The 576,716-nt window shown below is 38.0% G+C and overlaps 13 protein-coding genes and 1 pseudogene across 18 annotated transcripts; 5 read left to right on the top strand and 9 right to left on the bottom strand.

The window, feature by feature from the left end:
* The first annotated feature begins 79,423 nt into the window (after nt 1–79,423).
* On the top strand, nt 79,424–87,416 carry LOC143544185 (uncharacterized). The gene is made up of 5 exons (XM_077036339.1): nt 79,424–80,566; nt 82,137–82,284; nt 82,425–82,630; nt 85,148–85,321; nt 87,087–87,416. The coding sequence occupies exons 1-5, from the start codon at nt 80,363–80,365 to the stop codon at nt 87,171–87,173; spliced, it is 819 nt and encodes a 272-aa protein (XP_076892454.1). The 5' UTR covers nt 79,424–80,362; the 3' UTR covers nt 87,174–87,416.
* Nucleotides 87,417–129,225: 41,809 nt separating this feature from the next.
* LOC143544169 (transcription initiation factor IIA subunit 2-like) lies at nt 129,226–130,833 on the bottom strand (annotated as a pseudogene).
* Nucleotides 130,834–140,895: 10,062 nt separating this feature from the next.
* Nucleotides 140,896–142,559, bottom strand: LOC143544180 (uncharacterized). Its single transcript, XM_077036333.1, has 4 exons — nt 142,225–142,559; nt 141,447–142,044; nt 141,281–141,363; nt 140,896–141,162 (listed from the first exon to the last, which is right to left on the bottom strand). Exons 1-4 carry the CDS (start codon nt 142,543–142,545, stop codon nt 140,938–140,940), a joined length of 1,227 nt encoding a protein of 408 aa, XP_076892448.1. The 5' UTR covers nt 142,546–142,559; the 3' UTR covers nt 140,896–140,937.
* Nucleotides 142,560–174,029: 31,470 nt separating this feature from the next.
* Nucleotides 174,030–333,036, bottom strand: LOC143544177 (TMV resistance protein N-like). Its single transcript, XM_077036329.1, has 10 exons — nt 332,365–333,036; nt 331,061–332,198; nt 330,930–330,995; nt 328,276–328,491; nt 263,875–264,516; nt 188,421–188,636; nt 187,669–188,310; nt 174,649–175,246; nt 174,483–174,565; nt 174,030–174,369 (listed from the first exon to the last, which is right to left on the bottom strand). Exons 1-10 carry the CDS (start codon nt 332,838–332,840, stop codon nt 174,145–174,147), a joined length of 4,302 nt encoding a protein of 1,433 aa, XP_076892444.1. The 5' UTR covers nt 332,841–333,036; the 3' UTR covers nt 174,030–174,144.
* Nucleotides 175,887–184,306, bottom strand: LOC143544178 (disease resistance protein RUN1-like). Its single transcript, XM_077036330.1, has 4 exons — nt 183,547–184,306; nt 182,291–183,425; nt 182,129–182,194; nt 175,887–176,383 (listed from the first exon to the last, which is right to left on the bottom strand). Exons 1-4 carry the CDS (start codon nt 184,023–184,025, stop codon nt 176,162–176,164), a joined length of 1,902 nt encoding a protein of 633 aa, XP_076892445.1. The 5' UTR covers nt 184,026–184,306; the 3' UTR covers nt 175,887–176,161.
* LOC143544179 (disease resistance protein L6-like) lies at nt 263,267–567,351 on the bottom strand. Of its 4 annotated transcripts, none has more exons than XR_013137204.1 (5): nt 408,604–410,100; nt 408,477–408,542; nt 406,349–406,564; nt 372,151–372,792; nt 263,267–263,434 (listed from the first exon to the last, which is right to left on the bottom strand). XR_013137204.1 is itself a non-coding variant. In XM_077036332.1 (4 exons), the coding sequence occupies exons 1-4, from the start codon at nt 567,334–567,336 to the stop codon at nt 370,552–370,554; spliced, it is 1,245 nt and encodes a 414-aa protein (XP_076892447.1). In that variant the 5' UTR covers nt 567,337–567,351; the 3' UTR covers nt 370,240–370,551. The 4 variants fall into 4 exon arrangements, 2 of the variants coding, with proteins under 2 accessions (XP_076892447.1, XP_076892446.1); XR_013137206.1 differs by lacking the exon at nt 263,267–263,434 and adding an exon at nt 370,650–370,767; XM_077036332.1 differs by lacking the exons at nt 263,267–263,434; nt 372,151–372,792; nt 406,349–406,564; nt 408,477–408,542; nt 408,604–410,100 and adding exons at nt 370,240–370,767; nt 370,945–371,033; nt 371,115–371,703; nt 566,986–567,351.
* On the bottom strand, nt 264,666–288,838 carry LOC143544181 (TMV resistance protein N-like). Of its 3 annotated transcripts, XM_077036336.1 has the most exons (5): nt 288,157–288,838; nt 286,801–287,937; nt 286,681–286,699; nt 265,944–265,990; nt 264,666–264,838 (listed from the first exon to the last, which is right to left on the bottom strand). In XM_077036336.1, the coding sequence occupies exons 2-5, from the start codon at nt 287,767–287,769 to the stop codon at nt 264,719–264,721; spliced, it is 1,155 nt and encodes a 384-aa protein (XP_076892451.1). In that variant the 5' UTR covers nt 287,770–287,937; nt 288,157–288,838; the 3' UTR covers nt 264,666–264,718. The 3 variants fall into 3 exon arrangements, with proteins under 3 accessions (XP_076892451.1, XP_076892449.1, XP_076892450.1); XM_077036334.1 differs by lacking the exon at nt 265,944–265,990 and having other exon boundaries at nt 286,634–286,699; nt 288,157–288,837; XM_077036335.1 differs by lacking the exon at nt 286,681–286,699 and having other exon boundaries at nt 265,944–266,009; nt 288,157–288,837.
* On the bottom strand, nt 266,958–270,354 carry LOC143544183 (toll/interleukin-1 receptor-like protein). The gene is made up of 2 exons (XM_077036337.1): nt 269,879–270,354; nt 266,958–267,209 (listed from the first exon to the last, which is right to left on the bottom strand). Exons 1-2 carry the CDS (start codon nt 270,343–270,345, stop codon nt 267,143–267,145), a joined length of 534 nt encoding a protein of 177 aa, XP_076892452.1. The 5' UTR covers nt 270,346–270,354; the 3' UTR covers nt 266,958–267,142.
* LOC143544184 (transcription initiation factor IIA subunit 2-like) lies at nt 279,844–283,012 on the top strand. The gene is made up of 3 exons (XM_077036338.1): nt 279,844–279,979; nt 280,077–280,127; nt 282,446–283,012. Exons 1-3 carry the CDS (start codon nt 279,851–279,853, stop codon nt 282,620–282,622), a joined length of 357 nt encoding a protein of 118 aa, XP_076892453.1. The 5' UTR covers nt 279,844–279,850; the 3' UTR covers nt 282,623–283,012.
* LOC143544168 (transcription initiation factor IIA subunit 2-like) lies at nt 429,486–431,462 on the top strand. The gene is made up of 3 exons (XM_077036321.1): nt 429,486–429,676; nt 429,772–429,822; nt 431,080–431,462. Exons 1-3 carry the CDS (start codon nt 429,548–429,550, stop codon nt 431,215–431,217), a joined length of 318 nt encoding a protein of 105 aa, XP_076892436.1. The 5' UTR covers nt 429,486–429,547; the 3' UTR covers nt 431,218–431,462.
* On the bottom strand, nt 436,426–444,178 carry LOC143544175 (putative sucrose-phosphate synthase 1). The gene is made up of 13 exons (XM_077036328.1): nt 443,952–444,178; nt 442,755–442,844; nt 441,692–441,933; nt 441,543–441,606; nt 440,577–441,275; nt 440,131–440,247; nt 439,922–440,053; nt 439,663–439,839; nt 439,325–439,378; nt 439,161–439,223; nt 437,910–438,797; nt 437,699–437,826; nt 436,426–436,939 (listed from the first exon to the last, which is right to left on the bottom strand). The coding sequence occupies exons 1-13, from the start codon at nt 444,129–444,131 to the stop codon at nt 436,660–436,662; spliced, it is 3,114 nt and encodes a 1,037-aa protein (XP_076892443.1). The 5' UTR covers nt 444,132–444,178; the 3' UTR covers nt 436,426–436,659.
* On the top strand, nt 482,563–492,650 carry LOC143544174 (calmodulin-binding receptor-like cytoplasmic kinase 3). The gene is made up of 8 exons (XM_077036327.1): nt 482,563–482,710; nt 484,153–484,513; nt 485,252–485,476; nt 485,664–485,926; nt 487,046–487,211; nt 487,293–487,382; nt 490,558–490,856; nt 492,063–492,650. The coding sequence occupies exons 2-8, from the start codon at nt 484,258–484,260 to the stop codon at nt 492,270–492,272; spliced, it is 1,509 nt and encodes a 502-aa protein (XP_076892442.1). The 5' UTR covers nt 482,563–482,710; nt 484,153–484,257; the 3' UTR covers nt 492,273–492,650.
* On the top strand, nt 503,371–509,619 carry LOC143544173 (synaptotagmin-5-like). Its single transcript, XM_077036326.1, has 13 exons — nt 503,371–503,518; nt 504,118–504,226; nt 504,315–504,361; nt 505,421–505,541; nt 505,624–505,745; nt 505,811–505,912; nt 505,980–506,054; nt 506,633–506,712; nt 507,585–507,735; nt 507,829–508,059; nt 508,134–508,412; nt 508,496–508,609; nt 509,226–509,619. The coding sequence occupies exons 1-13, from the start codon at nt 503,414–503,416 to the stop codon at nt 509,370–509,372; spliced, it is 1,683 nt and encodes a 560-aa protein (XP_076892441.1). The 5' UTR covers nt 503,371–503,413; the 3' UTR covers nt 509,373–509,619.
* On the bottom strand, nt 511,951–516,618 carry LOC143544172 (monogalactosyldiacylglycerol synthase 2, chloroplastic-like). The gene is made up of 8 exons (XM_077036325.1): nt 516,282–516,618; nt 515,575–515,747; nt 515,063–515,224; nt 514,833–514,974; nt 513,712–513,936; nt 513,330–513,392; nt 513,107–513,181; nt 511,951–512,241 (listed from the first exon to the last, which is right to left on the bottom strand). The coding sequence occupies exons 1-8, from the start codon at nt 516,549–516,551 to the stop codon at nt 511,981–511,983; spliced, it is 1,371 nt and encodes a 456-aa protein (XP_076892440.1). The 5' UTR covers nt 516,552–516,618; the 3' UTR covers nt 511,951–511,980.
* Nucleotides 567,352–576,716: the final 9,365 nt, after the last annotated feature.

Raw genomic sequence — 576,716 nt, 5'->3', positions numbered from 1 at the left:
GATTTAAAGTCATTCAAGAAGATAGACGCTCGCAAGGTAGAAATGGCTCGGTTTTAAATCATTAAAATATTGCGAAAAATATTTAAACAAGGTTTATAAATTATTCACTTGTATATTTATTATCCGAGAATCTTTTTAAATAAATTGAATATTTTACTATTATAAATAAAAAAATTTACAAATATATTAATGTTTCAAAATATAAAATAATATTTTATTATAAATAAAGATTACTGCTAATAACCGCAACTATGATATATTTACAAAACATGTACCAACTATTGGTCACACGCCTAGGCCCTAAGTCGGGGTGTGACAATATACCTGAGTTGCGGGTTATTTTGTAAAAAACCTTTGTTAATAATAAAATATAAATATATTTTTAAAGCATTATTAATAAAATATTTAATTTATTTGTCAAGTTTCTCGGATAATTACACGAGTGTTTGATTTATAAGCCTCGTTTAATCTTGTTTGTATTATTTTAATACTTAAAAACTGAGCCATCTCTACCTTGCGAGCATCAAACTCCATGAATGGATATAATTCCTTGCTACCTGTGCTAATCTGTTTCCCTGAAATGTGGGGGAAAATACGTCAGCGATGTGCTGATGATTCGTTAACTCTAAAAACATTAAATAAATCTTTATTTGACTGACAATATAGTTTTCTTGAACAAACTCAGTAGAAACGCCTCTTATTTATTGGATTTGTAACACTTTTCATACACACACAATTACGGTTCTCCAGGAACTGATGCTCATTGAAGAACATTTATTATGATTTCTAGTCTGTGGCCACGTAGCCCTGATTGATAGACTAGACAAATTATGTTTGGATGCAGGCGCATGTGTACTCGGTCTGAGTTGCTTTTATTTTCTATCTTGTATGATAAGGGGACCACGTAATCTAATATAAATATTTGACTTGACTTTTTAAGATAAACAACCCGTTTATCTTATTGACTGACTATAAAAGGTTTAACGTATTCACATGTGGTGATCTATTATGAATGATGGTGTGATATCGTTTGAGGACCTTTGTGAATGAATGATGATTAACCTACAATAAAATATGTTTATTCACATGTCTGTATCGTCTCTTGATCTGGCTACAGACCTTTTGTCTGTTTTGATAGATTTAAACCTTGATTGATCTTTTGTTTGACTTAAATATTTAGATTTAAGGTCTTTCTCTTTATTTGCCAATCATGTAATGAGTTTCTTCTTCATGAAGAAATATCTATGTTAATCAGACTATAATCATTGTATGTAAAATCTTATGTTTCTTAATCATGAAGAAACACTATTTTGACTATACTCCTTTCATATAGAATTTTTTTGGTTTCTTAATTGTGAAGAAACATTTTAACTATACCATTTGTATGTAAAAGCTTATGTTTCTTAATCTTGATGAAACAATATTTTAGCTATAACCTTTGTATATATAATTTTATATTTCTTAATCATTAAGAAATATTAATTTAACTATTACCTTTTAATTTGATCAAGGTCTAGGATATACCTTTGACTAGGGTCTAAGCCATGATATAATAACAAAGTAATAACTTAGGCAGAATACTTACCTTACACGGGTATTTGGAGTTTATATGCTTAAGCTTGTACGAGTAACACTTCTACTTTATATCGCGTACTAAAGTCTATATCGTCAGAACTTCGGGGTTTGACACGCACTACGATGCTCGGTACGTAAAACGATGAAAAGTGTGTGTAAGTAAAGGTGTTTTGGTGTGAGATAGTATGCACAGTGAAATTTTAATTTATAGAAACTATTGTGTTGCTTCGCGTCGCGCGAAGGAACTGGTATCTGGTTGTTCACGTCGCGCGAACCACCATTATAACTAATGAGTCATCGTTGGTGTTGCCACGTGGCGCCACATGGTCTGACACATGATGCCACGTGTCCATACGTGTCACACATGCATAATGGCTCCTTCGCGTAGCGCGAAGTAGTCATGTGGTGGTTCTTAGCGTAGCGCGAAGGACCAATATTTCAGATTTTTCACTTTTAGTCCCTTGTCTTTGGTAACTTGTCATGTCTTGGTCTTACTTCAATTTTCCAAAAATACAAAGGCGGATCTCGGCGATGCGAGCGTGCGAAGTGCAAAGTGCGCCATCAAAGCGCCACATTGCGCACATCGCCCATCGCCCGTGCCCGTGCGCGTCAGGGTGCTTCGCACCCTTCGTTTGGACCACTGATGCATGTTTGGTATATAAATATTACTACGGAAACTCAACTCCTTACAAAGAGCTTCCAAATTTTTCTTAATTTTCACGTGGGAGGAAATTCTTTTTCCCTTTTATACTCATGTGGAATGCTTACACTTTCTTTCATCCTTTCATATGGGATGGATTCTCTTTTTCCATTTCTTCAATATGGGATGAACTTCCTTATGGAATACTTTTTTTATTTTCTTATTTTCTTAACATGAAATGATTTTATTTCCGTATCAATATTTTCTCATTACTTGTCTTGAGAATATTTTTGATCCTTCAACTTTACTAAGTTGTCAAATTTGGATCGAATTTTTGGGATGTTACAGTCACTACGATCAAAAGACAGGTGGCATCGACGATATTTGAATAAGGGTATAGGACTTGGACTTTAAAGCGACTGTGTGTTTGTTTGAAGTTTGCAGACTGGTATGGTTTCCATTATAAGATATTATATATACAATAAATAATTTAAAAAGAAACTTAAATTTAATATTTCGGATAGTTGAGATATCTGAACTATCTGAAAAATCCCATAATTTCTATCTGAATCCAAATTTTTGAATATCCGAGATTCGAATCCGAATTTTCAGATATCTGAAATTTTGGATAGTTCGGATTCGGATTTTCAGATAACTTAGATGCGGATTCGGATTCTTTTGAAAACCCCTACTAGCAGTGACTGATGGGCTTTAATTTTCATTCAGCAGGGCTATTAGAGACCTGCTGGATAACTAAGGAGGTGAGTCCCTTATTCTAGTATTAGTTTACTTGTTAGGATTTCCATTTGTTCGTTTGGGCTTCCGTTTGTTCATTTGAAAATTGTTGCTTCTGTTTACACTAGTCTGGGATAGCAGCGACTGTTTGGATATTATTTTCACTCAACTGGGTTATCAGCAAATCATGGGATGATTAAGAAGGTAAATCCCATATTTTTAGTTTTTGTTTTATTCGTTGTGGTTTCCATGTGTTCATTGGGCTTTCATAGTGCCACTCTTGTTTCACTAAACGAGGTAAGAGAGACTTTTGGGCTTATGTATTCACTGAACGGGACTATCAGGGACTTGTGAGATGATTAAGTAGACGAGTTTCTCTTTTAACTCTTGTTTTACTCATTTTGGTTTCCATTTGTTCATTTGGGCTTCCATTTGTTTGTTTGAAAAGTTCATATTCTGATTTCACTAAACGGGACTAGTAGCGATTGGTGGGGTTTTTTTATTCTATGAAAGGGCTATAACGGACTCATGTGATTATTAAGGATTTGAATCCTCATTTTCTAATGTTGTTTTATTCATTGTAGTTTTCATTTGTTCGTTTGGTCTTCCATTTGTTCATTTGAAAAATGTCACTTCTGTTTTTGCCAAACGGGGCTAGCAGCGACTGGTGGGATTTTTGTATTCACTAAACGGGCCTACCAGTGACTCATGATATGGTTAAGAAGGCAAGTCCGCCATTCAAGTCTTTATTACTCGTCATGGGTTCCAATTATTCGTTAGGTCTTCCATTGGTTCGTTTGAAAATTGTTGGTTTAATCTTCACTGACACGGCAAGCAGCAACCGGTGGGATTTTCTTTTCACTGAAAGGAGCTATCAGGGACTCGTGAGATGGTTAAGGAGGCGAGTCACTCATTCTAGTCTTTATTTATTTTTTATCGATTCCATTTGTTCGTTTGGGCTTCCATTTATTCGTTTGAAAAATGTTCACTTAATGGGGCTAGCAGCAACTGCTGGGCTTTCATTTTCATTAAACGAGGCGATCAATGACTCATGGGATAATTAAGTAGGTGAGTTTCCCATTCAAGTCTTGTTTTACTCGTAATGTTTCTCGTTTGCTCGTTCGGGCTTCAGTTTGTTTGTTTGAAAAGTGTTACTTCAGTTTTCACTGAACAGGGCTAGCAACGACTAGTGGGCTTTTCTATACACTGAAAGGGGCTATCAGGGACCCTTGGGATGATTAAGTAGGTTATTTCTCGTTCGTGTCTTTTTTACTCGTTGTGATTTCCATTTGTTCGTTTGAAAAGTGTCACTTCTGTTTACACTGCTCATGGCTAGAAGCGACTGGTGGGAATTTAAATCTACTCAACCGGCTTATCAGCGACTCGTGGGATTATTAAGTATGTGAATACCTTATTCTAGTCTTTTTTTTCACTTTTTGTCAATTACATTTGTTACTTTTGCTTTCCATTTGTTCTTTTGAAAAGTGTCGCTTCTGTTTTCACTTAATTGTACTAGCAGCGACTGTTGGGCTTTCGTTTTCATTCAACAGGGTTATCAGAGACTCCCTGGATCTTTAGTGAAGTTATTCCATCATTCTAGTCTTCCTTTACCTCATTATGGTTTTCATTTGTTCGTTTGGATTTTCATTTATTCGTTTGAAAAGTTTCGCTACCATTTACACCGATCATGGCTGGTAGCGAATGGTTAGATTTTGATTTCAATCAACTGGGTTATGAGCAACTCGTAGGAATATTAAGGAGGTGAATGCCTCATTCTTGTGTTCTTTTATTCATTGTGGTTTCCAATTGTACATTTGGACTCGTGGGATGATTAAGGAGGCGAGTCATTAATTCTAGTCTTTGTTTACTTATTGTCGATTCTATTTATTCGTTTGGCTTTCATTTCTTCATTTGAAAAATGTCATTTTTGTTTTTAGCGACTAGTGGGATTTTGTTTTCACTTTACTAGGTTATTAGTGACTCGCGGATGATTAAGGAGATGAATACCTCATTCTAGTTTTATTTGTTGGGGTTTCTACTAGTTCGTTTGTGCGTCCATTGTTCGTTTGAAAAATGACGCTTCTATTTTCACTGAATAGGGCTATGAGCGACCGGTGGGCCTTTGTATTCACTGAACGGAGCTATCTGGAACTCGTGGGACGATTACATAGGTGTGTTCATCGTTCTTGTCTTGTTAAACTCGATGTAGTTTCCGTTTGTTTGTTTGAAACGTGTCACTTTTGTTTTCACTGAACGTTTCTAGTAGCGACCGGTGGGCTAGTATTCTTTGAACGGATCTATCAGGGACTCTTTAGATGATTAATGAGGTGATTCCTTTGTTCTAGTCTTCTTTTACTCGTTGTGGATTCAATTTATTTGTTAGGGCTAGTTGTTAGTTTGAAAAATGTCGCTTTTATTTCCCGTCAACACCGCTAGCGACGACTGGTGGGCTTTTGTATTCATTGCACGGGCCTTTCAGGGAATTGTGGGATTATTAAAAAGGTGAGTCCTGTGTTCCAGTCTTATTTTACTCGTTGTGGTTTCTATTTGTTTGTTTATGCTTCCATTTGTTCGTTTGAAAAGTGTCGCTTCTGTTTTCATTAAACGTGCCTTGTAGCGACTAGTTGGCTTGTGTATACTATGAACGGAGCTAACAACGATCAGTAGGCTTCTCTTTACACTAAACAAGGCTATCCGCGACTCATACAATGATTAAGGAGGTGATACTCATTCTATTTTTCGTTTACTCGTTGTGGCCTCTATTTGTTTGTTTGGTTGTTCATTTGAATATGTGTCATTTTTTATTTCACTGAATTGGGCTAGCAGCGACCGGTGGACTTCTCCTTTTACTGAACGTGGCTATCAAGGATTCGTGGATGATTAAGGAGGTGAGTCCTTCATTCTAATCTTCTTTTACTCGTTGTGGTCTCTATTGAAATGTGTCGCTTATGTTTTACTGAAAGGGCTAACAGCGACTGATGGGCTTTTGTTTTCACTTAACGGGCTATCAGGGACTTGTAGGATGATTAAGGAGGGAGTCACTTATTTTAGTCTTCTTTTACTCGTTACGGTTTCCATTTGTTCATTTGTATTCCATTTGTTCGTTTGAAAAGTCTCGTTTTGGTTCACACTGAACGGGGCTAGCAACAACTGTTGAGCTTTCGTCCCAATATTTTATTAACATGAGATGAAAAATATGTAATATTAAATCATCGAGAAAAAAAGTCTCCTAGAAAGCATGCCAAAATTGGGCTGGCGATGTTGGCATTTGGAACTCGTCATCATGTTGATTACATGTTCTGATGGTGTGGTTTGGGCCTCCTACCAAATTTCTCCAATTTGAGTAACTTCATTTGTTGGATAAATAAGTCACATAGAAATACATGTTAGCGAAGCTTAATGAAGTCTTGGTCCGCTTTTTTTCTCACCAATATAAATTTACCTGTTTTCGTACGAAATTTTAGAGAACCTCCCTCCACTGTGATTTTCGTCCAATCTTCGTCACCAGAAATACGCCACCTTTAAATACAACAAAGCAATCATATAAAAACTCAGAAAGATTCAGTATATGTTTAACAACCATACTAACAACTAAGCTACTATATTAAAAAAATCTAAAAACAATAAATCTGAATAGTCCCTGACCCATTTATAAACATAAGGGAGTTCAAAACGTGAAACAATTACTTTTTTTTAGCTTTTGATCATCGAATTAACGAAAACAAGGAAACGTCACGATTCATGAAGCAAAAACTATGTAAAAGTGAGAGATCTTAATCATCTGTAAAATATGATCAAGTTCTAAAAATACGGGTGTTTATCGAAGACCTAGAAAGCAAATTCGAATTCAGATTAAATTCTTATAGGACTTACATCCCTAATTATATTTGAGTCATATGTAAGTTTTTTCAACCTCGTTTAAAATTTTAGCATTCCTACTAAATTGTTCACTTGAAAACTATTTTAAACAATTCCCGTTCATAACTTTACCCCTATACTTAATTGATATTTATTTAAAACGAAATTATATATACATATACATGTTTGTGCGCAGGTTTACACACAAATGTGATGGTACGAAGGATTACATATAGGTTGTATAATTAGGAGCAGAATCAAGAGAAACTCATTTTTATAGAGAAAACTCGAGTATTAATAAAGAAATATATTTTATATTTAATACGCGATTTGAGGATTTAGGGCTCTTTAATTCGCGTAAGTAAAAAATATGGGGATGAGTTTTTGTTTGTTTTAGATTAAAGGATCTGGAGTGCCACAAAATCTGTCCACATAATCTTTTTTTTACACCTAGATGGGCCACGCCAACAAATCACTAACGTCGTTAGGGTTAACCTCCGTTAGTCACAGTGTGTTTAAAACATAAAAATCTTTAGTTGGTACCACCACCACCACACAACTTTGAAGTTGGGATAATTGTTGCCAATAGGGTATAGTTGGGATTATTTAAAACAAATATTCCTTTTATTAAGAAAATATTTTCAAAACTTTATTTGTTATTTGAACACGTAAAAGATATGTCTTGATCCGAGTGGTTATTATTTTTATCCTTCTTATATGTTGCTATTCTTTACTAGAAAAAAAAATGATGTAGTGCACATATGCAATAGTGTTATATTACATATGTGCAATAGTGTGTATTGTATATGTGAAATGGTGTTGTATTGAACATATACAATAGTGTGTGTTGTATACTAGCTTTGGAACTCGTGTATTAAACGAGATCTATCAAATAATAAAAACAAATAAGATCCGTTATTTGAAAGAAATGAGCAAATTTTAAGGTAAAAAGAAAGTAAAATACATAATACAAACAATAAGAATTCAAAAATCTCAAATTTACAAATATGAAAAAATCAATTTATATACAACATTTTTCATAATTGTTTTGACCCATTACCCATGGATAAGTATGATTAATGAAATGAGATATTAAAGAATTAGAAACAAAATTATAAGTCATTTGTCAAAAGTGTTATGACTCATAACCTATGGATAGGTAGGATACATAAGATGAGAAATTGGAGAATTAGAAAAGAAATTATAAACCATTTGACAAAATTAATTTGACCCATAACTAGCTATGATGAATGAGATGAGAGATTAAAGAATTAGAAATGAAATTTTATACCATTTGTCAAAATGGTTTTTCCTTATAACCCATGGATAGATAGAATGAATGAAAAGAGAGATAATGCCAAGAATGAGTGTCAGATTATCTTGATTATTTTCTTTTATTAGTATAGTTAGATTAGATATATAATAGTGTTATATTATATTCAAAATAATATATAAATAAATAAAATTCGATGTAGTGTATATGTGTAATAGTGTTGTATTACATATATGCAATAGTGTGTATCGCCTATGTGCAATAATGTTGTATTATATGCATTACAACATTATTGCATATATACACTATATTGAAGTTTTTTTTTCTTTATTTTTTGGGAACAATATAAAAAATATAAGAAGGATAAAAATATTTTTTTTAAAGTTGAAAATATATTTTTGTTAGTTATCGAGTTATCTCTTTAAAAAGAGTTTTTATAACTCTCCATATGTAATTATTAACACATATTGTAAAATTATTTTTATACAGTGTAATATTTGTTATTCAATTATATGTCGTGCGTAATTAGTTACCTTTGTGCGTAAATATTTTTTTTATTATGCAAAATTAGTAGTATATGTTATATTCCCGATGCCTACCAATTCCACAACACAAGCCCTTCAATTTGATCCTAATTTCATGCCAACATGTAATCAAAAAAGTGGGAAAATATATACTTTTGCATTCCCTATGACCCACTAAAAACGTAATGTTGAGATTCTTGTAAAAATTGAATTAAATGAAAAGTAAACCCTTGGTATGATTTAATTAGATACTTTACTTTATATGGATTAAGAACGGTGAGACACCCAAAGATTTCGTTATATATGAGAGGTCACGTTCGTGGTAAAAGAATAGGGGGTTCGGGTTGGGTCAACGGTTTTCTCATATATGATGAGTTTTCTCGTGAATGTAGAATGTAGATGATTAAGTAAGTCAGTGACTTGTAAATGATTCAAATAATCGCTAAAAAATAGTTTATGTATAAAAATAATAAATGTAAAAACAATGTAAATGATGGTCCATGAAAGTATGTTCGGTTTGGGTGTGAAAGAAAGCCAACATACCCCCTATGAAAAGGCTATACGTATGGCCCAATGAGCTCTTATATAATAATAATCATGGGTGTTTCTTTGTCTCAGTCCTTTAGAACACGAGGGTGGGAATTGCTAAAAAGTAAAAGAACAAGGACCGGGGATGATTGCCTATTTGTCCCTATCTTCAATATCTTGAATTACATTGGAAAATCGAGAATCTTATTTATATTCTGGTGCGTAAATGTAGGGGTGTTTATCGGATCGGATAACGGATTATTCATGTTATTCGGTTTGGGTTATTCGGATTTGAAAATTTTGGACCCTATCCGAAATCCGATCCGATCCGAATTAGGAATATTCCTATTCGATCCGAATCTATCCGAATTCAATTCGGATCGGATTCGGATAATATCCGAATAATCCGAAATAAACCTAAAAAATTTCGTATTTTTTTGTTCATAACATTTAATAGTTTAGAATCACAATAAACATACAAACCAAAAAATACGAGTTACTCTTAACACAAATTTAAAGTTTAAACTTCAAATAATAGTCTAATAAATATACGAAACCGAAAAATACCACTAAAAATATGTTTTTTATTCGGATTAAACGGATATCCGAATAATCCGAACAATCCGAATTTTTTCAAATTTCATATCCGAATCCGATCCGAATCCGAATTAGTTATTCGGATATTCGGATTGATCCGATCCCAATATTCAAATAAGAATTCGGATTGGTTTATTTGGGTTTCGGTTTCTGTTCGGATTTCGGTTTTTTTTGGATTTTGGATTTCTTGAACACCCCTATGTAAATGAACCCAACGTTCAATAAACTGTTTATAATTTGTTTGGTAAGAAATTCACTCGTCTTTTTAATAAAAAAACCAGACGTGCAGCTATTTTTTTATCTATATAGTTAAACGAACAAAAATAAACAAATGTCTAGCAACACATAGTTTTCCTATGATCACATGTGATATCTTTACTAACATATATTACCTGATGGATTACAACATGGTGTATCTTTACTAACGGATGACACGATGGATTACAAAGTGGGGTGTCTTTACTAACATATTACCGACTAATTTTCTGTCACTGTAAATGAACCGGAACCGTAGTTTTTCGAACTGAAATCACCTACACACAACTTAACAATTCCATGTTTGTAAAAACTTAACTGTTAAAAACATTCGGTTAAGTTTCCTTCCAATCTAGTCCAAACCGAGCGTTTTTTTCATGAAATATCGTTTAGATAAGGGATTAAACTAGATACACTACCTCAAATATTCGAGTCATATTTAAGATCCGATTTAGAACCCAGTCGGTACCAACTGAATTAAACTAAACCTGCATGGTCTGGTTTTAATTATTCACGTATTTACAAATACAGTATTATGAAACATTGCTTTTTGGTGTCTATTTGCATCCTAGTGAGTAGTGGACCCATCTTGCTTGCTACCTTTTAATGATGAATACGAGAATCCTAGCATGAAAGTAAACAAACTTTTGACCCTCTTTTACAAAGAGAAACATTAGAATCAACATCAAGTTACACAATTTAGTCACAAAGTATCACGATAGACTGAGCCATTAGAAAGTTATCGCTATAAGGTTATGTAATCGTCATGTTACATCAATAAACGACTATAAAGCTCCACGCTATGGACGCGTATGGGGCAACTTTGGGGTGATGAGGGCGCGGAACACCGCAGTGGGGCGCGGAAAAGGGGGACTTCCGGCGCCGCTCTCTCTCTCCATATCTCTCTCTCTCTCTCTCACACACATATATATATAATGAGCTGCTCAAGGGGCTTTAAAACACAGCGGAGCGTTATGGAGAAGGGCTTCGAAACTACATTTCCTACGTGACAATGACGTGACACTGTGAAGGGGCTTTGATGCCCCCAACCATAGAAAACAGCCTAATGAATCAAATATCGACTTGGTACAATATTAATAGGACTAACAAACCTTACATGTATAAATAAACCAAGATAAAACTTAGCTATAAGTTTTGTTATTTGGGTCAATACATGATGAATTTATCAACTAAAATGAACTTTAAATTTTCATAGCTAATGATTAACCGTACAACATTTTCTACTATCACAATAATTTCAATCGAGCTAATTTAATACAAACATTTAAGAACTAAAACATGAAATATAGATTCGATTTTAACTAAACAGAATAAATTGAAAGAATTAGCACAAACACCTTAATAGTTATATCATAACTGAAATAGTACCAATTGAGAAACTCGTAGTTTGGTTAAGGTTTTCTTATTAAGCAGTTTTATGGTTCGAGTATTTATTAATAATTGAAACTACCGAACTCAACCGTTATTAAAACTTGTACTTTCTATCGACAATATATAATATGATAGAACGAGTTGAACCAATTCGGTTTAAAATTCAGTTTAAGATACTCTTTACTTTTAAGAAAACTTCAATGTATTGGGATATGCTGTTCTAACCCGCCCATAGACAACTAACTTGTTTCCCAACACACTCAACACTCTAATAAGCACAACACAAAATATCAGGCGTTTATAGCTGCTAAACCGATACGGTACTCAAACTAGCACACATGGACATAACCAATTAAGAGCATACTATTACCCTCAACACAATACACGTAAATAAATATGCCAAAACCCATCACATCACTATTTACAAAAAAATAGACACATAAAAGTGGGATCATAACGCATACTTAATCACATCACAAAGACGTGATCAAGAACTCATCCATCGTCTTGACAATACCTTGCGATTGTGTCCTCATCACTAGACTTTAGCAATCTCATATGGCACAATCCTTTTTCCTATTTTCCTCTTAAACATCATAAAGTTTGCCCCACACCCCGCTTCCCCTTTCATACGGTCATGCCTTCACCCATCCAATTCTACCGAGTCGACCACATATCACAGCAAGCATACGACACAAAAGTCATCAAATAAATGTGAGACTACGTCAATACGCCTAACCCCAAATCATCGCACATCATACATCAAATGAGTGCTAAACTCATAAGCAACTCCTGCTAATAGAATACATCACACTTATTTTCTTTTCCCCTTTCAAGCAAATAATATATTTCTATAACTCTCTTTCCTCAACTACAATACTTTCAAAAAAAAATTATAATGCTATAAGAACTTTTCAAATCTACAAAAAAATCATAACATTTTCTCAATTCACTTAATCATAAGACTCTAAACCACTTCCTATCTTATAAAAATTTGTCCCATGTAATTTGATGGATGCATTTAAAATGCTCTTACAAAAGTAATTTGTTCCACATGGTAGATTTAGTAACCATGCCACTTGCATGTTTATCACTTGCATGTATATTATTTAATTAAAAAATAACTTTTGACTAGTAATATATACTTATTATATTCCCTCACACTCACAGGGTTGTTTGTTTTGACATAATAAAAAGAAATATAATAATTGTTAAAACAGGAATGAGTGGGGGTGGGGGGAGACCAAGAAGGGTGTCTGGTTGTAAGAGCACACGGGTGGCCTCCATTGGCGCCGGTGTCTCCGCTTGAGAGTGTGCGTGTAGACCCACTTCCCTGACATTCTGCACTCCTGTTACCAACACACACTCACACTGAATGTCAATATATGTTCTTTTCTATTACTATCTCTTTATAGTTTAAACTAACGGTTTCAAACTGTTACGGTTTCATAATATAACTGTAAATTAAATATTTATTTAATTATATTACCTAATACCAATTCCAACTGATCCAATGGTTACCCTTGCCCATGCCTTTTCATATGGGTTGGAGTCTCGTATGGGGCACTTTGTTCCGAGTTAAGCTAAAGACTTTTTTCAGTTGTGATCGAGTTTCTTTCTAGGTGGATGGTTCAGATCATCACGTTCTATTCTTCCGACGGAAAGGTGATTTATTTGGTAGGATGACCCAAGTATATCATAACAAGATACTAAACTCTTAATATAATGTCATTTTAATAGAACAGACTTTGCGATTCAAAAGGGGATAGCGGCGCAGCTTGTTGCTCGCTTACCCATTATCCAGATGTAGTTCGGTTTGTGTTATATATAAAGTTAAAAAAAAAATAATAAGGTTATTAAAAATACTATAACTTACCTATTCGCATTTGTATATGCTTTCTCAATACAAAAGGTTTGAACTCATCTAATAACCACTTGTTTGTTAGCACACTAAAAATTTCTCTAGGGTAAAACACAATAAATAAATTAATAGAATGAAACACATACTAAAAGTTTTAAAATTAACAAAATTATAATATTTTTCGGTAAAGTTAAAAATTTTGCAAAAATACGCTGAAATAAATAAAACACAGAATATAAATAAAACACACACATATATGAATTTTCAATAATTGTAGGTTATTATTGTGTGTGCTATAGTATCATCTATTATTGAATTTTTATCTATATATGAAGTGACAAAATCAGGAAAAACATTATGAAATTATCTATTTCACATAAATGAATAAAATTATTTGTATAACAGAATACAATGTATAAACAAATGCTATTTTCAGAATATGATTATTTCATTTGTTTAATCACTACTTTTCAAGTGACAGCTTGATTATGAAAAAAAAAAAAAATTCCCGCAATTCTCATTTCCAATGTTTTAAAAACCGGTATTTTATTTGTACCGGATTGAGTTAAAAAATAGTACAACCGGTTGAACCGGGTTATACCAGTAGATTCAACCGGTTAAATAGTTTACCTTATAATTTCCTATAAATGCAACTTTAATCCAAAAATAACCCAAAAGTAAATGATTTCATAACAAAAAATAATCCAAAAGTTAATCCATACTAAAAAAAGTAATACAAAAGCACTCAATTTTTAAGAAAATAGTCATAAAGTTTACATGTTTAAATGTTAATTGTTGGGTCAAAATTAATTTTGAGAAAAAATATGAGCCGCAAATATCAAAAATTTCTCGGACTTAAAACCTGTTTATCGGTAAAAACCGGTATTTTAATATAAAACCGCCGGTATGATGTTCTAGCAAACCGGCCAAAAATACCGGGCTCAAAATACCGGTCTGCTATGCGAAATCCGGTTTAACCGGTTCAACTGGCCGGTTTGAACCGGTTTTTAAAACACTTCTCATTTCTCCAAAGGGTTATGTTAATTTATGTAAGTGCTCGTTAACAAATTAAAAATTACGTGGCTGATGATGTATAAAAGACAAATTGACCCACGTAAACTATTAACTAACTGCATCAAGCATTGTAACATAATAATAAAAATAATAAATTATTACATCACGAGGAGACAAAACTAAACACATATCATTAAAGTTTCTCGGAATGTATGATATGTAGTTGCAAGAAATGCTCAATATTCAATATCTCATCAAACAATTCTAATTTATATAAATCAAACAAACTAGTCTTAAACTGAATATTAAATTTAACTATGTTTTTTTAACGGCCAACAAATAGAGAATTGCTTAAATATTCTGTACGGAATGATCCAATGACAAAAGACCAGCCGTACAGAGCTCTTAATCGCCTCCAAGTTATCTCATGTTCCGGAAAACCCACCCATCCAAATGTCCTCTAGTGGTAAAACCCGGACACCCTTAGGATCGAACCGGAGATCACAAAGATCCCGGTATTCCTTCATTGAACCACTAATGCGCTCCCCAAAGTACTATCTATGGTAATTAAACCCGAGTCTCTGTTGAAAAACTCATAGTCTCTAGTCTCTACTATTACACCACATTAAAGAGGACCCAGTGTCTGTTAATTTAAAACAATAATTATATCATACGTCTTGTTCGAGTTTTTTAATTCTCAAGTGTGGTAGTACCTTCTTAATGATATTAGGGAAAGTTAAACTGAAAGCTTTAATTAATTTATGTATATTCTAAATATTTGTACAAATCACTCATGATTTCTTTGAATAAACTTGCATGCTTAACAGGTTACAAATAAGCCAATATAACTATCATACATTAGACATTATTTTAAGTACAAAGTATGACATTTCATTTACTTTTCTCTTTAAATATTGGAATACAATAGAAGTAACAATACAATATGAAATGGCCTTTTGATGGTAGAGAATATTTTCATGGTGGCATGCGCAAGAGAGATGTGTATGTATATGTGTGTGTGTGAGAGAGAGAGAGAGAGATAGAGAATGTGTGTATGTATGTGTGTGTGTGTGTGTGAGAGAGAGAGAGAGAGAGAGGTGTATGTGTGTGAAAGATGAGAGAGATGGGAGAGAGATTTTATGAGTAGAAACTAAGGCATGAGAATACCTAAAGCAAGTTTTGCTCCCTCTTGTAATCATTTCAGGCACCACCTTCACTCTCTCATCCCAAGACAAACCTCTTCTTAAACCTCAACATCTCCCCATTCTTCTCTTGCAATCTCTCTCTGTATCTCTCCTTCACATTAAGCTTTCATCACATCAAAGCTAGCTTTACAGATAAGTGTTCTTATATATATATATCCTTCATTTACGTTGACAACATGCATGATTTAACTCTATTCAATTGTTGTTCTTCTATACACACACACATACATGCATATTTCTGCACAACGTTCTTTCATGTTCATATATAGTTTTTTTGCAATCATATATGCATCTCTTTCTTCTTTACCTTTTTAGTTTTTGAAGAAGCTGTATAATCCGTATCCAGATTCGGTTCTTTAGTTTCAAACACTGCTTGCGGATTTTTTCTCTAAAAGTATCAAAATATAATGGATGTTTTAATCTTTGTTCAAATTGTCAAGTATTATGTGCAATATACCATTTTCATGTTTGTAGCACCATTTTAAAACGTTTCTCCGCATACTAGAAAAAGCTCACTCGTGAAACAAGATTTTCCAAAATCTCAATAAAATAATTTAGTTTTCTAACTTTATTTTCATATATAATGATTAACTTGGAGATCCCACAACTCCAATATTCACTACACAAAAGGTTGCCTTTTGATATTACCACCTAAGATTTGTTCCCCTATAAGTGATAATACTTCATTTCTATTCTTTTATTCCACATTCTTCATGTGTTTTTTAATGTTCACCTTTTATTGATACAAACCATAGAATGAAATAATGGATTTTACAATGATGAATATTTGGGAAGCAAAAAAGAAGGCGATGTTGGTGAGGTTCAATCCGAAGACGGATTTACCAAGTTGTAAAATACGATCTCAGATTGAGCTGCGCCAATATCACTTTCTAAGTACTTGCTTTTCATATTCTACATTGCTTAATTCATTCTTGAATGGAGGGGTTTAAATAAGTATGCGTGTGTGTAGGAAATTTCAGTCTTATTTATTTCGGACCACAATATCTTTTATTTAGTACATTGTGCAAGAAGGAATGCAGTTGCAATCATCAATCGAGTAAAAATGTTGCATATCTTTCAAAACAAGAAGCAAAGTGAGAAGTGAAGTTATATGGTTTGTGTTTTAAATTATCTCATAATTATGCACGTACCTTTTATTTTTTTTAGCAAGTATACCTTTAACCTTAAGATGATGTACTAAATTAATGAGCATGTGTCATTAACCATGCATCTCTTTAAGAGGTTGTGGTAAAATAACTCAGGAATCCTGGCTGTTAACAATTACAAACTCACTAACTTAACCACCATAACAAAAATACTTGGACATAATACTAATACTTACATATATATAGCCTAGATTATAAAATTCTAATATATATAATTTTGCATATTGTTTGGAGATAGTACTTAATTTGCTTTTGTGTTTTAGTTGAATCATTCAGGTGCTGTTTGTTTTTCAGAGGTAAAATGTCTGCAGTTTGCGAACCACATCTGCAGACATCTGCAATAGAAGAGGTGGACCAAATCTCTACAGCCTGCAAGAAGAAGACTGTTTGTTTTTTAACGTCTGCAGACTGCTAACAATTAAACTAATAACAATTGAAGATCTTGTAAACTTTTTTTTTGCGAAGTCTTGCAAACTTGAAGATCTTTGTGTAAAGTAATTTTCCTTCATGGTTAAGTATATCAGAATAACAATGTATTTTACACGAGTTATTCTCGAGATGACATGCAACATGTGGATTTATCCCCTAATTAGGACGGTGGAAATTCGCTAACGATCCCTCAGTCAGTGGGGAATCTATAGAAATATGTAAGAAACAAATTTTTTTAAATATAATAAACAATGTTCATATTACAATTGACTTTTACGTGATTTCATTTTTTAAAAACGGTCAATTACAGATTCATTCGTTACATTTGCAAAAGCTTTTAGAATTCACAACACATGAAAGTGTTTCATTCGTGATTTCATGTTTTAGAAATATAGAATCCAAATCATCGTTCCCTAAATGAAAAAAAAACAACCACCAACTATTGGATTAAAAAAATTGGGAACAAATAACTCGAAATGAAACTAACTATAGAGGTAGGGTACTGAAAAGACCCAAATACCCTTAAGTAACACCTGCGGGTCAACCGTGAACCTACCACAAGTCACCCGCGGGACATATAAACCATCCGCATAAGCATTTGAAGAAGAAACACTCTCGAAGAACATGCGGAAGCACCTTGGCATTCTCAGGAGTCATCCGCAAGAAGGAACTTTCTTCCGCGTTAATGACTGTGAGCTATTACCTTGGGAACAGCTGTCAACAGTCAAATACCTTCCAGAAGATCTACCAAGATGCTTTCTTGGGCAATACGTGACCTCTCAACCAATCAATAAAGGACACCTGGCAAGGCTGTTATAACCGTGCACATGGCTTGTGTTTCCCATCAACCTATATCAAAAGGACGCGTGTCCAGGTGGTTATACATGCACATGCAACGTATAAACCGAACCTATCAAAAGAGGACACGTGTCCAGGTGGTTACGAGAGCATCTTCTTAAGGGCAGCTGGCCCAATCACTCTTCCCACACTCTTCGGCTATAAATACTCTCTTCGTTACCATGAGGTATTAATTCACTCCCACTGTATTCTCTCAATTTACTTAAGTGCTTATCTTCTACAGAACAGTACTTATTCTCACGCCAGAGGGTGGTTACAGGAAGACCCCCCCTCTTGTACTTCCCGTAACGAGACTCACGGTGTCTGTTTTGCAGGTTCCGGTCACTGGACTTTGGGAGGTTGTACTCATATCTTGGTTGTAATTATTGTATCCTACCTTGTGGACTCATTAGATCCAGGACCCATACCCGGGGATTGGATCTGTGTTTCTTCATTGGCGCCATCCATGTTTTGTGTTAGAACAGCAATAGTTTTCGTTGGGTTTTTAGTTCGTTTGATATGAGTAAACTTCCTGAAGGGCCGACGGGAACCCCTGCATCCGATTCATGTGTGACTAACACGGAAGCACCTCCGGGTCTTAGTGTTTTTGCACGTATTACGACTCCAGGTGGCCGTACTCTTGAATGTGTCACAACTCCGGGGTCACGAATCACCAATTTAACACCTGGGGGTTTTGTGACATCTGCCCAATCCGACCCGACCCAGGTACCCGTTTTCGAATCCGATTCTTTTTATGATTTAAAATTTGGTTATTAATCTTTGTAAATTTAACATTAAATAAATTATATATATATTTTTATATTACTTACTAATAATAATAATTTCCTTTCCGCCGTCCCGCCTCTTTTCTCTCTTGTCGCCGTCCCGCCCCTTTCTCTCTCTTGTCGCCGTCCCGCCTCCCTTTTTCTCTCTTGTCGCCGTCCCGCCCCTCTGCTTAACCCTTAAGCCTTGAAACCCCTTTTCCTCTTAACTCTTTGCTTGTCCTTTGGTTCTTCCCGCCTAAGGATGTCTGCGCAGCTCCACGCGCTAGACTCCTTACAAGGAAGCCTGCGTGAAGACCAGCTGTTCCTGCGATACGCGAGACGAATTCTTCTCGCAGCGCGCTAAGAATTGTAGTTCTTCTCGCAGCGCGCTAAGAACGGTAGTTCTTCCCGCGACGCGCTAAGAATTGTAGTTCTTCTCGCAGCGCGCCAAGAATTGTAGTTCTTCTCGCAGCGCGCTAAGAATGGTAGTTCTTCCCACGACGCGCTAAGGATTTGTAGTTCTTCCCGCGACGCGCTAAGGATTTAAGTTATTCCCGCGGTGCGCTAAGGTTTGCTCTGTCTGCCTTCGCCCTCGCGCGCGCGCTCGAATCTTCTCACGCTAGACCTTAAGTCTTTTCTTCTGTTTAGGTCAGCCTGTATCTTTTGGTATCTTATCTTTTGTTTGAGCTTTAGGTCAATTCCGACATCTGTCCGAAAAGCCACTTTCGGCGCAGCATGCGCACCAATCCTATTGGTTGACAGAAAAAGTGACTGACATAATCTTTTGAAATCTTCTTTTGCATGTCTTGAACAGTGTTTTATCTGACGCCTCCCATGCTTTGACCTGTAACCTGTCAGCTTTTCCCCATCCCCTGCAGCTGCCGGCATATCTTTTTAATATCTTTTGCTTTTGTTTTCTTATGCTTTTTAATATCTTTTGCTTGATTTGATAAGATCTTTTCCCCTTTTCTAGGGATTATGTTCCCTAGGGTTTTCCTATAAATTAAGTTATTTTCTTGTTTATTAACACTACACACACTATACTTAAACTCTCCCCAAATCTCTCTCCCTTTGCTCTCTGCCGAAGATCGCCGCCACTCTCTTTGCCTCCGTCTTCTTTGTTCTGCCCAGATCTCGGTAATTATAAATATACTTTGCTTTAACTAATCGATACTTACTGCATATATTCAAGACATAAAAAAACCAATCGTTAAACCAATAACCTTTTATTTATAGGTTAACTTGTGCTTGTTTAAAAGTTGGTTCTTGCATTATCTTTCTTCGCGCCGTTTACAAGTGAGTAATCTCGTACTTAATCCCCTTTTATTTTTAACGTTTTGGGATGTTCATGTGTTCGTACAACTTGAGTCTTAAACTTGTTTATGAACTTTATGTGCGCAAAACCCCATGTGTTATGGACGTTTACTTGGCTGTTTATTTGTATGTGTGAATCATTAACCGGTTTGTTCGGCCTATTCCGAAGTTTTCATGGATCCATTAGATGAACACGGGAGACCTATCGTTTACGGTTTTCTTGTTTTATTACACATGCACGTATGATTTATCGTTTTTGTGCTCAATTGGGAGCACAGATTGAACTATGAGCTATGATCTAAGGCTTGATCACAATCTGATTACACCCTATGTTAAACCCCAGTTAAACACATGTTGCGCGCAGTGTTTATTATTATCTATTTATATCTATTAAACTTGATTTCTCACCGACACGCAAGTGTTGACGTTTTATTTTAACACATGTTCAGGTTTGCTGTAGCTGCTTTTGGAAATCTCAAGGACACGTAGGATGTTTTCTTTTTGTTTGGACCTAGATTAAAATGTAACAAGACAAGTTATGTTATTTGAATATTCTAAGTTATGATATGATTTATGTTACTTTATGTCGTGTTCTGCGCGTGCGCAATGAAAATGTATTTATTAAATATTGACACCCAAATAGTGTCACGAGTAATGAAACAAATACGTGGCGCCCCGATGTATAATCCGCCATCGGTCGGGGTGTTACAGATTGGTATCAGAGCTCCGTGACTTTAGGATAGGTGGTTAGACGTAACAACCTAGAATACCTAAGAGTCCCTTCTCGCGCATGAGAAATATCTCATGTTTGCGCGCTAATTGTTAATTACTCGATATTTATAAAATATGCTTGCGCTTACGCAGCACATAATTTCATGTTATATTCGCGATCTTTCGATTTTTATTGTTAAATTTCAATCTATTTCTTTACTTACATATTCGTTTGTTGTGGGGATTGAAAATCCGAGAAGTCATGGTGGTACATGAATAGTTGATTTTCAATTACCATTAACTTTATATTTTAAATTGAAGGTTTGAAAAGTCATGGTGATACATGAATTGTCAACCTTCAATGCTCATTTACTCGATATTTTAAATTGAAGATTTGAAAAGTCATGGTGATACATGAATTGTCAACCTTCAATGCTCGTTTACTCGTATATTTTAAATTGAAGATTTGAAAAGTTATGGTGATACATGAATTGTCGATTTTCAATTCGAATTTATTACCTGTATTAAGTTTGCATTTAAATTCATATTTTACTTCAAAATTTGATAGCATTTAACTCCGCGAAACAAGTTTTACGACGATATACTTTGCGCTAAAATGATTTCCCATACCAAGATATTAACAAAAATTAAAACTTTTATAGAATGCCTCCGCTATCTCGCCGTCATCACAGGAGAGAAGCCTCGCGCAGGCGTAGACAGCAACGTTCCCAGGAAATGGCCGCCGCGATAGCCCAAGCCTTAAACCAAAATAATCCCAACCCCTCCAGATACAATATTAAATCCTTTAATGCGGGTAACCCTCCGAAATTCACAGGACTTGAAGGAGCCACCGTAATGCTCCAATGGCTCGAGAAAATTGAGAACACCTTTCTCCATACCCAATGCCCTCCAGACCGACGAACCTTATACGCCTCAAGTGTCCTAGAATCAAGGGCGCTTACTTGGTGGAACGGAGTAGCTCACGCGCGTGGCACAGAGGCTGCTTCTAGCATGCTTTGGGAGGAATTCAAGGAGCTTTTGACTAGAGAATTCTGCCCTCCCAACGAAATAAAGCGCCTTGAGGAGGAATTTTGGAACTTGAAGCAGTACAGTGGCGAAGCGCGCGAGTACGCGACGCGCTTCCACGAACTTAGTTTGCTTGTCCCACACCTAGTTACCCCTTCCCGCCGAGCCATCGAGAAGTTTCTTGGGGGTCTCCCCATGGAAATTCAAGATTCTGTATGGGCCAGGAACCCAGCAACCCTCTCTGACGCCATCGAGTTGGCCGCTGTGCTCAGCGACAACCATGTCAGGGCAGGAACCCTGTTCCTGCGGGGAGCAGAGAAGACCAAACCCACCAAGACTGTCCCAGAACCAACAGAAACCAAGCCAGAACCCTCAAACCGTAACAACCTCAAGCGTAAGCGCAGACCCAACCATCAAACCTATGCGCTTACCAACCCGCTCGTTGTCCAGCAACCCGCCTACCAACCTCTAGTACACGCCCCTAACCCACTGTCAACTTACCCAACACCCCCTGTAGTCCATAACTATGCCTTAACCAATCCCGCACTCCCTGCCCCGTCAACTAAGAAACCTTACACAGGAAACCAACCTTTTTGCCCAACCTGTAGACTTCATCACCCAACTCAAACCCCGTGTCGACAATGCAACCGATGTGGCCGTATTGGTCACATTGCTGAGTACTGTAGAGTCCTTCCCGCCAACCTAATCGCGCAAACACCACCAACCTACCCGCAAAACCCAAAACTAGCATACCCTAATCCACGACCCAGGTCGTGCTATAACTGCGGTGACCCCAGTCATTTCCGGAACGCGTGCCCGAGACTACAAGTACAAATTACGCAAGCTAATCCGGTTAACCAAATTTCAAACCAAGTGTCGCGCGGCCGAGCTTTTAATATAACCGCGCACCAAGCGCAAGCGAATAATGACGTGGTTAATGGTACATTTTTACTTAACGGACAATATGCATCTATACTTTTTGATACTGGCGCCGATAGAAGTTTTATTTCTCGCGCATTTGAACAAAAACTTGCGCGACCGCGAGTAAACTTAAACGAAAACTTTTCAGTTGAATTGGCTAATGGTGAAACTATTTTAATAAATTCCGTGATCAAAGATTGCACGCTTAACCTTAATGAACATGATTTTCTAATCGACCTCATTCCCATGCCTCTTGGAAGTTTTGATGTGATTATTGGAATGGACTGGCTCTCGCATAATCGCGCCGAAGTAATCTGCGCCAAGAAGTTGATTCGCATTCCTCGGGAAAATGGTGAAATTCTTCATATCTACGGCGAGAAACCATCTAACGGTCTTAAACTTATGTCATGCTCTGAAGCCCGAAGACTTTTGCGGAAGAAATGTGTCGCGTTCTTAGCCCATGTGGTCAAACCCGATGAAGGAAAGAAGAAACTTTCTGAAATCCCCATCGTGCGTGACTTTCCTGAAGTCTTTCCCGATGATCTTTCTGGTTTACCTCCCGCTCGGGAAGTCGAGTTTCGTGTTGATCTTGTCCCTGGTGCTTCACCCGTAGCCAAATCTCCTTATCGTCTTGCACCCGCTGAAATGCAAGAATTAGCAAGTCAACTTCAAGAGTTGACCGATAAAGGATTCATTCGCCCTAGCTCTTCGCCATGGGGTGCTCCGGTGTTGTTCGTTAAAAAGAAAGACGGTTCGTTTCTCATGTGTATCGATTACCGCGAGCTGAACAAGCTTACCATTAAGAACCGGTATCCCTTACCGCGTATTGACGACCTATTTGACCAACTCCAAGGTGCCTCTTGTTTCTCCAAAAGCGATCTCCGTTCTGGCTATCACCAGTTGCGTATCCGCGAAGAGGATATTCCCAAGACTGCTTTTCGAACCCGCTACGGTCATTTTGAATTCTTGGTCATGCCCTTCGGTTTAACCAACGCACCCGCTGTTTTCATGGATCTAATGAACCGGGTGTGTAGACCTTTCTTGGACCGATTCGTGATCGTGTTTATCGATGACGTTCTGGTATATTCCAAAACCAAGGCCGAGCATGAACAACATCTTCAGTTAGTGTTGCAAAAGCTTCGAACCGAACAACTCTATGCCAAACTCTCCAAGTGTGAATTCTGGTCGGATGAAGTACAGTTTCTTGGTCATGTTGTAAACAATATGGGTATTCATGTTGACCCATCCAAAATTGAAGCAATCAAGAACTGGATTACACCGTCCACTCCTACCGAAATCCGTTCCTTTCTGGGCTTAGCTGGTTACTACCGGCGATTTATTTCGAACTTCTCGAAAATCGCCTTGCCTTTAACAGCATTAACGCACAAAGGCAAACCATATCTTTGGGGCTCTAAGCAAGAAGAAGCTTTTCAAACGCTCAAGCAATTGTTGTGCGAAGCTCCTGTTCTAGCGTTACCTGAGGGTACTGACGACTTTGTCGTTTATTGTGATGCCTCCAACCAAGGTCTCGGTTGTGTACTTATGCAACGAGGCAAGGTTATCGCTTACGCGTCAAGGCAACTCAAAATTCATGAAAAGAATTATACGACTCACGACCTCGAACTTGGTGCAGTTGTATTTGCCTTAAAAATCTGGAGACATTACCTCTATGGTACTAAGTGCATCATTTACACCGACCATAAAAGCCTTCAGCACATTTTTGATCAAAAGGAACTTAACATGAGACAACGCCGATGGAACGAACTCATCAGCGATTACGATTGTGAGATCCGTTATCAACCTGGAAAGGCTAATGTGGTAGCCGATGCGCTCAGCCGTAAACCCAGCCAGCTTAACTGTATCTTGCCGCGCACGCAGCTTCGCTTCGCGCCGATCCAAAACGATCTTGAATCGCGCATTCGCGACGCGCAGCGCGCATCGATCAGCAAAGGCAACCTACGCGCCGAGTTAGCGTGTGGTGCAGAAGTACATCTAGTCCCTAACCTGAATGGAATTCTCTGTTATCTCAATCGCATCTGGATCCCCAATGATGAGAATCTTCGCTCTGTCATACTGAGTGAAGCGCACAAAACCCGGTATTCCGTTCATCCTGGTGCTGACAAAATGTACAAAGATTTGCGCCTTTCTTATTGGTGGCCTGGTATGAAAAAGGATATTGCTGTGTTCGTAGCTAAATGCCTAACTTGTTCTAAGGTAAAAGCTGAACATCAACGCCCATCTGGTTTGCTCGAACAACCTGAAATTCCTACGTGGAAATGGGAAAGTATAGCAATGGACTTTATCACCAAGTTACCCTTGACCGCAAGCAAACATGATAGCATTTGGGTAATAGTGGATCGATTGACCAAGTCTGCCCACTTCCTGCCCATTCGTGAAACCTACCGTGTTGAACAACTTGCGCATCTATATGTCAAGGAAATTGTATGTCGTCATGGTACTCCTTTGAGCATCATATCCGATCGCGATGGCCGTTTTATATCTCGCTTTTGGAAATCTCTCCAATCTGCGTTAGGAACTCGTTTGGACATGAGTACTGCATATCATCCTCAGACTGACGGACAGTCTGAGCGAACCATCCAAACCCTTGAGGATATGCTTCGATCTTGTGTTCTTGATTTTGGAGGTAATTGGGATTCACACCTACCTCTGATCGAGTTCTCTTATAATAACAGCTATCATTCCAGCATCGGTATGGCCCCATTTGAAGCACTTTACGGTCGAAAGTGCCGTTCACCGATTTGTTGGAACGAAGTGGGTGAAGTTCAAATCACAGGACCCGAACTAGTTCAAGAGACAACCGATAAAATCGCCAAGATCCGTGATCATCTGCTGACTGCCAGAAGCCGACAGAAGAGTTACGCAGATCGCAGGCGGAAGCCTCTCGAATTTCTAGTTGGTGATCTTGTTCTCCTCAAAGTGTCGCCCTGGAAGGGTGTTGTCCGCTTTGGGAAGAAAGGTAAGCTTGCACCTCGTTATGTTGGTCCATTCAAGATTCTTGCGAGGGTGGGAAAAGTTGCCTACAAGCTAGACCTGCCGCCCGCGCTCAGCAATGTGCATCCAACTTTCCATGTATCCAATCTCAAGAAATGTTTAGCTGACGAGAACCTTCACATACCACTTGATGAAGTTCAAGTTGATGAGTCTATGCACTTCGTTGAGAAGCCTGTTGAGATTATGGATCGCGAGGTAAAGCAAACCAAGCGCAGTCGCATCCCTATTGTTAAAGTTCGTTGGCAGTCCAAGCGCGGAGCCGAGTTCACTTAGGAAAGGGAAGATCAAATGAAGATCAAGTACCCGCACCTTTTCTCTGCGCAACCTACTTCGAGATGAATTTCGGGACGAAATTTCTTAAAGTAGGGGAGACTGTGACATCTGCCCAATCCGACCCGACCCAGGTACCCGTTTTCGAATCCGATTCTTTTTATGATTTAAAATTTGGTTATTAATCTTTGTAAATTTAACATTAAATAAATTATATATATATATATTTTTATATTACTTACTAATAATAATAATTTCCTTTCCGCCGTCCCGCCTCTTTTCTCTCTTGTCGCCGTCCCGCCCCTTTCTCTCTCTTATCGCCGTCCCGCCTCCCTTTTTCTCTCTTGTCGCCGTCCCGCCCCTCTGCTTAACCCTTAAGCCTTGAAACCCCTTTTCCTCTTAACTCTTTGCTTGTCCTTTGGTTCTTCCCGCCTAAGGATGTCTGCGCAGCTCCACGCGCCAGACTCCTTACAAGGAAGCCTGCGTGAAGACCAGCTGTTCCTGCGATACGCGAGACGAATTCTTCTCGCAGCGCGCTAAGAATTGTAGTTCTTCTCGCAGCCCGCTAAGAACGGTAGTTCTTCCCGCGACGCGCTAAGAATTGTAGTTCTTCTCGCAGCGCGCTAAGAATTGTAGTTCTTCTCGCAGCGCGCCAAGAATTGTAGTTCTTCTCGCAGCGCGCTAAGAATGGTAGTTCTTCCCGCGACGCGCTAAGGATTTGTAGTTCTTCCCGCGACGCGCTAAGGATTTAAGTTCTTCCCGCGGTGCGCTAAGGTTTGCTCTGTCTGCCTTCGCCCTCGCGCGCAGCGCTCGAATCTTCTCGCGCTAGACCTTAAGTCTTTTCTTCTGTTTAGGTCAGCCTGTATCTTTTGGTATCTTATCTTTTGTTTGAGCTTTAGGTCAATTCCGACATCTGTCCGAAAAGCCACTTTCGGCGCAGCATGCGCACCAATCCTATTGGTTGACAGAAAAAGTGACTGACATAATCTTTTGAAATCTTCTTTTGCATGTCTTGAACAGTGTTTTATCTGACGCCTCCCATGCTTTGACCTGTAACCTGTCAGCTTTTCCCCATCCCCTGCAGCTGCCGGCATATCTATTTAATATCTTTTGCTTTTGTTTTCTTATGCTTTTTAATATCTTTTGCTTGATTTGATAAGATCTTTTCCCCTTTTCTAGGGATTATGTTCCCTAGGGTTTTCCTATAAATTAAGTTATTTTCTTGTTTTTTAACACTACACACACTACACTTAAACTCTCCCCAAATCTCTCTCCCTTTGCTCTCTGCCGAAGATCGCCGCCACTCTCTTTGCCTCCGTCTTCTTTGTTCTGCCCAGATCTCGGTAATTATAAATATACTTTGCTTTAACTAATCGATACTTACTGCATATATTCAAGACATAAAAAAACCAATCGTTAAACCAATAACCTTTTATTTATAGGTTAACTTGTGCTTGTTTAAAAGTTGGTTCTTGCATTATCTTTCTTCGCGCCGTTTACAAGTGAGTAATCTCGTACTTAATCCCCTTTTATTTTTAACGTTTTGGGATGTTCATGTGTTCGTACAACTTGAGTATTAAACTTGTTTATGAACTTTATGTGCGCAAAACCCCATGTGTTATGGACGTTTACTTGGCTGTTTATTTGTATGTGTGAATCATTAACCGGTTTGTTCGGCCTATTCCGAAGTTTTCATGGATCCATTAGATGAACACGGGAGACCTATCGTTTACGGTTTTCTTGTTTTATTACACATGCACGTATGATTTATCGTTTTTGTGCTCAATTGGGAGCACAGATTGAACTATGAGCTATGATCTAAGGCTTGATCACAATCTGATTACACCCTATGTTAAACCCCAGTTAAACACATGTTGCGCGCAGTGTTTATTATTATCTATTTATATCTATTAAACTTGATTTCTCACCGACACGCAAGTGTTGACGTTTTATTTTAACACATGTTCAGGTTTGCTGTAGCTGCTTTTGGAAATCTCAAGGACACGTAGGATGTTTTCTTTTTGTTTGGACCTAGATTAAAATGTAACAAGACAAGTTATGTTATTTGAATATTCTAAGTTATGATATGATTTATGTTACTTTATGTCGTGTTCTGCGCGTGCGCAATGAAAATGTATTTATTAAATATTGACACCCAAATAGTGTCACGAGTAATGAAACAAATACGTGGCGCCCCGATGTATAATCCGCCATCGGTCGGGGTGTTACAGGTTTTACCCTAGAAAATGTTACAACATCAACCGGTCCCACTCCCACAGACGGGGGATATGGCTCGCACCGGAAGGTTCAAATTTTGGTAATCTCAGACGGATTACGGATGAGACTCGCCGAAACCAGTCAGAATTTGATCTGGAAAATGATTCAGGCAAATCTGACATGGCGAGATCCCATCAATCAAGAGAAAAGCTAACTCCCGAGGAGTGGCTTCATGTGCAACAACAAAGTTTGGTGGCTGAATATGAGCGCAGAAAACGTGATGAACGATTTCATGCCCGCACTTTGAATTATGAGGAATCTCCGAGGAGATCTCCTTCTCCTCCGCCAACAGTAAGAGGAAGCCAGATCCGTTATAGCCAACAGACGGAATCAGAGTTTGGCGAATTACCGAGGTTACACCCTCGTCCTCGTATAAATATGCGGATGCCATCTTATTTAGAAGAATTTGATAGTTACGACTCAACTTATCAGCCGGGAGAATACAGTATGTATACCGGCGATAGTAGGATGAGCTCACGGGCAAGAAGTAGTCGACCGCAGGACATAGTTCGCCACACTAAGTATCACAGCAATGCTGAACGGGACTTCACCAAACCATATCGTCCGGCAGCCTTTGCCGAAAAATCGAAATTCATAGCAAGTATTGCTACTGCACCTTTCCCTGTTAATGCCAAAATACCTACATCAGTAGGCAAATACAATGATATGACTGATCCAAGTGATCATCTCCAGAACTTCGTGGCAGTAGGGGGTGTTAGTGGTTGGACGCTCCCTTATTGGTGTCATATGTTCGCATTGACATTAACAAGAGCAGCGAGAGAATGGTTTGAAAAGTTACTTGATGGTCAAGTTTCCAGCTGGGATGACCTTGTAAAAAAGTTTTCTCAACAGTTCAGCCAGCAAAAGAAACATACGCGAGACCAGTAAAAATTTTTGGATGTTGTCCGCCGTGATAACGAGTCCATAGAAGATTTTATCACCAGATTCAACGATGAAAGTCTGAACATCGGCGGGATAAGTACGGACATGCTTCGTGGTGCCTTCCGCAAAAATGTTAAATGTGATGATCTAGTCCGCACACTCACTAGCAGAGATGGAATGCCAAAAGAGTGGGACGATCTTATGACTGCGGCGAAAGTATATGCCAACACAGAAAAAACTTTGAGGAATGGTAATCTGAAGCAAAAATTTAAAGTCGGATTTCAAACTCCAAGTCCTAATAGACAGGCGAAAGGCCCTATTTGGTCAAGACTTCAACCAAGCTCGGACGTATCAAAACCATTTGATGCAAGGTCCCTCATAGGCAACAAGAACAAAGCGGGACCCTCGAACCGAGGTCCCAACAGTTGGATTCCTCTTTCAAAGACTCTCGCTGAGATTCTCACTACAGAAAATATAAGTTTCAGAAAGCCACAGCCACTGACAAGAAGGTCATTCTTAGATGCCAAGAAGCATTGTTCGTATCATGATGACATTGGTCATAATACGAATGAGTGTAGAACATTAAAAAGTGAAATTAAGGCAGATCTGAAGTCTGGAAAACTTAAGCATTTAGTGAAAAATGGGAAACCCAATAACGGTAAAGCGCCCATTCGGGACAACCAAGGTCCAAGTAAAAAGCAAATTAAAGATTTGAACGTTCATATGATACAAGGCGAGTCCCATACAGGGAATAAGAGGAAAGAATCTGATGATGAAGAGTGGAAGAATGAGCCAGTGATCTTCCCTCGAATTAAAGGGGGCCCGAACAACAAGAACCCCCTAATCATCATTGCCCTTTTCGGGCATTATCGCTCTCATTATGTCTTCTTCGACACCGGCAGTACGTCGGACATCATGTATGAACAATGCTTTGAACAGCTTGACGAAGAAGATAAAGAAAGATTGAAACCCATCCACGCTCCAGTGTCGGGATTTGAAAGGGAAATAATGCACCCGCGAGGGGTAATTTCATTCCCAGTTACCTTGAGCGACGGAATTCATTCGAGGACCGAGGAGGTCGAATTTCTGGTTTTGCCAGCAATATCGAAACATGACATTATTCTCGGATGAGAAGCAATTGGTGACTTCAATGCCCATCCGTCCACAGCACACGGTGCAGTAGGAGTTCCGACCTGCACTGGTATAGCAATAATTTACGTCAATCGACATTGCTTTGCAACCAAGATCTCAAAACCCAGCAAGATCCCAAAACAAACTTTGAGAACCGAACCAGAAAAGTGGGTCTTGAACAAAAATTTCCCCGATCAAACTGTAACAATTGGACCTGCTATTTCCGAGATAGTACGGACTTTCTTGAAACAGTTATTATCAAAAAATGTTGATGTGTTCGCATGGCAGCCCGCGGACATGACTGGTGTCCCACGGACTATCACGGAACACAACTTAAGGGTAAACCCGCTGTTTACGCCAATTGTTCAGAAACAACGAAAGATGGGTCCGGAACAAACAAAGGCAATGAACGAGCAAGTCCAGGACCTCTTACAAGCCGGGATCATATGCCCAATCCGCTATCATTCATGGGTTGCTAACCCAGTCATAGTTCCCAAGAGCAACGGAACGTGGCGGATGTGCATTGATTTCAAAGATCTAAACAAAGCATGTCCTAAGGATTGTTATCCTTTACCAGAGATTGACCTCAAGGTTGATGCTGTGGCACCATTCAAATTCAAGTGTTTCTTGGACGCCTACAAGGGTTATCACCAGATCCGCATGGCAGCAGCTGATGAAGATAAGACAGCATTTCGCATAGACCAGGGCACTTTTTGTTATAAAATGATGCCTTTCGGACTAAAGAATGCGGGAGCCACATATCAATGATTAATGGATATAGCGTTCAAAGACCAAATTGGTTGAAAATTAGAGATGTATATGGACGATCTCGTAATCAAAAGTGTTGAGGAGGACCAAATGTTGAGAGATATTGAAGAGACCTTCGAAACATTGAAAGGTATTAACATGAAGTTGAACCCAGCCAAGTGTTCATTCGGAATGGAAGAGGGAAAGTTTCTGGGAGTGATTGTCACGGATGCGGGCTTCAAAGCTAATCCAGATAAAGTTCAAGCTATAGCCCGCATGCCTTCCCCATCTTCCCTCAAGGAAGTTCAGACACTCAATGGCCGACTGGTTGCTTTGAATCATTTTTTGGCAAATCATGCAGCCAAGTCTCATCCTTTCATCTCAACTCTGAGGAATTGCCTCAAGAAAGCATAGTTTAAATGGACCGCGGAGGCGGAACAAGCTTTCTTGGAGGTTAAAAAATGTTTGATGGAACTTCCCACGTTAACAGCACCTCACGCGGGAGAACCTTTAACGTTGTATCTATCGGCTTCAGACATTGCCATCGGGGCTGTCCTTTTGACAGATCGAAAGAACGTTCAAACACCGATTTACTATGTTAGCAGAACATTATCGGACCCGGAAACAAGATACTCCATGCTTGAAAAACTTGTGTTGGCACTGGTCTATGCTGCCCGACGCCTCCGCAGGTACTTTCAAGGACATCCCATCAATGTCTTAACTGGATACAAGCTCAAAAACATTCTCAGTAAACCAGAATTGTCTGGGTGCTTGGCCAAATGGGCCATCGAACTAGGTGAGCACGCAATAGAATACAAACCAAGGCCAGCAATCAAAGGGCAAGTGTTGGCGGACTTCGTCACAGAAGTCCCGCATCACAAAGAAAGAGAATGTTTGACCGAGCAACAACCCCAAGTACCTCCGGAATCAGGACAGATTTGGTCTTTGTTCACGGACGAAGCTTCAAGCAGTGAGGGATGTGGCGCAGGCCTCAGGCTAGTCAATCCCGAAGGCTATGAGTTTACATATGCCATAAAGTTGGATTTTAAAAGTACCAACAACGAGGCAAAATACGAAGCTTTCTTGGCAGGCTAACGGATAGCCAAAAAGCTTGGGGTGAAACATTTAGAAGCTTGGGTGGATTCCATTCTAATTGCGGGACAAATAAATGGAACGTATGAAGCTAAGAATGATGTCATGGCTTCTTATTTGTCCCAAGCAAAAGCCCTGATTCGCCAGTTCGCCTCTTTCAATGTTATTCACATTAAGAGGAGTGAAAATAAATAAGCGGACGCTCTTAGTAAACTGGCTTCAACGAATTTTGAGCATTTTGCAAAAGATATTCGTGTCAAAGTCTTAGACCATCCATCCGTTCCACAAAACCAAATCCTGGTAATACAAACTGGTGTTGAATCTTGGATGACACCCATCAAAGCTTATTTATCTTCCGGATCACTTCCAGTAGGAAAAGCCGAGGCTCGGAAAATCAAACACAAAGCTTTAAATTACCAAATGAATGATGGCATTTTGTACCGGAGATCATTTCTCGGCCCGCTGTTACGATGTGTAGACGCAGAAGATGCAAATTACCTAATCCGTGAAATCCACGAGGGTATCTGTGGACTGCACGCGGGACCGAGAATGACAGTTGCAAAAATCATGAACGCGGGGCACTATTGGCCTGGCATGCACCTGGACGCTGTGCAAGAAATCAAAAAGTGTGATTCTTGCCAGCGCCATGCCCCCAACACCCTGCGACCTAAAAACGAACTGGTTCCGGTAACATCTGCCTGGCCGTTCCAAAAATGGGCTATTGACATCGTGGGACCCTTCCCAGAAGCCCCGGGACGAGTCAGATTCTTGATAGTGGCCATCGATTACTTCACCAAGTGGGTGGAAGCCAAACCAGTTGCCTCAATAACGGCATCAAGCGTAAAAAAATTCCTTTGGGAATTCATCATATGCTAGTTTGGCCTCCCGCAGGAATTGGTAAGTGATAATGGGACCCAATTTGTTGACAGCGGACTGCAGGAGTGGCTAAAAGAACTTCAAGTCACTCAAGTTTTCATCTCTGTAGCTCATCCGCAGGCAAATGGTCAGGTCGAAAGGACCAACCGAACTATCAAGGAGGGAATCAAGGTGAGATTAGGAACTAAAATGGACAGGGTGGGTCGACGAACTGCCACATGTACTTTGGGCTTTTCGCACCCAGGAGAATTCTAGCAACGCAGAATCCCCGTTTAGTCTGACCTACGGCACCGAAGCCATGATTCCCGCTGAAATCGGGATTCCATCCGCACGAGTTCTGTTAATCGATGATAATGATCACGAACTCAGGTTGAATCTTGATTTACTCGAAGAAAGGAGAGAATTAGCATCGATCCGCGAGCATAATTACAAGCGACAACTTCAGAAATATTATAACTCGCGGATCCAAAAATGCGAATTTGATGCGAGAGACTTTTTCTTCCGCAACAACGAGGCTTCCGGTCAGGAACCTCTGGGCAAGTTAGCCCCGACTTGGGAGGGACCTTATAGAATCAAGCAAGTGTTACCTAAAGGTGCCTACAAGTTAGAGAAAATAGATGGGACTGAGATCCCCAGAACTTGGAATGAGGCTCAGTTGAAAAGATGTTATATTTAGCACAAGTGTTTTCTTATTGGTCTGCGTGCCTCAATAGACTAACAAGCCATATAATTTCCTTTATTGTAAGAAGGCTTATGCCCAATCTATGAAAATATCGTACTTGTAACATATGTTGTTATCTTTTATTGACAAGAACGAAGATCCGGATAGACACTTATATTATGGTACATAAGACAAAGTGCACCGGAAGAAAACAAGACTTCTTATCATACCAGTCAAAAGAGATTACAAGCAAAAGGAATCGTTTACAACAAAGTTATTTATACATTCACGGGGCGACATCCTCGTCTTCCGTTTTATCATTCGTTTTCTCGGCTTCCTCTTCCTCCTCGTCAAGACCCATTAACTCTTTCAGTTGATCAATAGCATCCTCCTTATCCGCAAGCTCTGATATATGCTCGGAAAGAGCGAACTTAAGAGTATCAAAGTTCTTGGTTTTCTCGATAAGGACAGAAGCAATATCCTTACCAAATAAGGCATTCTCCTCCGGACGCCGACCTTGGAACCAAACTTATAGCCTTCCGCAAAGCCCATCTGTCGTCCAGCTTGTTTGGACGCCTTCAGAAGCACCGCGACACAATTTCCGAGGTCATCAATATTCCGGACATCAGTAATAACCTGATAAAATAATTAAGACATGCATAAGTACGAGTAGAATGGTCGTTATAATCAAAGTGTAAGATTAAATACCTTGGGAATTGCTGCTGATAACAGCCATTTCTTGTCCGCATTGGCCCGGACAAGCTCCATCTTATGACCAGCACACTCTAAAGCCTGATCTCGGTTCTTGGCATAAAGGTCGACTAAACGCTTCTCCTTAGCCGCGGATTCGGCCTGAAAAGACCTTATCAGTTCAGCTTGCTCATCCAATTGTTTTTGAAGAGCAGCTTTAGCTTCCTCAGAGGACTTGAAAGCTTGGTAACTTTCCTTAGCTTCAATCAAAGCCGCAAATGTTTCTTTCTTGGCATCAAGCAGCTCAAGATCCTTGTCATCAAGTTCTTTGTTCATAGCCAACCAATCCCAGGCTATCTCCTGATTGGTGGAGACAAGATTCGCCATGAGATAAGAGTTGGAATTCAACAACTCTTGGCGAATACGCTCCCTCTATCGCTTCTTTTCCGCAGGAGGAAAATTCTCTTGAAGAAACTCATAACAGAGATCCGCGTCATTGAATGTGGAATCTTCACACAATGTCCAACGTGGACAATGCAGAGCAACTTCTCCCTCATGAGCAGCACGAGAACTTTGACCCTTGTAAGAAAACATACTAATACCCCCTGGTCTCTAAAATGATGAACGTTATAGTTCGGAAACATGCGCAGAGTATCAGACTCATGACCTCCTTTCTCCGTATCCTTCAAAGAAGAGATACCTGTCAGATTGATCGGGTTTTGGAAAGTGTTCTTGGGTGAGGAAGGCGGAGTTGGAAGTTTCGGAGCCCCCGAATCCTTCAAACCTGAAATACCTTCAGAAAAATCTTTCAGGGCCACTGAAAGATTTAATCAAAGTCAATTAAAAGACATGCGGAGCATGGTTATTTATGCCAAAAACAAACAAACTTACCCATAGAAACATCTTGGGCATCGAGTTCCTGCAAACGGGACCCTAAGTCCGCAGGTTGGCTCATCTTTTTCTTCTTCTTCTTAGGAAGGGCGGTCTCGGCAAGTTGAGATCTGCGTATTTTAACAACTTTAGATGGTCCCTCGCCAACAATTGGGATCTCGTCCTCAGGAGTAGCATCATCGACGACATCAGCATCGTCACCACCTCCTGAGGCCTTCGGTGGAAACCTTACCAAGTTTGCGGGTCAAAACTGTGGCCATAGGCAAGACATTGGTAGAATCAGTAGTATCAGTCCATGGTTTTTCTACGCGAGGTGATGACTCCTCGCTATAAGAAAGGAGCACAACCACCCCGCTAGAAGTCACAGCAGTAAGAGGTTGAGGTTTTAGAACCTCCTCACCTTCAGCAATCCTCTTCTCACCTTTCGCAAACATTGCTTCAGAAACAACAGGCTCCGCACGGAGAGGTGAAAATAAGAAGTTATGCTCGGTGCGTTCAAGAAATGGAACGTCGGTTGCAGCAATAGGACGGCGTGCCATCATGCCTCCTAACTTATCTAGTAAAGAGGAAAGAATGGATCCTTCCCCTGCAAATTTAACACAAAGGTAAGAAAAAGAACAAGACCTTGGAATATTGCAAGTAAAAACTTACCTCCACCAGAATTTTCATAGAAAGGCTCTAAGGTCGGGAATGGACACAAAGGGCTCATCTTGGTGTACACTAACGCCGCCTCAGAGATCGCCCGCATGGGCGTTGGCGTCTTTATTAATGAAGTATACCACGGGAGATTAGTCGCCGTGGTAGCAGCAACGGAAGGAAGGGTATCTGTAGCCTTACGATGACTCATTGTAAATGGAATTACACCCTCCCGAACCCAAAAGAATTTAGGTTTCCATTCGTAAAGACTCTGATAGCACTCGGTACCAATAGGGCCCTCATTACGGCCCCTTTTGGTAGCGGACCATCCAAACAACCCATCGCAGTGCGTCAGCTTATAGAACACTGCAAATCGACCTACCGTCGGGTCGATAGTATGAGCCTGACAACAAAAATCAAAGTGACATACTCGGAGCATCCCTAGTGGGTGAATCTGGGAAAGATGGAGGCCGTAGGAAGTCAGAACGTCCTTCACAAACTTCGTTATAGGTAACCGGAAGTTGCTCGTTGTAAAGAACTCTGTATATATGGCCATCTTCTCCGTCGGAGGATTAGTCGCAATAGATCCGTCCGCCGGGCGTTCCGGCTCCCATTCTGGAGCCAATCCGTAAATACTGATGACGTCCTCGTACTCTTTCTCTTTCAAATGCACTGTAACCTCATGGATTGACGGAGTATTTTTCTTCTCACCAGCCATATGATAGAAGTTTACAGAAATCTCTCAGATAAGATGGAGGTTTTTTCTGATTACTCTAGATGTTGAAAGTGATAAGACCGAATTGGATTCACAAAGGGTTAATTTATACCCATCGCAATAAATGCTCCATTCTGACTGACAGAGGAAAGAGAAAACGCGGAACATGGGATGATCGACACGTCAGGAGGGAGATTCGAAAAGCGTGACAGGTTGTCAAAAAGGGCATGTCACACGTCTCGTCAACCGTCGCTTAAAATTTCTCTCCCCGCCACGTCACTGGTGTTACCTAAGATACACGAATTCAAAATTCAAAAAGGAAAATATCTTGCAAAGATATTATCAAACCAAAAGTTCTTTCCATTTAAATATTCACAAGTGATTACAAAAATATGGAAAAGAAATTGCAAAAGCCTAAATCCCAAAACCTATCTACGGATTAGGAGCAGACGTGCCTTCCGGAGCATTTGGAGCCTCGTCCTCGGACTCGTCATCCTCAGATTCATCTTCGATATAGACGCGTAATTGTTTTACGCCATCTTCATTCAAAGCAAACTCCGGAAGCATATTTTCTAGCGGCAAAACAAGATCATCAAACTCTTGAACCCAAATGTCTAATTCTTGTTTCGCGTCAAGGCCATGTAGCGGGTGGTTCTCTGTAGGTCGTCCGGACTAAGCGAACACCAAACCTTCGTTGAAGCCTCCCACTCGCCAACTGCCTTAGCAGCAGTCGTCAAGTTAACAAAGCAGTCAGTGAGTTCTCTACTCTTTTTAACATAATGAATGACCTAACAACAAAACATAAAAGACATGTCAGCACAAAAATAGAAGTACACAGATAGAATAAATAAGAAGAAATCCTACCGAGCTTAGACCACGGTTGAGGAAGTATTGTCTCTCTCGCTCGGTACGCTCCGCTCTATCACGAAGTCCTTGTAATTCGGCGGAGGCATGGGTACTTGCTTCAGTGTGAGATTGCAAGAGGGAGTCATATGCAGACTGCATATCAACAATAGTTTTATCTTTAAGCTCAGACTGATCCCCTTGCAATCGTAACGCCTCCTCGAGCTCTTGGATTCGGGCATTTTGGCGAGACACTTCGTCCTGAGTCCTTGCCAATTCATCTTTCTTCCTTTGGGTCTCAGCTCGGGAAGCCTCGAGTGTTGTTAGACCTCTCGCAAGCTTCCTTCCAACCTTGAGCAGCAGCAACACTCCGGTCCTACTCAGCTTTAAGTGCGGCTTGAGCATCAATCAGCTTCCACCTAGCCGCCGCCGCCTTACGCTGCTCCTCAGCATATGCCTCCGCGGCCTTAACGGCCTCGGAAGCCGCACTCAGCTTTCCACCCATTGTACGCCATTCCCGCAAGATCTCTTGGTTCTGGGCTACAGTATTAGCCAAAGACACGGATAAACCAGTGTGAAGATCATCGCGAGAGCGGTCCCGAAGATCTGTCATTTCGGTAGGAGGCACGCGGTGCTTCACAAAATTCATACACATTTCAGGGTTGGTAAAACGTGACCCATTGATAATATCCCATGGTGGGACAAATAAATCAAAATCCCCTCCTAATTGCGCATCCCCTTAATACTGGGAGCTTGAGGTTTCACGCCGTATAGGCATCGAGAAGGACTGTGGTGGTGCACCTTGCGTTGACCCTCTCCCGACTTCATGGACGGATGATCCAAACAGCGAACTCCTTATCACATTAGTAGTCAAAGGTGATGGGGAAAATTGCTCAGTAGAAGGACGAAACGGAGACCCATGAACCAGAAACCCAACATCGTCAATAACTGGGTTATATTCCTCGTTCCCGGTAGCAACCCCAGCATCGAAAAGATTATCGACTGATTGGATGCTGGGAGCACACTGGTCCCCTCCGCACGCGCCTCGGTGGGAGGAGTACCAGGTTTGTCCTCAACCACCTTTTCTGGGGAAAGAGATGGTTGCTTATCAACAATCGGAGTAGGCGTGGATAACTTCTTAACCACGTCATCCTCCACAATCAGCGGATCTACACAAGAAATTTGCAATCAGATCCGGACGTTAAGAGATGTTAAAAAAAAATTTTAGCAATAGAAACTCACCAGTCACCGTTCCCGGACGTTCCGCAAGACTAGGCCCCGGCTTCCTCGAGCGCCGGGTTCGCTGTTTCTTTGTCTTAGGTCCTTTCCCGGCATCAGCGGCGCTAGTACCCGCGTCACTTGCCTGAGAAGTTCGGAGAGACCTCTTCCGGTATAATTCTGCCAACAAATGCGAAACAAACGAAGTTTCAGGAGTGTCATATGAGCTTTCCCCCTCGAAAGTGGTAGAATCGTCACTTAAGATAACGATTGTTCCATCCGAGGTTAGCACATTGAGAGGAAGAGGGTTCAAAATATACGCACATGTTTCAAAAATAGAATCCGAGACAACCGGCTCGGCCCGAACACTCACAGGAAAGAGGAAGTATTTGGCATTCCTCTCCAGGACAGGCACCTGCTTAAGGTCGCGGATAGTTTTCCCCATGCACCCCTTATCATCATACAGGGCGTTAAGCATGGATCCAAAACCTGAAGAACAAACATGAAGTTTAAAAACAGAACTTCGGAGGATTAAAAAAAAAGTTGTAAACTTACGACCGTCCGACTCAACAAAAACAGGCTCCATACCGGGAGCAGGCCATAGGCGGCTCATCCCTGCCCAGACAAGGGCCTCCTCAGGCAATACCCGCATTGGTGTTAGCGGGACAGTCAGTTTGCGGACCCAGTCGCGGTTCTCATGAGCGGCCGGAGTAAGGTCAATTAAAGGCTCGTTGCCTGACCGACAAACCATGGCTTCCGGCACCACATCCTCCGATATCCAGAAGAACTTCCTCTTCCAGTCTTTGGATATCGTCCCAACCTCGCGCCCGAAAGCCCTGTCAGACGACGAATGACAAGAAAACCACCCATTTTGACGGGTCATCTTGTAAAATACGGCGAAACGGTCCAACCGAGGTAACATCTCATGAGCCAAACATACGAACTCGAAGTGACGAATTCGCATGACGGCACCTGGGTGAAGCTGGGACAAGTGAATCCCAAACGCCTTCACCACTTTCATAAAAAACTTTGTGACGGGAAGACGGAAGTTTCCCGACACAAAATAATCAGTTTATAATGCCATCTTCCCGGGAGGGGGGAAACTGGCAATAGAACCGGCAAAAGGGAATTCCGACCCCCACTCCGGTGGAATGCCATACGTTTCAATAAGTTTTTGATACTCATCTTGGTCCCACTGCACCTCTATCTCATCAACTTCTGCCATCGTGCTAGTCATAAACGTCAAATGCCTGGTATGATGATAAAATCAAAGGAATATGCAGAGAGTTTCAGAGAAAGAAAATAAGAGAGTAGTCAAAATACAAATACGATAAAGCTTCAAAAAGAAGTTAACTCCCCCTATATACTCATCGCAGTTAATGTGATGGGATACTCGCCACGTCACGCGGGAAAATTCGAAAAAGTGAAAAAGTTGTACAGTCGGGTACAGTTGCAACCGTCACAAACGTCCTGTCACCTGCACACGCGCCTGCAAGCTATCAACTTGTCTTTTTTTCATGGTTATCCACAACAAACAGAAGATATTTTCTACCAACTTATAAAGAATAAAACCCCCCAAATACACATTAAGTCCAAAATTTCACCCGCATAAAGTACTTCACGCGGAAGAAACACTGGACTTAGGGGACTTATAGAGGTAGGTACTGAAAAGACCCAAATACCCTTAAGTAACACCCGTGGGTCAACCGTGAACCTACCACAAGTCACCCGCGGGACATATAAACCATCCGCATAAGCATTTGAGGAAGAAACACCCTCGGAGAACATGTGGAAGCACCTTGGCACCCTCAGGAGTCATACGCAAGAAGGAACTTTCTTTCGCGTTAATGACTGTGAGCTATTACCTTGGGAACAGCTGTCAACAGTTAAATACCTTCCAGAAGATCTACCAAGATGCTTTCTTGGGCAATACGTGACCTCTCAACCAATCAATAAAGGACACCTGGCAAGGCTGTTATAACCGTGCACATGGCCAGTGTTGCCCATCAACCTATATCAAAAGGACGCGTGTCCAGGTGGTTATACATGCACATGCAACGTATAAACCGAACCTATCAAAATAGGACACGTGTCCAGGTGGTTACGAGAGCATCACCTTAAGGGCAGCTGGCCCAATCACTCTTCCCACACTCTTCGGCTATAAATACTCTCTTCGTTACCATGAGGTATTAATTCACTCCCACTGTACTCTCTCAATTTACTTAAGTGCTTATCTTCTACAGAACAGTACTTATTCTCACGCCGGAGGGTGGTTACGGAAAGACCCCCCTCTTGTCCTTTCCGTAACGAGACTCATGGTGTCTGTTTTGCAGGTTCCGGTCACTGGACTTTGGGAGGTTGTACTCATATCTTGCTTGTAATTATCGTATCCTACCTTGTGGACTCATTAGATCCAGGACCCATACCCGGGGATTGGATCTGTGTTTCTTCACTAACAGAAATTAAAATTTCAACAAATAAACAATTGGTGAGTGTTTCTTTTATTCCAAATAAGAACAAGAAACAGAATAAAAAAAATCTAAATGGCAAATAACTTGAGATGTGAAACATGAGACACATGTTCGTCTCCCACCGGACCCACCCTATACCACTTGTAGATTTCAAATTTTCATATGAAGCAGTTAGATAATTAAGTAACGTGGGTATATGTAATTGTTATTTTTCATAACAAAATAAAAGAAAACTATATATATTTTTAGACTGAAAAAAAAGTTAGGCTTAAAAAGCTGAGTTTGGGACACCGAAAAAAAAATATAGATGTGGCACTTGAGTGTTTAAGCCGAATATATTAGATATAAAAATTACCTATAGATTTGAGGGGTGCCTACCCCCCCCCAAGCCAAACACTGAATTCGCCCCTGTTCTCATTGGTCTGCTACAAGTTCTTAAGACAACCATTAAATAATCATTCATCGGATTTATGTTTCAACTTCATTTTTGCCCCACATAAGAGTTTATTTTTTGCATTGTTTCTTTGAAGAGTTTTTTTTTTTTTTTGTTTTTTTTTTGTTTTTTTTATCTGGATGGTGAAATTTTGAGCTTTAAAATTGTATGGACGGTCATTCTTAATGCACGTAAAATAGAAATAATATAAATGTATGTAAAGCAAAAGCTAGTTTTAAAGGTAAATTACAGCATAATACTAACTACACACGTTAAAAGGCAAACACACTTATGGTAAGATACGAGATATCAATTATGGACACAGTGGCTCTTAATACTAAATCTTATGTTAACATAATTAAAGCAATCACAATCAATAAAAAGTGTAATAAGTTAAGATTACCTAAAATACAAAGATTTAAACCCATAGAAGAGCTTGCAATAGTTTATGTTATAGTGGTAAATTCGAGCATTAAATAGTGTCTTTAGCCTTCCAGTAAGGTAAATTTTAGTGATTTACGATATCAAATGATGAAACCCGTTATATATTCTGGTCAAGATAATTATTAATGTCGGCGAGCAAAACCGGATCCGAGACGAGAGCTTCGACACGCGTTTAACTTCGATGGGGAGATCTTTTAATTTATTTATGTTTGTATTTGGCAATATATATGCATTTATTTGTCATTTGTATGTGTGTTGTATGGTGTAAATCACCCACCCAAGGGAGCTTACCTTGGGTGGGGTCGGTTCTTATTCAATATTACCAATCTTTTAACTGACAATGAGATCGTCTACTATCATATCTTTTTTATATATTGTTCGGTCGTTTGATTTACCACACCCGTCTCGAAAACCAAGTGAAGAGCAAAACCGTTCGATGGTCGTTTTGGGACCTACAATTGGTATAAGAGCTTTCGGGCTCTACTAGTTGTAGATCTTGGGTCACAACTTTGGATTTTGGTCTTGTGTGTGTGAAAAGACGGTTTTTCAAGAAAATAAGTGGGTTCGGGTTCATGTGTTCTTCAAAAGGTTCAAGAAAATAAAAAGTTTTAGTTAAAGATCTTCAAGTATGTGTTAGAAAGTTTGTGAAAAGTTTGTTTTGTGGTGTTTGAATCCACAAAAAATTGGTGTTTGTGTTGGTGTTTGTGTGAATCTTCAAGATATACTAAAAAGTTGTGTTATACATGCAAAGGGAATGTATTGAAAAAGGTGGCAAGAAAGAAGGTTGGTGACCTGCCTTATTTAGCATTCGAATACATGTTTCTAGTTTCAAGAGTATTGTATTCGAATTACGCTCGAATACATTTGTATTGGAAGCTTAATTCGCATACAATCTTCATTAGAATACAAGTGTAACTCACGTACAATCCTCAATTCCCATACAAGGATCAATTCGCATACATCCTCAATTAGAATAGAAGCACACTCGAATACACCGTATCAAGTTTCAAGTTTCATAATCTAAGTTTCAAGTATTCTAATACCATTCGAATACAAGATACTTGGACATTTCTATTCGAATAAACTTTGTATTTGAATGCAATTTGTATTCGAATACAAATCGAATACAAGGGTGTCTGACCATATCATTCGAATACAAGAGACTTGGCCTTGATTTTCTGTTTTGAGTCCCTTTCCCCTCATTCGAATACAACCTTATATTCGAATACTTTGGACTTGTTCAAACAGATTTTGTTCAAGTATTGATCCTTGAATTGTTATGCAATGGAAAATCCTATTTCTAACACTGGTGCAAGTAACGTAGCCATAAAGTATGTGATGTTTGAGAACGAAGCTGGAACAACGTCTGAGCCTCCAAAGCTGATGAAGTGGGATTGTGATTTTGATGAGTTTAAATGGAGATTTCAGAACTATCTCAAGATTATTGATTACAATCTTCTTAGACCCTTTGAACAAGGTCCACATCTTCCTATGACAACTGGCACTGATGATGAGATCCCTAAAGCCGTTGCAGATTATGATGAAGATGATAAAAGAATGCTTGCTGAAGATCAAAAAGCTTTTGGTGTCCTAACTGTATGCCTTTCATGGGAAATTTCTTTGACATTGAGAGACTACACCACTGCTTAGACTTTGTGGGATGCCTTAGTGAACAAATTTGAAGGCAACATGGAAATGAGAAACAGTCGAAAAGGGATGTTGAAGGGAGAGTTCAACATGTTCAACTACATTCAAGGAGAAACGATTGATAGTCTTATCTCAAGATTTGAACTGTTGATTACCAAAATCAACGGTGCTGGAATTGAGTACGATTAAATTGAGATAAATGACAAGCTTGTTGATATACATCTATTTATACATCTCGATTCCCTTGTAAAGTTATGTCTCTTTAATATTTTGAGTTTGTTTTAGTTCGAGTTTGTTTATCTTTTATTAATTTAGGTTCTTGAGTCAAGTTTTATATATTTATCATGTTTTAACTCTTTTTGGTGTCTTGAATGTTAAACTTAATACTTTCTATATTTTCATGCAAACCTTATGTTCGTTTTGTTCGTCAAACGGTTACGTGATTGCTTCACTAATGTTTTGTTATGTTTTCATATATATGATGGCATGGAGAAGCAAAGGAAAGAAGATCTAGAAGGTTCCATGTGTTACTTGGAGTTCAAGGAAGTTGAGTATCAAGATTTGACAACAAATAACAGTTAATAAAAAAAATCCGTAAATCACCCAAAAAGGGCGCCGCCGCGCGCGAAGGTGAGAGGCAGTATGCCTTCGCGGGGCGCCTAGGCCTTCTGATCAGCAAAAAAAAGCAAGCCGCCGCACGCGAAGGAAGGGGTCGTGGAGCGCCTAAGGCCTTCTGGTCATTATTTTGCAAGTCCAAGCCCAACTAGTTCTATATAAACAGATGTTTGCATTCCTAGCCGATTCTAGAGTTTTTGACAGCCGATTTTAGACACTATTGCAGCCGATTTTCCAAGGGTTTGTGAAGGTTTTGAAGCTAGTAATCATGGAAGATCATCAAGCTTTCATCCAAGTGTTCAAGGGTCGATTAAGATGGGTTCTCTCGTTCTTTATCTTTGTTCTTGTTCATTATATTTCATGATGTTTTTCTTTGTTCTTGGTTTTAGTTATTTATCTTTGATTAAGACTATGCTAGGCTAGACTTCATGTCTACCTAGGTTTGATGAACATGTTTGAGACTGGATTCTTGCTTTGGATAATGTTTTGATTATGGTTTCGTTATATTAATAGTAAAGACTTGGTTTTGTTTTCATGATGCATATAAGTATTTATTATCTTGATTGATTGCTAACTATTGCTTCACATAGATCTTTTATATTTTGATTGTGTTCTTTAGATTTAGGGTTTATGTTTAAATCATTACTTGGTGTTTTGATTATTGTGATTGAATGGGCCCATTAGATCATAGAAGCTTGTTGATAGTTGGTTAAGGTTTTAAATGTTTTGCTAAATTCCAATAGCTGTAAGGTGAGGAGTTGTTAATGTGTCTTGGTCAATTGCATGCTAGGATAGATAGTGACATTATTCTTGCTTATTGTGTTGATCCATGTTCATGATGTCATGTTAGCCTATCAAGTTATCTAGGGTTTAGTGTTACGTAAGATTGCTTGCTTTAGATACTATTAATTAACCCTAATTAATGACTTTGCGGAAATCAATAATACTGATTGCTTAATAATCTAATAAATGTTCTTCGGGATTTCATTTGATTCAGTCAGGATCCTTAGGGTTTGTTAGATGAATACGTTTAGAAATCAGTTTTCACAATCATGTTATTTGTCCATTGCTTGATGTTTGTTGATGCATGGGATTCTTACCTAGGTAGATTCCTTCTCTATTTGGTTTCGATCTTGTGTTTAGTTGCTTATTTCTCGTTTGCTTACTTATTTATTTTCTTAGTTTAATATTAATTAAAATCCCCTTTAAATAGTCGTGTCGTAAGTCGAGTCTAATTAGTTAATTTACGTAATTTATAGAGTCCTGTGGGTTCGATATTCCGGACTTACTTAGCTTTAGTACAATTGATCGGTACACTTGCCGGTGTTTTGCTTAGTTGAGTCTTAAGTCTAGTTTTTTTATTACTTGTTTAATTTAGTCAATATTTATTGACTATTTTCACTTATCAACTCTCTCCCTTACTCTTGGAGCGGCAGTTTTATCACCATCAGGAGAACTTCAAATCTTCATCTTATCAGTTTATCTGATATGACATCAGTTATCAAGTCGTTTGTGATGGACGAGAAGTTGAGAATGAATAATCACATTAGTTCTCTCTCAAAGGCTGGTATGGCAACTGGAACAAGTGTGAGCTCAGCATTCTTAAGTCAAGCCAATACTACTGCTCAAAATCCAAGCTCAACATTCGTTTTAAACTCGAGATGTTTTGATCCTATCGTGAGATAGGTTGACCCTATATATAAAAAAACCAAAATATCTTTCGTTCTTATGCACTCAAAACCCTATCCACTCTTTCTCTCTCTAATTCTTCTCTCTATCCGCCGCTTCTCCATAAACCTTAATCGGCTTTCAGATTTTCATCAAACACACAGATTTGTCTTAGTATTCACACTCAATCATCTAATAAACATGGATCTATTTCCTGTGGCAATGATTTTAAGTGTCTATCCATGTTTGTTACAAATTTTTGAACCGATGAACAGTTCATCGGATTGTTCATGGCAGTCTTGTCATCTGGCTGTTGTTCTTTGATTAAATTGATGCTTGATAATGATTCTCGATGTCATGTATAGTATGTTGGTCAAGTTAATTGAGTTTTCTTTGCCTGTATAGTTGGTTTTAATTTTTTTTTTAGGGTTTTGGTTGTGTTTGGGTTTCGGTAAACCCAGATTTTAGTTTGAGTGTGTTCATTCCTTGCCCGATATTCATGGGGCTTAGGTATGAACACATAAATCTAGTTTATAGGGTTGAGTTTTAATTATTGTTGGTTTAAAGATCTCTATTCGAATAGGGTTGTATTCGAATACATTCGTATTCGAATGGATCAATTGGATTATCCTTAATCATGTTGGGTTGTATTCGAACCTAGTTGAGGATTGAATTTATGAAAGAATGCAAATGAATTCAAATTCGCATGTATTCGAATGTGAACTCATTTGAATAGACCTGTGTTCATTTGGATTTATTCAAGTGCATTGTATTCGAGTATACTGGTATTCGAATACATTTGTACTCGAATACTTATAGAGTATATGTGAAATGGTCAAGTGATATGTATTCAAATGAGGTCATGTATTCGAATATACAAGAAGAATTGAACTATGAAAATTTCAAGTATATTGTATTCGAATCCATTGTATTCAAATACAAGTGACTAAGGACATTGTATTCGAACACAAGTGACTAAGGACATTGTATTCGAGTGTGATTGTATTCGAATGCATATGCAGTCAAATGGATCTTTGAGTTCAAGGATGATGTATTCGAATGATTACACACCCAAACCCGTGAAAACAAATGAAGTTGATGAAGAGGGGAACGCAGTTGAATTCATTGAGCCTTTTCATGTTAAGGGGGTGAAGAAAGTTTCCATGACTACCATTCTTAAGCCTACTGGTAGAAGTTCTTATTCGTATAATGGTGTGCAGCCAGGTCCTAAGATTGGTCAGTTCAAGGAGACAGAGTCAGATAGTGATGAGATAGATGTTGGAGAGGAGGAAGGAGATGATGATGATGTTGTTGATGATGATGATGATGATCCTGATGATGGTCAGGATGAAGGTGATGATAATGAGGAGGAAGAACATGTTGATGAGCCTATTGATGAACCTGAAGGTGACATACAAGTGTCTGATCCAACATCTGAAGATTTGGAAGGCGAGCACAGATCTAAAAAGAAGCATGATAAGAAGAAAACAAGAGGCGGTGAGTCCTCTAAGGGATCTGCTACTTCTACTGTTGAGGAAGACGAGCCAGAGCGTCCTCCCAAATGGTTGAAAGAAGGCGAAGGAATCCAAGAAGTCTTCTCCTTCTAACCTACCTCCACACAAGGTAACTTTTCCTTCGATTTCTGAGATGTTGTCACATTCCTTAGCAACCCAAACAACATCACCTCAAACCTCTATTCCCGAACCACACATAAGATCACCCAGAACCTTAACCAAAACCCTTAAAGCACTCCAAGAAAAACAAATCAAAATCACAAAACCCCAAACCCCACTTTCACCCAAATCCAAACCGAAAACCAAAATGACCTCACCTAAGGCTCCAACCAAACCTAGACCTAAAATCGTCATTAGGAAGAAATCCAAAACCATCCCTCGTAGATGTGTTGGTGCATGATGTCAGTAGTTCAGTATCTGGTGTCTGTAATCGTGTTAGTTTGTTTTGTTTTGGTGTTTTAGATAACTTGTCTCACAAGTTCGCCTGATATAAGCGAACTTGTGGACATGAGAAGTTAATGACAACTTCGCCTAGGCTGTTAGGCGAAGTTGTCGTAGCATATATATTCATGTGTTACGGCTTGTATTGTGTGGTTGGCTAGAACGTGTAATTGTGATTGAACATCACGTGTTGAAGGGTTGCAATACAAAGTGTCTTTTGAGTATTGTAACGTGTATTTGTGCTTGGTTTTAACGTATATCGCATCTAACGCTCGTATCGTCTTACGTAGGGATTCCGCACCTACGTAGTACGAGATACTTCCGTGTAGATCCGGCTGGGAACCTACAATTGGTATCAGAGCTTTTGCTCGTGATTGTGTGGTTCGGGATTATCACACGAGTGAAGAAATCGTTCCGTTCGACTATTCGCGGAACGAGTTTACGTTGAAATACCGAGTTTTTGTGTCCTACCCATCTCCCACCATCAAAAATAACCCATTACACCTTCGCATACCTCGTAATACGTCAAATTCAAACCTGCAAAAACCTTGTGTTCATCAGGCGAAGTTGTCGTCACAGTTCGTAGGGTTTAGGCGAAGTTATAAGGTTAAGCGAAGTTATCAATCAAGCGAAGTTGATTTCAGGCGAAGTTATAGATCAAGCGAAGTTAAGGTCAAGCGAAGTTGAGTAAGCGAAGTTGTGGAAAAAAAGCGAAGTTAAGCTTAAGCGAAGTTAAGCATAACTTCGCCTACTAGTCACTGTTCAAAGAAAAAAATTTTCCCTTTGTGTTTTCAAGTTGTGTTTCTTTCAACGATGCCTTCAATAAACATTACGGAACTAGTGAAAATGAAGGTTGAAGCCGGTTCAGCAACTAAGGCTCCAAATATGCTTAAGGGTACCGATTTCGTTGCTTGGAAAGATCGGTTTGAACAGTATGTTAAATATCAAGATGCTAAGATGTGGGTGTGCATTCAAGATGGATACATTCCACCAACGGCCTTGTTTGAGGGTCGTGAACAGATTAAGAAGTACAATAAGATGGAAGAGGAAGAAAAGAAGATGTATGAGGCAGAAAGTAAAGCTCATGCTGCAATAACAATGGCTCTTCCACAAGAAATTCTTCATACATTCAAGAAGTACAAAACTGATAGAGAGCTATGGGAAGCACTTGAAAATCGATATGAGGGTAATGTGGGAATACGTGCTTCCAAAACAAAGCTACTAAAAATCCAATTCTCTGTGTTCAAGTATCTGAAAAATGAATCACTTGACGATATCATCACCAGATATTATCACTTGATGACCGAACTTAGCAACTACTCCATTGTATACAAAAAAGAGGAGATAGTAGAGAAACTTCTTGATGCTCTTCCACCGAAATGGGAAATGTATACGGTTTTAATGAGAGATGATAAAGAATTTGCTAATATTGATCTTGAAACAGCAGTCAATAAGTTACGAAAATTTGAGCTCAACATGGTTCGAAAGGAGACACCGACTGATCAGGTTCAGGATCTGGGAATGTATGGTGCGAAGGTCTCTCCAAGTTCAAGTTCAAAATCAGAATCGTCTGCCTACTACTCAAAGGGAGAATCAAACTCCAACTCAACTCGAGATGGTCATGTGATTCTCAATATGGATGGCGACGTATGCTTCGTGGCTGGAGGTAGTAGTTCTTCAAAACCTCAATCAACAACTGGTAATGTACCCTCAAATGTTCCGACCTACAATTACTCACAGATGCCCATGAGTGTTAAATCAGCTGAACAACAGTTTGCTCTCTATGCATCCTTCATTGCATCGTATGAAAACTACATCAAAGGTAAAATAGTCGACCCTGCAACTTTGGATAAAGACTATGATCAGATCGATGCTGATGGTTTAGGAGAGATGGATCTGCAGTGGCAGATGGCTATGATTGTAAGAAGAGTTAAGAGATTCATGAAGAAAACAGGTAGAAAGTTCGTTGGAGAAAGACCAGGGTTTGACAAATCAAAGGTTAGATGTTACAACTGTCAACAAAATGGTCACTTTGACAAGGAATGTACAAATGAGAGAGTCGAACGTAGTCAGAACAGGCCTGCACAACAGAATGGGGGAGGTAGTGAGAACAGGGCTATGGTATCTAGACAAAATGGTGGGTACAACTGGAATTTACAGGTTGAGGAAGTGTTCGAACAGGCAAATTTGGTGAACATCGAAACTGGAGGAAACGAGAGAGAGACGGGAGAAAATCAATCTTATATGGCAGAAGTGAACGATCAGCTCTCCGAGGTAAGTTCTGAACTTCATTGTATGCAATGTGAAAATCTGTCTGAACAATTGAAAACAGTAACTGATTAGTTTGTTAGTTTGGATGCTCAATTTAAAACGTTAAAAGAAGATCATCATTACACTAAAACTAGAGAACACAGTTACTCAGTAAAAATAAAAGCTAGTGAAAAAGATATCAGAAGTCTTAAAGCCAGTCTAGCTGATAAAATACAAGTAATTGACCTTAGTTATGAAGTGTTAGAAGAAAAAACCAAACTAATTGCTGAAAGGGATAAACAGATAGCTGATTACCAGGTAAAAGTGGTGGAACTAAACAGAAAAATTGAACAGTTTAGAAATTCCTCAGCAATGCTTGATCACATCGTAAGTGTTCAACATTCCCCAGTTAACAAAGGGGGGATTGGATTTTCTGAAGTTCCACCACCATATAACCATAACTATACGTATAATCCTAGTAATCAGAAATCTGTTGATGTTGAGATTAATCAGACAGTTCCTGTCAAAGTTACGATTAAAGAACCTGAAGTTAGTAAAAGCGAAATGAGTAAGCCTGTTTCAAATGTTAAGATTTCTGCTCCTAGCTCTGTCTCATCAAATTCGGACAAGTCATCCGAATCTAGTGAGACAAAAGAAGAGGTAGTGTTACTAAAACGTGGGGAGGAATATAAGCCAACTGAAAAGAACTCTCTCCTAAACCCGTTTGTCCCACCATATGTTAGACAAACGAATAGTAATGCAACCTCAACATCTGAAACAACGGTTGAGATGAAAGTTGAACACAGGAGTTGTTTCAGATGCAATCAAATAGGACACCTGATTGCTGATTGTCCTCTTAATCAGAGATTCAGAGGTATGAGGCCTCCGGAAACTGAGAACAAAACGAATAGTAATTACTATAATGGTAAGAATGCTAACTCACCAAAGTTCAGACATTGGACTAAACCAAGATTTCAAAGATATCAATCTCAGTTTTTCCCAGTTAACAACCAAACCTACCATCATAATTCGGTTAATTCACTAAGGTTTGGAAGGCCTCATGGTCAATCCTCAAGAAGATTTCCTTTTAGAACTTACAGAAATCATCCTCAAACTGATTTTGGACAACCAAAGTACAGGATGCCGTTTAACAGATTTAATCGACCCAAGACCAGTAGGTCTTGGGTCCCTAGATTTTAATCTTTTTCTTTAACTGTGTAGGAACAGTTGAACAGGACTGTAAACAATCTGTGGGTTGTGGATAGTGGCTGTTCCCGGCACATGACTGGTAACAAGAATTTGTTACACGAATGGAAACCTTTTCAAAAAGGTAGGGTAAGTTTTGCTGGAGAGAGTGGTGGTAGAATTACTGGTATTGGAACTGTGACAAATGGTAAAATGAAGTTAGAGAAGGTGAATTTTGTTGAGGAGTTGAAGCATAATTTATTGAGCGTGTCTCAAATTTGTGACAAAGAGTACACAGTGCACTTTACTAAAAATGAAGCAATTGTTCTGTATCCTGGTTTCAAGATACCAGAGGCATGGGTGGTGATGAGAGCTCCAAGAGAAAAGAACACGTATGTAATGGATATGAGGTCAACTGAGACGACAACCGAAGAATCATGTCTTTTGTCCAAGGCAACTGAATCTGAGTCAGAATTATGGCATCGAAGAATGGGGCATATACATCTTCGCAAAATGAATTACATTGTCAAGAATGGCCTGGTGCTGGGTGTTCCCTTGAAGAATTTTAACTTTGAAGATCAATGCTTTTCGTGCAAGAAGGGAAAGCAACACAAGAAACCTCATCACTCCAAGAAGGTTAACTCAATCGTCAGTACACTAGACCTGCTTCACATGGATCTCTTTGGTCCCGTGAATGTAAAGAGTCTAGGTGGAACTTCATACTGCTTGGTAGTAACCGATGATTACTCTCGATACTCTTGGGTATATTTCTGAAGGCAAAAGATGAGACGGTTCAGTTGGTGATTAACTTGATTACCAAGGTTGAAAACGTTGTTGGGAGGAAGGTTAAGTACATCAGGAGTGATAATGGGACAAAGTTCAAGAACTACCAGATGGAGATGTTCTGCTTACAGAAAGGGATAGACCATCAGTACAGCGCCCCGTATACTCCGCAACAAAATGGGGTGGCTGAGAGGAAGAATAGAACGCTAATTGAAGGAGCCAGAACCATGCTGGCTGATGCTAAACTTCCCGTGGTGTTCTGGGCTGAAGCTGTTGCCACAGCCTGTTATATCCTTAATCGTGTTTTAACTGTTAAAAGATTGAATAAAACTTGTTATGAACTTATGCATGGTCGAAAGCCAAACTTGAATGGTCTCGAACCATTCGGGTCCCCATGTACGATATTAAAAACAAACTCTAAATTTGGTGAGAAAGCCGACGAAGATATTTTAGTCGGATATGTTGTTGGGACACCAAACAGAAGAGTCTTTAATTTATCGAACAGCAAGGTTGAAGTGGTATGTAACACTGACATCACGAGTTAGAAACCACCAAAGCCTAGCACGGGACCCGCTGAAGCTTTTGACTATGATAAACTATTCAAATCTTTTAATATGCCTTACTTGGATTTTGCAGAAGTTGATGAGAAAATTTCTTCACAGATTCTGTATGATGAGGAGGAAAATATTGTGCAACGTCCGCGATACGATGAGTGTCAACCTTCCTCGTCAAGCACCGCTGATATTCCTGCTGCCTCTACTGAGGAAGAATTCTACAATCCTTTTCACTCTCAATATCAATCACCCATTGAAGAACTCTCTTCGAATTTAGAAAACAATCTGGAAGTCGGTCCGGTTCAGACTACTGCTATTCACAAAAATCACCCTTTGGAGAACGTGATAGGTGATTTGTCTGACGGTGTTCAAACAAGAAGAAGTTTAAATGAGCACACTTGTGTTTACGCAAACATTAAAGAAACAGGTATCATAAATGAATGCTTGTACACCTGCTTCATCAGCCAGATTGAACCAAAGAATTATCAAATGGCTCTCAAGGATAGCTCGTGGGTCGAAGCCATGCAAGAAGAGTTAGCTCAGTTCGAGAAGATGGAAGTATGGAAATTAGTTGCAAAACCGAAGAATGTACATGCTATTGGCACAAAGTGGGTCTTTAAGTGTAATAGAGATGAGAAAGGGATAATCATAAGGAACAAGGCGAGGCTGGTAGTAAAAGGGTTCAATCAGCAAGAAGGAATCGACTACAATGAAGTGTTTGCTCCTGTGGCAAGATTGGAAGCGATTCGACTATTTTTGGCATTTGCTGCACACAATGAAATGAAGGTGTTCCAATTAGACGTGAAAAGTGCTTTTCTTAATGGTAAAGTCGATGAGGTAGTGTACGTTGAACAGCCTCCGGGTTTTCCTGACCCTGACTTTCCTGATCATGTGTACAAGCTGAGTAAAGCGTTATATGGACTACATCAGGCCCCTCGTGCCTGGTACGCAATCTTATCTGAAGAAAGATGGGATGTTCATCCATCAAACTAAATATGTCCAAGACGTTCTCAAACGCTTCAAGATGGAAGACAGCACTCCATTTGATACTCCTGTTTGCGTCAATCACAAACTGGGTGCTGATTCGGACAGTGATGAAGACGTGGACCCCACCCAATATCGAGCAATCATAGGTTCTTTAATGTATTTAACTGCATCTAGACCTGATATTATGTTTGCAGTTTGTCTCTGTGCTCGATTTCAGGCAAACCCAAAGGAATCTCACATGAAGGGAGTGAAGAGGATTTTGCGGTATCTCAAAGGCAAGCCTAAGCTGGGATTGTGGTACACGAAAGGGGGAGACCTGGACTTGGTTGCTTACACGGATTCTGACTATGGAGGTTGCAATCAGAACAGGAAGTCGACAATCGGTGGATGCCAGTTTCTGGGAGGAAGATTAGTTTCATGGCAGTGCAAGAAACAGACCTCAGTAGCCATTTCCACCTGTGAAGCAGAGTACATGGCAGCATCAAACTGCTGCTCCCAGGTTCTTTGGATATAACAGCAATTGCGCGATTACGGTCTGAATTTTACTCAAACTCCTATTTGCATTGATAACACTGCTGCAATCTCAGTAACTAACAATCCCGTAAAACACAGCAAAACTAAACACATTGACATTCGTCATCATTTTATACGGGATTGTGCTGAGAAGAAATTAATTGTGCTAGAAAAGGTTGATTCGTTGGATAATTTCGCCGATATTTTTACTAAAGCGTTTGACCGAACTCGTTTTCAAATCTTGTTGAACTTAATGGGTTGATCAATCCCGAGTAATCGTGTTTTTCGTTTTTATTAAAAAAAATCACTATCGCTTAAAATTATGTCTGTTGCTTCAGTTTGAAGGACACATCTTCGGATGTGTTTGGTCCTTACTTTTACTAGTAGATTATAAGGATAGTCATTAACCAGATGAATGAAAGTGACCGGGGCGGTTTATGATGGGTTCTTATTCTTTCGCTGAAAAATAGTCGTTCATACTTAGTTAGAAGGACACATACTCGTATGTGGTCGGTCCAGCTGATCCATTGGATCTTCAGGATAGCCGTTTACCTGAAGACTTTGACTTGATCGGGGCGATAGAATTTAAAATTTTTTTTAGGGAGATGACAGTGAATCTGACTTTGAGGAGGAGTTAGATCGGTTGATTCGTCGATCGAAAAGGGTCAGAACAGGTGAAGGCTTGGGAGCTGGTGAAAGCTCAAGGGAGGTTCGTTTCTCTCCACCCGCCTTATCTGGTATGACTATGGTCCCTGCATCGATGACTGTGTCAGGACCGATCACCTCGGGTGTTCCCGTGATATCTACATCATCTTCCTTCGGCATTCCACCCACTACTTTTCAGTTTTCGGCTCCAGAAATTGTTTCCTTGCCACCTCCTACTCTTACTCCGTCGGAGGTTGTGGCAAGATTTATTGAGTCGACTTTGGTTGCCACCGCGGGTTTATCTGTTACAATACCACCCGCGGTTACTTTTCAGCCTGTTTCTGATGTTCCGGCTACCTTGGGAATCCCTCCACCGTATGCTCAAGACATTTCTCATATGAGATTTGATTTTGATGCAACTTTATCTGACTCAGACAGGATAGCAGCTCTTGAAAGGGTCGTGGCAGAACAGTCAAGAATCAACCTGATCCAAACTCACGCTATTCAGCGCCTTGTTGCAGAAAATCAGATTCAGTCGTCCCTCCTGGTTGAGCACAGTAAACTTTTTGATGCTTTAAAACAGTTCTTAGCATCTCAGGGGGAGACGAGCTGCAAGGGCGATGAGTTGAGGACGAAGAAGAGTAATGATAGAGACGATGATCCCAATGCATCGAAAGGTGCAGGTGGTGAGTTGCCAAGAACTGAACAAACTCTTGGGACTTCCACATCTCAGGGGGAGTCAACTGGTGCAACAGGTGGATCAGGGGGTGATGATGTGGTGGTAGTGGATGATGAGGAGATGTTGGATGACGATATTGTAGGTGACGACGATGTGTTACTGGTTGAAGAGATTGAGAAGATGGGAGCCGAGATTGTGATTGAAGAGGGAGAGATTGTGGAGGAAAATGTAGAACATGATATCCCAGAAGTTGATAAGGCAAATGTTGGTCAAGGTATGGAAATTGATGAGTCTGAATGGGAAGAGCAGCCGAGATGGAAAGAAGGGTACGCTCAGTGGTTCGTAAAGACAAAGAAGCCAGCGGTTCCGACTATGTTTAAAAAGAGTTATAATATCAAAGGGTATGCTGAATCAAAGAAGGGAATTATATGCTGGTTGTATGATGAGCAGTTGAGGCTATTTGTGATTAAACGTTACGATGGGATTCAGTACTTCAAGAGGTTGTTGAGATCGTTGAATACCTTGCCTGAGTGTGAGGTGAAGGATTTGGCCAAGTTGGGGTTGATAAACAGAAGTGATGATAATATGGCTAGAATTATCGGGAAGATTGTGTGGAAAGAAAGTATAAAAGAGAAAAGGTTCGAGTTGTTAAAGCCGCAGAAAGGGAAACTTGTTGAAGATAAAGACAGAGGAATGAGAGCTGATGGCAAACCTTGGATGGTAATGAAGTATAAGTCGATCCTGTGTTTAAAAGAAGTGCCGATGAAACAAATGCTCAAGGATGTCTTAAAGAATCTTAAATGGTGGTATGTCGATAGTCACACAGCTGAAGCGGTTATGGAGGATGAAGATAAACAAGAAGTGTTGAGAGTGTATGATCCCATGCACTTGGTAAATTTGTCTCAGGCTGACTTGCAGGTGCTGAAAGAGAAAAATATATTATATATTCCTGCATGGAAAGAAGAAGCCAAGAAATATCAGAGAGTTGTCTCTGTCTGTGTAAGACAGGGAGTTCATGCTTGAAGACGGGAGATACAAGATTTTGGGATTACTAGACACGTGATTAAAGATAGAGATATGAAGCTACTGCCAAGGGGGAGTCTGTTGGTGCATGATGTCAGTAGTTCAGTATCTGGTGTCTGTAATCGTGTTAGTTTGTTTTGTTTTGGTGTTTTAGATAACTTGTCTCACAAGTTCGCCTGATATAAGCGAACTTGTGGACAAGCGAAGTTAATGACAACTTCGCCTAGGCTGTTAGGCGAAGTTGTCGTAGCATATATATTCATGTGTTACGGCTTGTATTGTGTGGTTGGCTAGAACGTGTAATTGTGATTGAACATCACGTGTTGAAGGGTTGCAATACAAAGTGTCTTTTGAGTATTGTAACGTGTATTTGTGTTTGGTTTTAACGTATATCGCATCTAAAGCTCGTATCGTCTTACGTAGGGATTCCGCACCTACGTAGTACGAGATACTTCCGTGTAGATCCGGCTGGGAACCTACAAGATGAACGTGTTAACTCACTCAAACCCTCCCCAGCCTGCTTAGACGAACTAATGCCCTCCATGTTTGAGGACGTACCCATAACCACCCAAATTGAAACTTTCACCTCACCTAGAACCACAATACCTGTCACCTCACCTACTAGGGACACATCTTTTTGTTCATCCACATTCACCACATCTAGCCCAACCCAAACCACCTCAACCATTATAGAAACAACCACCACAACAACCAGCATACCCAAAGCCATAACCACATCCTTCCCAACCTTAACCCTAACCTTACCCATCCCAACCACACCACACTCAACCATAGCCACCACACCTCCCTCAACACTTAGGAGCCCTATTATAGCCACCACTCCCATCTCAATTGAGAAATCGAAGAAGTCTCCAGTGTTCAAAGATCTTGTCCAAGATAGGCTCATAGCACTGGAAGAGGCTAATGAGAACCGTGCACAACGGAAACTCATGTTGATCAAATTTTAAAGGATCAACAAGCCATCAACCAGGAGGTCACTTGTCAGTGTGATTCCTTAGCCAATCAGTTGGCTATTCTTCAAGAAAGGCGTGATCTTGATCAAGTTAGAATTGAAAGTCAGCAAAACTGTATCAACCATTTGCAGAAAAAGAATTGACAATCAGCAACTGTTAATCAACAAGAATTCTCTACAAATTGCTGAGCAACACATTGATATGGAAAGGCTTGATTCTCGAGTTAGACATCTAGAGACCGATCTTCCCTCATCTTCTAACTTTGCTGAGAACTTCAGAAGGGAGATTGAGTCTACACTCGACAAAGTGTGGATATACTTTGAACGGTTAACTTCAAGGGTGAGTGGATTGGAAGGCAGTGAGAATATGGACGTGAGCAGAGTTATGGGAGAGAGTGTCAAACTGCAAAACCTTGTTGAGCAGTTAGAGGATGAATTGGAAAATCAACGCGCCGAACAGGGGCGTGTGAATGAGTCGCTAGTTAACCAATACCTTGTTGTAATGGAGGTTATGCGGTTAACCGATGAGGATGTTGAGAACCTAAGGGTTCACTTGATGAGGACCTTTCGGAGGTTCCTGCGTGTAGCCGAGCCAATCAACCGACGAAAAACTATGCTTGCTCATCTAGCTACTGATGTCGAAAGGGTCAGAGCTCTAGGAAGTGTACACGGCTTCCTCTACACGGGAGAGCAAAGGAAGGACGGAGGTGAAGGTGGTTCAGGCTCAAATATTGTTGGTGAGCCTGGAGTTGTTGTAGGAACCGTCACTGGCACTGAGCCTGTAGCTATTACTGCTGTTTTGTCTGAGCAGTTCAGTACTACAAGTTCATCACTTGTTGCACCCACCGTTAGTGCACACGTAAGTGCTATGTTCAACACTGCTATGGTTATTCGTCCTGATGTACAAGCATTAGCACAAGGTGGTGGTGATGATGGTGATGATGAGGACGATGATGACGAGTCTGATAATGGAGACGAGGAGGATGATGAGGAAAATGATGATAAGGAGGATAATCACGAGCATGATAACTCTAATGATACTTGTGGTGGTGGAAGTGGTGATGGTAGTGGTGATGATAGTGGTAGTGGTAGTGGAACTGGTAGTGGTGATCCTACCGGAAATAAAACGGCTGATGTTGAGCCGTCAAAGGAGGCTGAGAAAACGAGGGAATCGGAGGCTGCGGTGGAGGCTGAGCTCGCCTCTTTACTAAATGTTTGTTCTTTTGCAGGTATCATTCCTTCAGTTTAGAAATCCCTGGATGAAAATAAAGAAGATGACGATGACGGCATCAACTATTCTCCCAATCCCGACACACCACCAATTGGGGAGAATGTTGAGCCAGCCATTGACAAACACGTTGTCACTCTTGTTGCTGCTCCTGTTAGAAGTAAGTCAAGAAAAGGAATCAAGTATTATAGCGTGAGTAGGATGGGAAGCATGCGATGGAGGTCGAAGCCTTACCATGATTCGGATCTCATTTTGTACGCCAGATTTTACAAAGATAGCCAAAGATGGGCTATCCGACATGCAAATGGAGATCTTACATATCTTTCCTACCGAGATATGCACTCGCTATCGAAAATTGACATGAACTACCTTCGAAAGACGGTAGCTCGTGACGATAACAAGGATACTCTTGAATCATGGTTCAAGAACACGTTTTTGAAGAAAGAATGGAGAGCTGACTACCCGACGTTCGCAGTCAATGCTGGTAGGTCATTCAAGGTAAATAAGATCAACCCTTTCTCCAACAAGTCGTCCAAGGAAAGAGTATACAGAATTCCCGATGATCATGGCGAGTCGATCTGCCATGGGATGCCTTTCGAGGACAACTTTCTTTACGACTTCATTGCATGGGAATTCGACAACGAGCATGGCGAGGTTATCATACACTGCACTCGCAGTCATGAGCTCAGATTCTTTGATGAGCATGAACTGGCAGGATTTGGACTCCGTAACCTCAAGAAGCTAGTTGAGTCGCCCCTCTGTACAGTCGAAGACGTTCGTCGTGACAACACAGACGCCATCGTCGGAAAGTTCAACAAGTTTGTCAGATTACTTGTTAAGAAGCAACCATTTGAAGAAGATCCAGACTGTGTATTCGACTATGAGTCCGAATGCGAGTGATGAGGAAGAAAATAAAGCAAATACCAAAGACTCGAGGGAGATTGTAAGGCTTGTTTGGGTTATTTGGAGCCCATTGGGCCTTTATTAATGAAAGGGTGTATGAGAATACACACACATATATAAAGTGTGTGTATCACATATAGCAACCCAACCTTTTTGCCATATTATCTTTCTTCCTACAAGTTTTCTCTCCCTCTCACTCTCTAACTTACGGCCCTATTCCTTAACACCACAAGATCCGAGATCTCGGTCCTAGCTAGTTGTTTCCGCCAACTAGTTAAGAAGTTTATCCAAGACGACTAGTACTTAGTTTGTTTGTTGTTTGATCCGGTCACGGGACCTACACTTCCATATTTGCATTCACTTTGACTTCCTTGAATTCCAATAGTCAAAATGCATGTTTAGTTTTTTCTAGGGATTTTGATCGACATAAGGTCCGTGGAACTTGAGATGCCAACTCACCTTGCAAATTTTAACTTGTCAGATTATTTGCCCAGAGTGTATAATTATGCTGGTTAGGGCTCGGTCAGCGTCTATGAAGATTTCCACGGACGATGGAAGGTCTAATCATGTTTTTCTTCCTTTTCTTCGATCGACATTTTGTTTCCCCTCAAAATCCTTCCTTTAAAGCCTAGGACCTGTAAATTGCTCAAACAACAAACATTAATTTATCCTGAAAGGTTTTGTAGCATAAACAACATCAAATACAAAAGAAAACATATTAAAACCACGTGCTCTTACAAATAGGCTTGTAAACGAACCAAAAGAACATGAACAAGAGAATGTTCATGTTCATTTATTTAACTTTAAACATACACGAACTGTTGTTCGAATAAATATTTGTGTTCATGTTAATTCGTTTAAAAGATGAACATGTTCATGTTTATTTATGTTCATTCATTTATAATTTAAATGAACAAGTCAAAAACATAAATGAACATAAACAAATATAATTGAACATAATTGAAGAAAGATTAATGAACATATGTGAAAAACTTAAGCGAACATAAATGAACTTAAACGATCAAAAATAAAGCATAAGTAGTTGATTCATCCAAAGTTTTATCTAAAAAACTGAACATGAACAAACATAAATGAATGAACGAAACCTGTGTTCATGTTCGTTCATTTAATTAAATGATCGAAGACAAACATCTTGTTCATGTTCGTTCATATATTAAATAAAAGAACACAAACTAACATCCCATTGAACGAATCACGAACAGTTCACTAAACACTCTATTCGTTTATAAGCCTACTTGCAGACACATCAGTATTCATGTGGGTTTAACTCTTTCTTTATGACTCAAGGCGTTACTACATTTACCTCCATAAGGATAATAAATATCATAATTGTAAGGGATATTAGTTTTTAATACTCTCAACTTTCACCCGTTGGTTAATATCACTCATAACTTTTGATTTGTTACCCATCACTCCCAACTTTCACTCTATTTTATTCTGGCACTCCCGAACTTAACAGACCCTAACTCTGTTAGTTTTTTTTTGCTGACGTGGCATTATTCTTGCTGACATGGCATTTTTCTTACTGACGTGGCTCTTTCTAATAAAATCATGATAAAAAATAAGAATAATAATAATATCTCACCCAACCCTTTTGTCTTCTTCATCTTCTCCCCCACCCAACCACCACCCTCAATACACACAACCACCACCATCACGCTAACAAGCTACCACCCCGTGTGTCGATAAATAGGGCCAATAACCACCCATCTCAACCATTCCATATCCCTCAACGCGAATACTAAAATTTCAAATTTCATCATCTCATTCGAAGTTAGGGCGGGTGCTGCTTTAGACATGTTGCTAGATGACCTAATCAAGAACAACAAGATGTTCGACGATAGTGGCCGCAGCTGTGGCCGAGCGTCTGGACGTGGAACAGCACCTATATGTCGCTTTTAATAACCGTGGTGCTTACAGATCTACTCCTTACGGCAGGCCTAAGGTTCAATAGTTTAGATCAGATTGATTTGATTTGATGCTTGTTTAGTTCCAATTGTTGGCTTGTAGTTGTTGGTGTTGGTGTTGGTGGTGATATATAATACACACAGACGGCCACCATCGTACAACTCCTCACAGGCACCGGCACAACTGTACAACTCGTCACATTTTTTCTTGTTCAATCGGTGCTCAATCGATGTTCAAGAAGACAAGATTTGAAACTTAAAGGCCGACTCTAATTGGGGAAACTATAGCGGCGGCGGTGGCGAGGGAAAGTGAACGATGGTTGAGGGTTGTGTTTGGGATGACAAGGTGTAATGAAGACCACGGCGGCGATTAAGATGAACGGTGGTTGAGGGTTGTGTTTGGGATGACAAGGTGTGATGAAGACCATGGCGGCGACGACAATTAAGATGAATATAGGCAGGGGTCGGTGTGGTGGTTGTCGGATGGCGATGCTGGAACTAGTGAGGGTTGAATCAATCGGTGGCAGGGCAGGGGTCTTCAGTGTTGTAGGGTGTTGTGTTGATGAAGATGATGGCGAGACGGTTAAAGATCAGAGATGATAGCTCAAATTGTTTGATATAAGTATATTAATTGATGTTTGATAAAAAAAAGTATTTTCCATGCAGGCAAGACACATCAGCTGGAAAAAATAATAAAGAAAGCCACGCCGGCGTCTCCACTAACGGAGTTAGCCAAAAGTGAACGGGAGAGTGATAAAAACAAATATGGTGAAAGCTGGGAGTGATGGGAGACAAAGAGAAAGCTGGGAGTGTTATCTCGGACAATATTCTTAATCGTAATCGTTGATTAATTATAACCATCATTTGAGAAGGGGGAGGGGGTTGCGGCCCAATATCACCAAGTGGGGAGGAAACTAATTTTGGTAATGTACCTTGGAAAAAAACGTATCCATGTAATGGATTTCTACCTTGTTTTTCAAGTTTTTAATTATATACACATGTGTTATAAAATGAACTGTCTAGAATTAGAGAGGGCAAAATTTTATGTCTAAGGCTAAATTTTATATATATATATAATATATAACTGAAAACCCAAAAATCCTATGTGTCGAGATGTGGTCGCTTCTCCCTTCTTGGAGTCACCAGATTTGCTTGATTTTTAAATGTAGGCTTCTCATGCATTTGACCCGAATTCATGGGTATGGGTCTTACCAAACCCATATATTCCTTAAGCGGGTTATAACATCTCATTAAATAAAATATTATTCTCACCAAATTATTGATGTAAAAATCTTATAAAATAGGATATACTAAAAATTAATATCTTATTTTTTTTAAAAAAGATATATATATTATTTAAATTAAAAAACCAATTTTATAGTAAAAAAAATAAACGGGTCTTGGGTCTCATCAAACCCAAAGTATATTATTAACTTTCAAAAATATTATTTATAATTAAAAAAACCAATTTTATAGTAAAAAATAAACGGGTTTTGGGTCTCATCAAAACCATATAACTTTTAAATCGGGTTATAATATCTCATTTATCTGTGAAACAATTTCAAACCATAAGTATATTATTAACTTTAATACAATAAAACAAATATAAATTCAAAAAATAAATAAATATTAGAACAAACAATATAAAACAACCCCCGTAATACGGGGGATAAAAACTAGTATATATATATATATATATTATTTATGTTATGCTTCTTTTAGCATCCCAGTTCATTGTGTGAGAAATGTGAAAATGTAATTCGTGAAATTAAGCATAAATGGCTATTTACTATAATTATATATATAGATAAATATCAAATGTTGGTGTTGCAACTCCTTTTTAAAAATAAACTTTTATAGTATTTATAATTTTAGTTTCATCACTGAAACAAGTTAGTTAGTAATATTGTGTTGGTTGAGTTGTGTTTTGCTAACTTCTTTGGTGTTAGGTTGTCGGGTTTGAATCCTAGCGGCTATAAATATTCATTATTTTTTTAAACTATTTAATGTTTTACTTTTGATGGTATGTGACATCACATTTTTGAAAGGTCTTTCATTTTAGCTTTTTTTAAAGGTATTTTTTTGAAGTATAGTAATTTGAGGAAATTGAGTTTTAGATTTAGTTTTGCTATCGTGACAAATTTAAGCAATGCCAACTAAAAACGCAATGCCTCGTCGCCTCAGCACACGTGTTATTGTCTATTTAGTTTTGTACAGTAACAAACCTAGCTAATAACGGAATTACTTTTTATGTATACTTTAATACAATAACGAACCTAATCTTTACCGACCGAATTTATGTCGACTCGCCGCAAGCCCCTGTTTGTTTTGTTTTTGTTTTAAATAGGTCATTTTTTCGAAATTTTTTTTGGGTTTAGTTCCAGTGTTGTGGCGAACTTATAGATATCGACCGAATTTTCGTCACGACGCATGTAATTTGCCAACCGAATAAACGTCATTTTACTTATATTATTTTTTGTATCATAAGCCATAAGTTAATAATTTGTTTTTCTATCACATACCAGCCGTATATGTGCCGCTTTCATCATAAGTTGTACGTGTGCTGATACTATTTTTGGTGTTCACATAAATTTTTTGATTCAGTGTATGTGTCGTAGCGAACTTAACTGATACTGATCGAATTTGCGTCAAGCCACCGCCGCAACGCGACGAGTTTCAAATCTAGTTGTTTTACTAAAAATGGTGCATTAACTATCACATGCGAAATGTTGTATTCCAAATAGTGGACAACTATCACTCATGCCATCCTTGTTTAAACAGATCATTTTTTTCATAATTATTTTTTGGGTTTAGTTCCACTGTTGTGGCGAAATTATAGATACCGACCGAATTTTTGTCACAATGTCTGTAATTTGTCAACCGAATAAACGTCGTTTTACTTATATTATTTTTGTATCATATGTCATACGTTTACTAATTTATTTTTCTATCAGATACCGACCGTATATGTGCCGCTTTCATCATAAGTTGTGCGTGTGCTGCCACTATTTTGAGTGTTCACATAATTTTTTTTGATTTAGTGTAGGTGTTGTAACGAAGTTAACCGATACTTATCGAATTTGCGTCAAGCGTTGCGGCGAGTTTCATACTTAGTTGTTATATTAAAAATGGTGCATTGATTATCACATGCGAAATGTTGTATTCCAAATAGTGCAAAACTGTCACTCATGCAATCCGCCTCGAGGCCTAGACTTATGACCAAAAGCTTGTACCACTTGAGTCAATTCATAAAATTGTATAGTAGCGACAAATATTTGTTTGTTTAAAAATTAATGTATATATATATGTCGGGATTTACACACTCGATAATTGATTACAAAACATTATCTGATCAAAAATATAATTTTACATTGTTTTGATATTACAAATTAAACTAAGTTGTCAGATAGCATCTAATGGTTATTTTTTCATATTTTATCCTAACTTTCCTTATTGATAACTTGGAAGCAATTTGGAAAATACGTCGGCACATGTTGGTGAATAACGCTAATTAACTGTAAAAAATTCCATAATTCTTCATAATACAATGCTCAACTCGAAACAATTGTGTGGGCAGCGTCCAAGGACTTAGAAATTAATAGTATACACGAGATCATTTTCCTCACGGTAACTTCTGACCGGCTCTCTATGAGTAGGATACCGTGTGTCCACCGTTAGACCACATATAGCTGATTGCCAGAGACTACTTTGTTTATAAAGTTTAAGAGATCTATAATCCCATGCAAACATTGACTCATTTAAAAAATTTAAAAGAGTAAGAACATATTCACCAAATACTATTAGTTCCCTTGCAAGTGAATATGACTTCTTGATTATCTCGGGCCTATAATTTCAAATAGGTCAGTGTCAATTATCTAGATCATCTTGGGATCTAACTTCATACCCCTACTGATAGGGCCTGTGGAGTAGGCTAGACTCAAGAAGAAGGTACAGAGAGAGAGAAACACTTTTGAGGCAATTTTCTGAATATCTTTCCTAAAACAAAGTACAAAACTTAAATAAGCAAACAATTTGACTACTTCTACTCACGTCCCTTATTATGAGGGCCACATGCACCACTATCCCACTAATGCAGTAACCAACAAGAAATAGGAAAATAACATGTGCTAAAAAGACTAATTCAAATAAAAAATAAAGAAACGGTTTGATGCGGAAGTTACGTTTACTCCAATAGCTTAGAAGGCTTCTTAGTTTCTCTCTTAGGCCTGCTGTTCAGCCCACCATTAATTTGGGTCGTATCAACTGCCTTCCCCTTGTGAACGAGCTCGTCCTCGAGTTCGTACTCGACTTCTTGCATGGTTGGTAACGGAATCGGATCCGGATTTCCTTTGACTTCTCTTAGTAGTGACACGTGAAACACGGGGTGAATTCTTGCCCCCAATGGTAGTTGCAGACGGTACGCAACCGGCCCGATGCGTTCCATAATCTGAAAAGGCCCATAGAACCTTTTGGATAGTTTCCTGCTACTCCTGTGTTTAACCGATTGCTGGCGGAAATCTTGTAACCGTAAAAAGACCATGTCACCAACGTTGAACTCTCTATCCAACCTTTTTTCATTAGCTAGTGATGCCATTCTCTGTTGAGCTCGCTTCAGATTTTGTTTTAGCAACGAGCGTAGTCGCTGAAGCTCCAAAAGGGTTGTGTCGACTGAAGGGATCTCCGACTCCCCTGGTTGGTATCGAATCACACTTGGAATTGGTTGGCCATACAATGCTTGGAACGGACTCATGTTAATCGAGCTGTGGTGTGAAGTATTGTACCAATATTCCGCCAAGTACAAGTATTTGCTCCATGTTCTTGGTTCATCACCTGCAAAAGAACGTAAATAATTCTGCAAGCATCTGTTGACAACTTCGGTTTGGCCGTCTGATTGTGGGTGATAGGCGGTTGAATACTTAAGCTTTGTTCCCACCTGTTTAAAGAGTTCCTTCCAAAAATTGCTAAGAAATATGGGGTCACGGTCAGTAACAATGCTTCGAGGTATCCCATGCAGGCGGTATATATTTTGGAGGAAAAGTGTTGCTAACGTTACCGCCCCATACTTTGGTGGAAGAGCGATGAAGTGAGCAAATTTGGAAAAACGATCGACCACGACCCAAATGGCCGACTTGCCTTGTGAAAGAGGCAAACTAGTTATGAAATCCATGGACACGTCTTGCCAAACAGTGGATGGAATGGGTAAGGGTTGTAGGAGACCGTAAGGTTTATGTGTCGGGTACTTCACTTGTTGGCATATTTGGCACTGTTGGACAAAAGAGGTGACTTCATCTTTGAGTCTGGGCCAACTAAAAGAAACTGCCAAACGTTTGATAGTCGCCCTAATTCCCGAATGACCCCCTGTTTGAGAGGCATGGAACTCCTGCAAAAGAAGTAACCTGATAGTAGAATTTTCTGGCATAAAAATACGAGTACCATGATACAAAAGCCCATCTCTGACCGCAAATTGCTTCTTGGAGTTTTTCAATATCTTTGACATTAGTTCTTTACCTTCTGGAGACACATAAAAGTTTTTCAGTTCATTCACCCATTGGGGTTTGATGACTGAGATTGCTAACAGTTGAGGGCTGTCTAGCCGACTAAGTGCATCAGCGACTCGGTTCTCCTTCCCTGGCTTGTAATGGATTTCGAAGTCGAAACCGATTAGTTTCGTTGCCCACTTGTATTGTTCTGGTGTTTGCACCACTTGTGTTAAAAGGTGCTTTAAGCTCCGTTGGTCGGTAAAGATATTGAACTTTCTCCCTAACAAGTATTGTCTCCATTTCTTTACTGCTTCCGTGATAGCGAATAGTTCTCTAACATAGGCCGAAGCAACCTGCATTCTCGAGCATAATTTCTTGCTGAAAAATGCTATTGGCCGATCGCTTTGAGACAAAACCGCGCCAACAGCCACCGTAGAAGCATCAGTAGTAACATCAAACGACCGAGAAAAATCTGGTAGTGTGAGGGTTACCAACGAGATCATGGCTGCCTTGAGCTGTTGGAAGGCTCGATTGCTATCATCCAACCACACAAACGAGTTCTTTTTTAGAATATCTGTAAGAGGTGCAGCAATTTGGGCATAATTCTGAACAAATCGGCGGTAGTAACCCGTTAAGCCCAAGAATCCTCTTAAGTTGGTCATGGTTTTAGGAGTTGGCCACGTCTGGATGGCTGTTAATTTCTCTGGATCAGCTTCTACCCCCCGAGATGAGATGATGTGTCCTAGATATCCAATTGATGGAACCGCAAAGGTACATTTTGAAGGTTTTGCGAACAATTTGTTTTGAGAAAGTGTCTCAAAAACCTTCAGTAAGTGATGATGATGCTCCTCTGTGTTTTTACTATAGATTAGTATGTCATCAAAAAAGACCAGAACATACTGACGTAAGGCATCGCAAAACAAATCGTTCATTGTCGCTTGAAACGTTGATGGTGCATTCGTAAGCCCGAAAGGCATAACAAGAAATTCATAGTGGCCATCAATTGTTCGGAATGCCGTCTTGTGCGTGTCTTCACTGGCCACTCGAATCTGGTGATAACCCGCTGTTAAATCAATCTTTGAAAACATTGTGGCCCCGCGTAACTCGTCTAGTAATTCGTCGACTGTGGGAATGGGAAAGCGGTCCTTTATTGTGATTGCATTTAGGGCTCGATAGTCGACACAGAACCGCCAGGAGCCATCTTTCTTACGGACAAGGAGCACCGGTGAAGAGTAAGGGCTTTGGCTTGGTTTTATAACCCCATCACGAAGCATTTCAGATATGAGAGTGGTCATAATCTGTTTTTGGTAGTGTGGGTATCTGTAGGGTTTTACATTAACTGGTTGAGACATGGGTAGCGTAGGGATATGGTGATCTTGGGTTCGGTTAGGTGGTAACTGGGTTGGTGTTTGAAAAATGTGGTGGTATGTTTGTAGTAGTTGGTGGATTTTATGGTCCTGGTGGGAGATGGTGGAAGGTGTTATGGGTTTGGTTGAAGCTTCAAAGTGGAAGTACAAAGCATGTAGGGAGGCTATGCTATTTTTGTGTATAAGGGTTTGAAGGGTTGATGGTGACACTTGGTTTGTATGGGTTTCTCCACGTAAAGTTGTGGCCTTGGGACCCACATTGAAGGTAAGTTGGGGTATGGAAAAATCTGCTAATACTGGACCTAGTGTCCGTAGCCAAGCCAAGCCTAGTATTACGTCGGCACCTTCTACCGGAAGTATAAACACGGGAACGGTGAATGTGGTTTCTTGTAGCGCGATATTTAACGCCGGGCACACTCCTTCACAATATAGGTGGTCACCATTACCGACCATCACCGAGAAGGATTGGACTTGTTGTTGTTGCAATTTCAAGAGCGAGACCACTCTGGGTTGAATAATGTTATGGGTGCTACCGGAGTCGATCAACACTTGAACAGGTTGGTTATGGATGTACCCCGTAACCCTTAAGGCTTGAGGTGAGGAGATGCCAAAGAATGCAGCGGTGGAAAGAGAGAAAAATTGGTTGGATTGGGTTGTGTTAAAGGTATTGTCAGTGAGGGCGAATAGAGTGGAATCGGTGGTCGGTTCTGTGTTGTCCGGTTCATTATCCGCGATAAGCAAGAACTGTGGGGGGTTGCATTTGTGTCCGGGAAAGTACTTTTCCGGGCAACGAAAACACAAACCTTCACTACGTCGTTTTTGCAGGGCTTCGGGAGACAGTTTAGTAAAAGGAAGAGGTGTTTTGGGAGTAGGTGGATTGGGAAGCAAGGGTGGTTTATCGGACTTTGGAGGGATGGTGTTTGAGGTGGTTGAAGAGGAGACATTGACTGTCGATGGGGATGAATAAGATTTAGGTTGGTAAGTTTTGGTTTTGGCAAGGCTGAGTTTGTCCTCTACCAGTTTGGATAGACCATAAGCTTGGTGTAGGGTTGTGGGTTTGAGAATTGCGAGTTCGGCTTGAATTTCTTCTTTAAGGCCCGATAAATAGCAATTAAGAAGGGCGACACTTGACAAACCAACAACATGGTTACAAAGTTTTTCAAACTCTGCTTGATAAGCCGCAACAGTGGTTGTTTGTCTGAGTTTAAAAAGGGCTGCCTGATGGTTCTCGTAAGAGGACGGACCGAAACGAAGTTCGAGGTCTCGTGAAAAGTCTGGCCAGGTACCCAACAACCTGTTGTTGTGTAGATACTTATACCAACTCAAGGCCTCTCCGGTGAAAGAAAACCCCGCTAACGAGATACGTTGGTTTTCCGGGGTATTATAGAGAGAAAAGTAGTTATCGGCTTGGAAAAGCCAGTCCAACGGGTTGGACCCGTCAAACAATGGCAATACGATTTTAGGGTGGCGTGGGTGTGAGGTCACGGTATTAGTGTCGGAGCTGGAAGGGAAGGTGAAAGGAGACTGGTGACCCTCCTTTTCTTTGGTAAGGGCTGCAAGTAATTTGTTGGTGGTATCGAGGTGTTGTTGCATCGTTGCTTGAAGTGCTTCGAATTGAGCAGTGGCTCGGGCGTCGGATCGGTTGGTGGTGTCGGAGTTGTGCAACAGAAATTGGTCGAATTTGTCACACAAGGCTTGGAGTGACTCATCAGTGGAGGCTTGATCTTTACGAGGAGGCATGGTAGGAAGATGAAAGCACCAAATGATAGGGCCTGTGGAGTAGGCTAGACTCAAGAAGAAGGTACAGAGAGAGAGAAACACTTTTGAGGCAATTTTCTGAATATCTTTCCTAAAACAAAGTACAAAACTTAAATAAGCAAACAATTTGACTACTTCTACTCACGTCCCTTATTATGAGGGCCACATGCACCACTATCCCACTAATGCAGTAACCAACAAGAAATAGGAAAATAACATGTGCTAAAAAGACTAATTCAAATAAAAAATAAAGAAACGGTTTGATGCGGAAGTTACGTTTACTCCAATAGCTTAGAAGGCTTCTTAGTTTCTCTCTTAGGCCTGCTGTTCAGCCCACCATTAATTTGGGTCGTATCACCTACCGTTCGGCACTATAGTTTCAAACTTTGTTTAAACGCACAATTCCGATTACTATGTTTAAAACTTAATTTCCTTAAAGATTACCAAATTTAGCTTTAGACGTGTCGTCACATGATCACATGGCACGCCAAACACTTTGTTTGAATTTTTTTTACCACAACTAACTTTATATAGGCCGCCATAAGATTAGATGGACTGTCTAACTATGATGAGCCCTCAGAATGGTTATATGGGTCGTCTAACCACCTAAGTAGAACCTCGTCTAAAGCAACCATTAAACGATCTACTAGAACAATTAGACGGCCCATCTAACTATATGAGAAACTCATGTTTGTAAAAGCCTTTAAATGGGTTGTAGGATTGGTTAGATGGTCTGTGTAAATGTATGTACAGACCTGTCTTGTTAAAAAGTGTTTCTTAACACCAAAGAAACGTTTTTAAATGCTTTTAAGCTCATCAAGACTCTTTGTAATACCGTCTAGAATTATTCTAACATGATTTTTAACAATGTTTGATGACTTAGCGTTAATCAAAGATTAAGAACTAAAAATTACTATGAGATCAAAGTTATTCCCTCAAAATAAGTTAGTAACTAAGTTATATGCTCTGATATGATTATTCTAACGAGTTAGAAAGATTTAGACAAGGCCTCCCCTTGATTTTTAATCAACTGGATAAAGAATAAAGCTTTCTTTTTTATGATTCTATCGAAGAACATATAGAACAAACCAATAACATAATCTTTCTCTTTTATTTTTGGCTAAGAAATGGTTTAGGGATGTGTTTGGAATGATATAAACACCTCTAATTGATTAGAAACCCCTAAACATAACATCATTGTAGTGTAATATCATTTGGATGTGAGGAATAAAGCTTTGATGCATTCTTCTTGGATAAACATGGCTTAGAACATCATCAAATTCTTGGGTTTTTTTAGTGTAACAGGGTTTGAGGATGACTAAAAGATGTTTGTGTATGATAATGGGCGAGTTTACATCTTTTTATAGGTAAGAACAAAGTGATAACTGCAAAAATACACTTGGATGAAGAATAAATTAAGCATTCTCTTTTATGATTCTATCCAAGAACATATAGAACAAACCAATAACATCATTTTTTTCTCTTTTATTTTTGGCTATGAAATGGCTTAGGGATGCTTTTGGGATGCTATAAACACCTCTAATTGATTAGAAACCCCTAAACATAACCCCTTTGTAGTGTAATATCATTTGACTGTGAGGAATAAAGCTTTAATGCATTCTATTTGGATAAACATGACTTAGAAGATCAAGAACATCATCAAATTCTTGGGGTTTTTTTAGTGTGATAAGGTTTGTGGATGACTAAAATATGTTTGTGTATGATAATGGACGAGTATACATCTCTTTTATACGTCAGAACAAAGTGATAAGGCAAAATACACGACTGCCACGTTAACAGCGAACTATTAAAAATAGCAATGCTGACTTAGTGTTTAGACATACTGTTTGAAGGTTAGATGGGCCGTCTATTACAGACGAACCATCTGAAATATTAGAAGGTCCGACTAATAGTCAGAATTCAGAACCATCATATGACTCCTAAACCCTAATAAGGATTGTCTGAACGTTTAGCCGTCTAACCAACTTATGGGTCAATTTATTTTAATCATTGTCGAGTTTAACTTTGGGCCAACTACCATTTAGTCCCTTGACTTATGTATATTAAATACGAATATCCGAACGTTTTCATAATGTATATTTATACATTCTTTGTCTTCAGAATATTTATATTAGCCTTTTAACTTTTAAAATTGACAGTTTTGGAACAAAAACTTGACGGGTGTTACAACTTGGTAACATTTATTGTAAATAGAAAAATAAGCAGACATCTAATAAAACTCACATTGAAATAAACTAAACATATGAATGAGCAAATATGTCTAAAATTCAGGGATGCTACAAAGTTGTTTGATCACATGCAAGTGCCGTCATTTGAATTTTTATATTTTTTAAATAACAATGTTTATGACTGATATTTTTATTACTTGTGTGTTTGTTTATTACACTTGTAATATCCCGCTTTTGATAATATTAATATAAGAAATTTTGTTATTCAAAAACGTGTCGTGTATTAGTTTAGATAAATAAACTATTAGAAGGTGGGCTTGAACATTAAAATATGGAATAAGGGATCGTAATGGGTCTTAGGTCCATGGGCTTAAGGGAGTATAAATACCCCTTAAACCCTAATCCTTTCCATTTTTATCCATCTCTACACCATAGCCTATACATTCTGAAACACACAAACACTCTCCTATCTCCCGAGCCAAGATCATGAGGAAGAGACCCGAACTTGTTGGTGCTAGAACGTCGTGACGAATCAAACCAACATCAAACTTAGATCGTGTTCGTAGACCGACTCGTTAAAGGTGCGTTTATAACAAAACACTTGTCAGCTCTTTTAGTGACCCTAGATTTATGTATAAATGGTAAAAACGAATCTAACGCAACAAACCTTACCAAAATTCGTTAATATTTGATGGTTTAATCGATGGATTAATGAGCCGGGTTTAAACGATGATCAAACGCACCATTTAAACGTAAAAATTGAATGTTTTGAGGGTTAGGGTTGTTAGGCGTTGTGATTCCGAGCTCAACGATACCAAAATCGTGTTGTCTCATCGTGATTTGAGGTTTAATTTCAGATCTGCAAGGACGTTGACTGTTCTTGATGATTTTGACTTTGACATCTGAGTCAAAGTTTTGGATAAGAACTGATGCTCATTCGTCATGCTGAACGAATCATTGATCATTCGTTAGAAAACCATAGCGAATAGGATACGTTCGCATGTCTTCATGACGAATGAACCCTTTATCCGACTTACTGAATTAACGAATGGCACTCATCATTCGTTAATTACCCATTCGCCATAATTGGGACAACGAATCAAGTCATTCGCTACATCTGTATGCTCTAGTAACGAATGAGCCTCCCATTCGTCGTATGGTAAGCACGAATGGCCTTATCCATTCGTTGTGCACTCATTCATCCCAGATCAACCGTTCGTTATAACCAAATTAACCATTCGTCATAACGAATGGGAAAACGAATGATGCTTAATTAAAGGCTATTCGTTATATCAAATGAGTTAGCAAATAAAATAATAATTTAAGAATTCAAATGAAATTTGTGTTAAGGCAGTTAATGAAAATAAAATTTTTCCAAGCTGACTTGACAGCTGAACCCAAGCCAGGGGCTCTGTCCCTTGGACCCCGCTAGGTGTGACATCCTACTTTCAGTTATAATAATAAATGAAATTTCGTTTATCCGATAATGTGTCGTGCATCGGTTTAGATAATAAACTATAAAAGGGCGGGCTTGGACTTTAAAAGATGGAATAAGAGATTGAATGAGCCTTAGGTCCATGGGCTTAAGGCATGGCCGGCCTTGGGGGTGGCGGGGTGGTCGACGGCCACAGGCCCGATTAGTTTTTTTTTTTTAAAAAAAGTCATATGTATTTTTATTAAATACAATATGTATATTTAATGATTAAACTTAATTACATAACCACTAACTTGGTCTAGTGGCAAGGGGTATTACTCCCAACCAAAAGGTTATGGGTTCTATTCTCATTTGTGACATTTTTAATCATATTTTTATAAAAAAACTTTTTACACAACCTAAAATATAAACAAGTAAACCCATATAAAAATTAAATTGTTTAAACCCAACAAAATACTCCTTTTACTTAAGGTCCAAAAATTTTTTCGCCTTCGGCTCAAAACTTTTTTGCCTTTCTCGGAGCCGGCCCTGGCTTAAGGGAGTAAAAATACACATTAAACCCTAAACCTTTCCATTTTTATCCATCTCTACACCATAGCCTACACCTTTAAATACACACACAAACACCATCCTATATCCCGAGCCAAGATCCGAATGTGGAAACCCGAACCCGTTGGTGCTAGAGAGTTGTGATGAACCAAAACAACATCAAGACTAGACCGTGTTCGTAAACCGACTCATTTAAGGTACTTTTATAATGAGAACTTGTTCGTTTAAGTTTGGATCTAGTCTAGAAATCATAGATCTGTTTGAGTATGGTAAAAACGAATCCAACGCAACAAATCTCATTGAAATTCGTTAACAATATATAGGTTAATAGTTAATATGAACAACCGGGTTCGTGTACTTGGTAATCACACCATATAAACACGAATATTTAGATGAATGAATGGTTAGGGTTTGGTGGCGCTGGTATTACGAGTCCATAGTTACCAGATTCGTGTTATTTCATCACGAAATGAGGATTTAATTGGAAATCCTACACATGTTGACTGTTTTGTGTTCTTACTGATTTTGACTTTGACCCCGAGTCAAAGTCTAGATAAGAACATATGCTAATTCGATATGACAAATGAATCAGGTGATTCGTTACTCACCAATTCGATATGGTAAGATAACAAATCAGGTGATTCGTTACTCACCAATTCGTTATGTTAAGATAACGAATCAGGAGATTCGTTACTCACCAATTCGTTATCTTAAGATAACGAATCAGGAGATTCGTTACTCACCAATTCGTTATATTAAGATAACGAATCAGGTGATTCGTTACTCGTTATTCGCTATGTTAAGATAACGAACCAGATAACGAATTAAGGAAGATTACATAACGAATCAGAGGCAATTCGCTATAACGAATGAGTTAGAGAATAAAATGATAATTTAAGATTTCTAATGGAAAATGTGTTAAGACAGTTAATGGAAATAAATTTTTCCAAGCTGACCTGGCAGCTCGACCCCAGCCAGAGGCTCTGCCCCTTGGACCCTACTAGGGGCTGCCGCCCCTAGAGCCTCGATGCCAGAGGCATTGCCCCCGGACCACCGTTCATTGAGGGTTATAATTAAACTAGAAATACGATATAGGTAGTGATAGTAATTAATACGCGTAATTTTTATACAATTAGCCGTGCACAACTAAATAAAGGGATAACCATTAACAGTGAACGTAACCGAGCTCAGGTGAGTTTCTAGCCCCATTCCTTGTTATGTTTTCGGGGCTGTGTGCATACTCAATGTGAATGTTAATACACTTACCTTAAATGGTAAGTGTATGTCCTAATGATGAATGTGATAGTTATGTTTATAATATGAATGCATGCTTGATGGTACGTGAACGATCTTCGGATATTACACGTATTGTTAAGGGAAGTACAATGTAGTATGTATGATATGAGTATGTGAATAAGGAAGTATGTATGAATATGGTATGTATGTACTGTGAAAGGTACGTATGAATGTGAGAATGATAATGATGATGAAAAGTAATGTAAAGTTAAAGGGTTACATACCCTAATAATATTTGCGAAGGTTAAAGGGTTGCATACCTTAATAATATATGCGAAGGTTAAAGGGTTGCATACCCTAATAATATATGTGAAGTTTATAGGGCGTAATGCTTTTTAAAATGTAAGGTGTGAATATGAAAGAATGTATGAAAGTAAGTAAGTATATTAAAGTATGAAAGTATGAAGTATGTACGAAAGTATGTAGTTATGAATGTGTTGTATGTTGTATGATTAACTAGAACTCACTCAGCGCAGCTGACTTTTAGTATGCACGCAGGTTAGTAGAATGAGACAATTGGCTTGAGCAGGGGCACATGGCAGAAGAATAAGAGGCTGGCATCTGAAGACTTAAGATGTTTTATGTTTAATGTTTTAATTTTTAAAGACAAGATGGTTGTTTAAGACAAGTTAAGAATCATTGTGTAATGTTTTATGAAAGTTTTAATGTTCCGCGAAAGTTTTAATTAACTCTGATTAGTAAAACTGTGTTTCGTCCAATGTAGGGCACCAGTAATGGGGCCTTACACTAGGAGTTGCTGCCCCCGACCCCCGTTCATTGAAGGTTATAATATACTAGAATTACAATATGATTAGTGATAGTTAATTGATACGTATAATTGTTATACAGTTAGTTGTGCCCAGTTAAAGAAAGGAGTTACCATTAACTCTGAGAGGAACCGAGTTCATGTGAGTTATAGCCCCATTTTCTTGTTATGTTTTCGGGGTTGTGCGCATACTTGATGTGATTAGTTAATACACTTACCCTAAGTGGCAAGTGTATGCCTTATATGATTTATGTGATAATAATTGAGGTTATAAATGAATGTTTGTCGGTACATGAACGATATTCGAATATTGCACGTATCGCCAGGAAATGTGAGTTTTACATAAGATGCATGAATGATATATGAATGATTAAGAATATGTATGAATGTATATAAAAGAATGTATATGTAAAGAAGCGTATGTATATTTGAGATAGAAGGGACCATACCCTAATAATATCTGAGATAGAGAAGAAAGGGATCAGACCCTAATAATATATGAGATAGAGAAGAAAGGGACCAAACCCTACTAATATCTGAGATTGTAAAGATAGTTATGTATGTATTATGAAAGTATGAAAGTTTAATGGTATGAATGAATGTATGATGAGAGTATGGAAGAAAGAAAGAAAGTATGTATGTACGAATGAAAGAAAGGTAACATGCTAAGTATGTAATATGTATCTTCGGATACATATATATGTAAGTATGTGAATGTATTGTATGTTGCCTGATTAACTAGAACTCACTCAGCGTAGCTAACTTTTAGTATGCACGCATGTAAATAGACTGATACAGCTGTCTTGAGGGGGCACATGGCAGGATTGAAGAGGCTGGCATCTGAAGATTTGTCATGATGTGTGATACTACATTTATTGTTATGTTTTAAAAAGGCCAAGTTATGGATGTTTGTAATGAATGGTTGACTTTTAATATTATTCCGTGAAAATTTTAATTAACTCTACTATTTAGAACTGTGTTTATAAGTAAATCCAACGCTAAAGTAGGGCACCGGTATCGGGGTCTTACAACACACTAGCAATGTTTTTTTAAACTAGTTGATAACTTTAATGTTAAATTATTATTTAATTGAGATGCGTTAGACTTAGATATGACTTAGACAATACTAATATTACTAACTTGAAAACTTAAAAAAAACAATTTACATAATAAAGTTTTGTAAAATATTATACGAACAAAAATCTAACATAAGAATTATATTCATATCATGAGAGAATTGATAAACTAACAGAAACAAACATTATGTTGAAATTGTCGTCATCACAGCATCGCACATGTTTCTTGTTAATGTAAAGTTATTACATATTTAATATCGTGAATTTATATAACATCATAATTATATGCACCGATAAACATTTACTATTACATATGTATAATAAATGTATATGAAACCTGTCGGGAATAAATAATAAATGGGTTTAATGGACGACTTATTTATGTATTTTAATTCATTCACCAAATCTCTACTTACAGCTAATAAATTATTTAATTTAACTTACTCATGTCTTCGTGTTTTCTAATTCATTTACTAAATCTCTACTCGGGTGGGCAAAAGTAAAATTGCACTAATTTTGACGTTATTTTACTAATCTCGTGAAAATAACGTTAAAAGTGGCGGAAGGTTAATCAGGCATCATGTGGTGGCGTGATAGCCGAAAGACAAGGGCACATGCACCGATCAGCCGGTGTCCCGATGATTGAGTGCTATGTGCCTTATGTCCAAGGCTTGATGCAAAACTACTATCGAGCCGGGGGTCTCACCGGAAGCAGCCTCTCTATCCCTATGGGATAGAGGTAAGGCTGTCTACATCTTACCCTCCTCAGACCCTACCATAGCATTGCTATTGGTGGGATATACTGAGTACGATGATGATGATGATGAAATCTCCACTCGCAATTAATAACTTATATTTAATATGATTTACTAGTAATCTGCTTTTGTCTCCAATAATAACATTTGTAGAAGGCCTCAAAACACTAGTCGTGAAAGCAAAGCTGAAGTTATACATTCATGGGGAAAACTCATTTAAATGCGTATGTTCGGGTAATTTTTTTATATCCATTGTGCGTTTTGTTAATGTTTTTTGCTTCAAAATTTGTATATATTGAATTAGTTGAATGATGGACACATTCTTCCAATCAAAATATAATTATGAAGATTCGGAACATACCCCTTTTAATTAAGGGTGTTCTTCGGGTTTCAAAATTATAAATTTATACTCGAAACCAAACCCTTTCAGATTTTTACAAGTCGAGTTCAAGCATTTTTAGTTTATGTTTATAGGGTTTCAAGCGACAGAGAAAAAAAAACGTAACGCTACAATTATATTTCTTGTTTAAGGTTTTACTTTTAGTCACATTTTTATTATTATCTACTTAGAGCATCTATAATGGGCACTAACTCCCTAGGCCTAAATCTATGTGGCATGGTGACGGACTCTAGGCAACCAAACTTAACCATTGTGGTGTGAAGTTCATTGGAGAAAGTCTGTCTTTGCATACGAAAATCTGGATGTTAGTGGTGGGGGCTCTATGCTATTCTCTCTCTCTCTCTCTCACACACACATATATATATATATATATTCAAATATAATATTTTTTAAATGTAGTTTATGAATGTTTGGTGTTGTAAAAGAATGTCAGGCTTTTAAGTAAAATTTGGAATATGATTTTAATATAACAGTTTGTGAAGGTTTAGCGTGGTAGGAGGCTTGAGTATACCAATAAAGATTCAAGTTCGATTATTGCTTGTGTTATTTGAGTGAATATTGGTAATGAATGATTTGAGTTAGACCTTATGCAAAGGTTGTCAGTTTGAACACCAAGCCCACCATAGTTTTCATCCCACCGTGTGTTACGCAAGATAGTTATTCTCTTGTGGTGGCGCAACAACTATCAATTGACAGTCAGCGGTATGATTTCCCGGGAGAACGCACAAGTCCTACTCTAAAAGCTAACGTGAGTCCGATTAAGACATTATTGTTTGGCCAATATAGTGCAACGATGCTTTCTAAATTTGAATCAGACAGCATCCGAAATACAAAAAATCATCATTAAAAAAAAAATAATCACATTTATCCTTTAGAGAGAAAAAAAACTATAAATACAAAAATTCAATTTAGTCGGCGGTTGTGTTAGAAAGGTGTGACTAATACTATTCCCCAACTCATCACAGTTATCCAATACCAAATCATCATCACCCACTCTTCCCTCCACGTGTCACATTCCCATTGCTTTTCATCCAACCTTACATAACCACCAGTCACCCTAACCCACCGCCTACCCCAACCACCATCAAATCTTCATATCAAACAAATCAAAACCAAACCCAAAAAATTCAAACCCACAATCAAACCAAATTTGGGGCTTTTGTTCTTAATCAACTCCAATCGAATCAACACCCAATACCCATCTACTGATTCACCATCCAATTATTAATCAACCGATTCCAATTTCGAAACCCTATTTGATCAAATTTGGGGCTTTTGGGATTAATCAATTCCAATCAAATCGAAGATCAAAACCCAGTACCCTTTTACTGAATTAACATCTAATCGTTGATCAATTTTGGGCCTTTTGTTGTTAATCAATTCCAATCGAATAGTAGATTAATACCCAATACCCATCAAAATTTGGGGCTTTTGGGATTAATCAATTCCAATTGAATCAAATATCAAAACCCATTACCCGTTTACTGATTCAACATCTAATTGTTAAATCAATTTTGGGTATTTTTTCTTGATCAACTTCAATTGAATTAAAGATCAATACCCAGAAATACCCATTTACTAAATCATCATCTAATCGTTAATCGATCAAAGTTTCAGGCTTTTGTTGTTAATCGAACCGAACCGAACCGAATAGAATCAAAGATCATTACCCAATATCCATAAATACCCATATACCGAATCGACATCGAATCGTTAATCGAACAAAGTTTGGGTCTTTTGCGATTAATCGAACCGAACAGAACCGAATCGAATTGCTGCATGAAAGGTAGAGGAGGAGGTTGGGGATCATAGACACTAAAAACCCGAGTTGCACACACAACATGTCTGCGGTGGTGTGTGGGAAACGATCATATTTTTTTGAAGATCATTCAATACCTTCTGCTTCTGCTTCGTCTGCGTCGGCATCGCCTCCTGCTTCGAAACGAATTCGTTGTTTTTCGACTTCTTCACCGGTTCAGTTTTCGTCGGCTCGGGTGGTAGCGGTCGATCGGCTCGTTGGGTTGTTTCCGGACATGGATAAGCTGGTTAGTTAATTGTTTGAATAGTTAGTTTTTGTTTTTAAGGTTTGTTGATAATAATTGAGTAGGTATGCAGTTTTAGTTTGGTTTAATAATATGGTTGACTTAATTTATATTAGTGTTGCAGAGGATTGTTTTGAGGTTCTGTTAGTGTTGTAGATCTTGCGGGCGTTAGTCCGGTGGTGGGGTACGGACTAGCGGTTAATTGGATTGGAATTTCTTATAACATTAAAAATTGTGAAAACTACAAAATGCACCGATCAGCCGGTGTCCCGATGATTGAGTGCTATGTGCCTTATGTCCAAGGCTTGATGCAAAACTACTATCGAGCCGGGGGTCTCACCGAAAGCAGCCTCTCTATCCTTATAGGGTAGAGGTAAGGCTGTCTACATCTTACCCTCCTCAGACCCTACCATAGCTTTGCTATTGGTGGGATATACTGAGTACGATGATGATGATGATGATGATGATGATTAAAAATTGTGAAAACCTACTTTAAACACTAATTTTTTTGTATTTTATTTTTTCATTGTTTGTATATATGTTATTAATCTTTGTCAACACCAATAGGAAATAAAAAGAAAATATTAGTTTTGCATTTGATTCATTTATAAACACTAACCTATAAAAGAATGGGAAAATAAAAATTTATTTTTAAAAGTTGTTTTCATAAGTTTTCAAACATCTTATTGGTTTTTGTTTGGATCCCCCCCCCCCATGTGTGTGTGTATAGTTTTTCAAAGTAAGTTTAAACTTTCAAATATTTTAAAGATTTTGACCAACTTTGGCTGAAAGGTGACTGATTTTGATCCGAAGATGACCAACATTGACCTTTTTTTGTATTTTTCATAGTTATGAAAAGCGTTAGGCGCGTAGGCCTCTCCGAGGGCCTAGGCGCAAGGCAAAAAAAGCGCAATTAAATAAAAACTCTGAAAGGTATTTTGTAATAGAAAATAGAATATACCACTAACTAAAGCTTATTGTTCATCAAGTCAATCATAAATTAAAAATAAAACCTGTTTCTAGCTGCTGGTTTAACAATCCCATTTCTAAAAGCAACATACATCTAAATATCTAACCAATCAACACATATCATCAAGGATTTCAAATAACAAAAAAACAATAAACAAACTTTGTAGTATACTATCTAAAAATTAAAATAGTACCAACTGAAAGATTGTTGATATTTTACAGTTTAAACACGATTTTGCATCATAATTAAAACAAAGCAACTTGATAATTGTTAATAAAAAGCATGCATCTTCAAGTAATTAAAATAAAAAAAAAACATGAGAATCGGTCATTACTGTTACTAACCTATTGACAATTTTGGTACGTGAACTATTTGGCCTTTCCCAATTGTTGATCATTATAATATAATATTGAAGTTACTATATTTAATTCGATTGATTTTACTGATTTTTGCTGGCTTTGACCATTTTCCGATTTTATGTTCGGATTACCTGAAATCAAATCGCTAGGCCACCGATTACCGACTAGTTGCTGATCAAATTTTTTACAACACTGGATTCTGTAATGTTATTGGATGCTAATTGTTGAATTTGTATGTCTTTAGGTTATTGAAAGAACTCTCAACCAATGTGGTGATGATATAGAAACTACCATCAAAAGTCTTACCGAGTTGCGTTTGGTTTCTAATGAGAATGTTGGATCTACTGTTGCAGACGGATCCGAGTACCAAGTTCAAACCAACACTGTGTCAGGTAACTTGTAAATCTTGTACAATTGTTACACAAAATTGCATAAATGATCATACTTTCTAATAATAATCTTCAAATTAAACATCTACTTTATGATTTCTATATCTGAGCAATTTTTAATTGTGATGCTGTTGTGAATATAGAAGTTGCAGCCAATGGGGTGGCAAATGGGGAGGCTGCGCCACATCAGAAACCTGTGGATGGTGCTGATTGGGTGGATCTTTTTGTGGGAGAAATGATGAGTGCCTCTAACATTGATGATGCTCGAACCCGTGCTTCAAGAGCACTTAAGATGTTGGAGAAATCTATATATGAACGCGTCACTACTGAGGCCCATGGTCTGAAGCAGGTGCTACCTCTTTCTCTGTTTATGTGTGCGCGTGCATAATATGTTTATACTTAATATTTATGTGTGTACTAAACATGAGACTTGAGGAGTGGCGAACAGCCTTAGAGACAAAAGGTTTAAGGATTAGTCGATCTAAGACGGAGTACCTCCACTGTGCTTTTGGAGGGGTAAATGACAATGAGGATGTGCAGATTACCATTGAAGGGCAGGTGGTCCCGCAGGTAACGAAGTTCAAGTATCTAGGATCATTTGTTCAGAGTGATGGGGAATTAGACAGTGATGTGACCCATCGAGTTCAGGTAGGATGGGGTAGATGGAAAGCAGCCACAGGTGTATTGTGCGACAAGAGTTTCCCAACTAAACTAAAGGGAAAATTTTATAGGGTTGCAGTTAGACCTGCAATGCTATATGGAACAGATTGTTGGGCCATCAAGAAGGCACAAGTGCGGATGATGGAGGTAGCAGAAATGAGAATGCTACGTTGGATGTGCGGGCACACAAGGTTAGACCAAATAAGAAACGTCGTGTTTCGGGAGAGATTAGGGGTGGCGAACATAGCAGACAAGATAAGAGAGTGGAGATTGAGATGGTTTGGACATGTGAAGAGAAGACAAACGACGAATCCTGTTAGATCCATAGTAAACATTACTATAGAGAGGAGAAGTGGTAGAGGCCGACCTAAATTGACTTGGGATGAGAGGATTAAGCATGATTTGATAGACCTAAACCTCTCCGAGGACATGGTTGAGGATAGGAATTCTTGGAGAAGTAGAATTAAAGTTAAGGATTTTTAGGAAGAAAAGAATACCTTAGGGCTTCTATTTACCTTATTTTAGTCACACACCATAATAATATTCTCTACATAAATAGTATTAATATCATTATTATTGTTATTATTATTATTATTATTATTACTATTATTATTATTATTACTTTTGAACTCTGATTTCCTTTGTATTGCTTCATACATATGTACGTTAGAACCGAGGGTCTCTCTGGAAGCCACCTCTTTATCCATGTGGATAGAGGTACGGTGTGCCTACATCCCACCCTCCCCAGACCCTACTTATAGCTATGCTATTGGTGGGACTTTAATGGGTATGATTGATTGATTGATTGATTTATGTGTGTACAACTATATTTTTTTAGAAATTTTTATCTGAAACACGGATGAAAATAAACGAATACATGTAACTCTTTAGGTTTCTTTAACTAAAATATACCTTTTCTGTTAAACTCATGAGCTCATAACCAATGGCATATTTTCACACATTTCAACATTCTTTTGTCGAAACCTATGACACTTACATTTTGGAAATAATAGTCACTTATGTATTAGCTAAAATAAGGTGCAATATTCATCTAATGCCATATGCTTTTGGAACGTCTCTTTTAAATTTGTATCTTGGTTAAGTTCTCTGCAGATAATATGTTCACTGGAAATAATGTATTATACATTGATTATAGAAACTATTGAATTAGGAGTACGTCTAAAGCTTATCAGGAACAAGTTATGCATTTTCAGATAGCACTTTTTATCTAGCTTCTTGAAACACACCGCCTTTTATAAAGATGATAAAGTCGTTTTTTATCTCTGTTCAAAGTTTTAAACATTAAAAAGGCTTATTAGCTTTTAGAATATACATAAAGTTAATACGCATGCTAAGAAGGCTTGCTCAAACAGTCCTTTGATTTGTGAATAAAATTGTATCTTCGAAAAGTTAAGTAAACCTGTAGGTTACTTGGTCTCTGATGCGTATGTTTTAACACGTGTATATGATGGATTTTTCTTTTGTCTATGTGGTTTAAAGTGGACAAAAAATGCCAGTTCTTTCTTTAAACTATAATATTGTTGAATTTTTATTTATGTTCAAATCGAAATTCTTTCTCAAGAATACTCACAAAAAGATCATTTTTGCATCAAAGTAGTAAGTATTTATGGACATCAAACTCTTTAATATTAATATAAATCAACCCACCTCCCCCGGCACGAATTTTAACAGCCAAAACTTTTTCATATGTTAATATATTTAAAAACATTTGCACCATATTTTTAAAAATGAAAGAAACCAAAATGTTATGTATGAGTGTTCACGGTCTGATTTTGATAGCTTTTAAGTTAAACCGTGACCCAAACTGAACAATCAACACTCGTAAATTTGTTACATGATTACTAGGGTCTATAATCCCCACGGCATCGCTTTGGCACCTGTCTGTTAATGTAATAAAACTCAAATAATAAGTGTATATACAGTTAGCCCTGTTTTCCGGAAACATATTAATATGGAGCAATCATAATCCACTGTTTTCGTGTATGTAGAAAGAGAGTACTCACATTATTAATTTGTAATCTCTAGACGTGCTATACGCTTAAACAAATAATTGTAATAAATAACATTGATGCACAATACCCACTAATCAAAATTATAATTTAGATGGAATATGATGTAATTCAACACAATTTATACCTTCAGATGTTGTTTTTCCCTTTCATCTTTAATTATTCTTTATTGACAGGAAAACATGATGATGAAAGAACAACTCCAAGCCCTAATTCAGGAGAACTCATTGTTGAAACGCGCAGTTGCGATTCAGCATGAACGTCAAAAGGAATATGAAGATAGGGGTCAAGAGTTGCATAACCTCAAACAGATGGTATCTCAATACCAGGAGCAGCTAAGAACTCTTGAGGTCAGACCACCATTTTATAACAAAACAATAACAATAACAATAAACAATAAACAATAAACAATAACCAATAACCAATAACAATAACAATAACAATAACAATAAACAAATAAACAAATAATAATAATAAATAAATAAATCGTTGATAAAAGGATACCATACTTAATACTATATGTAGGGGCGTTTTGTAGGAATTGAAATGTTTCGAAGAATTGGAAGTAAGTCAATTCAAAACAGTAAATGTGTTTCGTTATTAAATTAATAAAAGGAATTCAACTTGAAAAAACCAAAATTACAATATACCCCTTTGATTGCTCATTTTGTTAGTAACCTGATCTCAGGTTTCATGTTCTGTCAAGTGCTTTCTGTTCCCCCTATTCATTTTTTTATTTTTTATTTTTGTATCTTTTTTATATTTGTTTTTTGAATGTGTCTACTTATATTTCTGGGTTAAAAGTGTGATTGAGTTGGCTTTCCTTGCTTCCCAACACGGATTTATGTGTTACTGGACCTGGTTTTTACTCGGGAGACGGTTGCTTTTATTGGGATGGAATTTTGAATCTGATTGAATGTCTCAAAAAACCGCTCACTGATTTTTTATTCATCACCATCAAATGAATTGGGCTTCAAATCTATTTTGGCGATGATGATTTTGGAAGAATGATCAATCTATTATCTGTTTTGAGACGTTCAAAATAATAGGCTCATGAGTTTGAGCTTGAGCTCGACTTGTTTTGAGATTATTTCTAAAGCTTGAGCTCACCTTGTTTCAAGCTTAATTTCTAAAGCTTGACCTTGCTTGGTTCATGAGTAGTTTTTTCAAGCTCGGGCTCGGCCCGTTTATTATTTTCTGATTAATTTATATATAACATAACATATATGTTATTTAATTATTTTCATCAGAATTTTCTGTATAACAGTTATAATTATGCAATTATATATTTAATATAATACTTATAAATTACAGGTTCGCCAACCATCTCTAGCTCGATAATAGGAGATTGGGTTTGGCTCGGGTTTGGATCGTTTATAATTTGCTAGTTAGTTTATATACATTTATTATTATTATTTTATATATTTCAAATTAAATTTTCTAGTTAGCTTGAGCTCGACTTGTTTTGAGATTATTTCTAAAGCTTGAGCTCATCTTGTTTCAAGCTTAATTTCTAAAGCTTGACCTTGCTTGGTTCATGAGTAGTTTTTTCAAGCTCGGGCTCGGCCCGTTTATTATTTTCTGATTAATTTATATATAACATAACATATATGTTATTTAATTATTTTCATCAGAATTTTCTGTATAACAGTTATAATTATGCAATTATATATTTAATATAATACTTATAAATTACAGGTTCGCCAACCATCTCTAGCTCGATAATAGGAGATTGGGTTTGGCTCGGGTTTGGATCGTTTATAATTTGCTAGTTAGTTTATATACATTTATAATTATTATTTTATATATTTCAAATTAAATTTTTATACATAACATATAACATATGTTATTTAACGAGCCAATAACAGAAGCTTGGGCTAGGTCTCGTTATTCAAACAAGGTTATTTCGAGGCTCGAGGTTATTTAAGCTCTTATCGAGTTGATCTGGAGTAGCACACGAGCGGCTTTTGCTAGTTTACACCCCTATCTCTAGTCTAAAAGTATATAGTGTCGTCTAACGTTTGAAGTTAATTAATTAATTTAGTACTTATTAAATGCAAAATATGTGTTTATACGAAACTTCAACCTGATTATTTATCCTTTATTATTTTACAGGTGAATAACTATTCTCTGACGATGCATCTGAAGCAGGCTCAACAAGGCAGCTCCATGCCCGGGCGATTCCACCCGGATGTATTTTAATAAAATACGCCTTTCATACAATGTACAAGCAGATGGAGGAAATAATATCTAGTTGTTTTTAAAGAACGTCATTGGTCGATATGATATTATTATTATTCGAACAAGTGTTAAGCGGAAAATTTATGGAAAATTTATGTCGGAATCGGTAACTGTTTGTTTTTCTTGTTTGTATGTGTAACAAAGAGGGGACCAAAACACCCATGCTTATTATTATTATTCCGTTAAAAGAAAGCAGATTGCTCACATGGTGCATGTGATGGGATGGTATAATGTTTTGTTTGTCTTGTTTATTTTATTTTTATTTTTTTTAATATAAGTAGCGTATATAAATAAAGTTTTATCGATTGTTCGTGCGATTGCTTTTCTTATCATGAGAAAGCCAATATCGAAAAAAGTCCTGGATTTTAGAACCGATAGTTATTTAAAAATTTAAGGGACTCGTTAATACCTTCTAGCTAACATTATCAGATGTATCAGAAGGTTATGGTGGAGCAGTAGATTTAAATTTGCGGCATCTTTGAAGTAATTTAGCAACTTATGAAATACATAAGGGTGTCAATTCCTTCTAGCTACGTACATGTACATTGTATAGTATATATAACTTTGCATCAAATCTTATATATCAAGACTTGCTATTGATCGCTCCCTATATATGATCTTACGCTGAGTCTTCAAGAGTTGAACATACAATGCAAATGCGTTGTTAGAAATAATTATTCAGAATCAAGTGAGTTGTTAACATTAGACGTAGGTCGTCTATTAAACTCGTCCTTATCACCGAAACTAAAATGACATAACTCACCCTCGAATGTTAATATTTTGAGTGTATCAAGACAGTATCCTCCGATAAGCGAATATGCTGGATACTTTGATGTGTGAGACTGATTCAGAGTGTTCTATCAATCATGATTCTGTAAACTAGAAGTCTAGAACCTAGAATATGAACTCTAATATCTATACTTTTGTAATTCGATTTCTTTTACGAAAAATAATTTTTTGATTTACAAACTTCTGTCTTCTGTGTGTCAAAATCGATTTAGTTTTAGATAAATTGGATGTGGCTCAATGGTAGAGCAGTCACTTTACTAGTGGGAGGTAGGGGGTTCAAACTTCACTATCACCAATTTATATGGGAGATATGAGGGTACCCTGGCTTACCAGGGTTCGAGTCCTGATCTCACCCGGTTTTATCGGCTCCTCGCTGTCGTTCCGTTTGGCGGGCGTGGGGGTCGGATTTTATCCGGTGAATCCCTCAATAGGTGGACCGCTAGGGGCTCCGTCCGTCCGGACTAGTGGCCGACTCGGGATACCTTTAGCCAATGGGGGCCGCATACGGAGTTTCCGGCGTTACTTAGTTGGCCGTTCAAAAAAAAATCGATTTAGTATCTCCACTATTCATCGTGACTCGTTTAATTACATCTTCCTTAAATCAATACTGATAACCATGAATCGACAATAAAACCATCTTCCTTAAGCTAATTTTTTCTGTCTTAGTCATCAGTTAAAACCAACAACCTCCATTTCTTGTGCTAAAGCACAATTTACAAAAAAAATATGTAACAATGAATAATTATTGGATTTATTTTGAGTTATATAATGTCATATAGCTTAATAGCTAAGATTCTTCACCACTAAAACTAGTGATCAGTTAAAACTTGTCATTTTATTAACTATGGTCAACAAGTATTCGTTTTGATACTTAATGCTAAACTTGATAATTGCAATTTGGGAAATCTTTAGACCAATTAAAGTCACGAAACACATCTAGCCGGGTCTTAAAGCTCAAGATTGGCGATGCCCAAAAGCACAAGAACAGTTGAACACTAACGAATATTATGTTAACCACAACACAAACAAATAAAACTATACAAGCTACAAGGATAAACTTAGTATTACATAAAGATATCATCTCATACACATGATTTTATACAAATTTCTTACTAGAACAAAACGTTATAGTCTCCAAATCCAAAACATGTTTTGTCCAAAGGGAATCCAAGAAAAGCAGTTTTCAAGTAATGCCAAACACCAATGTGACCATGAAAGGAGTAACAGAAAAAGTTAAAGCTCATAAACCGAACAATGATGTCGTGATCAATCTCAAAAGGTCGTACTATGTATCGACGGTATAGATCTAACAAAATTCAAACCATCTTTTTACAAACTCCATCTACATGTTCAACTATGAATCAAAGATTAAAAATAATTTAAGAATTAATTAGCACTAACAAAATGTTGTAGAACCTAACCAAATCAAGAAAACACTTATAGGCTTAACGACGATAATGATAGCCTATTTAATATATAAAATTCATGGGGTTGAGAACGTACAATATCCACTTGAATATTGTGTGGGTGTTGCTAGACGTAACGCTTAGTTAATGTGTTTGGTGTTGTCCCCATACTCTTAATGTCCAAACTGCTAGCATTCTCTACAATGCGCTGACCATAAGTGCATTTTAATGAAATAGTAAGTTTATGATCTTCTTTGAATTTATCAGCCCTGTTAAACACCAGCTGTCACATTTAAAGACTAAAAATATATAATTGTGACTGGACTTAAAATTAGTCATAGTTTAGTCCAACAATGTTATTAAAATACGGTAAATTATCTTCATGACTAAAGTTTATTAAAATAATGTTTCAAATTACCTACAACATTATTGTAAAGAGGTAATGTTACTAATCATACAGCCATACATGTGTTGTATTGCTGTACATTGTGGTGTTAATCTTGTAAATATGATGTTTGTGTCTTTGCAATAGCATAAATCATCCATTTTGTCGTAAATCTAAAAGTTTATATCAGTTTAATCTAAAGAATATCCAGGTTAAGGACTCAAAATGAACAGTTCAAATGAAACTTCTTTAGTAGAAAATATTTAAAGAACGCGCTAGCATTTAACAACATTTTCCGGCTCTTGAAACAACATACATTATAATCCTTCTAAGGCAAGGACATTTATAAATGCCTTCTGGGCCCATATGCAACTATACACATAAAAGGCGTACGAATCGAAAACCATCATGATGTGTTCTCAAGATTGAATATAACGGAATAGAAAACGATAAAAAGAAGAAAGAGAACATAAAATTACTTACATTGCTCTTCTTTTGAAAAGATTTCATAACAGTTGTTTTTAAATTTACTCAATTTAGAGATTCAAACACATACTTGATCATGCATAAATATTTTAAGAAAGTTGTGAATTAGTAATTTAAAATACACTTCCAACACATGTTTTACCTAATTCACATGAATAGCTTAAAAATGTTGTGAGCCTAAAGGAGTTCCATATGATAAAGGGAAACTAACTAAAAATGTTGTGGTCCATAAACGTACCATATAGATTGGTACCCTACAAAATTCATTAAAATTCAATTTTGTGGCTTTTTTCAAACTAAAAAGCTTAATAATTTCATCATTTCACATTATTAAATAACCATTAGATCTCAATTATTATCTTCTAGTATGACAGATATACATACATTCATAACCCATATTATAGAATAAAAACATTATATTAAAGAAATTGTAAAAATGGTATATACATCCAAGAAACCAACAGCTAATGTGGAAGAATCTGATCCCAGCAAACTAATAATTCAAGAATCTCATAGTTCTAGAGACTAATTACAGACAATATATCTTTTTCTAAAGCCAAAAAAAAAAGAAGAAGAAACTACAAACATTTTACATCATAGTGTATGTATACATATGCATATTATATAAATATATATATAAATTATATAATATATATAGAGAGAGAGAGAGAGCAGAATACAAAATATCAAATAAACCTTAGGCCATGAATACCAATAATTTAATTTATCTTCACCTGCAACTGCAAGTCTGCAACTTAAGAAAATGAAAGATTTGAATTTTTATCATCAAGAAAATTCACAAGGAAAAGAAAAATGATTAGATATAAAAAAATTAAAACTTTCTGTCTCTTATGCATAATCCAGAATTCAAATAAAACCTAAAAATGCTGTTCCAAAAAAAAAACTTAAAATTAAAAAAATTAAACTGAAATCAAGATTAAATATAAAAATAAATTCTGTAACTTTTTTGCTTCTTCTTGTTCTGATCCTGTCTCTATCTTCCCACAGCTTTCTTGAACCGCAAATTAAGATTAAACATAAAAACACATGCAGTTCAAGAAAGCCGTGGAAGGATAGAAAGAGCACCAAATGTATGCAGCTTTGCAGATCTTGAAATCTTCATCTTGTTTCTTACATAAACCCTAATTAGGGTTCTTGAAACATACAGTATATATATATATATATATATATATATATATATATATGCAGAGAAAAAGGGTGTGGTTGCAGGGTGATTGAAGGAGAAAAGGTGAGTATTTATAGGAGAATGAAAGTCTTTTTACCACCAATCCCGAGAAGAATATAGGTATAATGAAACTCATGATGCCCCACCTTTATTTTACCAACTATTTGTTTTTGTTATTTATTGTTTTTCAATTAAAAAATATCTTATATCTTTCCATACACATGTCCAATCTGTCACAAACTCGAAAGTTTTACACGATCTGAATATCATATCAAACATATGAATACGAATATGATGTCTATTTACGGATTAACACAAACAAAACTCGCTTAACCTGGAAAATATAATCATGAAAATAGTTTAAAATAATTGTAAAATTCTAAATTTACTTATTTTTTTTATATTTAAATGAATTAATTTACATAATGTATTAAAGTTGGTTGTCGGCACGAACGGTACAACTACCGAATTTAGTAACTTATGTGTAAGATTCCGCCGATATACATGTTTACGGTTCATTACTTACTCACGTTACATTAATCGGTTTCGCTTAGCGAGAAAAGGAGAAAGGTGTTGAACTAAATTATTATGACAGCCTATGGGTGCATTTGGTAGGCGAGAAATGATACCATCTTCAACGAAAGGAATTGGACAGCCTCAGAGGTGGTGAAAAACATTAAAATGTTAGGATATCTTTGGATAAAAAATAGGTCTTTGTTTTAATCCTTATCGTTGACCGAATGGTTTAATTTTCATTTCTATTTGGTATTTTGTAGTTCAGGCCTCTAATGACTTGATGGTTACGCCTTTATTTTCTTTTTCTTTAATGAAAGTCGCGTCTAAAAAAGTGTATATATAGCATATGGGTGGTTTTATAACAAATACGGGTGTTAGCTAGCCTAGTGATGCGCGCTTCTATGCTTTTCATTCTAACAAAAGAAACCGCGTTTGATATCCACTGGCTGCATCTATGATATTCTTATCTTTTCTTTTATTCCAGAATTTGATAAATGTGTGGATTGACCAAGACACGACTCTAATCTGACCCACATATTCTGGTGCTAAACGACCCACCTTTGTTTGAGCTTTAGGCCAAGGGTAGTGGGGTGCGGCTGGCCGCCGCGCACACCACAGCACCCTTGCCGTGGATGGGGGCGCAGACGGGGGACGTGGACGAGACCGCGGGGCAAAAGAGCCATTGGCTAGTGGGGATAATAAAAAAAATAGCCGTTGAAGGCAATATGTTTAAAAAAAAGTTTTTTAAAACTATATCGGGCTCGGGTTACGGTAATATCATCATCAACGACCCTCAACTTCCCTAAGGATTGAACTACTTGGACGACAAATTGTTTTAAGCGTTCATGGATATGTCACAATCCGAATATTCGGTCCCGAAAACACAACCGGATCCGGCACCGGAGAAGCCGGCAAAACGATCCCACAAAAAGGGGAAGAAAACCGGAGAAGCGCCGGCACCGGCTAAACGGAAGTCTACTCCGTGGTCTAAAGAAGAGGAACTTGCGTTGACAAAATCTTGGATTGAAATATTCTAAGATCGGAACGCTGGTAAATTATTTCGCGAATTTTATTATTTAATATATCTTTTAAGTTTTGTGTGCAATTATTACATTTTTTGTTATTTATTTTGTAGTCGACTTTCAAAGAGCTCGAGTTTTTTGAGCCAAGGTTCGGGAATGTTTAGAGTAGGGCTCGTACCGAAAATATGATATCAGGTCGGTGGGCCGATACTCGTAAATTTGTAGGATTGTTTACCAACATACATAACCGCAATGCTAACCGAATGCGGCCGAGTGGGTCCGATGATCTCTCGGTTTACCATTTCACATGTGATGAATGGAAACAAGAGGTGTTGAGGAAGTACGGGATGGTGAAGACGTTTGACGAGGGCTACTTGTAGGAGTTGTTAAGTAAGTGCTCGAAATGGATGCAACTATGTGCGGAGGACTTTGCCGATGGGGCAAAACGTACAAAAACTAGTGCGCCCGGCATATACGTCTCTTCGAGCGGGTCGGAGAATCAAATTGACTTCGACCTAAACTTGTCCGAAGGTCATTTGAAAGACCAAGGTTGTAGCCGCCCTCCGGATAGGGATCGTGGGAAAAAAACGGTTGTTGATGACGACTAGAAAAAGAAATTAAGGAATTGTCAAGTGGTCTCCTCTTGATTGTGAAGCTCGACATAAAAAAAACCGTTTCAAGAGTTTGGCTTTTCTAGCCAAAGATTTCAGCCACCTACCGCCATCTGACCTATCGATAATGGAGGAAGAAATAACTTGTATTCGGAAAGAATTGATGACAAAAAAAATGTTATTTTTATGTATTTGTTATTTTCCTTTTTATTTAAGTTTTAATGAAGTATTTTAATTTATATTTGCGTGTATCACAAATATAAAAATAAAAATAAAAATAAATTCAATCAAGCTCGGGATCACCTGAACCACTACACCCTTTGGGGCTTGATCCAGGGGATTGATCCTATGCCACGTCAGCTCCTACGTGACGTAAATATATTGGATCACTTGGGGTTAGATCAAGCCCCACTACCCTTAGCCTCATAGACTATAGGGCTATTAATTGCTCACTTGTTTAAGACATAGTTAAACATACTATTAGGCTAATGGTGGTGGGGCTTGATCCAACTTCAAGTGATTCAAGATATTTACACCATGTAGGTGCTGATATGACACAAGATCAAGTCCCAGAGGGTGTAATGGTCCAATGATCCGGGGCTTGATTGAATTCTTTATATATTATTTATATATATATATATATATATACATATATTGTTATACATACAAATATAAATTAAAATATTTCATTAAAAAAAGGAAAATAAAAAATACATAAAAATAACGTTTTTATTTTTTTTGTCGTCAATTCCTTTCAAATACGATCTTTTTCTTCCTTCATTATCGCTTGGTCGGATGGCGGTAGGTGGCTAAAGTCTTTGGCTAGAAAAGCCAAAATCTTGAAACGGTTTTTTTTATGTCGAGTTTCACCAATCGAGAGGAGACCACTTGACAATTCCTTAATTTTCGTTTTATAGTCGTCATCTACAACCGTTTTTTTCCCACGATCCCTACCCGGAGGGCAGCTACAACCTTGATCTTTCAAATGACATTCGGACAAGTTTAGGTCGAAGCCAATTTGATTCTCCGACCCGCTCGAAGAGACGTATTTGCTAGACGCACTAGTTTTTGTACGTTTTGCTCCATCGGCAAAGTCCTACGCACATAGTTACATCCATTTCGAGCACTTCCTTAACTACTCGCACAAGTAGCCCTCGCCAAAGGTCTTCACCATCCCGTATTTCCTCAACACCTCTTGTTTCCATTCATCACAAGTGAAATTGTAAACCGAGAGATCATCGGACCCACTCGGTCGCATTCGGTTAGCATTGCAGTTATGTAGGTTGGTAAACAATCCTACAAATTTACGAGTATCGGTCCACCGACCTGATATCATATTTTCGGTACGAGCTCTACTCCCCACTTGATTATAAAAACATTCCCGAATCTTAGCCAAAAAACTCGAGCTCTTTGAAAGTCGGCTACAAAATAAATAACAAAAAATGTAATAATTGCACACAAAACTTATAAAATATATTAAAAAATAAAATTCGGTAAATAATTTACCCGCGTTTCGATCTTGGTATATTTCAATCCAAGCTTTTGCCAACGCAAGTTCCTCTTCTTTAGACCACGGAGTAGACTTCTGCTTAGCCAGTGCCGAAGGACCATCTGCTTCTCCGGTTTTCTTCCCCTTTTTGTGGGATCGTTTTGCCGGTGCCTGCTCCGGTTGTTTCCGGGATCGAATATTCGGATTGTGACATATCGGAGTAGATGAACGCTTGAAACAATTCGTCGTCCAAATAGGGAAATTGAGGGTCGTTGATGTTTTTATTACCGTAACCCGAGCCCGACATGAGCATTATAAAGTTGAGAAATATATGGAGGTTTTTTAAATTGGTAGAGAGAAAGGGACCGAGTTTGTTGTGTTATTTTTATAAAATGGTGTTGTTATTTATAGTGGAATGGTATGGTTTGTTATTAAAAAAAAAATTGAAATTCTTCTTCCCCCCAATGGTCATATTTCCCTCTCCCCCATATCCGGCATATCGTGTATAACTGTACACGATAAGACACGAACACGAAATGTGTATACCTGTACACGACACGAAAACTTATCGTGTACCTGTAACCCAAACACGAACACGAACCTGTTACTACATGGTATACACGATAATGCACGATAGTACACGATAATGTGAGTTGGAGATGGAATGATGGCTGAAGATTTATGGCCGGCTGAAGACGGAATGATGGACGTAATTAGCGGCGAAGACGGGTGATGGCCGACGACAAGAGAATGTCCGGCGACTAGAGGAAGGTCGACGACGGGTGGGATGGGCGGCAACGGGTGTCATGTGGGATGGATGATGAGAGGCGACGGCTGGGCCTGGATGGTTGTAAGAATGAATTTAGGGTTAGAGATAATAACTATATATATATATATATATATTGGATTAGGTTCATTTTAGAAGTATTTCTTATTGCAAGAAGTGCGAGAAATAGAACCAACCTATCACAAATTTTCTTTTGTTATATATATTTTTATTACAATAGGGGTATTTTAGTACAAATGATTTATTTTATGTTTGGTAACTATGTATTCTAAAGACACTTACACTTTAACTAGTTTATTAGTTCTCGTTTAAATTATATAACATGTTTCCTATTTACACTTTATTAATTAAAAAATCCATGTCGATGTCTTTATTGACTAACAAACCTTATGATTTAAATATTGAACTTAACTATTCTTTTTTATCACTTATACGTAATTTGAATACCATATTTGATACATTTTCCTCATTACAATTTATACACAAACAAACATGCATCTTTTTTCATTTTAATTTAATGGTTCTTATTAATTTATAAATAAATCAAACAATTATCTAAACAATCTAAAACTATCATTATCCCTTTAACAAAAGTGAATCTACAACTTGTGTACAAAATAAACAAGGGCAAAATAAAATTTAAAACACAACAATACAAAATTATATACTACACATCGTGTGTAGGTTATGTGAAAACACAAGTGTAAGTTACATGTTTTGTGTAGGTTAATGTATGCATGTGTAGGTTATATGTTTTGTGTAGGTTAATGTACGCATGTGTAGGTTATATGTTTTGTGTAGGTTAATGTATGCATGTGTAGGTTATATGTCCTGTGTAGGAAACATTTGTTTTATATGTGAAAAAATAAGTGTGTAGGTCATGAGAAAGCACACGTGTAGGTTATATGTTTTTTGTGTAGGTGAACGTAAACACGTGTAGGTTATATGTATATTTAAGTGAACGTAAACATGTGTAGGTAAACGTAAACACTCATCATGAACTATGTTACAATATATGATAATAAAATTATAAAGCATTCATACTTATGCTCCAAACACACATGAAAAAACCAATTATAGCCATTGTTTGTAACAGCTACTTAAATGTCATATTAATGAAGGTACAAGATAGGGAAATCGATGAGGTGACTTTCAACTATTTAATTATGCATATGTATATTTTACAATTTTATTCTTTTTTTACTTTAAAACATGTTAAAACAATGTCCTACTAATTACAAAGATGCCATTTAAGATCTCCACCATTGATTACACAAAGATCAATGGTTAGATTGACTTCTTGCACTTCTCGCTGTAAAATCATTTCTTACATAAACCATCCCCTATATATATATAATTTTAAAAATAATCAGGTATTAACAGGTACCTAACAGGTAAACAAGTATTATACCTGTTTAGACACGAAAATTAACAGGTAATTTCGTGTCTACCTGTTAAGTACACGAAACCTGTTAAGGCCTTACCTGTTATCTGTTAAATTCGTGTAGGTACGTGTCGTGTATTCGTGTCTCGTGTATAAATTGCCAGCCCTATGTCCAACGACTCTTCTGAGCCCAGCAAACTGGTCCGCCCCGGCCGTCCGCGCCCACGTCTACACAACAGGGGTAGTGGTGTGTATGGCGGCCACGTCGTCCGCGCCCTTAAAGAAAGTACACTGCTCTTTTTTAATTATTTTTAAATAATTGAATTTGATACTTGTGCTAACTAAGTTATCTCTTTTAATATGTTTAACATAATATAAGACCTGTTTTGCTAGCAATAACTTACTATATAATTAAACCATTAACACACACACACACACGCGTGTATATGTAGCAAGGACTATTTAGATACATTTGACTCGATTATTAAATATATGTAATCTGTCGACCTACCTACAAGGTTGCAAATATTGCCAGGCAGACTCTAAGCGGGCTGGCTGGGGAGTTGGAAGTACTAAGTCTTAGTCGGGGAGTACTCGGGGACGGCTCGTCGAGAACTCGACCTATGCGAGGATTAGTCGGAGATTGCTCGTTAAGTACTCGGCGCTTAGGCATGACTTTTAACAACCATGCCTACATATATTTGTTTTTTTTTCTCATATATTATTGACTTATAACACATGAAAAAAATAAATAAAACATGACTGGTTTGTAGTTAATTTTTCCAACATTCTAATTCAAATTTTATTAAAAATCAAAGTTTAAAATAAAGCAACTTTTAGTATTGTGAGGTATAACGATTGAGTGATAGTGACAAACCAAACCGAGTATGAACAAACAACTTAGATACCGATGTCGTTAACTGAGACCTATATTGATATACGTTTTGTGGTTTTCGATCTATGTAAAACACACACCGATATATTTTTAGACATATGACGACTTTATCTACTACTCTACTAGCTAGGTTACACGATGTAATTTAAATAAACACTTTAATTTTGCAATACACTTGTAATTATATATATATATATATATATATATATATATATATATATATATATATATATATATCAAAAACAAACATTTGTGTCAGTCTCTCATATTACTGTTCATGATATAAACTCACTGCGTTCTCGAGTTTTTAATTAAAAAAAAGGAAAGTATAAGATTGGATAGGATGGGAGAAGAAAAGAAAGTACATGCATATAATGCATTCTCAAGTTTAATGAAAAATGAAAGTAATAGAGTTTTTAATTAAAAGAAAGGAAAGTATAAGATTGGATAGGATGGGAGAAGAAAAGAAAGTACATGCATATAATGCATTCTCAAGTTTAATGAAAAATGAAAGTAATGGGAAGAAAAGAATTGGTTAATTACATTATTTAGTTTAAATGAAAGGAAAGGAAAAGAAAAAATGTGTAGTTTACAAATATAGCCTTTCTAAAACAATTTTAGATGTAGATTGAAGGGTAAAGTGGTAATTTTAAATATTTATCCTTTTCTTTTTTTACCAAATCATGCCAAATTGGCAAGAAAATTTTGCGACTTAAAACACCAAAGTTTTCCTATTATTTCTTTTATAATAAAAACTCAAGAATGAAGATTCAAACTAAAATCTTATCATTTTCTTTCTAGAAAAAAAACTCGTCTCCACGCCACTGTCTCTCCATTTCATCTGCCTATCGTGTCTTTCTCTCTATAGATCATCCTCGCGGATTCGAAACCCTTGGTGGCGCCAGACATACGACGGTGGTGTCGTGGCTTCGTCCTTTTGGTATGAACCCTAAACTGGGTATCGTTCGAGGTTCAGTATTTACCAGGCGTTGACGTGGTGGTGGCTGCGATTTATCATTTCTGGGTCCCTGTTCTAACACTTGGTGGCGGTCGACTTCTGATCTGCCGTGGTTGTTGACTACTGGCCGATTGCAAGCATCGTTTCTTTCGTCATACAACTATTTGTCAATTTGTTAACCGAGGTTAGTTGATGATTCATGCTTTGATGTAACGATGCTTATCTAAAACATATAAAAATTGCTACTTTGAAGGTTGGTATCATTTTAAGATGAAATTAAGGCATTGGAACCAATAACAATCACGCCTTTTGATGTTATACGTTTAGTTTTAGTATCAGCTTAAAGCTAGGAATAACATTTTGGATGTGTAGGCACATACTGAAAACAAATTGCATATGAAACATTCAATGTTTTGGGCTAATTTGCCTCAGTAATTACGCTTTCCGTGATACTCACTTTTGGCGATGTGTTTGATTTTGATTTTGATTTTTAACTTAGGTTGGTTACATTTCGAGCATGATGTTGATTATGACAAAATATGAATCCGAGATTTAGGTGGAATGAACAAAAAAGCCAGTTTTTGGCATCGCAGGGTCAACCTACTTGTTCTATTTGAAATTGTTTATTTCAGTTTTCAAAATGTTATTTACCAAACAAACTTATAAGTTTTGTGGATAAGAATTATAATTATTTTATTTCCCTTTTTATTTTGTTTTGTTTTTCTGTTTCTATTAATTGTTTTTCTTTTTCCTTTTTTTGTCTTACTTTTTGTTATTATTAATTGTTTATTTTTTTTTCTGATAATGCCGGTACAATAACGAATCAAACCGATACGACCAAATTAATAACTTGAAAGACGATCATCACCTGGTCGAATTTATTTAATTGTTTTGGTTTGTATTTCTTTTTAATTTACTCAAGTATATTTTTTATGCAACTCACATGTTAACTAACCAGATTGAGTTTTCTTTTTCGTTTGTGATAGCAAATACATCGAAACCGGAAGAATTCCACCTATTGCAACTTGCGGGTTTTATGCAACTAGTTCCTATGCACAAATTTCAATTCCTTTCATAAACTCTAATTTCTTTTATAAAAATTATGTGAATCTAACACACCCCTAATTTGTTTTAGCTGTTGTCGTATATGGCTTGGTATAAATATATTTAACAATATCCTTCAAATTATTTATTTCAATTATTAATGAACATACTAGTTAAATTAAACTTCTGATTGCGAGAATAATCATACACCACTTTTATAACATCACATGCGATCTTTACCTAGAAATCGTTACAGACTTACAACTAACAGCCTAACAAACTTCGAAGGTTAAAGTACTAATATTTAGTTAATAACATGGGCAGGAGGTTCGGTCACATGGGATACATGTGAGGGTGGAGCCCACTATGCGAAAATGTGTGGAAATAGGCATGCAACTTGTTTTAGGGGAGAAAGGTCTCATTGTCGGGTATTTTGTATCTCGTCAATCCCAATTTTTGACTCACTTTTGTTTGTGTTCGTACTAATATTCACATCAAATGTCGCAACATGTTTAGCTGTATTGCAAGGTTGATCGGGTTTTGGTCTTCGTGTCTTGAAAACTATGAACATGTTACGGGTAAGTTGAAAGTTTAATAATTAAATCATAACCGAAAGAACCGAGTCAATTTAGAAACTGATGGTTGTTCTCCTTTGATCGTGTAACTATGTTGTGTAAGTTCTGTTGTGTAAGTGTTGACTATTTTAATGTTATTACGATCGTTTTAGTAGTATAAGACTTACCTTAAACAAAGGACCACAACCATTTTAGTACCGTTATGAACATTTGAAAAATGAATAGCGAGAATGAGTTATACGGTGTGTGTACATGATCTTTAAGGGATACGTTTATGTTGGGTTTCTATGAATATTTTATACTAAGTTAACCATTTAACTAGTCACAATTAAGGCGGAAGCGTGATATTTACAAACTAAACATATGTATCCATGTGTTTATATATGTATATATTACAAGTTTATATAAGATATGTTCATGAACAACCTAGTTTATTCATGTCATAAGATTACCAATAATCTATTTATTAGAAACCCGAAGCAAGGATCAAATGATACGGAAAAACTAAACTATCAAAACTATAAACACTTACATTCTTAACCTTTTAAGAGTGTAGTTGTTGTTGAAGAAGATGATGATGTTGATGCTAGACTTTCAAAGGAAAATCCTCAAACGGAATATACCCCGAGCCTCCAACACACACCGAGCTATGTTAGGGAGCTTGAACACCAAAAACCGAGACCCGAGCCTCTTCCTTTTATCTTGGCCGAAAACAAGAAGAAAGAAAAGAAAGAGTTGTGTGGTTTTTTGTAACTTGAAAGTATCTTGATCTTGATCTTTATAAAATCATTCAATCATGTCATACACGGTGTTAGGTCTTTTAGTCAAGTAACCAATACTCAACCTATACCAAATCCATGACAAAATATTGACCAAAATCATGGGGTGTGGGGCCCACCCAAAACCGGCCCCAAAATTATATATATATATATATTTTTTTTTATTTATTTTATACTTTATAAAATATATAAACACCCCATCTTTTATAAACCATTTTACAAAAGAACATATAGTTAAATAATCATTCCAATAATAATTATTTGAATAAATAAATTAACCAATTAATTTATTTAACACTTTCAAGAAAGTATTCAGAAACCCGATTTTCTGAATGTGTCGTGTTCTGTATTTGTCTTATAGATCTTATCTTAACAAATACATAATTGGTGTGTGTCTAACTCGTTATTGGGTATGACCCGACTTGGATCAAACACACCTAGCCACATTAATTATGTGTCTCGGGCATACGATATTCCAACAATCTCCCACTTGCTCGAGACTCATAGGAAGTTAATGCTAATGGTGAATACCGCCTAACAACAGGTCACCACCCCTAGTGTGTTTGACTAAGTGCCATTCAATAACAACATCCCCTTCAAGTCCATACTTGATATGATATAGGTAAGTCTTATCATTACATCCCTTTGTTACTAGATGTCCTGTCAAATCGAAAAGACACAGAGTGATCATTCTCTCAATGATTTAACTTAACAGGCCTTAGACATCTAAACTCTCAACACATAAGAGGAACAAATCCCATCTTGACTGCATACATCCTCGTTGACATCTCATATGATATCTGAGCTCTTTCTTACACGTCATCGTGTTACCGAAATAACAAAGAAGAGAGTCAAGTTATCAGACTTGATGAAAAACCAGATCCAATATGCATCTCAGGTCAAAGGACACAATGATACTCGCCTTTACTCAAGGATTACTTATGATCAGTTGCACTAACTCCATGCAGTGATCCTTGAGAGCGGATCATGTCCAATATTTGTATCCCACAAATATCTATGAACCTTGGTGGCAAACCTATGCCCTATATTCATCACATGAATATCAACCAATCCGGGTTCATAATAGTCTTTCCTTCATACTTGTTCCCACAAGCATGATCGACTACGGACTTTTAGAACAACATAAGTCATTCATGGATTAAACATGCAAATATAGAACATAACTCATTGAAAAATTAAAATATAATTAATTTTCATGAGATACCCATTACATTCGTTCTTATACAAACACTAAATACAGATTAAATCCACTCACTAGAATACCGAAGTCCTAATGCACAAACATGACCCTCATGCTTTGGCCTATCGAGGAGCTTCGTGAGTGGGTCCGCAATATTTTGATCGGTATGAACTTTATGAATACATATCTTTCTCTTTTCAACTTCATCCCTTATGTAGTTGAATCTGCGCTCAATGTGCCTCGTTTTCTGATGAGCACGAGGCTCCTTGATCTGTGCAATAGCACCCTCATTGTCACAGAATATCTCTAGGGGCTCCTGAATGGTAGAGATAATCCCTAGATCCATGATGAACTTTTTCATCCATGCAGCCTCTTGGGCTGCCATTGAAGCGGCGATGTACTCAGATTCTGTAGTGGATAACGCGACAACATCCTGCTTCGAACTCTTCCAAGAGACAGCGCCTCCATTCAAAATGAAGACATATCCCGACTGTGACCGAGAATCATCTCGGTCAGTTTGGAAACTAGCATCCACGTAACCCTTTACGACGAGTTCCTCCTCACCAGACCAATATATTAAAAACATATCCTTAGTCCTTCTAAGGTATTTTAATATATTCTTGACAGCCATCCAATGACTGTCACCTGGGTTGTGCTGGTATCTACTCGTTATGCTTAAAGCATACGAGACGTCCGGTCTAGTGCACATCATTGCATACATAATAGATCCTATTGCCGAAGCATAAGGAACATGCTTCATCCTATCCTGCTCTTCCTTAGAGCTAGGACTTTGGGATGAGCTTAACACGGTTCCTCTAGGAATAGGTACCAAACCTTTCTTAGAGTTTTCCATCCTGAACCTTTTCAGGATTTTATCAATGTATGCACTTTGATTGAGTCCGATCAATTTCCTTTGTCTATCCCTATAGACCTTTATTCCCAAGATATATGTCGCTTCTCCAAGATCCTTAATTGAGAAACGACTACTTAACCACGCTTTAACGTTTTCCATACTTGGTATATCATTTCCAAATAAAAGTATATCATCGACATACAAAATAAGGAACATAACTATACTCCCACTAGCCCATTTATACACACACGCCTCATCACCGTTTTGGACGAAACCAAACGCTTTGATTTCTTCATTAAAACGATGATTCCACATCCGTGATGCTTGTTTCAACCCGTAGATTGATTTCCTTAACTTACATACTTTATCAGGATTAGATGGATCGACAAAACCTTCAGGTTGAACCATATGGACATCTTCCTCAAGATATCCATTAAGAAAAGCGGTCTTGACATCCATTTGCCATATCTCATAATCAAAATGAGCTGCAATGGCAAATAATATCCTGATCGACTTAAGCATCGCGACCGGCGAAAAGGTTTCATCATAATCAATCCCTTGAGTTTGCGTGAAACCTTTTGCTACAAGTCGTGCTTTGTAAGTATCTAAATTTCCATGCATATCGGTCTTCTTCTTGAATACCCACTTACATCCAACCATTTTGGAGTTAAGTGGACGATCAACCAATTCCCAAACTTGGTTATCGTGCATGGATTGCATCTCGGCGCTCATGGCTTCAAGCCACTTGTCACAATCAGGTTGTGACATAGCATCTTTGTAGGAGATCGGTTCATCCGAATCGACCAAGTAGCAATCATCCACGAGAAATCCATATTTCTTGGGAGGTCGACTAATCATACTAGATCTGCGAGCAACGTGTGTATGATCAACCATTTGATCACCTTCAACATCCTCGTGTTGAAAACTAGTATCGACCAACTGTGTATCATCCAGTGATTCTTGAACCTCTTCAAGTTCCACTCTCTTTTCACTAGGTCCTTCCATAAGGAACTTAGTTTCTAAGAAGTATCCTTTGCGTGAAACAAACACCTTTTGTTCACTAGGATCATAGAATATATATCCTATATCATCCTTTGGGTATCCTATGAAGATACACCTGATGGATCGAGCCTCAAGCTTATTTGGGGTGTCACGTTTAACATAAACTATGCATCCCCATACCCTTAAATATGAAAAGGATGGAACCTTTCCATGCCACACTTCATAGGGTATTCGATCCACCTTTTTGGTCGGGGCCATATTCAAAATACGAGCCGCTGTAAGTAGCGCATATCCCCAAAATGATGGCGGTAGTGAGCTTCGTGCCATCATTGATCGAACCATGTCCAACAGTGTTCTATTCCTCCTCTCGGATACTCCGTTATGTTGAGGAGTTCCAGGAGGAGTGAGCAGTGAAATAATTCCACAATCTCTAAGATGACATTGAAAAGCTTCACTTAGGTATTCGCCTCCTCTATCGGAGCGGAGTACCTTGATTGTTCGGTTGAGCTGATTTTGTACTTCATTTTGAAATTCCTTGAACATTTCAAAGGCTTCATGTTTGTGTTTCATTAGATACACATACCCATATCGACTAAAATCGTCGGTAAAGGTAATGAAGTACCTTTCACTATTCCTACTAGTGGGCTTGAGAGGTCCGCATACATCCGTATGTATGATACCTAACAAGTCCTTAGCCCTTTCATTTGTACCTTTAAAAGGTTCTTTGGTCATCTTGCCTTGAATACAAGATTCACACTCATCAAACGAACCTAACTCACTTGTTTTCAAAAGACCATTCTTTTGGAGAGTATTTACACGATTCTTGTTTATGTGTCCAAGACGACAATGCCAAATGTAGGAATCACTCAAATCCTTTTTGAGTCTTTTAGTGGAAGTTTGATATAATGAGCTATTTGAGGTATTGTCATGAACCAATTCATAAATACCGTTGTTTGGTACAGCTTTAAAATAAAAGATACCATTAGATGATACATGCATTTCTGATTTTACAAATTTAAAGTCAAAGTTACATTGTCTAAGAAGGTGCACAGAAATAATATTCCTAGTCAAACTAGGAGCATACAAAACATTTCTCAAAACAACTTCCAAACCACTTGGAAGCGATAAAGTGAAGTCTCCTCTAGCGACCACGTGCATCCTTGCACCGTTGCCCATGAAAAGACTCACTTCGCCCTTCTTTAAGTCTTCATTCCTTTTGAACCCCTGCAACCAATTGCAAATATGAGTTCCACATCCGGTATCCAATACCCATGTGTTAGAAGAAATAAGATTTAGCTCAATATTAATCATAAAGACATTACCCGAGGCATGCCCCGCATTCCTCTTGTCTCTTAGCTCTTTTAGGTAGACCGGGCAATTGCGTTTCCAATGTCCGGTCTCCCCACAACCAAAACAAGGATCATCCTTATGACCCCTCGGTTCCACAACCTTTTGTTTCTTTGCCATAACCGGTGATTTGCCCTTACCCTTAAGATGCATAGGAGGACCCTTTCTTTTTGCTACCTTAGCCTTAGGATTGGGTTGAGATCGATTCTTGGATTTACCTTCATTGATCGCAAACATGGGTAAAACCCTTTTACCCATGCCCGCCTCGGCTGTTTTAAGCATTGAGTGAAGTTCTCCAATGTTTTTGTCCCACCCGTTCATGTTATAATTTAACACGAAAGTGTCGAACCTTTTCGACAAAGAGTTAAGGATCAAATCCGTAGCTAACTCTTTTGAGATGGGACAATTGAGCTTGGCGAGGCGATCAATGTAACTTTTCATCTTAAGCACATAAGTTGAAACTGGTTGATTATCATCCATTCTACATGCATGCAAGGCTCGAACCGTTTCGAACCTTTCAACTCTTGATTGCTTAAGGAACATTTCCTTAAGTTGAGTAATCATGTCGTACGCATTATGGTTTTCGAATTCCTTTTGGATTTCGGGAACCATAGTCGCCAACATGAGGCATGACACTCGAATGGAATCTTCCGTGTGTTGGACCCAATTCATATATTCGACCTCACTTCCCTCTTCCGGTTCATTGGGGATAGGTGTTTCCAAAACATGATATAATTTTTCTTGTTTTAGAACAATCCTTAAATTTCGGAACCAATCCGAAAAGTTATTGTGGTTAAGACGGTCTTTAGCGAGAATAGATCGGAGAGATACATTTTGGACGTTAGGGATTATGTTGTCGTCGACGTGTGCGGCCATCTGCAGAATTTTAATTAAGTTCATTTTAGTGTTTTACCTTTTTAATTATTAATACCCTTTTATATATACCAAATATAATTAATAATTAAAATCTAGAATCCAACGATAAACCCGACTCCGGTTAGGTGACCTTTTTCCCATTGTCGGTTTATCAAGGTAGTTATTCATAACAATTGCAAACCCTTTTGCAACTTCTAGAGTTTATGGGACCGGTTCGAAATCATATTTCGTGTCGGCATGTTTATCCCATCAACACCTATTAGACCCCATGCTTGGGTGACCCTCTTCACATGGTTCTAATTTAAGTCGTCCTACTTGTATCAACTTGTAATATTAACATACAAACGGTTAGGTGACCTTTTTCCCATTTATATGCTAAAATTACCTCAACATATTAATTTACTCTACGCGGTTAGGTGACATTTTTCCCACTAAGAGCTTACTAATATGTTAAGCGTTATACAAAAGGATGGTGTTTAACTTGTTATCCTTAATTTTAAAAGGGATTTTTAGTTTTAATAATTCTAGTTGTAAAACTTTAAATCATGTTCTAACATGCATTTAGTAACATGATTATTTTGAAACCATTTTCAAAATTCTAATTTATAATAAAACCATTTTATTATGGGCGTGAGACGGCTAGTTAATAAATCCATTTTTGTTAAACTACGTGTCACGTAATTACCGATAATTATTAGAACCCATTTTATGCTTTGTTAATTAATTCTATGTGACGAAGTTGATATCCTAATATCTAACAACCACACAATCAAACAATCAATTAACAAGCATACATAATTATACTAGACACGAGCCACTAAGTTAGACCACACTTGTTAGCCGAAACAAGTGTGTGTCTTAGGTCCGATCCTAAGGGACACACGACACATGGATGTTGTAGCTCCCACTTGATCCCGCATCCAAATGCGTCAAGCATCTTCTTCAACCCCGTTGTAATCCATTGGGCTTGAACTTGGGCCTTAGCTTCCATAAGCTTCCATTTGGGCTCAATGGGTGGGCTTAGGTCCTTTTGGGCTTGAATCCCCTTAATGGGCTTGTGAGACCCATTATCACCATACCCGGCCCAATAAGGCCCAAACTTCCAATTTTGCAATCTTCTTTAAATTTACATAACAAATGTCCTAATACATTTTTTCTATAAAATAAAGATATTACAAATAAACTATTTATTACATACCCATATGAATAAATAATTACAAAATTGCCCCTAATTAATTATTACAAACCGAAACTTTGAATAATTAATAACAATCACAACAAACATCCATTTGGTCTACGGCTCGGTCTAGTTTTAACAAACATAACCATTATGTCTTAGGAACCCGTTCCAAAACCCCTTGACCTTATCGGGCCTAGCCCAACCCATTTGGGCTTGACCCAATAACTTGATTATGAGCTTCGGCCCACTTGTCCAAAACACATGGGCTTCGGCCCAATAAAAGTCTCATGGGCTTCGGCCCATTTAACAAAATGGGCTTCGGCCCATTTAACTTTCTCCCCTCCTTTTTCTTCTCGGTTAACCCATTAACCTAATGAAGTGGGCTTCAGCCCAATAACATCCGAATTGGGCTTCGGCCCATGTACTCGGTTTTATATATATATATTTTTTTTTTGAACAAAGCCAAAAATAATACCAAGATTAAATACAAAAAATCATGCATGTTTTTTTTTTGTATAAAATCTTTCAAGGGGAAAAATATAAAACCGAAAACCCGAAGCTTAGTTTCCCGTATCCCGGCTCTTGATGCCATTTGTTGGGTTTCTATGAATATTTTATACTAAGTTAACCATTTAACTAGTCACAATTAAGGCGGAAGCGTGATATTTACAAACTAAACATATGTATCCATGTGTTTATATATGTATATATTACAAGTTTATATAAGATATGTTCATGAACAACCTAGTTTATTCATGTCATAAGATTACCAATAATCTATTTATTAGAAACCCGAAGCAAGGATCAAATGATACGGAAAAACTAAACTATCAAAACTATAAACACTTACATTCTTAACCTTTTAAGAGTGTAGTTGTTGTTGAAGAAGATGATGATGTTGATGCTAGACTTTCAAAGGAAAATCCTCAAACGGAATATACCCCGAGCCTCCAACACACACCGAGCTATGTTAGGGAGCTTGAACACCAAAAACCGAGACCCGAGCCTCTTCCTTTTATCTTGGCCGAAAACAAGAAGAAAGAAAAGAAAGAGTTGTGTGGTTTTTTGTAACTTGAAAGTATCTTGATCTTGATCTTTATAAAATCATTCAATCATGTCATACATGGTGTTAGGTCTTTTAGTCAAGTAACCAATACTCAACCTATACCAAATCCATGACAAAATATTGACCAAAATCATGGGGTGTGGGGCCCACCCAAAACCGGCCCCAAAATTATATATATATATATATTTTTTTTTATTTATTTTATACTTTATAAAATATATAAACACCCCATCTTTTATAAACCATTTTACAAAAGAACATATAGTTAAATAATCATTCCAATAATAATTATTTGAATAAATAAATTAACCAATTAATTTATTTAACACTTTCAAGAAAGTATTCAGAAACCCGATTTTCTGAATGTGTCGTGTTCTGTATTTGTCTTATAGATCTTATCTTAACAAATACATAATTGGTGTGTGTCTAACTCGTTATTGGGTATGACCCGACTTGGATCAAACACACCTAGCCACATTAATTATGTGTCTCGGGCATACGATATTCCAATAGTTTATTCCATGTAACAATAAATACAAGAGTAAGTTGCCAACACCCTTGGTGGGGGTTCGCAAGGCAACACCCAAGTCAGGTATCACATGGTTGATGAAAACGTGCATGAATTATATGACCATCAGTGAGAGCTAACAATCTGGAATATAACTAATTAGTGGTAACGATGATCAGCAACAACTTGGTCTATCATTGGCTAGTAAACTAAGTATAGTAGTAGTAACTAAGTACTATTAGTGGTAACTTGCTTGTAAGTCGTAAGTTGCAACTCATGAGTGGTAACTTAAAGCTGTGAAAACTAAGGATAAATGATAAGTAATTAATTAACTTGGTCATAGTTAGGAGTAATTGAGTTATTGTTGATAGATGATTTTCCCACTTATGTAACTGTTGACAATTCTAATTGCCATCAAATATATTTAAATATGACAATGTGCTAAGACACTATTTATAAGAGATATTCGACCACGTAAATAAGTCATCACTTTGAATGGCTACAGTTTTTCATATTCTAGAGTCTAAATATCATGAAAATATATATAAAAATCAACATCAAACTCTCTACTATAGTTAACGGTGTAAAGGAATGGCTATGCTTGGTCTAATGTTATATATAAAAGAAAGAACATTTAATCACCTAATTTAGTAAAGGTAGACAATATGTAATGCAATTATAGGATTTGGTGGATTCCATCTATATTTGTTTTCTTTTATTGTTTCATTAAATCATTAAAATATGTTAAGTGGCGTAGTTATCCTTTACCATGAACCATGTTATGAACGTTGATCCAAGCCATATTGGCAGCCCAAGACAAGAGACGGAAATAGGCCCAACTAACAAGCCCGGTCCAGTACGCCTACAAAGTGAAGGGATATAAGCGAAGAAAGTAAAGGAATGTGGCATGAAGGAATATTGTAAGAATGTTTGGCTTCTTCTTCCCATCTCATACTCTATGAATCTGTTCTCCCATCTTCCTTCTACTTCTGTATCAGTTTTGGTTTTCTATCTTTATCATGTAATCGCTCGGCTAAGACATTAGCTATTTGGTTAATGCAGTAAGAGTTTGACTTACTAATTCTCATTGTGAAATAACTGTTCACTTCACTGGTGCTTTCATTGAGAGTCTATTTTAATAATATATCATGGCCGATTTATGTTGTTATTCGTTCATCAATGGCATATCCTCGAGGACAAGAGTTCGGGCGCTTTAGAGGTTTACATCAACGATATCTTAGAATCCGTGTAAGGTGTTAACCGGTAATATTCAAACCAGACACCATTCAAAACTAAGAGTGCGTTGGCTCTTCGAATTTTTCTTGGGGGTAATTGAATGTTTCAAGAAAATGGATTTGGAATTCAAAATTTTCAAATGGAAATAGAATTTAAAGGAATTGGAATCCACATAAGGATTTTGAATTTAAAGTTTGTGTTTGCTTCGTGAAATATTTTCGAAAGAAGTGGAATTTAAAGAAATTAGAACCTACCAGATGCCCGAGGTCATGTAACCGGCACCGGACATGTAACTGGGACAGGATGTATTACCAGAGCCGGACAACGTGATGCGTTAATTGGTTCCGGATACGTAACCAATGTTTGTTGCGACGCGTTATGGGGGCCAAATGCATTACCTGCGTCGGTTTGTAACCGCCGTTTGGCTCTCGGCGGGCCGTGGGCGTCAGCATGGCACGTCAGCTAGGGCCGAAGCTGCAGGGCTTTTCCTCTCGATGCCTTTTCTACTGGGTTCTTCGTGAAACCGGAGTACCGGACTATTAACTTGGCCAGACTTTTGTTTTCTAAATAAAATTTAGGCCCGTTTGTCTTTTGAATCTATAAATTTATTTTTATACTTAGCCAACAATTGTATATAGGTGTATCAAGGCCTGTCTCTCTGTCTATTAATATTATACTTAAATACAAGATGTCACTAAATCTTACAAAATGAAACAAAATGTGAACTTTACACTCTGCTTTGGTTAAAATGTACATTTTGAAATTGTTTCCATACTTAGTTTCGCCAAAACAATAGTTATCTTTTTTTTAGAACAACAACTCAGATACTCTCTAATTAATACTAGGCTAAAGGCCTTCTGGTTTAAGAAACGAGTAGTTCTAAAAGAATCAAACATGTTTTGATGAGAGCGGATAGTGGGCACTAAATATGAAATTCTGAAAAGAAAGAACCCGCCTCTCTATTCTTAAGGGGTAGAGGTAATGTAGGGCCAATATTCTATATTAGTTTTAGGATTGCGTATGTCTTTATATTTGCTTAGAGTCGGTGTATTACGTACCTCAGTACGTTTATTTTGTAAGGACAAAATGTAATTGTTGGAGAAATGGGGGCCCTATATAAAGGGTTACTTAATCCATTTCTCCACAACCTTTGTGAATACAACCCTTTCATTTTAATTTCTTCCAAGTAACACAAACTCTCTCAACCTCTCTAACCCTCCTCTCACTTTTGGCCTCCCTTACCCACACACACAAGATCCGAGATCTCGGTCCGACTAGTTGTTTCCGCCAACTAGTTGTGAGGTTGATCCAAGAACGACTAGTACTTAGATTGTTTTGTTGTTTGATCCGGTTTCGGGACCTACAATTGGTATCAGAGCTTTCGGGCTCTACTAGTTGTAGATCTTGGGTCACAACCTTGGATTTTGGTCTTGTGTGAAAAGACGGATTTTTCGAGAAAATAAGTGATTCCGGATTTATGTGTTCTTCAAGTTCTTAAGAAATTTAAGTTGTTCTTGTTCATGAAGATGTTGAAAATGGGTTAAAGGTTGTGTTTGTGGTGTGTGATTCTCAAGAAATTGTGTTTGTATAGTTGCATGTATTTGGATATGGTTGAGAAAGGTGACAAGGAAAGTGGGTTGGTGACTTACTAGATTTGCTTAAAATTTTCGCCTACTTTGCCAAAATCGATCAAATTCAAAAATCGATCAGTTTCTAAAATCGATCAGTTTTCTAAATCGATCAGTTTCCAAAATCGATCAGTTTCAAAAATCGATCAGTTTCAAAATCGATCAGTTTCCAAAATCGATCAGTTTTCTAAATCGATCAGTTTCAAATCGCTCAGTTTTCAAAATCGCTCAGTTTTCAAATCGCTCAGTTTTCAAAATCGTTCAGTTTTCAAAATTAGATCACTTTTCATTAGATCATATCAGACTTAGTTTTTGGGCAGATTTTAAGAAATGGCAAACCCAATTTCCATTGTTGCTAGTGCTGAAGCTGTTCAATATGTGATGTTTGAGAACGAGGCCGGAACCACTTCTAAGCCTCCAAAGTTGATGAAATGGGACTGTGATTTTGATGAGTTTAAGTGGAGGTTTTACAATTATCTCAAGATCATTGATTACAATCTTATTAGACCTATTGAACAAGGTCCACACCGTCCTATGACAACTGGTACTGATGGTGTGGTTCCCAAAAAGGTAGTTAACTACAATGATGATGATCGAAGAATGATTGCTGAAGATCAAAAGGCTTTTGGTATTCTAACTGTATCTCTTTCACGAGAAATTGCATTGACACTGAGAGACTACACCACTGCTAAGGGTCTATGGGATGCCTTAGTGAACAAATTTGAAGGGAACCTAGAAATGAGAAACAACCGCAAAGGAATATTAAAAGAAGAATTTCAACAACTTTAAACATATTCAAGGAGAATCGGTTGCCTCTCTCATCAACAGATTTGAGTCACTAGCTACTAAAATGAGAAGTATCGATATCATCCACGAGTTGTCTGAGATCAACATGAAGTTGTTGGATTCACTGCTTCATACATGGAATAGCAGTGTGATTACCATCAAGAGAACGACAAACCTGGATACGTTAACACTCTCAGAGATGACTTCTACCATCAAGTTTTGGTGCAGAGAAAATAAAGATGAGACAAGTGATGCGGGTGTGAGCAGTCAAGCAAGTCCTATATCCCCGAGTGTGATGCAAGTGGAAGTAGTCAAGCAAACACCTCGTCAAGCTCCACTAATGGGATTCCTACACCTGCCTCTCTCATTCCCGAGGTACACAAACTTTGCTCACAAGCTTGCATAGATAAAGTTCTGCACTATAGAAACCATAATGCAAAAATTCTTGAACAAATTGAGAGCATTAGAGTTCAGAATGATGATCTTAAAAAGGCTGCAAAGATTTACACTATCAGAATTAACACTCATAGTAATGATATGGCCGATCTTAGGGAACAAGTTTCCATTGCTATAAATTTGGCAAAACGTCATGAAAATCATGTAATTGAACTAAACGCTAAAATTGCCATATTAGAGATTGAATTAACCCAAAGAAAAGTTGTCATAGAAAACTTTGAATTAGCTTCTGAGAAACTGAATAAACTAATTGGGTCACAAATGGAATTAAGATTAAAGACTGGTTTAGGCTATGATAGTTCTGCTGTACCTCCTCCGTTTAACAATAACTATACTAGCCTTCCCCACTTTGACTTTAATTCTCCTTCAGAGGAAGAAATGGTCAATGGTATTGGTCATGTGCCCATATCAAAGACATTTGTTCCTGCTGCTCCAAAGACTGTTGATTCAGTTGTTCCTTCAATTAGTAGTCCTAATAGTAGTTCATCTTCTACAGCGGGTTGTATAGAAGAGAAGGGGTGTGTGGAAACAAACAAGGGCTGTGGAGATAAAAACTTACTTTTTGATTCATCTATTGATTCCAAAAACATTTTGAACAATGATGTATTTGATGAGAGTGTTCATGTTGGCACGACTATTGAAAATGAAAATGATGTTTCCATTTCTGATAGTGACTGTGAAACTACTTTTGATGAAACTATTATTGATAGAAACGTGCATGAAAAGGTATATGTGAATACTGACTTACCTAGTTGTTCGTCAAATAGTTGTAAAGTTGAGGAAACCAAAGTTAATGAAAATTTTTTTGAAATGGAAAATGCAAGTACATCTGGTAAATATGTCTCACCTCATAGAAATAATTTTTATCAATCTACTAATCAATATTATCAACCTGAACTGTACAATCAATTTGATAATAGCTACTATGGTTATTATCCACAAGATTATGTTAACTCTTTCTATACAAATTTTTTTGATGATCGAGGTCATAGATCTGACAGCTTGTTTGTTCCCGTACAACCATCTACTTATTCGCCTCAACCCATGTATTATCATTCTGACGGTTTCTATAGGGAAGATAGAAGAAAACTTTGTTTTGTGTGTGGTAACCCGTCTCACCTTGCAAGACATTGCAAGAACTGGTTCAAGCAACAACTTGATATTCAAAGGCGGCTTAGTCAGTCCACAAAAGGTGCTTTTAGTAGCCCAGATTCAAGGACTGATCAAGCTGATAGTGAAGCTAGTGAAATGGACATGAGATCCAAAGTCAATAAAGTAAAACACAAGAGAAAACCTTTTTGGAGATCTAAAAAGGATAAAATCAAAAAGAATCCTAAGACTGAAAAGTTTGAGGATTCACCAAAAACAGTTTTAAAATTCAGAAAACAAAAGTCCAAAATTGCCAAAATCAAGGAACAAGTTTGTGCTTGGATTCCTAAGGACTGTTCTTCAAGCGACGAGACGCCAAGAAATAATTTGTTTTCAAGAAATAAAATCAAGTTTTGTCGATTTATGGTCGACTTTCCCGAGACAATTAAGTCTCGGGAACCCGTGTCCATTTAAACGCTTAGTGCATGTAGGGTCAATCAAGGAGGACTATCGAGAGTATTCGGTACTTAGATAGTGGTTGCACCCGACATATGATGGGAGACGAACCCTTACTATTTGATGCTAAACCATTCGATGGCGGATTCAAGTCTTTCATAAGCGACATGGGATGACAAACTTCAGAGAATGGGAAATGTTTCATACTTTGTGCTTCAACAATGCCAACCATGCTCAAATGGATCAACCACGATTTGTCGAGGGCTTCTCAAGTAATGGATCCAACATTAGCTGATGTGCTTCGGTTTGAATCTCTTCAAGTTTGTTATATGATGTGATAATGCATACTTACGGTAGTCCATCTGACAACAGCTTTGCTGACCTTTTCACTAAAGCCATCGTCCAATTTTGATTAAAACAAACTATCTATCTTTTTGTGTATAAAATTGTAAATATTTTTCAAATATGTCACAATTTTAGAGGGAGAAAATGAGTATTAACTCACCAAAAAGATTTTACTTTTGTTAAGAAAAACAAAAATCAAGTCACTTGACTTCCAAAAATATTCTACATTATTTATCTTATTTAAATAAAAATCTGAAAAGTCTTAAGTATATTCTCTCGCTTAGAGGGAGCTCCTGTTTAGAGGGAGTCGGATAATATTAAAATATCAGAAAATTTTGAGAAATTGATCCGACCTTTGGAAAATGATAGAAAATTGTCTTAGGTGATTCTAGCACATGAAAAGAGTAGATCAAAAGCCAACAAAATCATTGATTGATGTGTAGATAGGCTTAACAAATGAGTAAGTATCATAGTGATATAACTTAAATATCTGCATATGCTAGTGGTTACACTCTTATGAAGCGGTTGCCGACTCCAAATAAGTCATATTAATGAAGGCAAAAATCCTAATAGTCAGTCATACACGAGCCCGTTAGTGATTGGTCACAATGAAAAATTATTTCTTACTTTAGCTTCAAATAGAACATATAAAAAAAATTCTTGAAAAGGTAGAAAAACTGCAAAATACTCAAAAAGTATTCAAAATCAACAACAAAAATGTTGATAATTATATCAAACAAAAAGGGGTATATTAGAACCACGTAACGTGGGGCAAACAAGTAAGTCCTAAACACTTTATATGAAGGCATAAGCCAAACAAGGCTAGTAAGTCCATGGTTCAACCTTTACATACTGTTTGAAAGAAAAGTTTGCAAAAATTCTACGAAGCTCAAAATGTTTTGATCAATCATTAGGGGGTCTGAGTCAATTCGGGGTGATACTGATGAACACAAACTATGCCCGAGGTATGATGGAGTTTGTAACATGTCGGATCAACAGGGGACCACACAAGTATTGTGCCAAATTGTACCTTAACGTATCACGATGAAATCAAAATACTTGTTAAGTTTAAAGTGGACCAATATATCTACAATCGACTTTAGGTTCTTGGCATAATAATATCCAAATAAAAGTGTGATCTAGGACATTATAGACAATGTGATTCCATTTTGTGATCTTTCTCGCAAAAATAATAAAGTCAATAGAAAATTATGTAAATATTATTGTTATAATATTAAATTCATCTTTACTCTTATCTTTTTCTTTTTTCTTGTTTTATTTTATGTGTCAACTTCAAAATATTATGTATTTATATATATATATATATATATATATATATATATATATATATATATATATTCGAAGTATTATAATATATGAAAATTCCAAAAAGATTTTAAGTTTTTATGAGTTCATACATATTTTATTAATCTTTGTTTTATTCAAATCATGTGTTTTGTTGTCAAGGTCGTTTATGCAAAGTTCGTTGGAAACCTTGGACTTAAATAAATCATTTACAAGTTAAGGGACTGAAATTGATATTTTATGAAAATTCAAGATAAAATAAAATTTCAGTGTTATTCTGCAAATACTTCAATCTAAGGGCTTGTTTTGAAAAAGAAAATTCTTCTTTGACCCTCGAGAGGATCTGTGAATGAATCTTATTCGCTCTAAGTTTTGTGTAGTAGTACATGGACAGGTAGATCAAGATCAAGTGTCCTGGCTGCACAGACTGAAGTTGCCGATGCTGAAACGCTTAAAAGAAAACGAGAACGTGACAGTTGGCGGTTGAACCCAAAAATGAACTGATCGTGTCTAAGATCAATCGAAGGACAAAGCAAAGAAACAAGTCGGCACAAGAAAGTCAACAAAAGAAAATTAAATGTCGAGCCTCCTGCATCTGATGTTTCTAAAATTTGCCATTGCCGATTCTTCCCAGGAAATAAGATTGAAGTTCAAGTCTTCAAGATTGGAAAATAAAGAATTGTCAAGATCCAATCTCGTTCAAGCTATTGGATCAAGACAACTACTAGATTTCTAGAAATAAAGACGAAGCAACGAAATTGTTGAAGGTTTCTGGACATACACAATCCTAGAGAGAGATTGTAGGGCCAATATTCTATATTAGTTTTAGGATTGCGTATGTCTTTATATTTGCTTAGAGTCGGTGTATTACGTACCTCAGTACGTTTATTTTGTAAGGACAAAATGTAATTGTTGGAGAAATGGGGGCCTATATAAAGGGTTACTTAACCCATTTCTCCACAACCTTTGTGAATACAACCCTTGCATTTTAATTTCTTCCAAGTAACACAAACTCTCTCAACCTCTCTAACCCTCCTCTCACTTTCGGCCTCCCTTACCCACACACACAAGATCCGAGATCTCGGTCCGACTAGCTGTTTCCGCCAACTAGTTGTGAGGTTGATCCAAGAACGACTAGTACTTAGTTTGTTTTGTTGTTTGATCCGGTTTCAGGACCTACATGTAAGGCTCTCTATATCTTACCCTTCTCAGACTCTATCATAGCTTTGCTATTGGTGGGATATTATGAGTAAAATGATGATGATGATGATGATGATGATCATGATGATGATGATGAAAAGAAAGAACCAACCCCGGAATATGAAGTTTAGTGTAGGGATGAACATTTTGTCCCAAATACCCGTACTCGTACCCGTACACGCACCTGTACCCGTACCGATTTAGCGTATTCAGTACGGGTATTGGTACTCATTTTTGTTGAATTTTGGTACATGTCAATCGGGTACATGTATGGGTACATTTGATATGTTGACCTGTTTGGAGTATATAAAGGTTTAATTGGGATTCTTCATATTTTATATATAAAATAAATTATCCAACCAATTGAACAAGTACCAAACGTTTCTTCAAAAATTAAATAATATAACATCCAAGACTCGAACCAACAAACAAATCACTTAAAGTCAGCGACCGAATTTGGTTACTACACTAATCTTCTTTAATACTATCTTATCATAAAATCGACGGCCAATTTGGTTACTACACTAATTTAGTATCCGTCACGTACCTGTGAAAGTACCGACACCCGAACTAATTCAGGTTGTTTGTTACTCGTACCGGTATCGGATTCAAGATCGTCGAAGATTTGGAAATATATAAGCAAAGTGATACAGAGACGGAACTGTACTAAAATACCCGTACCATACCGAAAAATTTGGTACGAGTATTGGTATGTGTTTTTATTGATTTTTGGTATAAATACAATCGGGTACAGATATATGTACGGATACATGTAGTGTCCCACGCTCATCCATAGTTTAGTGTACTCTTTAAGTTGATCTTTTTCATCTATATATAGCCAAGTAATACCCGATTCATTGTAACCGTTCAGTTTAACTTCACCTGAACGTACATCATTCATAGTAACTGTTGTTTTAGTTCAACCTAGAAATAGTCATCATTTTCGACACATATTACATCTTCCTCTTCTAATGAATTCTCCTTGGACGAGATAGCTTCACGCATTCACAGTTCCTGTCGACGCTATTTTGTCGATCTAAGTAATGGTTTTCCAATCTTTGATTGTTTTCCCCGACTACGTCTCTGATTAATGTATGATCTTTTGCAATGTGGTTTACATATTTTGTATCCATCACCTTTTCAGCTTCTTTAGAATACAAACAGAAAGAATTTAGAAACAAAGCTATTGTTTTATCCGTGCTTATTGCATCTTTTAAGGCAGGCAAGGACGTTTAAGTAGTTGGAATAGGAAGCGTGCTTATGCTCACATCCTTATAATCACCGTGAAATAAGTTGTTTACGATAAGTAGTTTGAGATTGCTTATTTAAACCTGATTATTCTCAGTGGATTCATAATTACAAGTTTACTCTCAAGTTTAAATAACTTTTTTCAACAAGTTGATTATTTGCTTATGCTTAAAGAGCTTATTTGGACATATAAGATTTATAAATAAAACACTGTTTTACATAAACTATAACACAAGCTTATACGTGATGTTGCAAATTTTGACGTTCATAATGGATCTTTATCAAGATCTAAATTATTTAATAACCAAAACGAAACCAGGGTAAAGAACACCACGAAATAAAAAGTTGACTTTTGAGGTCAAACATGTGACTTTTGGATTCAAAATCTGATAACGCCGTATTTTTACTTTATAGGTCAAATCCGTGACCATTGAGTTTCAAAATTTACTGGAATCATGTATTATGGATTTTTTTTTGTGGAAATTTATATGCTCTTGTACCAAATTAATCAATTATGAAGAAACACTAAGTGACCCCTGGACAGATTATAGGTAATCTGGGGGTTAAGTAATGTTTCCCACGGATGAGGTCCAGCAGAGAAGGTTGTTCTTTAGGGGACCTGCAAAACAGACACCGTAAGCTCGTCACTGAGAAGGGGGGGGGTTCCTCCTTGTGACCACCCTCCGGCGTGAGAATCAGACTAGATTGCTCTGAATATAAGTGTATATTAAGAGATTGCTAGATAAGATTGAAATATCAGATGATGATGATGTCCTTACCAATCCAAGGTGTTGGAGTATTTATAGCCGAAGGTAGGTTTCCAAGCAGGTACAGCCGGCTGAATAGTATTCCTGTTCTACCAACAGTGGACTATGCACAGGCCATGCTGGTTGGTGGATAGGTTACGGCCAACAGTAATAAGGTCGGCTGTATACTGTTCCTTTACTGCCGGTTACGCACTGTTCCACCAACTGTAGGCTGCGCACGTTCCATCGTAAGGGTTGGTGAGTAGGCAGCGGCTAATAGTGACAAACAGTACTAGAGGGTGCACCTCCTCGTATTGTTGTCGGCGAGCTGTCACCCTGTGATTAGTTCATGGGCTGCTCTGGTCAAACTGTCTATTCCGCCCATACCTTAGTACGGTATAGTACGAAAGACCTTCCAGAAGCATACGGACTGGCTCATTTAGGCGGGAGTGCTCCCGCCTTGCTCATTCCTTCATGTGACTACTGAAGTAACGAATACCTTGTGCGTGTAGCCTTGCTGTTAGTGCGGGTAGCCTTCCCTGATGGCTTGTATCCGAAGCTACGGGAACAGGCGGGGTACTTCACCATTGGGAAGCTTTCCCTGCGGGTACAGCTGGCGTACTGCGCGTAAGGTTCTTTGAGCATGGTGGGTCCTGCTGGAGCAGTTGGTCATTGCGCAGACGTCCCTGTTCAAGGTTAGTCTTGCGGGTACAACTGGGCTCTGCTGGGACCTACCTCTTCAAGTCCCCCCAGTCCAATGTTCTTCTCATGAATTATTAATAAGTGAGGTGAACTTTTGGACTTAGCAAGGGGTTTTGAAAAGGGTTTAGTTTTTAGGTTTTCCGTGGCGATTCTTCCCGCGGTTTTCCTGATGTCACGCAGAAATTCCCGACTTTTCTGCTTGATCTTTGGGTATGAAGCGGGTAGGTTTGTAACCTCCTCGCACGTCAGGAGCGTTGAGTCCCATTTGTGTGGATTCTCCATGGGGTCTTGGTAGTTTTCAACATAGTGATCAATTATGCTAAAACCACCAATTCCATCTTGGAGTTTCAAACAATATAGTTCTCGACATTCCCGTCATGCGGGGATGTTAATCCCGTTTCCGCAAGCATTGCCCAGAAGATCCTTCTTGGTTTGAATTCCCTGCAGAGTGCTAAGTATGTGAAGGGTTTTGCCTTGACACTGTACCCGCACTTGTCTTATGGTTACTTTATTTCCAAGGTATTCCTGGCGTCAATTCCCTGCGGGTGCTAAGTATGTGAAGGGTTTTGCCTTGACACTGTACCCGCACCCGTCTTATGGTTACTTGGTTACCAAGGTAAGGGGTGTTTTCCCGCTTATTTTTGAATCTTTTTGAATTTTGAATTTCGAAATTCGAATAGTTGGTGGTAAGATAGGAACAGTCCAAACATCTGAAACGTCGTGTGACGGTTTCTTCTGACTGTGTCAGGACGTGCAGGAAGTTATGGTGACGTGACAGTACATGGTCATTCCAGACGCTTTTTCAGGCGCGTGGGCACGATTTTTCGGGCGCGTGGCCGCGAAATTAATGGTATGCGTCCTGTCAACAGCTGTTGCCAGCTTGCTTTTTGCCACGTGTCATAGTTTCATTGCACCTTCGTTTTCTCTCTCTTCCGCATTAATTTCATCGCATTAATTGCGATTAGTATATAAAGGGGGAGAGGGTTCTTTGTAATCCACACTTTCACCCTTCTCTTCATCTTTTAAGCGATTTCCGGCGAATACTCCCCTTTTCAGGCAAGCATTCTCTCGAAATCGCTTTCTTCTTTCCTTCACAAGATGTCGTCTCGTGATGTTGAATCCACAGCCGATGACAAGAGTACTGCTGGCGAGTGCCAGTGTGCTTTGCCCGGCGATCTGTACCGGTATGTTGTCAGGAAGTTCATACTCGAATCTCTCGAGCCTGAGTTTCCTGAACCCCATCAGACCGTGTACGATGCCCCCAGAGGCAAGATCGGGGTTTATGCTGCATTCTTTGTCTATGGGAATCTTAGGTTCCCGTTGACAAAGTTTGTTTACCGTGTCCTTGAGAGGCACGGTGTTTATTTGACCGAGTTGCACCCCATGGCGATCGCCAAGATTCGCCACTTTGAGTGGGTGTGCCGGATACTGGGCGTTGAGCCCTATGTTGACCGCCTGATGACCTTCTACACTTGGAGGTGCATCCAGGGGTGGTACACGTTGACAACCCGGATTAAGGGTTTAAAGATTTGCGCGACCGAGCGCAGTCTTCGCGCGTGGAAGAGGGAATTTTTCTTCATATCCGCCCGCGCCATCCCCATTCCCATGAAATTCAAGAACGGGCAGGCACTTCCCAGCCTTCACGCCTCCAGCTACCAGGAGGCGGAATGGTTTGCCAAGATATCTCGGGTCCAATCTCCGGTTTACCGGTTTGCGGAGTCCGGGATGGTGATGCTGGGGATGAGCCGGGTGTGGAAGGAGGCTGACGCGCGCAAGATTCCGATCGTCCTCGAATACGGTTCGAACTCTGTTCCTTACGGTATGCCTTTTTCCCTTTTGTTGATTTTGAATTTCTTCTAACTTTTTTTTTCCTGTTTATTTCAGAGGGGAACGACCTGCAGTCGCTCCTGAACCCGCGGGAGGCTGACGGTCCCGCACGGATGGGTACTCGCGCTCTAGATGAGAACGAGTTGCCCATCCTAGAACAAACGGCGGATCGGTTCGTGGAGGTCTATCCGCTAGGCCATGAGATCCTTAGCGCCCGTCGGCCAGGTAAGGCGCTCTTCGACCCTCGACCCCTCAATGTTGAAACCTCTGCTGGAATTCCTCTAATCGTATGTTCTGATGAGGAATCCGCAGATGGTCCTCCGTTGGTGCGGAAGAAGAAGGCTGCCGGCGGGAAGGGGAAGGAGAAGGCCTCCACTGCCGATCCAGCGCCTCGGTCTGATTCGGAGACCGAGAGCGAAGAGGTGGCGGGGAATCCCGGTGGTGATAAGACCACCGCTCCGGAGGTTGCGACTGTCTCCTCCGGAGAGCCAAAGAAGACGACGGTGACCGGCGCAAAGAGGCCGGCTCCATCGGGTCCGTCCCCGCCTCTCCGTACCTTTAGGCTCAAGAAAACCCGTAAGTACAACTTTCCTTTAGCTTTTATCTTAATAGCTTAATCCTTAGTCTTTTAACACTTTTCTTCTTTACGCAGGCGTGGATGTTGGCGCATTCCAGGGTGAAGGGCCGAGTAGTACCTCTCCGCCAATGACGGTAGGCTTGGTCAGCCTACCTGAGCAGGCGCCTGCGCCTGCTTCCGCTGGATCAGTTGCTCACTCCTTTGAGCCGACTGTTCCAGCCGAGTTGACGTCACCGCCGGCTGTGAGTGTGATTTTTACAGCATCATTCACCGAGCCGGCGGTTACCATTGCTGCGGATTCCGCGGCAGCGACCGCGGCGGCTGCTACCATGCCCCCGCCATCGGCAACGACGGCCGGTCCCTCAGGTACGCATGGGGCTTTCCGCCAATCTTTGCCACCTTCCCATCTGCCTGACCTCTTGGATGGATTTCCTTTGGGTTCAGGTGATGGGTTCGGCGGCTATCGGCCTGTTATTGACCCTACAGGTGCGTAGGGTTCTTCTGGCCCATTTTATACATATATATTTTATCATCTTTTCCTAACTGCTTTGTGTTTTTTGCAGTGTCGGATTCCAATGAAGTGTATGTTCCACGATGGAACATTCGCCGAGGAACAACCCTTCGCACCCCTGTGGAGTGCGTGGAATGGGCTCGTCACGCTGCTCCCAGTGGTGCGTTGGGGGAAGCCATGGCTAGCTACCAGGAGGGTAGGCTAACCAATGAGCTTCGGGTTCTCCTGGCCCGGATGCAGCCGCGCGTCGAGCTGCTTTGTCGTGATAACGACAAGTTAAAAGCAGCTCGCCTCAAGGAAGTAGCTCAGGCGCGGGCTGTCCGGGAGGAGAACCAGAAACTTGCCGCAGTGGCTGCGGAGAAGGAGAAGGCCTTCAAGGCCCTCGAGGTTGAAGTTCAGGCTCGACTCGAGGCCCGTTCCAAGGCTGCCCAAGCTGTTAATGAGCTAAGGAAACTGCGAGGAACGCAACCGAGAGGGCCACCAAGGCTGAAGCTGTTGCTAAGCCTCTGCGCGTGAAGAATGAAGAACTTAAAGCCAAATTAGAGGCTCTCCAGCAGGCTCATGATGCCTTGGCGATGGAAGACGCCAAAAAGCTCCAGGAGATCTTGGACCAGAGGGGGGTGCTTGACCATATTGAGCGGAAGCTAAAGGGCGTCGAAGAGGCTGCGGCTAAAGAAGTGTTGCTTGCCAACCTTAACAAGAGTGAAGCCAAACGCGCCCGTAACGAAGCTCAAGCTGCCCTCCAAGAAGCTCTGGCTGCCAAGGAATGGCTTCTTCGAGAAGCGTTGTCTCAGGTAAAATTTCATGTCTTTACGCTCTTCTTTGTAAATAGAAAGGGTGTTGACACTTGTATATTTTCTTATGTAGGTTGTGCATCGGGTCTTCTCAGAGACATCTTACGACGATGCTATGAGCGCAGCCCTCAACGCTTCTCACGAGGATGGGGAACGGGCCGGCTTCCTGCTTGGTCTAGGGTTCGTTGAGAAAGGCGTCCCGCCTTCCAACTTCCCTTTGTATAATGTGGATACTGAAGCTGCTTATGACCAAGCAGTGAACCAGTATGCTGCCTTCCCGCATCCGGTGGTGGAGAAGGTGAATGAAGTTGCTGCTGCTGATGATGGGCTAGCTATCCTCAAGGCTTTCCTTGAACAGCCACGCTATACTGACGGCGCTGGTCCAAGTGGAAGTGGCCCTGAAGCCTGATCCTGAAGATCCCTTCCCGCTGCTAGGATAGATTTAGTTTGTATAGATTTACTTTCTTGTAGGCGGGTAGTTACCCGGCCATTCTTGTAACGAATATTTATGAAATACAAATCTTTGTGCGGCTAAGACCGCTTCTTTCATTGGATTCCTTGCTTTATAAACGTTATGACTTGCATACTTTAGTTTAAATTAGCAATTTTCCAAGTGTATAGAATAAGTTAACCTTTGAACGTGGTCGATAGGTGTGAAGTTTTGCTTCCTCTTCCGTGATTGTGCGGGTAGGACCGTCACTTGCACGTAGTAGGATGTCTAAACTTTACCATCTGACCTGCGTGTAGGTTTTCCTCATCTTTTGAGGATAAGTTAACCTTTGAACGTGGTAGATAATAGGTGTGAAGTTTTGCTTCCTCTTTCGTGATTGTGCGGGTATGACCGTCACTTGCACTTAGTAGGATGGCTAAACTTTACCCATATCTGACCTGCGTGTAGGTTTTCCTTATCCTTTTTAGGATAACCTTTGAACGTGGTAGATGATAGGTTGAAGTTTTGCTTCCTTGTTTGTGATTGTGCGGGTAAGACCGTCACTTGCACTTACAAGGATGGCTAAACTTTACTTACATCTGACCTGCGTGTAGGTTTTCCTTATTTTTAACGTTGTGTTTATGCGGGTTTTGCCGCCTTCCACCCTTAACGACTTACTTCTTCCCCATTCATGCGGTGAATATCGGCACCAGTGTGGGAAGTTCGTAAGTATAAAGGTAAAGTTAACACATTATGAAAGGAGAATCATTTCCATTAGAAGTGGCTCTAGGCCTTTTCTTTACAAGTTTTGGAATTGATCTACATATAACATTTGCGTAATTGAGCTCCATTCCATGTTCTTGGGATGGGAGTGCCATCGAGCCTTTCGAGCCGGTATGCGCCCTTTCCCAGGACTTCTTTGATAATGTATGGCCCTTCCCAGACCGGGGCCAGCTTTCCTGGGCGTTCTTGGTTCGAAGCCTCGTTGTTACGCAGTATGTAGTCTCCTATTTTGAAGTTGCAGAGTTTTACCCGCGTGTTGTAGTACTTTTGCATTTGTCGCTTGTAGTTCTCTTCACGCACTGCGGCTAAGTCTCTGCGTTCCTCGGTTAGCATAAGATCTAACCGTCTTTCCGCATCATTGTCTTCTGGCTGAATCAAGACCCTTGGTGAGGGTAAACCAATTTCGACCGGGACCATGGCTTCAGTACCATAAGTGAGGCTGAACGGGGTTTCTCCCGTACTGGCCTTCTTCAGCGTTCTGTTTGCCCAAAGGACGTGCGGAAGCTCGTCCACCCAGCCGGATCTGTGTTCCAATAATCTTTTCTTTATGCCTTCGACGATGCTCTTATTTGCTCTTTCCACCTCACCATTACCTTGCGGGTGTGCCACTGAGGTAAAGGTGTGAGTGATTTGAAGTTCTTTCAGCCACTGTTGTAGCTTCTTGTCAGCAAAGTTGGTGCCGTTATCGCTCACCAAATTCTGTGGAAGTCCAAAACGACAAATAATAAATTCCCAAATAAATTTTTTGATATGTTTCGCGGTTGTTTGGGCTAAAGGTTTTGCTTCTATCCACTTGGTGAAGTAGTCGATGGCTACCACTAGGAACTGAACATTTCCTGCTGCTGTAGGAAATGGGCCTGTCACATCGATGGCCCACTTCTGAAATGGCCATGAAGAAGTGACTGGAACAAGTTCATTCTTCGGGCGGTGCGTGTTGGGTGCGTAAAGCTGGCAAGACCTGCATTTTCTGATGTATGCCAGTGCATCCGTATGCATCCCCGGCCAAAAGTATCCCGCGTTGTTTAGCTTGGCTACAACAGCGCGGGGACCTGCGTGTACTCCACAGATGCCTTCGTGTACTTCCCTTAGGAGGTAGTCAGCATCCTGGTTGTCCACGCATCTTAAGAGTGGGCCAACAAAGTTACGTCTGTAAAGGATGTCATCGATGAGTTGATAATTCATTGCTTTACAGCGTAGTTTTCTTGCCTGTGTTTTGGACTCCGGTAGTGTACCTGTCGCAAGGTATTTTATTATTGGTGTCATCCACGTTTCCGTGCCTGTTTGGATGACACAAATTTCCTTGTGCGGGACCGATGGTGTCTCGAGGAGTTCAATGCGGATATCCTTTCCTAAGTGGGTGAAGGCTAATGACGCAAGCTTGCTTAACGCATCCGCAGATTTGTTTTCACTTCGCTTAACGTGTATAACTTTGCAGTCATTGAAATCGCGCATAAGGGATTTTGCTTGTGCGAGGTACAGGGCCATTGTGTCGTTCACGGCCGTGTACGTCCCGTTGATTTGATTGGCTACTAACATGGAATCCACGTGGGCTTCCAAGTTTTTCACTCCCATCTTACGCGCAATTCTCAGCCCAGCCAGGAATGCTTCATACTCGGCTTCGTTATTCGTACTTGGAAAATCCAGTCGAATAGCGTAAGTGTATTCTTGGCCTGCTGGGTTGGTTAGCTTTAGCCCTGCGCCTGAACCCTCGTTACTGGCTGCTCCATCAGTGTAGAGTCGCCAGACATCATTGATGTCTTGTGCTGGAGAGGGTTGAGCCTCTTCCTGGCACTCTTTTTCCCGCGATGCAGGCACTTCTGCAATAAAGTCGGCCAGAACCTGGCCTTTTATGGCTGGTCTTGGCTTATACTTTATCGCGTATTCCCCCAACTCAATTGCCCATTTGGCTAGGCGTCCCGATAACTCGGGTTTGCCTAGAACGTTTGCAAGTTTGAAGTTGGAGAGAATGGTGATTGGGTGACCCTGGAAATATCGTCTTAACCTGCGTGAAGCGTGTATTAGTGCTAAGACTAATTTTTCTAGGGTAGAGTACCGGGTTTCTACGTCTGTTAGGACACGGCTAACATAGTAGATTGGCATCTGGATGCCTTTTCGTTCTACTAGCAGGACTGCCCCGGTTGCTCTATCAGTTGCGGAAAGGTATAGGATTAACTCCTCTCCCGCTTTTGGTGCTGTCAGCGTTGGGAGTTCGATCAAGCGTGACCGAATCTCCTGAAAAGCTGCTTCCGCTTCAGGTGTCCAGCGGAAGTGCGTTTTCTTTAAACAGTTTCTCAATGTTGACACGAATGGAAACGACTTATCCGCGTGGTTTGCCAAAAAGCGATTAAGTGCCACTAGTCGTCCATTAAGTGTCTGAGCCTGTTTGATGGTAGTAGGTGATTCCATTTTGATAATGGCTTCGACCTTTTCAGGGTTCGCTCTGAAGCCATCTTTAGTGACGATGACCCCCAAGAACTTCCCTTCTTCCATTCCAAAGGCACACTTGCTCGGGTTGAGCTTCATGTTTATCTTCCTGAGCGTGTTGAAAGTTTCTTCGATGTCTTTCAACATTGCTTCTGGGTCAGGGCTTTTGATGACCAAGTCATCCATGTAGACTTCCAAGTTCCTCCCAATTTGGGAATGAAACTCTTTGTCCATCAGGCGTTAGTATGTGGACCCGGCATTCTTAAGTCCGAATGGCATCATTTGATAACAAAATGTGCCATCGGGCGTCCGAAAAGCGGTTTTGTCCTGATCATCAACAGCCATGTGGATTTGATGGTACCCCTTATACGCGTCCAGGAAGCATTTAAGGCGGAATGGTGCCAACGAATCCACCTTAAGATCAATTTCAGGTAACGGATAACAATCTTTGGGGCATGATTTGTTCAAATCCTTGAAATCTATGCACATGCGCCATTGTTTGTCATTCTTCGGTACCATAACGGGATTTGCAACCCAAGTTTGATATCTACTAACGCGTACGATGCCTGCGTCAAGGAGTTCCTTGACTTGGGTTCTACACGCGTTAGTTTGTACCAAATTAATCAATTATGAAGGCAAACAGTGTAATTGTCTCGAAACGTGACATTGTTCATTAAAAAAAACCACTGACGGGTAGCTCTGTTTATAATTTCTTTAGTGAGTTAACTTCCACTTATTTACCCTCAATTACAGTCACAAACTAACTTAGCATCTAATGAGTTTGCAGCGTCTGACAAAAACTGATTTTGTTTTATAAATTTGGACCATGACTTAAATCATTTATATTATTATTATTATTATAATTATAATTATTATTATTATTATCTTATTTGAATTCAAATGGAAATAAGAAACTTATAAAATGAACATCTAAACATGCCTTAAAGAATTCAGGAAATAATATTAATGTATATACTCACAATGTCCATTTGGATGTACCGTTCAATCTGTTTGCCTGCAAACGGCCTATTACAATTTGCAAATAAAAGGAATACGGTTAATAACACATCAATGCCTAATCAATGCGCAAATTATAATATACATATAGAGCAAATTGGTAACATCTTGTACAATTTGTTAGGAATTTTAAAATAACCAGTTTACCGGTCATGACTATAAAAACAACCCAAATTGGGCCGTTACAGTATATATGGTTGAATCAGCCACCTCTAGTCTTTGCAAGTTGCAAAGAAGCAACATTAATGGCTGCATGTGTGAAGTAACAATTTAATTGAAAAGAAGATTAAGGATTACGTTTTTATTTGCATGTTGAATAATTTTCATAGGGCCATCTTTAGTGGGTGTTTCTCGGTCATTTTGGGCGGGTGGATGGGGCGCAAATCAACGGGGATAGGTACAACCAAAGAGCCATTATGCTTGTTTTCCAACAAAAGAGCCTTTAAGGCTTGTTTTTTAAAAAATAAATAATTTTTGAAAAAGTATATAAACATTCACATAATATTCATCCCTCTTTCTCATAATCCACATGCCTTCTTCACTCAACCCACAATCATAAATCCTTACCACACAAACAACCAATTCTTTGGAAACTGAAGACACATCTCACTAAACAAGCAACTTCGATTCACATGCCACTATCTTAACCGAAGCCACATTTTCCTGACAATCATCATACTTGAACACAACATCCTGAAGAAAGAATGTGCACACGTCGTCACAGATTCTGTAGGTGCAATGCCCCTACAGTTTATGTTCGTAATTAAGAACATATCAGCAACCAAACAGTGAAGATGACATCTTATGTTAACAAGCCAACAAGGGTATATCAGTAATCTACAAAAGATCTGTCGGTTCATGCCATAACTTTTGATGGAAGTCGTAGAAACGAAAATTAAACCATGGAAATGCTTATTTTGACCAAACCACAGGCACTAAAACTGCACTTTACTCTTGATGATAATCATTTTATGATAGTATTTAGATTATATAAACGGACTTAGAAGGTTTTAAGCATTTGAGTGCATTCATATATATATAAACAGACCTAGAGATTTGTTAAATATTTTGGTCCTGCTGCATATTGAGTGCATTCAATACTTGCTTGCAAGTTACTCACTCTGTCCCATTAAAGATTACATTTTTTGCTAACCAAATGACAATAATGCCCTTGGAAATTGGGTCTGTCAATATTGTTTATTAATGTTAGTTGTGTGTGTTTAAGGGTAAACTTGGAAATTGCCTAATAAATTTTGAAAGTTGGCATTTGTAATGGAACAAACAAAAAAGGAAATATGGACACTTTTAATGAGACGGAGGGACTATATGATAAGCGGATGTTAAGGAGTACTACTTATTGAAACAATTGAACCATTTAATTAAGCATCTTTTTAATCAAAATTCACAAATCTCAATAATACTTACCGTAATTGACACCTTGGTCTTAACCCGAGTGTTCAGTGCTTCAACAATTAACTAGCAACAACAAAACAAGGAATATGATTATACTCATATTAATGAAAACTATTCATAGTACAAAAAACATGGGATTAACACATAATATGGTTGAATAAGCTTAAAAAATACCTTGTCAAACTGAAGAAGCACTTGGATAGCAAGCTCGGGACCAAGAATCCCACTTGAAACCATCTCATCCAATGTTTAAGTCAAACACATTCCAATTGTTATCCAACGGTACAACTCGAATGCCGCCATGAAAGAGCTGTTCTGTACAATAATATGTGTCTGAAATAAACTATAAATCAATCAAGATCCCAGATTTAACCAACTTTGACATTCAAAATTTATGTATCCATCTCTTTATGTTGAACGTTTAACCATTGTTATTACATATATTATATTAGTCAACCTGTGAATCTGATTATTCACAATAATCATCATTAGTATCGTTAAACTATTAAGCGGTCCTTTCTCACTTGTTGTTTTTGGTGTAAATTTTGTATCGTACCCCGGTAGTAGTGTTCTCGAATATCCTTACTTAGGCATATTAAAACAACAAGAACAAACACAAACACGAGAAATAAAAAACAAAACAAACACCCGGAAATATTGAACCAAGAATTCTAGCGCCCAAATATATAAACCCTTAGAACTCCCTAAAACAGATAAATTTGGGGGATATTGGTTTTAAATATTCCCAATTTTGACTCATTGGTAGATAACACTCCCAACTTACGAAATGTTCTCCAACACTCCCAACTTTTAACATATTTTCTTCTGGCACTCCCGGAGTAACGAAACACTAACAGTCCGTTAGTGTTTGGGGTAAAAAATATCATTTTTCAAAGTTCAAGGGATAAAATCAAAATTTTGTTTATTATATATTTCACATCCTTCTCACCCAACCACCATCCCCTCTTCCCTGCCACCACCGCCACTGCAGCCATCCCACCTCTCTGCCAACAAATATAAAAACTTAAGAAGAATTAGAATCAAACCTACTGGATTGAAGGTAACTTTTGAAATTGCTCACTTGCAATCTCACTACTTATATCATTGATAAATGCTTTGAAATTGTTGGGTACCCTCCCAATTATAAAGAGAAGCCTACTCTTCAAAGAGCCCAACAACCTTTGAACAGTGGTTAAGATACACTATTTATAGTGTATGTTCTCATGAACCATTCTATCATTATTACGGCCTAATGGGCTTTGTTTACATGGCCTCGGGCCCAAACATACAAAGAAACAAACCGACGAACTAACTAGATACAACGTTTACAACATAAGTAAATACAAAAGACTATTAAACAAAACAGGGCCTTACATGAAAAACTCAAGCCACCTCCTTTGCCACTAGAGGTCCTGATCGTAGAAAAAAATCAAAAAAAGGGAACCTCTTAAATACTCACTTGCAATCACACTACTTATACCATTGATAATTGCTTTGAAATTGTTGGGTACCCTCCGAATTATAAAGAGAAGCATAATCTTCAAAGAGCCCAACAACCTTTGAACATTGGTTAAGATAAACCTAAGTTGGCTAATGCTGCCCAAACAAATTCTTCCTTTCACACCTGAGCAGGTTAGCAGGATCATGTCCATGATTTGTGAGAAGTCAGGAAGTGAGGCTTCTACCTTTAATATGTCAGGCAAGTTATTTTTTTTCTCAATCGGAACACTTTCCTATGTCTAAGTAGTTTTAATAGTATGGACTACCAACACATGGATGCCTTTGAAAAGTACATTTTTAATTGTACTAATGTTTCCGACCTTAATCTCATTGTTACTCATCTAAATGGAACTAAGGCTCACATAACTAAAATTAGAAACCTAAAACTATCTGATCATGTTTCCCTCAAAGATGTGTTGGATATTCCTGAGTATACTCTTAATCTTCTTTTTGTTAATAAAATGGCAAAAGACAACAAAGTTTACAACCTATTTACTGAAGATAATTGATATATTCAGGAAGCCAGAAACTTCCGATGATTGGTAGTGAAATACGGGGCTTGTACTATGTCCTAAAAGTATTCTTCTTCTTAATAAAATTAAATCAACTAATCAATGTGATGTTTGTCATCAAGATAAGAAAACCAGAATCGTTTTTATTCTGAGTGATCACAAATCAAATGATCTAGGTGAGCTAGTTCCCATGGATCTATGGGTACCATTTAGGGTAACAAGCAGAGAAGGTTATAAACATGAATTCATTTGGTATCGGTTAGGTTCGTCACGGTACCGACGCCAAACACAAAAAAAACTATTTTATTTTAACACCTAATAATAGCAACACTCGTATAACTTATGACAAAAAATAAACATTTTTCAAAATGACATTCATACGATCGGTTCAACCTGATGCTATCGAATTCGGTTGTCAGTTACATTCGTTACGGTACCAAAACTAAACAAAAAAACAAATTCATCAATGTAACATGTTTAAAAGAAAAAGAAATATCAAAATAAACATATTAAAAAATACATAAAATATTCCTAAAATTGTATTTTTTTTGTTTTGCAATTTTAAGTATAATTAATATACTAGTTTTTAATATTGCTTGTAACCATCATCAATATCTGAGTGAGTCTTTCTAAGACGGGATGTCAACCGCCCATGACTTGACTCCCCCAAAAAAATTATTAAAGAGAAAACCCAATATTATAAAAAACTTTCTTTGATTCAAGTTTCAAACCTAGGAACTTAATATAGCTAACTAATCTACTAATCACATACACAACTTAAGATAATCATAACTAATTAATGCCTACATGAAAAACAACGCTTTAAGCCCCTATTCATAATTTATTTATGCATACGCATTGCTTTACTTTATCCTATTCATAAATTATTATTTGTCAAATTTGACCAAAACGTCAAAAGATGTTAACCTTTTAAATATCCTTTATAGAATGTTCTATAACATGTTCAAAAGTCACCAGCCAAAGCTGATCAATGATTAAGAGGTATCCTTTTACCCAAAACTAGTTAAGTGCCCGCGCGATGCTGCGGCGTCAATAATTTGCAACGCTATACTCGTTTATGTTGATTTATCAATCATCTCGTGATATATTGTATAATACTTTTGTTAGTTTTGTTATTCGTGCAATATGTTACAACAGTTCATAATATTATTTGTTTTTGTTAGTTATTAAAGTTTTTAAGTTAATAGCATGAATGTGTTATATCTATTTCATAAGCATTACATGGCTGTCATATAAAAAAGTTTTAAGTGGTCCACCACTCCTACATTATATATAGTATAGATATGTAAATTTACAAATATCTAAAAAAAGTTGTCCTATTTGAAAAATCAAAGATCACCGAGTGCAAAGATTTCAAATTAAATAAGTTATTTCTACTTTGATTGAGTGGTAAAGTGTTTAATATGCACTACTAGAAAAAATGCCTTTAATAACATGCGCACAATGACACGCGGTGATTTATGACACGCAAATATGCATGTCATAAAAAACGTCATATTTAGAGGATTTATGACACATATTTTTGTGTCATTGAACCGATGTCATAAATTAAAAAATTAATCTTGCGTGTCACATATGCTTGTCATCTCTTATTCCAAATAAATATTTGAACCCAACCAATATTTATTAACTTTCTGGTGAGACTTTTTGAACAAACTAGGGTTTTCTTTTCTTCTTCTTCTCTCAATTCCCCAAATTGAAACCATCAGTCCTCAGATTACCTCATTTAATCTGGCATTTACATATTACAAATTCTAGGGCTCTAATCTTTGTTCTTCCTTTGATCAATTAAGCCTTTTGGTGTGTGATTTCTGATTTACCATTCACTGACATGCGCCCCGCCAGTGCCACAAATTGCCTCATTTTCAGTTTCTCTCCAGTAACCACCGTCGTGTGGTGGCCCGGTGATGTTGTATGCTATTGTTGGGTTTTTTTTAACCCTAGGCGGAGGAGGATTACCGTGGCAGTGGTGTCTCACCACCGTTGTGTACCTGTCCAGTGGGGTTTCTTTTGTTGTGGTTTGAGTGTGGCAGTGGTGGTTTACAATTTCTCCACCGACAGTGACTTGGAATCGCTCTCCAATTCACCGCGTCAATGTGTTTTGGTATGAGAGCATCTTTGTATTTTTTATTATTTACAGAACATATATTTGATGACATAATTGTTGTTTTAGATTTGGATGTAATTTTAGATTTTTAGGGATTTGCAGTTACCTATGTACTTGAAATGAGTCAATCCCATTGACAATTCTAATATTCTTACATCATAGTTAGTTGAATTGAGGAAATCATATTCACCTATTATTTATGTTTGATATGGTTTTGGGTTCATTCATATTTTATGTTATTTATATTCATACAACTTAACTATTTTGATTTAGTTTGTAGCTAAATTTAGTCCAAGTTCTGTGTTGCTGGGTTCCATGCGTTTGGAGGTCCACAGCTCTGACGAGTAGCAGCAGCCACAACTGGTTGTTAGTGGTCACGAGCCAACTGATTGTGTGACTCCAGTTGCAATATACTGCTACAAGTTGTTTCCCTGCTCGGTAGGCTTTGATTAGTATAGGAGGCGAAGCCGCTACGGTGTCAAACTCAGTAGGTAACCCATGAACAAGTTGCATCGTCACAAGATGGCTCTTAGTTTAAGGATGAAGCATGATACTTGGAGGTAAAGTAAGTAATACTCCTTATTTGGTTCATTATTAAGCTAGCAAAAAATGTATTCTGAGATGGCTAATGTTGGAAATTTCTTTATTAGTACCATATAATTAGTTCACTAAAAATACTTGGCTTATGAATAATTAGAATCACAAATTACCGCCTTAATCACAAAAATATTTGTACTATGGGTGCTTAATAACAAAACAATTAAGTACATAAGTTTCAGGTACTAAATATTTTAGATTATGAAGTTTCTAAACTTGAAGCTTCTAAATAGCTGCTTTGGGTTTGAATTTATGTTGATAGGTCAGTTAAATCCTTCCATTTGATGATATCGGTACGGTACCGGTACTAAAAATCGTAAAAACTTTAGTATAAGTACCGAAATTTTCGGTCCGGTACCGGTATTTAATACAAAAATCGAGAAATGCTGGTGCCGTAGCGTTACCAAATAACTAAAAACTTGGTACTGAATTCGGTACCGGTATTGGTATCAATTGATACCCGTATCGAAAACGCTCATCGCTACTTAAAAATCACATAACTTGAAATAAGTTATATCTTATTTCTGGAGTAGTGTTAAGCGTTTTCGTACCGGTACCGAACTGATATCGAATTCGGTACGATACCAAGTTTTGAGTTTTCGGTGCCTATATTACCCGAACCGAACATTTCAGTACCAAATATTTTCAATTATCGGTATCGGTCGATACCGGTACCATCCTGAGATTATCCTTATTCTGGAGCCAATATCGAAACTAAAATCAAACCTTTAACAAGCAATATACTTGATTCACTTTTGTTTTGTTGTAATATAAATAATGAAAACGAGTGTTGTGTTATAATGTTATATGTTGTTCAATTTTGTAGCCTATGGCTAGGTTTTTTGTTTTATTTTTTTCTATTTTCTTTTGTCTTATTTAGTCAATGATTGTAATTTTAAATGTGGATTTATGTTTTGAATTAGCGTTGTAGACAATTGACCAGTTTATATTGTAGTAATCAGTCTTTAGTAAATTGACCAATTTAACTAGAAAAGTATTGTTGCAGTATATTGGCCAATTTACTAAACAACCAAGTTGACATTTTAGTCTTTAAAGTGGTGGTAAATTGAGATAATTTGTTTAAAAAAATTTATGGTGACTTATGTACAGGTAGATTGTTGTCTTTTCTCCAATGTTTTCATAACCGGACCGGACACCGAACCGGACGGCCTACCGGTTCACCGGTTCAACCGGTCGGACCGGCCGAACAAATTTGGTCAAAAAATAACGGATCAAGCTTAAAAAATATTTTTTTCAAAAAAAAAATATTTTTTTCTTAGAAAACCGGTTCAACCGGTCCGGTTTTCCGGTTCGACCGGCCGAACCGGTTCGGACCGGCCGGTTCCTGTAAGCTGAGCGAACTATGTGAACCGGACCGATCGGTGGACCGAATCCCGGTCGGACCGGTTCGACCGGCCGGTCCGGTCCGGTTTCAACAACACTGCTTTTCTCTCTATTGCAGCTGAGTTGTATCATCAATTGTTATTGAATTCAATTTTATAAAGGTAAGATTTGCTATTTATGTGTCCTTTTACATTTGTATGCTTTGCATGAACCTGACTAATTACACTTGGTGCTATAATGCTAGTTTAAGGTTTTATGGTTTAGGGTATTTAGAATCTATGTAGATAGTGTATTGTTGGGAGTTTAATTTTTATACTTAGATTGATTATAAAGTTTTGTTGACCCGGCCTGTTTGGACTTAACTAATGTGTATTTAGTTATCTTTCATATGCCTAATTTGGTCAATCTTAATTTTCCTAGAAGGTTTGTTGCCCAAACTGAAGTGTTTTATTTTTGTTGTTGTTTATAGTAGTATTTTCATTCGAAATTTATCGGGGCTGCTATATGGGAGGAGCTTGCAGTCCACTTCGACAATGGCATTGTGTTCACACATGCCACATCCAACAACTATTTCAGTCACGTCTATGAAGGTGTCTAAATTTCAAGGTAATTTGAGATTATCTATACATTTACCCTTTAGCTTATAATTACACATTCCTACTACAAAATTACTTTGTCAAATTAAGTTTATAATTATCCACAAAGTTTTGACTTTTTGATGGTCAATTGTTAGGTTGCACATTAACACTCATTGCTACTGTTAATGGTGGCCATGAATGATGTTAATTGTTTAATCAAAAGGCAAATAAATGGTTGATTTTAAATGAGTAGTTAACCAATATAATTGTTTGCTATGCAGGCAACTTATAGACCGCTTGAAATTGCGTTTGCAAGCCGTGGGAGGACGAAAATAACCAAGAAAGCCCGGATGAAAAATGGCCCGAGTTGTTGACTGATTAATTAGTTATGGTTGATCATAGTTGATTTTTGGGGAAACTTTTATTTTTCGACAATAATTTTATATCAACAAACATTATTTTTGTTACTTTATCATATTTGTTAATATATTTGACTTAATATGTGTATGTTATGAAATGAATTGTTTTGCTATATATGTCTTTTATGTTGTATTATCAAATTTAATTATCATTTAATGTGAAAATTAGTAATATTACAAAATAATAATAATAATATTTTTAAAACACCAAAAACTATGACTTGCATAAAGGCGTGTCATAAATGGTCGTCGTAAATGTTTGTCATAATTGCGTGTCATAAATGCGCGTCGTAAAAGATGACACTTCAAATGCATGTCATATTCATTTTATGACAAGAGCTTCCTTGACACAGATTTGCGTGTCATATATTCTCTATAATGACACACAATGCGTGTCATTGAAGGCTTTTTTTCTAGTAGTGATGTGAAATATATGATAAATGATTCAAACCATATATAATGCAATATTTTCGAACAAATTAAAAAAACAATTTAAATAAAGATGAAATTATTCTGGTAATTTTAGTCTTGGTGGTAAAGGAATGACATATTTGTACTGGGATAGCACATTTATTATAAGCATTTTTGGTGATTTAAGTATTTAAAAAAATTTAACTTTTCAACTTTCATCACTCTATTTTTATCTCTCTTTATTTATACATAACCTATTAACACTATAACAGAATCTATATCAAATCCTAGATAGTTTGGGCTCATAGTAGTCAACTAAGTTATAATGAATTTGCAGTTTAAAAAGAAAAAAAAATTACAATGAGTTTAAAACTAAAAAACTATAAAAAAAAACCTTAGAACTTCAATTTGGCTATGATACAATTCGAGCTAGCTAAAATGGATTTGATTTGCTATCTTGTTAAAACAGATTTAAGTGAGACACTTCACTCTTTTATATTATATGACTTAGCATAACCACTAACTATACATGAATTGTACATTAAGTTATGGCTACTTATTTCACCAATGTTTCTTCTTTCCCTTATGACCATTACATATGAGAATAAGATGTAGTTTAACGTAAATATTTGTAACATGTGATTTTATAGTGGTCATATATTACGCTATGCCATTTTATAAAATTTTCATAATTTTTTTCAGTTAACACGTGAACTTATATGTGTTAAAGTTTTTATATGACTTTTACGTGTTAAGTTTTCATCGTTGTTTAGATGTTTTTTTTACTCATTCTGTCATCATAACTTCTCGTTTTATGTTTGCTAAAGATCAGCATACAAAGTAAAACTTAATATAAGTGGCATGCTTTTTAACATCTTTTTATGTAACCATAATAAAGTGACACGTTATATATTTTGAGCTCGATTTTCTTAATATCTCCAAGTTTGAGCTTATCTTTTTTATGTTCGAACTTGAGTTAAGACTCGTCTCAGACAAAATTGAGCAATGTTCGAGTTCAGTTCAGTTTCTTGATAGAAGCTTAACATGTTACAATAGTCACAAACTTATATAAGATTAATGCTAATATTTCTTGATATAATCTAATGAAAATAGATTTCACTTGATGTTAAAACATATCATAGGTTCATGGGATGTACGTAATTACGAAAAAAAATTATGTTAATAATTTTGATCATGCAATAATAAAGTCAATAATTTGTTTCAAACTTATGTTATAATAATTATATTAAATGTCATGTTAAAAATGAAATATTAACAAAACCAATTCACATTTATTATGAGGTTTATTTATTATAAGGGTTAATGACATATAATTATTAAGTTAAGGCACTAAATTTTGTAATTTGAATTGTTGTATAATTGGAAGGACTGGTTTGTATATTTGAGGTATAGTAAAAGGAGAACATGGGTTGTATGTGTAACTGTTGGGTTTTAACAAGATTATCAAAGTGATAAAATCCCTATTTTACTAAAAACGCAGCGGATATAAAAGTTTTAAATCTTGTTAATATGATATGTATAAAACCAATTTTAAACATGCAAAACCCAAACCCGGATCCAAATACGAATTACACACTATCAAATACATACATGTTACTATAAGTCCATGCATGTTACTACTACATTTCAATATGACAAAACCGGGTGAAAGAGATGATGATTGAAAGGTAAGAACTTGAATATGGAAGCTCCTCAAGCTAGCATACCCCAAGCTTCAACAATACACCACTTCTAGCTAGGATTTGCACTTGAAAATTTTCTTCTTCTTTTCTTATGTTGGATGAAAATACCCAAGAGAGGAAGAGAGAAAAGTTTACTTGGAAATTATGTGTGTTATGAAAGAATGAAAGAGAAAGACTTGGTTTTATTTAAAGGCATATTTCTCTCCATCAATAATAACCATTGCATGTCTCCACTCACCTTGCATGTCTCCACTCAAACATATAATAATATTACATTTGAAAGAGTATTATTTCTTTTCCTTTTTTTTATAAAGTTTTATATATATATATATATATATATATTTATAAGTTTATAACTTATAACTTATAAAACTCATTATATGTTAAGATACATGCTTGGTTATTATTATTCACATATTGTTATTCAAACAACTTAAATAACACTATGTAATGTCCTCTCATAAAACATAAATCATCCATATGATTTGTTTATTACACAAGTACCTTTTATTTAGAAATCTCTTTCCAAATAACTCAAGTGTTAATATTCATTTGTTATGATCACATCATATGTAAACGAATATTATCGGTGTTTGTCTAGCTTGTTATTGGGTATGACCCGACTTGGATCATAACGTACTAGTCACATCAATTTAATATGTCTCTTGGGCAGACCAAGTCCAACAGTAACATGTTATAGGTTCATAAATGCATCATTTGTTTGTACATTAATGCTCTATTAACTTGTACATTATAGATTACACATAGGTGTTGAAACTTTTTTATATCAAAACGTTGACAAAAATAAGCGCGTCACAACAGTACATTCGGTTTTCGATATATAATATATTAGAAGATATAGAAGAAATAAAAATTATAAATAAACTTGTCAAATAAATGGGTAAAGATAAAGGGTTGTATATGTAACTATACTACAAAATTAACATAATTTGATTGAAGTAAGAGGACCATATTTGTAACTATTTTGAATGGAATAATGTTAACCGTTCAGGAAGTTACAAAAGACCACATTACCCCTAAAACTTCATAATCTTATGCATTGTGTGTTGTACAATTAGCAACAAATTTTATACCTCTTAAAATTTAAGAGGTCCTTGACTTCTCCATTATATACAGCAGAGATTAATATTATTGGGTGATGGAAGTTTAATTACGGTTAACTACCCAAAATTATCAAATATGGCACACAATATTTCAACAGTTCCCATAATAGATATAAGTTAAGACCTGAACCATCTTCTTAAATTCCCTAACACACGTTGCCACTGCTTGAGGATCAATACACCCAACAACAAATAGTCGTTGGATTTCTTTGCGGATGGAAACAGATTCAACACCCACAAGACTTGATACCGCCTTCCCTATCTTGTCGGTTTCACTTTCACTACTAAAGTTCACTCCCAACTCAACTTCTATTTTCTGAAATTTACATGGGAAAATAGGATCAAACAACCAAAAAAAAAATAATAATAAGATTATTGGTATTGACGACTAATAATGGTCATTCATGGCAAGAAGGATAAACGAATACACTTACATAGCGTTTGGGGTTCCGAAAAGCTTTTACCTCTGGATAGACTGCTGATACCGGTTGAGAAGATGGTCTCCATCTTCTTGAATCTATGACAATGAGTGTCTTTATTATTTGCAGCTTAAAATCAAATATAGACATTCATAATCACTTCAACTTCATAGGGAGTTACCTCTATATAGACTGTTATCACCAAACAACTTTTTCAACACATCAGCCGTCCTTGACTGGAAGAAATCAATGCGGCAAAGATAGTAGCCTCCTTTGGTCACCTCGAATTTAGACAGATCTCCTCCAATTACTTCTTCCCATTTCATCGTTTCACAGTTTTCTTTTCCTTTCTCTAAATTACCGTCATCCATATACACAAGGCTCGCACCGCATTCTCTTACTATCAACACCTTTTTATCCAGAAATATTATCACCTGAAATTCATCACCAACATCTAATAAGTCTCCGATTGGCCAATAGCTTAACCACACAACATCTTCATCAACTCTGGGTTCACAAAATACCACAGGGTTGTATACCCAAGTAATTCTCTTGGTAATGTTACTGATTTTGGCAAGAGGAGGCAACATATCTCTATCCTCCTCATCTGGTGATCTGTATAAGAACATGACATTCAATCCTAGGATCCTATTCTTCTTTGGATGGAAAGGCACATGAAAGGATAAGTATCTGGATGACGATGTATATTCATGTATCATCATGCTTTGATCCTTTATGCCTTGCAGATACGTGCTCCTTATACCATATTCAAACAGCATCTGTACAACACACAAACAATTCAGTTACTTTGTCATTTATTTAACATTTTGATGACCGGGTATAGGTGTGTTTTTGTGTGTTTCTACATGTATTTTCTGCACACAAATTAAATTCAATTACTTTTTCATGTATTAAACAATTTTTCGGATATTTGAGGAAAATTAAGAGACAAAAATAACCTGGATATCAAAAGTTCTGCCTTCAGTAATTACATCACCAACTAGATCCACCTTATGATCTTGATACGCTTTAATCCATCGCATATGTTGTAGATCTGCTTCATCAAGTTTTGCTATGGACACTAACTTAAAAAGGCCTTCAATCTCACACAGTTTGAAACATCCTTCATAATCAAACTTTTCTAGTGTGAACCGAGCGGATTGGAATGTTATTTTTTCCAGTGATGTACACCAATCTACATTCAACTCCTTTAGTGTACTTGGGAGACATGGGAGAGACTTGAGGTTTGGACAGCCATTTAAGTTAAGGTATTGAAGCATTTTAAGGTCAATGCCATTGGTGTGACATCTGCCCCGATCCGACCCGACCCAGGTACCCGTTTCTCCGATCCGATCTCTTTCTTTTATGATTTAATATTTATTTATACTTATACTTTACTTTTAATAATAATAATATTTTCCTTCCCGCCTCTTCCTCTCTTTTCCTTTCCTCCGTCCCGTCCCTCTTCTTCTCTCTTTCCGCCTTCTTTTCCCTCTTGTTGCCGTCCCGCCTCTTTCTCTCTCTTGTCGTTGTTCCGCCCTTTAGTCTTGAACCCCCCCTTTTTCTCTTAACTCTTTGCTTGTCCTTTGTTCCTTCCTGCCTAAGGTTGTCTGCGCAGCTCCACGCGCCAGACTCCTTACAAGGAAGCCTGCGCGATGACCAGTTGTTCCTGCGATACGCGAGGCGAACTGTTCTCGCAGCGCGCCAAGAATTGTAGTTCTCGCAGCGCGCTAAGAATGACTAGTTCTTCCCGCGACGCGCTAAGGATTTTAGTTCTTCCCGCGGCGCGCTGTGGACTGTTCTCTGTCTGCCTTCGCCCTCGCGCGTGCGCTCGAGCTTTCTCGCGCTATGTCTTGAGTTTTTTCTTCTGTTTAATCCAGCCGTTTACTTTTGTGATGTCTTATCTTCTGTGCTGTTGACCTGACCTATCTTATGTCTGAAAAGCCACTTTTGGCGCAGCATGCGCACCAACCCCATTGGTTGACAGAAAAAGTGACTGACATTATCTTTTGAGATCTGCTTTTTCCATGCTTGACCAGTACCTTTATCTGACCCGCCCATGCCTGTTTACTGTTACCTGTCAGCTTTCCCTTGTCCCCTGCAGCTGCCATATCTTTTGATATCTTTTGCTTTTGGAATCTTTTACTTTTTGGAGATCTTTTCCCCTTTTCTAGGGATTGTGTTCCCTAGGGTTTCCCTATAAATAATAATGCTATTTTCTTAACACTACACACACAAACACTTATTATCTTTCTCTTCCTTGCTCTCTGCCGTTGATCCTCTGCCGTCTCCTCTCTCTGCCTTCGTCTTCCCTCCTGTTCTGCCCTGTTTTCCGGTAATCTATTATATATAATAATTTGTTTAAGTTACTTATTAATTATGCTAACTTATAATCAAGACTTAAAACCCATCGTTAAAACAATAATCTTTAATTATAGGTTAACTTGTGCTTGTTTAAAGTTGGTTCTTGCTTTATCTTACACCGCATCGTTTATCAAGTGAGTAATCTCGTACCTAATCCCTTTTTATTTTTAATGTTTTGGGATGTTCATGTGTTCATACAAACTTAGAGTCTTAAACTTGTTTATGAACTTTAGTCGCGCAGTATCCCATGTGTTGAGGACGTTTACTTGGCTGTTTATTTGTATGTGTGTATCATTAACCGCTTTGTTCGGCCTATTCCGAAGTTTTCATGGATCCATTAGATGAACACGGGAGACCTATCGTTTACGGTTTTCTTTGTTTACACTTGCACAGATGTTTTCTTGTTTTTGTGCTCATTTGGGAACACGGATTGAACTATGAACTATGATCTATTTAGGCTTGATCACAATCTGATTACACCCTTGTTAAACACCAGACATACACGTGTTGCGCGCAGATTTATTGTTATCTATGTATTGTAATTAAACTTGATTTCTCACCAACACGCAAGTGTTTGACGTTTTATTTTAACACATGTTCAGGTTTGCTGTAGCTACATTTGGAGCTTGTGGACACGTAGGACGTTTTTACTTTTAGACCTAGATTAAAATGTATCAAGACAAGTTATTGTTGTTCGAATATTTTGCCTTATAATATATTGATTTATGTTGATTTATGTTATCTTGTGATTACGTTGCGCGTGCGTGAATGAATATATTTATTAAATATTGACACCCAATAGTGTCACGAGTAATGAAACAATATGTGGCGCCCCGATGTATAATCCGCCTTTGGTCGGGGTGTTACAGATTGGTATCAGAGCTCGTTGACTTTAGGATAGGTGGTTAGACGTAACGGCCTAGAATACCTAAGAGTCCCTTCTCGCGCATGAGAGAAATCTCATGTTTGCGCGCTTATTGTTAATTACTCGTTATTTATAAATATGCTTGCGCAGACGCAGCGTATGGTTTTATGTTTTATTTCGCGATATTTCGATTTTTGCTAAATTTCGATTTTTATTGATTTTACTTACATATTCGTTTGTTGGGATTGAAAATCCGAAAAGTCATGGTGATACATGAATAGTTGATTTTCAAATTCCATTTACGATTATGTTCTGAGGTTGGAGACTTGAAAAGTCATGGTGATACATGAATTGTCAACCTCCAATACTCATTTTCTTATATATTTTATATTGAGGATTGGAAAGTCATGGTGATACATGAATTGTCGATTCTCGATTCGAATTTGTTATCTGTATTAAGTTTGCTTTCAAATTCATGTTTTACTTTAACTGTTGATGGTATCTAACCCCGCGAAACCAAGCTTTTCGAGGTTATACTTTGCGCTAAAACCAAGATATTAACTAAAAATTAAAACTTTTATAGAATGCCTCCGCTATCTCGCCGATTTCAGAGAAGAGAAGCCTCGCGCGGGCGTAGACAGCAACGTTCCCAGGAAATGGCCGCCGCAATAGCCCAAGCTTTGAGCCAAAACAATACCTCCGGTTATAACATTAAGTCCTTTAATGCGGGTAACCCTCCGAAATTCACAGGGCTTGAAGGAGCCACCGTGATGCTCCAATGGCTCGAGAAGATTGAAAACACTTTCCTCCATACCCAATGCCCTCCTGACAGACGAACCCTATATGCCTCCAGTGTCCTGGAAACAAGGGCGCTTACATGGTGGAATGGAGTAGCTCATGCGCGTGGCGCAGAAGCTGCTTCTAGCATGCCCTGGGAGGAATTCAAAGAAATTCTGACGCGAGAATTCTGCCCTCCCAACGAAGTAAAGCGCCTGGAGGAAGAATTTTGGAACTTGAAGCAATACAGTGGCGAAGCGCGCGAGTACGCGACGCGCTTCCATGAACTAAGCCTACTTGTCCCTCACCTTGTTACCCCTTCCCGCCGAGCCATAGAGAAATTCCTTGGGGGTCTCCCCATGGAAATTCAAGATTCTGTATGGGCCAGAAACCCAGCAACCCTCTCTGACGCCATCGAATTGGCCGCTGTGCTCAGCGACAACCATGTCAGAGCAAGAACCCTGTTCCTGCGGGGAACTGAGAAGACCAAACCCACCAAGACTGTCCCTGAACCCGCAGAAACCAAACCAGAACCCTCAAACCATAACCAGAAACGTAGGCGCAGACAAGCCTATGCGCTTACCAGCCCGCCCATTGTCCAGCAACCCACCTACCAACCTCCAGTACACGCTCCTAACCCACTGTCGACTTACCCAACACCCCCTATAGTCCACAACTATGCCTTAACCAATCCCGCACTCCCTGCCCCGCCAACTAAGAAACCTTACACAGGAACCCAACCCTTCTGCCCAACCTGTAGATTTCACCACCCACCTCAAGTCCCATGTCGACAATGTAATCGATGTGGCCGCGTTGGTCACTCTGCCGAGTTCTGTAGAATCCCTTCCGCCAATCCAATTGCACAAACACCACCAACCTACCCGCAAAACCCTCAACCAACTTACCCTAATTCACGACCCAGGTCGTGCTTTAGCAGGGTGATCCCAGTCATTTCCGGAACGCGTGCCCGAGACTACAAGTGCAAATCACGCAAGTGAATCCGGTGAACCAGATTTCGAACCAAGTGACACGCGGACGAGCTTTTAACATAACCGCGCACCAAGCGCAAGCGAATAATGACGTAATTAATGGTACATTTTTGCTTAACGGATTTTATGCTTCTGTACTTTTTGATACTGGCGCCGATAGAAGTTTTATTTCTCGCGCGTTTAAGCAGAAGCTTGCGCGACCGCGCAACGATTTAAAAGAAAATTTTTCAGTTGAATTGGCTAATGGCGAAACTGTTTTAATTAACTCAGTGATTAAAAATTGCACGCTTAACCTTAACGAAAACGATTTTCTGATCGACCTCATCCCCATGCCTCTTGGAAGCTTTGATATTATTATTGGTATGGACTGGCTCTCGAAGAATCGCGCCGAAGTTATTTGCGCCAAGAAGTTGATTCGCATTCCTCGAGAAAACGGTGATCTTCATATCTACGGCGAGAAACCCTCCAGTGGTCTTAAGCTTATGTCTTGCGCCGAAGCCCGAAGGCTCATGCGGAAAAGGTGTATTGCATTCTTAGCCCATGTGGTTAAACCTGCTGAAGAAAAGAAGCTTCGCGATATCCCTGTTGTGCGTGACTTCCCTGAAGTTTTTCCTGATGATCTTCCTGGTATCCCTCCCGCTCGTGAAGTCGAGTTTCGTATTGATCTTGTCCCTGGTGCTTCCCCCGTAGCTAAATCTCTTTACCGTCTTGCGCCCGCTGAGATGCAAGAATTGGCAAGCCAACTTCAAGAGTTGACCGCTAAAGGATTCATTCGCCCTAGTTCTTCGCCCTGTGGTGCTCCGGTGTTGTTCGTTAAAAAGAGAGATGGTTCGTTTCGCATGTGTATTGATTACCGCGAGTTGAACAAACTCACCATTAAGAACCGGTATCCCTTACCGCGTATTGACGACCTCTTTGATCAACTCCAAGGTGCCTTTTGTTTCTCCAAGATCGATCTCCGCTCTGGCTATCACCAGTTGCGCATCCGCGATGAAGATGTTCCGAAGACTGCCTTTCGAACTCGTTATGGCCATTTTGAATTCTTGGTCATGTCCTTCGGTTTAACCAACGCACCCGCCGTTTTCATGGATCTAATGAATCGGGTGTGTAGGCCTTTCTTGGATAAATTCGTGATTGTGTTTATCGATGACGTTCTGATTTATTCTAAGACCAAGGCCGAGCATGAGCAACATCTTCGGTTGGTATTGCAAAAGCTTAGAGCCGAGCAGCTCTTTGCCAAGCTCTCCAAGTGTGAATTCTGGTCTGATGAAGTATAGTTTCTTGGCCATGTTGTGAACAAGATGGGGATTCATGTCGACCCATCCAAAATTGAAGCAATCAAGAACTGGATTACGCCGACCACTCCTACCGAGATCCGTTCCTTTCTGGGCTTAGCTGGTTATTACCGGCGCTTCATTTCGAACTTCTCGAAGATCGCTTTGCCTTTAACAGCTCTAACGCACAAAGGTAAACCGTATATTTGGGGCTCGAAGCAAGAAGAAGCCTTTCTGACGCTCAAGCGTTTGTTGTGTGAAGCTCCTGTTCTTGCGCTACCTGAGGGTAATGATGATTTTGTCGTGTATTGCGATGCATCCAACCAAGGTCTCGGTTGTGTTCTTATGCAACGAGGCAAGGTTATCGCTTACGCATCAAGGCAACTCAAGGTTCACGAGAAGAATTATACAACTCAAGACCTCGAACTAGGCGCAGTTGTTTTTGCCTTGAAGATCTGGAGACACTACCTTTATGGTACTAAGTGTATCCTCTACACCGACCATAAAAGCTTTCAGCATATCTTTGATCAAAAGGAACTTAACATGAGGCAACGCCGATGGAACGAACTCATCAGCGATTACGATTGTGAGATCCGGTATCATCCTGGTAAGGCTAATGTGGTAGCCGACGCGCTCAGCCGCAAACCCTGCCAGCTTAACTGTATCTTGCCGCGCACGCAGCTTCACTTTGCGCTGATTCAGAGCAATCTTGAATCACGCATTCGCGACGCGCAGCGCGCATCCATCAGTAATGGTAACCTTCGCGCCGAGTTAGCGTGTGGCGCGGAAGCTCACTTTGTCCCTAATCTGAGTGGAATTCTCTGCTATCTCAATCGCATCTGGATTCCCTTTGATGAGAATCTTCGCGCTGATATCCTGAGTGAAGCGCATAAATCTCGGTATTCTATTCATCCCGGCGCTGATAAAATGTACAAGGATTTGCGCATTACTTATTGGTGGCCCGGTATGAAAAAGGATATTGCTGTATTCGTAGCTAAGTGCCTGACTTGTTCCAAGGTAAAAGCTGAACACCAACGCCCATCTGGTTTGCTCGAACAACCAGAAATTCCTACGTGGAAATGGGAAGGTATAGCGATGGACTTTATTACCAAGTTACCTTTGACAACAAGCAAACATGATAGCATTTGGGTAATAGTGGATCGTTTGACTAAGTCTGCTCACTTTCTGCCCATTCGTGAAAACTACCGTGTTGAGCAACTCGCGCAGCTTTATGTCAAGGAGATTGTCTGCCGTCATGGTACTCCTTTGAGCATCATATCCGATCGCGATGGCCGTTTTATATCCCGCTTTTGGAAATCTCTCCAATCTGCGCTAGGAACTCGCTTGGACATGAGTACGGCATATCATCCTCAGACTGACGGACAGTCTGAGCGAACTATTCAAACTCTTGAGGATATGCTCCGATCTTGTGTTCTTGATTTTGGAGGTAATTGGGATTCGCACCTGCCTTTGATCGAGTTCTCTTATAATATCAGCTATCATTCCAGTATTGGTATGGCCCCATTTGAAGCACTTTACGGTCGTAAGTGCCGCTCCCCGATTTGTTGGAGCGAAGTGGGTGAAGCTCAAATCACAGGACCCGAACTTGTTCAAGAGACAACCGATAAAATCGCCAAGATCCGTGATCATCTGCTGACTGCCAGAAGCCGACAGAAGAGTTACGCAGATCGTAGGCGAAAGCCTCTCGAATTTCAAGTTGGTGATCTTGTTCTCCTCAAAGTGTCGCCCTGGAAGGGTGTTGCCCGCTTTGGGAAGAAAGGTAAGCTTGCTCCTCGATATGTTGGACCATTTAAGATTCTCGCGCGTGTAGGAAAAGTTGCCTACAGACTTGACCTGCCGCCCGCGCTCAGTAATGTGCATCCAACGTTCCATGTATCCAATCTCAAGAAGTGTTTAGCTGACGAGAACCTTCACATTCCACTTGATAAAGTTCAAGTTGATGAATCTATGCATTTCGTTGAGAAGCCTGTTGAGATTATGGATCGCGAGGTTAAGCAAACTAAGCGCAGTCGCATCCCTATCGTGAAAGTTCGCTGGGAGTCCAAGCGCGGAGCCGAGTTTACATGGGAAAGGGAAGATCAAATGAAGATCAAGTACCCGCACCTGTTCTCTGCGCAACCTACTTCGAGATAAATTTCGGGACGAAATTTCTTAAAGTAGGGGAGACTGTGACATCTGCCCCGATCCGACCCGACCCAGGTACCCGTTTCTCCGATCCGATCTCTTTCTTTTATGATTTAATATTTATTTATACTTATACTTTACTTTTAATAATAATAATATTTTCCTTCCCGCCTCTTCCTCTCTTTTCCTTTCCTCCGTCCCGTCCCTCTTCTTCTCTCTTTCCGCCTTCTTTTCCCTCTTGTTGCCGTCCCGCCTCTTTCTCTCTCTTGTCGTTGTTCCGCCCTTTAGCCTTGAACCCCCCCTTTTTCTCTTAACTCTTTGCTTGTCCTTTGTTCCTTCCCGCCTAAGGTTGTCTGCGCAGCTCCACGCGCCAGACTCCTTACAAGGAAGCCTGCGCGATGACCAGTTGTTCCTGCGATACGCGAGGCGAACTGTTCTCGCAGCGCGCCAAGAATTGTAGTTCTCGCAGCGCGCTAAGAATGACTAGTTCTTCCCGCGACGCGCTAAGGATTTTAGTTCTTCCCGCGGCGCGCTGTGGACTGTTCTCTGTCTGCCTTCGCCCTCGCGCGTGCGCTCGAGCTTTCTCGCGCTATGTCTTGAGTTTTTTCTTCTGTTTAATCCAGCCGTTTACTTTTGTGATGTCTTATCTTCTGTGCTGTTGACCTGACCTATCTTATGTCTGAAAAGCCACTTTTGGCGCAGCATGCGCACCAACCCCATTGGTTGACAGAAAAAGTGACTGACATTATCTTTTGAGATCTGCTTTTTCCATGCTTGACCAGTACCTTTATCTGACCCGCCCATGCCTGTTTACTGTTACCTGTCAGCTTTCCCTTGTCCCCTGCAGCTGCCATATCTTTTGATATCTTTTGCTTTTGGAATCTTTTACTTTTTGGAGATCTTTTCCCCTTTTCTAGGGATTGTGTTCCCTAGGGTTTCCCTATAAATAATAATGCTATTTTCTTAACACTACACACACAAACACTTATTATCTTTCTCTTCCTTGCTCTCTGCCGTTGATCCTCTGCCGTCTCCTCTCTCTGCCTTCGTCTTCCCTCCTGTTCTGCCCTGTTTTCCGGTAATCTATTATATATAATAATTTGTTTAAGTTACTTATTAATTATGCTAACTTATAATCAAGACTTAAAACCCATCGTTAAAACAATAATCTTTAATTATAGGTTAACTTGTGCTTGTTTAAAGTTGGTTCTTGCTTTATCTTACACCGCATCGTTTATCAAGTGAGTAATCTCGTACCTAATCCCTTTTTATTTTTAATGTTTTGGGATGTTCATGTGTTCATACAAACTTAGATTCTTAAACTTGTTTATGAACTTTAGTCGCGCAGTATCCCATGTGTTGAGGACGTTTACTTGGCTGTTTATTTGTATGTGTGTATCATTAACCGCTTTGTTCGGCCTATTCCGAAGTTTTCATGGATCCATTAGATGAACACGGGAGACCTATCGTTTACGGTTTTCTTTGTTTACACTTGCACAGATGTTTTCTTGTTATTGTGCTCATTTGGGAGCACGGATTGAACTATGAACTATGATCTATTTAGGCTTGATCACAATCTGATTACACCCTTGTTAAACACCAGACATACACGTGTTGCGCGCAGATTTATTGTTATCTATGTATTGTAATTAAACTTGATTTCTCACCAACACGCAAGTGTTTGACGTTTTATTTTAACACATGTTCAGGTTTGCTGTAGCTACATTTGGAGCTTGTGGACACGTAGGACGTTTTTACTTTTGGACCTAGATTAAAATGTATCAAGACAAGTTATTGTTGTTCGAATATTTTGCCTTATAATATATTGATTTATGTTGATTTATGTTATCTTGTGATTATGTTGCGCGTGCGTGAATGAATATATTTATTAAATATTGACACCCAATAGTGTCACGAGTAATGAAACAATATGTGGCGCCCCGATGTATAATCCGCCTTTGGTCGGGGTGTTACAATTGGGCAGGGTTTCTAATGGATTGCTAGCTAAACTCCATCCAGATAATGATTCAGGTAAAGAAAACAAAGGTTGATCTGGAGTTTCTCCCCAAAAAATAAAGGTTCTAACAGTTTAGGGCACCGTGAAAAGTTCAAGAAAGAAAGATTCTCAAGGTCCTCTATGGTTTTACAAACATGAGTCAAACTGGTACAATCAAAGAGGACCAAATCCACAAGTTTTGGGAGTCGGTGGAGATCGCGGATGCTGACAAATTTGTAAGAGCAAGAAAGATCTAGAATCTTGAGCAAATTAAGAACCTGTCCAGAAAATAACAAGTTAAATCTATCGGTGCGCATTGTAATAAAGAGTGTCTATAACTAAGAAGCTAGAAGGTCAAGTGACAAACACAAGATTGAATTTCTTATACCATAGGCATTTCAAACTTTGTCAATTTTCCATAACTCATATCTATAGCCACCAAGGTTCTCATTAACAGGCCTCGCGGTATTATGTTCAGATTAAATCCATGCCACCTCAACCATCTTAACTCTGGAAAATTCTCATAGGACCCAATGAGTTTCACACCACTGAGATGGAGAAATTTTAGGTTCTTCATCTTAACAAGGGAACTTGTTCTAAATGCCTGCAAATTTAGCATACCTCACAATTATTGTCGGACACTGCAATTGTTAGGCAATTGGATCAAAGAAATAAAATATAACAACTATCTTTTAGGGGAACTCCCATACTCTTTTCAGATAATTCAAATGAACGGATTGGTACATCTTGCAAACTAATTCTGCAAACACTTTCTAACTACAAGAACAGTTGGTTTTGATTCATTATTAATAAACATCCAGAGAAACCCGTGGGCTCTTACAAGTAATAAATGGTTTTGATTCTCCCAATGAAGAAATTCACAGTCAACCAATGTGAGTCGCCCTCTCAAGTAATTAAAACTTTTGATTCGTCCTAATTCATGTTGGTATGAGCATGCAGAAATTATCACAACCAATTGAATAATCAAAGAACAAGATAACTCAAATGCTTGAAAGTTTTACTGAATAATTGAAAGTGAATACATAACTGGAAATCACAAATAACTTAAATAACAAAAACTAGAATAACGTAAACCACAAAATAAGCATAAGAATAGGACTTCCACACCAGAAAGCAAACGTCTTTTATTCAACTTAAATAGTTGGAAAGTAGGAGCTGCAACCATATCTAATTTGAATTATATTTCAATATCCTCCCTTAATTCAAATTCTTGGACACCCATCATGTGCCTAAAATACACGAACTTTTCACGAGATAGAGCCTTTGTCAGCCCGTCTGCAACTTGCTCATCAGTTTTACAAAATTCAAGGGACACTTCCTTTTGTGCTACCATTTCTCTTATAAAGTGATGCTTCAATTCAATGTGCTTCGAACGACCATTTAACACAAGATTTTTAGATAGACATATTGCTGACTTATTATCACAATATATGACCGTAGGATGCTCTTGCTCGACACATAAATCTTTAAGAATTCTCCTAAACCAAATGGCTTGATAAGTAGCACTTGTAGAAGCAATATACTCGGCTTCCATACTAGATAATGCAACAGTATGTTGCTTCTTTGAACACCAGCTAATTGCTCCACTTCCCAATCTGAACATATTGGCAGAGACACTTTTCCTATAATCGACACATCCAGCCCAATCACTGTCACTATACCCCAATAGTCTTATCTTGCACCCTTTCTCATACCATATATGTTGGTAAAAGCATCTTATCTTCTCAATGATTAGGCACAACAAGTATCACGAATAAGTAATCAAGCAATCGAGTTGGATTTTCAAGTTTACAAAATAACACCAAACCAGAAAGTAGTGGTTGACACATATGTTGGGTTTCTATGGATATTTTAAACTTAGTTAACCATTTAACTAGTCACAATTAAGGCGGAAGCGTGATATAAACAAACTAAACATATGTATCCATGTGTATATATATGTATATATTACAAGTTTATAGGAAATGTGTACATGAACAACCTAATTTATTCATGTTATAAGATTACCAATAATCTATTTATTAGAAACCCGAAGCGAGGATCAAATGATACGGAAAAAACTAAACTATCAAAGCTATAAACACTTACATTCTTAACCTTTTAAGAGTGTAGTTGATGTTGAAGAAGATGATGATGTTGATGCTAGACTTTCAAAGGGAAAATCCTCAAACGGAAGATACCCCGAGCCTCCAACACACACCGAACTTTGTTAGGGAGCTTGAACACGAATAATCGAGACCCGAGCCTCCTTTTTGATCTTGGCCGTAAGCAAGAACAAAGAAAGAAAGAAAGACTTGTGGTTGTCTAACTTGAAAAATCACATGTGTTGCTTGTTAGAATATATATATATTCACACTCAACACATAATCAAATCTTTCATACATGGTGTTAGGTTAATTTTTTTTTAGTCAAGTAAAATTTACTCAACATCCACCATATCCATGACAAGATTTTGACCAAAACTTTGGGGTGTGGGGCCCACCCAAAACCGGCCCCAAATATATATATTTATTTATTTTTTTTTATTTATTTTATACTTTATAAAATATATAAACACCCCATCTTTTATAAACCATTTTATAAAAGAACACATAGTTAAATAATCATTCCAATAATAATTATTTGAATAAATAAATTAACCAATTAATTTATTTAACACTTTCAAGTAAGTATTCAGAAACCCGATTTTCTGAATGTATCGTGTTCTGTATTTGTCTCATAGATCTTATCTTAACAAATACATAATTGGTGTGTGTCTAACTCGTTATTGGGTATGACCCGACTTGGATCAAACACAACTAGCCACATTAACCTAATTATGTGTCTCGGGCATACGGTATTCCAACAATCTCCCACTTGCACGTGACTCATAAGAAGTTAATGCTAATGGTGAATACCGCCTAACAACAGGTCACCACCCTTAGTGTGTTTGACTAAGTGCCATTCAATAACATCATCCCCTTCAAGTCCATACTTGATATGATATAGGTAAGTCTTATCATTACATCCCTTTGTTACTAGATGTCCTGTCAAATCAAAGAGACATAGAGTGATCATTATCTCAATGATTTAACTTAACAGGCCTTAGACATCTAAACTCTCAACACATAAGAGGAACAAATCCCATCTTGACTGCATACACCCTTGTTGACATCTCGTATGATATCTGAGCTCTTTCTTACACGTTATCGTGTTACCGAAATAACAAAGAAGAGAGTCAAGTTATCAGACTTGATGAAAAACCAGATCCAATATGCATCTCAGGTCAAAGGACACAATGATACTCGCCTTTACTCAAGGATTACTTATGATCAGTTACACTAACTCCATGCAGTGATTCTTGAGAGCGGGTCAGTCCAATATTTGTATCCCACAAATATCTATGAACTTTGGTGGCAAACCTATGCCCTATATTCATCACATGAATATCAACCAATCTGGGTTCATAATAGTCTTACCTTCATACTTGTTCCCACAAGTATGATCGACTACGGACGTTTAGAACAACATAAGTCATTCATGGATTAAACATGCAAATATAGAACATAACTCATTGAATAATTAAAACATAATTAATTTTCATGAGATACCCATTACATTCGTTCTTATACAAACACTAAACAAAGATTAAATCCACTCACTAGAATACCGAAGTCCTAATGCACAAACATGACCCTCATGCTTTGGCCTATCGAGGATCTTCGTGAGTGGGTCCGCAATATTTTGATCGGTATGAACTTTATGAATACATATCTTTCCCTTTTCAACTTCATCCCTTATGTAGTTGAATCTGCGCTCAATGTGCCTCGTTTTCTGATGAGCACGAGGCTCCTTGATCTGTGCAATAGCACCCTCATTGTCACAGAATATCATCCATGATGAACTTTTTCATCCATGCAGCCTCTTGGGCTGCCATTGAAGCGGCGATGTACTCAGATTCTGTAGTGGATAACGCGACAACATCCTGCTTCGAACTCTTCCAAGAGACAGCGCCTCCATTCAAAATGAAGACATATCCCGACTGTGACCGAGAATCATCTCGGTCAGTTTGGAAACTCGCATCCACGTAACCCTTTACGACGAGTTCCTCCTCACCAGACCCATATATTAAAAACATATCCTTAGTCCTTCTAAGGTATTTTAATATATTCTTGACAGCCATCCAATGACTGTCACCTGGGTTGTGCTGGTATCTACTCGTTATGCTTAAAGCATACGAGACGTCCGGTCTGGTGCACATCATTGCATACATAATAGATCCTATTGCCGAAGCATAAGGAACATGCTTCATCCTATCCTGCTCTTCCTTAGAGCTAGGACTTTGGGATGAGCTTAACACGGTTCCTCTAGGAATAGGTACCAAACCTTTCTTAGAGTTTTCCATCCTGAACCTTTTCAGGATTTTATCAATGTACGCACTTTGATTGAGTCCGATCAATTTCCTTTGTCTATCCCTCTAGACCTTTATTCCCAAGATATATGTCGCTTCTCCAAGATCCTTAATTGAGAAACGACTACTTAACCACGCTTTAACGTTTTCCATACTTGGTATATCATTTCCAAATAAAAGTATATCATCGACATACAAAATAAGGAACATGACTATACTCCCACTAGCCCATTTATACACACACGCCTCATCACCGTTTTGGACGAAACCAAACGCTTTGATTTCTTCATTAAAACGATGATTCCACATCCGTGATGCTTGTTTCAACCCGTAGATTGATTTCCTTAACTTACATACTTTGTCAGGATTAGATGGATCGACAAAACCTTCAGGCTGAACCATATGGACATCTTCCTCAAGATATCCATTAAGAAAAGCGGTCTTGACATCCATCTGCCATATCTCATAATCAAAATGAGCTGCAATGGCAAATAATATCCTGATCGACTTAAGCATCGCGACCGGCGAGAAGGTTTCATCATAATCAATCCCTTGAGTTTGCGTGAAACCTTTTGCTACAAGTCGTGCTTTGTAAGTATCTAAATTTCCATGCATATCGGTCTTCTTCTTGAAGACCCACTTACATCCAACCATTTTGGAGTTAAGTGGACGATCAACCAATTCCCAAACTTGGTTATCGTGCATGGATTGCATCTCGGCGCTCATGGCTTCAAGCCACTTGTCACAATCAGGTTGTGACATAGCATCTTCGTAGGAGATCGGTTCATCCGAATCGACCAAGTAGCAATCATTCACGAGAAATCCATATTTCTTGGGAGGTCGACTAATCCTAAAAGATCTGCGAGCAACGTGTGTATGATCAATCATTTGATCACCTTCAACATCCTCGTGTTGAAAACTAGTATCGACCAACTGTGTATCATCCAGTGATTCTTGAACCTCTTCAAGTTCCACTCTCTTTTCACTAGGTCCTTCCATAAGGAACTTAGTTTCTAAGAAGTATCCTTTGCGTGAAACAAACACTTTTTGTTCACTAGGATCATAGAATATATATCCTATATCATCCTTTGGGTATCCTATGAAGATACACCTGATGGATCGAGCCTCAAGCTTATTTGGGGTGTCACGTTTAACATAAACTATGCATCCCCATACCCTTAAATATGAAAAGGATGGAACCTTTCCATGCCACACTTCATAGGGTATTCGATCCACCTTTTTGGTCGGGGCCATATTCAAAATACGAGCCGCTGTAAGTAGCGCATATCCCCAAAATGATGGCGGTAGTGAGCTTCGTGCCATCATTGATCGAACCATGTCCAACAGTGTTCTATTCCTCCTCTCGGATACTCCGTTATGTTGAGGAGTTCCAGGAGGAGTGAACTGTGAAATAATTCCACAATCTCTAAGATGACATTGAAAAGCATCACTTAGGTATTCGCCTCCTCTATCGGAGCGGAGTACCTTGATTGTTCGGTCGAGCTGATTTTGTACTTCATTTTGAAATTCCTTGAACATTTCAAAGGCTTCATGTTTGTGTTTCATTAGATACACATACCCATATCGACTAAAATCGTCGGTAAAGGTAATGAAGTACCTTTCACTATTCCTACTAGTGGGCTTGAGAGGTCCGCATACATCCGTATGTATGATACCTAACAAGTCCTTAGCCCTTTCATTTGTACCTTTAAAAGGTTCTTTGGTCATCTTGCCTTGAATACAAGATTCACACTCATCAAACGAACCTAACTCATTTGTTTTCAAAAGACCATTCTTTTGGAGAGTATTTACACGATTCTTGTTTATGTGTCCAAGACGACAATGCCAAATGTAGGAATCACTCAAATCCTTTTTGAGTCTTTTAGTGGAAGTTTTATATAATGAGTTATTTGAGGTATTGTCATGAACCAATTCATAAATACCGTTGTTTGGTACAGCTTTAAAATAAAAGATACCATTAGATGATACATGCATTTCTGATTTTACAAATTTAAAGTCAAAGTTACATTGTCTAAGAAGGTGCACGGAAATAATGTTCCTAGTCAAAAGGTGCACGGAAATAAGATACCATCCTTTTCATACCCTTAAATATGAAAAGGATGGAACCTTTCCATGCCACACTTCATAGGGTATTCGATCCACCTTTTTGGTCGGGGCCATATTCAAAATACGAGCCGCTGTAAGTAGCGCATATCCCCAAAATGATGGCGGTAGTGAGCTTCGTGCCATCATTGATCGAACCATGTCCAACAGTGTTCTATTCCTCCTCTCGGATACTCCGTTATGTTGAGGAGTTCCAGGAGGAGTGAACTGTGAAATAATTCCACAATCTCTAAGATGACATTGAAAAGCATCACTTAGGTATTCGCCTCCTCTATCGGAGCGGAGTACCTTGATTGTTCGGTCGAGCTGATTTTGTACTTCATTTTGAAATTCCTTGAACATTTCAAAGGCTTCATGTTTGTGTTTCATTAGATACACATACCCATATCGACTAAAATCGTCGGTAAAGGTAATGAAGTACCTTTCACTATTCCTACTAGTGGGCTTGAGAGGTCCGCATACATCCGTATGTATGATACCTAACAAGTCCTTAGCCCTTTCATTTGTACCTTTAAAAGGTTCTTTGGTCATCTTGCCTTGAATACAAGATTCACACTCATCAAACGAACCTAACTCATTTGTTTTCAAAAGACCATTCTTTTGGAGAGTATTTACACGATTCTTGTTTATGTGTCCAAGACGACAATGCCAAATGTAGGAATCACTCAAATCCTTTTTGAGTCTTTTAGTGGAAGTTTTATATAATGAGTTATTTGAGGTATTGTCATGAACCAATTCATAAATACCGTTGTTTGGTACAGCTTTAAAATAAAAGATACCATTAGATGATACATGCATTTCTGATTTTACAAATTTAAAGTCAAAGTTACATTGTCTAAGAAGGTGCACGGAAATAATGTTCCTAGTCAAACTAGGAGCATACAAAACATTTCTCAAAACAACTTCCAAACCACTTGGAAGCAATAAAGTGAAGTCTCCTCTAGCGACCACGTGCACCCTTGCACCGTTGCCCATGAAAAGACTCACTTCGCCCTTCTTTAAGTATTCATTCCTTTTGAACCCCTGCAACCAATTGCAAATATGAGTTCCACATCCGGTATCCAATACCCATGTGTTAGAAGAAATAAGATTTAGCTCAATATTAATCATAAAGACATTACCCGAGGCATGCCCCGCATTTCTCTTGTCTCTTAGCTCTTTTAGGTAGACCGGGCAATTGCGTTTCCAATGTCCGGTCTCCCCACAACCAAAACAAGGATCATCCTTATGACCCCTCGGTTCCACAACCTTTTGTTTCTTTGCCATAACCGGTGATTTGCCCTTACCCTTAAGATGCACAGGAGGACCCTTTCTTTTTGCTACCTTAGCCTTAGAATTGGGTTGAGATCGATTCTTGGATTTACCTTCATTGATCGCAAACACGGGTAAAACCCTTTTACCCATGCTCGCCTCGGCTGTTTTAAGCATTGAGTGAAGTTCTCCAATGTTTTTGTCCCACCCATTCATGTTATAATTTAACACGAAAGTGTCGAACCTTTTCGACATGGAGTTAAGGATCAAATCCGTTGCTAACTCTTTTGAGATGGGACAATTGAGCTTGGCGAGGCGATCAATGTAACTTTTCATCTTAAGTACATAAGTTGAAACTGGTTGATTATCATCCATTCTACATGCATGCAAGGCTCGAACCGTTTCGAACCTTTCAACTCTTGATTGCTTAAGGAACATTTCCTTAAGTTGAGTAATCATGTCGTACGCATTATGGTTTTCGAAATCCTTTTGGATTTCGGGAACCATAGTCGCCAACATGAGGCATGACACTTGAATGGAATCTTCCGTGTGTTGGACCCAATTCATATATTCGACCTCACTTCCCTCTTCCGGTTCGTTGGGGATAGGTGTTTCCAAAACATGATATAATTTTTCTTGTTTTAGAACAATCCTTAAATTTCGGAACCAATCCGAAAATTTATTGTGGTTAAGACGGTCTTTAGCGAGAATAGATCGGAGAGATACATTTTGGACGTTAGGGATTATGTTGTCGTCGACGTGTGCGGCTATCTGCAGAATTTTAATTAAGTTCATTTTAGTGTTTTACCTTTTTAATTATTAATACCCTTTTATATATATACCAAATATAATTAATAATTAAAATCTAGAATCCAACGATAAACCCGACTCCGGTTAGGTGACCTTTTTCCCATTGTCGGTTTATCAAGGTAGTTATTCATAACAATTGCAAACCCTTTTGCAACTTCTAGAGTTTATGGGACCGGTTCGAAATCATATTTCGTGTCGGCATGTTTATCCCATCAACACCTATTAGACCCTATGCTTGGGTGACCCTCTTCACATGGTTCTAATTTAAGTCGTCCTACTTGTATCAACTTGTAATATCAACATACAAACGGTTAGGTGACCTTTTTCCCATTTATATGCCAATATTACCTCAACATATTAATTTACTCTACGCGGTTAGGTGACCTTTTTCCCACTAAGAGCTTACTAATATGTTAAGCGTTATACAAAAGGATGGTGTTTAACTTGTTATCCTTAATTTTAAAAGGGTTTTTTTTAGTTTTAATAATTCTAGTTGTAAAACTTTAAATCATGTTCTAACATGCATTTAGTAACATGATTATTTTGAAACCATTTTCAAAATTCTAATTTATAATAAAACCATTTTATTATGGGCGTGAGACGGCTAGTTAATAAATCCATTTTATTAAACTACGTGTCACGTGATTACCGATAATTGTTAGAACCCGTTTTATGCTTTGTTAATTAATTCTATGTGACGAAGTTGATATCCTAATATCTAACAACCACATAATCAAACAATCAATTAACAAGCATACACAATTATACTAGACACGAGCCACTAAGTTAGACCACACTTGTTAGCCGAAACAAGTGTGTGTCTTAGGTCCGATCCTAAGGGACACATGACACATGGATGTTGTAGCTCCCACTCGATCCCGCATCCAAATGCGTCAAGCATCTTCTTCAACCCCGTTGTAATCCATTGGGCTTGAACTTGGACCTTAGCTTCCAATTTTGCAACATTCTTTAATTTTACAAAACAAAAGTCCTAATACATTTTTCTATAAAATAAAGATATTGCAAATAATCTATTTATTACATACCCATATGAATAAATAATTACAAAATTGCCCCTAATTAATTATTACAAACCGAAACTTTGAATAATTAATAACAATCACAACAAACATCCATTTGGTCTACGGCTCGGTCTAGTTTTAACAAACATAACCCGTTATGTCTTAGGAACCCGTTCCAAAACCCCTTGACCTTATCGAGCCTAGCCCAACTCATTTTGGGCTTGACCCAATAACTTGATTATGAGCTTCGGCCCACATGTCCAAAACACATGGGCTTCGGCCCAATGAAAGGTCTCATGGGCTTCGGCCCATTTAACCAAAAATGGGCTTCGGCCCATTTCACTTTCTCCCCTTTTTTTTTTTCGGTTAGCCCATTAACCAAAACAAGTGGGCTTCGGCCCAATTTCACCCGAATTGGGCTTCGGCCCATTTACTCGGTTTTATATATATTTTTTTTTTTGAATAAAGCCAAAAATAATAACAAGATTAAATACAAAAAATCATGCATGTTAATTTTTGTATAAAATCTTTCAAGGGGAAAAATATAAAACCGAAAACCCGAAGCTTAGTTTCCCGTATCCCGGCTCTTGATGCCATGTTGTGATTACACATGAGTAGTTTGTAGAACCGGTTAAAACTTGCCACGTGCACTTAAACTAACCGTAACGAGCAAATTCACTAATCATTTGCTCGTTACGACTAAATGAGTTTCATGCCTTGTAATCAACGCACATGAGTAATTAATAAGTCATTTAGTCACGACTATTTACCTGGTTTACATTCCCCACACGAGTAGTTTATTAGTAGTTAACTCGCCGCGACTAGTTTAACCTTACAATCTACTCGTCGTGACTAAAAAAACTTATGAATTATTCGTGGGCGTTGATTACGAGGCATAAAACTTATTTAGTCATGACAAATAAATGGTTAGTAAATCTACTCGTTACGGCTAGTTTAAATACATGTGTCAAGTTTTAATTGGTTTTACAAACTACTCGTCATGACTAGATTATAATACAGTTTTGGATCGTTAATGGATCATTTTTTTACTTTTTTTCACGAAAACCGTATTTGAGCGTTTTAATTTTGGTTGAGCGTTTTAATTTTGGCTGAGCATTTTAGATTATTTTGGGTGTATTTGAGTGCACACCCCCCCCCCCCTTTCGCGTGGGTAGGATTTGTGGTAAAATATGTCATAAAGCTTCAATGGAGTATTATAGCTTATAAAAGACTCCTCATTTTATTCTCATGCTGATGTGAGACAAGCTTTTACCACTTTTATATTTAAGACATCCATTCAAACTTATACCCAAAACCTCCAACATGGAGTACTAGATGAGTACTCAACCACATAAACCGATATTTAAAACACTATCTAATAGTGACAATTACATAAAACAGATTCACTAAACGAAACTTAAGCCACACAAAGCATTTTGTGTTGATCGGTTCTTCTTTAGTAATGGAAAAACATGATAGTATGATAAACCGAAAATTATGTGCGTACCTATTATATCATAAGATGTCTAGTCTTAACTATCGCATTTATGTTATTGGACCAGAAGGTTAATGATTTAAGTTGGGTAACCATAATCGATGAACACATGTAAGGCCAAAATATGACTTACGATATCAAAAGAACGAAACACGTTAAATATATTATGGTCAAGTTAATAATTAAAGTATGCGAGAAATCGGGATAAGAGATGGGAGTTTCGGTGCACTCGTTTAGCTTCAACGGGGAGAAAGCTTCTAGATTATGTGTTAGAATATAAATATAGACTTGTTGTCTTTGTTTATGTGTGTGTTTTCAAAGGTGTAAATCTCCCACCCAAGGGGAGCTACCTACAGTGGGGTCGGTTCGTTTTTTATATTTAAAATATTATAACCATTTACGGATTCGTTCACTATACTTATTATCTTTATATTTTTGTTCGACCGTTTGATTTACCGCACCCGTCTCGAACATTTATCAAGAACAAAATTCGTTTGTGTGTCTTATCTGATTTCGGGACCTATACTTGGTACCAGAGTGGGTTTGAATCAACTAATTCAACTTTGTTCTTGAGATTCGGGTTCTATTTACGTGATTACCCGAACCGAGACGTTAATTTCTTGAAGACTGCTGAAGTTTTGAAAATAAAGTTTAAGGATATTGGAAATAAAGTTGAAAATAATCGTGCAAGAAGTTCGTCTTTGCAGATCCGGCGTTTCGGGAATGTTCTTCCATGCGTCAAAATTATGGCGAGCCTACGATTCTTCTTTGCCAATGATTCTAGAGATTGAGATGTACAAATAAACTCCGATACTCAGTTTGATGAGTTTCGGTTATCTTTATTTGTTGACGGAGGTCCGATAAGTTCGGTGTCTGGTGTGGTTTTGCCTTTCCGGTCACGGATTTTGGCGGGTTTTTCATGGTGACGTAATTAGACATTGATGGTTGGTTGGAAGATGGTTTCCTGCAATTGGTGCGTCAGTGAAAGACGGCTGGTGACCTATGATGTCACTATCTCGTTGATGTTGATCTAGTGATGGTGACCGGATTCGGTTTTCGGTATGGATAGCCTTAGATGTGCAAAGATGTAGGCCCCGAAACCGGATCAAACAACAAAACAAACTAAGATACTAGTCGTTCTTGGATCAACCTCACAATTAGTTGACGGAAACAACTAGTCGGACCGAGATCTTGGATCTTGTGGTGGGGTTAGTGGAGGCCGAAAGTTAGGGAGAGGGTGAGAAAGTTTGTAAGACTTGGACAATATGTTTTGTGAAAGAGTTAGTTTGTGTATTCTATACACACATATATGGTGTGTGTATTATCATACACTATTCATTGATATGGCCCAATGGGCTTCAAATACAAGAGGCCTCGGCCCAATACATACAACCGTAAACTAACAAAGACGTAAACTAAAATGATACAAATACGAAAGACTCAATTAAACAAAACCGGGCCTTACAATATCCCTTTAGTATTTTGGTATTTGTCTTATTTCCTTCTCACCACTCGCATTTGGACTCGTAGTCAAAGACACCATCTGGATCTTCTTCACTTTTCAACAAGTAATCTGACAAACTTGTTGAATTTTCCAACGACGGCGTCCATGTTATCACGACGGGCATACTCGACTGTACATAGAGGCGACTCAATTAGCTTCCTGAGGTCGCGGAGTCCAAATCCAGTCAATTTGTACCCATCCAAGAACGTGAGCTCATGACTGTGAGTGTAGTGCATGATGACATCATCAATGTTGTTGTTGAATTTGACATTGCTTGCATGTTTCCCAATATGCTCATGTTGTAGTATTTGATTCCTCGTTTTGATCGACTTCTAGCAGGATCAACAACAGGAGCGACAACATGCTTCAACGGTTGGCTCAACATTCTTCCCAGTTGGTGATGAGTCAGGTTCGGGAGAATAGTTGATGCCGTCATCATCATCTTTATTTTCTTCACCGGCTTTATTAACTGAAGGAACAGTACCTGCAAAAGAACAAATGTTAAGTAAGAAGGCGAGCTCGGCATCCTCCGCAGCTTCCGTTTCCCTCGTTTTCTCAGCCTCTTTTGACGGCTCAGCATCAGCCGTCTTATTTCCGGTAGCCTCACCATTACCACTACCATCACCACGAGTATCATCATAGCTATCATATTCATTCTCGTCCTCGTCATCTCTCTTCTGACTCATCATCGTCTCCTTCCAAGCACTTTTCAAGATATATTTTATCAGGTCAATACTTAACAAACAATGCATGAAGGACCATTTTGTAAATATTTTCCCAGTTTAACTAGACACTTAAATATAAAATATAAATTTAAAGTTGTTTTTTTTTAATAAAGTAGAGATAAGATAAAATAGAAAATACAACTCTAACAAAATGAGATTTATACAAAATTAAAAATTGAAACAAAAGTAAAATAATATTTTAAACTAAAATAAATAAAACCAAGAGTAAAATTAAAAATAGAATAAAATAAAAAACAAACAAGTTAAAAATAAAATTAAAACTGGAAACAAACACAGAATTAAAGAATAAAATTTAAGCAAAATTAAATAAGATTAAAATCAACTATGTTAAAAAATTATACATAAAATAAAATAAATATAAAATCAAAGATAAAAAAAATGAAATAAAACTAAAAGAGATAGAATTTAAACTAGCTTTAACATATAAATTAATTTAAAATAAAACTTAAAAAAGAAGTAAATTTTGAAATTTAGATAAGGAGGAAATCAGTATTATATTAATTAATTTACAAAATAAGCTATTCATACTTGTTTTTGTGAGAAAGATCACGACATGGAATCATATTGTCTATAGTGTCCTAGATCACACTTCTATTTGGATATTATTATGCCAAGAACCCAAAGTCGAGTGTAGATATATTAGTCCACTTTAAACTTAACAAGTATTTTGATTTCACCGTGATACGTTAAGGTATAGTTAGGCACAATACATGTGTGGTCCCCAACTAATCCAACATGTTACATACTCCATCATAGGGCATATTTTGTGTTCATCAGTATCACCCCGACTTGACTCTGACCCCCTAATGATTGATCAAAACATTTTGAGCTTCATAGACTTTTTGCAAACTTTTCTTTCAAACATTATGTAAAGGTCGAACCATGGACTTACTAGTCTTGTTGACTTATGCCTTCATATAAAGTGTTTATGACTTACTTGTTTGCCCCACGTTACGTGGTTCTAATATACCCCTTTTTGTTTGATAAAATTATCAACATTTTTGTTGTTGATTTTTAAATACTTTTTGAGTATTTTGCAGTTTTTCTGCTTTTTCAATAATTTTTGATATTTTTAATATTTGAAGCTAAAGCAAGAAATAATTTTCATTGTGACCAATCACTAACGGGCTCGTGTATGACTGACTATTGGGATTTTTGCCCGTCATAAATATGACTTATTTGGAGTCGGCAACCGCTTTATAAGAGTGTAACCACTAGCATAAGCAGATATTTAAATTATATCACTATGATACTTACTCATTAGTCAAGCCTATCTACACATCAAGCCATGATCTTGTTGGCTTTTGATCTACTTTTTTCATGTGCTAGGATCACCTAAGACAATTTTCTATCATTTTCCAAAGGTCGGATCAATTTCTCAAAATTTTATGATATTTTAATATTATCCGACTCTCTCTAAGCAGGAGCTCCCTCTAAGCAAGAGAATATATTTTAGATCTTTATCTGATTTTCTTGACTAAAAATAAATAAATAATGTAAATATTTTTGATAAGTCAAATGACTTAATTTTCTATTTTTCTTAACAAAAGTAAAATCTTTTTAGTGTGTTAAGACTCATTTTGAGTTAAGACTCATTTTAACCCTCTAAAGTTGTGACATATTAAAAAAATATTTACAATTTTATATACAAAAAGATAAAATAAAGTGAGAGAAAAAATAGAATGAAATAAAAAAAATTTAAAAATGAAACAAAGTTTAAAAAAATAAAAAACATTTAAAAACTTAGAACAAAAGAAAAGTTAAGCTAGAAAAATTAATTTTTTTTAAACAAGGTGAAAATAAATAAAGGAAAGATAAACAAAATAAAATTAAAATAAATTTAAGATTAAAATTAAGTAAAAATAAAATAAACTAAAACAAAGTAAACTGAAAATAAAATAATTTTAAAAACTTATGTTTGTTCAAAAGAGATCATGCCAAGTGACTCAACGAGAAACAAAAATCTGGCACGATCAAAGGCTTTAGTAAACAGGTCTGCATAGTTGTCATCAGTATCGTCCCGTTCTATTGTGACAAGCTTTCGGTTCAGATAAGAGAGATGCTAAACAAATTGTGGTTCAGTTGTTCCACCAGATTGACGTCTTCAAACATTAGGACTCCATTTTTCACCCATATCCTGTTTAGTGATATTTTCACCCATATCTTCAGCAAAAGAAACGTATCCGCCATCGAACGGTTTAATTTCAAATAGCAAGGATTCGTCTCATGTCATGTGTCGAGTATAGCCACTATCCAAATACCAAATACTATTTACATAAGGTCTTGGCTGACCCTTCACACATTAACAGTTTAATTAGATACAGGTTCCCAAGACTTAGTTGTCTCGGGAGGGTCAAATGTCCTTTTCTCATTTTTATTTATGAAGTTGCGGGAAGTGTCAGAACCAGAAAAGCAGTCTTTAGGATTCCATGCACGAGCAGGTTTCCTGTTTTTAAAAGATTTTCGAGACTATCTCCTTCTTGGATTTAAAACAACATCCTCAGATTTTTCAATATTTGGATTTCTTTTCTCCTTTCTTTTTGATAAATTCTCAGACCTTTCAGTCTTTGAATTTCTTTTTGCTCTCTCCTTTTTGGTTATCCAAAAAGGAGGTTTATCATTCTTTTTATTTATGGATCTCACATCCATTTTGCTGGCAGAACTGTCAGGTTGGTCATTTCTTGTTCTTGAGCTTGGTTTAGCTCTTGAACAGAATTGATTAAACCCACTGTTCGTTTCTCTTTTCATCTTATGCCAGCTCTTGCAATGTCTTGCAAGGTGAGACGGGTTACCACACACAAAACAAAGTTTTCTTCTATCTTCCCTATAGAAACCGTCAGAATGATAATACATGGATTGTGGTGAATAAGGATATGGTTGTCAGATCTATAACCCCGATCATCAAAAACATTTGTATAGAAAGAGTTAACATAATCTTGTGAATAATAACCATAGTAGCTATTATCAAATTGATTGTACAGTTGAGGTTGATAATATTGATTAGTAGATTGAAAAAAATTGTTTCTATAAGGTGGCACATATTTACCAGATGTACTTGCCTTTTCCTTTTCAAAATGATTTTCATTAATTTTAGTCTCCTCAACTTTATAATCTTTTGACGAGCAGCTGGGTAGGTTAGTATTCACAGAAACCGTTTCATGCACAGTTCTATCAACAATGGTTTCATCAAAAATAGTTTCACAATCGCTTTCGGAAATAGAAACATCAGTTTCATTTTCAAGAGATGTGCCAGCATGAACATTCTCATCAGATACATCATTATTCAAAATGTTTTTGGAAACAGTATTACTATAGATAGGGTTGTTAATAGATGAATCGAAAGGTAAGTTTTTATCTCCAAAACCCATGTTTGTTTTCATACACCCATTTTCTTCTACACGACTTTCTACAAAAGATGAATCACTATTAGGATTAACTGAAGAATTGGCTGAAATAACAATCTTGGGAGCTGCAGAAAAAAATGTCTTTGATATGGGTACATGACCAATACCATAGACCATTTCTTCCTCAGGAGGAGAGTTAAAATCAAAATGAGGAAGGCTAGTATAGTTATTGTTAAATGGTGGTGGTACTGCAGAACTATCATAGCCTATTCATGTCTTTAATCTTAACTCCATCTGAGACCCAATTAGTTTGTTCAGCTTTTCGGAGGCTAACTCAAAGTTTTCTATGGTAATCTTCTTTTGGGTTAACTCAATTTCTAACTTACCAATTTTAGCGTTTAGTTCAACTACTTGATTTTCATGACGTTTTGCTAAATTTATAGCAATTGAAACTTGTTCCCTAAGATCGGCCATATCATTACCATGAGTGTTAATTCTAATAGTGTAGATCTTTGCAGCCTTTTTAAGATCTTCATTTTGAACTCTAATGCTTTCTATTTGTTCAAGAATTTTAGCATTATGGTTTCTATAGTGAAGAACTTTATCTATGCAAGCTTGTGAGCAAAGTTTGTGTACCTCGGAAATGAGTGAGGCAGGTTTAGGAATCCCATTAGTGGAGCTTGACGAGGTGTTTGCTTGACTACTTCCACTTGCAGCGAACTCGGGGATTATAAGACTTGCTTGACTGCTCACACCCGCATAACTTGTCTCATCTTTATTTTCTCTGCACCAAAACTTGATGGTAGAAGTCATCTCTGAGAGTGTTAAGGTATCCAGGTTTGTCGTTCTCTTGATGGTAATCACACTGCTATTCCATGCGTAAGGCAATGAATCCAACAACTTCATGTTGATCTTAGAAAACTCCAGGACGATACCGATACTTCTCAATTTAGTAACGAGTGACTCAAATCTGTTGATGAGAGAGACAATCGATTCTCCTTGAGTATGTTTAAACATGTTGAATTCTTCTTTTAACATGTCCTTTTGGCATTTCCTTATATTGAGACTCCTTTCAAGCCAAGAATTGCAAGACATTTTTTTTACAACCGGTCAAAGTCAACGGTCAACGGGTCAAAGTCAACGGGTCAAAGTCAACGGTCAACAAGTCAAAGTCAACAGTCAACGGGTCAACCCTTTTCTCAAAGATCAAACACTCTTGAAACAAAGACTGTTTGAAAAACACAAGTCCAATGTATTCAAATGAACAAGTTTATTCAAATAACAATTGTATTCAAATGGACAAGTGTATTCAAATAACAATTGTATTCAAATAAATAATTGTATTCAAATAACAATTGTATTCAGATGGAAAATTGTATTCAAATAACAAAATGTATTTGAATCACAAAAGTGTATTTAAATAACAATTGTATTCAAATGAATAATTGTACTAAAATGATGAAGGATTTGAATACAATTTACTTGTATTCAAATCGACAATTGTATTCAAAATAACAATTGTATTCAAATGAAAAATTGTATTCAAATAACAATTGTATTTAATGAACAATTGTATTCAAATAACAATTGTATTCAAATGAAAAATTGTATTAAAATAACAATTGTATTCAAATGAACAATTGTATTCAAATGATGAAGGATTTGAATACAATTTACTTAGAACTCGAAGGCTTGGATTTGAATACAATTTTCTTAGAACAATTGTATTCAAATAATGAAGGATTTTAATAAATGAAAAATTGTATTCAAATAACAATTGTATTCAAATAAACAATTGTATTCAAATGATGAAGGATTTGAATACAATTTTCTTATGAACAATTGTATTCAAATAACAATTGTATTCAAATGATGAAGGATTTGAATACAATTTACTTAGAAATTGAAGGCTTGGATTTGAATACAATTTTCTTAGAACAATTGTATTCAAATAATGAAGGATTTGAATACAATTTACTTAGAACTTGAAGTTTGGATTTGAATACAATTTACTTGGAACAATTGTATCTAAATAATAATTGTATTCAAATGATGAAGGATTTAAATACAATTTACTTGGAACAATTGTATTCAAGTGACAAAAGTATTTAAATTCCTGTTTTGGAATGTCACCAGCTCACTTTCCTGTCACCTTTCTCAAACCAACCCAAATACATGCATATCACTTCTTTTATAGTAGACTACACAAAAACCAATACAAACACCAAATCTTTGAGATTCAAACACCAAAAACACAAACTTTTCAACCAAACATTTTCATTTTTGAAGATAAACAAACTTATTTTCTTGAAACTTTGAAGAACTTATGAACCCGAACCACTTATTTTCTAGAAAAACCGTCTTTATACAAACACAAGACCAAAATCAAAGGTTGTGACCCAAGATCTACAACTAGTAGAGCCCGAAAGCTCTGATACCAATTGTAAGTCCCAAAACCGGATCAAACAACAAAACAAACTAAGATACTATTCGTTCTTGGATCAACCTCATAACTAGTAGGCGAAAACAACTAGTCGGACCGAGATCTCGGATCTTGTGGTGGGGTTAGTGGAGGCCGAAAGTTAGGGAGAGGGTGAGAGAGTTTGTAAGACTTGGACAATATGCTTCGTGAAAGAGTTTGTTTGTGTATTCTATACACACACTTTATATAGTGTGTGTATTATCATACACTATTCATTGATATGGCCCAATGGGCTTCAAATACAAGAGGCCTCGGGCCCAATACATACAACTGTAAACTAACAAAGACGTAAACTAAAATGATATAAATACGAAAGACTCAATTAAACATAACCGGGCCTTGCAAAAGATCGGCGGCTGTGGTCACTGGAACACCTATTAGATATTTGAATGGGCTGGATTGTTTTGGGCTGGTTTTATAACAGAACTTGGGCCTGGTTCATGTTTTGTATTCACTTTGGTTGTCATAAAATAATTATATGGGCCGTTTATAAGGTATTCTTTTTGGCCGAAAAAGTAAATAATGTTCGGATTGATCAAACTGAAGAAAATCAAACTCGTTCGGGTTTTCGTCATTGTCTAACCGTGTTTAAAGCTTGTATTTTCATGGCGTTCGAGAAGTTAGATCCGCTTGGTGAACTTCAAACCAATTAATAAGCTTTGTCATTCCATCGTTGAAATCGGTATTTCGAGTACGATTTGTGGATGTTCAAGCTCATCTCAACCTATAAAATTAGGCGGGACAAACTTTAAAGGGGGCGAATTGAATCGAAAAGGCTTCACTTTATCGGATGATTTGTGAAGATGCGAGACACGATGTGACAAAGTTTTGATATCACAAGTCAAGGGGTGATTGTAAGGCCAAATTATGACTTACGATATCAAAAAAAACGAAACGCTTTAAATATATTATAGTCAAGTTAATAATTAAAGTGGGCGAGAAATCTGGACACGAGACAAGAGCTTTGGTGCACGCGTTTAGCTTCAATGAGGAGAAAGCTTCTAGATTATGTGTTAGACTACAAATAAATATAGACTTATTGTCTTTGTTTATGTGTGTGTTTTCAAAGGTGTAAATCTCCCACTCAAGGGGAGCTCACATTGGGCGTGGTCGGTTCGTTCTTAATACTATAAATATTTTAATCGGTTACGGAGTCGTTCACTATACTTATTATCTTTATATTTTTGTTCGGTTGTTAGATTTACCGCTCCCGTCTCGAACAATTATCAATAACAAAATCCGTTGGTTTGTCGCATCTGGTTTAAGGACCTACATAACGAATTTAGATCATAAGCTCGATTTCCATAACTTTCATTAACTTGAAAATTACAATTCATAATTTATAATGATATAACTCACAAAATTGGGTATATATACTAATTTAGATTTAAAACCTAACTAGACTAGCATACAAAAACCATAATCATATTCAAATGCTAATTTGTAGAAACAAATCTAAATAATAAGTAATAAATAAATTCATTGTTGTCCAAGTCATTGGCTCGACTTTTTCATCAAGTAATTTATTTCATATAAACCAAGTTATGTGTTCAAGTTGATATATAAGATAACAACCCATCATAGGCTCGATGAGTCAGTCCAACGAAAATTACATCCCATACTTTATTATTTAATCTAAAGTTTCAATTATCTTTTATGGCCGCTCTTTAAGAATTAAGATATTCTTGTGTGCTCTATAAAACTGTGTTAGTGTCACTAATATATTTCTATTATTTTTTAAACAAACAAAAAATTAAGATAACCAAATATAAGCTATATAAAATTTAATACCATTTTATTAATAAACAATATATTAAACATATATTTATCTAATATTGTATAGGAAAATTATCCTCTTCATAAGTTACACGATTTAATCCTTCGGTATGTGATAAAACTCAAGATTTCCACGTATAATGTTGATCAAATAGTTTCAAAATTTTAAATTGATCACACTGTTCTAAGAATGAAGCAAGTCTATATGTTTTTGAATGATTCAATCGTTGTGATTTTTTATTCAAGTTACATGATTCAATCCTACGGAAGCGATTGAAATGATTACATCGATGTATCGAAAGGGAAATTCCCCTAAAGGAAGTGATGTGTTGTTCGGGTTATAAACCGTCAAAATATTAGGTGTATACAAACTAGGTAACAAAACCTGTCGCATAGCTACAAAATGTGATCGGTATCAACTAACTTCTTAATGACACGTCAACACCAACAATCCAAAATATAAATTTGCAACGCCCAAACTGTGTCGAACCCATACAACTTATGATCAATGTGACATGAATTAATTTGGTATCGGTTAGGTTCGTTGCGGTACCGGCGCCGAACACAAAAAACTATTTTAACACCTAGAGCGTACAATAGCAACACTCATATAACTTATGACACAAAATAAACATACTTAAAACAAAATTCCTAAGACCGGTACAACCCGATGCTCAGTAAGTTACATTGGTGTTGCGGCGAGTTAAATTGAATTCGGTTGTCTTTAACATTCGTTACAGTACCAAAACTAAAAAAAAAATCCATCAATGTAACATGTTTAAAAGAAAAAGTAACAACAAAAATAAACATATTTAAAAAAACTTAAATATTCCTAAAAGAAATAACAAAAATAAACATATTTAATAAAAAACATAGAATATTCCTAATTTTTTTTTTTGCAATTTTAAGTATAATTAATGTACAATTTTTTTTAATATTGTTTGAAACCATCATCAATATATGAGTGAGTCTTCCTAAGATGAGATATCAACCCTCAATGACCTGGCTTTTCCCAAAACACCATTAAAAAAGAAACACAACATTATAGAAAAAACTCCCTTAATTCAGATTTCAAACATGAGACTTTAATATAGTTAATTAATCTACTAATCACATACACAACTTAGGATAAGCATAACTAATCAATGCCTACATGAAACACAACGCTTTAAGCCCCTATTCATAATTTATTTATGCATACGTGTTGCTTTACTTTGTCCTAGAGATGTGCTAACGCGTAAATTTGGTACTGGTTAAGTTGGTCACCCGATTTCCTAAAATGTTCATAAATTATTATTTGTCAAATTTGACCGAAATGTCAAAGATGTTAACCTTTTAAAAATCCTTTATAGAATGTTTCAACTTTCTATAACATGTTCGAAAGTCACCAGTCAAAGCTGATCAATGATTAAGAGGTATCCTTTTACCCAAAATTAATATTACTGGGTGATGGAAGTTAAATACGGTTAACTACCCAAAATTATCAAAGATGGCACACAATATTTCAACCGTTCCCATAATAGGTATAAGCTAAGACCTGAACCATCTTCTCAAATTCCCTAACACACGTTGCCACTGCTTGAGGATCAATACACCCAACAACAAATAGTCGTTGGATTTCTTTGCGGATGGAAACAGATTCAACACCCACAAGACCTGATACCGCCTTCCCTATCTTGTCGGTTTCACTTTCACTATTAAAGTTCACTCCCAACTCAACTTCAATTTTCTGAAATTTACATAGGAAAATAGGATCAAACAACCAAAAACAAAAAAAAGGTTATTGGTATTGACGACTAATAATGGTCATTCATGGCAAGAAGGATAAAGGAATAGACTTACATAGCGTTTGGGGTTCCGGAAAGCTTTTACCTCTGGATAGACTGCTGATACTGGTTGAGAAGATGGTCTCCATCTTCTTGAATCTATAACAATGAGTGTCTTTATTATTTTCAGCTTAAAATCAAATATAGACATGCACAATCACTTCAACTTAATAGGGAGTTACCTCTATATAGACTGTTATCACCAAACAATCTTTCCAACACATCAGCCGTCCTTGACTGGAAGAAATCAATGCGGCAAAGATAGTAGCCTCCTTTGGTAACCTCGAATTCAGACAGATCTCCTCCAATTACTTCTTCCCATTTCATCGTTTCACAATTTTCTTTTCCTTTCTCTAAATTACCGTCATCCATATACACAAGGCTCGCACCGCATTCTCTTACTATCAACACCTTTTTATCCAGAAATATTATCACATGAACTTCATCACCAACATCTAATAAGTCTCCGATTGGCCAATAGCTTAACCACACAACATCTTCATCAACTCCGGGTTCACAAAATACCACAGGGTTGTATACCCAAGTAATTCTCTTGGTTATGTTACTGATTTCGGCAAGAGGAGGCAACATATCTCTATCCTCCTCATCTGGTGATCTGTATAAGAACATGACATTCAATCCTAGGATCCTATTCTTCTTTGGATGGAAAGGCACATGAAAGGATAAGTATCTGGATGACGATGTATATTCATGTATCATCATGCTTTGATCCTTTATGCCTTGCAGATACGTGCTCCTTATACCATATTCAAACAGCATCTGTACAACACACAAACAATTCAGTTACTTTGTCATTTATTAAACATTTTGATGCCCGGGTATAGGTGTGTTTTTGTGTGTTTCTACATGTATTTTATGCACACAAAAATTCAATTACTTTTTCATGTATTAAACAATTTTTCGGATATTTGAGGAAAACTGAGACAAAAATAACCTGGATATCAAAAGTTCTGCCTTCAGTAATTACATCGCCAACTAGGTCCACCTTATGATCTTGATACGCTTTAATCCATCACATATGTTGTAGATCTGCTTCATCAATTTTTGCTATGGACACTAACTTAAAAAGGCCTTCAATCTCACACAGTTTGAAACATCCTTCATAATCAAACTTTTCTAGTGTGAACCGAGCGGATTGGAATGTTATTCTCTCCAGTGATGTACACCAATCTACATTCAACTCCTTTAGTGTACTTGGGAGACATGGCAGAGACTTGAGGTTTGGACAGCCATTTAAGTTAAGGTATTGAAGCATTTTAAGGTCAACGCCATTGGGCAGGGTTTTAAATGGATTGCTAGCTAAGCTCCATCCAGATAATGATTCAGGTGAAGAAAACAAAGGTTGATCTGGAGTTCCTCCATCAAAAAATAAAGGTTCTAATAGTTTAAGGCACCGTGCAAAGTTCAAGAAAGAAAGATTCTCAAGGCCCTCTATGGTTTTACAAACATGAGTCAAACTGGTACAATCAAAGAGGACCAAATCCACAAGTTTTGGGAGTCGGTGGAGATCGCGGATGCTGGCAAGTTTGTAAGAGTAAGAAAGATCTAGAATCTTGAGCGAATTAAGAACCTGTCCCGAAAATAACAAGTTAAATCTATCTGTGCTCGTTGTAATAAAGAGTGTCTATAACTAAGAAGCTAGAAGGTCAAGTGACAAACACAAGATTGAATTTCTTATACCATAGGCATTTCAAACTTTGTCAACTTTCCATAACTCATATCTATAGCCACCAAGGTTCTCATTAATAGGCCTTGCGGTATTATGTTCAGATTAAATCCATGCCACCTCAACCATCTTAACTCTGGAAAATTCTCATAGGAACCAATGAGTTTCACACCACTGAGATGGAGAAATTTTAGGTTCTTCATCTTAACAAGGGAACTTGTTCTAAATGCCTGTAAATTTAGCATACCTCACAATTATTGTCGGAAACTGCAATTGTTAGGCAATTGGATCAAAGAAATAAAATATAACAACTATCTTTTAGGGGAACTCCCATACTCTTTTCAGTTAATTCAAATGAACGGATTGGTACATCTTGCAAACTAATTCTGCAAACACTTTCTAACTACAAGAACAGTTGGTTTTGATTCATTATTAATAAACGTCCAGAGAAACCCGTGGGCTCTTACAAAAACAGTTGGTTTTGATTCCCTATGAAGAAATTCACAGTCAACCAATGTGAGTCGCCCTCTCAAGTAATTAAAACTTTTGATTCGTCCTACTTCATAAACAGCTGAAAAACCAGAGGCCTGATTAATTTATTCTAAGATTATTACAGTTGCAATCAAAGCAATCACAATCAAAGGGAAAACATTAATTTGATCTGAAATTATCAAAACTCATATGAAATTAGCTGTAGATGAATGAAAATATTAGTTTGATCCTAAGATACTTAGGGTGAGATCAAATTAATATTCATTAAGTTGAAATCAAATTGATCCAGAACTTTTGAAGTCTACTTGATCCAAAACTTTTAAGGCTGAAATTGATTTGATCCAAAAGTAGTAAATCTGAAATCAAATTAAATCCAAAACCATAATTAGAGAGTTGGAGTTAATTCTAAACCTATCTATCAAAATTGGGAGAAGGAAAACACGATCATGTTGGAATTGGAAGCAGCAACAATTGATCGTTGATTTGGGAACGTAAGTGAATGAACAACAATTATACAGAAATCGGAGTAATTGATTAACAAATTCTATAAATTTACAACAAATACACCACCGTATATATAGTTACTGTCTTTTGTATTTGTTCATCTTTGAACGTTCTATGCATGTTACTTAGTCGGTTTGTATTTACTTGTATGTTTGGGCCCAAGGCCATGTATTTTGGAGCCCAATGGGCCGTGAATAATGAATACATAGTGTATGAGCACACACTATATATAGTGCGTGTAACTCATACACAAACAACCTTTTGCCATTTCTTAATCTTATCCACAAGTTCAAACTCTCTTCACTCTTCCCTCTCCTTCCTCACGGCAATAATAACCAAACAAAATCCGAGATCTAGGTCCTCACTAGTGATTTCCGCTAGCTAGTGTAGAGGTTGATCCAAGTAGACTAGTTGTTGTGTTGTTAGATCCGGTCAAGGGACCTATAGTTACAAAATCATTGCATTGCAAACGACGCGACTTTTCTGAATCGTTGTTAAACAACAACCGCTATGTAACCCTAACTAATTCATACATTCTATATTCTAATATTACAATATACCCCATGCTAGTTAATAATAATTACATTATAAGAATACTAATTAATATCCTAAGTGTTTAATGTGATTAATACTTCAGATCATTGGCTGAACTATACAAAGAAAGGAGGGACTTCAATGACTTTTCAATGCCCGATTCTAAACTCAACAAATAATAGTATTTGGCCTATGAGCATCAAAGCCATCTTCAATGTTCATGGGATCTAGAAGGCACTTGAGCCGGTACGTGAAATTGATGTAAGAAAAACACAATGGCTATCACATATTTATTTCAAGCTATACAGGAGGAGCTTGTTCTTCATGTTGCTCATCACATGAATCGGGAAGGTGTCCGGGTAGACTTAAAGGATCGATTTGTGGATGCTGACTGGGTCGTCAAAGAGGCTACACTGCAAATACTTGAACCAGAAATTGAATCTTTTGGAAATGAAAGACCCATATTCTCTTGATGACTTTACGAAGAATATTAGTATACTTGTATCACAAGCAGCTATCGTGGATCTACGATTGATAACAAAAGATTGGTTCCAGAAGCTACTCGGTTCTGTGCCAAAAAAAGTATATTCAGATTGTTGTTGAAATTGAAAATTTTACCGGTCTTAATATCATGCCATTTCAAGAAGCCATTGTATATTAATAGCCTACGGAGAACGCACCAAGAAGCCAACAAGTAACACGTCTGCTATTATTCTCAGCAAGAATACTATTTTGCACAGTTAATCTAAATATATTGTGCTCAAACATCACTTTATTAGAGAAATGGTGGCCTAAGAACAAGTGCTACTTAATCATTGTAACACTAATCAACAACTGTCTGATGTTTTAACTAAGGCCATAGCTAGAGAAAAATACATCTACTATCGACATTTGCTAGGAGTTATGGAATTTGAATCAAGAGGGTGTGATAAAAAATGATCATAACTCCATTATGTGTTATGGAATACATAGTAATAAATAGAATAAGGGTCGTATGGTCATTTGTTGATAGTTAAAGGGGTGTTTTGTAATAGTTTGTTAGTCTGGTTTGTTAGTTTGGGTACATAAACGTGTATTACAGTTAGGTTCGTTAATGAATTGAAAATTAAGCTTTGCTTACTCTCTCTCTATAGAACTTCTTCTCTCTATCCTAATCGAACCAGTGGTATCAGAGCGGTTCGAACCTCTCGGACGGCTTCCGGCACCCAATTTCGGTGATAACCAGCAATTGACGGCGGCAATTGAAGGCGGCGTGCAATCAATTGGAGCTCAGTTGCAATCAATCAATCAATGGCGGTGGAAGTTTCAACGTGCAATGCAGATGTAGACAAGACGTTGAAGGAGCACGATAAATCACTTTCTGATTTGAGGTTAATTTTGGTGTCAATGGCACGTCAACAACACCAAATGATGAAACTGTTGGAAAGGATGGGTGCTCCAAATCAGGTTATGGCATCAGAAGATGAGATATTGAGAATACTCGATGCTTCAAATCAAACGATATCATCAAATGATGCTTCAAATAAGGTGTCAGATTTGTTAGATCAGCATCAAATTGCTACAAAGGACAAAACAGTAGCAGGAATCAGTCAAACTGGACCAATTAGGGCTACAAATCAAAGCAAAGCATCAGACTTGGAGGTGAGTACGTATGTTTCCCAACCTAATTCACGATGAAGGTGAATTAGGGTTACAATATCCTTTTCACTTCAATGAAATTGAATATGCTTCCAAGGTGTTTGTTGAAATGCCTGAAAGAGTTAAACCGAAAACAGATGAAGTTGAGGTACGGAATTTGAAGGAAAATGATAAGGTAGAAACAAAGGATAGTGATGATGTTGAGATTTCTATGATTAAACATGATAGGGTAAGGCAGTGGAATATTGATTGGGTAATTGTAAACTCTTTTGAATGGAAACCCGGTTGGCATTTTTGCTTGGTTAATATGAGTGGAAATCAACATAACTCAATAGAATTTTCTGCTTATGATAACCAAGGAATTGGGGTTGTAACAATGTCAAGGCTTGGCAGGGTAGGATTTTATGGATCTTATCTGCTATCTTACTGCAAGGTAACCACATAGAACTTGAACGAGTTGTTGGATACATATCACATAATCTAGAGCCAAATTCAGATGCACTGTTAAAGCTTGTCACAATAAATATTAGTGAAGTACTTCTACATTCACTACGTAGCTACTACATGGTCTGAATTTAATGATTAGGTCAGCTGAAGAAGGAGTTGATGTGAGTAAGCCTATGGGAATCATGATCTTCATCATAAACGTATATCCGGGTGCTATGTATCAGCTTATTCTAGCAAGTTTCCATCCCTTTCCTTATGATGGCAATATGCCACATCAACAAAACATGAATTTGATCAAGGTGTTTCCAGCAACTAATGGTTATTCGTCAAATTTATTCATTGGAAAAACAAGCTTAAAAGATGGAGATTTACTAGAAGCAAGGGTGTATATGTGGCATAAATGGAAATCCAAAGAAATGGAGTTGTCATTTCCATTTGATGTGATTAGTGTAAAAGTGGAAACAGATGATAATATGGGTAAAAGAACTACAATTTTAAATATTCAAACAAGGCTGCAAATTCATCTAATGGTGGTTGGAAGTATGTGTTGGCTGGTTGTTGTGTTGGACAATGTTTCTGTTGAAAAGATTTTTGCTCAAACCATATTGGAGTTCCTCTTGCTGCTAATATCTTTCTTGAGGGCAAGAAAGTTTTAAGGGAGGAGTATTGTTATGGAATAAATAGTAATAAATAGAATAAGGGTCGTACGGTCATTTGTTGATAGTTAAAGGGGTGTTTTGTAATAGTTTGTTAGTTTGGGTACATAAACGTGTATTACAGTTAGGTTCGTTAATGAATTGAAAATTAAGCTTTGCTTACTCTCTCTCTATAGAACTTCTTCTCTCTATCCTAATCGAACCGTAACAGGCAACACGTGATTCACTCATGCAGATGAATGAACTATTTCCAACTCTTCTGCGTTGCACTTTGATTTAGTTAAAATAAAGCCGTTTGGCTATACGTTATGTTTGCCTAGTCTTTTGGTTTATTTGTTCGAGGTGGTTATCTCTGCTTATTTAAGAGATCCTTTAGATCTCAAGTATTGTACTCTCCATTTTGATATTCCATAATTAAAGTGAATCCTTGATTTGCTGCATTCGTTTTCTAACTTCGTCACAAAAAACCAATATACAAGGGTCGAAGAAAGCTCTGATAACAGCCTGAAGGAATTCAATGGTATATTATGGACAACAAGAACACAAGATTTTGGAGCAAAACCTTTGCTACCGTCTTTTTTATTTTTATTTTACTCTCTAATCAATTTAAACAAACACAATGAGAATTATAAATAGCAAATATAGACGATAAATTAAAAAGATAACTAAGAGAGTAAAAAAAATTAAATAAACCTATAACCTAGGCCACTTTTAGGAGACATCACAATCTTGGGTAATGTAGGTCTCCCAAAACCGAATCTATCAAAAAACCGCATTTGCTCTTGATAATCGATCGAGACGGGTGCGGTGAAATCCAACGATCGAACAAATAATAAAAAAATAACACAAAGGATAAACGGTCTTGTTATCGGCAAAGGATTCATATATAATAAATGAGCACTGATCCCACCCAAGGTGAGTTCCCCCGGGTGGTTGATTACGCCACCATGAAAACACGCCCTAAAATAGAAACAATAAGTCCTAGTTATAGCAAATCACAATAACCTAATATTCTTTAAGCATTCTCCTCATTAAAGCTAAACGCGTGCATCGAAGCTCTTGCCTCGGATCCGGATTGCTCGCTAACTTTAACCGATTGATTGACCAAGTATATGCTTAACTGGTTTTGCCACTTTGATATCGTAAGTCACTATATTTGGCCTTATAGGTAATCTTGATATTTCTTGGTTAGGATTATCTCCAACATACCACAAAACAAATAAAACGAAAAAGTTCTTCTAGTGACAAACAAGCCAAGGAAATCTTAATATCGATCTTCTTTTTATAAGGAAGAAGTGAACAAAATCAGATTCATACCATGCATGTGGCAGCATCCTAGCTCAATCTGATTTCAGTTTTGAGTTGCATATAAGGGTGGGCCAGTGTACCATCTCATAGGAGGTAGCCAATCAACAATTTTGGTGATTACGACTCCACACATGTGAAAAGATTCTAATAACTAATCAATAAATTGGTGATCTGAAGCTTCTTTCAATCATTGATCATGGGCTAGTTTCATAAAAAGACTAGTGATAAACATTGATGTACTAATTACCCAATTTTATTAAGCAACTACTCAAATTTGGTGAAGAAGACAATCATAACAAATATGTATGACAAAATTCAGCCCATATGAAAAAATTAAGATATTGTGAAATTATCATAATTGTTGCCAAGTACCAAACATTAATTTACTTGACTTACCTCTGATCTCCTCCCTTCGCTAAACTTTAGCATGTTGAGTGCAAGACCTTCAATTCTCTCTGAACCCTAATGGAGAAAGACAGAAATTAGATTTCGCTTATTTGAAATAAAAGGTTGTGAAATGGGAAGGGAGCTTAAAGATACACACAAGAAGGATCTTACATCTCCCTTCCTCAACAAACGATAAGATTCATCATAACGCCAGACTCTACTTTGTTTTGCTGGATCTTTGGACTCATTACGGACTATCTTTCTTGTCATATCTTGAAGGAGTTTATGCATCGTTAGTCTGAGACCATTTCTTGAAAGGCTAATAAGGCATCTGTTGATTAGGATAACCATCCCAGATTTTGCATGATAGTCATTCTCCAATATCCTTTCCACGTGAGATGCATATTCACCGACAAACAAACAAGCGATATGAAGAAACATCTCTTTGTGACTGTCACACGGCAAAGATTTAAAACTCTTTTCCAGTACATTTTGGATTTTGTTATCAAGATCTCCTTCCAATGAATTCAGTGAATCTATTCTACTTCTCCAAACATCTATCATGTCATTTCTTGTCCAATGGTCTTGAGCAGTATTCGATAGAGAAGAGCCCAATACTTTAAGAGCTAGTGGATTTCCTCCACAATATTGTGCTAACTTGACTGCAAGCTCCTTGAAACCTTCCATAGGAATTTTAGATCCAAAGGCATGACAGCACAAAAGCTCCAATGATTCATGACAATTCAACAATTCCATTTTGAAGACGTGGCACCTCCACGCTATAGAGTCAAACCATGTATCTATGTTTAGTAGCCTAGTTGTTATGATGATTTTGCTTTGTGTGTGGAATTCCTTGGTTCCAAATAAAAGGCTTAGTTTATCTTTATCATCAATGTCATCAACAACAATAAGCACCCTATTCATATGTATGGTCTTCTCAATCTGAAGTGCTCCCTCAAAAGTATTCGATATCATCAAATTATTATTTCCTGAAATATCAATGAGAAGTTTTTTCTGTACACCAAGCAAACCATCAGGTTGATTCTGAATCTCTTCAAGAAAGCTGCTGCTTTCAAAGTTTTGCTTGTTTGAGTAATAAATGTGTTTGGCAAGTGTTGTCTTGCCACTTCCTCCCATACCGCTAATTGCTAGAACCGGAGAACCAGGCTGCTCATATCTTAACCAAGAGTTAATAACTTCAGCTCTAGTCTCTATTCCAGTTAGACCGGTTGGAGTTCTGTGTAGTTTTAATCCTAGTTCAAAGTAAACTTTTTCAACAACATGTCGAATAAAGGCGGGCTCATACCTGGACCGAAAGAAGGAAAATATGCATATTTGGATCAAGAAATTCACTGCCACTTCTCATTATATGTTTGACAATAAATATGCAAATATATAAACACTTATAAAAAGAGATTGAAGAATACCCTGAAACAACCATCCCCTTAAAATCAGCTACTTCTGAGAGGGCTGCTTTCCACCGTTTCACATTATCCTGTGTCCATTTCAAACCTTCAGCCCCATCTTTCGCTTTAATCGTGAAACTTCCTCGTTGGTTCCTGACATCTGAAGGGTCAACTTTATAAAACACCGGAAAAACTAGATGACAGCCCTTCCTCTTTTGCCTGAGGATCAACCAAAGCTCATCAAGGCACCATCTTGAATTCGCAAAGTTTTCTGAAAACACAATTATAGAAGCCCTAGATTCTGTTATTGATCTCTCTATTTCTGGCTTCAGTTCTTGACCTTCACGGATTTCATCATCATCCCTGAAAGTGGCAATTCCTGCTTGACGTAATGCCTCATAAAGATGAGCGGTAAAAGAATAACGAGTATCCTCACCTCTGAAACTTAGAAACACATCATATTTGTAATGGATTGGAGCAGAGGATGATGCAGCAGCCATTGAATTTAGTTGAATTAAAGCTTGTGAAAGGAAGAATTCAGAAGACTATAAAACCACCTAAAAGTCTTCTCAAAATATCCAAGGACAATTACGTAATTAGATAAAATAGTTGCTTCAGATTTTCTTCGAAACTGTGGGGTTATATGATTCAACCACTAACAAAGACCAAAAAGCAATAATGTCACACAAAAAATATTGAAAATTATACAGGTGGGGACATAATACAGATGGAGGAGTTGGGCCACTGATTTAAAAACAGTTCAAATCATTTTAGATATATAGAGGACTGTTGGGTTAATCTTGATGGTTATCGAGTCACGGGTTCATAATCGGTTGCACATTTTAAAGGGATTTTCCCCATGTTTTAAAAGAAGCTGCAAGTTGGAGAAGTGGTCAAGTTTGACCGAGTTTATGGGATCACGTTTGCAGCTAGTGGCCGAAAATAAAGGAGTAGAATATTTGATTTTTGCATGTGTTTTATGTTTCTTAGTTTTGTTATAAATAGGAGTAGCTCTTTTATTTTCTTGAGTACCCACTTTTCATTGAATACACAGTAGCCATTCTTTTCCTTCATTTATCTTTCATATACGTGAGTGTGTTGTGTGTTTAGAGTGGGGCCTGATCCAACAAGGACAGCCATTTAATATTAGAAACAATAATGGTCTTCAATTTGCAACTTATTTTGCGTTTGCGTAGGCTGAGAGTTAGGTGTTTGCTTTTTTGTTATGGTATTTGGTTTTTTATTAGCATATTAGAGATCAGTTCAGTTCCGTAAATCTAACATACGCCGTTATATACAATTCAAAGCTAATGTTCTTGCTGACTGATCGATTATGTTCTCGCTGATATGTTTGATCAGTGTAAAATGCGTGGGTAGGGCTGGGTGTGGAGACATGTCATATAAACGCCATCAGGTAAGTTTCAACTTTCAGTTTGTTGGAAGGTTATAGTAGGAATTTTTACATATTTCCCCCTTCTAACAAGGATCCAGTATTAGCGGGATCGCAATATGCTAGTAGAATTTAGTTTCACAAAGATTTACGAGGACGACGACACTTACTATATTTATATAGTAACATGAGGGAATCCATCAGTTTTTCCTTGAATATGCGACACTTCTGCTCCCTGCTTACGTGAAACACGCAAATGGCGGGCCGGGTCTGTTTTGTGGGCATATGAAAACAGAGGATGGTGGTCACGGTTACGTGCCGTTGTTTGTTGCAGGCGGATGCTGTTGAGGCGTTTATTTGTGTTAAGGATTGGCTTTTGTGGTGAAACAATTGATGCAACAAATGCTATAGTGAAGATGGAGTTTCCGATTGAATGGTAATTGAATTAGATTACGTATTTATACTATAGACTTTGAATGCCTGTTGTACAATTTCAAAAGTGTTGAAATTCATATAACTTTGAGCTCGTTTTCTAGTTTTGGAATTGAAACGAACAAATTTTGTGGTTTTTTAGTTGTTATTTGTATATAATCAGATTGGGAAGATTAGTTTTAAATCTAATATATAGTCGAACTGTCATTTTTAGATCGTTTAGCCAAAATAGGTTCAGGTTAAAACGTGTTGTTTTATAAAATGTATTAAAATACTTAAAATAACAACAATATAATAACTATAAATGGTAACCAAGCTAGCGAATTTACAACCATTTTAAAATCACCAGCGGTATATACTCTGCAAATAAAAATAATCAAAGATTCATTTACAAGCCTTCAAAAGGGTTTCTCTTTACCTAAACCACCAACTGTGATTCATCGTCAAACAGAGGTTCTGGGAAATCAAAGAATTCATCGTCTGACTCGACGTCTATTTTACCTTCTAATCCATTTCCGTTCTTTAATTCCTGAGTTGGTAAAGTTTCGTAGGATAAAACCTGAACCATCTTCTCATATTCCCTCACACACTTCATCACTGCGGAAGGTTCAACACGTCCGTAAACAATTAGTCTTCCTACTTCTTTGTGAGTGAAAACAGATTCAACACCCTCAACACTAGACACTGCCTTCTCAATCTTGGTTGTTTGACTTTCACTATTAAAGCTCAACCCCAACGTTATTTTGACCTTCTGATAAAAATAGGATCAAGCAGCAAAGAATAATAAGAACCAACTAAAAGTGAAAATGAAATAAAAAACACAAAGAAACGGATATACAGGTGTATTAAGGTGTTGAAGTCCTAGTTTTATGATTAGATTCGTTGTTAAACTCTCTATACAAGGAATGCTTTCATTCTATGTACGCATATCAATTTTAATCAAATCAATATTGATAGCCTTCCTCAATTTTGTGTTTAGCCTTGATTATTATTCATTTGATGCCAACATGTATAAACAATTTTCCAAGGGATTTAACATTATAAGCATTGTTTGCATCAGAAAAAGTACGGGGATAACAACAAAAATAAAGGTGTACGCATACATACATCACGATTAGGATTTCGTGTATCATTCAGCTCCTCATAGTTTCCTGGAAACTGACTGTGTGCTCTCCATCTTCTTGAATCTATGGCAATATGTGATATCATTATCTGCAGCTTAATATCAACCATAAAAATCCACAATCAATTCAACAAACCTGTAATCTCAATGTTGTCACCAAAAAACGAAGCAGGGATCATCGACTCGAAGAAATCACGGCGACAAAGATAAAACCCTCCTTTGACCTGGAATAAAGACAGATCTCCTCCAATCACTTGTTCACTTTTCATCATTTCACTTTTTTCTTCTTCTTTCTCTACAGCACCAGTGTCCATATACACAAGGCTCACACCAAACCCACTTGTTGCTATTGTTCCATTCTTGTAAATAATAGTTGCATAAACTTCGTCACCAACGTCTAATGTGTTGCCAATTGCCAATAACTTAACCATATAGCATCTTCATCAACTCGGGGTTTACAATACACCACAGGATTGTATACCCAGATAACACCCTTGCTTATGTTACAGATTCTGGCGAACAGAGGAGGCGACTCAATATTTCCATCCTCACCTAATGATTCGTATAAGAAGGTTACATATAATCCTTGGATTCTATTCTTCTTTGGTTGCAGAGGAACACGGAAGGATAAGTGATTTGATGTTGACGTATACTCATGTGTCGCCATGCTTTGATCCGTTATGCCTTGCAGAAAGGTTCTCCTTATGCCATATTCGTACAATATCTATATTACACACAAAATATTGGATGTTTAATCTCCTGATCTTGTCACCATTAAAATCAGTGTACTGCGTATGTTATGTTATTTGTTTAATGGGCCAAGACTATTTTTTTATGTATTTGTAATGGGTTAAGCTTGTTTAAAAGCATATGTTTTGTGTCAAATGTTAGTAACTGGACATAGTGTTATTAAAAAAGCCCGGTTACAGTTTCATTAGGTTTAAGCGTCGCATCTGTTCATGAGACGTTTACCAAGAACAGTTGCACCGTTTCATCTTGTATTTATAGTTGTGTATCATTACTATTAACATTACCATGTAATAACTCAGAACAGGCACCTATGATTATTATAATTAACATTACATCAGCTTGTGATCAATTCTTATCCATTCTTACTCAATTCAATTACAATATATTGTTACTTCCTGGAAGAACCAATACACAAAATTATGTAATTTGAGAGAGAGAGAGAGAGAACCTGGATGTTAAAAGTTTTTCCTTTAGTAATGACATCACCAACCAGGTCCACCTTATAATGTTGATACGCTTTAATCCATTGCAGATGTCCTAGATCTGCTTCATCAAGTTTTTCTATGGACACTAACTTAAAGAGTCCTTGAATCTCACACAATTTGAAACAACCTTCGTAATTAAAAACCTGCAGTGTAAACCGACCTGATTGGAATGTTATTTTTTCCAGTGATGAACACCAATCTACGAACAACACTTCAAGTGTATTTGGGAGACATGGGAGAGACTTGAGGTTTGAACAATCTGTCAACGCAAGTGACCAAATCATTTTAAGGTCAATGTGACTTGGCAACCTATCAAATGAATGGCCAACTAAATTCAACATCGATAATGATTGGGGTAAGGAAAACAAAGGCTGTTCGGGAATTCCCCCAGAAATAAATATCGGATTTGACTTCCATAGTTTAGTGCAGCCGGCCAAGTTCAAGTAGGAAATATTCTTGAGGTTTTCTATGGTTTTACATACATGAGTCAAACTAAAACAATTACGGAGGAACAACCTCTCAAGTTCAGGGAGTCGATTGAGATTGCACACGCTAACAAGATTGCCACAGTGAGAAAGATCTAGAATCTTGAGAGAACTAAGATCCTGTTCCAAGTATAACAAGTTGAATTTATCATTGTACATTCAGCTGAAGAATGTTTAAAACCAACAAGATAGAAGGTAAACTGATAAACAAAAGATTAAATCCCTTATACCATGGGCGGGTCAAACTCTTCCAAATATCCATGAGTCATGTGTAAAGCCACCAAGCAGCTTGTTAATGCTCCTCGAGGTATTGTTTTCAGATTACATCCATGCCATCTAAGCCATCTTAATTCTGGAAAATTCTCATAGGTCCCAGTGAGTTTCACATACTCGAGTTGTAGGAATTTTAGGTTCTTCATCTTTATAAGTGAACTTGTTTTAAATGCCTGCAAATTTAGCATGAGTCATATCTAAAGTTAAAGGTGTTAAAAGTTGAAGTAAACTGACACTTTCACATATCTAGAGTTAACGGTGTTAAAAGTTGAACAACAGAATGAAGAGTACAATTAAAAAAGAGTTAGCCAAATACTTTCCATTTTTGCTACCAAACACTATTTCATTCTACCTTTTTTTTCAGTTAGATGAGGTTAGAATAGATCACAGTTGCAAACAGGCAATGCCAAAATAGTATGCCCTTATTAATGTATGACAATTATTATTGAGAAAATCATTGTAATCTTGCTAAATACTAAACCATCGTGTGTATATATATATAATTGACTTACTTCTGATGTGACGTCTTGCTCCACCTTTCCCAATTGAACTAATAGACCTTCAATTGTCTCTGAACCCTAATGAAAAAAAAAGAAAGACTTTAATAGAGAACGCTTCTTTAAGTAATAGGTTGTGAAATGGAAAGTGAGTTTAAAGATAACACGGGAACTATCTTACATCTCCTTTCTTCAACAAAGAATAGGCTTCATCACTAAGCCAGATTCTACTACGTTTTGCCGGTACTTTGGATTCTTCAAGAACAATCTTACTTGCCATATCTTGAAGGAGATTATGCATTGCCAGTTTTCGACCTGATTTGGTAACAAGGCATCTGTTAATGAGGGTTGTGATTCCGTATTTGGCATGCCAATCTTTCTCAAGTGTCATTTCCACTTCGTTTGAATCTTCATCAACAAACAAACAAGCAAAATGGAGAAACAACTGTTTATGACTCTCACATGGCAGGGATTCAAAACTCTTCCGTAGTACACATTTGATTTTATTATCAAGATCTCCTTTTAAGGAATTCAATGAATCCATCCTACTTCTCCATACTTGAATCATGCTATTTCTTGCCAACTGATCTTGAGCCCTAACAGGTAAAGACGAACCCAATACTTTAAGAGCTAGCGGATTTCCTTCACAATATTGTGCTAGCTCTACTGTAAGCTTCTCAAAACCTTCAACAGGATTATTCGATCCAAAAGCATGCCAACTTAGGAGCTCTAATGATTCATGATCATTTAACAATTCAATATCGTACACATGACACCCACAAGAGATGGACCCAAACCATGCATCTATGTTTTGAATCCTTGTTGTTACAATGATCTTGCTTTGTGTAGGGTACAACTTTGATCCAAATAAAGTGCTTAATTTGTCTTTGTCATCAATGTCATCAACAACTATTAGCATTTTATTCATTTGTATTGCCTTCTGAAGCCGAAATGCTCCCTCATTAACATTTGATATCACCATATTACTATTTCCGGAAATATCCCTGAGAAGCTGATTCTGCACACTAAGCAAATCACCATGAATATCTTTAAGTAAACTGCAGCTTTCAAAGTATTTCTTGTTTGAGTAATAAATGTGTTCTGCAAGTGTTGTCTTGCCTCCTCCTCCCATACCGCAAATTGCTAGAACTGGATGATCAGGCTGATCAAATCTCAATCAGGAAATAATAGGTTCAGCTCTAGTATCTATTCCGGTTAGATCAGTAGGAATACTGCACATTTCTGAGCCTACTTGATGATAAACTTTTTCCACAATTTTTGCAATAAAGTCCTTTTCATATCTTGAAAAAAGAAGGAAAGTTAGCAGGTTCAGATCGATCAAATTATGCAAAGATTGAAGTATACTTTGGCTTCAAATACAGATAAAACAATCTAAAAAACAATTTCACTTGGGTGGACCATTTAAATCCAAAAATTGCTAGTCAAATTAACGTGGCAAATTCAAGTCTAGTCTATGAACTATTGAGTTGCAACTAATTTATATAAAACTAGAAGAGTGTCCGCGCGATGCAGCGGGAAACACATACTTTGATAATTATGTAACAAATTTATGGATATTCATTGTTCCGTTTGAAATTGTGAGACCGTTCATCAGTTTGGTTTCCCTGTTTAAACCGGAGCTGGCCGTAAATATTGAAATGTTAATTATTTACTTATTTAGTATTAGATATATTTTATAATATATATTAGACATAGTTAAATTATAGTTAAACAAAGTTTTATTTAATACAAGCAAACTCGTCTGTTACAACTTTAATTTAGCCCATTTTCCAACATGTTTTAATTTTATAATCTTTGTTCTTGTTATGATTTCGTATTTTATTTATTCTAATAAGGTTTATTATTTGTGTGACAAAGGTTTTCTTTGTTTATAGTATGATTCTCTTAATAATGTTTTAGTTGGTGCTTAGTTTAAGTGAAGATATATACAAATTAATAATTCTTATTTTAAGTTTTAAACTCAATTTTTTTATTGAAAAACAAACTATAACGAAACCTAATCGTTGGTAATGGTTTGGCTTAGTTGGGTTTTAATTTTAAACAGTTCAGTTTCGGTTTTCGATGACAAAAAGTGTGTAAAGTTGGCTTATGGTTTAACTTAAAACCATCAAACCAAACCGCAAACACTTTTGCTTAATTTTCTTTTTACTTCGAAAACTGTAGCAATATCATACTCAAATTAAAGATAATAAAATGCTCGTTTTTATGATGTTATTTATTTTTAAAAAATATTAACGTATGCAAACGTTATGATCGTTAAAAATCGTGGGATAGTTGGGTTAAAAGTGAAAATAAAATAATATATACGTAAAAGATTAATGACTAATGTTGTAACTTTAAGGATTAAATTTGAAATTATTTGGAAGAAACTATAAATGCACGTGAGATTTAATGTAACAATGACATTTTTGTCCCTAGTTAATGTTTTAATTCATGTTTCGAATGTTGTAAATTATTTAAAAATTGAGTATCTTAATTTGCTTATGAGTTATTTATTATATATAGTATAGATATAGAGATATTGACTCTAGTTACTTATTTGTGACTTATATTTGTAGCATTTGTTTCTCTCTTTAAAATGTAATGCGAAACGTTATTTCACTAATAATCATTTATAGTTTAATTATCTATTCTAGTTGTTTAATATTCTTCAATTTTAACCTTTCATTGAAAAACCTCGTGTATTACACGTATCTCAAACTAGTAATTACATAAAGTAAGTAAACATTTATTTACTTATAACAATCAATAAGACCATTTGTAGTCAAAACTTTGCACATAGGGTCATTTTATATCAGGTGGCGTCCAGTCATCTTAGCTTTAGTTTTGCAAAAAACTAGTGTAGTCAAAACTCTCCTCAAACATCTCCAGCAATCATCACTCAATTATATATTTTTTCTATTTTGCATTTATGATTCTTTCAATTAACAAATCCAAAACACTAGTTTAAAATAAATATGAGAGAAGCGACGTTTATATATAAAACGTCAGTTCGAATATGTCGTATGCTACGGTGATATAATTAACTAATTGACAAAAATATCTAATCACACTTATTAGTAGTATGGAATACAAAAATACTTTGGTTCGTATTTTTGTTAACGAGATAACTTATTATATATCTACTGGACAGTTAAACGTTAAACATTTTAACGAGTTCCTATATGTGATACCCACTTTTTACACTTTTTACCCATCGATAAATCCTAGCTATAAACCGTTTTATAACCATTCTTTCGTTTTAACATTTCAACCACTATACCAAAACCCTAAAACTCTAGAGAAGGGTGGCCACCACATTTCCGGCAACTCTGGCCAACCATCGCTGGAATTCAACCACCACCGCCATGCCTCACCATCACCGGAATTCAACCACCACTTGTTAGGCTCTATTCTGTTTAAGTCTTTTGTATTTGCGGTTTGTTTCATTTATGTATGTTTATGTTGTTAAACATCATGTTTTGTATGTTTGGGCCTTAGGCTAGTGTACTTAAAGCCCAATGGGCCGATTATGAATGAATAGTGTGCATGAGATTACACACACTATATATGGTGTGTATCTCATACACAACCAACTTTTTGGAAAAATTTATCTACAAACACTCTTTTTCTCTCCCTTTGTTCTCGGCAACAAACAATATCTGAGATCTCGGTCCTAACTAGTTGTTTCCACCAACTAGTGTTAAGGTTGATCCAAGATTACTAGTGATAGTTAGAGTGTTGTTAGATCCGGTCAAGGTACCTACAATTGGTATCAGAGCTTTCGGGCTCTACTAGTTGTAGATCTTGGGTCACAACCTTGAAGAAAGACAGGTTTTCAAGAGTTCTTGTGGGTCTGGGTTCATAAAGTACAAGAAAAGTCTTCAAAAGTTCAAGAAAAGTGTGTTTAAGCTTTCAAGATTCAAAAGTTTGTGTTAAAAGTTTATGAATCATGGGATAAAGTGGTGTTTAATCTTCAAGATTTGGTGTTTGAAAGGGTGATTATATTGGGACCTGTGTAAGATCCATAAATGGTCAAAGGTTGAAAGAAGTGACATTCATCAAAAGAGATATTCTTGGAAAGGGTAGAAGGAAAGTACATTATGTACTTTCCCAGCTCATTCGAATCGAATCTTCATTCGAATCGAATCAAGAATTTGTAATCCGATTAAACTCAAGGATAATCTAATCGAATCAAGTTAGCATATTCGAATCAAGCAACTATTCGAATCGAATCACCATTCGATTCGAATATAATTTGAAATCTAATCAAGTTCTGAATACATTCGAATCTAACCTCATTCGATTCAAATACAATATTGCTTGATTGAATTCCTTGATTCGAATACCAAACCATTCGAACAATTTATACTTAACCAGTTTTCAGAAGCTACTTGTTCAATTCGAATACCTTGTCTTAAATAACTTTACATTTGAATACCCATTCAAATAGTTTGTACTTGTGTGTTGAGCAAAATTTTGTTTCAAGTGTGTTTGATCTTAAAGTTGTTGAGAGATGGCCAACCAAAGTTCTGAGATGAGTAACGAAGCCGTAAGAAGTTGTGTGATGTTTTAAAACAAGGCCGGAACCACTACAACACCACCTAAACTAATGAGTTGGGATAATGACTTTGATGAATTCAAGTGGAGATTTAAGAACTACCTTAAAATCATTGACTACAACCTCATTAGACCGTTCGAGCAAGGTCCTCATATTCCCACATCTCCAACTCCTACTGGTGATGTTCCAAAGCAAGTGATTGATTATGATGAAAATGACAGAAGGTTGTTCAATGAAGACAACAGAGCCTTTGGTGTCCTGAGTGTATGTCTCTCGCATGGAATTGCACTAACCTTGAGGGACTACATCATAGCCAAGAATCTTTGGGATGCACTAGTTAACAAGTTTGAAAGTAATTTGGAAATGAGAAATAGCATAATAGGGATGTTGAAGGGAGAGTTCAACATGTTTAACTATGTTTAAGGAGAAATTATAGCTAGCATTGAATATAATCAAATTGAGATCAATGACAAGCTACTCAACTCTCTTCCTTACTCCTGGAACATCAGTGTTATAACAATCAAGAGAACTACCAATCTTCATATTACCAGTCTTGCTGACCTGACCTCCATTATCAATACTTTTGAAATGGATGAAAAACTAAGAATGGGTAATCATATTAGTTCCCTCTCCAAAGCCGATATGACTACTGGATCAGGCGTAAGCACGGCATTCATAAGCCAATCTCATATTGTTGCTCCCAATGCAAGTTCATCCTTCAGGACTACTGCAGTACCTCAAGCTTCATCAAGCTCAAGCTACAGTTCCTTTCAGAATGCTGTTGACAAAGCCGTTGCACAAGCCTTAAAGGCTCATGGGATCAAAGCATCAACCAGCACTCCATCTTACTCTGCTCCTCAAACCATCTCACCTGATGACTCCAACTTGGCACTGTTTCATGCCTTTATGGCAAGCCATGAGGAGTTACTGCAAGGAAAGTTGCTTCCTCCCTCCTTTGAGCAATGAGATCTTCCCGAGATTAACAAGAAAGATCTCAAGAAAATGGACATCAAGTACTAGATGGCCATGGTTGTTCACAGAGCTACTAACTTTATGAAGAAGTATGGGAAGAACAACTTCAAGGATGCTGATGGGAAGAACATCGGGTTTGAGAAGGACAAGCTGAGATGCTACAACTGCAACAAACCTGGTCACTTTGCCCGAGAATGCACAAATCCACCGATGGCTGTGTATGGCATCAAGATCACCGAGATATCTGATAATGAAGGTGCTAAAAGATCAGACAAGAGGCACGTTCCCAACTACTCCTCGAAGTCAAGAGTCCCTAGACAATGGTAACTTCGAGTCGAGCTCAAAGGCCATGATCACAAGAACTGCTGAATCAACCCAACTAGATTGGGTAGATGATCAATTTGTGGAACTGAAGAATCCTCTGACCTTTGCTGGAATGGCTTTCACTGATCAAGCTAGCACCTCATCAAGCACTGCTGATGGAATACATGCACCTGCCTCGCTTATTCCCAAGGTACACAAACTTTGCACACAAGCTTGTATTGATAAGGTCCTACACTATAGAAATCATAATGCTAAAATTTCAGATCAAATTCATAGCATTATATGTCAAAATGATGAACTTAAAAGGGCTGAGAAGATTTATGCTACTAGGATTAAAACTCATGGCGATGACATGGCTACACTTAGTAAAATTATTGAGTTAAATGCTAAGATTGTTGAGTTAGAACTAGATTTAGCCCAAAGAAAAATTACCATTGAAAACTTTGAGTTAGCCTCTAAGAAGCTGAATAAAATAATTGGGGCACAGATGGGGTTAAGAATAATGATGAATAAAATAATAGGCTATGATAGTACTGCAGTTCCACATCCTTTTAATAATAACTATACTAGCCTTTCTTACTTTAGCGTTAATTCCCCACCTGAGGATGAAATGTTCTATGGCATTGGTCATGTGCCAAAGTCAAAGACATTTGTTCCCGTTGTTCCCAAGACAGTTGATCCAGTAGTTTTTCAGTAAATCCTAATGGTAGTTCATCTTCTTTTTCAGGTTGTGTAGACTAAAGTGATTGGGTGGAAACAAATCAGGGTTGTGGAGATCAAACGATTTTAAATTCACTTTTTGATTCGCATGTGAATCTTAAAACATCTGTTGTTAACCCGGTCTGTAATAATAATTCTTCTAAAAACATTTTGAACAATCTTGTAACTTGTGAGAGTGTTCATGTTGGCACTGCTCCTAATGTTGAGAATGAAAATGATGTTTCCACTTCTGATAGTGATTGTGAAACTGTTTTTGATGAGATTGTTTACAATAGAAATGTGCAATAAAAGGTATATGTGAATACAAACATACCTAGTTGTTCATCAAGTGATTGTAAGGTTGAAGAAATTAAAGAAAATGAAAATTGTTTTAAAAATGAAAAAGCAAGTACATCAAGTAAATACATTCGACCTCATATAAACAATTTTTATCAATCAACTAATCAATATTATCAACCTCAAGTCTATAATCAGTTTGATAATAACTACTATGGTTATTATCCACAAGATCATGTCAACTATTTCTATTCAAATGTTGATGATGATCGGGGTTATAGATCTGACAACTTGTTTGTTCCGTTCCAAGCATCACATTATTCACCACAGCCCATGCATTATAATTCTCATAGATTCTAGAGTGATAACAAGAAAAAGACTCCTTTATGTGTGTGGTAACCTGTCTCACCTTGCAAGGCATTGCAAGAACTGGCATAGAATGCAAAGAGAAACGAATAGTCAATTTAATCAATTCCGTTCCAGATCTAAACCAAGCTCAAGAACAAGAAATGATCAACCTGACAGTACTGCCAGTGAAATGGATGTTAGATCTAGAAATAAGAAAAACAGTAAACCTCCTTTCTGGATAACCAAAAAAGAGAGAGCAAAAAGGAATTCAAAGACTGAAAAGTCCAAGAATTCATCAAAAATAAATCAGAAAAGGAATCCAAAGATTGAGAAATATGAGGATTTTATTTTAAAACCAAGGAGAAGACAGTTTAGAAAATCTTTCAAAAACAGGAAACCTGCACGTACATGGACTCCTAGAGATTGTTCTTCTGATTCTGACACATCCCAAAGCTTAATAAATCAAGATGTGAAAAGGAAATTTGACAACCTTTTGGTTGACCCTCCCGAAACAACTAAGCCTCAGGAACCATATCTGATTAAAGTGTTAATGTGTGTAGGGTCAGCCAAGACGGCTTGTAAATAGTATTTGGTACATGGATAGTGGCTGTACCCGAATAATGACAGGAGACGAATCCTTACTATTTGACGTTAAACCGTTCAATGGTGGATACGTTTCTTTTGCTGGAGATATGGGAAGGAACATTACAAAATATTGTAGAGTGTCAAATGGAATTCTAACGTTTGACGACTTCAATCTAATGGAGCAGCTGAATCACAACCTGCTTAGTGTCTCACAAATCTGCGACCGACAGTACTCCACATTATTCACTGAGAATGAATGCTTGATTCTCAAACCAGGTTTCAAAGTCCCGGAAGAATGGATGTTGATGCGTACTCCGAGCATAATGATGCTTATATAATAGACATGAAAGCTCTTATTCGCGTAAGACCGCTTCCTGTTTATTATCTAAAGCCTCGGAGAACGACTCAAATCTATGGCATAGACGTCTCGGTAATGTAAATTTTAAAAATCTTAACAAGTTGGTTAAAGGGGAACATGTGAGGGGATTGTCGGTTACATCTTTCTCTTGCATTGAAAAATGTATTTCATGTTCTAAATACAAGCAACACAATCTCCCTCACAAACCCAAGACGATCAACTCATAGATTCCATTCTTCAGCTGTTACATATGGATTTGTTTGGTCCTATCCATCCTATGAAAATCGGCCTAAAAACCCATTGTCTTGTGATTACTGATGACATTTTCCGTTTCAGCTAGACATTCCTATTAGGGCACAAGGATGAAACTGCACAATTTCTGATCAAGTTCATTACCTTAGTGGAGAGACAGACAAATAAAAAGGTCAAGTGCATAAGAAGCGACAACAAAATTAAATTTTCCAACAGAACTGTAAATAAATTCTGCAGTTCAAATGGAATAGAAAGTCATTTCAGTGCACCCTATACTCCTCAACAAAATGGAATTGTTGAACGCCGAAACCGTACACTAATTGAAGCTGCAAGAACAATGTTATCAGACTCCAAACTTCCACTGCTCATTTGGGGTGAGGCCATCAACGCGGCTTGCTTCAATCAGAACAGTGTGCTCATTAACAAGCATCTGAAGAAGACTCCGTATGAAGTCTACTGCAACGCTAAGCCACAAGTCAGTTACTTCAAGACTTTTGGATGTCCTTGCACCTTACTTCATACCGGTGCCTAGCATGATCCCAAGTATGCAGAAAAGGTTGATGAGTGTTATTTTGTTGGGTACGCTTCTAACAAAACCGCTTATCGAGTCTATAACAAGAAGACCAAGCTGATTTTGGAATCCTTTAATGTTGACTGGTAAGAGCTGAATGTTACTGAAGCTCGCACAGGACCAGATTGGTTGTTTGACTATGACAATTTGTTCAACCAGTTTCACTGCATGTCTATTCCACATCCTGCAAGAACTCAAGTTTCATCTTCTTCACAAGAACCTATGTTGATGCAATCATTAATCAATAGTTTGTCTGAGGTGGACCTCTCTGTTGGACTTCCTGCAATACCTGCACCACTTGCAATTTCACCTCTGCCCCCACCTCCAGTAAATAATCAAGCTGTCAACAATACCGCTCCTCAAGTTTCCCCTCAAGCTGTCGATTGAACTGAGTTAGTTGAAGTTGAAGATGTATCTGACACTGATTCAGATGATTCTTTTCAGTCTACCGACAATGTGGAACAACATCAGACTGAACCCGTGGAATATCTTCAAGTAGATCCTAGCGTGGTAGAATCTGTTGCCTCACCTCCCTCTACAAATGAAACTGTTCAAGTTGCTGCTGCCATTGAAGAACATGCTGCTGGTGATTTTGACCACACTGCAACACCTCCCATCAATACCATCGTTGTTCCATATGGTGAAGATCTCTGGGAAGAACAAATTTCTCAAGAGAATAGAGTTGATCAACCTGATTTTGTTCTATCAACTGTTGATATTCTTGAAGGTGCTCCTCGCATCTTCCATCCCATTGAGAATTTCCATGTCAATATTCAAGTAGAGCCAGTCACCATTGTCGAAGACATTCCTCAGTTGCCCATTCACCGACATCATCCCACATAGAACATCATCGGTTCTCCATATACTGGCATCCAAATGAGAAGTAAATATGGTACCATTAATAAATTTCTTTTTGCTTGTTTTATTTCATAGGTTGAGCCGAAGGACTACAAGATGGCCCTAAGAAAAAACTCGTGGGTTTAAGCTATGCAAGAAGTGTTGTTACAGTTCAAGAAACTTCAAGTTCAGAGACTGGTCTAGATGCCACCCAACAAGAAACCCATTGGGACTAAATGGGTGTTCAGAAACAAGAAGGATGATAAGGGGGGTTATTACAATAAACAAAGCAAGATTGGTTGTACAAGATTTCTCTCAACGTGAAGGCCTTGATTATGATGAAACTTATTCACCGGTGGCTAGGCTTGAAGCAATTCGTCTTTTTCTAGCATGTGCCTCGTACATGAATTTCAAACTGTATCAAATGGACGTGAAGACCGCCTTCTTGTATGGAAAAGTAAAAGAGGAGATCTAGGTGAAGCAAGCACCAGGTTTTGAGGATCCTGATCGTCCGAACCATGTTTACCATCTTGATAAAGCTCTTTATGGCCTGCACCAAGCACCTCGTGCATGGTATGCTACCCTAGCAGAACACTTGCTAAAGGACGGCTATAGAAGAGGAGTTATCGATCAAACGCTATTTATCAAGAAGGTAAAGGGTGATCAGATCTTGGTCCAAGTGTATGTTGATGACATTATCTTTGGATATACATCTGATAAGCTGTATAGAGAGTTTGCTGAGGTCATACAAAGCCGGTTTGAGATGAGCTCATTAGGAGAGATGACCTTCTTCTTGGGTCTTCAAGTTGAACAAAGGGAGGACGAAATTTTAATTCATCCAGAAAAATATGTTCGAGACATCGTACAAAAGTTTGGGTTCAAAGACTCCTCTCCTTTTCTCACTCTGATTGCTACCAGACCTGTACTTGCTCCAGATCCATCGGGGACTCAAGTTGATCAACATCTTTACAGCTCCATGATCGGCTCCCTGATGTATCTCACTACCAGCAAGCTGGACATCATGTTGCATGTCTGTTAGTGTGCAAGATATCAGTGTAATCCAAAAAATCCCACTTGACCGCTGTTAAGCGCATCTTTCGATACCTAAAGGGAAAGCCATGCTTAGATCTTTGGTATCCCAAAGACTTCCCTATGGTACTTCATGCTTACACCGACAACGATTATGGGGGACGAAATCTTGATCGAAAATCAACTTCGGGTGGATGTCACTTCCTAGGTGATAGGTTGATCTCCTGGCAATGCAAGAAACAAGTCACCGTGTCCACCGCCACTGCTGAAGCAGAATACATTGTTGCCTCTGCTTGCTGTTCACAAGTGATATGGATCAAGCATCAGCTGCTAGATTACGGTTTGAATTTCTTTAACACCCTCATTAAGTGTGACAATGAAGCAGAAGTTTGTATTGTTAAAAACCCGGTCCAAACACATTGACATCCAAATGCATTTCATTCAAGATTCTTATGACCGGAAACTTGTCACAATTTAACGGGTCAAAACTGATTACAACTTTGCAGACATGTTTACAAAAGCCTTTGACCGTGCCAGATTTTTGTTTCTTGTTGAGTCACTTTTTTTTCGAACGATGACTTTCGCAGTTAAGCTATCTCACTGCGCGAACATGTCGCGCCCCGCCACCCCACTCAAGCCAACTATGTTGACATGATCGGGATCCATGCTGGCATCCGAGTTTGGCTTGGCGTTCCCGGTAAAACCAAGTTGGCTCACCCCGTGTTGTGTCCATATTTGGTGGTTTGCACTTAGTTATGTGTTTATTGGGTTTAGTGTTGGGCTATGTATGTAAACCGAGATCACTAAGGGATCTCGGTGGGCTTTGGGCTTTACTTTGGGCCTGATTGTTAGCTTCCCTATATATAGAGAGTACATGTATAGGGTTTAGTTTTTTTTTTTTGCTAGTTGAGTTCATAGAAGTATTGAATCAGTTGTAAGCCACCATCTAGAGAGCAATACGTGTAATCTCATGTACCAGACGGTTTATTTATATAATCGTGTGCATTTGGAATATTACATTGTGTTCATTATATTCATATTGTTCGTATCATATATTATTCTTGAATTACCACCGTGTTAGGATTCCGCACTAACATCGTGTTCGGGTTGATATCATATTGTAGTGATCCAGATTCGGGACTTACAATTGGTATCAGAGCCTTTGATGAATTCAGGCTAGTTATTGTGATATCAACGATTCAAGATTTCTGTGTTCTTGGTGTTTTAGTTTGTTTTTTCGGTGAACAGTGGATCGGGGAAGAAATAGGGCTATTTTTGGCTATAGATTTGAAAATATTTGAATCCCATAATTCAAGGGATTCAGTTGGTTACAAATCTCAATATAATCAAGTCAGATCTCGGCTAAAATCAGCAGTTCTTGGCCATCAATCAAGAGATTTCAGCGTTTTCGGCCGGAATAAGCAGTTCTCGGCTTGAAATCATCGTTCTCGGTCAACAATTGGAGTTTTCGGTCAAAAGGAAGGTGTTCTCGGTCAAAGTGTGTTTTCGGTCAACTTTGAGTTCTCGGTCAAAGTGTATTTTCGGTCAACTTTGAGTTCTCGGTCAATACCTGTTTTCGGTTAAACAGAGATCAAAGTCAAGGGTTTTTGGAGTAAAAAAAAATTGATTGATTGAGTTTACTTCATTCTATTAAATCTATTAATGTTATTTTAAAAACAAGGCTTAAAGGGTCAAACTAGAACTACAGAGATGGGGCCACACAAGTAAGTCCTGTCATGTCTCGAATGAAAGGCTTGTCAGTTTACTGGCACTAAGTCCAACGTTCAACCTTAAGTCTAAGCCTGCTTTTTATAAAATTATTTTGATCAAGCACTAGGGGGTTGGAGTCAAATTGGGGTGATCTAGGGAAAGCCAAATACGCTTTGAGAAGAGATAGGAGGCATCACAGTTCCATGAGTGATGTCCATCTAAGCTTTATGCCTAACTGAACCTTAATCATATCACTGATGCGATGAAAAATCATGCTAAGTATGGGATACACGCTATCAACTTGTCTCTTGTTGTCATAATAACGCTGAACATGAATCCTTGTGACAACACCTTAAACGATATGATTCCATGTTCGGATCTTTTCATAAAAAGGCGGCAGTTTTACTAAGAACTAAAATTTGATCCCAATTTTAGCTAAATTTCAAGAAGACCGGGTGATTAAATTTGTTTTATTTGTTGTTTTTAGTTTTATTTTAGTTCATTTATTTTATTCTTTACTTCTTGATTACTCTTGTCGAAACAAATGTGTTAAGAAATCGTTTTGAAGTTTTCAGCTCATGAAATCTGATATCGGTTATTGTGTTATAGTTGGTTTAGCTGGTATGATCTCATTTCAAGTCTTTTCAAGAAAATCATTAAAAAAAACAAGAAAACATAAAATTTACAAAAATATGTATGTCTTATTTTGTTTTATTTATTTATTTTCAAAAATTTTGGTTGATCTTTCTATCAAAGTTGATTGCTCTTTCAAGACTGATTTCTTGCAACGGAAGCATATGATGTATCTAAGATTCGAATTGGATGATGCTGTCAAAAAGGGGAGATGATAGATTATTGGATGCAGATGCTGAAGTTGCTGATCACTGAAGTTGCTGATTATGTTCAAGTAAAGATTCTGAAGATCTTGAAAGCATCAGTCTAAGGGCAAGATTGTTGGGTCATAAATTGGTTAGACTGACGTATATCAAAAGGCCACGACATGATCAAGACTAAAGTGATGTAAACGAACACTAGTTGAAGAATTACATTGGTGTAATACCGAAATCCCAATGGAGTTCGGTTAGTTTAAAGTGAAATAAACAAGAACGAAGCTACAAACCAAGGGGGAGATTGTTGGGTCCATATTTGGTGGCACTTAGTTATGTGTTTATTGGGTTTAGTGTTGGGCTATGTATGTAAACCGAGATCACTAAGGGATCTCGGTGGGCTTTGGGCTTTACTTTGGGCCTGATTGTTAGCTTCCCTATATATAGAGAATACATGTATAGGGTTTAGTTTTTTTTTACTAGTTGAGTTCATAGAAGTATTGAATCATTTGTAAACCACCATCTAGAGAGCAATACGTGTAATCTCATGTACCAGACGGTTTAATAATATAATCGTGTGCATTTGGAGTATTACATTTTGTTCATTATATTCATATTGTTCGTATCATTGTTCTTGAATTACCACCGTGTTAGGATTCCACACTAACATCGTGTTCGGGTTGATATCATATTGTAGTGATCCAGATTCGGGACTTACACCCCGCCCGAAGGCACGACAGGTTTTAATGCTCTGGTAAAATCCGGTCGGAATCAGGATTCGAAATTAAGTTTTGTTGAGTCACTTGGCATTATCTCTTTGTTCAAAATTAAGTATGTGTTTATTTATTTTATTTCATTTTAATTTTTACCTTATTTTTATTTTTTTTCTTATTTTAAAATTTTTAAAATGTTATTTTTCGGATGTTATCTTTGCTTTTCACTTTATTTTATTAACTTCATTGCTAAGTTAATTTTAGTTTTATTTGTTATAAAAATTTAAATATTTTTCAAATATGTCACAGTTTTAGAGGGAGAAAATGAGTTAAGTTTATAGGGAGTCGGATAATTAACAAATTATAACTTTTGAGAAATTGATCCGACCTTTGGAAAATGATAAGGAAGTATCCTTAGTTATAGTTGATATTAAGAAAATGTGAAAAAGTTTAAAAATATATTATCTCGTTTAGAGGGAAGTCCTGCTTAAAGGGAGTAAGATAATATGAACTTATAAAAGTTAAGAAATTGATCCGACCTTTTGGAAAATGATAAGAAATTATTTCTAACGATCCTAACACATGATATAGTAGATCAAAAGACAACAAGATCATTGTTTGATATGTATATAGGCTTGACAAATGAGTAAGTATCACAGTGATATAAAAATTAAATACTCACTTATGCTAGTGGTTACACTCTTAGGAAGCGGTTGCCAACTCCAAAATTATTCATATCAAGGAAGGCTAAAATGTCAATAGTCAATCATTTAAAAATTATCACAATAAAAACCCCGTTAGTGATTAGTCACAATAAAAATTACTCTTGCTTTAGATTCAAATATTGAAAAATATCAAAAATTATTGAAAAACAGAAAAACTGCAAAATGCTCAAAAAGTATTCAAAAACCAACAACAAAAATGTTGATAATTTATCAAACAAAAAGGAGTATATTAGAACTATGTGACGTGGGGCAAACAAGTAAGACCTAAACACTTTATATGAAGGCTTGTAAGACCGGATGGCATGTAAGTCCATGGTTCAACCTTTAAAATGTTTGAAAGAAAATTTTGCAAAAGTTTATATATGCTCAAACATGTTTTGATCAATCATTAGGGGTCGGATTCAATGCGGGGTGATACTGATAAACACTGTATGATGGAGTTTGTAACATATCGGATTAATAGGAGACCATATAAGTGTTGTGCCTAATTCATACCTTAACGTATCACAGTGAAATCAAAATACTTGTTAAGCTTAAAGTGGACCAACATATCTACAATCGACCTTGGGTTCTTGGCATAATAATATCCAAACAGTATTGTGACCTAGGACATTACAGATAATGTGATTCCATGTCGAGATCTTTCTCACCAAAAACATGTGCTTCAAAATTATGTAAATTAATTAATTAGTAAAATTAATATAATATTAATTTCATCTTTACTATAAATTTTAATTTTAAATTTTTCCTTTGTTTTTAAATACATACTAAAATGACTTTAATTTGTATTATTCTTAACTTTATTTTTATCTTTTTTAATTTTTGTTTTACTTTTATTTTTATTTTTATGGTTAACCATATTTTAATTAAATTTGTAATCTTTTCAAAACATTTAAAAAAAAATTAACGTTATTTTAATTTTAATTCTAATTCTAATTTTATTTTGTATTAATCTTTTTTTATTTTTAACTAATGTTTATTTCCAAACTTTATCTTTATGTGTCTAGTTGAAATGGGTTAATGTTTTACAACAAGGTCTGTTATGCAACGTTTGTTAAAGTTTTGACCCGACAAAAATATATCTAGTATATATTTAGAGTGTTTGGATTCGGTGGGTAAATATTTTACGGGTTTAAATTTGTAAATATTTTCACTGTTCGGGTCGAGAGTGTAACATCGTTTTTAACTCGAGATGTTTGACCATATCACGAGATAGGCTGACCCTATAAATATTTCATTATTCACTTTCACAATCTTATCCAAACACTCTCTCTCCTACTTTTTCTCTCATCTCCCACCGCCTTCAAATCTCGAAGATCTGAGTCCAGATCTGAAAAACAAACTGCAAATATGCCTTAAAAAATCTCTCTTAATCATCTTACAAACACGGATATGTTCCATTTTACGCGTTTTATCCATGTTATTATGTTTCTGGACAAATGAACAGTTCCCGTCGGAACTGTTCATGTCGGATTGGACTATATTATGTTGTTCTTTGTTGGATTTGATGTTGTTTTCTTATAATTGATATCTTTAGGAATATAAGTGTTGATTTAATTGAGTTTTTGTTACTGTTTGTATAATTTTTATATTTTTATGGTTTTCCTGTGTTCTTTTGGGTTAATAAACCCAGTTCTTGAGTATGAATATGCATATAAGTTACCCAGATCTTCATGAAACATGTGTACAAACCCTGAAATGTACATAAGGGTTGAGGTTATGGTTTTCTGGAAAACTGATATATGTATTCGAATGGATAAACTTTGTATTCGAATGATAGTGATTCGAGTGGTTTGATGTTTGGTGATTGATATTCAAGTGGACTGAGACAAACATTGGAATGGACATGTTGTGTTGAGAAAATATGTTAAGCTCAAAGTATTCGAATGGCCATTCGAATCGAATGGACATTCAATTCGAATGTTCATTTGATTCGAATTGCTATTTCCTTCAAATGATATCAGATTTTGAAATTTGACCAAGTGCTAAGTATTCGAATGAACATTGATTCGAATGAAGATATTTGATATGTTGAAAATTTGACTAAGGACTTGGGATTCGAATGTAAATTCGATTGAAAAACTATTTGTTTTAAAACTATGTCAAGTCTGAAAGTCTTTATCATGTTCTTGAATGAATCTTTCATTCGAATGGACAAATCTCAGAAAATCACAAGGATCAAGCATTCGAATGTATTCGAATAGAAGAAAATCTCAAATATACTCACGTAACATTTGTTCGAATGACCATTCGAATTGAAAATATAACCTCCAAAAAGACCAAGTCATGATTGCTCGAATCTCTTATGATCAATGAATCAGGGTCATAAAAGTTTAAAGGACTTTCTAATCAAATGAGAAACCTGTTCTAATCTAATAATATTGTATTCGAGTCGAATGAATATTCGATTCGAATAGAGTGTTCATTCGATTCGAACATTCTTTACTTGTAAAATTTCTAGACCTATTCAGATTGGATTATACTTATTATTCTCAAGGAGTTATACATCCAGATTCAATTCGAATGATCATGACTTAGACTTTTCCATCGTCTTTTCATATTTTATTTGATTCGAATACTCTATACTTAGATAATTTTATGTAAAGTTCATATGTTGTATATAACTTTTGTAAAGTCTTAATTTAAGTTTGATTTTATTTTAGGTTGATCCTTGTATATACTTGTTATCTTTTAACTCAATTATCAACACTAATATTTCTTTTGTATCTTATAGGATCATAATAGTTCTTGTTCCTTGGAAATCCCGAGAAAAGGAAAGTTTAAGGTGTTCATTTCTATGATAAAGGGATTACAAGAATGTCCACTATTATTGAGTTATATTTTAACTCAATTATCAACACTAATATTTATTTTGTATCTTATAGGGTCATAATAGTTCTTGTTCCTTGGAAATCCCTAGAAAAAGAAATTTAAAGTGTTCATTTCTATGATAAAGGGATTAAAAGAATGTCCACTATACTATGCAATCTCTGCTGATCCTGAAGTTCACTATTCTTGGGTAGAGCAGTTCTTGACAAAAGCAACATCTAAGAAAGGCAGTTCTCGAATCACCTCAGAGATTGATGGACTGAGGGTGACTGTGAATGAGGAAGTTGAAAGAAAAGCCTTGCAGATTAAAGACAATGCAGCTGGCCCATTTCCAACTTTCACAAAGGAACATATTTCTGATCACTTGGAGGAGATAGGATATGATGTCAAGTGGTCAATGTGTGAAAAGAAGAACCTACCTGTGTATTGGAAGCTACTGTTTCACATAGTAGCTACCTGTCTATCTTCTCAGAAGGGTGGGTTTGATAAGTTGAATGCTGACTGGGTGAGTGTAATGATGTGTTTGACTCGAAAGAGGAAGTATAAATACTCTAAGTTGTTCTTTAAGTACATCCAAATGAATGTGTTTGGCAAGAACAGAAGGATGATGTATCCTCGTTTCATCTAGTTGATATTGGATCATCTACTTCCCGACACACCCGAACCCATGCATACTGATGAAGTTGATGAAGAGGGAAATGCAGTTGAATATGTTGAGCTGTTTCATGTGAAAGTAAACAAACAGTCTACTATGAAGGTTATCCTTAAACCCTCTGGGAGGAGTTATTACAAGTACAAGGGTAAACAGCCTGTGAAAAGTTTTGTCAGTTTGAGGAAACTGAGACTGACAGCAAGGAAACTGAGGTTGAGGAAGAGGAAGAAGAAGAAGAAGAAGATGATGATGATCCCGATGACGATGAAGGTCAGGATGAGGGTGATGAAGAGGAAGAAGAACAGGAATATTCATAGCTGAGTTTACTAAAAGAGGGACTAGCTCATCGTAGTGATTAGAGGACACCTCTGATCGTTCACCTCTAATGTGACACGTTCCCTCCCAGTTTGATCAACGGGATCTGTTGATGAGTCGGAAACTGAGATTGAGACTGAGCCTGAAGTTGATGTAGTATTTGAGGGCAGATCTAAAAAGAAGCATGGCAAAGGGAAGAGGAAATCTGGTGAATCCTCTAAAAAATTAGCTGCTGAGGAAGAGGAGAAAGAAGAAGAGGAGCCAGATTATCCTCTCAAATGCTTGAAAAAGACGTTGGATTCCAAGAAGTCCTCATCTTCAAAGGTGCCTCACCTTAAAGTACGCTTTCCTTCGATTTCTGAAATGATGAGTGACCAAGCAGCACAAACCACCACCATTCCCGACCCACACGTAGGATCACCAACCCCCCTAGACAAGACCATAGAAGCCCATAAAGCCAAACAAATCAAATTTACCAATACCCAAACCCCAATCTCACCTAAAACCAAGTACAAAACATAACTCAAGTCACCACCCAAAACCCAATCCAAACCTAAACCTAGGATTATTCTTAGGACCAAACCCAAACCCAAACCCAAACCCAAACCCAAGAAACCATCACTTGTAGATGAACCCGTTACATCTCTCAAAACCTCACCAGCCCGCCTAGATGAACCAATGCCTTTAACGTTTGAGGACATACCCATGACCACCCAAACCAAAACCTTCACCTCACCTAGGACCACCAACTTACCTATTCACCTCACCAATTACAGACACGTCATTCTGGTCTGCTACCTTCACAACATCCATCCAAACCCAAACCACCACATCCACCATAGAAACTACAACAACACCAATCTGCCTACCTTTAACCACAACCACCCTAACCAGCCAACCCTTAACCATAACCTTACCCATACCAACCACACCACACTCAACCATATCAACTACACCTCCCTCAACCCTTAGAAGCCCTGTCATTGCTTCCACTCCCATTTCAAGTGGGAAATCGAAGAAGTCTCCAGTGTTCCGAGATCCTGTCCTTGATAGGATTAAGGCTTTGGAAGAGGCAAATGAGAACCGTGCGAAGCGGAAGCTCATGTTGATCAAGTTTCTCAAGGATCAACAAGACATTAATCAAGAAGTTACTCGACAACGTGATGCTCGGGCTAATCAATTGGCTATTTTACAAGAAAGACGTGACTTGGATCAAGCTCAAATTGCAAGTCAGAAAGATTGGATTGACTTGTTACAGCAAAGAATCAACAACCAACAAGAGTTAATTAATAAAACTTTCTACAAAATGCTAATCAACATGTTGGATTGGAAAAGCTTGAATCAAGAGTCACCAAGCTTGAGACTGATCTTCCGTCTTTCTCCACTTTTGCAAGCAACTTCAGAAGGGAACTTGAATCTACACTTGATAAATTATGGATCGACTTTGAGAAATTGAGCTCAAGATTCAGTGGGTTGGAAAATGGAGAAAGAAGGGGTGTGAGTAGGTTGATGGGTGAGAGTGTAAGGCTGTGTGATTTGGTTGAGTAGCTTGAAGAAGAGTTGGAGGAACAACGCGTCGAACATGTGTGTGTGAATGAGTCATTGGTCAACCGGTACCTTGTCTTTATGGAGGTTATGTGGTTGACAGATGAGGATGTTGAGAACTTGAGGGTACACCTCATGGAAACCTTTAGGGGGTTTCTTCGTGTAGCTAAGCCGAGGGCCGAGCAAAGAAGTCGACGACAAACTATTTTTTCTCGTTTGGCCACTGATGCCGAGAGGGTCAGAGCTTTAGGAAACATTTATGGTTTCCTCTACATTGGAGAACCTGGAAAAGATGGCGGTGAAGGAGAATCGGGTGCTAAGGCTGCCGATGATGAGCCTGCCACTGTTGTTGGAACCGTTATGGGCACTGAGCCTGTAGTGACTACTGCTACTTCATCTAGGCAGGTCAGTTCTACAATTTCACCACTTGTTGCACTCATCATTAGTGCATAAGTCAGTGCTGCATTTACCACTGCTTTGGTTGTTTGTGCTGATCAACAACAAGTAGAACAAAGTGGTGGTGGACTTGATGGTGATGATGGTGACGATGATGAGTCTGATGGTGAAGAAGATGATGGTAATGATGATTATGATGATGATGATGATGATGATCGTGATGAGAAGAAGGATGATGAGGACGATGACCACGAGTTTGACATATTTGATGAGCCTCGTGGTGGAAATGGTAATGGTAGTGGTAATGGTAGTGGAGATGCCATCGGTGATAAGGCGGGTGATGATGAACCGCCGAAGGAGGCTGAGAAAACACGGGAGACGGATGCTGCAGTCGAGGCTGAAATAGCCTCGTTATTTAATGTTTGTTCTTTTGCAGGTACCGATCCGTCAGTTGAGAAAGCCGTGGAAGAAAATAAAAGTGATAGTGATGATGGCATCAACTATTCTCCTAACCCAGACACACCGGTTAGAGAGAATGTGGAACGTGGAAGAACCAGTTGTTGCTCCCGCCCCCCAGCATGCTTGAAGGAAGTCACGAAAAGGAATCAAATACCACAGCGTGACCAGGATGGCAAGCATGCGGTGGATCGAAGCCGTACCATTACTCAGATCCAATTATGTTTGCGAGATAGCACCCAATAGAAAAAGCTGGGCCATTCGTCGCACAGATGGTGATCTGACATATCTCACATACAAGGATATGCATACTTTGTCAATTCTCGACATGAACTACTTTAGAAAAACCATAGCTCGAGAAGATGACAAAGAATCGATACACTCATGGTTCAAAGGCTTTCTATGACGCAAATGCAAGAAGACTACCCGAAGTTCACCATCAATCCGGGTAGGTCCTACAAGTCAAAGGAGTTAAATCCCTTCACCAACAAGCCGTCCAAAGGTCGAACATACGAGATGCCGAAAGATCACGGTGAGCCAATCTTTCATGGCATGCCATTTGAATACGACTTTCTCTTTGACTTCATCGCGTGGGAGTTCGACAACAAGCATGGTGAAGTCATCATCCACTGCAAGTGCACTCACAACGTGCGGTTCTTTAACGAACACGAACTCGCAGGTTTTGGGCTGAGTGACCACAAGAAGCTTGTGGAGTCGCCCCTTTGTACAGTAGAAGATGTCCGTCATGACAACACGGACGCCATCGTCAGAAAGTTCAGCGAGTCCGTCTGACTACTTGTTGAAAAGCAACCATTTCAAGAACCAGATGATATCTTCAAGTACGAGTCCGAGTGAGAATGGTGATAGAAGTTAATAAAGCAAATACCAAAGACTAGAGGGAGATTGTTAGGCCCTTTTCTGTTCAAGTCTTTCGTATTTGCGGTTTGTTTCGTTTATGCATGTTTATGTTGTCAAACATTATGTTTTGGCCAATGTACTTAAAGCCCAATGGGCCGATTATGAATGAATAGTGTGCATGAGATCACACACACTATATATTGTGTGTGTGTCTCATACACAAACAACTTTTTGGCAAAACCTATCTACAAACTCTCTCTTTGTTCTCGGCAATAATAAACCAACAAACAAGATCCGAGATCTCGGTCCTAACTAGTTGTTTCCGCCAACTAGTGTAGAGGTTGATCCAAGATAACTAATAATAGTTAGAGTGTTGTTAGATCCGGTCAAGGGACTTACACTTGCCTCAACACGTTGTCAACCACCACTGCTGCTCACATTTGAGGTTAGTTGTCAACGGCTAATTTTGAGAATTGTTCAATTGTTCAACGTTGTGTAGGAAATGTTGGGCCAAAACGTTATGAAGAAACACCCAACTATGAATGGTCTAAGAATGTAAAAATTGCTTGTAGACCAGTTAAAGTTATATGAACTATTAAGTAGCAATTAACTTATAAAAAGAGATTTACGCATACCCGGTAACAACCATTCCCTTCAAATTAGCAACCTCAGTTAGGGCTGCCTTCCACAGTTTCACTCTATCTTGTGTCCATTTAGAACCCTCTTTTGCTTCAATCATGAAACTTCCTCTCTGGTTCCTAACATCTGAAGGATCAACGCCATAAAACACCGGCATAACGATGTGATTGCACTTGGTCTTTTGGTCGAGGATCAAGCGAAGCTCATCAAGGCACCAACTTGAATTTGCATAATTCTCTGAAAATACAATTATCGAAGCCTTTGATTCTATTATCGATCTTTCTAGTTCTGGCTTCAGTTCTTGACCTTCACGGATTTCATTGTCATCTCTGAAAGTGGTAATCCCCGCTTTATATAAGGCGTCATAAAGATTGTCTGTAAAAGAATACCGAGTGTCTTCACCTCTGAAGCTAAGAAAGACTTCATATTTGTGAGGGATTTAGGCTGATGAAGTGGAAGCCATTGCAATGAAATTAGAAAAGTGGTTATGACATTTGTGAAAAAAGAGAGGAATATAAAGCCATCAAAGTCTTCTCAAATAATAGCTACTCATTTTCTTGGAAAGCAGTTCGGCAGTTAGCATCAAAATGTCTTACACTTGCGAATATATTAAAAACAAATGAGTAGGTAACCGCAGACAATGATGTTGTATCTTATATGATCGTAGATACCTGTAGGTCCCGAAACCGGATCAAACAACAAAACAAACTAAGAAATAGTTGTCTTGGATCAACCTCACAACTAGTTGGCGGAAACAACTAGTCGGACCGAGATCTCGGATCTTGTGTGTGTGGGTAAGGGAGGCCGAAAGTGAGAGTAGGGTTAGGTGTTAGAGAGAGTCTTGAAAGTTCGTATATTACTTAGATGAATATTTGTGCAAGGGTTGGTTGGTGTATTCCATACACACACATTATATATGTGAGTATGTTATACACCCATCTCATTAATAATAAGCCCAATAGGCACCAATTACACAAGGCCTCGGGCCCATTACATATAAACGTAACAATCTAAAACCGTAACTAAACTAATTACAAATACGAAAGACTCAATAACCAAAACTGGGTCTTACAATCTCCCTCTAGTCTTTTGGTATATGTATTAGTTTAGTTACGGTTTTAGATTGTTACGTTTATATGTAATGGGCCCGAGGCCTTGTGTAATTGGTGCCTATTGGGCTTATTATTAATGAGATGGGTGTATAACATACTCACATATATAATGTGTGTGTATGGAATACACCAACCAACCCTTGCACAAATACTCATCTAAGTAATATACAAACTCTCAAGACTCTCTCTAACACCTAACCCTACTCTCACTTTCGGCCTCCCTTACCCACACACACAAGATCCGAGATCTCGGTCCGACTAGTTGTTTCCGCCAACTAGTTGTGAGGTTGATCCAAGACAACTAGTTCTTAGTTTGTTTTGTTGTTTGATCCGGTTTCGGGACCTACAATTGGTATCAGAGCGTGTCGAATCTTATGATTCAACTTTGCTCTTGATATTCGGGTTCTATTTCCGCTATTACCCGAACCGAGACGTTAAAACCCGTTGAAGTTTTGGAAATAAAGTTTGAAGATCTTGAAAATAAAGTGGGAAATAAGCGTGTTTGAAGCATTCTCCTTGTAGATCCGGACATTCGGGATCTACAAGTGCCCGATCCGGGCGTTTCGGGAACCGTTCCGCTATACGTCAAAAATCCGGTGACTGTTCGGTTTTTCTCCGGCGACGATTTTTGAGATTGAATATGTAAAAATCAAACTCCGATGTACGTTTGTGTCGGTTATTTCAGATCAAAGAACATATTGGATGAAGATGTGAACGAGGGTTTGCCGGTAACTGCTGGCGGCGGTAGACATGGCTGTCCGGGTTTCAAGTTATAAAAATAAAAAATAAAAAAAATCATGTTCTTCCGGCTACGGCGAGAAAGAAAGAAGAAGTGGACGTGGATGCGCTATCGGAATAGTGAATGGTGGCTGTGGACGTGATAATATAAATCCGGAGACGGTGTTCAACGATTTTCCGGCGTGGTGGCCAGAAAGGCTTTTTCCGGTGGGGCCACCGTGGGTGGCTTCGGTTGCATGTTTAATTGTTGTAGCGGCTGAGGATGGTGACGGCTAGGCGGTGAGAGATTGGGTGATCGGAAAACGACTTTCCGGCAATTGCGGCTCCGGAACCCTAGAGGGTCACCGGAATCGGTTTTTTCGGCATGTGAGATCTCACAGTGATGGTGGCTGAACTTGGACGTTGGTAGGCCTTTTTGTTTGCTGCCAGTAACTTCAATTTTCATTGGGCCTCTCAATGTGGATATGGGCTGCTTTAATGGACCAAATTTTGAGTCATATGTGTTTTGTTGATTTGGGCTGGCTTTCTTCGAAACAAATATGATCTAAGTTCTTGGGCTGCTTGGTATAAGCTTAGAAATGGTTGGTGAGCCCACTGAATTTTTCCACCTTGTCTTATGGGGCCGGTTCAAGCCGAGTAAGTGGGTTGACCAAATGAAGAAAGTCAAATTTGTTCGGGTTTTCGTCATTGTTGGACCGTGTTCAAAGCATGTTATTTCTATGTTATTTTTGAGGCGTTCGAGAAGTTGATAAACTTTGAACAAATTGGATACGAATTTGGACTTAAATAGGAAATAACAAGCTTTGTTCATTTGATCGTGATCCCCGGTAGTTCTTCTGAACCTATAGTGCTTGAAGATCCAAGATGGATAAAGAAGCGATAACTCCTTCATGAATGAATTAGGTGGATCATACCTTTAGGGGGTGATTGAAGATCTTCAGGGATCAACAAAGTTTTTGATATCATAAGTCAATGGGGTGATTGTAAGGCCAATTTTAGTGACTTGAGATATCAAATGACGAAACCCGTTATATATAAATGGTCAAGTGAATAATTAAAGCCGACATGGAAACCGGACACGAAACGAGAGCTTCGGGAACGCGCGTTTAGCTTCTACGGGAGATCTTCTAGTTTCTTTGTATTGTGTTAGGCTATAAATATGTCATATTGTAGTCTTTTATGTGTGTTTGTAAGATGTAAATCACCACCCAAGAGGAGCTCACCTTGGGTGGGTCGGTTCTAGTTTAATGTTATTAATCTTTTACCGATTACAGAGTCGTTCACTATACTTATTATCTTTATATTTTTGTTCGATCATTTGATTTACCGCACCCGTCTCGACACGTTTATCGAGAGCAAAACCGTTCGGTGGTCGTTTTGGGACCTACAATACCTCCTACACCTTTTCATTATAAGCATGGGGCTACAATATATGGTACCTCCGATAGAACGCCCTTCTGGTAAATCTAGTGTATAACACAAGTTCAAACTGAAATACTAAGTTTTTTTTTTTTTTTATTTTAATAAGTTGTAAGTTTATATATATTGCAAAAAGGACAAATGTGAAACACGATAAGAAGTAAAAATCAGATTATGCTCACAAAATTATGACAGTCAGTAGTTGATAGTTATCTATTTATTAGGCAATTGGTATTCCAGCGGTGCCGTTGTTCCACCTGAGCCCCAGCACTTTAAATATATAAATATATAAAAAAGAAGTTTCGGACTGTTAAAAAGTATGAACAGCGTCCCAAAGACCAAAGTTTATATATGTACGACGGTTGATGATGCACTTACATAAAGTAGATGACAGAAGGGAAAAATCTCAAACTAGCCAATTTTTATCATGGTTTTTCATAAATAGCTTAAAACCAAACAAAATAACCAAACTAGCCAAAAAAATTGTGTTGGATCCGACGAAAACTGTTTCTGATCCGACGAAATTTTTGGACTTTTAAAATCACGTCACGTGTTAACATATTAATGGATCTGACAGGATTTTAGTGGGTCCTACGGAATTCTTCATCTTCTACCTCTTAAATCCTAAACCTCCATCTTCATATTTCTTATTTCTCCACAAAATCAAGCAAATCAATAGTGAAAATCACTTAGTTTTTCGAGAGAACACATCCGTAGTGTTCAATTTCACTCTCGAACTCAAAATCAAAAACCCCACAATTGAAAAATCTATGATTCGTCGGACAAATTAAACAGTCGGATCTGACGAAAGCATTACTTTAGATCCAACTGTTTATTAGTACGTCGGTTTGTTTCATTAATCCGTCATACAAACCGTAAACCGTCGGATTCGACGGAATAGTATTCTACGTGGCACGTCGTGATAGGGTAAAAATTCCGTCATATCAGTAACGGTTTTTGACATAATTTTTTTGACTAGCTTGGGTTTTGTTTGATCTTAGGTTATTTCTGGAATCCGTGATAAAAAATGACTAGTTTTCTCCCATAAATGAACTGCTTGGTGTGTTTTATTATTATGAGAGTAGAATGTGATCTAAGCACAATTACGTTGTTTATTCTAAAATGTTTTACCAATTTCGAGGAAAATTACATAAGAGTTTGTTGGGTTTGATTAGTCAAGTTAGGATGCTTTGTCTTAAACGGGTGTTCAATTTTAATATTACATAAATTCAAATCACATCCTCATCAATTATATTTTTTGTATATGTGAACTCAAGATCAATTTTAATTATACGATGCTCCAAATTTATGTTCAAATCAAGTATATAAATAGTATGAATAATCTTACAATTGTTTAATATCCCCGTTTATGAGAATTTTTTAAAGATCAAGACAAACTAGGAAGCTCACAACTTCTTAGCAACTAGTGGGTTCAAGACGTTAAGTCTTACATCCACACAACAAAACTTTAACAGTTAAACGAGATGTTTACATTCTTATTTTATTAGCTAGTTTTTCTACCCCGCGCATTGCCTTGGACTTGAAATGTAGATAAAAATAAGTGAATCGTGACAGTACATTCTACAAGGCCAACAAAGCAAAAGAAAGAAGAAAAATCTTTAAGGAACCTAAAAACCTAAAGAAAAAAATTAATTAACTTTACTAAACTTTATGTGCCGTAGATTGACTTTGTTGGATCCAAGTCAGCAGTGTAAATTAGATTAAAGTTTAGGAGTGTTATTGTAACAATTTTTAAACTTAAAAAAAAGAGAGTACTCAAAATCGCCCCAACCAAGGATTGAACAAACATCCAATAGGTTGTAAAGCCATGCACTTACTACTATCTTTATAAAATGCTGCTTAGCAGATACCATGTGGCATCCGCATGCCTTCTCCCCCAATCACATACAGCAACTTTTTTTCAATGTTATCTGTTTATATATAGTGTATAAAATGGAAGAAAAAAAATGAGTATGTTGGACATAATAATGGATAGGTAAATCGCATATTGCGTACTTTAGATTTACCTAAAATTATAGTTTATGTTATTTAACTATATTAACTTGCTTTAACCAACAGTGCCCTGTTTGCTGTGCGCGCATATAATGTATATATGTGTGAACCCTCGGGTGGGCAAAAGTAAAATTGCACTAATTTTGACGTTATTTTACTAATTTTGTGAAAATAACGTTAAAAGTGATGGAAGATTAATCAGGCATCATGTGGTGGCGTTGATAGCCGAAAGACAAGGGTACATGCACCAATCAGCCGGCGTCCCGATGATTGAGTGCTATGTGCCTTATGTAATATGTCCAAGGCTTGATGCAAAACTACTATCGAGCCGGGGGTCTCACCGGAAGCAGCCTCTCTATCCCCATGGGGTAGAGGTAAGGCTGTCTACATCTTACCCTTCTCAGACCCTACCATAGCTTTGCTATTGGTGGGATATACTGAGTACGATGATGATGATGATGATGATGATACTACCATAAAATCATAATCTTCTTATTGAATTTTGAATTGAACAAATAATAAAAAACTCATACAGATCCTTAGCTCAACACAAATTAATGAAACAATTAACCAAAAGTTGGTCTAGCCAAAGACTAACAAATGGAGATAACAATCACCGCTGTGATGATCAAATACAATCGCTAAAGAACACTAAAGGAACGATCAAACTATATCAAATCGTAGATCGAAAACCAAAGTAGAAACGGGAGCAGTGAATTAAGTGTATTTGTAACAGTTAAGTTGAATGAATCAATCAAAAAGATTACTAAAAATCGGCCCAACCACGAATTGAACACGCATTCAATATGTTGAAAAGCCATGCACTTACTGCGATCTCTAAAAAATGATGGTTAGCGGATACCATGTGTCATCCACATGCCTTCTCCACCAATCATAGACAAAAAACTTTTTATCTGGGTTATCTTTTTTATATATATAGTGTATAAAGTAGAATAAAAAAGTGCACAGGAAATAAAATGGATCGGTAAATCACATATTATATACTTTAGATTTACCAAAAATTATAATTTATGTTATTTAACTAAATTAACTAGCTTTATACTATCATAAAATCATAATCTTCTTATTGAATCGAACAAACAACGAAAAACTCGATATAGATCCTTAGCTCAACACAAACTAATGATACATGTAAGGCCAAATATGTGACTTGTGATATCAATGTGACAAAACTCGTTATATATATATATATATATAGGGGATGGATCTTGAGTGAAGTGATATTACATCGAGAAGTGCGAGAAGTGAATGTATAACTCCATTAATCCCTAATTTCACTCCCTTTCATTTGATGTTACATACATATATGTAGGTTTGTTGTATTTATTTCTTAATTACACATTCAAACCAACCTACAAACATATAAATGTACCGAGCCACATTCAAACCTATGTACCTACACACATACAAACATACACATATACAAACATACGTACCTACACACATACTTATGCACCTACACAACGCACCTTCACATAAGCAAGAGAGTGAAATTAGGGATTAATGGAGTTACACCTTCACTTCTCGTTGTAAAAAAACTTCTTAAATGATCCAATACCTATATATATATATATATCGAGAGAGAGAGAGAGGTTAATCAAACTGGTGATGTCGGCTAGCATTCAGGATCCGAGACAACAGCTTCAATGCACAAGTTTAGCTTCAACAGTGAGGAACTTCTTGAATATTATTGTTTAGCTTTAAATAGGGGCTTATATTGTTCTTATTTGTGTGTGTTTTGTAAGGTGTAACCAACCACCCAAGGAGAGCTCACCTATGGTGTGATCGGTTCGTTTAATACTATGAATCTTTTAAACCGATTACGGTGTCTTAATAATCCTATATTTTATCTTTAAATTATATGTTCGATCGTTTGTTTATATCGAACCCGTCTTGATCGTGTATCAAGAACAAAATCCGTTATTTGGCGTTAGGGGACCTACAAATGGTATCAGAGCGGGTTCGAATCAACTGATTCAACTTTGTTATGTTTATTCAGGTTCTTATTATGTGATTATCCGAACCAAGACCTTAATTTTTTGAAGTTTTTGAAGTTTCGTAGAAGTTTTGGAAAAAAAGTTGATGCTTGGAACAAAAACAAGTATTTTAACAGCTTAAATATCTATAACTAGTATGGGTAAGTAAGTTGTCTCTTTAAGGAATCAAAGGAAAGTGCCGGTGGAACTCATGATTTAACTAACTAAATTATGCGGACAGTCGATGTTAAGCGGTTTTGAAAGATGTTTTTAGAACATACGATTACTTTTAATGGTTGTAAACAATTATGAGAAAAGCAATTCACTTCATGTTCAGGTAATGTGATGACCAACTAATCACAATTCAGGTAAATTGATTGCGCAATAATTACTAAACCTAGTGGTTTGATTGTGATGACAAATGATACCTTAATCGAATTTTTGAGAGAACTGAACCCAGTCTACCCAATTACCAGTTTTATATTATGAAAACCAATTAGGTTGAAATGACTAGCTATTATTAGTTCAATGACACGAGAACCTAGTCCTAAATATTGATAAACACAACTTGGTAAGTGATGCAAGATTTTATAATCAAAACACAAACTGTTTAAACAATCAATTGATAAATCAAACTACATCAAAAAACAAAACTTAATCGAGTTCTTAATAATTAAAGCACATAGAATCTTATCAAAGTTAGTTTACTCAAAATCCTAACTTAAAGTGAATATAATGGTTTTAGCATGACATCAGCATCACGAAAGATTCGCTTATCTGATGAAATGATGGAAGCATGTAATGAACTGACGAACCAGAAGCTTCAGGATGGTGCAAAATCGTCCTAGGGTTTATCAATAGATAGTGGAATGAAGGATATCTCGAATGGAAGCTAAAAAGGGACTTTATATGTTTTAGGTTTAATTTTCCGTTTTTTTAGTTGGTTCACGTAGCGCGAACGAGCTATAGCTTGGTCCTTCGCGTAGCGTGAAGGACAAAATAATAGGCTTCAATCTAAAATGTTTCGCGTCGCGCGAAGCCAGCTCTCTTAATCTGTTCGCGTAACGCGAAGGGGATCTTTTCCAGGGAATTTAAATAGCTCTTGTTTTATGCTTTGGGAAACGTGGTGATCCTTTTATGTCTTCATTTCAAGCATGTAAATCACCCCTAAAAGCAACATTAGCATTCAATGACCTGAAACACATAAACATGCTTGAAGTACCACCGTGTAACAACTCAGTTTTCCATTTAAGGTTACCCAAACCACTTTATATTCGCGAAATTTTTATCAATAAAAATATTTCGTTTATCGAGTAATTATTATATTTTTTTATTTGTTTATTATATTTATTTAATATATATAACTAACTTTGAAACATATACATTTTTTAACCCTAAATTAAACTTTAACTTATCATTATATCCACCTATAAAGTTAAGGGACCTTTTTGAAAATTTGATTAATTAATATATATAATAATAATAATCAGAATCCAAGATCCACACTCGTTCCCCTGATCCAGACCCGTATCCATCTTGTAAACACAACGCATATGATTTCGTGCACATTAATTATCGCCTTAAACTCGGAACTAATTATTAAAGATCTTTTATACGCGTATTATAACTAACACCGTCACTTTAATCGGGAAACAAGATCAAATTGATCATGTTTTTGTCTTCTTTTTAAACCGTCTATTTTCATTGCATCATTATACCATTACGATTTGAAAAAAATACAATTAAACACACCTGCACCTTATATACAACTCGTTGATCCTTAACCCTCAATCAATTTCGTCAAACAATTGTTTATAATCTGATATCTGGATCACGCTAGGCCGTCAACGTTGTTCATCTGTTCACCACCTAGTCTTCTTAGTTGCTGGTAATTATTACGTGCTTATGAATCGTTTTAATCAGTATTTTCAAAGCCCTGACATCAATTGAGCTAACAACGAGCGGATCGATCAATTGTTGAATTAAGGTTTTTAGTCTAATTGGGGATTTAACGGATTCTACATTTAATCAGTTGTTCTTATTCTTTAACCAACTTACCAGCTAGTCCAACTGGTTGGTTGTGTGGTGTTAGCGTCTGTGAGCGGGCGCGGGTTGGAACCCCGGCCAGCACACATCATTTTGTTTATCTTCTTTTCTTGTTTTTATGTTTTATAAATTAAATATAATTAGTATTAATTATCATATAATTATTATCTTATTAAACCAACATCATAAATTTAACGGGTCGTGTCAACTAATCTCGTTACAAGATTTTTGTACACATATGTGTTTGTGTTTATATATATATATATATATAGGTATACTAGTTTTTATCCCCCGTATTACGGGGTTGTTTTATATTATTTGTTCTAATATTTATTTATTTTTTTGAATTTATATTTTTTTTATTGTATGAAAGTTAATAATATACTTATAGTTTGATAATAAATTGTTTCACAAATAAATGAGATATTATAACCCAGCTTAAAAGCTATATAGTTTTGATGAGACCCAATACCCGTTTATTTTTTTTATATAAAATTGATTTTTTAATTATAAATAATATTTATAAAATTTAATAATATACTTATGGTTTGATGAGACCCAAGACCCGTTTATTTTTTTTACTATCAAATTGGTTTTTTAATTAAAATAATATATATATCTTTTTTAAAATAAATAAGATATTAATTTTTATTATATCCTATTTAATAGGATTTATACATCAATAATTTGGTGAGAATAATTTTTAATTTAATGAGATGTTATAACCCGTTTATGGAATATCTGGGTTTGGTAAGACTCATACACATGAATTCGGGTCAAATGTATGAGAAACCTCCATTTATAAATCAAGCAAATCTGGTGACTTCAAGAAAAAAGGGGGAGCGACCACATCGCGACACGTATGATTTTTATGTCTTCGTTTATATATATTATAGATATGTATAGGGGTGGGTTATAATAAAAAGAGATAGTTTCAAAGGAAGAGTAAGTATAAATCTAAACCCTTGGATCTATGATCTAGTGGTTGAGATTGGTAGTTTTTAAACTATGAAATAGTTTCCTAAGAACTAGGATTTAGGCTACATGGTTTCCTAACTCTAAATTTTATGTCATTCCTACTCTTCCTATAAAACTATGTCTTTTTATTTTAACCCTTTTCTATATGTTATGTATTATAAATATATATTATTAATGAACCGACAATTATTTTTATTAAAACCCAACACTATAAATTCACGTTTCTCGTCGTTGAACGTCTTTATAAACTTGCTCACATTTATATTATATATATATATTATATTTAATAAACTTATTAATGTAAGGCCCCGTTACCGGTGCCTCACTTTGGACGTTGGATTTACTCATAAACACAGTTCTAAATATCAGAGTTAATTAAAACTTTATGTGGAATATAAAAACTTCAAACCAATATATTACATAACCATCAATTCTTGTCTTAGCAAGCATTCGAATCATTTAAACATAAAACATTGTCTTAAAAATAACATAACATTTCATTGAGATGCCAGTGTCTTCAAATCCAAGTCGTGTGCTTCCCCTCAAGCGAGCTGCCTCATTCTACTCACCTCCGTGCATACTAAAAGTCAGCTACGCTGTGTGAGTTTTAGTTAATCATACAACATACAATCTATTCACATATTGGCACACATGCCCGAAGGTGTGTACATTATTCATACTTTACCTTACATACATAACTATCCGTACTACTTAAAGAGCCATCCACTCTATAACCTCACAAATATTATAAGGGTCCTACCATCACAGATATTATAAGAGTGTGGTCCTATCCTCACAGATATTATAAGGGTCTGGTCCCTATCCTCACAGGTATTATTAGGGCTTGGTCCATATCCTCACAGATATTATTAGGGTCTGGTCCCTATCCTCACAGATATTATTAGGGTCTGGTCCCTTGGTTTCGTGCAACTGTACCATACATGTCTTTACATACTTTCCTTGACAATACGTGCAATATCCGAAGATCGTTCACGTACCGTCAACATATCATATATACATCATTCATACATCATATATATTCATACGTACATCATTTATACATCATATATATATATATATATATATATATATATATATATATTATATATATATATATATATCAATCATATCTTTCCTTGACAATACGTGCAATATCCGAAGATCGTTCACGTACCGTCAACTTCCACCTGACGGTACATGCAATATCTGAAGATCGTTCACGCACCTTCAAGCAATCATCATACATAAATCATACAACGCATACACTTACCACTTAAGGTAAGTGTATTAACTATCACATCGAGTATGCACACAGCCCAAAAAACATAACAAGGAAGTGGGGCTAGAAACTCACCTAAACGCGATTACGTTCACCGTTTATGGTTATCCCCTTCTTGAGTTGTGCAAGACTAACTGTATAACCATTACATTTATTAAATACGGCTCTAGCTCTTTGATGTGTGCTTGCGCGTCTTATAAAATTTGATGGATTGGATATTTAGCTTTTGCACAAGATCGTGTTTTAAATTTATAAAAGTGATTTCTACAAAGACTAAACACACATAAAATAGGCAAGTGTACCTATCGTATATGTAGGATAGTGTTGGTAAGAACCAAGTATCAATCCGTGGACACAAAGGTTTCTAATAAATCGTTGTTTTACTTTAATCGGAGGTTTTAATCATTTTTTGGGGTTGATTTTTAACTTTTTATAAAATATAAATACTTATATATATAATATATAGGTGACCAAGACAAGAGATTCTAACGAGCTGTTCAATTATGCGAAGGTTACCATCTAAGATCAAGAATCCACTCCATTTTTAGCGTTGATAATTAATATGTAGACATGTGATAGACTTTCCGTAGCAATATATGATAGATAGCTCCTTAAACCTTAAGTGAGCATCTTCGGCACTAAGGAGATGGTATGCGCATTTTAAAGTCCACCCTTTCCTAATGTCATTCCATCTCAATGATGTCGATTTGAGTTGAAAAGTAGTTTCGTAAAGTAGAAAGATTAGGATTGACTTCGATTTCTCAAATACCAATTCTAACAACTTCGGGTGGTTGTAGTTCATCACACAACCTCCCCTTGGTTGATTTATGTAGGTTATAATTACACATTCCGTTAACATATGGTTTCCTTAACTAATTTGATATCCTAAGCAAAGCCATTTTCGGATTACCAAGGTTTAGAAAAATACGCCATAACTTATATCTCATCATTTCTAAGTACAATATAAGGATCCATGTTTCGATAATGTATCAAAGTATTTCTATCTTTCAAGAACATGAATCGATCATGAACGATTGCCAATGATATTGACAACCACCAACTTTGATTTAGTGATTTAAGATGGTGAAACATTTCTCATCATAAGATAATTGTAATATAACCATGTACTTTACTAGACTACATCACATGTCTTGATTAATTATCAAGTAAAACAAAGCTTCTTCATAGATTTTAGATGGTAAAAGAAGTTTAGCTCATAATAAGTATAGTGATAAACATTAAGATGATTGATAACAACAAATACATGATTAAACTTGGAACAATCTAACCAAATGTAGATGAATCCTTCTTCTTAATGATGGTAATGATGGTTGATGATGATGATTAGTGGTGATGACCTCCAAGCCTTCAAACTCTTCACTAAAAGTGAGTGTTAGTGTGTGTTTTTATAAGTGAAAACCGGAGAGAATTATTTTCAAGCCACACCAAATGAGTGCAACATGAGCCACTATTTATAGGCATTCTGGATGGTGAGGCACGACCCCGTGCATGATAAGCACGCCCCCGTGCATTTTTATGACATGTGCTAGATTTGTTTTGTCTTTTCTGTGACGTGGCCACGGCCCCGTGGTTGGTAGGCACGGCCTCGTGATTTTTAGTGACATGTGCTCAATTCTTCTTTGTCTTTTCTGTGTTTTCGTCCACGGCCCCGAGCATGATGAGCACGGCCCCGTGCTTTTTCTTCCAGATTTTGTTTTTTCTTGTATCAGAAGCATGGGGGCGTGTTTCTTGAGGCATGGGGGCGTGTTTTTTTGTTTTCTTGTGTTTTCTTCTGTTTTTCTTCGTCTTTTTGCTTGTTTCTTCATTTGAGGCTTGGTTTCACCTGAAATTATGTTTTATTATGATAAGTAGTCTTTTATGCTACGTTATTGGATAGAAATTACAGTTTTTAGAGATTATTTGATGCCTAAAAGATGTATATTTATATGTACATCAAACATCCCCACACTTGAACATTGCTTGTCCTCAAGCAATCCTCTTATAAATATCCTCTAAAAACAGCAAATTTAGATCATCGTTACCCCTTAAGTGAGCTCCAAGAAGACGAAAAAAATAACCAATCCTTATGTTAGTGACAAAAGAGAGAGGACTTTTGTTTTTATGAGTTTCTGTTTATGCAAAACGTCACGTTCTCACAATGTTCACTTACACTCGGTTTTAGATCTGTTTATACCTGTGATGTAGGTATGTGAAAACTCTTAGCCAACATGCAACCTGTGATAAATAAGCTTGTAACAAGTTCAAATCTCCACCTTTTGAAGGGTTGCATAAATCAGAAGGTAAAAAGGGGTTTTGGTTTAGTGTGAGTAGGAATTTGTATTTTGTGGTGGTTCAAGGGTTAATGGTAAATACAACTTCCACTGTTTGTTGGGAGTTTTGAGATGTATTCGATGGTTAGCTCCTTTCTCCTTGAGGTTTTTTTTATACCTAATGACTCTTTTAAGGTCAGATCGTCAAGACCAGTTTTATCGAGGATGTGGATCAATTCTTCCTCAATTCTGTTCTGAATATAACTTCCAACTCTAATGGATCGTTCAGCTTTGAGCCTAATAGCCCCCACCCTCATTAGTTCGGTATATTCATGCTGAGACTGAGTTTGACTTTTTCTACATCTTCCTTCGTGGGACCAGTTTCCGCAACCTAAACATCGTTCATATCTTTTGGCTCTTCTCTTCATTGCGTTTTTGGAAACTCCACAGAATGGTGGCCTTTGTTCGTTTTGTCGCCACTTTTTCCTCACCTCATTGCTAAAGAGAAAGATTATCTCCCTAAGTTCTGGAGGCAACCTAGGTTTTGTGAAGTGTATGCAGCAAAGGAAATTGAAATCGAAAGAATGCATTTCCAGTTCTTTAGGGTCTGCCGGTAAAAGACCAGTGTTGTATTTTACCGGTGAAAGTGGATAAGGTGGTACGGTTTTGGGTTTTGTAATTTTTTGTAATGGGTTTGATGGAATTGTGTAAGTATTACCTTCTTCCTTATACAACTCTTCGTTTGGTCTTGAAATGAATAATTGCGACAAGTTCTAAATCACATGAAACATATGACTCACTCAAATCTTCCGAAAAAATATTTATATGGCATGAGGTTTATCTCACAGTAACGGAGGAATTGGGTATTAAAGCCATATTTTGCATAAATTTATTCTCGATATTACAAAAATTTTTCTTACTTTTTCACTTTTAAATGATTGGTTATTTGCAAAAAATTTTCTTGGCTTTCTTTTTAAGGTTTAGAATAATCTTTGTCTGCTGCAAAAATATTTGTTTTAGAGAATTTTTAAAATTAGTTGGACAGACAATTGGTCAAGTAATTCCCCTCTCCACACTTGAATCTCACATTGTCCTCAATGTGATAAGATTCATGCAAATATAAAAATTCTAATAGAGTATTATTGGTCAAAAATGGAGAGTTACTTCCCTACGGGTTAACGAAATTTCGACAGAGCGTCCCCTGTTTTTCGTCCGTTTTCCTGTTTTTGTACCTGTATAATATAAAACTGCAAACATCCACAAACAACCAAGCATAAACTGCAGAAAATTGGGTATGGAATCATCCATCCCTTGCCCTTTCGGGCTAAATTAGTACTTAGCATAATGTCTTTGGCACTCATGGCCATAATAATATCCAAACCAACATAAACACAAATAAAAAAGTACGATGAAAAGTAAATTGTTCAAAACACACATAGTAATAAGTTCATAAAACGATGTCAACCCATGCCCGTGCCCATGCCCAACTACCTGTGCCGCCAATCATCAGTTACCCGTGTCCGGGTCAAACGGTCCCCACTGCCTGTCCATGCGATAGCCCAAACGATCAATCTCTCGCCTCGTCTCTGCATACTCGGCTGCTCGTTGTGCGTCTAATGCAGACATCTGCTCTGTAATCCTGTTAAATGAGGCAGTAGTGTTAGCTGAGAACTGATCAATAAGTCCATAAATACTCTCGAAAGAGTATCGGCTATCGTGTGATGAACTGGGGCCGGCCCTTGATGAAGATGGGCCTCCCGTCTGATGGTAAGTTCGGCGGCGGTGCTATCTGGGCGGTGATTGTCATCTCTCGTGTACATCCTGTATCATCATCTCTGACGGGTCCTCTGGGTCCCAAACCTAGTGGTTTTTGTTACAAAGTCTCCACACACCCGGGTTGATTTGCTGAACCATCTGCATGCTTTCACAGTAATCAAGGTTGAGAGCGATCGTGTCTGGGCTTGGAGTTCCTTCTGTGTCTGCACCATAGGCCTGGTAGAGGTTGTAGATCCAGGGACCACCAAAGATCGGGGAATTTCCTCGGGCAGTAGCATTTGTCATGAAAAGTTTACAAAATAGCATAGTAATATTGCATGGTATTTCGTTTTTCATGCAGTATAATGCCCAAAGATCTTTCAGGTTAACAACCCCTTCACTCTGTCCTCGAGCGTTGACGATATGACTCAGCAATCGGTGGATGTACCTCATGAGTGGGTCACGCAGGGCTGTGCTTTTAGAGACGCTTGGTCTATACGTTGTTGTTCCATAACTTAATTTTTCCCAAGCTTCTTCCCATATTTCACCTGCTACAGCTTCATCATCGTCACCCTCATCTGTAAATGTCGTTTTTTGCTTCGAACCAGATGTCAGTGTCAGTTTCCTCGGCCGTATAAATACCCAAATCAATTCCCAATTGGGTAACAGAAGTTGTATGCCAAATACCCCCACATCGGAACTCGATTGCCTTAGTGTCCCACATGTCAAACTTTATCTTCTTTATGTTGAACGAGGCTAGGAATTCTTTTGTGAGTTCCGTCACTGAATCCCCTGTCTAGTTAAAAACCCATCTCCAAGGTCCCTTCACGATGCTTTGATATCGGTCCCATTGGTTTACGTTTCTTAGGGTGTTTTCACATGCACGGAAGTGGGCTTCTGGATATCTCTTGTTAAGATACGTTAATCTTTCGTTTGCCGACCGGTCCCTTGTCTTGCGGTTTCCGAAGACTAGGAACGCATGAAAATCTTCCCCATACTCAGCCATCTGCAAATTACACTTAAATTAGTCAAATCTTACGAAAAATTTGCATTTTGTTAAAACAGAAAGCAAAGAACGGCGGCGTGCTTTCAAAAGCACGGTACTGTGCTGCTGCTTCTGGTTCAGTTCCTTTGATGTTTGACTTTTTGTTGACCACGACTCGTGTTGTTTTGGGCACGGCTCGTGTTTTTAATATCAATTCCTAACTTACTCAGACTCGAACCCTCGTTTCTAACCGGTCATATCAATTGGGTTTAATGGTGGGTCGGGTGTTTGTGCAAAGACCCAAAACCCGATTCGTTTCTTTCAATTAAACCCTTAACCATCAATCAATAATTTATTCATAATAATCAAGCATAATAACCCATACCCCTTTCGGGTTTTGACCCGATTTGGTCGAATTGAACAGTTTTAGGGTTAATCTAAACCTAGAATGATGAATTTGAGTAATGTAATTGTTAAGTTAACATACCTTAGGTCTGGAATCGAAGATTAGATTAAGAATTTCGTGAAAATGGTTGAGGGTCGGAGGTTTTCGGTTCAGAGTGCAGTGAAATTAGGGCTGGTTATGTGAGAAAGTTATTTCATTAAGTAAAAACTCATAACTGCTGTTTGACCAAAAACACGGCCCCGTGCTTTTGGAGCACGGTACCGTGCTGCTAAGTGCAGACATTACTGTTTTATTTATTTTGTTTATTTGTCGAGCTTGGTTTGTTTTATCTGGTTTTTCTTGTTAATTAAACATGGTAATTAAAAATCCTAGATTTCATTAAAACATAAAATTAAAGACATAAGTAAAGATAGATGAAATGAAAAGTACAACAACAATCCTCGGATCCTAACACATAAAACTAGCGGGAACAACTTCAATACGAAACGAAGTCGGAACTTCAACGGCCACCACCCTCGAACAAGTCCTAGAAGTGTGGTGGTGCTCGTTTGGCTTCCAAAAGTTCGTCAAGCTTTTTATTGAGCGTGACAAGTTCTCGGTTGATAAGGTTAAGTTTGGAAGTCACATCTTTGTGGTGGCCATCCACAACATGGAAGTTCTCGAACCTAAGCAGGTCGACTTTGTTAATCAACTCGACTACTCGAGCCTCGGTTTGCATGTTGCTCTCAACTTGGTCTCTTACGATGCATTAGAGTCTCATGATTTGTTCCTCAAGGAAGGAAGATTCATGTTGTTTCCCCTTCTTCACTGGCTTCCATTCAACCCGTTTTCCTTCCATTTTGGTTGTTTTCGTTTGGTGTGAATGGAATAGTGAATTTATGCATGCATTATATAGAGACTGGAGAGTTGAACACGGCACCGTGTTTTTAGATACACGGCCCCGTGCTGCTAGAAGAATAAATGTTTCTGAGTCAGAGAATTGTACGGAGTCAGCGCGTATCATGCTGAAGATTCTGGGGTGACCACGGCCTCGTGCTTAGGAAAGCACGGCCCGTGCTTTTTGTCACAGTGTATTTCTTTTTAGTTTTCAACACGATTCACGATCCGGACTTTTTAGAATGACGTTTATTGTAATAATTTGGAAGTTTGGTTATCTAAAAATTACTTTTCATTAAATAAAGATCCTAGAACAGTTACGGGATAAGCTCGGGTTTCCTAAGAAAAGAGAATAGTCGGGTTAAGCCCGAAGTCCTAACACATTGTGCTTAATGCACTTTTGACACATAAAAGCATAAAATTAAGTTTCCTAGAGCTCTCCGAAAGGCTCTCCTCCCCCAAATGGTCCTGGTGGTGGAAAATACATGAAACCGGAGTTGCTTGTTGATGTCTCGGAGTTCTATTTTCATGTTTTCCACTGATTCGGTGAGTTGCAAGAGACGCATCTCCGCAAGGACATTCATTTCGGTGAGTTCTCTCACGAGTTCTTGAAGTTTCAAGAGAAGCTCGGTTTTGGAAACATGGCAGGCATCGTTTCTCGGATGTCGGGAAACGAGAATTGCATCACTCACTTCAGTTGGCATGTTGACCCGCATTTTTAGGCACGGGACCGTGCTTTAAGGAGCACGCCCCCGTGGTTTTCTGAAATATATTATATTTTTTTTATTTTTTTATTTTTTAAACAATATTTATAAGGCCTACTTTTGTGAAGGTCTTGGCCAGACCTTGTTTCCTTAATGTCTTATTTAAAAAGTTTGGAGGGTTAGTACCTCCAAGACTTCTTTAAGTGGACCATCGATGTATGGTTTTAATCGATGTCCATTAACTTTGAACTTTTGGCCGTTTGAACTTGAAATTTCGATGGTTCCATAGTCAAAAACTGTCTCAACTATATATGGGCCTGTCCATCGGGATTTCCTGGAAAAAGACGTAAACGAGCGTTGTATAACAGTACACGATCGCCGGCTTGAAATTTCTTGTTTCCTTTTAAATGGGCGTCGTGTATTCGTTTAGTCTTTTCTTCGTATGACCAGGAATTTTCGTAGGCCATTGTTCTCAGTTCCTCGAGCTCACGAATTTGATCTTCCCGGTTTGCTTCGGCGGACGTTAGATCAAAATTCACTGCTCTGAGGGCCCAATAAGCTTTGTGTTTTAATTCTACTGGTAGATGACATGCCTTTTCGTAAACGAGCTTGAAGGGTGTCGTTCCTATGGGAGTTTTGTAGGCCGTCCTGAGGGCCCACAATACGTCATCTAACTTTTCTGCCCAATTCTTGCGATTCTTCCCCACACTTCTTTCCAAAATTCTCTTAATTACTCAGTTTGAGACCTCTATCTGCCCACTGGTCTGCGGATGGTATGGTGTTGCCAGTCGGTGGTGAACCCCATATCTTGCTAAGACCTTGTTCATCAGGGTGTTACAGAAGTGAGTACCTCTGTCGCTGATGAGGGCTTTCGGAGTACCGAATCTCGAGAATAACTTTTTCAGAAATCGTACGACTACTCGAGCATCGTTAGTGGGAAGATCTTGTGCTTCTACCCATTTAGATACGTAGTCGACTGCTACCAGGATGTATTTATTTCCGAATGAGTTATGAAATGGCCCCATGAAATCTATCCCCCATACATCAAAGATTTCACAAATTTGAATGCCTTTTTGAGCCATCTCATTTTTTTGATGAGATGTTCCCGGCTCTTTGACAAGCATCGCATGCTTGGATCAAAGCATGTGTATCTTTGTATATAGTGGGCCAGAAAAATCCTGCATCAAACACTTTTCTGACCGTGGTGGCAGTACCGTGGTGTCCGCCTGTTGGTCCTTCATGACAGTGTTTGAGAATGTCTAAGGCCTCCTTGCCTGCTACGCACCTACGAATGACTTGATCCGCACCTATCCTAAACACATATGGATCTTCCCAGAAGTAAAACTTAAGATCGGAGAAAAATTTCTTCCGTTGTTGATGGGTAAGTCCTTTTCTGAGGATCCTACAAGCTAAGTAATTAGCGAAGTCGGCATACCAAGGACTTTCGTCTTTTTCTTTTATCACTTCTTAAATGTGCATGAGAACTTCATGTGGGAAATTATTGTTGATAATTTCCTTGTGAAGTTCTTCAGAAGTTGGACATTCTAAACGCGAAAGATGGTCTGCGGCTACATTTTCTGCTCCCTTCTTGTCTTTAACTTCGATGTCGAATTCTTGGAGTAGTAGGATCCACCGGATGAGTCTAGGTTTGGCATCTTGCTTGTTGAATAGGTATCGTATTGCGGCATGATCGGTGTAAACTATGGTTTTGGAAAGAACTAAATAGGATCTAAATTTTTCAAAGGAAAATACTACTGCTAGTAATTCTTTTTCAGTTGTGGTATAATTCTCTTGTGCATCGTTAAGAGTTTTACTGGCGTAGTAGATTGGGTGAAAGTGTTTTTCTTTGTGTTGTCCGAGTACGGCTCCAACTGAAAAGTCACTTGCATCGCACATGATCTCGAATGGAAGGGTCCAGTTGAGTGTGGTCATGATTGGTGCGTTGACAAGTTTGTCTTTCAGTGTATTGAATGACTCAACACACTCCTCAGATAAGACAAATGGTGCGTCTTTCTCTAGAAGTTTGTTCATAGGTCTTGAAATTTTTGAAAAGTCTTTTATGAAGCGGCGGTAGAAACCGGCGTAACCTAGAAAACTTCTAATTGCTTTGACTAAAGTTGGTGGTGGGAGTTTGGATATGGTTTCTATTTTGGCCCTATCGACTTCTAGTCCGTTTTGAGAAATCTTGTGACCTAGGACAATGCCTTCCTTTACCATAAAGTGGCATTTTTCCCAGTTAAGCACTAGATTTACTTCTTCACACCTAGCTAGCATTTTGTCTAGGTTTTTCAGACAATGATCGAAGGAGTCTCCAAAGACTGAGAAGTCGTCCATGAAAACTTCCATAGAGTTTTCGATCATTTCATGAAAGATAGCCACCATGCAGCGTTGGAAGGTGGCTGGAGCATTACATAATCCAAATGGCATTCTTCGGTAGGCGAAGGTTCCGTATGGACATGTAAAAGTAGTTTTCTCCTGGTCTTCAGGGGAAATGGGAATCTGAAAGTATCCGAAAAGTCTATCAAGAAAACAGTAGAACATTTTTCCAGATAATCGTTCGAGAATTTGATCTATGAAAGGAAGTAGAAAATGATCTTTTCTTGCGGCATCATTAAGTTTCCGGTAATCGATGCAAACTCGCCAGCCTGTGATGGTCCTCGTTGGTATCAGCTTGTCCTTCTCGTTCATTACGATCGTCATTCCTCCCTTCTTGGGTACTACTTGAACGAGACTTACCCAAGGTGAATCCGAGATCGGGTAGATTAATCTGGCGTCAAGCAGTTTGATTACTTCCTTCTTCACCACATCTTGCATGTTAGGGTTGAGACGTCTTTGATGTTGGACCACGGGTTTGTATTCTTCTTCCATGAGGATTTTGTGAGTACAAAAGGAGGGACTAATGCCCTTGATATCCATGATCTTCCATGCGATAGCCTTCTTATGGTTTTTGAGAACCTTAAGAAGTTCGTCTTTCTCTTCTTTAGAAAGGTGAGATGAAATAATTACTGGGAGTTGAGATCTTTCTCTAGAAAGGCATATTCGAGATGTTTTGGTAGTTCTTTTAACTCTAAGGCTGGTGGTTCTTCGATTGATGTTTTTGATTTTTCATTGTTTTCAATGACTTCATATATTGTTTCTGATTCTTCGTGGTAGTTGTTATTGAAATTTTCATTCTCTAGGATGGGTTTGTTGAGTGTTTTGTCTAAGACTTGTGTTTCTAAGGGAGTATTGATGGAGTAATCTCGCATATAGCAACTTACGATGGAGTCTATGATATCAACACAGTATAAAGTGTCATCATGTTGTTGCGGATATTGCATAGATTTTCCTATATCAAAAGTGATTGCCTCGTCATTGACCCTAAGAGTGAGTTTTCCGGTGCAAACATCAATGATAGCCTTTGCGGTGGCTAAAAAGGGTCATCCTAAAATTAGAGGTACACTTTTGTCTTCTTCCATGTCTAGAGTCACAAAATCTACTGGGAAAACCAACTTGTCAATTTTGACAATCATGTTTTCAACAATGCCCCGAGGATATTTAACGGATCGGTTAGCTAACTGAATGCTCATGCGGGTGGGATTTGGTTCTCCTATCCCTAGTATTGCAAAAACCACATAAGGCATTAAATTAATACTAGCTCCTAGGTCAGCCAGGGCATTGCTAACAAATAAATTTCCTATGAGACAAGGGATAGTAAAGCTCCCTGGATCGGTCATTTTTGTCGGTAGCTTGCTTTGGAGGACAGCTGAACATTCTTCACTTAGGGTGGCATGCGAGAGCTCCTCCAGCTTCCTTTTGTTTGTCAGTACTTCTTTGAGAAACTTGGCGTATTTCGGCATTTGAGCAATAGTTTCGACAAAAGGGATGTTGATATGGAGTTGCTTAAAGAGTTCTAGAAACTTCCCATACTGGGCTTCCAATCGCTCCTGCTTCAGTCTTCCAGGGTATGGAATAGGTGGAACATAGGTTCGAACTGGCTCCTTAGGCAGTACTGTGCTTGTTGGGGTCAGCCTTTCCTCCGTTTCATCAGGAGACTTTTTCTCCACAATTGGTGAAACAACAGTGGTTGTACCACTCCTGAATGTAACGGCGTTAGCTGTTGCATTCGGGTTGGTGATTGTATTGCTTGGAAGAGTGTCAGGTAGTCTTTCGGATAATTGTCGAGCAATTTGTCCGATTTGGGTTTCTAGATTCTGAAGTGATGCTTGTTGACTTTTGAGATCGGCTTCATGTTTTAGTAGTACTCCGCTGATATCAACAGCTCTTGAGTCGGCTTTCTTCTCGGCTTCATTTGTTTTGGTCATTAATTGGATTAACATTTCTTCGATCTTTGAGTAGCTTGGGTTTTGATGGCTACTAGAACTTTGATCTTGAAATTGAGGTTTAGGCTGGAAGCGTTGATTCATTGGTCTTTTCTCGAATCCGGATAAAGGTTGAGTGTTACCTCCGTCTTTCCAGCTGAAATTCGGGTGGTTTCTCCATCCTGAATTGTAGTTATTGATGAAAGCGTTGTTCTGTCGAGCGATGAAATCGACTTCTTCCATGACCATAACGACTTGTTTACAGTCACTCGTCTTATGACTTCCTCCACAAGTGTCACAGGTAAGTCTGGTTTTTGATAGTTCGGCTTGAAGTTGTTCGAATTTTTTAGAAAGGGCTTCAAGCTGGGCTGTGACAAGAGTGTTGGAGTCAATGTGGTGTATTCCTTTATGGTTAGGTGTATATCTTGGTGGGTTCTAAGCGAAACTCTTCTTTGCGGCCTTCTCCAGGACTTCAAATGCTTCGTTAGGTGATTTGGATCCCAGGTCTCCACCAGCGATCTGGTCGATGGTCTGTTTGTTTTGACTGGATTGTGTGTCAAAGAAAGTTTGGACTTGTAACCGTACGCTCAGTCCATGATGTGGGCATCTTCTTAGAAGACTTTTGTATCTTTCCCATGCTGCGTGTAACGATTCATCATCATCGGTCTGGAATCCGGTAACGCTGGCTCGGTATTTGGCAGTTTTATCGGGCGGAAAATATTGAGGAGAAACTGTTCAACCATCTGGTCCCAAGTGGTGATGGAACCAAAGGAAAGAGATTCTCCATTCTAAGGCTTGGCTCCTTAGAGAGAAAGGAAAGAGTTTAAGCTTGATTTGATCTTCTGAACAGTTTTGAATTTTAAAGGTTCCGCAAATTCGTAGAAATCTAGATATGTGAGAAAGAGGGTCTTCGTCGAGGAGACCATGAAATTGAACTGAATTTTCTACCATATGAATGGTGCTAGATTTGATCTCGAAATTTTTGGTGATTTCGGGTGGAGCCAATCCATTGCCGTAGCCTTTGAGAGTCGGCTTGGCATACTGGCTCATGTTCGGCTCATTGTTCTGCGCCGTCATCATTTCTTCGGTTTGATTTTCGCCTGATGTGGTGGCGTCTACTGATTCGTCTTTGATTGCTTCTGTGGTTTCTGTAGCCCGTTTACGAGTTCGTCGACAAAAGAGTCGTTCCGGTTCAAAAATTGGAGAAACAAGCTCACGCTCGAAAGTAGAGGACATACATGGGACTAAATCAAAATTAAACTAAAGTAACAGTTAGCTAAAGTTAGTCTAAATAAAATTATGAGTTAGGCTAAGCTATTTTAAAAATAAACTAATGTTTAAGTTAATTTAAGCTAAGGTAATTAAAGGTTAAAAATTAGGCTAGCTGTAAAATTATATATTTTAATGTTTAGTAAAAGTAAAGGCAAAATAAAATAGAAGTTAAAAATTTGTACAATTATAGACAATGATTAAATTAAAACTTGGATCGTTCTTAGAAACGTACCGTGTCCCCGGCAACGGCGCCAAAAACTTGATGTGTGCTTGGGCGTCTTATAAAATATGATGGATTGGATATTTAGCTTTTGCACAAGATCGTGTTTTAAATTTATAAAAGTGATTTCTACAAAGACTAAACACACATAAAATAGGCAAGTGTACCTATCGTATATGTAGGATAGTGTTGGTAAGAACCAAGTATCGATCCGTGGACACAAAGGTTTCTAATAAATCGTTGTTTTACTTTAATCGGAGGTTTTAATCATTTTTTGGGGTTGATTTTTAACTTTTTATAAAATATAAATACTTATATATATAATATATAGGTGACCAAGACAAGAGATTCTAATGAGTTGTTCAATTATGCAAAGGTTACCATCTAAGATCAAGAATCCACTCCATTTTTAGCGTTGATAATTAATATGTAGACATGTGATAGACTTGCCGTAGCAATATATGATAGATAGCTCCTTAAACCTTAAGTGAGCATCTTCGGCACTAAGGAGATGGTATGCGCATTTTAAAGTCCACCCTTTCCTAATGTCATACCATCTCAATGATGTCGATTTGAGTTGACAAGTAGTTTCGTAAAGTAGAAAGATTAGGATTGACTTCGATTTCTCAAATACCAATTCTAACAACTTCGGGTGGTTGTAGTTCATCACACAACCTCCCCTTGATTGATTTATGTAGGTTATAATTACACATTCCGTTAACATATGGTTTCCTTAACTAATTTGATACCTAAGCAAAGCCATTTTCGGATTACAAGGTTTAGAAAAATACACCATAACTTATATCTCATCATTTCTAAGTATAATATAAGGATCCATGTTTCGATAATGTATCAAAGTATTTCTATCTTTCAAGAACATGAATCGATCATGAACGATTGCCAATGATATTGACAACCACTAACATTGATTTAGTGATTTAAGATGGTGAAACATTTCTCATTAAAAGATAATTGTAATATAACCATGTACTTTACTAGACTACATCACATGTCTTGATTAATTATCAAGTAAAACAAAGCTTCTTCATAGATTTTAGATGGTAAAAGGAGTTTATCTCATAATGAGCATAGTGATAAACATTAAGACGATGGATAACAACAAATACATGATTAAACTTGGAACAATATAACCAAATGTATATGAATCCTTCATCTTAATGATGGTAATGATGGTTGATGATGATGATTAGTGGTGATGACCTCCAAGCCTTCAAACTCTTCACTAGATCTTCAAAGTGAGTGTTAGTGTGTGTTTTTATAAGTGAAAACCGGAGAGAATTCTTTTCAAGGCACACCAAATGAGTGCAACATGAGCCATTATTTATAGGCATTCTGGATGGTGAGGCACGGCCCCGTGCATGATGAGCACGCCCCCGTGCATTTTTATGACATGTGCCAGATTTGTTTTGTCTTTTCTGTGACGTGGCCACGACCCCGTGGTTGGTAGGCACGGCCTCGTGATTTTTAGTGACATGTGCTCAATTCTTCTTTGTCTTTTCTGTGTTTTCGTCCACGGCCCCGTGCATGATGAGCACGACCCCATGCTTTTTTTCCAGATTTTGTTTTTTCTTGTATCAGAAGCATGGGGGCGTGTTTCTTGAGGCATGGGGGCGTGTTTCTTTGTTTTCTTCTGTTTTTCTTCGTCTTTTTGCTTGTTTCTTCGTTTGAGGCTTGGTTTCACCTGAAATTATGTTTTATTACTATAAGTAGTCTTTTATGCTACGTTATTGGATTGAAATTGCAGTTTTTAGAGATTATTTGATACTTAAAAGATGTATATTTATATGTACATCACTCTTCTTATCGTTTTCTTAATTAATCTTAAGTGTCTAAGCCGGTTTTACTTTATTGAACCTTTACCGGTTAGTTAATCGTTACTCGTTAACCTTTAAAGGTATCTTTCATCGATTATCAAAGTCCAAGGACTATTATGTAATTATCTCATTCTTTTCTAAGTCCAGGGACTGTTCTGTCATTTTTTTAGACTTCTATTTCGTTGCGTGGTTCTTAACGAATTGGGTTATCATAACGAACTAGTCCTTATAGCGAATTGGACCCTCTAACGAACTGGTCCTTATCACGAATTGGACCCTATAACGAACTGGTCCTTTGATGAATCAGTCCATTTAACGAATCAGTTCATGTAAAGAATTGGACCTTCTAATTCGTTATCACTTTTAACGAATGGTCATAGCGAATCGGTGGTAATTCATTATCATTTTCCATAGCGAACTGGGACACGAGCTAAGGCTAGTTCGTTAAGCTTCCATTAACGAATCGCCTGACGAATCACCCCTATTTCGTTAACTCCCCGTTAACGAATTAGGTTAGGTCAGAGAATGTCAGAAACATTCTCTGACATACCCTTCTCGTACCGCCGCCTTTCCGGCGCCGTTGCCGGAAAATCGCAGCTTCACCGGAAAAACGAGATCTGACTCGTTTTCGACCGTTCTTCACCTTTTTTCGTCCCGTTCGATCCAGATCTGAGCTAGGGTAACCCCTAAGCTCATCTTAGGTTCGGTTTATACCCGATTCCACCCGGATCTCGTGACTTTAACGGTTTAACGGTGTCGGCTCGTCGTTTCGTGACTAAATCTAATGGGTTTGAGTTCATACAGCATCATACTATCATTACCTTGAATCGGGATCGGTTTTCTATCTTGAATCGGCTAGAGAAAGGAGAGAAATTAGAGAGAGAACTTAAGTGTGTGTTTTGGTGGTGTATGGAATGTGTGAAATGAATGATTAAATAGGTAATTAAGGCTCATATAATTATGGATCATGGGCTTAAGCGCATGGTATTTCCTACTTTCCCTCATAACCCAAGTCCATAGCCCATATCCATTTAACCCAACACTAGCCCGACTCATAATAACTCATATTTCTATTTTATTAACCGAAACGAGAAAACGGAATGTTACAATTAAATAGATTTTTTTAAAGATTCAAACAAAATATATATTTATATATAACTACCGATCATAAATAAATAATTATGCATTATTATTATGATTATCTACGTAATTATGCATAATTATTTTATTTTATTTCGGATAATTATAAGTATATTTCACATCAAATTTAGTTATCTAAATTATTAGTTTATAAATGTGATTATATATTTTCATATAAAGTAAACAAGGGTAAATCTATAAATATTAAAAATAATGACTTTAATAAATAAATGTGAAACAATAATATTACTCTTTGCAATAATAATTATTATAGAAATCTATAGATCAATTAATAAATATTTGAATCCCAAACTTAACTTAATCACATCAAAATCTTAATTTATTAAATCGTGTTATACATTTTATAATTAATTAATGTTATATTTTTGTAACTAGGAATCCTTGTCGGTGTATCCAAAGGGTTCATCATTCTCACATCATCATTTTTATTTCGTTTATCAAATCTGGTGAGTAATCACTCCCCTTTTTACTTATTTTAAATCTTTTGGGGACATATGCGTACTTACAGTATTTATCTATTATCTAGTATTTAAAACCACAACTGTTTAATCCTTGTGTGCATATCAGTTTATGCCTAACTTGCTATTTGTTTACTTGCTTTATTTGAATACATTTTGGAGAGGTCCAAAATATTCACATTATAGTATGATCATACAACAAGCGTAGTGGCCGGCGTCTGACTCATTGACAATGGTTTCACCGACATCTCATTCTTGGTAGCCAATGCCCGTTCACATGACAACGGTTTAGCCCTTTCTTTATGGTTTGGTTGATTGTATATATGCTATGGTTTAACTGTTTATTCTCACAGGAACAGTTTGCATCTTTATTTACTTATTATATATTATTAGTGTTGTGTCTTAAACTGGTGTTTTACTCACTCAACATGTGTTGTTGACAAAAATATATTTTATACTCATTTACAGGTTATCATCATGGTTGTTTAGCAAGATGAAGATCACGTAGAGATGCCCTTTTAGAATACAAACTTAATTGATCATTGTTGGAATTTCTTTATACTACTTCAGTGTAATTATTTTATTTAAATAAATTAAATAGATATTGTCATTTATCAATTTGCATGATAGTACATTGAAAGTTGTGGACAATCAGCTCACGCCCCGGCATTTCCGCCGTAGGTTGCGGTGTGACAGATTGCTATCAAAGTCGAACGTTTAAGATAGGTCGTTAGCGATGCCTTAGTAACATGCTTAGGAACCCCATACGTGCTTATTTGTTTACCTTATGTGTTCTATTTGATTGTATACAGCTTACATAATTACTTGCTAGATTAAGTACCTATTTAACTATTTAATTAACTGTTTACTTTATTTTTCTTGCACACACACATCTCTGAAGCTATGTTTCACTCTCAAAATATTTTATTACTCCGAGACTATGTCTCATTCTCAAAATATTTTTATAACTCTGAGGTTACGCCTCAATCTCAAAATATTTCTATTTAATTTTATTAGATTGCATTTTATTGTCGGAAATTTCATTGAGAATTTCCTAACTTTGTTTTTTGCTATTTTTCAATTAAAACTAGGGAGTGTGACAAGATTCCCCGCCTTAGTGGAAATTCTCATGCAACCGACACTTTGAGCGTTTAACGTAATCGGCTAAACGTTACACCCTATATTGTGTCTTATCATTTTTAAAATGTCTAGTCGGGTATAAAACCCATGGGACGCCATGGACACGCCAACTGTACATTTGCAAAATTCGTTATACTTGCGTTATTTTGTGAGAGCATTATCATCCGTGGTGATAAACGAGATGTTTCAACTACAGATGCTTGATTTCGTTTACTCGTTATTTAGTTTGGTCGGTTAAATCGCCATGTAACGCTCATGGGCCGACAAACTCAATTGATTTGTTAACTCGTTAATTAAGTTGGGCCATTCAAATTGCCATGTAATGCTCATGGGAGGCCAACTAACACATTTGTTTTGGTTTTGGTATGCTAATAAGTTGGGGAAACAAAATGCCATGGAAAGCTCATGGAAAACCCAACACATCGAAGAACATTAGTTATTTGTTTGATTTTATACGAAACGATTTATGATTTGATTTAATTATTCAATCATTCTATTATTCTATTATTAAATTAATCAATTTCTTACTTACTAAATCATTTTTGAATCAAGATCTATTGATTCGATCTATTCATTCACTCAAAATATTTTTATTCTCCTGATCGAATACAAATTCTTCTTTCTTCATTCATCAAGACTCGGTTATCACAAGCCAATCAAAACAATTTACGCTCTATTATTGAATTGGTTTTCACCTATTCATCTCATCACGTTATTATATTATTGCACAATTTAATTATCAAATTGTTTTCTAATACTTATGGTATCATATACATATACTATTAACATATTTCAAGTATTCAACTTCAAATTTTAATTTGTTAAAACATGTCAAACTTTGATAAAACTCATTCACTCATCAAATTAACTAACTGATTTTTAATTTGGATTCTAATTATCCTTAAGTTATGAATAAACTTCAGCATAACATATTTAAGTTTCGTTTTACACAATAACTCATATGAAATCTACACAACTATTTAATCTTCTCATTAAATTACATCTTTATTAATCATAGAATGTTTTCTCAACAACAAACAACATCAATCATTTATTTTTCTATAACCGTGTCATGGCCACATGCTTAGCCAAGAAGATAGCTCATGCGATCTCTAAAATTTAAACTCAATTTCCAAAACATAAATACAATCAATTCAATCTTGTTCATTAATTTCTTCGCTAATAAATTCAATTCATTTACTCCTACTCATTCTAATAACAACAACAATAATAAAATGCAAGTCTAAACATCAACTATACGCTGTTAATCAAATTAACAATCAATCTCAACAAAATCATAGCGCCTCAAACAAGAAACTTTACGTCAAAATTCACTCGTTATGCTTCACTTGCCACGTACCACAAAACCTTCCTCAACGGTCTATGTCGTCTAATTTTAAACCCATGCTACAATGCTTGCTCAAATTTTATACCCTACTACCTGTAATGGCTACAACTATGGAAATCCTCATAACATACGCCGTGTGTGTTCTTGATTAAATCATGTTCATCAAACTCAAAATTTCCAAAGTTATTTTATCAAACCCTACTCTGCAACCAAATCAAATATTTCAATTCAAATAACTTCAATTATTCAAATTTTTATAGATCTAATTAATCAAGTTATTTTAATTCTGATAATCAAATCAATCACAACTAAGTTTATAAAAGAAGATTTTTTCGTCATTTTTGGTCTAAACATATTTTATCTTTCTCAATCGTATCTTATAACAAATCTTTAATCGATTTTTGGATTTACACAATTTCAAATATAATAGTTTATTAATATTAAGTGATTATGCTCATACAATAAAGTCTATCTTTTCAAAGACAACTGTTTGTAATACTATACTTTCAAAAGATGTTTTGAAATGTTAATACTTTATTAAAACAACTCAAAAATGCAATTCATCTTTAGCAATATTTTACACAAAGACTATCTTCTATTCATAACCAAAACATATTAAGATTCTTGTTTTCTCTAAAAATCATGTATTTTCAAATGTTTTGTAACCCACACGATGGGACGAGTTATGTGGACCATCCGACGATCTAAGTTATTATGGGGGCCTACATAATTATCGAAGTTTGTCGTCTTAGTTGCTGGTAATTATTATGTGCTTATGAATCACTTTAATCAGTATTATCAAAGCCCTAACATCAATTGAGCTAACAACGAGCTGATCGATCAATTGTTGAATTAGGGTTCTTAGTCTAATTGGGGATTTAACGGATTCTACATTTAAACAGTTGTTCTTATTCTTTAACCAACATACCAGCTAGTCCAACTGGTTGGTTGTGTGGTGTTAGCGTCTGTGAGCCTGCCAGGGCGCGGGTTCGAGCCCTGGCCAGCGCACATCTTTTTGTTTATATTCTTTTCTTGTTTTTATGTTTTATAAATTAAATATAATTATTATTAATTATCAAATAAGTATTATCTTATTAAACCAACATCATAAATTTAACGGGTCGTGTCAAATAATCTCGTTACAAGATTTTTGTATATATATGTTTGAATATATATATATAGAAAAGAGTTCAAATAAAAAACAATTGTTTTGTGAGAAGTGTGAGAAGACTTTAAAATAAACCACACCACCTAAATAGGACACTATACCATGTAAATAAGAAACTATACAACTTTTAGAAACTACTAATTTCAACCACTAGATCCTAGATCCAAGGGTCCACATCTATTTTTATGTTTCTCACAAAACTATTATTTTTTTACGTTAACTCTACCGTGTATATATATGTATGTATTATAAATATATATTATTAATGAACCGACAATTATTTTTATTAAATCCTAACACTGTAAATTCACGTTTCTCGCCGTTGAACGTCTTTATAAACTTGCTCATATATATATATATACACACTAGTTTTTATCCCCCGTATTACGGGGGTTGTTTTATATTATTTGTTTATAATATTTATTTATTTTTTGATTTTTTATTTTTTTTATTGTATGAAAGTTAATAATATATTTAGAGTTTGATGATAAATGGGTTTCACAAATAACTAAGATGTTATAACCCGTTTTATAGGTTATCTAGGTTTGATGGGTTTGATGAGACCCAAGACCCGCTTATTTTTTAAACTATAAAATTGGTTTTTTAATTATAAATAATATATATCTTTTTTTAAAAATAAATCAGATATTAATTTTTAGTATATCCCTATTTTATAGGATTTTCACATCAATAATTTGATGAGATTAGTTTTTAATTTAATGAGATGATATAATCCCTTTAAGAAATATCTGGATACCCGTGAATTCGGGTCAAATGCATGAGAAGCCTCCATTTAAAAATCAAGCAAATCTGGTGACTCCAAAAAAAGGGGAAGCGACCACATCGCGACATGTATGATTTTTATGTTTTCGTTTATATATATTATATTTAATAAACTTATTAAATTGATTTTTTTAAAAGATTCAACAAAATATTTATTTATATAGTACTACCAATTATAACTAAATAATTACGCATTATTATTATGAATATCTACGTATTCATACATAAGTATTTTATTTGTTTTCGGATAATTATAAGTGTATTTCACATCAAATTTAGTTATCTAAATTATCAGTTCATAAATATGATTATATATTTTCATATAAAGTAAACAAGGGCAATTCTATAAATATTAAAAATAATTACTTTAATAAATAAATGGGAAACAATAATATTATTCTTTGCAATAAAAATTATTATAGAGATCTATTGATCAATTAATAAATATTCGAATCCCAAACCTAACTTAATCACATCGAAATCTTAATTTATTAAATCGTGTTATACCTTTTATAGTTAATTCATGTTATATTATGTAACTTGGAATCCTTGTCGATGTATCCCAAAAGGTTCATCATTATCACATCATCATTTTTATTTCGTTCTTCCGATCAGGTGAGTAATCACTCCTCTTTTTTACTTATTTTAATATTTTGGGGACATATGCATATTTACAGTATTTATTTATTATCTAGTATACAAAACCACAACTATTTAATCATTTTGTGCATATTAGTTTATGCCTAACTTGCTATTTGATTACTTGCTTTATTGAATACATTTCGGAGAGGTCCAACATATTCACATTATAGTATTATCATACGACAGTCGTAGTGGCCGGGGTCCAACGCATTGACAATGGTTTCACCGACATCTCATTCTTTGTAACCAATGCCCATTCGCATGGCAACGGTTTAGCCATTTCTTTATGATTTGGTTGATTGCTTATATGCTATGGTTTAACTGTTTATTCTCACAGGAACAATTTGCATCTTTCTTTATTTATTATATATATAATATCTTATTGTGTCTTAAACTGGTGTTTTACTCACTCAACATGTGTTATTGACACAAATATATTTTATACACATTTGCAGGTTATCAGCTTTGTTGTTTAGCAAGATGAAGATCACGTAAACATGCCCTTTTAGGATACAAACTTAATTGATCATTGTTGAAATTTCTTTATATCAATTTGCATGATAGTACCTTGAGAGCCGTGGAAAATCAGCTCACGTCCGGCATTTTAAATACACAATATTTAAACTAAAACGAAACAATTAAAATACTAATATACACGAGTTATACCCGACCATCAGTTAGGCCATCATATGTCTTCATTGGAGTATCATACTATCCTTAAGTGTCGCCTTATGATTCATCTATTCCTGTTTGATGAGATATGTCTTCTTTGTCGCAAGGCGTGTTTAGACTCATATGGGGCCGCATGGTACATTGTAAAAAGCTCTTGAGGTTCAAGTACTGACACAATCTGATTTCGGATGTGTTCTTTGGCATATTCATGTGGGCTGAAATTTCTGATAAGAATGAAGCACATGTGAATTTTCTTACTGACATGTTGGAGGGAAGATCTTCACTTCGACCAGTTGACATTCTGGTGTTTTAGATAGATAGGAGGAAAACATGTGTGTGGATTTAACACGGGTTTCCCCTCTGGTGGGCTTAGGAAGTAGTGGTTTTGTAGTCAGTCAAACTGCTTTAAAAGCTGTTTCATACAAAGTGACTAAACATGAGTAAGCGTGTCTTGACAACCAACATGTATTCAATCCTTTTGCTGTCGACACTTTTTGTTTCCTCGCGCCTGAAGTTGTGGAAGTACTTAGGCGAGTTCAACGGGTCATGCATAGTAATGTTATGACTCCAAGATCACCTAATGTAGTTTTTAAAATAGTAGGTTTTGCAATTCAAAAAGGGATAGCGACGCAGCTTCTTTCCCGTTTGCCTTCTGTTTCGATGTAATCACTACTTTTCAAGTATATTAAATTTAACTACTAAATATCACATCAAATTAATACTTCAAAAAATTTTTGATTATAAATACAAACCGACAATATGAACAATACGTAGGTGATTTACATGTAACCAAGTGTGTTTAAAACCTAAAGTCATACTATATAATAAAATGACCATAAGAGCATAAAATAACGTTGGAGGAACCTGTAGAGGTAGGGTACTAAAAAGACCCAAATACCCTTAAGTACCACCCGCGGGTCATAAAGGGTCCTCATGTAGGACACCCGCGGGACACACAGGTCACCCGCATACCATAGATGAGGAGGAACATCCTCATAACATGCGCGGAAGCATCCTGGCATCCTCATAAGTCATCCGCAGGACAGAGCATATGTCCGCCTAAAACGTCCGGAAGACAATGCCAGCGGACAGCTGTCATCACTCAAATATCCTCTAGAAGAATATTCATGATTCTTACTTGGGGAATACGTGATTTAACAGCCAATAGATAAAGGACACCTGGCCAAGTTTGTTATAACCGTGCACATGGCCAGGGTGCAATCCATCCTATCATTGGGTGATGCGTGTCCAGGTTGTTATACCCATGCACATGGGACGTATAGCTCAACCTATCACAAGAGGACACGTGTCCAGGCAGTTATCAAAAGATCTTCTAGAAGAAGACAGCTGCCCCAATCATCTTCCATCATCCTTCGGCTATAAATACCTTGTCAAACGGTATGAGGTACATAGGATATCATATATATTCACTCACCTATATTATGGCTACACTTAGTCGATTTTCTTCAGTACTTTCTTCATTACGAACGTTACTGATTCTCACGCCGGAGGGTGGTTACAGGAAGACCCCCCCTCTTTTCCTTCCTGTAACGAGACTCACGGTGTCTGTTTTGCAGGTTCTGGTCACTGGACTTTGGGAAGTCTTACTCATATCGTGTGGTAGTTATCGTATTGTACCCTGTGGACTCATTGGATCCAGGACCCATACCCGGGGAACGGATCCGTGCTTCTTCATTGGCGCCATCCATGTTTTTTGTTAGAACAGCAATAATTCTCGTTGTTTTTTTGGTTCGTTTGATATAAGTAATCTTCCTGAAGGGCCGACGGGACCCCTGCACCTGATTCACGTGTAACTAACACTGAAGCACCTCCGGGTCTTAGTGTTTTTGCATGTATCACGACTCCAAATGGCCGAGCTCTTGAACGCGTTGTTGCTCCAGGGTCACAAACTACTGAGGTAACACCTAGGGGTGTCCACCTAGAAAATGTTACAACTTCGGCTGGTCGTACTCCCACAGATATGGGACGTGCCTCGGCACCGGAAGGATCTAATTGGGGTAATCATGGACGAGTTACAGAGGAAACTCGTCGAAACCAGTCAATATTTGACCCAGAGAATAACTCGGGCAATTCTGACAGGGCGAGATCTCAGCAACGTAATTCTAGACCTAGAGGAACGTTAACTCCAGAAGAGTGGCTCCACGCACAACAACAAAGTTTGGTGGCCGAGTACGAACATAGAAAGCGTAACGAAAGGTTTCACTTTCGTACTTTGGACTGTGAGGAATCTCCCAGGAGATCTCCTTCCCCTCCATCAACAGAGAGAGGAAGCCAAACTCGTTACAGTCATCAAACGGAATCGGAATTTGGCGAACTCCCAAGGCTACGTCCTCGTCCCCGCATAGACATGCGGATGGCATCTCACTTATAAGAATTTGACAGTTACGATCCGACGTATCAGCTAGTAGGAGACAGTCTATATACCAGCGATAGTAAGATGAGCTCGCGGGTGAGAAGTAGCCGTCCGCATAATATAGTCCGCCACACTGAATACCATAGTGACGCTGAGCGAGACTTCACTAAACCTTACCGTCTGGCTGCTTTCGCTGAAAAGTCAAAATTTATAGCAAGTATTGCTACAGCACCTTTCCCTGTCAACGCTAAAATACCTATATCAGTAGGTAAATACAACGGTATGACTGATCCAAGCGATCATCTACAGAATTTTATAGCAGTGGGAGGTGTTAGCGGTTGGACGCTCCCCTATTGGTGTCACATGTTTGCATTAACACTGAACGGGGCAGCAAGAGAATGGTTTGAAAAGTTACCTGACGGAGAGGTTTCTAGCTGGGATGATCTCGTGAAAAATTTTCTCAACACTTCAGCCAAGAGAAGAAATATACACGAGACCAGTCAGAAATTCTGGATGTCGTCCGCCATGATAATGAATCCATAGAAGACTTTATTACCAGGTTCAACGATGAAAGTCTGAACATTGGCGGGATAAGCAAAGATATGCTCCGCGGTGCCTTCCGCAAGAACGTCAAGTGTGATGACCTGGTCCGAACACTCACCGGTAGGGATGGAATGCCCAAAGAATGGGATGACCTTATAACCGCGGCAAAGTTATATGCTAATACTGAGAAAACACTGAGAAGTGGTAACTCGAAGCAAAAATTCAAAGTCGAGTTTCAAACACCAAGACCTAATAGACAAGCGAAAGGCCCTATCTGGTCAAGGCTTCAGCCAAGTGCGGAAGTATCAAAACCATTCGATGCAAGATCCCTCATAGGTAACAAGAACAAATCGGGACCCTCAAGTCGAGGTCCCAACAGTTGGACTCCTCTTTCAAAGACTCCTGCTGAAATCCTCACCACAGAGAATATAAGTTTCAGAAAGCCACAACCACTAACAAAACGAGCATTTTTAGATGCCACGAAACATTGTTCGTATCACGAGGACATCGGTCATAATACGAATGAATGTAGAACACTAAAAAGTGAAATCGAGGCGGCTGTGAAATCTGGAAAACTCAAGCATCTAGTGAAAGGAGGAAGGCCTGACAATGGTAAGGCTCCCATGCGGGACGTTCAGGGTCCAAGTAAGAAGCAAATCAAAGAACTGAACGTCCATATGATACAAGGCGGATACAACACAGAGAAAAAGAGGATGGAGTCTGATGATGAGGAGTGGAAGAATGAGCCATGATCTTTCCGCGAATCAAAGGGGGTCCGAACAACAAAAATCCCCTGATCATTACGGCTTTATTCGGACACTATCGTTCTCAATATGCCTTCTTTGACACGGGCAGTACATCAGACATTATGTATGAGCAATGTTTTGAACAGCTTGACGAAGAAGACAAAGAAAGATTAAAACCCATCCACGCCCCAGTATCCGGGTTTGGAGGAGAAGTAATGCATCCGCGAGGGGTAATTTCATTTCCAGTTACCCTTAGTGACGGAATTCATTCCAAGACTGAAGAGGTTGAGTTTTTGGTTTTACCAGTAACATCGAAACATGACATTATCCTAGGGCGGGAAGCGATTGGCGATTTCAATGCTCATCCATCCACAGCACATGGTGCAGCAGGAGTTCCAACTCCTACTGGCATCGCAATAATTCATGTCAATCGGCACTGCTTTGCAACCGACAGCTCAAAACCTAGCAAGATTCCAAAACAATCTCTGCGGACCGAACCGGAAAAATGGGTTTTGAATAAAAAGTTTCCCGATCAAACTGTAACAATAGGACCTGCTATTTCAGAGATAGTACGGACTTTCTTGAAACAATTATTATCAAGAAACATGGATGTGTTCGCATGGCAACCCGCGGACATGACTGGTGTCCCGCGGAACATTGCGGAACACAAACTGAGGGTAACCCCGTTATTTACACCTATTGTTCAGAAACAACGTAAGATGGGTCCGGAACAAACAAAAGCAATGAACAAGCAAGTCCAAGACCTCTGACAAGCTGGGATCATCCGCCCTATCCGTTATCAAACTTAGGTTGCTAACCCAGTTATTGTCCCCAAAAGCAACGGAACATGGCGGATGTGTATCGATTTCAAGGATCTGAACAAAGCATGTCCAAAAGATTATTACCCTCTTCCGGAAATAGATCTCAAAGTTGATGCCGTGGCACCATTCAAGTTCAAATGCTTCCTAGACGCCTACAAAGGCTACCATCAGATCCGCATGGCAGTGGACGATGAAGACAAAACAACATTTCGTACCAATCAAGGCACCTTTTGTTACAAAATGATGCCTTTCGGACTGAAGAATGCGGGAGCCACGTATCAGCGATTGATGGACTTAGCATTCAAAAGTCAAATTGGTCGAAATTTAGAAGTATACATGGATGATCTCGTAATCAAAAGTGTCGAGGAAGACCAAATGTTAAGAGATATTGAAGAGACTTTTGAAACTTTAAAAAACATCAACATGAAGTTGAACCCAACCAAATGTTCATTTGGAATGGAAGAAGGAAAGTTTCTGGGAGTGATCGTCACGGATGCGGGCTACAAGGCTAATCCAGATAAAGTACAAGCTATAGCCCCTCATGCCTTCCCCATCTTCCCTCAAAGAGGTTCAAACACTGAATGGTCGACTGGTTGCCTTTAACCGTTTTTTGTTCAAATCATGCAGCCAAGTCCCATCCGTTTATTTCGACTTTGAGAAATTGCCTCAAAAAAGCACATTTCAATTGGACTGCGGAAGCAGAACAAGCTTTTTTGGAAGTTAAAAAATGTTTGATGGAACTGCCCACATTAACAGCACCATGTGCGGGGGAACCTTTAGCAATGTATCTATCAGCTTCAGACATTGCCATTGGGGCCGTCCTCCTGACAGATCGCAAGAATCTTCAAACACCGATCTACTACGTCAGCAGAACATTGTCGGACCCAGAAACAAGATACTCCATGCTAGAAAAACTTGTTTTGGCATTAGTCTATGCTGCCCGACGCCTCCGCAGATACTTTCAGGGGCATCCCATCAATGTCCTAACGTTCTCAGCAAACCAGAATTGTCTGGGCGACTGGCCAAGTGGGCCATCGAACTAGGTGAACACGCAATTGAGTATAAACCTAGACCATCAATCAAAGGGCAAGTGTTGGCGGACTTCATGACAGAAGTCCCACATCACAAAGAAAAAGAATGTTTGCTAGAGCAACAACCCTAGGCACCTCCGGAATCGGGACAGATTTGGTCCTTATTTATGGACGGGGCTTCAAGTAGTGAGGGATGTAGCGCAGGCCTCAGGCTAGTCAATCCCGAAGGCCATGAGTTCACATATGCCATAAAGTTGGACTTCAAAAGTACCAACAATGAGGCAGAATACGAAGCTTTCTTGGCAGGCTTACGGATAGCCAAAAAGCTTGGGGTTAAACATCTGGAAGCCCGAGTGGATTCCATGTTGATTGCGGGACAGATCAACGGCACATACTAGACAAAAGGCGATATCATGGCTTCATATGCGTCACAGGCGAAGGATCTGATGCTCCAATTCTCATCTTGCAAAGCCATTCATATAAAGAGAAGTGAGAACAGATCGGCGGATGCTCTCAGCAAATTGGCCTCAACAAACTTCGAACACTTTGCCAAAGATATCCGCATTGAAATCTTGGATCGCCCATCTGTTCCGAAACCTCAAGTCTTGGTAATCCAAACGGGAGTAGAATCCTGGATGACACCGATTACAGCATATCTGTCATCCGGAGCACTCCCGGAGGGAAAAACAGCAGCCCGGAAAATAAGACACAAAGCCTTGAACTACCAAATACTTGACAGTATTCTATACCGACGTTCCTTCCTCGGACCATTACTACGATGTGTAGATGCCGAGGACGCGAACTACCTAATCAGGGAGGTTCACGAAGGTATTTGTGGCCTTCACGCGGGCCCACGTATGGTCGTGGCAAAGTTAATGAATGCCGGATATTATTGGCTGGGGATGCACTTGGATGCCGTGAACGAAATCAGAAAGTGTGATTCTTGCCAACAGCATGCTCATAACACACTACGACCAAAGAATGAATTAGTCCCAGTCACGTCAGCTTGGCCATTCCAAAAGTGGGCTATTGATATAATGAGACATTTCCCTGAAGCCCCCGGACGTGTCAAATTTCTGATAGTAGCCATCGACTACTTTACAAAATGGGTGGAGGCCAAACCAGTTGCTTCTATAACGGCGGCAAGTGTTAAGAAATTCCTGTGGGAATTCGTCATATGCCGGTTCGGCCTCCCCCTCGAGCTCGTTAGTGACAACGGGACATAATTTTCGGACAGTGGGTTACAAGAATGGTTGAAAGAGTTACACATTTCTCAAACCTTCACCTCTGTAGCTCACCCGCAAGCGAATGGTCAGGTGGAAAGAACTAACCGGACCATCAAAGAAGGAATCAAAGCCAGACTAGGAACTAAAAGGACGGGCTGGGTCGACGAGTTACCCCATGTGTTATGGGCTTTCCGCACCCAGAAGAATTCTAGCAATTCCGAAACCCCCTTTAGTTTAACTTATGGCACCGAGGCCATGATTCCGGCCGAAATAGGAATCCCATCCGCCAGAGTCCTCATGATCGAGGATAACTCTTGGTTCATTCATCACTTTGAGAGCTTCCGCCTCAAGAGCCTGGCAGACTTCTCGTGATTCATTCATCACTTTGAGAGCTTCCTCCTTAGCAGCAGTCGCGGAGGCTGCCAACTCATCCCATTGTTCATTCATAGCTAACCAATCTCTGGTTATCTCTTGGTTAGTGGCAATAGTATTCACCAGATAGTAAGAATTGGAGTTGAGTAACTCTTGGTTAATACTACGACGACGACGCTCCCTCTGGGCAGGAGGAAGACTCTCCCGTAAATATTCAAAACAGACATCTACATCCCGGAATGTTGAATCTCGGCGTAGTGTCCAGCAGGGTTGATGAGGAGTAGGATCCTCCACTTGAGGATTAGGAGACGTCCGTGGAGCATGAGGAAACATACTCAGTCCTCCTTGATCCCTGAAGTGGTGGACATGGTAAGAAGGAGACATCTTGGTATGACCACTAGTGTCAACCTCCTTCTTCTTCAACGGAGAGTCATCCGCCACAATAACCGGATCCTCAACAGTTTTTGGAGGCGGTGGTGGCGGACGAACAGGAGAATCCTTCAAACCGGAAACATGCTCCGACAAGTTATCCAGGTTTACTGACAAATACCAAACAAATGAGTTAGAAAAGCATTCTAACCCTCATCATATAACAAGCAAAAAGTTTTGGCATACCTAGCGAAGGATCGTCAACATCGAGTTGATCCAAGCGAGCCTCCAAAGCGGCAGGAGTTGTCTTTTTGGATTTCTTCTTCTTCAAGACAACCTTGACTGGATTAACTTTACGTTTCCCAGCCACTTTGGAAGCACCCGCATCAACAACCGGACGATCACTCTCAGCAGTGATGTCCTTAGAAACAGGTTTTTTATCCTCCGCTACAGTGGTAGCATCATCCAGGTCAGCTAATTGACTGGATGCAGCCCTCTAGCGAAGGAGACCTGCAGGTGAATCCACAGCTTTGTTAGCATTAGATGAACAAGATTCTTCACAAAGTGATGACTCATCGCTAGATGAGAAGAGCACAATCACTCCGCTGGAAGCAATAGCAGTTATAGGTTTGGGTTTCGAAGGGCCCTCACCTTTCTGGATGCAATCTTCAACATACTTCTCACCTTGGGAATACATTGGTTCGGAGACCAATGGTTCCGGACGGAGAGCAGTGGGAAACATAAAGTAATTGCTCGTCCGATCCAAAAAAGGACCATCTCTTGGGTCAATCGGACGTCGCACCATCATCCCACCTTCCTTATCTAATAAAGTGCTAAAGGCGGAACCTTCACCTACAAAAAATGATTATAACAGTTAGATATCTAAAGAATATTAACAAAGCGTAAATATTCTCAAGCTTACTCTTATCAGTCCGCTCGTAGTAAGGCTCCAAAGCTAGAAATGGCCATAATCGGCTCATCCTCGCACACACCATCGCCCCTTCATGCAGCGGGCGTAGAGGAGTCGGTGTAGCCATCAACGTTTTATACCACGCCTGACCCTCATGAGCAGTGGCGGGGACCACAGGCATGGCGGCATCCGCCTTGCGTTTAGCCATCGTGAAGGGAATGACGTCCTCATGAATCCAGAAAAATTTGGGCTTCCAGCCGTGAAGACTGCGGAGCCACTCTGTTCCGATGGTCCTCTTCTCGATGGAGGCAAAGCTATACCATCCGTCGCGAAGGATCATCTTATAAAAAACGGCAAACATGCCAATAGATGGTTCAAGATCGCGGGATTGGCAACAAAACTCGAAATGCCGAATCCTCAACATCCAAAAGGATGGATCTGGGAGAGATGAATCCCATAAGTCGTCAGAACCGATTCGACAAACTTAGTCACCGGAATACGGAAGTTCCCGGTTGTAAAGTGGTCTACATATACAGCCATTTTATTCGGCGGGGGACTAGTGGCAACGGAACCACTAACAGGACGTTCCAGCTCCCACTCCGTCCTCAATCCATAAACGTTAACGACATCGTTATACTCTTCTTCATTAAGACTGACGGTGACATCGGTAATAGTAGGGGTACTTTTCTTATCCTTAGCCATTTCAATTTAAGAGATAATTAAGAAGTCTCAGAAAAGGGAAGAAATTTCAGAGAATGACTGAAAGTCTTGTATGCTTAAGAGAAATCTGAAAGTGATAAAGTTTAAATGGGGGTCGCAAAGGTCATATTTATACTCGTCGCAATTAATGCGACCCATAAATTGGCAGAGGAGAGAGAAATTGCGGACCACCAGATGACTGACACGTCAGGCGGGAAGTTCAAGATAAGAAAAACAACCTGTCAAAGGCGTCATACACGTTTCATCAGTTGTTTTTAACAAATATCTCCTTCCGCCACGTCAGCATAGCTATTTCAAAAAAGTTGAAGATTTTAGAAATATCTCCTAAAAGATATTTTCTTTGAACAACGGAATATCCACAAAAGATTTTTTCTCATTAATTATACAAAAATAATTACAAAATAAGAGAAAAAATTATAAGTTACAAAAACCTACGAAGCTATTCTAAGCGTTTGAGGCAAACAGATCTTCCGGAACTTTCACAGATGTATCCTCTGAAGATTCATCCTCAGACTCTTCACCAAGATAAGCTTTCAAATGTTGAAGACCATCATCCGCGGACGCAAACTCTGGAAGCATCTGCTGAAGCGGGAACACCATATCGTCATGCTCTTTAACCCGCGTCAATCGGGCCTGCTTGACATCAACCCCATGAAGCGGATGATCTTTGAACGAGCGGTTGCTCCGGGTATAACTTACTCCCTCTTGGAACCCCATAACGCGCCCAAGGGAGGAAGAAGCAGTCATCAGATTGGCAAAACTATCATTTAGCTCCTTACTTCCCTTGATATGGCGGACGACCTGTCAAGACGAAAGCACAAGACTCTCAATAACAAAATAAGAGTTAAGCAAGAAACAAGCAATAAAGGATGACTTACAGCATCGACGCCACGAGTAAGAAACCATTGCCGGTCACGCTCCGCCCGTTCTACTCGCGCCAGGAACTCCTTGGCTTCCGCAGTAGCTTCCTCATGAGCTAGAAGAAGAGAGTCATAAGCAGTTTGAACTTCAATAGCACTCTTGTCTTTAAGTTCGACTCGCTCCTTCTGCAGCTTAAGCTCCTCCTCCAGATCATGGATCCGGGCACCTTGAAGAGCCACTTGATTTTCCAGTACAGAATTGGCCTCCTGAGCACGGGCTAAGTCATCTTTATCTTTTTGAGCTTTGACCCGATCAGCTTCACGGATGGCATTTTGCTTCTCACAAGCTTCTTTCCACCGACGCGATGCAATAGCATTCCGCTCTTGTTCACTTTTGAGGGTGTTTTCTGCATCAGCCAGTTTCCACTTAGCAGTTTGGGCAGCAATACGATGCTCCTCAGTCTCTTTTTTGGCAGCCTCTGTGGCCCGCCGAGGCTCTGCCACCTTCCCGCCAAGAGTTCGCCACTCACTTAAGACCTCTTGGCTACTAGCCAAAGCATTAGCTAAATGATAAGCTACGTTTGTGTGAAGGTCATGGGGAGAGAGATCTCGTTGAAATGCCATTTCAGCGGGTGGCGTGCAATGTTCAACGAAATCCATGCAAGTCCCAGGATGAGAAAACCGGGAACCATTTGTGATACCCCACGGAGGGACAAACAACTCATGTTTGTCACCCAGGCCCGTGTCCCCATAGTAACGGGAACCCGAAGGCTTAAAACGAGCCAGAGTTGAGAAAGATTGTTGGGGAGGAGGTTGAGGATGAGACTCCTCAGTCCTGTAACCTTCCTCAGCAACATTGTCCTGCTGACCACCAGTGCACCAGTACCACCCCCAGCTTCAAAAAGATAGGCAAAACGGTCATCAGTCTCAGAATGAACATTAGCCTCATCTACAGTAACAGTATCAATCGGAGGGGTTGGTACTCTTTTTTCTGCCAAAGGAGAAAATGGTTGCTCCTCTATGCCAATATTGCTAGGAGGAGTTGGAGGTTTATCCTCCACATGCTTCCTCGGAGAAGGAGTTGATTGCTGTTCTGTTTGAGGAGTCGGCGTTGGTAACTTTTCAGAGATGTCCTCACTAAAGATCAGCGGATCTACATATCAAAGTTATACTTAGCCATACATTAGTAAACGAATACAGTATTTAAAAGGTTATCATATACCTTCAATATTATCAAGGCGGTCAGAAAGACTGAACTGAGGTTTCTTGGGGCGATGGACTTTCCGTTTTTTCTTTGATGGTCCTGCCTCAGAGTCCGCAGTCGCCATACCCGCTTGGCTCCAAAAAGCTCTCTTTCTTTCCAACTCTGCCAATAAAGATGAGACGGAGGAATGTTTAAAAACATCCTCATCAGAATCCTCTTCCTCGTCTAAAGCGGAAAACTGAGAGTCATCTTTATCATCATCACTTGACAATAAGATGCCAATCATCCCACCGGCAGTAACAACAATAAGGGGAGGAGGGTTCAGAACATACGTACCTGTCTCGAAGGTGGCATCGGAAGTGATGGGGTCAATTCTACCCTTCTTTGGAAACAAAAATTGGGACTTAGTTTTTTCAAGAACAATTTGGTCCCCTGCTTCACGGATGCTCTTGCGGACGCATCCCCTGTCCTCAAAAAGAGCATTGATCATAGAGCTCCGACCTGAAAAAGGATAGAAACTCAATTATGAGGACACTCACAAAAAGAAAGGAGACAATGTAAAAGTAACTCACGTTCATTCAAATCCACAAAAATGGGCTCCATGAATTCGGTTGGCCACAAGCGACTCATGCCTGCCCATACTAAAGCTTCCTCCGGTAAAGCCCGCATGGGTGTTAGTTCCATCGTGAGCACACGGTACCATTCTTGACCTTCATGTTTAGCAGTAACAACGTCAGGAAGGGCGGAATTTTCCGGACGGCGTACCATGTTTAGTGGCACCACGTCCTCAGAAATCCAAAAGAACTTATTCCGCCAGTCTTTAGACAACTTCTCAACTTCATAACCGATGCTCCGGTCAGAAAACCCCTGACATGTATACCAGCCATTACGCATGGCAAGACGGTAAAAAACCGGAAATCGATCAACATGAGGTACCAAGTCACGTGCTATGCATACGAATTCATAATGACGAATCCGCATCATCGCACGAGGGTGTAGTTGAGATAAATGAATTCCATAAGCAGTCAGAATCCTCTCAAGAAATTTCGTTATAGGAAGACGAAAGTTCCCATGAACGAAATAATCGGAATACAAAGCCATTTTCCCAGGCGGTGGGAAACTGGCTATAGAACCGGCAGCAGGAAACTCAGGTTCCCACTCGGGAGGAATACCATACGTTTCCAGTAACTTTTCATACTCCGAGTAATCCCATGAAACCTCGATCTCGTCAACTTCAGTCTGGACATTCGACATCTTAGAAGAAGACATATAACAAAGAATCTGATGATTTGTCAGAAAGAAAAACGCAAAGGTAATCAGAAGAAGAGAGCGATAAAACTTCTAACAGAAGAAGCCTCTCACTATTTATACCCATCGCAATTAATGTGATGGGATACGAACAGTAGAGAGAGAGAAACATCACCCAATCAGTGACCGCCACGTCACGCGGAAATTCAAAAAAGAGAAAAAGTTGCACAGTCGGGTACAGTGACAGCCGTAAAAAACGTCATATCACCTATTCACGCGCCTGCGAGTGGTCAACTTGTTCTTTTTCGTGACTATCCACACCAACAGAAGATATTTTCTACCTAACTTCGGACAACAAAAAACCCCCAAAATACATTAAGTCCAGAATTTCACCCGCCTAAAGATTTCACACGAAAGAAACACTGGACTGGGGGGACTTGTAGAGGTAGGGTACTAAAAAGACCCAAATACCCTTAAGTACCACCCGCGGGTCATAAAGGGTCCTCATGTAGGACACCCGCGGGACACACAGGTCACCCGTATACCATAGATGAGGAGGAACATCCTCAAAACATGCGTGGAAGCATCTTGGCATCCTCATAAGTCATCCGCAGGACAGAGCATCTGTCCACCTAAAACGTCCAGAAGACAATGCCAGCGGACAACTGTCATCACTCAAATATCCTCTAGAAGAATATTCATGATTCTTACTTGGGGAATACGTGATTGAACAGCCAATAGATAAAGGACACCTGGCCAAGTTTGTTATAACCGTGCACATGGCCAGGGTGCAATCCATCCTATCATTGGGTGACGCGTGTCCAGGTTGTTATACCCATGCACATGGGACGTATAGCTCAACCTATCACAAGAGGACACGTGTCCAGGCAGTTATCAAAAGATCTTCTAGAAGAAGACAGCTGCCCCAATCATCTTCCATCATTCTTCGGCTATAAATACCTTGTCAAACGGTATGAGGTACATCGGATATCATATATATTCACTCACTTATATTATGGCTACACTTAGTCGATTTGCTTCAGTACTTTCTTCATTACGAACGTTACTGATTTTCACGCCGGAGGGTGGTTACAGGAAGACCCCCCCTCTTGTCCTTCCTGTAACGAGACTCACGGTGTCTGTTTTGCAGGTTCCGGTCACTGGACTTTGGGAAGTCTTACTCATATCATGTGGTAGTTATCGTATTGTACCCTGTGGACTCATTGGATCCAGGACCCATACCCGGAGAACAGATCCGTGTTTCTTCAGAACCAGACAAACGATTAAAAACATATATAATTTCCAAAAGCAATTGTAGGTCACATGAATAACAAATAACCATTTAAAAACGTTATAGCTTTTCAAACGCATGATGAGAACGCGTTTTGTTTTCAACAATACCTTTGCTAGTGTATTATTAATTAAAATATAACCTTCAATTCGTCCATTTTAAATAAACTGGTAAATATTTGTCGCAACTCAACCATTTCTAATTACTTACTACGTACTGATAAATGAATTGATGGGTCAAACATATTTTATAAATCAACGATTTTAAAACTCTAAAACTCTAATGTAAATGGAACATGTGTGTTGGAATTTACAATCGTTGTTTGGTCCCAATTTATTTCATGTTCGTTTAGGTTTTAGTTAATTAGATGTGTTTTGTAACGTTTATTTTTAATGTGGTTTTGTTTAGTTGATTGTATCTAGCCTTTGACCAAAGATATTTTATTTGCCCAAGAGGCCCATATGATGTATAACCAATGTTTGGAGTATAAATATCATACTATACATAAATATCATACTATACTCCATACACTAGCTAAGTTTTTAAAAAATAATATTCTATCTTTTACTTTTTCTTTCTCTCAATATTGTGTGTGTTGTTAGTGCATTTCTTATTTGAGATCCGGATATTTTTGGTGATTTCCGCTCACCAAGTTTACAGATTGAGCCTGGATTAGTTGTTAAATTCATAACGAGGCCAACAATTGTTTTACTCCAACTCCTACATACACATGGATAATTAGTGTAGAAGTTGTATCGAGCAATACTAGAAAATGTGTCATTTGACTCATTTCCATATGGTGATTTTCGTTGAAAAACATATTAACGATTTTACTAAAAGATAAACATATCGGAAAATTTATTTCCAACCTTTTTCTAAATTGAGAATGTTGTTGCAATGTTTCTACAACCTTCTAACAAAACCTACATTTTTGTTTGTTTACTTTTCTAATTTGCTACAATTTTTTAAAAAAATTAAGTATAATACTATACATAGTACAAATAATTATACTTGTTAAAGAGTTGGCAACAATTTTCTAATGAAAAACAATGTTGTTATTGCCAGGTTGAGGTGTGCGCTGAGTTGTGGTGATCTGTTACGCACGTTACTCTGACATATTAAGTTTTGTTGGTGGGTTGTGTTCCCCACTAACTAAAAGAAATTACCCGATAAAAATATTATAAAAATAAAAATAAAATGATAAAAGTTTATATAATAAAAAATAAAAAGATAATGACAAAATTATAGTATTAATTAGATATTTTGAGATGAAGTAGATATTTTTATTGTTATTTTTATTTAGAGGAGAACATATATTAATTTATTTAAGTAAAATATAGAAAATGATTACTATTATGAAATAACAATAAAATAAAAGATACACGACATAGATCCATAAACTAAATTAATTAGCTAAACATTTCGACTTGTATGTTATGGTAATGAATATACGAAATCACACCATTTGATTATATGTTTACTTGTCATACATGCCGATGAGATAGGATTGAAAAAATAAAAACGGATAACAAACATACACACAGTTTGAGATAGGATTGAAAAAATAAAAACGAATAACACACACACCGAAAAAAAAAAAAAAAACTCTTATGTTTTCTTTGGTCACCACCATTAAGTTCATACCCAAAACCGGGTATTTTAAAAACCCGATTTATGCTCCTCTACCTCTCCCCAGCCCCGAAGTTACAACGGCTCTGCTCCGTTGCTCGAAGATGGACTCTCAAAACCGCTTCCTTGTCAAAAGAAATTGTAAAAGGTTAAAGTCATATTATTAAAGTCATATTATTAAAGTCATATTACATGGTTAAATGTTTGTTAATATTGTTAGTTTAAAGGTTTAGGGCCAGTAATGTCAATTCTTTATAGTTGATAAGTTCTCTAAACAACAGGGGGTGGTTCTGCCAATTTGAAGTAAAGTTCCGTTAGAAGCTGTTAACGAACAAATTGGGGATAAGCTATTAACTGAGTTCGTTCATAATTGATCCTTTGATTATCAATTATTTGGTGTATTTGTTTACAGAAATATTGAATTTGCAACTATTTCCGAGATAATCATCAGTCGTCTTACTACCCAATAATAACCCAAATATCCTCGGTGGTCAACTGTTGCTCGGAAAGGGTGTCTGTTGTTCTTTAAGCAGCATTGTGCAAGACGCGCTAACAGAAAATCAAAATACCGCTAAGTTATAGGAGAAGTTTATAATCCTCAAAACACATTCATGTTTTTAATACAAAAGCGTTAGCAATCATGAACGATGATCAAACTCAGTGGAATACGACTTACATGTAACATCACGCGGATTCTGAATTACAAGAGGTTTTGAGTTGTGAATATGGAAAATGGTAGTCATGGCAGTGGGCTCGGGTTGACCGATTTCAAGAACACCAGTCAGTAGTCAAAGTAAGGGCTTGATAATCTCTTTTACCCTTGATGGTATTGGGTTATGGAAGTTCACTAAGGTTAAGTGTATCATGATATTTTAACCGTTCTTGTGTCAAGTATGGTTCAAGAACCGGATGTTTGATTTGTGCTAAGGACTAGGTTCACGGTAATTCGATGCAACAAATGCCATAGTTCCAGGATGGAGTTTCGGATTAGTGGATATTTAAATTTGATTTGTCTCTATTTTGTAAGTTAAATACTATTGTGTTGGTAATATTACTAGTTATTGTAGACTGAATGCCTTGAAACAGTATTGAAAATTTCCAAAGTGTTAAAACTTCACACGACTTTCAGATCGTTCTCTTGTTTGGAATTGACTCGTATATTTTATGGTTTTCTTAAGTGTAATTTGTATATAATCAGATTTAAAAAATAGATTTTAACCGAGTATAAGTTTTCTAACTATCAAGACAATACTAGCTGCGGTGAGTCTATTACGGGCTAAAACATGTTGTTTCCGGGAAATTACAGATCAATGCATGTCATTTCAAAATCAATCAGTTTAATTAGAGTAAAAGTATTTTCGTACCAGCATAGGTCTAGGTTAAGACGGGCTGTCTTAAAAAAAGGTAAAAAAAATGAACTGAAAATAATGTTAATAGAATAATATCAACTGACAAATATCCTAACAAATCTAATCTAATCTAATCTAAATATCTAAATATACTAATAAAATTATTTCCCTCGTATTGTTCTAGTTTCTTTTCTAATAATTCTAGTTGTCCATGGATCATGGGTCAAAACAATTTTGACAAATGAGTTACAATTTTCGTTTTAATTCTCAAATCTTAAATCTCATTCGTCACAGCTATCCATTGGTCATGTGTCAAAATAATTTTGACAAATGCCTAGGCTTATACTTTTAAAAAAAATCACCAGATTCATATAAAAGTCTCTGTTTGCAATATAATATCAATGTCCATTATAACAAAAAAAAATAATAATGATAACTTATAACAACTTTAAAAAAGGTTTCTATAACCTAAACTTGTGATTCATCATCAAACAAAGGCTCTGGCAAATCAAAGAATTCATCATCTGACTCGTCATCTATTTTACCTTCTAATCCATTTTCATTCTTATGCAGCAAACTATCTTTTATCAATTCTTGTTCCGAGGAAAAGTCATATTCTAAAACCTGAACCATGTTCTCAAATTCTCTCACACATTTCATCACTGCTTGAGGATCAAAACGACCACAGACAGTTAGTCTTTTTATTTCCTCGTGAGTGGAAACAGATTCAACACCCACAAGACTAGATACCGCATTATCGATCTTTGCTGCTTCACTTTCACTACTAAAGTTCACTACCAGCGTTATTGTAAGTTTCTGACAAAAATAGGATCAAACGACAAAGGATAATAAGAACCACTAGAAAGCTCTCTTCCACTAAAAGTGAAAATAAAATAGGATTTAACATTAAGAGCATTGTTCGTGTCACTAAAAGTAAAGGTGTACATATACGTACATGATTATTAGGTTTCCGTACATCATTCAGTTGCGCATTGTTACTTGCGAAGGGACTGTTTATTCTCCATCTTGAATCTGCGACAATGTGTGAGATCATTATCTTCAGCTTAATAATAACTATAAAACATCCACAATCAAATCAACTACCTAGGAACTTACCAGTAATCTGAATATCGTCAACAAAAAAAATAGCAGGGATCATCGACATGTAGAAATCACGGCGACATAAATAAAAACCTCCTTTGACCTCGAATAAAGACAGATCTCCTTCAATCACTTCTTCGCTTTTCATCATTTCACTCTTTTCTTCTTCTTTCTCTGCTTCACCAGCATCCATATACTCAACGCTCGCACCATACCCACTTGCTACTATCGTTCCTTCCCCCACAATCATATCCACATCAACTTCATCACCAGCATCTAATGTGTTGCCAATTGGCCAATAACTTAACCATATAACATCTTCACCCACTCTGGGTTTGCAATACACCACAGGGTTGTATACCCAGGTAACACCCTTGCTTTTGTTACTGATGCTGGCGAACACAAGCGGTGGCTCGGTGTTTCTATTCTCATATAATGATCTGTATATGACTGTTACATATAATCCTTGGATCCTATGCTTCTTTGGATGCAAAGGCACATGAAAGAATAAGGTATCAAATGATGACGTATAGTCATGTGTCGCCATGCTTTGATCCGTTACGCCTTGCAGAAAGGTGCTCCTTATACCGTATTCATACAACATCTATATAATTACACACACAAAATATTGGATGCTTAATCTCCTGATCTTGTCACGTTTAAAATCAGTGTGCGGCATATGTTATGTTTATTTGTTTAATGGGCCAAGACTATTTATTTTATGTATTACAGTAATAATTTGCTAAGATTGTTTAAAAGCATATGTTTTGTGTCAAATGTTAGTAACTGGGCATAGTGTTATTAAAAAAAAGCTCGGTTACTATGTTATTATTAGTGTTGTTAGGTTTAAACGACACGTCTGTTCATGAGACGGTTACCAAGAACAGTTGCAGGGTTTCATCTTGTATTTATAGTCGTGTCGATGTAATCATTCAGAACATACCGCCTATGATTATTATTATTAGCATTGCATCAGTTTGTGATCAATTCTTATTTCCATTCTTACTCAATTCAATTACAATATATTTGAGAGAGAGAGAGAACCTGTGTATTAAAAGTTCTGTCTTTAGTAATAACATCACCAACCAGGTCCACCTTATGATATTGATACGCTTTAATCCATTGCATAAATTTTAGATCTGATTCATCAACTTCGGTGATGGACGCTAACTTAAAGAGTCCTTGAATCTCACACAATTTGAAACAACCTTCATAACTAAACACCTGCAGTGTAAACCGATCTGATTGGAATGTTATATTCTCCAGTGATGAACACCAATCTACAGACAACCTCTCAAGCATACTTGGGAGACATGGGAGAGACTTGAGGTTTGGGCAAGAATTCAAGACAAGTAAGCTAAGCATTTTAAGGTCAATGTGACTGGGCAACATCTCAAATGAACTACCAGCTAAACCCATTACAGATAATGATTGGGGTAAGGAAAACAAAGGCTGTTCTGGAATCTCTCCAGAAATAAATATCGGATTCGACTTCCATAGTTTAGTGCACCCGGTCATGTCCAAGTAAGAAAGGTTCTTGAGGTCTCCTATGGTTTTACAAACATGAGTCAAACTTGTACAAAACTGGAGGTCCAACTGCTCAAGTTTAGGGAGTCGAATGAGATTGCAGACGCTGACAAGTCTCAGAGAGTAAGAAAGATCTAGAATCTTGAGTGAACTAAGAACCTGTTCCAAGAATAACAAGTTGAATTTATCATAATGCATTCAAATGAAGATTTTTTTTAACCTGTGAAGCTAAAAGGTAAAGTGATTAACAGAAGGCTGAGTTCCTTATACCGTGGGTGGGTCAAACTTTTTCAAATCTCCGTAAGTCATGTGTAAAGCCACCAAGTAGCTTGTTAATAGGCCTGGTTGTATTGCTTTCAGGTTACATTAACCTCAACCATATTAAATCTGGAAAATTCTCATAGGTCCCAATGAGTTTCACAGAATTGAGTTGGAGCAATTTCAGGTTCTTCATCATTACTAGCGAACTAGTGTGAAATGCCTGCAAATATAGCATGCTTCATACACCTAGAGTACTAAAAGTTGAATTAAATATGCCTAAACAATCACAATGTCAGTACACACTTTTGAACCCATTTGAATCGAATTATATCAAAGCATAAATAATAATCAGACACAATTAAGAGTAAACTCACTTTTATTATATCAACATCCTAGGTCGGCTATCAAACATATGGATATACGGAACTCGATAAACAAGAAAAAATAAAATGAATCCTAACATGTTAACCCGACTTGCTTAGAAAAGGGGTTGGGCTCAACCCATGGACTTGTGAGACGATTTAAATGTTGATTATTAAATAATTTTTTTATATTGGAGATTCCGGTTTATTTTTTATTTATTAGTTACAAATTTGGTCAATATCATAGTCGCACCAAATTCAGGTAAATGAAAACAAAATAAGAAACAAATTTTAGCAGTTCGAATTCGGGGGTTGAAATAAATTTGTAAATTAAATTTTTTATATTGGATATTCCGGTTATTGATTTCAACTGAACTAAATCAAAATACACTTTGCTTTTGTTTTAATTAAAAAGTAGGTTTTGTTTTAACGGGTTTCAGTTTAATCAGTTTAAACCCACAAAATATGAAACATAAGTTGATGTGTTTATTATGATATTATTTTAATCCATAATAATTGATTTAAGAATGAAATACCAAATGTGAAACACTATGTCGGCCCTCCCCACGTAAAGCATGATGTAAATGCTGACTATCAAATATAAATATCCAAATATTGAAGAATGTAATCCTAGATGTAAATGTTGATTATTAAATCTTAAAATAACTACAAAATAGTTCAAATGCAAGTGAGGAAGAGATCTCAATTTTTTTTTCTTTTTTTTTTTTTCAATTTGATGGCGTTAAAGTCGATAAGAATAGTAAACAGGGACTGCAAGTGCATCAATTATAAGTTATCAAAATACACCTGAAGAAGATTAACATAGTTCTTGCCACATGTCCCATTTTCATTAAAACACGTGCTGAACATATTATGTCTTTATTCGTGCACGGCCCTTATCATACACAGAAAAGCATTATAATCTTACTAAGTAATATACACTAATATATTTATTTGACTTACCTCTGACGTCATCCATTGCTCTGGCTTCCTAATGTCAACTAATAGACCTTCAATTTTCTCTGAACCCTGAGTATCAAGAAAGACATGAAATTAATTAAAGAATGCATTTTTGAAACAATAGATGGAAAGTGAGCTTAAAGATAAACACAAAAAGCATCTTACATCTCCTTTCCTTAACAAACGATAAGCTTCTTATTTACGTTTTGCAGGATCTTAGGACTCTTCATAAACAATCTGACTTGCCATATCTTGAAGGAGTTTATGCATCTCCAAATAACCATATGATTCAGTAACAAGGCATCTGTTAATGAGGGTGGTGACCCCATATTTAGCATGCCAATCTTTCTCGAGTACCTCTTCCACCTCATATTTAAGTTCACTAATAAACAAACTAGCGATATGGAGAAACAATTCTTTGAGACTATGATGGCAACGATTCAAAACTCTTACGTAATACACATTGGATTCTATGATCAAGATCTCATTTCAAGGAATTAAGTGAATTCATTCTACTTCTCCACATTTCAATCATTTTATGTCTTGTCAGCTGATCTTGAGCCCTAACAGGTAAAGAAGAACCCAATACTTTAAGAGCTAGCGGATTTCCTTCACAATATTCCGCTAACTGTATTGCAACCTCCTCGAACCCTTTGATAGGAATTTTGGATCCAAAGGCATGCCAACTTAAGAGCTCTAATGATTCATCACGATTCAGCAGCTCGACTTTGTAAACATGGCATCCAGAAGATATGGAATCAAACGTTGTATCTATGCATAGATGCCTTGTTGTTATAATGATCCTACTTTGTGTATGGAGCGCCTTTGTTCCAAATAAAGTGCTTAGTTGGTCTGTGTCATCAATGTCATCAACCACAATAAGCGCCTTTTTCCTTTGTATGGCCTTCTCGACATGAAGTGTTCCCTCAGAAACACTAGATATCATTATGTTATTTCCTAAATCCCTAAGAAGTTGCTTCTGAAGACCAAGCATAGCACTAGGCTGATTCACAATCGCTTCAAGAAAGCTGCTGCTTTCAAAGTTCTGCTTGTTTGAGTTATAAATGTATTTCGCAAGTGTTGTCTTGCCGATTCCTCCAATACCGCAAATTGCTAGAACTGGAGAACGAGGTTGCTCATTTTTCAACCAGGTATTGATATCTCTGGCTCGAGTCTCTATTCCAGCTAGATTGGTTGGAATATTAAGGAGTTTCAAATCTAGTACAGTAAATTTTGTGAACGAAATCTTCAATAAAGGCGGTTTCAGACCTTGCACACAAGAAGTATTATGATCATAATTTAGAGCAAGATATAAAAACATCTAAAAAACGTAAATGCAAGCTGATTAAAATCAATTTAGTAATCAGAAACTGTACTAGATCTACTGCATATAAACCAAAGTATGTTCGTCATACTGCTGGTTTCAGTGTTTACTATTTAACTGAAAAAATCTTCAACCACCAACCTGCTACCAACTCAATAAACTGTATAACTACTTTACTTTTAGCCACCTCCGCCCCTGCGGTGGTTGTGGTGGTGTCTCAGAGTGACATCTTCTTGTATAGTTATTCATCATCTTGAGATTTATTTAATCAATATAAACCACAATTTTTTTTGTAAATTGGATCGTTTAGTTTGACCTGAAATTGTTATGGTATTTTGTACAACCTGACCCCCCCCCCTCTCTTATGCCAGTCAATATAGATTTATAATGCCGCAATGGAAGACACGGACACTGTTGGGAATATGAAAGAATAAAAGCAGGGTCCCTCGAACACTGGATACACCTCTTGAAAAAAGGTATAACTCCTCCGGTATAATTTTATTCTTAAAACATAGATTCTTCTTAATTGGGAACACCGTTTTGCATGACTTAACCTTGTGATGTGATGCATGGGGGTTTTGTAGATAATTTGGAACTGACCATCCATCCGCGTTAGTTTGTACCATTAAAATTAGGGGCAAATCAGTCATTTACACAATGAAACCTAACCCGGCAAGAGCCCCCCCCCCCCCCCCCCCCCTCCCCCCACCCCGCTTTAAGAAGTTACAACCCTAATTTTCTCATATGCACTTCACCATCAACATTCAATCGTGTGCACTTCACCATCGTCTTCACCTGAAAAATGGCGTGGATAATCGACTTGATTCTGGACATCATGGCTCTCACAACTAATCGACTGTTCATTTCCATTTTTTTACTTGTAATCCTAGTAATAATCATAGCTAAATCGATTATATGTTAATGATTTTATAGCCGCAGTGTGGGTTAACGTATCATCATGGACCCACCTAAGGGTGGATTTGGTGGTGTTGGTTAAGACAAACCACAACCGGAACTTCACCATTCAATTTGCTGCAGTAGGACATGATTAGTTAGAATTGGTTTTAAGTAGTTTTAATTTGGTATCTTGTATTATATTAACTACTTATGATTTATTTTGGTATCAACTAATAATTAGATGTTTACTAATGATCAGGTATTTTAGTATTATTATATGAACTAGTAATTAGGTGTTATGCATGTGTTATATTAAGCACTAATCAACTAATGTGTATTGTATGTTTAATTATATTGATGATAATCTACTTTATAAATGCAATTGTGTTATGATCATTATATAAATGCAATTGTTTGAATGACAATGTGGTATGTGTGTATGTTTAATGGTATGCATGCGTAATTTGGTCAATGGTTAATTGTTATGAATTTGAATAATCTGTGTGTTAGTGGATTAGTGTTATAATCGTATGATTGTATAGTGTATATAGATGTTTTATAGATTGTATGTATACTTATAGGTATGCGTGTACGCGCAGTTATATTTGTGCTTGTATGATTAGTATAATTGTGTGTATGTATAGTTATACGTGTCTGTGAGTATGTAATGTATCTACGTGTGTCGTAGTCAAACTAAATCAGTTACACAGTATGTATAATTCACTATGCATATAATATCAGTTAGTATGTATTTGTGTAGGGGCATAAGTGTGTTTTTTAATGGTAAATGTATGTTTCTTTGTGTGTGTGTGTGTAATTAGTATGTATTTGTGCAGCGGCAATTGTTTGATTTTGTAAAGTGTCTGTGCAACTGTTTGACTTTCTAAAGAGTCAACAACCATTATTAGAGCAACAACAAACTCATTAGTTAGAGAGTCAACTGTTAGACTTTGTAAAGAAATGTGTGCATATGTATTTGTGTAGGGGCATAAGTATCTTTTCACATGTATGTCCGAGTGTTCTGTGCAAGGGCATAAGTGTCTCACATGCATGTATGTATAAGTGTGTCCATGTATGAATGTTTTTGTGCATGCAGTGTTTGATTCCTACATAAGCTATTTAAGTGTGTCTATGTTTTAATGTATGTATGTGTAATGGTGAGTATGTGTAACAGTTTAATCAGTTAATGATGTTAATATGCAACTTAATAGGATACTTAATTAGTTAGTATGTAATTAGAATGAAAGTTGGTTAATCAATAAATCAATTTGGCCAACTGAAGTCAAACAAATCTTGGATTGATAAAAGTCAATACTGTGAAACTAAAAAGTAAAAACCGGTTATTTCTGAATTTGGAGGGAAATTAAACTTTTAAGACTACGAAGGTTGATTTTCGCTATTTTACAAAACCACAGGGTTGCAAACTGTATGGGCATAAGGGTCTTTTGACATGTTTTAAAACGTTGGGACTAACGGTTTTTTCCTATTGCAAAAAAAGAAAATGTAGACCACAAGAATGATATATGAAAAAAAGAAGTATAAAGTAAAATATATATATATATATATATAATAAAAAAAGAAAAACTACCACAGGGTTGATTTTTGCAAATGGTGTTGACCACATGGATGATTTTTGCACTTAACTCTAACACAAAATAGTAAAAATAAATAACAATCTAGTCAAATTATGGTGGCAAAGAGAGATGTTGAAGCATACCCTGAAACAACCTTCCCCTTCAAATCAGCCACCTCGGTTAAGGCCGTCTTCCACCGTTTGACATTATCCTCTGCCCATTTCGAACCTTCTTTTGCTGCTATTGCGAAACTTCCTCGCTGGTATCTGACATCTGATGGGTCAACTTTATAAAATACTGGGAAAACATAATGGCGGCTCGTCTTCCTTTGCTGAAGGATCGAGCAAAGCTCATCAAGACACCAGCTTGAATTTGCATAATTCTCTGAAAATATAATAATTGAAGCCTTTGAATCTGTTATCGATATTTCTATTTCTGGCTTCAGTTCTTGACCTTCACGTATTTCATCATCATCCCTGAAAGTCCTAATTCCAGCTTGGTTTAACGCCTTGTAAAGATAGTCGGTAAAAGAATGCCGAGTGTCTTCACCTCTGAAGCTAAGAAAAACATCATATTTTTTAGGGGTTGGAGCAGATGAAGTAGAAGCCATTGCAACTAAATTAGAAAAGAGGTTGTGAAATTTAGTGAGAAAAAAGAGAACAATATATAGCCATCAAAAGTCTTCTCAAATAGTAGATTCTGACTTTCTTAGAAAGCAGTTAGGCGGTTAGCATCAAAATTTTTCTCACTTGCGGATATTAAGACAATTATGTAAGCATATAAATGCTTTTCAATTTTCAAATCTAATTGCATTTCTAAATACAAAAGTTGAAAACAAAAAATATTAAATATTCTATTATTAATATAGGGCTGTAAGTGAACCAAATAGTCGATGAGAAATAATTTAACGTTATTTTGTTTAATAAACAAAGCAATGTAAACAATGAATTACGTTCGATCAACTAAATGAGCGAACACGAAAATAGGCCGTGTTCTTTCCATTGTGTTTGTGAGCGTTCATTAATGTTTTTACTTATGTATGTTTATGATCGTTAGTGTTTATTTTTGTTCATTAAGGTTTTAAGAATTTTTAATTTTTATATTATTTTCATATAAACTTAAGCAAAATTATTATCTATAAAACAATTGTTTGTGTTCATTTGTAATCGCTCGTTTATTTTCGTGAACCATTCACGAATAAGTTCAATCATTCCCTTGTATAATTAAAGTTTAAATTAGCAAACATTAACAAAGCATGTTAAGTGCCTCTGACTTGGTCTGTTTCAATGACCTGGTTAACCTGTCATATTTATTAATTAATAGCAACTTTTCTATATTAAAATTTAAAATCAAAATACACAATAACCAAGTATGATATTTTTTTCGTGGTCACAAATAGCACAATAGTTTATTATATCAAATAGGAGTCCAATTTGACAATTTAAATAATAAAATAGAGAGTTAATTACATGAATGTCCATGCCTTCTTGCCTTCTCGTGGTTTGTAATAATTTCACTTTTGTTTTCTAACTTTGAAAAATTATATTAATGTTCTCTAATACTTAAATTGAATTGGCTCGAGCTCGGCTCGTTTAAAGCTTGAGCCAAGTTTGTAAAAATTTTTTTGGTAAAATTTTTATTTTACTAGTTATTGATATATTAATGGCAAAAATAAAATTTTTACCATCAATTTATGATAAATTTAAATTGATAAATTTATAAACTAGAGATTTTATAATATTATATGTTTTATTTTCATGTTTTTATAATGTTTTAAAGCTCGAGTGGCATAATATATGTATTATGTTTATTTTTTCTTATTTTTGTATGCTATTATATATATATATATATGGTTGGTATCATTTAAGAACTCTAAAAAAGTTAAGAACTCTTAGGAACCCTTAAAAACCAAACAATTTTCTAATCTTTTTTATATATTAACATTATTTAAGAGTAGTTTTATCATATTATATATAAAAAAATTTGATTACATATATTAATCACAATTTTACATATATGTAAAATTTATGTACTAACAAATTTACATATGTGTAAAACAAAACATAGATATGTATAAAAACTAATTTTCAAAATTGTAAATCGTAGATATAGAAAACGATAAAACTACTCTCAAAGAACGTTAACATACAAATTTTTTTATAAAAAAACGTTAGTTTTCAAGGGTTCCTTCAAGTTCTTAAATAATTTAACAATTCTGTAATGATACTCATCCTATATATATATGGGGTTTAATATAAACGAACCATCAAGCCAACTCATATTATGCTCATATTCTATTTTTGGTTTCATTGTTGATGTTTCTATTGAATTCAAGTTCAGTTTCATTGGATGATAATGGACATAATAAAAAAGAAAAAGAAAAAGAAAAAAATGGGAAGAACAATAACTACATATGCCATTGGTATATAGATTTGTTCAATATGGGTGTAAAGAAAAATGAATCTGAAGGTTAATAAGAGGAAGAAAAAATTGTTTTTTTGTTTTTGTTTATTTTTTGATTTTCGGATATATGTTTCACTGTCCGAACGAATATTCGAAGTTTGGATATCTGAAATTTTGGATACCGATTCGGATAGTGAAATCCACTATCCGAAATGTTCGGATATCCGACTTTGAACACCCCTACCACGCACCCCGGCGACGAGTAACTATAACTGTAAAATTACCTTTTCAAAACGTGTAAAGTTTGCTTAACAATTTTTGTTTAACCTTCTTGTTAGAGGTGCATAAAAAACCGGAACCGGAAAAAAAATTTCGGAATTGAGTTTTTTATACCCGACCCGTAGGCTAAGAAAAAATATGCATTTCAGTACCAAATCTCGTACCCGATAATACCAGAAACCGAAACCGGATTTCTCTAATACCTGATTTATGCACGTGTTACAATGTTCCAAAATATAAAAAGTGTTATAATATTAGCTCTAATAACAAGATTATTGAAGTGATAATTGAACTTTATTATAACTAAGAAAAGAGAGTAAAGAAATATGAGATTCTCAATTCTACTGGATGTCAACGTTACTTACAATCACACAATATTTATAATACTAAAATACTATTCGAAAATACTATTAGGGAGACATATGCATATAATTGGTTTGAAAATGTCATCCACCACTTGCAAGTGTCTTATCGACACTCTTATAACACTCCCCCTTAGATGACACATTTTCAAAACTTCGGGGGCTTGAAGTACTGCCTCATTAAAAACCTTGCTAAAGAAAAACCCAATGGGAAAAACTTTAGCTAAGGGAAAAAGAGTGCAGTATATAGCTCCCCTTCATATTGCAGGTCGTTACATTGTCCGTACATGGCGCATGCCAATATCATGAACATGTTTCCTGAATGTTGCTGTGGGAAGTGCTTTTGTGAAAAGATCAGCTGAGTTGTTGCTGGACTGGACATATCTCATCTCAACTTGATTGTCTTTAATAAGTCTCGAGTATACTCAAAGTATCTTGGTGGTATATGCTTTGTTCTGTCACTTTTGATATACCCTTCCTTCATTTGCGAGACACAAGCTGCATTATCTTCATAGATAGGAGTTGGAATTCGATCTTTCTCTAGTCCACAAGAAATCAATATGTGTCGTGACATAGATCTTAACCATACACATTCTCTTGAAGCTTCATGCAATGCAATGACTTCAGCATGATTTGAAGATGTTGCAATGAGTGTTTATTTCTGAGAACGCCATGAAATCGTAGTTCCTCCATTCTTAAATACGTATCCAGTTTGAGATTTTGCTTTATGGGGATCAGATAAATAACTTGCATCTGCATAACCAACTAACCCTTTTTTGAACCGTTAGGATAAAATAAACCTAAATCAGCAGTTCCTTTAAGATACCGAAAAATATGTTTAATGCCATTCCAATGTCTTTTAGTAGGGGATGAACTGAATCTTGCCAATAAGTTAACTGCAAAAGAAATGCCAGGTCTTGTACAATTAGTAAGATACATAAATGCTCCAATTGCACTGAGGTATGGTACTTCGGGACCAAGAATCTCTTCATTATCTTCGCAAGGACGAAATGGATCATTGTCAACATTAAGTGATTTAACAATCATTGGTGTGCTTAAAGGATTTTCTTTGTCCATATTGAAACGCTTTAAGAGTTTCTCAGTATAAGTTGACTGATGCACAAGTATCCCATTATGCATATGCTCAATTTGTAAACCAAGACAATATTTAGTTTTTCCAAGGTCTTTCATTTCAAATTCTTTCTTTAAAAGAGCAATTGCTTCATTAATTTCTTTTTGCGTCCCAATTAAATTTAGATCATCAACATATACAGCTATGATCACATATCCTGATGTTGTCTTCTTAATGAAGATACATGGACAAATAAGATTATTTGTGTATCCTTTGCTTATCAAATAATCACTCAAACGATTGTACCACATCCTTCCAGATTGTTTCAATCCATACAAGGATCTTTGTAACTTGATGGAATACATTTCCTTAGGCTTTAAGCTTAATGCTTCTGGGATTTTAAGTCCTTCGGGAATTTTCATATAGATGTCACTATCTAGTGATCCATACAAGTAAGCTGTGACAACATCCATAAGACGTATCTCTAAATTTTTAGAGACCGCTAAGCTGATTAAATATCTAAACGTAATAGCATCCATAATAGGAGAATACGTTTCTTCATAGTCAATTCCTGGCCTCTGAGAAAAACCTTGAGCTACAAGTCTTGCTTTATATCTTGTAACTTCATTTTTCTCATTTCGTTTTCTCACAAAAACCCATTTATATCCTACAGGTTTCATTGACTTTGGTGTAATGACAATAGGTCCAAAAACCTTTCGATTGTTTAGTGAGTTTAATTCAGCTTGCATAGCATCTTTCCATTTGTTCCAATCTTGTCGATTTTTACAATCATCTACAGATTTTGGTTCAGGGTCATCATTTTCTTCCATGATATCGCTTGCCACAGAATAAGAAAATATATCATCAATATTTTCCATTTCATCTCGATCCCACATTATATGTGATTGACCATAGTTGATTGACAATTCTTTATTGGAATCATTTATTTCTTTCTGAGGAAATGTTATATCATTTATCCTTTCCTGAGGGAAGGTTTCCTTAGGGTCAGTATCCTTTTCAGATCCCTTTCTTTTTCGAGGATTTTTATCCTTTGAACCAACTGGCCTTCCACATTTTAAACGTATTTGGGATTCATGAGGTGCATTATTATTATTTTTCTTGCTTGGAATCTCAACTCGAGCTGGAGCATTGGCAACTGGTATATGAGATTTAGTGACCCTGTTTATATCAGTAAATGCATCGGGTAACTGATCTGAAATTTCTTGTAGATGTATTATTTTTTGAACATCTGTCTCACTTTGTTTTGATCTTGGGTCTAGGTGTAACAATGATGGGACACACCATGATATATCTCTTTCTTGCTTTTTCATTTCTCCCCTAATGCCAGGAACATTGTCTCGTTAAAATGGCAATCAGCAAAACGTGCTGTAAATACATCACCTTTTAAAGGTTCAAGATATCTTATGATGGAAGACGTTTCATATCCAACATATATTCCCAACCTTCTTTGGGGACCCATTTTTGTGTGTTGTGGCGGTGCAATAGGAACATACACAGCACACCCAAAAATTCTAAGATGAGAGATATTTGGCTCATTTCCAGAAACAAGTTGTGTGGGAGAGTATTTATGATTTGCACTTGGTCTCACACGGATTAATGATCCAGCATGCATAATTGCATGACCCCAAATAGAAACAGGGAGTTTTGTCCTCATTATTAATGGTCTAGCTATTAGCTGTAGGCGTTTCATCAACGACTCGGCTAAGCCATTTTGTGTGTGTACATGAGCAACAGGGTGTTCTACAACAATCCCCACAGACATGCAATAATCATCAAAATCATGTGATGTAAATTCTCCCGCATTATCAAGCCTTACTCTTTTAATGGTATAATCCGAAAAATGTGCACGTAATTTGATAATTTGAGCAAGAAATTTTGCAAAAGCAACATTACGAGTCGATAATAAAGAGATATTAGACCATCTTCCGGATGCGTCTATTAAGACCATGAAGTATCTAAATGGTCCACATGGTGGATGAATTGGTCCACATATGTCACCTTGAATTCTTTCAAGAAACATTGGTGTTTCTTTATCGACTTTTAATGGCGAAGGCTTTGTAATTAATTTGCCAAGAGAACAAGATGTACATTGAGACATTTTATCTATTTTGTGAATCTTTTGACCTTTTAATGGATGCCCATGTGTATTTTCAATGATCCTTTTCATCATTGTGGATCCTGGATGGCCTAATCTGTCATGCCATAAGTTTATGATACCAGAATCGCAACAATTTTATTTGACTGCCATATATGCTTGAGGCATATTTATATATGTATAATGTAAACCAGAATGGAGCATTGACAATTTTTCCAATATTTGATCTTTGCTTATGATATGCAAATATTTTTCATTACTAACAGTCCTTGACTGAGTATCATATCCATTATGATATATGTTTTTGAAACTCAACAAATTTCTTGTTGATTTTGGGGAAAATAAAGCATTTTCTATTTTGAGCGTTGTACCATTTGGTAATGCTAAATTAGCTTTTCCCACTCCTTCTATCAAGTTTGTAGGACTTGATATTGTATAGATGATCCCTTTTGTTGGTTTCAGCTTATAAAAATATTTTTTAGATCTAAGTATAGTATGCGTGGCTCCACTATCCGCTATACATATATCTTCTTCATTTGTTTGATCTTGTGCTCCAGTTATTTTCATTTTAAATCTTGAAAGTATTAAGAAAAATAATAAGTGTATAACAAAGACATTATGATATTTTAATAATAACTTTACTTAATTGAAAAACAAACAGTACATGAAAGGGGAACTACATAATTAAAGATAATGAGAACACACTTAATAATTGCATCTAATTATAGTCGTAAAGCAACTTTGTTTCAAAGTTCCACCTCAAAGTCTTCAACGCTTAGCTCAACATTGATATTATTAAAGTTATCAACATGGTTCACTTCTTTCTCCTTTACTTTTAGGGAGGCTTGATACAGTTCACACAGATGTGGAGCTGTGCGAAAAGCCTTTGCCCAGTGGTTTGTACTTCCACATCTAAAACATGAAGTGCCATTATTTTCGGACCTACCAGCTTCATTCCATTTTTGATGGTTGGAATTGGTATTGTGCGGGACATGATAATTATTGGCTCTCTGGTTATGACCATGGCCACGGCCACGACCACGACCGTAAGAATTAGTGTTCCATTTGAATGAATGCTTACGATCATTAAAATGCCTTTTGTTAAAATGACCACGGCCACGTCCACGACTTTGTTCCCATTTATGACCAGAATTTTTATGAGTACTTTTGTGAGCAACATGTGCTTCTGGTATTGCTAATGAACCCGTGGGAGGAGATTGATGATTTTTCATCAATAATTCATTATTTTTCTCTGCCACAAGGAGTAATGCATTTAGATCAGAGTATCTCCTAAAATTCTGCAAACGATAATGTGTTTGCAAGTTTATATTTGATGCATGAAACGTGGATAAAGTTTTCTCTAACTTTTCTTCCTCTGTTATGGGATACCCATAAAATTCTAGCTTTGAGCAAATTTGGTATAAAGCAGAGGTGTAATCATTTACCCTCTTAAAATCTTGGAACCTAAGACTGTTCCATTAATCTCTAGAAGTAGGAAGTAAAACTTCCCTTAGATGACCGAATCTGCTTTTCAAATCTTCCCATATCATATATGGGTTATCACAATTAAAATACTCATGCTGTAGTAATTCATCAATATGTTTATGAGTGAAAACATCAGCTCTTGCTCAATCCTGGTCAGAGCACTCATTGTCTTCTTGGATTGTATCTAACACATCCATTGATTTCAAATGTCTTTTGACATTTGCTGTCCAAGACATATAGTTTTCTCCAGAAATGTTGAGTGCAGGGAATTCGAGTTTTGAGATATTTGACATTTTGTTACTAAACACGAATAAGATAAATATTAGGATTACATACTTATTAAAATTGAAAGAAAATACAAAGGTAGAGCTATAAATAGATAAAGGAAAAAGAAAATATTAAACTCTCTAGGTGGGAGATTACAAATTAAGAACAATAAGATTATCAGCATTATGGTAGTTAACATTAAAACTGGGTGAATCATCTTGAAAGCTTTATCTTGGATAATCTTAAGAAGAAGAATGTTTGTTGTAAATGAAATGGAGTTGATAATTGGTTATTTATAGTGAAAATTTATAACCGTTTTACAACGGTTATATTACCGTTTTACAACGGTAACATTACCGTTTTATAACGGTAACATTACCGTTTGTATATGTGTGTGTGTATATATATAATATTAATTATTTTTAAGTAAGATAATAAATAAGATATTAAATAAAGTTTATTTTATAAAATATATAATTAGTATGCATAATAATAAGAATAGAATTGTTAGTGTAAGTAAATCTAACTTCTAAATGAGATATTAGTGTGCATATATAAATAAAAATTAGAATGGTTAACAAATTTTAATAACAATGTTTATACACATTATTGCTATTACATAGTATATGTATATGCATATATATATATATATATATATATATATATATATCCCAATGTACATAATTAAAGAAGTGTTTATGATGCTTATGTGGATACCTTTGTGTCTATTACCTTTCTTGATTAGGATATAAGCGGCTCGTGCTGATAACGTGTTATAATATTAGCTCTAATAACAAGATTATTGAAATGATAATTGAACTTTATTATAACTAAGAAAAGAGAGTAAAGAAATATGAGATTCTCAATTTTACTGGATGTCAACGTTACTTACAATCACACAATATTTATAATATTAAAAATACTATTCGAAAATACTATTAGGGAGACATATGCATATAATTGGTTTGAAAATGTCATTCACCACTTGCAAGTGTCTTACCGACACTCTTGTAACAAAAAGTTGATTGTTATTGGGTCGGGCCTCTTTTACAAGGTTATAGCTCAACTCCTTTACATCTAGTAGCTTAAAAAGGTCGTGGATAGACAAATTTACCCTAAAAACCATCTTTCAATTGTCAACAAGCACAGGGGTAGTATCGTCAATTGGCATTTCAATAATGCTTCACCGGCTGCATCTATACATAAGAGTCAGCTACAAACCAACTCTCAATCATTCTCCCTCTCAACGGTAAGTCATCAAAAATTGAAACTCAATTGATTTCTTAATCGGTCATCTGGGACTGTTTACTTTATACTTCAACTTTCAATTTGTGTTTAATTTTGCTCACGATTCTCGCGTTAAATCATCACAAACGAAACGATGATTCTGTGTATTTGCATTGGTGTATCGTTTATTAAAGTTAGCTCTCGTATTACCCGTCGCAACCGCAACCGTTGAAAGATCCTTTTCGGCGATGAAGTATGTGAAGTCTGATTTGCGTAATCGAATGGGTGATGAAAATTTAAGCGATAGTTGTATTTGTTACATTGAGAAAGACTTGCTTATCAATGTTAGAGTAGATGATGTAATGGTTAGATTTCAAAAAATGAAAACTCATAGAGAACAACTTTGATGTATTTGTTATCTAATATTTTGTTTGGTAATTCTTTTTTTTATATATATATGACCCGATTCGACCCGACCTGAATCGACCCGACAGTTGTATTAATACCGACCATAAAAATTCCCGACCCCTGTGAGAAAAATTCCTGGATCCGCCACTACCCGGTAGCATGAACAAGGCAAGACCCGAAGGCCAAGGTGGTATTCTCATGACCCGGGAACCAACCATGTTGTAGATAACCGGGTATGATCGGTTCAGGTCTTGCGGGTCTTACTTGTTTTGTTGGGATTTTTCCTTGATTTTTGTGTATAATGATGATTCTCGTGCAAAATACTCATAATTTATTGATCATGTCTGTTTTCTTTATACGAACTGTGAGTATTTCGTACTTTATTATTCGTACAAAAGATGATAACCGAAGATTTATGTGTGTTTGTTGTCTATGAATATTGAGCTTTTGCTTAAATTTTGTGTATATTGAAGTATTTCATAGGGTAACTCAAGACATGTCGACATTCGAGTTGTACCATAGGTCAACAATTGGAATGTGTTTGACTGAAACGTTGGACGAGATGGTTTCGAGTGGGATTCTTGGTCCCGAGCTTGCTATCCAAGTGCTTGTTCAGTTTGACAAGGTATCATTTAAGCTTCATTAATAATAATAGTATGTGTTAGTTTCATGTTGATTAATATATGTGTATAATCATGTGTCTTGTTTTGTTGATTATATAGTCAATGGCTGAAGCACTGGAGACTCAGGTTAAGACCAATGTGTCGATTAAGGTAAATACTTCTATCTGTATAGCTTACTAGAAAATATTACTGAGATGGGTGAATTTTGATATAAAAAGTTGCTTATTTAAACAGTTAAATAAGATATCCTGAAACCTCCTTAGAATAGGAGTTTAGCATATCGGTTTCTGCTTTCATTTTTGGTTTTAACTTCCAATATATATTAACAAACCACTAGCTCGTTTAAAAGCCTTACAACATAATACAGTGTCAATGACAATCTAAGGTTTCAATAAGACTTGAGGTACACGAGTTTAGAAAATGCTTACAACTAGGGCTGGCAATTGGGTACCTGTTAAAGACACGATAAGACCTGTTAATCAGAAAAGTGCGGTATGTGATTTTTTTATTTTCTTAAATAATTGAAATTAGTAGGCTAGACTAGACTCCCTCATTATCCATTATTGGTACACATAACTCAAAACTGCCTTATAGCCATGAAATATAAAGTAGTTAAACGAGTTGTATTCAAGTTTGATATTTGTGTTACGCGCGTCATTTCTTACCTGTTAAACCTGTTAAGACACGAATTTTTAGCCCTACTTACAACTACTCTTTCGCCTCTAGGGTAGTAAGCAGGGTACCCTCATAACGTTTGACCCAACCCAAACCTTAACAGGTAGTAAACTAGGGCTCGTTTAGATGAGTTGGCTCGAGCTCGTTGAGCCGAGCTTGTTATTTTTTTTTAGTTTTTTTTTAAATTTATTTTGCTAGTTATTGATATATAAATAACAATTATATAATTTGTAACATCAATTTATGATAAATTTACAAACTAGAAAATTTATAATATATGTTTTATTTTTGTTTTTTTTTAGATAGTTTAAAAGGTGAAGTGGCATAATATATGTATTATTTTTATTTTTTCTTATTTTGGTATGCTATTATCTTATTATTATACATTAAAATTTAGGTTTAATATAAACGAGCTAGCGAGCAGACCCAACCCTGGCTCTAGCTCGGCTTGTTTAGAAATTAAGCCGAGCCGACGAACTTTTTGAACAGCCCTAAAGTAAAAAACAGATTATTTGAGATGAACTGTATTATATATTAAAATTTATGGTTTGATAGAAAAGGAAAAAAAATAGGGGTAAAGGGTAATATGGGCCGAGCAGGTCAGGAGTTGTATGAAGTGTATGCACTCAAAGGCTTGAAACCTCCTAAATCTTTGTATTAAACAATATAACTATTGTAATTATATTTGATACAACAACCTGTTTTCGCTTGAACTTGAAGATGTCTAGGCCTGTAAACTTCACGAACGTTCGGTGAACTGCTCGTGAACCGTTCGGCAGGAAGTTCGTTTATGTTCGTTTATTTAACCAACGAGCGAACACGAAAAAAAAATTGTGTTCGTTTAATTAAACGAACGAACATGAACACATGTTCCGTTCGTTCATTTATGTTCATGAACATTCGTTTATGTTTATTTATTTTCGTTTATGTGCTAATAGAAAAGTTGCGTATTTAAACAATTACTCTGCTTATTGAGCAGCTTAAAAGCAGTAGGCTTTTTTGCATTGCGAGCTCGGGCTTGAGCTCGAACATAAACGAGTTGGCTCAAGCTCGACTCGTTTAGAGCTCGAGCCGAGCTTGTTAATTTTTTTATTTTTTAATTAATTGTTTTTATTTTACTAGTTATTTATATATATATGGCAAAAGTATATTTTTAACATCAATTTATGATAAATTTATAATTTAGAGAATTTATGATATTATATGTTTTATTTTTTGTTTTATTTTATAATGTTTTATAGCTAGAGTGGCATAATATATGGATTATTTTTATTTTTTCTTATTTTGGTATGCTATTTTTATTATTATCATAAAAAGTTAAAAAGTAGATCGGTTTCTGCTTTCATTTTTGGTTTTAACTTCCAAATTATTTAAGAAACCACTAGCTAGTTTAAAAGCATTCAGCATAATACAGTGTCAATGACATTCTTAGGTTTCAGTAAGACTTGGGGTACACGAGTTTAGAAAATGCTTACAACTACTCTTTCGCCTCTAGGGTAGTAAGCAGAGTACCCTCTTAGCGTTTCCTAAGCGTTTGACCCAACCTAAACCTTAACAGGTAGTAAACCAGGGCTGTAATCGAGCCAAGCCGTGCCAGGGCGAGCTCGGGTTTGGACTCGAACTTTAACGAGTTGGCTCAAGCTCGTTGAGCCAAGCTTGTTTATTAATTTTTTATTTTTATTTTTTTAATTATATATTTATTTTACTATATATATATATATTGTTGTATGCATCTTTTACTTATAACGCTATGTAAATGACGGATATCCCCTTGTTATTATGAACATAAGCAGGTGCATCTGCACACGTACAGATTCTGTGACAACGTGTGGACCTTCATTCTGCAAGATGCTGTGTTCAAGTATGATGAGCGTCAGGAAAACGTGGGTCGGGTTAAGATTGTGGCATGTGACTCAGGCAACAACTTCAGGAATTCGACTTACGAGACATCACAAGCGGTTTGGGAATAAAAAGAGGTCTTGTGTTGTGACAATGGAAATGTGAAAATGGAGGATGGTGGTCATTGTAATTGGCTTGGGTTGACTGATTTCGATGTGTATTTCACGGAGACCATAAGTCAACAGTCAAAGTCAGAGTTTGACCAATACTTAGAAGAATCTCTTTTACCTGTGTTCATGATTAAGGTTAAGTATCCGACACTATCAAATATGTCTTGGGATATTTGAACTGTTTGTGTGTCGTGTACGGTTCAAGAATCGGTGTTTGCTTAGGGCGGAAAGGGTTGAGGCACCGATTTGTGCCAAGAATTGGCCTCGTGGTGAATCGATTTACACAACAAATGCTGTGTTGAAAATGGAGTTTCCGAGTTAGTGGGTATTTGAGTTTGATATGTATCTTTATTTTGTGGCCTATTGGTTTTTAATACTCTCAACTTTCTCTCGTTGGTAGATAACACTCCCAATTTTCATTTTGTCTGCCATCACTCCCAACTTTCAACCTATTTGTTTTTTATCACTCCCCATTAACTTAAGGCTAACGTCATTAATGGAGACGCTGACGTGGCTTTCTATATAATATTTACTTAGTTTACTCAGCTAATGTGTCAGCTTATGTGTCTTGCCTACATGAAAATTGTTTTTTTTTTTTATCAAACATCAATTAAGCGCTCTCTCTCTCTCTCTCAAACCACAGACCATTTTTTCTATCTCTCTCTCATCCAACACCATCACCCCCTACCACCACCATCTACCTCCGGCAACCCACCGTGTGACCACCATCTAACCTCCGGCAGCCCACCGTGTGACTACCATCTAACCTCCGACAACCCATTGTGTGAGCACCACCAACACCGTCTATCACCACTGCCACACCTATCACCACCAAATCTGGCAATAAAAAAAACTTCATTCCGGTAAAACACTACTATAAATTCGGCCATCATCAACATCACTGTTAAGTCCACAAACCATAACCACAACCATAGATTACGACCTAGATCTAGCCGAGGACAGAGTGGCTCCATTCAGCGGTGGCAGAAGATCTCTAATCAGCTGATTCCTCACCAACTTCTAGCGAACCATTGTACCAAAGTTTTACAGAAATTTCTTCCATCCTACCAAAACCTAAATCGAAACTTACCTCAATCGATTAGGGATAGAGAATTAGGGCTTGAATCCAGCTTGAATAGATGTGTGGTAGAGAAGGGTTCAATTGATATATGTGTTAGAAAATTTAGGGATTTGAAGTGTTTGAAGTGTTAGAGAATCAGATGATTTGTTTATCTATTGTTTTAATGTAGATAATATAATAAGTGTTTAATTGATGTATGATAAAAAAAAACAATTTTCATGTAGGCAAGACACATCAGCTGAGTAAACTAAGTAATATTATAAAGAAAGCCACGTCAGCGTCTCCACTAACGACGTTAGCCTTAAGTTAACAGGGGAGTGATAAAAACAAATAGGTTGAAAGTTAGAAGTGGTGGGAGACAAAGTGAAAATTGAGAGTGTTATTTACCAACGAGAGAAAGTTTGGAGTATTAAAAACCAATAGGCCTTATTTTGTAGGTTATTTTGAACATGTCATTAGAAATAAGAATCAGTTCTGGTCAGTATAGGTCTTGACCAAACAAAAAGGGTACATAAAACTGCAGGTCTTCAACTATTTACGTATTTTCTCCAAGTTATTTTATCTGATGGATGACACGATACCTGTCACCCGTGACTCGATAACGTGTCGACCCGTAATCCAACCGATTAACCCAACAATAGCAACTAAACAACTTCCTAAACTTGTGATAGATTAAACAATTCATCATGTGCTCATAATGGATGAATGCTTATGACATCTTCTTAAATTCCCTCAGACGCTTCACCACTGCCGAGGGATCAAAACGTCCGCAAACAATCAGTCTGCCTGTCTCTTTTTCAGTGGAAACAGATTCAACACCCTCAACACTAAATATCGCCTTCTTGATCTTGCACGTTTCATCATCACTTATAAGGCTCACTGCCAATGTTACTTCAATTTTCTGACAAGTATAACCATTAATAAAGGATATAATAATAAGAACCACAAAAGTAAACAAAATGAAACTGAAATACACATTTCTTTTTATGAAAATAATTTGCTAAGGAGTAAAAACATTGTTTGTATCACATAAATGACGGGGATGACAATAACAAAAATAAAGGTGTACACGTACCCTACGATCAGGGTTCCGTAAATCATTCAGCTGTTCATAGGCGTCTATTACTAATACTAATTGACTATGTGTTCTCCATCTTCTTGAATCTATGACAATGAGTGGCATCATTATTTTCAGCTAGCTTAATTAGTATCTACTATAAAGCAAGCATGATCAATTCAACCAAACTGTAATCTGAATATCGTCACCAAAAAAAATAGCAGGGATCATCGACCTGTAGAAATCACGACGGCAAAGATAAAAACCTCCTTTGACCTCAAATAATGACACATCTCCTCCAATCACTTCTTTGCTTTTCATCATTTCACTCTTTTCTTCTTCTTTCTCTGCTTCACCAGCATCCATATACACAACGGTCGCACCAACCCCACTTATTACGATCGTTCCTTCATCCACAAGGATATCCACATCAACTTCATCACCAGCGTCAATGTGTCGCCAATTGGCCAATAACTTAACCATATAGCATCTTCATCAACTCTGGGTTTGCAATACACCACAGGGTTGTATACCCAGGTAACACCCTTACTTCTATTACTGATCCTGGCGAACAAAGGACGCGGCTCGGTATTTGTATCCTCACATAATGATCTGTATATGAATGTTACATATAATCCTTGAATCCTATGCTTCTTTGAATGCAGAGGCACGTGAAAGGATAATAACCCAGCGGATGTGGACGTATAGTCATGTGTCGCCATGTTTTGATCTGTTACACCTTGCAGAAAGGTGCTCCTTATGCCATATTCATACAACATCTATATATATATTCCACACACAAAATATTGGATGTTTAATCTCCTGATCTTGTCACGTTTAAAATTACTGTGCTTCATATGTTATGTTTATTTGTTTAATGGGTCAAGACTATGTATTTTATGTATTTGCAATGGGCTAAGCTTGTTTAAAAGCCTATGTTGTGTCAAATGTTTGTAACTTGCCAGACTATTACTAAAAAAAAGCCCGGTTACTATGTTGTTACTGTCGTTAGGTTTAAACGACGCGTCTGTTCATGAGATGGTTTCCAAGAACAGTTGCACCGTTTCATCTTGTATATATAGTTGTGTATCATCAGTTTGTGATCAATTCTTATTTCCATTCTTACTCAATTCAATTACAACATATTGTTACTTCCTGGAAGAACCGCTACACAAAATCTGTTACTTCATCATGCTATATTTGAGAGAGAGAGAGAGAGCGAACCTGTGTTTTAACTACCGTTGAGAATAGAATGAAGAGTAGAGTTAAAACAATAGTCAGGCAAATATTTGTATGAGCGTAAAAGGTGTACAAAAGAAGAAACGCTAATGTCAGTACACACTTTTTGAACATAAATATTTGAATAAAGATTAAATGATATCAAAACATAAGTATTTAGAGTAAAATAAATTTTGTTATATCAGGTAAAATAACTCAAAACCTCAATACAATAACGAATCTTTTAATGAAACCTAACTCCATTATCAAATATATAGATAAATGAAACTTGGTGAACATTGAACAAATATATAGATCCGTTAAGAAAAATATCCAATTATTAAATCCTAAAAGTAACTTCAAATGACAAATGACCAAGAAATATCAACCTGTTTCTTTCCTCTTTTTTTTTTTTCAATTTAATGGTTTTGGAGTCAAATAGAATTGCAAACACCGACAGCTTAAAACACGATAGAAATACATGAACAGGATTAACGTACTTCTTAAAACACGTGCTGTACATACTATGCCCGTATTAGTGCATGACACTTATGACACTGAGAAAATCATTTTAATGTTACCAAATAATATACACTGATATACTTATATGACTCACCTTTGATGTCATCCATTGCTCCGGCTTTTGCATGTCAACTAATAGACCTTCAATTCTCTCTGAACCCTGATGAAGAGAAAGACATGAAATTAATTAGAGAGTGTTTTTTGGAATTAATAGGTTGTGAATGGAAAGTGAGCTTAAGGATACACACAAAAGCATCTTACATCTCCTTTCCTTAACAAACGATAAGCGTCATCTTTACGCCAGACTCGACTATGTTTTGCAAGATCATTCGACTCTTCATAAACAATCTGACTTGCCATATCTTGAAGGAGTTTATGCATCTGCAAACGACCATCTCTTGATTCGGTAACAAGGCATCTGTTAATGAGGGTGGTGACCCCATATTTAGCATGCCACATATCATTCTCGAGTACCTCTTCCACCTCATATCTAAATTCCCTAATAAGCAAACCAGCAATATGAAGAAATAACTCTTTAAGACTGTGATTTGGCAACGATTCAAAACTCTTATGTAATACACGTTGGATTTTACAATCAAGATCTCCTTTCAAGGAATTAAGTGAATTCATTCTACTTTTCCATACTTGAATCATGTTATTTCTTGTCCAGTGATCATCTTGAGCCCTAACAGGTAAAGAAGAACCTAATACTTTAAGAGCTAGCGGATTGCCTCCACAATATTGTGCTAACTCTACTGCAAGCTCTTCGAAATCTTCCATAGGAAATTTTGATCCAAAGGCATGCAAACTTAGAAGCTCCAATGATTCATGCGGATTCAATAATTCAATTTCATGGACATTACACCTCCATGATATGGACCCAAACCATGTATCTATGTTTAGAGTCCTTGTAGTTATGATGATCTTGCTTGGAGTATGGAAAGCCTCCGTTCCAAATAATGTGCTTAGTTTGTCTTTGTCATCAATATCATCAACAACAATTAGCATCCTATTCTTTTGTATGACGTTCAGAAGCATAATTGCTCCCTCATAAACATCTGATATCATCATATTATTGTTTCTAGATATATCCCTAAGAAGCTTGTTCTGTGCACCAAGCAAATCATTAGGTTGATTCCCAATCTCTTCAAGAAAACAACAGCCAACAAAGTCATGCTTGTTTGAGTAAAAAATATGTTTGGCAAGTGTTGTCTTGCCACTTCCTCCCATCCCGCAAATTGAAAAACCGGATGATCAGGCTGCTCAGATCTCAACCATGTATTTATTCGTTCAGCTCGAGTCTCTATTCCGGTTAAATCAGTGGGAATATTGCGGATTTTCAAACCTAGTTGACGGTAAACTTTGTCAACAATTTGGGCAATTAAGTCCTTTTCATGGCTGGAATAAAGAAGGAAAATAAGCAGATTCAGAGCAAGATATTTCCCAAAACAATCAGTTCAAAAGATCAAAATATGCAAAGGGATATATAAACATGTACAAACACATATTAAATGGGCCATTAAAATCCTAAAATTGCTAGTCAAAATTAAATTAGCAATAACAAGCTATTTGAACTATCAAGTATCAATTTATTTATATTGAGATATTGTTGCATACCCTGAAACAACCATCCCTTTCAACTCAGCCACCTCTCTTAAGGCTGCCTTCCACCGGTTAACATTATCCTGCGTCCATTTTGATCTTTTAAATATATACTTTGCTTTGATCTTGAAGCTTCCTCGCTGGTTCCTGACATCTGTTGGAGCAACGCCATAAAACACCGGGAAAACGATGTGACCGGCATTGCTCTTTTGCTCGAGGATCAATCGAAGCTCATCAAGACACCAACTTGAATTTGCATAATCCTTGGAAAGTACAATTATTGATGCCTTTGATTCTGTTATCGCTCTCTCTATCTCTGGCTTCAGTTCTTGACCTTCTTGGATTTCATTGTCATCTCGGAAAGTGGTAATCCCCGCTTTACATAACGCCTCGTAAAGATGATCCGTAAAAGAATACCGAGTGTCTTCACCTCTGAAACTAAGAAACACATCATATGTGTGTGGGATTGGAGCAGATGAAGTAGAAGCCATTGCAATGAAATTAGAAAAGAGGTTATGAAATTTGTGAAAAAAGAGAGGAATATAAAGCCATCAAAGTCTTCTTAATTAGTAGCTACTGAGTTTCTTGGAAAGCAGTTCGGCAGTTAACATCAAAATTTCTCACACTTGCGAATATATTAAAAACAATTGAGTAGGTAATCGCAGAAAATGATGTTGTATCTTATATGATCATATGTGCGTATTATACCTTTTCATTATAAGCAAGTGGCTACGATAAAAGTTTTATCCATGTACGATAGCGAATAAAAATTTTCGTTAAGGCATACGGACCTTTTTATTTTTGCTCGCCCGAGGTATTTAAATTCTCGGAGACGGCCATGTAAATTATGGTCACAAATTTGTGACACTTGGTAGTTGATAGCTAGTTATCCATTTCTTAGGCAACTGGTATTATCGCGGTGCCATTGGTCCACATCAGCCCCAGCAGGGTGCGGGGTATAACACCAATTTAAATATATAAATTAATGACGTGAAAACTAGATTTCAATAAAAAAAAGTTTGTTACTGTTAAAAAGTATGAACAGCGTCCCAAAGTTTATATATGTACAACGGTTGACAATGCACTAACATAAAGTAGATAAATGAACTACTTTCGTGTGTTTTATAAATATGAGAGATTGAGAGTAGAATATCAAAGGAATATAATTACGTTGTTTATTCTAAAATTTTTACTAATTTCGAGGAAAATTACATAAGAGTTAGTTTGGTTTGATTAGACAAGTTAGGATGTTTTGTCTTGAACGGGTGTACAATTTTAATATTACATAAATTCAAAACACATCGTCATCAATTATATATTTTTGTATATGTGAACTCATGATCAATTTTGATTACAATTGTTTAATATCCCTGTTTTTTAGAATATTTTATAGATCAAGGCCGGCTTTTGTTTAGCTTTATGGGTCTAGACAAACTAGGAAGCTCACAACTTCTTAGCAATGAGTTGGTTAAAGACGTAAAGTCACACATCCACACAACAAAACCTTTACAGTTAAACAAGATGTTCACATCGATATTTTATTAACTAATTTTTTTACCCCGCGGATTGCCTTGGACTTGAAATGAATATAAAAATAAGCGAATCGTGACGGTGCATTCTACAAGGCCAACAAAGCAAAAGGAAGAAGAAATATCCTTAAGGAACTTAAAAAAACTAAGGAAAAAAAGTAATATATTTTTAAAAAAATACAAAAAGATTGCTTTATACCGTCATAAAATCATAAATTATATTTTCGTGAATCTTATTGAATTACAAATTAAAAATTATATTATTGTCAATTTAATCTTTTTATTAAATCATAATCTTCTTACAGAATCGAACAAATAATTGAAAAACTCGATAACAATCACCGCTGTGATGATTGAATACAATCGCTAAAGAACACTAAAGGAACGATCATACTATATCAAACTGTAGATCGTAAACAAAAAAAAACAAAAAAAAAAAAACAGGAGCAGTGAATTAAATGTATTTGTAACAGCTAAGTTGAATGAATAAATCAAAAAAGATTACTCAAAATCGGCCCAACCAAGGATTGAACAAACTTCCAATAGGTTGCAAAGCCATGCACTTAGTACGATCTCTATATAAAAAGATGTTGCTTAGCGGATACCATGTGTCATCCACATGCCTTCTCCACAATCACAGACGACAACTTTTCATCAAGGTTATCTTTTTATATATAGTGTATAAAATAGGAAAAAAAAAATGAGTACGTAAGACATAATAATGGATTGGTAACTGAGATTTACCTAAAACTATATTAATATATTATGTACTTTAGATTTTCCTAAAATTATAGTTTATGTTATTTAACTAAGTTAACTAGCTTTATACTGTCATAAAATCATATTCTAATTTAATCGAACAAAATCATAATCTTCTTATTGAATCGAACAAACAATGAAAAACTCGATACATATCCTTAGCTCAACACAAACTAATGATACAATTAGCCAACAATCGGTCCAGCTAAAGACTAACAAACAAAGATAACAATCAGTCAATCACCACTGTAATGATTGAATACAATCACTAAAGAACAGTAAAGGAACGATCAAACCACATCAAACTGTAGATCGTAAACCAAAGAAGAAACGAGAGCAGTGAATTAAGTGTATTTGTACCAGTCAAGTTGAATGAATCAATCAAAGAAGACTGAAAAGTCGTATTTTCTCACCTAAAAGAACATTAAAATTGAGCACTTAAAAAATATCACGAGACACAATAATTATGGAGGAATTTGATAAATGATTAGAGAGAGGCATATAATAGCATTCATGATTCCCTATCCAAATCATCATCTATAATATATAGGATAAAAACAAATTTTATAATAGAACCTTTTCTTTTTGGCTCCACGTCACCTCCCCATAATTTTATATAAAATAAATATTTGTTTTTAAAATATATAATTCACTATACACTTTCTGTAATTATTCTTTATTTATCTATAACAGTTTGTGACGAAGAAAAAAAATTGTAATAAAAAAGATGAATTAATAAAGTATTATTTAACTTAAAAGGATAGATCTGTATTGAAAAACCATCAACAATTATACTGGTTAGTGTTTTGGAAAATTTTAAGTTATTGTATGATTAGTGTAAGGTTAAAACATTTTGATTATTTGGGCTTGAAGTTTTTTGGAAGTTGAAGGTTTGCAAGCTGCTTGCTTATTGGATTGGGCTTAGTATGGATGCTAAAGTATTATCTACATCTACATCTACATCTACATCTACATCTACGCTTTTTAATAAAGGAAACCATAATTAGACAACTATATCTTCTCAATCACTTAGAAAATTTTATAAAATCTTGATTTGTATTTCACAAGTATGATACTTTTCGGAACCGTGCTCTTTGCAACTGGTTTATTTTGGGTTCTAAACGAATGCAGAAATGGAATTTGTTCAGTGATATTTATTACAAGGTATATACTATGAAACTATCTAAACATTATAATGGTTTTGTCTTGCTAAGTTTATTTGTCAAAATTAATCTCTCAATATCCGCTTCAAATATCGTCTGAGCAACTTAATCGAAAGAATAAAAATTCATATTTCCAAGAATACCCCTGTTAGCAAACAAACTTAACACTGTAGCTTTGACTAGAAAAGTCAAACAGCGTTTACCAATTACCATCTTGATTTTTTTTATCAAAACCTAAACAATACACTCTGGCCCATAACTTTGCTATGACCTGGAAAATTTTTATAACTATGCCCTTAAAACCGGATTTATATGAAACCTATGTGTTCAAAATTTGGTTTGTTTTCATATCACTCTAATGTGTTCATACTTCCTACGACCTTAATAAACTTATCCCATGTTATACTATTCTTTATGAGTTCTCACTTCATCAAAGGAATGTTCTTTTTTTATCTTTTAACTAACACAAAATCCATATTAGTTATTACTATCGTTAAAAATAATTACTATGCATGGAACCACACATCATATCCTGAACCCATATAAATGTGCATTTCTCTGTTTTATTTATGGCGTTATTTGTTGTTGGTTATGTACCAAATTTGGATAGCTACATCGGTCATATCCCACTTCAAAGTACGTGAGCCTTATGATGGCATTAAGTATGAATTGCTTCATGGAGGAAAACATATTTGTACATACATGCACGCCAACTTCTTATCAAGTAAGTGACTTTTTAGAGATGGCTTTTATTGGAACAAGTTGATTTAAAACCAAGTCAACATGCGTTTTGAATAGCCCTAAAGTAAACGGGTTGTTTGAGATGAATTGTATTGATGTCCTGCCAAATAAACAAATAGAAAAGAAAAAATAAATAGATGTAAAGGGTAATATGGGCCGAGCAGGTCAGGAGTTGTATGAAGTATATGCACTCAAATGCTTGAAACCTCCAAAATCTTTGTATTATAACTATTGTAATTATATTTGATACAACAACCTGTTTTGACTTAACTTGAAGATGCCTAGGTTTGACTCAACAGACTTGTTTGTTTTTCCACTTTTACTTATGTAAATGACGGATATAACCTTGTTGGCTTGTTAACAAAGTAATCATCTTTACTGTGTGGTTGTTGATATATTGTTATCAACATAAACAGGGGCATTTGCACACGTACAGATTCTGTGACAACGTGTGGACCTTCATTCTGCAAGATGCTGTGTTCAAGTATGATGAATGTCAGGAAAACGTGGGTCGGGTTAAGATAGTGACATGTGACTCGAAGCTGCTGGTTTAGTAACATCTGTCTCTTCTCTAGTGCCATCAGTCTCTCTCCAGGGTGGGGTGTTAAGGTCAATTCTAGTCTAAAACATAATATGGTGATTGTTCTTCTGTTAGTGGAGATGTTTATAAACCTCAAGCAACAACTTCAGGTTTTGATACAAAAACGTTAGCGATCATGATTGAACTCAATGGAATTCGACTTACGAGATGTTACAAGCGGAGACCATGGAGGATGGTGGTCGTTGTAATGGGCTTGGGTTGACTGATTTAAGAGATTTTCAAAAATCTCTTAAATTTGTGTTGATGGAATTGGTAGTTGTAGACTTTGAATGCCTTGAAACATTATAGAGATTTTCAACAAATCGCTTTGAGAAATCGGGATTGGTACTCGGAATTCTAGAAAAAAAGGTGCACTTTGCTTGGATAGAACCTTTTCAATTCATGATCTGCTCTACGAAGGGAAAAGTGAAAGTCTCATTTGGATAGACACTTTTTTAATTTCTTGAACGTATATTCTCGAATTTGAATTGTCCTCTTAACAATTGGCTTGAATCTCCAATTTCTTTTGAACACGACTTTGGGTTTAACAATTGAGTTGGGCAGGGAGCAAGGACCCAAACATGTTACACGGCTTTGATTTTTTTTTTAAATGTTAAATTCACATGACTTTGAATGCTTGTTTGGAATCGACACGTTATTCTTGCGCCTTTCTTAATAGTAATTTGTAAATAAGCGGATTGGGAAAATTGTACCAAATTATTTAATTATTAGGCAGGGCACATGGACATTCCAGTTACGGCCCAAAACATGTCATTTACGAAAGAACTCAGTCAAAACCGGATCTGGCCTATTATGGGCCCGAACATGTCATTAGAAATAAGAATCAGTTTAATTTGAGTAAAAGTGGTTCTAGTCAGTATAGGTCTCGGTTAAGATGGATGGTTAAAAGAAAGTATCAAAATGAATAAAAAATAATAGTAATAGCCAAACACCTGCAGTGTAAACCTAGCTGATTGGAATGTTATATTCTCCGGTGATGAACACCAACAATCAGTCTACGATAGGAAAAGTGAGTCTCACACAAAGGAATTCACTTAAAATTAACGCTTAAGTTTTGAACCAATCTAAGACCTGAACCATCTTCCCTAACTCCTTCACACACTTCACCACTGCCGAAGGATCAAAGCGTCCGCAAACAATTAGTCTTGCTATTTCTTTGTGAGTGGAAACGGTTTCAACACCCTCAACATTAGATACCGCCTTCTCAATCTTGCTCGCTTCACTTTCACTATTAAAGCTCACTCCTAGTGTTACATTAATTTTCTGACAAAAATAAAGAATAATTAGAATCACTAAAATAAAGGCTCTCTCCCACATAAAGGAAAAAATAAAAGAATATAAAAAAATGGAAATACACACAAAGATATTTATATGAAAAGAATTTGCATATAAAAATGGGATTTAACATTAAAAGTGTAGCTCCTCTTTGGATGGATCTAACAACTTTACTCGGATCAGTCCGCGTTGTTAGCTAGCGGAAATCACTAACAATACTCGGATCTCGGATCTTAGTTTGTAAGCAAGAAAAGATAGAAAGAGTAGAAAAGTTAGGTAGGTGAGAGTGTTTCTCCTTTATTTCCTTGAAATTGATAAAAGTTATGAAGAATTGGTAAAGGTTGTGGAGAGATGGGTTAAGTGACCCTTTATATAGAGTCCCCATTTCTTCAAATTTTACATTTTGTCCTTACAAAATATACGTACTGAGATACGTATTACACCGACTATAAAAAAAGAAAATATAAAGATATACACAATCTTAAAACTAATATAGAATATTGGCCCTACAAAAAGCACTATTTTTATCACCAAAATTACGGGATGAACATAATTAAAGTAATTAAAGGCATACACATACTTTACGATTAGGGTTCCGTATATCATTCTGCTGCTCAAAGTTTCCTGGAGACTGATCGTGTAATCTCCATCTTCTTGAATCTGCGACAATGTGTGATATCATTATATTTTCAGCTTAATATCAACTGTAAAACATCCACGATTAATTCAACTAACCTGTAATCTCAATCTTGTCACCAAAGAAGCAATCAGGGATTATCGACCCAAAGAAATCACATCGGCAAAGATAAAATCCTCCTTTGACCTCGAATAAAGACATATCCCCTCCAATCACTTCTTCGTTTTTCATCATTTCACTCTTTTCTTCTTCTTTCTCTACTTCACCAGCATCCATACACACAAAGCTCGCTCCAAACCCACTTGATGTTATCATTCTATTCTTCACAAGGATATCCACATCAATTTCATCACCAGCATCTAATGTGTTGCCAATTGGCCAATAACTTAACCATATAACATCTTCATCAACTCGGGGTTTGCAATACACCACAGGGCTGTATACCCAGGTAACACCCTTGCTTATGTTACAGATCCTGGCGAAAACAGGCGGAGACTCAGTATTTCTATCCTCACCAAATGATCTGTATAAGACGGTTACATATAACCCTTGGATCCTATGCTTCTTTGGATGCGAAGGCACATGAAAGGATAAGTAATTAGATGTGAACGTCGTATACTCATGTGTCGCCATGCTTTGATCCTTTACGCCTTGAAGAAAGGTGCTCCTTATACCATATTCATACAACATCTATAATTACACAAACAAAATATTGGATGTTTAATATACTGATCTTGTCACGTTTAAAATCAGTGTGCTGCATATGCTATGTTTATTTGTTTAATTGGCCAAGACTATTTGTTTTATGTTTAAAAGCCTATGTTGTGTCAAATGTTTGTAACTGGCCAGACTGTTACTAAAAAAAAGTCAGGTTACTATGTTATTAGTGTCGTTAGGTTTAAACGACGCGTCTGTGTAAGGCTCGGTTTTGTTTAATTATGTCTTTCGTATTTGTATCATATTAGTTTACGTTTTTCTTCGTTTACGTGTGTATGTATTGGGCCCGAGGCCTTGTGTAATTGTTGCCCATTGGGCTTTTATTCATGGAAAGGTGTATAACATACTCACACTATATAATGTGTGTGTATGGAATACACCAACACAACCCTTGCATTTTATTTATCTAACTAACACTCAAAACTCTCTCTCCCTCACTCCCTTCTCCCAGTTTCGCCCTCTCTCTCTCTCTCTCTCTCTCACCACAAGATCCGAGATCTCGGTCCAACTAGTTGTTTCCGTCAACTAGTTGTGAGGTTGATCCAAGAACAACTAGTACTTAGTTTGTTTGTGTTGTTTGATCCGGTCACGGGACCTACAATTGGTATCAGAGCTTTCGGGCTCTACTAGTTGTAGATATTGGGTCACAACCTTAGATTTTTGGTCTTGTGTGTGAAAAGACGTTTTTTCAAAAAAAAAATAAGTGATTTTTGGTTTTCTTGTGTTCTTCATATATTCAAGAAGATGATAAAGTTTGGTTAAAAAGTTGTTAGATTTGGTGTTTGAATTCTAAAGATTTGTGTTTGTGTGTGGTGCATGTGATGGTGTGCTTCAAAGTTGTGATAAATATGCATATGGGTGTGTTTGAGAAAGGTGATGGAAAGTGAGTTGGTGACTTTCCTTGTCTGGATTTGATCACATGTAACTAGTTGAAATACATTGAAAATTTCGCTTACATTCCAAAATAGCTCACATTCCATTTCGCTTACATTCTCATTTCGTTACAATCATTTTTGTAACATCTATGGATTTTTCTTAATAAACGCTAGTTTTGTTTTCTCATTTAATAAAGTTATCGTATTCATTTCATCGTCTACAATTATTATTGTTGAATTGTATGTTATTTATTTACTTTGTATGCGTAACTATATGATCCTATCTTCATTTCATCATAAACATGCTCAATCGTTAATATGACACGTTGAACTAGAATGCCTAGATTAATATTTTATAACATGTAACAAAATATTTTGTTATTATTATTAATATTATTTTTATCTTAAGTATTCAAATAAATCATGTAATTTAAAATGAAATATTCTAGAACTTCTATCTTAACCTTGTTTCAAAAGTAAGTTTATCTACTTATTTAATTTGAAAAAAAAGAAAAAAATAAATTTTGAAAAAATGCCGTGCACATTCATGTGTGCATGCATATTTGATTTTTTTTTTATTATTTACTATATTATTATCATTATCATTTTGAGATTAAATTATCAATTAATATTTAAACCAATTTTATCTCTATCTAAATTGATTTAAACCTCCTTACCTCCACTATAAATAGAGGCTTTCATTCTCATTATTTTTCACACCAAATATCATTCTCTCTTTTCTCTCTAAGCATAAACAAGTAAGGCTTAAAATTATTTTGCTTTTCATTGTTGTTTTTATACACTTTTGCTTTCTATCATGAATTTTTTCTTGTTTGTTCTTATGTTCTTGAGTTTTCCTTTGAATATTCATAGTTGTTCATATAATCTCACAATGATCATCATAAATTGTTAATAAAACCCTTACTTTTGCTTTAAAGATTTTGATGATCATGTTATTGCAAGAAATCACAATTATTTTCTCAAGATCTTGGATCAAAAGTATAATTTTTTCATGAACAACTATGAATGTTTTTATGATCTTCAAAAGACTTATAAAATTATTATAAATATCATAAATTATAATATTTACACTTTAAACCCTATACTTTCATAAATGTCAATAAACATCCTAAACTATAATATTTACACTTTGAACCCTATACTTTCCTCAATGATAATAAATACACAAAACTATAAGATATTACACTTTTAACCTCGTACTTTATTATTTATCAAAATCATTCTTAAAACATTTTGAGCTAGTATACAAATAGAGTATAAACCGAGTATGTATGTATCTGACGAGCAAACGGTTCTGCCTAAGGCAAGAGTGGCGTAATAATCCCATTGGACCCGTGACTCTTACCTGTGAATCAACTTGTTGGAGGTTATGCTCTTGGGTTAGAACATTCTAGTATGCGACACTCTAACTAACTTATAAATCGAAACTTAATATAGGGCATCCCTTGACCGGTTCAACTAACTCTTGCTCGTGTTCGTGTTCATCCATCAAGCAAGGTGAGTTCATAGCCCCTTTTACATGTTTTAAACGTTTTATACTTTGGGGTGGAAACATGCAACTTATTCATTCTATGTTTTATAAATGCTATTTGATTCAAGATTTATTCATAATATTCATTGTGTGTGATCATTACGAGTATATACTTAATCACATGTACAACCATTAACTTGTTAAGCCCGTGGTAGTATGATGATAGATCTATTGGCCCGACCCGCCCACTAAGGCCTCAGGTAGAGGTCTGTGTGTTCAGAATCCGACGATCGTTAAACGTTAAACATAATAGTCTAATCGTGGATTAGACGACTCGCTAATCGTGTCAGAGGTTTGGTTGTAATCACTAAAGTATATAAAGTAACTTAACACATATGGATTATTTTCAACATAAAACATATTTTTCACTATTATTTCAAATTTAAAACCTATGTTCTCACCAACTATTTTTAGTTGACACTCTCGCATGTTTTTCAGGTGAAGGAAATTAAGTTATGGAGATTCATGAAGTATCACTTAGGGGATGTGTCAGACCTAGAAGTCTAAATAAATAAAGTGTTATGTCTTGTTTTCTATTTTGGATTATGTTTGGTTTGAACAACGTGTTGGTTTATTTTAATAAGAGTTTTACATTTAATACCATGTGCATGATTTCAATCTACGCACGCCCCGGCGTTTCCGCCTTCGCCCGGGGTGTGTGACAATTTTCGATCACAATTGCAAGCTAAATTTTTCGATCACAATTGCAATCTAAATTTTTCAATCACAATTGTAATCTAAATTTTTCGATGACAATCGTAATCTAAATCTTTTGATCACAATCATTTTCCATCACAATTGTAATCTAAACTTTTCGATCACAATTGTAATCTAAATTTTTTGATCACAATTATAATCTAAATCTGTCTCATTATTTGTAATCTAAATTTCCTTCTTCTGGGCCGTCCTTTTTATTTTAAGTCAATTGTATTCTAATTGAAACTCTGTTACATTATAATACAATTTACATTAGATTACATCAGACTTAGTTTTTGAGCAGATTTTGTGAAATGGCAAATCCTAATCCCACTGTTGCTAGCGCGGAAGTTGTTGAATGTGTGTTGTTTGAGAACATGGCTGGTACGACATCCAAGCCTCCAAAGTTGATGAAATGGGACAACGAATTTGACGAGTTCAAATGGAGATTTAAGAATTATCTCAGAATCATTGATCGTTATCTTCTTAGACCTTTTGAACAAGGCTCACATCGTCCTATGACCCCTAATGCTGATGGAGAAGTTCCTAAAGCGGTAGGAGACTATAACGATGATGATCGAAGGATGCTTGCTGAAGATCAGAAGGATTTTGGCGTTCTAACTGTTTGTCTGTCACATGAAATAGCACTAACCTTAAGAGAACACACTATTACCAAAACCCTTTGGGATGCATTAGCTGCTAAGTTTGAAGGAAACTTGGAAATGAAAAACAGTCGAAAAGGGATGTTGATTGGTGAGTTCAATATGTTTAACTACATTCAAGGAGATACATATTGCTAGCCTTATCTCAAGATTTGAAACGTTGATGACCAAAATCAACAGTGCTGGCATTGATTATGATCAAATTGAGATTAATGACAAGTTACTCAACTCACTTACCTATTCATGGAGCAGTAGTGTCATCACAAATAAGAGAACCACAAACCTTCAGATTACCAGTCTTAGTGACTTGACCTCAATCATCAAGTCATTTGAAATAGATGATAAGCTTAGAATGGGTAATCATGTTAGTTCTCTTTCGAAGGCCGGTATGACAACTGGAACCGATGTGAGTTATGCATTCATAAGCAAACCAACTCCACTGCTCAGAATCCAAGTTCAACCTTCAAGAATGCTAGTTCATCTCATGCTTCATCAAGTTCAGGTTCAAGTTCCTTCCAATCCGCAGTTGATCAAGCGGTAGCTCAAGCACTGAAAGCTCATGGAATCAAGGCTGCCCCAAGCACGTCAGCTTATACTGCTTCAAAGCCCCTCTCTGCTGATAACTCCAACGTGGCTTTGTTTCATGACTTTATGGCAAGTCATGAGGAGTTGCTACAAGGAAAGCTGCTTCCTCCATCTTTTGAACTAGGAGATCTTCCGGAGATCAACAAGTGTGATCTTAAGAAAATGGATATCAAATATATGATGGCCATGGCAGTTCATCGGGCCATGAACTTTAGGAAGAAGTATGGGAAGAATAGTCTCAAAGATGATAGAAGAATCTGGGTTTTGAGAAGGATAAGCTTCGTTGTTACAACTATGGGGAACCAGGTCACTTTGCACGTGAATGCACAAATGGCTATGGGAGACATCATGGGAGATGTCTGATAATGAAAGTGATCAGAAGCCTGAGAAGAGAATCATCCCAAACTACTCCTCTAAGAAAAGGGTGCCCATAATCAATAAAGAAAACACATCAAAGGGGAACTTAGAGTCGAACTCAAAGGTGATGATTGCTAGGAATGTTGAGTCAACTGTACCTGATTGGGAAGGAGATCAATTTGAAGAATTGAAGAATTCACTAAACTTTGCTGGATGACATTCACCGATAAGGATAGCACCTCTTCAAGCGCCTCCGATGGGATTCCTACACCTACCTCGCTCATTCCTGAGGTACACAAACTTTGCACTCAAGAATGTATAGATAAAGTTCTTCACTATAGAAACCACAATGCTAAAATTCTTGAACAAATTCCTAGCATTAAAGTTCAGAATGATGATCTTAAGAAAGCTGCAAAGATTTATACCACTAGGATTAACACTCATGGTAATGATATGGCAAATCTTAGGGAAAAGGTCACTATTGCTACAAATTTAGCCAAACATCATGAAATTCGTGTAGAGAACTAAATGCTAAAATTTCCAAGATAGAAATTGAATTAACTCAAAAGAAAACTGCCATAGAAAACTTTGAGTTAGCCTCTTAAAAGCTAAACAAACTAATTGGGTCACAAATGGAGTTATGATTAAAGATTGGTGTAGGCTATAATAGTTATACAATAACTATTTTAATTCTGCTGTACCTCCACCGTTTAACAATAACTATACTAGCCTTCCTCACTTTGATTTTAATTCTCCTCCTTAGGAAGAAATGGTCTATAGTATTAGTCATGTACCCATATCAAAGACATTTGTTCCTACAGCTCCCAAGATTGTTATTTCAGCTAATTCTTTAGTTAATCCTAATAGTAATTCATCTTCTGTAGCAGGTCGTGTAGAAGAAAATGGGTGTATAGAAACAAACATGGGTTTTGGAGATAAAAATTTTCTTTTTGATTTATCTATTAACAACCCTGTCTTTAATAATATTGTTTCCAAAAAAAATTTGAACAATGATGTATCTGATGAGAGTGTTCATGTTGGCACGTCTCTTGAAAATGAAAATGATGTTTCTATTTCCGATAGTAATTGTGAAACTATTTTTGATGAAACCATTGTTGATAGAACTGTGCATGAGACGGCTTCTGTGAATACTAACCTACCCAGCTGCTCGTCAAAAGATTGTAAAGTTGAGGAAACTAAAAGTAATGAAAATCGTTTTGAAAAGGAAAAGGCAAGTACATCTGGTAAATATGTGCCACCTCATAGAAACAATTTTTATCAATCCACAAATCAACATTATCAACCTCAACTGTACAATAAATTTGATAATAGCTACTATGGTTATTATCCACAAGATTATGTGAATTCTTTCCATATAAATGTTTTTGATGATCGAGGTCGTCGATCGGACAGATTGTTTGTTCCCGTACATCCATCTCCTTATTCTCCACCACCTATGTATTATAATTCTGACGGTTTCTATAAGGAAGATAGAAGAAAATTGTGCTTTGTGTGTGGTAACCCTCTCACCTTGCAAGACATTGCAAGAACTGACATGAGATGAAAAGGAAAACGAACAGTCAGTTCCGATCCAGAGCTAAGCCAAGCTCAAGGAATAGAAGATCAACCTGATAGTTCTGACAGTGAAATGGACATGAGATCCAAAATTAAAAGGAAAGACAAACCTCCTTTTTGGATAACCAAGAAGGAGAGAGCTAAAAGGAATTCGAAGACTGAAAAGCCTAAGGATTCATCTAAAAGAAAGCATAAAAGAAATCCAAAGATTGAAAAATCTGAGTATGTTGTTTTAAAACCAAGAAGGAGACAGACTCGAAAATATGTTAAAAACAGAAACCTGCTCGTGCATGGAATCCAAAAGACTGCTCTTCTGATTCTGACACGTCCCACAACTTCATAAATAACAATGAGAAAAGGACATTTGACCCTCCCGAGACAACTAAGTCTCGGGAACATGTATCTAATCTAATTGCTAATGTGTAGGGTCAGCCAGGAATTCTGTAAATAGTATATGGTATTTGGATAGTCGCTGTACCCGACACATGACAGGAGATGAATCCTTGATGTTTGACATTAAACCGTTCGATGGCGGATACATTTCTTTTGCTGGTGATATGGGTGGAAATATTTCTAAACAAGGTAAAGTGTTAAATGGAGTCCTGACATTTGAAGATGTCAACTTGGTGGAACAACTAAACCAAAATCTTCTAAGCGTCTCTCAGATCTGCGACAAACAGTATTCCACACTATTCACCGAGAATGAATGCTTGATTCTCAAACCAGGTATTAAGGTCCTAGAAGAATGGATTATGATGTGTACTCCGAGGCACAATGACTCTTATGTGATAGACATGAATAGTTCTTACTCACGTAAGGTTGCCTCCTGTTTTTTTATCTAAGGCCTCGGAGAATGACTCATCTCTATGGCATCGTCGTCTAGGTCATGTTAATTTTAAGAATCTAAACAAATTGGTTAAAGGGGAAAATGTGAGGGGATTTCCTGTTAAATCTTTCTCTTGCATTGAAAAATGTCTTTCATGCTCTAAATGCAAGCAACATAAGCTCCCTCACAAACCCAAGACGATAAGTTCCATAGATTCCATTCTTTAGCTGCTACACATTGATTTGTTTGGTCCTATTACTCCTATGGAAATTGGCCGAAAAGTGCATTGCCTTGTGATTACTGATGACTTTTCCCGTTTCAGCTAGACTTTCCTTTTAGGGCATAAGGATGAAACCGCACAGTTTTTGATCAAGTTTATCACTCTCGTGGAAAGGCAGACAGACAAGAAGGTGAAGTGTATTCGAAATGACAACGGAACTGAGTTCTTCAACCCATCCGTGGATGACTTCTGCAGCTCAAATGGAACAGAACGCCATTTCAATGCATCCCACACTCCTCAACAAAATGGAGTTCCTGAAAGACGAAACCGAACACTGATTGAAGTTGCACAAACAATGCTGTCCGATTCCAAACTACCTATGTTCTTTTGGGGTGAGGCCATCAACGCGACCTGCTTTATCCGAAACCGTGTGATTATCAACAAGCGTCTGAAGAAGACTCTGTATGAAGTCTACTACAAAACAAAGCCGCTGGTCAACTATTTCAAAACTTTTGGATGTCCTTGCACTCTACTCCATACTAGTGCTCAGCATGATCCTAAAATTGATAAAAAGGCTGATGAGTGTTACTTTGTTGGGTATGCATCCAACAAAACCACTTATCGAGTCTACAACAAGAAAACCAAGCTGATTTTGGAATCATACAACGTTGACTGGCAAGAGCTAAATCCTACTGAAGCTCGCACGAGACCTGGCTGGTTGTTTGATTATGATAGTCTGTTTAATCAGTTTTGTGGCATGTCTATTCCACATCCTGCTAGTACTCAAGTCCCATCTTCATCACAAGACCCTTTGTTGATGCAAAATCTGACAAGCAATCTGTCTGAGGTGGATCTGTTTGTTAAGCCTGCGCTGCCTGCTCCACCTCCTTTTCAAGTCTTTAATCAAGCTGCTCCTCAAGACGCTCCTCATGCAGCTCCTCAAGTCTTTAATCAAGCTGCTCCTCAAGTAGCTCCAAGTGTCATGGAATCTGTCGCCACACATCCCCCTGTCAATGAAACCGTTCAAATAGCTACTCCTGTTGAAGAACCTGCTATTGGTGATTCTGATCATTCTGCTTCGACTCCAATCAGCACCATTGTTGTTCCTTATGGGGAGGATCTTTGGAAAGAACCTATCAATCAAGAGAATAGAGTTGATCAACCCAACTCTGTTCTGTCAACTGCTGATGTTCTTGAAGGCGCACCTCGTATCTTCCATCCCATTGATAGTCTCACAGTAAATCTTCATGCCAAACTAGTAACAATTGTCAAAGATATTCTTCAGACACTCATTCACAGACGTCATCCATCAGAAAACATCATTGGCTCTCCTTCTGCCAGCATCCAATTAAGAAGTAAATCCGGTACAATTAATAGATGTTTGTTTGCTTGTTTTATTTCACAGGTTGAACCAAAGGACTATAGGATGGCCCTAAGGGAAAACTCGTGGGTTGAAGCAATGCAGGAAGAACTGTTGCAATTTAAGAAATTTCAAGTTTGGAGATTGGTTAAAATGCCGCCAAACAAGAAACCGATTGGTACAAAATGGGTGTTCATAAACAAGAAGGATGATAAAGGGGTTATTACCAGAAATAAGGCGAGACTGGTGGTCCAAGGCTTCTTTCAGCGTGAAGGCCGATTATGATGAAACTTATGCACCAGTGGCTAGGTTGGAGGCAATTCGTCTGTTTCTAGCCTATGCCTCGTACATGAATTTATAAGCCTATCAAATGGACGTAAAGACCGAATTCTTGCATGGGAAAGTCAAAGAGAAGATATATGTGAAGCAACCTCCAGGTTTTGAAGATCCTGATCATCCAGATCATGTTTACCGTCTTGACAAAGCTCTGTATGACCTGCACCAAGCACCTCGTGCATGGTACACAACATTGGCAAACCACTTGCTTAAGAATGGATACTGAAGAGGTGTTATCGATCAAACGCTCTTCATCAAGAAGGTAAAGGATGATCAGATCCTTGTCCAAGTCTATTTTGATGATATTATCTTTGGATCTACCTCTGATATACTATGTAGAGAGTTCATCGAGGTCATAAAAAATCGGTTTGAGATGAGTGCGTTAGGATGTTGGTGCATTTTGTGACCGTCGCTATGCAATTCTGTTCAGCGGAATCGAAGTACGAAGTTAAAACAACTTCGCCTTAGGCGAAGTTGTTAGGCCCAAGCCCGCGAAGTTGTGTATCTTTATATAGGTGTGTCTTGTTTAGGTTTGAGTATCCAGAAAAGTTAGAGTGTGTTTTGTGTAGTTCAATTGTCTAGAGAGAAACAGAGAGGGAGAGTCGTGTGGGACGACCCGAGGTAGAGCTCACCTCGGGTCGGCCGTGTCTTTGTTTTCGTGTTTGGTATGTAACGAGTTATGATTATTATATGAAAGGATCTGCAGATTCGTTTATCCCGTTCTTGTGTTTGTTCGTGTGTTTATGTGTGTGTAACCGTGTTCTTCGTCTTCTACACCAATAAACGAGTCTAGGAGGATTCCGCACTCCTAGACATCGTGCGGATCTTTTATCTATCGGCGACGCCCCGGGGGGACTTACAAGTGGTATCAGAGCCTAAGGCTCTTATGCTATGGTTCGAGATCTGCGTTTTGGTGTTTCTGGCACGTTTCTGATGCGTGTTTGGCCGAACAGCCGCCGCAGGCGAAGTTATGGCTAGGTGAAGTTATGGCCAGGCGAAGTTATGGACAGGCGAAGTTATGGACAGGCGAAGTTAGGGAGAGGCGAAGTTGACTTTTAGGCGAAGTTGACTTTAGGCGAAGTTAAAAAAAAAAAAAAAAAATTGTTTGGAGTTTTCGTCTGTATGGCCAGGTGTACACGATTATTGTGAGACCGAAGACGTTGTTCCGTCAACGAGTGAAACTTGTTATCTCTTGGTCTTACGTGTGAACAAATATGTGTCAACTCTGGATTTTGAGTTGAGGTTGTGAATGGGATATTGATTGAAACTGGATATTGACACATATTTGGGTGTTTGTGAGCAATGAAATAGTTGTTGTTCGAGGTTGACCAACTGAAGAAAGTCAAATTGAACTGAAGGTTTTCGTCATTACTGGATTGCGGTCAGAGCATATTATTTATGTTATTTTCAAGGCGTTCGAGAATTGGATCCTGAAACGTGATGCTTATTTATTAAAGTGAAAATTCTGGAATAAGTTGGATTTAATCAGGAATTAAAGTGTTATATGTTCTTGATCGTTATCCCTGGTGATTGAAGATGCTTCGGATTAATTAATGGTCATGTGTGTTAGATTCTGTCAAGGTGGTTTTGTGATGAAATTGATCACTTGATGTTGAGTAGTTGAAGATTAAACCTTATCGTATGCCGACGTGTTGGTGAAGTTGTGGAGGGAGCCCAACTTCACGTGTTGGTGAAGTCAGAAGGACTTCACGTGATTGGTTGAGATGATCAATTAGGCACGGGGATGCATGCATTTCAAAGACCTCAATCTATATAGTCGGAGAAGCTTACACTGAAGGGGAGATCTGATATGGAAGACGCTGGGTGATTGGTAGATTTGTGAAGCTACAAGACAGTTTCAGACACGGCTGGTTGAAGAGCAAACAGAAGATCATCAGTTAAGAGGGAGTCTGTTGGTGCATGTTTTGTAACAGATGATCTTTTGTGTTTGTTAGAATTGAGAGCAACGGTCAAAGGGGAGTCTGTTGGTGCATTTTGTGACCGTCGCTATGCAATTCTGTTCAATGGAATCGAAGTACGAAGTTAGAACAACTTCGCCATAGGCGAAGTTATAACAACTTCGCCATAGGCGAAGTTGTAACAACTTTTGCCATAGGCGAAGTTAGAACAACTTCGCCTTAGGCGAAGTTGTTAGGCCCAAGCCCGCGAAGTTGTGTATCTTTATATAGGTGTGTCTTATTTAGGTTTGAGTATCCAGAAAAGTTAGAGTGTGTTTTGTGTAGTTCAATTGTCTAGAGAGAAACAGAGAGGGAGAGTCGTGTGGGACGACCCGAGGTAGAGCTCACCTCGGGTCGGCCGTGTCTTTGTTTTCGTGTTTGGTATGTAACGAGTTATGATTATTATATGAAAGGATCTGCAGATTTGTTTATCCCGTTCTTGTGTTTGTTCGTGTGTTTATGTGTGTGTAACCGTGTTCTTCGTCTTCTACACCAATAAACGAGTCTAGGAGGATTCCGCACTCCTAGACATCGTGCGGATCTTGTATCGATCGACCCAAGACCAATAGGTCTTGGGTCCCCAGATTTTAATCCTCTGCTTTAATCGTGCCGGAACAGTTGAACAGGGCTGCAAACAAACTATGGGTTGTGGATAGCGGCTGTTCCCGGCACATGACGGGTAACAAGAGTTTGTTACACGAATGGAAACCTGTTCAAGGAGGAAGAGTGAGTTTTGCTGGAGAGAGCGGTGGAAGGATTACTGAAATTGGGACGGTGACTAATGGAAAAATGACTTTAGAGAAAGTGAATTTCGTTGAAGAACTGAAGTATAATCTGCTGAGTGTATCGCAGATCTGTGACAAAGATTACACCGTGCACTTTACCAAGAATGAAGCGATCGTGCTGTATCCTGGTTTCAAGATACCAGAGGATTGGATAGTTATGAAGGCTCCAAGAGAAAAGAATACGTATATTATGGACATGAGGTCGACTGAGATGGCAACAGAAGAATCGTGTCTTCTGTCAAAAGCAACTGAATCGGAGTCCGAATTATGGCATAGAAGAATGGGGCATATTCATCTTCGGAAAATGAACTACATTGTCAAGAATGGGCTGGTGCTGGGTGTTCCCTTGAAGAATTTCAACTTTGAAGACCAATGCTTATCGTGCAAAAAGGGAAAGCAACACAAGAAATCCCATCACACCAAGAAGGTTAATTCAATAGTCAGTACCCTAGACCTACTTCACATGGATCTCTTCGGTCCCGTGAATGTAAAAAGCCTAAGTGGAACATCATACTGCTTGGTGATCACTGATGATTTCTCTCGATACTCTTGGGTATATTTCCTGAAGTCAAAGGATGAAACGGTTCAGATGGTAATAAATTTGATTACCAAAGTTGAGAATATTATGGGGAAAAGAGTTAAATACATCAGGAGTGACAATGGGACTGAGTTCAAAAACTATCAGACGGAGATCTTCTGCTTACAGAAAGGGATAGAACACAAGTACAGCGCTCCGTATACTCCACAACAAAATGGGTTGGCTGAGAGGAAAAACAGAACGTTAATTGAAGGAGCCAGAACCATGCTGGCTGATTCGAAACTTCCTGTGGTGTTCTGGGCTGAAGCTGTTGCAACAGCCTGTTATATCCTTAATAGAGTGTTAACTGTTAAAAGATTGAATAAAACATGTTATGAACTTATGCATGGGAGAAAGCCCAACTTGAGTGGTCTCGAACCATTCGGGTCCCCGTGTTCGATATTAAAGACAAATTCTAAATTTGGTGAAATAGCCGACGAAGGTATTTTAGTCGGATATGTTGTTGGGACTCCCAACAGACGAGTCTTTAATACATCGACCAGCAAGGTTGAGGTGGTGTGTAACACTGATATCACAAGTTACAAATCACCAAAACCAAGCACGGGACCCGCTGGGGTTTTCGACTATGATAGGCTTTTTAAATCTTTTAACATACCTTACTTGGATTGTGCAGAAGTTGATGAAAGAATAGCTACGAAGATACTTTACGATGAGGAAGACAATGTTGTGCAAAGACCGCTGTACGATGAATGTCAGCCTTCCTCGTCAAACACTGTCGATACCCCTGCTGCCTCTACAGAAGAGGAATTCTTCAATCTGTTTCACTCTCAACAACAATCACTCATTGATGAGCTACCTTCGAACCTGGAAGACAATCTGCAAGTCGTTTCGGTTCCGACTACGAGAGTTCACAAAAATCACCCTTTGGAGAATGTGATAGGTGATCTGTCCGACGGTGTACAAACAAGACAAAGCTTGAATGAGCACACCTGTGTTTACATAAGCATTAAAGATACGGGCATAATTAACGAATACTTGTACACCTGTTTCATCAGCCAGATTGAACCAAAGAACTATCAAATGGCTCTCAATGACAGCTCGTGGGTCGAAGCCATGCAAGAAGAGTTAGCCCAGTTCAAAAAGATGGAGGCATGGAACTTGGTTGCAAAACCGAAGAATGTGCATGCGATTGGCACCAAATGGGTTTTCAAATGCAAGAGAGATGAGAAAGGGATTATTATCAGGAACAAGGCGAGGCTGGTTGTAAAAGGTTTTAATCAGCAAGAGGGGATTGACTACAATGAGGTGTTTGCTCCTGTGGCGAGATTGGAAGCCATTCGATTGTTTTTGGCATTTGCTGCACACAAGGAGATGAAGGTATTTCAGTTAGACATGAAGAGTGCGTTCCTTAACGGTAAAGTCGATGAGGTTGTGTACGTTGAGCAACCTCCGGGTTTTCCTGACCCAGACTTTCCTGATCACGTATACAAGCTAAGTAAAGCACTGTATGGGCTACATCAGGCCCCTCGTGCCTGGTACTCAACACTATCCGATTACTTGCGTGAGAATGAGTTTGAAAGGGGAAAGATTGATAACACACTGTTCTTTAAGAGAAAAGGGAGCGCCTTTCTTCTGGTGCAAGTCTACGTGGACGACATCATCTTTGCTACATCAAAAGTCGCCATGTGTCAGGAGTTTGAGGCCGTCATGAAAAAAAGGTTTGAAATGAGTGCTATGGGTGAACTAACTTTCTTTTTAGGACTGCAGGTTGATCAGAAGAAAGATGGGAAGTTCATTCATCAGACTAAGTATGTCCATGATGTTCTCAAACGCTTCAAGATGGAGGATAGCACTCCATTTGATACTCCAGTGTGCTATCTCAAAGGCAAACCTAAGCTGGGGTTGTGGTACACGAAAGAAGGAGACTTGGAGTTGGTCGCCTACACGGATTCTGATTATGGAGGGTGCAATCAGAATCGGAAGTCAACAACAGGTGGATGTCAGTTTCTTGGAGGCAGATTACTGTCATGGCAGTGCAAGAAGCAGACCTCAGTCGCCATTTCAACCTGTGAAGCAGAATACATGGCAGCATCGAACTGCTGCTCCCAGGTTCTTTGGATTCAACAGCAATTGCGCGATTATGGTCTGAATTTCACTCATACTCCTATTTGCATTGATAACACTGCTGCTATCTCAGTAACTAACAATCCCGTAAAGCATAGCAAAACTAAACATATTGACATCCGTCATCATTTTATACGGGATTGTGCTGAGAAGAAACTGATTGTGCTCGAAAAGGTTGATACATTAGATAATTTCGCTGACTTGTTTACTAAAGCGTTTGACAAAAATCGTTTTCAAAACCTTGTTGAGCTAAATGGGATGATCAATCCCGAGTAACCGTGTTTTGTGTATTTGTTTAAAAAAAAAAAAAAAAAAAAAACATCACTATCGCTTAGAATTATGTCGGTTGCCTCAGTTTGAAGGACATATCTTCGGATATGTTTGGTCCTCATTTCTACTTGTAGACTATGAGGATAGCCATTAACCAGATGACTGAAAGTGACCGGGGCGGTTTATGATGTGTTTTTATTCTTTCGCTGAAAGTTAGTCGATCATACTTAGTTAGAAGGACACATACTTGTATGTGGTCGGTCCAGCTGATCCATTGGATCTTCAGGATAGCCGTTTACCTGAAAACTTCAATTTGATCGGGGCGATAGAACTTAAAATTTTTTTTAGGGAGATGAAATTTTTTTCAAGTCTACTACTTCGTAAGAAGTTCCTTTACTATGTTTAACAGAAAATTGATCCAACCTTGGAAAGTGATAGATATACTGATTCTGTGTGCTTAACTAGTGAAGTTATTAGGCCTAAAAGACTTTAGAACAGTCATTGTATGTCATGGTAGCTTCTTATGGTGCGTAACAGTAGAAGTGATACTAACTAAATCTACTCGATTTTACGTGGAAACTCCTTAAGAGTTGTGTATGTCTCCATATATATCTTTCCAAATGATAGGCAGAAAAGCGATTACCCAGCCATACACGAGCCCGTGAGTGTTCTGATTCCCGTGAAGATAGCGTGTCAAGAAACTGCAGTGATCCAGATTCGGGACTTGTAGTTGTTTACTACTCTGAAATTGTGTAAATACTTAAAAAAAAAAGGTGTGTTATTGAGACATTCTAGAGTTCATAATGTTCATACTTCTCAATCAAGATGTAAGAAAGAGAACGGGATGAAGAGTCTGAAGATAGAAGAGTAATTACTATTTAATCAGACACTACGGGTCGAGGTCAACTCGGGGTGACTTGGGGAAAGCCAAATACGCTTTGAGAATAGATAGGAGGCATCATAATCTCTGAGTTGTTGCCCATTTAAGTTTTGAGCTTAATTGAACCTAACCCGTATCACAAAAGCGATGAAAACCATTTTAAGTTATTAACCTGCTTACAACCTGTTTCTTTATGTCATAATACAGCTGAACACGGATCTGTGTGACAGTCACTTAATTAGTATGATTCCTGTTCGGATCTTTTCTAAAACATAGTGGTCCCTGTTGAGACTGAAATTTGATCCCGTGTACTTTATTGTTAAAATTCTTTTTTACTTATGTAGTTGTATGATTTTATATCTGGTTACTTGGTCTTGATCGTATCATTTAACTTTTTAAAGGATGTTTTAAAACTTAATTGCAAATTGTTCAAATTATAGGGGTTTGTTTTGTAAAGTTTAATATCGGCGAACTTGTGCATAACTTCGCCTGCAATAGGCGAAGTTATCCATAACTTCGCCGGTATAACTCTGACCCTATATAAAGAAGTTACAAGGTCAAACTGTTCATTATTTTCATAAACCGGCGAACTTATCTTCTGAAACCCTAAGCGAACTTATATCTCGATTCATCTGTGTTCATTTTTCCAGTTCTAATCCGTGATTAAAGGTGTGTCGGGTTGTAGTTTCGTATAATCACGTTCATTAAGGTTAAATCAAAGGTCGTTTCGACCCGATACGCGACCCCGTTTATTCGAAACCTTAACACCCGATTTTCAAACTTGTTATTACGTGGTCGTAATCAACTTGGACGTCTAGATCGTCTTAAAAACATGTTCTACGAGATCCGTAATCTCCAAATTCACCAACTACACGTCGATTGAACAGATTAAACTGTTACCGATTCATATTCGGCGAAGTTACAGTTTAGGCGAAGTTATCCGTAACTTCGCCTGAGGTTTAACTTCGCCTGATAATTAATTATGTAACAGTATATGAGGCGAACTTGTGGTTAGGCGAAGTTATCATTAACTTTGCCTGGCCCTTTTAATTTTAATTAATTGTTAACAGACGAAGTTCAAGTTGAGGCGAAGTTGTTCCCAACTTCGCCCCACCTCTAACTTCGCCTATAAAGAATAAATCATAACTTCGCTCATGGTAAGAGGCGAACTTGTGATTTGCCTTGACGTTTATCTAACTTAGCCTGTTTGTTGCAGAAATGGCTGCTGTAGCTGGAGCAGGTGGTGCAGGTGGTGATGACGGAGGAGACAACCAACGACAGTTTTTCCCGGGGCATAACATGTACATAACATTAGACCCGGATGCGAGCGGTGTTGATGATTTCCGCGAGATCATCACATTTCTTCTCCGCTCGCGTATATTCCACGCGATTACCACAACACTGCCGATATCCTTGCCAAACATTGAGGATTTTTGGCAGACAGTGGAATATGACTGTCGAGTCGAGCCCCCGGTTATGCGAGCAACGGTCAACAATCAGATTGTTCAGTTCTCATCTGAACAGATCCGGGCGGCTTTGCGGTTCGGAGATGAAACAAGAGACGATCCGACAGACTTTGTAGCTCCATTCCGAGATGGTGCGTTTCTGAGGATGGGATATTCTGGTCCCTTGGGGGATACTCAGAGACGCAAGGGGTTCTTGCTAGACCAGTGGCGCTTTCTCATGAACGTGATGATCGTGTGTATGTCAGGGAGAAAGGCTGGTACTGATGGGATGGGCGCGACCATGCAGTCGGCGATGACTGCTCTGACTTTCAATAAGCGTTACAGCTTTAGAAAGATGGTATTCTTTGAGATTGATCGTCAGAGAAGAGCGGTGGCGCGTGAGAGATTTCTCATGTATCCAAGATTCCTCCAAATGATCTTGAATCATGTTGCTCCCACGTTACCTCAGCGTCGCCCGATTCGATACGTGGAAAGTGTAAGTAAAAGGATCTTCGCCCAGTGCAGATCTCCCAGTGCGAGGAGCAAACCTGAGCTCCGTCCTCGACATACTCCACTATTTGGGTACTTGGTCAACCCAGAGTATGTTCCGGCTCGTGGGGACGAGTTTCGGGATCCTCAACCACAACAGGCTGGAGTACAACAAGCTATACCTGCTGCTCCTGTTGTGTCACCGGAGGAGAATGTAGAACTTGATGCTGCGTTTGGCGGTCAAGGATTCTTTGATATGGAGAGGGTTGATCCAGAGGAAAATGTGCAAGTCACAGTTGAAAGGGTTTCGAGTGTGAATGTGACTAGGACAGCTACAACGGTGGCTGATTCTGATTCTGATGATGATGTGGCTGAAGCGAGACGAATTTTGGTAACTCAAGAACGAATTCATGGGAAAAGGAAGAGAACCGATGATGACAGCGAGTCAGATTATGACGAAGAAGTACATCAGTTGGTTCGCAGATCAAGAAGGGAACGGGCAGGTGCAGGTTCGGGAGCTGGTGAGAGCTCAAGGGTGGTACGTTTCACTCCACCCGCACTGTCCGGTATGACCATGGTTCCTACACCATTGCCAGTTACAAGGCCAAGCGCCACGGACGTTTCCGTGGTGGCTACCTCATCCTCATTCGGCCTCCCACCCACTACATTCCAACTATCGACTCCGGAGATTGTATCTTTGCCACCTCCAACTCTCACTCCAACAGAGGTCGTGGCAAGATTTATTGAGTCGACGGTTGTAGCGACTGCAGGGTTGTCGGTGACGATACCACTTGCGGTTACGTTTACGCCTACTTCTGAGGTCCCGGTTACATTGGAAATCCCTCCTCAGTACACTCAAGATATATCACATCTGAGGTTTGATTTCGATGCAACCTTATCCGACTCGGAACGAGTAGCAGCACTTGAACGGGTCGTGGCAGAACAATCAAGGGTGAATCTTATCCAGACCCATGCTATTCAGCGCCTCGTTGCAGAGAATCAGATACAGTCATCCCTGCTGATCGAACATGGAAAAATCATTGATGCTTTGAAGGAGTTCTTGGCATCTCAGGGGGAGACGAGCTGTAAAGGCGATGAGCTGAGGACTAAGAAGCGAAATGATCGAGACGATGATCCCAATGCATCGAAAGGTGCAGGTGGAGAGTTGCCAAGAACTGAACAAGCTCTTGGGACTTCCACATCTCAGGGGGATTCAACAAGTGCAGCGGGCGGTACAGGTGATGAGGTGGTGGTCGTGGATGTTGAGGAGATGGATGATGAGTTTATAGGTGATGATGATGTATTACCAGTTGAAGAGATAGAGAAGATTGGTGCAGAGATTGTTATTGATAATGATATTGAAGAGGGAGAGATTGTAGAGGAGAATATTGAGCATGAGATTCCGGATGTTGATAAGGCAGATATGAGTAAAGATATGGGAAGTGATGAGACGGAATGGGAAGAGCAGCCAAGATGGAAAGAAGGCTATGCTCAGTGGTTTGTAAAAACGAAGAAACCGGCGGTCCCTACTATGTTCAAGAAAAGTTACAACATTAGAGGTTATGCTGAATCGAGAAAGGGGATTATATGCTGGATATATGATGAGCAGTTGAGGCTCTTTGTGATTAAAAGGTATGATGGTGTTCAGTACTTCAAGAGGCTGTTGAGATCGTTGAATACATTGCCTGAATGTGAAGTGAAAGACTTAGCCAGATTGGGGTTGATAAACAGAAGTGATGATAACATGGCTAGAGTCATTGGGAAGATTGTTTGGAAGGAAAGTATAAAAGAGAAGAAGTTCGAGCTGTTGAAACCACAAAAGGGAAAACTTATTGAAGACAAAGATAGAGGATTGAGAGCAGATGGCAAGCCTTGGATGATTATGAAGTATAAGCCGATCCGGTGTTTAAAAGAAGTGCCGATGAAACAAATGCCCAAGGATGTGCTGAAAGATCTGAAGTGGTGGTATGTAGATTGTGAAACAGCTGAAGCAGTAATGGAGGACGAAGATGAACAAGAGCTGCTGAGAGTATATGATCCAATGCATCTAGTGAACTTGTCTCAAGCTGTTCTGCAGGTGCTGAATGAGAAGAAGATATTTTATATTCCTGCTTGGAAAGACGAAGCGAAGAAATATCAAAGAGTTGTTTCGGTATGTGTACGAGAAGGAGTTCATGCTTGAAGACGAAAGATCCAAGATTGTTCAAGATTACAAGACACGTGTTTGAAGATAAAGATATGAAGCTACTGCCAAGGGGGAGTCTGTTGGTGCATGATGTCAGTAGTTCAGTATATAGTGTCTGTAATCGAGTTAGTTGGATTTGTGTTTTGTATGTAAGCGAAGTTCTCACAAGTTCGCTTGTATAGGCGAACTTGTGGAACAAGCGAAGTTAGGAACAACTTCGCCTGAACATGCCAGGCGAAGTTGTCGTGTTTATAAGATGCTAGGTTACGGCTTAGATAGACAGACGTGAGATCAGTAATCAAGTATTGTACGAGTTTATGAGTTTGTGTAATCAGTGATTGATATCACGTGTTTCCAGTTGCAATACAACGAGTCTTTGTTTATTGTAACGTGTGTTTGATCGTGTTAACGTATATCGTCTTCTACGCTCGTAACGTCTTACGTAGGGATTCCGCACCTACGTAGAACGAGATATTCCGTATAGATCCGGCTGGGAACCTACATAGGAGAAATGAGTTTCTTCTTGGGTCTTCAAGTTGAACAAAAGGACGATGGTATATTGATTCATCAAGAGAAATATGTTCGGGACATCGTTCAGAAATTCGGGTTCAAAGACTCATCTCCCTTTCTCACTCCGATCGCTACCCGACCAGTGCTTGCTCCAGATCCATCAGGAACTCCTGTTGATCAACATCTTTATAGATCTATGATCGGCTTCCTAATGTATCTCACTGCCAGCAGGCCGGACATCATGTTCATTGTATGTCAGTGTGCCAGATATCAGAGTAATCCAAAAGAGTCCCACTTAATTGTTGTTAAGCGCATCTTCCGGTACCTCAAGATAAAGCCTTGCTTAGGTCTTTGGTATCCCAAAGACTCCCCTATGGTACTACACGCTTACACCGATAACGATTATACGGGATGCAATTTGGATCGAAAGTCAACATCCGGTGGATGTCAGTTCTTGGGTGACCGCTTAATCTCCTGGCAATAAAAGAAACAAGTCACCGTGTCCACCTCCACTGCTGAAGCATAATACATTGCTGCCTCCGCTTCCTATTCTCAAGTCATTTTTGGATCCAACATCAGCTGTAGCTTTATGGTTTGAATTTATTTAACACCCCTATTAAGTGTGACAATGATGCAGTTGTGTGTATTATGAAAAACCCGGTGCAACACTCTAAGACAAAGCACATTGACATCCGAATGCACTTTATTCATGATTGTTATGACCGGAAGCTTATCACAGTAGAACAGGTCAAAACTGATTACAACTTTGTCGACCTGTTTACCAAAGCTTTTGATCGTGCCCGATTATTGTTTCTCGTTGAGTCACTTGGCATGATCTCTTTTATACAAAATTAAGTTTTATTTTATTTTTACTTTTAGTTTGTTTCTACTTAATTTTAATTTTAAAATTATTTTAATTTTATTTTGTTTATTTTTACTTTTATTTTATTTTTACTTTGTTTTAAAAGTTTATTTTAATTTTAATTTTTCTTAATCTAGCTTAACTTTTCCTTTGTTCTAAATTATAAACTTTTTGAAAATTTATTTTTATAATTTGATTTTTTTTTTAAATTTTTTAAGATTTTAAACTTTGTTTTAATTTTTTTTATTTTTAATTTTCCTCTTGAATTTCATTTTATTTTATATCTAAGTTAGATTTTTTATTTCTCTCAATTTGTTTTATCTTTTTATTATTGTAAATATATTTTAAAATATGTCACAGTTTTAGAGGGAGAAAATGAGTCTCTACTCACCAAAAAGATCTTACATTTGTTAAGAAAAACAAAATTTAAGTCACTTGACTTCCAAATATATTTTATATTATTTCTTTTATTTAAGAAAATTTAAAAAAGTCTTAAAAGTATATTCTCTCGTTTAGAGGGAGCACTTTGTTTAGAGGGAGTCGGATAATATTAAAATATCTATAAATTTTGAGAAATTGATTCGACCTTTGAAAAATGATAGAAAATTGTCTTAGGTGAACCTAGCACATGCCTTCAAGATCATTATTGATGTGTAGATAGGCTTGATAAATGAGTAAGTATCACAGTGATATAAATTTAAATATTTGCCTATGCTAGTGGTTACACTCTCATGAAGCGGTTGCCGACTTGTATAAATTTAAATATTTGCCTATCTTGATTTTTTTTCCTTCGTCTTTGGTTAGGGTTCTTATAACCCATCTTCTATTTGAAGATGTCCATATGTTTTCCCAGATCCTCAAGAAAGTTTGTCTTAATCTCAGAATTTGTTAAGTCTTTGTAATCGAAGTTTTGAATACAGTCGTGTGGACATTGATTTCATTTACAATCTCTGTTCTTCATATAATCAGTTGCATTTGTGATCGAGTACAAGAGTAATCGATTACAATTGTAAATGATTACAACTGTAAACGACTACAATTGTAATCGATTATAACTGTAATCGATTAATCGATAACAGTTGTAATCATTTACAATTGTAATCGATTACAAGTAATCCATTTCAATTGTAAACGATTACAAGAGTAATCGATTAAAGAAAAATTGTTTTAAACAATTTGCGTGGTCGCGACTTGCTCAAAATGGGCTGTGTAGTTGGCTGTAATAAAAAAGATGGTTGTTTCTAATTAGTTGAGTAGTGGTCATGGTGCTAGTCAACTCACGCATTGACTCACACCAGGCATGGAGAATATGTTTCCTTTGTTTTCGTGCTTTTGATGCTTGTTGATCGTTTGTCGGTATGAGCTTGGAACCGGAGAAGATATCTTTTTCATGGGAATTCATCATGTTCTTTTCACAAAACTCAATTATTTATGCAACTAATTTAAAAGAGTGGTTCGATTACAGATATTTACATTTTAACTTGAAGCTGAAATCAAATGACCATTGTATTTGCGTGTGATTGTACTGAGATCAAAGTGTATTCGGTTATGAAACTGTGTACGAATATAATTGGAGATCTTGTGAAAATTGGTTAGGGGTCATGTATTCAAAATGGACTATATCAAATTGTATTCAATTTTGTGTTGACTCGATTTGAATAGACTTGTGATATCTCTAAGTAAAGGTATTCAAAATCACCTGCTTTCAAATCAAAGTGCCTTGTAAAACTTAAGCGTGTTGTATTCTAAGTCACTTATTTCAAATGTATATGGTCTAAAATTGTTTAAGTATTATGTATTTGAATGACACCTCTTTAGAATACTTTATACTTGGACATTTTTCTTCCCTTTAGAATACATCAAACCTTTGAATACATTATACTTAGAGATTTCTAATTTATACTTGAAATATTTTCTGGTTTTGTGCTCTTTTTGTAAATATTTCTTGTATGGTTTGCCTTTGTTTAATTTTTGTATATCTTACTTTTGTTCTGTTCTTTATACATAGTTTGTTTTTTTTTAACTCAATTAACAACACCAATGGTTCTTTGATGATTTCAGGGTCATAACAGTTACTGTTCATTAGAGATCCCGACAAAGGAAGAGTTTAAAGTGTTTGTCTCTATGTTCAAAGGATTGCAGGCATGTCCCTTAGCACACGCTATCTCAGCTGATGCAGAAATTCATTATACCTGGATCAAACAGTTATGGGAAAATGCTGAGACACATGAAAAAAGTTCAAAGATCACGTCAAGGATTAACAATGTAAAGGTGATCGTAACTGAAGATGTAATCAGAAAAGCACTCAAGATTGGAGACAAAGCCGACTATCCTTGCACAGACTTCACAACAATCTTCAATGATTCATACTCATATCACCATCAATGGCCTCTCAACAATCTTGTGCTTCATCAACTATGCCTTTATCCGCTTCTCTCCCACCGAGATCCTCATTACCAATGCCTCCTCCGTTTGCTGGAGCACCAAGGGCTACTGCTGCTGGGAACAAGACACAACTACCAGTCTTCCAGAGCTCGAAAATCACTGCTGCCACTTCGGTGGTTAACTCTAACAATGATGTTTCTGCTATGTTTTCAGAGGTTAAGGTATACATGGAGCAGTAGAACAAAACCAACCAGAGGATCCTACGTGAAATTAAAGATCTCAAGAAAAGAAAGAGGCTATCGGACGATCAGACTCCCTTGATGCCTAGGGTGCTGGATTTCACTACTCCAGGATCCGTGGCTCAACATGCTCAAGGATCCTCCATCATTCAGCAAGGATCATCCATCCTTCAACTAGGGTTCGTGGGTCAGCATACTCAAGGATCCTCGATCTTCCAGCAAGGATCATCCATCCTTCAACAAGGGTCGATGGGTCAGCAAGCTCAAGGATCCTCATTCCTTCATCAAGGATCATCCATCCTTTAACCAGGGTCCATGGCTCAACAAGCTCAAGGATCCTCGATCTTCCAGCAAGGATCATATATCCTCCAACCGGGTCCATGGGTCAGCAAGCTCAAGTATCCTCATTCCTTCATCAAGGATCATCCATCCTTCAACTCCCAACCTCAAGGATCCTTCTTCCAGAATCAAGGATCCTCCAGAACTCAACATCAATGGTCTTTAGAGGTCCATGAAGGAGATATTATCCCCATGCAAACCATTGCTTCTGGTAGACCAACTCCTGTAGCAGACGCTTCTAACCTCAGCTATTCTTCTGGGATTCCAACATTCACAAAACAAATAGGTAACACTTATAATCTTATGTCCTTAGATGCTAACCTTGGTTCTATGCAGGATACAGGTATCAACCAAGTTATGGCTAAGGAACTGCGTAAGCTTAAGGATATGATATCCAGCGTACCAGGGGTGGTCCGACCGATCCTTGAAATACCAGAAGGAAGCCACAAGTTGTCAAAATTTTCTCCACCTATTTGTTATGCTGAAGTCCCAAAACGATTTAAAACTCAAAACATGAAGGTGTACGATGGAACAACTGATCCTGAAGAACATGTGGCCTAATACAGGAAAAGGATGGAGATTAATCCAATTCCTAAAAGACTCAAGGAGGCTTGTCTATGCAAGGGTTTCGGATCCACACTAACAGGATCTGCATTAAAATGGCTGCTAAGTCTTCCTCCCTATTATGTTACTTCTTTTTCACATTTAGTTAACTTGTTCAACAACAAATTTTCTTATAATAGGAAATTTGAAAAGTTAACTAGTGACTTATATAGAGTTGCCCAACGTTATGATGAATCCCTTAGAGATTTTGTTACGAGGTTTGGCTGGGAGGCCCTAGAAATATATAATCTTGATATTTCTACGGCTGTAGAAGCTTTCAAGATGGGACTAAATAGGGGCTCCCCCTTTTATGACGATCTTGTGATGACTCCGTGCAGGAGTTTAGATGAAGTCAGAAACATAGCACTAAGATTCATACGGCTAGAGGATGACAAGAGGGTCCAGGAAAGATTAGGAGCTCAAACGAAGCAAGAATCTCCTGATAAGAAACACGGATCCTTGTTCAGGAGCAACAACTCGAAGCCATACTCCAAGTTCGACAATCAAAATGTCTGGGCAGTTGAAGAAGGGGATGATGATGAGGACTAGCCAAGTATTTCTAAATATTGCTTCTCCGTTGATACTCATGGTTTGATTTGTGCCATGAATGATCTAGGAGAGAAGGTAATGTGGCTTCGAAAAAATTAGAAGTCGACAACCTTCAAAGACAAATCTAAATGGTGTGCATTCCATGAGGATTTTGGCCATCAGACTGATGATTGTATTGGTTTAAGGAGGGAAATTGGACGCCTCCTAAGCAAGGGCCATTTCAAGGGGCTCTTGGGAAGAAAGAAATCCAGGATCCTGGATCCTGAAGAGGTCCCAAAAAAGCAACTCCACCCCCACCAGACGCACAAGTAATCAACTTCATCTCCGGTGGCTCAAACATATATGTGGTACTTCTTTCTCCTTGGTAAAAAGACACGCCAAAGAAACCAAGATGGAGAACGGGGAATGACCGGTCATATCCACTACTTTGACGACTGACAAAAGAATTTTCTTTGATGACGAAGATAAGACAAGCATACAGGATCCTCACCACGACGGTTTGATTGTAACTTTATTTGCGCAGGATCCTAGTCGATGGTGGAAGCTCGGTCAACATCATCCAACATGATGTACTGTAGAAAATGAATATCCCAGACTCGGAAATCATCCTGAGAACGATGGTGCTAGTTGGTTTCAGTGGAGAAACCAAGAAAAAAATGGGGCACATCAAACTCCCAATATACATCGAAGGGTTAAACTCTTGCCAAAAATTTTGTGTTATTGATAATCTGTCTTGTTGCAATGTTATTCTTGGCAGGCCTTGGCTACATGGGATGAAGGCTGTAGCCTCTACTTACCATCAGTGCATCAAACTACCAAATCGTTGGGGAGTAGTAAGGATAGATGGTGACCAAGTGGAAGAAAAAATTATTATTCTTCATCCATGAAGCCGACAGCTAAACAGACGATAGCATAGCAATTACAGCAAAATCCTAGGAATGTACTGGAAGCTCGAGAGCATGAACTAAAAATAGAAGTATCCTTGGATCCCGAGAATCCAGACGTGAAAGTTTTCCTAGGATCCAGTATCCCTAATGAGTTCGAGGAGGATATAGTATCCTTCCTAAAGCGACGAAAATCCACATTTGGGTTCAGACATTCTGACATGACAGGTATTTCTAAGGAGGAGGATACATCATTTATGACTCCTACCGGCATATACTGTTATATTGCTATGCCGTTCGTACTAAGAAATGCAGGAGCAACATATCAAAGATTAGTCAACATGATGTTCAAGGATTAGTTACACAAAACCATGTAAGTCTACATAGATGACATGGTAGTGAAGTCTAAGAGGGCTGAGGATCACCTCAGAGATCTTGAAGAAGCATTCAATATCCTGGATCAATACAACATTAAGCTGAACCCGTCAAAATGTCATTTTTGTGTTAAGGCTGGAAAGTTTCTTAGATACATGGTGACCAAAAGGGGAATTGAAGCAAGCCCTGAGCCGATAGAGGCCATCATCAATTTAAAGTCTCCTGTGAATGCTAAAGATGTCCAAAGATTGACAGGAAGAATAACTGCTCTCAACAAATTCATTTCTAGATCCTCAGAGAAGTGCAAAGACTTCTGTGATATCTTGAGGAAAAATAAAAAGTTTGAATGGACTCAAAGGCATGAAGATGCACTAAAGGCTCTTAAGGATTATCTATCCTCAGCGCCTGCTTTGATGAAGCTAATAGATGGTGAGCCATTGTTTCTATACATGTCGTTTCAGGAAATGCAGTCAGTGTTGTTCTCGCCAAGGATCATGAAGGTCAACAACATCCGGTATATTATGTAAGTAAAAACCTCTTAGACACAGAGGTCAGATATTCTCACCTTGAAAAAATAATTCTTACTTTAATTATGGCCTCAACCAAGTTGAGACACTATATTGAGACACATACTATTATTTTGAGAACTAACTATCCTGCTAAGAATGTGCTTAGAAAACCAGAATTGTCAGGAAGGATGACCAAGTGGGCTGTAAAGCTGAGTGCATATGATATTCAGTATGAACCTAGAATAGCCATTAAATCACAAGCGCTTGCAGATTTTGTGGCTGATTTCAGTAGTGACATGCAAGAGGAAGCGGATTTGGAAGTTAAGCAACTGGAATAAACCAAGGATCCTTGGATCCTCTTTACTGATGGAGCATCTAATGTAAGAGGAATAGGATAGGGTATCCTATTGAAATCGCCACAGAGGAACATAATACTCCAGTCCATTGCATGGGTATTCCATTCCACCAACAATGAGGCCGAATATGAAGCACTTGTCGCATGTTTACTTTTAGCCAAACAGATGAGGATCAGGTATCTTCAAGTTTATATAGACTCTTTACTAATAACTAACCACATTAATGGTTCTTACACCATGAAAGGTGAAAATATGATCAAATATTTAGAAATTGTGAAGGAATTAGCAAAATCATTCGAGATGTTTAGTATTATACAGGTACCAAGGGAAGAAAATGCTGGGGCAGATGCCTTAGCAAACTTAGCATCATCATTAAAGATCCCGGATGATGTAAAGATACCTATCATTCATATATTGTCTTCGGCAATTAGAGAACAGAAAGCTGTGGGGGTAACAGTGAATTGCACAGATGAGCTTAATGATCTTTCATCCTCTCCAAAAGCAGGATCTTGGATCCTCCCAATCAAGAAATTCCTCCAGGATGGAGAATCCCTACGGGAGAAAATCCTAAAGCTTTCAGATTGAAGGTATCACAGTTTATCATTTTACAAGATATTGTATATAGAAAATCTCTTGCAGGTTCCTACTTGAGATGCATCGAGGATCCTGAAATACAAGAGGTACTCCAAGACTTCCAAGAAGGAGATTGCGGCAACCACACAGGGGGGGAGAGAATTATTCTCCAGGATACTTAGGACATGATACTTCTAGCCAACAAGAAGAATGATGCAATGGAATACTCAAAGAAGTATGATGCTTGCCAAAGGCAAGGAAACATCCTTCACCAGCCAGCAGAACCTATGTATCCTATATCCTCTTCATGGCCTTTCATGAATTGGGGAATGGATATTGTAGGCAAGCTACCAAAGGCACCAGGTGGAAAGGTCTTTATGCTTCCTATGCCAGACTACTTCTCTAAATGGATTGAAGCAGATGCATTCGTGCAAGTCCGAGAAAGGGAAGTTATATCCTTCATTAAAAGAAATATTATAACTGGATTTGGTATCCCTTCTGAAATTGTTCGTGACAATGGTTCCCAGTTTATTGGAAAAGAACCACTAACTTTTGTGACAGTTGGGGCATCAAGATGAATACCTCCACTCCAGTTCATCCTCAAGCTAATGGCCAGGCAGAATCAAGTAACAAGATCATCATCAACAATTTGAAGAAAAAGTTGGGATCCAAAAAGGGTAAATGGGCTGAAAAACTACCTTACGTTCTTTGGGCTGACAGGACAACACCCAAAGATGCAATAGGTCAAACACCTTTCTCCTTGGTTTTTGGCTCAGAGGCTGTAATCTCTACAAAGATGGTGGTTCCTACCACCAGAACAAGCATCCATGATCCTGAAGCCAATAATCAGAATGGCAGCATATCAACAAATGGTAGTTGGGGCATACACCAAGAGTGTAAGGATCAGAAGATTTCAAGAAGGATATCTGGTATTGAGGAAAGCCTTCCAAAATATAACCAATCCGGCAGATGGAAAGCTAGCACCAAACTGGGAAGATCCTTATCTTATCGAGTCGGAAGCAAGATATGGGGCATATCATTTGCTCACTATGGAAGGCAATAGGTTACCAAGAGCATGGAATGTTATCAATCTCAAGAAATACTTTTTCTGATAAGGATCAAGTATCCTCAGAGGATCGAGTATCCTCAGAGGATCGAGTATCCTTAAAGAATTAAGGATTATAAAATTGGTAATATCTATCTGATCACTTATTCATTTCATATTCTTTTTATTATCCTAAGGAAAATGTATTCTTCACATTTATTCTTTCCAAGTTTTAAATAACGATGCAAGATTCTATTGAGAAGTTCAATGACTAAGAGGTTGGCCACCTCTCCTTCCCGTTTAAGGTACTTTACTATTTCCCTTGGCCTTGCCCACGATTAAGGTATGAACCCGATGGTCATATCTTCCAAGATTTAAAGGTTTTCACCTTTCTTATAAATTAGAGTTCCTACACTCTCGCCTGGAGCACATGTTATCCAACGTATAGTCCGGGCAGCGGGACCAGTACACGCTTAGTGGCTGACTATTTCGTTGTCTTCGGCTATATGGAGGATCCTACGATTTATGGTAGACGTACCATACCATCAGTTTATAACATTTTCATGTTATCTCAAGACAAAGGTTTCCAACATTTTCATGTTAGCTAAGGTTTTGGGCTTTTCACGTCACTCGCGTTTGGGCTAAATCCAGGTTTGGGCGAGTCCCAGTTAACGCCCCCAGTTTGGGATTGTCCCCAGTTTTTGGGCTTGTCTCCAGTTCACGGGCTTCTCCCCATTTCACGGGCTTGTCCCCAGTTGCACGGGCTTGTCCCCAGTTTATTTTATGGGCTTTTTCCCAGTTTGTTGGGTTTAATCCCAATTAATTTCATAAGTTATTTGCATCAGGTATCCTAAAAGTTCAACTATAAGGATCACAGAAGGATTACCATTTACGGATCCAAGATCCTTAATTTATTTTTTACAAGGATCACGGAAGAATCAACACTTATGGTAACTTAGATCTAATTAGATGTTATGGTATGATTCCAGTTTATCAATTTATACTTGTTTGATTTTAATTTATATCTTTATGGATATAAAGGTCCAGTATTCTCAATTTTTTTACAAGGATATTCTATCCTTAAAGCTTTTCTTAAAACATTTATTAAAACTTTCTATGGATCTTAACTATAACAGCTACGCTTTCAGAATAACAAATAACAAGCAAATAGCCAAAAGTTTTAACGTATTATTATTAATAAGTCACCTGGACTTACCAAAAATCTTAACCCGGATTTCACCATTTAAAGATGGACCATCCACTCGGTTTAAACAGGTGTTACTAGTTGTTCATGATTTGCAGGGAGAAGGATACACAGCCGGGAGGGAAGTTCCCAACGAAACTCCATAGATATATGACAACTATATCCAGTTTGTCAAATCTCATATGCTTTTGCTAGAAGTTTGACTTCAAAGGCAAAATGACAGCTGTGATCTTATCATAACCGCCATTTTGGAGGCAATTGTTAGGGCACAGATATTTATTTGACACTGTGGATACGTTATCCTGGCATATGTTCGTGGATTAGTTATCCTTAGTCAGATCTCGTCGGGTTTACTAATGAGTGTTTCCTATGTATAACATTATATTTGACAGATGTAACGGTTAAGAGACCTGGTCTACCCTTATTTGGCAGACAGAGTGATGAAGCATGTGGTCAAAGTGGTGGTTACGTTTATATTTATGTAATGGCAGATTTTTAGGAAAATTAGTTAATACCTTTATTATTCATAAAGTCATTGAGTTATGATTAGTTAAGGCACACCCTATATATAACACACCAGCTACAGGGAAAGTAGGCCAACAACACACACACACACACAGGATTATTGTAAACACTGATTATAATCTCCAACCTTGTATCCTCATTTTTCATATTAATCAAGTGGTGGTAGACGATTTGTCATCAACCGGGGTTTTTTGTGCTAGCGATCCGAACTAGATCAAGGGTTTTTCCTCATAACGAATCCGTGTGTTTGTGTTTGCAATTAATACATATTCGTTTTCATCATCATAGCAATAATCCTCACCAAACGAATTTGGATAAGTTATCCTTGATAGATTTTTGTCCAAAACATTAATTATATTAATAACACTAATATATTGTAATATGTTTTAGTTTTAATTAATACATTTTGACCGACATCTACCATATGAAATGGAAATTGTATTCTTGACATTTGATATTGTAAATGGCAAGTGTGAATAGTGACCAGTCTTTATACCTCAGTCACACTTTTCTTAATGATTTTTTAATTTTATTTTAGTTTTTAAAAATCATTGTTTATAAAATGTTATAATTAATAATTAAAAAATAATTTGTATTATTAAATATACTAATATATTTTTAATTTTAATTATTAAAAAATCATATTTCTAATACTTAATATTGTCTTTTTAAAAATAAAATAAAAGTAAAAAACAAATTATAAAAAGAAAAGCAAGACTGAAGTGTCAATCAAAGTCACCTTCCATTTGTAATGGCGGATGTCAAGAAGACACTTTCCATTTCATATGGAAGATGTCGGCCAAAAGGTATTTTTTTAATATTAACATTATAATTAAATACATATTACAATATATTAGTGTTTTTAATACTGTTATGTTTTTAAAAATTAAAATTAAAAACATATTATTATATATTAGTGTTTTTAATATAGTTAATTATTATTATATAATATTTTTATTTTAGAAAGTAAACAATTTCATAGAGAAAAATGTGTGACTTACGTGACATCATATTCAGTAGCTACGTTGTCATTATATACAATTGCCATTTAAAATGACGGATGTTAAGAGGGCATCTGCCCTTTCAAATATGGCAGATGTATGTCAAAAGATATTTTGACATGTAGGGTAAGCTACGTTGGGAATGGTGAACCGCTAGTTATTAATATTACATCAGTTTGTGATAAATTCTTATTCCATTCTTACTCAATTCAATTACAATTTAATTTTATGTATTTGTGATGGGCTAGACAAAATTCTGTTATTTGAGAGAGAGAGAGAGAGAGAGAGAGAGAGAGAGAGAGAGAACCTGTGTATTAAAAGTTCTGTCTATAGTAATGACATCACCAACCAAGTCCACCTTTTGATATTGATATACTTTAATCCAGTGCATAAATTTTAGATCTTCTTCATCAAGTTCTGCGATGGACGCTAACTTAAAGAGTCCTTGAATCTCACACAGTTTAAAACAACCTTCATAATCAAGCACCAGAAGTGTAAATCGGCCAGATTGGAATGTTATATTTTCCAGTGATGAGCACCAATCTACATGCAACCACTTTAAAATATTTGGGAGACATGGGAGACACTTGAGGTTTGAACAAGCAGTCAAATCAAGTGTCAAAAGCGCTTTTAAGTCAATATGACTGGGCAACATCTCAAATGAAATGCCACCTAAATCCATGAAAGATAGTGATTGGGGTAAGGAAAACAAAGGCAGTTCTGGAATTTTTCCAGAAATAAATATTGGATCCGACTTCCATAGTTTAGTGCAACTGTTCAAGTTCATGTAAGAAAGATTCTTGAGGTCTATTATGGTTTTACAAATGTATGTCAAACTGGTACAACATTTAAGATTTAACTGCTCAAGTTTAGGGAGTCGAATGAGATTGCAGATGCTGACAAGATTTCTACTGTCAAAAAGATTTAGAATCTTGAGTGAGTTAAGAACCTGTTACAAGAATAAAATGACAAGTTGAGTTTATCATTGTTCATTTAAAGGTAAAGAGATATAACAAAATATTGAATTCTGTATACCATGGGTGGGTCAAACTCTTCCAAATCTCCGCAAGTCATATGCAAAGCCACCAAGTAGCTTGTTAATAGGCCTGGGGGTATTGTTCTCAGATTACATCCATGCCATTTAAACCATATTAGATCTGGAAAATTCTCGTAGGTCCCGGTGAAGTTTACATACTCGAGTTGGAGGAATTTTAGGTTCTCCATCTTTATAAGCGAATTTGTTTTAAATGCCTGCAAATTTAGCATGCCTCATATCTAGAGTTAATTGTACGTGTTGAAGTAAACTATCACACTATCACATTTCCCTAGCTATCGTTAAAAAAGAGTTCGACAAATATTGCGCTACCTTTGAATGTTGAAGGGTGTACACATACACCAATGTTAGTAGACACGCTAACAGTCAACCATAATTCATAGGTTTTGTTATCGTTAATTGTTATTTTGGGAGAGATTATATCCCCATATTCATATTTAGCCTATTTATTGTTGTAATTGTTTTGAATAAAATCAATCTTGGAGACTTTCACTTACTTTAGAACACTTAATGGTCCATCCTTGATGTGGGGGTGGTTGTTTTGGTGGTTGTTTTCCATCACTTGCAACATTCAATGAGGGGTGTGCCATCTCATCCCACCACATTCAATCACTAGTGATGGAATTTAGTGAGGGTGGTGATAGAGTGATGGGTTTTGGTATACATACATACATATATATATATATATATATCAGGGTCGTCTTTGAGGCATGGCAGGATAGTTGACGGCCACAGGCCAGACACCCCGCTAGGCCCGAAACTTTTTTTTTCAAAAAAAAAAATTATATGTATTTTTATCAAAAACATGTGTATAATCAATGTTTCAACACAATTACATAACCACTAGCTTGGTCTAGTGGTAAAGGAGTATGACATCTAGTCAAAATGTTGTAGGTTCTAGTCTTATATGAGACAATTTTAATCTTATTTTTATACAAAAGTTTTTTACACAACTTAAATCATAATCAAATAAGCCCATTTATAATTAAATTGTTTTAAACCCAACAAAATGTTATTTTTTACTTAAGGCCCAAAAAAAAGTTGGCCTTTGGCAATTTTTTTTCGTCTTTACGGAGTCGGCCCTGCAGATATATATATAGGTTTTTGTGTGAGAGAAAGGAGTGTATTTAGGGGCTATATATATATATGTATATACCCCTAAATACACTCATTTCACTCACACAAAAACCTATATATATATATAGAGAGAGTGAAAGAATTGAACACGTGATCACCATCACGCTCAGGGGCGAAGCTATGAGGGGACGAGGGGTGGCCCCGGCCACTGCCATTTTCTCCGTTAGTATGGTAAACCTCGCGATTTTTCTTGAAAATTTTTATAGGTATTAAGCACGGTCACCTCGATGTATTTATCCAAAATGCTACCGGTCACCACTGATTTTTTTTTTTAAATATAATACCCCATTGTTTGGTTTTTTTCTAAAACCTCGTAATATTTATAAACAAAAGTTACAAAATTGTAGTCGAATAGTAAAAGATTTGTCTTTATAAATATTTTAGGTCTTTGCAATTTTTCTTTTAGGTATTCACCCTTAGGGATGAGATCAGTACCGTACAGGTGCCGGTACCGACACCAAGATATTCGGTTCGATACCGGTATTGAAGATAAAATTTGAGATATACCGGTACCAAAACTCAAAACTTTGTTATCTATTCGGTACCGACGGTACCAAATCTGTACGGATTTCGGTACTGATATCGGTATCAATACCGAATTTGCTTATCCCTACTCACCTTTCCTCTCGCATCATTATGAATATTTTAGGTCTTTGTTAGTTAAAAAATTATTTTGTTTTTTTATTGTACGGACAATTGTTTAAATATGAAGAAAAATTAGATATATAGATGTCATATTGTTTGATCCGACCCGAATGACCGACCGACCCGAATGACCGACACGAACCGAATCGTTGACCCGAAAATTTTTAAGTCTGTAACTTCGGTCACCCCGTGACTAAGCCCAAGCTTCGCCACTGATCACGTTAACCCACCCATCACTCGTGATGAAAGGGGTGGCGGTGGTGTTCCATTTGCCATCACTCGTGATGGGAGCCCCCATCACGGACCACCCCCACCCCCTAATGTAAATGTAAATGTAAGGGGGTGTTTGGGTTTCCTTATTTTTACCTCCTTATGACTTATTCACTTTTATAAATGAAAATAGTGTTTGGGTAATTTAACTTATTAAACAATTTAAAGAAGGAATAAGGAGTTTTCATAAGTTAGGATTTTATAACTTATGAAAAACTCCTTAAATAAGGAATAAGGAGGTGTAAATAAGGAATCCCAAACATGCCCTAAATGTGAATGTTGATTGTTAAATCCTTAAAACTAACTATAAAACAAATACACACAACTAGTAGTGAGGAAGAAATTACAAACTATTTACTACTCATTTTTTTGGGGCTGGATTCGATTGTAGTTGCAAACAGGGAAATGCTAGCGCACAAGCACTTAGCACTAGTTATGATATTAAAAAAAACAGCAGTTAAACCTTAACGTATTGTTTGCTACATTTACACTTTCATGGAAACAAACGCTATTTATACCTATATAATACGACACTTATGATATTAGTAAAATCGTTGTAATCTTACTAAGTCATAAACATTACCTCCGAGGTCATTGATTGCTCTGTATCTTGCTCTTGTACTAATAGACCTTCAATTTTCTTTGAACCCTGATTAATTGAAGACATGAAATTAAAGAAGGCTTATTTAATGATATAGGCTGGAAGAATCTTACATGTCCTTTCTTCAACAAATGATAAGCTACATCTTTTTGCCAGATTCTACTACGTTCTGAGGGATCTTTGGACTCTTCAGAAACAATCTTACTTGCCATATCTTCAAGGAGATTATGCATCGTCAAACGTCCATCTCTTAATTTTGTAAGAAGGCATCTATTAATGAGGGTTGTGACCCCAGATTTTGCATACCAATGTTTCTCGAGTGCCATTTCCACTTCGTATTCATACACACCAATAAACAAAGAAGCAATATGGAGAAACAACTCTTTATGACTCTTACATGGCAGGGATTCAAAACTCTTCCGTAGTACACATTCGATTTTATTATCAAGATCTCCTTTCATGGAATTCAATGAATCCATTTTACTTCTCCATATTTCAATCATGTTATCTCTTGTCCACTCATCATCTTGAGCCCTAACAGGTAAAGAAGAACCTAATACTTTAAGAGCTAGAGGATTGCCTCCACAATATTGTGCTAACCCTACTGCAAGCTCTTTGAAATCTTCCATAGGAAATTTGGATCCAAAGGCATGCAAACTTAGAAGCTCCAATGATTCTTGCGGATTCAATAATTTAATTTCATGGACATTACACCTCCATGATATGGACCCAAACCATGTATCTATGTTTAGAGTCCGGGTAGTTATGATGATCTTGCTTTGAGTTTGGAAAGCCTCCGTTCCAAATAAAGTGCTTAGTTTTTCTTTGCCATCAATGTCATCAACCACTATTAGCACTTTATTCATTTGTATTGCCTTCTGAAGCCGAAATGCTCCCTCATTAACATTTGATATCATCATATTACTATTTCCGGAAATATCCCTGAGAAGCTGTTTCTGCACACCAAGCAAATCACCAGGCTGCTTCTCATTGATATCTTTAAGTAAACTGCAGCGATCAAAGTAATTCTTGTTTGAGTAATAAATGTGTTCTGCAAGTGTTGTCTTGCCACCTCCTCCCATACCGCAAATTGCTAGAACTGGATGATCAGGCTGATCAGATCTCAACCAGGAAATAATAGGTTCAGCTCGAGTCTCTATTCCCGTTAGATCAATCTGAGTACTGTGCATTTTTGAACCTAATTGATGGTATACTTCGCCAACAATTTTGTCAATAAAGTCCTTTTCATATCTGGAACAAAAGAAAGAAAATAAGCAGAGTCAGAGCCAGATATTTAAATTACTGTACATTCCTTTCAGATATCAAAGAAAATAAGCAGAGCCAAGCACAATTTAATGTCCATATTAAAGTTAAAGTTTTATGAGTAGCAATTAATTTATATAATATTGAAGCATACCCTGAAACAACCATTCCTTTCAAATCGGCCACTTCGGTTAAGGCCGCCTTCCACCGTTTCACATTATCCTGCGTCCATTTTGAACCTTCTTTTTCTTTGATAGTGAAGCTTCCTCTCTGGTTTCTGACATCTGAAGGGTCAACGCCATAGAACACCGGTAAAACAATGTGACCGACACTTCTTTTTTGCTCTAGAATCAACCACAGCTCGCAAAGGCACCATCTTGAAGTTGCAAATTTCTCTGAAATGACAATTATTGAAGCCCTGGATTCGGTTATTGATCTCTCTATTTCTGGCTTAAGTTGTTGACCTTTGCGAATTTCATCATCATCCCTGAAAGTCCTAATTCCCGCTTTATTTAACGCCTCATAAAGATGGTTGGTAAAACCATACCGAGTGTCTTCCCCTCTAAAGCTAAGAAAGACGTCATATTTGTGAGGGATCGGGGCTGATGAAGAGGATGAAGTAAAAGCCATTGAAATGAACTTAGAAAAGAAAAGAGGTTGTGAAATTTAGTTTAAAAAGACAACAATATATAGCCATCAAAAATCTTCTCAAATAGTAGCTTCTGACTTACTTTCTTGGATAGCAGCTGGCCAGTTTGCATCAAAATTTCTCACACTTGCGAATATTAAAAACAATTATGTAAGCATAGAAAACGACATCATAAGTATCTTATACAAGGGTTGAGTTATTCTACAAAGGCCATTAAAAATGAAAAGTGTGAGAAGTCATAACTAATTGACATGTGTTAAGTAGGAAAAAGAAAAGGGTATAAAAGTAATAGTACACATTTTATCTTTCCACATGCAAGTCACTTGTTAATACCATCATTTTTAAACGTCTATAACTTTTTCATATGATATTTTTTTAACGCCTCATCATCATCCCTGAAAGTCCTAATTCCCGCTTTATTTAACGCCTCATAAAGATGGTTGGTAAAACCATACCGAGTGTCTTCCCCTCTAAAGCTAAGAAAGACGTCATATTTGTGAGGGATCGTGGCCGATGAAGAGGATGAAGTAAAAGCCAATGAAATGAACTTAGAAAAGAAAAGAGGTTGTGAAATTTAGTTTAAAAAGACAACAATATATAGCCATCAAAAATCTTCTCAAATAGTAGCTTCTGACTTACTTTCTTGGATAGCAGCTGGCCAGTTTGCATCAAAATTTCTCACACTTGCGAATATTAAAAACAATTATGTAAGCATAGAAAACGACATCATAAGTATCTTATACAAGGGTTGAGTTATTCTACAAAGGCCATTAAAAATGAAAAGTGTGATAAGTCATAACTAATTGACATGTGTTAAGTAGGAAAAAGAAAAGGGTATAAAAGTAATAGTACACATTTTATCTTTCCACATGCAAGTCACTTGTTAATACCATCATTTTTAAACGTCTATAACTTTTCCATATGATATTTTTTTTAAAAATAAAATTCACCATAATAACAAGCGGTTTTTTATCTTTAATAAGAGTATGATTTTGTTATATAAAAATAAAAAAAAAATTACACTATTGTGTCTTTTTGCGTACCACTGTGTCTTTCTGTTTGTTAATGTGTTTTTTTTCACCATTGTGTCTTTCAACTGATCATTGTGTTTTTTTAAATACTAATAACGTCGTTGTGTAATAATATATAAATATAATGAAAAATACCAACAAATTATCTAATACATAAAACACAATGATGGATACATATTACACAATAACCTGAAACGTAAGACACATTGGTAAATACATATAACACAATAGCCTGAAACGTAAGACACAATGGTAAATACATATAACACAATGACCTGAAACGTAAAACACAATGGAATCTACAAATTACACAATGACTTGAACGTAATACACAATGAACATAATACTATTTTTCTCAACTTAAGTGAATGTTGAACACAGTGACTAAAACACAATTGATAAGTAGAAAGACAAATGCTGAGCACAAAGACACAATGACAAACAAAAATACACAATGAAGTAATCTTTGTTTTAATTTTTATCTTTGATATGAGTATCAATTGAAAAACACAATGATTAAAATCTATAACATAATGTATGGAAAAACATAATGAACAACCAAATAACACAATATACAAAACCCACTAATTTTTTTTATTTTTATATAAAAATATGATATTCATATTAAAGATAAAAAAACGCTTGTTTTTATGATAAAAAAAATTTCTAAAAAAAATGTCGTATGAAAAAGTTATAGACGTTTTAAAATAATGGAGGAATTGACATGCTTCTTGCATGTGAAGAGAGAATGTCATCATAAGTGGGTAACCTTCTTGCCCTTCTCATTAATTTTTATTCTTAAATTAATCTCCACTATCCAAATTTATGATCCATGGATTAGATTCATTCTCACCATTTTCATTTTTGTTGTACTTTGTATTTTAACTTTACTCTCTTATATAAATGCTTCACGATTTACAAATCTAATTGATTTTCTAAATACAATGTTGAAAATAAAAAATATTACATATTCGATTAAAGTTGGGGCTATAAGTGAGCCAAACATTCGATGAGAAGTTATTTTTTTATGTTGTTTGATAAATAAATCAATGTAAACAAATAATTCCGTTTAATTAGCTAAATGAGTGAACACGAACATAGGTCGTGGTCTTTCCGTTGTGTTCATTACGTTCATTAATGTTTCTATTTATGTCTATTTATGATCGCTAGTGTTTATTTCTGTTCGGTAAAGGTTTTAAGCATTTTTTATAATTTTTATAATATTTTCATATAAACTTAAGCAAAATTATTGTCTATAAAGAATTGTTTGCGTTCGTTTGTAATTGCTCGTTTATGTTTGTGAATCATTCACGAATAAGTTCAATTATTTCCTTGATGGATGACAACAAGAAATTTTGTTTGGTCATATGTTTGTGAATCATTCACTTGACATGGTTACTTGTCGAAGTATTAATTAATAGCAACTTTCCTATATTAAAATTTAAAATCAAAATACACAATAACCAAGTATGATTTTTTTATGCGGTCACACAAATAGGACAATAGTTTATTAGATCAAGTAGGTGTCCAATTTGACAATTTAAATGATAAGATGAAGAGTTAATTACATGGATACCCATGTCTTCTTGCCTTCCAGTGGTTTGTAATAATTTCACGTTTGCTCCCTTACTTTGAAAAATTATATTCATGCTCTTTAATACTTTAATTGATTTGGCTCGAGCTCGGCTCATTTAAAGCTCGAGCCAAGCTTGTTAATCTTTTTAATTTTTTTTATTTCTCTTTTTATTTTACTAGTTATTGATATATTAATGGTAAAAATTTAAACATCAAAATATGATAAATTTATAAACTAGAGAATTTATAATATCATATGTTTTATTTTCGTTTATTTTACTAGTTATATATTTGATACAACAACCTGTTTTCGCTTGAACTTGAAGATATCCCGGTTTGACTCAACAGACTTGTTTTGTTTTGCCACTTTTACTTATAACGTTATGTAAATGACGGATATACCCTTGCTGGCTTGTTAACAAAGTAATCATCTTCGCTGTGCGGTTGCTCATATATTATGAACATAATAGTATCCATATATTTTATCCATATATTTATGTAACATATTTGTGAAAATATTGATAATGATCTTATTGTATAGAGATAGGATTTGTTCCCATAAATTACGGGATTCGGTTATTGTATATATAGGGTCGATTATCAATGAAATCAAGCAAGGAATTACAATCCTATATGGTATCAATAGCCTAACCTCCCCACCCCCCACCGCCGGCCCTACTCTCTCCCTCTCCTTCACGGCAGTTTACACCACCACCGATCCTGCAACCTTACACCCTCTACTCACCATCTCGCCATGGATTCAAAACTTCACCCGGCTGTTACTGTATCCAACATACGCCACCTAATTCCCATCGTTCTTGACAACGAAACCGGGCAATACACTTCCTGGTCCACCCTCTTCAAGATCCACTGTCGTGCATATCAAGTGTCTGATCACCTTTTTCATCGTGTCACAACATCTGCTTCCTCCTCCACCCCACCTGACGCTGCCAAACAGGCTGCGGCCCCAACCCCGGACGACCAATGGGATCGACTTGACGCTATAGTTATCCAATGGATCTATGGCACCATCTCGTTGGGCCTCATCAACACCATTCTTAAACCCGTCACCACCGCTCATGAAGCTTGGACGACTTGAAACTCTTTTTCAAGACAACAAATCGTCTCGTTTCATCTATCTCACCCAGAAATTGAATAACCCCAGCCTTGACAACTTTGACTCCATGGCCGCTTATTGCCAAGAAGTTAAAGTTCTGGCCGATCAATTGGCCAACGTTGATGCTCCCCTAACCGAAGAAAAGATGGTTCAACAGTTGGTTACTGGTCTGAACGAGCAGTATGAAGGTATTGCCATGCTCATCTCCAACCTCACACCACTGCCCTCGTTCCATGAAGCTCGGTCAAAACTAATGTGCGAGTATGATCGAAAAACAAACATGGCCCAGCTTGCCTCACAAACAGCCGGTTCGGCACTCCATGCCACCACCGCCAAATTGGAGTCACCTCACCCAGAACATCGAACCACCGAACCAACCTCTTACCGTGGCAGAGGCCGTGGCCAAACAAGGGGATGGGGACGCGGTCGAAACAGTGGCCGGTCCTCTTCGGGGCGTGGACAAAATTTCTCGGCTCCCATGCCGGTACACTGGGTTTTTCAGCCCGCTTGGGGTCAACCGCAACCATCAGCCTCATGGAGTAACCAACCCCCCTGCCCGTACCAATCTACACCACGATCCACCACTAGTCAAGCTCCTGGGATTCTTGGACCCACGCCAAACCAGGCTTATGCAGCAGGGTATACTCCAACCGACATCGAGCAAGCCCTCTACACCATGTCCCTCAATCCTCCCGACTCTCCATGGGCTATGGACAGGGGTGCCACAACTCACATGACTAATCAACCAGGTAACTTCTCGTCTTATTCTACTAATAGCACTAGTCGTAATATAATTGTTCGAAACGGGTCGACCATACCTGTCGTTGGACAAGGTGATCAAACCTAAAACCACCATTCCCACCCCTAAAATTAACCAATGTCCTATACGCACCCAACCTAATTCATAATCTATTGTTTGTACGTCGCCTAACTACAGATAATTGGATATCTATTAAATTTGATCCTTTTGGTTTTACTGTGAATGACCTCAAGACGTGGATCCGTATCCTCAGATGCAACAGTTCAGGTGATCTCTATCTTCTGACGCCACAAATGCTTACCAAAGTTAAATCTCACTCAGCAAATGTGGCGATTTCTCAGAAATTGTGGCATCAACGTCTTGGGCATCCGGGAACTCAACCTTTGCAAACCCTCAAGAAATCCTCTTTTATTTCGTTTTCTAAGTCGAATAATACTTTGTGTGAACCTTGTGTTTTGGGAAACAGCGTTAAGCTCCCGTTTAAAGATTCTTGTAATCGCACCTTTGCACCTTTTGACATTGTTCACAGTGACCTTTGGACCTCCCTAGTTTTGAGTTCCGGGGGTCACCGATATTATGTTTTGTTTATTGATGATTTTTCAGATTTCAAATAGACTTTTCCAATTGCTAGAAAATCACAAGTTTATAACATATTCTGTAAATTTTATAACCTAATTCACACTCAATTTGAAAAACGAATTAAACAACTTCAGTGTGACAATGGTAAGGAATACGTTAATAGTTCCTACAACCAGTTTTTCGAACAACACGATATGATCTTTCGCCTCTCGTGCCCATACACGTCCTCCCAAAATGGGAGAGCGGAAAAAAAATTTGTACCATAAACAACATGGTTCAGACTCTCCTTGCCCATGCCAATCTACCCAATACGTACTGGGGCATTACGCTCTCGAAACCGCTACTTATCTCCTAAACATCATACCCAACAAACCTAACAAACTCAACAGCCCCACCACCACCCTCTACAATCGATCTCCCACATACGAACATCTTCGTGTGTTCGGATGCCTTTGCTATCCGATCAAACCGTCGACCACCATTAACAAACTTGAATACCGTTCTAATGCTTGTGTTTTCCTCGGTTACCCCACCAACCATAGAGGATACCGTTGTCTCGACCTCACAACTCGTCAACTAATCACTTCCCGTCATGTGATTTTTGATGAAACCACTTTCCCATATACTAACACCCCATCACCAACACCGAACCCTTACGACTTCCTACCCAATACCCCCCACCCAACCGTTTGGCACCATCTCCAGCCAAACGCGTCCCCTACCACCACCATAGGACCCAGCCACGGTGGTACCTCAACACGACCTCACCATCATCCCAACACCGCAAATCACACCACACCACCTTCCACACCAACCACAACAACTACGCCGGCGGCAACCCCCTCACAGCCGGCTGCTCCACACCGCCATCCTCTCCACCCGAAATCCTCACATACTCTCGCCGACATAGAACTACCACACCGGCCACGGGTATTCCTCCACCCGTACAACCATCCTCCCCTCCCGTCTCACAAGCTCAACCTCCACTGCCCCCACCTCAACCAACCCGAACAATGCGCACCCGCGCAACGGACGGGATCTCCAAACCCAAACCAACGTTCAACCTCAACACCTCCGCCACCACCATCGAACTATTACCGAAATCACCAAAAGACGCCTTGTCCACACCTGAATGGCGAAACGCCATGGCCAACGAGTACGATGCTATTACTAGTAATAAGACATGGTAGTTAGTCCCACGCCAACCAGACATGAATGTTATTCATAGCATGTGGATTTTCAGGCATAAATTTAAATCTGATGGTTCATTGGAGCGCTACAAAGCGCGGTTAGTTTGTGATGGCCGAACTCAACAGGTTGGCGTGGATTTCGGGGAGACATTTAGTCCGGTCGTTAAACTGACCACGATTCGCACGGTTCTCTCATTGGCTCTGTCACAATCGTGGGTCGTTCATCAGTTTGATGTGACCAATACCTTCTTGCACGGTCACTTAAACGAGACGGTGTATATGTATCAACGGATGGGTTTTAAAGATAGATCGAAACCGGATCATGTTTGCTTACTAAAGAAGTCACTTTACGGTCTAAAACAGGCACCGAGAGCATGGTACCAACGGTTTACAGATTTCGTGATTTCCATGGGTTTCACACAATGTCGGAGCGACAACTCTTTGTTTATCTATCATCATGGTCTGGACATGGCGGACTTGTTATTATACGTCGATGACATTTTATTGACCACCTCCTCTGAGAGGCTTCGAGCTACCCTCATGTATTGACTCGGTTCAGAGTTTGCTATGAAAGATCTGGGTCCGGTTAGCCATTTTCTAGGTATTTCGGTAACAAGAATGGGTAACACAATGTTTTTGTCTCAGAAAAACTACACCCGTGACATTATAAATCGAGCGGGCATGTTATCTTGTAAATCAGTAGCCACACCCGTAGACACCAAAGGAAAACTCGGCTCTTCCGGACCTGAATTTGAAGACCCATCGTTATATAGGAGCTTAGCCGGTGCCCTCCAATACCTAACCTTTACCAGACCAGATATTTCTTACACGGTCCAGCAAGTCTGTATGTATATGCACTCTCCTTGTCTATCCCACTGGGACAGTTTGAAGAGAATAATCAGGTACCTTCATGGCACATCTGATATTGGTCTCACACTAGGCCAGTAGCGTCTCCTACACTACGTGCCTACACCGATGCTGACTGGGCCGGGTGTCCGGACACACGTCGTTCTACATCGGGATACGGGATACTGTGTGTATCTTGGTGATAATCTCATCTCCTGATCATCAAAGAGACAAACGGCAATTTCCCGTTCTAGTGCTGAGGCGGGATACCGAGGCATAGCTAATGTCGTAGCGGATATTTGCTGGATGCGAAATCTGCTACTTGAACTTCATCGACCTCTCACACGGGCTTCTTTGGTATATTGTGATAACATCAGTTCGATTTATCTTTCGGGAAATCCAGTTCAACACCAACGAACAAAGCACATCGAGCTTGATATTACACGTCCCCTCTAGATATCAAGTGGCGGACATTTTTACTAAAGGACTACCGAAGGCATTGTTCGAAGACTTTCGATCCAGTCTCAGCCTCCGAGAACCTCCAGCTTCGACTGCGGGGGTATAATAGTATCCATATATTTATGTAACATATTTGTGAAAATATTGATAATGATCTCATTGTATAGAGATAGGATTTGTTCCCATAAATTACGGGATTCGGTTATTGTATATATAGGGTCGATTATCAATGAAATCAAGCAAGGAATTACAATCCTATAGAACATAAACAGGGGCATCTGCACACGTACAGATTCTGTGACAACATGTGGACCTTCTTTCTTCAATATGCTGTGTTCATGTATGATGAATGCCAAGAAAACGTGGGTCGGGTTAAGATAGTGACATGTGACTCCAAGCTGCTGGTTCAGTGAGACCTGTCTCTCTCTAGGGTGGCGTGTTAATATGGTGATTGTTCTATTAGTGGAGACGTTTATAAACCTCAAGCAACGACTTGAGGTTTTGAATACAAAAGCTTTAGCAATCATGATCGAACTCATTGGAATTCAACTTATGAGATGTCACAAGGGGTTCGTGAATAAAAAGAGGTTGTGAAAATGGAAATATGAAAATAGAGGATGTGTATTTCGATGTCACAATCGGTCGTTGTAATGGGCTTGGGTTGACTGATTTCGATTTGCATTTCATGGAGACTATAAGTCAACAGTCAAAGTCAGAGTTTGACCAGTACCTAGAAGAATCTCTTTTACCTGTGTTCATGAATTTGATGTTATCGGGCGGTGGAAGTTGAATAAGGTTAAGCATCCGAAACTATCAAAAATGGCTCGATATATTTGAACTGTTTGTGTGTCGAGTACGAGTGTGTTTGCTGAGGGCCGAAAAGGGTTGAGGCATCGATGTGTGCCAAGAATTGGCCTCGTTAGTGGGTATTTGAGTTTGATATGTATCTTTATTTTGTTGGTTAGAAATGTAAAAATTGTGTTGGTAGTAGACTTTGAACATGTTATTAGAAATAAGAATCAGTTCTGGTCAGTATAGGTCTTGACTCTTGAACAAACAAATGGGGTACATAAAACTGCAGCTCTTCAATTATTTACATATTTTCTCCAAGTTATTTTATCTGATGGACGACACGATACCTGTCACCAGTGACTCGATAACGTGCCAACCCATAATCCAGCCAATTAACTCAACAATAGCAACTAAACAACTTCCTAAACTTGTGATAGATTAAAGAATTCATCATGTGCTCATAATGGATAAATGCTTATGATCTGAGCCATCTTCTTAAATTCCCTCAGACACTTCACCACTGCCGAGGGATCAAAACTTCCGCAAACAATCAGTCTTCCTATCTCTTTGTGAGTGGAAACAGATTCTACACCCTCAACACTAGATACCACATTCTTGATCTTGCACGTTTCATCATCACTTATAAAGCTCACACCCAATGTTACTTCAATTTTCTGTCAAATATAACCATTGATTAACAAAGGATATAATAATAAGAACCACAAAAGTAAACAAAATGAAACTGAAATACACAATTTTTTTATGAAAATAATTTGCTAAGTAGTAAAAACATTGTTTGTATCACATAAATGACGGGGATGACAATAACAAAAATAAAGGTGTACACGTACGCGACGATCAGGGTTCCGAACATCATTCATCTCCTCATAGACATCTGTTAAAAGATGATTGAAGAAACACTAAGTGAACCCTGGACAGATTATAGATAATCTGGGGGTTAAGTAATGTTTCCCACGGGAATGAGGTCCAGCAGAGAGTTGTTCTTCAGGGGACCTGCAAAACAGACACCGTAAGCTCGTCACTGAGAAGGGGGGGGGGGTTCCTCCTTGTGACCACCCTCCGGCGTGAGAATCAGACTAGATTGCTCTGAATGTAAGTGTATATTAAGAGATTGCTAGATAAGATTGAGATATCAGATGATGTCCTTACCATTCCAAGGTGTTGGAGTATTTATAGCCGAAGGTAGGTTTCCAAGCAGGTACAGCCGGCTGAATAGTATTCCTGTTCTACCAACAGTGGACCACGCACAAGCCATACTGGTTGGTGGATAGGTTACGGCCAACAGTAATAAGGTCGGCTGTATACTGTTCCTTTTACAGCCGACTACGCACTGTTCCACCAACTGTAGGCTGCGCACGTCCCATCGTTAGGGTTGGTGAGTAGGCAGCGGCTAACAGTGACAAACAGTACTAGAGGGTGCTCCTCGTATTGTTGTCGGTGAGCTGTCACCCTGTGATTAGTTCATGGGCTGCTCTGGTCAAACTGTCTGTTCCGCCCATACCTTAGTAGGTATAGTACGAAAGACCTTCCAGAAGCATACGGACTGGCTCATTTAGGCGGGAGTGTTCCCGCCTTGCTCATTTCTTCATGTGACTACTGAAGTAACTTCTGCCTTGTGCGTGTAGCCTTGCTGTTAGTGCGGGTAGCCTTCCCTGATGGCTTGTATCCGCAGCTGCGGGAACAGGCGGGGTACTTCACCATTGGGAGGCTTTCCCTGCGGGTACAGCTGGCGTACTGCGCTTAAGGTTCTTTGAGTATGGTGTGTCCTGCTGGAGCAGTTGGTCATTGCGCAGACGTCCCTGTTCAAGGTGAGTCTTGCGGGTCCAACTGGACTTTGCTGGGACCTACCTCTTCAAGTCCCCCCAGTCCAATGTTCTTCTCATGAATGTTTAATAAAGTGAGGTGAACTTTTGGACTTAGCAAGGGGTTTTGAAAAGGGTATAGTTTTATCGGTTTTCCGTGGTGATTCATCCCGCGGTTTTCCTGATGTCACGCAGAAATTCCCGACTTTTCTGCTTGATCTTTGGGTGTGAAGCAGGTAGGTTTGTAACCTCCTCGCGCGTCAGGAGCGTTGAGTCCCAATTGTGTGGATTCTCCATGGGGTTTTGGTGGTTTTCGACATAGTGATCATTTATGCTGAAACCACCAATTCCATCTTGGAGTTTCAAACAATATAGTTCTCGACGTTCACGTCGTGCGGGAATGTTATTCACGTTTCCGCAAGCATGGCCCAGAAGATCCTTCTTGGTTTGAATTCCCTGCAGAGTGCTAAGTACGTGAAGGGTTTTGCCTTGACACTGTACCCGCACTCGTCTTACGGTTACTTTACTTCCAAGGTATTCTTGGCTTCAATTCCCTGCGGGTGCTAGGTATGTGAAGGGTTTTGCCTTGACACTGTACCCGCATCCGTCTGACGGTTACTTGGTTGCCAAGTTATTCTTGGCTTCAATTCCCTGCGGGTGCTAGGTATGTGAAGGGTTTTGCCTTAACATTGTACCCGCGTCCGTCTTACGGTTACTTGGTTGCCAAGGTAAGGGGTATTTTCCCGCTCACTTGAATCTTTTTGAATTTTGAATTTTGAAATTCGAAGAGTTGGTGGAAAGATAGGAACAGTCCAAACATCTGAAACGTCGTGCGACGGTTTCTTCTGACTGTGTCAGGACGTGCAGGAAGTTATGGTGACGTGACAGTACATGGTCATTCCAGTCGCTTTTTCAGGCGCGTGGGCGCGATTTTTCGGGCGCGTGGCCGCGAAATTAATGGTATGCGTCCTGTCAACAGCTGTTGCCAGCTTGCTTTTTGCCACGTGTCATAGTTTCATTGCACCTTCTTTTTCTCTCTCCTCCGCATTAATTTCACCGCATTAATTGCGATTAGTATATAAAGGGGGAGAGGGTTCTTTGTAATCCACACTTTCAATCTTCTCTTCATCTTTTAAGTGATTTCCGGCGAATACTCATCCTTTTCAGGCAAGCATTCTCCCGAAATCGTTTTCTTCTTTTCTTCACAAGATGTCGTCTCGAAATATTGAATCTACAGCCGATGATAAGAGTACTGCTGGTGAGTGCCAGTGTGCTCTGCCTGGCGATCTGTACCGGTATGTCGTCAGGAAGTTCATGCTCGAGTCTCTCGAGCCTGAGTTTCCTGAACCCCATCATACCGTGTACGATGCCCCCAGAGGCAAGATCGGGGTTTATGCAGCATTCTTTGTCTATGGGAATCTTAGGTTCCCATTGACAAAGTTTGTTTACCGTGTCCTTGAGAGGCATGGTGTTCATTTGACCGAGTTGCACCCCATGGCGATCGCCAAGATTCGCCATTTTGAGTGGGTGTGCCGGATACTGGGCGTTGAGCCCTATGTTGACCGCCTGATGACCTTCTACACTTGGAGGTGCATCCAGGGGTGGTACACGTTGACAACCCGGATTAAGGGTTTAAAGATCTGTGCGACCGAGCGCAGTCTTCGCGCGTGGAAGAGGGAGTTCTTCTTCATATCCGCCCGCGCCATCCCCATTGCCATGAAATTCAAAAACGGGCAGGCACTTCCCAGTCTTCACGCCTCCAGCTACCAGGAGGCGGAATGGTTTGCCAAGATATCTCGGGTCCAATCTCCGGTTTACCGGTTTGCGGAGTCCGGGATGGTGATGCTGGGGATGAGCCGGGTGTGGAAGGAGGCTGATGCGCGCAAGATTCCTATCGTCCTCGAATACGGTTCGAACTCTGTTCCTTACGGTATGCCTTTTTCCCTTTCGTTGATTTTGAATTTCTTCTAACTTTTTTCCTGTTTATTTCAGAGGGGAACGACCTGCAGTCGCTCCAAAACCCGCGGGAGGCTGACGGTCCCGCACGGATGGGTACTCGCGCTCTAGATGAGAACGAGTTGCCCATCCTCGAACAAACGGCAGATCGGTTCGTGGAGGTCTATCCGCTAGGCCATGAGATCCTCAGTGCCCGTCGGCCAGGTAAGACGCTCTTCGACCCTCGACCCCTCAATGTTGAAACCTCTGCTGGAATTCCTCTAATCGTATGTTCTGATGAGGAATCCGCAGATGGTCCTCCGTTGGTGCGGAAGAAGAAGGCTGCCGGCGGGAAGGGGAAAGAGAAGGCCTCCACTACCGATCCAGCGCCTCGGTCTGATTCGGAGACCGAGAGCGAATAGGTGGCGGGGAATCCTGGTGGTGATAAGACCACCGCTCCGGAGGTTGCAACTGTCACCTCCGGAGAGCCAAAGAAGACGACGGTGACCGGCGCAAAGAGGCCGGCTCCATCGGGTCCGTCCCCGCCTCTCCGTACCTTTAGGCTCAATAAAACCCGTAAGTACAACTTTCCTTTAGCTTTTATCTTCATAGCTTAATCCTTAGTCTTTTAACACTTTTCTTCTTTACGCAGGCGTGGATGTTGGCGCATTCCAGGGTGAAGGGCCGAGTAGTACCTCTCCGCCAATGACGGTAGGCTTGGTCAGCCTACCTGAGGCGTCGACCCAGGCGCCTGCGCCTGCTTCCGCTGGATCAGCTGCTCACTCCTTTGAGCCGACTGTTCCAGCCGAGATGACGTCACCGCCGGCTGTGAGTGCGATTTTTACAGCATCATTCACCGAGCCGACGGTTACTATTGCTGCCGATTCTGCGGCAGCGACCGCGGCGGCGACCACGGCAGCTGCTACCATGCCCCGCCATCGGCAACGACGGCCGGTCCATCAGGTACGCGTGGGGCTTCCCTCCAATCTTTGCCACCTTCCCATCTGCCTGACCTCTTGGATGGATTTCCTTTGGGTTCAGGTGATGGGTTCGGCGGCTATCGGCCTGTTATTGACCCTACAGGTGCGTAGGGTTCTTCTGGCATATTTTATACATATATATTTTATCATCTTTTCCTAACTGCTTTGTGTTTTTTGCAGTGTCGGATTCCAATGAAGTGTATGTTCCACGATGGAACATTCGCCGAGGAACAACCCTTCGCACCCCTGTGGAGTGCGTGGAATGGGCTCGTCACGCTGCTCCTAGTGGTGCGTTGGGGGAAGCCATGGCTAGCTACCAGGAGGGTAGGCTAACCAATGAGCTTCGGGTTCTCCTAGCTCGGATGCAGCCGCGCGTCGAGCTGCTTTGTCGTGAAAACGACAAGTTAAAAGCAGCTCGCCTTAAAGAAGTTGCTCAGGCACGGGCCATCCGGGAGGAGAACCAAAGGCTTTCCGTTGTAGCTGCGGAAAAGGAGAAGGCCTTCAAGGCCCTTGAGGTTGAAGTTCAGGCACGACTCGAGGCCCGTTCCAAGGTTGCCCAAGCTGTTAATGAACAGCTTCGGCTGGCTAAGGAGACTGCGAGGAACGCAACCGAGAGGGCCACCAAGGCTGAAGCTGTTGCCGAGCCTCTACGCGTGGAGAATGAAGAGCTTAAAGCCAAATTAGAGGCTCTCCAGCAGGCTCATGATGCCTTGGCGATGGAGGATGCTAAGAAGCTTCAAGAAATCTTGGACCAGAGGGGGGTGCTTGACCATACCGAGCGCAAGCTAAAGGGCGTCGAAGAGGCTGCGGCTAAAGAAGTGTTGCTTGCCAACCTCAACAAGAATGAAGCCGAACGCGCCCGTAACGAAGCTCAAGCTGCCCTCCAAGAGGCTCTGGTTGCCAAGGAATGGCTTCTTCGAGAAGCGTTGTCTCAGGTAAGTTTTCATGTTTTTACGCTTTTCTTTGTAAATAGGGTCTGACACTTGTATTTTTTCTTTGTAGGTTGTGCATCGTGTCTTCTCAGAGACATCTTACGACGATGCTATGAGCGCAGCCCTCAACGCTTCTCACGAGGATGGGGAAAAGGCCGGCTTCCTGCTTGGTCTAGGGTTCGTTGAGAAAGGCATCCCGCCTTCCAACTTCCCTTTATTCGATGTAGATACTGAAGCCATTTATGACCAGGCAGTAAATCAATACGCCGCCTTCCCGCATCCGGTGGTGGAGAAGGTGAATGAAGTTGCTGCTGCTGATGATGGGCTAGCTATCCTTAAGGCTTTCCTTGAACAGCCACGCTCTTCTGACGGTGCTGGTCCAAGTGGAAGTGGCCCTGAAGCCTGATCCTGAAGATCCCTTCCCGCTGCTAGGATAGATTTAGTTTGTATAGATTTACTCTTGTAGGCGAGTAGTTACCCGGCCATTCTTGTAACGAATATTTATGAAATGTAAATCTTTGTGCGGCTAAGACCGCTTCTTTCATTGGATTCCTTGCTTTATAAACGTTATATGACTTTAGTTTAAATTAGCAATTTTCCAAGTGTTTAGAATAAGTTAACCTTTGAACGTGGTAGATAAGTGTGAAGTTTTGCTTCCTCTTCCGTGATTATGCGGGTAGGACCGTCACTTGCACGTAGTAGGATGGCTGAACTTTACCATCTGACCTGCGTGTAGGTTTTCCTCATCTTTGAGGATAAGTTAACCTTTGAACGTGGTAGATAATAGGTGAAGTTTTGCTTCCTCTTTCATGATTGTGCGGGTATGACCGTCACTTGCACGTAGTAGGATGGCTGAACTTTACCCGTATCTGGACTGAGTGTAGGTTTTCCTTATCCTTTTTCGGATAACCTTTGAACGTGGTAGATGATAGGTTGAAGTTTTGCTTCCTTGTTCGTGATTGTGCGGGTAAGACCGTCACTTGCACTTACAAGGATGGCTAAACTCTACTTACATCTGACCTGCGTGTAGGTTTTCCTTATTTTTAACGTTGTGTTTATGCGGGTTTTGCCGCCTTCCACACGTAACGACTTACTTCTTCCCCACTTATGCGGTGAATACCGGCACCAGTGTGGGAAGTTCATAAGTATAAATGTAAAGTTAACACATTATGAAAGGAGAATCATTTCCATTAGAAGTGGCTCTAGGCCTTTTCTTTACAAGTTTTGGAATTGATCTACATATAACATTTGCGTAATTGAGCTCCATTCCATGTTCTTGGGATGGGAGTGCCATCGAGCCTTTCGAGCCGGTATGCGCCCTTTCCCAGGACTTCTTTGATAATGTATGGCCCTTCCCAGACCGGGGCCAGTTTTCCAGGGCGTTCCTGGTTCGAAGCCTCGTTGTTACGCAGTATGTAGTCTCCTATATTGAAGTTGAAGAGTTTTACCCGCGTGTTGTAGTACTTTTGCATTTGTCGCTTGTAGTTCTCTTCACGCACTGCGGCTAAGTCTCTGCGTTCCTCGGTTAGCATAAGATCCAACCGTCTTTCCGCATCATTGTCTTCTGGCTGAATCAAGACCCTTGGTGAGGGTAAACCAATTTCGACCGGGACCATGGCTTCAGTGCCATAAGTGAGGCTGAACGGGGTTTCTCCCGTACTGGCCTTCTTCAGTGTTCTGTTTGCCCAAAGGACGTGCGGAAGCTCGTCCACCTAGCCGGATCTGTGTTCCAATAGTCTTTTCTTGATGCCTTCGACGATGCTCTTGTTTGCTCTTTCCACCTCACCATTACCTTGCGGGTGTGCCACTGAGGTAAAGGTGTGGGTGATTTGAAGTTCTTTCAGCCACTGTTGTAGCTTCTTGTCAGCAAAGTTGGTGCCGTTATCGCTCACCAGATTCTGTGGAAGTCCAAAACGACAAATAATAAATTCCCAAATAAATTTTTTGATATGTTTTGCGGTTGTTTGGGCTAGAGGTTTTGCTTCTATCCACTTGGTGAAGTAGTCGATGGCTACCACAAGGAACTGAACATTTCCTGCTGCTGTAGGAAATGGGTCTGTCACATCGATGGCCCACTTCTGAAATGGCCATGAAGAAGTGACTGGAACAAGTTCATTCTTCGGGCGGTGCGTGTTGGGTGCGTAAAGCTGGCAAGACCTGCATTTTCTGATGTATGCCAGTGCATCCGTATGCATACCCGGCCAAAAGTATCCCGCGTTGTTTAGCTTGGCTACAACAGCGTGGGGACCTGCGTGTACTCCACAGATGCCTTCGTGTACTTCCCTTAGGAGGTAGTCAGCATCTTGGTTGTCCACGCATCTTAAGAGTGGGCCAATAAAGTTACGTATGTAAAGGATACCATCGATGAGTTGATAATTCAGTGCCTTACAGCGTAGTTTTCTTGCCTGTGTTTTGGACTCCGGGAGTGTACCTGTCGCAAGGTATTTTATTATTGGTGTCATCCACGTTTCCGTGCCTGTTTGGATGACACAAATTTCCTTGTGCGGGACCGATGGTGTCTCGAGGAGTTCAATGCGGATATCCTTTCCTAAGTGGGTGAAGGCTAATGATGCAAGCTTGCTTAACGCATCCGCAGATTTGTTTTCACTTCGCTTGACGTGTATGACTTTGCAGTCATTGAAATCGCGCATAAGGGATTTTGCTTGTGCGAGGTACAGGGCCATTGTATCGTTCACGGCCGTGTACGTGCCGTTGATTTGATTGGCCACTAACATGGAATCCACGTGGGCTTCCAAGTTTTTCAATCCCATCTTACGCGCAATTCTCAGCCCAGCCAGGAATGCTTCATACTCGGCTTCGTTATTCGTACTTGGAAAATCCAGTCGAATAGCGTAAGTGTATTCTTGGCCTGCTGGGTTAGTTAGCTTTAGCCCTGCGCCTGAACCCTCGTTACTGGCTGCTCCATCAGTGTAGAGTCGCCAGACATCATTGATGTCTTGTGCTGGAGAGGGTTGAGCCTCTTCCTGGCACTCTTTTTCCCGCGATGCAGGCACTTCTGCAATAAAGTCGGCCAGAACCTGGCCTTTTATGGCTGGTCTTGGCTTATACTTTATCGCGTATTCCCCCAACTCAATTGCCCATTTGGCTAGGCGTCCCGATAACTCGGGTTTGCCTAGAACGTTTGCAAGTTTGAAGTTTGAGAGAATGGTGATTGGGTGAACCTGGAAATATCGTCTTAGCCTGCGTGAAGCGTGTATTAGTGCTAAGACTAATTTTTCTAGGGTAGAGTACCGGGTTTCTACGTCTGTTAGGACACGGCTAACATAGTAGATTGGCATCTGGATGCCTTTTCGTTCTACTAGCAAGACTGCCCCGGTTGCTCTATCAGTTGCGGAAAGGTATAGGATTAATTCCTCTCCCGCTCTTGGTGCTGTCAGCGTTGGGAGTTCGATCAAGCGTGACCGAATCTCCTGAAAAGCTGCTTCCGCTTCTGGTGTCCAGCGGAAGTGCGTTTTCTTTAAACAGTTTCTCAATGTTGACACGAAGGGAAACGACTTATCTTGTGTCTTTTTGCGTACCACTGTGTCTTTCTGTTTGTTAATGTGTTTTTTTTCACCATTGTGTCTTTCAACTGATCATTGTGTTTTTTTTAAATACTAATAACGTCGTTGTGTAATAATATATAAATATAATGAAAAATACCAACAAATTATCTAATACATAAAACACAATGATGGATACATATTACACAATAACCTGAAACGTAAGACACATTGGTAAATACATATAACACAATAGCCTGAAACGTAAGACACAATGGTAAATACATATAACACAATGACCTGAAACGTAAAACACAATGGAATCTACAAATTACACAATGACTTGAACGTAATACACAATGAACATAATACTATTTTTCTCAACTTAAGTGAATGTTGAACACAGTGACTAAAACACAATTGATAAGTAGAAAGACAAATGCTGAGCACAAAGACACAATGACAAACAAAAATACACAATGAAGTAATCTTTGTTTTAATTTTTATCTTTGATATGAGTATCAATTGAAAAACACAATGATTAAAATCTATAACATAATGTATGGAAAAACATAATGAACAACCAAATAACACAATATACAAAACCCACTAATTTTTTTTATTTTTATATAAAAATATGATATTCATATTAAAGATAAAAAAACGCTTGTTTTTATGATAAAAAAAATTTCTAAAAAAAATGTCGTATGAAAAAGTTATAGACGTTTTAAAATAATGGAGGAATTGACATGCTTCTTGCATGTGAAGAGAGAATGTCATCATAAGTGGGTAACCTTCTTGCCCTTCTCATTAATTTTTATTCTTAAATTAATCTCCACTATCCAAATTTATGATCCATGGATTAGATTCATTCTCACCAATTTCATTTTTGTTGTACTTTGTATTTTAACTTTACTCTCTTATATAAATGCTTCACGATTTACAAATCTAATTGATTTTCTAAATACAATGTTGAAAATAAAAAATATTACATATTCGATTAAAGTTGGGGCTATAAGTGAGCCAAACATTCGATGAGAAGTTATTTTTTTATGTTGTTTGATAAATAAATCAATGTAAACAAATAATTCTGTTTAATTAGCTAAATGAGTGAACACGAACATAGGTCATGGTCTTTCCGTTGTGTTCATTACGTTCATTAATGTTTCTATTTATGTCTATTTATGATCGCTAGTGTTTATTTCTGTTCGGTAAAGGTTTTAAGCATTTTTTATAATTTTTATAATATTTTCATATAAACTTAAGCAAAATTATTATCTATAAAGAATTGTTTGCGTTCGTTTGTAATTGCTCGTTTATGTTTGTGAATCATTCACGAATAAGTTCAATTATTTCCTTGATGGATGACAACAAGAAATTTTGTTTGGTCATATGTTTGTGAATCATTCACTTGACATGGTTACTTGTCAAAGTATTAATTAATAGCAACTTTCCTATATTAAAATTTAAAATCAAAATACACAATAACTGTAGGCTCCTGGACGGATCGTACACGGGACGTCGCTAACAACGCAGGTGCGGAATCCCTGCGTGGGTAGATACGAGTGTAGAGTATGTAGAGATCGAACACGAAAGCAAATAAACCAACCACGTTATATTGATAACAAACACGTGACCCGAGGTCACAGTTACAGACTATGACACGAACACGTTCACTGAACAACTGAAAACAAAACCCTAAAACGACCAACAACGTAAACTGTTCGCTGAACAGTATATAAACGCGACAACTTCGCCACAGGCGAAGTTGTCAATAACTTCGCTGATTCAACAAGTTCGCCATAGCGAACTTGTTGACAACTTCGCGTTTTACATAAATATTCATAATCAAAACATAATTACATTACAGACTCGATTATAAATGCTAGACTATGAACTACTGACACATGTACCAACAGACTCCCCCTTGGCAGTAGCTTCATATCTTGATCTTCAACTCTTGAGTCTTGTAATCTTGCATCTCTAAGCATGCGCCCCTTCTCTAACACATACCGACACCACCCGTTGATATTTCCTAGCTTGATCCTTCCAAGCAGGAATGTAGAAGATCTTCTTCTCGTTGAGCACTTTCAGATCAGCCTTCGATAGATTAACAAGATGCATCGGGTCGTAAACCCGAAGTACTTCTTGTTCATCCTCATCTTCCATTACCGCCTCAGCTGTCTCACAATCCACGTACCACCATTTTAGATCTTTGAGCACGTCCTTGGGCATGAACTTCATCGGTACTTCTTTAAGGCACCGGATCGGTTTGTATTTCATAACCATCCAAGGTTTTCCATCAACTCTCAGACCTCTATTCTTGTCTTCGACAAGTTTTCCCTTTTGTGGTTTCAGTAGCTCAAACTTTTTATCTTTAACACACTCTTTCCACACGATCTTCGCAATAATTCTAGCCATGTTGTCTTCGCTTCTGTTTATCAATCCCAATCTGGCTAAATCTTTTACTTCACATTCTGGCAGTGTGTTTAGAGATCTCAACTTTCTCTGGAAGTACTGAATGCCATCGTACCTCTTGATCACAAAGAGCCGCAGCTGCTCGTCGTATAACCAGCAGATAATACCTTTCTTGGCTTCCGCGTATCCCTTAATATTGTAACTTTTTCTGAACATCTTAGGGACCGCCGGCTTCTTCGTCTTTACGAACCAGTGGGCACAACCTTCCTTCCATTTCGGTTGTTCCTCCCACTCAGCATCTTCCTCAGCATTCTCATCACCCAAACCTGTTCCGTCAACCTCCGGAATCTCATGTTCCACGGAGTTATCAACAATCTCACTTTCTTCTAATACGTTTTCAACCGTAATCTGTTCTCCAATCCTCTCAATCTCATCCACTGGCAGCACATCATCTTCCATCATAAACTCATCATCCTCCTCATCCAACTCTTTCAATGCATCTATCACGTCTTCAACATCAGCATCATCATCAACTGCTACAACATCGTCACCAGCTGCATTTGTAGACTCCCCCTCAGTTGTGGAAGCCCCAAGAGCCTGAGAGGTTCTTGGCAGCTCACCACCTGCACCTGCTGGTGCATTGGGATCATCGTCATGATCTTCTCTTCGTTTCGTCCTCAACTCATCACCCCTACACGTCTTCTCCCCCTGAGATGCCAAGAATGCCTTGAAGGCATCTATTATTTTACCGTGTTCTACCAGGAGGGCTGCTTGTAGTCGATTGGATTCCACTAGGCTCTGAATGGTCTTTGTCTGATCAGCAATAATCCGCTCTAGTGAAGTAATCCTCTCGGAATCTGAAGTAGGCATTGGAGTTGGCGGGACATCAGCAGAAGTGACCGCAGGTGGTACACTTGGTAACCCTGCAGTAGAAGTGATGGTCGACTCCACAAATCGTGCAACTACCACCGGTGGATTAAGCGGTTGTGGTGGTAGAGACACAACTGTTGGTCCCGACGTCTCGATCGCTGTAACCTGTGCTGTAGTAGGAACAAGAGACATACCAGACAAGGCAGGTGGAGCAAAACGTACCAGCCTTGAAGATTCTCCAGCTCCCGAACCTGTACCTCTCTGTTCTCTTCTTGAACGTCTGAGCACAATCTGCACTGCCTCCTCTTCATCAACTTCATCCTCATCCTCGTCTACCGTTCTCGGTCTCTTTCCCGTAATCCTTTCCCGAGACACCATAAGTCTTCTCGCCTCAGCAAACGTCTCGTCTAGATCAGAGTCAGCTACCGAAGTAGCTGCTCTAGTAACATCCATAAACTGAGGACCCGAAACATCCATATCAAACACACCATGTACGCCAAAGGCAGCATTAAGGTCAACGTCTTCAGCAGTAGACACAGCGTGAGATACAGTAGCTGGCACAGCAGCAGAGGCAACATTAGAAACCACAGGCGCAGCTGATACAGCATGAGGTGCTGCCGCCTGATGTGGTTGGGGGTCTCTGAACTCGTCCCCTCCTGCAGGAACATACTCCGGATTGATGAGATATCCGAATAAGGTAGTATGCCTGGGATGCAGCTCAGGCTTGCTTCGAGTGCTCGAGGTGCGGCACTGAGCAAAGATACGTTTCGTCACGCATTCTACGTATCTTATTGGGCGTCTCTGTGGCAGCGACGGAGCGACATGATTTAAAATCATTTGTAAGAAACGAGGATACATAGTGAATCGCTCGCGCACCACAGCCCTTCGTTGACGATCAATCTCGTAAAAGATTAGCTGACTGAATGAATATCTGCGGTTGTAAGTCAGCGCTATCATGGCCGACTGCATCGTCGCGCCCATCCCGTCTGTTCCTGCCTTCCTGCCGGACATGCATACTATTAAAACATGCATCAGGAAGCGCCACTGATCTAGCAGAAACCCTTTCCTCCTCTGCGAGTCCCCCAGCGGACCCGAATAACCCATCCTCAAATAAGCTCCATCCCGGAAAGGAGCTACGAACTCCGTTGGGTCATCTCTAGTTTCTTCACCGAACTGCAGAGCCAACCGTATTTCTTCCGAGGAAAACTGTATGTTGTGACCATTTACGGTTGCTCGCATCACCGGAGGCTCAGGCCTGCAATCGTAGTACACTGTCTGCCAAAAGTCTTCAATGTTAGGCAGAGAAATAGGCAGTGTATTTGTCAGCGCATGAAAGACTCTTGATCGCAGGAGAAACGTGATAATCTCCCTGTAGTCTTCGACGCCTCGTGCGTCTGGATCTAACGTGATGTACTGGTTATGGGCTGGAAAGAATTGTCGTTGCTCATCACCATCATCACCACCAGCACCACCAATAGCAGCCATATCTGCACCAAACAAAACAAGTTAGACAGTGTGTAAGCAGCTCACAAGTTCGCTAAGTACCACGAGCGAAGTTGTGATTAAATCTATACAGGCGAACTTATAGGTGAGGCGAAGTTGGGAACAACTTCGCTTCAACTATAATTTCGTCTAAAAATTGTTAAGTAAAATGGTATAGGCGAAGTTGATGTTAACTTCGCTGAATCACAACATCGCCAAAGGCGAACTTGAGTTCAAGGCGAAGTTACGGATAACTTCGCCACAGGCGAACTTAAGCTTCAAGGCGAAGTTACGGATAACTTCGCCACAGGCGAAATTAATCTCCTGGCGAAGTTGTGGATAACTTCGCCTAAACCTTAACTTCGCCTGAATCTGAAACGGCGACTGTTCAGATTCAAGGCTTAGATCCGATGTTTTCGGACCGATTTGACGATCCATCAGTGAATAACAGCATGGATTAATGATATTGAGACGTGAAGGACGTCCATGAACACGTAACACAAGGGTGAAAATCATGGTTTTGAAGATTCGATAACCCGAGGTCTCGAACCAGGTAAAACTATAACGAACGAGTAAGTATATGAATGATATTTACCACACATACCGTCAATGAGTAGTAGAAACTGAAATCAAGGATCGAAAACGGAGTGTAAACTAGATCTCGGATAATAAGGTTTAGATATTATGTTCGCCGGAAACTTTCAATATTACTGTTTACTGTTTCAAAAGCCTTATATAGGGCAGAGTTGGTTCAGGCGAAGTTACGCTTAACTTCGCCTAGGCGAAGTTAAGCACAACTTCGCCAAATTCAACAACTTCGCCCGTATTTTCAAATTCAGCCCTTTAAGTTTGAATAATCTTGCAGTTAACACTAGAAGTTCCCAGAAAGAGTTAAACAAAAATGATCATGTCCAAGTAACCAGTTTTTCAATAACACAACTACAAAAATAGAAAAACTTATAAAAATTTTACGAAATAAGGGATCAAATTTCAGTCTAGTCAGGGACCACTATGTTATAGAAAAGATCCCAACAGGAATCATACTAACTATGTGACTGTCACTTGGATCCGTGTTTAGCTGTATTATGACATAGAGAAACAGGTTGTAAGCATGTAAATAACTTTAATGGTTTTCATTGTTTCTGTGATACAGATTAAGGTTCAGTTAAGCTCAAAATTTAAGTTGGCAACAACTCAGAGATAATGATGTCTTCTATCTATTCTCAAAGCGTATTTGGCTATACCCAAGTCACTCGAGTTGACTTCGACCCATAGTGTCTGATTAACTTGTATATACTCGTTGACTGCTTCCCGTTCTCTTCTTACTCCAGACATGAGAAGTCTTGATTGTTACTATGTCTCATAAGTACTAAAGATATACACATTTTTTTTTTTTTTTTTTTTTTTTAACCAAACATTCTTATTGACTTCGGAGTATTAAACTACTGCAAGTCCCGAATCTGGATCACTGCAGTGTCTTGAAATGCTTTCTTCACGGGAATCAGATCACTCACGGGCTCGTGTATGACTGGGTAGTTGCTTTTCTGCCTATCATTCGGAAAGATATGTGTGAAGACATTCAAAACTCTTAAGAAGTTTCCACGTAAATTCGAGTAGTTTAAGTTAGTATCACATACACTTTTACGCACCATAAAAATTACCATGACATACAATGACTGTTCTAAAGCCTTTTAAGCCTAATAACTTCACTAGTTAAGCACACACAATCAGTATATATATCATTTTCCAAGGTTGGATCAATTTTCTGTTAAACACAGCACAGAACTTCTTACGAAGTATTAGACTTGAAAAGTAATTTCATTTCCCTAAAAAATTTTGATTTCAATCGCCCCGATCACGTCAAAGTCGTCAGGTAAACGGCTATCCTGAAGATCCAATGGATCAACTGGACCGACCACATACAAGTATGTGTCCTTCTTACTAAGAATAACCGACTAATTTTCAGCAACTTAAAGAACACACGTCATAACTGCCCTGGTCACTTTCAGTCTTCCGGTTAATGGCTATCCTTATTCTCTAAGTTGAAACGAGGACCAAAACATATCCTAGGATATGTCCATCAAACTGAGGTAACCGACTAATTTTAAGCAATAATGACACACATTTTTTTTTTTTTTTTTTTTTTTTTTAAATAAACACAAAGGCATGGTTACTCGGGATTGATCATCCCGTTCAGCTCAATTAGGTTTTGAAATCTAGATTTATCAAACGCTTTTGTAAACAAGTCAGCAAAATTTTCAAGTGTATCAACCTTTTCGATCTTGATCAGTTTCTTCTCAGCACAATCCCGTATGAAGTGATGACGAATGTCAATATGCTTAGTTTTACTGTGCTTCACGGGATTGTTAATTACTGAGATAGCGGCAGTGTTATCAATTAAAATAGGAGTGAGTAAGAAATTCAGACCATAGTCGCGTAATTGTTGCTGAATCCACAAAACCTGAGAGCAGCAGTTGGATGCTGCCATGTATTCAGCTTCGCATGTTGAAATTGCAACTGATGTCTGTTTCTTGCACTGCCAGGAAACTAATCTTCCTCCAAGAAACTGACAGCCTCCTGTGGTTGACTTCCGACTCTGATTGCATCCCCCATAATCAGAATCTGTATATGCCACCAGTTCAACGTCTCCTCCCTTTGGGTACCACAACCCTAGTTTCGGCTTGCCCTTGAGATACCATAGTATCCTCTTTGCACCTTTCAAATGAGATTCTTTCGGATTTGCCTGAAAACGTGCACAAAGACAAACAGCAAACATTATATCAGGCCTAGAAGCAGTTAAATACATTAAAGAACCTATTATTGCCCGATACAGAGTTGGGTCCACATCTGCGTCACCATCTGATTCAGCACCCAATTTGTGATTGACGCAGATTGGAGTATCATATGGAGAACTGTCCTCCATCTTGAATCTTTTCAGCACATCATGAACGTACTTCGTTTGATGAATGAACATCCCGTCCTTCTTCTGATCAACCTGCAATCCTAGAAAGAAAGTTAGTTCACCCATAGCACTCATCTCGAATCGTTTCTTCATGACAGCCTCAAAATCCTGACACATGGATACTCTTGATGCAGCAAAAATGATATCATCCACGTAGACTTGAACCAGTAGGAAGTCACATCCTTCTCTCTTCACAAACAACGTACTGTCAATCAATCCCCTTTCAAAACCATTTTCCAGCAAGTAGTCCGATAACGTTGAATACCAGGCACGAGGTGCCTGATGTAACCCATATAACGCCTTGCTCAACCTGTATACATGATCAGGAAAGTCTGGTTCAGGAAAACCCGGAGGTTGCTCAACATACACAACCTCATCAACTTTCCCGTTTAGAAACGCGCTCTTCACATCCAACTGAAATACCTTCATCTTTTTAAATGCAGCAAACGCCAAAAACAATCGAATCGCTTCTAACCGGGCGACAGGAGCAAACACCTCATTGTAATCAATACCCTCTTGCTGATTAAAACCTTTAACAACCAGCCTCGCCTTATTTCTTACGATAATTCCCTTATCATCTCTCTTACACTTGAACACCCATTTTGTGCCTATAGCGTGCACATTCCTTGGTTTTTCAACCAAAGTCCAAACTTCCATTTTTTCGAACTGAGCCAACTCTTCTTGCATGGCTTCGACCCACGAGCTGTCCTTTAAAGCCATTTGATAATTCTTTGGTTCAATTTGGCTTATAAAGCAGGAGTACAAACATTCATTCATTATACCCGTTTCTTTTATGCTTGTATAAACACAGGTGTGCTCATTCAAGCTACTTCTGGTTTGTACACCGGAGGACACATCACCTATAATATTCTCCAATGGGTGATCTTTGTGAATTCTCGTGGTCGGAACAGCACCGACATGCAAATTATCTTCCAAATTTGAAGAGATCTCATCAATGGTTGTTTCTGGCTGAGAGTGAAAAGGATTAATAAATTCATCTTCAGTTGAGGCCGCAGGGGTATTGATAGGGTTTGATGTGGAAGGTTGAGATTTCTCAAACATCTGATGTTGCAATAGATTCTCTTCCTCATCAAATATCATCTTCGTCACAGCTCTTTCGTCTTCTTCAGAAATTTCCAAATCAGGTACGTTAAATGACTTAAAAAGTTTAACATAGTCGAAAAGCTCAGCAGGTCCATTGCTTGGTTTTGGCGGTTGGTAACTAGTAATGTCGGTGTTACATACCACCTCCACCTTGCAAGTCGACGTATTGAAGACCCGTCTGTTGGGAGTCCCAACAACATAACCGACTAGGATTCCCTCATCGGCTACTTCACCAAATTTCGAATTAGTCTTCAAAATCGAACAAGGAGACCCAAATGGTTCAAGACCGCACAAGTTGGGCTTCCTTCCGTGCATAAGCTCGTAACAAGTTTTTCCAAGTCTCTTAACGGTTAGCACCCTATTCAGAACATAGCAGGCTGTAGCAACTGCTTCAGCCCAGAACATCACAGGAAGCTTCGAGTCTGCCAGCATAGTTCTGGCTCCTTCAATTAACGTTCGGTTCTTCCTTTCAGCCACTCCATTCTGTTGTGGAGTATACAGAGCGCTGTATTGATGCTCAATTCCCTTCTGAAGACAGAAGATTTCCATTTCAAAGTTCTTGAACTCTGTCCCATTGTCACTTCTGATGAATTTAACTGATTTACTCATGACGTTCTCAACTTTTGTAATGAGATTCTTCACCATCTGAGTCGTCTCGTCTTTCGTTTTCAGAAAATATACCCACGAGTATCGCGAGTAGTCATCAGTTATCACCAAGCAGTAAGAGGTACCGCCTAGACTTTGTACATTCACGGGACCGAAGAGATCCATATGAAGTAGTTCTAGAGTACCGGCAATTGAATTAATTTTCTTGGTGAGATGGGATTTCTTGTGTTGCTTTCCCTTCTTGCAGGCTATGCATTTGTCTTCAAAGTTAAAACTTTTTAAGGGAACGCCCATCACAAGCCCATTCTTGACAATGAAGTTCATCTTCCGAAGATGAATATGTCCCATTCTCCTGTGCCACAATTCTGATTCTGATTCGCTTGCTTTTGTCATTAAACAAGATTCTCTGGTGGCCATTTCAGTAGACCTCATATCCATCACGTATGTATTCGTTTCACGTGGAGCTTTCATTACTATCCATTCTTCTGGTATTTGAAAACCAGGCTTCAATACGATCGCTTCATTTTTCGTGAAATGGACAGTGTAATCTTTATCACAAATCTGCGACACACTCAGCAGATTATGCTTTAACTCCTCCACAAAGTTTACATTCTCAAGTGTCATTCTCCCATTCGACACAGTTCCTCTACCGGTAATCCTTCCACCGCTTTCACCAGCAAAACTAACTCTTGCTCCCTGAACAGGTTTTAAATCTTGCAACAAGTGTTTGTTGCCCGTCATGTGCCTGGAACAGCCGCTATCTACAATCCAAAGATTGTTGGCAGCCCTGTTCAACTGTTCCTGCACAATAAAACAAAGAGTTAGAATCTTGGGACCCAAGACCAATTGGTCTTGGATCGATACGTCCCGTACCCTGGCTTTCTCAAGTTAGCATCAGGATAATTTCTGTAAGTCCTGTTAGGGAATCTCCCTGCAGATTGAGTGTAATGTCTTCCAAACCTTTGAGAAATGAAAGTGTTATGTCTTGTGGTTTGGTTGTAAAACTGAGGTTTGTTTTTATGAAAACTTGAATTCGTTACTTTTTGGCATTTTTTAAAGTTTTCATTTTTATCAGTAGCAAAATGACGCTTATACTCAGTTTTATTTGGCTTCACATCTCTAAATCTCGGTTTCAAAGGGCAATCTGCAACTAGATGTCCTAACTTGTTACATCTAAAGCAACATCGACTCTCCATTTTCTTGTCAAATGTTGGTTTGGATGTAGAGGCAGTGTTACCGGCCGTTTGTCTCACATAAGGTGGGACGTACGGATTGAGTGGAGAACTCTTTTTAGAAACTTTATTTTTATCTCCATCGGTGGGTAAACCTACCTTCTCTTTTGTCTGACCAGATTCGGACAACTTATCCGAATCCGATGAGACAGGACTTGAAACAGAAATATTCACACTAGAAACAGGCGAACTCGTTTCGCCACAGCTAACACTTGGTTCTACACTTGTAATCTTGATAGGAGTTGTCTGAGGAACCTCGAAATCAACAGATTTCTGAACACTTGGATTATAAGTATAGTTGTGGTTAAAGGGTGGTGGAACTTCGTGATAACCGATTCCTCCCCTCTTTGCAGAGGTACCTTGATCACTCACGAGGTGATCAAGGATTGCCGAGGAATTCCTGAACTGCTCAAGTTTGCGGTTCAGTTCCACCACCTTTACCTGGTGGTCAGCAATCTGTTTATCCCGATCAGCAATCACTTTAGTTTTTTCCTCCAAAACTTCATAACTAAGATCAATTATTTCAATTTTCTCAGCAAGTTTAAGCTTTAAGCTTTGAATGTCTTTTTCACATGCTTTTATTTTAATTTTATAACTTGTTTCTCTTGCTTTTGTAAAATGGTGATCTTCTTTAATAGTTTTAAAGTCAGCATCTAAACGGACGTACTGATCAGTCATAGTTGTTAGTTGCTCAGACAAATTTTCACAATTAGTACAAATATTCTTATTACTTACCTCGGAGCGAGTGTCCTTGTCATTTGCCATGAAAGCTGTTTCTTCTTCAGTAGCTTTCTCAGTTCCATCAACCTTCTCACATTCTTTAACTTCAGCCTCAGCCATGTTTGCTTGCTCACCAGAACCACTTGAATGCAGGTTCCAGTTGTACTCACCTGCTTCTCTGGTCAACATGGCGTTAATCTCTCTGTTAACTCCAGAATGTTGTGTAGGCCGACCTTGTCCTCGTTCAACCCTCTCATTTCTGCATTCATTGGCAAAGTGCCCGTACTGTTGACAATTATAGCACCTTACCTTGGATTTGTCGAACCCGGGCCGACCACCAACAAACTTTCTCCCAGTTTTGTTCATAAACCGTTTCACACGCCTCACAATCATTGCCATTTGCCATTGCAAATCCATCTCCTCCAAATCATCAGCATCGATCTGGTCGTAATCCTCATCTAGTACAGCAGGGTCCACAATCTTCCGCTGGATGTAGTTTTCGTAGGAAGCAATAAATGATGCATAGACTGCAAACTGCTCTTCAGCAGACTTTACACTCATAGGCATCTTGGAATAATTATTGCTTGAGGCATTAGCAGAAAAACTACTTGTGGATGCTTGAGGCTTTGAAGTACTTGATCCTCCAGCAACGAAACATACATCACCATTCGAGTTTACAGAAATGTTTCCTTCATGAGACGAGTCAGAACCTGACTCCCCTTTAGAGTAATAAGCAGCAGATTCAGGCCTCGAACTTGAGCCTGAGTTAACCTTTGCACCATACATACCAGGGTCTTGTATCTGATCTGTAGGTGTTTCTTTTCGAACCATATTAAGCTCATAAGTTCTGAGCTTGTTTACTGCCGTTTCAAGATCATAATTTGGAAAGTCTCTGTCTTCCCTCATAAGAACGGTGTACATTTCCCACTTCGGTGGGAGAGCATCGAGAAGCTTTTCAACGATCTCTTCTTCTCGGTAAGCAATCGAATAATTGCTAAGCTCTGTCATTAGATGATAGTATCTGGTGATAATATCATCCAGTGATTCGTTCTTCAAAAATTTGAAGACGGAGAACTGGGTCTTCAAAAGTTTTACCTTCGATGCACGGATACCCACATTCCCCTCGAATCTATTTTCAAGAGCATCCCAAAGCTCTCTTGCAGAAGTGTACTTTCGGAACGTATGGAGAACCTCTTGAGGAAGTGCCATTGTTATAGCTGCATGGGCCTTACTCTCAGCCTCATACATTTTCTTTTCTTCGTCCTCCATTTTGCTGTACTTCTTAACTACGTCACGGCCTTCGTATTGCATAGTTGGAGGGATATATCCATCCTGGATGCACACCCACATTTTGGCATCCTGGTATTTGATGTATTGGATGAATCTGTCCTTCCATGCCACGAAGTCAGTTCCTTTCATCAGCCTCGGGGCCTTAGTGGCAGACCCCGCTTCTACTTCCATCTTGACCAAATCGGAGATGTTAATCGACGACATCCTTGCGAAAACCTGAAAAACCTGAAAATAATAAAAAAATATTAAAACAGCTCAGTAGGCGAAGTTAAGAATAACTTCGCTTGAAAGTTAACTTCGCTGAAAAGAGAACTTCGCTGAGCCTCAAATTCGCTTGACCTGGCGAAGTTAAAAATAACTTCGCTTAGAATGAGCGAACTTAGGGGTTAAGCGAACTTGGGTGGGAAGCAAAGTTGCGGATAACTTCGCTAAGGCGAACTTATGAGGTAAGCGAAGTTGTGGTTAACTTCGCTAATCCTTATATCTTCGCCGAAAACCCTAATTCCAGTGACGGCAACTTCGCCTGAAGAATGGTAACTTCGCCCGAAGAACGATAACTTCGCCCGATGAACAAGGAAACTGTTCAGATCTGTTTTCGTCGATCCAGCCGATTCCAATCAATGCAATGGCTTGAAAATGACTGTCAAGCACGAGCAAAACACAATCCCAACAAAAACACGTCCCGCGAATAGGTCAAACGAGACGTTTTCTCACAATCGAGCCGATGGCTCTGATACCAATTGTAGGCTCCTGGACGGATCGTACACGGGACGTCGCTAACAACGCAGGTGCGGAATCCCTGCGTGGGTAGATACGAGTGTAGAGTATGTAGAGATCGAACACGAAAGCAAATAAACCAACCACGTTATATTGATAACAAACACGTGACCCGAGGTCACAGTTACAGACTATGACACGAACACGTTCACTGAACAACTGAAAACAAAACCCTAAAACGACCAACAACGTAAACTGTTCGCTGAACAGTATATAAACACGACAACTTCGCCACAGGCGAAGTTGTCAATAACTTCGCTGATTCAACAAGTTCGCCATAGCGAACTTGTTGACAACTTCGCGTTTTACATAAATAATCATAATCAAAACATAATTACATTACAGACTCGATTATAAATGCTAGACTATGAACTACTGACACATGTACCAACAATAACCAAGTATGATTTTTTTATGCGGTCACACAAATAGGACAATAGTTTATTAGATCAAGTAGGTGTCCAATTTGACAATTTAAATGATAAGATGAAGAGTTAATTACATGGATACCCATGTCTTCTTGCCTTCCAGTGGTTTGTAATAATTTCACGTTTGCTCCCTTACTTTGAAAAATTATATTCATGCTCTTTAATACTTTAATTGATTTGGCTCGAGCTCGGCTCGTTTAAAGCTCGAGCCAAGCTTGTTAATCTTTTCAATTTTTTTTATTTCTCTTTTTATTTTACTAGTTATTGATATATTAATGGTAAAAATTTAAACATCAAAATATGATAAATTTATAAACTAGAGAATTTATAATATCATATGTTTTATTTTCGTTTATTTTACTAGTTATATATTTGATACAACAACCTGTTTTCGCTTGAACTTGAAGATATCCCGGTTTGACTCAACAGACTTGTTTTGTTTTGCCACTTTTACTTATAACTTTATGTAAATGACGGATATACCCTTGCTGGCTTGTTAACAAAGTAATCATCTTCACTGTGCGGTTGCTCATATATTATGAACATAATAGTATCCATATATTTTATCCATATATTTATGTAACATATTTGTGAAAATATTGATAATGATCTTATTGTATAGAGATAGGATTTGTTCCCATAAATTACGGGATTCGGTTATTGTATATATAGGGTCGATTATCAATGAAATCAAGCAAGGAATTACAATCCTATATGGTATCAATAGCCTAACCTCCCCACCCCCCACCGCCGGCCCTACTCTCTCCCTCTCCTTCACGGCAGTTTACACCACCACCGATCCTGCAACCTTACACCCTCTACTCACCATCTCGCCATGGATTCAAAACTTCACCCGGCTGTTACTGTATCCAACATACGCCACCTAATTCCCATCGTTCTTGACAACGAAACCGGGCAATACACTTCCTGGTCCACCCTCTTCAAGATCCACTGTCGTGCATATCAAGTGTCTGATCACCTTTTTCATCGTGTCACAACATCTGCTTCCTCCTCCACCCCACCTGACGCTGCCAAACAGGCTGCGGCCCCAACCCCGGACGACCAATGGGATCGACTTGACGCTATAGTTATCCAATGGATCTATGGCACCATCTCGTTGGGCCTCATCAACACCATTCTTAAACCCGTCACCACCGCTCATGAAGCTTGGACGACTTGAAACTCTTTTTCAAGACAACAAATCGTCTCGTTTCATCTATCTCACCCAGAAATTGAATAACCCCAGCCTTGACAACTTTGACTCCATGGCCGCTTATTGCCAAGAAGTTAAAGTTCTGGCCGATCAATTGGCCAACGTTGATGCTCCCCTAACCGAAGAAAAGATGGTTCAATAGTTGGTTACTGGTCTGAACGAGCAGTATGAAGGTATTGCCATGCTCATCTCCAACCTCACACCACTGCCCTCGTTCCATGAAGCTCGGTCAAAACTAATGTGCGAGTATGATCGAAAAACAAACATGGCCCAGCTTGCCTCACAAACAGCCGGTTCGGCACTCCATGCCACCACCGCCAAATTGGAGTCACCTCACCCAGAACATCGAACCACCGAACCAACCTCTTACCGTGGCAGAGGCCGTGGCCAAACAAGGGGATGGGGACGCGGTCGAAACAGTGGCCGGTCCTCTTCGGGGCGTGGACAAAATTTCTCGGCTCCCATGCCGGTACACTGGGTTTTTCAGCCCGCTTGGGGTCAACCGCAACCATCAGCCTCATGGAGTAACCAACCCCCCTGCCCGTACCAATCTACACCACGATCCACCACTAGTCAAGCTCCTGGGATTCTTGGACCCACGCCAAACCAGGCTTATGCAGCAGGGTATACTCCAACCGACATCGAGCAAGCCCTCTACACCATGTCCCTCAATCCTCCCGACTCTCCATGGGCTATGGACAGGGGTGCCACAACTCACATGACTAATCAACCAGGTAACTTCTCGTCTTATTCTACTAATAGCACTAGTCGTAATATAATTGTTGGAAACGGGTCGACCATACCTGTCGTTGGACAAGGTGATCAAACCTAAAACCACCATTCCCACCCCTAAAATTAACCAATGTCCTATACACACCCAACCTAATTCATAATCTATTGTTTGTACGTCGCCTAACTACAAATAATTGGATATCTATTAAATTTGATCCTTTTGGTTTTACTGTGAATGACCTCAAGACGTGGATCCGTATCCTCAGATGCAACAGTTCAGGTGATCTCTATCTTCTGACGCCACAAATGCTTACCAAAGTTAAATCTCACTCAGCAAATGTGGCGATTTCTCAGAAATTGTGGCATCAACGTCTTGGGCATCCGGGAACTCAACCTTTGCAAACCCTCAAGAAATCCTCTTTTATTTCGTTTTCTAAGTCGAATAATACTTTGTGTGAACCTTGTGTTTTGGGAAACAGCGTTAAGCTCCCGTTTAAAGATTCTTGTAATCGCACCTTTGCACCTGTTGACATTGTTCACAGTGACCTTTGGACCTCCCTAGTTTTGAGTTCCGGGGGTCACCGATATTATGTTTTGTTTATTGATGATTTTTCAGATTTCAAATAGACTTTTCCAATTGCTAGAAAATCACAAGTTTATAACATATTCTGTAAATTTTATAACCTAATTCACACTCAATTTGAAAAACGAATTAAACAACTTCAGTGTGACAATGGTAAGGAATACGTTAATAGTTCCTACAACCAGTTTTTCGAACAACACGATATGATCTTTCGCCTCTCGTGCCCATACACGTCCTCCCAAAATGGGAGAGCGGAAAAAAAATTTGTACCATAAACAACATGGTTCAGACTCTCCTTGCCCATGCCAATCTACCCAATACGTACTGGGGCATTACGCTCTCGAAACCGCTACTTATCTCCTAAACATCATACCCAACAAACCTAACAAACTCAACAGCCCCACCACCACCCTCTACAATCGATCTCCCACATACGAACATCTTCGTGTGTTCGGATGCCTTTGCTATCCGATCAAACCGTCGACCACCATTAACAAACTTGAATACCGTTCTAATGCTTGTGTTTTCCTCGGTTACCCCACCAACCATAGAGGATACCGTTGTCTCGACCTCACAACTCGTCAACTAATCACTTCCCGTCATGTGATTTTTGATGAAACCACTTTCCCATATACTAACACCCCATCACCAACACCGAACCCTTACGACTTCCTACCCAATACCCCCCACCCAACCGTTTGGCACCATCTCCAGCCAAACGCGTCCCCTACCACCACCATAGGACCCAGCCACGGTGGTACCTCAACACGACCTCACCATCATCCCAACACCGCAAATCACACCACACCACCTTCCACACCAACCACAACAACTACGCCGGCGGCAACCCCCTCACAGCCGGCTGCTCCACACCGCCATCCTCTCCACCCGAAATCCTCACATACTCTCGCCGACATAGAACTACCACACCGGCCACGGGTATTCCTCCACCCGTACAACCATCCTCCCCTCCCGTCTCACAAGCTCAACCTCCACTGCCCCCACCTCAACCAACCCGAACAATGCGCACCCGCGCAATGGACGGGATCTCCAAACCCAAACCAACGTTCAACCTCAACACCTCCGCCACCACCATCGAACTATTACCGAAATCACCAAAAGACGCCTTGTCCACACCTGAATGGCGAAACGCCATGGCCAACGAGTACGATGCTATTACTAGTAATAAGACATGGTAGTTAGTCCCACGCCAACCAGACATGAATGTTATTCATAGCATGTGGATTTTCAGGCATAAATTTAAATCTGATGGTTCATTGGAGCGCTACAAAGCGCGGTTAGTTTGTGATGGCCGAACTCAACAGGTTGGCGTGGATTTCGGGGAGACATTTAGTCCGGTCGTTAAACTGACCACGATTCGCACGGTTCTCTCATTGGCTCTGTCACAATCGTGGGTCGTTCATCAGTTTGATGTGACCAATACCTTCTTGCACGGTCACTTAAACGAGACGGTGTATATGTATCAAAGGATGGGTTTTAAAGATAGATCGAAACCGGATCATGTTTGCTTACTAAAGAAGTCACTTTACGGTCTAAAACAGGCACCGAGAGCATGGTACCAACGGTTTACAGATTTCGTGATTTCCATGGGTTTCACACAATGTCGGAGCGACAACTCTTTGTTTATCTATCATCATGGTCTGGACATGGCGGACTTGTTATTATACGTCGATGACATTTTATTGACCACCTCCTCTGAGAGGCTTCGAGCTACCCTCATGTATTGACTCGGTTCAGAGTTTGCTATGAAAGATCTGGGTCCGGTTAGCCATTTTCTAGGTATTTCGGTAACAAGAATGGGTAACACAATGTTTTTGTCTCAGAAAAACTACACCCGTGACATTATAAATCGAGCGGGCATGTTATCTTGTAAATCAGTAGCCACACCCGTAGACACCAAAGGAAAACTCGGCTCTTCCGGACCTGAATTTGAAGACCCATCGTTATATAGGAGCTTAGCCGGTGCCCTCCAATACCTAACCTTTACCAGACCAGATATTTCTTACACGGTCCAGCAAGTCTGTATGTATATGCACTCTCCTTGTCTATCCCACTGGGACAGTTTGAAGAGAATAATCAGGTACCTTCATGGCACATCTGATATTGGTCTCACACTAGGCCAGTAGCGTCTCCTACACTACGTGCCTACACCGATGCTGACTGGGCCGGGTGTCCGGACACACGTCGTTCTACATCGGGATACGGGATACTGTGTGTATCTTGGTGATAATCTCATCTCCTGATCATCAAAGAGACAAACGGCAATTTCCCGTTCTAGTGCTGAGGCGGGATACCGAGGCATAGCTAATGTCGTAGCGGATATTTGCTGGATGCGAAATCTGCTACTTGAACTTCATCGACCTCTCACACGGGCTTCTTTGGTATATTGTGATAACATCAGTTCGATTTATCTTTCGGGAAATCCAGTTCAACACCAACGAACAAAGCACATCGAGCTTGATATTACACGTCCCCTCTAGATATCAAGTGGCGGACATTTTTACTAAAGGACTACCGAAGGCATTGTTCGAAGACTTTCGATCCAGTCTCAGCCTCCGAGAACCTCCAGCTTCGACTGCGGGGGTATAATAGTATCCATATATTTATGTAACATATTGTGAAAATATTGATAATGATCTCATTGTATAGAGATAGGATTTGTTCCCATAAATTACGGGATTCGGTTATTGTATATATAGAGTCGATTATCAATGAAATCAAGCAAGGAATTACAATCCTATAGAACATAAACAGGGGCATCTGCACACGTACAGATTCTGTGACAACATGTGGACCTTCTTTCTTCAATATGCTGTGTTCATGTATGATGAATGCCAAGAAAACGTGGGTCGGGTTAAGATAGTGACATGTGACTCCAAGCTGCTGGTTCAGTGAGACCTGTCTCTCTCTAGGGTGGCGTGTTAATATGGTGATTGTTCTATTAGTGGAGACGTTTATAAACCTCAAGCAACGACTTGAGGTTTTGAATACAAAAGCTTTAGCAATCATGATCGAACTCATTGGAATTCAACTTATGAGATGTCACAAGGGGTTCGTGAATAAAAAGAGGTTGTGAAAATGGAAATGTGAAAATAGAGGATGTGTATTTCGATGTCACAATCGGTCGTTGTAATGGGCTTGGGTTGACTGATTTCGATTTGCATTTCATGGAGACTATAAGTCAACAGTCAAAGTCAGAGTTTGACCAGTACCTAGAAGAATCTCTTTTACCTGTGTTCATGAATTTGATGTTATCGGGCGGTGGAAGTTGAATAAGGTTAAGCATCCGAAACTATCAAAAATGGCTCGATATATTTGAACTGTTTGTGTGTCGAGTACGAGTGTGTTTGCTGAGGGCCGAAAAGGGTTGAGGCATCGATGTGTGCCAAGAATTGGCCTCGTTAGTGGGTATTTGAGTTTGATATGTATCTTTATTTTGTTGGTTAGAAATGTAAAAATTGTGTTGGTAGTAGACTTTGAACATGTTATTAGAAATAAGAATCAGTTCTGGTCAGTATAGGTCTTGACTCTTGAACAAACAAATGGGGTACATAAAACTGCAGCTCTTCAATTATTTACATATTTTCTCCAAGTTATTTTATCTGATGGATGACACGATACCTGTCACCAGTGACTCGATAACGTGCCAACCCATAATCCAGCCAATTAACTCAACAATAGCAACTAAACAACTTCCTAAACTTGTGATAGATTAAAGAATTCATCATGTGCTCATAATGGATAAATGCTTATGATCTGAGCCATCTTCTTAAATTCCCTCAGACACTTCACCACTGCCGAGGGATCAAAACTTCCGCAAACAATCAGTCTTCCTATCTCTTTGTGAGTGGAAACAGATTCTACACCCTCAACACTAGATACCACATTCTTGATCTTGCACGTTTCATCATCACTTATAAAGCTCACACCCAATGTTACTTCAATTTTCTGTCAAATATAACCATTGATTAACAAAGGATATAATAATAAGAACCACAAAAGTAAACAAAATGAAACTGAAATACACAATTTTTTTATGAAAATAATTTGCTAAGTAGTAAAAACATTGTTTGTATCACATAAATGACGGGGATGACAATAACAAAAATAAAGGTGTACACGTACGCGACGATCAGGGTTCCGAACATCATTCATCTCCTCATAGACGTCTGTTAAAAGATGATGAAGATGATGTGTTCTCCATCTTGTTGAATCTATGACAATGAGTGACATCATTATTTTCAGCTAGCTTAATTAATATCTACTATAAAGCAAGCATGATCAATTCATCCAACCTGTAATCCGAATATCGTCAACTAAAAAAATAGCATGGATCATCGACCTGTAGAAATCACGGCGGCAAAGATAAAAACCTCCTTTGACCTCGAATAAAGACAGATCTCCTTCAATCACTTCTTGGCTTTTCATCATTTCACTCTTTTCTTCTTCTTTCTCTGCTTCACCAGCATCCATATACACAACGCTCACACCAAACCCACTTGTTGATATTGTTCCTTCCTTCACAATGATATCCACATGAACTTCATCACCAGCGTCTAATGTGTCGCCAATTGGCCAATAACTTAACCATATGGCATCTTCATCTACTCTGGGTTTGCAATACACCACAGGGTTGTATACCCAGGTAACACCCTTGCTTCTGTTACTGATCGTGGCGAACAAAGGAGGCGGCTCGGTATTTGTATTCTCACCTAATGATCTGTATATGACTTTTACATATAATCCTTGGATCCTATGCTTCTTTGGATGCAAAGGCACATGAAATGAAAAGTTATCGAATGATGACGTATACTCATGTGTCGCCATGCTTTGATCAGTTACGCCTTGCAGAAAGGTGCTCCTTATGCCATATTCATACAACATCTATATATTTATATTCCACACACAAAATATTAGATGTTTAATCTCCTGATCTTGTCACGTTTATAATCAGCGTGCTGCATATGCTATGCTTATTTGTTTAATGGGCCAAGACTATGGGCTAAGCTTGTTTAAAAGCCTATGTTGTGTCAAATGTTTGTAACTGGCCAGACTGTTACTAAAAAAAGCCCGGTTACTATGTTATTAGTGTCGTTAGGTTTAAACGACGCGTCTGTTCATGAGACGGTTACCAAGAACAGTTGCACCTATTTATAGTTGTGTCGATGTAATCATTCAAAACAGACCGCCTATGATTATTATAATTAACATTACATCAGTTTGTGATCAATTCTTATTTCCATTCATACTTAATTCAATTACAATATATTGTTACTTCCTGGAAGAACCGCTACACAAAATTCTGTAATTTGAGAGAGAGAGAGAGAGAACCTGTGTATTAAAAGTTCTGTCTTTAGTAATGACATCACCAACCAGGTCCACCTTACGATATTGAAATGCTTTAATCCACTGCGTAAATTTTAGATCTTCTTCATCAACTTCTGCGATGGACGCTAACTTAAAGAGTCCTTGAATCTCACACAATTTGAAACAACCTTCATAATCAAACACCTGCAGTGTAAACCGACCTGATTGGAATGTTATATTCTTCAGTGATGAACACCAATTCACATACAACCCTTTCAAGCATACTTGGGAGACATGGGAGAGACTTGAGGTTTGGACAAGAAGTCAAGTCAAGTAATCTGAGCATTTTAAGGTAAATGTGAGTGGGCAACATCTCAAATGAACTGCCAGCTAAACCCATTACAGATAATGATTGGGGTAAGGAAAACAAAGGCTGTTCTGGTATCTCTCCAGAATTAAATATCGGATTCGACTTCCATAGTTTAGTGCACCCGGTCAAGTTCAAGTAAAAAAGATTCTTGAGTCACTTATGGTTTTACAAATGTATGTCAAACTGGTACAACTTCTAAGGTATAACTCGTCAAGTTTAGGGAGTCGGATGAGATTGCAAATGCTAACAAGATTTTTAGAGTAAGAAAGATCTAGAATCTTGAGTGAATTAAGAACCTGTTCCAAGAATAACAAGTTGAATTTATCATAATGCATTCAAATGAAGATTTTTTAAAACAGTGAAGCTAAAAGGTAAAGTGATAAAACAGAAGACTGAATTCCGTATATGAAGAGGTATGTACCCGCCTCAACACCGAGCGAGGCGGGTCAACCCACAAAATTACAGACAAGAGGCTTGAAATCAAGACATTACGAAGTCACAAAGCCAAAACCTATGCGCATGGCGCATATCACATATGCTCATGCATCACATGCTCAGGCATCATATGCCCAGGCACCTCACTTGCTCAGGCATCATATGCCCAGGCACACATATGCTCGCATATCACATATGCGCGCGGCGCATCAGCGCGCGGCGCATATCACATGCTCGTGCATATCACATCTGCGCATGAAACATCTGCGCGTGAGAATACTCGCGCATCCTCAGGATTGGCGCATATCACACATGCACATAATCAACCTCGTCCTTATCCAAATCAGGATTAGGGCAACCTTGATTGTGCACGTCAGACAACCTTCCAGAAGGTATCTTTTTAAGGAATAAGAATATGCTGATGTTGACAGCTGCCAAATGAAAGGTGGACAACTCAGCATAACACATGTGCTACCACGTGATTATAACCAATGAGAAAGCACCAGGTGTCCCAGAGGACACGTGGCGCAGAGCAATTGGAGGAGGCCAACAAGGCTGAGCCCAATCAGTGGAAACCCTAGCACTATAAATACAGCATCAACTCCACAAGGAGAGACACTCAATCATTCACAGTTACAGACAGTAACACATTCATATCACATTCAATCATATTCAATCACATTCAATCACAGACAGTTACATCCAGTAGCACAATCACACAGAGTATTCAGCTATTAAGCAATACTCTCAGATTTCCTTACTCACATATTATTATCTTCTCCACAAATACTTATTCTCACACCGGAGGGTTGCCCCAAAGAGGACCCCTCTGTCCCTTTCTGAGGGGTAAGTTAACGGTGCTGTTCATTTTGTAGGTGGAAGAACCCAGATCCAAGAAAACCATCGGTGAAATAGTATAATCACACCCGAGGAAAGTAGATCGTCTACCAGTGAGTCGATCCACGTTCCTTCATTGGCGCCATCCACTGTTACAACGGCAATCAGATCTCATCAGATCTATATATAAAAAAAATCACCATGGTTTCTGGCGTTCATAACGTTGATCAAGTTCTGGAGGATATTGAACGTGAGGATGTTAATGAGGGACAACAGTTTCTGAGGGGGCTGCGTGATTCTACGCGCACCACCAGTAACCGTCCCTTCATCACAACTCCTCACGGCCAGACTGAAACTCCTCCAGACGATCTCACGTTACAAAATCTTGCCGGCGCAAAACAAAAAGGACCAATGGGTCCAGAAGATGAAACAAATGATCCTAAAGAATGGCTCATAAATGAGCAGCGGCGTCTAATGGACAAGTATAATGAGATGGTCATGCAGAAAAAGCTAGCCGACTTAACACAAAGGCAAGCGCTTGATAAGCAAACTGTTCATGGAACAAAAAGGCCGCGCGCGCCAGAAGAAGGACATTCTGTTCACACTGCACATACTGAGTTCAGTGATGAAGAAGTGCACAGCATGAGGAAGACGCGAGATACTCATGCAGGAGGCTCACAGCTCCGCGCGCCTGTGAACATGGCGCCTGGAGCCAGAGCCGATCTGGATCTGCACATGCCGTACAGCCCACCAGTTAGAGGGCAAGTGGACGTAACCACACCGTACAGACCAGCCATCTTGGTGAAACATTCAAAGTTCACTGAGCGCATCGCTAAGGCGCCCATCCAGCACAAAACCAAGATGCCAAGTGGTCTGGGCAAGTATGACGGCACAACAGATCCAGACGATTTCTTGCAAGGTTTTTACAACACGGGAAACCTAGAGAGCTGGACGATGCCAACATGGTGTCACATGTTTGCTCGCTGCCTAACGGGCGCGGCGCGTGTCTGGTTCGAGAGCTTGCCGACTGGGCAAATCGATGGGTTCGAGGAACTATTGGAAAAGTTCCAAGCCCACTTCGTGCAGCAGCGCAGACACACGCGCGACCCAGATGACATCATGCACTGCGTGCGCAGGAATGATGAAACGATTGAAGACTACATCACTCGTTTCAATCAGGAGTCTCTGGCAAACGGAGGTATAACTGAGCAACTCCTGCGCGTGGCCTTTATACAAGGCGCGCGCAGTGATCAACTCCGCCGGGCTCTCGTAAGCAGAGATGGCATGCCCACCACGTGGGCCAAGTTAATGGAAGCATTGCGAGTTTTCGCGAGAAATGAAAAACAAATTGCCCAAGATAGGGCAAGAGAAAGAGCGCATCAAGCTGAGTCACCGCGCAGCAAAGAAAAGAGGGGCAAGCAGAACTCTGTATGGTCCAGGTTGCAACCAACCAGTTTTTCTTCCGCAGAAAAGCAGGCGCAACCAAGCTCACCCCAGCCCCAAAAAGATGTTCGTAATCGTGGGGAGGGTGACAAGAGGGAAGGCGGCAGAGATTCTAACAGACCTCTGCCAAGAATATGGACTCCCCTCACTAAAACGCCTTCACAGGTGTTAAGCACTGAGAATGTCCAATTCAAAAGCCCCAAGCCACTACACTACAAGGGACCACCAGACAGTGGCAAGTACTGTGAGTTTCACAAATCCACAGGACACAACACTGATGCATGCCACCACTTGAAGGATGCAATTGAGAAGGATGTGAAAAACTCAAGACCAGAAGATGAACAATCAGGAGCCTCAGCCAGCAAAAAGTACAAAAGAATCTGTGTAGCCGAGGGAGGAAGGCAAGGGCAAACGTCAAGAAAAAGAAGCGCGCAAATCCAAGGAGATTGGCGCGAGCAACAAGTAATCTTCCCAAGAATCAGGGGAGGCCCTTCAATTAGCAGTCCTCTGGTCATCACTACACACATTGCTCATTACGAAGTGTCAAAAGTCCTGGTGGACACTGGTAGCGAATCAGACATAATGTATGAGCAATGTTTCAGGAAACTGGATCCGGCAGACCAAGCAAGGCTTGAAATTGTGAATGCGCCGATCTCTGGTGTTTCCAATGAAATCATTCATCCCCTAGGTCAAATACAATTTGAGCTAACTATGGGGGATGAGAAACACAAGCGCGCCGAAGTTGTTAACTTCTTGGTCTTGCCCACCACTTCTTGCCACAATATGATCTTGGGTAGGGGAACGATTGCCCAATTCAACGCCATACCGTCGCCAGCGCACGGCGCCTTGGGGTTCCCAACACCAACAGGTGTAACTTTTGTATACCGAGATCATTTGTGCGCAGTGACAAGTACTCCGCGGGAGGGGAGAATGAAAATTCCAATGGCAGAAAACGCGCCAGAGGAATGGATTCTCAACCCGAAATTCCCCGAGCAAAAAATCACAATTGGCGCTACGATATCAGACGACACGAGGTTGAGAATGAAAAGGTTGCTCACAGCATATATGTCGGTCTTCGCGTGGCAACACTCTGATATGACTGGGGTTCCGCGACACCTGGCGCAGCATTCTCTAAACACCTTCAAGTCTGTAGAGCCAATTGCTCAAAAGAAGAGAATCATGGGGGATGAAAAGGCGAGGGCCATGAATGAACAGGTTGAGGACCTATTGCGCGCAAACATCATCCGCCCGATACGATACCAGACATGGGTAGCCAATCCTGTGATGGTAAAGAAAAGTAACGGGTCATGGAGGATGTGCATTGACTTCAAGGACCTCAACAAAGCATACCCAAAGGATTGTTACCCACTACCAAACATCGATGCAAAGGTGGACTCCGTGGCGCCATTCAAGCTAAAATGTTTTCTGGATGCCTACAAAGGCTATCACCAGATTCAAATGGCACCACAAGATGAGGACAAGACCGCATTTAGAACCGACAAGGGTGTTTTTTGCTACACAAAAATGCCCTTTAGTTTGAAGAATGCGGGCGCCACCTAACAAAGACTTATGGATGCCGTTTTCAGCGAGCAAATCGGAAGAAACCTAGAAGTCTATGTGGATGATTTGGTGATCAAGAGCAGGGAGGAAAAGCAAATGCTCAAAGACATCGAAGAAACACTTGGGCGCCTAAAGGAAGTTAACATGAAGCTCAACCCGAGCAAATGTACTTTCGGCGTACTAGAAGGAAAATTTCTAGGTGTAATGGTCACCAAGGATGGTTTCAAGGTGAACCCTGAGAAGGTGGAGGCCATCCTTGACATGCCCTCGCCATCCACCATGAAAGAAGTTCAGAAGCTGAATGGTAGATTGGTATCAATCAACAGGTTCCTAGCGAACCATGCAACCAAATCTACCCCATTTGTCAATACATTGAGAAACTGCTTAAAGAAAAGTCAGTTCAAATGGACTCCTGAGGCCGAGCAGGCTTTCAGTGAAATTAAAGAATGTTTGATAAATCTGCCCGCGCTCACAGCTCCTCTTCCTGGTGAAACTTTGACATTATACCTATCAGCAGGAGAGCGCGCCATCGGCGCAGTATTATTGGTGGATCGCAAGGGAATCCAAACGCCAATATACTATGTGAGTCGGGTGCTGACAGATCCTGAGACGCGCTACTCCATCATGGAAAAGTTAGTTTTATCACTAACACACGCGTCGCGCAAGCTTCATAGATATTTCAATGGTCATCCCATTGAAGTTCTGACTGGTTACAACATCCAGCAAGTCTTGCGGCGCCCCGCGCTCTCAGGAAGGCTGACAAAGTGGGCGGTGGAATTAGGAGAGCACACGATCTCCTATAAGCCCCGTCCAGCAATAAAGGGACAAGTCTTGGCTGATTTCATTGCAGAAGTCCCAGAAGGAAGAATTGAAGAGGCTCAGCGCGAGGTAGACCCTCCACGAGCCAATGATGAAGAAAATGTTTGGAGATTGTTCACTGACGGAGCTTCAAACAATGAAGGTTCCGGCGCAGGTCTCAAACTGGTGGATCCAGAGAATCATGAATATACTTACGCCATCAGGTTGGACTTCAAGAGCACCAACAATGAGGCTAAGTATGAAGCCCTGCTGGCTGGCCTGTGCATCGCGCACAAATTCGGGGTTAGACAGCTAGAGGCTCATGTTGATTCATACTTGGTAGCAGCACAGGTCAATGGCCTTTATGATGCCAAGGAGAACACCATGCCTCTATATCTAGAGCAGGCGAAAAAGCTCATAGAGCAATTTGACTGCTTCAGAATCATTCATATTCCGCGCAGTGAAAACAAATCTGCAGAAGCGCTGAGTAAGATGGCATCAACCAGTTTTGATCACTTTGGCAAAGATGTCAGGGTAGAAGTAATGAGCAACCCGTCGGTGGTAGCGAAGTCTGTCCTGGTAACTCACACAACCCCTTCATCATGGATAACTCCAATAATGGAATTCTTGAAGGAGGGAAAGGTACCAGATGATCGCGCGCAAGCGAGGAAGATAAGACACAAGGCGCAGAACTATGAACTGCTTGACGGTACATTATATCGACGCTCTTAACTTGGGCCGCTCATGAAATGCCTAGATGCTGAGGAAGCAAGCTATGTGATCAGAGAGATACACGAAGGAATCTGTGGAATTCATGCTGGCCCGCGCATGGTGGTTGCCAAGGCAATGAGCGCAGGCTACTATTGGCCAGGCATGTACTTGGACGCTTTAAAAGAGATCTAAAAATGCAAAGCATGTCAGAGCTATGCGCCAAACACCATGCGGCCAAAGAACAATTTGATTCCAGTGACCTCTGCATGGCCTTTCCACAAATGGGCAATCGACATTGTGGGTCCTCTACCGCAAGCGCCTGGGCGAGTAAAATTTTTGGTAGTGGCAGTAGACTATTTCACAAAATGGGTTGAAGCCAAGCCACTAGCAAAAATCACAGCCGAAGTGATGAAGCAGTTTATCTGGAGCCACATCATATGCCGTTTTGGCTTGCCCATGGAAATTGTGAGCGATAATGGCAAGCAATTCACTGACAAGAAGATATCCAGCTGGCTCAAGGAATTGCGCATCAACCAAATTTTCACTTCTGTTTATCACCCTCAGGGGAATGGACAAGTGGAACGCGCGAACCAAAGCTTGTTAAATGGGCTGAAGAAAAGGTTGGAGGGAGAATCCCATTCTTGGGTCGAAGAGCTACCTAATGTCCTGTGGGCACACAGGACATTAAGCAAAACCAGCAATGGCGAATCCCCGTTCAGCCTAACCTATGGAACAGAGGCTGTGACATTCATGACAAAACGAGGTACACTATATTCTTTACGTAACAAGAAAACGATAAATCGGTTAATTCGTAGTGCTTAAACGAGTAACCGACCGATACTAATTATGACCCGTATACATACTGAGGGGTCATATACGAGTTATATATATGTTATAGAGGCTAACATATTGATATTTAGGCCTCGGTACGTTTAAAACTCTTTAAACGAAAAAGGTTTCGTTTATCGATACGCTATAAGCTTAAACGCAATCGTTAATATCAAAACAAGCATTGTAGCATCCGTTAAGCCGAAAAAGATTTATAAAACACTTATATGACATGTTCTAAGCCATCCGTGAAAATATTTTGGAATTTTACAACGAGTCAGTACGTTTTTCTTATTTTACAAAAATAAGCTGAAAAACACACGTTTTTACGTTATTTCTCACACCCGAATTAATTTTCTTGCGAAAAACCGGACCCGAACTAAATTTAAAGTGGGCTTTTCATGTTTGGGCTTGTGTGTATAGTTTAATGGGCCAAAACAGCCCATTAAGGCCCCATCCATAGTTCCGATCGGCCAGCCCTTAACTCCCCCACATGTTTTTTTTTTATAAAGCTTACACCACAAGCTTGTTTATTCATTTTAACATACAAACCATTTGAAGTCCATAGCAGCTCCCAACCTCTGCTCTATCAACTCCTTTCAAAAACCCTAAGGTAAGATTCAATTCTAACAAGTTTTAACAAAGTTTGATCCATATGATTAACATATAAACATGTTTTGATTAGTGTTAAACATGTTTAACCATCCAAAAACCCTAAAAATCAAGTAAAATTATGTTTTGATGTTAAACATGTTTACAAACCAGGAACATATACTTTTTTTTGGTCAAAAACGCGGATTAGAACATGAATACAACGTTTTTACGGTTAGAAAGTTCGGTTTGAATCCAAAACCGAAACCCTAATTTTTAAGGCTGTTACATGGATGATTTATGCTTGGTTTGATGTTATATGATATGTAGATATACTGAGTTTGCAACCCGAGACCCGGAAAGACGTTTAAGCTAACAAAATTCACCAAAAACCGACAAGGTAAACCCGTAATACTCGTTTAGGGGCTGTTTAGTATTAGGTTGTGACGTGCTTGTTTTTAGCTTGTGAAAATTTGCAGGGACATAAGGGATCATATAAATGAGTCCCTGTTCAAATTTGGTAATTTTTCGATAAACGGAGAATATTTGGTGAATTTATTCCCGTTTATGGGCGTTTATTTGGGAAAAAATAGCAAAACATATTGAAAAATTATGAAACTTGGTTTTGGAGCTTGATATGGGATGGTAAGATCACTGGTAAAGTTTGGGAATCATTGGAAATGTCTAAGTATGGTTTGTGCAGCCATGGTTTAACTGAGTTTTAACAGCCGAAAAACGCACAAAAAGGCATTTTGTCAAAAGAGTTAGGTTCTGGAAATTTTGCAGGGGCTATGTAATCACATTAAGGCCATTGGTAAAAATTATCGGATTTTTCGGAGGTCGTTTGATATAAACGGGCCATTTATTACACGATTATAACCTATTAAATGAATTTTTATAAATAAATAATTAATCATAAAATTTCTGGAAATATTTTTATAAAATTCTCCATGTCTTAATGTATTTTTACAAAAATTTACATAATTTATATATAATTACATATTTAGTTATGATTTATCAAAGATTTAAATTATAATTGTTTTAACGAAACCGACAGTTTTGTGTTTAACGGACTGACTGGTATGTCAAAATGTCAAAAGTGGTCAAATATCATATTTTTGAATGATATTGATAAAAACGAACTTTTTACGAGAATTCCGGACAATTCGGGTGAATTGTGCGCGTTTTGTATAATCAAAACCGTGTAAAAACGGAAACGAACCCTGCAATCAAACCAGACACCGAAACTTTAAAATTCTTTCATAAATCAACTTATTTTATCAATCAATATATTTACTTAAGTTTTATGTGATCTTACCTAATCCCGAAACGTATAAACGATCAACTGAGCTAGGCTCGGAAAACGGTGAAACTGAGCCAAATCCAATTTTAAACATTTCATAGTACACAACGTCACAATCTAAGACTATGGTCATGTTCTGGACCTAACAGCTATACCCAGATTATCTATACAGCCCGACTTAGCTTGAACACTGTACTAGTATTAACGATACGATACCGTTTATAGGAATCAGGCTATAAACGAGACATCTGACTATTTGATACGTGATTTCTGTGCGAACTACGATAAGGTGAGTTTCACGACCCCCACTTTCTAAACTGTTTTACGAACTTTTGGGGTGAAAAGCATGTTTACATATACTGATATACTTGAAAATGTGTGATGATGTGGATTATCTAAGTACTAACACTTGACAAGTCCCCACAAACACAAGTGATTAACTTCGTGCCGGTGGCGCGTGGATAGTACTATCGGTTTGACAAACCCAACTGTGACAGAGCCGGTGGGGTAAGCCGGAACATATGTAAAACCAGTTGCACATTGTCATTATATATTTACATACTGCTATGTGGTGTTAGACATAGTACATACATGGGGCAAAATTGGTTGTTAAATGCCAACAGGAGTGCATGGGCAGGAGAGGCCATGCAGTATAGCTCGTTTCGGTTTCACTTGTGGCTTAGTATAATGCATCATACACAGACATATATTCATACACACTGTAAACTTTACGAACTCGTGTACTGATTTCATTGAAACTCGTGAAACTTGAAACTCACCAACTAGACGTAGTTGACCCGTTTTAACATGCTTTTCAGGTAAAGTAAAAGTGGAATGATTTGCTTACGTGCTTGGTGTTAGAAAGACAAGTTGAATAGCTGTGAATAGACGCTGATATAATACTGTTTAAGAAGCTCGCAAACCGGTTATGTGTTTTTCACCTAGTTTGTAAACATAGTACCTACCCATGTAATATGATGTAAATTAGCTGTTGAATTTTCTTTATAAACAATGTTGTTGATACCAGTGTTATCTGTTACATTCCCGTATTACGCTTCCGTAACTACCTAGTCGGGGTGTGACAGAAGTTGGTATCAGAGCCATTGGTTATAAAGAATTAGGATGTCCCTTAGGATACCCTAAGATAACCGTAGGCTCGATGAACTCTGGGAATAAAATAATATTAAATAATATACACGAATGATTCTCGTGATGAACGCGAATGGACAAGTGGGTTATTATGGTCCGGAACGTAATAACGGACTTTTTTGTACGAGGAAATTCGAGAAGAAGTCGATAAACAATCGAGTAGGTAAAAACAGCAACATATGTGTATAAAATATTATAATAAATAAATATCTGTGTATATAAACGATTATTTGTGCTTATGTGTATAAATACCTGCACGTATCTTACTATGATTAATATAGAAGGATATTATTCTTATCACTAACAATTGTGCAGGAATATGTCAAGAACTACTGATCGTTTACCTAATACCCTACCAACAAGGCCTGAAGAGGAGGAGGAGGATCCGGAAGAAGAAACTGAGGAGGAGCCAGAGGAAATAGAAGAAGGTGCAGCTGCGGTAATTTCACGTGAGGTACCCGCGGATCAACCCGACTTATCGGGTTATCGTTGTGACACCTATCCCCCTAGGGAATCCCCTAGGAATGTAGTAGAACAGGGAGCTACTAGTGCTTATCGTTCACCTGTTAGAGCACCCAGATCCCCTACTCCACCTGTACAGCATGCACCAGTACCCCCACCCACTATTAGAAACCGTCAGACCGCTCGTATTTCAGTGCGTCCACCTGAGCACACTCCTTTCCCACCTCGATCTACGTACCATAGGGGAGAAACATCGCGTGTCCGGGTAACAGAGATACCTATTCCTACTTGGGGTTTACCCGCCCCGGTACTCGAGCCACCTCGTCATTCTGATTCAGCATGGTTTGGTTTAGCAACTGATCAGCTCTTAGAACACTCACATACGATAAATAGCCTAAACCAGCATAGACATGATATGTATGATCACATGAGGTATATGCAGCAGGAAATCAGAATTGTACAAAGATCCAGTGCTCACAGCCACGGGCGTCAGGATCGAGCGATGATACTACTGGGGGCGTGTTTAGCGGTTAATGCGGCCCTAGTGGCTGCTGTTGTTTGGTTGTGGTTCCATGTCGCAAAGAATGGATAGGACATCGTAGTCTGATCTTATGTATATAGTCTTTTGATATCCCAAGCAGCATTTTGTTACAGCATGTTGGGCTGACTTGGGAGTTGTTTGTGGTTTAGTACTATCTCAAGCACTGGCCCTTATCGGGTTAAGTCTACATGTCACTTAGTGACAAATTTTGATACGCATATACAAGCGCTGGCCTATACCAGGTTAAGCCTATGCGCTAATTTTGGATGCATATGTACAATAATGATTATAATTAATACAAACGTGTTTTCTTTGGCATAGTTATGTGTTGTGAAAGTGTAATATCGTAAAGTTGTGTTGATCATAGTGAAACGATATTGATTATTCTATAGAATGGCCCCGAAGAAAACAAACACTTCGTCTGAGGCGGAAGTGGCCGCAATGATTGCTCGTCAACTACAAGCAGTGATACCAACAATTGTAACACAAGTCACTGCAGGCATACGTGCTAACAATACTGTTAATCAACCTACGAGCACCACCACGGCCACTGTTAATACACCTCCGCCGGACACTAATGTAGCCCCGGGTGTTACTACCCCGGTGAATACTGATAATGTCATAAATAATAATAACACTCTCCCAACTATGAATGTCACTGGGAACCCAGAACCTGTTGTGCACCCTGATAATATCCCGAACCCTGTACCGGTTGTTAATACAACTAATAATAATAATAATAACCGAGGACCCCCGCGTCAGGAGTACTCATACAAACAATTTCCATCATATAAATCGATTGAGTTTAAGGGTATTGAAGGACCTGGTGGACTGGTCGAATGGATAGAAGACATCGAATTAGAAATTAATATCAGTAAGTGTCCACCGAACCGCGTGGTCAAATTTGTTACCAGTATGTTCCTAGACCAAGCGCTGATGTGGTGGAACACGATAGTCCAAATAAGGGGACAAGATGCCATTAATCGTATGTCATGGGCTGAATTAAAAACCCTCATGTTAGAACAATTTAGCCCAAGAGATGAGATCCTGAAATTAGAACACGAACTTTGGAATTTGGAAATGAGAGGCACTGATCATCGAAGTTACATAAATCGTTTCGTTGAATTGACTCGTTTGGTACCATGGTCAATTATTCCGGAATCCAAGCGCATTGAGCGTTATATTTGGGGACTAACCCCAGCTGTGAGAAGTATAGTCTGTTCCGCAGCCCACCCAACTTTAGAGAGTGCCGTGTTACAAGCCAGCATCGTTACTTTTGACCTTACAAGAAATGGTGTATTAAGAGGTCCAGGAGAATCATCCAGTTTGAAACGAACTAGTTATACCTCTAGAACAAAAGTGAAATCTCAGAATAAACGATTATGCCCTACAACTCAGGACTATGCTATGACCAGTTTCGACATGAAACATGATACATACAAGGGGTCATTTCCGAAGTGTGGAAAGTGTAATTTTCATCATACTGGAAATTGTCGAACGATCATATGTCAGAGAAGCGGAAATATTGGGCATAATACCCCAAGTGGTAGAACAATAATGAATACTCCAAACCGACAGTTTCAAACAACCCAACCCCGTCGTTCACAAACACCTAGTCACCAACCAATCCGACAACAATCTAATCAGCAAACTCCATCTACAATGAACCCTCATACATGTTATAAATGTGGCAGTACGGGACATTTTCGGAGATACTGCCCCAATTTGAACCCGAGTACAGTGAGAAGGCAGAACCAAGCACAAGCATCAACCTCAAACACAGCTAAGGGACGCGCGTTTGTATTAGGACCGGGTGAAGCGCGTCAAGATCCGAATGTGGTGACAGGTACATTCTTAGTTTCGGGTCAGTATGCTTCAGTTTTGTTTGACACGGGCGCCGATAGAAGTTTCGTATCTGTTAATTTCTTACCTTTAGAAAATATGCCGGTTAGTGAACTAACAAAACCATATACTATAGAACTCGCTAACGGTAAGTCTATACTTGTTAACCGAATAGTCCGAGACTGTTCCCTTATCCTAAACGACCACCCATTCCTTATTGATTTACTTCCAGTGGAATTGGGAAGTTTCGATGTTATAGTCGGTATGGACTGGCTATCTAAGTATAAAGTTGAAATTGTCTGTAAGGATAAGACCGTTAGAATACCTCTTCCGAATGATGAGGCTATAATTGTTCAAGGTGAGAAATCTGGTACGGTACTGCCTCTCATATCTCAACTTAAGGCATTGAGATATTTACGCCAAGGTTGTACTTTATACTTGGCGAGCGTAACAGTTAAGAAACCCGAGGAAAAACGAATGGAAGACATCCCAGTGGTACACGAGTATTCAGACGTATTCCCCGATGAGTTGCCTGGTTTACCACCGACCCGACAAGTTGAATTCCGTATTGACTTGATACCGGGAGCAGCACCCATTGCTAAGGCACCTTATCGACTTGCACCTTCTGAAATGCAAGAACTGTCCAACCAGTTACAAGAATTACTGGACAGGGGTTTTATTCGCCCTAGTTACTCACCGTGGGGAGCACCAGTGTTGTTTGTAAAGAAGAAAGATGGGAGTTTTCGAATGTGTATTGATTATCGGGAATTGAATAAAGTGACTGTAAAGAATAGATACCCCTTACCTCGAATTGATGACTTGTTTGATCAGCTCCAAGGTGCGAAATATTTTTTCAAAAATTGATCTTAGATCTGGTTATCATCAAGTGAGAATTCAGGAAGAAGACGTACCAAAAACAGCCTTCCGAACTCGGTATGGTCACTATGAGTTTTTGGTTATGCCGTTTGGGTTGACAAATGCACCTGCAGTGTTTATGGATCTCATGAACCGAGTTTGCAAACCTTATCTTGACAAGTTCGTGATAGTGTTTATCGATGACATTTTGATATATTCGAGAAGTAAGGAGGAACACGAACAACATTTGCGGGAAATCTTAAAATTATTGAGGCAAGAGAAGTTATACGCAAAGTTGTCCAAATGTGAGTTTTGGCTGCAAGAAGTACAGTTTTTGGGACACATTGTGAACCATCAAGGGATCCAAGTAGACCCAAGTAAAATTGAGGCCATTAAGAATTGGCAAGTGCCTAAGTCACCAAGAGAAATTCGTCAGTTCTTAGGACTAGCCGGGTATTATAGAAGATTCATTGAAAGCTTTTCAAGTATTGCACAACCTTTAACCCTCCTAACTCAAAAAGATCGAGCATATGAATGGGGAGAAGAACAAGAAATGGCCTTCCAAGTGTTAAAACAGAAGTTATGTGAGGCTCCAATATTAAGCCTTCCAGATGGAACTGATGAATTGGTGGTATACTGTGACGCATCTCGTAAAGGTTTAGGATGCGTACTGATGCAAAGAAAGAAAGTAATAGCATATGCTTCCCGACAACTAAAAGTACATGAAAAGAATTATACGACCCATGATTTGGAATTAGGAGCAGTTATCTTTGCATTGAAGATTTGGAGACATTACTTGTATGGCACTAAATGTATCAACTATACTGATCACAAAAGCCTACAACACATATTCGATCAGAAAGAGCTAAACATGAGACAAAGGAGATGGGTAGAACTGTTAAATGATTATGATTGTGAGATTAAATACCATCCGGGTAAGGCTAACGTAGTAGCTGATGCTTTAAGCCGAAAAGACAGAATCAGACCATTAAGGGTACGAGCACTCGGAATGATTGTTCAAAGTAGCCTAACCGAACAAGTTCGCATTGCACAAGATGAGGCCTTGAAGGCAGATCAGCTAGAAAAAGAAGAACTACATGGAAATGAAAAGAATTTTGAGAAGAAAACCGATGAAGTATATTATTACAAAAACCGGGTCTGGATTCCAACACTTCATAAACTCCGAAAGCTGATACTTGATGAAGCACACAAATCCAAATATTCTATTCATCCAGGTGCTGATAAGATGTATAAGGATGTCAAAGAATTTTACTGGTGGCCTGGTATGAAAAAGGATATAGCCGTGTATGTAAGTAAATGTGCAACATGTGCAAGGGTAAAGGCAGAATATCAAAAACCTTCGGGAATGTTACAACAACCCGAAATCCCACAATGGAAATGGGAACAAATTACCATGGACTTTGTGACACACCTTCCTAAAACCTCTCGAGGACACAACGCAATTTGGGTAATTGTGGACCGATTAACCAAATCCGCACACTTTATTCCTATCCGTAACAATTACACCACCGAAAAACTCGCTCAAATTTACATCGATGAAATAGTATCTCGACACGGAGTACCTCTTTCGATTATTTCCGATCGAGACAGTCACTTTACTTCACATTTCTGGCAAGCAGTACAAGAAGCCTTGGGAACCCGAATCGACCTAAGTACAGCTTACCATCCCCAAACCGATGGTCAATCTGAACGAACCATCCAAACCTTAGAAGATTTACTTCGTGCTTGTGTACTGGACTTCAAAGGGAATTGGGATCAACACCTCCCGCTCATTGAATTCTCTTACAATAACAGTTATCACAGTAGTATACAAGCAGCACCTTATGAAGCTCTATACGGGCGAAAATGTAGATCACCACTATGTTGGACAGAAGTGGGTGAGACTCAAATTTCAAGATCCGATTTAATTCAGGAAACCACCGATAAAATTCACCAGATTAAGCAAAAATTGAAAGCTGCCCGTGATCGACAAAAGAGTTATGCCGATGTTCGCAGAAAACCGTTATCTTTTGAAATAGGGGATAAGGTATTTTTAAAAGTATCGCCATGGAAGGGTGTTATAAGATTTGGAAAGACTGGTAAACTAGCCCCGAGATACATCGGACCTTTTGAGATTATCGCAAAAATTGGTCCCGTAGCTTACCGATTAAAACTACCCTTAGAACTGAGTACTATTCACGACGTGTTTCATGTATCGAATCTGAAAAAGTGTTTGACTGATGAAACGACAATAGTACCACTGGAAGATGTTCAGATCAACGAAAAACTCAACTTCGTAGAGGAACCGGTAAAAATTGTAGACGGGAAAACCAAACAGTTACGACACAACAAAATTTCTTTGGTAAAAGTTCGGTGGAATTCAAAACAAGGACCCGAATATACTTGGGAACGAAAGGACGAATTCCGAAAGAAATACCCACACCTGTTCCCTAGAAAACCGATGACACATTAAATTTCGGGGACGAAATTTCTTAACGGGGGGAGAATGTGACATTCATGACAAAACGAGGTACACTATATTCTTTACGTAACAAGAAAACGATAAATCGGTTAATTCGTAGTGCTTAAACGAGTAACCGACCGATACTAATTATGACCCGTATACATACTGAGGGGTCATATACGAGTTATATATATGTTATAGAGGCTAACATATTGATATTTAGGCCTCGGTACGTTTAAAACTCTTTAAACGAAAAAGGTTTCGTTTATCGATACGCTATAAGCTTAAACGCAATCGTTAATATCAAAACAAGCATTGTAGCATCCGTTAAGCCGAAAAAGATTTATAAAACACTTATATGACATGTTCTAAGCCATCCGTGAAAATATTTTAGAATTTTACAACGATTCAGTACGTTTTTCTTATTTTACAAAAATAAGCTGAAAAACACACGTTTTTACGTTATTTCTCACACCCGAATTAATTTTCTTGCGAAAAACCGGACCCGAACTAAATTTAAAGTGGGCTTTTCATGTTTGGGCTTGTGTGTATAGTTTAATGGGCCAAAACAGCCCATTAAGGCCCCATCCATAATTCCGATCGGCCAGCCCTTAACTCCCCCACATGTTTTTTTTTTATAAAGCTTACACCACAAGCTTGTTTATTCATTTTAACATACAAACCATTTGAAGTCCATAGCAGCTCCCAACCTCTGCTCTATCAACTCCTTTCAAAAACCCTAAGGTAAGATTCAATTCTAACAAGTTTTAACAAAGTTTGATCCATATGATTAACATATAAACATGTTTTGATTAGTGTTAAACATGTTTAACCATCCAAAAACCCTAAAAATCAAGTAAAATTATGTTTTGATGTTAAACATGTTTACAAACCAGGAACATATACTTTTTTTTGGTCAAAAACGCGGATTAGAACATGAATACAACGTTTTTACGGTTAGAAAGTTCGGTTTGAATCCAAAACCGAAACCCTAATTTTTAAGGCTGTTACATGGATGATTTATGCTTGGTTTGATGTTATATGATATGTAGATATACTGAGTTTGCAACCCGAGACCCGGAAAGACGTTTAAGCTAACAAAATTCACCAAAAACCGACAAGGTAAACCCGTAATACTCGTTTAGGGGCTGTTTAGTATTAGGTTGTGACGTGCTTGTTTTTAGCTTGTGAAAATTTGCAGGGACATAAGGGATCATATAAATGAGTCCCTGTTCAAATTTGGTAATTTTTCGATAAACGGAGAATATTTGGTGAATTTATTCCCGTTTATGGGCGTTTATTTGGGAAAAATAGCAAAACATATTGAAAAATTATGAAACTTGGTTTTGGAGCTTGATATGGGATGGTAAGATCACTGGTAAAGTTTGGGAATCATTGGAAATGTCTAAGTATGGTTTGTGCAGCCATGGTTTAACTGAGTTTTAACAGCCGAAAAACGCACAAAAAGGCATTTTGTCAAAAGAGTTAGGTTCTGGAAATTTTGCAGGGGCTATGTAATCACATTAATGCCATTGGTAAAAATTATCGGATTTTTCGTAGGTCGTTTGATATAAACGGGCCATTTATTACACGATTATAACCTATTAAATGAATTTTTATAAATAAATAATTAATCATAAAATTTCTGGAAATATTTTTATAAAATTCTCCATGTCTTAATGTATTTTTACAAAAATTTACATAATTTATATATAATTACATATTTAGTTATGATTTATCAAAGATTTAAATTATAATTGTTTTAACGAAACCGACAGTTTTGTGTTTAACGGACTGACTGGTATGTCAAAATGTCAAAAGTGGTCAAATATCATATTTTTGAATGATATTGATAAAAACGAACTTTTTACGAGAATTCCGGACAATTCGGGTGAATTGTGCGCGTTTTGTATAATCAAAACCGTGTAAAAACGGAAACGAACCCTGCAATCAAACCAGACACCGAAACTTTAAAATTCTTTCATAAATCAACTTATTTTATCAATCAATATATTTACTTAAGTTTTATGTGATCTTACCTAATCCCGAAACGTATAAACGATCAACTGAGCTAGGCTCGGAAAACGGTGAAACTGAGCCAAATCCAATTTTAAACATTTCATAGTACACAACGTCACAATCTAAGACTATGGTCATGTTCTGGACCTAACAGCTATACCCAGATTATCTATACAGCCCAACTTAGCTTGAACACTGTACTAGTATTAACGATACGATACCGTTTATAGGAATCAGGCTATAAACGAGACATCTGACTATTTGATACGTGATTTCTGTGCGAACTACGATAAGGTGAGTTTCACGACCCCCACTTTCTAAACTGTTTTACGAACTTTTGGGGTGAAAAGCATGTTTACATATACTGATATACTTGAAAACGTGTGATGATGTGGATTATCTAAGTACTAACACTTGACAAGTCCCCACAAACACAAGTGATTAACTTCGTGCCGGTGGCGTGTGGATAGTACTATCGGTTTGACAAACCCAACTGTGACAGAGCCGGTGGGGTAAGCCGGAACATATGTAAAACCAGTTGCACATTGTCATTATATATTTACATACTGCTATGTGGTGTTAGACATAGTACATACATGGGGCAAAATTGGCTGTTAAATGCCAACAGGAGTGCATGGGCAGGAGAGGCCATGCAGTATAGCTCGTTTCGGTTTCACTTGTGGCTTAGTATAATGCATCATACACAGACATATATTCATACACACTGTAAACTTTACGAACTCGTGTACTGATTTCATTGAAACTCGTGAAACTTGAAACTCACCAACTAGACGTAGTTGACCCGTTTTAACATGCTTTTCAGGTAAAGCAAAAGTGGAATGATTTGCTTACGTGCTTGGTGTTAGAAAGACAAGTTGAATAGCTGTGAATAGACGCTGATATAATACTGTTTAAGAAGCTCGCAAACCGGTTATGTGTTTTTCACCTAGTTTGTAAACATAGTACCTACCCATGTAATATGATGTAAATTAGCTGTTGAATTTTCTTTATAAACAATGTTGTTGATACCAGTGTTATCTGTTACATTCCCGTATTACGCTTCCGCAACTACCTAGTCGGGGTGTGACAGAGGCAATGATTCCAGCCGAAGTTGGATGCCCATCCCATAGAGTGCTCATGATGAGCAAGATTGATAACGAGCGCGAAAGAAGGTTGGATCTCAACTTACTTGAAGGGCGCAGAGAGGCGGCTATCATCAGTGAAGCCAAGTACAAGAAAAAGCTGGAAAAATATTACAACCAGCGCGTGAAAGAATGCCACTTCAAGAAAGATGATTTTGTCCTTCGAAACAATGAAGCAAGCCGCGCGATACCCCCGGGAAAAATGTCCCCCAATTGGGAGGGACCATATCAAGTCTTGGAAGAATTGGGAAAAGGCGCATACGCCTTAAAAGATTTGAATGGAAAGAAGATCCCGCGCGCATGGAACGCGGCACAGCTTAGAAAATGTTTCATGTAAAAATTGTCAAGTTTGTAATCAAGGCTTGATAAGCCATTATGAATGATGATACGCGCTATTTTCTCTTAATGTGGATTCTATCACCTTTTGCATACATGTTTCACACTTCCCTTTATTAGTTTTGAGCAATATGACAACATTGTATTGACATCAAAACGAAATAAAAACGAAGTAAAACATACATGCGCGAGCTTCAAGCTCAAACGCGTTAACGAGTCTTAACTCTAAAACGTCAGGGCCTTAGCCCAATTCTATCACCTTTTGCATACATGTTTCACACTTCCCTTTATTGATTTTGAGCAATATGATAACATTGTATTGACATCAAAACGAAATAAAACGAAGTAAAACATACATGCGCGAGCTTCAAGCTCAAACGCGTTAAAGAGTCTTAACTCTAAAACGTCAGGGCCTTAGCCCAATAATATGAGCCTTAGCTCAGGGCCTTAGCCCAATAATGTGAGCCTTAGCTCAAATCACTCACAACATCCATCCTACATGCTGCGCAGACTGACCATAAATACCTAAGCACAACTAAGGCAAAGCGAATGCCAAAACATAGTTGTTAAGGTCTCAGGTCGAGGTCGCGCATAAAATTGTAATGGATATCTGAGTAACACATTGGCGCGTAAGGCTAAAAAACTCATAATTCCATACACGCGCGATAACGTCGCGCAAAAGAGGAATAATGAAAACGCCAACACACGTGTCAACATAATCAAGATGTGGCAAAATCACTTACAATATGACAAGGGTTAAGTATAATAAATTCCTTACAACCTTGTTCTTATTCCAACGTGCAAGCATATCTTATATTCAACAAGAAAACATGCGATATAAAGAGATCAATGGGGAATGCGCAAGATGCGAAGAAGGGAAAATCAAAATTTCATTCCAAAGCGTTGAAATTTACAAGTTTACAAGATGAGATACAAACTACAAATAAAAAAAAAAATGAAGGGCTTCTCAAGTCTCCACGTTGGCATCAGCCTCTTCATCATCCTCATCCTCGCCCTCAGCATCTGGCGCAGCCTGCTCCTCTCATCTCCAAACTGACCATAGTCAAGTTGTTCATCTTGAATGGAGTCTTCGAGCGCGACAGTGGCAGGAGCGGATCCTTTGGCCACGCCAGAGCCGCTAGCAACGCCAGCATTCGCCGCGCCATCATCGCCGCCGCCAGCCCCTTCGCACTCGTCAAGTAATTTCTTTAGCGCGACGAGATCGGGCTGGTCAGCAAGCGCGGATATCTGCAAATCATAAGCAAAAATATGAGTACAAAAAGACTTAGAAAATAAGTCAAGGTAATCTCATTGAGGTTAAAATACCTGCGCAAGGATGGGAATGGGAGTATTCATATATTTCTCCCCCATCGCGGCCATTTCCGCGCAGGCCGCGTCGCTCTGATAAGGGTACTCGGATGGGTTCTTCTTCAACATGCCATATTCATAACCATCCGTGAACCCTTCAGCTCGGCCCACCAAGCGCGCGGCAGCGTTGCAATCCATCACCAGGGCCTGAAACTCGCTTGAGTATTTCATCGCGTAAGCGCAACGAGTCATGCCCTGTGAGATCAGCCATTGGCGATCCTGCGCGAGGCCAGCAACAGACGTCTCGAGGGCAGGAACCTGAGAGTTTAATAACTCAACAGTTTCCTTAGTCTTTTTCAGCTCCTCTTTGTCGGACGCTGCTGCCGCCAAGATTTCTTCTTTTTCCGCCCGCGCAGCATCAAGTGCCTCCTGGCTAGACGCTGCCGTCGCCAGGGCTTCATCTTTATCGGCCTGCGCGGCCGCCAGCTCCCTCTTCAGGCGCGCAACCTCACTCTCCAGTGATGATTTTTCAGTGATGGACTGGACAAGAGCTTGGTCACGCGCCTCCGCCTCCAGCTCCAAGTCGCGCGCTCGGCGGGCGTACTTGGCCGCGTCCGCCTCCGCCGCCTGCAGCTTCTCCCGCGCCGCCTGAAGCTCATGCCCGCGCTTCACGAAGGCGCTGTTGGCACTGGCTCGGTTCTCACTGAGCTCTGCTTGGAGCTTCTCAGCTCTTTCGCGAGCATCAGAAAGATGCCAAGCAGACACCTTAGCCTCTTGCTTGGCCTCCGCGAGAGCATCACGTACTTTAACGTAATCAGAGCGAAGCTCTTGGGAGGCAGCAATGAAGGCCGACCCAGCAAACATATGATCGTTGAGCAGGTCGTCGCGAGCGCGGTCCTCCTGGAACCTCCTTTCAGATGGAGGCACAACATGAGCCCAGAATTCCGCACACACACCCATGGACTGAAAGGTGCTGCCTTCAGTAATATTCCATCTCGGGCGGTAAGTGTGATCGGCTTCCTGCAAAAACAAAGAAATTATCTAAGTCATCAAACATTAAGATGGAAGTCCGCGCAGCGGAGCAAAAAACAACCTATACCTGCGGGGATGAAGCAGAAAAGTCAGCGCCAGCCACACGAGAAGGCTCCGCCGCGAAACCTCGTGACGCTGCAGGGCTGGCGCGGGCGCCGTAGGAGTCTTCAGCATGAACCTCCTCATCCTCCTCTGAAATAGGCCTCTTCTCCTGCGACCTAGACTCAAAATCAGTCTCGCGAGGAGGGCTGTGAGCAGGAGGAGGTGAGGGAGGTCTCGACGCCGCCAGGTCGGCGCGCAAAACGGCCTCCTGCTCCTTAGTAATGCCGATGAGGGGAGATTCATCGCTTGCAGGAGCAGGAGCAGAGCCAGCGGCGCTGGCGCCGGCGCCAGGAGTGCCGCCAGAAGCTTGTACGCCAGCTACGGCTTCTATGAAAAAATCAACAACAAGAAATGGTTAATGACTTGATCTAAAAGAAAGTCAGAAAATAAGAGCGCAATACGTACCTTGGCGCAACTCCGTTCGCGCAGCAAACATCGCCATGAAGTCCATTCTACCCTTCTTTGAGGGTAAAACGGGGGACTTCGAAGCGACCTCCGGCGCAGCCTCGGCATCTTGTTGCGCTGTCGCCGGCTCTACAAACATTTGAGTGAGCAAAGATTCATTAGTAATTCTATCAGAATCGCGCTCACAGAATCATAAAAGATAAGCAAAGGATAACCAAAATATACCTGTTGAAGGCGCAACACCACTTCCCTTTTCCGCCGCGAGAAGGGAGGAGGTAGCGCCACCATATCTCAAGTGGACAGGAGGTCTGCCCACTTTGTGAGGCAGGGAAGCCAAGGAAACCTTAGTGGTAAACCCCTGGGTTTTCCCAAATCCCCCCGCCTGGGTAGGAGGATCCTGAACTACAGGGGCATCATCCTTCTTCTGTTTCTTACTGGCCCCTGCGCCAGTTTTCCCCTTAGCTTTACGCTTTAGTTGGGGCGGCTCCTCCTCCTCCTCCTCTTCCGCGAGCTCAAGCTCGTAATTTTCGAGCGCATCTACAATACATACAACAGAACTGTTAGCAAAATTTGGTATTATAAAGGAAAATGCATAAGTACAAAGGCTTACCAGGCGCATCGCTGTCGAAGACAAATCCCAGATCAACAGGGATGAACATGTCATCAAAGCGATCAGGGAAACCAACCTCCCCAGCGCCAAGCGCGACGGAGCCACCCTCCATGTGCTCATCATAGGCAGCATGGATATACTCCTTGGTGACTGCACAAAACAAGTCAAATGAGTTCAGCAAAAAGAATTATATTCGCGCAGAAGTAAAGCAATGAGATAAAACTTACATAACCCGTCGACTTGGATAACGGGCTCAAGCGCGCTGTCCGCCCACCTCTTGCTCATACCAACCCCCACCAGCGCCTCCTCATAAATGTTCTTGGCGGGGGATGGTTCAGCGGTCAGCTTATTAACCCAGGCGCCAGTTGGGTTCTTGAGGACACCCACATCCGCAGGCGCAGAAGAAATCGCGCGCATGGTCATGCGGATGGGGATCACACCAGCCCTTATGTAAAAGAACCTCTCAGACCAGTCATGAAGGCTCTTGAATGAAACAGTGGAGCACTTCACCTTCTGACTGCGAGGAACAAAAGAGAACCAAGAGTCTTGGATCTTGGGCTTGTAAAAAAACTGAAAGCGCCGAGGGGTGGGCTCCTCGCGCTGGGATTTGCGCATGAACTCAAAGTGAGTCATGCGCACAAGTCCAAATGGATGGACTTGGGATATATGAATCCCATAAAACTGAAGCACCGCACCCACAAACCTTGTCATCGGAAGACGAAGGTTGCAGTGGGTGAAAAAATGGCTATATAGGGATATATAGCCGGCAGGCGGGTCCGCCGCCGTTTGCCCGGCCGCAGGCAACATGCAGCCAAACAGGGGGGGAAAACCCTGAGAGGCAATAAGGCTGTCAAGATCAGCCTGCCTCAATTTGCAGGGGATTTCATTCCACCTCTTCACGGCCTTGGCCCTCCCTACCTCCTCCGATGAGACCTCAGCAGCCTTCTTCCCCTTGCCGGTCTTCTTCAATGTAGACATGACTAACGATTTTCTACGGCAATGTATGGGGGAGATTGTGTTGTCTGAGCTATCAGACATACAACGGTGACAAAGAACAAACGATGCTTCTGAACAACAGATATTTGGGAAGCAGAACAAAGATAATCAGAAGACAAAGAAAGAAAAGCTCAGAAGAATAAACAAGAAGATGAAGGATAAAAAAACTCTAAGGGCTGGCTTTTATAGGCCCAGGAGAGAGAAATTTGTTGGGTTTCTATGGAATTTACAAACTTAGTTAACCGATTAACTAGTTATAATATATGCGGAAACGTGATAGACAAACTAAACATATGAACAACCTAGTTTATTCATTTCAAGATTACCAATAATCTATTTACTAGAAACCCGAAGCAAGGATCACATGATACGGGAACAACTAAACTATCAAAGCATATAAACACTTACAATCTTAACCCTTTAAGAGTTTAGTAGGTGGTTGAAGAAGATGATGATGAATGCAAGACTTTCAAAGGAAAACTCTCAAACCGAATATACCCCGAGCCTCCAACACGCACCGAGCTATGCTAGGGAGCTTGAACACGAAAAACCCGAGCCCTTTTTTCTTCCCTTCTTGGCCGTGAGGTAGAGAGGAAAAAGAAAAGAAGTTTTCTTGTGTTTTTTTGATTACTTGAAAGTGTTATCTAAATTATCATTCATCACATGCATACATAGGGTAGAGTTATATCCAAGTCCACACTCCATCTCCTTTTGCATGTTGACAATTTGACCAAGTTGGTGGGGTGTGGGGCCCACCCAAAACCGGCCCCAACATATTTTATTATATTTTTTTTTTTTTTGTTTATGTTATATATATATTTTATACTTTATAAAATATATAAACACCCCATCTTTTATAAACCATTTTATAAAAGAATACATAGTTAAATAATCATTCCAATAATAATTATTTGAATAAATAAATTAACCAATTAATTATTTAATACTTTCAAGTAATCATTCAGAAACCCGATTTTCTGAAAGTTTCGTGTTCTGTATTTGTCTTAAAGATCTTATCTTAACAAATACATAATTGGTGTGTGTCTAACTCGTTATTGGGTATGACCCGACTTGGATCAAACATAACTAGCCACATTAACTTAATTATGTGTCTCGGGCATACGATATTCCAACAATCTCCCACTTGCACGAGACTCATAGGAAGTTAATGCTAATGGTGAATACCGCCTAACAACAGGTCACCACCCCTAGTATGTTTGACTAAGTGCCATTCAATAACATCATCCCCTTCAAGTCCATACTTGATATGATATAGGTAAGTCTTATCATTATTTCCCTTTGTTACTAGATGTCCTGTCAAATCGAAGAGACATAGATTGATCATTCTCTCATTGATTTAACTTAACAGGCCTTAGACATCTAAACTCTCAACACATAAGAGGAACAAATCCCATCTTGACTGCATACATCCTTGTTGACATCTCGTATGATATCTGAGCTCTTTCTTTTATGTCATCGTGTTACCGAAAAACCAAGAAGAGAGTCAAGTTATCAGACTTGATGAAAAGTCAGATCCAATATGCATCTCAGGTCAAAGGACACAATGATACTCGCCTTTACTCAAGGATTACTTATGATCAGTTGCACTAACTCCATGCAGTGATCCTCGAGAGCGGATCATGTCCAATATTTGTATCCCACAAATATCTATGAACCTTGGTGGCAAACCTATGCCTTATATTCATCACATGAATATCAACCAATCCGGGTTCATAATAGTCTTACCTTCATACTTGTTCCCACAAGCATGATCGACTACGGACGTTTAGAACAACATAAGTCATTCATGGATTAAACATGCAAAAATAGAACATAACTCATTTAATAATTAAAACTTAATTAATTTCATGAGATACCCATTACATTCGTTCTTAAACAAACACTAAACACGGATTAAATCCACTCACTAGAATACCGAAGTCCTAATGCACAAACATGACCCTCATGCTTTGGCCTATCGAGGAGCTTCGTGAGTGGGTCCGCAATATTTTGATCGGTATGAACTTTATGAATACATATTTTTCTCTTTTCAACTTCATCCCTTATGTAGTTGAATCTGCGCTCAATGTGCCTCGTTTTCTGATGAGCACGAGGCTCCTTGATCTGTGCAATAGCACCCTCATTGTCACAGAATATCTCTAGGGGCTCCTGAATGGAAGAGATAATCCCTAGATCCATGATGAACTTTTTCATCCATGCAGCCTCTTGGGCTGCCATTGAAGCGGCGATGTACTCAGATTCTGTAGTGGATAACGCGACAACATCCTGCTTCGAACTCTTCCAAGAGACAGCGCCTCCATTTAAGATGAAAACATATCCCGACTGTGACCGAGAATCATCTCGGTCAGTTTGGAAACTCGCATCCACGTAACCCTTTACGACGAGTTCCTCCTCACCAGACCCATATATTAAAAACATATCCTTAGTCCTTCTAAGGTATTTTAATATATTCTTGACAGCCATCCAATGACTGTCACCTGGGTTGTGCTGGTATCTACTTGTTATGCTTAAAGCATACGAGACATCCGGTCTAGTGCACATCATTGCATACATAATAGATCCTATTGCCGAAGCATAAGGAACATGCTTCATCCTATCCTGCTCTTCCTTAGAGCTAGGACTTTGGGATGAGCTTAATACGGTTCCTCTAGGAATAGGCACCAAACCTTTCTTAGAGTTTTCCATCCTAAACCTCTTTAGGATTTTATCAATGTACGCACTTTGATTGAGTCCGATCAATTTCCTTTGTCTATCCCTATAGACTTTTATTCCCAAGATATATGTCGCTTCTCCAAGATCCTTAATTGAGAAACGACTACTTAACCACGTTTTAACGTTTTCCATACTTGGTATATCATTTCCAAATAAAAGTATATCATCGACATACAAAATAAGGAAAATGATTATACTCCCACTAGCCCATTTATACACACATGCCTCATCACCGTTTTGGACGAAACCAAACGCTTTGATTTCTTCATTAAAACGATGATTCCACATCCGTGATGCTTGTTTCAATCCGTAGATTGATTTCCTTAACTTACAAACTTTATCAGGATTAGATGGATCGACAAAACCTTCAGGCTGAACCATATGGACATCTTCCTCAAGATATCCATTTAGAAAAGCGGTCTTGACATCCATTTGCCATATCTCATAATCAAAATGAGCTGCAATGGCAAACAATATCCTGATCGACTTAAGCATCGCGACTGGCGAGAAGGTTTCATCATAATCAATCCCTTGAGTTTGCGTGAAACCTTTTGCGACAAGTCGAGCTTTGTAAGTATCTAAATTTCCATGCATATCGGTCTTCTTTTTGAAGACCCACTTACATCCAACCAGTTTGGAGTTAAGTGGACGATCAACCAATTCCCAAACTTGGTTATCGTGCATGGATTGCATCTCGGCGCTCATGGCTTCAAGCCATTTGTCACAATCAGGTTGTGACATAGCATCTTTGTAGGAGATCGGTTCATCCGAATCAATCAAGTAGCAATCATCCACAAGAAATCCATATCTCTTGGGAGGTTGACTAACCCTACTAGATCTGCGAGCAACGTGCGTATGATCAACCATTTGATCATCTTCAACATCCTCGTGTTGAAAGCTAGTATCGACCAACTGTGTATCATCCAGTGATTCTTGAACCTCTTCAAGTTCCACTCTCTTTTCACTAGGTCCTTCCATAAGGAACCTAGTTTCTAAGAAGTATCCTTTGCGTGAAACAAACACTCTTTGTTCACTAGGATCATAGAATATATATCCTATATCATCCTTTGGGTATCCTATGAAGACACACCTGATGGATCGAGCCTCAAGCTTATTTGGGGTGTCACGTTTAACATAAACTATGCATCCCCATATCCTTAAATATGAAAAGGATGGAACCTTTCCATGCCACACTTCATAGGGTATTCGATCCACCTTTTTGGTCGGGGCCATATTCAAAATACGAGCCGCTGTGAGTAGCGCATATCCCCAAAATGATGGCGGTAGTGAGCTTCGTGCCATCATTGATCGAACCATGTCCAACAGTGTTCGATTCCTCCTCTCGGATACTCCGTTATGTTGAGGAGTTCCAGGAGGAGTGAGCTGTGAAATAATTCCACAATCTCTAAGATGACTTTGAAAGGTATCACTTAGGTATTCGCCTCCTCTATCGGAGCGGAGTACCTTGATTGTTCGGTTGAGCTGATTTTGCACTTCATTTTGAAATTCTTTGAACATTTCAAAGGCTTCATGTTTGTGTTTCATTAGATAAACATACCCATATCGACTAAAATCGTCGGTAAAGGTAATGAAGTACCTTTCACTATTCCTACTAGTTGGCTTGAAAGGTCCGCATACATCCGTATGTATGATACCTAACAAATCCTTAGCCCTTTCATTTGTACCTTTGAAAGGCTCTTTGGTCATCTTGCCTTGAATACAAGATTCACACTCATCAAACGAACCTAACTCGTTTGTTTTCAAAAGACCATTCTTTTGGAGAGTGTTTATACGATTCTTGTTTATGTGTCCAAGGCGACAATGCCAAATGTAGGAATCACTCAAACCCTTTTTGAGTCTTTTAGTAGAAGTTTGATATAATGAGCTACTTGAGGTATTATCATGAACCAATTCATAAATACCGTTGTTTGGTACAGCTTTAAAATAAAAGATACCATTAGATGACACATGCATTTCCGATCCTACAAATTTAAAGTCAAAGTTACATTGTCTAAGAAGGTGCACAGAAATAATGTTCCTAGTCAAACTAGGAGCATACAAAACATTTTTTAAAACAACTTCCAAACCACTTGGAAGTGATAAAGTGAAGTCTCCTCTAGCGACCACGTGTACTCTTGCACCGTTGCCCATGAAAAGATTCACTTCGCCCTTCTTTAAGTCTTCATTCTTTTTGAACCCCTGCAACCAATTGCAAATATGAGTTCCACATCCGGTATCCAATACCCATGTGTTAGAAGAAATAAGATTTAGCTCAACATTAATCATAAAGACATTACCCGAGGTATGCGCCGCATTCCTCTTGTCTTTTAGCTCTTTTAGGTAGACCGGGCAATTGCGTTTCCAGTGTCCGGTCTCCCCACAACCAAAACAAGGATCATCCTTATGACCCCTTGGTTCCACAACCTTTTGTTTCTTTGCCATAACCGGTGATTTGCCCTTACCCTTAAGATGCATAGGGGGACCCTTCCTTTTAGCTACCTTAGCCTTAAGATTGGGTTGAGATCGATTCTTGGATCTACCTTCATTGATTGCAAACACGGGTAAAACCCTTTTGCCCATGCTCGCCTCGGCTGTTTTAAGCATTGAGTGAAGTTCTCCAATGGTTTTGTCCCACCCGTTCATGTTATAATTTAACACGAAAGTGTCGAACCTTTTCGACAAAGAGTTAAGGATCAAATCCGTTGCTAACTCATTTGAGATGGGACAATTGAGCTTAGTGAGCCGATCAATATAACTTTTCATCTTAAGTACATAAGATGAAACTGGTTGACTATCATCCATTCTACATGCATGTAAGGCTCGAACCGTTTCGAACCTTTCCACTCTCGATTGCTTAAGGAACATTTCCTTAAGTTGAGTAATCATGTCGTACGCATTATGGTTTTCGAAATCCTTTTGGATTTCGGGAACCATAGTCGCCAACATGAGGCATGATACTTGAATGGAATCTTCCGTGAGTTTGACCCAATTCATGTATTCGACCTCAGTTCCCTCTTCCGGTTCTTCGGGGATAGGTGTTTCCAAAACATGATATAATTTTTCTTGTTTTAGAACAATCCTTAAATTTCGGAACCAATCCGAAAAGTTATTGTGGTTAAGACGGTCTTTAGCGAGAATAGATCGGAGAGATACGTTTTGGACGTTAGGGATTATGTTGTCGTCGACGTGTGCGGCCATCTGCAGAATTTTAATTAAGTTCATTTTAGTGTTTTACCTTTTAATTATTAATACCCTTTTTATATATGCAAATATAATTAATAATTAAAATCTAGAATCCAACGATAAACCCGACTCCGGTTAGGTGACCTTTTTCCCATTGTCGGTTTATCAAGGTAGTTATTCATAACAATTGCAAACCCTTTTGCAACTTCTAGAATTTATGGGACCGGTTCGAAATCATATTTCGTGTTGGCATGTTTATCCCATCAACACCTATTAGACCCCATGCTTGGGTGACCCTCTTCACATGGTTCTAATTTAAGTCGTCCTACTTGTATCAACTTGTAATATTAACATACAAACGGTTAGGTGACCTTTTTCCCATTTTATGCCAATATTACCTCAACATGTTAATTTACTCTATGCGGTTAGGTGACCTTTTTCCCACTAAGAGCTTATTAATATGTTAAGTGTTATACAAAAGGATGGTGTTTAACTTATTATCCTTAAATTTAAAAAGGGATTTTTTAGTTTTAATAATTCTAGTTGTAAAACTTTAAATCATGTTCTAACATGCATTTAGTAACATGATATTTTGAAACCATTTTCAAAATTCTAATTTATAATAAAGCCATTTTATTATGGGCGTGAGACGGCTAGTTAATAAATCCATTTTATTAAACTATGTGTCACGTAATTACCGATAATTATTAGAACCCGTTTTATGCTTTGTTAATTAATTCTATGTGACGAAGTTGATATCCTAATATCTAACAACCACACAATCAAACAATCAATTAACAAGCATACATAATTATACTAGACACGAGCCACTAAGTTAGACCACACTTGTTAGCCGAAACAAGTGTGTGTCTTAGGTCCGATCCTAAGGGACACATGACACATGGATGTTGTAGCTCCCACTCGATCCCGCATCCAAATGCTTCGAGCATCTTCTTCAACCTTGTTGTGATCCATTGGGCTTGAACTTGGGCCTTAGCTTCCATAAGCTTCCACTTGGGCTCAATTGGTGGGCTTAGGTCCTTTTGGGCTTGAATCCCTTAATGGGCTTGTGAAACCCATTATGACCATACCCGGCCCAATTAGGCCCAAACTTCCAACTTTGCAATCTTCTTTAATTTTACAAAATTAAATGTCCTAATACATTTTTTTTATAAAATAAAGATATTACAAATTACCTATTTATTACATGCCCATATGAATAAATAATTACAAAATAGCCCCTAATTAATTATTACAAACCGATACTTTGAATAATAAATTACAATCACAACCATCAATCACAAACAAAACATCCATTTGGTCTACGGCTCGGTCTAGTACTAACAAACATAACCCGATATGTCATAGGAACCCGTTCCAAAACCCCTTGCCTTTATCGGGCCTAGCCCAACCCATTTGGGCTCGACCCAATAACAAGATTATGGGCCTCGGCCCAATTAAAAAACTGCTTGGGCTCGGCCCAAACAAAATTACATGGGCTCGGCCCAAATGACTTACATGGGCTCGGCCCAAATAAAACTTATGGGCCCGGCCCAATAACAAAAATGGGCTTCGGCCCAAATTTCACCCGAAATGGGCTTCGGCCCATTAGCCCGGTTTTTATATTTTTTTTTTTTTTTTTTTGAACTTAGCCAAAAACGATAGCAAGATTAAATACAAAAATATCATGCATGTTAATTTTTGTATAAAATCTTTCAAGGGGAAAATAAAAACCGAGAACCCGAAGCTTAGTATCCCGTATCCCGGCTCTTGATGCCATTTGTTGGGTTTCTATGGAATTTACAAACTTAGTTAACCGATTAACTAGTTATAATATATGCGGAAACGTGATAGACAAACTAAACATATGAACAACCTAGTTTATTCATTTCAAGATTACCAATAATCTATTTACTAGAAACCCGAAGCAAGGATCACATGATACGGGAACAACTAAACTATCAAAGCATATAAACACTTACAATCTTAACCCTTTAAGAGTTTAGTAGGTGGTTGAAGAAGATGATGATGAATGCAAGACTTTCAAAGGAAAACTCTCAAACCGAATATACCCCGAGCCTCCAACACGCACCGAGCTATGCTAGGGAGCTTGAACACGAAAAACCCGAGCCCTTTTTTCTTCCCTTCTTGGCCGTGAGGTAGAGAGGAAAAAGAAAAGAAGTTTTCTTGTGTTTTTTTGATTACTTGAAAGTGTTATCTAAATTATCATTCATCACATGCATACATAGGGTAGAGTTATATCCAAGTCCACACTCCATCTCCTTTTGCATGTTGACAATTTGACCAAGTTGGTGGGGTGTGGGGCCCACCCAAAACCGGCCCCAACATATTTTATTATATTTTTTTTTTTTTTGTTTATGTTATATATATATTTTATACTTTATAAAATATATAAACACCCCATCTTTTATAAACCATTTTATAAAAGAATACATAGTTAAATAATCATTCCAATAATAATTATTTGAATAAATAAATTAACCAATTAATTATTTAATACTTTCAAGTAATCATTCAGAAACCCGATTTTCTGAAAGTTTCGTGTTCTGTATTTGTCTTAAAGATCTTATCTTAACAAATACATAATTGGTGTGTGTCTAACTCGTTATTGGGTATGACCCGACTTGGATCAAACATAACTAGCCACATTAACTTAATTATGTGTCTCGGGCATACGATATTCCAACAAAATTTGGGTGCTGAACGGACTTCACGCGCCCCCACTCGCAGGTCTAAGCCAATGCGAGCGCGACACGTGTCCCTGACACTGTGTGAGGGGACATGAAAGGAAACTATACGGCTGCTGCCAGAGTTCACGCGCCACCACTCGCAGGAACGGACCAAAGCGAGCGCGACACGTGTCCCTGACAGCATGTGAGGGGACACGAAAGGCAACTGTAGCACCTCGAGCACACGAAAAGCCTGACACGTCTCCATCACTGGCCCACGTCAGCAACAACCAACCACGTACAGGGCCGATTCGTTTGCAACCAAAAGGATAGAATTTCGCGCAACGGTGAATAATAAGAAGTAACAGACAAACCCCTATTAAAGGAACAAACTGTTAAGTCTAATATCTATCTTGCCTCGCTCGCGCGAGACAAGATACACATTAGACTGGGGGGGCTTGAAGAGGTATGTACCCGCCTCAACACCGAGCGAGGCGGGTCAACCCACAAAATTACAGACAAGAGGCTTGAAATCAAGACATTACGAAGTCACAAAGCCAAAACCTATGCGCATGGCGCATATCACATATGCTCATGCATCACATGCTCAGGCATCATATGCCCAGGCACCTCACTTGCTCAGGCATCATATGCCCAGGCACACATATGCTCGCATATCACATATGCGCGCGGCGCATCAGCGCGCGGCGCATATCACATGCTCGTGCATATCACATCTGCGCATGAAACATCTGCGCGTGAGAATAAAGAGAAGACCTCGCGCATCCTCAGGATTGGCGCATATCACACATGCACATAATCAACCTCGTCCTTATCCAAATCAGGATTAGGGCAACCTTGATTGTGCACGTCAGACAACCTTCCAGAAGGTATCTTTTTAAGGAATAAGAATATGCTGATGTTGACAGCTGCCAAATGAAAGGTGGACAACTCAGCATAACACATGTGCTACCACGTGATTATAACCAATGAAAAAGCACCAGGTGTCCCAGAGGACATGTGGCGCAGAGCAATTGGAGGAGGCCAACAAGGCTGAGCCCAATCAGTGGAAACCCTAGCACTATAAATACAGCATCAACTCCACAAGGAGAGACACTCAATCATTCACAGTTACAGACAGTAACACATTCATATCACATTCAATCATATTCAATCACATTCAATCACAGACAGTTACATCCAGTAGCACAATCACACAGAGTATTCAGCTATTAAGCAATACTCTCAGATTTCCTTACTCACATATTATTATCTTCTCCACAAATACTTATTCTCACACCGGAGGGTTACCCCAAAGAGGACCCCTCTGTCCCTTTCTGAGGGGTAAGTTAACGGTGCTGTTCATTTTGTAGGTGGAAGAACCCAGATCCAAGAAAACCATCGGTAAAATAGTATAATCACACCCGAGGAAAGTAGATCGTCTACCAGTGAGTCGATCCACGTTCCTTCAGTATACCACGGGTGGGTCAAACTCTTCCAAATCTCCAAGATTCAGGTGTAAAGCCACCAAGCAGCTTGTTAATAGGCCTGGGGATATTGTTTTCAGATTACATCGTACCCACTTCAACCATATTAAATCTGGAAAATTCTCATAGGTGCCGGTGAGTTTCACAAAATTGAGTTGGAGCAATTTCAGGTTCTTCATCTTTACTAGAGAAATTGTTTTTAATTCCTGCAAATTTGGCATGCCACTTATCTAAAGTTAAATGTGCTAAATTAACGTTGAAGTAAACTATGCCCCAACTATTACATTTTCATAGATAACAACAGAATGAAGACTGTAGTTAAAAATGACTAATATTTTTCTACCTTTGGATGATAAAGGAAATTTGGCATTCAAAGTAAAGAAGAGGAGACACTAATGTCAGGAACCATTAAAGAATGAAATCCTAAGTGAATCCCATGCTCGTTGGGATTCACAAATCCCATGCTCGGCTTGGAATGGGTTTAGCCTATGGCGGGTTTCGAGTGCGGGGCAGGTTCGGGCCGGGACGGGTTCAATCGCCTCGGCATTGTTTTTGATTGGAATGGAATTGGGCTCGGAACGGGTTCGTGTCGGGTAGGTTACAGTTTGGGGTAAGTTTTGGGTCGGAATGAGTTTCGGCTCAACACGGGTACGATTTTGGACGAGTTTCGAGTCGGAGCAGGTTTTGATTCACATCGGGTTTCGGTTCGGGACGAGTTCGGGTCGGGATGGGTTTTGGCTCAGCACAATTTTGGGTCAGAACATCGGATTGTCCACCATGAAAGGCGTATCGACCGGAAACCCGTCCTGACACGAACCGAAACCTTTCATGTCCTGACACGAACCGAAACCTTTCCTGACCTAAAATTCGTCCCAAACCGAAACCTGTCCCAACTCGAAACTTGTGCCTACCCAAAATCTATGCCGGCCCAATACTTTGCCGATCTGCCCCTTGTCGATTTGTAACCCGTTCCGACCCAAACAAAGTAATTATTTTATTCCGACCTGAAGTTGCCCACTCAACTCGTTTGTCAGTCTTAAGGGTATGGGATAGGAGGATGTGAATTCAATAGTTTCAACAAGTTTACCAACAGAACATATTATAGATTTTTCAAAGAATCCATTCGTTTTCCGATTCAAGTTCCAATTCTCATTCCTTAAAATAAATTCACGAATCGAATGCCCACATAATGTAGTTATTGACTGTTAAATCTTGGGTAAACTGGTTTTAAATAATCCCAACTATAGGCTATTGGAAAATAATAGTCATAACTAACGAGTTGGTTGCTGATGGTCCCAACTTATGTAGTATTTTTTTCATGGCCCGCGACTACCGGAAGTTTAACTTCGTTAATATGATGGTCCCAACTTAAGTATTATTTTTTTTCCAACGGCCTACAACTAACGGAAGCTCAACTCCTTATGTGGCATGCACGTGTGTCCAAATTCTCCATATATGGCAAATACAAATACCACATTCTCCCTCTTTTCTCACCACCATGGTAGCCATCGCCACCACCATAACTGATGTGGTCTAAATAATACATATTTCATAAAGTATTTTCCTACAATTTAAATAGTTTTTGGTTGGTTTATATTGAAAAGTATACGAAATTAACAAAATATTATGGTAAATTCAGTAAATAATATTAAATTAGAATTGTGAGATTGAATGGAAAATTGAGAAGAGAGAGAGAGGTGTTAATGTCACATATTTGCCATATAAGGAGCATTTTGACACTCGTGCATGCCACATAAGAAGGTTTTGACACGTATGCATGCCAAATATGACTTAAGTTGGGATCGCCAGTAGCCAACTCATTAGTTGGGACAATATTTGCCATAATCCATATATACTTGGGATTATTTATAAAAAATTGACCTAAATCTTTATGCCAACTACAAAAGAAATACAAATAACAACTAACGAAGAAATCTCATTTACCTTTTTTTTCTTTTCAAGTTAATGGGGTTGGAACTTTAACTTACTTATGGCCAAATCTCCATTTTCATTAAAACAACGGCTGAAAACATTATTCCTTAGTTAATGTATCACAATTATTATTAATCCATTGTAATCTTGCTAAGTTCTAAACCATTATATACTTATCTGTTGTACCTCTGATGTCATCCCTTGCTCCACCTCTTCCAATTGGACTAACAGACCTTCAATTGTCTCTGAACCCTAATGAAGAAAGACTTTAATTAGAAAGTGAGGCTAAAGATTCATGCGGGAACTATCTTACCTCTCCTTTCTTCAACAATTGATAAACCTCATCTTTACACCAGATTCTACTACGCTTTGCGAGATGTTTGGATTCTTCACGAACGATTTTACTTGCCATATCTTGAAGGAGTTTATGCATTGCGAGTTTCATACCATCTGTTGATTTGGTAACAAGGCATCTGTTAATGAGGGTGGGGACCCCAGATTTTGCATGCCAATCTTTCTCTAGTGTAATTTTCACTTCGTATATATATTCACCAATAAACAAACAAGCAATATGGAGATACAACTCTCTATGACTGTCACATGGCAAGGAATCAAAACTCTTTCGTAGTACACGTTCGATTTTATTATCAAGATCTCCTTTCAAGGAATTCAGTGAATCCAATCTACTTCTCCACATTTCAATCATGTTATTTCTTGTCCACTGATCTTGAGCCACAACAGGTAAAGAAGAACCCAACACTTTAAGATCTAGCGGATTTCCTTCACAATATTGTGCTAGCTCTACTGCAAGCTTCTCGAAACCTTCGATAGGAATATTGGATCCAAAGGCATGCCAACATAGGAGCTCTAATGATTCATGACGATTCAACAATTCAATTTTGTGGACACGACACCCATAAGATATGGACCCAAACAATGTATCTATGTCTTGAAGCCTTGTTGTTATAATGATCTTGCTTTGTGTAGGGAACACCTTTGATCCAAATAAAGTGGTTAGTTTTTCTTTGTCATCAATGTCATCAACCACTATTAGCACTTTATTCATTTGTATTGCCTTCTGAAGATGAAATTCTCCCTCATATACATTTGGTATTATCATATTACTATTTCCTGAAATATCCCTGAGAAGCTGTTTCTGCACACCAAGCAAACCAACAGGTTGCTTCTCATGAATATCTTTAAGTAAATTGCAGCTGTCAAAGTTTTTCTTATTTGTGTAATAAATGTATTCTGCAAGTGTTGTCTTGCCACCTCCTCCCATACCGCAAATTGCTAAAACTGGATGATCAGGCTGATCAGATCTCAACCAGGAAATAATAGGTTCAGCTCGAGTCTCAATTCCGGTTAGATCAGTAGGTGTTCTGTGGATTTCGGAACCTAACTGATGGTAAACTTTATCAACAATTTTTGCAATAAAGTCCTTTTCATAGCTGGAACAAAAGATGGAACATAAGCACATTCAGAGCAAGACATTAAATTCAGGGTTGTCCCTGAGAATCGCTAAAAAATGTGTGTGTGTGTGTGTATAGTTTATTTATTTATTTAATTTTTGGTTCTGGCCTACTAGGGTGATTGGGATGGTCGCCCACCCTCAAAGCCGGCGGTGATTAAAATCCCAAAACATTTAGATCAAAATATTCTAAGAGATGTTTATATTAAAGGTTCCAGTCAAAATTATAGTAGCTGCAACAAGGTTTATGAACTATTCAAATAAAAAAGATCCTAAAACAATTTCAGTTGGACGGGCCATTAAACTTATCAAAATTAAAGTGACAGTAACAAGATATATAAGCTATTCAGTAGCAATATATAGAGAGAGATACTGATGCATACCCTGAAACAACCATCCCTTTCAAATCAGCCACCTCTCTTAAGGCTGCCTTCCACCGGTTCACATTATCCTGCGTCCATTTCGAAGCTTCATCTCCCGCTTTTGCTTCAATTGTGAAGCTTCCTCGCTGGTTCCTGACATCTGAAGGATCAACGCCATAAAACACCGGAAACCGATGTGACCGGAATTGCTCTTTTGCTCGAGGATCAATCGAAGCTCATCAAGACACCAACTTGAATTTGCATAATTCTTGGAAATTACAATTATTGATGCCTTTGATTCCGTTATCGCTCTCTCTATCTCTGGCTTTAGTTCTTTACCTTCATGGATTTCATTGTCATCTCTGAAAGTGATAATTCCCGCTTTACGTAAGGCCTCGTAAAGATGATCCGTAAAAGAATACCGAGTGTCTTCACCTCTGAAACTAAGAAACACATCATATTTGTGTGGGATTGGAGCAGATGAAGTAGAAGCCATTGAAACTAGATAAGAGGTTATGCAGATAACAAGAGACTATATATGAGGTTGTGAAATGAAGTGAATATTGATAAGAATATAAAGCCATCAAAAGGTCAAAAGTCTTCTCAAATATCCAGGGACAAATACGTCATTAGATTCACATTTTCTTGGAAACCAGTTAACAACAAGTGGGTGGTCAATCATTAATTTGCATGCAATAAATATTTCTGCATATTGCGTTTACCTGGTCAAAGCATGGAACTGGGAATTTCTTTAGCTGGTTGATATTATTCCTCTTCAACATGTAAATAAAACGTATATCTTTTTTCTTTCTTTTTCATTTGAATTGTTGCTCGGAATATGCAGCAATTAGAGTTGCTTCTTTGTGACTTGAGAAAACTCGAGGTGACTAATTCAAGTATTCATTTCATTATTATTACTATATAACAAATAACAAGTTTGGTGACGCAAGAGCCCTATTGGGCCATGGTATGCAAATTTTGTTTTTTGATATTATAGGTTAAGTTATCGTAGCGAACGTAATAAAAACCGACCGTACGCCAATTTTTTTGTTTTGTTTTAGTTTCGGTACATAATGAATGTGACAAAACCGACCAAATTCCCATAGACTCACTTCATCAACACCCGGGATCGACACCAGTCGGGTTTACCAACACTTGATATTTACCGACCGACGCCACCCCATTGGTCCATCTCAATTTATATATTTTTTTTGTTTTATATTTGGTTTTAATTCCGGTACAATACTGCACGTCACCGAAACCGGCTGGATTCTCGTCAAATTATCGGCTCAACGCCTGAGTTTTATCACCGTTCAAGCTTTACCGACATGCCCGGCGCAACCGCGCACGGAGTAAAAAACTAGTTTATTCTAAAAATGAAGGTATCGACATAATAAGATGTAAATTCACCTCTTATTATTTTGTGAAAATTAATTCGACAAGTACTAGCATCATGTTTGTGTTTTAAACTAAAAACCTAAACCGATCTTCTATCACGCGGTGAGAAAACAGTTTTCTAAAGAATAAGAAGGTTTGCGATATTTGTAGTAACATGTCAACATGCTTAAGAACTTTTTAAATTCGTGTCCTAACAAGTAAAAGTCATGTAAACATGCTAATAACCTGTTTAAATTTTTAACTAAAAAAAATAATATACACTTCTAAATTTCTAGATCTAAAGTCATAGTTACATATGACATTTCACTCATACCTATCAAAATCATTATTTATTTTTAATTGGATGTTATGATTTGTTTCTATGGTTTTTTGTTTCAAGTATGTTATGGATTTGTGATTTTTTTTCCAAATATGCTATGAATTATGAATTGATCAAGACTTTTACATGCTCGTTTTAAAACTTTTCTATTTCATTACACGTGTATTACCTATTGTGTTTTTAAATGGGTCCCTAAACACGTCTTAACATGTTAACCTGTTACTAACCACACTCGTGTTTGAAAAAATAACACAATTATTTATCGTGTCGTGATCATAGGTCATCGTGTTTTATCATGTGTTGTCTAACAAATTTTAACAGCCATACCGCGAAGTTTTAGGTGGCTATTTTGAAAACTTTTGTGAAACTGTTGGTTATTATAAGAAACTACTTGGTCAAAGTGGGGTAAGGAAGATAAAGACTGTAATTCCTCCGTAAATAAATATCTGATTCGATTTCCATAGTTTAGTGCATCTGTTTAAGTTCATTCATGTAAGAAATATTAATAAATATCTGATTCGATTTCCATAGTTTAGTGCATCTGTTTAAGTTCATTCATGTAAGAAATATTCTTGAGGTCTCTTGATACAACAATGGAGGTTCAAAGAGAATGATTATTTTCTGAATGAAGACTTGACGGCACTTGAATTTCTACAAAAGATCGAAGCTAGAGAATATGATCTTAAGTGTCAAAAATCCTCCAAAGAAAATCAAAATCCAGCTTTCTATGGTGGAAGTATGCCTCTTAGTTCAACAATCTCTCCAATCACTGCTTTTCTTACTCATGCAGTGAGTAATGTTTTATTGCATACAATACTGCTGCATGTATTGTTCCTTAAAAATTTTTTGTGTATGCCTCTTACTTTTTTTTTTATTATTTTATAATTTTTTGTTGTTGATATTGTTCCTTAAAAATATTGTGCAATAGTGTGTCTTGCATATGTACAATAATATATACAATAATGTTTTATTGCATACAATACTGCTGCATGTATGCAATACATACTATTGCATTTATGTAATACATACTATTGCATATATGCACTACATTGACCTTTTTTTTGCACATAATATAACACTATTGTATATATACAATACAAAAAAATGTGTATATATTATTCAACATTATTGCACTTATGAAAATACATACTATTACACATATGTAATAAAAAACATTGATGTATTGCATATGTGTAACACATCGAAGTTTTTTTTTCTAGTGAAGAATAACAACATATAAGAAGAATTAAAGAAAAAGAATTTTGAAAATATATTTTCGAAAAGATAAAAAAATATTTCTTTTTTAGTTCTCTTGTTCTCTCTATCTCTAGAATGAGTTCTCTACTGATTCTGTCTATACACACACTTTTCTTTTATATTTTTTTAAATACCTTGGTAAAAATTATAAGAAAAAATCAATAGTATAGTTAAAACTAATTGTTGTGAAAGAAAAAGAAAAAATAAATTAATAAGACTCTAGATATCTTAACATGTGACTTTGAGATAGTTTGCAAATTGGTTTGATCATTGGTGATGCGAACGGTTTGATCTATTGTGTTTGATTTTTCTCAAATAGTGAAACAAACTACTAATGGTTTGCTGATGGGAGTGGTCTTAGAAACTAAGTGCAAACGAGATGACATGAGCTACTCGAGATCGGCTCGTTAAAAGCTCAATTGACCCAAGCTTAAACGAGCCCGAGCTCGACCTTAAAGTAAGTTCATTTAATAAACAATCTCAAGCCCGAGTTTCACTTATCGAGCTTGAGCCTAAATGAGCCTATGGTTAATATAAGTTTTATAAAATATATTTAATAGCTATTATTTAATCTATATAATGTTATGAAAAAATAACTAATTAATATATATGATGTGCTACAAGTAGTAATAAAATTATTAACTAAATTAACCTAATCTAGACAATAAGTAATACTCTGGACTCTCTAAAACTCGACTAAACTACTAACATGCAAGTGAAATGATTGACTCTATTAAAGCAAAGTAAGTCCGGATATCGAACCAATGTGCCTCTTTAAATTACGTAAATTAACTAATTAGACTCGACAAACCGACACGACTATTTATTCTTATATTTGTTTAAAGGGGGTTTTAAATAAATAATATTAGACTAATAGATTAACCTAATTTAGAATAGGCAAGTAAATAAAACAAAAGACAATTTTATTTGACTGACTAAAATGATGATAAAAACCACATAGGCTAGAATCCCCTAAGTTGAAGTTATCAATTAATTGGAAAATACTTGTTATGGAACTGTGATTATAAAATAGACACAAAAAAGAAAACCCGAATAGGACCCCTGACCTTTTTCAAGAAGACACCTATGAGTTTCTAATGAGTTTTTAAGCACACCAGTTTTAAATATTAGACTCCCTTACGGTTACCTAATTAATTATGAACGATTACATTTATACGAATCCTACCTTACAGCACGGAAATCAAATGTAGTTTAATAAATTCAGTTGACTCGATAGACAATGTTATCCAATCAAACCTAGACAGACTCCTTACAAAGAACTAAATCTAGCAATCTTAATCAGCAAAGACCTATCATATAATCTATCAGTTTACAGCTTTCTAGATTAGCAGCGCACTTTTATTTGTTTGATTAACAATATTGTTCCTATGATCTTATTATAAATCAATCACGAACTAGTCAAAAACACAGTAGATGACCTAACAAAATCCTATTCTAAGAAACAATCACCAACGATAATGTGGAACAACAAACTCATCAACCAAAACCAAGCACACAAATGCATCAACTAAATAAAATCAAACTCTTTACTGACTCAAAATACCATAGCAAAAAGTAAATCCCAATCAAAATCAAACATTAACAATGGTTCATTGATAGCCTAGGCAGTATCTAACGTTTAGCCTAGCATCGGAATATCAAACAAAACAATCATAAAAGAAATCATGGTAAAAAACAATATATAGAAACGAAAGATTAAAAGCGATAAAACACGTAGTCTTCGACTTTGATTGAGTAGCACTTCACCGGTTGATTCTTTGCCTTCAAAACTGCCAAAATATGCTATCCTAAGCTCCAAGAAACTTTAAAATCGGCTGATGGTCGAAGGTTGGGCCTTAAACCTGTCAAAAACGAAGAATATCATGGAATTTCTGTCTCTAGGCGCCGCGTGACCAGGCTTGCCCTCCCTATCCGCGCGGCACAGCGTGATTAAGGGAGGCCGGCCAATGGCAGGTCCCACCGGCTATTTCTCTGGTCCTTTAGGATTCATTCCGGCTTCTCGTTTAAGCTTATTTTGTATTGGTTTTCTCCCTTTTTAACCCATTCAACTTCCGAAACCTATAAAACACAAATATGTTAGTAGTATACAAATTCTAACTAATAATGAACAAAAACTAGTAAAACAATACATTAGATATACGAGGAACATATATATAATTATCAGTATATCAAATATCCACACAGTTACTCTTTTTTCGTCCCTGAAAAAATTTAATACAATGGAATAAAAATCGGAAAATATTGTTATAAAGGTAGGGTAGAAAAATGACCCAAATACACCTGAAGACTACCCGCGGGTGAAAGAGTACTCCCTCAGAAGTCACCCGCGGAACACATTAATCACCCGCATAACTTAAGTCAGAGGAAGAACAAGAATAAAGTTCAGAGACTATTTGCGGAGTGGTTTAGACATCCTCAGAAGTCATCTGCAGGGTACCATTCCCACCCCGCAAAGGAGACCAGAGGGTGACGTTAGAGGAACAGTTGTAGTTACCTAACTTCCTTCTAGATGATTTGCAAAGATTCTTTCTTGGAAGGCACGTGATGCAACATCCAATAAAAGGAGGACAGCTGGCCAGGTTGTTATAACCGTGCATATGGCTATTTGTCTCATCCTATCATATGCGGACACGTGTCCAGGTTGTTACAACAACGTCTTCTAGAAGAAGGACAACTGGACCAATATTATTCCCTAATCCCTTCGGCTATAAATACCTTTGTCATCTTCACAAGGTATTCATTCGCTCCCCACGATCTACTCTAAATACTTAAGTATTTTTCTCTCCTTTAGAATGGTACTTATTCTCATGTTGGAGGGTGGTTACGGGAAGACTCCCCCCCCCCTTCATGTCATTCGTGTAACGAGCTTACGGTGGTTGTTTTGCAGGTTTCTGTCACTGGACTTGGGAGATTGAGCTTATATCGTTAATTTGGTAAGTGTTTGACCCGTATCCTGTGAATTCATTGATCTAATCCTGTGGGGATTAGATCCGTGTTTCTTCATTGGTGCCATCCATGCTTATGCTAGAATTGTAAGAGTTTTTGTTGTTCCGAACGACATGAGTCAATCTCTTCAAGGGCCGACAGAAACTCCAACTATGACCAGGCGTTCTGCTGGTGTCACTGCACCTAGAGGTCCGAATCTAGGTGATTTGGGACACATAACGATGGAAACTCGCCGGATTCGCTAGGAACTAGATCTGGAAGACAGATCTGATAATTCCCCCCGATGAGACCTTACCGTCGTAATCTTAGATCTGATGGAGTCCAAACTCCCAAAGAATCGTTGCGTCTGCAGCAAGAGAATGCTTGGGCTGAGTACGAACGCATGATTCGTGAAGAACGAATTCATTCTCGAACTTTAGTTTATGATGAAGTTCCTCTGAGATCTCCATCCCCACCTCCAACAGTACGAAGGAGCTAGAGACAGTCTTGGGACTGAGAGATTTTATGAGGAGGAAATTGGACTGAGGGGCCGTGACAGAGATTGCCCAATTGCGCGGGAATCCTCCCACAGAATTTAATATGATCAGAGTCATGATACCGCCAGAGAGATCCGATATATCGCTGTAAAGAGGTTAGTTACTTCAGCGGTGATAGTCAGATCCATGGAAGAGAAGGAATTAGTCATCTGCGGCCAGAAGTCCGTCATAGAGAGTATCACAGTGATGCGGAAGAAGACTTCACAAAACCTTACCGGCCCGCAACTTTTGCTGAGAAATAGAAATTCATCCCGCGTATTGCCAGGGCTCCATTCCCAGTCAACGTGAAAATTCCTACCACCTTAGGGAAGTACAACGGAATGTTTGATCCAAGCGATCACCTACTTAATTCCGTGGCAGTAGGTGGGGTCAGTGGGTGGACTATACCTTATTGGTGTCACATGTTCGCGTTGACATTAACAGGGGCAGCTCGGGAATGGTTCGAAAAATTACCGGATGGACAAATTAAGAGTTGGGACGATCTGGTGGCTAAGTTTTCTCAACATTTTAGTCAACAAAAGAAGCACACTCGAGATTCTTCTGAAATATTAGACGTCGTTAGGCGTGATAATGAGTCTATTGAAGACTTCATTTCTCGGTTTAACGACGAAAGTTTAAACATTGGAGGGATCAGCGAGGATATGTTGAGAGGAGCCTTGCAAGAATGTGGGAAGTAACGCCCTGATCCGCTGCTTAACTGGCAAGAATGGAATGCCGAAAGCATGGGACGAAATAATGTCCGCAGCGAAATTGTTTGCAAGAACTGAAAAGACTCTAGGGTCTGAGAGTCCTAACAGATACCAAAGGTGGAATTTCATAATTCGCGGGCGAACAGGTCAGCCAAAGGGTCAATTTGGTCAAGACTTCAACCTCCTGCGGAAACTTTGAAGCAACCAGATGCAAGAACACTGATTGGCAACAAAAATAAAGCAAGTACTCTCATGCAGAATACCAACAATTGGATTCCGCTGATAAAATATCCCTCAGAATTTTGACCACTGAAAACGTGAACTTCAGGAAACCTCAGCCGATCATGAAGAGGGCATTTCTCAATCCTAAGAAGCATTGTACGTTTCATGATGACATCGGTCACCACACAATGCTTGTGTTACCTTGAAAAACGAGATAGAAGTTGCGGTTAAATATGGAAAGTTGGAACACCTGGTGAAGAATGTAAGGCAGGGTGCTAGCAAAGCTTCCGCACAAGTTAATCCCGGACCGCCTAAAAAGCAGGTCAAAGATTTAAATGTTCACATGATCCAAAGAGGACGAATTAGTGGGAGTAAAAGGGAAGAAATTGACGAGGAAGAACAGAAAAGTGAACCCTTAATATTCCTGCGGGTTAAAGGGGGTCCATGTAACAAGAATCCGCTGATAATTACCAGTTTACCACCCTGATCAGTCACTACCAATCACAATATGTTTTCTTTGACACTGGAAGTACGTCGGATATAATGTATGAACAATATTTTGAGCAACTTGATGAGAAAGACAAGGCGAGGCTGAAGCCAATTCATGCGCCGGTGCCTGGCTCAGTTATGAGGTAATGCATCCGCGCGGGGTGATTTCATTTCCCATTATACTTAGTGATGGAATCTACTCACGAGCTGAGGATGTAGAAATCCTGGTTTTACCAGCCAAGTCAAAGCACGACGTTATTCTGGTACGTGAAGCAATAGGTGATTTCAATGCTCATCCGTCCACAGCTCATGGTATGGTAGGAGTTCCATCACACACCGGAGTAGCAATCATCCGCATAAACAGACATTGTTTCACGACAGAAATTTCAAAACTGAGAAAAGTACCAAAGCAAGCGGAGCAAACTGAGCCAGAAAAGCGGGTGTTGAATAAGAAATTTTCAAGTCAGACAATTACTATTGGACCTGCTAATTCTAAGATAGTAAGGACATTTTTGAAACAACTGTTAACAAGAAATATGGACATCTTTGCTTGGCAACCCACGGACATGACAGGCGTTCCAAGAAAGATTGCGGAATACAAGCTGCGGGTGAATCCAACATTCACACCGGTTGTCCGGAAAAAACGAAAGATGGGTCTTGAACAAACAAAGGCCATGAATGAGCAGGTTCAAGATTTATTGAGCGTCGGGATCATTCGAGAAATTCCGTATCAAACGTGGGTTGCGAATCCGGTCATTGTTCCCAAGAGCAATGGAACGTGGCGGATGTGTATCGATTTCAAGGACCTAAACAAAGCATATCCTAAAGACTATTACCCGTTGCCAGAAATCGATTTGAAAGACGATGCAGTGACACCTTTCAAGTTCAAGTGTTTCCTTGATGCTTACAAAGGATATCACCAGATCCGTATAGCGGCAGGTGATGAGGATAAAACTGCATTCCGCACTGACCAAGGCACATTTTGCTACAAGATGACGCCAATTGGATTAAAAAATGCGGGTGCCACGTACCAGCGTTTGATGGATGAATCTTTCAAAGATCAGATCGGGCGTAATCTAGAAGTATACATGAAAGATTTGGTGATAAAAAGTATTGAGGAAGATCAGATGTTGAGGGATATAGAAGAAACATTCAATACCTTGAGGTAGATTAACATGAAACTTAATTCTAGCAAGTGTTCTTTCGGAATGGAAGAGGGAAAATTCTTGGGGTAATTGTCACGAGTACGGGTTTCAAAGATAACCCAGATAAGGTCCAGGCAGTCTCCTGCATGCCTTCACCCTCGTCCCTCAAGGAGGTGCAAACATTGAATGGTAGATTGGTAGCCTTGAACAGATTTCTAGCGAATCATTCGGCTAAATCTTTCCCTTTCGTGACGACGTTAAGAAACTGTCTAAAGAAAGCACATTTTAAATGGACCGCGGAAGCGGAACAAGCGTTTTTGGAAGTAAAAAAGTGCTTAATGGATTTGCCTACTTTGACCGCGCCGTAGGCAGCAGAACTGTTGACTCTCTATCTTTCAGCATATAACGTCGCCATTAGAGCTGTACTATTGACAGACATCGGTCTACTACGTGAGCAGAACATTGACAGACGCATAAACAAGATATTCAATGCTTGAAAAGTTAGTCTTAGCATTGGTTTATGCGGTCGCACGCCTCCGCATGTACTTTCAAGGGTATCCAATCCATGTGTTGACTGGATACAAGTTAAAGAGGGTTTTAAGTAAACCAGAATTGTCTAGAAGGTTGGCTAAATGGGCTATTGATATGGGGGAACATTCAATCGAATATAAACCTAGACCGACGATCAAAGGCCAAGTACTGGCAGACTTTGTCACGGAGGTCCCGCAAGAAAAAGAAAAAGAATGTTTGATTGAACAACAGACCCCAATACCTCCAGAACGGATCAGGTGTGGTCATTATCTACGGATGGGGCTTCAAGCGGTGAAGGATCAAGCGCAGATCTTAGATTGGTCAACCCGGAAGGTCATGAATTTGCATATGCCATCAAGCTCGACTTCAAAAGTACAAACAATGAGGCAGAATACGAGGCCTTTTTGGCAGGTCTGCAGATAGCCAAAAAGCTTGGTGTACAGCACTTAGAAGCACGAGTAGACTCGATGTTGATATCGGGACAGATCAATGGAACGTATGAAGCAAAAAATGATGTGATGACTTCATATCTTTCACAAGCAAAAAAATCTTATTCTCCAATTTTTATCTTGCAAAGTTATTCACATCAAGAGAAATGAGAATAAGTCCATAGATGCTCTGAGTAAGTTGGCTTCAACAAACTTCGAACATTTTGCAAAAGACATTTGTGTCAAAGTCCTAGAACAACCTTCTGAACCACAACATCAAGTAATGATCATTCAAACAGAAGTCGATTCCTGGATGAAACCAATTCTTGCTTACTTGACATCATGAATACTTCCGAAAGAAAAAGCAGTGGCCCAAAAAATTAGACATAAAGCCTTGAATTATCAGGTACAAGATGGAATTTTGTACCACAGGTCATTACTTGGTCCACTCCTGAGATGTGTGGACGCCGAGGATGCAAATTTGTGGCTTTCATGCGGGTCCAAGGATGGTAGTGGCCAAACTCATGAATGTGGCATGTTATTGGCCAGGAATGCATATGGACGCAGTAAAAGAGATCAGAAAGTGTGACTCATGTCAGCGCCATGCTCCCAATATCCTTAGACCAAAAAAATGAATTAGTGCCGGTAACGTCCGCATGGCCGTTTCAGAAATGGGCCATTGATATCATGGGTCCATTCCCAGAAGCCCCGGCACGCGTCAAGTTCTTGATTGTAGCAATTGACTACTTCACTAAATGGGTGGAGGCTAAGACAGTAGCCTCCATCACTGCAGCCAGCATCAAGAAATTCTTGTGGGAGTTCATCATCTGTCGTTTCGGTCTCCCGCAAAAACTGATTAGCGATAATGGAACCCAATTTGCGGATGGTGGGCTTCAAGCGTGGCTGAAAGAACTTTAGATCATTCAAGTGTTCACGTCAGTAGCCCACCCGCAGGCCAATGGCCAGGTCGAAAGAGCCAACAGAACCATCAACGATGAAATCAAGTCGAGGCTGGGTACCAAACGAACGGGATGGGTGGACGAATAGCCTCATGTGCTCTAGGCTTTTCAGACCCAAAAGACGACAAGCAATTCAGAAACACCATTCAGTTTGACGTACGGCACCGAAGCTATGATCCAAGCTGAAATAGGGATTCCATCCGCAAGAGTGTTTTTATTGACAACAATGACAAAGAGTTGCGGTTGAACTTAGATATTCTTGAAGAAAGGTGAGAATTGGCACTTATACGTGAGCATAATTACAAGCGTCAATTGCATAAATATTATAACTTAAGGGTTCATAAATGTAATTTTTATGCGGGAGATTTCGTCTTCCGCAATAATGAAGCATCGGGACAAGAATTCTTAGGCAAGTTCGCTCCTACTTAGGAAGGACCTTATCGGGTAAAAGAAGTGTTATAAAAAGGGGCCTATAAGTTAGAAAACTCGATGGAACAAAAATCCCAAGGACGTGGAATATTGCTCAACTTAAAAGATGTTACATGTAAAAATATCATTTTGCGTTTCTTTTTGGCCTGCGTGCCACTAATAGCTAGCATATGTGAGCAAACAATACCATGTAATAGGCCTTCGAGCGATATCTTATTTAAATAATTATTTGTTCCAAAGTTATGATTGGTTTACAAACTAAACTTACATCCCTGGCCTGTGTGCCAGAAGTGGCCAGCATGTCAAAGAAATCCCTGGCCTGCATGCCAGAAGTGGCCCGTGTGTTAAAGAAATTCCTGGCCCGCGTGTCAAAGAAATTTATGCGTGCCAGAAGCGGCCCGCGTGTCAAACTTAAGTGGTAATACTAAGAAACCCTTTATTGACACACAAGAAGATCCTAAATCTAACACTTATATTATTCACAAAACAAAGTGTAAAAGGATAAAAAGCTTCTAGTATTAATCAAAAGATGGTTACATAATACTGAGAACCTAAATGGATAACACAAATTACAAAGGTTGATCTTGCTCACCATCATTCGCATCCGGATTAACCAGATCCTCAGCATCTTCATTATCTTGACCTATTGCAAAGTACGCCTTTAGCTTTTCGACCCCTTCGTTCTAGTCAGCAAGTTCTTCCACCGCTTCTTGAATAAGGAACGTTAAGTTATCAAAAGCTTTCGTCTTTTCAGCATAGCGTTCCGCAGTATCCTGGCCGTGTAAGTCAAACTCCTCGAGGCGACGTTTTCTTCTGCAAATTTCAGGCCTTCTTGAAACCTATCTTGACGACCAGCTTGGGACGATGCGACAAGTAGTTCCGCAACGCAGCCCCCAAGTTCAGCACCATCTCGAATTAACCGATTACCTTAATAAAGAATGTAAAGTGATGAACTGATGGATTTGAGTATGTAGAAAAAAGAAAAGGCATAATTGGTTCGGTTCGGATTTATTCGGTTTTTTTAAATGGATAAACTAACCGAAACTGAAAAATCGGTTTTTTCAAAAAACCAAAAAATTAACCTTCGGTTAATGCTTCGGTTCGGTTTTTCGGTTTGGTTTTTTCGGTTAGTCGGTTTCAGTTCGGTTTATTCGATTTTATGCTCACCCCTAAGAGAAACACAATAGGGCCATGGATATAATTGATAAGTTTACCGGATGAAGTAATAGAAGTTTTCATGCGAAGATTAAACAACATTGTTCAACTTAAGGATTCGAATGTCGAGAGACAAAGACGCAAATGATTGACTATAAAAGTTTTGGGCAACTTTCACAAAAGATCGATATTTACCATTTTAATAAATATATAAATCAGGGGGAGATAATATGCGATGCACTATTTTTCCCTTAGCTATGGTTTTGTCCCACTGGGTTTTCCTAGCAAGGTTTTTAATGGGGCAACATCTTCAAGCATATTAAGTTGATAACCAAGGAGGGAGTGTTATAAATATACTAATATTATGGCTATCAACGCCTAATATATATTAGCTTCCTCCCCAAGTTAACCTATCCTATATATACATCTCATTGTACCTCATTGTATATACACACCTGATTAATGAAATCTCTCTCTTTCTCCCTACAACTCTTTTTGTTAACGTTTTGCTATTAGGCTAGTTTCAAAACAAATATTCTATTATTTTGTCTCTGGATTTTTTAGAAGCATATACGTATAGAAGTATACAAAAACATAAATAACAAGTTTAATCCTAAAACTATTTGTGTTCTCTATTTCTATTGAATTTTGAGAACTTTTAAGGTTATGATTTAACTGGAACACCAACTATCATTAGCTTAAAAGGTTGAAGTGAGAGATCCGGTAACTTCGATTCAAAAGAGGAGAGGTTTTGGGTTCAAAACTCATATGTGACGAAAAAAAGGCTGGGCAGAGGTTTTTCGCACCTATAGTTTCCTTGGTACTCAAGGAATAAAGATGGTTGGGTGAACCAATGATATCAGTAATCCAAATTAGTCATTATAAAAATGATTCAATTGGACCATGTAGTTGCTTTACACTATCTTGGAAACCATCAACGAAGACTCTAAAAGGTCAAACTTCCAAACTACTGATGTACATAGAAATATACATCTTTTCGGCATCAAATAATCTCTAAAAACTGCAATTTCTATCTAAAAATATAGCATAAAAGACTACTTATTATAATAAAACATAATTTCAGGTGAAACCAAGCCTCAAACAAAGAAACAAGCAAAAAGACGAAGAAAAACAGAAGAAAACACAAGAAAACAAAGAAACACGCCCCCATGCCTCAAGAAACAAGCCCCCATGCTTCTGACACAAGGAAAGACAAAATCTGGAAGCAAAAGCACGGGGCCGTGCTCATCACACACGGGGCCGTGGACAAGAATGCAGAAAAGACAAAGAAGAATTGAGCACATGTCATTAAAAACCACGGAGCCGTGCCTACCAACCACGGGGTCGTTGCCACCTCACATAAAAGACAAAACAAATCTGGCACATGTCATAAAAATGCACGGGGGCGTGCTCATCAAGCACGGGGTCGTGCCTCACCATCCAGATTGCCTATAAATAGTGGCTCATGTTGCACTCATTTGGTGTGCCTTGAAAAGAATTCTCTCCGGTTTTCACTTATAAAAACACACACTAACACTCACTTTGAAGATCTAGTGAAGAGTTTGAAGGTTTGGAGGTCATCACCACTAATCATCATCATCAACCATCATCACCATCATTAAGAAGAAGGATTCATCTACATTTGGTTAGATTGTTCCAAGTTTAATCATGTATTTGTTATTATCAATCATCTTAATGTTTATTATCATGCTCATTATGAGCTAAACTCCTTTTACCATCTAAAATCTATGAAGAAGCTTTGTTTTACTTGATAATTAATCAAGACATGTGATGTAGTCTAGTAAAGTACATGGTTATATTACAATTATCTTTTGATGAAAATGTTTCACCATCTTAAATCACTAATTCAAAGTTGGTGGTTGTCAATCTCATTGGCAATCGTTCATGATCGATTCATGTTCTTGAAAGATAGAAATACTTTGATACATTATCGAAACATGGACCCATATATTGTATTTAGAAATGATGAGATATAAGTTATGGTGTATTTTTCTAAACCTTGGTAATCCGAAAATGGCTCTGCTTAGGATATCAAATTAGCTAAAGAAACCACATGTTAACGGAATGTGTAATTATAACCTACTTAAAACAACCAAGGGGAGGTTGTGTGATGAACTACAACCACCCGAAGTTGTTAGAATTGGTATTCGAGAAATTGAAGTCAATCCTAATCTTTCTACTTTATGAAACTACTTGCCAAATTAAATTGACATCATTGAGATGGTATGACATTAGGAAAGGGTGGACTTTAAAATGCGCATATCATCTCCTTAGTGCCAAAGATGCTCACTTAAGGTTTAAGGAGCTATCTATCATATATTGTTACGGCAAGTTTATCACATGTCTACATGTTAACTATCAATGTTAAAATGGAGTGGATTCTTGATCTTAAATGGTAACCTTCGCATAATTGAACAACTCATTTAGAATTTCTTATCTTGGTCACATATATATTATATATAAGTATTTACATTTTATAAAAAGTTCAAAAATTAACCCAAAATGACTAAAACCTCCGATTGAAGTAAAACAACGATTTATTATTAGAAACATTTGTGTCCACGGATCGATACTTGGTTCTTACCAATACTATTCTACATATACGATAGGTACACTTGCCTATTTTGTGTGTGTTTAATCTTTGTAGAAATCACTTTTATAAATTTAAAACACGATCTTGTGCAAAAGCTAAATATCCAATCTATCATATTTATACAAGCCGCGCACACGTACATCAACTACCACATAAGAAACATCTACACTTGAGTTTGAAAAGTGGTTTATTAGGACACCGCTCATGGTTGTAGCTAGGGTCACAGAAATAATGTTTACGAGTAAATACATGTGGAGGTAGGGTGATGTAGATGTGGTGCTCTAATCAAAAACAAGTATTTATATAACTTAAATACCTATAACTAGTATGGGTAAGTAAGGTCGTCTCCACAGGGAATCAGTGGAAAGTTCAAGTAAAGTTCATTATTATTAATTATTATTCTAGGCGGACAGTCGATGTCAAGCAGTTTGTAAAAATGATTATAAGAACACACGATTACTTGGAAAAGTTTGTAAACAATTATGAGAGAAAGATTCACTTCAGGTTCAGGTAAAGTGATAATCGACTAATCACAGATTCTTTAAGATTAATTGCGCAATAATTACTAAACCTAACAGTTGGGTTGTGAGGACAAACGATACCCTAACCGAATTGTTGACACAACTGAACTCCGGTTTACTCAATTACCAGTTTAAAATATGAAAATCAGTTATAAGCAATGACTAATGATTATTGGTTCAATGACATAAGAGCTAACCCTACATGTGATGAACACAACCAGAAAAGTGATGCAAAGTTTGACAATCAAAATCATAAACTGTTTAAACAATCAATTCGTAATGTAAAACAAGATTAAAAACAATCAATCAAGTTCATACTCATTCAAAACATAGAATCTGATCAAAGTTAGTTTACACAAAACCCTAGCTTAGACTGAATACAATGGTTTTAGCCTGACATCGGCATCACGAAGGATTCGCTTATCTGATGAGAGGATGAAAGCATGCGATGAAAGGACGAACCGGAGGCTTCGGGATGGTAGAAAATCGTCCTAGGGCTTGTACTTGGTTGAAGGAATGAAGGATAGGTCGAATGGGGGCTGAAAACTCAATATAATAGAGTTAGGTTTTAATTTCCCGTCTGGAGGACTTTAGAGCGTATCTAAAGTCCAGGGGTGAGACTTTAGCGCGTCTCTAAAGTCAACTTTCCTGATGTGAGTCTTTAGAGTATCTCTAAACTCCCTTAGCGCCGCTCTAAGGGTGTCTGACAAAATTTTCTTCATTTTCTTCATTTACTTTGCATCGGAAAGCTTGCCAATCATTATGAGTCTTCTACATCTTCGTTCCAAGCCCGTAATTCATCCCGATAAGCGTCCTTAACGTCAAGTATCCTGAAACACATAAACACGCCTGAAGTACCAAAGTTCACATAATATTTAAACTAAAAGTAAACAAATAATATAATAATATACACGACTTTTGCCCGACCATCATAGGGACACCCAAATAATGGTGTTATGAGGGAGCAGTTGGAGCTAGGGACAAATTAGGGAGGAGTCGGAGCACTTATTTGTTTGGATTCTGCGGTGACCAGTCAAATTTTTATCATCAAATAAACCGGGTTTGATAATAATTAGTTAATTAATTAAACAAGTTAACTGATATAAACGTAGCGGAAAGTTAAACAGATAATCAAACCCGACAGGATCCTGTTACAAACGACACGAGTACGGAATCAAATAATTATGATATTAATTACCAATGACATAGATATACCTTTGTGGTTAACGAATAACTATTCAAGACACCAATTCCATACCCGATCATACCCCAACCCGCTTCCCTACCCGAAACCGGGTATTAGAAAAAAAAACCCGATTTATGCACCATTTGCTAAAGGTGCACAAAAAAACCCGAACCCGTAAAAAAAACCCGGAACCGGTTTTCTTTATCCCGGGTTTTTAATGCTCGACCTCGTACCCGAACCGGACCTGATTTGTACCCGGTAATACCCGAAAACCGGAACCGGTTCCATACCCGGAACGGGGTTTTTCCAATACTCGAAACCGGATTTTTCAAATACCCGATCTACACCCTAAATTACCCGAAAAATACTTGAAAAATGTCCGAAAATACCCCTAAAAAGTGCAACCCTTTAAATAATCCAATCTATACCCGAAAAACCAAAAATATGGTTTTTTCAATACCCGGATATAGGGTATTCAAATACTCCGTTTAAGAATACCCTATTCTATACCAGACTCAAACCCGATACAGAGGGTATGGTTTTTAGAGACGATATCTGGACCCGAACCCGGCCTGGGTATTGCCAATACCCGATCATACCCGGACCGAGTAATTGAAAATCCCGATTAATGCACCTCTAGTTCAAACAATAATGGAAACCACAGAGCTTAATTGGACTTTTATCAGCCCAAGTATAAATCCAAGACCGAATGTTGTTTCCTCGGCCCAAAATACCTTTTAAATAAAGTAGAAGATTGAGTTAATTCCAGTTTCACACTATCAAACATTCAGGCGGCTTTTGCATTGTTCCAAAAAAGATAAAAACTTGATTGTGATTGGGCCGGGCCGGGCCTCTTTTACATTGAGCTTACAACTAAGCCTTTAGCCCAAAATCTTTCATCTAGAAGCTTAAAAACGTCAAAAGACAAAATTTACCCTAAAACTATCTGTTCAACTATGAACAAAACAGGGGTAGTATCGTCAATTGACAATCCTATACTTCACCGACTGCATGTATATATAAGGTTCAAGCTACAAAAGGTAGGGTATAAAAACCAACAATCAGCAGACAATAATAATAATAATAAAGTGAGTCTCATTCTAATTCTTTCTTATTAATCATCAAAATTATTATTATTGATTAAAAACCCAATTGATTTCATAATCGCCTGTTTACTGTAGTTGTATTGTATATATGAACCTTCAATTTGTGTGTATCCATGATGATTATGTGTGTTTACATAAACTACCGGGTAAGACCCGAATTGATCAGACCCGGTTAATTACAAATAGGTCGGTTCTCTGATTTCATGAGAATACCATTAACCTGGTCCGGGTCGGGTAGCATAAACGGGTAAGATCCGCGAGACCTAAATTGATCAGACAGGTTATTTACAATTGAGTCGGTTTTCGGGTTTCACGAGAATATCATTAACTTGGTCAGCTTCGGGTCAGGTAGCATAAACCGGGTGAGACCCGTTAGGTTCTCGGGTCCTTAGAATACCATTAACCAGGTCTAGGTCGGGTAGCATAGGCCCGCGAGACCCTAACCAATCAGACCCGGTTAATTACAAATGGGTCGGTTCTTGGGTCCGTGTCGGGTATTGTGGGTAAGACCCGTTGTTGAATTTGTGCTTATTTTGTATGTTGAAGATTCTTGTGCAAAAAATAATAACTGATGATATGTGTCTGTTTACTGTAGATGAACCCTGAAATTGTGTTTAATCTGTGTGTGTGTGTTGAAGATTCTCGTGTTAAATCATTTTTAATATAATCGGTGTTTTTGTCTTGAATCTGTGTTTAAATTATGTTTAGTCGTGGGGATACTCGTGTCTGTTTATTGTATATGAACCACGAATTCGTGTTTAGTTTTGTGTCTATATTGAAGAATTGTAATAGTTGATTTGTGCCTGTTGACAGTATATGAAGCCAGGCCTGTAATAAACCAAACGTTCATGAACTGTTCGCCGTGAAGTTCGTTTATTATATTAAACGAACCAAACATTCATGAACACACATTTTGTTCGTCCATTTATGTTACTTTAAATATTTATATTAATATGCTCGATTAGGTTTTAAACAAGTGAACAAGAATGTACACGGACGTGAACACAAAAAATTTTGTTTGATTATATGTCCATGTTCGGTTAAGTTAAATGAACTGACACGAGCATGCTGTCGTTCGTGTTCGTTCAGCCCGTTTATGAACCTTGGATGTGAGCTTGAATTTATGTGTAAATCGAAGATTTTTATTAAAGTCATGATAATGGATGATTTCTCTTGGTGTGCTGCTTGTTAACTATATGTTTGTGCTTAAATTTGTCTGTATGTTGAAGATTCTCTTGAAAATAAATAATTTAAGTTTGAGTTCTGATTTGGTTTATTTAAGTTTGGATATGTTGTGTGACTGATTATCTGAATAATAAATAATTTAGGTAACATAAGATTTGAAATATCTTTGTTGTTTTCTTTATGTATAATCTTGTATAATTGTTTTTGTGAATGTTGTTGGTTAAATTTGAGATTTTGGCTGGTTTATAGTTTGTCACGGACAGTTATTATTTGCAGAACAGCTCTTTGATGTCGACATTCGAGTTGTACCGTAGGTCAACAATTGGCATGTGTTTGACCGAAACGTTGGACGAGATGGTTTCAAGTGGGATTCTTGGTCCCGAGCTTGCTATCCAAGTGCTTGTTCAGTTTGACAAGGTATCACTTAAGCTTCTATAATAATAATATTATGTGTTAGTTTCATGTTGATTAATATGTGTATCATCGTATTTCTTGTTTTGCTAATTATATAGTCAATGGCTGAAGCACTGGAGACTCAGGTTAAGACCAAGGTGTCGATTAAGGTAAATACTTCTATCTGTATAGCTTACTAGAAAATATTACCGAGGCTAGTGAATTTTGATATAAAAAGTTGTTAACTGGTTAATCTGTTTATCGAGCATTTTAAAAGCAGTAGACTTTTTTGCTTGTTGGATGAAGAAAAGAACTTGTGCTTATCTGCTCAAATTAGTGGTTTGAGATTGCTTATTGGCATATTGCAAATTGATTATCTTTCTATGCCGGTTCTAAATTAGAAGTTTAATCCCGAATACTTCCTTAGAATAGGAGTTTAGTATCATTTTTGGTTTTTTAACTTCCAAATTAGTTTAACATACCACTAGCTCGTTTTAAAGCTTTTCAGAATAATACAGTGTTGATGATAATCTATGTTTTCAATAAAACTTGCTGATACGCGAGTTTAGAAATGCATACAAATACTCTTCCACCTCTAGGGTAGTAAGCAGGGTACCCTGTTAGTGTTTTCTAAGCGTTTGACCCATCCCAAGCTGTGCCAGGGCGAGCTCAGTCTTGAGCTCGAACTTAAACGAGTTGGCTCGTTTAAAGCTCGAGCCGAGCTTGTTAAGTTTTAAAATTTTTTATTTTTTTTATTTTACTAGTTAATTTATAAATAAATGGCAAAAATAGAATTTTTAACATCAGTTTATGATAAATTAATAAACTATAAAATTTATAATATTATATGCGTTATTTTTGTATTGTTTTTTTTAATAATGTTTTAAAGCTTGAGTGGCATAAATGCATAATATATGTATTATTTTTATTTTTTCTTATTTTGGTATGCTATTATTCTTATTATTTTTACTAAAATTTAGGGTTTAATACAAACGAGCCGAGCCAACCCTGGCTCTAGCTCAGCTCGTTTAGAAATCAAGCCGAGCCGACGAACTTTTTGAGCAGCCCTAAAGTAAACAGATTGTTGAGATGAATTGTATTGATGTCCTGCTAAATGAAAAAAAAAAGGTGTAAAGAGTAAATATGGGCCGAGCATGTCAGGAGTCGTATGAAGTGTATGCACTCAAATGCTTGAAACCTCATAAATCTTTTTATATAAAACAAGTATTATAACAATATAACTATTGTAATTTATTTGATACAACATGTTTTGACTTGAACTTGAAGATGTCTCGGTTTGACTCAACAGACTTGTTTTGTTTTGCCACTTTTACTTATAGCGCTGTGTAAATGACGGATATACCCTTGTTGGCTTATTAACAAAGTACAGTGTGGTTGCTGATATATTGTGTTATGTACAAAAACAGGGGCATCTGCACACGTACAGATTCTGCGACAACGTGTGGACCTTCATTCTTCAAGATGCTGTGTTCAAGTATGATGAGCGTCAGGAAAACGTGGGTCGGGTTAAGATAGTGGCATGTGACTCCAAGCTGCTGGTTTAGTGAGACGTGACGGTGTCTAGGTAAATTTTAGCGTAGAAATATGGTGGTTTTTACTCTGTTGAACCTCTTGGAATAGAGTGAATATGAAACTATATGCTAAAGATAATATACTCAGTTGTGTGAGATAATACTAGTTGGAGTTCAGTTTTTGGCTTTAAATTGTTTGGTCCATTTTGGTATGTATTTATTTGCGTTTCGGTATGGTTATTTTTATTATTATGTAAATGGTTTTTGTAACTATTACCTGTAAGCTCATGGGGCCAACCAAGACCCTGTTAACCAATGAGATCATATAAATTGTAGTTTGTGATGGGCAGACGTTCTTAAAGGGGTTGAAGGCGGAAACTAGTGAATCTATTGTTATATCAAGCGCGCCACCCTTTGCCTTGATTAAAGTAGACGGTTTTAGTCACGCGTGACATCCCTGTTTTGTGATTTAAGACAAGGATGTTCACAAGATGACTTGAGCCTACGTAAGCTCTGGCTCGGCTTGGTTTTAAAAAAATAAAAAGTTATTTCATCTTTTAAACAAAAGAGGAGTCTTGCTACATTATTTAAACACTGGGTTTGTAAATTCAAATTGTAATATGTTTATAAAATTTATAAAAGATAAAGTTCTTTCAACCAATTTTTAATACAATATCTTTTTTTAACATAAAGCCATTTTTTGAATCAACAAAATGTTTAAAACAATATAGCTAGAAACCGCTTGCATATGTACATACAAATATAGAGAAAAGATGGAATACAGGAATACTTATATTTCATGAAATCTATCAATGAAATCACATCATAAGATCTCGAAATCGTCAATATATATCCAATTAATCATTAGTTAACCGAAATAAACAATTTTGGATCGTTAATCAATCAATTTTTACCTTTTTTCACGAAAACCGTTTTTGAGTGTTTTAGTTTTTTGGCTGAGCATTTTAGTATTTTTGCCTTTGAGCGCTTTTGTTTTTTGCCTTTGAGCGTATCGCGTACCTATCGTACGTGAAGGCATTATTGTACAGTATCTCGACCCTACAAATATAATATAATGTATAGGTAAAATAAATCGAGCCGAGCTAATGAGCAAGCCACCCTTGGCTTGGGCTTGTATTGTTAATAAACCGAGCCAATTCAAGCTAGCTCATAGTCACGAGCTTTTTAGACTGCTATAGTGTAATACTAATAAATGTTTTCTTTTTGTCATTAGGATAACCAAGTTATTAATAAGCTGATTGTGGTTTCAATCATTCTAATAATTACATATGATTAACATGTTAATACATGCAAAAAATGATTGAACTTATATGCAAAATGACTGCTTTCTCTAAAGTGAAATCATAGGCTGAATAAAAAAAGGTCCATTATGAATTTTAACTACATATGAAAAATATTATAAAACTGAAGACAATATTATAGCGTCCTATAAAAATTCAAAGACATCATACTGCATCATTTTGGATCGATTTCACATGGTATTGTTATCGAGACTTCCTCAGGATCGGTAATCTTTTCAATTTCATATTTCAAATGTATCGACTTTACATTCTTTCCAGCTTTCTTCAAACAACTCAGAAGTCGGACTGGATCGATGCAACCTGAAACATTAATCTTAATCGTCCCATCTTCCTTCATAATTTTATGCAGGCATTCAAGAAACCCAAGTCCAAAAAGATTGAAAACCCTTCATTTATGGTTAAACGTTAACTTTGTACACATACGATACATATTTTATCATCAATAGACGTTAGTATTGATGATATAATAGACGATTTTACCATAAAACATTCCAAATTTGACTTAAGTTATATTTAAAAACTTGTACTATAAAATTTTGTACATTTATAAGTTATGGGAATTTTAATTGATTAAGAAATACAATTTAGTTTTATTTAAAGTGAAAAAAATGTTATATAATTTATTTAAATGCCATATTTAGAAAACTTATATTAAACCATATACATAAATACTAAGCTAGAGTGAGAATCATTACAAAACATACAATTATACATAGAACAAACAAGTGTAATTAAAGTTTTGTTTTTATACCACCATCAAAACATTATATTGTTTGATTTCTATTCTTGTAGTTGATATCACATTCTAAATTTTACTAAAGTTATATTTAAAAATTTGTACTACAAAATTTTGTACATTTATAAGTTCTGGGAATTTGACATATTTAATAAATACAATTAAACTGTTTTTAGAAGTTAATAGCAAAAATTACATAATATTCATGGGTCCTTATGAGAATCATTACAAAACATAAAATTATACTAAGAATGTAATATTTGTGAACCCTTGGGTGGGCAAAAGTAAAATTGCACTAATTTTAACGTTATTTTACTAATCTCATGAAAATAACGTTAAAAGTGGCGGAAGGTTAATCAGGCATCATGTGGTGGCATTGATAGCCGAAAGACAACGGTACATGCACCAATCAGCCGGTGTCCCGATGATTGAGTGTTATGTGGCTTATGTCCAAGGCTTGATGCAAAACTACTATCGAGCCGGGGGTCTCATCGATCGGAAGCAGCCTCTCTATCCCTATGGGGTAGAGGTAAGGCTATCTACGTCTTACCATCCTCAGACCCTACCATAGCTTTCCTATTGGTAGGATATACTGAGTACGAAAATTATACTAAGAACAAAACTTCTTAGCATGCACGCGTAATTTATAGACATAAATTCTATCAAACTAACCTTAAAACAAAGGAAAAAAAATCCATGAACACACATTACCTGTGCTCATGAAAAACATGTCGATCTGATCAGAAACTGTGAGTAGATCCGATGGCCGGGACGTCGTAAACGAAAGTATGGACGTCAAATTAATGAGAGAATGAATTGAGTACGTGAATGGTTAAATGTTAAATAGCTTCATTGATCCCTAAGATCTAGGTAGTAAATAGGAAAGAAATCTGTAGTTATATGCAAAGGATTTTTTCTTTCATAAACTATATTTTGTCATAATATTATTAAGGGAATACACTATTTTAGGAAGTAACTAAGCAATGTTTTAAAAACTAGTTTTCAAAAATTAACGTGTTGGGTTTTAGATTTTAGGGGTGTGCGTGGTGTGGTTCGGTGTGGTTATATGCTAAAACCAAACCAAAAATCAAAACTTCGGTTTTTGGAGTTTTTGAAACCGTTCAGTTTCGGTTTTTCAGTTTTCTTTTTTGGTTCGGTCCGGTTTCGGTTTTTGCTAGTTGAGCCTGAAGATTTTAGGCCGAATTTTTTTTTCGCAAAAATAATTGAATTTAGGTATAAATAATTTTGTTAATTGTAAACTTATAGACATAATTATACATTTGACCAAAAATATTTGAGTTACATATTTATTAAATTATTATAAATTCCTTAATATAAAATATAAAAAAACAAAAACTTAGGAATTCGGTTCGGTTTTTTCGGTTTTAATTTCATGAAAAAACCAAAATCGAACCGTTAGTTCGGTTTTATAAGAACATAGAACCAAACCGTTGATTTTGTTTCGCTTCGGTTTTTTCGGTTTGAATTTTTCGGTTTTTTCGGTTTCTTGCACACCCCTATTAGAAATAGTAAAATCGGTTGACTGGTTAACTTAACCGTGTAGTTCCATAAAAGTATGTGATTCCATTGTGTAGGAAAGACCGCTAGTTTAAAGCTGATCGATTTAATAGTATAGGAAAGAACGTTAGGTTAAAACTTTAATTGAAGGTCTAAAGTCTAAATAATGAAACTTATCTTGGGCTTAAACCGGCACGGCGGTATAAATTAACCAGCAATACCGAAGATTGAAAGTAGAAACCAATTGCCCAACTACCAGGATAAAATGTACCTACCATTTTCCTGGCATCCAGTTTAAACCGCCAAATCTATTTTATAATTGTAAATTTAGTTGTGTATTTTTTTTTATTGTATTTGATTTTTAGCAATCAATTAATCAACAATGCTTCCTAAACAACCATCTAGTGTTCAGAAATGTAAAAATAATGCTACGAGAGCTTCACGAATAATCGATTAGGCGTTAGTTATTACGGTATCTGGTTTTAATACTTTATTTTTGCTATGTTTATTGTTGTTATAACGTTAATCTTCGTTTAAAAGAAATAGTTCATTACTCGTTAAACATTTTCATTTCAACTCGACAAGGTACTTAAATCCTTGGAAACGGCTTAGTATAAGCCGTTGACAAAACTCTTTAAAGAACAATACACTCCATTTGTGATTTGAAAAAATAAAGTAAATCTTTCTTATAATAGAGGTGTGCGTGATGTGGTTCGGTGCGGTTTTGGGTTAAAATGAAGCCGAAAACCAGAACTTCAGTTTTTGAAATTTTAAAACCGTTCAGTTGTGGTTTTTCTGTTTTCGTTTTGGTTTGGATTTGGTTTCAACTTTTTTGCTTTTTACCATTCGAGCCTTGAAAATTTTAGGTCAAAAGAAAGTTTGTCGAATTCGTTGAATCTAGATAGAAATAATTTTTTTTAACATATTAACTAATATATTGTTATACATTTGGCCAAAAGCATTTCAGTTTACATATATAGTAAATTCTTATAAATTACTTTAAAAAATAAATAAATAAAAATATAAAAATTCGGCTCAAAACGGTTTTTTTCGGATTGATAGTTCACTATTCGAACTAATGAGGTCTTTGAGTTCACATGTCGGCATGTCGTGCAGTAAAACTAGATAGCAATTATAGTATTTTCAACTCAATACAACCACAAATCCCGTTAGTTGGGAATAATTTGAATGTCAAACGTAGCCTTTACTATTATCATTAACCATTTACCAAATGTCTCCCAAACCCGGCTTTTTTTTATTGGGTGTCCCCCACCGACCAATCTTTGCAATAAAGTTTCCCAGAGTAAATCGGGTGATACCAGGGTTGATCCCAGACCTTCACAATACTTTCTCATCTCCTTACCACAGACATTATCGTTAGGACAAGCATGTTGATTCTTATAAAAAAATGTACATAAATTAGTTAATAAATAATAAACGACTCGTCTCCCATGCATCTCATATATTGTTTTGTTCTACTTTTAACAACAAAATTTATGAGTTGGACAAAAGGTGTTACAAGTATGTCCGTTTTAACCCGCTACCACACCCATTTTGACTTGTTAGTTGTTACCTTACACGCTAAACTCTAATGTCACTCATCTACATTGTTAATTGGCTCGTTGCTTAGCCTGCTAAAACCCGCCCATTTATACACTCCCGACTAAGACATGTGCTCACAATCGAAAAACACAATACCCTCATTTATATAACTTCTGTACAGAATATCGTACTTTTCGAACTAGTTTCACCAACTAGTTATTCATGCAAATGCAGATTGAATGCACAGCAAAAACAAAGAAAAAAATATAAAATTACAAAAGAAAAAACATTTCACCGGGAATGGAATGATCATCCCGGGCCCAATTGTCAAACGAGAGGGGTAATAATGTAATTAACTTATGCCTTGAGGACTCCAAGCTTTCCCAATGAAGCACGGATATCAGCAGCACTACATTCTTCGGGTGTGTGAATGATATTGGTGCTTTCAGTAGGTGTAACATCAGAAAGCGGGTAGACTCTGTTAGCATGCAACGGATTGGTGGCGCCTCCGCCAACTCCCTTCAGTATAACTGATTTGTGAACGCCGCCTAGAAAGCCTTCGTAGTCGGTATCCCCACTTTCACCGACGAAAACCACCACCTTTGATAAATCCATGCCCCATCGGAGATACAAATATCTGAAAGAAAAGGGTTAAAAGTTGACTAGACCGAAAGAGAAATTTCAAAACACCATACTTAACTTTTTGATAGCAAGCCCGATAACGGTTATTATTTGCTAGATGGGCGAATCAGGTAAGATTTTAAACAAGTTTGGGTCAGAAATGGTAACTTTTAGATGGGTTAGTTAAACCGCAACACTTTTTCATCTACAGTTAAAAGAAACTTGTATTAATTATATGGTTAGTGGCGGCAAGATGGGGGATTAGATAGTAGCATTTTAAACGGGTTTGGGTCGGAAAAGGGTAACTTTTTTAACCTAGGTTAGGTTGACCCGCAGAGGTGCAGACACTTTTTTGTCTCCTCTCAAAATTTTGTATAATTAATGCTATAAATATGATCAAAAATTCAAAATTAGTGTTAAAACAGCTAATTTTTTTGTCTGTCTTATTGGGTTGATGACCCCCAAACACTTTTATCTTTCATTTAAAAAAACTTTATAATAACTAACGCGATGCTTTTTTGAAAATCTGCGGTGTTATTACAACAATAATCCAACTTCTAATAAAGATATTTAGGAGTTATATGCAAAAAGATACTCTTTTAGCCCTTCCGGAGTTCTAGCCAATCGACATATTTCCTTACAAGGACCAAAAGCAGAATTTAATCCTATCTTTTTTTAGACTGTAGACTAGAAGGGACATCAAGATCTGGATGCTTTGCACCTAAATTTAATACTATTTATAAAGAAAATGCAAAAACAAGAAAATGTCAAGGACCTGAGAGCTTGAGAACGAGATGCCGACACTGGAATCACATTTATCTTTTTCCCATTTTGGCAATAAATAGCGTGACAACGAAGAGCTTGAATCCTCATTAACTTCCGAAGCTCCTTAACAGGAGGAACCTACAAAAATAACCACTAAAATAAGAAATATAGTACGCTAACATTAAAAAACTAACCTCAAAACACATTTAAACAGGACTAACCAATCCGGGCTTGTTAATATTAAAAGCATAACAGTAATTGGTTGAAACTTCTTCATCTTCAGTTACAACATGCTCTTCATTTTTATTTTCAGCCTTTTTGTCAATTATAGAAGAAGCCCATTTCACCAAAGTCTTCCTCAGCCCTTCACCGCCCCAACGGTACTCAATATGTGAATGATAATATAAATCAAACACAAAGGGGTTATCTTCTGAATGCGAAGACGAATAATAAAGATCAGCCCCACTATTACAAATATATGCATCGAAAACCGAAGGATTCACCGATTTAGACACCAAAAGCGAGTGAATTTGAGCCATTTGTAAAGACGTCGCTAATATAAACCCGATCGACCCCTCACTTTTCTCGTCTTCTACCGATTTAAATATTTTTTCAATGTTTTCAAAAAGTGTCTCGATATCGTCACCATCGATCGCGATAACAAAAACGTGCGTTCTTCTCCTTATAGCCGGGAATTTAAGTTGCTCGTTTTTATCACCTGAAACTGTCTTGTGTGTATTTTTCCCGGCATTTTTTGAATATGACGAAACAGCATTTTCTAATTTATTGGTTTGATCTTCAGATCCAATTGAGAATTTTAAATTAAGAGATATATCTTGCATGTCTCTTAAGGAATCATTTGGTGAGTCAGATTCGGAATTTTCATCATCATCGTCATCGTTTTTTAGCCACCCGGGATGCCTCGGTTTACAGCCGGCGATTCTTGAAAGGTAAGTTTTGCAATGTTCGGTCCATGAGAATAGATGAATGTTTCTTAGCCCGTTCGCCCGGCATTTGGCCCAAAGTTGCTTATCTGCCACGAGTTTTAATAATGCGTCTGCAATTGATTGTTGATCATGTGGATCAATAAGCAAACCATTGTCAAGTACCTGCAATGATGACATCATCAGTTTTACTTGACTTATCTCAAATGGCTAAAATAAAAAGGTTTTGCTAAATGAGGACTGATCAACGGGTCAAACAGGTTGAAGTCACCTAAGGTACTTTTTATTGCATACAAACCTTCTAGATCGTTTTATTCAACGTACACTTTATTATTGCAATAATAAAGTTTTTGTAAACATAATTAGCAAATTATAATCTTTTTCAAACTGAACAATAGTGTTTGCGGGCCAACCCGGCCAGCTCATTTTGACCTGTGCTAAAGAAAGAGTTTGACCCGTTATCCACCTTCCGTCCATCTTCAAACATGTAATCTTAAATAAATTGTAAAGAAAATGAATAAAACTAACCCGATGAATATCCACAGGGCCTCCATTTTTTGTGGCAACCATTGGTAACCCATGAGCTGCAGCCTGTAGAATAAAATCTCATGAGTCGGGATAATGACATTATACCAAGTAGGCAACCTGTTTAATGAAAAATCTAATATGACAAGGAGGAAAAAAAAATTCACCTCAATCAAAGTGAGTCCAAATGGCTCTATGAAAGCCGGATTAATGAAAACACCCTGCCAAAAAATTAAGCAAAGTTATTTTTAACACACAAAAAAACCATTGACTGGTTAAATAATGAAAACAGGTTATTACTTTAGCAATAAATTTTTTGTAACCATATTCAATTTTCGTAATATTTTTGAAAAGGGAACAAAAAGTGTATGTGGGTCAGCCCAAGCCCGAACCGTTTCAGCATGATCCATTACCCGACCCACCCAATTTTCCCCCTCTACATGCCCGTTATTATCAGTTGTCAGCTATCAAAGCCAAATACAACATGAAGTTATTCAAAAATTACCTTGGTCTTGGCAGCTAGACGATAGATGTCAGGGACTTCACTCTGCTTATGATGTTTAGGATATGCCACTTGACCATAAAGATCATATTTATCAATCAATTTAATAATTGAAAGAAGCATCGATGCACTTGTGCTTGACATCTCGTCAATGTTATCTCGGTTACCCATTATTAATGTCTGCAAAAATTTAGTTAAAAATGTAACTTAATAATAAAAATAATCTAATCATAACTGCATAAAAAGAGTAATCTGAACATACAAGATTAGCAAGCTCCCTTAAAGGACGACACTCCCCGCATGCTTTGACCAAAGTCGTAAGGTTCTTTTTAGGATCGGGCCTAGCAAGAGCGAGTATCATGGGCTTTCGTGGGTTGGTGAAGAATCGCATTATCTGCAAAAAGATATTTAAAAACTGCAAAATGGGTGACTTTTAAGGTTGAAATAGTTTTTTTAAAAATTGAAAAAGACCTCAGCCCAGATAGGTGGGTCAGGAGTAGGCGGATGGTCTTCTCCTCCTTCCGTTTCACCATCCATATCACCATCATGTGGGACAATATGATTGAACTCCATTCCCGGAGGAATTACCTGCCCGTAAATAAAATGATTAATTATGTAATTAATTAAAAGATTAAATGACCGATTTGGGTTATATATAATATCTAAAGGGTCTATCGGGTATAATCGAGAAAGCTAGCATAAAACCTTCCAAAACATTTTATTCAAAAAAATAGATTATTACCGAAATAATATAATCTTTTCAATTTACTTTAACACACTAACTACTTGTATTAATATACCATACAAAAGTCTACCCATTTTGACCCACTGCCAAACCGGTCCTGCCCGCCCAAATGTGCCACCTCTAGAAAGGCTTGAAACGCTAAGCAGAACATAGGGGTATATTTGGAACTTACAACCATGCGAGGCATGAACCTGCCATAACAGCTCACATTACGCCTGATCCTAGCCCGAAGTTTCTTCTCCAAAACCGGGTCAAACCCATCATACAACCGCCACTGTTCATCAATTTCTTGTCTGGTGCTAGTTATAACAACCTCAGAAGAATCAAGACTCAATTCTTCAGCCTCGATCCTACGCATGATTTTATATGTAGCATTAATTTCATCTTTAGTTAATCTTCCTTGTCTCAAAAGTTGTTCCAACTTATCTCGACCAAGTGAGTGGCCCGTGAAAAGCATGGGTACGTTTAATGCTCCAGATAACCGGGCTGCTGAGTCACCAGCATCTGCATAATGACCGTGAATGGCAACGGGCCAGACTGGGTGTCCACCACCAAGTTGCTCACCTAAAACTTTAGACATTTGTATTATGTGGCTAAGTGCACCGTCAACAAATTCAGGGATGTGAGGCCAAAGAAGCTCTTTAGGGATATATTTGTCTTTTGGCCCGAATGGAATACGGATTATGTAAGCGCCGCTGCTTTCTCCAACTTCATCTGGCATAGCATCAGAATTATGTGGAGATAACATCTCTGTTGGTTCCCCGTAACTCCAGTCTACTTCGGGGCAGGCTACTTGTCTTGTAAGTAAATCAACTCGATAGACACCTGGCATTGAAGCTAAAGCTCTTGCAAGTTCTACAACATACTTAACCTGGAAATAAAAAGTAAACAAGTAAAAAACTTAACCTCGAAATGAAGAAAATAAACAAATAAAAAACTTGACCAGCATTCATTTTTTCTCGCATATCAAAAAAGATATTATAGACAACTATTGATTAAATTATCGTTAAAAAAATATTATCACAATGATAATCAAAATCTTTGAGAAAAAAATGGTTAAAAGTCACCCGTTTGACCTGTTTGACTTGTTCGATGATTTAGCTAATTTTGTATACTTTACACGTTTGTTAAAAAATACCTGACCACCTGTATCAGAATCACGACCAAGCTCCATATTTTCACCACGTATTAACCCATGAAGGCTGCACCAAAAGAACAAGTTATGGATAATTTGTATCATTATAATTCTAAATTGCTCAAAGTTACAACTGGTTAAGAGTCTTTTACCTTATTAATACAATATACAGTTTTTTCCCCTTTTGTTGATTAGCCCATGCTTCCATGGCATCAATTGAGCTCATTCTAGGCAACCGACCTTTGTGGCTATCACCGTGAGCAGACACGTCACTAACTGGCTCCCCTTTTTCCCCTTCTGATAAATCTTCTGACATGTCAGCAACTGCCAAACGCCTACCTTTTTCACGCTCCATACGGCGTTTGGCTTCTCTACTAGCTTCCTCATTCTCTAGCTGATAAACAAAGTTTCAGCATTAATAGAGCTTAAAACTAGGGGTGTGCATGAAAACGAAATGACCAAATCGTGACCGGAATAACCGACTTAACCCAACCCAATAAAAAACAACGATCTGGTTTTATGCTTTTAAAAAATCATTTTTTCCGGTTTGGACCTAACCAAATCAAACAGAAAAAAAAAATTTATAAGAAATTAATAAACTGTGTAGCCCAAAAAATTTAGAACCAAATGTGAAATAATCAGTTAATTATTAATTAACAAAAAAATTAGGCCAGACTCAAATATAATATTTTGCACCTTTTTTGGTCCCAAATGGTAAAATCGATATAATTATAAACCAACCCAAATCCATTGTGAAAACCGAGAACGATATAATTATAAGCCAACCCAAATCCATTGTGAAAACCGAGAACCACAAAAAGTTAAACTGAACGGTTCGGTTTGACTTTTGTGCCAAAAACCGGCAGAAACTGACCACACACACCCCTACTTAAAACAGTCAATTCACCATGCATACAACAAATGACCCATGGCCTAATGTAGCAAGATTGTTTTAAGACAATTTCACTCGTGTTTTAAGTACAATTACCCCAATTTAATCTTCACATTAAAGTTCTTTTATTTAGAAACTTCATCAAACAATATAAATTACAAGTCTAAATGTATTTCTTTCTCCGTGATGAAACACAAAACAGTTCAGAAATCAAATTAAACCTTGTTTTTCAAAATTAACAGAATCAAAACCTAATTGCTTAAAATACAAAATTGAATAGAAATTAACAATTAACAACAACACAAATTAAATAATATACAAACCTGCTTTTTCTGACGAGCTAAATTCCAAATCCTCCAGCACATATTCTCAAGCCTGGTGTTCCTCTCTTGAGGACTCCTCGTCGCTTGTGCCTTTAATTTCAACAACATATATTAGTAAAACAAATCAAATACTTTTACATCAAAAACATAAAATTTAATTAAACTCCATTCGATCGATCAAAGTTGAAATCATAACACAACAATTCAACAAACACAGATTAATCGAAATTGAAGTCAATTATATTCGATTCAATCAATCAAAGTTAAAATCATAACCTAACAACAACTCAATTCAATTCAATCAAAAGTCAAATCATAATCTAACAATTCAATAGTTCAACACACACACTGTTAATCGAGAATTGATATATCAAACAATTCAACCGAACAAACTTCGATATGATTCAATTGATACACGCAGATTAATAACAAACTGATGAGTCGAACAACTAAATTAAACTCAAATCAATTCTATTCAATCAATCAGAACTCAAATCATAACCTAACAACTCAACACTATACATACAAATTAATCAAAACCATACTCCATTCAATCAGTCAGAACTCAAATCATAACCTAACAATTCAACAGTTCAATTCACACAATATCAATCGAACTCAACTCAATTCGATCCGATGCAATTAACAAACCGCACTTCAATTCACACAGATTAACTAAAAACCGAACTCAATTCAATTTAATTCAATCAATCAAAACTCCAAATCATAACCTAAAAACTCAACACTTCAATTCACACATAACTAATTAATCATAAAAATGATAAATCGAAGAATTAAATTGAACTCAATACAATTCTGTACAATCAATCAACAATTAAAATGAAGTCAATTAAATTTCTATTCAGTCAATCAAACTTCAAATCATAACCAAACACCTCAACACACACAAAATCAACCAAACTAAATACACTTAACACTTTGATTCGATTCAATTCAATCAAAACCTAACAATTCAACACTTCAATTCACACACTGTTAATCACAAATTACTGAATCAAACAATCAATTGAACTCAATTCAATTCAATTCCATCAATCAAAATTCACACATAATTAACGAATCCAGTCATTCAAATAAACTCAATCCGATTCAATTTAATTCAATTCATAACCTAAACGCCGATTACCGAAACTGAACTCAGCTCAATTCAATCAAAACCTAATGAATCTGACTTACTTTAACCCAGGACCGGTGCAAATCGGTCTCATCAAATCCAATAACATTATCAACGAAGTATCGAGTCGGACTGAACCGGCCGCGTTCACGGAGCAGCAAGGATGACTTGGCATCGTCGAGCCCAGGGCCTACGTCGAGAATCGCCTCCAAGTAACTGTTGATCCAATCGTTTCCCGCCATTCGATTGGAGATTGGTGGTGTGGAGAGAGATTTATGGCGAAATTTGTGATATTATGATGTTGATAATATGACAAGAGAGAGAGAATTAGATGCATGTACTAGTACAGATACGAGAACAACAGAAAAACCGCTTGTTTTTATTATATTATAATATTAAAAATACATTTTATTCTTAACATGAAAATAAAATAATTTATTGTTATTATTAGGTTTATTTTTATAGGTGTTTGTTGTTATTTTTTGTTCGTATTTGCTAGTTTTCGATTATGAGACGTTATAAGTATTTGCTGATTTATATTATGTTGTAATTATTAGATTTTTTCTTTTGCTGTTATAAGTGTTTGTTGGTATATGCTGTTATTATTTTGTTATTGATTTTGATTATTTTGTTGTATTTTTTAGGTTTTTTTCTTTGTTATTATAAATCATTGTTTATGTACATTGGTATTGTAGTTAGTATTGTTTCTTACGTTCTCATTTTTTTATAAATTATTATTATTTTCTACGTTCTCATGTTAAGATTAAAATGCACAAGAACCTTCCCCTATAACATTATTATATTGATATAAAAACATATTAAAAAACCGTCATGTCATGTCAGTGTCATTGTCACGAGGGGTTTTTAATTTTAAAGGTTAACAAATTGTTCAAATGTGTTGCTGATTAAAATTTACTATATTGTGATATATTCATCTTTCAATCGTGGGGAAACTCTTACCTAAGGCCATTGTCCGTGAACACTTGCCTTGATGCACGACAGTGTGGTGAGATAAACCTTGTTTGGTAACTAGTCACATACTCGTCTAGTCTTCATCATCATCATGGTACATCTAAAACTAACGTTGTGTTTCCGAGTCTCGCTGACGAGAGAAACGAAAGAAAGTGAAGGTTTTTCCTTTTCTTTCTTTTCTCTTTCTTTCTTCCCGCGCTTTCTTTCCTTCCAATTTTTTTCAAATTGAAAAGAAACCAACTACCTTCATTTTACTCTTATATTCTCTTGTTATTCTTTTCTTATACTTTTCTTTTTCTTTCCTTTAATAAAGCTTGGGAACACATATATCTCCAATCTTTTCATTTATCTCTTTAAATGAAACTCATGACATGGCCATCTCAATCTTTCCATTTATTTTCTTTCCATCTTATCATTAAGTGAAACTTGGGAACGTGCACCGTGTAAATAATGGGAGTAGGAATCAAACCTGAGTCATATGAAATACCAACTCTCTTCATTACCACTTCACCACTTTAACTAAGTAAACAAATAAATGTATGTAAAGGTTAACTAAGGTGCTGTTTGTTTTTTCAGAGGTAAAATATCTGCAGTCTGCGGACCACATTTGCAAACATCTATAAGAAGAGGTGGACCAAACATCTGTAGTCTGTAAGAAAAAGACTGTTTGTTTTTTAACGTCTGCAGACTGCCAATCAATTTCTAAAAACTAATAAGAATTCAACAAATCAGTTTCTACAACTCAATTTCTATTAAAAATTAATATGTAAATAAAACTATTAAATAAATTAACGAAATCTTACATATTTTATCGTAGAATCAATTTAATTATAAAAGTAAAACAATATAAAAGTTGTAAGAAATAACTTAAATTTATGTACCACTTTTATAATAAAATTTAATATAATAGCTTTAAATTGGTTGTTCCTAATTATCAGTGAACATCAATAATAATGAAAACCGCTATATACAAAATAAAGAATTATATATTGGTTTTTATTTAACTCTTCATCTTCTTCGTTTACCAATTAGCCCCATTCGTTTTCTCCGATTGCTTTCTACGGTGGCTGCAAAATCGAAATAAACGCTTTTTTTACAACTTCTTCTCCTGTTTACTTCTCTACCTGTTACTCTATTAGCAAAATAAGCATTGGCAGTAACCCGACGGTGGGCACCGACCCAATTATTGACTAGTTGGAGCGGCGGCGGTGGAGGAGTGGAGCGCCGGCGGCGGTTACGGGGGTGGAGGAGTGCGGTGGTTGCGGCAACAGTGGAGTGGAGGTTGGAGAGGAGAAAAGATGGTTGGGGTTTGGACTTTGGAGTGTGTCTGATGAAGGAGATGAAGGAAAAAAAGAAGAAGAGGGGGATAAGTGGTGAGAAGTAACATGAACAACACACTTCAGGAGAAGAGGACGCGCAGAGGTTTTTAATGAAATGACTTCGGAAAAGCAAACACACTGCATACCACAACGTCTGCGCGTGATCTGCGTGGGCGCAGACAAAGTGGTCAGGAAGAGGTTTTGAGGAAAAACAAACAGCCCTAAGTTATTCATTTTAAAAATAAGAATAAGTGGGTGATTGGTTTGAAAAAAGTCGTGGTACCACGTATTACATGTATTCTTGAGTTTCACGTTGTTTCCTCAAATTTTATTTAAGGAAGAAAAAAGAGTGATGAAAAAAATGTATGTGTTTCTGAGCTTCAGTGTTTCTGAGCTTCATTTAAGGAAGGAAAGAAAAAAAGGAGAAAAAATGAAAGATTGTGTTCTTGAGCTTCATTTAAAGAAAGAAAATAAGTGAAAGAAGAAAATTTGTGTTCCCAAGTTTTACTTAAGAAAAAAAAAAGAAAAGGAAGGAGAATATTGAGTAAAATGAATGGGATTAATTTCCTTCCAAATTGGAAGGATTTAGAATAAAGTGAACTGAAGGGAAAAGAAGATAAAGGGAAGGAAAGATTGTTCGTTCTTTTTGTTCCCTCGTTAACTTAAGAACATAAACGTCATTGCAATATCGCATTCCTCCTTGGTAGCTCATCTCCCTTATTGTGTAATGGTGTGTATCGCCCCCCATGAAGGTGATGTGGCAATAGGTGGTACCAACTACACTTAATTTGAAGTGCATTAAGGGTGTATGGAGAATATAAAGAGCAATCGACCAATTAAGAAATTATATGCCAAAAATTGAGTGTCGGAAGATTTATCGTAGATGTTTAAAGATTTAAAAACGAAATATGTAAGATTAAAGAAAAATAAATAAAAAGTATTTTTTTATTGGTTGAGAACTCGTGCATTTATTCTCTCTGTCCCCTCTCTTATCGGCTTTATCATACCGATTGTTATACCTAAATACCTGATAACCCTACCCGAAATGTTGGCGCCTGTGTAGCCAAGCTATCCTAATCAAGTCGACCCCAACCCGAGCTCCACCCCAAACACCTAATCTGCTCATGAAATAGAAGGGTACAAAACATAGGTTAGTTACAAGTAATATCATTTTGTTTTTATTTCGGTTTGAAATTTTTTTATTTAGGTTTTACTCGTCGTTTTCCATACAAACAAAATGTTTGGTACATGTTTTTTTCTTTTGAATTATTGAGCTAGCTTTGAGTGGAGCAACAACATAATTCAGAATTTCAGATAATATATTACTAATTCCCCTACATTATTTTTGAAATTGTTATAATTCTTTATTGTAATTTGTAAACTTCCATTATAACTATATGGATAATTGTTACATGAATTCGTCCTAATAGCAGATATATCAGTATTGAGAGCTAAGGTATTTCAAGTAATTTGATAACCTTTTTAACGTAATGGGTATTAACTTAAAAATAGTCACTTCTGATTTAATTAATCAATCATTTTTTTTAAATAATTAATTTTTAGGAAGAAAAAAGCGTAAAGATTCACATGATTAAAGACAATGGGGGCCATATTAAAATTTAAATGCATGATTATATGTACGAATAAAGTTAAAACATAACTTAAAAGTAATAACATCTGTATCAGTGGAGTGAATATATGTATACTATATAATAATTATTACGTGTTTGTCTTTTCATATTTTATTCTTTCTACTTATATTACGTGTCCTAAAAGAACTCTATTATATTCTTTATTATTATTCTAATTATAATTTTATAAATAATACATTATATTATTCTCCCTTTACAAGAACTCCAGAAGGATATATTTTTTATGTTTTTATAAGTAATCCAATAACAAACACACACATACACACTACTAAATCATATTCAATTAAAAATAGTCATTAACGGAAAGGGTGTAATTATGATATATCCTAACATGTCTAAAAAAGATCGTGTATCAAACTACACAAGAATTATGGATTAAATTGTTATAAAGTTACATATTAAACTACAAAAACGAAGTTGTCACTTTCCATGAACAAATTTTAAAAAATATCACAACTTTTTACAAATTTTAAATATAACTTTAGTTTTCCCAAAACAAATTTGTGAAGATTTAGGTCGGAGATCGCAATGTCTCAAGTTTGAATACGATCCCAACCGAGTATTGTCGCATTGGGCCTTTAGGCGACGGGTTTTTCAGGAACGGAAGATGGTAGACTTGTGCTATCCAATGCTGTCTGCTATTACGGGCTTATGAGATCGCATTTTACAATTAGGTTTCCTCAAATGACCGGATTTTATTAAGTGGTAGTTATAAAAGTAAAATAATATATGTGGTTGGGTCATGAGTATATGAGAGTGACCTCACCTTAGAAACAAAAGGTCTTATCGGACTCCTTTTCGAATTTCAATTATGATCCCAAGAATATTCTCTTTTTATTTCTATGATAAATTATTTATTATATTAGTTGCTCAGAAACTATTCATCACCGATTTGGGCCAATAATAATAATTTTGAAACAGAAAATAGTTTTTAGTAGTTGGGTCAAAGAACAATATAAGACCTATTTTATCTTAAGATTGCCCACGACATACCACATTATTTTTATGATATTTACTAATCAAACTTTAAACTAATGTTAATTTAGGGTTTATGAATGATAGCATAAATGATCTCTCATATGTAAATTTATGATATAATAGGAATTTAACAAGGTAGTCGTGGATATTCGAGCCTTCGTTTTAATCAAAATCGCAAATGTGTTTAGGCGTTTAGCTAGAAGGCTCGTGTTCAGCTTATGTGACGGGTTTTGAGAATTAACTTATTCAACTCACATACTTTAATAATAAAAAAAAAATACTTAATGTTTTATGCCAAAATTTAAACTAACCGAGTATTTTTTTTTCTTTATTAAAAGCGAATTAAATATCACATTTATAGTTTATATTTAGTTATTTTATATATGCTTCTATTTGTAATTATGTTATTTACGGTATTAATTTGCCAAAAAGGGGGGGGGGGATTTAATTTGGGTTGTACGGGTTATGTTTGTTTATTAGTTGAAAACACGTTTATTTGTTTGCAAGCATTATTAATTGAAAATTTGACTTATGTATCTGCTAGCATTGTTTTTTAGCTTACCTCTCGAAAAATTACATATATTCAACACTTTTGTCTTTAACTTTCATGCCAATGAGAAATCACACTGACGGAAACTATTAACAACTAGATACCCAGAAATTTCAATCTTAAAACTTATTGGTTCACCAAAATCGACAAACTGTTTTTAAAATTTAACTAGTAATGTGATCGAGATGAACCCTAAGTTCGATAAATCCCAACTTCATCCCGCTTATTATGCATACATCTTTATTAAACAACAAGAGCTTATTTCACACCTCACATGAATTCATATAACTCTACTCTTCATATTTGTTAGTTAATATTATATAAAAAGACGTTTGTTCGCATTGAATATTTTAGTTATTATACATTGTCTATAATTAACTGTTTATTAACCAAGTTCCAAGTTAAGCTTAAGCATAGGTCAGACCGTTTGATTTAAATTTATTTCGAGTTCTTAAGAAGCCAAGACGCTTATCTCACTAATAACTACTAGCTTGCCTTACACCTCTCATTTTCCAGTTATGATAAGGTCAAATATATTAGTAAAATTTCACTTGCATTTTAATTATTCAAACTATCTGATAATAATTCATATTAGCCATTCACTAATGACACTTCTAAGTTTTTTTTTTGTTTTTTTGTGTGTTTTCTTTTGAAAGGCAATTGCACTCTTAACAAAAGGGTAACTCACTTAACTGTTTACCAGGGATGGAGGAGTATGATAACAAACATAAATTATTAGAATCATCTCTATTAAAATGAGTGGCAGGCCCAATAGCTAGTGTTCAAGCCCATTTCTTCCTGAAGAGATGAAAATAGAGGTGTGCATTTTCCTTTATTTGGCAAATGGTTCGGTTCGGAACCGGTTCCAGTTTGAATGCACAAAAGTCAAAACCGGTTTGATATAGAATCGGTTTGAAAGGATCAGGCTTGCCTGACTTTAAACCGTGTTTAAAAAAGGGTTTTGACCTGTTCAGGTCAGGTTTGATCGGATTAGAGCTGGTTTCAGCGCATAGGGTAACAATCCGATTTGAAAACTACTATTCGGATTGTTTCCTAACAACCCGGTTACAAAACCTGAACTGGAGTTTTTTTCACCTTTGAACTTCTATCTTTTAAACTTTACATCTTCATATTCATATACACCCGAAAAAAAACAATCACTTCTTTGTTAGTTGGGCAGTCCATTTGAGTTAGGCAAACAGGCCCAAAGATGTATTTTTTTTCCTTTTTTTAATCAATTTTTTCTAAGGAAAATCTTAGTGCTATATACTTAATTTGTCTTGTTATTGTCAGTCTAACATTGTTGCTACAACAATTATTAGATCAAAGATGGTTTAGACAACTCTTGATCTTGATGGCTTGAACGGTTTCTGCTAAGATGAACAACCGTTAGCTCACCGTAGGAGGGGTCTCATGCGATTAACCTCTGACATGAGAATAAGTTAATATGTTCTTCTCGCTTTAGAATATTCGATTTGGTTAATTGAGATGCATTGCTAAGAGTAAAACAAATCTATTAAATTTAAATTCACAGTTTTGTCGTCTCACAAAACAGTTTGGCGAGCGTGGAGGTCGGGTTTTATCCGGTGAATCTCTCAACAGGTGGACCGCTAGGGGCTCCGTCCGTCCGGACTAATGGCCGGCTCGGACTACCTTTAGCCAATGGGGGCCGCGTACGGGGTACCCGGCGTTACTTAGTTGGCCGTTCAAAAAAAATGATAAGCAACTTGTAATGGACATGTTTCGGATTTATGTCAAATTAAGTTATTTCATCATGTAAAATTTTGTAAACTTGAATTTTTTTTTCACGAAAAGAAACACACTTTTTCTTATAGAAATAGTTTTCTTTTCTTTTTAAAACTAATATTTAGATAAGATTCCCTTTCATATAGCAATTTTTTTGGAAAAATAAAAATAACTCACCTTGATTTATAAAAATTCTGAAAGTCTTCAATTTATTTTGTAAACATTATAGTTTTGTTATAGTTAAATACGTTAGAGGTATTTTGAGAACTCTTTTTTTTTTTCGAACTGTGGTATTTTGAGAACTCTTAGTTTTAGAAAGTTTCATTTAAACTTATAGGAAGATTATTTTTTATAAAACTTTGTTTAAATTTTGCAAGAGTCAATCAGGTGTTTTTTCATCATGCTATGACATTTATCAATATTTCGCTTTGCCACTTGATATTTCATTTATCGTGAACTTGTCATTGTCGCCAAGTAGTCTCGACTACACATAATAAGGATGTTTTGTTGCTAAGAAGAATGTGTACAATGGCTGGATCATAGATTCATGACCGAGTCTTCATACTGAGCGTAGGTGTCACACCCTGACTTAAGGCCTAGGCGTGTGACCACAAGTTGGTGTCTATTTTGTAAATATATTAGAGTTTATGGGTTAATTTTAGCGGAAGACTTTATGTTGAATATAATATTAATTTACATTGAAAATTTACTTGGGAATTAAACACCCAAGTATAGTTTACAAAATATATGTTTCATAATACAAGGATTTGTTTATTAAAAACGGAGCCATCTTGTACGCGCTTCTATCTTCATAAGACTCCAATCCTTGCTAATGTTACTAATGCTTAATTACCTGCAATGGGTTGGAAAAATACGTCAGCTATATGCTGGTGAACACGTATGACTCGATAAAACATTTTGAATGACGATTACAATACAAACATAGTTTTCTTGACAAACTCAGTGGAAGCATTACTACTTCCGGTGTATGTACCACTGCCCTACACACATAACGGTATTCCCCGAGCCAAACGGCCATGAACTGAGAACTGGTCATGACCGTTTAAGCTCGCGGCTTCATTGCCTTTGTTTGATTGATTGGGCTTTAACAGTTATGTCTGGATCCATACACATGCGTATTCGGTCTGAGTTGATTTATTCTCTACTTTGTATTATAACGTTTTTAGAGATCACATGATCTCATGTAGACATTGATTGACTCGTTAAGACAAACACCCGTTCGTCTCATTGAGTATAAATATGTTTTGACTGATTGAAAAGGTTAACGTATTCACCTGTACCGTCGATGTTGAAAACCTTGAGTGATTGATTGATTGATTGTGAATGATATTAACCTATATACAAACTAGGTTTGTATAAACATTTTGAATGATGATTAAGCTATGATTGTAAGCTTAACCTTGAAATCGTTTATCTTTGCATGTGAATGAAAACACTTGTTTTATGTGACGTTTGATATAACATGCTTTGGCCTAATAGGTTTTAACACGTTGGTAAGTAAACGGGTCCCTCGGTTGATTGGGATTTGTACGAATTACTTTTCCTTAGGCAAGAAACTTACTACTAGTGATATCCCCCTTCCAGTTACTACATGCCCGTCAAAATATATTTTTTGTTTGACATTACTTCATCATGAAGTAACGTTTATGAAAACTTGACTGCGAATGAGATTGTTTATAAAATATGATCAAGGTTAAAGGCCATAGCCTCGTTTGATAGTCTAAGCTATAATGTAAATAACTTAAACATAACTCCTACCTTAAACGAGAACTTAGATTGATAATAAGAGAAAGACAGGATCTTGATCTACTTGATTATATGCTTGCTACTCGATTATGACTTCGTTCCTTGCATGAATCACGAGAAAACAGCACGTCGGCTTGTTACAGCAAAGGGGCACACCTTACGAGGTTAAGTGTGTGTAAATGGAGGTGAGTTTGGGATTAATGGAGCTCATACCCGTCCTCCCCTTTTATAGCCGTTTTTGGACCCCATCACGGTACGCGATGGGTTCCTTGTACCCTATCGCGTACCGCGGCGCCGCAAAAGACGCCGCCTTATGCGGTGGTGACACGTGGCCTGTCATATCGTGCACGTGTTGACACGTGGTTGGACGCGTGTCCGGTGATTCATCAAGTCCATCGCGCTACGCGATGGGTTAAGACTTACCCCGTCGCGTATCGCGATGAGTTCATATTTTCAAAATGTACATTTTTGGTCCCTATACTTTCTAAGTTAGTATTTTTAAACTAAAACTTATAGGGTTTGAGACGTGGTGTTACGTCCTCCCCACCTTTTGAATAATCTCGTCCTCGAGATTTATTGGAATAGATAGGGATACTTTTTCTTCATTTCAGACTCGAGCTCCCACGTATACTCGGGTCCTCGTCTTGAATCCCATTTGACTTTCACAAGTTTAAGTCGTTTGTGTTTGAGAAATTTAATCATGCTATCTTCTATCTGAATCGGCTTTTCTACAAACTTAAGCTTTTCGTTGATCTTGACATCTTTCAATGGCATTGCTAGGGTTTCGTCGGCTAAACACTTGCGTAGATTGGATACGTGGAACACGTCGTGAATACCTTTCATTTCATTAGGTAATTCCAGTCGGTATGCAACTGGTCCAATTCTTTCGAGTATCTTGAATGGTCTGACAAATCGTGGACTCAATTTTCCTTTCTTTCCAAATCTTACTACACCTTTCCAAGGCGATACTTTCAATAACACTTTGTCGCCTTCTTTGAATTCTAATGGCTTGCGGCGAATGTCCGCATAACTCTTTTGCCTATCCCTTGCCGTTTTCAATCGTTCACGGATTTGTATTATTTGATCGGTGGTTCTTTGAACAATCTCGGGTCCTGATAACTGACTATCACCTGTTTCAGACCAGCATACAGGTGTCCTACACTTACGTCCATATAATGCTTCAAATGGTGTTGCTTGGATATTCGTATGATAACTGTTGTTGTACGAGAATTCCATCAAGGCAAGATGGGTATCCCAGCTTCCTCCTAAATCAATAACGCAAGCATGAAGCCTATCTTCTAGGGTTTGAATTGTGCGTTCACTTTGGCCATCAGTTTGGGGATGGTAAGCAGTACTTAAATTTAGTCACGTCCCCATGGCTTTTTGAAAACTTGACTGTCACACCCTCAAAATCCACTAACGGAGTTTTACCGTCAGAGGGTGTGAACTAACAGGATCGGAATCATTAGTTATAATCAAACACCATAAGTAAAGTTTTCAAACCACGAAAACATTTAAGTGTAAATAAGTGCGGAAGCGTAAAATCATAAACCAAGTGTTGCGTCACGCAGGACGACTTAAAACCCAGTTAATAACAGTTTAAAAACAAGTTTGCAAAAACGATAGAGTTCAATGTAATGCATGTTCCTATACCGCCCGCCCGCCTCGGCTACCTGAGAATAACATACTAAAAGTGTCAACACGGGGTTGGTGAGTTCACAAGTTTATATAAATAAAGCGTTTGCGTTTACGTTTTGCGTTTGCGTTTGCGTTACCAGATAATGTTAAGTCAATTATATATCGATAGGTAGCTAGCCTATACAACAAGTATTACTAAGTGTTCGACACCGAAGCTGACTGTTTATCAATTGCCTTGCCACCATGTCTACCACGACCATGGAAAATGTGTTAGCCAAGATTACACCCACTCGACCTCCAGTCGAGTTTAGAGTTTGGTGGGGTTTGTCAAACCCAGTAGTACTACTCAACAATGACTCGCTATTATACAAATATTAACCGGTTCGATGTTATGAAGGACTTTAGTTGGTTCGTTTGCCACTTAGCCTTTACAAGTGATATATAACTAATAACAAAATCTAAAGCGTTTTGGAGTATGTTATCTCCCCCAAGTAAAAAGCGTTTAAAAGAGTAAAAGGGGAACGTGAAACTCACTGTTTGCGAAGAATTCAAAAACAAGTCAACCAAGAGATGCGCGTCACAGAAAATCCTCACTAGCGTTCTAAAACAAGAATGAGATTTTCTAAGTGTTGGAACTATTATTGAGTCTCTAGACTCGGCACATAATACCTATACATAAGACACGTTTCGTGTTTCGTTTGTGAATTGTGTGTGACTTAACAAACACATTGGTGATACGTTACAGGTGTGAGCAACTACTTACGTTTCAAGTATTAATATTGTACATTACTAGCAATCATTCCCCACAAGGGCAATTTAGTCAAAAACATAGCAACTATCTAACAACAAGCATGTTCCATGTATTTTCATATAGTTCAGCAGCTAGTTTTCTCAAGACAGATTTCTACTTGAAAGATTACTCTATTTAACAGATCATAACATATCAATTAATTCACCAAAAATCGTCACAAAAGAACACATGAGTTAGGTTTCCAGAACTATTTTTATTGTATTTTTATTCCACATAGATTTCTCACAATGGTCAAAACATTACAGTAAACTCACAACAGTCAGAATCATGCGCAACAGAATGATATTTGTTATTCCTGTTAAATGGTAATTCCAATTAATGCAAGACCAATTGGTTTAGGTTATTAACTCAACATGTTAACTTCCAGAAGTGGAACCAACCCATTTGGTCTTGTAGTTCATGAGATATGATAATTACAAAACAGCCTAACAGCAGGTCTCACAATTCAGACTTGCACTTCAGTTTTGTAAAATAATAAAAGTTAACTTTTACCCGTCCAAAAATTACAAACTTGGACTTTATAGAAACTAGACTCAACCTAGTACACTGTAACGTTAACAATATCGACCAATTACCACATTAAAATTCAGTTACAGTTGTCTAAACATAACTTACAATCTGTCCAGTACTAGTTTTGACCTTTGATCACATTTAAATTGTTTGAGCAACCAAAACACCTCCAAATCAGGCGTGGTTGGGTTTTCTGAAAACTAGACTCAGAATACTACCTTTTAGACTCATAAATAGTCCAGTTTGGTTTTATATTTAACAAGTAACATGTCGTTCAAGTTTAACTATCTCTGCTGTCAAAACTCAGCAAGCACAAACAATCGTCTAGCATGCATCCTAAGCATACGACATATCTCCAATCATGCAATAAACATAATTATCCATAAAAATCAGTAGTAAACCCTCTAGGGTTTACGAACAATCAATGATCTAACAATCTTTCACCGTTCAAAATCACACATGATCATCTAAATCAATAACCGAAGCATAATCAAGCATCATCAAATCAAACAAAGCATATGAACACTTAACACATGATTTACAAAATTAGGGTTTTATTTTTATACCTTAAAAACGCAGAAACGAGCAAGAGGAAGGTGAGAGATGCCTAGAAACAAGTGCGGGATGCTCCGATTATGAAAAACAAGGCCAAAACGGAAGTGATATGGTGGTGGTGATGGCTGCCGTCGCAAGGGGGTGTGAGGGAGGGGGCCGATCGGGTTGTAGGGAGAGGGAGGGAGTTAGGGTTTTGTTAATATTATTTAATAATAATATGTTACACAAAGGTCCCTCAACTTTTAGTTATTACTTTTCTAGCATAAAGTAGCTTTTTGCATCTTGAGTTAATGTTCTACACAATATTATCAAATAACACATAAGCCTAACACATAATTATCAAATAATTATTGTTTTAATGTTTGTCGTTTATTCACCAATGGTTTGCGTCAACTCGTTTGCGTTTCGGTGAAATCCCGAAAGACGACATGTGTAGTGATTGTCAAGCGTCATTTAAAACCCTAGTTTAAATGTAATGAGATGTGCATTATAGATCAAGTGATCTTAAGTTTGAATTGACGGAGTTTGGATTGACGGAGTTTGGATTAACGGAGTTAACCTGAAATTGACGAGTGTACCTATCGTATATGTAGAATAGTATTGATAAGAATCAAGTATCGATCCGTGGACACAAATATTTCTAATAATAAATCGTTGTTTTACTTTAATCGGAGGTTTTAGTCATTTTGGGGTTAATTTTTGAACTTTTTATAAAATGTAAATACTTATATATAATATATAGGTGACCAAGATCAGAAATTCTAAACGAGTTGTTCAATTATGCGAAGGTTACCATCTAGGATCAAGAATTCACTCCATTTCAGCATTGATAATTAATATGTAGACATGTGATAAACTTGCCGTAGTAATATATGATAGATAGCTCCTTAAACCTTAAGTGAGCATCTTTGGCACTAAGGAGATGATATGCGCATTTTAAAGTCCACCCTTTCCTAATGTCATACCATCTCAATGATGTCAATTTAATTTGGCAAGTAGTTTCATAAAGTAGAAAGATTAGGATTGACTTCAATTTCTCGAATACCAATTCTAACAACTTCGGATGGTTGTAGTTCATCACACAACCTCCCCTTGGTTGATTTAAGTAGGTTATAATTACACATTCCGTTAACATGTGGTTTCTTTAGCTAATTTGATATCCTAAGCAGAGCCATTTTTGGATTACCAAGGTTTAGAAAAATACACCATAACTTATATCTCATCATTTCTAAGTACAATATAAGGATCCATGTTTCGATAATGTATCAAAGTATTTCTATCTTTCAAGAACATGAATCGATCATGAACGATTGCCAATGAGATTGACAACCACCAACTTTGAATTAGTGATTTAAGATGGTGAAACATTTGTCATAAAAAGATAATTGTAATATAACCATGTACTTTACTAGACTACATCACATGTCTTGATTAATTATCAAGTAAAACAAAGCTTCTTCATAGATTTTAGATGGTAAAATGAGTTTAGCTCATAATGAGCATGATGATAAACATTAAGATGATTGATAATAACAAATACATGATTAAACTTGAAACAATCTAACTAAATGTAGATGAATCCTTCTTCTTAATGATGGTGATGATGGTTGATGATGATGATTAGTGGTGATGACCTCCAAACCTTCAAACTCTTCACTAGATCTTCAAGGTGAGTGTTAGTGTGTGTTTTTATAAGTGAAAACCGGAGAGAATTCTTTTCAAGGCGCACCAAATGAATGCAACATGAGCCACTATTTATAGGCAATCTGGATGATGAGGCACGACCCCGTGCTTGATGAGCACGCCCCCGTGCATTTTTATGACATGTGCCAGATTTGTTTTGTCTTTTGTGTGAGGTGGCAACGGCCCCGTGGTTAGCAGGCACGGCCCTGTGGTTTTTAGTGACATGTGCTCAATTCTTCTTTGTCTTTTCTGCATTCCCGTCCATGGCCCCGTGCATGCTGAGCACGGTCCCGTGCTTTTGTTCTCAGATTTTGTCTTTTCTTGTGTCAGAAGCATAGGGGCGTGTTTCTTGAGACATGGGGGCGTGTTTCTTTGTTTTCCTGTGTTTTTTTTTCTGTTTTTCTTCGTCTTTTTGCTTGTTTCTTCGTTTGGGGTTTGGTTTCACCTGAAATTATGTTTTATTATGATAAGTAGCCTTTTATGCTATGTTATTAGATAGAAATTGCAGTTTTTAGAGATTATTTGATGCCGAAAAGATGTATATTTCTATGTACATCAAACATCCCCACACTTGAACATTGCTTGTCCTCAATCGTCTTATAAATATCCTCTAAAAACAACAAATTTAGATTATAGCCATCCTTAAGTGAGCTCCAAGAAGACAAAACAAAATAACCAATCTTTATGTTAGTGATAAAAAAGAGAGAACTTTTGTTTTTATGAGCTTCCGTTTATGCAAAACGTCATGTTCTCACAATGTTCACTCACACTCGGTTTTATATCTGATCATACCTGTGATGTATGTATGTGAACACTCTTAGCCAAAATGCAACATGTGATAAATAAGCTTGTAACAAGTTCAAATCTCCACCTTTCTTCTTATGAGCTTCAGGACTTCAAATGCTTGTAACAAGTTCAAATCTCCAACAAGTTCATCGGGAGTTTGAGATGTCTTCATAGGTAAGCTCCTTTCTTCTTCGTCTTCGTTTTTTTTTTAACTATATACCTAATGACTCTTTTAAGGTCAGATCGTCAAGACCGGTTTTATCGAGGATGTGGATCAATTCTTCCTCAATCCTGTTCTGAATATAACTTCCAACTCATAAATCGGCTTTGAGCCTAATAGCCCCCACCCTCATTAGCTTGGTATATTCATGCTGAGACTGAGTTTGACTTTTTCTACATCTTCCGTCGTGGGACCAGTTTCTGCAACCTAAACATCGTTCATATCTTTTTGCTCTTCTCTTCATTGCGTTTTTGGAAATTCCACAAAATGGTGGCCTTTGTTCGTTTTGGCGACACTTTTTCCTCACCTCATTGCGAAAGAGAAAGATTCTCTCCCTAAGTTTTGGAGGCAACCTAGGTTTCGTGAAGTGTATGCAGCAAAGGAAGTTGAAGTCGAAAGAATGCATTTCCAGTTCTTTAGGGTCTGCCGGTAAAAGACCAGTATTGTATTTTATCGGTGAAAGTGGATAAGGTGATAAGATTTTTGGGTTTTGTAATTTGATAATGGGTTTGATGGAATTTTGTAGATATTACCTTCTTCTTTATACAACGCTTCAGGCGGTCTTGAAATGAATAATTGCGACAAGTTTTAAATCACATGAAACATATGACTCACTCAAAGCTTTCGAAAAAATATTTATATGGCATGAGGTTTATCTCACAGTAACGGAGGAATTGGGTATTAGCGCCATATTTTGCATAAATTTATTCTTAATATTACAAAACTTCTTCTTACTTTTTCACTTTTATGTAATGATTGGTTGTTTACAAAAAATTTTCTTGGTTTTCTTTTTAGGTTTTCAAGTAATCTTTGTTTGCTGCAAAAATATTTGTTTTAAAGAATTTTTATAATTAGTTGGACAAACAATTAGTCAAGTAATTCCCCTCCCCACACTTGAATCTCATATTGTTCTCAATGTGACAAGATTCATGCAACAATAAAAATTCTAATTAAGTATCTTGGGTAAAAATGGAGAGTTACTTCCCCACGAGTTAACGAAATTTCGACAGAGCGTCCCCTGTATTTGTCCGTTTTCCTGTTTTTGTACCTGTATAATGTAAAACTGCAAACAACCACAAACAACCAAGCATAAACTGCTAAAAATTGGGTATGGAATCATCCATCCCTTGCCCTGTCGGGCTAAATTAGTACCTAGCATAATGTCTTTGGCACCCACGGCCATAAAAATATCCAAACCAACATAAAAAACAAACAAACAAGTACGACGAAAAGTAAATTGTTCAAAACACACATAATAAGTTCAAAAAATACTACCAACCCGTGCCCTACCTACCAGTGCCGCCAGTCATCAATTACCCGTGTCCGGGTCAAATGGTCCCCACTGCCTGTCCATGCGATGGCCCAAACGATCAATCTCTCGCCTCGTCTCTGCATATTCGGCTGCTCGCTGTGCATCTGATGCAGCCATCTGCTCTATAATCCTGTTAAATGAGGCGGTAGTGTTAGCTGAGAACTGATCAATAAGTCCATAAATACCCTCGAAAGAGTATCGGCTATCGTGTGACGAACTGGGGCCGGCCCCTGATGAAGATGGGCCTCCTCTCTGATGGTAAGTTCGGCGGCGTTGTTGTCTGGGCGGTGATTGTCGTCTCTCATGCACATCATGTATCATCATCTCTGATGGGTCTTCTGGGTCCCAAACCTGGTTGTTCTTGTCACAAAATCTCCACACACCCGGGCTGATTTGCTGAACCATCTGCATGCTCTCACAGTAATCAAGGTTGAGAGCTATCGAGTCTGGGCTTGGGGTTCCTTCTGTGTCTGCACCATAGGCCCTGTAGAGGTTGTAGATCCAGGGACCACCGAATATTGGGGAATTTCCTCGGGCAGTGGCATTTGACATGAAAAGCTTGCAGAATAGCATAGTGATATTGCATGGTATTTCGTTCTTCATGCAATACAATGCCCAAAGATCCTTTAGGTTGACAACCCCTTCGCTCTGTCCTCGAGCTGTGACGGTATGACTCAGCAAACGGTGGATGTACCTCATGAGCGGGTCACGCAGTGCTGTACTTTTAGAGACGCTTGGCCTATACCTTGTTGTTCCATAACTCAATTGTTCCCAAGCTTCTTCCCTAATGGCACCTGCTTTAGCTTCATCATCTTCACCCTCATCTGTAAAGGTTGTTTTGGCCTCGAACCAGATGTTTGTGTCAGTTTCCTCGGCCGTGTAAATACCCAAATCAACTCCCAGTTGGGTGACAGTTGTATGCCAAACACCCCCACATCGAAACTCGATTGCCTTGGTATCCCACATGTCAAACTTTTTCTTCTTCATGTTGAATGAGGCTAGGAACTCCTTTGTAAGTTCTGTCACTGAATCCCCCGTTTGGCTAAAAACCCATCTCCAAGGTCCCATGACAATGTTCTGATAGCGGTCCCATTGGTTAACTTGTCTGAGGATTTCTTCGCATGCATGGAAGTGAGCTTCAGGATATCTGTTATTGAGGTAAGTTAATCTTTCGTTTGCAGATCGGTCCCTTGTCTTCCGGTTTCCGAAGACTAGGAATGCATGAAACTCTTCCCCATACTCGGCCATCTGCAATTTTACACTTGAATTAGTCAAAACTTATGAAAAATTTTCAATTTTCTGAAACAGAGAGCAAAGCACGACGGCGTGCTTTCAGAAGCATGGTACCGTGCTGCTGCTTCTGGTTCATATCCTTTGATGTTTGACTTTTGGTTGACCACGACTCGTGTTGTTTTGGGCACGGATCGTGTTTTTTATATCGATTTCTAACTTACTCAGACGCAAACCCTCGTTTCTAACCGGTTATATCAATTGGTTTTATTGGTGGGTCGGGTATTTTTGCAAATACCCAAAAACCCGAATTGTTTCTTTCAATTAAACTCTAACCATCAATCATTCAACAATCTATTCATCATAATCAAGCATAATAACCCATACCCTCTTCAGGTTTTGACCCGATTTGGTCGATTTGAACAATTTTAGGGTTAATCTAAACCTAGAATGACGAATTTGGACAATACAATTGTTAAATTAACATACCTTAGGTTTAGAATCGAAGATTTGATGAAGAAATTCGTAAAATAGTTGAGGGTCGGCGGTTTTCGGTTCAGAACGCAGTGAAATTAGGGTTGGTTGTGTGAGAAAGTTATTTTATTAAGTAAAAACTCGTAACTGCTGTTTGGCCAAAACCACGGCCCCGTGCATTAGGAAGCACGGTACCGTGCTGCTTAGTGCAGACAGTACTGTTTTGTTTATTTGTCGAGCTGGTTTGTTTTTAACTGGGTTTTTATTTTCTGGTTATTTTAAACTTGGTAAAAACATCCTAAATTTCATTAAAAACATAAAACTAAAAACGTAATTAAAGATAGATGAAATGAAAAGTACAACAACAATTCTCGGGTCCTAACACATAGTACTAGCGGAACTTCAACGGGCACCACCCCCGAACAAGTCCTGGATGTGTGAAGGTGCTCGCTTGGCTTCCAAAAATTCATCAAGCTTTTTGTTGAGCGTGATGATTTCTCGGTTGAGAAAGTTAAGTTTGGAAGTCACATCCTTGTGGTGGCCATCCACAACATGGAAGTTCATGAACCTAAGCAGGTCGACTTTGTTAATCAACTCGACTACTCGAGCTTTGGTTTGCATGTTGCTCTCAACTTGATCTCTTACGATGCATTGGAGTCTCATGACTTGTTCCTTGAGGAAGGAAGATTCATGTTGTTTCCCCTTTTTCACTGGCTTCCATTCAACCCGTTTTCCTTCCATTTAGGCAGTTTTTTGTTTGGTGTGAATGGAATAGTGAATTTATGCATGCATTATATAGAGACTGAAAAGTTGAACACGGCACCGTGTTTCTGGAAGCACGGCCCCGTGCTGCTAGAGGAATAAATGTTTCTGAGTCAGAGAATTGTACGGAGTCAGCGCGTATCATGCTGAAGATTCTGGGGTGACCACGGCCTCGTGCTTAGGAAAGCACGGCCCGTGCTTTTTTTTGTCACAGTGATTTTCTTTTTAAATTTTCAACACGATTAAAGATCTGGAATTTTTAGATTGACGTTTATTGTAATAATTTGGAAGTTTGGTCATTTAAAAATTACTTTTCATTAAATAAAGATCCTAGAACAATTACAGGGTAAGCCCGGGTTTCCTAAGTAAAGAAAATAATCGGGTTAAGCCCGAAGTCCTAACACGTTGTGCTTAATGCACTTGTTTACACATAAAAGCATAAAATTAAGTTTTCTAGAGTTCCCCGAAAGGCTCTCCTCCTCCTAATGGTCCTGGTGGTAGAAAATACGTGATACCGAGAACTTGAAACTGAGTTGCTCGTTGATGTCTTAGAGTTCCATTTTCATGTTTTCCACCGATTCGGTGAGTTGCACGAGACGCATCTCCGCAAGGAGATTCATTTCGGTGAGTTCTTTCACGAGTTCTTGAAGTTTCAAGAGAAGCTCGGTTTTAGAAACATGGCAGGCATCGTTTCTCGGATGTCGGGAAACGGGAATTGCTTCATTCATCTCAGTTGGCATGCTGATTTTTCAGAGGTTTTTGGTTTTGGTTTTGGTTTGTGCAAGGAGTGAAATGACACAAGGTGCCTTTTATAACCAAACAGGAAACCAAGCATGGCACCGTGTCTTTGGAAACACGTCCCCGTGTTTTTACTCTGACAATTCTGTTACAAACCAGTATGACTTAGATTTTTGCAGCATAGATGCCGACCCGCATTTTTCGGCACGGGACCATGCTTTTGAGAGCACGCCCCCGTGATTTTAATATATTTCTTTAATTATTTACAAGGCCTAGTTTTGAGAAGGTCTTTGCCAGACCTTATTTCCTTAATTTCTTAATCAAGAAGTTTGGAGGGTTAATACCTCCAACGCTTCTTTAAGTGGACCGTCGATATATGGCTTTAATCGATGTCCATTTACCTTGAACTTCTGGCCGTTTGAATTTGAAATTTCGATGGTTCCATAGTCAAAAACTGTTTCAACTACGTATGGACCTGTCCATCGGGATTTCAGTTTTTTTGGGAAAAGACGTAAACGAGCGTTGTATAACAGTACACGAAAGCCAGTTTGAAATTTTTTATTTCCTTTTAAATGAGCGTCGTGTATGCGTTTAGTTTTTCCTTGTAGGACCAGGAATTTTCGTAGGCCATTGTTCTCAGTTCCTCGAGCTCACGAATTTGATCTTCCCGGTTTGTTCCAGCGGACGTTAGATCAGAATTCACTGCTCTGAGGGCCCAGTAGGCTTTGTGTTTTAATTCTACTGGTAGATGACATGCCATCCCGTAAACGAGCTTGAAGGGTGTCGTTCCTATGGGAGTTTTGTAGGCGGGCCCACAATGCGCCATCTAATTTTTCTGCCCAATTTTTGCGATTCATCCCCACACTTCTTTCCAAAATTCTCTTAATTCCTCGATTCGAGACTTCCACCTGCCCACTGGTCTACGGGTGATATGGTGTTGCCAGTCGATGATGGACCCCATATCGTGCTAAGACCTTGTCCATCAGGGTGTTACAGAAGTGTGTACCTCTGTCGCTGATGAGAGCTTTTGGAGTACCAAATCTTGAGAATAACTTTTTCAGAAATCTTACAACTACTCGAGCATCGTTGGTGGGAAGAGCTTGTGCTTCTACCCATTTAGATACGTAGTCGACTGCTACCAGGATGTATTTATTTCTGAATGAGTTAGGAAATGGCCCCATGAAATCTATCCCCCATACGTCAAAGATTTCACAAATTTGAATGCCCTTTTGAGCCATCTCATTTTTTGATGAGATGTTCCCGGCTTTTTGACAAGCATCGCATGCTTGGATCAAAGTATGTGTATCTTTGTATATAGTGGGCTAGAAAAATCCTGCATCAAACACTTTCCTGACCGTGGTGACGGTACCGTGGTGTCCACCAGTTGGTCCTACATAGTAGTGTTTGAGAATGTCTAAGGCCTCCTTGCCTGCTACGAACCTACGAATGACTTGATCCGCACCTATCCTAAATACGTATGGGTCTTCCCAGAAGTAAAACTTAAGATCGGAGAAGAATTTCTTCTGTTGTTGATGGGTAAGTCCTTTTTTGAGGATCCTACAAGCTAAGTAATTTGCGAAGTTGGCATACCAAGAACTTTCTTCCTTTTCTTCTATCACTTCATGAATGTGCATGAGGAATTCATGTGGGAAATTATCATTGATAATTTCTTTGTGAAGTTCTTCGGAAGTTGGACATTCTAAACGTGAAAGATGGTATGCGGCTACATTTTCTGCTCCCTTCTTGTCTTTAACTTCGATGTCGAATTCTTGGAGTAGTAGGATCCACCGGATGAGTCTAGGTTTGGCATCTTGCTTGTTGAATAGGTACCGTATTGCGGCATGATCGGTGTAAACTATGGTTTTGGAAAGAACTAGGTATGATCTAAATTTTTCAAAGGCAAATACTACTGCTAGTAATTCTTTTTCTGTTGTGGTATAATTTTCTTGTGCATCGTTAAGAGTTTTACTGGCATAGTAAATTGGGTGAAAGTGTTTTTCTTTGCGTTGTCCGAGTACGGCTCCAACTGCAAAGTCACTTGCATCGCACATGATTTCGAATGGAAGGGTCCAATCGGGTGCGGTCATGATTGGTGTGTTGACAAGTTTGTCTTTTAATGTATTGAATGATTCAATACATTCCTCGGAGAAGACAAATGGTGCGTCTTTTTACAGAAGTTTGGTCATAGGTCTTGAGATTTTTAAGAAGTCTTTTATGAAGCGGCGGTAGAAACCCGCGTGACCTAGAAAACTTCTAATGGCTTTGACTGAAGTTGGCGGCGGAAGTTTGGATATGGTTTCTATTTTGGCCCTATCAACTTCTAGTCCGTGTTGAGAAATCTTGTGTCCTAGAACAATGTCTTCCTTTACCATAAAGTGGCATTTTTCCCAGTTGAGTACTAGATTTACTTCTTCACACCTAGCTAGCATTTTGTCTAGGTTTTTCAGGCAATGATCGAAGGAGTCTCCAAAGACTGAGAAGTCGTCCATGAAAACTTCCATAGAGTTTTCGATCATTTCATGAAAGATGGCTACCATGCAGCGTTGGAAGGTGGCTGGATTGAGACGGGTACTACCTGAACAGGACTAACCCAAGGTGAATCCGAGATCGGGTAGATTAATCCGGCATCAAGTAGTTTGATTACTTCCTTTTTCACCACATCTTGCATGTTTGGATTGAGACGTCTTTGATATTGGACCACGGGTTTGTATTCTTCTTCCATGAGAATTTTGCGAGTACAAAAGGAAGGATTGATGCCCTTGATATCCATGATCTTCCATGCAATAGCTTTCTTATGGTTTTTGAGAACCTTAAGAAGTTCGTCTTTTTCTTCTTTAAAAGGTGAGATGAAATAATTACTTGAAGTTGAGAATCTTTCTCTAGAAAGGAGTATTCGAGATATTTTGGTAGTTCTTTTAACTCTAGGGCTGGTGGTTCTTCGATGGATGGTTTTGATATTTCATTGTTTTCAATGATTTCGTATATCATTTCTGATTCTTCTTGGTGGTTATTATTGAAATCTTCATTTTCTAAAATGGGTTTGTTGAGTGTTTTGTCTAAGACTTGTGTTTCTAAGGGAGTATTGATGGAGGAATCTCGCATATAGCAACTTACGATGGAGTCTAAAATGTCAACACAATATATAAAGTGTCATTGTGTTGTTGCGGATATTGCATAGATTTTCCTATGTCAAAAGTGATTGCCTCGTCATTGACCCTGAGAGTGAGTCTACCGGTGTAAACATCAATGATAGCCTTTGCGGTGGCTAAAAAGGGTCTTCCTAAAATCAGAGGTACACTTTTGTCTTCCTCCATGTCTAGAATCACAAAATCTACTGGGAAAGCAAACTTGTCAATTTTGACAAGCATGTTTTCAACAATGCCCCGAGGATATTTAACGGATCGGTCAGCTAACTGTATGCTCATGCGGGTGAGATTTGGTTCTCCTATCCCTAGTTTTGCAAAAACCGCATAAGGCATTAAATTAATACTAGCTCCTAGGTCAGCCAGGGCTTTGCTAACAGATAAATTTCCTATGAGACAAGGGATAGTAAAGCTCCCTGGATCGGTCATCTTTGTCGGTAGTTTGCTTTGGAGGACAGCTGAACATTCTTCACTTAGGGTGACATGCGAGAGCTCCTCCAGCTTCCTTTTGTTTGTCAGCACTTCTTTGAGAAACTTGGCATATTTTGGAATCTGAGCAATAGCTTCGACAAAAGGGATATTGATATGGAGTTGTTTAAAGAGTTCTAGAAACTTCCCATACTGGGCTTCCAATCGCTCCTGCTTCAGTCTTACAGGGTATGGAATAGGTGGAACATAGGTTCGGACTGGCTCCTTAGGCTGGATTATGCTTGTTGGGGTTAGCCTTTCTTGTGTTTCATCAGAAGGTTTTTTCTCCATAAATGATTCTGAAGTTGGTGAGACAACAGTGGTCGTACCGCTCCTGAGTGTAACGGCGTTAGCTATTGCATTCGGCTTGGTGAATGTGTTGCTTGGAAGAGCGCCAGGTGGTCTTTCGGATAATTGTCGGGCAATTTGTCCGATTTGGGTTTCTAGGTTCTGAAGTGATGCTTGTTGACTTTTGAGGTCGGCTTCATGTTTTAATAATACTCCGCTGATATCAACAGCTCTTGAGTCGGCTTTCTTTTATGCTTCATTTGTTTTGGTCATCAATTGGATCAGCATTTCTTCGATCTTAGAGTAGCTTGGGTTTTGATGGCTACTCGAACTTTGATCTTGAAATTGAGGTTTAGGCTGGAAGGATTGATTCATTGGTCTTTTTTCGAATCCGGATAAAGTTTGAGTGTTACCTCCGTCTTTCCAGCTGAATTCGGGTGGTTTCTCCATCCTGGATTGTAGTTGTTACTAAAAGCGTTGTTCTGTCGAGCGATGAAATCGACTTCTTCCATGGCCATAATGACTTGTTTACAGTCACTTGTCTTATGGTTTCCCCCACAAGTATCATAGGTGAGTCTGGATTTTGATAGTTCGGCTTGAAGTTGTTCAAATTTTTTAGAAAGGGCTTCAAGCTGTGGTGTGACAAGAGTGTTGGAATCAACGTGGTGTATTACTTTATGGGTAGGTGTAGATCTTGGTAGGTTGTAAGCGAAACTCTTCTTTGCGGCCTTTTCCAGGACTTCAAATGCTTCGTTAGGTGATTTGGATCCTAGGTCTCCACCAGCGATCTGGTCGATGGCCTGTTTGTTTTGACCGGATTGTGCGTCAAAGAAAGTTTGAACTTGCAACCATACGCTCAGTCCATGATGTGGGCATCTTCTTAGAAGACTTTTGTATCTTTCCCATGCTGCGTGTAACGATTCATCATCATCGGTCCGGAATCCGGTAATGCTGGCTCGGTATTTGGCAGTTTTATCGGGCGGAAAATATTTGAGGAGAAACTGTTCAACCATCTGATCCCAAGTGGTGATAAAATCAGAGGAAAGAGATTCTATCCATTCTAGGGCTTGTCCCCTTAGAGTGAAAGAAAAGAGTTTAAGCTTGATTTGATCTTCTGAACAGTTTTGGATTTTAAAGGTTCCACAGATTCGTAGAAATCGGGATATGTGTGAAAGAGGGTCTTCGTCGAGAAGACCATGAAATTGAACTGAATTTTCCACCATATGAATGGTGCTTGATTTGATTTCGAAATTTTCGGTAATTTCGGGTGAAGACACTCCATTGCCATAGCCTTCGAGGGATGGCTTGGCATACTGGCTCATGTTCAGCTCATTATTCTGGGCCGCCATCATTTCTTCGGTTTGATTCTCTCCTGATGTGGTGGTGTCTACTAATTCGTCTTTGATTGCTTCGGCGGTTTCTGTAGTCCGTTTACGAGTTCGTCGACGAAAGAGTCGTTCCGGTTCAGAAATTGGAGAAACAAGCTCAGGCTCAGAAGTAGAGGACATACATGAGACTAAATCAAAAGTAAACTAAAGTGAAAGTTAGCTAAACTTAGTCTAAAAGGTTAGCCTAATGTTAAGCTACAAGTTATGTTAAGCTACTTTAAACTAAACTAAACTAAGATTTAAATTGTTAGAGTAAGGCAAGGTAAATAAAGGTAAAAATTAGGCTAGCCGTAAAATTATTTATTTTAGTATTTTAAAAAAAATTGATGATAAAATAGAATTTTAAAAATTTGTACAATTATAGACAATGATTAAAATAAAACTTGGATCGTCTTAGAAACGTACCGTGTCCCCGGAAACGGCGCCAAAAACTTGATGTGCGTGCGCGTGCGTCTTAAATATGATAGATTGGATATTTAGCTTTTGCACAAGATCGTGTTTTAAATTTATAAAAGTGATTTATATAAAGACTAAACACACACAAAATATGCAAGTGTACCTATCGTATATGTAGAATAGTATTGATAAGAACCAAGTATCGATCCGTGGACACAAATGTTTCTAATAATAAATCGTTGTTTTACTTTAATCGGAGGTTTTAGTCATTTTGGGGTTAATTTTTGAACTTTTTATAAAATGTAAATACTTATATATAATATATAGGTGACCAAGATCAGAAATTCTAAACGAGTTGTTCAATTATGCGAAGGTTACCATTTAGGATCAAGAATTCACTCCATTTCAGCACTGATAATTAATATGTAGACATGTGATAAACTTTCCGTAGTAATATATGATAGATAGCTCCTTAAACCTTAAGTGAGCATCTTTGGCACTAAGGAGATGATATGCGCATTTTAAAGTCCACCCTTTCCTAATGTCATACCATCTCAATGATGTCAATTTAATTTGGCAAGTAGTTTCATAAAGTAGAAAGATTAGGATTGACTTCAATTTCTCGAATACCAATTCTAACAACTTCGGGTGGTTGTAGTTCATCACACAACCTCCCCTTGGTTGATTTAAGTAGGTTATAATTACACATTCCGTTAACATGTGGTTTCTTTAGCTAATTTGATATCCTAAGCAGAGCCATTTTCGGATTACCAAGGTTTAGAAAAATACACCATAACTTATATCTCATCATTTCTAAATACAATATAAGGGTCCATGTTTCGATAATGTATCAAAGTATTTCTATCTTTCAAGAACATGAATCGATCATGAACGATTGCCAATGAGATTGACAACCACCAACTTTGAATTAGTGATTTAAGATGGTGAAACATTTTCATCAAAAGATAATTGTAATATAACCATGTACTTTACTAGACTACATCACATGTCTTGATTAATTATCAAGTAAAACAACTTCTTCATAGATTTTAGATGGTAAAAGGAGTTTAGCTCATAATGAGCATGATGATAAACATTAAGATGATTGATAATAACAAATACATGATTAAACTTGGAACAATCTAACCAAATGTAGATGAATCCTTCTTCTTAATGATGGTGATGATGGTTGATGATGATGATTAGTGGTGATGACCTCCAAACCTTCAAACTCTTCACTAGATCTTCAAGGTGAGTGTTAGTGTGTGTTTTTATAAGTGAAAACCGGAGAGAATTCTTTTCAAGGCGCACCAAATGAATGCAACATGAGCCACTATTTATAGGCAATCTGGATGGTGAGGCACGACCCCGTGCTTGATGAGCACGCCCCCGTGCATTTTTATGACATGTGCCAGATTTGTTTTGTCTTTTGTGTGAGGTGGCAATGGCCCCGTGGTTAGCAGGCACGGCCCCGTGGTTTTTAGTGACATGTGCTCAATTCTTCTTTGTCTTTTCTGCATTCCCGTCCACGGCCCCGTGCATGCTGAGCACGGCCCCGTGCTTTTGTTCTCAGATTTTGTCTTTTCTTGTGTCAGAAGCATAGGGGCGTGTTTCTTGAGACATGGGGGGCGTGTTTCTTTGTTTTCTTGTGTTTTTCTTCTGTTTTTCTTCATCTTTTTGCTTGTTTCTTCGTTTGGGGTTTGGTTTCACCTGAAATTATGTTTTATTATGATAAGTAGCCTTTTATGCTATGTTATTAGATAGAAATTGCAGTTTTTAGAGATTATTTGATGCCGAAAAGAGGTATATTTCTATGTACATCAGACACTATGTTCTCGACGTATAAGTATGCTAACTTATCCATGCTAAATGTTTCTTGAATTGGAATAAAATGAGCAGACTTGGTAAGTCTGTCTACAATAACCCAGATCGCATCATTTTGACGAGAAGTTTTAGGTAACTTCATGATGAAATCCATAGTTATCATATCCCATTTCCATATTGGTATTTCTGGTTGTTGAAGCAATCCTAACGGATTTTGGTGCTCGGCTTTCACTTTTGAACATGTTAAGCATTTGGCTACATACAAGACAATATCTTTCTTCATATCAATCCACCAGTAATCGTCCTTTAAATTGTGATACATCTTGTCACTTCCCGGATGCATCATATACTTTGACTTGTGTGCTTCTTCTAGAATCTTATCTCTTAGATTTCCGATCATTGGTACCCAAATTCTTGTACCAAGTCTAAGTATTTCATCACTTCCTTTGACTAATTGATCGGTTGTACCATTTTCTTTTTCATCTTTTATATTCCCTTCTTCTAGTGCCAACTTCTGAGCTTCTTTCGTCTGACCAGCTAAATCAACTTTGAGTTCTAATCTAATAGCTCGAACTCTCTTTGGCTTTTCATGTTCTTTCCTGCTTAAGTCATTAGCCACTACGTTAGTTTTCCCTTCATGATATACGATCTCACAGTCGTAGTCATTGAGTGTTTCCATCCAACGCCTTTGTCTCATATTCAATTCTTTTTGGTCTAATATATGCTTCAAACTCTTGTGATCAGTGTATACTGTGAACCTTACACCATACAAGTAATGTCGCCATAATTTCAAGGCGAAAATTATAGCGCCTAATTCAAGGTCGTGCGTGGTGTAATTCTTTTCATGAACTTTCAATTGTATCGAAGCATAAGCAATCACTTTCTTTCCTTGCATTAATACACTTCCCATTCCCGTGTGTGTGGTGTAATTCTTTTCATGAACTTTCAATTGTCTCGAAGCATAAGCAATCACTTTCTTTCCTTGCATTAATACACTTACCATTCTCGTGTGCAAAGCATCACAGTAAATGGCAAAATTTTCTAGTCCTTCTGGCAAAGCCAAGATAGGCGCATTGGTTAACTTTTGTTTGAGTGTTTCAAATGCTTCCTCTTGCTTCGGTCCCCATTCAAACTTAATTGACTTTCTTATGAGTGAACTCAATGGAACAGCTATTCGAGAAAAGTCTTAAATGAATCTGCGATAATAACCGGCCAATCCTAGAAAGCTTCGGACTTGAGTCGGTGTTTTCAGTTTCTCGCACTTAGTAATGGCCTCAATCTTTGATGGGTCTACTTGAATACCCTTTTCATTTATAACATGACCAAGAAATTGAACTTCGGACTACCAAAATTCACACTTTGAAAATCTGGCGTACAATTTCTCGTTCCTTAAGGTTTCAAGTATGATCTTAAGATGAACTTGATGATCGTCTTTAGTTTTTGAGTAAACAAGAATGTCATCGATGAAGACAATAACAAGCTTGTCCAAGTATTGCTTGCAAATCCGATTCATCATGTCCATGAAAGCTGCTGGAGCATTAGTGAGTCCGAAAGGCATAATGGTGAACTCATAATGTCCGTATCGGGTTCCGAATGCTGTTTTAGGTATATCTTCTTCTTGTACCTTTAATTGATGGTAACCCGATCTAAGATTAATCTTGGAAAAACAGCTTGCTCCTTGGAGCTGGTCAAACAAGTCGTCAATTCTTGGTAGTGGATACTTGTTCTTAATCGTGACCTTGTTTAGCTCGCAATAATCTATACATATCCTCATTGACTCGTCCTTTTTCTTTACAAACAGAATTGGAGCTCCCCACGGTGACGAACTTGGTCGTATAAATCATTTCTCTCAAAGTTCATCTAACTGTTTCTTTAACTCTTTCATTTCCGTAGGTGCTAGACGATAAGGAGATTTTGCTATTGGTGATGTTTTTGGCAGGAGGTCAATTCTAAATTCTACCTCTCTATCAGGCGGGGCTCCTGGTAACTCTTCAGGAAATATATCTTGAAATTCAGACACGATCGGTACTTCCTCCATCTTCTTTGGTTCGGGTTCCTTGGTTACATAGGTCATGAATGCGAGGCATCCCTTACCTATGCAATGACTTGCTTTAATCTTGGAAATGATTCCTACCTTTCCTCATTCTTTATTTCCGGTTATACGAATAGTTTTGTGATTTGGTGTTTGAATGTTGATGGCTATATCGTGACATAGAATAAGCTTGATTAAATGATAACCAGTCCATACCTAATACTACATCAAAACCTGCTAATGTCATGGGTAACAGTCGTATAGGTATGACGTGATTGGCTAAAGAAATTGTGGCATTCTTTAAAGCCTCTGTTATTTTACTTACGTGTTCGTCAACAGTTCCAACTTCATAATGTTTATCTAATTTAACTAAGGGCTCATTTAATAGACTACAAAACTTATAATCTATAAAGCTTTGATTCACACCCGATTCAAATAAAACCCTAGCATAAACATTATTAATAGGAAACGTACCGGTGATCACGTCCGGTATGTCGGCTGCCTTTTGAGTGTCTAGCATAAAGACACGAGCGTTTCCCTTCTTAGCATCGGTCTTGGCACCGATGCCACTTGCCGTATTTTTCATCGGCTTTTTCTTTGGGCACTCCGTACTATAGTGTTCCTTTTCGCCACACTCAAAACATACTCCGGTCTTTTTCCTGCAATCTGCTTCCAGATGACCCGGTTTCTTGCAAAATCCACATACAACTGTGTTAGTTGGTCGAAGACATCTACCGAAATGTCTCCTACCACATGACTTGCAAATGGGGCGACTATACGCAAATCCCCCTTCCTTTCCTTTCCGTCTTTTTCATCTTTCCACCAACACTCACTTTTCCATCATCCTTCTTCTTCTCATCCCTGTTTCTTAGCATCCCATCCATCAAATATCCGGTCAATTCCATAGCAGATTCCGTCGAAGACGGCATATGTGACCAAACTAAATCACGGATTTCGATTGGCAATCCGTATATGTATCGTGTCACTTTATTGATTTCAGGAGTGACCAGATGAGGCACGATTCTACAATACTCAAGAAACTTGGTGTTGTATTCCTTGAGATTTGTTCCCACAACCTTGTGGTTCCACAGTTTAGTCTGAATTTGATCCATTTCGTTTATCGGACAAAACTTCTTTAATATCATTGCCTTGAACGTTTCCCAATCTAGGTTGTATAAATTATCTCTACCCTTCATTCCAATTAGGGTATTCCACCATTCCAGTGTTTCCCCTTTGAACATTTGGGAAGTATATTGCACTTTCTCTCTCTCAGTGCACTTGCTTATTAACACAATTGATTCCATTTCCTCCAACCATCGGAGGGTATTTATCACTCCTTTATCCCCGTGGAATTCTTTGGGGTTGTAAACTTTAAACACTTTAAAATCACAACCTTCGTGTATCTTAAGTTTCTTTGTTTTCTCATGTAGGTCGTTTTCAGCTGTCAAACTTTCATCACTAACTTCTTTCTTTCTTTCAGTCTCTTTTTCCTTCTTTTTACTTTCTTTCTTCTTCGACTCCCTTTTTTATTCTTTCTTTGATTCTCTTTTTGAAGTAGCGGATTCGCTTTGGCTTGCTCTTTTATTAGAATGTGAGGCGGTACGACTTTGATCGTTTTTCAATATTTCATAAATTGGATGCGCAGCCTCTTTTATCAGATCGCGGATACCAAGCACATAATTTTGTGGTATAGCTTGTATATTTTCCGCGGTAGTTTTTTCTTGCAGAATTTCTTCAATTGTCTTTCCTTTATTGTTTACTTGAGTTTCTTGTATACTATTTGCTTTAGACATGCTGTTACATGAATAAAACAAGATTTCAGAAAAGACACACTCTATATTGCATTATTTATTTTACAAGAAAAGATCACAATAACTACACAGTATACAACTTTGATTTCTAATCCTTAATCCATTTCTTAACAAGATTTTCATCTTGTCACACTTCTTAACTATTTTCCTTCCCATTTTCTTCTTATCCACAACCTCATTTCTCAGCTCGTCCATCACCAAATTTGGCGGGTTCGGATATCCTGTTGGTGCAGATGCAGTTGGAAAGAGATATGCATTTTCTTATGGATAGAGATGCGGGTTAGCAACGTATGCATGCATTTCTTCATCGGGGATATTGTTAGTATAAAATTCCTCGATGAGATTTGCCTCCTCTCGGATTTCTTTTGCTTGTTGGGAGATTGAAGATCTCGAACCTAAGTATGGAGGAAAATCAGGATTCTTGTTTCCCTCTTCCTCGGGTCCTCCTCTTCTTCAGGATCTTCTTCTAATTCATAAGGATTCTTGATTGGTGCTTGAAAAGTTATCTTTTCATGGGGCATTGTAACCCTCATTTTTGGTTTCCGGCTTGATTCAGCAGTAGTCTGTGGGATCTGGTATTGATAATTCATTGGTGGTGATCCAAATTGCCATCTCCTTTGATCAGAATGACAATTCATCCAGCTTGATGATTCCGATTCAGTTTCTTGTTTGATCTTGCTCTGTACCTCTTGTTCCTCGGAAGGATGGTATGTAAGGATCTCGGAGGGGTAATACTGGGAACGTTATCCTCGGTATTATCAGAGATTTCGATTGGACATTGCTGACTGCCTGGGAGATACATGGGTTGGCTCCCATAGGGCAACACCGGATTGGTTGGTTGATTGTGACTGAAAAAGCTAGTATAATAACTATTGCTACTTTACATATCAGAAAGTTCGTGAATGATTGTCGGTTTTGTTCGAATGGCTACTCGGTGTCTACGACCAAAGTAGTTAGTATAAGACATCTGCATTTAGTTAGATTAGGGATAGGAGGTTTACCAATCCTATCTTATCCCTATGAATAATAACAATAATGGTTAAAGCCTAGGTACTAATGTTTAATACCTAATTCGCTGAAACCGATGGCTCTGATACCAACCTGTCACACCCCGACTTAGGGCCTAGGCGTGTGACCACAAGTTGGTACCTATTTGGTAAATATATTAGAGTTTATGGGTTAATTTTAACGGAAGACTTTAGGTTGAGTATAATATTAATTTACATTGAAAATTTACTTGGGAATTAAACACCCAAGTATAGTTTACAAAATATATGTTTCATAATACAAGGATTTGTTTATTAACAACGGAGCCATCTTGTATGCGCTTCTATATTCATAAGACTCCAATCCTTGCTAATGTTACTAATGCTTAATTACCTGCAATGGGTTGGAAAAATACGTCAGCTATATGCTGGTGAACACGTATGACTCGATAAAACATTTTGAATGACGATTACAATACAAACATAGTTTTCTTGACAAACTCAGCGGAAGCATTACTACTTCCGGTATATGTACCACTGCCCTACACACATAACGGTATTCCCCGAGCCAAACGGCCCTGAACTGAGAACTGGTCATGACCGTTTAAGCTCGCGGCTTCATTGCCTTTGATTGATTGATTGAGCTTTAACAGTTATGTCTGGATCCATACACATGCGTATTCGGTCTGAGTTGATTTTATTCTCTACTTTGTATTATAACGTTTTTAGAGATCACATGATCTCATGTAGACATTGATTGACTCGTTAAGACAAACACCCGTTCGTCTCATTGAGTATAAATATGTTTTTACTGATTGAAAAGGTTAACGTATTCACCTGTATCGTCAGTGTTGAAAACCTTGACTGATTGATTGATTGATTGTGAATGATATTAAACTATATACAAAATAGGTTTGTATAAACATTTTGAATGATGATTAAGCTATGATTGTAAGCTTAACCTTGAAATCGTTTATCTTTGATTGTGAATGAAAACACTTGTTTTATGTGACGTTTGATATAACATGCTTTGGCCTAATAGGTTTTAACACGTTGGTAAGTTTCTCCAGGTAAGTAAACGGGTCCCTCGGTTGATTGGGATTTGTACGAATTACTTTTCCTTAGGCAAGAAACTTACTACTAGTGATATCCCCCTTCCAGTTACTACATGCCCGTCAAAATATATTTTTTGTTTGACATTACTTCATCATGAAGTAGTGTTTATGAAAACTTGATTGTGAATGAGATTGTTTATAAAATATGATCAAGGTTAAAGGCCATAGCCCCGTTTAATAGTCTAAGCTATAATGTAAATAACTTAAACATAACTCCCACCTTAAACGAGAACTTAGATTGATAATAAGAGAAAGGCAGGATCTTGATCTACTTGATTATATGCTTGCTACTCGATTATGACTTCGTTCCTTGCATGAATCACGAGAAAACAGCACGTAGGCTTGTTACAGCAAAGGGGCACACCTTACGAGGTTAAGTGTGTGTAAATGGAGGTGAGTTTGGGATGAATGGAGCCCATACCCGTCCTCCCCTTTTATAGCCGTTTTTGGACCCCATCGCAGTACGCGATGGGTTCCTTGTGCCATGTCGCGTACCGCGGCTCCGCAAAAAGACGCCGCCTTATGCGGTGGTGACACGTGGCCTATCATATCGTGCCACGTGTTGACACGTGGTTGGACGCGTGTCCGGTGATTCATCAAATCCATCGCGCTACGTGATGGGTTAAGACTTACCCCGTCGCGTATCGCGATGAGTTCATATTTTCAGAATTTACATTTTTTGTCCCTATATACTTTCTAAGTTAGTATTTTTAAACTAAAACTTATAGGGTTTGAGACGTGGTGTTACACAGTAGGTTCACTATGTTTGCAGGATGTCATCATTATGAGTTGTCTTGCACCATCTATGCATTGTTCGCCCATGACATCGACCATGGACTTTCCTTTTGCATAATACTTTGCAATTTAGGCTATATAGCAACGCCTTCAATTTATGTTTAATTTTCAGTTTCAATTTGTTACTAACGGTTTGCCTCATATGTTTAACTTAAAAATTGTCAAAACGAAGTTGTGAACAACCATACGTAACATGTTATTTTTTTTAATAGAAAAAAACTACGACAATATCATACTCAAATTAAAGAGAACAAAATACTCGTTTTTATAGTGTAACCTTTTAAAAAATATATAAACATATGAAAAAGTTATGGTCATTTAAAAATCGTTGGGGGAAGTTGGTTTAAAATTAAAAAAAATAATATATAGTGAAAGATGAGGGACCAAACTTACAAATATTATTTTAGTTAACAAAAGTATAGTAAACTTGAGGGTGAAAATTGTAAATATTTTCAAAGAATTGAAAATGCACGTTGTATATTATGTTTGAAAGACCATTTTGTCCTTCTTCAATATGTTTTGTATGTTGTACCATGTGTTATATAGATTGTAAATCCCTTAAAATCAAGGTGTCTTAATTTGCCATCCTCTCATTCATTATATACAGTATAGATAATTACTTAAACTCCACTAATAAATAGTTAAACCTTTCACTAAATGATAACCCTTGGGTTTTCTCCGACTTCAATGGTCAAAGGACGAAAGAGTAATTTCATGAATGGATGAAGCTTCATCAAGTTGTACCAAAGCTTTAAAAATGGATCCAAGTGTTTACAAATGTATTTTTATGCCCAATTATGAAATGTCTTTTTGTCTTTGTCATGTAATTGTGAAATTATCTTCATTGTCCATCACTCATTTATAAAATAATAATAATGGATGAAACTTCATCAAGTTGCACCAAACGCTTTAAGAACGGATCCAAGTGTTGGCAAATTACTTTTTCTGTCAAATAATGAAATGTCATTTTTGTCCTTGTCATGTAATTTGAAATTACCTTCATTGCCCATCACTCACCCTTTATAAAATAATGTAGATATAACAACAATTAACAACAGCCCTACCAAATAAATCCCAAATATAGCAAAAGCTGTTGATAGGGTTTAGGAATGATGGGAAGTAAGCAAACGTTACCTCTATCTATTAGAATAAAGATAATGTTATTAGAGAGTCGCTCGACTCCAAAACAAATAACAAATGTACATATACCAATAACAAAACAAATGGTGAAAAAGTAACATGGTCCAATTTTATTAAGATGATTAATAAAAAGAAAAAGAAAAAAAGAAGAAGAAGCTCTTGTGAAGTTCCCGTCGAATCCATTTAAAGGGCGGTCTCCCCTTCGGTCAGCGGATGCTCTTGTGTTTGGATAGGTAGAGGAAACACGCTTGCGTAGACCTTACGGGAATATCCTCCTTGTCGGGCTTATGATCGACACCAGGTTTATTGCTAGACAGACCGTACTGAAGGCGGAATCAGGAAAACTTGCTAAGCACGAGAAAACATGTGCCGAGAATCAACACAACACGTCTTCCTTTATTTTGCCTTTGATATATTTGGGTCTCATGCCCTCGAAGTTGCTACATTTTTTAAAAGAGTTCATTATGCCATTTACTTATCATTGCCAAAGAACTATAACTTTATTTTCAGTATGATCAGTTTGCCATTTTAAAGAAGATGGTGACGCAGATTGTTGCGCTCTTACCCCGCCTTTATGTTATAACTGGATCATTTTTCGGCATAAAAAAATATAATAAAATGTGTTATGTGCCAACCTCATGTGTTTATGTCGTTTGTTTTATTAGTTATATGTCATGTTTCTTTTTAATTAATTATGTTTGATGAGTTGGTTAAGGATGAATAATGGGTGGTTAAACTCTCCCATGTTCACCATGTTTTAGTAGCAACTAGTTATTAGACCCGCCGCGTTGCGGCGGGATTGTTAATCTTAGTAGCGGTGTTGTTAAAGAAGTAGTTACGTTGAGTTTATTAGCCGTCCAATGGAACTTAAGCCCCCCGCGTTGGGTTGGGGGGGGGGGGCATAAAACTATTGAAAATAACATTGGAACGTTTTATTGAACACATAAACTCAAATTATGCCCAGTTTTAGAAAAAAGTGCGCGAACTCCAATGTTGCCATTTTAGAGGACTTTTAGTAGATGAATCAAAACGTAACAAAATTTTACATAATGGTGAATTATGTTTATTGCATTCGATTGTTTCACGTAAACACAACATTACTCATCTTGCAAGTTCGTGAAATCAATTTTGCAGCACACCAAAGAACATGCCTTTATAACACCCAAGATAAAACCAAACTCCCAATCCCATTATTTTTTCACCACACAACTTAAAGAAAGAGATCTTCCTCTTCCTAATCTCTTTAGAACTGCCACTGCAAGATTGCAATAGCCTTCCATCTTTCTCATAGATCAAGTATGGAGCTTCACCTTTTATTTATTGACATATCAATTATCAAAGCAACATCGGTTCTTTCTTGAGATCACACGATCCAGTGGAACCAATCTTACTTGTAGCTCAATTTCTTCAACAACCAACGTCTGAACGTTTAGACTAACAACATGCTCAGATTAAACCATCACATCCTTTAACATATTGATAGAACATAATCAAAAGATAACTGACATTACCTCAAATCCAGACGTAGGTTCATATGAGTGCTTTGAACACAAATGGCTGCAAAAGAACTTTGTTCTCTGGTCAACAAAATTGAGGCTTTGATGATAACCAATCTTCTTGTATGAAGAAACACGGATCTACTCCCCTTAATGGGTCCTAGATCCAATGAGTCCACAGGGTAGGATACGGTTAACTACCGATACGATATAAACTCAATTCTCAAAGTCTAGTGACGTGAACCTGCAAAACAAACACCGTGAGCTCGTTACGGGAAGGACAAGAGGGGGGGGGGGTCTTCCCGTAACCACCCTCCGGCGTGAGAATAAGTACAATTCCGATGAAGATAAAGTACTTAAGTAAATTGAGAGAGTATAGTCGGAGTGAATGAATACCTCATGATGATTGAGAAGGTATTTATAGCCGAAGGGTGTGGGAAGGTGATTGGGCAAGCTGTCCCATTAGAAGATGCTCTTGTAACCAACTGGACACGTGTCCTCACATGATAGGCTTAGCTTATACGTTGCATGTGCATGTATAACAACCTGGGCACGCGTCTCCCTATGATAGGGTGATGAATTACCCTGGCCATGTGCACGGTTATAACGGCCCTGCCAGGTGTTCTTTCCTGGTTGGTTGAGGGATCACGTATTTCTCAAGAAAGCATCTTGGTAGATCTTCTAGAAGGTAATTAGTTATTGATAGCTGTCCCGGAGCATTACCTCGTGGCCATTTACGCGGAAGGATATTCCTTCTTGCGGATGACTTCTGAGGGTGCCAGGATACTTCCGCATGTCCGTGAGGTTATTTCTTCCTCGGATGATTATGCGGATGATTCGTATGCCCCGCGGTTAACTTGTGATGGGTTCTTGGTTGACCCGCGGGTATTACTTAAGGATATTTGGGTCTTTTAAGTACCCTACCTCTATATTGTAGAAGACTCATAAGTTAGTCATCCACTGAGGAAAACCCCAAACTGTATTAACATTGTTGAGTCCCTAAATTGATCGACACCAAAAGTCAAAAGGGCCAAATTAAATAACTTTCAATTTCAAAGTTGGAATAAAATCAAACTATAGTGCTTCAAATGCAGTTTATTACTTCAAAGAATGCATAATAAACTTAATTGAGGAACTATGGATCCGTCGGCGCCATGGAACGGTCGGCGATCAACAGGCGCCGATCTCCGCCACCGCCTAAGATTCCAAAATGGAACCTGGCAACAGACGAATCGGAAACATCACCCCGTCTTACCTCCTCTGCGGCCGCCGCCTAGGATTCCAAAATGGAAGCTGGCAACAGCCAAGATTAGAAGAGATCAGATTTGCAGAATACCGAAGATGTCCGGCTACTATTTGTTTAAGAAAATAGAGAGAAAATGATGGATTGTGATGATGGTATAGACTGGAAAGCACATAGGAACCTCTGGCTGTTGAGAGAGAGCATAACACGTGTAGTGTACGTGGAAAGGTATGAAAACATGGGATAAAGTACAACCTTTCTTACACAGGGTACAAACATTTATGCGTCTTCGTGAAAAGTATTATTGAGAGAAGGCACCGGCCTTTTTTTGGTCACACAGCGTACAACTCTAATTGCAACTTATACAACCAGCAATGCAGCAGTTCACTTGAAATTGTATACTTATAAATTTAGGAGTCACCTTCTAGTAGTGGTTGTTTATTTGTAATCCTTATTTAAGAATCATTTCGGAAGTTAATGGATTATGAATGAAAAATATGATTTGAACAATCAAAGTATATTTCAAAAACCTATAATTTTTAGTCTGGATTCTTTCTTATATTCTTAGACCATTTGATTAACGAACGCGGTTTATATCAAAATTACCATGTCTACCATGTCCCTTAATAATAACTAGTTAATGCACCAATTATAAAATTACAAATTCACACATCTTGATTACACAATGGGTGCTAAATATTGGCAAGATGGCATCAAACTAGATGAACATCAAAACCAGCTCACTTTGCTTACATGGGGTGTGACATCACCTTCAATAATTTTCCATATTTGGTCAAACTTACAAACCAATTTTTAAAAACAAAACTTAATATTTCAATTTATTATATTTTCATCACCTCCGTTTCATCTCTCTACATTCGCCGGTCATCCCAACGCCTTCATCAAAGTCTTTCAAGAAATCAAACAATTTAAGCAATTTACTCACCTAATTTTTAATCTTTATCTTCTTTTTACTCAGCTGGCTTCATAAAGGTTTGAACTTTATCATTTTATGTATGTTGACTTGAATCTTGTTGTGTTGATTCATAGTTGTTGATGTGATTTAGTGTGTTTTTGTGATCTTTATGGAAATTTAAGGTGGTTTGGATGATGGGTTTAGTTTAGTTTCTTGTCTTGTCTCAATTTTGAAAGAAATTGATTAAAGTTTGGTTTTTTATAATATGCAATTCTTGATTAAGATTACTTTTATGGAAATTTAAGGTGGGTTGGGTTTAAATTTTTGTTTTGTCATCTGGGTGTGTCTTAATTATGAAAGAAATTGATTAAAGTTTGGTTTTCTATAATATGCAATTCTTGATTAAGATTATTTCTATGGAAATTTAAGGTGGGTTGGGTTTAAATTTTTGTTTTGTCATCTGGGTGTGTCTTAATTATGAAAGAAATTGATTAAAGTTTGGTTTTTTATAATATGCAATTCTTGATTAAGATTATTTTTATGGAAATTTAAGGTGGGTTCGGTTTAATTTTTTGTTTTGTCATCTGGGTGTGTCTTAATTTGAAAGAAATTGATGAAAGTTTGTTTTTTTATAATATGTAATTCTTGATAAAGATTCATTTTTATGGAAATTTAACATGGTTTGGATGATGGGTCTAGTTTAGTTTCATGTTTATCATCTGGTGTGTGTCTAAATTTTGAAGGAATTGATTAAAGATTGGTTTTTTAATGTGTAATTCTTAATAAAGATTCATTTGATGGAAATTTAAGATGGTTTTGGATGATGTGTTTGGTTTAGTTTCTTGTTTTATCATCTGGGTTTGTTTTAATTTTGAAAGAAATTGATAAAAGTTTGGTTTTTTATAATATGAATTCTTGATTGGTCACTGTTCTTTAATCTTACCTGTCTTAATTTTTGAATTTAATGGCAATTGAAGGAGTTTCCAATGATAGGTTTTGTTTATTTTTTGATTTGTCACATGGGGTTGTCTAAATTGTGAAGAAATAAATTGAAATTAAGGGTATTTTTTTATTATAATTATTATTTTTTTAATGCAAATATTGCAAGGGGGAGCTTGAATCATAGGATGTTTTTAAATTAGGGTTTTGTTGTTTTATCATTCCCTGCAAATCATGTGACATTGGAGAATTTGGATAAAATTTGACAACTTTTAGGTCTTTTCGGTTTTCAGAATTTTAGGGATTTTAATTTCTGGGAATTTTATATGATATCATGCAATAAGATTCCATAATTTAAGTGAAAGTGTTGATTTGATCATGTAGCTTAACATTGTAATAACAACTTCTGATTATAATTGTGAGGAGTTAAAGGTAAAATTACTATAATTTTTACCATACTATAATTCTTGAATGTAAAATAACTATAATACGTATAATCGGTTGTTTTTAGGTTATATAAAATCTGATATTCAAAACTCATTATTTAGATCAATAAATAATCTGTCCATTTTGTGAATAGGTATGGAAGACTAAAAGTTGACTTCAAAAGGTGATTCATAATTCTTGAATGAATCGTTGAACCGTCTTTATCGATAAGATGAAATAGTTATGTTCATTACTGAGAATGGGAGTGATCTTGTTGAGTGTTCTATTGTTGATCCAATCATCAATCATATTTGCCTCGGGAGTTTTGCATTTGAAGGCTTGCGGGACTTATCATATCAACTATTCGAGTGATTCTAATAGCAAATTGTTTTATTTGAATGGGAAATCAGTAAGCAAAGATTTGTTTTGCAAGTACATCAAGTTGTATCGTGCAAATCATTGCTTCATTAATAGGGATGTCGGGAGTCATTGCTACGAGGTGGATCATTTTTTAGGTAAAAGCTGCAGCATTTTGATGATTTGTGAAATATCTTAAATACCCTTTGTTACATATTGTATCTTCGAAAATTATAAAAAAAATCTTTGAACATTTATAAGAGGAGATTTTTGTAGTCCTTCTCGGATCCGTCCTATGAAAGTAGTTGCAACATTTTTGTGAAAAACCTTCTGATAAACTTATGAGGGTAAATACGTAATTTTATCTCAAGATCTTCCTATTGAAGGAAAATTTGCAATTATCATTAAAAGTCTTGAAATTGAAAAAAGAAAATTTGGATACTACTTATGGGACACAGCCATGAAAACTTTTAACAGTCGACTATTTGACTATTTGTCAATTATCTAACCCCTTTGTTACACACAAAGGAATCATGTGACCAAGTCAACAACTTTGTCTTTTAGCGATTATAACAGGCAAAATGTAATGTAATCTTTTGAGTCTTTTTCTTCATGGTAAGTTCAGTCTTGTAATCTTGTTTTATACAAAGAAAGTTGTAAACTTGTGGATTTTAAAACATTTTTTTTTTGTATATTCTTGTTTTTTCTAAAATGCCTAAAAAATACCGTTATCACACCTATAGGAATCTTGTGACACAAGCCAATAGTATAATCATTCGACAACGATAATGTTCCATTATAGGAACTTTTGCAGTTCTCTTTATGTTTTATGTTAATACATTTTGTGAACTTGTGGGATTTATTTATTTATTTATTTTTTTATATTTTTTGGCCAGGTGGAAGGAGATTTTTGCAGAGTTTAATTAATGATAGAAGCTTAGAAGGAGAGGTAAAAGAGTCAAAGAAAACGAAAGACGACAAAGATTCCAAATTTAAATCAAAATATTTAGTGATGGGTGGAGTCGGGATCTTGGCTTTGTGTTGCGGTTTTCTTTGCCCGTGCTTTCGTTCTAGAAAGAAAGATATGGCACACACTGTTCTTGCCAAGGAGCCGAATTCAAGTAAGATAAATTATAAACTATTTTTTAAACATAAAGAAAGACTTCTGTTATTTCCTTAGTTAAAGTACGAAACCTGAAATTTTCTATATACCTAAAGAACAAAAAGTGTAATTTACACTTATTATTATAATTATTATTATTATTATTATTATTATTATTATTATTATTATTATTATTATTATTGCAGTGGATTCAACATCATCTATAGAAATGAACTCGGCATCAGAAAAGGTTCCGGCAAGCCCACTACGCGTGCCACCGAGTCCTCATAGATTCTCAATGTCTCCAAAACTTGATAGGATCGGGTCGGTTCATTTGACCATGAACCAAGTGGCACGAGCCACCCAAAATTTTTCACCGGCATTAAAGTTGGGTGAAGGCGGTTTTGGAACCGTGTACAAGGCTCAACTGCCAGACGGTCAACTTGTTGCCATAAAACGAGCAAAAAAGGTAATATCATTTGTTCATTTATGTTTGTTACTTTGTTTGTGTTCGTTTGTGTATGTTTACGTTTGTGAACTGTTCGTGTAGATTTTTAACAAACTAAAATGAACGAACACGAGCATGTTCATTTTCTTAATGAACGAACTAGAACAAGAAATTCGTTAGATTAATTGTTCGTGTTCGATTAAAGTTAAATAAGCAAAAAGTTAAGTAAGCGAACATGAACATGTCTCCGTTTGTGTTTGTTCGGTTCGTTTACAAGCCTACTTATGCATACACAGTGTCGGTAAGGTCTAATGTTTCAATTGTATATTCCATAAAAAGAGCAAAGGTTTGACTTTTTTAGGTCAAACAGACTAATCGTCGACGACATTGTTGCCATATTTGGTCTTTGATTTTTTTTTCGAGAAATAATTAATGACTACATTAAGATTTTTAGCAATCAGTGGTGGATATTATTATTTTGCCATAAACGCCGTATAAGAAGTTGAAAGCAATATGATTGACTTCAAAAGTCAAAGAAGTATAATTTACGGTAGCCAAAATTAGTACACGCCAACTTTATCTTTGCCCGTTCCTTGTCATTTAGTATTTATACTCTTTGGGCTTTATTTAATATAGCATTAAATATGCAACTACTTCCTGTATTTCATAAAGAAACAAAAACTGTTGACTTTTTCGGTCAACCCGACTAATTGTCAATTGCAGATTTGCAGAGTTTATATACATGATGTTTGACCGTTCATTTTCTAGAAAAAAGTTGATAACTACATTGAAGTTTGTACAGGCGCTAACTTGTGTAAATTTCAAAATCATTCTGTTTGACCTCAAAAAGTCAAATCATAGTCCTTTCTTTTCACAATTTAGTGTAGGCAAAATTTAAATGTATTAACTTGTCCTAATTACTTTGTGTCATTCGATATTTTTGCTTTACGGAAGAAAGGATATGCGATTGTGAGACGTGCTTATAAAAACAAGCATCAGTAGTTTTTTTATGTGATAGATAGTATCTGACAGTCGTTCTGTATGTGACACTAATGATTAACTCAACACACATTTTATATATGTTAGTATCAACACTCGTTTTTTTTCTTTTCCCGTTTTAAACGTGAGAAACTTGTGTAGGAACACTTTGATGCTTTAAGAAGTGAATTTAGAAGTGAAGTTGAGCTTCTTGCAAAAATTGATCATCGAAATCTAGTTAAGCTTCTTGGCTATGTTGATAAAGGCAACGAGCGTTTAATCATTACAGAATACGTTCCGAATGGTACCCTTAGAGAACATCTGGATGGTAAGTCTTTTCATTTTTGTTTTAATACCATAATACGTATCACTTTATCAAAAATAGTAATATAGTCGTTTCCCATTTCAGGCGTTCATGAAAACCTTTTGGACTTTAGTCAACGGCTTGAAATTTGCATCGATATTGCTCATGGTTTAACGTATCTCCATCTATATGCCGGTAATACTTTTAACCCTAACCATAATGTATTTATGTGCTTTATATAAATATCCAATATTTTACTTGCTATAATTATTTGAGTTCTTTTAGTTATCACTTCCGCTGTGTTCCCGAGTTTAATAAATGATAGAAAATAAAGGAAAGTGAATTAAGGAGAAAAAAGACAGGGGAGGAGAAATATATAATTTACTATCGTGTTCCCGAGTACGAAGGAATTGGAAGAAATTAAAATTTTCATATTTTCCTGAATTAAAAAGATAAAAAAAAGGGTACAATTTTACATATATACCCTTTAAAATTGAAACTTTCTTTTCTTTTCCTTTCAACCCGGGGAACACATAAAATCTGTCAACAATATTAAACACCAACACATATATTCAACACCAAAAAAGTTCTGAAGAATTTTAATCCCTTAACCAAATATTGTTTTCAACGTCCATAACCGAAAAATAAACTATCCAAGAAAAGAATTAACAATGCCATATTTGTCCGAAATTACCAAAAAAAGAAAAAGAAAACTGCAACTAAATAAATGCATAAGAGTAATCCTTTTACCGTGTTCTGAACTTGCTTAGTTGCCTCACTCATCATACCTTTCAATACAACTATCCGTATCTTAAGAAGACAAGTAAATAATGTCCTTGCTTTTGCTTGATCGTTAGCCAACTAAATTAAAGCTCTCGGTATAGCATTGGGTTCCAAACCCATCGACTCAATTCTGTATAAATTTCCTCACCCGTGTACTCGCGATAATAAGCTCTATCAAATATTTTATTGGCTTCCACAATAGCATTAGCCACGTTGTCAAGGCAATTTATAAGCTTTGAGTTAAACGCTTCATCTTCTTGTTCAAGTTTTCTTTTTTCGCTTTCGTCTTTCTTTGCATTTGAATCTTGACGCCATATCGACTCTAATTCTGTATAAATTTCCTCACTCGTGTACTCGCGATAATAAGCTCTATCAAATATTTTATTGGCTTCCACAATAGCATTAGCCACGTTGTCAAGGCAATTTATAAGCTTTGAGTTAAACACTTCATCTTCTTGTTCAAGTTTTCTTTTTTCGCTTTCGTCTTTCTTTGCATTTGAATCTTGACGCCATATCTTCCCCGTGTGCAACTCTGCGGCATTTACTTGTTTACGCCCTATCGTCTCCACAATCTCTTGCAACGTTAACTTCTCCGTCTTCGTGTGCAACTCTGCGGCGCCTTGCATTTATGCTTCAAAATACGATAAAGAATTATAAAACAAGATCTGAGCGGATTTTGTATTCTAGTTTAACAGCTGACTAGCTGCTAAACTAAAACTTTGACTTTGAGTCTTTGACTATTCTAACACTCGAATAAAAACTTAAGAGGTGTCGTGGGTTTCATATATGATCGGGAGCCCGTAACGGAGGAGAGATGATACAACATGAGTATGTGCATTCCCGGAAACCGGACCGTGAGAGTGATAATATCAAACCCGTGGCCCGGACCTTGAGGGACGGGTCGGTTAATGTGATTAATGGGTTTGGCGAGTTCGGTTTACGGGTTTGACGGGAGCCACTGCCGCCTTGCCGGTATGACACTACGCGTTCAGCACCAATAACGTGTGTGGCGATGGTTATGCGTCCGACATACAGGGCTGGTTACACATTCGAAGCTAGTAACGTCTTCGGCGCCATTACGTGTCTGATGTCAGTCATGTGTCCCACGCCGGTAACAAGTCACGCCGCTTATGTGCATGGTGCCTCTTACGCATAATCATCATTGATACCTCGAGTTCGCGTCTGACGTTGGTAACGTGTCAGACGCGCTTGGCACTAGTAACGCGCCCTAGGTGCAGGGCCGTTCCTGAGAATCGTTAAAAAAAATTTGGCTGAAGGCGAGAAAAAATTTAGTAAAAAAAAATATTGGACTTAAAACAATTATATGTTTAAACGGGCTTATTTGTTATGATTTGGGCTGTGCAAACAATTTTTTTATACAGAATTTCGCTTAAATAAGTTGATTATTTGTGTTTAAACATTAAGATTATATATATATATATATATATATTTAAATACATAAATAATTAAATACGGGCCTACCAGGGTCGTTGACCACTCAGTCATCCTTTAAAGCCGGCCTTGCGTAGGTGCGTTGTTTATTACACGTTCAGCACTTTTAACGCGTCAGGAGTCGGTTACTCGTCTTTTAACTTCAAATTCTTATTGAGGGTTGTATAATATTTTAACTTAAGGTAAAGTTCTTAATGAAATCAAAGGATAACAAATTAACAATGAACCATGCATAGCATAACATTCAACAACTAGATACACATTTAATTAAAAGTTGTATCCATAATTTGATTACTAATCAAATAACATGTAAAAATCAAAACAAATTTAATAATACCTGATAAAAAGCATCTGTTATGATGATGATGGACGGCAGGTTTGGTTTCAAGTTGAAAAAATATGACCTGATATAAAAATACTATAAATATATATAAGGTGAAGGAGGGCAACTTGGTAATTAACTTTAAATAATATGATTTTGGCTTCAACAAAAATAATTAGCAAACTGGTTTAACAAATTTATAAAATTACCCACCCCTTCTTGTAACCTGGTTTGAGAGGCTTTTACTCAATGTCACAAGTTGTATCTCTTTTTTCTTCGAGTACACGAGCCAAGCCCGGGCTCAGTTCGTTTAGAGCTATATTTCTAAGGCTCAAGCTTGGCTCGGGTTTGTTTATTATTTATTTATATAGATGTATATAGTTATTTTACACACACACACACACACACACACACATATATAAAATTATAGTTACAGTTATAATTACAATTCATATATATTAATAATAACATAGTAAAATAATAATAATTGTTATGTAATCATATATATATATATATATGTATTAAATTGACAAAAAATATATATTTCTAATGATAATAACAGGTTCTTTTAGGCCAACAAGCCTATTCAAAGTCGATATACGAACTCAGGTTCGAGCTCGTTTATTAAATGATCTCAAATTTAGGCCCAGGCTCGAGCTTTGTTTAAGTTCTACTCGATTCTGGCTTCTATCGAGCCGATCCCAAGTAGCTCACAAGCGACTCGACTCGTTTACACCCTTAATTTTATGTATTCATTTAAACAATCAGAATTTTTAAAACACTTTGGATTATTATTCTTTTCATTTTAAGCAGAAAAACAAATTATCCACCGGGACGTGAAGTCATCCAACATTCTTCTAACCGAAAGATTGAGAGCGAAAGTGGCCGATTTCGGGTTTGCGAGACTTGGAGATGCGGAGACTGATAAAACACATGTTGTGACCAAAGTTCGGGGCACGGTCGGGTATCTTGACCCGGAATATATGAGAACGTATCAACTCACCCCGAAAAGTGACGTTTACTCGTTTGGAGTTTTACTTATCGAAATTTTAACGGGTCGTAGGCCCATTGAGTCCAAGAGGTCTCCTGAAGAGAAGGTGACTGTAAGATGGGTAAGTTTCTTGTTCTTTTATATTCTATATGCACATTATCGAGTTGTACGTCTCGCATTGATTGTTGTACCGAGTCCAAAAGCATTTTTATCATAGTTATTAAAAGCGTGCGCTTTTTGCGCTTAAGCGCATTTAAAGCGCCAGGCGCATTAATTGCGATTAGCATGCAACAGATATTTAATGCGCAGTCTTATTTTCCCAAACCTCCCCATGCGTATTAAATTCCCTTTAATAATCTGTTCCCATTCTCTTGGAGTTCCTAACACTCCACTATTCCACAATCAATATTATAGCACACAAAATCATCAATAAACTAGAATTTAAAGGTTAATTACAAGTTAGTTTTGCTCTTAAAAAACCTAAATTCGGATTTCTTTCTTTAAAAACCTAATGTCAAGGACTGTGAATGTATGTGTTCTTCATAAGATGTTCTATTTAAGTTAAAATTTTTGTTTTTTTAATGTGCGCTTTTTTTTCAAAATCGGGCGCTTTTTTTGCGCTTATCGCCTGGGCGCTAGACCCAGCCTAAACGCTTTCGAGCGCTTATCGCATTTGATAACTATGATTTTTATACCTATCGGGTCAAACGGGTAACATAAATATAATTAGGTCGTAGACCGAGGCCTGTAATTTTGTGGGCCAATTTTTTTTTATATTATATATTAATTTTTTTTTATAAAATATGTGTGGATCTTAATCATTTTAAATATATTGGGCCCAAAACTTTTTTTATCCATAATCCATTTAAGCTATTGGGCCCAAACTAAATTTGAAAACTACAAGAAAATAATAATCAAATAACTCGTTAGGGCCTACGGGCCTTTTTATTTTCTGCCCGGCTGGAATGTTTAAATCCTCGGGGCGGGTCCTACCGGTTGTGACCTAGTTTCTCCTTGGTTCAACCCAAACCGGTTTGAGCCAAAATCGAAGTTTTTGACCAAGTTTGACCAAACTCTAACCGTTTTTAACCCTTACCGGTTTGAACCCGAAACCCGGGTTGTGCACCACTAGTCGATTGTCACCCAAAGTGAGCATTAACAAGTAAAACTTTCAAAAAAAAACATTTTATTAAAAAATTAACACGAATCTCTTAACGAAACTTCATGATCTGGGCAAAAATGTATCGGGTCAACAAAGCCCGACTCCACCTATTTCGGGCCGTACAGAAAACGACTTCTTTTGACCCGTTTTGATTATTAATTTCAGGCATTTGGAAAGTACAATGAAGGTGAAACTATGGATTTGGTCGACCCGCAAATGAGAGAACATTTGGACGGTGAAATCTTTGGAAAGATGCTCGAATTAGCATTTCAATGTGCGGCCCCCACACGAGCTGACCGGCCTGATATGAAGTCGGTTGGAGAGCAGTTATGGGTCATCAGAATGGACTGTCTTAGAAAAGGAAAAAGAGGATGAACAATGCATGTATGCCAATGCAAGGTTGGTGTATGGTGTACAAGCGCTTAATGCATGCGGTACGACTTTTCATTGGAGATGGTTGGATTCGGATTTTCGTTCTTTGGAAACATTTTATGTTTAATTTGTGCGTTAAAGATTTGTCACACGTGTATATAGATGATGTATTCCGGATTTACATTTTGTTGTTATAATATACGGTTACATTTAGGGTTTTGCATGGGTCGATTACGTTTGGTTATTAAAGTTATTAGGACGATGCTTGTGAGCGTATAGATCAAATCTTGTATGGCACACACTTTTCTACTATAGGTGAATTTTACGCAATTGAACATTTTTGGTTTTAGGTGCTTATAGTAATAATATACGGAGACAGTGTTGTCTGCTCGTAACAAATGTACATGTAATAGAGCAAATTAAGCCTATAAAACATGATGTAAAGACGTCTAACCCTAAATGTGCGTCCTTAATCGTGAGCATATTAGGGTGTGATAAAATTTACAAGTTTGTGAATGGCGCTTGGTACATTCATATTAGAAGGCTAACTTAGCGACTGTACCAGAAATTAGTCGAGACATCTCTACTGGTTACAACTAAGGGTCCAACTTATGTTTTTGTTAAAAATAATATATCAATGGATAAACAATTAAACAAATTTTGGTTACTAGGGTCGATCAACAGTGTAACATCCTAAAATTTTTATATTGATAAATAAAAGAAAGTTATGTTTATTAATTTCACGTTTTAGTTATTTAATGTCGAGTAAGGAACGGGTCTTGGGCTTAGTTATTTTATGAACTCGGCCTGTCTCGACCCGTAGGAAGCCAACCCGAGCCTAACCAAACCCGTAGTATATAAACGAAAGTTCTTGACACTTCCACCATTTTCACCATCTTCCTTCACTTACACCCACCCAAACACTCTCATTTCTAGAGAGAGAAGCTAGAGAGAGAAAGTTCTCAAATCACAAATCCGAGTCCACAATCTTGTTCCTAATCGTTTTTGGTAAGTCCCCCTCGAAAATCATCCGTTTTCATAACCATTTCCGACCTCAAATCGAGCAAAAACTCCCATTTTCGTAACTTGAGTTTTCGGGTCAAAAACCGCCTTGTTTTGGTGTCAAAATGCAAGCTTTTGTGTTTAAAAGTACTAGGAATCGATAGCCCTTTCAATCCCGAGCATTTCCATGTCAAAAACTTCGATTTTGGGTCAAAAATCTGGAAAATCTGGAAAACCCGTGGGTTTCTCCGTCGCCCAGCTTGAAGGAGTCGAATCAGACTCATTCGATCGAACCAGTCGATCGAATCAGTCCATTCGATCGAATGCGTAGATCGAACAAGTCCAGTCGACCGAATAGGGAAGCAACCGAATGGTCTCCAACTCATTCGATCGAATGAGTTTTGTATTCGATCGAATGAGTGTTGTATTCGATCGAACGTGTTCCTGTTTGATCGAACGTGTTCCTGTTCGATCGAACGTGTTCCTATTCGATCGAACGTGTTCCTATTCGATCGAACGTGTCCCTATTCGACCGAATCAAGCCAGAACCAAGCTGTTTCCAAGTTCGCCTAAGGTTTAACTTCGCCTGAAGTGAAGTTCGTTTATAAAATAAATTAAAAACCTAATGGAAAATGTGTTAAGGCAGTTATCGAAAATAAAATTTTTCCAAGCTGACCTGGCAGCTTAACCCCAGCCAGGGGCTCTGCCCCTTGGACCCCGCTAGGGGCTGCCGCCCCTAGAACCCCGCTACCAGGGGCGCTGCCCCCGGACCCCCGTTCGTTGTGGGTCATATAAAGATAGAAACGCAACATAAGTAGTAGTAGCTAATTGATACGTGTAAATATTATACAGTTAGCCGTGCGCAGCTCAAGAGGGGAATAACTATTAACGGAGAGCGTAACAGTATTCAGGTGAGTTTCTAGCCCCATTTATGTGTTATGTTTTCGGGGCTGCGTGCATACTCGATGTGTTGTTAATACATTTATCCTAAGTGATAAGTGTATGCCATATGTGATATATGTGATGGATATGAATGGTTGCTTGTCGGTACGCGAACGATCTTCGGATATTGCGCGTACTGTCAGGTCAAAAATAAAGGTACGAATATTATACATCGAAGATGCATGAACATTACAAATGAATACTTGTCGGGGCGTGAACGATCTTCGGATATTGCACGTATCGACAAGAGGTATGGTTGTTAAATGAATGATGTAAAGAACGCCTAGGGTGTTCTTATGCTATGATGTAATTATTGTATATGTGAAGTAGGTGTATGCAGGTACACGAATGGTATGTGAGTTCTACGTTCGACATAGTAAGTTAGGATGGCAAATCCCTCTAGCTTTTGTCGGACATAGACTCGGCTGGTGATGGCGTAGTTAAGGACTGCGGGCCTTATACGTAAAGTAGATGATAGACGTAAACGTAGATAGGGACGGTGGGCCTTATACGTGTTACAGATAATAGACGACAACGTAGTTAAGGACTGCGGACCTCATACGTATTATAGATAGGCATCAGCATAGGAAAGGACTGTGGACCTTATACGTGCTGTAGTTGTATTGTGGTAGCATAGGGGAGGACTGCGGACCTCGTACGTGCTATGGTTTAGGTTGCAACATAGGGGAGGACTGTGGACCTTGTACGTGTTGTGGATGTAGGATGGTATAGGGAAGGACTGCGGACCTTGCACGTACCATAAAGGGTGAACATAGGTAAGGACCGCGGACCTTTTACGTGTTCACGACCTTGAGTACAGGTATAGACGGCGGACTATGAACGTACTCTCGGTAGACTGAGGTTAGTGGTTATAAATATGTGTGTATGTATGGTAGTAAGTGTGTATGTAGAACAGAAGGGTAACTAGTGAAGTATGGATATGTATCTACGGATATGTATGTATGTGTATGTATTGTATGGCGTTCGATTAACTAGAACTCACTCAGCGTAGCTGACTTTTAGTATGCACGCAGGTGAGCTGATTACAGAGTTAGCATGAGGATGACACACGGCATGGATTGAACGGCTGGCATCTGAAGAAAGAAGTAAAGATGTTTTAAATATAAAGTTTTGTGTTATGGTATCAAAGAAAAGGTTTAACGTTTTGTAACAAATGATTGATGTTTTATATTCCGCGAAAAGTTTTAATAAACTCTGATTGAAGAACTGTGTTTATGAGTAAATCCGACGCTAAAGTAGGGCTACCGGGTTCGGGGCCTTACAAGTTGGTATCAGAGCATAAGTTCGAGAGATTTAAGCATCCTACATGCTTAGACTCGAACAGAAAATGGGATTTAAGTAAGAAAGGAAAGAAGATGCCAGTTCAAGAATGCCATGTGTCGCTCAAGCAAGATCAGTAAAGGTAAAGTGTATGATTAAATGATATATGTTAATGAGAAAGAAAAGATACGTGAACGGCAGGGATAGGAATAATTGATTGTTTGACTTGACTAACTGCTTAAGTAGAACCAGCACAAATAGACTCATAAAGGGAAGTGTATAGGACACGGAAGGTAACGTGATCAGCTAATCACAACTGGCCACTGTTATTACCTGTTAGCCTTACTATCCTTGTACTAAATAGTTCCTTGAGTGATGATGTTTGTGTTTTTCCCTTTTAGAATACGGATGGCTGGAGCTGGAGAATTTGTGGGAACTGGGGGTCGCACAGGACGTCGTGGCAGGCCTCGTCTTGTCCGGCAACCCTCGGTAGAAGAAGCTTCCCACACCGAAGATGAAGGAAGCGCAGCTGGAGGAGACCAGAACAACAATGAAGAAGTTCAACTTAGCCCTGCAGTTCAAGCAGCCATTGTTCAAGCTGTAGTTGCTGCTGTGAAGAACCTGAATCCCGAAGGATCTGCTGGAAGCCGTGAGCGAACTGCTGAAGGGGCAGGGGGTGATGGTAAGGAGGTTGGGGAAGGAGAAAGAGGGGCCTCGAGCGAGGATAAGTCTGTGAAAGTCGATGATAGGAGAAGAGGACAAGGTGGGTGCAGCTATAAGTCCTTCAAAGGATGCGACCCGCCGAAGCTGACTGGGTTGGGAGACGCAATCGCTACTCTCCAATGGATAACCACTATGGACAAGGTTATCCGCATTAGCGAATGCCGTCCCGACCAAGCTGTGGGTTATGCTACTCAGTCATTTGTGGAAGAAGCTATGTATTGGTGGGAAAGTGTGGAGCAGAGAAAGACTAGGGATGAGATCAAGGCGTTGAGATGGGACGATCTGAAAGAGTTGGTGATGAAGAAGTTCTGTGCAGATGCAGAGGTTGAAAGGACGGAGATGAAGTTCCTGAATTTGAAGGCCGGTATGATGACGCATCGTGAGTATACTACTGAATTCAGCCGACTATCTAGATTGGTGCCTGATATGGTTGACAATGAGGTCAAAAGAATCAAATGTTATGTGAGGGGATTGCCACAAAAAGTCCGCATGTTGGTCAGGGCAAATAAACCTGCTACTTTTGACTCTGCTGTTGAACTTGCAGAAGTGGTTTATGCTGACCTGGCTGAGGACGATGTGGTGGTGGGGGAAAAGAAGGAGAAGAAATGGGCTACCTCTGCTAAGCGGTCTGGCGAGATGGTGACAACAACTGATGAGAGGAAGGCCAAGGTTGGGAACAAGGATGCATGTAAGACGTGTGGGCAAGTGCACCTGGGAGAATGCAAGACTGGGACAGACAGGTGCTATCGGTGTGGAAAGAGTGGGCATTATTCTCGAGAATGCCCTGATCGTCCAAAGTGCTTCAAATGCGGAAAAGCTGACCACATGGCTAGGGATTGCAAGGAATCAGGGGCGGTAGGTGCGAAAGGATGAAGACTTTGGGAAACTGCAGAGAGGAACACCTGATGAAGGAATAATTGCTCATGCAATGGTTTTATTAAATTACATTTGCTTAAGAACTTGTTTTGTGTTAAGGTCTAAAAACTTATGTTTATCTGTGGCGTGTAATTATTTTGAGTTTGGTTAAGAATGATTATTATGTTATGGTGAAATGTTGTTTTAGACAATAGTGTTAAAAGTACTAATCGAAACCCTTAGAAGGATGAGATGAGTCTTGGTGCATCGAGGGTCTCATGGACAAGCTACCTTAAATAGCTAAAACACATGACCACCATTCGATGGCTGTAAAGTCGGAAGTAGGAAGGGTAACTCAGAAAGCGAAGGCATTTCTATAAAACGTGTAAATGTAAGAAGTTTTCCTTTTATAGGGAATAAGTTAGGTTTCGGGGACGAAACCTCTTTAAGGAGGGAAGACTTGTAACATCCTAAAATTTTTATATTGATAAATAAAAGAAAGTTATGTTTATTAATTTCACGTTTTAGTTATTTAATGTCGAGTAAGGAACGGGTCTTGGGCTTAGTTATTTTATGAACTCGGCCTGTCTCGACCCGTAGGAAGCCAACCCGAGCCTAACCAAACCCGTAGTATATAAACGAAAGTTCTTGACACTTCCACCATTTTCACCATCTTCCTTCACTTACACCCACCCAAACACTCTCATTTCTAGAGAGAGAAGCTAGAGAGAGAAAGTTCTCAAATCACAAATCCGAGTCCACAATCTTGTTCCTAATCGTTTTTGGTAAGTCCCCCTCGAAAATCATCCGTTTTCATAACCATTTCCGACCTCAAATCGAGCAAAAACTCCCATTTTCGTAACTTGAGTTTTCGGGTCAAAAACCGCCTTGTTTTGGTGTCAAAATGCAAGCTTTTGTGTTTAAAAGTACTAGGAATCGATAGCCCTTTCAATCCCGAGCATTTCCATGTCAAAAACTTCGATTTTGGGTCAAAAATCTGGAAAATCTGGAAAACCCGTGGGTTTCTCCGTCGCCCAGCTTGAAGGAGTCGAATCAGACTCATTCGATCGAACCAGTCGATCGAATCAGTCCATTCGATCGAATGCGTAGATCGAACAAGTCCAGTCGACCGAATAGGGAAGCAACCGAATGGTCTCCAACTCATTCGATCGAATGAGTTTTGTATTCGATCGAATGAGTGTTGTATTCGATCGAACGTGTTCCTGTTTGATCGAACGTGTTCCTGTTCGATCGAACGTGTTCCTATTCGATCGAACGTGTTCCTATTCGATCGAACGTGTCCCTATTCGACCGAATCAAGCCAGAACCAAGCTGTTTCCAAGTTCGCCTAAGGTTTAACTTCGCCTGAAGTGAAGTTCGTTTATAAAATAAATTAAAAACCTAATGGAAAATGTGTTAAGGCAGTTATCGAAAATAAAATTTTTCCAAGCTGACCTGGCAGCTTAACCCCAGCCAGGGGCTCTGCCCCTTGGACCCCGCTAGGGGCTGCCGCCCCTAGAACCCCGCTACCAGGGGCGCTGCCCCCGGACCCCCGTTCGTTGTGGGTCATATAAAGATAGAAACGCAACATAAGTAGTAGTAGCTAATTGATACGTGTAAATATTATACAGTTAGCCGTGCGCAGCTCAAGAGGGGAATAACTATTAACGGAGAGCGTAACAGTATTCAGGTGAGTTTCTAGCCCCATTTATGTGTTATGTTTTCGGGGCTGCGTGCATACTCGATGTGTTGTTAATACATTTATCCTAAGTGATAAGTGTATGCCATATGTGATATATGTGATGGATATGAATGGTTGCTTGTCGGTACGCGAACGATCTTCGGATATTGCGCGTACTGTCAGGTCAAAAATAAAGGTACGAATATTATACATCGAAGATGCATGAACATTACAAATGAATACTTGTCGGGGCGTGAACGATCTTCGGATATTGCACGTATCGACAAGAGGTATGGTTGTTAAATGAATGATGTAAAGAACGCCTAGGGTGTTCTTATGCTATGATGTAATTATTGTATATGTGAAGTAGGTGTATGCAGGTACACGAATGGTATGTGAGTTCTACGTTCGACATAGTAAGTTAGGATGGCAAATCCCTCTAGCTTTTGTCGGACATAGACTCGGCTGGTGATGGCGTAGTTAAGGACTGCGGGCCTTATACGTAAAGTAGATGATAGACGTAAACGTAGATAGGGACGGTGGGCCTTATACGTGTTACAGATAATAGACGACAACGTAGTTAAGGACTGCGGACCTCATACGTATTATAGATAGGCATCAGCATAGGAAAGGACTGTGGACCTTATACGTGCTGTAGTTGTATTGTGGTAGCATAGGGGAGGACTGCGGACCTCGTACGTGCTATGGTTTAGGTTGCAACATAGGGGAGGACTGTGGACCTTGTACGTGTTGTGGATGTAGGATGGTATAGGGAAGGACTGCGGACCTTGCACGTACCATAAAGGGTGAACATAGGTAAGGACCGCGGACCTTTTACGTGTTCACGACCTTGAGTACAGGTATAGACGGCGGACTATGAACGTACTCTCGGTAGACTGAGGTTAGTGGTTATAAATATGTGTGTATGTATGGTAGTAAGTGTGTATGTAGAACAGAAGGGTAACTAGTGAAGTATGGATATGTATCTACGGATATGTATGTATGTGTATGTATTGTATGGCGTTCGATTAACTAGAACTCACTCAGCGTAGCTGACTTTTAGTATGCACGCAGGTGAGCTGATTACAGAGTTAGCATGAGGATGACACACGGCATGGATTGAACGGCTGGCATCTGAAGAAAGAAGTAAAGATGTTTTAAATATAAAGTTTTGTGTTATGGTATCAAAGAAAAGGTTTAACGTTTTGTAACAAATGATTGATGTTTTATATTCCGCGAAAAGTTTTAATAAACTCTGATTGAAGAACTGTGTTTATGAGTAAATCCGACGCTAAAGTAGGGCTACCGGGTTCGGGGCCTTACAAACAGACCCTCTAGACCCCCTTAGATCCGCCCTGGGTTGACTAGTGTGCACAAAAATAAAAATAGGTACGAGAAGATCGACTTATTTGCGCATTTCAATGATCAATGCAAACATACCATTGATACCTCGTGAATGGCAGTATGGCACTATGATACCGGCTTGGGTATGATCAGTTGATCACACGACGCACCATCATATATGGCGTATTCTATACAACACACTTGAATCAAAACACATTAATAACAACTATACAACACACCTATACATGGTATATTTATACAACACACCAAAGTCAAAAACACCATTGACATGTGTATACTTTACAATCCATAGTTAATTATTTGGACAAGTGATAGTACCATTAGAGAGGTTAACACAAGAGGTTTGTGGTTCACAAGTACTAGTATCATTAAACATATACGAGCACGGGGTTTCTATCGGCGCACCACAACTCTCAAAGCAACTATCGATTGAACCAGTGACGTTTAAAACTTCAACGACACAATATACAACACAAGTTACCGACTCATTATATCCACAAGTATTGTTGCAAGTAGAAGAAGCAGCCTCACACTGCAAACCAGTTGTACGGTTTTCACACTTGTCAGCAACCGAATAATACAGTTTTCCCGCTTTCCAACCGACACCAAAACCTCGTTGACCACCCGATCCAAACAACTTCCCTGCAACGGACTTTAAAAAGTTTTTCAAATAATGTTCTGCTATACTCTCCTCTAGCTTATAAGCAACTTGTTTGACTTTAGGCAAGTTTTTAACCAGACCCGCGACTATGCCTGAAGGAAGCAATTCACGTCCCTCTTTCCTGCATGTTTCCAACACATGAACATGTTAGAATATTCTTTTTTTATAAACGTGACGGAAAGGAATAACGAAAATGAACTAGATGTTGGTATACCGGTCTCTAAGGAAGTTATTAGAAGTGGAAAAACAAACAAGAATGTTAGTTAGTATGAGGAAGATGACCAATAAAGTCTTGTTGAAGTGATCCATTTTTGTATAGGAATGTGTCATGTTATTTGTGTTTTATATAGACAAATATATTTGAGTTACATTTGAGGAAGGCTTTGTGTTCTTCAGATTGTGGAAAATGGATAATTGACTTTGACAAATTCAGCAAAAACAAGTAATAGACTTTGAACATAACAAAGTTTTAACATTATATAAATGAAGTTGTATGTCACTTGTTAGTGACACTTGTATTTTAAATTTGTCAAGGTATTTATATTAATATATACACATTAGTTTAATGCAAATAAACTTGTAAGTAGAGAACTGTGAAAACTGTATTAAAAGTTATATCTATTGCGTTAAGTATGAGAAACAAGACATTATGTAATTGTATAAGAACGCTAACAATTGATGGTGTTCGTCGGGAGTCTACTAACGCCAACCACATCTCTTTCTCTAGGTTGCCATATATGGTCAACCCTGCGTACATATGCTTAAGGCGAGGGGAACACTACCCATTCCATGTGATACCAAAAATTTGATAAACGAGTGAGATGGTTATAGGGATGTTCAGGAGTGAGTGAGGCTGGCTCGGGCTTGGCTTAGTTTTTAAACCGTACTGAAAATTTGAGCTCGAGCTCGGCTCAATTAGGCTCAAGTTTTTTCTTCTTCCTTTTTATTATAAAAATGTTTAATAGTTACAGTGTGTTGCGACGAGTAGTTGGCCAGTATTGCTTCGGTTTGTTACGGTAAAATTTGTGACCAAAGTTGAAAGTCTGAATGATTGTTTTGTTAAAGTTTATAACCAGTGTGGTCAAAGTGAAGATACAAGTTTAAAGGTGAAATTTTGTGGCTAAAATTGAAAGGCTAACAGTTTTGTGTCAAAAGTATGGTGGCCTAAGCTGTAATGCTATAATTTTTTTAAAAGACCAAGTTTTATAAAAATATCAAAAGGAACCTCAAGCAAAAAAGCAAAAGGCCCAAAAGTACAAAAAGAAACACCTATAAGACGCTACAAAAAGCCGCAATCACTCTTACAACATAAAGTGAACAAATATAAAATAGCACCATGTTGCGGTTTTTCACCCAAAAGAAGGAATAAACTTTCACTTCATGTGAAGAGATACCACCATTATAGATTGAAATAAAACAAAACTTTCCACCTCTCGTGCACCAAAAAATGTCGTAAAATAAAAGTCATCGATTATCGATTCACTCATGTTCCTCGATTAGCATAGCCCGGATACTATTCTCATGACCGTAATCCTAAAGCCCAAAACTTCCTCATTCTAAGTATTGTGACAAAAATTTCATTACCAAAATTAAGGGAACAAAGAGTATATATAAGTTGAAACGACAAAATTTTCAGTAATAAAGTTAAATAACTAATAAATATATGAAACTCATAAATTAAAACGACAAAGTTTTCAATAATATAGTTGAGTAGCTAATAATTATATGAAACTTTGGTTTAGAATAATAAACCAAAGATTGTAAATTACCTGTTAATAATATTTAAATTCTTGTTTAAATATAAAAATACATATACTTGTTTAAGACGGCAATTATGCCAGGCCTTGAAATTTCAAAGCATAATCTATACAAATACATTTATATTCTTTCCACAATCAAAGTTGAAGACCTAATAAAAAATATTTAATTTAATTTTCTTAAACCTTGATTGAAACATATAAAATTGATAAACATGTTATTATTAAAATAGAAAAAGATTTCTTTGCTATCAAGAAAAGCCCACTGATGATGCCGTGTCACGTGGCACCTCCAAATAAAGTCAAATCCATCTCTGTCGGCACACACTATCGTGTCCTGTTATAAAATAACAATTAACACCTTGAATAATATTAAAATTAAAATCACCAATTAATTAACAAAGGCTAATTGATTAACCAGTAGCCTCATATCTTTTCTTATAAGAGATTATCGGTTCGAGTCTCGCATGAAAATTTTGTTCCGTGTTAAACCAGTTTAGCTGAAAGAGTATTTTATTTGTCAGGGTAATTCAGGTGTCATGTTATCAAAACTAATTTAATAACGTAATTATTACATAAGATAAAAAAAAATCAAACTTTGATACTACGAGTCCTATAGTCTACATTGCGGCATCTTTCTTTTCAAACTATGAACTTTTATAAACAACCAACGAAAAAACAACACAAAACCGCAATAATATTAAATTTAAAACTCTCTCTCTCTCTCTCTCTCTCTCTCTCTCACACACATACACACACAAACACCTACTAATACTAATACTCTTGTACGGACTAATTCATTGGGTGTGTTTGATTTGAAGAGTGAGGAAGCTCATAATAATAATAATAATATTGCTGCTTTTGAAATTTGATCGGAATGTCGTTCGTTGCCGGACTGGTGATCGGACTAGTGGTGGGGATCGGACTGATAGTGTTGTTTGTTAAGTCGGAGAATGCGAGATCCACGCGTCGGTCTGCACTCGTAAGTTTTTAATTTTATTAATTAAGAACAGGTTAATGATTTAATGTATCTGGAGGTGCTAACGTCGTCATTTTACCCTAATTAGTTCTTGTATGATTAGCCTCTAAAATTAGATGTAGGTATGCTAAGGTTATGTTAAGATACACACATACACAATGTGCTATTATACATGTTAAAAAGCACACTTTAAGTGTTGTAGACCTCGCTAGGCGCTAGTTGGGCGGTGGGATACTGACTAGTGACTAATAGGGATTAATCAGATAGGAATTTTATATGTAAATTTTCAAATATATATGTGCATATAATTTTTTTTAGAATTCCATACATAATTTTTGGATGGATTAATAAGTAAAATTTATAAAATACTTCAAAGATTTTGACCGAAATCTGACCATTTTGATAGAAATTTGACCGATTTTGAACAAGTTAGGCTAGCTTTGACCAACTACCGATTTGTTGGTTTGATTAGATGAAATCGAATGGTAGCATACCGATTTGCGATTACTCGTGACTAATCGCGATTTGCGATGTTTACAACACTCCTTCATAATCTGTATATTGTGGATGGAATTAAATTTGGGTTAAATTATGTAATGTAGGCGACAACGATTGCGGCTTTTGCAAGAATGACAGTTGAAGATTCAAAAAAGTTGCTTGCTCCTGAATACTACCCGTCTTGGGTTGTTTTTTCACAGAGACAGAAGTTGAGTTATATTCATTTTTCTTGCTTATTTGTTTGCATTTCATGCTCAATGTATTTTTTGGGACTGATTTTGTTTTTTTATTTTTCAGTTGAACTGGCTTAATGCTCATCTTACAAAGATCTGGCCTTATGTTGACGAGGTCAGTTGATTTGCTATTAATGGTCAATTTATGCTTTTGTTGTGTAATGTCCTTTCAGTTTAAATAATCAGCTGTAAAACGATAGGGGAAAAAGATATTGTTTCGTTTAGGCTGGCAATTCGTGTCGTTCATATAATCCAACCTGATTAAGTTAGTTGATATACAAACATGTTTTTTAAATGGGTTGACCATGTCAACCCATGCATGACGAGTATGTATTAGTATTGACTAGTGTCATTGATATCCATAGCTCTTAACTACAGAAAGACAGAAAACTTATATTAGATTAAAATAAAAAACTAATATAGGTAATTTTGATTGTTTAAAGATGTAATTTGTAAACCAAGGGTAGCATCAGGGTATATAAGTAATTTTACTCTACCCTTTGATAATAAGGTTTTTTGCATTCACTGTATGACTATTTATTTGCCCCATAAACTTGGTTTTTAAATGCGCAATGCGCTCCGATGAGCTTTGATCTAAAAAGTCGCGCGTGACGCGTTTGTTCTTAAAGAAATACTTGAAGCTATTTATAGATAATAGTTTAACTTGTATACTTTTAGACACTAAAAAAGTAGGAGTTAAGGAATTTAATTAAAAAAGCTACAATACCACCAAAGAAGCTGGAGTTTAATTATAACCATAGAAAGTCTTTTTTAACTCCAATGCATAACCCAAACAAGTCTTTTAATTCTATGTGCACAACTAGTCTATGCTTTTTGTACAAATAACCTATGCAGGAGCTCACTTTAACTCAGAAATGCGCGTGTGGCAGACCGCATCGCGCATTATGCGATTTAGCGCGCATGGAATTGCAACGCATGGCTCCACTTGAAGCAATCTTATCAGGGCATCTTGCATTATGCGCTCCTGACGCGCGCATTTTAGAACCAAGCCCCTTTACAATCACATTATCATAATTTATAAGCAACACTTTACAGTTGTGTCTGTCTAATTTCTATGTACAGTTTTAATGGTGAATATTCAGAATCAGATAATAAAACATGGTGCAATATAGTGTACGAATTTCTTATGTGATTTTGGATTCTCCACTTATAGGCCGCATCTGAACTTATAAAGGCTAGCGTGGAGCCAACTCTTGAACAATATAGACCAATGGTGCTGTCTTCTCTGTCATTTTCCAAGTTTACCCTTGGCACAGTCGCGCCACAATTTACAGGTTAGGATAAATTATATCATTCTGCTATTTTTATAAGATGATTTCATGTATTCTTGAATTCTAATTGATTATGTTTTTCTAGGAGTTTCTATAATCGAAGGTGGAGATGAAGGAATAACTATGGAATTAGAGATGAATTGGGATGGAAACCCGAGTATAATACTTGATATCAAGACCCGACTTGGAGTTGGATTGCCTGTGCAGGTACAGTTTAATTATTTTCATCTGTAATGTATATACAAATATGACAATTTAATTATTTTCTATAGGTGAAGAATATTGCGTTTACTGGGGTTTTTAGGTTGATTTTTAAGCCTCTTGTTCCCGAGTTTCCTTGTTTTGGAGCTGTATCATTTTCTTTGAGACACAAGGTATATCCCTTTTCTTATTTAATCTGTTAATTTAGTTATACACTCATTTTCTGTTTGATTTTTGTAGAAACAAATGGATTTTACACTGAAAGTAGTTGGTGGTGACATTTCTGCTATTCCTGGTGTTGCTGATGCCCTTGAGGTGTGAAAAGATTCCCTCCCTCTCTCTCTCTCTATATATATATATATATATATATATATCGTTCATTCATTTATGTTTGTGAAAATTGGTTTGCTTTTGTTTATGTTCGGTTGTTAACGTTCATTTATGTTTGTTAGTTTATGTTTGTTCAAGTTAATTCGTTTATATTCGTTAATATATTCATTTAATAATTGTTTGACCCATTACAACATTATTTAGTTTTAATAACTTTTTGGACCAACACATTTTCCACATAACTTTAAACTGGATTTAGCTTGGTTTTGCTCTTTAGTATATGTTTAGTTATGTTTGTTCATTTACATTCGTGAAGTGTTCATTTATACTGTCAACGAACGGACATCAACATGTTCATTTTCTTAACGAACGAATACTAAGAAGAAAACCTGGTTGTTTAATTTTTCGTGTTTGATCATTTGTTCGGTTAAAGCTTAGCGAATGAACACAAACACGAGCATGCTCTGTCCGTGTTCGTTTGGTTTGTTTACATGCTGAAAATTTGTATTTTTCAACTCTATAACACGTATATGCGATTATTAAAGGTTTTCTTTTTTATGCAGAGTACTATACGTGATGCTGTTGAGGATTCAATCACTTGGCCCGTTCGTAAAGTTATTCCGATTTTGCCTGGAGATTACAGGTACATATGCAATCTTACATGTACAATATTGACCCATTTACTTATGAATGGGTCCACATGGGTTATGCTTCAGTTTTAACGAGTCAAATGAAAGATAGCTTGAAAGCAAACGGTTCAAATAGGTTAAACGTGTTGAAAGTCTCCCAAAATCTATACCAATACATAAAACTTTTTAATCATTTTATTCAAAAGGTTCTCTTATTGAAAATTAAAAGTTAAAAATTGCTTGCAAAAGGTGTTTTAGGTCAACCTACATGACTAGGCCTGTAAACGTACCAAACGAACATGAACGAGGCATGTTCGTGCTTGTTCTTTTAACTTCAACCAAACACGATCGACCTCCAACAATTAAACGAACGAGGCTTCTTTTTTGTTTATGTTCGTTTGTTATTATTACAAACGAATGGTTCATGAACACAAAGATAGCTAAACATGTATGAACATACCCGAGCGAACACACCAATTAAAAGTAAGCGTGAACATCAATAAAAGTAAACTAAATTGTAATGAGTCCTAAAAGTTTAAATGAGCATAAACACACGTAAACCAACAAACTTAAAACAAACATAAATGAACGCACATAAACAAGCGTAAATGAACAAGTGTAAACGAACTAAGGAGACATGTGTTCATGCACGTTCGTTCAACGAAATGAACAAACTGTTTTGTTCATATTCGTTTATTTATTATGGAATTGAACATAAACTAACTTCCAGCTGGGTTTACTGAACGTCCGGTTCATTTACACAACCCCTGTTAATGATTGACCCATTTTCCACCTGTAACCGAAGTTAACAAAATAGTTTATTAGTAGAAGAATACAAACAAATACATATTTAGTTTATCTGATCAATATTTTTCTTTATCATTAGCGACCTTGAACTAAAGCCTGTGGGGACATTGGAGGTTAAACTCGTTCAAGCTCAAGGTTTAACAAACAAAGACATTATTGGGAAATCTGACCCTTTTGCAGAGTTATACATACGACCCTTACGGAACAGAATGAAAACTAGTAAAGTCATTGTAAGGCAAATGCATCTCTTTTCTCAAATTCTAATCGTTTATTTGATCTTTTAACTTTAAACCATAGTTAAATGTCTGTCACTTTTTCTTCAGAACAACGACTTGAATCCGATTTGGAACGAGCATTTTGAGTTTATAGTTGAAGATATATCCACACAACACTTGACAGTTAGAATATATGATGATGAAGGGCTTCAAGCTGCTGAGCTTCTCGGGTGTGCTCAAGTTCAGTTGAGTCAACTCGAGCCCGGTAAGGTCAAAGATGTTTGGATAAAACTGGTCAAAGATTTGGAACTGCAAAGAGATAATAAAGATCGAGGGAAAGTACGTAAATATTGTTTCTTTATCCGTATGATGACATTTACATTCTTTTCTTATTTTATTATTTATTCGAGTAGGTGCATTTGGAGCTGCTTTATTGCCCATACGGGATGGAAAACAGCTTCACGAACCCGTTTTCATCTAACTTCACGATGACATCACTAGAAAAGGTTCTAAAAAGTGGTGAAACTGAAAACGGCGAATTGGTTAATAAGAAACGAACAGTAATAATAAGAGGAGTGCTTTCGGTTACTGTGATATCTGCTGAAGACTTGCCGCCTGCCGATCTTTTGGGAAAAGCTGATCCTTTTGTTGTACTCACTATGAAAAAAACCGGGATGAAAAACAGTACTCGGGTACTCTTTATTCCCTTAAAAGAGTTCATTTGTGATTATTGTTATATATTTATTTTAACTGATTTATTATTATTTGTTTGTAGGTTGTGAACGAGAATTTGAACCCGGTTTGGAATCAGACGTTTGACTTTGTAGTGGAGGATGGGTTGCATGATATGCTTGTTGTGGAAGTATATGACCATGATACATTCGGGAAGGTATATTTTCTTCAGTCAAAAGATAATTTTATTCATAATGATCTATACATATGGCAAAATGGGCGAGTCGGTGGTTGGAAACATGTTAAAACGGGTATTTTTGTTGAGGGTCGGTTGATCCGAAGGATAATCTATCTCATATGATTACAGAATATATTATTTCAATAATGGCCTGGCTTTTTTGTATAAAAGGATTTAGGAGGTTTCATGCGTCGAACATACAAATTAAACGACCTTCGACATATTTAACACGTTTCCTTAGTTATGTTTTTACTTGTTTGAGATAAGACAGCTCAAATCGACCAATTTAGTAAATGAATGGGTCAAAATGTCACCTCTATAATGACTGTTACTTAACTCTCTTCCATGCGGTTGTTATTCTTCTATCATTATCAGACTTATTTTTTGTTTTTACCGTTGGAAGTGTTCGCATTTGGTCAAAGTATAAAATCTTGTCAAAAAATATAAACTTCAAATATATTTACGATTTAGACCCGTTAGTATGGAGTAAAATATGTTTTATGGGCATGTGCCAAAAATAGCATATTTAGCCACTTTATGAGGGGAAGTATGTTAAAAAAATGGTTTCTCATATCGAAAAACCGTTAATATGCAGGATTACATGGGAAGATGCATTTTGACACTGACAAGGGTGATACTAGAAGGTGAATACAAAGACTGTTTCCCGCTCGATGGTGCCAAATCCGGGAAGCTCAATTTGAACCTCAAGTGGATGCCACAACCAATTTACCGAGATTCTTAGCATCATTACCATCATCCCGACATCTGAACCGGTGATGGGTATACATGATGTAAATAATCTTTGTGAAATTGTTGTAAAAAACAAAGATTATTGGTTTAGACTTGGAAGAAAATAAGGACATGCATTTATCAAGTAGCAGGATTTTGGGATTATTATTATATTTTTTGTAACTTTTGTAGTTTTTTTTATCTAAACCTTGAATCCTTACTTAGCAATGAGCAGTAAGAAAATTTTTTATTAATTTTAATCTTACTACACTACTACCAAAAAAACATTAGGATTCCTCAGGCATTTAATCATTTTATATAATAGACAACAGTCAAATGGATACCAAGCTGCATCGCTAGTCCTATTTGGATGGCAAAAACAAATCGGTTATTAAAAACATAGAACGTGGGGTTTTAACATTGTTACTCATGTGTTGAACACGAGTAACTTTACAACCTTATGCATTAGAAATAAACATATGTTTATACCTTGCAGAGTGTAGACTATGTGGGAAACTCTAGTAGTATTAGTATTGGTATTGGATCCGCTCTTCTCTTAGCATGAACATGAATTCTATTCGTCTTCTATATTTAACCTCCACCCAAAGTTTTAAGGCATGCCGCCTGTTTTGTAGTATGATAATTCCGTATAGCTATTTATTGAAGATGGACTCACAAGTATGATATATCTTTTTATTGTTAATAGTTGGCCTAGTGATAGAGGCTTATGCCTCTTGCTATTTATTGAAGATGGACTCACAAGTATGATATATCTTTTTATTGTTAATAGTTGGCCTAGTGATAGAGGCTTATGCCTCTTGGTGAGAGATCACAGGTTCATCTTTGGTCATAGAGATAGTTTAAGAAAATGGTGTAAAATTTAGTAGTAGTATAGTTTGCAGTAAAAAAAACGTTTGTAAAAACGTTTGTAAAAATAAGAATGATCAGGTAAAAAAAACTTATCTTTTAATTTTTTGAAAGGAAACATTGTTTCAAAAGTATACATACCCACTTACTAAAAAATGAATGAAAATAAATTTAAGGTGGCTAAAGTAAGGAAACCTAAAAAAGAATATTTAAAAGACCTTTCAAAGAAAATAAACGAAACAACAGGTTTTAAGGGGGTTAAGGACTTATCATATCGATCTGAATAAGTTAGTAGAATTAACCCCAAAAGAAAGGGTTAGAACAACACATGTGACATGCCATGTTGTTGGAATGGATGAAGCCTAAGTCAAAGGGAACAATGGCCCAGGAGAAAGTCATGGCTATATAAAAAACGGGGATCTTCTATTTGTACTCACTCATTCCCACATGAAAGAATAAATACTCACAACCATTTAGTCGATCGAAGGTTAAGGTGGATCACACAAGAGGTCGAATAGAGACTTGCTTTGAGTCTATTATACTCGTCATAAATAACGAGCACAATGGACTGGGGTGACTTGAATAACCTACCTGGGAATTGGACTCTTTGAGTTGAGTCACAACCCATTAAGTGAAGAATATGATACCTAGCCCAAGAAAATAGACCCAAGGACAAAGGGTATAATAGGATAAGTCAGAAGTTACCGTGCACCTGACTTGGGGGAAGTCCCAAGGCACGCATGCTCCAGGAGGTGAGACAATATCCAACGGATAAAAGGAGGGCAGCTACAGCCCCAACGTGGAAGAGAAGAAACCAAAGAATAAAGAATGAGTCAAAGGTCCAAGGTCCTGGACCCTATATAATGAAATGTAATGTATTGTGGGAATGCAGATTCATGTAACTAATACCTTCAATAATAAAAATGGTCATTCTTATCTTCTTACTTGCTCGATCATCATTCTCGCTAAACCCATCATCGAACTCTCACACAATCATATCCGGTTATATTAGGGTTTCAACAATCATAGAGATAGTTTAAGAAATTGGTGTAATTTAGGAGTAGTATAGTTTGTTGTAAAAAAAATCGTTTGTAAAAAATAAGAATGACTAGGTAAAAAACTTATCTTGATTTTTTAAAATAAAACACTGTTTCAAACGTATACATACCCAGCTTACTAAAGAATGAACTAAAAGAAATAGAGTTCTTAAGAGCATCCACAACGGGGTGTTGAACCCAAGGTCTGGATCTACGTGGAGTATGACGGACAAGGTGGTTACAAACTTCCTTCATGTGGAGCTAAGTCTATGGACCAAGGTTTGTTCCTGCAAACTAGTGGCAAACAAGTAAGGGGGACAACTCTCTTTCTCACATACACATATAGATTATTATATACATTATTATATGTTATTTTAATGGGGTTGTTGTGGAATAATTGGAGATTTTTTAGAAAAATTTGGAATCTGATATGGAACTGATGTGACGGTTTGTGAAGATTTGTTGTTGTAAAAGCTTGTTCTATGAAAGTTCTCATGATAAACAAACCAATCAATGATCATCAATTAAACAACATTCTTTTTACATTTTTACAACTACAATCAAACTAAAATAAGTAACACACAAATTCTTTAAAGTTCTAAAACATCCTAATTAATCCATAACTTTTAAACTTACAATTTGCCACACACATAAAAGCTTGTCACCAAGCTCAAAAAATGATCATATTCTACATATAACATGTGTACCTTATTATTACTAAAACAAGTTTGTAAACGACGACGTTAAAGAATAAGGCACGTCAGCGAGGGCCCCACGTTGACTAGCCAAGTCATGAATGTCCCTTACGATGTCAAACACGGCCTCCGGTTGAGCCAACTTGAGGCTGTTCTGAGACATTTTCTTGAGTTCATCTGAGTTGGCGGTGAACCATCCCGCCACTGTTCGGGCTATTTCTTTTGGGCTTCGGATGAACACACCCGTGCCATTGTCCACCACATATGGGACATTTCCTTTTTCCTGTTGACCCAAAAAAATAAAATAATAAGATTAGTCATTCAGGTTATACTTATTCTATAACGGGTTGAGCGTGTCAAACAGGTCAAGTGAGTCAAAAGAGGTAGAAATGGATTAAACGGGTTAAGTGAGTCAAACGGCTCAAGTGAGTCAAATGCGTCAAAATAAAGCAAGTCTGTTGGTTAAAATGGAACGGGTTGAATGGGTCAGGTAAGTCAAAAGGGTCAAATGAGTCAAACGAGTCAACTGAGTCAAAACAAAACAAGTCTGTTAGTTAAACTAGAAACGGGTTGAACGGGTCAAGTGAGTCAAACAGGTTGAAATGGAAACGGGTTGAACGGGAAAAAGGAGTCACACAGGTTGGAATTTAAATGAGTTGAACGGGTCGAGTTAGTCAAACGGGTCCTGTGAGTCAAACAGGTTGATATGGATACGGGTTGAGTCAAACATGGTCAAGTGAGTCAAACAGGTTGAAATGGATACAAGTTAAGTCAAACGGGTCAAGTGAGTCAAACAGGTTGAAATGGATGCGGGTTGAGTCAAACGGGTTAAATGAGTCAAAATAACACAAGTCTGTTGGCTAAACTAGAAATGGGTTTAACAGTCAAGCGAGTCAAACGGGGTTAAGTAGGATGGAAACGAATTGAAAGGGTCAAGTGACTCACACGGGTCAAAATTTTTCCAAAGTCGTTTTATTTCAAAATTTACATAATCATTTTAACAATACACTCTTTTTAACCATATTGAAAACATTAATTATCTGTTAAGTTTTAAGAGAAACTATTTTAACCCGTTACCCAACCCACCAGACTCGCCCATAATAAAACTCTTACAAGTCTTACAACATTCAAAAGTGGAATTTACATACTTGTCCTGGAATATAGTCATTGAGGATGATAGGAAGCCCTCTGATCAACGCCTCGGCAATCGTGCCCGGCCCCGCCTACAAAATCCAATCAAAATAATTAAAACCAAGAAATCTTTTGAGATTAATATCACAGGAAAAAAAACTTGAAAGATGCAAACTTTTTGAGAGCCCTTTGCATAATTTATAATCCAAAAAAAAAACAATTTTAAGTTTAAAGATATACCTTTGTAATAATGCAGTCACAAGCACCCATCCATTTCTGCATCTGTGTCTCAAATCCTCTAACCTATGATAAAACAACAAACAAAGTTTATTTACTTCTTTTTTTCAAATAAAGATTATAGAGGTCCAAACGAGCAGGTCAGGTAATGGGTCAAAATTTATTTGAAGAAATTTATTTTTGAAGAAATTATGTATAATCACAAAATTTATACTATTTCAAAAATACACATTTTTTTTTAATAAAATGAGTTTTTATGCTTTAAAATATTTATTTTTGGCAATTTACGGTTTAAACCATTACAAACAAGTTTAACCCGAATCGACCCATTCATATGTTAACGGGTCAAAATGGTCAACTTTAGCGAAACACAAATATTCTTTACCTTAACGGAAATCTGCCACTCTAAAGCCTCGAGTGAAGAAGCCAAAGCTTTGTTTCGGCCACATATAACTACCATTTGCCCCAACGGTTTCCCATTTTCTTTATCGAATAAAGATTCTGCAAGCGCCTTTGCAGTTTTCTTCACCGGGCCCATTCCTTCACCGCCTCCCATCAACAATACTGCAGGTAATACCGGGTCGAGTTCTAGCTCTACTCGTAAGTCATCCTGTAAAATACCCAAATTACCCCCAAGAAAACTGGAACTATTATGATATAGAAAGAGGGCTAGTTGCATATATAGGTGGGGGCGACTAGGCTTGAGTTTGACCCGTCTAACTTACAAGAGCTTGAGCTTGAGCTTGAGCTTGAGCTTGGTTTGTTTATTATTTATTAGTTAATATATATACATTTTAACTTATAAATAGTCATCAATAGCAAATCCATAATGAAAAGTAGTGATTACATCGAAACATAAGGCAAGCGGGCAAAAAGCTGCGCCGCTACACCCTTTTGAATTGCAGAACTCAATCTTTTAAAAACTACATTGGCTGATCTTGGAGTCATAACATTACTATGCATGGCCCGTTGAACATATTTGATTATAATTTTTATGTATAACACACTATATATTATTTGGTTATTTTTATCATAATTGTATGCATAATAATTATAATTATAAAAATTTATATACTTATTATAATAATTAAATATATTTAAATAATAGGCTCATGAGCCAGCTCAGCTCGATATCTGAAGCCTGGGCTCGGGCTCGATAATTAAACAAGCTTATTTTTAGGTTTAAGCTTGTTTAAGCTCAGCTCTATTTGAGCTTTCAGCGAGACGCTTGAGTAGCTCACAAGCGGCTTGGCTTGTTTACACTATATATATTAAATAGGTAACCGAGTTATGTCAAATATTATATTATAATTTTTATAATAACCGCAAGAACCCTTCACTGGAAAACTCATGGACCTAACCAATACCTTGCTAACCGATGGGTCAGTTTAAACACAGTTTGCGCTAGGCAGGTGTTGGGAAAATTTGACCATGTTGACTTTTTTTTTAATTTTTATTTTATGGTGGTGTCTACTTGAAATATAAAACTAAAGGAAAAGTAGTAACCTTGTTGAGGACTGCACGCGCAAACGAGGGTCGAATGGGCAGACCGAAAACTCGTACTTGGTTGGGTTCAAGGCGGTCTAGTAAAGCCCTCTTTGACACCTCTTCTGAAGGGCAATAACATCTTTTGACGCCCGGGTGAAACCTAGTAACATGAAAGAATTTTAAACATTTTAAGGTGTATCCAATACTGTAATGAGGTCTAATATACTAAGGGCAAAAATGTCTTTTACCATGTCCGGTGGCATGTATTAAGATCTGTTATAACTGTCACAAAGATGACTTTCTTTTGTAATCCTTGCCATTTAAGTACCCATAATGGTATGTGTTGCATTAGCGGATGAACACTTATGATAATATCCGGTTTGTACTCCATTAAACCGGCTTCAACCTCCCTTCAAGTCAAGATATTGTCACATTAGAAAATATTAAGAAGATCAAACATATATAACAAAATTTCCAACATACATTTTGAATTTTATAAAAACTAATGTGTTACTATTATTACAATTATGCATGTGAATACACCTTGGATTACTTTCAACACGTTTGACCAATTTCACGCATTAGACCCGTTTGACCAAATTCACTCGTTTGAACCATTTGACCACATTTACCCGTTTGACCCATTTGACCAAATTAACCCGTTATCATAAACTCACAAGATACGAAAAATGATGTTTAAGATTACTTAAGCATTGCTAAATTTGAGGAAAGAAATATGGGATTTGGTTTGAATATGTACTTGGCATAGAAGGCGGCAATGGCAGCAAGATAAACACCATGTATCCATCTTGGGGAAGTGCCATGAAACGCGACACTCCAAAGCTGCACGTGTTTAACCATGAACTTGTATTGATTTTCCATGTCGTTTAATGGCCAACCTGTGTACTCCTTCCAAACATCCTTAACAAATATCTACAAAAACCGATCATGTATTATATTCGTGTCGACCCTGTATTATATTCATTTGTGAATATGATCAGTAATAAGTAATAACTAGTGACTTGGTAACAATATTAACAAATTATAAACCAATATACTTTACTTTTAGTTTTTTTAACACTTTTCTTCGCTAAAATCTATATATCGACTATTTAAAGAACCTTTAGACTGGTTAACATGTCAACCCACTTGTTAAACGGGTCGTATGCTGGCCGGCTTCTTTAATAGACGAGGTTGCGTCAGCCGACCTAAAACATGGTTTTTTTCGTGTCGTGTCAAGAATTGCCGCCCTTAAAAACATTTGTTTTTTCAATCATGAAAATGGTTCAAGACACATTCTTTCATAAAACAAAAAAAAAACTAGTAACTTATAATCATCATGCAAACTTCAAAACTAAACATTGTAGGATATTTAAATTAGTGGATAACTAAATATTGGATCAAAAACTAATGAAGCATGTGCAGTTATGCATATGAAGTGTAAGAAAGATTGAAAGATGTACCTACCCTATATTCATCACCATATTCCATCTTGAAAGCATCCCGGATTGCCTCAGCTGATGCGCGGTGTCCACCGCCAGTATCACTCATCAAAATAAGCACATTCTTGGTTCTATCAGCTCCAAGCTGGACCATTTCCATTGTGTCATCTTCATCATGAATTTCATATCTTATTCTTTTTTGCCTGTTGCTACCACCACCACCAAAACCATACACTCCCACCCTTTCAAATACTGTCTTTAATGAACTTTTCTGTGATGCCACCGTAACCACCATCTTCCACCACCAACTATAGATACATACAACTATATGTATGTATGTATCTTTTTTTTTTCTCAAGATTTTAAGAACCCCTTTTCAAAGTTTGAAGATTTTAACTTTTTAAGACATACCCATGACAAAAAGTTAAAAAAATTCAATTTTTATTTATCTTTTAACCAATTTGATTTCTTGAAATAAGATGTTAATTTCAAGAAACACTTCAAAGGTTTCAAATTTTAACTTTCTAAAACACACCCAGAAATAAAAAGTTAAAAAGATTGAATTTTTCTTTTAATTAACCAATTTCTTGAAATAAAAGATTAATTTCAAGAAACCCTTCAAAGGTTTCAAATTTTAACTTTTTAAGACAATCCCAGAAACCAAAACATAAAAAGATTAAATTTTTCTTTTTATTTAACCAAATAGGTTTCTTGAAATAAAAGCTTAATTTCAAGAAAACCTTCAAAGGTTTCAAATTTCAACTTTTTAAGACAAACCCAGAAACCAAAACTTAAAAAAGCTGAATTTTTCTTTTTATTTAACCAAATAGGTTTCTTGAATAAAAGCTTAATTTCAAGAAAACAACTCTGTGTTAATTTTTTAGTCAAGATTTCAAAAACCCTTCAAAGGTTTTAGATTTGAAGACAAACCCAGAAACAAAAACATAAAAATACCAACTTTAATTCAACCAAATGGGTTTCTTGAAATAAAAGGTTAATTCAAGAAAGAAGCAACAAAGACATGTTTGAATATCAATAAATGTTACTTTCAAGAAATAACAAAAACCCACTTGACAAAACCTTCAAAGAACTTAACCCACCGGGAAAAAATGAAGCTTTCCGGCAATGAAAATAATATATATGACTTAAGACAAAGTACAAGAAAATGTGAGTACAACCAATTATATGCTGGTATGATACCGTTTATTATTGTTGAAAAAACTGTTATTGGTGGAATGTTCCATAGTTTAGATTCGGATCTTTTGTAATATTATTTGTTTTTTTTTCCTTTTTTTTGGTCTAGTTGCAATTGTTTAATATTATTAAGGTTTTTAAATTGGTTTAATAATAAATTAATAATAATGGAATCGAATCTTTTAAAGGAATATGAATCATGGTGTGTGTGACACAAACTATGTGATCAATAATTTAGATTTGGTATATTAGGTATTAGGTCCTTGAAGTTTGGGTGTGTTTGAAATTTGGCCAAAATATATCATATTCTTAACAGGTTTGATAGGTTTCTAACATATGTAGTTATAGTTGTTTTGGAATGATTTAATGTAATCAATGTTATTTTAGTATAAATGGATTTAATTAATACCAGAGTAAAATTATAGTATATACCAGTACAAGTTAGAAGGCATATAGTGCACATTTGTTTTAGACTATTGTAATTTTAGACATTGACGAACATGGGAGTAGAGGTTTGCATGTCCAGGGTGGTACTTCGTGAGGGGATACTTAGATTGATCGCCAAGGGCAAAATTTTCAGATAATTAGTTGAAATAATATTTAGTAAGAATTGATTAACAGTAGTGAGTTTTTAGATCATTAGTGGCAACCAATATCAGAAGTAACTTGATCCATTGGTGACTAATAGCATCATCAGTAAGTTGCTATTTATTGGTGGCAATTAGCATAGGTAGTAGCATGTATGAGTGGGAGCTCTGAGAAGTAGTAACAGTTTTCGTCGATTATTTATCACTGAGGATTTTTCATTGATCTAACTATCTAAATACCGGTCATTATAGCCGTCAACTTACATACTTCTTTATGAAGAGTTGCAATGTTTCAATCTAATCATAGTTTTGTTCCCCTGTCTACAAAGGAAATTTTTGGTCTATTTAGCTCATGAAATTAGAAATTCATTTTTTTTATATGTTTATATAGGAAATGCCTTCGTGTTTTTACGAATTTTTATATTTTATCCGATTAAGATATTATATACTCTGAAATATTTCAATGAGATGGTGAGATTATACTATAGAAACTACTGAGCTATATTGGGAAATACGACACTTACAATCTATGTGTCGATTTAATTACATATTAACGTATTAGACATAAACAAACGGACTAGTTTTAAATAAACTAAAAAAACAGTGAAAAAGGCCATGCTTGCCTCCTTTTTCACTCATTGGCCAATTTTTGGGATCAAAATGATTAGTTGATCATGTAATCACCAAAACTACAAATTCAATCACCAGTCAAGTTTTACAATCAGATCAAAATTGTTGAGTAAGTCACTATCGATCCATTGTTTTTAACCAGAAGAATACTTGATAAGTAATATGCTAGATTTTCTCCTGCCATTAGAATGAAGGTAACATACTAGTAAACTGTTTTGGTGCAGTTGACAATCTGGTCTAATGACATGGGGGATTGGATGTGATGGTCGATGCTTGAGATCTTTATGATCTCATGTTAAAACCTGTCTTACGTGGATTTTTCTATAGTAGTGAGTTTCCTTTTTGATGATGTTCATGGGTGAGTCAAGCATTGAGTGTCAAAATCAGCATGCACGGTTGATATCCGGTTTCAGAGAAACTCACTTGGATGTTGAGGAGTTCCAAACACTTTAAGTAAAGCTTAAAAGTAAATTGTTTGTGTTTGCATTAAGTTTTTCTATTTTTAGAAAGTAGTAATGATAGAACTTAGTTAAAGTTGTTAACTGAGGATGCCATGATTTTTAGTAAATGATTGACACATTCTTTTCTAAATTAATGCATGTGCATAAAAGCATAATCACTTATATCTTTTTTCTTGTAATCATCATGTGTTATGGTTTATACTTATACAAACACCAATATAAAAATACATAAAAAAGTGTAACTTACCTTTTGTCTAAGGTTTCTTCTAAATTTATGGTCTTGTTCACGATCTAGAATATACATTAAAAAGTGGCATGAGTTTTGTCTTTTGAAAAGAATTCTAGCAAATCATGAATAGCAAAAGATACATTAAAAAGTGAGCTAGGTTATATAATTCCAAATAGATGGGTAAGGCCATTCATTGTGGTTAATGCCACCCAACGTTATACCCTCCACGTCGGAATCCGCCGTCATGTTTTCATACCTCCCCCCCCCTGAGCTGGCTCTAGAGAAGTAAACTCAAGCTAACGCTTTAGGTTTTCACTTGAATATGGGCTCTAATTTATATCAAAGTTAGACAAAAAAGCATACTAAATAATGAAAATGACTCTTTAGTTATTTTGCTTCTAACAATAAAATTTGAAAGAATCCGGATTCTCGTTTCATTCAGGCCTCCTAAAAGGTTGGGTCGGCATTGGTTACCACCAGGGCCGTCTCCGAGAATTTATATTCCTCGGCCGAGCCGAAATAAAAAGGCCCATAGACTCTAACGAGTAACGAAATATTATAAGCAAAAAAAAAATAATTTAGGCCTTATGTAAATGAGTTTTTTATATGGTTTAAACAATTAAATTTTTAAATGGGCTTACTTGGTTATGATTTAGGTTGTGTAAAAAACTTTGTGTATAAAAATAAACTTTATGTAAAAAAATAAACTTAAAAATGTCTCAAGTTAGACAAGAACTTGCAACCTTTGGATTGCAAGCCATACCCCTTTACCACTAGACCAACCTAGTTATTATATAATTAGAGTAACAGATTAAATATACATTTCATAAAAAAATATATATAAAAAAAATTTGTGCCCCCGAAAATTAAATGCCCCGACCGATCGCCCACACCGCCCTATGCTCGAGCCGCCCCTGGTTACCACACACGCCATAACGTTGTGGTATAGCACCTAAAAACGGCAGAACATAGCGGTGGTTAATGCCCAATAACACCGGCTAACCTGCAAAAGTGATGCCATGTTGGATGTTAACGTCGGTAGAGGGATTCGCCCACAACACTTTACCTAATAAATGGTGAAAAAACAAAACAAGTAAATAATGAAACTTTATGATTTTCATGACTTGGGTTTCCAAAAATGATTTTTTCTTAATCTATACTTTGAAATGAGCATTTTTGGATCTGTAAATAAATTACAATATAATTTTTTACCAGATACAATAAAGAATATAAGACTGGTTAAATCAAATGAGAATTTTACATTTATTGACGTATATTGTAGATTACAAGGACCTAATTTAAAGAATGAACAATTTTGAGGGGCAAAATAGCAAAAATACCTTCCAGGTTGGTTGCCAACTGTTAAAGTGGGCCCCAGGTACTACTACATGATGACAGGTTTAATGGCAATATCAATATGGCCACTTGAGGTGGCATAAAGTCAAGTGGTTAAGATTATTCTTACGTAATTGGACCTCAAGTCTCTTTCATAATTAATGCATGTTTGTTTATTTTGTAAATGATCTTTTAACCTCGTTTTATTTAATTAGAGATGATAATGAGACGAGAGGGGTTCCGAACAAACGTTTGTAACCTCAGTTTCATGCCTGTTTGTATAAACGACCCTTCAATACCCGTCATATATTCTATATATCAATTAGTTAATGTTCTTTTTGTTCCTCGAAGAATGAGGGGCAAAATGTTTGATCGAGAAAGATCTTTTGTTCATATTATAAGATTGTGGTTGGATTCGCATTGTTTGGTAACAAAACTGAAAGTTGAGATTGCTACCCGTTAGACTGTTAGTAGGGAATAATAATTAGTCAATGGTTAATTAATAATTATAGTCTGGATTACTAAAATCCAATTTTCATTTATTTTTAGGCTAACCTTGTTTAAATTCTATTCGATCTTTTAGCGAGATTATTTCGAGTAATTCATCAACAACTTGGCTTGTTTACATCTTATATGAAAATCGATATTCTGGTCTTGTGGTCAATTGTACCATCAAATACTGAATGTGGGGAAATTTTAAAAACTTCTCATGCTACCTAGAACATTTTAGTAATTGTCACATGGCTCTAAACAAGTTTTAATTTGATTAGGAATTTAATATAAGTTATAACGCTATTAAAAAATTAATTATCTTACCAATAAATTTTTTTGTATAAAATTAAACGCCATTGCAATATTTTATTGGAACACTAATTTAATTATTGGCCTAAGTAAAAAGACAAAGCTTTCCCTTTGCCCTTAAAAAAGTTGGATGTCCCTTTCTCACAAAAGCCCAAAGAAAGTAACTTCTACAGTCACGCAACCACCATACATGGTTGGGCAAATCGGATTTTTCAGAAACCCAAACCCGGTAGAAATTGGTTACGGGTTTGATCAACAAAAGTCAAGAATGAGTATGAACCAGTTCTAGTTATGGTTGGGTTTTTGATTTGGTTTTCCAAGTTTTTATCGGGTTTTACTCGGGTCGGGTCTTGGTTTTGACCGGATAAAGGTGAAACCGGTTCCAGTAGGTCCGGATATATTTTTTCTGAGAACCCGAAACCTGGTTCCTACCCATGGATCAGGTAGTACCAAGTCTAGAAATTGTTTTTTCCCCACCTCTAGTTTATAATATAACTATTTATTACTAAACATATTAATACTTTTAATCATGATAAAATAAAATTATACTTACAAATCCTATATAAATTTACATTGTAAGCAATGGCAATATTTTTTTAATTTGGTCGAGTTAAACTTTATCAAGGTCAAATATACGAGCTTAAAAGTTAAAACATGTAACACGCTTATAAAACTCAACTAGGCTTTTGATGCCACTATGTAAATGCTTAGGACTAGTGTTACCATATGTAATAATGGCCCATGTTATTTTATCAAACATGGTTTTTAATTAGGTCTCTTCACAATTCATATAAATTAATCGAACCGTTTAAAATAAAATAAGTTGATTGGTTTTAAATTCAGACGGTCCGGTTCACAGTTCGGTTTTAATGTTTATAAAACTGAACTAGGCTTTTGTGCCCATATGTAAATGTTTACGAATTAATATGACCATGTAATAAAGACCCGTGTTAGTTTATCAAACATGATTCTAGTAGGTGCCTTCACAATACATATTAATTGATCGAATCGTCTAAATTGAAAACAAGTTGCCTTGTTTCATATTTAAACGATTTGTTTACGGTTTGGTTATAATGGTTTGTCGGTTTAACGTTTGATTCGGTTTAGCATTTGAAACTAGCGAGTAAACCAAACTGGCCGGTTTAAAATTTTATTTTATTTTTATGTTATATGTATCTTTTTTTCCTTTTTGAATATTTTGTTATGCATGTGTATTGTGATCATAAATCATTTTATTATTTAAGACTTTTACTTAAAAGGGCCAGTGTCCATCCCTTGCCCTTTCAAAACACTCAATTTAGGTGTAGATGTGATAGCTAATTGGCTGATGTAATGAGTGGTTGGGTTGTTATGTATGCTTTTCATATCTATATTGTTTTCTATAAACATGGTATGTTTGGGGAAGCTTGTATTGTGGCATGGGACAGCCTCGGCCACCCCCATTATCTTGCACAGTAATGTAATATTTTTGGTGTGTTTTGTTCGAAATTTTATACATGTAGAGCAAATTTACTCGTTTTTATTTAAAGATTTTGAGCCCGGCCACCCTGGTGTTAAGCTGCACCACTTGGTATGTTGATTAGTTTAACTAATAAAATCTCAAATCTTTCATGCGAGAAGGGTGTTGTCTCATTTATCTTCTTTTGTCACTTTATCTTTTTAACTTTTTCTTAGTTTTTTTCTATTTCTTTCCAATGATAGGGCCTATTATTTTTTCACAAATTTTTTTTAATTTATTTCTAAAATACGAAAATACTAAACATATTTATACATATTTATTTTTATTATTTAATTAAAATAAATGTAAAATTACAATAACTTAAAAATGTTAACTTTATTAAAATGCAATCATTTATATATACGTACAATTTAAGCTAAACGTGGCATTGTAGTTTTGTACTTTGTGAAGTTAGAGTAGTATTCTCTTTCTGTTTTCATTTTGCTAGCATATAATCCTTCCAAGTTTTATAATAATTAATAGGGTAGAGATACTGTACGCTAATGCCTTAACGTACGAGAGGTACGCGAGACGCTAAAAGGCAAAAATCTAAAACGCTCAGAAAATGCTCACAAAAACTTAAACGCTCAGCCAAAAACCCTAAAACGCTCAAAAAACGGTCTTCGTGAAAAATGTAAAAAATTGATCGATTAACGATCAAAAACTGTTTTTTTCGGTTAACCAATGATTAATTGGATATCTATTGACGATTCCGAGTTGTTGTGATGTGATTTCATGGATCGATTCGTGAAAAACGGGATTCGCGTACGTTAATGTACGTTAAGGATTAGTGTATTGGATCTTTTTCACATAATTAATATATGTACAAACCTAAAGCTTTTGTAACAATGGTATAATTCAAAATATGTTCTTAGACAACATACATATATATATATATAGAAACCTTAATCTGTTGTAACAAAGACTTTACACCCATACCGACTTCTTTATTTCGTTTGAAAACATTCGAATCGACCGCCCCTCCTCCTTAACGCGGGGGTGAAATTACTAGTTTATCAATTGAAAAGAGTTAATTACACTATGCTTCACTGGCAGGAATCGTTTATGTCCCACTTTTAAAAAATGAGCAGTTTGCAAGCCTGTTTGCGTCCCCTTGTCAGTTAGTAGTATAAAAAATAACTAAAATGTCTTATTATTTCCCAATTGCGTCCATATGCTTTGCTTCCTTGTTGTTTGCATCCATTCGTTATTCAACCCAACTGCATCTTCAACCCCACTGCCACCATTAGTCTAACACCACCACCATCAGTACACTAAGAACAACGTTTTCCGACCACCTCCTCTCTCTCATGTTGAAACAACTACGCCACGTCTCTCTCTCAATCACACACACACGCGCACACCCACACCCACACCCACACCCACACCCACACCCACACCCACACATATTTAAATTCAAATATAAAATAAAATCGGGCATCAAAACCAAGTTGTTTTGGGTTCGGGTAATCGGGTTTGGTTAATCGAGTTTCGTAAACGTTAAAACAACATAATTGTCTTCACTTGTAAACGTAAATAACCAAATAATAAACCAACATAATCCAAAAACATAATCCGTAAACTGGTAAAAGTAAAATAAAATGGTCCAACAATAAAAAACGTCCAACATGAATGACTTAAACTTCACGCCCTATTCTTTGTCATGTCCTTCATTTTGATTTATCTCATTGGATTGTGAGTTATATTGATTCGTCTATGCTAGCTCACCCGTGACGCGTTGGATGGTGATCTTAGACCCCATTATCTAATGGTAGTGGTGTGTCTGTATCTCCTTTTGGGTGTTGTTGCCTATTGTTTGTCTGTGTGGTGATTTCTGTATCACAAACGAGCATTAGATCTATCTGTTTTCCATCTGTTTCATTTTTTATCCGTTTCGCATGGTCCAGTGCCTATTAAGATACCTCCCCCCGATTGTTCCTTTAAATAATTTTACGGAGACGAGAATCCATGAATTCTTGTGGGGGAAATTCCCATAATGTCCCATTAATGAAGAGAAGTTCCACTTTTGTCCCTATAAATAAAAGTTTCCAGAAATGTCCAATGTAAGGCCAATTTTAGTGACTTTCGATTTCAAATTGCGAAACCCATTAAATATTAATGTCGGCGAGAAATTCGGATACGAGACGAGAGCTTTGGTGCAAGCGTTTAGCTTCAACGGGAGAAGATCTTCTAGAATGTTAGTTGTTTGGTTATAAATGTAACTTTGTATTTCATTTTAGTGTGTGTTTTCAAGGTGTAGACACCCACCCAAGGTTGGGAGCTCACCTTGGGTGGGTCGGTTCTTTTTTTAATGTTATCAATCTTTTAACCGGTAATTATCTTATATTATCTATGTTCGGTCTTTTGATTTACCTCACCCGTCTCGAAAATCGTGTTAAGAGCAAAACCGTTCGTGTGGTTGTTTTGGGACCTACATCCAATGTATGATTTAAATCTATTTAGTTAATTTTTTTGGTTAATTTAGTAAACTATACATATATGTGTTAATTTGTAAATATAGTATATACCAATCACTTTCAAATATAATAAAGTTCATCATATTTAGTTTCTTGGGATTTTTTTTATCAAGAATTGTTTCGAGTTTTTGGTGAGACTTAAATTTGTTTGTTACGGGTTAAATGCTGATAAATAGATTGTTTGGTACAAATTAACAACATTTGGCTCAGATTTGTTACGCGTAAAAAATTGGTCATCTGAATATTTTTAAAAATTTGAGAATGGAAATAGATTTATCGTCAAAGTTGTTAGGGGTTCAAAGTTTAGACTTGAAAATGTAAAACAAAAATGAAAGTTAAAATTTTAAATGTGACTGAGTTTTAAATTTATTTTTAATGACATTTTTGGAAATAATCAAAAGATTCGAGATTTTGCACATTGATTATTTTCACATGACTATTAAAATTTAAGAAAAAATGACAACCACTTACTTCTGACATGCTACCTCCATGCCTTTCAATACTTCTAACTTTTATCAAATTAGAAACATTTGTGTCAGCATTGACTTTTTCTTGAATAGTGATCAGAATTTTGTATTTGAAGCATGTCGTACAAAATTATGCTCAAGTAAAGCAAAACATTCACAGAATTGAACGGGTTAACATGTTATTTGTCACACCCCCATCTTAGGCCTAGGAGTGTGATCAACAGTTGGTACCACATTTGTAAATAAATCAGAGTTACGGGTTATTAGCGGAAGACTTTATAAAACATGTGGATTTAAAGTTATAAATATTTACATTACAAAAGATGGAACGAAAGTTCCATTCGTTTACTTGTTTATAAGTTTTACAAAATCACCACATTTAGTATTTAAACAAAAACATCTGAGCCATCGGATTCTTGAGCTCTTCGTTCTTCAAGCCTTATTCTTGGTTACCTGCAAAATATTAGAAAATACGTCAGCAGCGAATACTGGTGAATATGCTGACGCTAAAATATTTTCTTTACTCAATCACCCCTCGAGATCACGTAAGTCTCGGCCCATCTTGGCTTAGGAATAATTCAGTTAAAACAATATCATTATAAACTTGAGTCTCTACACTAGGTCACCCCAGCAAAACACCGCAGCGTTTCGACATACTTAGGTACCATAAATATACACATGGTCAGTCTCACTCGAACGTACTTAGGTCCGGCCCATCGTGGCTGGAGGTCGTGACCAAGCGTGGTGCGATGTGCCCACCGCATTTTACCACATATGTAAGGATCCAGACAAACATATACTACAGCCTGAGGGCTAGGCTTTTACTCTTATTTATAATGTTTTTAGATACACTTAGTCTCATGTAAAGTTTTTCATATAACATGTTGACTCGTTTAAAAACAAGTTTAAAAGTTTGTGGCGTATTCACCTTTTCAATTGGGATCGGCTTCCACACCGTCCGTGGGTCTTTCCCTTGCTATCTCGCACCTATAGTACGAGTATAACTTTTGTTAATCGGATATTCAATCCGACTTAAGACCTTTAGTCTTATTTTATAAACTTTACCTCGTTGAACCTTTAGTTCAAAATCTCTTTTACTTTAAAACCTTTAGTTAAAAAGTAATATTATAAACCTTTAGTTTATTTATAAAACCCTACGTTTCTTCTTCTTTAAGAAATGTATATTTTTCTTTATTATTTAAGAATACTCATTATTACCTAAATAATATTTGTAACAAAGAATAATCACACACATATATATATATGTACATGTTTTATATTTCTTTCTTTTCTTTGTTTCTATATTTCTTTTATTTATCGAGATATCGAGTATAACCTCGACTTAAGGTTTAAGCCTTTTAAATTATTTTATTATTATTTTATTCGGGCATTATGCCTACCTTTGTTGGCTTATAAACCCTAGATACTCGAGCAACACTTCGACGTCACTTTCTTTATTAACCTTCCTCTATCAATACTCCACCTTGGCACGCTTATCGAGACGAACTAACACTCCACGGCACGCACTTCGAGATGATCGTCGGGACGTCGGGACGGCACCACTTTTTTTGTTAGATCGTCGTTGGAGTATGATATGATTATTGAGGTATGGCACGGTAAACGAGGGATTGAGGACACGTTTAACGAGGTGGATCGAAGGCACGTTTATCGAGGTTTAGAGAGTGGTTTTAGAGTGAGAGGGAACTGATTTGTGGTGTGTGGAAATGAGATCCCGGACCTGCTATTTATAGACAAAATTTTGGAGCCCGTCGCGGTACGCGACGGCCTCCTTGGCTAGCCGTCGCGTATCGCGACGTAGGCTGCCTGAGTCACCACGTAGGCCTGCCACGTAGCAGACGCTGTGCCGCGTGGCGACATGTGGCGACACACTGTGCCACCGTCTGCCACGTGGCACACGTGTCACAACATGTCAGACCACGTCATCGCGATACGTGATGACGTTGGTTCAACATCGATCGCGTATCGCTGTTGACTCTTCTGGAACCTTTTGACCAAGCCCTTCGCCATACGCGATGGTCTTGTCTTTTGTACCATCGCGTATCGCGATGGGACAAGAAAACAGAATTTTTGTTTTTAACCTTGGAGTTTTGGAATTTGGTAGAATTGGTCCCTTGACTTTGGAAGTTTGACATTTTTGACTCGAACTTTCCGTAGTGTTACATCCTCCCCACCTTGATATAAATCTCGTCCTCGAGATTGCTTCATGAGAACAAGTGAGGATATTTCTTCTTCATTTCTGATTCGAGCTCCCAAGTATATTCGGGCCCTCTTCGGGAGTCCCATTTTACTTTTACAATTTTCAAGATTCGTCTTTTGAGTTTCTTTGTTTTCGAATCTTCTATTTGTATTGGTTTTTCAATAAATTTTAAATTTTCGTTTATTTCCACATCTTTTAAAGGCATTGCTAAGGATTCGTCGGCTAAACATTTTCGCATATTTGAAACGTGGAATACATCGTGCTTCCCTTGCATTTCCTCGGGCAGTCGCAAATGATATGCAACAGTGCCAATACGTTCGAGTATCTCGAAGGGTCCAACGAATCGATGACTTAGTTTTCCTTTCTTGCCAAAGCGAACGACACCTTTCCATGACGATACTTTCAATAGAACCTTGTCACCAACATTAAATTCCAACAGATTACGACGGACATCGGCGTAACTCTTTTGGTGATCACATGCCGTCTTAAGTCGTTCATGGATTTGAAGAACTTTGTCAGTGGTTTTTTGGACTATCTCGGATCCAGACAATTGATTGTCTCCAGTTTCAGACCAACACACGGGCGTTCTACATTTTCGACCATATAATGCCTTAAATGGTGCGGCTTGAATACTTGTGTGATAACTATTGTTATACGAGAATTCCATTAGGGGTAAGTGGTCATCCCAACTTCCACCTAAGTCTATCACACAAGCGCGGAGCATATCTTCCAACGTTTGTATCGTCCTTTCACTTTGCTCATCGGTTTATGGATGATAGGCGGTGCTAAGGTTTAACCTTGTACCAAGCGCTTGTTGGAAGCTATTCCAAAAGTGAGACGTGAAACGGCTGTCTTGATCCGAAATTATAGATAGTGGTACTCCATGCAAAGCAACGATGTTGTTTACATAAATACGCGCTAATTTTTCCATTGAGTACGACTCGTTGATTGGAATGAAGTGAGCGGATTTGGTTAATCTATCGACGATCACCCAAATAGTATTGTGTTGTCCAGTCGTCTTCGGGAGTTTGGTTATGAAATCCATGGTTATTAACTCCCACTTCCATACGGGAAGTTCGGGTTGCTGGAGCATTCCCGAAGGCTTTTGGTGTTCAGCTTTGACTTTCAAACAAGTTAAACATTTCGCAACATGCGAATCGATGTCATTTTTCATCCCATTCCACCAGTAGTTAGGTTTGAGATTTTGATACATTTTGTCACTATCGGGGTGCATCATGTATTTGGACTTATCGGCTTCATTAATAATCTTTTCACGCAATTCCCCAAAGATTGGTACCCAAATCTGGTTTCCCAATCTAAGGATACCATCGTCGCCTTTGACTAACGAGTCAATGGTGCCGTTACGTTTTTTGTCGGAGATTTGGTTTTCATTGATCGCTTGAATTTGAGCAGATTTGATTTGTTCGAAAAGATCAACTTGAAGTTCTAGCCTTAACGCTCAGACTCTTTTTGGCTTTTCGTGCTCTTTACGACTCAAGGCGTCAGCCACAACGTTGGCTTTGCCTTGATGATAAACGATTTCGCAGTTATAGTCGTTGAGAGTTTCCATCCAGCGTCGTTGGCGCATATTAAGCTCTTTTTGATCGAAGATGTGCTTCAAGCTTTTATGATCAGTGTACACGGTAAATATTACTCCATAGAGATAGTGCCTCTATATCTTTAGTGCAAAGATTATGGCGCCTAACTCTAGATCGTGAGTTGTATAATTCTTCTCGTGCACTTTGAGTTGATGAGAGGCGTAAGCAATTACTTTCTTTCGTTGCATTAGTATACATCCCAAACCGGAATGAGACGCATCACTAAAGACAACAAAATCTTCAGTACCTTCTAGAAAGGCCAGTATAGGTGCTTGGGTAAGCTTTTGTTTGAGTATATCGAATTCCTCTTGTTGTTTTTCTCCCCATTCATACTTGATATTTTTACAAGTCAAAGAAGTTAGGGAAACATCGATTCGGTAAAAGTTTTCAATGAACCTACGGTAATAGCCGGCCAATCCCAAGAAACTTCGGATCTCGGTTGGCGATTTTGGGATCTCACACTTAGAGATAGCTTCAATCTTAGCGGGATCGACTTGAATACCGTTGACATTAATGATGTGACCAAGGAATTGCACTTCGGGTAACCAGAACTCGCATTTTGAGAACTTGGCGTAAAACTTTTCGGTTCTAAGAATTTCAAGCAAAGTTCGAAGATGATTTTCATGATCTTCCTTAGACTTAGAATAAATGAGTATGTCGTCAATGAAGACGATAACAAATTTATCCAAGTAAGGCTTACAAATTCGATTCATCATGTCCATGAACGCAGCTGGCGCATTAGTAAGTACATATGGTATAACAGTGAACTCATAATGGCCATACTTTGTTCGAAAGACTGTTTTTGGGATATCTTCGGATTGGACTTTGAGTTGATGATAACCAGAACGAAGATCGGTTTTAGAAAAGAAACTTGCGCCTTGAAGTTGGTCAAAAAGATCGTCGATTCGAGGGAGTGGATAATGGTTCTTTATTGTGACTTTGTTTAGGGCACGATAATCGATACACATGCGCATTGATCTATCTTTCTTTTTGACGAAAAGAATTGGCGCTCCCCATGGTGATGAACTTGGTCGTATGAAGCCTTTCTCAATAAGTTCGTCAAGTTGTTTCTTTATTTCCTTCATTTCAGTTGGTGCGAGGCGATACGGAGCTTTGACGATAATCGATACACATGCGCATTGATCTATATTTCTTTTTGACGAAAAGAATTAGCGCTCCCCATGGTGATGAACTTGGTCGTATGAAGCCTTTCTCAATAAGTTCGTCAAGTTGTTTCTTTATTTCCTTCATTTCAGTTGGTGCGAGGCGATACGGAGCTTTAGCGATTGGAGCAGTACCAGGAATGAGATTGATTCTAAACTCTACTTCGCGATCGGGAGGGATTCCGGGAAGTTCGTCGGGAAAGACATCGGCATAATCGGAAACAACAGGAACATCTTTGATTTCTTTGGGTTTAGATTCTTTGGTGACGTAGGCCATGAATGCTAAGCATCCTTGATTTAAACATTTGTTAGCCCTTATCATGGAGATTAGACTAACTTGGCCAGCATCTTTATCCCCTTCTATTCGAATGGTTCGTTTATCAGGGGCTCGAAGTTCAACGGTTTTGCTATTGCAAAGGATACGAGCATGGTTTTCGGATAACCAATCCATACCCAATACAATATCAAAACCCGCAAGAGTCATATGTAGCAATTGGATAGGCAAAACGTAACCGGCTAATAAGATTTTTTCCGTTTTCTAGAGCTTCGGAGATTTTAACAATTTCGCCACTAGCGTTCTTGACGCTTAGAGTTTTATTAAGTTTGATTAATTGTTCGTTTAATAGACTACAAAAGTTATAATCTATTAAACTTAAGTTAGCACCCGAATCAAACAAGACTCTAGCATGAGTGTTGTTAACTAGGAACGTACCGGTAATGGTTTCCGGCATGTCGGCCGCTTTTTTGTGTCAAAGATGAAGACTCTGGCGTTGCCCTTCCTTGGCTCATTCTTTTGACCGCTTCCACCCGCACCACCAGTCGCGGGGTTTTTTTTGGGACATTCAAAGCTTAGATGACCCATTTCCTTGCAATTGTAACATGTCATCTTTTTCTTCCAACAGTCGGCCGTTGCGTGGCCGGGTCTATGACACGATTCACAGACTCGTGGAGTTAAATGGCATATACCCCTATGATATTTCTTACAGATTTTGCATTGTGGAATGCTGGGGTTGAAGTCGGACCTTCGTTGGTCAACTCCTTTACCCTTGAAACGGGTATTTCCCTCTTTCTTCGGGTCATGCGTTGTTACCACCTTTCTATCTTTTTCCTTGTTGCGGATCATTCCGCCTATCAAATAACCGGCCAATTCCATTGCGGAGTCGGAGGTTTGTGGCAAGTGAGACCTCACCATGTCACGAATCTCTCATGGTTGTCCCCATATATAACGTGTCACTTTGGTGGATTCAGGGGTAACCAGCTGGGGAACCAATCAACAGTATTCGTGAAATTTTGTGTTGTATTCACGAAGGTTTCTTCCAATGACCTTGTGATTCAGGAATTTGGTTTGGATTTGGTCTGTCTCGTGCATCGGACAAAATTTTGCCATCAACATCTTCTTAAACTCATTCCAAGTTAGAATATACATCACTTCCCTTCCTCTACCCAGAATCAGTGTGTTCCACCATTCCAGCGCTTCACCTTTAAACATGAGGGCAGAATATTGGATCTTCTCTTGATCGGAACACTTGCTTGTGATTACAATCGTCTCCATTTCTTCAAGCCACCTCACGGTCGTGATGGCTCTTTTTTCACCATGGAATTCTTTTGGTCCATATTGAAATCTTTGAAGGAGCATCCACTTATCTTTAGTCTCTTAAAATCTTAACGGATTCCATCATCAGCGTTTGACTCATGAACACTTTCCTCCATATGAAAATGTCTAGAACGAGGTTTAGAGACATATTTTCGAGAAGGGTTAACAGATTGTGAATGTTTGGTTTGTCTAGATTGAGATCTAAATTCGGTTTCAGCCCTCACGACATCTTTTACTATTCTTTGAATTTGTTTCATGTACTTGTCGGGAATTGGTTCCTCTTGTTCTTTTTCAGGACCTTTCCCTTTCTCCTTTCTTTTGTCGTTTTCTTTTCGAGAAGCCTCATGATTATTACTTGTTTGAGACATTATCTTTTTGTTTTTCTTTTTATCTGAAATTTATCAAAATTTCTTTTTAAAACACAAGTTTTATTTTATTAAACACACACACACACAAACACACACACACACATATATATATATATATATATATATCATAAAATGATATATATATTATTTTTTTACAACATATTTATATATCGTTTATGCGATATATAAACTCCTATCCTTATTACATCGTATGCTACATATAACATACAAACTATTTTAACACATAAACTTCATTTCTTGAAAACATATCTTCATCGCCATCATCTTAATCCTTCATGAATTTCTTCACAACCTTGGTTAACTTGTTGCATTTTTGAAGTGTCTCTCCTATCTTCTTCTTTTTCTTCCCATCAACAACAATCTTCTTTCTCAATTCATCCGTCTCATGTAGAGCTCGATCAAGATGCTCCTCCTGTGACTGAGGAATATCATTGGGATATCCGTAGCAGGGTGTTGGATCACGGTATCCCATCATGACTATGTCGAAATGGTTCTTCGGATCTGGATATTGAGATGCAGTCACGTCGGATTGGTAGTTGAAGAAAGCTTCAGCAGCCTCATTCTGCTCTCGGATTTCGTTGGCTTGATCTTCAATTGATGGGATCTTGCCCTGGTATGGTGAGAAGCTTGATGATGCCTTGCCCTTGAGTTCTTGTACAAATTGCATGTAAGGATCAACAGAACCATAACTTGGATTTTGATAAGAGTATGGTACCTCCATCGGTGTCGTTACCTCATTCGGATTGTCGGGATATTATTTTTATAGTTCTTCTTCTGTCTCCTCCTCTTCTTCCGGATCTTCTTCCTCCGGGTCCTCTTCTTCCATTATTTGGGCAGTCTCCTTTGACATTGCAGGCATGCGGAAGTTTTTGTATGGCATCATCACCCTCATTTTAGGCTTGCGAGATGGCCCATCTTTATTGAGGTGGGAGTCGATAGCATCCATGGTAGAGGTTCCGGTATGCCACCTTCGCTGATCTGAGTGACATTGCATCCAGTCGGATGAGGGAGATCTCGGTTCCTACTTGATTGGTCGCATGAAGGGTGAGGGTTTGGTGGTAAGTGTGTTGAACCTCCAGACGGATAATACGACGGGACCTCAGTTGGTTGATAAGTACGAATCTCGGAAGGATAATATGTTGAGATTTCGGATGGTTGATACATGGGTAAGTTTGACGGTTGGTAGCTCGAGTGCCTTGGTGCTTGGTATACTTGATTTGGAGTGTTATCTAGATGATAGATTGGACTTTGCTCATTGCCGGGATAATGATATGGCTTGGTTTGGTTGTGATCCATGTCGGAATTGAAGAATGCTTTGAAGTAATCTTTACTCATGATATCTTTTGGGAAATTGTAGTATTTTCCTGCTCTTTTTGCTTCACGATCATAATACTCCATTAATTTCTCGTAAGACATCTAAATTAGGTGGTTTAGAATGAGGAGAGGGAAAGAAAGGGTTACCAGCCAATCTTATCCCTATTCAAACAAATAAAGTATTTTTCCTATGCTTGGATCGAAGCTTGGGTATTATCTTTCAATACCCAATTCGCTAAGATCGATGGCTCTGATACCAACCTGTAACACCCCCATCTTAGGCCTAGGAGTGTGATCAACAATTGGTACCACATTTGTAAATAAATCAGAGTTACGGGTTATTAGCGGAAGACTTTATAAAACATGTGGATTTAAAGTTATAAATATTTACATTACAAAAGATGGAACGAAAGTTCCATTTACGTCTACTTGTTTATAAGTTTTACAAAATCACCATATTTAGTATTTAAACAAGAACATTCGAGCCGTCGGATTCTTGAGCCCTTCGTTCTTCAAGCCCTATTCTTGGTTACCTGCAAAATATTAGAAAATACGTCAGCAACGAATACTGGTGAATATGCTGACGCTAAAATATTTTCTTTACTCAATCACCCCTCAAGATCACGTAAGTCTCGGCCCATCTTGGCTTAGGAATAATTCAGTTAAAACAATATCATTATAAACTTGAGTCTCTACACTAGGTCACCCCAGCAAAACACCGCAACATTTTGACATACTTAGGTACCATAAATATACACATGGTCAGTGTCACTCGAAAGTACTTAGGTCCGGCCCATCGTGGCTGGAGTTCGTGACCAAGCGTGGTGCGATGTTGTTGGTGCATAATGTCAGTAGTTCATAGTCTAGTGTCTGTAATCGAGTCTGTAATGTTTAATTATGTTTTGTATGTTTAAGCGAAGTTACTGACAAGTTCGCTTAACAGGCGAACTTGTTAGTCAAGCGAAGTTATGGACAACTTCGCCTGAACATGCCAGGCGAAGTTGTCGTGTATTTATATACCTAGCTTACGGCTTAGTGTTGAGTTCCAATTAGTTGTTCGTTTCAGTAGTTTATCAAGTTCATTGTAACGTGAGGACGAGAGTCTGTAATAGTGATATCGTATCACGTGTTTGAGTTATTATATAACGTGTGTTCGTTTCGTGTGTTCGTGTGATTCGTGTTCTATACTCGTAACGATCTACGCAGGGATTCCGCACCTGAGTTGATCGAGATATTTCGTGCGATCCGTTCAGGGAACCTACAATTGGTATCAGAGCATTTGCTCGATTGTGTGGTTCGGGATATTCACGCGGGTGTAGAAATCGTCCCGTTTCGACTATTCGCGGGACGTGTTTTCTGTGTTTTTGAGTCAATCTTACCTCCTACCATCGTATTCAAGTCTTTGCACCGTCAAAAACCTCGTAAAATCCAGATTTCAGATCTGCAAAAACGTCCGTGTTCATCAGGCGAAGTTGCCGTCAGGATACGTAGGGTTTCGGCGAAGATATAAGGTTAAGCGAAGTTATCCACAACTTCGCCTACCTTCTCAAGTTCGCCTAACTCAGCGAAGTTCTCTACAACTCCGCCTACCTCCTAAGTTCGCTTACCTTAAGCGAAGTTAATCATCTGCGAAGTTCTTCAGCGAAGTTAATCAGCGGCGAAGTTAAGGCTTAAGCGAAGTTATCCGTAACTTCGCCTACAGTACTTTTCAGAAAATTTTTTGATTTTTTGATTTTTTTCGGGTTTCTTTGTTTTCGAGAAAGATGTCGTCAATTAACATCTCTGAGTTAGTAAAGATGGAAGTAGAAGCAGGGTCAGCTACTAAGGCCCCAAGGTTGCTGAAGGGAACCGATTTCGTTGCATGGAAGGATCGGTTCATACAATATGTCAAATACCAGGATGCGAAGATGTGGGTATGCATCCAGGATGGTTATATTCCACCAGTTATGGAGTATGAAGGTCGTGATCAAATCAAAAAGTATAGCAAAATGGAAGAAGAAGAGAAAAATATGTATGAGGCCGAGAGCAAGGCTCATGCTGCTATTACTATGGCTCTTCCAAAAGAGATCCTTCATACATTTAGAAAGTATACGTCAGCAAGAGAGCTTTGGGAAGCTCTTGAGAACAGATTTGAAGGGAATGTAGGAATCCGTGCTTCAAAGATAAAAGTGCTCAAAACCCAGTTCTCAGTCTTCAAGTATTTGAAGAATGAATCTTTAGATGATATTATCACTCGATATTACCATCTGATGACTGAATTGAGCAACTATTCAATTTCCTACCGAGAAGAAGAAATAGTTGAGAAGCTTCTAGATGCTCTCCCACCAAAATGGGAGATGTACACTGTGGTGATGAGGGAAGACAAAGACTTTCCCACATATGATCTAGAAACGGCAGTCAACAAGCTCAGAACCTTTGAGCTTAACATGGTCAGAAAAGAGACACCTATGGATCAGGTTCAAGATCCAGGTATGTATGGAGCTAAAGTCAACACTAGCTCAGGATCGAAGACTGAATCTGCTGCCTACTATTCGAAGGGAGAGTCGGGCGCAAATTCATCACATGAGGGGCATGTGTCAGTCAACACAAATGGTGATGTTTGCTATGTAGCAGGTGGATCGAGTGGTTCTCAACCCCAGGTAAGCAAGAGTAGTTGCTCTCCAAGTATTCCCAGCAACAACTACTCCAAGATGCCTATGAGTGTCAAGTCTGCTGAAGAGCAGTTTGGTCTCTATGCTTCTTTTATTGCTTCCTATGAGAACTACATTCAGGGGAAGATTGTTGATCCAGCTATGTTGGATGAAGATTATGACCAGATTGATGCTGATGATCTGGAAGAAATGGATCTACAATGGCAGATGGCCATGATCGTGAGAAGAGTGAAGCGGTTTATGAGAAAGACCGGAAGGAAGTTTGTCGGTGGAAGGCCAGGGTTTGACAAGACGAAGGTAAGATGCTACAATTGTCAGCAAAACGGTCACTTTGCAAAGGAATGCAGGAATGAGCGTGTGGAACGAAGTCAGGGCAGGTCTACACAGCAAAGTGGGGGTTCTAAAGATTATAGTGCAATGATTTCCAGAGGAGATGGTGAATACAACTGGAACTTGCATTCTGAAGAAACTTTCGAACAGGTCAATTTGGCGAAGGTTGAAACTGAAGGAAATGAGAAGGTTACCGGAGAAGAAAAAGCTTTTATGGCAGATGTTAAAGACCAGCTCTCCGAGGTATGTTCTAAACCTACTTGTTCTAAATGCGAAAACTTGTCTGAGCAATTAGCTACTATAACTGATCAGTATGTTAGTTTGGATGCTGAGTTTAAAACTTTAAAAGAAGATCATCACTATACTAAAACAAGAGAAAATAGTTATAAAGTAAAGATAAAAGCTTGTGAAAAAGATATTAAAAGTCTAAAAGCAAAACTTGCTGAAAAAATTGAATTGATTGATCTAAGCTATGAAGTTTTGGAAGAAAAAACCAAACTAATCGCTGATAGAGAAAAACAGATTGCTGATCACCAGGTGAAAGTGGTGGAATTGAATAGAAAACTTGAGCAGTTCAGAAATTCCTCTGCTATTCTTGATCACCTTGTTCGTGATCAAGGTTCCTCTGCTAAGAGAGGAGGAATCGGTTATCATGAGGTTCCACCACCTTATAATCACAATTACACTTTTAACCCTAGTGTTCAGAAATCTGTTGACTTTGAGGTTGCTCAGACAGTACCAGATAAAGTAACTTGTAAAGAACCAAATGTTAGTGGAGGCGAAACAAGTTCGCCTGTTTCAAGTGTTAAAATTTCTGATCCAAGTCCAGTCTCATCGGATTCGGATAAGTCATCCGAGTCTGGTAAGGCAAAAGAGGAGGTGGTATTACCCAATGGTGGAGAGAAAGATAAAACGAATAAAAAGAGTACTCCACTAAACCCGTACGTCCCACCATATGTGAGACGAACGGGCGGTAATAAAGCCTCGACATCTAAAACACCGGTTGATAAAAAGGTTGAGCATAGGTGTTGTTTTAGGTGTAATCAATTAGGGCACCTAGTTGCAGATTGCCCTCTGAAGCAGCGATTCAGAGTTGTGAGGCCTACTAAAACTGAGAATAAGCCTAATAGTAATTATCATACTGCTAAAAATGAAAACCATTCAAAATTCAAAAATGTGACTAATTCAGGTTTTCATAGAAACAAATCTCAGTTTTACACTGCTAATAACCAAACCACAAGCTATAATTCTTTCAATTCACAAAGGTTTGGAAGGCCTCACAATCAATCTACAAGGAGGTATCCTAATAGGACTTACAGGAATTATCCAGATACTAACTTTGGAAAGCTAAAGTTTGGGATGTATAGATCCAAGACCAATTGGTCTTGGGTCCCTAAATTCTAATCTTTTGCTTTATCGTGCAGGAACAGTTGAACAGGGCTGCCAATAATCTTTGGGTTGTGGATAGCGGCTGTTCTCGGCACATGACGGGTAACAAAGACTTGTTACACGATTTGAAACCTGTTCAAGGAGGGAGAGTGAGCTTTGCAGGTGAAAGTGGAGGAAAGATTACAGGAATGGGAACGGTGTCTAACAGGAAGATGACATTAGAAAAAGTAAACTTTGTCGAAGAATTGAAGCACAATCTGCTGAGTGTGTCGCAGATTTGTGATAAGGAGTACACTGTACACTTCACAAAGAATGAAGCAATTGTGTTACATCCTGGTTTTCAGATACCAGAGGAGTGGATTGTGATGAAGGCTCCACGTGAGAGGAATACGTATATTATGGATATGAGGTCGACTGAAATGGCCACGGAAGAATCATGCCTTATGACAAAAGCGAGCGAATCGGAGTCCGAATTGTGGCATAGGAGAATGGGGCACATTCATCTTCGGAAGATGAACCACATTGTCAAGAATGGACTTGTGCTGGGCGTTCCCTTGAAAAGTTTCAATTTTGAAGACAAATGTCTACCGTGCAAGAAGGGAAAGCAGCACAAGAAATCCCATCTCACCAAGAAAGTCAATTCAATTGTCAGTACCCTAGAATTGCTTCACATGGATCTCTTCGGTCCCGTGAATGCAAAAAGTCTGGGAGGTACTTCTTATTGCTTGGTGATCACTGATGATTACTCACGATATTCGTGGGTATATTTCCTGAAATCAAAAGATGAAACGGCTCAGATGGTGAAGAATTTGATTACCAAAGTTGAGAACGTTATGGATAAAATGGTTAAGTTCATCAGGAGTGACAATGGAATGGAGTTCAAGAATTTTGAGATGGAGATCTTCTGCCTTCAGAAAGGGATCGAACACCAATACAGCGCTCCGTATACACCGCAACAGAATGGAGTGGCTGAAAGGAAGAATAGAACATTAATTGAAGAAGCCAGAACTATGCTGGCTGATTCAAAGCTTCCTGTGGTGTTCTGGGCTGAAGCTGTTGCTACAACCTGCTATATCCTCAATAGAGTCTTGACGGTTAAACGACTTAATAAAACGTGTTATGAGCTTATGCATGGGAGGAAGCCCAACTTGAGTGGTCTTGAACCATTCGGGTCCCCTTGTTCGATTTTAAAGACAAATTCTAAATTTGGTGAAGTAGCCGATGAAGGAATCTTAGTCGGTTATGTTGTTGGGACACCCAACAGACGTGTCTTTAATACATCGACCAGCAAGGTTGAGGTGGTGTGTAACACCGATATCACAAGTTACCAACTGCCAAAACCAAGCAACGGACCTGCTGAGTTTTTCGACTATGTTAAACTTTTTAAGTCTTTTAACATACCGTATTTGGATATTGCTGAAGAAGAAGAGAGAGTTGCTACGAAGATGATCCTTGATGAGGAAGAAAATCTATTGCAAAGACAACTGATCGATAAATGTCAACCTTCCTCATCAAATGCTATCGATACCCCTGCTGCCTCGACTGAAGAAGAATTTTTCAATCCGTTTCACTCTCAGCAAGAAACAATCATTGACGAGCTCTCTTCTAACTTGGAAGACAATCTGCATGTCGGTTCTGTTCCGACCACGAGAATTCATAAAGATCACCCTTTGGAGAATGTGATTGGTGATGTGTCCTCCGGTGTACAAACAAGACGTAGCTTGAATGAGCACACTTGTGTTTACACAAGCATTAAGGAGACATGCATAATCACGAATGCTTGTACACCTGCTTTATCAGCCAGATTGAACCGAAGAATTATCAAATGGCTCTCAAGGACAGCTCGTGGGTCGAAGCCATGCAAGAAGAGTTGGCTCAGTTCAAGAAAATGGAAGTTTGGACTTTGGTTGAAAAACCAAAGAATATGCATGCGATAGGCACAAAATGGGTGTTTAAGTGCAAGAGAGATGAGAAAGGGATTATTATAAGAAACAAGGTGAGGCTAGTCGTTAAAGGTTTTAATCAACAAGAGGGGATTGATTATAATGAAGTGTTCGCTCCTGTGGCAAGATTGGAAGCCATTAGATTGTTTTTGGCATTTGCTGCTTATAAAAAGATGAAGGTTTTTCAGTTGGACGTAAAGAGTGCATTCCTAAATGGGAAAGTTGATGAGGTTGTGTATGTTGAGCAACCTCCAGGTTTTCCTGACCCAGACTTTCCAGACCATGTGTACAAATTAAGCAAGGCGTTGTATGGACTACATCAGGCACCTCGTGCCTGGTACTCAACTTTATCAGATTACTTGCTTGAAAATGGGTTTGAAAGAGGTCAGATTGATAGCACACTGTTTGTGAAGAGACAAGGAAGTGACTTCCTGCTAGTGCAAGTCTACGTGGATGACATTATTTTTGCTGCATCAAGAGTCTCCATGTGTCAAGATTTTGAGGCCGTCATGAAGAAAAGGTTTGAAATGAGTGCTATGGGTGAACTAACTTTCTTTTTAGGATTGCAGGTTGATCAGAAGAAGGAAGGGATGTTCATTCATCAGACCAAATATGTCCATGATGTGCTCAAACGCTTCAAGATGGAGGACAGCACTCCATTCGATACTCCAATCTGCGTCAACCATAAATTGGGTGCTGATTCTGACAATGACGCAGATGTGGACCCAACTCAGTATCGGGCTATTATAGGTTCTTTAATGTACTTAACTGCTTCTAGGCCTGATATTATGTTTGCAGTTTGTCTTTGTGCTCGTTTTCAGGCAAACCCAAAGGAATCTCACATGAAGGGTGTGAAGAGGATCTTGCGGTATCTCAAAGGCAAACCGAAGCTGGGGTTGTGGTACGCAAAAGGAGGAGACTTGGAGTTGGTCGCTTACACAGATTCTGATTATGGAGGGTGCAATCAGAGTCGGAAGTCAACAACTGGTGGATGTCAGTTTCTTGGTGGCAGATTGGTGTCGTGGCAATGCAAGAAGCAGACTTCTGTCGCAATTTCAACCTGTGAAGCAGAATACATGGCAGCATCCAACTGCTGCTCCCAGGTTCTTTGGATTCAACAACAGTTGCGCGACTATGGTCTGAATTTCTTACTTACTCCTATTTGCATTGATAACACAGCTGCTATCTCAGTAACTAACAATCCCGTGAAGCACAGTAAAACTAAACATATTGACATACGTCATCATTTTATACGGGATTGTGCTGAGAAGAAACTGATTGTGCTTGAAAAGGTGGATACGCTTGATAATTTCGCTGATTTATATACTAAAGCGTTTGACAAATCAAGATTTCAAAACCTTATTGAGTTGAATGGGATGATCAATCCCGAGTAACCATGCTTTTTATGTTTATTAAAAAAAAAAAAAAAAAGGTCACTATCGCTTAGAATTATGTCGGTTGCCTCAGTTTGAAGGACATGTCTTAGGATATGTTTGGTCCTCATTTCTACTTGTAGAATATGCGGATAGCCATTAACCAGATGACTGAAAGTGACCGGGGCGGTTTATGATGTGTTTTCATTCTTTCACTTAAAATTAGTCGATCATACTTAGTTAGAAGGACACATACTAGTATGTGGTCGGTCCAGCTGATCCGTTGGATCTTCGGGATAGCCGTTTACCTGAAGACTTTGTTTTGGTTGGGGCGATTGATGTTAAAATTTTTCTTTTTGGGAAATGAAATTATTTTTCAAGTCTACTACTTCGTAGGAAGTTACTTTACTATGTTTAACAGAAAATTGATCCAACCTTGGAAAATGATAGATATACTGCTTTTGTGTGCTTAACTAGTGTAGTTATTAGGCTTAAAAGGCTTTAGAACAGTCATTGTATGTCATGGTAACCTTTTATGGTGCGTAAAAGTAGATGTGATACAAACTAAATCTACTCGAATTTACGTGGAAACTCCTTAAGAGTTTTGCTTGTCTTCATATATATCTTTCCGAATGATAGGCAGAAAAGCGATTACCCAGTCATACACGAGCCCATAAATGTTCTGATTCCCGTAAAGATAGTGTGTGAAGAAACTGCAGTGATCTAGATTCGGGACTTGCTGTTGTTTACTACTCTGAAGTCTATGTATATGTTTATCGTAAAAAAAAAAAAAAAAAAAAAAAAAAAAAAAAACTTATGAGTTATTGAAACATTCTAGAGCTGACAATGTCAAGACTTCTCAATCATGGAGTAAGAAAGAGAACGGGAAGCAGATGAAGAGTACTTACAAACTTAATCAGACAATATGGGTCGAAGTCAATTCGGGGTGACTTGGGGAAAGCCAAATACGCTTTGAGAATAGATAGGAGGCATCATAATCTCTGAGTTGTTGCCCACTTAAATTTTGAGGCATAATTGAACCTAACTCGTATCACAGAAATGATGAAAACCATTTTAAGTTATTTACCTGCCTACAACCTGTTTCTTTATGTCATAATACAGCTAAACACGGATCTATGTGACAGTCACGTAATTAGTATGATTCCTGTTCGGATCTTTTCTAAAACGTAGTAGTTCCTTGTAAAGACTGAAATTTGATCCCTTAAACTTTAATTGTTAAAAGTTTTCTTTTTATGTAGTTGTATGCTTTTATATCTGGTTACTTGGACTTGATCGTGTCATTTAATTCTCAAAGGGAAGTTTTAAAAGTTAATTGAAAAATGTTAAAATTATAAGGTTTGATTTTGTAAATATAGGCAAAGTTGTTAAACAGGCGAACTTGTGAATAACTTCGCCTAGGCGAAGTTAACCGTAACTTCGCCTGTGTAACTCCGCCCCTATATAAAGAATACTTAAGGTCATTCGTTCAGTATTTTCAATATCAGCGAACTTATTCTCTCAGATTAATCAGCGAACTTATCGATCTTGTCTTTCGATCTTCTTTGTTATCTTTCTTCGATTTCAAACCGATTTAAAGGTTGGTTGGGTCATTATATCGTATAATCGATGTTCATGTTGTTAATCCTAGGTTGTTTCGACACCCGGTTAGTGACCTCGGACGTCGGACTTTTGAACCCGATTTCAAAAACTTGTCTTTACGTGGTCATGAACAAAACGATCGTCCAGATACTCTTAATATCATGTGTTTTAGACTCCTCAATCGTCAAAATTGACTGAAACATCAGATTTTTCGATTTTGAATCGATCTTACTGTTGCCGTTTCAGATTCAGGCGAACTTAAGGTTTGGGCGAAGTTATCCGTAACTTCGCCTGAGGCTTAAATTCGCCTGAGGCGATGTTGTGGTGAGGCGAAGTTATCATTAACTTCGCCTGGACCTTTTAATTATTAGTTATTAGACGAACTTAAAGATGAAGCGAAGTTGTTCCCAACTTCGCCCCACCTTTAACTTCGCCTATACAGATTTTATCACAACTTCGCTCATGGTAACAAGCGAACTTGTGTTATGCCTTAATGTTTATCTAACTTGGTTCGTTTGTTGCAGATATGGCTGCTGTTGCTGGTGCTGGAGGTGCTGGTGGCGATGACGGGGGAGATAACCAGAGACAATTCTTCCCTGGGCACAACATGTACATTACCTTAGACCCAGATGCGAGTGGTGTGGAGGACTACCGCGAGATTATTACATTCCTCCTTCGCTCGCGGATATTCCACGCGATCACAACTACTCTGCCGATATCCTTACCCAATATTGAGGATTTTTGGCAGACGGTGGAATACGATTGCCGCGTTGAGCCCCCGGTTATGCGAGCAACCGTCAACAATCAAGAAGTTCAGTTCTCTTCTGAACAAATACGGGTGGCTTTACGTTTTGGAGAGGAGACTAGGGATGACCCTACAGAGTTTGTTGCTCCGTTCCGCGATGGAGCATTTCTACGAATGGGCTATTCTGGTCCATTGGGCGATACACAACGGAGGAAGGGTTTCCTACTTGATCAGTGGCGCTTCCTCATGCACGTAATGATTGTCTGCATGTCTGGGAGGAAGGCGGGCACTGATGGTATGGGTGCGACCATGCAGTCAGCAATGACTGCTCTGACTTATAACAAACGTTATAGCTTTAGTCAGATGGTCTTTTACGAGATCGATAGACAAAGAAGAGCGATGGCCCGTGAGAGGTTCATCATGTATCCAAGATTCATTCAGATGATCTTGAATCATGTTGCTCCCACGTTGCCTCAACGACGTCCAATACGATACGTGGAGAGTGTGAGCAAACGTATCTTCGCTCAATGCCGAACATCCAGCGCGAGGAGCAAGCCTGAACTGCGTCCAAGGCATACTCCACTCTTTGGGTACTTAATAAACCCGGGGTATGTGCCAGCTCGTGGGGATGAGTTCAGAGACCCGGCACCACAACAGGCAGGAGCATCTCAAGCTATACCTGCTGCTCTTGTTGTGTCACCGGAGGAGGAAGTGGACCTTGATGCAGAATTCGGAGGTCAAGGATTCTTCGATATGGATCGGGTGGATCCAGAGGAGAACGTTCAGATCCCAGTTGAACGTGTCTCGACTGTGCGTATTACTAGAGCAGCTACGACGGTGGCTGACTCAGATCTTGATGATGTTATGGATGAGGCGAGAAGGATGTTGGTGACTCAAGAGAGGACGTTTGGAAAGAGAAAGAGGACAGCTGATGATAGTGAGTCAGAAGAAGAAGAGGATATTCACAAGTTGATTAGACGTTCAAGACGGGAAAGGACAGGTGCAGGTATGGGAGCTGGAGAGACTTCAAGAGTTGTACGTTTCGCTCCGCCCGCACTGTCAGGTATGTCGATTGTTCCTACATCACTACAGGTCACAAGTTTAAGCGCCACCGATGTACCCGTGGTGGCTACAACATCATCTGTTGGCCTCCCGTCTATCACACTCCAGCTGACGACTCCAGATATCGTATCGTTGCCGCCTCCAACGCTTACTCCGTCGGAGGTTGTTGCACAATTTGTTGAGTCGACAGTCGTTGCAACTGCAGGGTTGTCGGTCACGATACCACCTGCGGTTACGTCCACAGCTGCTTCTGATGTCCCTGTTTCATTCGAAATCCCTGCTGAGTATACTCAAGACACATCTCACATGAGGTTTGATTTCGATGCAACCCTCTCAGACTCGGAGAGAATAGCTGCACTAGAGCGGGTCGTGGCAGAGCAAACAAAGATAAATCTTGTCCATACCCAGGCTATTCAGCTTCTTGTAGCAGAGAATCAACTACAGTCGTCCCTCCTGGTTGAGCATGGGAGAATTATAGATGCTATGAAGGAGTTCTTGGCATCTCAGGGGGAGACAAGCTGTAAAGGCGACGAGTTAAGGACAAAGAAGAGAAATGATAGAGACGATGATCCCAATGCATCGAAAGGTGCAGGTGGTGAGTTGCCAAGAACTACTCAAGCTCTTGGGACTTCCACAGCTCAGGGGGAGTCTGCAGGTGCGGCTGGCAGTTCTGGTGGTGATGAGGTGGTGATGGTTGATGATGAAGAAATGGGAGATGATGTGATTGATACTTTGAAAGAATTAGATGATGATATGTTTAGTGATGATGTTTTGTTTGATGATGATGTGCTGCCAATTGAGGAGATTGAGAAGATTGGCGCACAGATTGTGATTGAAGAAGATGTTGAAGAAGGTGAAATAGTAGAAGAGAATGTGGAGCATGACATTCCAGGTGTGGAGAAAGCAGATATGGGTAATGAGACAGTAATCGATGAGACTGAATGGGAAGAGCAGCCTAGGTGGAAGGAAGGCTATGCTCAGTGGTTCGTCAGAACGAAGAAACCGGCGGTCCCTACAATGTTTAAGAAGAGTTACAATATTAAAGGCTATGCTGAAGCGAAGAAAGGGATTATTTGCTGGATCTATGATGAGCAGTTGAAGCTCTTTGTGATTAAACGGTATGACGGCGTTCAGTATTTTAAAAGAATGTTAAGGTCGTTGAATACACTGCCGGAATGTGAAGTGAAAGACTTAGCCAGATTGGGGTTAATCAATCGGAGTGACGATAATATGGCTAGAGTTATTGGGAAAATTGTATGGAGAGAGAGTATAAAAGAGAAGAAGTTTGAGCTGTTGAAACCGCAGAAGGGAAAACTTGTTGAAGACAAGGATAGAGGTTTGAGAGCTGATGGAAAACCTTGGATGGTCATGAAGTATAAACCGATCCGGTGTTTGAAAGAAGTACCGATGAAGCTTATGCCCAAGGATGTGCTTAAAGACCTAAAGTGGTGGTTTGTGGATTGTGAGACAGCAGAGGCAGTGATGGAAGACGAGGATGAACAAGAGCTCCTAAGAGTTTACGATCCGATGCATTTGGTAAACTTATCGCAAGCTGATCTGCAGGTGCTCAATGAGAAGAAAATCTTTTATATTCCTGCTTGGAAGGACGAAGCGAGGAAGTATCAAAGAGTTGTGTCAGTTTGTGTTAGAGAAGGAGTGCATGCGTGAAGATACAAGGTTGAAGATTACAAGACAAGTGCTTAAAGATCAAGATATGAAGCTACTGCCAAGGGGGAGTCTGTTGGTGCATAATGTCAGTAGTTCATAGTCTAGTGTCTGTAATCGAGTCTGTAATGTTTAATTATGTTTTGTATGTTTAAGCGAAGTTACTGACAAGTTCGCTTAACAGGCGAACTTGTTAGTCAAGCGAAGTTATGTACAACTTGGCCTGAACATGCCAGGCGAAGTTGTCGTGTATTTATATACCTAGCTTACGGCTTAGTGTTGAGTTCCAATTAGTTGTTCGTTTCAGTAGTTTATCAAGTTCATTGTAACGTGAGGACGAGAGTCTGTAATAGTGATATCGTATCACGTGTTTGAGTTATCATATAACGTGTGTTCGTTTCGTGTGTTCGTGTGATTCGTGTTCTATACTCGTAACGATCTACGCAGGGATTCCGCACCTGAGTTGATCGAGATATCTCGTGCGACCCGTTCAGGGAACCTACAGATGTGCCCACCGCATTTTATCACATATGTAAGGATCCAGAAAAACGTATACTACAGCCTGAGGGCTAGGCCTTTACTCTTATTTATAATGTTTTTAGAGACACTTAGTCTCATGTAAAGTTTTTCATATAACAAGTTGACTTGTTTAAAAACAAGTTTAAAAGTTTGGGGTGTATTCACCTTTTTAATTGGGATCGGCTTCAACACCGTCCGTGGGTCTTTCCCTTGCTATCTCGCACCTATAGTACGAGTATAACTTTTGTTAGTCGGATATACAATCCGGCTTAAGACCTTTAGTCTTATTTTATAAACTTACCTCGATGAACCTTTAGTTCAAAATCTCTTTTACTTTAAAATCTTTAGTTAAAAAGTAATATTATAAACCTTTAATTTATTTATAGAACCCTACGTTTCTTCTTCTTTAAGAAATGTATATTTTTCTTTATTATTTAAGAATACTCATTATTACTTAAATAATATTTGTAACAAAGAATAATCACACACATATATATGTACATGTTTTATATTTCTTTCTTTTCTTTGTTTCTATATTTCTTTTATTTATCGAGGTATCAAGTATAACCTCGACTTAAGGTTTAAGCCTTTTATAATAGTTTATTATTATTTTATTCAGACATTATGCCTACCTTTGTTGGCTTATAAACCCTAGATACTCGAGCAGCACTTCGACGTCACTTTCTTTATTAACCTTCCTTGATCAATACTCCACCTTGGCACGCTTATCGAGACGCACCAACACTCCACGACACGCACTTCGAGATGATCGTCTGGACGACACCACTTTTGTTGTTAGATCGTCGTTGGAGTATGGTATGATTATTGAGGTATGGCACGGATAACGAGGGATTAAGGACACGTTTATCGAGGTGGATCGAGGGCAAGTTTATCGAGGTTTTAGAGTGAGAGGGAACTGATTTGTGGAGTGTGGAAATGAGATCTCGGACCTGCTATTTATAGACAAAATTTTGGATCCCGTCGCGGTAAGCGACGGCCTCGTTGGCTAGCCCGTCGCGTATCGCGACGTAGGCTGCCTGAGTCACCATGTAGGCCTGCCACGTGGCAGACGCTGTGCCGCGTGGCGACACACTGTGCCACCGTCTGCCACGTGGCACATGTGTCACAACATGTCAGACCACGTCATCGCGATACTTGATGACGTTGGTTCAACAGCGATCGCGTATCGCTGTTGACTCTTCTAGAACCTTTTGACCAAGCCTTTCGCGATATGCGATGGTCTTGTATTTTGTCCCGTCGCGTATCGCGATGGTCAAGAAAACAGAATTTTTGTTTTTAACCTTGGAGTTTTGGAATTTGGTAGAATTGGTCCATTGACTTTGGAAGTTTGACATTTTTGACTCGAAATTTCCGTAGTGTTACATTATTTTTTTTTTGTCAAATGGCAAATTCGAGAAGTCTCTCAAACTTGTCAAAATCTTTTTCAAGGTGTAGCTCAAAACTATTATTATATGAGAAGTATTCTTCGAAATTGGTTTTCCAAATTTCTTTCAATTATACATACATGATATTGAGAATAAATTTTCAATAGACGGAGTGTTCTTGTGTATGTTTTTGCACGTGCATTATTTTTTTATTAAGTTCACTTTTTTTGAAAAAAATCATTTTGTGATATAAATAAAATCAATTTATGTATATTGATATAAGCATAGATGTAATACATTTTTCTATATACTTTATGTATTGCTTTATTTGTAACTTAATTATTTAGATCATCATGTGCGTTACACGGTATCTAAACCTAGTGTGTGTGTGTGTGTGTGTGTCTCTCTCTCTCTCTCTATATATATATATATATATATATATATATATATATATATATTATAAGTTATAAAAGAAACACCAAATATGGATAAAATTAATTATAATAATGTAATATTAATAAATAACAATTAATAGGAACAAAGGTCGTTAAAGATGAATTAGAGGCTAACAAGTCGTGAAAGACGCTTTAGAGGCTAACACGTCATGAAAGACGCACTTAGGTCTAACACGTCGTCAAAGACGTGTTTGTAGAAGACATTTATGGAAATTTTTATTTATAGGAAAAAAATGGAAGATCCCTCGTAAAATCGGTAGCAAAAGCCGTAGCTAACATGAGAATATAAGAATAATAAAAATGGCTTCATAAAATAGGTAGCAAAATCCGTAGCAAACATGAGAATATAAGAATAATGAAAATGGCTTCATAAAATCGGTAGCAAAATCCGTAGAAAATTTATGAAAATAAATATTATGAACTCATAAACAAAAGTTTAGTAAATTCCTATCAAAATCCATAACATACTTGAGTATATAAAAATAGTGTGAAAGTTACAAAATAAAATCCGTTGCTACGTATTTTTCTATGGATTTTTTTTGCAACGAAATATGTGTAGCTAAACCATAGCAAAATGTGTCCCTAGCCAATTCGTAGATACTTCGTAGCAAAATTTGTGACCATTTTTATTCGTAGCAAAAAATCCGTAGCTTATACTTGTTTGTGTAGTGGTGTGTGTGTATATATATTACAAATTATAAAAGAAATACCAAATGTGGATAGAATTAATTATAATAATGCAATATTAATAAAAAAAGTTAATAGGAAAAAAGGTCATTAAAGATGCATTAGAGGCTAACAGATCGTGAAAGAGGCGTTAGAGACTAAGACGTTGTGAAAGACGCTCGTTGAAGGCTAACAGGTCGTGAAAGACGCATTTGGTGGCCAAACAGTTTGTGAAAGACGCGTTTAGGTCTAACACGTCGTCAAAGACGTGTTTGTAGAAGATATTTATGGAAACTTTTATTTATATGAAAAAAATGGAAGATCTCTCCATTAATAATACATTTTACTTTGGGAATTTTCCTATTCTTGTGGGCTCATCACTTACCTTTCCTTTAAAGCCCATAATAGTTAAAATAGTTAATTAAAGTTTAGCCCAATGTTTTCTTCTAATGACCATCTTATCTATAATATATATAAACGAAACTTTTAAAAGCTCTATGTTACTCCCTACATTTTCTCAAGTCACTAGATTGCATTATTTGTAAATGGAGGCTTCTCATGCATTTGACCCGAATTCACGGGTATGGGTCTCACCAAACCCAGATAGTCCAAAACGGGTTATACCATCTCATTAAATTAAAAAAATTAATCTCACCAAATATTTGATATGAAAATCCTATAAAATAGGGATATACTAAAAATTAATATCTAGTTTATTAGAATAAAGATATTGTTTATAATTAAGAAACAATTTTATAGTAAAAAAATAAGTGGGTCATGGGTCTCACCAAACTTATATAGTTTTTAAGCCGGGTTATAACATCTCATTTATTTGTGAAACCCTAAATTAAAATCTATGTAAGAATGAACAATAGCTAAAGAACTCCTTCCATCAAGAGCATCCTTTGCAAAATAGCAGTTTTTGAGTTTGTAGACTACACCATAGCATGAAAGATGCAGTTAATGGAAAAGGAGACCGTGACAGCTGTGTGATATAGATTTGGTAATTTTAGGGTTTTTCGTGTGGTTATTAAGAAGCCACTTTAGACGCGGTTTTTACTAAAACCGCTGCTAAAAATATGCTCCATATTATTTGACGCAGTTTTTAAGTCTTTAGATGCGGTTGTTTTTCTACATTCAAATATTCACAAATATACATTGATGAAAAAAGTGAATACTTTATGTATATGCATACAAATAGACCTCTAAAAGCCTTGTTTGCTGTTTTGTTCTTCTTTGTTGTATTTTTGGCAGTCCTCCGGCTTCTAGCAGGAGGTTACTTGCCCTTTTTAATCTATCATCGCTTTGCAAAAATAATAATAATAATAACAAAAAAAGAATAAGGCTAGGGTATAATGCTTGCGTACTATTAACACTACATTCGGTTGTATATCTTCATATGGTATCAAAGCCAGGAACCCTATCTTCCTTCCAAAACACAGCAACCACTCATTATAACTCATCTTCTCCAGCGATTTTTTTTGGCAGCCATGACCACCAACAATTCTGTTTCCTTTTCAACCATTGGAACCATTCCCCTCAACACCCCCTCCTCTCTCACAATTGTTACCTTGCCTCCCTCCCTTAAATTCACTGACACAAATTACTTAAGTTGGAAAACACAGCTTGAAGCCCTCCTCTACGGTCTTGATTTATTAAATACATAGATGGTACACTTCCAGCACCCAAACCCTCAGTTGACAAAGATGGAAACTTAATTCCTCATGTCGACTATAATGCTTGGTTCCATCAAGATTGGCTATTGTATGGGGCATTAGTTGGCAGCCTCTCTCCCTCTCTTGTCCCATTAATCACAAATGCCAAAACATCACTTGAGGTTTGGAAAATCCTCTTTGAAACCAATGCCTCCACCTCCCGTGGTCATATCAAAAAACTCCAATACAGATTAAAGAAATCTACCAAAGCCCCAAACCAAACCATAACTGATTTCATGCAATCGGTTAAATACATATATGATGAAACAACCTGATCCAGAAGATGTTACTGATGTAGTCCTCAACGGGCTAGACCCGAGTTCCTACAAATCTGTCATTGATTCCGTTCATGGCCGTGATACACCCATCACGTTTCATGAACTTCATGAAAAACTCATTAACCAGGAATTAATATTAGCCAAAAAACAACCTACTACTCCCTTTCTCTACCAACCTACAACCGCTTTTGCAGCAAATACTCGCCAAACACACAAGCCTTGGTACACCCGCAACACTTCACAAAACCCAGGTTTACTACCCACACCCTCAAAACCCCCGGCTACTTAACAAACAACCTCTCAAAACCGCCCATTTTTAGGAAAATGCCAATTTTGTTTTGCCAAAGGCCTTTCACTAACTTCTTGTTTTGCTTCAAAGAAACAATACCCTCAAATTGGCCTTCCTTCTTTGCCCAAAGGAACCCAAAATAATTCTCCATAAGCCAATATGTTGTTGGGTTTCTATGGATATTTTAAACTTAGTTAACCATTTAACTAGTCACAATTAAGGCGGAAGCGTGATATTTACAAACTAAACATATCTATCCATATGTATATATATGTATATATTACAAGTTTATAGGAAATGTGTACATGAACAACCTAATTTATTCATGTTATAAGATTACCAATAATCTATTTATTAGAAACCCGAAGCAAGGATCAAATGATACGGAAAAGCTAAACTATCAAAGCTATAAACACTTACATTCTTAACCTTTTAAGAGTGTAGTTGATGTTGAAGAAGATGATGATGTTGATGCTAGACTTTCAAAAAGAAAATCCTCAAACGGAATGTACCCCGAGCCTCCAACACACACCGAGCTATGTTAGGAAGCTTGAACACGAAAAACCGAGACCCGAGCCTTCCTTTTTCCTTTGGCCGTAAGTAGTAAACAAGAAGGAAAGAAAGACTTGTTCAATTTTTGTTACTTGAAAGTTTATATAATAATGATCAAATCCTTTTTTAAAACCATCATATCTTTGTGTTAGGTTTTAGTCAAGTAGAATACACTCAACATCCACCAAATCCTTGACAAAAATTTGACCATAACTTTGGGGTGTGGGGCCCACCCAAAACCGGCCCCAAATAAAATTATTATTATTATTATTTTTTTTTTTATTTTATTTTATTTATTTTATAAAGTATAAAATAAATATATAAACACCCCATCTTTTATAAACCATTTTACAAAAGAACATATAGTTAAATAATCATTCCAATAATAATTATTTGAATAAATAAATTAACCAATTAATTTATTTAACACTTTCAAGTAAGTATTCAGAAACCCGATTTTCTGAATGTATCGTGTTCTGTATTTGTCTCATAGATCTTATCTTAACAAATACATAATTGGTGTGTGTCTAACTCGTTATTGGGTATGACCCAACTTGGATCAAACACGACTAGTCACATTAACCTAATTATGTGTCTCGGGCATACGATATTCCAACAATCTCCCACTTGCACGAGACTCATAGGAAGTTAATGCTAATGGTGAATACCGCCTAACAACAGGTCACCACCCTTAGTGTGTTTGACTAAGTGCCATTCAATAACATCATCCCCTTCAAGTCCATAATTGATATGATATAGGTAAGTCTTATCATTACATCCCTTTGTTGCTAGATGTCCTGTCAAATCGAAGAGACACAGAGTGATCATTCTCTCAATGATTTAACTTAACAGGCCTTAGACATCTAAACTCTCAACACATAAGAGGAACAAATCCCATCTTGACTGCATACATCCTTGTTGACATCTCTTATGATATCTGAGCTCTTTCTTTTACGTCATCGTGTTACCGAAATAACAAAGAAGAGAGTCAAGTTATCAGACTTGATGAAAAAACAGATCCAATATACATCTCAGGTCAAAGGACACAATGATACTCGCCTTTACTCAAGGATTACTTATGATCAGTTGCACTAACTCCATGCAGTGATCCTTGAGAGCGGATCATGTCCAATATTTGTATCCCACAAATATCTATGAACCTTGGTGGCAAACCTATGCCCTATATTCATCACATGAATATCAACCAATCCGGGTTCATAATAGTCTTACCTTCATACTTGTTCCCACAAGTATGATCGACTACGGACATTTAGAACAACATAAGTCATTCATGGATTAAACATGCAAATATAGAACATAACCCATTGAAAAAATTAAAACATAATTAATTATCATAAGATACCCATTACATTTGTTCTTATACAAACACTAAACACAGACTAAATCCACTCACTAGAATACCGAAGTCCTAATGCACAAACATGACCCTCATGCTTTGGCCTATCGAGGAGCTTCGTGAGTGGGTCCGCAATATTTTGATCGGTATGAACTTTATGAATACATATCTTTCCTTTTTTCAACTTCATCCCTTATGTAGTTGAATCTGCGCTCAATGTGCCTCGTTTTCTGATGAGCACGAGGCTCCTTGATCTGTGCAATAGCACCTTCATTGTCACAGAATATCTCTAGGGGCTCCTGAATGGTAGAGATAATCCCTAGATCCATGATGAACTTTTTCATCCATGCAGCCTCTTGGGCTGCCATTGAAGCGGCGATGTACTCAGATTCTGTAGTGGATAACGCGACAACATCCTGCTTCGAACTTTTCCAAGAGACAGCGCCTCCATTCAAAATGAAGACATATCCTGACTGTGACCGAGAATCATCTCGGTCAGTTTGGAAACTCGCATCCACGTAACCCTTTACGACGAGTTCCTCCTCACCAGACCCATATATTAAAAACATATCCTTAGTCCTTCTAAGGTATTTTAATATATTCTTGACAGCCATCCAATGACTGTCACCTGGGTTGTGCTGGTATCTACTCGTTATGCTTAAAGCATACGAGACGTCCGGTCTAGTGCACATCATTGCATACATAATAGATCCTATTGCAGAAGCATAAGGAACATGCTTCATCCTATCCTGCTCTTCCTTAGAGCTAGGACTTTGGGATGAGCTTAACACGGTTCCTCTAGGAATAGGTACCAAACCTTTCTTAGAGTTTTCCATCCTGAATCTTTTCAGGATTTTATCAATGTATGCACTTTGATTGAGTCCGATCAATTTCCTTTGTCTATCCCTATAGACCTTTATTCCCAAGATATATGTCGCTTCTCCAAGATCCTTAATTGAGAAACGACTACTTAACCACGCTTTAACGTTTTCCATACTTGGTATATCATTTCCAAATAAAAGTATATCATCGACATACAAAATAAGGAACATGATTATACTCCCACTAGCCCATTTATACACACACGCCTCATCACCGTTTTGGACAAAACCAAACGCTTTGATTTCTTCATTAAAACGATGATTCCACATCCGTGATGCTTGTTTCAACCCGTAGATTGATTTCCTTAACTTACAAACTTTATCAGGATTAGATGGATCGACAAAACCTTCAGGCTGAACCATATGGACATCTTCCTCAAGATATCCATTAAGAAAAGCGGTCTTGACATCCATGTGCCATATCTCATAATCAAAATGAGCTGCAATGGCAAATAATATCCTGATCGACTTAAGCATCGCGACCGGCGAGAAGGTTTCATCATAATCAATCCCTTGAGTTTGCGTGAAACCTTTTGCTACAAGTCGTGCTTTGTAAGTATCTAAATTTCCATGCATATCGGTCTTCTTCTTGAAGACCCACTTACATCCAACCAGTTTGGAGTTAAGTGGACGATCAACCAATTCCCAAACTTGGTTATCGTGCATGGATTGCATCTCGGCGCTCATGGCTTCAAGCCACTTGTCACAATCAGGTTGTGACATAGCATCTTTGTAGGAGATCGGTTCATCCGAATCGACCAAGTAGCAATCATCCACGAGAAATCCATATCTCTCGGGAGGTTGACTAATCCTACTAGATCTGCGAGCAACGTGTGTATGATCAACCATTTGATCACTTTCAACATCCTCGTGTTGAAAACTAGTATCGACCAACTGTGTATCATCCAGTGATTCTTGAACCTCTTCAAGTTCCACTCTCTTTTCACTAGGTCCTTCCATAAGGAACTTAGTTTCTAAGAAGTATCCTTTGCGTGAAACAAACACCTTTTGTTCACTAGGATCATAGAATATATATCCTATATCATCCTTTGGGTATCCTATGAAGATACACCTGATGGATCGAGCCTCAAGCTTATTTGGGGTGTCACGTTTAACATAAACTATGCATCCCCATACCCTTAAATATGAAAAGGATGGAACCTTTCCATGCCACACTTCATAGGGTATTCGATCCACCTTTTTGGTCGGGGCCATATTCAAAATACGAGCCGCTGTAAGTAGCGCATATCCCCAAAATGATGGCGGTAGTGAGCTTCGTGCCATCATAGATCGAACCATGTCCAACAGTGTTCTATTCCTCCTCTCGGATACTCCGTTATGTTGAGGAGTTCCAGGAGGAGTGAGCTGTGAAATAATTCCACAATCTCTAAGATGACTTTGAAAGGCATCACTTAGGTATTCGCCTCCTCTATCGGAGCGGAGTACCTTGATTGTTCGGTCGAGCTGATTTTGTACTTCATTTTGAAATTCCTTGAACATTTCAAAGGCTTCATGTTTGTGTTTCATTAGATACACATACCCATATCGACTAAAATCGTCGGTAAAGGTAATGAAGTACCTTTCACTATTCCTACTATTGGGCTTGAGAGGTCCGCATACATCCGTATGTATGATACCTAACAAGTCCTTAGCCCTTTCATTTGTACCTTTAAAAGGTTCTTTGGTCATCTTGCCTTGAATACAAGATTCACACTCATCAAACGAACCTAACTCATTTGTTTTCAAAAGACCATTCTTTTGGAGAGTATTTACACGATTCTTGTTTATGTGTCCAAGACGACAATGCCAAATGTAGGAATCACTCAAATCCTTTTTGAGTCTTTTAGTGGAAGTTTGATATAATGAGCTATTTGAGGTATTGTCATGAACCAATTCATAAATACCATTGTTTGGTACAGCTTTAAAATAAAAGATACCATTAGATGATACATGCATTTCTGATTTTACAAATTTAAAGTCAAAGTTACATTGTCTAAGAAGGTGCACGGAAATAATGTTCCTAGTCAAACTAGGAGCATACAAAACATTTCTCAAAACAACTTCCAAACCACTTGGAAGCGATAAAGTGAAGTCTCCTCTAGCGACCACGTGCACCCTTGCACCGTTGCCCATGAAAAGATTCACTTCGCCCTTCTTTAAGTCTTCATTCCTTTTGAACCCCTGCAACCAATTGCAAATATGAGTTCCACATCCGGTATCTAATACCCATGTGTTAGAAGAAATAAGATTTAGCTCAATATTAATCATAAAGACATTACCCGAGGTATGCCCCGCATTCCTCTTGTCTCTTAGCTCTTTTAGGTAGACCGGGCAATTGCGTTTCCAATGTCCGGTCTCACCACAACCAAAACAAGGATCATCCTTATGACCCCTCGGTTCCACAACCTTTTGTTTCTTTGCCATAACCGGTGATTTGCCCTTACCTTTAAGATGCATAGGAGGACCCTTTCTTTTTGCTACCTTAGCCTTAGGATTGGGTTGAGATCGATTCTTGGATCTACCTTCATTGATCGCAAACACGGGTAAAACCCTTTTACCCATGCTCGCCTCGGCTGTTTTAAGCATTGAGTGAAGTTCTCCAATGTTTTTGTCCCACCCGTTCATGTTATAATTTAACACGAAAGTGTCGAACCTTTTCGACAAAGAGTTAAGGATTAAATCCGTTGCTAACTCCTTTGAGATGGGACAATTGAGCTTGGCGAGGCGATCAATGTAACTTTTCATCTTAAGTACATAAGTTGAAACTGGTTGATTATCATCCATTCTACATGCATGCAAGGCTCGAACCGTTTCGAACCTTTCAACCCTCGATTGCTTAAGGAACATTTCCTTAAGTTGAGTAATCATGTCGTACGCATTATGGTTTTCGAAATCCTTTTGGATTTCGGGAACCATAGTCGCCAACATGAGGCATGACACTTGAATGGAATCTTCCGTGTGTTTGACCCAATTCATGTATTCGACCTCAGTTCCCTCTTCCGGTTCGTTGGGGATAGGTGTTTCCAAAACATGATATAATTTTTCTTGTTTTAGAACAATCCTTAAATTTCGGAACCAATCCGAAAAGTTATTGTGGTTAAGACGGTCTTTAGCGAGAATAGATCGGAGAGATACGTTTTGGACGTTAGGGATTATGTTGTCGTCGACGTGTGCGGCCATCTGCAGAATTTTAATTAAGTTCATTTTAGTGTTTTACATATTTTAATTATTAATACCCTTTTATATATACCAAATATAATTAATAATTAAAATCTAGAATCCAACGATAAACACGACTCCGGTTAGGTGACCTTTTTCCCATTGTCGGTCTATCAAGGTAGTTATTCATAACAATTGCAAACCCTTTTGCAACTTCTAGAGTTTATGGGACCGGTTCGAAATCATATTTCGTGTCGGCATGTTTATCCCATCAACACCTATTAGACCCCATGCTTGGGTGACCCTCTTCACATGGTTCCAATTTAAGTCGTCCTACTTGTATCAACTTGTAATATCAACATACAAACGGTTAGGTGACCTTTTTCCCATTTATATGCCAATATTACCTCAACATATTAATTTACTCTATGCGGTTAGGTGACCTTTTTCCCACTAAGAGCTTACTAATATGTTAAGCGTTATACAAAAGGATGGTGTATAACTTGTTATCCTTAATTTCAAAAGGGATTTTTAGTTTTAATAATTCTAGTTGTAAAACTTTAAATCATGTTCTAACATGCATTTAGTAACATGATATTTTGAAACCATTTTTCAAAAATCTAATTTATAATAAAACCATTTTATTATGGGCGTGAGACGGCTAGTTAATAAATCCATTTTATTAAACTATGTGTCACGTAATTACCGATAATTATTAGAACCCGTTTTATGCTTTGTTAATTAATTCTATGTGACGAAGTTGATATCCTAATATCTAGCAACCACATAATCAAACAATCAATTAACAAGCATATACAATTATACTAGACACGAGCCACTAAGTTAGACCACACTTGTTAGCCGAAACAAGTGTGTGTCTTAGGTCCGATCCTAAGGGACACATGACACATGGATGTTGTAGCTCCCACTCGATCCCGCATCCAAATGCTTCGAGCATCTTCTTCAACCCCGTTGTGGTCCATTGGGCTTGAACTTGGGCCTTAGCTTCCATAAGCTTCCATTTGGGCTTAATTGGTGGGCTTAGGTCCTTTTGGGCTTGAATCCCCTTAATGGGCTTGTGAGACCCATTATCACCATACCCGGCCCAATAAGGCCCAAACTTCCAATTTTGCAATCTTCTTTAATTTTACAAAACAAATGTCCTAATACATTTTTCTATAAAATAAAATATTACAAACAATCTATTTATTACATACCCATATGAATAAATAATTACAAAACTGCAAAATTGCCCCTAATTAATTATTACAAACCGAAACTTGAATAATTAATTACAATTACAATCATCAACCACAAACAAACATCCATTTTGGTCTACGGCTCGGTCTAGTTTTAACAAACATAACCCGTTATGTCTTAGGAACCCGTTCCAAAACCCCTTGACTTTATCGGGCCTAGCCCAACTCATTTGGGCTTGACCCAATAACTTGATTATGGGCTTCGGCCCACATGTGCAAAACACATGGGCTTCGGCCCAATAAGAAGTCTCATGGGCTTCGGCCCATTTAACCAAAAATGGGCTTCGGCCCATATAGCTTTCTCCCCTTTTTTTTTTTTCCGGTTAGCCCAATAACCCGGTTTTATATTTTTTTTTTTTTTTTTTTTTTGAACAAAGCCAAAATAATAACAAGATTAAATACAAAAAAAATCATGCATGTTTATTTTTGTATAAAATCTTTCAAGGGGAAAAATATAAAACCGAAAACCCGAAGCTTAGTTTCCCGTATCCCGGCTCTTGATGCCATTTGTTGGGTTTCTATGGATATTTTAAACTTAGTTAACCATTTAACTAGTCACAATTAAGGCGGAAGCGTGATATTTACAAACTAAACATATCTATCCATATGTATATATATGTATATATTACAAGTTTATAGGAAATGTGTACATGAACAACCTAATTTATTCATGTTATAAGATTACCAATAATCTATTTATTAGAAACCCGAAGTAAGGATCAAATGATACGGAAAAGCTAAACTATCAAAGCTATAAACACTTACATTCTTAACCTTTTAAGAGTGTAGTTGATGTTGAAGAAGATGATGATGTTGATGCTAGACTTTCAAAAAGAAAATCCTCAAACGGAATGTACCCCGAGCCTCCAACACACACCGAGCTATGTTAGGAAGCTTGAACACGAAAAACCGAGACCCGAGCCTTCCTTTTTCCTTTGGCCGTAAGTAGTAAACAAGAAGGAAAGAAAGACTTGTTCAATTTTTGTTACTTGAAAGTTTATATAATAATGATCAAATCCTTTTTTAAAACCATCATATCTTTGTGTTAGGTTTTAGTCAAGTAGAATACACTCAACATCCACCAAATCCTTGACAAAAATTTGACCATAACTTTGGGGTGTGGGGCCCACCCAAAACCGGCCCCAAATAAAATTATTATTATTATTTTTTTTTATTTTATTTTATTTATTTTATAAAGTATAAAATAAATATATAAACACCCCATCTTTTATAAACCATTTTACAAAAGAACATATAGTTAAATAATCATTCCAATAATAATTATTTGAATAAATAAATTAACCAATTAATTTATTTAACACTTTCAAGTAAGTATTCAGAAACCCGATTTTCTGAATGTATCGTGTTCTGTATTTGTCTCATAGATCTTATCTTAACAAATACATAATTGGTGTGTGTCTAACTCGTTATTGGGTATGACCCGACTTGGATCAAACACGACTAGTCACATTAACCTAATTATGTGTCTCGGGCATACGATATTCCAACATATGTTGCAGGTTCCAAACGCAAATACTACTGACACCCGCCCATGGCTCTTCGACAGTGGCGCTTCTCACCATATAACCAATGATCTTAATGCATTATCCCTTCATGCCCCATATGATGGTACCCAAGAACTCATCATCGATGATGGTTCGTCTCTTAATATTACTCATGTTGGCTCTTTAACACTTCATTTTGACACCACATCCTTAATGTTACATAATGTTTTATGTGTTCCGTCCATCTCCCGTAATATTATCTCTATTTCGCGATTATGTGTCGATAACAATATACTAATTCAGTTTTTCTCTCTCAATTTTGTTATCAAGGACTGTCAAACCCAACTCCCCTCCTCCAAGGAACAACTGAACATGGAATCTATGAGCTTCATCCAAAATCACCGCCTCACGTTTTTTATGTTCAACAAAATAAACCATCCTTGTGGCATCATCGTCTTGGACATCCGCATGCACAAGTGTTACAACATTTATCTACTATTGTTCCGTCTATTTCTATTTTTAATAAATCATGTAATTCGTGTTGCATAAACAAAAGCCATAAGCTTCCTTTTTTTTCTTCTTCAATTTCTTCCAATGCACCACTTCAACTTTTATTTTAGGACGTATGGTCATCACCGGTTATCTCATATGATGGTTATAAATATTACATAATCTTCGTTGATCACTATACTAAAAACATATGGATTTACCCTCTTAGAAAGAAATCTGATTCTCTCAATACATTCACTAATTTTCAAAATCTTGTAGAAAATTATTTCCAATGCAAAATCAAGCAATTATTCTCGGATAATGGTGGTGAATATATTAAAATTGCTTCCTACCTCGCATCATGTGGCATCTCACATCTTACATCCCCACCCCATACACCCGAACATAATGGTTATGCCGAACGTCGACATCGTCATATCGTTGAAACCGGCTTAACTCTCCTATCACATGCCAAAATGCCTCTTAAATTTTGGTCTTTTGCCTTGACCACCGCCGCTTATCTTATTAATCGCTTGCCCACCTCAACCTTCAAAAATGACTCTTCATATCTTCGTTTATTTCACAGACTACCAAACTACAACAAACTAAAAAGTTTTGGTTGTTTATCCTATCCTTGGTTACGACCATACTCTTCCCACAAACTTCAAGCTAAGTCCAAACCATGTGTTTTTGTTGGATACTCTTCCACTCAAAGCGCATATTATCTTTTTGATCCCCAAACAAATAAAGTTTACACATCCCGTCATGTAAACTTTATTGAAGATCAATTCCCATATGAAATTCTAACTCAATCATATACCCCCTCACCTCCAAATCCAGATACTTGGTTACCTTTAACTATTCACATTCATCCTAATTCCACCCCTGTCATACCATCAAATACAAACTCTATCAATAATTATTCACAACAACTTACTACACATTCTCCATTAATTTCCCATTCTGACTCCAGCCCAATTAACTCACAAAGCCCACACCACCCATCCATTCATGAGCATATCTCTCAAAACCCAAATACCCCCACCACTCACCAGTCCACTTCAAAAAATAATACAACTCAATCTCCCCAGTCCACTCCTTCCTCCCCATCGTTTCTTCCAGATCCAAATAACAATTCAGACCATACTCCTACAACCTCACCTTCCATAGAACCTCCAGTTACATTCCCATCTGATTCATCCACATCACAACTCACAAACACCAATATTGAACTTAATGCTTCTCCACCACGTACAAGAAAACCGAATCCTAAATATCACAATGATACATTTGTACTCTACACCGCCACCTCTCCTCATCCTAATGAACTAACAACCGTTACTCAAGCACTCAAAAGTCAACTATGGCGAAAAGCCATGCAAGACTAATTTGACCCCTCCAACGAAATAAAACTTGGGCCCTTGTTCCATCCGATTCCGCATCTAACCTTGTTGGTTGTAAATGGGTTTTTCGAACAAAATTCAAATTGGATGGAACGGTAGATCACCTAAAGGCTCGTTTAGTAGCCAAAGGTTTTCAACAACGTCCCGGACTAGATTATGTCGAAAAATTTAGTCCGGTTATCAAACCCGCTACCCTTCGCCTTATTCTTTCTTTAGCCACTTCCCAAAGTTGGTCACTTCGTCAACTTGACATAAACAATGCTTTTCTCCAAGGTACCTGAACCGAGGATGTTTTTATGTCTCAACCACCCGGCTTTGCCGACCCATCCCTCCCAACTCACGTTTGCAAATTAAACAAGGCTATCTACGGTCTTCTTCAAGCTTCACGTTCTTGGTATGATGAACTAAAATCATACCTCCTCTCGGTTGGTTTCACACCAACTATTTATGATCCATCTTGTAACACCCTTGGCAAACACAACATCCCACTCTTAGGCTATCCCACATCGGCCGTGGACAAGAGAGATCACTGGTTCATAAGTAATGTCATGCCTCTTCAATCACCAACGCGTTTTGGGCAACCAAAAACAAATCTGTGAGCTCTTCGTGGGCAGAGCGGACAATATTGGTGGTACGAGAGGCCGGGGTGTTACAGGTGGTATCAAAGCCACTCTTGTGTCGTTCGGGATGATGGGACATGCCTCATCGAGGACGATGAGTCCAAAGGGGGGTTGTTTGTAACACCCTTGGCAAACACAACATCGTCCTACTCTTAGGCTATCCCACATCGGCCGTGGACAAGAGAGATCCTTGGTTCATAAGTAATGTCCTGCCTCTTAACATCACAAACGCGTTTTGGGTAACCAAAGACAAATCCGTGAGCTCTTCGTGGGCAGAGTGGACAATATTGGTGGTACGAGAGGCCGGGGTGTTACACATCTCTATTTATTAATCATGTCACTCAATCTCCAATATATCTCCTCGTCTATGTCGATGATATTATTGTCACCGGCCCGAATTCCTCAATCATTAATTGCTTCATCAAATCCCTTGCATCCCGCTTTTCTCTCAAGGATCTAGGTCCTCTTTCATATATTTTAGGTGTTGAAGTTATCCCACAAAAGAATGGTCTTTTCCTTTCTCAGTCCAAATATGTCCTTGATCTGTTAACACGGGCCAACATGAGTGATTATAAACTGGCGTCCACTCCAATGTCCTTCTCGGATCATCTCACACCCACCGATGGAACACATTTACCATCGCCCACCCAATACCGTGCTTTTATTGGTGCCGTACATTACCTATCCCTCACGAGACCCGATGTTTCCTTTTCCGTTAACAAACTTTCCCAGTTTATGCATTCACCTACTAATATCCATTGGGCAGCACTTAAACGGTTATTTCGCTACCTACACAGCACTTTACACCATGGATTATTTTTCAAAAATAGTTCTCCTTTAAACCTACATGCATTCACCGATGCGGATTGGGCCAGTGACCGATCTACTTATCGCAGTACCACGGGTTACATTGTATATCTTGGATCTAATCCAGTCGCTTGGAGCTCTAAACGCCAACCAACTATAGCTAGATCATCTACTGAAGCAGATTTTAGGGTTGTTGCTTCCACTACCATGGACGTCAAATGGATCATGTCTATATTATCAGAGCTCGGTTACAAGTCGACAATCACACTCGCAATCTACTGTGACAATTTAAGTGCCACACATTACTCGGCAAACCCGGTATTTCACTCCCGTATGAAACATCTCGCCCTTGATTTTCACTTTGTAAGAGAAAAATTTCAACAAGGTGCAATACGTGTCACACATATCTCTGGTGATGACCAACTTGCTGACGCTCTCACTAAACCGTTGCTGAAACCACGGTTTCACTCTCTTATTTCCAAGATTGGACTAACCTCTCGATCGTCCATCTTGCGGGGGCATATTAACACTACATTTGGTTGTATATCTTCATACGTACGAAGGTGGGTGAACTGGATATATATCCATCTATAATAACTTTCAAAATGGTTTCTCCTACCTAAATTAGTGATTCGTCATCAAACAAAGGTTACGAATGGTTTCTACCTGTTATCTATTTTACCTTGTGATCCATTTTCCTTTTTAAGGTGGAAGGGGCAGCATCTTTGTTGCCCTCTCCTACCCTATCGACCATCCAATTATATATAATGTCACCTCATTTAGTGGCAGATCTTAAACATTTAGTATTTTAGTATGGGTATATGGGCCGAAATTTATGAGAGCTAAATCCCCCCCTTACTTCTATGTTTCGGGTCGGGTTAAACAATAAAAACTCTATATCCAATCATTTAACTAAAATACCAATTTAATCATTCAAATTGCCGTTATACAAAAGAAATCGATATTAAAAAAAACAAGATGCAAGGAGAAGGATGAGTACTTAAAAAAGATCCACAACTAATGTTAGGGTTAGTAGGCTGTTCAACAACATAACTCATTTGTAAGTTGTAACTGGACTTTATTTTTTAACCTTTCATGGCTGGTCAGGACTCAAATAACATGGCTGGGCCGAACTTAATAAATATAACTTTTTTGAAATATTTTCGGTAAAAATACACTACTAAACGAAAAAGATAATGTGGCCACGGCCGGTTTGGCCCAAAGAAAAGACCGCCCCTGGCCTCATTTGAACCCAAAACTATCCTAAAAGATTGCGACATCATCTTTCTTTACGTTAAATCATCTTTCTAATATGGCTTCATTCACGGTTTGTGAAGCCGAATTTCAACTCGAGCTCGAACCCGCATCCCTTTCGGTCGTGTCCTTGTGGTACCCGATTGAACCCGAGCTCTAATATGAGTGGCGTCCCGTCCACCCTCATGCAGAAAACTATCTTTCTTCATTCCTTGTTCCGGTAAAAATTGATAATCTAAGACCTTAAACATCTTCTCAAATTTCATCATACACATTACCAGTGCTTGAGGATCAAAACATCCGTGGACAATCAATCTTCCTATTTCTATGCGAGTAGAAACACATTCGACCCCCTCAACACTAGAAACAACTTTCTTTATCTTGTTCGATTCACTTTTACTACTGAAGCTGACTCCCAATGTTACCTTAAGTTTCTGGCAAAAATAGAATCAAACAACGATGGATATATAATACGAACCATTAAAACAGAAATCAACAAATAAAGAATAGGTGCATGGCACGTTTCAAAAGTGATCAATATATGTATCATATAGAAATTATGGTTCATACGTACTTGGCTATATGGGTTTTTTAAATCATTGTACTGCTCATCAAGTGCTGCTACATTACCAGATGATATCCATCTTCGTAAATCTATGACAAAGTGTGATATGAGAGCTTATCATTATTTGCAGCTTAATATTAACTATAAAACATCCACAATCAACTGTTCAAATAGCTAGGAACTTACCAGTAATCTGAATGTTTTCACCAAAGAAACCTTTAGGGATCATTGACGTGTAGAAATTATGGCGGCAAAGATAGTAGCCTCCTTTGGTCACCTCAAAAAAAGACAGATCTCCTCCAATCACTTCTTCCTCTTGTGTTATTTCACATTTTTCGTTACCAACATCCGTATACACAAGGCTTGCACCAAACCCACTTGTTGCCATTGCTCCGCCCATCGCAAAGAAGTTCACATAAACTACATCACCAGCGTCTAATGTGTTACCAATTGGCCAATAACTTAACCATATAGCATCTTCATCAACTCTGGGTTTGCAATACACCACAGGGTTGTAGACCCAGGTAATACCCTTGCTTCTATTACTGATTCGGCCAAACAAAGGGAAGTTATTTCTATAAATAACGGCTCTGTATAAAATCGTTACATTTAATCCTTTGATCTTAAGGATCTTTGGATGCAAAGGCACACGGAAGGATAAGTGACTGGATGCTGACGTATAGTCATGTGTCGCCATGCTTTGATCTTTTATGCCTTGCAGAAAGGTGCTCCTTATTCCATATTCATACAACATCTATATTACACACGTACATACCAAATTCGGTTACTTCATTATTTATTAAACAACTCGCTGAGTATTTGTAAAAAATTGAGAGAGAAAGATAGATAGTGAGAGAACCTGAATGTTAAAACTTCTGCCTTTAGTAATGACATCACCAACTAGGTCCACGTTATGATCTTGATATACTTTAATCCATTGCATATGTCCCAGATCTGCTTCATCGAGTTTTGATATGGGCACTAACTTAAAAAGCCCTTGAATGTCACTTAGTTTAAAACAGCCTTCACAATTAAACTCTCGTAGTGTGAAACGAGCTGATTGGAATGTAATATCTTCCAGTGATGAACACCAATCTACGTACAACCTCTCAAGCATAATTGGGAGGCACGCGAGAGACTTGAGGTTTGGACAAGCAGTCAAGTCAAGTGCTAAAAGCCTTTTAAAGTCAATGTGACTGGGCAACAACATATCAAATAAACTGCCATCTAAAACCAAATTAGATAATGACTGGGGTATGGAACATAAAGGTTGTTCTAGGAATTCTCCATTTACGAACATCTGATTTGATGAAGCCTTCAAAAATTCAGTGCACCATGAAAAGTGCAAACATGAAAGATTCTCTAGGTCTCCTATGGTTTTACAAACATAAGTCAAACGGATACATTTGCTGAGAATCAAATGCTCAAGTTTAGGGAGCCGGTGGAGATTGCAGACGCTGACAAAATTTTTGCAATCATAAAGAGTTAGCATCATTAGAGACTCTAGAACCTGTTTCAGGAATCACAAAGTTGAGTTTATCATTGTAAATTCAAATGTAGATTGCCTAAAATTGAGAAACTAAAAGGTAAAATGATAAACAGAAGATTGAATTCCTTATACCGTGGGTGGGTCAAACTCCTCCAATAATCCGTGACACATTTTTAAATACACCAAGCGGCTTGTTAGTAGGCCTGGGGGTATTGTTTTTAAATTACATCCATGCCACCACAACCATCTTAAATCTGGAAAATTCTCATAGGACCCAGTGAGGTTCACATGACTAAGCTGGAGCAATTTTAAGTTCTTCATCTTTATAAGCGAACTTGTTTTGTATGTCTGCAAATTTAGCATGCCTCATAAACTTGAGTTATTTAGGTTCTTCATATCTATATTCACAATTCTATAGCTACCGTTGAGAATAATGTGCTACCTTCGGATGAGGATGGGAATATGTTGACACATAGTCACATACTTCTATGAGCATAAAAGGTGAAAAACACAAGAGGAGACACTAATGTCAGCATGCACATTTTTTTCAATTTATGGTTCATCCTTGATCTTGGAAACAAGTGAGGAAGAAAATCTCAAACCATTTTTTCATTTTTTTTATTTTGTTAATTGGGGTTGGAATCAATTAGAGTTACAAACAGGGATTGGGTGTCCATTAACAATTAGAACTTATCAAAACACATATCCTATTTTTTGTTAAAAAATGCTGAAAATATTATGCCCTTATTAGTGAATGACATTTATGATGTTGAGAAAATCAATGTAATGTTACCAATTACTAAACACTAATACATGCAGTTATTTGACTTACCATTGAAGGCATTGGTTTCGTTCCCCGCAAAGCCCAGTTGGACCCGCAAGACACACCTTGAAGAGGTACGTCTGCGCAATGACCAGCTGGTTCCGCAGGACCCACCATGCTCAGAGAGATGAAGACCTTACACGCAGTAAGCCAGCTGTTCACGCAGGAAAGCCTCCCTTGGTACAGTACCCTACCTGTTCCCGCAGCTGTGGGTACAAGCCAAGAAGGAAGGCTACCCGCACTAACAGTAAGGCTACATGCATAAGGCACTAACTCTTATACTTCAGCAATGTCACCTGAGGAAGGAATGAGCAAGGCGGGAATATTCCCGCCCAAAAGAGCCAGTCCGTACGCTTCTGGAAGATCCTTTGTACTATACCTGCCAAGGTATGGACAAAATAGACAAGATCTGACCAAAGCAACCCATGAACCAATCACAGGGTGACAGCTCACCGACAATAGTACGAGGAGGAGCACGCTCTAGTACAAAATGTCACTATCAGCCGCTGCCTACCCACCAACTCCCATCGTGGCACGTACATAGCCTGTAGTTGGTGGAAAAGGAATATTATACAGCTGGCCGTACCTGCTTGGAAACCTACCTTCGGCTATAAATACTCCAACACCTTGGAACGGTATCATCTTATCTTCTCTCTAGCTATTTCTCTCAATATACACTTATATTCAGAGCAATCTAGTTTGATTCTCACACCGGAGGGTGGTCACAAGGAGGAACCCCCCCTTCTTAGTGACGAGCTCACGGTGCTTTTTTTGCAGGTCAAGAAGAATAACCATCTTTGCCGGACCTAACCCTCGTGGGAAACATCTACTTAACCCTAAGATTATCCGTAATCTGCCGGGGTCATTTAGTGTTTCTTCATTGGCGCCATCCGTGCATTAAGCTAGAACTAAATCTCAGTTTTTCAAACTTCTGGAAAGATGGTTAAGGTTACTCCGATGCCGAGGCCACCGAGTAACCAAGAAACTCCGGTAACCACAACCTCAGCTACTGGGGGAACACCGGTGAATATACGATTTTTACGAACATTACCCCGGTTACCCAAGCCGGGGCAAGTGCAGTAAACAATCCTCCCCTGGGATTCATTGATACCCAGGCAGAGAAGCAACAGACGAGACTTCCCCGCCAAACACTGGATCAAGTTAAAGCTTGGGCAGAAGCACGTCAGAAGGAATTCCAAGCAGAGTTGGATGAACGTTTACGTTCACTCCAACAGGCCAATGATGAATTCGGAAGCACTCAACAGATCAACGTGAGCAATGATTGCGAGTATTCGGATGACGATTGGGAAGATTCTGACAGTGACGCAAACCCTCGTCATAAGGCGAAAGGGAAGCGTAAGGAAGTAGACTTCCGCTCGAAAAGAAATTTTGGAGAAACTTTCAAGCCAAAGAGCGCAGGGGGGAACCCACGCGACTTCTCCAAAACTTTCAGACCGACTGTTGTAAATGCGGGAACGTCCAAGTTCGCAAGAGACATCGCGGAAGCAATTGCTGCAAAGAGTGCCAAACAGATGTCCAACATAGGCACTTACGATGGCGTATCCGACCCAGACGATCACTTGAACAGATTCATAGCGGGGGCAACCGTCAGTAATTGGACGGAACCCACGTGGTGTTACATGTTCCAAATGACGCTCGTCGGGGCAGCCAGAGCATGGTTTGACCGTCTACCGGTCCACCACATCTATGATTGGGCGGACTTCCAGCACAAGTTCAGCCAGCACTTCACTCAACAAAGAAAATATACTGAAGTGCAGTGGACGATCCTCAACTGCGTCCGAGAGGAAAACGAATCTTTGCGAGACTTCATCACTCGCTTCAACTCAAAGAAGCTAAGTCTAGGCACTATAAGCGAAGATCTTGTTCGCGCCGCTTTCATCCAGGGCGCCGAGTACCCAGAGCTTATCCGCAATTTGACGGGTAAAGATGGCATGCCATCCACGTGGGATGCCATCATGACGGCAGCTAAACGCTTTGCCGAGACGGAGAAGCAACTGGGTAGAAATCTTCCTCAGAGCACAAACCTCTACACGCAGAGGACAAGAGAGAATAACGTCCGTACCGCCCGACAAAATAAGAAGAGGAAGCTTGGTATTTGGCAGTCAAGGATAAACTTTGACACCTCATCCAGCTCTCGCCCTCTCTTAGGCGGAAGGGACAACATGCACTCATCAAACAGGAATCCCAGATGGACGCCACTCACCAAAAGTGTCACCGAGATATTTGCCACCGAGAAACTCCCGTGGCCAAAGGCTCCAATAATCCGGCAGCATCACAACGCGGATCAGAGCAAATCCTGTGACTTCCACGGGACAAAAGGCCACACCACAGAGGAGTGTACGTCTTTGAAGGATATTGTCGAAACATTCGTCAAAGATGGAAAACTTACACACCTCGTGGCGTTAATCAAGAACGGAGGGAGAAATGACAATCGGTACAAGAGCAACGGACGAAAGCCCGTCGACATCAGCATTCACATGGTTCATGGCAACGTCAAAGGAAGAAAACGACGAACGACAGAGCCAAGTGCGTGGAAGGAAGCTGAAGTGCGCTTCCCGCGTGTGCCAGGAGGACCCAACAAAAAAGGCCCCATAGTGATCAAAAGCCAGCTGGGGCACTACATTACTTCCCGCACTCTTGCTGATAACGGCGCTTCGTCAACGATCATGTATAGGCAGTTCTTCGACAAGCTGGACGACGAAGATAAAGAACGCCTGGAAACGGTCTACGCCTCAATGGAAGGGTTCGATGGCAGCACAAACACCCCCTTAGGTATCCTATCTTTTCCCGTCACTCTCACGGACGGGAAGTACTCCCGCACAGAAGACATAGACTTCGTCGTAATGAGGAAGCCACACCACACATACGACATCCTTTTAGGGAGAGATGGGATGGCAAGATTTAATGCCGTGGTGTCTTCAGTCCACGGCATGATGGGGTGGCCAACAACTGAGGGTGTCGCGATGATCACGGGCATTCCCCAGTTATGCATCGCATCTGTCTCATCTAAACCCGAACCAAAGATGGCCAAACCAACCGTCACCGAGCCAGAAGAATGGGCCTTTAATGGCAAATACCCTGACCAGGCCGTTACCATTGGCCCAACAATCACTAATTCCACACGCACCTTACTCAAACGCTTATTGCAAAAAAATGCTGACATCTTCGCGTGGACACCAACTGACATGACTGGTGTACCCCGAAGTAAGGCGGAGCATAAGCTCAAATGTGACCCAGCTTTTACGCCGGTCATACAAAAGCGTCGCGTGATGGGTGCAGAGCAGGCTAACGCGTGTAGAACCCAAGTCAAGGAACTCCTTGACGCAGGTATCGTACGCGTTAGTAAATATCAAACATGGGTTGCAAATCCCGTCATGGTACCAAAATCTAACAAACAATGGCGCATGTGCATAGATTTCAAAGACCTAAACAAAGCATGCCCCAAATATTGTTACCCGTTACCCGAAATTGACCTGAAGGTAGATTCGTTAGCACCGTTTCGCCTTAAATGCTTCCTTGATGCGTATAAAGGGTACCATCAAATCCATATGGCCGTTGATGATCAGGAAAAAACCGCATTTCGGACGCCCGATGGCACATTTTGTTATCAAATGATGCTATTCGGACTTAAGAATGCCGGGTCCACATACCAACGCCTGATGGACAAAGAGTTCCACGCCCAAATCGGGAGGAACTTGGAAGTTTACATGGATGATTTGGTCATCAAAAGCCTTGAGCCAGAAGCGATGTTGAAAGACATCGAAGAAACTTTCAACACGCTCAGACGGATAAACATGAAGCTCAACCCGAGCAAGTGTTCTTTTGGGATGGAAGAAGGGAAGTTCTTAGGAGTCATCGTTACCAAAGATGGCTTCAGAGCGAACTCTGAAAAGGTCGAAGCCATTATCAAAATGGAATCACCTACTACCATCAAACAAGCTCAGACACTGAATGGACGACTAGTCGCACTTAACCGCTTTTTGGCAAACCATGCGGATAGGTCGTTCCCATTCGTGTCAACATTGAGAAATTGCTTAAAGAAAACGCACTTCCGCTGGACACCAGAAGCGGAAGCAGCTTTTCAAGAGATTCGGTCACGCTTGATCGAACTCCCAACACTCACAGCACCAGAAGTAGGGGAGGAATTAATTCTTTACCTCTCCGCCACAGACAGAGCAACTGGGGCAGTCCTACTAGTAGAACGAAAAGGCATCCAGATGCCCATCTACTACGTTAGCCGCGTCTTAACAGATGTGGAAACCCGGTACTCTACCCTGGAAAAATTAGTCTTAGCGCTTATATAGGCTTCGCGCAGGCTAAGACGATATTTCCAAGGCCACCCAATCACCATTCTTACCAACTTCAAACTGGCAAACGTTCTAGGCAAACCCGAGTTGTCGGGACGCCTAGCCAAATGGGCAATTGAGTTGGGGGGATACGCGATAAAGTACAAGCCAAGACCAGCCATAAAAGGCCAGGTCTTGGCCGACTTTATTGCGGAAGTCCCCGCCTCGCGGGAGAAAGAGTGCCAGGAAGAGGCTCAACCCTCTCCAGCACAAGACATTAACGATGTCTGGCGTCTCCATACTGATGGAGCAGCCAATAACGAGGGTTCAGGCGCAAGGTTGAAACCTACTAACCCAGCAGGCCAAGAGTACACTTACGCTATTCGGCTGGATTTCCCAAGTACGAATAACAAAGCAGAGTATAAAGCATTCTTGGCCGGATTAAGAATTGCGCGTAAGATGGGGGTGAAAAACTTGGAAGCCCATGTGGATTCCATGTTAGTAGTCAACCAGATAAACGGGACGTACACGGCCGTGAACGACACAATGGCCCTGTACCTCGCACAAGCAAAAAACCTTATGCACGATTTTAACGATTGCAAAGTTATGCACATCAAGCGAAGTGAAAACAAATCTGCGGATGCGTTAAGCAAGCTTGCATCGTTAGCCTTCACCCACTTGGGAAAGGACATCCGCGTTGAACTCCTTGGAGCACCGTCAGTCCCGCACAATGAAATTTGTGTCATCCAAACCGGCACGGAAACATGGATGACACCAATCATAAATTACCTTGCAGCGGGTATACTACCAGAGTCGAAAACACATGCAAGAAAGATACGCTGTAAATCACTGAACTATCAACTTGTTGATAACATACTTTACAGGCGTAACTTTCTTGGCCCACTCCTCAGATGCGTGGACGACCAAGATGCCGACTACCTCCTAAGGGAAGTACACGAAGGCATCTGTGGAGTACACGAAGGTCCACGCGCAGTTGTAGCTAAGCTAAACAACGCGGGATACTTTTGGCCGGGGATGCATACGGATGCGCTGACCTACATCAGAAAATGTAGGTCCTGCCAGCTCTACGCACCCAACACACATCGCCCGAGGAACGAACTTGTTCCAGTCACTTCTTCATGGCCATTTCAGAAGTGGGCTATCGATGTGACATGCCCATTTCCCACAGCAGCAGGGAACGTTCAGTTCCTAGTGGTAGCCATCGACTACTTCACCAAGTGGATAGAAGCAAAACCCTTAGCCCAGACAACCGCAAAACATATCAAAAAATTTATTTGGGAATTTATTATTTGTCGTTTTGGACTTCCACAGAATATGGTGAGCGATAACGGCACCAACTTTGCTGACCAGAAGCTACAAAAGTGGCTGAAAGAACTTCAAATCACCCACACCTTTACCTCAGTGGCACACCCGCAGGGTAATGGTGAGGTGGAAAGAGCAAACAAAAGCATCGTCGACGGCATAAAGAAAAGACTCTTGGAGCATAGATCCGGCTGGGTGGACGAAGTTCCACATGTCCTTTGGGCGAACAAAACGCTAAAAAAGGCAAGCAAGGGCGAAACCCCGTTCAGCCTTACCTATGGTACTGAAGCCATGGTCCCGGTCGAAATTGGTCTACCCTCACCAAGAGTCATAACCTAACCAGAGGACAATGCTACGGAAAGACGGTTAGACCTTATGCTAACCGAAGAACGCATAAACTTAGCCGCAGCGCGTGAAGAGAACTACAAGCGACAAATGCAAAAGTACTACAACACGCGGGTAAAACTCTGCAACTTCAATGTCGGAGACTACATATTGCGTAACAACGAGGCTTCGAACCAAGAGCACCCAGGAAAGCTGGCCCCGGTCTGGGAAGGGCCATACATTATTAAAGAAGTTTTGGGAAAGGGTGCATACCGGCTCGAAAGGCTTGATGGCCCCCATCCCAAGAACATGGAATGGAGCTAAATTACGCAAATGTTACATGTAGATCAATTCCAAACTTGTAAAGAAAAGGCCTAGAGCCACTTCTAATGGAAACGATTCTCCCTTATCACATTGACGTTGATAGTCTTACCTTTATACCTATGAACTGACCACACTGATATGCCGGTATTCACCGCATAAATAAGTGAGGAAGTAAGTCGTTGCGTGTGGAAAGCGGAAAAACCCGCGTAAACACAAAAAACGGTAGAAAATTTCTAAGGAAAAGATGAGGAAAACCTTCACGCTGATAGATATAGGTGAAGTTTGGTCATCCTGCTAAGTGAAAGTGACGGTCCTACCCGCACAATCATGATAGCGGAAACTGAACATTAGCCTATTATCAATCACGCGTCAAAAGGTTAACTTATTCAAAACACTTAGAAAATTGCTAAGTTAAACTGAAATATGCATGAGCAAAACATATAATGTTTACAAGGCAAAGCGTTAACAAAACATTTATATTTCATAAAAATCCAAACATTACAAGAATGGCTAGGTATCTACCCGCCTACAAATTTATAAATCTATCCTAACGGTTGGAAGGGATCTCAAAGTTCAAGCTTCAGGACCACTCCCTCCAAACCCGCTTGAACCCGCACCATCAGTTGGCCGTGGCGATTCAAGGTAAGCCTTGAGAACATATAGCCCGTCATCCGCAGCAGCAATCTCGTTCACCTTCTCCACCACCGGATGTGGGAAGGCAGCATACTGGTTCACTGCTTGGTCGTAGGCAGTTTCAGTGTCCACATCGTGTAGAGGAAAGTTGGAAGGCGGGATGCCCTTCTCAGCAAATCCTAGACCAAGCGGGAAACCAGCTTTCTCCCCATCCTCATGAGAAGCGTTGAGGGCTGCGCTCATGGCATCATCATAAGATGTGTTCGTGAAGATCCGATGCACAACCTACAAAATATATATATATATATATATATATATATATATATATATATATATCAAAAACTTTTTCTTAGTATAAAGGAAAGCGTAAAGAAATCATGAAGCTATGCGTACCTGAGGCAACGCTTCTCGCAAAAGCCACTCCTTATTTGTCAGAGCCTCCTGAAGGGTAGCTTGAGCTTGATCGCGGGCGCGTTCGGCTTCATTTCTGTTGAGGTTGGCAAGCAACACATCCTTAGCCACAGCCTCTTCAACACCCTTAAGCTTACGCTCGGTGCGATCAAGCATACCCTTCTGATCTAGGAGCTCTTGGAGCTTCTTGGCGTCTTCTAGGGCTAAAGCATCATAAGCCTACTGAAGCTTCTCTAGTTTGGCTTTAAGCTCCTCATTCTCGACGCGCAGAGGCTCAGCAATGGCTTCAGCTTTGGTGGCCCTCTCGGTCGCGTTACGCGCAGTCTCCTTGGCCAACCTAAGCTGCTCGTTGACAGCTTGGGTAGCCTTGGAGCGGGCCTCATGCCTGGCCTGGACCTCGACCTCAAGGTCCTTGTAGGCCTTCTCCTTCTCCGCTGCGGCGGCAGCAAGTCTCTTGTTCTCCTCCCGCAATGCTCGCGCCCGAGCCACTTCCAGGCTACTCACCGTCTTTAACTTGTCGTTTTCACGACAGAGTAGCTCGACGCGCGGCTGCATCCGGGCAAGGAGGATTCGGAGCTCATTGAACAGCCTACCCTCCTGGTAGCTGGCCATTGCCTCCCCCAACGCACCGCTTGGGGCGGCATGACGCGCCCACTCGACGCAGTCCGCAGCCGTTCGGAGGGTCGTTCCCCGGTGGATATTCCACCGTGGAGCGTACACTTCATTGGAATCCGAAACTGCAAAAACAAAAAACAGTTAGGAAAAAATGACAAAAGGGATAATAGGCCAAAATAACCCCACGCACCTGTAGGATCTATATCAGGCCGGTAACCGCCAAACCCATCACCCGAACCTAAAGGATATCCATCCAAGAGGTCAAGGAGATGAGAATGAGGCAAAGATTGGCTAGAAGTCTCAAGCCTGAGCATACCTGAGGAACCGGCCATCGACGAGGT

The sequence above is a fragment of the Bidens hawaiensis genome, unplaced genomic scaffold (assembly GCF_021521415.1).
Source record: "Bidens hawaiensis isolate Kalapana, Puna unplaced genomic scaffold, B.hawaiensis_p1.1 tig00013493_1, whole genome shotgun sequence".
NCBI lineage: Eukaryota > Viridiplantae > Streptophyta > Magnoliopsida > Asterales > Asteraceae > Bidens > Bidens hawaiensis.
This window is presented reverse-complemented; position numbering and strand designations above follow the sequence as displayed.

What these genes read in the sequence shown, in the direction of transcription:
- LOC143544183 (XM_077036337.1), bottom strand. Translation starts at nt 270,345, where the DNA reads ATGGCTTCTACTTCATCTGCTCCAACCCCTAAAAAATATGATGTTTTT. An exon ending in AAGGGGAAGGTTGTTTCAGG is followed by an intron (nt 267,210 to 269,878) that starts GTATGCTTCAAC and finishes CTTGTGTGCAAG; the next exon opens with GTCTGAAACCGCCTTTATTG.
- LOC143544179 (XM_077036331.1), bottom strand. Translation starts at nt 409,770, where the DNA reads ATGTGCTTATGTTCCATCTTTTGTTCCAGCTATGAAAAGGACTTTATT. An exon ending in AATTGTTGAAGAAAGGAGAG is followed by an intron (nt 408,543 to 408,603) that starts GTAAGATAGTTC and finishes TTTCTTCATTAG; the next exon opens with GGTTCAGAGACAATTGAAGG. An exon ending in AGCAAGGGATGACATCAGAG is followed by an intron (nt 406,565 to 408,476) that starts GTACAACAGATA and finishes CCAAATTTGCAG; the next exon opens with GAATTAAAAACAATTTCTCT.
- LOC143544180 (XM_077036333.1), bottom strand. Translation starts at nt 142,545, where the DNA reads ATGCTTCAATACCTTAACTTAAATGGCTGTCCAAACCTCAAGTCTCTC. An exon ending in TGATAACAGTCTATATAGAG is followed by an intron (nt 141,364 to 141,446) that starts GTAACTCCCTAT and finishes TCATTGTCATAG; the next exon opens with ATTCAAGAAGATGGAGACCA. An exon ending in TTCGGAACCCCAAACGCTAT is followed by an intron (nt 141,163 to 141,280) that starts GTAAGTGTATTC and finishes TGTAAATTTCAG; the next exon opens with AAAATAGAAGTTGAGTTGGG.
- LOC143544175 (XM_077036328.1), bottom strand. Translation starts at nt 444,131, where the DNA reads ATGGCGGGAAACGATTGGATCAACAGTTACTTGGAGGCGATTCTCGAC. An exon ending in GGTTCATGCCTCGCATGGTT is followed by an intron (nt 440,248 to 440,576) that starts GTAAGTTCCAAA and finishes ATTTACGGGCAG; the next exon opens with GTAATTCCTCCGGGAATGGA. An exon ending in TCTCGTTCTCAAGCTCTCAG is followed by an intron (nt 436,940 to 437,698) that starts GTCCTTGACATT and finishes CTTTTCTTTCAG; the next exon opens with ATATTTGTATCTCCGATGGG.
- LOC143544178 (XM_077036330.1), bottom strand. Translation starts at nt 184,025, where the DNA reads ATGGCTGCTGCATCATCCTCTGCTCCAATCCATTACAAATATGATGTG. An exon ending in GTTTGTTGAGGAAGGGAGAT is followed by an intron (nt 182,195 to 182,290) that starts GTAAGATCCTTC and finishes TTTCTCCATTAG; the next exon opens with GGTTCAGAGAGAATTGAAGG. An exon ending in GCGAAGGGAGGAGATCAGAG is followed by an intron (nt 176,384 to 182,128) that starts GTAAGTCAAGTA and finishes CTAAATTTACAG; the next exon opens with GCATTTAGAACAAGTTCCCT.
- LOC143544173 (XM_077036326.1), top strand. Translation starts at nt 503,414, where the DNA reads ATGTCGTTCGTTGCCGGACTGGTGATCGGACTAGTGGTGGGGATCGGA. An exon ending in AGTCGCGCCACAATTTACAG is followed by an intron (nt 505,542 to 505,623) that starts GTTAGGATAAAT and finishes ATGTTTTTCTAG; the next exon opens with GAGTTTCTATAATCGAAGGT. An exon ending in CATTTTCTTTGAGACACAAG is followed by an intron (nt 505,913 to 505,979) that starts GTATATCCCTTT and finishes TGATTTTTGTAG; the next exon opens with AAACAAATGGATTTTACACT.
- LOC143544181 (XM_077036336.1), bottom strand. Translation starts at nt 287,769, where the DNA reads ATGGGAGGAAGTGGCAAGACAACACTTGCCAAACATATTTTTTACTCA. An exon ending in AGCAATGGATGACGTCAGAG is followed by an intron (nt 264,839 to 265,943) that starts GTAAGTCAAATA and finishes CTATATTTGCAG; the next exon opens with GCATTTCACACTAGTTCGCT.
- LOC143544184 (XM_077036338.1), top strand. Translation starts at nt 279,851, where the DNA reads ATGTCGACATTCGAGTTGTACCATAGGTCAACAATTGGAATGTGTTTG. An exon ending in TGCTTGTTCAGTTTGACAAG is followed by an intron (nt 279,980 to 280,076) that starts GTATCATTTAAG and finishes TTGATTATATAG; the next exon opens with TCAATGGCTGAAGCACTGGA. An exon ending in AGACCAATGTGTCGATTAAG is followed by an intron (nt 280,128 to 282,445) that starts GTAAATACTTCT and finishes GAACATAAGCAG; the next exon opens with GTGCATCTGCACACGTACAG.
- LOC143544177 (XM_077036329.1), bottom strand. Translation starts at nt 332,840, where the DNA reads ATGGCTTTTACTTCATCCTCTTCATCAGCCCCGATCCCTCACAAATAT. An exon ending in AAGAGTTTGACCCACCCATG is followed by an intron (nt 264,517 to 328,275) that starts GTATACAGAATT and finishes TTCTTGGAACAG; the next exon opens with GTTCTTAGTTCACTCAAGAT. An exon ending in ACAGAACTTTTAATACACAG is followed by an intron (nt 188,637 to 263,874) that starts GTTCTCTCTCTC and finishes CTAAATTTGCAG; the next exon opens with GCATTTAAAACAAGTTCACT.
- LOC143544185 (XM_077036339.1), top strand. Translation starts at nt 80,363, where the DNA reads ATGTCTGCGGTGGTGTGTGGGAAACGATCATATTTTTTTGAAGATCAT. An exon ending in TCAAACCAACACTGTGTCAG is followed by an intron (nt 82,285 to 82,424) that starts GTAACTTGTAAA and finishes TTGTGAATATAG; the next exon opens with AAGTTGCAGCCAATGGGGTG. An exon ending in AGGCCCATGGTCTGAAGCAG is followed by an intron (nt 82,631 to 85,147) that starts GTGCTACCTCTT and finishes CTTTATTGACAG; the next exon opens with GAAAACATGATGATGAAAGA.
- LOC143544168 (XM_077036321.1), top strand. Translation starts at nt 429,548, where the DNA reads ATGTCGACATTCGAGTTGTACCGTAGGTCAACAATTGGCATGTGTTTG. An exon ending in TGCTTGTTCAGTTTGACAAG is followed by an intron (nt 429,677 to 429,771) that starts GTATCACTTAAG and finishes CTAATTATATAG; the next exon opens with TCAATGGCTGAAGCACTGGA. An exon ending in AGACCAAGGTGTCGATTAAG is followed by an intron (nt 429,823 to 431,079) that starts GTAAATACTTCT and finishes GTACAAAAACAG; the next exon opens with GGGCATCTGCACACGTACAG.
- LOC143544172 (XM_077036325.1), bottom strand. Translation starts at nt 516,551, where the DNA reads ATGGTGGTTACGGTGGCATCACAGAAAAGTTCATTAAAGACAGTATTT. An exon ending in AATACATGCCACCGGACATG is followed by an intron (nt 514,975 to 515,062) that starts GTAAAAGACATT and finishes TCATGTTACTAG; the next exon opens with GTTTCACCCGGGCGTCAAAA. An exon ending in GTGACTGCATTATTACAAAG is followed by an intron (nt 513,182 to 513,329) that starts GTATATCTTTAA and finishes TGGATTTTGTAG; the next exon opens with GCGGGGCCGGGCACGATTGC.
- LOC143544174 (XM_077036327.1), top strand. Translation starts at nt 484,258, where the DNA reads ATGGGAGTGATCTTGTTGAGTGTTCTATTGTTGATCCAATCATCAATC. An exon ending in CCATAAAACGAGCAAAAAAG is followed by an intron (nt 485,927 to 487,045) that starts GTAATATCATTT and finishes AAACTTGTGTAG; the next exon opens with GAACACTTTGATGCTTTAAG. An exon ending in CCTTAGAGAACATCTGGATG is followed by an intron (nt 487,212 to 487,292) that starts GTAAGTCTTTTC and finishes TTCCCATTTCAG; the next exon opens with GCGTTCATGAAAACCTTTTG.